Source organism: Perca flavescens, chromosome 3 (genome assembly GCF_004354835.1).
Source record: "Perca flavescens isolate YP-PL-M2 chromosome 3, PFLA_1.0, whole genome shotgun sequence".
In the NCBI taxonomy this organism is placed as follows: domain Eukaryota; kingdom Metazoa; phylum Chordata; class Actinopteri; order Perciformes; family Percidae; genus Perca; species Perca flavescens.
In genome coordinates this window covers 27,386,837-27,794,440 of record NC_041333.1, presented here as the reverse complement: position 1 = coordinate 27,794,440, position 407,604 = coordinate 27,386,837, and the positions used below count along the sequence as shown (strand labels likewise).

Below are 407,604 nucleotides of genomic sequence, written 5' to 3'. Positions count from 1 at the left end.
CCTCTCCCTCAGTGAATGTCACTTTCCTCTTTCTCATTTTCTCTCCTCTGCCCACCTCATTCCCCCTTCTCTCATTTTTCAAGTGTCTTCTCCCAACTTGTAACTGCGTAACTCTCTCTCAGGCTCCACTTCGAGTGCCTCAGCTCTTCTCCCGTATGAGCCTCCAAACAGGCAAACAGTCATGCAGCTCTCCTATCACAATATAATGAGATTGGGAGCACCCAAATTGAAAGAAGCCATTTTCTACAGCTGTCAACTTATTATCGAGAGGGGACCTACTTATTCTCCTCTGAAGGCAGCGGAGGAGAGAGGGATGGAGGTGATGGAGGGATGGAAGAGAACAGGTTTTAAGTGAGAGGGGTACTGAGTGAGGAGGCGAATGGAGGGTGTGGGGGGGGGCAGCGTTGAGCTGTTTTACATTTTGAATGGTGTTGTTTTTCCTTTTCTCTGGTATTTCAGTTTGGTTGCTAGTGGAGCCTTTAAGTCCAAGTTTTTATTCACAATTTTCCTCTTAATATTTACAAAAGCAACATGTAAGGCTTTCTGGACCTGTGTTTTTTTTTTCTACTTTGAGCACCTCTCAGTGTGTGTAAGTGTTTAATCCCCCTTCTTATGACTATTTATACGCTAACATTCGAATGCAGGTGCGCTGCACAGAAACACATTCTCTTCAGCAGAAGCCAAGCAGCCCATTCCCAACGACACATTAACAGACATGAGCACAGCATGCCTCACATATTGACACCCCGATCACATCCTTTAAATGTCACACGTCCTGCGATGGCCCACAAGATTGCAGAACTGGTTTAGGAGGTTTTAAAGATTCCCACACAAACTGTCAGACCTCACCAGCATCTGCTGACAGTGGTGGGAAGGTTACTTTGGAAATGTAATAGGTTAGCGATTACATGTTACCAGGGGCGATTCTAGGATCAGACCTTTAGGGGGGGCTCAGCCCCTAATGAGAATGTGACACGGATACAGTGCCTTGCAAAAGTGTTAACCCCACCTGCTAAATCAGTAATTAGCCAATAATTTCTGAGCTAGCTACTGAACAACAACGTCAGTTTATGTTTTTTGACACTATTAACACTATGATGGAACTAACTAAACCTGACACTTTATAAGTCACAGTAAACGACCAATTTGACACAATGTTCTAACATTCAGCAATTTTAGTTGTTTACGTTTCAATTTGGGTTCTAATCTGACATATCAGATAGAGACTCAGCCAAATGCAGGAGTCTCCCACAACCACTTCCGATTGGCCAACACTATGTTTCTGTTAACCCTTTCCTTGACGGGGTTACAAGTGCATAGCATCGGCAGACACACAGGATATTAAACCTGTTTCAAGCCCTTTGAACCTGTTATTGTTTGTCCTTTGCCAATAACAGACAAGTTTGCAAACTCTCACTTGTAGTGTAACTATTTCAATTACTTTATCAATGTAATGTAACTTCTTACATTTAATTACTTTTTGATTACTTTTCAAAATTTGGAATGAATTTTTTTCAACTGTTAACCAATTTCAAATGTTTAAACCTGGCAATGTTAACCTTAGAGCAGTACTCAACACTGACTACTGTCAAACTCCTTTTAAAATCCTTCATCACATGAATTGAGATTATAAAAATGTAATTTTGAAGAAGAGCCACCACAAAATCAGACTTCAGCTCCTCTCTTTTTAAATGTGATCATTCTGAGGTCACAGATTTAAAAAATAATAATAATAATAATAATAATATATATATATATATATATATTAGTGCTGTCAAACGATTAAAATATTTAATCGCGATTAATCGCATTAATGTTATAGTTAACTTGCAATTAATTGCACATTTTTATCTATTCTAAATGTCCCTTGATTTCTTTTTGTCCCATTATTTTTTCTCATTTTAATGGTCTTATCAACATGGAAACGTGGATCGGCTTGCTTTGTGCAAATGTTTTTTTATTGAAAACAACATTGGCATATACTGTAGTGTTCAATTTCACACTAACCCATCCATGTGCTTCTGTCTGAAGTCATCCATTGTCGCCTGGCTTTGACGAGGCGGCGGAGAATTCGCATCAGCTGTGTGCTTGGCCATCAAGTGGTATTTCAGACTCGACATGCTGCGATGATAGCTCAGTTCACAATGACAAAACTCACAGATCACTTTGGTCTTGTCAATGGAACCATTTGACAACTTTTAAAAAAGTAAACTTTCCATTCAGAATCTTTTTGGCATCCATTTTGGCATTTCGAAACGTAACTACTCTTTGGCCGGCTCGCATGCCCAAACAAGTGTGTGCAGCGTGCCTGTTGTTTCCGGTCTAGTTAGATCCGGTGTGGTGTTGTAGTTTTTATAAGGTTACTAGTTGTTGCAACAGCATGTGAAAAAAACGACAAAGTTTGCTAGGCCAAAAAGAATGTTAATCTCGTGATAAAAAATTTACACCGTTAAAATGGGTTTGCGTTAACGCCGTTAATAACACCTTTAACTGACAGCACTAATATATATATTATAATTATATAATATTATAATATATATAATAGATATATATATATATATATATATATATATATATATATATATATATATATATATATATATATATATATATATACATATATATATCACAGCATTATGCCCCAAGCTAAATATGGTGCTAAAATACGTCTTCAATACAAATTAGAAGTGTGTCACACGGAAGGTAGCCATATCTTCCCTTCTTTATTTAATATGACTGCTTGTTACTGTAAGCTAACTTAACTTACATACCTGCAGTTGTCTCTTGAGGGTGGACATCAATATTTTCAGCATTTTGACCGCTGGCAAACATTCTTATGTTCGAAACCCTTCTCAGGTTTTTGTGAAAATGAAATGTTATTTTATATTTCCAGCACTGGAACAGAATTTATCCGTAGCCATAGTGACAACTCTCTGACAGCTTGAGAGTTAATTTAACTGTCAGGCAGGTGGCACTGCAAATTCAAACAGGAGAACCAATTGAAAGCATCAGAATAGCATCAAACTTTACTAAACGGCTGCGGCTGGAAATGGCAAAAGAAAACATTGTGCACATGAAAATATGCTAAGCAACAAAATTAATATTCAACATATAGCCTAGCTTTTTACAGAAAATATTCAGATGTAACCCCCAATGTAATCATGAACATTTTCATAGGAAACTGTAATTTAATTACAAAAAATTCCCAGTAACTGTAATGGACAGTTACCTTTATTTTGTAATTAAAGTGGGTATATGTAACTTTCAGTTTGTGTTGATTCTAGCATTCGCTCTTGGACAAAACTGGAGCTTTATTGCCCACTGTAGATTACAGAGTTAGCGTTACTGGGAGGTCATATAGTCGCAATGATTATTTTGCTTGGACACAAACTCATTCATTTACAACAAGAGAATACTTTACAGATGCATTGTTGCATTTGAAGTGTTGCATACGGTAACTTAGCCTGATTTGGATGTATCGTGAGCTAAACCAGGTATCACTGTCACTGTCACGAGCCAAAGCATTAAGAGATTGTTGTAGCAACAAACGTAATAATAACTTATATTAATATAGTGCATTTCATGATACCCACGGACACTTTACACACGGACTTAAAGGAATAAGCTGCTTACACACCAACCAGATGGCCAACCGTTGGCAGAAAAGGCAGTTGGACTGATCAGTCTCCCCGAGTTTGTAAAAAAAATGCCTCAGAACACACTGAAGAGACGAGACGTAATACGTCTCCATAACAGCAGGCGGCGCTAATCTGGATTGTTGCCCAAGAAATGAAAACTGGCATCTGTTTGGACGAATGCGTCACGTGGGTCTGGTTTCTCTGGAAATTCAAAGACAGACTGTCATGGCAGCTTGTTCAGAATATGATCTCATATTGTACTAAAATAGTTCACAAAAACGTGTTTCTGAAAAATTTTAAGCGAGAAATAGGCCATACAGTTGCTGAATCTGTCTTCATTTCAGCTCAACAAAGGTCAGTTTAAAGGCAGTTACACACCAACCAGACAGCCAACCGTCGGCAGAAAAGGCCGTCGGACTGATTAGTCTCCCCGAGTTTGTCAAAAAAGTGCCCCGGAACACACTGAAGAGACGAGACGTAATACGTCTCCATAACAGCAGGCGATGCTAATCTGTATTGTTGCCCAAAAAATGAAAACCGGCAGCTGATTGGATGAACGCGTCACGTGGGTTTGTTTTCTATGGAAATTCAAAGCCAGACTGTCATGGCGGCTTGTTGAGAATATGATCTCATGTTGTACTAAAATAGTTCACTAAAACATGTTTCTGAAAACATGTAAAAGCGAGAAATAGGCCATACAGTTGCTGAATCTGTCTTCATTTCAGCTCAACAAAGGTCAGTTTAAAAGATTTTCATCAGATTTTGAGAGACTCTAGTCATGCTCATTCTGCTCGCCATTTCCAGGTGAGTCCCGACTGCCCTGCCTCCGACTGAACACATCAGGTTGGCCAAAATGAAGGCCGACAGCCCCTCGGACGGACACTCGACCACTTGATGGGAAATGTATAACCCCAACCAATCGAGCTGCTTCGTAGGGCGGGTCTTGGCATAGTGGGATTCGTAATTTTGCATCCAGGCCTTTAACTCGTCTGTGTGGACGAGTGGAAGGGGGGTGTAATTTAATGTTGGCTACTGACGTACAACCACATCGCGCAATCTAAAGTTATTTTATGAATGAAGTAGACAAATAACATACCTGAGGGTCAATTCTGGGACGTTTTTGAATAATTTACAATCCCGTAATTGTCTCCATCTGTTGAAAGCCCGACCAAGTGTGACTCAGATTTTGCCTGTTGTCTTTCACTTTCCCTTTTAGCTTTTAGTTGTTCTTCTTTTAATTTCCTTCTTTCCTGTGATGGTCCTGCCCCAGTATCAGCCATAACTACAGCAAATAAAATTAGAATACAATGAGGCCTATATAAAGAAATCTCCTGCTACCTTTTACCTGGCTGGATACAATAACACGGGCTTTTTCGGTGTTACAATGAAAAATGTGACCCTTCAGAATGTGTGCTCTGTAGCGCTGTCTACCTGACATAAATTATTTTGTGACTTGGCAGAGGCATTAATAAAAACTATATAAAAATAGCGTTCTTTTCACTGTCAGTGATCAGATGAAAAATTACATAGTTTCAGAAACATTAAAAAGTTCCATATACTTGTCACTTACAGTGTTACAGTTACACGTAACATGTAACTAGTTACTCCCCAACAATGTCAGCTGGGTCTATGGACGGCTGGGTTGAATTTGTCCTTATTTCCAACCAAGAGGTTCTTTCAACACCTTTCTTTATTTGTAAAAAATAGCTTTAATACAATTTAAGGATATAAAGTGTAAATAATATTTTTTTTTAGAAATGTCTAATTTTGCTTTTATTTCACTCAAGGATGATTATCAACTCTGTTTGTACCTTTAAAGTGTGTGGTAGTGTGTTGCTGTGGCAGATTTCAATAAGTACCTCAGCTAAGGAGGCTTTCAGTCCAGTGATTTTGTTAGCTTTTTGTTACTTAGCAGATATCTCAAAAACTATTTAACACATTTCAGTCAAATTTGGTACAAATTTAAGCCTTGGGCCAAGAAGGAACTGATTAGATGTGGTGCAGATAGCAGCCTGGATAGTGCTAATATGCAATCATTGAAAAAAAAACAACAACAATGTTTTGGGGCAGTTTATTTAACTCCTGGATTACTTGCATCATGACAGCATCATCAGCACAAGTTTGCAATATTTACATGGTTTGGCACATAATGTATACAAAGTGTTTTGATTTGACTTTGAAATTGTAAACCATACATTTTCTTTTCTGTCATTGTTGTTACATTCTTTTAGATATAGACTTTTTTTAAAGACTACAATTCCAGTGAAACTTGTAGTATTAACAACAAATTTATGGCTTATGGTTTTTTTTTTCATCAGGGGATATGTGCAGCCTATTTAATGGGGAACTCAAAGTGTGTTTACAGGTGTTAGAGATTGGAACAAGCCTTTTGTGGCTCTAGAGGGATCTGTGTGAAGTCTGATAAACATCCTCAAGTGATTTTACTTGAGTCAGCGTCGGTTGGGGCTGAAGACTACAAACTGAAAATGAAAAGAATTTGGGAGGGGGGGGGGGGGGGGAGGGGTGGACTAGAAAGAAGTGAGTTTACCAGCTCTCTGTATAACACTCCTCATCTCTGATTGAGGCTAGCCGCTAGAGGCTCAAGGCTACATTAGGCTACATTAGGCACCAGGTTTTGACAGGGAAGAAGAATGTGTAGAATAAAAAGGACAATATCGCTGTTAACTTTGTTTTTACTGTCCATCGAGAGTCTGACAAGGCTAAATTAGCTGCACTGCATTGTTTTTTTGAGGTTGCTATTTGCCAGCACTGTAGCTTTGTGCATGTGTAGCTGAATTTTTGTCTGTCCTGTATCTAACGTCTGTATAGCAAAGTGACCTTGTCTGCACTCAGCAGGAAGACACTAAAGAGGAGTGATTAACAGGAGAGAGACACAGCGAAGACAGAGAAGTGCAAAAGAAAGATGGGAATTAACCAAAAAAGAACTGTAGCGAGAGATGGGCAGTGTGAAGTTAAACATGCAACAACAACAAAAAAATCAGAAAAAAGAGAAACAAGAGCAAGAGAGTGCAGAAAAGATTTTGTAAAAGACTGAGAAGTGGAGAGGGAGGGAGGGTGGAGTGGAGGAGTGACTCACCACACATCTTTTGCTTTTTTTCCCCCTGTTCTCCCTACAGGCAATCTGGAGGTGCAGTCATCAAGAACAGGTAAGATGGGGGATGAGGGATGGGAGGGAAGAGGGAGGGAGGGAGGGAGGACCAAAGAGAAGAATGTCACGCTGAATGTTAATCAAACTCACACTTGGACAGGTTAGAAGATACAGTGCATACATTGTCCTCGCATTGAAAAATGTGTTACTGTACTGCATGTGTGCGACTGTGTGTGGTTTTTACAGTGTGTAGTTGCCAGCTCATCTGCTGTGACCCAGGTTAATAGGACTGCGCCTACACGCACGCACACACACACACACACACACACACACACACACACACACACACACACACACACACACACACACACACACACACACACTAACCAGTCCATGAAACCAGTCCCTCTTTTGACTCACATGTAAACACATACAAAAGCATGGTTTTGGCATCTTTTTCCCCTGCTAATGTTGGACTGCACTCCATCTTCATCCTTCACCTTTGACCCCCTCACACCCTCCTTTCTATTCTCCCTCCTCTTCCTCAACTCTCTATTCTCTCTCAGTCTTGGTGAGGAGTTCTATAAGGAGGCCATTGAACACTGTCGCAGCTACAATGCCCGTCTGTGCGCTGAGCGCTCCATGCGTCTCCCCTTCCTGGACTCCCAGACTGGCGTGGCCCAGAGCAACTGTTACATCTGGATGGAGAAGAACCACCGCGGACCAGGTGTGTGTCTCTCTGTATGTGAGGTGTGTGTGTGTTGATACCTTGTCAGAATAAAGTGGCAAGTAGCTTGCTAAAGCTTGACGAGCTCTTTAGAGCACTCTTCTTTGTCGGTGTGTGCGTTGTTTACTAGCTGTTGTGCTACACAAATGATTTTCTCCAGTCATTTGTCCCGCAGCTTCCTTCCTTCCTCTGCCCTGCTTGTTTCTGTCTCATTTTCCTTCCTCTACCCTCTCTCTCATGTCCTCCCCCTCTTTTCCAGGCCTTCTACCTTTCACACCTAAACTTTTTTTATACTTTCCCCAATGGGTGTTTTCTCATCGCTTTCTCTTTCTCTGTAACATCAGTGTACTTTGGCTGTGAATCAGACACCCCTGTAGGCAATGATACGCCGCTGGCACCAACTATTCCAGAGAGAATGCACTTATATGTGTGTGTGTGTGTGTGTGTGTGTTTGTGTGTGTGTGTGTGTGTGTGTGTGTGTGTGTGTGTGTGTGTGTGTGTGTGTGTGTGTGTGTGTGTGTATGTGTGCACTTCTGCATGATGATTTCAGTTTGTGGGCTTTGCCTGGTGTCTGCCAGTACAATTATTTTGTTTGCTAGTTAATTTTTAGTCATAACTTGATTTGCATAGAATAGTAATGAATTAAATTGAAAAATCGATTATCATTCTGTATGTGTTTAAAATGTAAGGTTTATTTCTGTTTGGTACATTGTTTAATGGCTGATTATTTTACATTTGGTTTATATTTAAAACACATAAATAAAACAAATTTGGTTTGGACAACTGTTTACACCACAGCCATTTATATTCTTAGCCATGCTACAGTCTAGACTATTAGATAGATTAAGATAACATTTTGTTTAGACATTCGTGGTCCCCAGTGGATGAAAATCTGACTCTCCCTATAGCGCCACCTGCAGGTTGACATTAGTGGTTCAGAGTAAAGCTATTGGATGAATTCTTTGAAAATACCGAAAAAACAAATGTCATACCCATCATCTGTACAGTAAACGTAAATGTAAACGTGTTAGCATTTAGCTCAAACTTGCCTGCTGTGCCTACATGTAGGCATACATATCTATGTAGACATCAATTTATCCAATCCAGTTTTTGTTTATGCACTACTTAATGTATGAATCATGGCAGTGTGTCCTATAACCGAGCTGTGTATTCTCTGTGTTTCAGGTCATGCTCCAGGTCAGTTGTACACATATCCTGCTCGCTGCTGGCGCAAGAAGAGACGGCTAAACATCCTGGAGGACCCACGGCTTGTACCGATCGAGTTTAAGATCGGTAATTAAGGAGCAATTATGATAACTTTTCCCATTGACGGAATTGTGAGATCTGTGTATCCACTGGGTGCATATTGCTAATTGTAAATTAATGCTGGAAAGGTCTTATCTTGATTCCACATCGTCTGACAGTATCACATATGCCGTGTATTCTGTATTTGCTTGTACAGCTATCATTGAAGGTATATTATTTTAAAAACATGTAATTTCCTGAAATTCAGCAATTGTCATTTCTGAGCTTTGTCTTTGTATCACAATTAAAAAAAACAAATATATATATATATATATATATATATATATATATATATATATATATATATATATATATATATATATATATATATATATATATATATATATATATATATATAAGCATATTCATAGATTTTAGTTAAACTCACAATAAATGTAATATGTAAAATGTTGTTCATTTAATGACACTATATAGCAAGTGGTTATATGAAGAGAAACATCTGTAGAGAAATTGTCGACACTTCCCACAAGCAATACACAATTGTGTGATATTTTAGACAAATTGCAGAAGACAACTTCAGCGTTTGTACTGCAGAAGCTGAAGACCTTGTGAAATCTTGTTTCCTCTGGGCACTGTCAGCTCAACTGAGCATGTCAGCATAAATGTAAAATCTCTGCTGTTTTCTGATTGTAATTGTCTCATTCTCTAGACTACGAGGCTTCTCTAAAGAAGGAGGGGGGTATCCCAGATGGTCCTGTGTTGGAGTCGCTGCTCGCCGGGGAAACCCTGGAGAAGAAGGTAGAAACCAAGGAGGAAGAGCCAATGAGCGAGTGTCAGGTGAGACTCTTGTTTCTCTTTCTTTCCTCTCTCATTTTTCTCTCTCTCTCTCTCTCTCTCTCTCTCTCTTCTGTACTTTGTTGTTCTCTGTGTCTTGTTCTATGTCAGGCTGTCTGTCTCTTTTCATCTGTCTGTATTACCCTCTGTGTTTGTGTTTCTTTGTCAGTCTCTGCCTTTGTCTCTCTCGGAGTGTGTGTTTTGGCGGTGACACGGGCTCCCGCGGCTCTGACAACTTCCTCCTGGCACAGAGTGTGTGTGTGTGCGTGCGTGCTTGTGATTGTGTGATTGTCCACCTCTTGTTCTTTGTCATCCTCTATACAGCATGTTGCACTCAGTATTGTAACTTCTGAGCAAAAACTTCATGCCCATCTGGATGGAGTATTTCACCAGCTTGAGGCAGTTGCTCTCGAACTCAGATGAACAGTTAATCAATCAACAGTTGAGTGAATGGCCCTCACAGTGGCCCTTTGAGAGATAGGGAAGTATTTAGGGCCTCTAATCCAGGATTTCCTCTGACTCCAGCCAAGCACGGGACTCACCAGGCCAGGCATTACTTCAACACTCTGCTCCATCATAGCTCCATGTACACACTTAACTCTTCCCTTACTGCTTATCTTTGTCAGATTTTTATGACTCAGTATCAGAAATGAAGGCTCCAGTGTTTTTGAAGCTTGACCCATGATTATTATTCTTAATGTACCCCTTGTGAATCCCCTAATTTATAGAAGTGCAATAATAACTTGCATGGTGTACCCCTTTATTGGAGGAAGACTTAAATTGAATCGTTCATTGCAATGAAATGGCTACATATTTGGTTATATGTAGTGGTAAGGGTTCTGCTCGGTTGTTTCCTGCACTGGGATTATGTGAATAATTGCAAAACCAGCAGGATGACGTGCAATTTCATGACCACCCATGGGTCCATGCGGAGCAGGTTGAAAGCAAGTAGAGACTGAGATCGTTGAGGAGAAAAGGAAAGAAAAGAGAGTAAGTACTAGTAGTACTAACCTGTCTGACAGTCCATCTCTCTCTCTCTCTCTCTCTCTCTCTCTTTCTCTCTTTCTCTCTCTCTCTCTCTCTCTCTCTCTCTCTCTCTCTCTCTCTCTCTCTCTCTCTCTGTGTCTCATCCGTAGAAGCTGCTGGTTGGGGATTTCCCTCATGAGCTGGAGGTGGACGAGATGGAGGAAGATGTACCAAAGCGCAAGAACCGTACCAAAGCACGGGTAAGACATCAATGACATTTCATGAATCATCTCTCTTTTTTCCCTGGTTATTTTATACTGAACTAAGAAGCCACAAAGTAAGGCTGTCAGTATAGAAGAGTAAAACTAAGGAAGCAAGTCTGCAAACTGTGATGTGAAAGTTTAGTATCCTGCCTGTCAGACACAGAGCAATAAAAGTTCTGATGATTACACTATACTATAAAATGACAGCCCATAAATTATTCTTGCTGGTGTCAAATTAATATTACAAGGATTAAACTAAAGCTTTCATACCAATATATACATAAAGAAATTGTACTAGTCTAATTGCATCTGGCACTTTTTCTAATTCCCAGTCTGAGGTTATGATAGATATCATTTATTGTATTTTATTTAGTGAGTTTGACTTATCCATATCCTGAGTCTGTAAAATTGCATCTGATATTACAAAGAATAAATGCAAATAGATCTAGAGATTTCAATCATGCTGGGACAACATTGATTAGATCAGACAGGTTTTTTTTCCAGTCATTTTGGGCGTCTTATGGGAAGATAATCAAGTGTTAACAATGTATTCTGAAAATCATCACATACACATGCTCACACAGACACCAGGGTTGCTAATTGGAGCAGTTGCTCCCCTGCTAGGTGTCATCAGCCCCCTCCTGCTGGAAGTGGAGCTTTACACTGAGAGCAGATGATTAGAATGCAAAAGTGTGTGTGTGTGTGTGTGTGTGTGTGTGTGTGTGTGTGTGTGTGTGTGTGTGTGTGTGTGTGTGTGTGTGTGTGTGTGTGTGTGTGTGTGTGTGTGTGTGTGTGTGTATAGACACTCGAACACACAAGTGAGGAGTGTGCTGTTACACTCTTTTTTAGTATGTACAGGATGTGTGTGCACGCAGGACTTGTGTGGAAGTTCAAACTTTTTGTTTGTATCTTATGTACATGTGTAATTTTACATGTGGCTGTCTGAGTTCTCACGCATGTGTGTGGTCTCTGCAGGCCTACGGTGTTGGGGGCATGAGAAAGAGACAAGAGCCAGCTGCTATTGAAGACAGAGACAAGCCTTACGTCTGTGACAGTGAGCGTCAAACATGATTTCTTTATCCCTGTTTCTCCTTACTCTTTCATCCTAAACTTACACATACAGAAAACTAGTTTTATACACTGTGTGTGTGTGTGTGTGTGTGTGTGTGTGTGTGTGTGTGTGTGTTACAGTCTGTGGAAAGCGCTATAAAAACCGCCCAGGGCTGAGTTACCATTACACTCACACACACCTGGCAGATGAAGAGGGAGAAGAAGACTCGGAGCGACACACACTACCCTTCCAGCGCAAGAACAACCATAAGCGTGAGTCTGCTGTCTGAATATTAAACTTATACTTGTTTAATTGTCCATGATCATCCATTATTTACTTCATGTGGAGTGTTCTAGTTTTAACAGTTTCAGGGTCATTCAACAAACCTTAAAAAACATAATATTATCAAGAACTATTGATTGTCCTAGATTTCCTCTTGCAGCATTATAGATAGTTACAGTGCTGACTGAGCCAAATCCAAAGTGTACACTTGTGTGGATGAAGGATAAGATTTATCCCAGTGGAGTACTGAGTTTGGCTGACTTCCTCAGCTCTCATTAATTTGCTTTTCAGATTGACGCAGTGACACAGGTTAAAACTGTGATTGCGGTCGATAAAAATGGGTCGCCATGAATCATCCGACTTGGCTTCTTGACACAACTCGACCTGGGTTAAACAAAGGTCTGACACTGGCTTTGGTGAACAAGCTAAAAGCCTCAAAAGGACTGAGAGAAAGTGGAGTAAACTTTATAGATAGTGGCATAATGCAATTCTGGGTATTTCTATTGTTTTGCAGTAATGTGTTTATGTAGCTGCAGTTGCAGATGGGAGCTTCTGTAGAAACAATGACAACAAGGATTAACCCTAATATGAATGGGGACAAACAGCTCAAACATGCATTGAGTAGACCTGCATCATATGTGCGTCTCCTGCATTAAAAGGGTTTTTACTCTGTTGGAGGCTGATTGTCACACATCTGATAGCTGATAGCCAGAATACGTGACTCCAAGTGTATTTAGGTTGCACAGGACACCTGGATATTTGCATGGTTGCCCCAAGGCTAACTTAGCCCAAGGGTAATTTGGGTTGTCAGTCAGTGTCCTTCCCCACTGGACCATCTCCAAGGCCAAGGGTAATTTTAGCTTTTTTTTTTACAATGTAGCATTTAACCTTTCACTGTCTTTGCTTCTGTAGCCCATGGCTAAATTCACTGTCAGACCTCTTGTGTTAAAGGTCTGACAGTCAGTTAGTATGCAGAATCAGCAGCCAACAAGCACAGAGAATCATATAGATCTCAGCCTTGATGATAATGCATAGGAAAAATATTAGATAACTATTTACATGCAGTAGTAAAGACAAGTGGTGGCAAGCATACTGAAGTACTCACTTCACATTACAGCAAAAATGTTCAGCATTTCTCTTACTCTGAAAATGTAAAGGTGAACCCCATTCTGGTGTTTCTATCAGTCATGCTATATCTGAGTTAATGTAACAGTTCAGACCGTTTCAACAGCTGCTTTCAAAGATACATCATCTCAGTGAGGGAACAAACAGCTCTTTAATCAACACTCATCCGCTCTTAAGAAACTGTCAGTGAATAAACACCAGTCAAACACTCTGGTAAATTACCATCACACCCTACATTTATATTTCAACATCTATTGTACAGTGTGTACCTTTCAACAGACAGTGTAGGTATGTATTTTGATGCAAAAATGCAGGGGAACAGATGTTTTGTTATGAAGTGACATATCATTCATACATACAATTAATCATACAATAAAAAACAAGTAATTTAAGCAGTGCTAGCATATATTATATATATTAATTGCAATGTTGGTTGTTTGTGCGTTCCACGACTTTGGTCCAGACTGAAATATCTTAAGAACTATTAAATAAATGACCATGACATTTTGTACAGGCATTCATGGTTCCCAGAGGATAAATACTAAAGACTTTGGTGATCCCCTGAGGTTTCCTTTAGCACCAGCATGAAGGTCACCTTAATATTTTTGAGTGAAATGTCTTGACAACTATTGGATGGATTTCACTTACATTTTGTACAAAAAGTAATGTCCCCAAATTATATTTTGTCGGTTCTTTTTTGACCAAATACTCGGTTTTATGACCAAATACTGACAAAACAAATGACATTCCACTCAGCCTCAGCAGTACATTGTGTTTTGTGTTTAATTAGCAAATGTTAGCATGGTACATTATCTCAATGATGGGAACAAACAGCTCGTCAATCAGTTCTCTTCAAACACTCATCATCTCTAAATAACTATCAGTGAAAAAGACATACACTCTGGGAAATTACCAGGTCCCTCTACATCTATATTTCAGATGTATGCATGTAGACAGTAGACCATTTGTTCATTTCTCACAGGTTGGACGGTTCGTTTCGATCATCTGTTACCAGCGAACGGCCCCGTTAACGACACTTGTTCTATATTTTTAATACCCCCCAGCTATACAGTTTATCTATCAGATAAATTGCAATTACAAATCCATCTGCTACTTCAGCACCACGGACAGTGCCATGGATTTATCAATACACCGCACAGTTAGACTGCTGATATTTCTGAGCCATGGAGGGCCCCCACATATATTCTAACTTGCACCCTGTACTCTCTCTGCTACTAGGGAATGGAGCGGGGGATGGCAAGTTAACAAGGGGCATGCATTTTGGTCATTTTGCTAACAAGGAATGGCTTCCCCCCTCATCCCCCTTCAAATGAAGCTCATATTGAACACTTCCACACCTCATGGTTTACGTACAGTGTCAACCTTCAGTTCCAATAGTAGGTGTAGTGTGTCTTATATGAAGCAAGGCAGAAAGTAAGGCTATGGAGTTTGTGGTATAGCATTTTAGATTTTCATGAAGGAGACAGAGCTACAATATTTGTTTAGTTTTTATTAACTATAACCATTATCTTTCTCTAACCTTTACTGGTTGTTTTTGTTGCTTAACCTTAACAGTTACAGTAATACACTTAATATAAGTATCAGGATTAAGTTTTTATAATACAATATATGAGTAACTGTATTTCTTACAATTACTGTTTGAATTGGTGGTATTCTGAATACAGTTAATGTCTTTAAAAATAGATTGCTTGTAGGGATTAGACTACTTTATTACCACAGCCAAGGAGGTTGTGTTTTTGGTTTGGTTTGTTTGTTGGTTTGTTTGTCAGCAGGATTATGGAAAACTTACTGGCCTGATTTTCCAAGAAGAACCCATTACATTTTGGAGGATATCTAAATCATGGGGTAGATACACAAATTATGTTGTCGCTTTCGTTAACATCGCGAGATAGGGCATGGCCTTGGCGAAGGTCTGTGCTCTTCAAATGCCCTTGTAGTTTGTTTTTCTTTTATTTGCTCTAAAATTCATATGAAGCACGCATTTAAAAAAAAAAGTGCAACAACAATTTGTGCATGCGCAGTGCACTTGCCACACATCAATGGCAGATGAGACCCACAGCCAGGACACTGTAAGAAATATGTTTTTAGCATGGAAATATAAGACCCAGACAAATGAGCTCAGCAAACTGATTTTGAAGTATTCCAAAAGTAATTTAGTATTAAGAATATGTTACATAATTTGGGTAATCTAATGAAATATGTTACAAATGACCTCTTTGGGCATGTATTCAGTAATCTATAGTGGAATACCCTCCCAAAAATGCTTTTAACATAGTGTGTTTGCATTGGACGTTAAACAAACAAACATTGTCATTGAATGTAATCATCCAATAAGAACATTCCCTGGCAATTAGGCACCACAAGGTTCATGAAAGTGCCATCTCCTTATGAAGAAAGGGCACAATCTGCATGCTTATTATTTTATAGAAGTTACACATTTTTCTTCCTACATTGATGATGGCTTCATTCCATGTTGTTGCTCCAATAAGACAGAATATATCAACCATGTCTTGGCACTACATGGAACAATTAATGGAATGTGGCCACTAAATGTTAATTACTTACTTACTTACACCTGTGTTGGACAAGTTGTCCATCATGAAAAATGTCTCATATACATCTGGCTCAGGGACATTTACTCTCACTGAATATTGGTCGCATCATTCCCTATGGGACTTTTGACTTATATTTAATAAGATGAACTGCAGGAAGTTAGAGTTATTGAGTTCTGGCAGACTTCCTGAAGCTGTAAAGGGGCAGCGTGCAAAACCTGCAGGTTTGTACAGTAGAGCACGATTGTCCAAAATCACGTGCAGTAAAAAGCATTGAATGATAGTGTGCTGCATACATAACAGTACTGTGGGTAGGCATCCCAAGATTGCATTTTGCATGGCTACAAAGGTTTACCATAAGCAGGGTACCATAAGAGTGCTAGGGAACAACATGTAAAGCAAATATTTAGGTTTCTATGAACGGGTCATAAATCAGACCTCAAACCTCCCCTCTTGTCAGCTACAGCATCCACATTAATCAAATTGCTAGCCTTTGTTTCTTGTGGCTATTTATTTTCCCCCACAGGGCCAGTTTTCTATCAGTGTGTGGTTTTTGTTTGGTGTTATCTTCTGTCTGCGTCTTTTGTTCCTTTTTAAGCACTTATTTTAAGGACAATAGTATGCATTTATCCTGCAGGAGATCGTGTTTTGGTCAGTAATTGTTAGTAAAATGAGAGAAATAGCTGTGGACATTTGAAAAGAGAGCGTAGACTATTCTGCCACTTTCTTTGTTCCTCCCGGCCTTAAAACAAGTAATTTGCTCAAAATAGAATGCAGATAAACACACAAAAACATACAAATCCACATTATGTGTGTGCTGCACTACAACAATGTCCACACTGAAACTATGCTGCTTCTAAGTTAATTGGCAGTGTGTGTTTTTAAATTGGCCTGTCTGACAGAACAGACTGGCCCAGTATTTGTGTGTTTATGTGTGTGTGTCTGTGTGTGTGTTTGTGTGTGGCCATGCTGCAGTCTTAGGTCTCTCCAGTGGAGGAGAGCAAGAGAGACAGCATTTGAATCGTTTAATATCCCCCATCACTCCCTCCTAAACAGTCAGTAATCACACACACACACACACACACACACACACACACACACACACACACACACACACACACACACACACACACACACACACACACACACACATCCTCAGAAAATGCAATCTTCTCTGCTGAAATGAAAAAGGAAGCTTAGCCTTTTGGCTTGGTGTGTATGTGTGTGTCCACATCATTTGCAAGGCTCTGTGAGTGTGTTCATACGTGTGAGTGTGCATGCGTTAATGTGTGTGTGCTTTCCCCAATTTGAGTGTCATGGCAGAGACTGCACCCCCCTCCACCCTTCGGTATATTGCCACATATGTAATAATATTAACACAGCTCCCCCGAATGAGAACAACCCTGTATGCATAATTGATGCTGTATTCTGGCTCAAAAAGCCGTCTAGACACCATAGTATGTACATTCATGCTGCTTCTATGACAAAAATGTGTCTTTTTCTGTCTTTTCTGAACCTTATCCAGCCCCATCCTCTCCCCCTGTTTTTCCATCAATCTGATAAATGAGAGATTATTCCCTTTCTTTCTCTTCGTCCATCTTTCAACACTTTCCTCTTCTTCTTTGGCTCTGCATCCTCACTTAACCCTCCTCTCCTTTCCCACCCCTCTCTGCTTCTCATTTTCTATAATCTCCTGTTTTGCTCCATCCAGTATCCAGCTCTGGGCTTCCTTAAAATGACTTCACTCCCAATGATCATCACCACTAGAATCAACCAACACCACTAAACCTCGCCATATTACTGCATCTCAGCTGATGTACTGTATTTACTAAAAATTAGCAGTCCCATTAAAATTCATGACTGCACCACATACAATGTTGTTTTTTTGTTTTTACTCTTCTTCACTTCCTTTCCTCCAAACAGAAGGTTGGAGGTGGAGAGGAAAGTGGGGTGGGGGCTCCTTTGGCATTGATGAGATGGTGGGAGGGGTGGGGGAAGACGAAGAAGAAGATGAGGAGGAGGAGGAGAAGTGGATGAATAAGGGGGATGTTTACTTTAGAGGTCGGCCCTGCAGTGTCCACCTGAAAATTGGTTTTGTTGGTGGAGAAAAAGAGAGAAAGAGAAAAGAGAGAGAGAGAGAGAGAGAGAGAGAGAGAGAGAGAGAGAGAGAGATAGGTAAATGAGAAAGGGGTAGTGAAATAGAGCAAAAATAGCAGGAACAAGATAAATAGATTGCAAGGACACAGACTGAGAGAAACTGCAACTGTGAATGAATGAGAGAGAGAGAGAGAGAGAGAGAGAGAGAGAGACAGAGAGAGACAGAGAGAGACAGAGGGGAAGGGAGAGGGAGAATGAGAAGGGGGGAGGATAGTTGTCATTAAATCCCCCCCACTCAAATCAGAACTGAGATTCAGAGGCCACTTTATCTGGACGGACAGACGGCCCTACGGTGTTGAGCAGCAGGGACGCTTTGAGTGTGTGTGCCTGAATGTGTGTGCTTAAAAATTCACACAACGCACACACACACACACACACACACACACACACACACACACACACACACACGCATATGCATGTGCATTTCTTTAGCTGTGTGTGTCTGTTTGTGCTTCTGTGTGCCACTGAGCTGTGTGAATGTGCTGTATGGGCAGTCATGCCCAACTTTGAGTGTGTGTGACATGTAATTGAGCCCTTTGAAGGTCAGCGTCCCTCTCTTCCTACTCACCATTGTTGGTTGTTGTGTTTTTTCCCCTCTCCAGTTTTTTGACCTTGTGTCTCAAAATGGCCTCCTTGTCCTCATCCCGCTGTCTGCAAACAGAGGAATGAAGGACTAATTTTGATTAACTAATATATATAACGTGAGGAACCTAAAATCGCCACTCCCCACTCTGTGTGTATTGTCACACCATATGAGCACCACTGCCTTTTTTGTCTTTTTCTCTCTTTCTACATCTATTTGTCTTTCTCTTGATTTGAAGTGTGGTAAGATTCCAGTTGTTGTGTTTCTTGCTTTAGCTATTACATTGCCATGTATAACCGTGTCACTGGGCAGATACAGCTGTGTTTCATAACTGGGACTAGGGACTGGGACTTGTCAGTTCAATGGGTCTTGTAAACTGTTAATTATCTGCATCTAATGCTGTTTGCCACCAATACTTTACAAACCACCACATTCTGATTGTTATTTTATCATTCTCTCTCAAATGTATATCGAAGATTGATTTTGAAGTGTGGAAAATGCCAAAGCTTGCCAAATTGCCCAAAATGCCTTGGTTTAATGACTTTTAAACTTCTTTCCAATGGGCTCCAGTGGTGTGTGCACAAAAGTATAATTGTATGTTAATGAGCATGTATACCTACATTGCCTATTATTTGTCTGTATGTGCATGTGCACAGCAACAACAGGAAAACTGGCTTTGTGTTTCACATTCAGAGGAAAAACCTTCATAAGGTTTTTTTAATTGTATTTTGCAGGCCTATTCTTTTAATTTCCTGTCTTCCAGTGCAAACACAGATTGATTTTATGTTAATATATGCAATATTTCTCCATGTTAAGACAGCACATGTGGAAATAGAGAACATGCAATGCTTTCTGGATATCTTCTGAACTTTTCATGTATACCGGCATTCCTCCTCTGCTTTTGATTTGTTGATTCTTGCCGCTGCTACACGGCACAGGAAAGGAAGGGAGAAACGGCTGTTGCCTAGCAATCTGGTTGCCATAGATACCGCCAGGGCTCCCTCCTAAAGAGTACAATGTTATGTACATTGAAAAGAGAGAGAGAAGGTAGGGAAGAGAGGTATGGAGAGAATAGAAAAGGGGAGGAAGAGAGGAGACAGAAAGAGAGAAGAATGGAAGTAGATAAAGTATAGTAGAGAGAGAGAGAGAGAGAGAGAGAGAGAGAGAGAGAGAGGGAGCAGTGGGTGCACAGAGGAGTTCATTAAGAATAACATAAAGAATAGGAAGAGAGAGAGAAAACAGACAAAGACAGAAGCAGAGTGAAAAGCAGAGTTATGCAAAAAAACCTCTTCATGATTCATCATATAGATTCCCCCAGACAGTTGGAGTGGTGAAGGCAGGGTAATATCGGAGTCTGCTTCATTTGGTATTCTGTCTTTACATGTGGTGCTGTGGCTTGCCTTGCCGGCTGGTTGTTTTGTGTTACTCAGTTGTCTTGGCCACGTTTGGATAAGCTCCCACACCTACCCTCCTCCCACTCCAAATACACCCTCACCCACAATCCATCTCTGTCTGTCTGGTTGTTGTGTGTGTCTACGACTGACTGTAACTGTTACTGTAAAAACAACAAAGAGAAGAGGAGAGAATAAAAATCAACAGTGCAACAGTTTCATAGATGCCGTATTCATAAATTATTTCTACTATAATACAAAAAGTCCATATGTGATTTGAAACAATACAAATTCTCCTTTGTATGCTCATGTTTTGTTTTAGGCCAGCTGGTCCATTTTGACACGTGTACAGGGCTGACACAGTATAGTGGACCATGTGAGGTTGGGCACAATTCAAACTGGATTTCAAAGTCACATTCCCAGCCGGTTCTCTCCCTGGAACAAAATAGGATTAATTTTTTGCATTTTAACTCTTCATCGACAGGGACACAAGCCTGCACTGGCTAAGTGGCTCTTTTTAAGTGTGTGCAGCAAATGTGAGTACATGTGCACAAAGTAGGCACACATATGTATAGGCTGTGTGTATTTGTGTCTGTGTGTGATTTCTTTAAATGCATGATTAATGGGGGAGTTAGTGTGTCTGTGTGATGTATTGGCATGTGTGTCTATGCTAAATGTGCACATATTTGCAGACTGCAGAGCCTGACGTACTCTGTGTCTATGTGTATGTGTGTGTACTTGTGTGTGTGTTTTTCTGTTTCTGCGGGTCAGTGTGATTGCAAAGCAGCCATAGATCAAGTTTTATTATGCACCAAAACTGCCTCTGTCCTCCTTACTTTGCAATGTCATCTCTGCACACAAGCTCACATTGCACACACACACACACACACACACACACACACACACACACACACACACACACACACACACACACACACACACACAAATGCATGCATCCAGACCCACAAAGCGCTGAGAGTTATGCAACCTGCTGACTGGACATGAGTGAAAGTAGTACTTCTAGTGTGTGTGTGTGTGTGTGTGTGTGTGTAAGGGTGAGAGGTGGGGTAGGTTTGGAGGGTGCAGGGATGGAAAAGGAGCAGAAATGGGGGAAAACAAAGAAAATACAGCATAGCACCGGTGCAGGCATTAGTGTGACAAAAGATGGATTGCAGGAAAGAGTTCCAATTTCCTCTTTGAAAGTAAAGCAGAGAGAAGAAAAAAAATAGATAGAGACCAAATAAGGAAAGGGAAGTGAAAAGATGAAGCACAATGAAGCGCAGAGAAGAGATCGAATCAGAGGCAGAGAGAGCTGCAGCAATAATGAGAACGCATGAAAGTGCAAAGAGGATGAGAGAGAGAAAGAGAGAGAGAGAGAGGGAGAGAATGGAAGCCACTGACTTTTCATCTGTGACTGACGGTTTCCATCTGACTGCATCTCTGCCTACTTGTCTGCATTGTTAGCATTTGGGCTATTAAGTCTGTGTGAATGTACATGTATGGGCTTTTTATATTTGTTTATCCTTTTGTTTCTTGTTAAATATATGCGATTTCTGTGACTGTAACTATGGGTGTGCATGTGTGTGGGTGTGTGTGACTGGACGAGGGTTACAGGGACTCATTTATCATGTTAAAGAGAGCAAGTGGGGGATGGGACTGCGACTGGACGGCAAAAGTTATTATGCAAAGACTTGGTTGTAAATCTTTGAGTGTATGTATATGTGTGTGTGTGTGTGTGTGTGTGTGTGTGTGTGTGTGTGTGTGTGGGGGGTTGTGTGTGTGTGTGTGTGTGTGTGTGTGTGTGTGTGTGTGTGTGTGTGTGTGCGCGCGAGCGTGTGTGTGTGTGTGCGCGAGCGTGTGCGCGAATGCGCTATACTCCTGAGAGGCTCTCCTCATTAAGCAGAGAGGCGACAGGAGTGCAGAGTGTGTGTTTTCACACACCGCTGCTCCGATACAACAGGAGCCACTTTTTGTGCCTCCCTTCCTTCTTTCCCCTTTGTGCTTCTTCCTCCTCCTCCTCCTCCTCCTCCTCCTCCTCCTCTTCTTCCCTCTCTTTTTCTCTTTCCTCTTTTGCCTCATTCATTCTTGAAATCCTTCCCTGCCTCCTCCTTATTCTCTTCTTCCTCCACCTATGCACCTCCTCCTCATCCTCACTTCTTTCTCCCGTCTGCTACTGCAGTACAGGAGTGTTTGTTGCCTTCGGATAACAGATACACTGTGAAAACACCCAACCGTCGCTTGTTAATCCCTATCTTAACCTCAGCCTTGATTGAATCAAGTTTTTTGTGATGATGGTAGCCATGACAACTTGTGTTTCTTTGTTACAGTAATGGCTGAGCTTACCTATGTGTGTATCTACACAACATAATGGAATATAACTGAAGAAATGTAGAAAATAGGACGACAACAATAAATCACCTCAATCAATTCAAGCAAATCACATGCAATTGGTTCATATGCTTTACAGCAATATGCTATCAAAACAAGGAGCTGGCAGACAAAAGGTAAAAAGTCAGGTGAAAGAAAAAGTGAGAAAAGTCAACAGGTAGTCCTATTTGTTTGTATGTTTGTGGTGGCAGAGGTAATTCCTTTTGGATGGAGGCACTAAGTTGATGAGGCTTCCACTGTGGCCGGCCAGAGGATGAGATTATCGACCAGCCAGAGTCGGGCTGTGGTATTAATTCCAGGTCAAAGTCTGGGAGGGAGATGGAGGGGAGAGAGGAAGAGAAGGAGGTAGAGAGGTAGACAGAAAGGGACATAATTTAGGGAGAAAATGGGGGACAATGCCACGATTAGGATACAGACTGGTCAGGTCACGACTTCTTAATTTCTTTGGTCCTGTACTTTCTCATAGTTTATCTCTTTTTGTCTTAGATTTCTTGCTCTGAAAGAAATGTTTTTCTTATCAGATCATCAATATTCACAAAGGGTTAAGATAATTTCACGTATTTCCATCTTTTTCTTCACTTTTGTTTTTACTTACACACAAAAAACATGATTAACCTCATATTGACTAGTTAAACTTTGCATCGTAGTCAAGTTTGTTTTTAAGAAGTTCTTCCTCAAATCCCTGAATACATAAATAATGCATAAAACATGATAAAGTAAAGTGAAAAATGTAAGAATATAACATTATTTTGCTAAAAGTAAGAAGAGAGACTTCAATTAAAAAAGCAGGCAAGAGAGCGAAATAACAATGCAAGGTAACGAAGGAACAGCATGGTACGGAGGAGGAATGGAGAGAAAATGAGACAGGGGGAGAGAGAAATTATAAGCAGAGAAGGAGGAAGGATGGGGAAGGGTTAGATGTTGTGGGGGGGATAATTCCCAGGAGGATCTCTCTCTCCAACACTTGAAAGCTGTGAAGTGTGCGATTCTGCTCATACTCCTCCTGGTAATTGGAAGAGGAGCGGAGGGGAGAGAGGAGAGGGAGAGGGAAGGAGGGCCAGGTAAAGGAGGGAGATATGGAGGTAAGAAAAGAAAAAGAGAGGAGGAGGGTGGCTAAAGGTGGTAAAGATTTAGAGACAGAGAGGAAAAGCAGGAGAGGTAAAAACTAGCGAGGGGGTTAGGAGGAAGAGGAAGAAAAATGAACTACCTGACTTGTGCCATCTTTCTTCAAGCTCTCATTTTTTTCTCAACCTGGCTTATATCTGTTTTATTTTGGCTCATTAGCTCACTCCTCTTTATTCTCTCTCAATGTCCTTACCCCTCCCTCCCTCTCTTTGCTGGTGATGGCGTGTCTGTGGTTGCAGGCAGCTTCTGAAACATGGCCGCAGGCGTTTAATCATTGATGGAGTTTTTTCCTCCATGCAGGCAGGCCAGCGGGCAGCCCCGACTCACTCGCATGCGTCAGGACCTGCTGATTCACTCTCTGGGGTCTAGCAAGCACACGCGCACGCATGCACGCACGCGTGCTCGCACACACACACACACACACACACACACACACACACACACACACACACACACACACACACACACACATGCATGCACACAGGCACGAATACAAAGGCAAACAGACACACACATACACCTAACTGTAGCACACATACACAGATAAAATGTAGCCTGGATGTGTGTGAATATCAACATGTGTGCCTGTCTAGTTTATCCCACCAGGGATTGTGAGGCCCAATCAGCAGCAGTGAGCCCAAATAAAAGCAGCCAAGATAAAAGGAATTTATTCGACCAGAACAAGAAGACAAAAACGTGTTTGCGTTGGCTCCAGGGCTGCACGCCACATGTCTCTGCAGCTTTATATGTCCTTCTGCTGGACTCAATAAACATCTGGCTCTGTTGTTCTTAAAAAAAAATAAAATACAGTTTATGCTCATCCAGTATCATTCTTCATCGCCTGTATTCTGTTTCTTATTTATATGGAGCAAGACTTCTTCATACAGTTTGCGCATATGGTTCAATGCTCTTCAGCCAGTGTGGCTAATCGGTCCTCCACTTTGGTCCTATATGTTCTATCCAACTATTGGATGCCATGATATTTGGTACATAGGCTTACATTACTGTAATACCCCCTCAGAATGAATTGTAACACATTTTGTGATCCTTTAACTTTTCATCTAGGGTCACCATCAGCTCTGAAATTGAATGTATGTATGTTTGTTTTTGACCAAATCTGCAGAACTCTGCTGTACTTTGTTCAGTGCTAAATGTTAGCATGCTAACACTCCATGAAGGTGACCATGGTAAACATTATACCTGGGCTGTGTCCAAAGTGACTGCCTTCACTCAATCACTACTAGATCTTAGATCGGCCCAAAAAATCAAGCCCGGCCCGACACATTAACTGTAATTATGAGCCCGAGCCCGATTTAAATTGACACTTTTTTAACACGTGGGCCGTTATAACTGACGTTCTCAACTACAATTCCGAGTTGTTTGAACTGCAGAAATCTGTTTAGAATAATGCAACAAGGATGAAGCATGTAAACTGCGCTGTTTGTTTATTCAGCACAGCAGGCCCGGTGTGATGCGTGTGAGTAGAGGGGAGACTCCGTGCATGACACGTGTTGCATTTTGTAGCTGCAGCCTAACTTTTGTACACATTTGTTACTTTTATATAGCCTATATATATTTATAATATTTCTGATTATGGCATAGCTTTCTCCCCACCCAATTAGGCTTTAAAAAAAAAAAAAAAAAAAAAAAAGTCAAGAGTCAAGAGTCCGGCCTGGGCCCGAGGATAGTGGCTCCCTATATAATAGACACTTAAAGTGATGGTTCGGAGTAATTTCAACCTAGGGTCCTTTGCACCATGACCTCGAGCCAAACAACCCCCCAGAAGCTTTCTTCACCTGGATCGAACATTGGGAGAGTTAGTGTTATCAGCTGAATAGCTTAGTGCAGGCGCTAATGGATCCATCTGTGTATTTCGTAAGTTACCCTACTAATAATGCCCAAAATGATACCAAACTTCTACAGTGGTACAGATAGGTTGGAAAGTTTGTAAGTACACCAGTAGTTTATTTAAATAACACTTGCCTGCTGGCTTCTGCTCTCTGCTGCTACTGCTACCGGCAATAAGGAGTGCTTAGGGACGTCTACAAATTACAACACAGAAAAGAGAAATACAAAAATATTTATTAATTTAATGATTAAATAAGGTAGTGTCTCCAAACTTACCTCAATTATAACTTCTCTCTTGCTATTTGTACTACAGGACTTACTTTTAAAAAATAAGTTAAATTAATAAATACTTTTGTTGTATCTCTTTTTGGTGTTGTAATTTGTAGACGTCCCTAAGGTTGTCTTACTTTCCAATCCATCGTTTTATGAGTACATAACCTATTTGTACTACTGTAGAAGTTTGGTATCATTTTGGGCATTATTAGTGGGGTAACTTAAGAAATACACAGGTGGATCCATTAGCGCCTGCACTAAGCTATTCAGCTGATAACACTAACTCTCCCAATGTTCGATCCAGGTGAAAAAACTTCTGGGGGGTTGTTTGGCTCGAGGTCATGGTGCAAAGGACCCTAGGGTGAAATTACTCCAAACCATCACTTTAACAGTCAGTGAGCAGCAAATTTAGATTTCAGACACTTATTAATTATAATCATTTTGTTTTATCACTGACAGGTTTAGTGTCCATAACATGTACACTACTTTTTTCCATTGCATTGTACTACTGTAATTCTTGAGGGCACTATACACCACAGACTGCTAGCGTTATGTATTGTATACAAAATGATAGGGACTACATTTTGGGATGTGTTAAACTAATACATGTTATACTATTACTTATACTTATTTTGGATAAAAGTAAAATGTAATACTATTTCAATGGAGCTGGACCTAATAATAGTTTGATGGACAGGAGAAGTTAAAGAATATATTGGAAGTCATGATGTGTTTTGTTCATTTGACCAATTGACATTTATAGCCTACTTACAAACTACTCCTACTACTATAATAATAATAATAATAATAATAATAATAACAATACTAATACCACTACTAGCACTACTACTACTACTACTACTACTACTACTAATAATAATAATAATAATAATGATAATCTTCCTCTGACTTGCTTATATATAATTCAATAATAATTTCAGACCACACTGACTTTCTGATGATTTTTAATAAAGGGAGAAAAATAAGCCAGGCTATATTTGCCTAACCTTTACCAGCACAGGGCCTGATTATTTGCAGGTGTTTTTTTTTCTATAATGAAACTTTGAAAATTTGAAAAAGCTGATGCCAGCAAGATCTCATATTATCACTGGAAAAGGAGATTACTGAGAATTATGAGGATGGAGCTATCTGTGTTGAAATAATACATTGTGAATTTCAGGTACTAGACAGTGTCTATAGCCATGGTCAAGACAACCCACTCAATTCAGTAAATACAAAAATGTTTAATCTCACATTTAGTAAATCTGTAGCACTGTAAAATCCTTGAGTCTATTTGAAGTACATTTGATTATTATTTATATTCAGTGCTGATACAGTAGTTGCATTGTTATTCGTCATTGCACCACATAATGTAAAGCAGTAAAGTCCTATGCAGTTACATTCTCACAGTATGGATGACAGCCTCTTGCTTTTTTTTCCTTCTGCTTAGCGCACTACTGTTGAAATTTGCAGTAGCAGGTACAGCTTATCATTTTCCTCCCCTCCCTGTTCTCTGTCTGTCTGTCTGTCTGTCTGTCTGTCTGTCTGTCTGTCTGTGTCTCATCCTGATCAGAGAGTTTTTATTATTATTCTCGGAGGATTAAAGCCAGACCCTGTGGAGTAGAAACCCAATCTTTCTCACTCCTCCTTCCCTTCTCATCCTCTTTCCCATCAAATTCACCCTCTACTCACAACCCTCCCCTTCCGGCCAAACAAGACTCCACCTTGAAATGGATGGATTAATGACCTCTCTATGTCTCTCATATGAACACATACACAGTAACCCCTGCAGCACTGTCTGTCTGTCTGTCTGTCTGTGTCGCCTGTTTGTGCTTATCTTCTTTCTTTCTGGCTTTCTGTGCGTGTCTATATGTATGTGTGTGAGCGTGTGTAACCCACGCTATTGTTTTCACTGTTGCTCTGTCCTGCCTGGTGAGTCATTGCGAAGGACCTGTCCAGTGCGTTACATCTAAGAGAATAAAGCGCACATACAAAATAGTCTGCGGTGGTTATGTGATTGCTTCCATTAAAGTGATTATGCAATCAACAGCAGTAAGACTGGCAGGAGGCAGACAGGCAGACAGACAGACAGAGGGATGGGGGTTAGACGTGAATGCATACACACACGTATATATACAGCACTCAGGCAGGCAGGGGGAAATTCTCCCTTGTTAATAATCATTATTAAACGGCTTCACGTGGAGCACTTGCCTCTCCGCGATCAGCATGACGGCAGGTCTGTCCTGGCAAAATCCCTACTCACACACTCGTACTTCTTCAGTTCCTCCTCTTCGTCCTCCTCTTCCACTCATGAAAATATTTACCAAACCCCAGGGGCTTCTGGCACACATCCCTATCTGTGCCTCCCCATCTCCCACTTCCTAGGTGAGCCGGGGTTTGGTGAGTCCCAGGCTCCAACGCAGGCCTGCAACAGTGCTTGTTTTTACCAAAGCAAACAGATGAAAAAAGGAGTGAGAGATAGACAGGGCCTTTTTGGGATGGTGTGCAGTCTGGCAACAGGGACATAGCTACAGATCTCCTTTCCTTTTCTTTGTTTTACAGCTCAACATTTTACCTCTAATCACTTACTGTCAGTAGAGTACAATACTCTGTCGACGATATTTTCTCTTTCTCAGCACACCTAGGTGATGGCCGCTCTGTTGGTCTTACTTTAACAGTCTTCCACTTTCAACTGTCTAGAGATTGATACAGCTCTTTCACTCTAGGTCATCGTTTCATTACACTGACTTATGAGTAAACTTTGCCCTACATCCCCCTTTTCTAAGAGCCCAGACAGAAATAAACTGTATTCCCAGTTTTACTTAACTGCTTCTCTTGTTTTTTTCTTCTTCCAGCCAAAAAAGCACCAGACGGTTCAGTGATTGCCAACGGCTACTGCGACTTCTGCCTCGGAGGCTCAAAGAAAACTGGCTGTCCTGAAGACCTTATCTCCTGTGCGGACTGTGGACGCTCAGGTAGGGCATCGCTGAAGGGGATGATTGGAAGGAGGAAGGCGGTCCTCTGTTGATGCACAATTTTAAAGTGTTTTGTTTGTTGAGTATAGATTTCATATTTACTATATAAATAAATGCAAGTTTTGATTCCTGTTTTGCTTAAAATGGATGGACCATACCAGTGTTTTTGTTTTGATTTAGCCCATTTGCTAAAAATCATGTACAGTATACTTAACCTTGCTGTAATGTTTTAGATTTTTGAGGTATTTTCTCACCGTGCAAGCAGCTAGTGGTTTACATTACTTACTGCATTTTTAAAAGCAATTTGCAGCGACTTGAAAATTGCCCCAGATGGCCATTTGTATGGTGGCCCTGAAGGACAAAATACATACATACGAAATATACGTTATTGGAGGTTCTCCACATAAAAATTCAAATACAAAACCGTACACATACAATAATTAGAGGTGTTACTTTGGGGACTTATTGTCCTTAAAGGCCACCATACTTAAAATTAAATTCATGCCTGGTTTTATTTGTTTAACTTATATTGTAGTAGTTGTAAGTGCAGGTTAATTTGTCTGCGCTGCATTCCCATTCAGTAACATAACTTATAAAAAATAAAAACATACATGAACTTCACTGTGATGTTTTGCATTTTCTTAAATTATTCTCTGTACGTTGATTTTGCTTCTGTATGGAAAGGAATACAAACCCTTGGCTGCCTAAGAGGTAGAAAACACATTAAAACGTCATAAACAATATGACATGCTTTGGAAAACAGTGGCTATAATTGTAAAAATGTGCTAAGAATTTCTCATTCATAAAACACACTTCTATTGCTGCTTAAGAGGTGTAAAAGTGCCAAGAATTTAAATCCACTTAAAAACCTTATAGAGTGAGTGATAACACTATAAATATATTTGGGAACAAGATTTGGGATTTTGTAAAGTTTTGTACAATACCAAGTCAAATAGATGAATCACATGAGTTACAATTTTAGATATTTAACAAATTCCCAGTATATGCAATAAATATGAATATACATGTTCTGCAGTCAGATGTGCAAAATCACTCTGGCATGTATTGTCAAAATATTGTTTTCAAGGTCAGAAATTAACTTGAGTCTGGCACTTGTTTTTATTTGAGATGGTCATGTCACATTGATCACAGTCAAACAAAGATATTCATTTGCATTAAAATATGAATGGCTTTTATAAGATGTACACTAATCTTGGTGTGATGTCATTGTCTGACCAAAAAACCCAAAATTGTTTCAAACCTTGTCTGCTGCATTTCTTTTAACCCTGGCTTGTTATACAACAACCTACTTTACAAATGTGATATAAACCATTGTCGATTTCATCTTCTTGAGACCGTGTCCCATGTGCTGCAAGTTTGTGAGAGAATGACCTCGTTTAGTATGTATTGTGGTTGTAAATGGCCAACAGTAAATCTTATCAGAGTAGAGTTCAAGTATGATTTTTTTAAATATGGTTGTATTGTTTTCTTTCCCATTATAAGTCCCTTTGTTTTTGTTTTGGGATGTGCTTGTATATTGTGGTTATTTGTATACATGCATAGATTGCAGTTGATGGTGCAGAATTTGTGTACTTATTACTTGATTGCATGTACTGTATATACATTTTTTTCATCTGAAAAATAAAAAAGCAGAACTCAAAAGATGTACGTGATTTGTAGTGAATGGGCTGCAGCATGCAAAACATTGGTATGGTCCTCTTCTTTATAACCACTCACAAAGAACACCCACAATGAAAGTAGGGAAACAAGGATGACATAACAATATTTCTATTGTCGTGATCATGTAACGGCAAGTACCAGGACAAACTGTAATAATGGGTAAGAAGAGTACGGTGGCCCTAAAGTGCAAACCACGGCAGCAAATGCCACAATGAGACAGCAAATCCCACACCCCGGCAGCAAATGCCACAATCCGACAGCAATTCGCCACAACACAACAGCATTTCGGCAAAACATGACAGCAATTTGCCACAACACGACAGCAATTCGACAGCAATTCGCCAGAACGCTAATGCGACAGCATTAGTAAGACTGAAACGGAAAGGGTAGGTACATGTTGGACACTGATCCTCGTCCTGATTGGTTGCACTGTCTGTCATTTACAAAATGTTTTGATAGTTTGTTTAAGAAAACCAAATGCAAAAAAACATTTTTTCTTTTCTCTGTTGAAAAGTGACATTACGAGAGGATGTTGCAGAATGGCCATTCTAAATGCTTGGCTTTTATTTTGAAATATTTTACTTCCACGTCACCTCACCCTCCTCTCATAATGTCATTCTTCAAACAGAGAAAAGAAAATAGAAATTTGCTAAAAACCCAGATCAGACTGTTTTTTTGCGTTTGGTTTTCTTAAACAAACTATCAAAATGTTTTTCAGTTTGGTTTTGTCGTTTTTAAGTTTTTGAAATTGGCTTACATTTTCATTCATTCGTTTTTGAATTGAAATGAAAATTAAAAAAAACAAACTATCAAAACATACACGGACCCATTTGTAAATTACAGACCAATCAGGACGAGGATCAGTGTCCAATATATACCTACCTTTTCAGTTTCAGCTGTCATGTTGTGGCAAAATGCTGTTGTGTTGTGGTGATATGCTGTTGAGTTGTGGTGAAATGCTATTTGGCAAAATGCCGTTGTGTTGTGGCAAAATGCTGGTGTGTTGTGGCGAAATGGTGTCGTTTTGTGGCATGTGCTGTCGCGTTGTGGGATTTGCTGTCGCATTGTGGGATTTGCTGTCATGGTTTGCACTTTCAGGGCCACCGTAGAAGAGAGATAGAAAACATTTTGAATGGCAGAGAAGTGGACTACAATGGAAAAGATCAGATGGTTTTTATGTTACATCTGTAACAAAAGTAAGCTTATGATAGATTTTTTTCTGAGATGATTTTGATACATTTTTAATGTAAATACAGGAAAAATGCTGTTCAAAAATTATTTTGGCTAATGCAATTTTCACATCTGTAACACCACTGTCGAATTCCCCCTCAAATAAAGTATCCATATGAAGCAAACAAACTGACGGATAGATAGAATGGGTAGATGGATGACAAAAAGCAATGGTGAAAAATGTTGTGTCGGCTTGTGTGCTTGTGTATGTGTGTGTGCGCGTGGGTGTGTGTGTCTGTGTGCACTCAGGCCACCCATCCTGTCTGCAGTTCACAGTCAACATGACGGCTGCGGTGAGGACTTATCGCTGGCAGTGCATCGAGTGCAAGTCCTGCAGTCTGTGTGGCACCTCTGAAAATGACGTAGGATCTTACTTTATACTACATGTTAACTCTGAACACATGTTGCTGCGCACACACACACACACACACACACACACACACACACAATACTAAACTGGACATACATACTGGAAAACTGGTTGTATACAGTCTTTTAGGTAGAGCAAGTTTAGGATACTGATATTTATCTTTGAAGGAATACACGTTTTGAACAGTGATCCAGGAGCTAATTGCTACAGACAGACATTTTTTTTTAAATATTTATTTATCCAGGTAAGTTGATTGAGAACAATTTCTCATTTGCAACAACAACCTGTCACATTCACACAGTTACACATTCATACCTTGAAGCTGCCCAGTACAACCACCAAGTCTGATCTGCTGGCCACTGAGCTCCACTGGAGCAGTTAGGGTTAATGGCTTTGCTCAAGGGAACCTCAGTGGTGGTAATGAGGGAGGGACAAGCGCTGCTCTTTCACTTTCCCCACCCAGATTTTATCCTGCCGGTCTGGGGATTGAACCAGCGACCTCCCAAGCTCACTTCTCTAACCTTTAGGCCAGTGCTCTGAGTGCATGAAGGTTTGATCCCTCAGGCTGAAGGTTGACCACTGGGCTATATTGCCCATTTGGTCCCACTGGGATGAAACCGACTCCATGAGAGAATTTCAAAGATAAATAGATCTCAACAAGGAATAAATGCTATTTTAATCCTAAATTTATATTTTCATATAAATTCATGCTCTTGTGTCCTTTCAAATCTGCTGCCATATAATAACATATGTTAATGTTACTATTCTCATCTGTTCCAGGATCAGCTGTTGTTCTGTGATGATTGTGACAGAGGCTATCACATGTACTGTCTGAGCCCTCCCATGTCTGAACCACCAGAGGGTATGTACAACAATAAAACAAAATACAAGCATTATATTCATGAGATTCACTGCATACCTGGAGTTCTCAAAAGTGTTTATATCAAGGACTTCTGAACCTGAACCTATATTTGGTCAAAGTGCACAGCCCAAGAAAAGTCATCTGAGAACATTTTTGTTTGTACAGAATTATGTCACTGCCTATTGTCTACTGTAGGTGGGGAGACAATCACAGTGAGGAGCATGAAACTTGCGGTCAAACTAGTCAGACTATCTCTTTTAGGCAGTGAAAGCATAACAAGAATTTAACCTGCAGGACTCCTTATGAATCTGCATCTCTTTGTGGGAACATCTGAGTCTGCAAATGCCCTGATAGTGTGGCTATGATCACAGAAAAGGAGCTGGTTACATCTATTCAAATGAAACTCATTTGCCTACTACACATACAAGATTGCTGCCTAAGGATGTTTGATGGCGTTGTCATGGAAATGAGTAGTAGAAAATATATTCTGTTTCCATGGCAAAAGTGTCATTTGGCTGAACATACAGTAGCGGTGGCACTTGTGTTCAACACTAACTAACAGTGTCATGCTCTGCCCACTCATGCAACACATTTGATTTACAGGAAACATTTTTTAAAATTCAGTCAGTTATTTTAGGTTTACGCTCAAGAAGAGACCTGACTGAGCTCTCACATGGATGTAAACATATATTTTTAAACATACTGTGCTTAATGCTCACAGAACACCTTCAGGCATAATACAGTAAAGCAGGGTACACTGAGAGCTGCACTTTAGCATCAAGTTAAAGGTTTAATAAATGTCACAAATCGCATGCTCAAATCCAAACCTAACTAGTTGTCAAAACCCCTACATCCGCAATCCACAGGCGCAGCATGTGGTGTTTTAACATGGAGCTTTAATTTACAGTATTACTTAACGCTCTGTCTGAAATGAGGGATTAATCTACAAGGCTTTACAATAGCAGTGATTGGACTTTCGATCTGTGATGTGCTGTGTGTGTGTGTGTGTGTGTGTGTGTGTGTGTGTGTGTGTGTGTGTGTGTGTGTGTGTGTGTGTGTGTGTGTGTGTGTGTGTGTGTGTGTGTGTGTGTGTGTGTGTGTGTGTGTGTGTGTGTGTGTGGTACAGGGAGCTGGAGCTGTCATCTGTGTCTGAGACAACTGAAGGAGAAGGCCTCAGCCTACATCACCCTCACTTAATCTGCGGAGCTGCGCCTCATCCTCTTGGCCCTTCATCCTCTCCCAAACCACTTCTTCGTCGCCCCTTTCTGTGCCTCAGCTGCCCCCCTCCTCTTCTGATCTACTACACTTCCTCTACAATCCGTCCCAATGACCTTTGACACAACTGAGCACACAGCACCCACAGAGCTGCACCCATTCTTGAACGTCTCTCCAGCGGCAAACCAACCTCCGTCTTTTTGTGTGACTCACATTCCCTAATGCTTGACCTGAACCCCCACCACCTTTTCCTGCTTTGTTTCAACAGAGGAATTCATCTGCTGGCAATACGTTTGCTAGCAAGACACACACTCCAGCCTGCCAAGGGCACTTCAGAGGCATACTACGCCACAGGAACCCTCTTAAGGGCCCTCGGAAGAGCCCTAATGATCTTCAGCTGCAACTCAGTCAAGTAGTGAGTGAGAATTAATAAGATGGATAGATGTTAGACCGAGGACAGGGCTTGGAAGACCCTGGATAATCATGGAACAGTAGGTTTCAATGTTAGCCAACTGTGAAATATACACCTAACCAAAATTTCATTTTCTCCCTCTGTCCTTTACCCTGTACAGCAGAGCTGGGATGTTGAACTCTGCTCCGCTATTTGTCTGCAGGGCTCGCTGCCCTGTGCAGTTTCAAAGGGGAGTGAATTGTACAGAATTCAGACTGATTCGCTATCTACGCACTCTTCAAAACCCCCCTCACTGGCAAACAATGAGAACTCAGACCATCTTCGACCTCACTTCATCCTCTCTCCTTGCATGGGGTTTTCACAAATTAATGATGCATTTTGATTTTGACACTGAAGGTTTTAGTGTTCGGATGTGATCCTCAGATGAGAGAAGAGATGCATTTTTCTCTACTCAGCTATCTCTGATCAAACAGTGTAATAAAAAATGACAATTTAGCCTTTGCATCTCTCACAAATCCTTTATCTGACCTTTAATCACCCTTCCCTTCTATGAAACAATGACTGTGAAGCCAATGTGAGACTGAAATGCTCCTGGTGCTTGGTGTGTATTATTCCGTGTGTTAAGAATGTAGGATTGATGTGTGGACAATGCAGAACTTTGTCTGGCCCATATGCCGAGGCAACGTCTTTTTTTATGATTCGTTTTTTATTTAATTTCTTTTCATTTGCATGTTATTTTAATTGTTTTAAAGACTTTTAATTGAAATTGAAAAGAAAGCACACTTAATTCGCAATAATGTGTTTGTGATATGAACTATTTTGGCCAAACTGGGTGTGTTTTAAACTCTGTGTGTGCCTGTGTGTCTGTTTGAGTGAGTTTATCTGAGCACTACAGTAATTGTAGCCAGCTCCATGCTAGGTGGTTCTGTTAGAGGATTTGAGTACCATGATGGTAATGTGAATGTAAGGAAATTAAGCATTTTCCTGTTCAAAAGTGGGACAAAGTTATTGTTTTGCAAGTCACAAGTCACAAGTCTCAAGGCTTGGCACTGAAGTCCTGAGACGTATTTTGACATTTTGGGCAATAGAAATGAAAGTCAAAGTGTAAAAAATACAAGTTATGGGTTTATGGGGAGTTATGTGCCAGTCTATTTCTTGGCAAAAAGTCACTGTTCCCATCAAGAAATGGTCTGGCACATAACCCCTCGTAAAACCATAAGTTGTCACTTATACCCTTTGGTTTTTGTACAGATTAAATAGATGAGATATAGACAAGACACCTTTAGGTGCAGGTAATGTAGGTGGATTTTGTTACCTTTTTACAGAGCCAGGCTAGCTGTTTTCCCTGCTTCCAGTCTCAATGCTAAGCTACACTAACCGTGTCCTGGCAATATCGTCAATAAGTGTATTTCCTAAAATGTCAAACAATTTCTCAATATCAAGTTCAAATCCTAAACATGAAGATCTAAAAAGTCATGATCTCCTTGCCAAATATAATGCCAGTTAAAATGAACTTCATAGTAACATCTGCATTTGATTTATCCCTACGCATGATACTTTTTTGTCTGTTTTTCCTCTATTTTCTCCCACAACCCTAATTTTACTACATGACATTTAGAACAACACATCTTGGATAAATATCACCACAATACACTGACTGTGTCGAGGGTAATTGATTTTATGTTAGCAAAGAGACTAAGTTCTTTGGTACTAGCTTAACACCCAAAATATGGCCTTGTGGGATCAAACACTCAACACCCGCCTTGAACGGTGGCTTTGAATAGACACCAAACCACTCCTGTAACTTAATCCACTTCTCAACTGTATATTTAGATCTACACAGTCATTGTATCACCTAAATATGACTAAGTACATTGCTTTCTGTTTGACACTGGCTAACAAACTCGAGCAACATACATAAGCTTTAATAACATAATTTTGTATCTTTGGGCTTGGCGAGGGTACCAAAAGGCTAAAGTATAAGTGAAGTGATTGGCGTTAAAGTCACAAGTTAAATTAGCATGCTAGCTTGCCAGCTCTGTTTCCAAGTGAAAGTTTTTTTAGCACCTTTGTGTCCTGCAAAACATGAGGTTTTGTGAGTGTGAAACTTTGAAAGAAATTTTGTTTAAAAAAAATCTGCTCTGCACGTTGGACTCCAGTATAATACATCAGCGTTTGAAGACCGAGTTGAAATAAATCTCTTTTTTCTTTTCAACCCAAAGGCCCATTATGTTTTCCTCAATCAGTTTGACCGAACTTCTCAAGGCAACTTTTATGGGCACATTACAAGATAGCTGAAGTGCTGATTTAGGAGGATGTTTTCAACATTTCTGAATGATTTGATAGTATAGAGAAGGCATCCATCCAATGATGTGTGAGGTTTAAGTTTGAAGACAATAGCTGTAAATAGTGGCAAAAAATTGCCATTTCATACATTATTTCATATTCTTGTGTACATATCAAAGTATGAAACAGGACAAAACCCGGTTGGTTTTGATTTGAATGAACAACTCATTTTAATGCTGCATCATGTCTCTAAATGGAAACTCTCAAGATCAGATGGCTTGTGAGAACACACCTGAACTGTAATTGTGTTTGCCATCTGATACAGAAAGACATTAGGTGCAAATACTGTGCTACCCCTCAATTCAATGTGACTCCACTGATGCATGAATGCCACCTGAAATGTTTCTGATTTCATATTTTGATATTGTCAGTATTGATTTTTTAAACGATGAAATGATGATGAGAAAATAACCTTTAATTTATGTGCATTTCATGTTTGTTTCCTTGTTTGGTTTTGTAATCTCTGTCATTTTGCACAGCGTGGCTGCATATGCTCCCCAAGTGTGTTTATGCATCTGTGTGTACATGTATGTGTGTGTGTCTGTATGTGTGTGTATAACCACTTATTTTACAAACCAAAATAGTGAATTATTATTATTTTGCAGACATTTTCTTCTCAGTGGAACCACTTGCATGGTACAGCACTGCTAGAGGATTGTAATGAGTACAGTTGACAACAGTGTACTTGAGTGTACACATTTCACAAAATGCACTTGGATAAAGAAGAATGCTGTGGCATTCTACAGTGTGTTAAGTCAGTGTTGTGTATACCAACAAAACCAATAGTATCCAATCAAAAAATGTGTATTTCCATTAACCAATCAGAGCTGACATCTAGAGTTGAAGTGTGTTTTAGTGGAAGTATTTTGAGGATGAAATGGATGTTGATGATGATCATTAATCGATAATAGAAACGTTTGTTTGGTAGATGGATGGTGATGATGATGTCGATGGTGACTGCAAAGCCTTTATATTGGTAGCTTTCCTGGCACTTAATAGGAGAAGGATGGTGGAGTCAAACTCATTTTGATTGTACTATCTGGGGAGGGTGGGGAAGCCATGTTGGGGTTTTGGAAGGGTGGGTATCAGTGTGATTATTAAATGAAACTTGAGCCTTCCCTTTGTAAAAATGGACAAACCAAGGTTGTGTTGATGATGTGGGTTCAGGGGTAAAAAACAAAAGAAGCTGCACCAGAAACCTCTAGGCCTCAAGTTGACGCCATTAACCCAATGTCCCCCTATTTTAGGCTGTTGGGGTGGGTCGGCCAGAGGGTTGAGACTTTGGGCCACTCTAGGCCTCTCTTGTAAATTGTCATTCTGTGATCTTGCTTGCACTTTTTTTTTCATTTCCCAAAAATAAGAAAGTAATTGTAAGTATGTATGTGTGTGAGTGCGGGTGCTCTTTTTATTTTTAATCTTTACATTTTTTCAATGTGATTGTCTGTTGTAAACAACACTGGATAAAGATGGGTTTTTAATTTGGATTTTTTACCTTGAGAGGAAGATGAAATCTTCTTGGCCTTTTTTATCCCCCACTCCCATCCCCCCCTCTCTCTCTCTCTCTCTCTCTCTCTCTCTCTCTCTCTCTCTCTCTCTCTTTCTCTTTCTCTGTCTGGTACCTGGGAATGCTTTGAAATGTGGACTGTGACCACATTGCTGTCATCACTGCTGTCAGTCATTCTCTGTAAAATTCATCCGACTTTCTCAATTTACCCAGTTTTTCTCTCTTCCCTCAACTCATTTTTTCCATTAAAAAGATGAGATTGAAAAATGACTTCTACTTTTGTGTTGTCATTGCATGTGTGTATTTGTGCATTTATCTGCTCTTGTTCCTGTGATGTAAATCACCGAATATTTGCGTGTTTTAGGACAGCAGTCAGTCTGTCTGTCTGCTCGTCTGGTTGTCTGTATTGTTACTAGTCTGTTTAACTTCTTTTTAAAATCAGGACGTGAGGACTTTCTAGCTGACACAATTCTTCCCTTACATGCAGTTATACTTTTGGGCTAGGAGCTTAGGCCAACACCAACGATTTCTTTCTCTTTTCACTGCAGATAACAATCTATGAAATCAGTGTGTTCAAAGTCAGCTTTCAAACCTGAATGGCTAATTATCATTTCCAATTTAAACAAAAAACACATTCACTAGAACCTTTCATTTTTTCATGTGTTTTACAATGGAACAAATTGGCTATGAATTGAAAAAAAGATTAAGGGACAGCATTGTTTTGCTTCTGTAGCTTGCCTGAAAAAAGGAGCCCCATTGTCCGCAATTGTTTTTCGAACAACACTGCAGAAGAGAATACACTTTACTATTCAGGGCAGGTACAGTTTTGCTATTTGTGATGTATTCCTGGAGATGAGACATTCATCATAGCTGCTGTGTTGGCCAGACCTGGCTGAGCAACAGCAGCAGGGTGAAGTCAGGCTGATCAACAATTTCATTTTTTCCCTTCCCTGCTTCCTTCCAGAAGCCAGACATCGGAAAACTAGTGCACACTTGGTTCCTTGGGGGAATATAGGTATTTTTAACAATATACTCTGCAAAAACCAATTCCTCCATCCATCTTTTGGCAGAGCTCCAACCATATCCAAAATCCTACACTACACCCCAACCCCCACCATCCTGTGCATACAGAAACCCACACACTCTCAGACATGCATGCACACAAACGTGCACTTTCACACACATACTCATACTACTAGATACTCATACTACATACTACTCATACAGTAGAGCACACACAGCCTAGAGCCCCCGTCTTCTTATGAGCTTCATTACTCTGACCCCAGTCTCCCTTTCATATCTCTGAGGATGTTTATGCATTGTGTGTGTGTTTTTGTGTGTGTGTTTTCCACTCAATACCCAATAGAATATGTGTATGTATATTTATTTAGGCCCAGAGTAAGCACAAGTGTGTTTTTATGTGTGCATGCATTTGTGTGTATGTGTATGTCAATGTGTGAATACTGTACTATGTGTATGTAATGTATGTATGTGTGTGTGTGTGTGTGTGTGTGTGTGTGTGTGTGTGTGTGTGTGTGTGTGTGTGTGTGTGCATGTGTGTGTGTGCATGTGTGTGTATGACTTCTCAGCCAATTACCACATCTCCCAGACAGACTGAGACAGCCTAGACCCTGCCAGCCAATCAGAGAGGGGCTGCGCACTGCCAGGCCGGAGGTTGTTGCTATGGGAACCAGAAGGCCTGTTTGCATGGTGGCTGATGGAAGAGTGATGGATTACAGTAATGGGATGTAGGGAGGGAAGAAAGGAGGAAGATAGGGAAAAAGGGAGAAAGAAAGAAAGAAGGAAGGTATAGAAAGAGGTGAGGATGGGAGGAAAAGAAAGAAAGAGTAAGATAGAAAATAGGGGAGAGGGAAGGAAGGGGCAAGGGGAGGTGTGGAGGAGGGAGGGGGACAGACTCATACATAAAGATATTGGAAATGTATGAATGCATCTGAAATGAAGCGACTTAGAAAGATGAAAAAAGAATGAGAGAAAATGATAAAGGGGGAGTGGGGGGATATTGGGAAATGGGGTTGGGGGTGTTGGAGGGGGTAGTTTGTGATTGAATTTCTCTCTTTTCTTATTCTGTCTGGGATGAGATGTGTGTCTGGCCATCTGTCCTTGGAGCAGACAGAGAGGTAAGTGTGTGGAGAGATGCAGTCTTACCTTTTTGCCTCCTCAGCAGCACTGCAGAAAGAACTACTTTCAGTATCTGGAATTATAATAAGGCCAAAATAATGCACTTCAGTAAGTCATATGGAATCTTCCAACTGTCGATATTTTGCCAAATGCCACTTGTGTAGTGGAAATCGAATTGCAGGTGCCTTTTCACCATGTCCAAATCTTCCATCTTGTTCAGGGTCCCAAAGACCCCATTGCTGTATGTGTAAAAATAATAATAATAATAATAATAATAATAATAATAATGGGAAATTCTGTTTTTTTTAACCTGTATTTCTTTTTTCTGATCCTTTTAAAACCCAATATGTGGAAAAGTATTGAAGTCACTTTGCTACAAACTATGGGCTTGCACATTTGATGAGGGTAACAAAATACATAAATTACCATAAAGTATTGTTTTTACATAAAATAAGTAGATATTTAATTTTGTATATGGTATATGAACACATCTACTGTATATCTTCCTTTTGTTTGGCAAAAAATATTTTAGAGACAAAACATTTACAGTTTGTTACCTGACATAGAAGTTATGGAGGTCTCACTCCCCATCAGACCTCTTCTGAACAAACTGTTATAAAACAGAAAGCCAAACAGACTTACTATAGTTAGGATTTGGGAGGACAATGCTGCATTAAACATACTGTCAACTAAAAGCAAAGATATAGAGCACTATGAAAATTCATTATATTTAACCAGGTTTTACAGCTGATGTCTCTAAGACCCAAAACAGGAGTGATACATGACTTTCCATTACGGACTTCTTAAATATATTATCAGTTCAAAATTATGTTTATAAGTAATTCTCATACAATTAGGAAAAGTCATGAAGTATCAAGCTAAACAGTTTTTTGAGCTGTTAAAGCGGGATACCATTCGGGTAACTGTAAGTAACAAATGTGTTTATGTCCACGTCCAGTGACAAATTAAAAAGCTGACTAACTCACCCAAAAACAATCATCTTCACTATCCACATTGGATCTATATAGCCCAAAGGCAATTAACAATCAAAGTGGTTAATTAACAGTCTAATCAATCGAGTGACCAAGATCAATGTAAATCAAAGCATGTGGTTTCCTGGACTCATACTGTAAAGAGGCTTGTATTGAAAGGTGAGTTCAGAAAATTGCTCACGAGTGCTATTTAACAGCCTTTAAATGGTGATTCTTGCCTCCTGGTCTGAAGTCTCACACACCTACAGTTTTCTTGTTGAACCACACTAAGTTCCCTGTCATTGACAGACAGCGACTGAGGATGATTTTGAGTCTAGGATTAGACTCTGTGTCTGGGGAACCCAATTCCCTGTGATATTTTCAAGTGACAAAGCACTATTGAAGCCTATTAAAGATGCAGTCCAGTCAAATTAACTCCTGCGCCAAATTTAAAAACATAAAAGACGAAATTAAAAACTAGAATTCATCATAGTGGCGGTTTAATATGTTCTCTTGTCATTCAGAGTGTCATCTTCAAAGATTGTCTTCCACAATCCACACTTTGAAGGTGTGTTATATCTTTGAAGACATCTATTGAGACAAAACTGTAATTTACTTGTTTTGAGTGTTGATAACACAGCCTATCAGTGATTGGATTACCAGTTTACACAATGAGTATTTTCCAAGTGGATGAACACTTGAATAATCTGGAAAAAAAAAAAAAAAAACAGAAACAGACTTCAAAAGTGAACTTGAAATCATAATTCAACACTGCAACCTAGAGGCAGACTTCAGCAACAACACCTGCCTTTTACCCAATACAAATTAAGAAAGTAATAGTTGCTTTTCCTGTGCAGCAATCAATACAATACATGCACAGGGAAAGTAGGAAATCACAAATTTATAGTTAAATCTAAGTTAATTAATAAAAGATGCAATGCTTATTGTTTCCTGTGATTTTATATATGTTTATTTGATTGCTGCTGTTTAAATGTATGGGCATTTTTTAGGCCTTTGTTGACTTTATGAAATGGGAGAGAGATGGGGGAATGACATGCAGCAAAGGGCCAAAGGTTGGAATTGAACCTGTGGCTGCTGCGGCAAGGACTGAGCCTCTGTACATGGGGGCACAAGCTCAACCATGTGAGCTAGCCAGGCGCCCCTGAATGTACACACTTTTGACCACAGCTAATTAAGTGTTTTAAATCAAATGGTTTAGATCTGTCCCATTTTTATTATTATTATCGGAGTCCTTAGTTTGGCTGCATTTTCTTCCCTCTCTGGATGTTTAGACTTTATGTTTAGATGTTTAATTTACATAGGACATTAGATGAAAAGCCCAATAGATCATTTAATCACTATGTTAATCTTATTTCCCTTAATAATAAAGCAATTACCCTGAGAAAACACAGTTACAACATTGTGTACTGCCGTTTACTGTCTTGCCGTCATGTACTGGGAGATTCACACTGACTGGTAAATGTGAATAATTAACGGCAACAGAGTAATGGCAGAATACAAGCTGATTAAATAAAGCCACACACTTATCCATAATGTTGTTTGTGTTTTCTCTGGCATTAATCAGCCTCTGTGACTTTACCCCGGTTCAATATTATTGAACCTTCAGTGGGACACTTTTAATCCAAAAAAAGTTTAAGGATTGAGAATAACTTTATAAATCATGTTACAATTCAGTGATGCCACCATTGTCAGATTTCCACCCATTTTACCTATTTAGGGGCAGCTGTGGGCAGCCACAGCACAGCATCTACAAACTAGCTTCAATTTTTAGTGGCATCTAGAGAATGTATTTCCTGCAGAAAATGCTTGTGAATGCTATAAAGCTAAATTGCCAAAGCTAAACTGGATTTTCGTAAGAAGAAGGCAAAGTTGTGAGAATAGTTGGAAATGTGGGAATGGTTTTAATTAGTATGAATTTCATTGAAATGTTGAATAATACCAATAATGTATTAAACAAAAGTGGAATATTTTAAAGTTTTTTGAAAAGAAAAGTCAAAGTAAAGGTATGTCGAAAAGTAATAGTCATATAAAAGTCAAAGTATAGTGTAATAAAAAAGTCATAGTATAGTTTGTGGGAAAATTTCATGAAAAAGGCATAGTATAGTGGGTCAAAAAAAGTAATTGTATAGTATATCAAACGTGAAACAAGTCAAAGTATAGTATGTCAAAAATAGTTATAGTATAGTATAGTATGTCGAAAAAGTAATGAAAAAGTAATTGATAGATATGTCGAAAAAAAACTTACTGGGAATTGAACCTAGTTGTGCAGTTTCTAATTGCTAGTGGTATTTGGAGCAAATTAACCGCTGAGCCACAGTGATATCAAACAGAGAATGTTGAAAAAAGTCATAGCACAGTATATTAAAACAAGCCATTAAAAAGTCCTAGTATAGTATGTCGAAAAAAGTCCTAGTACAGAATGATAAAAAAAGTGATAAAAAAGTGATAATATAGTATATCAAAAAAGTGATAGTATAGCATTTCGAAAAAAGTCATAGTATAGAATGTCAAAAAGTGATAAAACAGTCATAGTATAGTATATCGAAAAAAGTTATGAAAATGTCATTGTATAGTATGTCAAAAAATTCTATACTGGGAGTCGAACCTGGATATTTATACTTCCTGCTGGAGCCATTTGAAGTGGTGTTAACCACTGAGCCGCTGTGACACCCAACAGTTGCAATTGAAAACAGTCATAGCACACAGTATGTTGAAAAAAAGCCATTAAAAAGTCATAATATGCTATATTGATATAATGTCTATAAGAATATAATATAATATATATAATATGTATATAAGTCATAGAAAGTCATAGTATAATAAATAGAAAAAAGTCATAGTATTGTATGTCGAAAATAGCGATGAAAAAGTAATTGTATAGTATATCAAACGTGAAACAAGTCAAAGTATAGTATGTCAAAAACAGTTATAGTATAGTATAGTATGTCGAAAAAGTAATGAAAAAGTCATTGATAGATATGTCGAAAAAAAACTTACTGGGAATTGAACCTAGCTGTGTAGTTTCTAATTGCTAGTGGTATTTGGAGCAAATTAACCACTGAGCCACAGTGATATCAAACAGAGAATGTTGAAAAAAGTCATATCACAGTATATTAAAACAAGCCATTAAAAAGTCATAGTATAGCATGTTGAAAAAAGGCATTGTTTGGCATGTAGAAAAAAGTGATAAAAAATTCAGTATATTATGTCGAAATAAGTGATTAAAAAAAGTCATAGCATAGATGCCGAAAGAATTCATAGTATAGCATATCAAAAAAAGTGATAAAAAAGTCGTAGTAGAGTATGTCCAAAAAAGTGATAAAAAAGTCATAGTATAGTCTGTCAAAAATAGTCATAGTATAGCATGTTGTAAAAAGTGATAAAAAAGAGATAGTAGAGCATGTTGAAAAAAGTCATAGTATAGTAAGTCGTAAAAAGTCATAGTATGGCATATCAAAAAAAGTGATAAAAGAAGTCACAGTATAGTATGTCGACAAAGCGATAAAAAAATCATAGTATAGTATGTTGAAAATGTGATTAAAAAAGTCATAGTATAGTATGTTGAAAAAGTCATAGTATAGCATGTTGAAAAAAGTGATAAAAAAACTCATAGTATAATAAATCAAAAACAGTGATAAAAAATCATAGTATCATATGACAGAAAAATTTATATAAAATACATAGTATAGTATGTCGAAAAAGTCATAGTATGAGATGTCGAAAAAAGTGATAAAAAAGTCATAGCATAGTATGTCGACAAAGCGATAAATGAATCATAGTAAAAGTATGTTGAAAATGTGATTAAAAAAGTCATAGTATAGTATGTTGAAAAAGTCATAGTATAGCATGTTGAAAAAAGTGATAAAAAAACTCATAGTATAATAAATCAAAAACAGTGATAAAAAGTCATAGTATAGCATGTCGAAAAAGGGATAAAAAGTCATAGTATAGCATGTCGAAATAAAGTAAAAAAAAAATATAGTATGTCAAAAAGTGCATTTATCTCTCCAAAATAACAGATTGGGATAGAGACTAACAGGAAAACAACTTTTCTATACATCTATTTGTATTCTACATTCCTGTAACATAGGTTTTGAAACTAATTGTACCCTATAGGATTTGAATACTACACCTTCTGTCTTCCAATCATTGTCTTATCAAGCTATCTGACCTGACACAAAGTTAATGTTTTTTGTAAAAAAATCATAGTATAGCATGTTGAAAAAAGTCATATTATAGCATGTCAAAAAAAAGTGGGAAAAGAGTCGTAGTATATGTGTCAAAAAGTGCATTTATCTCTCTAAAACCATAGGATGGGATGGAAATTAACACAAACACAAGTTTCTCTACACCTATTTGTATTACTTAATACTTAATCCACTAAGGTAGTTCTTGAGCAACTTCTACCCTATAGGATTTGAACACTCAACATTCTGTCTTCCAATGATTCTCTTATAACTCTAAGCTACTAGACCTGACACAAAGTTTTTGGCATATTTGTCTCTTTCACATTGACTAAAATCTTCCTGAAACATGTAAAATTTGAACACACAACTTTCTGTCTTCCAATCATTGTCATATCACCATGGGCCAGTTGTTCAAAACATTTAACCTGGATCAAAATGATCTGGATTTGAAAATCCCATTTTTTGCTATTCAGGATCAGGTAATATGCCTCTGTACTTCTGCTCTTTCAGTTTCTCGTTTAGACATGGGGACAAGATCATTTTTATTTTATTTTTTTCTTTACTATACTAAATAGCTTAATTGGTAGCCTATGTCTACTTCATCTACTTTATCCCCGTTACAACGGTTACACAAGTCAAGTGCAAAATATAAATAAAAGTATACACTAAATGATACAAATTTTATTATATATAATATATAATTTGACCAATTTTAAAGTTTTACTACATTTTCTTCCTGGAATCCACCTTGAAATCCTACCCCCTGTTGGGATCAGGATAACCCTTTTTTTTTGGATCAAAGTTATCCAAATACTACTGATAAATTTTGAACAACACAAACTGAAGGTTTGATCCAGATTAAAACTAGGATTGGATTCCATGATCTAATCTGATTTCAGATTCCTTCTTTCCCTTTGGAACAACCCATTTTCAAGATGATCCAATCCGATAACCAAAATCCGATCAGATTACCTTTGAACAACTGACCCGAAAAGCTATCTGACCTTACACTAAGTTTATGTTTTCATTAAAAATTCATAGTATCATATGTCAAAAAAGTGATTAAAAAAAGTATAGTATTTTGAAAAAGTGTTAAAAAAGTCATAGTATAGTATGTTGAAAAAGTGATAAAAAAAGTATAGTTTGTAGAAAAAATAGATTAATAAGTCATATTGAAAAAAGTGATAAAAAAGTCATAGTATAGAATGTCGAAAAAAGTCATAGTATAGCATATCAAAAAACGTGATAAAAGAAGTCATACTATAGTACTGTATGTTGAAAAAAGTGATAAAAGAAGTCATACTATAGTATGTTGAAAAAAGTGATAAAAGATTCATAGTATAGTATGTCAAAAAAGTGATAAAAAAGTTATAGTATGGTATGTTGAAAAAAGTCACAGTATCGCATCTCAAAAAAAGTGATAAAAAAGTCATAGTATAGCATGTTGAAAAAAAGGGCCAAAAAATGTCATATTATAGCACATCAAAAAAAGTGATAAAAGAAGTCATAGTATAGAATCTTGAAAAAAGTTATATAGTATGTAGAAAAAATAGATAAAAAAGTCATAGTATAGAATGTCGAAAAAAGTCATAGTAAAGCATATCAAAAAGTGATAAAAGAAGTCATTATAGTAGGCCTATGTTGAAAGAAGTGATGTAAAAGTCATAGTATAGTATGTCAATACAATTTACAAAAAAAAGTCATAGTATAGCAAGTTGAAAAATGTATATTATGTCAAAAAAACAATAAAAAAGTGATAGTATAGTATGTTGAAACATAATAAAAAAGTCATAGTATAGTATGTTGAAAAAAGTGATAAAAAGTAATAATATAGCATGTCGAAAAAGCAATAAAAAGTCATAGCATAGCATTTCGAAAAAAGTAATAAAAAATGTATAGTATGATGTGTTTAAAAAAGTGATAAAAAAGTCAAACAAAGAAACACATCTTTTCTCAACAACTATTTGTATTCTTCATTCCTGTAAGGTAGCCCTTGAACTAATTGCAACCTGTAGGATTTGAACACTCAACCGTATGTCTTACAATTATTCTCTTATCACTCTAAGCTACCTGACCTGACACAAAAGCTATGTTTTTGGCATATTTGTCTCTTTCACCTAGTATATTGGCCCTCAAAACTTACAAAAGACTTGACTTGATAAGATTTGAAGACTCAACCTTCTGTCTTCCAATCATTCTCTTATTACTCTGAGCTATCTAAACTGACAAGTTTATGGGTTATGCACATTTGTCTCTTTCACATAGTATATTGGACCTCAAAACTTCTAGCCTGGGAAAACCCTGACAAATTTCCGGCAAATTTGAGATTTGCTCTACTTTCATTTACAACTGAGAAGGGTCTGGTGTCAACCAGGCTAATACAATGACCGTTTTCAACATATTATACCATGACTTTATCGACATACAATACAATTACTATACCGTGACTTTTTTATTACGTTTTCCTATGACTTTTTTCAACATACTATACTATGAACTTTTTGGACATACTACACTTTGACTTTTTAATGGCTTTGGAAGGCGCTTTAGGGTGCCAAGTTGGAGGAAAAAACAGTACTAGCACTCCTTTATCCCTTAGTCCTAACACTGCTCAACCAACTAAAACAGGGCACCTGGTACGCACTGTGATGGTGCACTAGTTCCCTATCTCCCCACCCAAACATGTAATCTATGTATCATTCTGGGACTGCAAGCATGACAATAAGAATGATTTGTTTAGATTAAGACTCAAAGCTCACAGATGTAAGCTGAATACAACTGCATGGAGACAATCTTCCATTCCTTTATTGCTTTTTACTGTGTGTGTGTGTGTGTGTGTGTGTGTGTGAGTGTGTGTGAGTGTGCGACTGAAGGTGTGTCACCGTTTTCGACATATTATACCATGACTTTTTCGACATACTATTTGTATGTCAAATGGCTTTTTATGACTTTTTTTTCGACATATTCTGCTATGACTTTTTTATTACTTTTTCCAACGTAATATTCTATGACTTTTTTCGACATACTATACTTTACCTTTTTCTACACTATGACTTTTTTCCATATACTACACAGACTTTGTTATCACTTTTTTTTGTCATACTATACTTTGCCTTTTTCTATACTATGACTTTTTTCCATAATATTACACAAACTTTTTTATGACTTTTTTCGTCATACTATACTGTGACTATTTAATGACATTTTTCGACATTATACTATGACTTTGTTCGAAAAACTACACTATGATTTTTTTCGACATACTATACTTTGCCTTTTTTTGACATACCATACCACTTTTTAATTGCTTTTTCGAAATGCTATACTATGACTTTTTGACAATTTTTTCAACACACTATATTATGACAATTTTGAATATACTATACTGACTTCATCACTTTTTTCAACATAAGAAAACAACTTTCGATACTATGACTTTTTTTTGTCACTTTTTTAAACATTCTATACTATGACCTTTATGACTTTTTTCGACATACTATACTATGTATATGTCAATGATTTTATCATTAGTTTTTTTGACATGCTATAATATGACTATCACTGTTTTTGACAAACCTATACTATGACTTTTTGACATGCTATACTATGACTTTTCTTTTTTTTAAAAACCTTAAAATATTCCACTTTTGTTAAATACATTATTGGTATTATTCAAAATTTCAATGAAATTTGTACTAATTACAGTTTTTTCCGATTGCTAAACAACAGTGGGCACAACTGGAGTCACATGTGCAAAACTCAAACTACAGTCTGCACTACCTACAGTCACCTGAGCTAAACAGTTCACATCACCTGCAAAACAGGCTCAGTGCAGCCAAACACTATGCACAAGCCTCACTGAGATAACACACACTGTCACTCAGAACACACTGAGGGTAAAAACACTAGCGTCAAACACCAATACAGAAATTACAAACTTTTTCATCTTTACAGTTTGAACAATTTGAGTGACTTTTACACTACTCAATAGTTTATTTAAGGACAAAATATAGATTGTATAGCATACCAATTTTTACGTAAGGTAAAAAAGAAGGAATGAAAATCAGCAGTTTTCTTCAATTTAATATTTTGTCTCTAGTAATTTATGGAATTACTGGGGAAAAAAAACTAAAGGTACATACGTAACAGTACCAAAGAATAGTGTGACTAATCCTGCCTCGCTCCAGCATCATGTGGCAAGTTTTCTTCATCACATTGGATGTCTGCATCATCTCTAAATAAAAATGAATGTGGTGTTTTTATTGCTTTCACCGCCATTACTTTCTGAAAAACAGTAAGAATGCAGTTTTACTATTGTAAAGATATAGTGTTTTTCACTTTTTTTATAGCTACATAACCTCAGACATCTTACCTGGACATATTGGTATCTTTGCTCTTTTACCTGTTTCTCTCAAACGGTATAGTGTAGAATTCTTTCATTCTTATTTCGTGTTTGTATACAAAAAAAGGCTTTCTGAGCTTTCTCTGTATAAATACTTACTTTATACTTTATTAGTCCCATCACTGGGAAATTTGTCTTGGACACCGTGCATAGTCTAGTCATGCAAAGCAACACGATCAAAGTACATAAAAACACATGATCAAATACGTAAAAACACAATAATAATAAATCATTCACACAATACAGCATCCATTATTTTTTCTATACTGTATAATTAATAATCGAGCGAGAGTAGAGGGAGGCAGGCCAGTACAGCCCGATCCGGTTGGGGGGAGTTCTAGCCCGACCAGGCACCTCTCTTTAACCTGCCTCTCTTAAGTTATGCTATTACAATTCTAGACTGCCGGGGAGGCTGTTCCTCCCTAAGACACACTGAGCTGCTCTCTCATCTCTACTTGTTACTTTTGTATGCATCCTGTCCCAGAAATGCTTGTTACTAATCTAGCTCTGGGGAGTTTACTCCCGGAGTCCTTATATTTCTTCTTCGCAGAGCTATGCTCTGCGATTCTCTGCATTTCCGGCCGCATCCTGCTGCGTCCTGCTGCATCCGCAGCCTCCACCCGTGCTCTGCAGCGCCACGTTACATCCCCAACGCCCTGCTGTGATGTTCATACGCACAGAGTAGTCAGGATCCGGTATAGGAGACTGCACTACTCAGTATGACACGATGTGCCCTGCTATGACATGAACTTCCACGATAACCTTCGAAGTCAATGTGACTTCTAATGTGACTATTATCACCACTGTTCATCACGCCCCCAACCGGCCCGTCAGACACCGCCTACCAAGAGTCTGGGTCTGCCGAGGTTTCTTCCTAAAAGGGAGTTTTTTCTTGCCACTGTCGCAATAGCCACTACTAATGCTTGCTCTTGAGGGAATTACTGTAATTGTTGGGGTTTTGGAATTTATAGAGTGTGGTCTAGACCTACTCTATCTGTAAAGTGTCTCGAGATAACTTTTGTTATGATTTGATACTATAAATAAAATTGAATTGAATTGAAATTGAATTGAATTAAAAAAAAAAAAAAAAAAAAAAAAAAAAAAAAGCACAAGAAGGCAGTTCACAGTATTTCATTTCTATTTAGCGCCTTGATTGCATTAGGAACAAAGGAGTTTTTTAGTCGATTAGACCTGCACATCAAGACCCTGTACCTCCTTCCCGAAGGTAATAATTTAAAATTGTCATTCAAGATATGTGTATCGTCTCTCACAATTTTCTTGGCATGATTTAGAATTGAAGCATCAAATAGCTCTTGGGGTGATCGTTCCCCCACACCCCCTATAATTTTAAAAGCCATGTGCCGTATATGTTCACTAACTAGTCTAAAATAAGACACCTACTTAGGCGTTCAGCTAAAATTGCAATCAGCAGTGTTTGATAGGCACCAGACTGAAATCTAGGCTATTCTGTTTTGAATGTGTGGATAACAGTTTTGACAGCAGTGTGTTAGCATTTGAACAAAGTGCTGTAAATCTACAGTGTTGTGCACGTTGTGGTTAAAGTCATGGGATAAGTGTGTAGAGTTCTGAAAACTGTGTTCAAGCAATGAAAAATGAACTAGAGTTTGGTCCACATGAACTGCTGATGTGCAGACTGTAGTTAGAGTTTTGCACATGTGACTCTAGTTGTGCCCACTGTTGTTTAGCAATCGAAAAAAACTGTAAAACCATTTCCACTTTTTTTAACTATTCTTACCACTTCACCTTCTTCTTACACAATTATGCCTGCAATCCAGTTTAGCTTTGGCAATTTAGCTTTTCAGCATTCACAATTATTTTCTGCAGGAAATGCATTTTCTAGTTAAACAAAAGTTTCTTAAAGGATTAAAAACATTCTTGAAAAACACATAATCAGATTTTTTTTTAATTAAATACCAAAAGTAAAGGTTTGCAGAAATGGTTGTATAGTATCATAATATATAAGGGCGTGAAGTTACGGAACGCATTGCCAAGGGAATTAAAACATATTGGGAATGTTTTTAAATTTAAAAAAGGGTTTAAAGACATGATACTAGATAAGTATAGAAATTGAGTACTATTGTGCGTGAAGGTGGATAATCATGTTGATGATGATAAACATCATTACCATTATGGTTGTCATCATTAATTATATTATTTACCTTAATGATGGCAATTGTAATATATATATATATATATATATATATATATATATATATATATATATATATATATATATATATATATATATATATATATATATATATATATATATATATATATATATATATATATATATATATATATATATATATATATATATACATACATATATACATATATATAAAAGCACTGACCCTTAATGGGTATATGTATGTATGTCTGTATGTATGTTTGTGGGTATGTATGTATGTAGGTAGATGTAGGCATGTTTTAATTTGTTTTTAAAATGTGACAAGGGGGGGAGTTATATGAGCTGAAGCTTCTGACCCTACCCTTTGGTTATGACCGATAAAAAAAATCATTCATTCATTCATTCAATATAATACATCATTAGATATTATACTCATGCAATAATGTGTAACCACCATTGTATTGCTGGAGTTGGTTGAGTTGGAGCTAGTTTTTTAAAACTATTTTGTATAGGACTGCAACAAATGATTATTTTCATTACATTAATTTATTGATTGTCTGGTTTGTATAAATCAGAAAATAGTGATACATGCCGCACAATTACCCAGAGCCCAAAGTGACATTTTTACAATGCTTGTTTTCTCAAACCAATAGTCCACACTTCAAGCTGGAACCATGAAAAAGGTTTGGCATGAAACGACTCAAACAATTATCAAAATAGTTGCCAATAGATTTTCTGTCACTTGACTAATGGTTTCAGATGTAATTATACAGTAAATACTGTTGGATAGTAATTTAGAACGTATCATCATATTTCATAAGAAAAGTACAGTTTCCTCTGAGATGTAGTGGAGTAGTAGAAGGTGGAATGAAATCAAACAAAGAATAGCAGAAGATAAAAGTAGTGGTGTAAAAAGAGATCTATCCAGTTGCAGCACATTTCTTTTATAAAATGAATCATCCAGTCTCTTCCTACTAATATACAGAAATTGAGATGTTATCTCTGGCAAAGGATGACTTAGAGAAGTTTCTCCTGAAGAGGGAAGAGCTCTTGATTTCTAAGTTGGGAATTTTAACCTAGAGAGGGTTATTGTATATGAGTAACTAGACCTGAAGCCCTCTCTCTCAAATAGGATTATTTGGAAACAACAGGATATTTAGTTAAAAGATGGATGTGTTATGGTCAACCTAGTCTCGCTTTGCCAGACCCTCCTCCAAAGCGCAATGGAGGAGGCTGGCTACTCCACATAGCATTCTGGGATGGGAGGAAATCATGCTCTGGTTTATTGGCATTTTTTATTATTTAAACCAATCACAATCCTCTTGCGCGGTGGATAATGTACATTTTGTATTTATGGTCATTTATATTTCTGTTGTAAATTTCTAAAAAAGAAATGTCGAATAAATCCTGGTGTACTGGAGAAGAGATGTGCGACATGTTTCAATTTTGGGAAGTCTCCATAAGAGCAAGTCTGCTGATGTGTCCTTTTGCAGGATGGAGATCACAAAGTTGAGGAATGAGCTGCTCTGTAGCTGAACCTGACCTCCTGACCTCTCTGGGCACATAGAGCAAGGCAAGGCAAGTGTATTTATGTTGCACATTTTAGCAACAAGGCAATTCAAAGTGTTTAAAAAAACATCAAAAGCATAAAGAGCATAAAAAGCAAGTTAAATATCTTCTTCACACATTAGAAGCAGTTTTTTGTTAACTTAGAGAACTGGGAGGAATCCACATGTGAGGTTCGCCAAGGCTTTTGCTGTGATCGTGGGAAATAGAACACATGAACAGATATCTGGTGTTAGTTTAGGTTAGGTGTTACCTAACCTAAACTGGCTTTTGGAGATTGTGAGTGAATCTATCAAAAGCACATGTTGTAAATATTCCAGGAGGTCAACTTAATATCAAATAACAGGAATGAACATCAGCGTTTTTGTGTTATTAGCAGGGCTGGACTGGCCATCTGGCATTTTTTTAGCTTTTTTATTTTTTGCTAGGGATGGCCCACAAATAACTCACAGCGGCCCATTGGGTAATTGTCTTTATTGGCACTGGCTTGACCCAATCAAATCCAGGAACTCCCTTCCCCTCCCGGCCCTGAGACACGAGCTGTAATAGTTATGCTGGAAGTTTAGCATCCACGTTAAAATGGACAAACGACCACCAAAGTGCAAGGGAGGTGCAGAGAAATTACGGGAGAAAAAGATTAAGAATCTACAGGCAGATTCCTCAAAATGTTTGGGGCTATAGTAGCTGCTTCAACATCAGCATTACCTGAAGTAGAGGAAGGAGGAGAGGTGGCAGAAACAGCATCATGACAGGGAAGAAGCCGAGGAGAGTGTGTGTGTGTGTGTGTGTGTGTGTGTGTGTGTGTGTGTGTGTGTGTGTGTGTGTGTGTGTGTGTCACGTCATAACGACAACAAGCAGTTTGGCAGTAACACTGAAGTTAGTGGCTGTCAGGTAACCTAACTGTTTAAGCTTACATTGGAAATGCTAGCGGTTAGCCTGTTGGGTAGCTGAAAAGTCTGTGTGATCTATAAAATCAGTGTTGATACAAGCATCAAGTGTTCCTTGAATGGCTTAATTAGCTTCTCTTGTATTGATGCTCTTTTCCAGGGCATATACTACTCTCAGCTTTATTGTAGCTTTTGGTAAGGGTTATGGTTATGGTTATTGTATTTAGCAGGCACTTGTGTCCAATACGACAAAATATGAATCTTACAGTGGTTAACAGTAAACTGTTTTTAAAATTGCTAAGCCAATATTAAGCAAAATAGTAATAATAACAATAATGGCAATATAGGATAAAATATCAATAATAAAAAGTAATTAAAATACCATAAATATACAAATCATAACTGATACAAGCATCAAGTGTTCCTTGAATGGCTTAATTAGCTTCTCTTGTATTGATGCTCTTTTCCAGGGCATATACTACTCTCAGCTTTATTGTAGCTTTTGGTAAGGGTTATGGTTATGGTTATTGTATTTAGCAGGCACTTGTGTCCAATACGACAAAATATGAATCTTACAGTGGTTAACAGTAAACTGTTTTTAAAATTGCTAAGCCAATATTAAGCAAAATAGTAATAATAACAATAATGGCAATATAGGATAAAATATCAATAATAAAAAGTAATTAAAATACCATAAATATACAAATCATAACTCGAATGAATGAATTATTTAAGTGTAAGATCAACAGATAAATCTTGAGACCCCTCTTGAAGGATCCAAAACTATCACATGAACACAGAACACTAGGCAACTCATATCATAGAATGTACACATATTTTAAGAGGACTGTCTGCAAGGAATGTGTTTGACCAATCACGGTGGGTGTGGGCCGCCTGGGCCAAAAACCGATTTTTTGTCCCAGTCCAGCCCTGGTTATTAGAACACGTTATTAGAGTCAGTGACGAGTGTAGTGCACTGGAACACACATTCCACTTAAATGTCTCATCTCAGCATCGCCACAAACAGACTCCCTGTCTGACTTACAGTAACTGTGTAAAATGATCTTGTTTCCAAAGAATTAGACAGTTGCTAAAAATAGACTGTTGTGTATTGGAAAAGTGCTTGATTTCATACAGTATACAGGCAATACATGACTTAAGTCTCAAAACCACTGCTGGTAAAAATACTCAATGAAGAAAAATGGCATTGAGTAAGCATGACTCATGATTACCTTAAATTATTATTACTCATGCATAAATGTAAAAACAGGATTTTAAAATGCTTTAAAACCAGTGGAAGAAGTACTCAGATCGTTAACTTAAGTAAAAGTAGCAATAATGTTACAAGTAAAAGTCCTGAATTCGAAATTTTATTTCCTAAAGGAACAATTGTATCAGCATTAAAAGATATACTTAACATACCAAAAGTAAAAGTACTCAAAAGAAAAGCCAATTTCAGAATAATGTTTATTATATTATTGGATTCCAATTATCGATGCCTTAATGTGTACATCACATTCAATGTTGCAGCTGGTAAAGGTGGACCTAATTTTAATAACTTGATACATCTACTGGGAATCATGTGAATTTCTAAAAACTAAAAAAGTCATCAAATAAATGTAGTAGAGTAAAAAGGATAAAGTAGCAGGACATGGAAATACTCAAGTAAAATACAGTTGGATAAAATTAAATAAAATGTCCTCTTCATATAGAGTATGTTATTTCACATCTTTGCAAATCCCCCTGGGAATCATACTTTAGCAGTGCTAATATTGGCAATGTACATTTCACTGTTCCATTTTCACACACTCCCTATTGGTCATCCACATCCACACCTTATGTGGTGACCAAATTCTGGTTCATCGCAAAAACAAATATCACGTGTTAACAGGAGTTGAGATAAAATCAAAGGCCAAACAAGGTGAACAGTGAGGAGAGCTCATATATAAAGGCCAGTTTCTGCTCAGGGCAGACTGTGGTGGCAGACAGGTGCACCTGCAGGTGAGTGGAAACAAAAAACATAGAAACACAGATACTACAAACAAACTGATCAGGACTAAGCTGTTAAAGTAAAAATACACACACTGCATGTGTGTATTCACATTCACATGTTTATCTTATGTTCTATGCAACTCTTTTTTGTTTTGTCCAGGATGCAAACCTTGGTCCATTTGTGCGTTCTTCTCTCGCTTCTCTTCTCTGTCCATGCAGATGTCGTTGAACGTTTTGAGGTTTGTGTCCTTATAACTTTAAGGAGCATTAAATCTGTGTGTGTTGTGTAACTGACTTACTTTGGACTATGTGTTTTTTTTGTCCCAGGATGTTCCAGAATGTATGAGGTACTTCTACAAAGAGAAGGTGCCAGAGTGGGGGGCGTCTACAGCCGGTGCTGCCCATCTCTGTCAGCGCTTCATCAACAGGTAGGAAAAGTGCGGAAAGTGGAATTTAGACCTATATACTACAATATACCGTTTACACAGCACTATAATGTTAACTTTTATAGAACTGCCTTGTATTGCAGTTTATTGTAAATAATGTTTATTGTAATAATTTATCATTTGATTCTTAAAAGTAAAAATCAGACTTTTGCTATTATCTTACTATTTTTCAGCATTCAATGTTTTTTACATCTTAATGTTTCATTGCAACACTTCTAATCTCTAAATCACTATACAAAAATCTTTGCACCACCAGGTACCACTTTGCCACACTGTATGACACCAACCATCGTATTGCTGTCTATTCTGCCTATCATTTCCAGCCCAGCAATGGGGGTGGCAGAGAGAAAAGGTGGTTTGTAGAGCCTCAGGTTGGTGTACTGGTGTGTATTGTATATGGGAATCTACAGCATTGATGTGGTCAAAATCACCAGAATGTGATAACTAACTATATATATATATATATATATATATATATATATATATATATATATATATATATATATATATATATATATATATATATATATATATATATATATATATATATTTGTGTGTGTATATATAATATAACTATCAAGTATGGAGAAGACAGTATAATGTACTGACTGTGCTTTTGTGACTGTGTGTTTGTGTTATTTTTGGTAGAGTTTGGGCTGTAAAGAATAAACCCTGTGCATAATCCATTGATATATTTCAGTACTCAACTTACAGTTGACCTGCCAAAAATGTTCTTAATTCACAATGAAAATAAATTGACACACTGGGAATATTTAGCATTTAAATAAGGTGCCAAAGTGCATAAAAAAGCATCAAAATAGAGTTTGATTATATACATATAAAATAATATAGGCCTAGTGTCAATCCTTCTCCTAAGTTAATTTAGTTTATAAGTCAGTTAATTTGAAAATAAAGGACTTCAAAGAAAGATGAGTTATGGGCCTTTTTAATGTTGATTAATTTTATTTGGTTATTCATTTGGTTTACCTATTAATTTGCCCCCATCTTTTGCAAAAGTGGACCACAGGCAAAGCCAATTGAGTACTCCTGCTATATTTGGCCCAGTGACAACCGCTGTATGTCTAAATCTAGAAGTTTTTGCCTTACAGCTGGTAAGAATGTCTTGGCAAGCAGAGATGAAGGATGGGTACTGGCTGGAGAAAGACCACCCTGGGGTCTACCAAGGAGAGAAACAGGCTCTGAATGAGGACTACACACACTCCGGCTTCGACCGTGGTCACCTCAACCCCAGCGGACACCATTCAGGTAGCGGAGGTTTTTTCTTACTTAAGTAAAAGTAAAAAGTATTAGCATCAAAATATACTTAAAGTACCAAAAGTAAAAGGACTTATTAGGCAGAATGCCCCATTTCAGAATAATGTTTATTATATTAGTGGATTATAATTATTGATGCATTAATGTGTAAGGAAATGTGTAAGCATCATTTTATTGTTGCAGCTTGTAAAGGTGGGGCTAATAATAATAATACATCATAATGTATAAGTTGATTTATATATTGATAATTTCAATATATACATTGTAACGTAAGTTATCCAACAAATGCATTGCAGTTAAAGTATGAAGTAGCCTAAAATTGAAAAACTCAAGTAAAGTACAAGTGCCTCAAAACTGAACCGCACTTGAGTACATGTACTTCATTATATTCCACCACTGGATACAAGACGGAAAGCTCATTGCTTTAAATCAATGCTTTAGCCATCTTTAATGAAAGAAGGGATTCTCTGTGTCCAGTGACATTCCCACCAATTCACATACTTGTCATTTAGATAGCTTGTTGTTCATCAACTGATATAAAGATAACAAATAAATGATAACCAAACAACATATCCACCAAATTATAATCCAGTCCAGTCAATGATACACAGTTTTTGTTTTTGTGATGATCCCAATGGCAAAATGGCCCCTCACACTAAAAGTTCACTTACTTGATAATGGAAGATAATGTGCACATACAATATTTAATATTATTTTACTCATGTTTAACATACATGCATTTCTTTTGCATTTGAGATTATTTTGCTGTGATATAAGAAGATATTCATTGACAGATGTAGAATAACAGCCCTCTGTATCTAAACATAATCCTTACAGCTAAACTTTGAATCAATCTATATCAACACTGAATCATGAAAGGTAGATTTATTTTATGCTTTTTGGTCTCTATGGTTGGGTGTCTGTAGTGTCTGATGTCATAGCAACCTTTGGGCAGCTACACTGTGGGAGGCTACAGCCAGAGAAATATTTGGAATCTTTTCTCAGTCCTAAATCATAAAGATCAGTTGATATTAAATTGGACCTTTGCAGATACTGTACTTACAGTAATTACTTATTGCCAGGTCTGTTTCATATTAATATTCATATGTTTAACATAGACAAAAGGGAATTGCTCATAAAAATGTTCCATGTTTTATATACTTGTGATCATGAAATTAATTAAAGTATTCCTTAATCTGCAGCAACTAAACATTTAATATCAAATCTCAGAAAATGTTTTGTTGGTGAAATTTTCAAACCTGGTAGAATAAGAATGATCCATCTACTACTCTACACATCTATTTAATATTTCTCTCTCTCTCTCTCTCTCTCTGTATCAAGCCACCTTTACAATACACAACTTTATCTTTTGTCCTGCACTTTATTTCTTGCAAAACATCCTGTAATTTTCCATTCCTCTTACAGTCCCCAGCCGCAATGCCACTTTCACCCTGACAAATGTGGTTCCTCAGAACCCCAAGCTGAACCAGAACGCCTGGAGGATCCACGAGTCCCAGCTCACTGACCTTTTCCGGGACAAGTGCTCTAAGGCCTATGTGCTGGTTGGTGCCATTCCCTCTGCAGACAACTGGATTGTGAAAAACAATGTGAAACGTGTCAACATCCCAGACTACCTGTGGAATGCCTACTGCTGTGTGGACAACAATGGCAGACCTGTTCAGAGTGGTGCTGCCACAGCAAGGAACACAGAGGACAACCGGGTGGAGAAGCTGTCTCTGGATGAACTGGGAGAATTCCTCCAGCAGTTCTCCAAAGAGACAGTAGGGGAGCTGTTTTACAACAACTGCACGGCATAAAGGATGACAAAGGGACGATGAAACAATAATTGTTGATGCCATCCCCCCTTTAATGTCATTACATTTTGTATAACCATGAAAAGCTAGTTTTATTAATGATTCAAGTTTGTTAGTACAGTAAAAACTAATTGAGTTTCATTACATTAGATTACATTCATTTAGCTTAACACTTATCCAAAGCTACTTACAATAAGTGCAGTCAGCCATGAAGATCCCACCCAAAAAATTACAAGAATCATGCGAGTACGTAAAAATCATCAAATAAGCAAAGCTGCTCCAAATGCTTCATTTTAAAAACACTGTTGCCCACATGGTGCTGTGTGATACAATTCAACAGCTTTAATGCATCCTATATTATTATTCTTATTCAACCACAACTTGATTAATGAAAATAAATGACAGTGACAGTTGTGTCTTTTTCATTGACAGTAAAGACAATTATCAACATAGAAAACTGGAAAAAATTTAAAGTATCTGCCTTATGCAAACAGCCTGAATCAACTGTCAGGTACTGTACTATATTGTATTAATGAATGAATTAAATTGTTTTTCTTGTTCTGTCAAAAAAATAAACCACCCCTTGAGGCTTACAGTGTATAAACACCATCCAAGAAGCAATTACAGGAATTAATGTAGAAGTAATAGCGTAACCTTTGACAACCTAAGAGCACATGACCTACATATGAAAGACACAGCTTACTTTTCCACAAAAGAAACATCCAAATGTCTTTAAAAGTATTAGAGTAAATATGACCCTCAAAGAAGACCAGAGATGTAACTATTATAGACTGCACTTTTAATCAGCTGCAGTCTGAAATTCATTCATATTTGACCAAAGGGTGGTCACTCCAGGGAGGCAGGTTGGAGAGTTTCTTCTCAGTGGCTCTATCTATGGGCCAGCCCCAGGCCTTAAAGAATCCCGTCAGGTTCATCCTCACAGCCTGGGAGAAAGTCTCAGCATACAGGTTCATCTTTCCGTCGTTGTCACTGGGATAGTCGGTAATCTTGTGGTAGGTAGCAAACACCTTTTTAAAGGCATCCCAGCCAAACTTTCCTTGGAGCTACATAGAAGTAAACAGAGGTCAAGGGAAATGTGAATAGACAGTGGGTTGATGGAGGAATTACAGTTTATGAGAGAGTTAACACATGACCTGCAATAAACTAGAAAAGTCTTAAAGTGCTAATATTATGCTCATTTTCAGGTTCATGATTGTATTTAGAGGTTGTACCAGAATAGGTTTATGTGGTTTCATTTTCAGAAAACACTATATTTTTGTATGTACTGCACATTGCTGCAGCTCCTCTTTTCACACTGTGTTAAGCTTTCTGTTTTAGCTACAGAGTGAGGCATCTCACTTCTGTACCATCTTTGTTGGGAGTCGCACATGCGCAGTAAGTACTGCTAGCTAGTCAGTTGCAGAGCATGAGGGCGTGCCACGCTATTAGCTAGGCGAGCATTATAACGTGTGTTACAAAGTGATGCACATTCGTCACGGAAGTAAAGGCTGGACTAAAATAGAGCTGTCCCTTGGGGGGGACTTTGGGCTTTTTCACTTTGTAAACCTATAACGTGGACAAAAAGATATATAACACAATAAAGGAAAGGGTAGCCAAAAAGCATAATATGAGCATTTTAAGAGGCTATTTTAGACACATGGCAATGGGGCTGTTTAGATTTTAATGTTGCTCAGTCCGTATGTCCATAACCTTAGTCCAGAATATCGTATCACAGTTACTGGATGGATAGCGATGGAATTTGGTAAAGACACACAATGAATTATAACTAAAATCATTACTTTTCAACAAGCTGCAACATATCAAAATTTCTACTTCTCCAATGCAAAAGACCTCTACTTCCCCCAGAATTAAAGGAAGAAAAATTATTCCAAAGATGGGAGTTGAATACCTATGATGAAGCGGTCTTAGCGAGATATTCAGAAGGTCAGCCTTCTTACTGGTTTACAATTACAAACCACCTCATGGCTGAGGTCATTATGCACAATCCATCACTAGCACATAAGTCCAATAGGCTGAGCCTGACCAGGCCCCATGGTTTAGGCCTGGCCACCAGGCACTCGCTGGCAAGCTCCCAGGCACTTTCATATTTTTAAGCAGCAGGTTGGATATATCAGAGATTTCAATCACATCAGAGTGTACTAGTTATGATTCAAATTTAGATGTTGGTAGGAAAAGTATTTATTAAGGTAAATCCTATATTTTATTACATTATTGAGCTCAACTGCACGTTATGTTACCATAACATTAACATGAAAACATGCTAAATGTTAGCATACTCTATTAACTTCAGCCATAAAACAACAGCCATCAAACTCTACAGGTGAGCCTAGGCTGACAAAGTGCAGCTGAAGCTGACCAAGTAGAGTTGGATCTACAGAGCTGATACTGCGAAATGAAAGCAAAAACTGACAAAGGTCAGTTTAGCTTGATGAAGGGCAGGTAATGCTGAAGAATATTGTGCAACATACAGAGGACAAACCACTTTGTAATGTTTTTTAATTCACTTGCATTTCTTGCCTGTGTACAGTTCCAATTTTAGATAAATGTTGACACCAGTGTGAACCAAGCATATTTCCTCTGCAGGATGTAAAATGCAGTAATTCTCTTTCACCTGCAGGTATGTCTCCAGGGCCACCCACACTGTCCAGTCACTGAGTTTCTTGCCCCCCTTAACATACTCGTCTACACGTCTCTTCCGCTCTGTTAAGGTCATAGATGGATGAGCCTGCATTGAAGATGTTACACTCATTATATTATAATGTTAACTAAGGGGAAATAACAGGACTGAAAAACAGTGTGATCACAGAACAAAACATACTCTGTTCTTAATGTATCACAATACGTACACTTACAGACCTGTCTTTTCTGGGCCTGGGTCATTTATCTAAAATAAAACTCATTTACTTCACCTTTTCCCTGTTGAGCCCCAGCACCTCTTCATGAACATACACTGACCACAGGTTACATGTACACTCTGTGGTGTGTGGTCGGAACTCCCAGCAGGTTCTTTGTTGGTTGTGTCCCAGTTCATGAATTTCTCCCCACACGCCTTTGGTTCTGGCATCACCTGGTCTGACCAGCTCATTTGCTGATTCTGTGTGGATCATGATTGGATAGCCTGAATGCATGAAACCTGGATGGTGAGAAAGTAGTAACATAAATAGTGTTACAAGAATGTATCTTTACAGTTCTAAAGCTATGCCAATGCGCTTTACGAGTGATATCTCCCAAACACATCCTCTGGAGTGACACTCAAACATTTAGAGAGGAGTTTCCATTTGTGAGCCACTGAGCTCACCATTGTGTATGTTAAATGTCATTGAATTAAAAACATTTTCAATTAGAAGTTGAGATTTTAAAACGTATATATTATGCCTTTTATGTGTTTTCAATATATGGTAACAACTAATAGTGGTAGTACTACTAGTAGTAGTAATGGTAGTAGTAATGCTTGTCCAAATCACAAACTCAAGACAACACACAGTGTTGCTAATAATAGGCCTATAGAGCTCAATCAAAAACTGCAAAACAAAATTCTTGCCATTAATCCTGGCTTCACGCTGTTCAAAATTACAATTAATTACAACAAAATGTACCATACCTAATAACAGTTGTATGCCAATAGTAAGTCATAATCCTTAAGCAGTAAACTTGTTCACCCAATGTAGATCTTGGAAACAATTCCAACAGCAATTTCATGTGATCTGGGACTAAGACTGAAAATCTATCAAACCTTTTTTCTTTCAATTAAATTATTTATTAACAGGTTTAAGGGTTTAAATAACAGACACACCATTGTTCTTTTACAGCACATGCAGTGGAGAAATCATTAGATTGAACATGTGAGAATGTGACAAACACACTTACCAGCAGAAATCTGCACATCTGCTACAAAGCGTTCTTTGCAGGCAAATTTGTGTGGTATGGCAGCCAAATCTGCGATGCCCTTCATGATGTCATTCCAAAGCGCTGCCACCTCATCAATGCGCTTCAGGTCTCGAACAACATCTGATGGTACAGTAAGGATGACGTTGTCAAACTCCAACTCTGCCCAGGGTGAGGGAGCTGTGCGTAGCATCGACCAATCAGCAGCTGTTGTCACACCTAAAATCAGAGATGTATAGTATTAGTAACAAAGTAGAACTACTTCACTACTTTACGTAAGTACTAAAAGGCTGTATCTGTACTCTACTAGAGTATTATTTTTTTCTCCTACTTCCACTTTCACTTCAGGACATATTTTCGATGAGTTTAATACTTTTACTCAGATACATTTTTCATGTGCTGCATTGTTAGGCCTACTCGTTACAATTATAAAACTGTTACGAATCATTCCAAACCCACATTATCACTGCCAGAGCGGTAGATGGCTCTGTCACCAGGTTTGTAATAAACTACTTGCAATACTTAAGTACAAAAAATGTTGAATACTTTAGTACTTCCACTTAAATGTGGTGCTTAAAGAGCACTTCAACTTCTACTCAAGTCTTTTTTGATAGAGCACTTGTACTTTTACTCAATTCTGGGTCGCTAGTACTTTATACATGTCTGCCTAAAATGGACAAAGGTTGGGTGTTGGGGTGAAATCAAAACAGAGCTTTGAATTATTGTTATTATTCATCAAATGTCCCATTGTAGGCAGAGTATACAGCATGAAGTCCTCATGCCAAAAACAAGCATGTTTCAAAGAAAACCGTCAACACTTCTACAGAACGAAAACGGGTTTCATGAATACAAAGTGCTGTCAATCTATTGAAAGAAAACATACAAACCAGACCAGAAACTTGGTTCCTAGGCAGCAAACAGTTTTCGAACTGCTACATGATGTGCATTGGATTCTCTATACAGTCTTTTGTGGAGCAGACAGTGACACACACTCACCAGACTTGTAATAAGGAGCAAGCACTGCCATCTGCACTATGACCTCTGCCCCCTCCACCTTTGTGTTGGGTGGAGCCACCAGGTAGATGAGTCCCCCCCACAGGTTTGACACCTGCATCTTTTCTGTGGTCACAGGAAATCGCTCACAAACACTTGGTGCTCTCTTCAATTCGTCAGCCTTCAGTATGTCTGTTTGACAACCTATCTGGATCTGAGGAAGAAAGGGGATGTGTCGTTGCCTTGAAAACCTGTATGAAAAGTCTACTGGACTGTAGTTAGATTGATCAGTAGATGCATATAAGTCAATTGACACAAAACGGGACAGAATCGCATACATAAATGGTTTCATGAAAGGACAGTATGTGGCATTTTAAACCTTAGTTTGTGCTCATATTATGCTCATTTCAGATTCATAATTGTATTTAGAGGTTGTACCAGAATAGGTTTATGTGGTTTGGGTGTCTTTTATCGCAAGCCGTTTTAACATAAAATCTAAACATTTTTTATCTCAATAATTCAAATTTTTAGATCAGAAATTAATTATTGATCTCAATAATTCAAATTTTTACAATTGAAAAACCGTTGCAGTGAGGATCCGTGGGTTGCCATTAATTGCAAATAATTTCTAATGTTATCGCAAATTTGCATCCGGTTAGAAAACCATTTGAGAACAGAAACATTTTGCAAACTTTTAGAAAGTTTGAATGAGGTGAAGCATCCCTTGAACATGGCTGGTGTTGGGAGATTAAATGCTGCCTCGATTGTGACGAAAAGAATCCCTGAAAGATTCTAACTAACTGCTTTCTAGCGCAGGTTATTACACAGTTGCGCTTTCTGACATCCCGGTGCTCCCTATGGCCTCCATGTTAACTTTTGCAAAGTGCTCATAAAATGTAGGCAGGTTTCGGCAAAAAATGTATCATTGTCCGACATTTTTTAACTAGCTACGCCGATTGGTTTCCTTCATGATTAAGATTGGTATCTGCAAATATAAGTAGATATGTGCGTCATTTTTCATCTCAATAACTTGCTTTTTTATCTCAATAAATGAATTAGTGAGCTCAATAATTCAAATTTTGATCTCAATAATTCAAAAATGCAAATTATTGAGATAACAAATTACACACAAATGCTAATTACCCTGAATTTTTTAATTATTGCTCAATAATTTCAATTGTTGAAATAAAATGTTTAGATTTTATGTTAAAACAGCTCGACATAGGCTTTACATATTATGATGCCTTTTGTGATAACAAAAAAATTTGATTTTGGGCTACTGACAGAATGGATTTGATTTAGTCTCACTTTTCCAGACCATCCACATGCTGTGGAGCAGAGGAGGATCTGGCTACTCCACATAGCATTCCGGGATGGGAGAAAAACGTGCTCTGGTTTATTGGCATTTCTTAAAACCAATCAGAGCTGCTGTAAAATAGTTGTGCAAGAGAAAACTCAGACTGGACAGATAGTCTAGCTAGCTGTCTCAATTTACCCTGCAGAGATCTGAGGAGTGTCAACCACAGTCCTCATAAATCCACCAGAGTTTAGAATTCCTACACAAAGAAAGCAGAAGGAAACGGACATACATGCATCCAGCAGAATTTCATGCAGCACCAGAGCAATCCAGGAAGTGGAACGTCAAGGATATAGACTAGATTTGATTTGACTTGATTTGGTAATCTGAATTAGCAGAACATTGACAAAAACATAATGGGCTCAGTAATAATTTGATTTTGTGTACTGTACCGTCCAGCTCTTGTTGACGATGTTTGCTGGTATGATTATCTCGGTCTTCATACCTGGAGAAAGGTACAGACCTGTACTGATCCACTCAATCTTTCCTGACACACATACAAAGAAACAAACAAACATTATACTCAGAGTTGCATGTAAGGCAAAGAGACATTTTACATTCTTCATATTAATGCAATGTAGTACCACACACACTACTGTGACATATTAAATTGTATACAGACAAATTACAGGTCTGCACGTTGATTTTACACATTTGTTCACAACAATGTGGACTTACCTGCTGTGTTCATATTAATCCTGATCCTTTGGTTTTTAACAACTGGCATCGAGGGGATATCCTTGATGAGGAAGGGCAGGAGGGCATCAGGATCTGGGGAAGTGTTATATACCGCTGCCCCTAAACTGAGGAGTAGGCGGTCTTTTGGACTCTTAACAGGGTTCTTCTCACTCACCTTGACATAAAGAAAATATGTATAGGTGTAAAACAGATCTCTGTAACACAACCTTGGTTGGATTGTTTTTCAGTGGTGACACAGTGAGAGCGACAATATAAATGAAATGGCCTGCCTTAGTGATGACAACTACATGTGTTTGTGGTACATAACCAAATTGCAAAAAATGTTTTGGAATGTAAAAAGTACAGTATGTTTGTATTGTCAGTCAATCATTGCAGGTATTGCTCCTTAGGTTGTGACCACAAAAAATCTATTGTGTGCTCCCACATTAATTAAGAAATTCCATGTGATGATGTTTAATACTGAGTATGCTCAGATCCATTTTGATGGATAACAACAACCTAAAATGGCCTGTTAACATAAGAAACTAATGTTGCAACAGTTTTGCTAAAGCTGGCCCTCACAGTTTGCTCAAATACTGTGGGCAGGGCTTATATTATATTATAATGTCATATCTACTGAACTATATGTGCTATTGCAATCCCATTTAGTGGGCATGTGTTGATATGATGTCTGAATGGCCTTGACAAATGTCGGGCCATTTGACCAATAGCTGGCACTGTTGCAGCATCATATGAAGGAAGGAATCTCTTTCTGTCTCTCTGTGTATAAATGAATGCATAGAAACGTTCATCCAATCGACTTCACACTCGGCAGGTGTATTGCTGAGAACCCAAGAGAGTCCAGTGTCAAGCGTGAAGTCGATCGCATGAGCTCTTCTCAAGAATGCTGCAAGTTCTCCAAACAGCCACTGCACTAGTAGTTTTAAAGCCTGAAGGCCATATCAATCTCAGTAGCAGGGAAACTAAGCTCTGACTCAATGGTACTGCTCACCAGCACATGTATTGTATGCAAACAATGCACATTATATTACTATGGTATTATATTACTATTGTTTTGCAACTATTTTTATTATATTTTTTAAATGTGCAATTTACTGTAAATAGTAAACCATAAATTGAACTAGATTAATGAAACGTCATAGATTAATTAATAGACTATAAAGTCAAGTACTGCCTACCTGTGGCATGCCGGACTTCTTCAACACATCAGTGAGGATGGACAGCACCTGTGTGTAGGAGTAGCTGTCATAAGCCTTCATGTTCAAGAAGTTTACGGGCAGTATATTTAGTTGTTCCCCATCATGCTTTGTAAATTCTTTGCCCTGGGTAACATGAGCAGCAAAGCGACGTAGAAGATGGCGGAAGTGGTTGGTGTCTTTCTTGGCCTGGCTAGGCTTGTAGGATCCTTTTTCATTTATTGTCACCAACACGCTTAAACCCATTTTGTTCAGGATCATGTTTCCTGAAACAAAGATGCAACAATAAAACATTTCAACTGGGCAAAAGATAGACAGAAAATAAGCAACCTCATATCTGTAAATCAAATTCCTAAAAGTAACTCTCATTCATGGCAAATTTGTTTTACAAATATTTGCTCCCACATTAATTAAGAAATTCCATGTGATGAAGTTTAATACTGAGTATGCTCAGATCCATTTTGATTGAGTTGGATATTAGACATATTAACACACACAGATGCAAGATTGCTGCAGCTCCACCATCCCCATTTTAAACCCCCTCTCTGCCCTTCCTGTACTATCTTGTATGTTGACACTGCACATGTGTGACAAATGTAGCACTGTGGAAATCATTATGTGGGGCTGTATTGTATTATAAAGTCCAGTAAACATCAAATGGCTTTGCTCAGCATACGCCATCCTATATTATCATGTCTGTGCACTTGCCAGTGGGATGAAATGGAAACCATAGAATCAAAATTGTGTGCTACATTATCATACCTGAGAAATCTATCATTGGGTTTTGCCCAACATGTGTGTATGACCAATGCCATGCATGTCCGCCAATCAGCAGACCTCCTCCCTCTGCGACAAAGTTTTGGATTTCTTCCATATGGTCATCCTTGTAAACTGTACAAACAAATACACTCAGGTCTTTCCTGAACTCCGTCTGCTCATACTTTAACCCTGACTCGCTGGGAAGTTTGAGCTCTGGTACAACACCAACAACCCCCTTCCGGCCTTGGTCCAACCAATCAATGGCATTCTTCCAAAACGATGCCAGCGTCTGTAATGAAAAGAGTCATTTCAAAAGAGAGAGTAGTTAATCATGTAAAATGCTTTGACAGATTGGTATGTAACATTATTCAGTGCACTGCAGATGCCCAAATACTAGTTATATTAACTTAAGTTAATATAACTTTTCTAAAGAGCCAAAATGAAGTGAATGAAAGTGGTGGCTCCTGGTGGCTCCTGGTGGCTCCGGCCGTCGCCATCTTGGCAGTGCCTGACATGAGCTAATCCAAAAATGGGCAAAGTGGTATATCGTGGACAGAGCTAAGGCGGATCAAATGAAGCATACAGTCTTTGCTCACCTCCTGTGACCGCAGCCCAGCTGTCACTCAAAACACCCTTAATTATGCAGAACTTTAAGCCTGAATATCATTTAAACGGGTGTGGTACAAGAACCCCCGCCCAACCACACCCACTCCACAGCTGTCATGATTTTCTTCTAGTACTACTTTTGTGCATCGACCACGACCGTTAAGTTTAGATAAAAGTGAGTCGCATATTCCCTGGCACCGCTAGTTTTGCTAATTTATAAAAAATAAACTTCTATGGGTATTAGAGGGTAGGCATTATCAACCTGTAGTTGAATGGTTTGGAGGACTTCTTGAAATGTATTCAAAACATTAATTAATTTAGACTGCACCTTTGTTTTCAGAAGTCCTTCATGTGTAATCACAATGACTCGTCCCTGCCCATAGTAGGATCCTCCCAGGAACACCCCTCCATCCTCAGTGGTACCAATGGGGAAGGCTAGTGGGCCGTGGACCAGAAGCTCAGAAGAAGATGTATCACGGAGGTCAAACTCTGAAACCCCCTGGAGTAAGAATGCCAAGTCCTCCTCAAATTCATGACCAACACTGTATCAAGGGAAAGAGGAGAGAGAGAGACAAGCACAGAGATAGGAGATATGTGGAGCAGGAAAATTCAATTCAATTTTATTTATAGTATCAAATCATAACAAGAGTTATCTCGAGACACTTTACAGATAGAGTAGGTCTAGACCACACTCTATAATTTCCAAAGCCCCAACAATTCCAGTAATTCCCTCAAGAGCAAGCTTTAGCAGTGGCTCTTGCAACAGTGGCAAGGAAAAACTCCCTTTTAGGAAGAAACCTCGGCAGACCCAGACTCTTGATAGGCGGTGTCTGACGGGGCCAGTTGGGGGTGTGATGAACAGTGGCGATAATGGTCATAATAAAGATAATGGAACAGTGACTACAATGGTAGTTGTAGTAGTTCATGTCATAGCAGAGCACTGCAGGACGTCACAGGACGTTACAGGATGGCACTGAAAATGATCTTCAAACTTAATGAATGTCCTTCCTAATGCCCTGTATCAGTACTCATAACTTTTTAATGAATAATTGAATAGTTTTATTTCAAACAACATACAAAAAATAAACAAAAAAACTTGAAATTTCCCAAAAGAAAAAGCAAGAATAAGCTAAATAAATAAATACTCTTGTCTGAAAGGAAATAGTAAAGAAGTAGGAAGAAGCTAAATACTTTTCAGGTCCTACCCTTTTTTTGTATATTGTTCGAAATGTTCAAAGCAAGCCTTAAAACTTGGTGTCAAGTTTAATGTCAAAGGATTTTTCATGAGGTTTGAATATGCTGTGTTAAATCCTCTGGGATGGTGGAATGGGAAGTAAAATGGTTGCATGCCGATCATTTTGCCTCACATAAGCCGGTGTCTGTTTTCGGCTTTAACTCTACCGTGGAAGTAAATTACTTCGTTGATATAGTTGTAAGTTTTGGTATTAAAGATAGTCTAAAGAGGAGGATTGTCATATATATGTAGCAGTTTTTAGATTAAAAGATAAGTCACTTTTCCCCCTATTCCAGAATAGATATGCGGTGTAGCCAGACCATACCCCACTGCTAACACAGCGCTGTGGAGATAGGTCTGGCAATACAAGACTACAAATATAAAATGGAAGAGGAGAATACACTTACCATAAAGCCATCCATGAAGATGGGATCTGAGGGCAGACAGGCATGCACTCTACCTTCCCATAACGTTTAGAGAAGTAGATCCCTGCCACACCAGAAACCTTATTCCCCTCAAACTGAAGCAGGGTGTTCTCCTTAGGGTGATTTGCAGCCCAGTTCCATGCCTGCCCCGCTATCAGCACTCCTCCTCCAGCTTTCAGAAATGCCACCAGGTCCTTCACGTGAGCGCCCACGCTGTAGGCATCTGTCACATACACACCCAACCCTAGACTATCACTGAAGGCCCCCACAACTTTGGCTTGGAAGCTGGATTTGCTGATGTTATCAGCAACTGCCTTGATGTTTTTGTGGACCCCCACAGACAGGTTGTCAGATCCGTCCCCTCTCAGCCAGGTCAAAGCGTTCTCTACCAGAGCAGGAAACGCAGTCAGGTAGCCCTCATGACCCAGAACCACGATTCGTCCACGAACGTACAGAGAGGCTGCCATCAGGACTTGGCCTTGGCTGTTCATTGCTAAAGGAAAGGCATGGTCCATTAGCACCAGTTCACTGGGAACACAGGGGCCCCGGAGGTCCAGCTCTCTCAAGCCTCTCATCAGGGACATATAGGCCCCATCGTGGAAGGACTGGGTGGTTTTGGTGGACATGGTGAGAAGGATGGACAATCTGAAGGTTGGATGGAGAGACTGGATGGCAGGATGGTAGAAAAAAGTCTGTTGAGTCAGATAAATAATAAGTTGTGAGTAATTAAGGTTTACAGGTGTACCAACATGAGGTGTGTTGTGTCAGTCAGGCTGCCTGGCGGAATATAAATAGTAATCATAAATGAAGCTACTAGGACAGCACTCCAATTTGATAGAATTTATTGCCACACAATGGACGTTTTAGGCAGCAGCAATACTTAGCGTGTGCTTAGGCAATTACAAACAATACTCCAGACACAGGTTGGTAATTATACAACCCATACTGCATAGGTGGAGTAAATCATCCACAACTAGCACATCAATCCAAACGACGGGAGCCACAACCAATCCAGATCAGAATTAGTAAACACAAACCAAAACATAAAAAAACAGTGAACAATAATTTTGGTAGCCTATCTGAAACTGAATAAAACGAAATTCCTAAAAAAAGTAAAACCAAACAAAAACATTATCAGGCCAAAGAAACCAACCAGAAAAATAAAAAAATAAAGTAGGACTTAAACATGGATGCAAAAGTTTTTTTTTGTTGCAGAAATAGAACAGACGTGTTACAATTACTTTCTATCTTCCTACACAGTGCTGCGGAGGAGGGTCTGGCTAGTCCACACAACATTCCTGGTTTACTGGCATTTCTTCAAACCTATCACAACCGTCCTCGCTAAGCACCGAATGGAACAATGGCTCCTCTGCAAGATAACCTCGGGAAGGAATTGTTTTGGTGGAACATGTTCATAAGTTGTTTTGGTTGTGCAACAGAAAAGTAATTTCTTAAAACCAATCACACCAAACAATCATGGGTGGCGTAAAGCACCGCACAGTAGAGTGGTGATACCCGACCGAGCCCTACGGACAGGCCGGACCGGGTTCGGACAGATATTTAAAAATGATGTTCGGGTTCGGGTCGCCCTCGGTCGCATCAGCGCGATAAGGCATTTGTTGTAAAATGGTGCTGCTCCTTTAAGAGAGCTGTGTGTGTGTGTGTGTGTGTGTGTGTGTGTGTGTGTGTGTGTGTGTGTGTGTGTGTGTGTGTGTGTGTGTGTGTGTGTGTGTGTGGTAAGTGGGCAGAAGAGAGATAGAGAAAGAGGAAGCAGACGTGTAGTTGCGAACGGAGCAGAGTTGGTGGAATAAGTTTAAGTTTTGTTGCCTACACAGTGTGTGCGCCGGTGTCCGAAATAACCCCCAGACTGAAAGCCAAGTTCATTGATTTGCTCACCAGAAACGGGATTTTACCCTGACGTTATTCATTTTATAACGTCGGCCCTGGAGGTAACGAGTCTCCTCTTCTGACCACGGTGGAAACAAAGCAATCAGGAAAGGTTAACACATTGAACATTTTATTTGCACCCCCGGTACGAATAGCCTCGGCCACACAGCTGAGCTATTCACACCCTGTGACGTAACAACAAAAACACGTTGCTCGCGTGCACCAAAATCATGGCGGACGTTCATCTTCCATTTTGTCTCTAAAGTTTATAACAATTGAATTTCTAGCGGAAAATGGATACTAGCCTACAGTTGCGCTTTCTGTCTTCAGTGAAAGCATACAACCGTTGGTTTGTTAGTTAGTATCTATTTTTTGTATACAGTACGGTTACCTAGCAACCGAGGCTTGAAGAAATCAACTGGTAACAGTTGTTCATCATCCTGTGAGAACTGCTAGGTGAGTGGTTAGAACTGTTTCCTGTGGTATGGGAGTTAGGAGTTCAATTCCCCTGTGAGGCGATCTTGACAAGGAAATTTTGGATTGGATAATTTGCATGCAATTGCGCAAGTCAGGGCCTGCGAACGTGATTTTTTTTATTGCAGGGTGGTAGGGGAAGACTCATGAATATGCCTGCTCTGGTTGGGTTGGTTAGGTTTAGGCAAGAGGAGTCCCAGCAAACATTTGGACGTTTAATGACCGTTGAAAAGACGTCCGTCCGAGACGTCCCGTCATGGTTGAAAAATAGTTCCAAAATGAAAGTTGAACCGACGTCTTTGACGTCACTTGGCCGTGAATTCCACGTCTTTTCTGGCCGTGAATTCCACGTCTTTTCTGCGCGTCCCTGGACGCCAGAATTAGTCTTCTTCTGGATGTTTATAAGGTGTGTTTCTGCATAAGTGTAGGCTATAAGCCTGCATATTAAACAATCATACACCCATTGTGTTAAATCGTGGACGGCGATCTTGACGTTTACACATCTAAACTTGACAAAGGTTCTAAAAAGGTCCAAAACCGGTCCAGTCATACCTGAACGTCTATAGCACGTTATAATCACGTGTAGATCAAACAACACTTTACTTATACATTTAAGTTCTTAATATAATTAATTGCATCCGAATATAGGGTTAAGGTTTGTTGCATGTAATTATGCATAATTTATAGTTATTACAGTAACTACATGTAACAAGGACACTGTAAAATAAACTGTTCTTATTTTCATTTTAGTAGTTCATTACAAATGATCATAAAGATAACGGGATGAACTAAAAAGCCACAAAATTCCAAATCACATTTATTTATTTTACGGTTTATACAATACAGATTCACCCGGGAAACAGGAAAAACGTGTTCATTACAAAACAAATTCAGTTTTAGCTCAATTCCGTTAATTTAGTTCAGTTCAATAACACTGTCACAAATATCTCCCTTTGTGTAGCAACTTTTTGCAACATCATTTACACCAGGAAAGTTATTTGTTATAACCACACCCCCAGCTCTTCCTGGAGCATGTTTCAAGTGTTCCACCATAGCCGCATCAATTTCTGATTCAGTTGAATTTGGGCTCCACCTCTTCACAGCATCTGAGGGAAGAGAATATTACAATAATAAACAAAACAAACAGTAGGAAAAAAATTACATTGAATTATTGTCTAAATGTTTTTATGGTCCTATAACTAAATAAAAAAAAATAAATGAAACAAGATTTTGCACCAGTTTCATAAATGAAACTGAGTTAGAAAAAGCTAAAATCAATATATATATATATATTAGGGGTGTGACGAGACACTTACTCCACGAGACAAGACACATCACGAGACTGGGTTCACGAGAACGAGACGAGACGAGATTTTTAAAAAAAATTTAAAGAAATCCTCAATGATGAAATATATGAATGGAAAATAGTTTTTTTATTCAACTGACCTTGGCTTCTTTGTAGAGGTTTGGGACTACAGTGCGAGTTAAATGCGCGCGTGATGGGATGACGTACTTTGTTTCCAGTGTGTGGAGGAGTCGCCGAAATCCAACATTTTCCACCACAGAAAATGGCTGCAATGAAATCAGCTGCAATGAAAACGCCTATGTCCCTCGTTATTGCCGTGGCTCTTGCACTTACCGGTGGCAGAGATGCAAAGGCTTTTAGAGTTGTTTGCCCTTTTAATGTTTTCGTCGCGGGTGCAGTAGTTAGTAGAGAGCTGTGGTGGTGCTGTAAGTGTTTTTGCATAGTGCTCGTGTTAGCCGCGGTATACGGCATTTTTTTCTTACAATGTTTACATATTGCGTTCGTCTTGTCTGTCACTCTTTCGCCGTTTATTATTTCCGCAGGAAAACCAAAATGTTGCTACACAAATGATTTAAAAGTGGCAGGGGGATCTTCAATAGTAATTTCACGCTCCATCACGCTGACATAACATCGCCTCACGAGACAACTTTTCACCTCGACGAGAAATCTCGTCACATTTTAATCTCGCGAGATCTCGTAAAACGAGATCTCGTCACACCCTTAATATATATATATATATATATATATATATATATATATATATATATATATATATATTTATCCCTAACCCATTCTATGAAAAAAAATGTAGGATTACTTCACCTTAGAAAAAATAACCAAATAAGGTAAAAAAGAAAATCACGATTAACAGTACAGTGCAGCGTAGCAATTGCATGCAATGTTAAAACATACACTTTCACACCTTTGACTGTAACATTAAACATACTTTATACTATGGTATACCGTTGTATAAGTTCAAATTAACTTTTAGCCTACTAACGTTTGCTAGCTAGCTAATTTTAGCCAAACTCAGTACATTTCAGTTGACAATGTGGGCATCATTTCTTTCGGTTCATTCATGTCAAACAAGTAAAACTCAAGCACGTTAAGCTAATAATACAAAATGTACTTACCCAACAATAGATTTTTAATAATATTATCGATACAACTCAATTCCTCCTCTCTTCGTGGTCAACGTTCAAGTTACTGGCTCCGGAGTCTATGGGGAGAACGCCTTAATATCTCGCGAGATAATCTATCCTATCGTGGGATTTTGTTCCTACATCTTGGCAGCAGTTTCCCTGTCAATGGCAATTACATGTTATATATGTCAATGATTACATCCAACTCCGACATAAATGGTGACCGGGTTTTACATGTATGCATACATTCATTTAAAAACAAAAAACAAAGAATACATCAGGTACAACAGGTTGAAATAATGACTAAAATGCAGTGGCTTTGCAATCACTTAACCACACTGGGCACTGTGTAATTATAATTTATTTAAACCACATAAAGTAAATGTACTTTGTATACAAATCGTGTTTTTCTGTTTTGCTTGACTAGACGTGTAAAAGACGTCAGTGGACGACTATCCAGAGCCTTGACTATAGACGTGTAAAGCGTCAGTGGACGTCTTCACAACCTTTTAAAAACTTGGCGAATTAAATTAATTATTGCAGTATTAACCATGCAAGGGTTTAGCGCAGCTTTATCACAATTGATTTCATAGAGGGGCATGATGGACTATAAATGCACGTGTAAAGGACGTCACTTAGTGGACGTCCACTCACAACATGGTATATGTTGAAGTACACGTAGCTAAAAGTAAAAATAACAATTATACATGCAACCCCACAGAACTGTTGACATGTTCAAATGTATCTGAATGCATTTTTAGGAAATGTTCTGTGTAACATCTTTTTACCGATTTATGCCGTCCTACCGCGACTATTTTTGGCCAGGGACACAACGTTGCCGTCGGACCAATGTTTGCTGGGTTTTTCCTTGCCATAGCCTGTCAAGTTCTTTTGACAGGCATAAGTGTTCATTTCAAGATATGGCCATGATAAATTTGTTGATCGTTGTTGAGGTACATTAAACCACGTTAAGCTTTTTCACGTTGAGCAGAACAGGCAGCGTTGTGAACAGAGATGCAGCCTGCGCAGCAGTAGAGCGGCTGTCTGTGCCTGCCCTGTGGGGACAGAGATTGTTGTGGATTTTTTGCATCTGTCGCTCAAGAATTATATGCGTTATGGACTTCTTTTTTTAACTAAATTGAGCTCGAGGTTTTAAATTGTTACAATGTAAATTCAAATCTGCTTAAAAAAATAAACCTATGTTTATTTAGCATGTTTTTTTTGTCCATATGTGCTCGTGCTGTGTTCCCCAGGTCTCAGTTGCTACAATGAGTTTTTTTTTTTTTTCCCCTGGCTCGAATGTCAAACTCCGCCTATGATAAATATCTTAATGCCTGTCGGACGCGGGCCAGGCTCTGACAGAAAAATGCCTGGATTTACCCTGCAGAGATCTGAGGAGCAGTCAACCATAGTCCTCATAAATCGTGCAGAGTTTAAAATGCCAACACAAAAAAAGCCCAAGGTAGGGGAGAGCGGGGTAAATTGTCACATGGAAAAATCTTGACGAACAAGGCAGCTAAAAGAAGAACAGTTATACAAGAGTCATCATCAGATGATGAAGAGTGCTTCTGCCTCATCTGTGTGGAGCCATTTTTAAACAAAAGACAAAAGAGACCTGGGTAAAATGTGTAGGCTAAAGTGCAACAAATGGGCCCATGATGCTTGCACCTAAAGGCCTTTTTATAGTTGTGCGTCAAATCGACGGCGCAGGGTCCGGCGTAGATGCAGACCCCTCTGCGTCTACGCCGGACCCTACGCCGTAGCCTGACGTGCACCTCTCGAAAAATGTAACTACACATCGCGGCGACGCACGTAGCTCGGCCGTGGCTTGGTAGCGTTGCATTTCTCCCGACTCATTTCCTGGTTCTCCTTCTCCATAAACAACATTAAATCAAGGAGAGGGTTAACTTTTCCTGCTACAGATTTACCACTGTGGTCAGAAAGCACAGAGGAGATACTTTGTTTCTCTACTATGACTCTAGAGTCCGTACTCGCTCCGCGCTCCGAAGGTAATCGCCGGCACTCTCTTACTTCTCTCTACCACACACTCCCCACACACACGCACACACATGCAGCTCGACGCACACACCAGCGCACAAGTATAAACATCAGGCCACTTTTTAAGGCTACGGCGAGAGCTCTATGTGGAGCCGACGCACAACTATAAAAAGGCCTTTAGGCCAGGCAATTTATGTGTGCCAGAATTGTGACGCTGAAGATGAGTCTGATTAGTGAAATACAAGGCATCTGTTTAGTTCAGAGGTTAAACATGTTAAGTTAAGCAAGTTATCTGCAGCATTCCATTCAGTTATCATGAATCTATGTGCAAGCCAGAGAACATTAGAGTTTACATTTCAAAGTAGTGGTTTTGTGTTTTGATTGAAAATGTGTATTGTTTTTACAGATTATCTAGGCATGATTGTTTATATTTTCAGTTCTGGTTTGAATTTAAAAATGTAAATCAATATTCACAAATAAGTAGTTGTGCTCTTATTTTTAGATAATCTAGTGTGACAACTCGCCATAATGATATAAGATATATGAAAATGTTATGAATGCTAAATATGTTTCCAAGACTTCCTTCTTTCATTTGGTATGACATATATACCATTGTGATGTATGGTGCTCAGTAAATATTAGACAGTGTGAAAAGTGTGACAACATACCCCGCACACAAAGGCTGCTCTGAAAACTATAACATAAACTCAATTAGTTGAAATTAAAACTTAGATTCAGACACAATGAAAAAACTATTAAAATGGAAAAACTTTAAAATGGAAAAAAATGAATACATATAAATTAAATACAAACAGTTTGAAATGAAAAGACAGGGAAAACAATTCATAAAAAACAAGCAAATGAAATCTCCTGATTCAATCCGTTTGGAATGAGGGTGTTCAGGAAATGTATCAGTATGTCTTTCTTTGGAAAAGGATTCCACCCCTGTCTCCATCTTGTTCACTTTTAGGATCCAGCACCCTGCCTTTGAAGCTTTCTAAGTATCTAAGTGAGTGGAGCAAGTTTTTTCAAGGCTTAAGATTGAAAGCCTTTTACATAAAAGACACTGTCAGGAATCCTGTGTCTTATCATACCTAAAACCAGTCACAACCTGTCAACACTGATGAAATTATTTTCCTCTATCCTTATAGAGTCAGAGAGAAAAGCTGTAGCAGAGTTGATGAATAACAAGAACATTGTTATACACCAGGCGGATGAGGGCACTGCCCGAAACGTCCCTTGTGTGGCAATAAATTCTATCAAATTGGAGTACTTCCATAGTAGCTTTACTTTTGATTGTTCACTTTTAGGATCCAGCACTCAGCCTTCGAAGGTATCTACGTGAGTGGAGCACGTCCAGTCCTATTATTTAATATAAAGAGTAATTTAAAATATACATTATAATATAAATCTACAGTTGGTGTAGAGATTTAAAAAAATCCATAGTTCTTCATTTGTTGCCATCAAGATCTGAGCGTTTGCACATTTGAATTTTATTGAAACAGTACAGAAAAGTAAAAACTGACCTTTACCTGAAAGTTAGTTTGGTCTCCTCGTCAGATAATTCAATCAAGGCACAGCAGTTTTCAGCACAACAGAACTTTCTAATGAGATGAAAGACATTATAAAGGAGAGAAAGGACAGGAGGGACTATTCCAAAGAAAAATTCCAGAGAAAAAGAGGAGGGACTTGTTCTGTTTCCTAAGAATATTTTGCAACTGTGCTCAATGCCTGGTGAAACTTTAACCAACATGCAAAACATTGCTTATCACTGGTTTTACCACCACTAATATCAACAGGTTCAATCTCTGACATCATTATGGCCTGACCACAAGAGGTCTTGTGATTGTGAGACATTTAATAACTCATCATGTCATGTATAAACAGATATGTGTGGGGAATGATATAAAGGAGCACAATACTACTCTGAAAAGTAGCCTTACTTTGCAACTTCATGACGATTTTCTACTGTCCGTAAGCCAAGGAAATCTAGCAACACTTGTAGATGCTAAAATATGTAATTTAAAAATTAAAAAATATATATATTTTAATGTAGCCTATTTCAATTACTGGCACTTAAAAAAACACAAATTAGTCAGCATAATTATCACAAATAACATTCTTGTGGTCATTGCAGATTGGGGGAGTACTGCACACAGCTGTCCACTGACTCATTGAAATATCCAATATGACCATAATAAAAGAGAAGAAAAGAGGAGTCATACAAAGTTAATGTCTGTTCAGGACAGACTGAGGCTGTATCCACACATTACCTTGTTATTATAGCACTAATTCTAAATTCCTTATAATCGGAAAGAACCAGGTCAATGGTGGACTGGAAAACACCACACCTGGTCTTGTTGTCTTTCACACTCTCTTTGTCTCTCCCTTATCAAACATTAATGTGCATCCCAACACATTTCCAACTTGCAACTTTATTTTTTTCTTGTACTGCAACTCCAGTATATGTAATCCTCTGTCCCTCTGTCTTACAATGCAAATAGTAAATGCGTTATTCATCTCATAAACACAGCCTGAATCACTTACCATCATTACATATAGAAACAAAAACAATCACCTTCCCAAACTCACATGAATCATTAACACTAAAAACAATTTTTTCTCAAATGGAGCTACTGAATTGAAAAGCTGTATATATCTGTTCAACTATGTAACATGTTTCTTCTTTAAAATATTGAAACAAATATGATACAAAACAACAACAAAAAAGAAAAGAAAGTCAGTTAATTGAATTACCCACTAAATACTCAGTGTCAATAATGTTCTTATTGAATCCATCTCTCTGCACTTTTAACCAGCAGCAGTCTGAAGTTCAGTCATACTGGACCATCGGGTGGTCAGTCCAGGGAGGCAGGTTGGAGAGTTTCTCCTCAGTGACTGTTTGTATGGGCCAGCCCCAGGCCTTAAAGAATCCAGCCAGGTTCATCCCCACAGTCTGGGAGAAAGTCTCAGCATACAGATTCATCTTTCCATCATTGTCACTCGGAAAGTTGCTCATCTTGTGGTAGGCAGCGAACACCTTCTTAAAGGCATCCCAACCAAACTTATCCCGGAGCTACATGGAGAAAGAGGTAAAGGAAATTGTGAAAAGGAGTATTAATAACATTATCACGGGCTTTTCACTGAAAAATGTTTAGCCAACTGACACACAGAGCTAAGAGGTGACCTAAATTGGCCTCTGCACAGGACAAATCATTGTGATTCAGGTAACAACATGGTCTCTAGCCTTCAATACCACCATCAGACAAAATTTTACTTTTTTGCTTCATTAGTGGTAAGGGTTTCAGGGTAAACAGTTTTTCTTGCTGGTGTAATGAGCATTTTAGTCTTAAAAGGCTGCTAACAAGGCTATAGACGTTAAAGGGGTGATAGAATGCAAAACTGATTTTACCTTGTCGTAGTTGAAAAACGACATAGATAGAACCCCAAAATCCCAATGACACCTCTTTCCTCTGCAAATCTCACAATTTGAAACTGCCTCTGAAAACGGGCAAATCTCAACGAGCCGCCTAGCTGGGGTCAACTCGGCGCCTCCTCCTCATTTGGCTCTGGTCTCTCTCTTTGTCACGCCCCAACATTTACATAGGCTACACAACTGACCTGAGGTCAGGTAGTCTTCTGAATCTAAGTTGCGCAGATCTCTGCTATTCCATTACAAAATTCACTTCTGAAACTTTTTTATGCGAGAAATCAACTATGTAAAGCTCAAATATCGAAAATTGATGGCTAATTGCAAATTTTGTCCAACTGTGTGTCAGAGTTCAGCGGCCGGTGCTGCCTGGGTTGCTACATCGCCGCCCTGCCTGTCCTCCTTCACAGACCCCGGCCTACTGTGAGCTAGATTGAGCTCTGTCACGGCCAGCAGCCCGTGGTTCTCCATACCCGCGCAAACTCACCCTTTCTGGGTGACTGGACTACCAAACGCCGCTGCCCTGACAGAGCTCCAGGGCCTGCAGCTCGCTGTTCTCCCTCCCCTCTTCCTGCTAAATGGCCGGTGTGTGACTGAGAGCGCAGTCAGCGAGCTTGTAACGCCCGCAATCTCTCACCGCAGGTTCCAGTTAATCTTATAATGGATGTGTGTTGAGTTATTTAAACAAACGATCCGGGAAATAAACGCCTCTTGTCCGCGAGTGATAGAGCCCGCAGTGAGCTGGAGTCCATCAATGAGAGCTAGCTAGCCTCCTCCTAACGAGACCTCTGAAATTCACAAAAATGCTTTAAATTGAAATCGGACAATTGTTAGCTAAGCTTTGTAAGACCTTGGGGAACCTGTAATATAAGTGCCGTGACGAAATTCAAACTGTAAATATACTATAGTTATGCCGAACGCGTAGCAAGCTAGCCGCAATTTTTTTCCCATTGTATTGAATGGGACTTATAGCTAGCTAGCTAGCTGCTCCTCCTAACAAGACCCCTCACGTTCATAAAAATGCCTTAAATTGAAATCGGACTGTTAGCTTTTGTTAGCTTTGTAAGACCTTGGGGTAGCTGTGATATAAGTGCCGTGACGAAATTCAAACTGTAAATATATTATAGTTGTACTGACTAAGTCCTAAACAAAGTCTAGTACGGGTTGCTAATACGGTGGTTTAGGTCAGACGTGCGCCCAGTGCGCTCAAACATAGCAAACGGAGAGTTCAATGTTACAATTATCTCGTTTATTTACCTCCATGTATCGTACAGCGGCAATAACTTTGACTCTTAATAAATGTAACCAAAACAACAAACCGAATTGCTCGCCACGAAAGCAAAGCACAAAGGCACAGTCGAAAACTGTTTGCTTCCCCCAATCAGCAACACCTGTGTCAGGGTTTCCTCTAGGCGAAATGGCCTACCTGGGCTGACCCGAAGTCAGCTGAGCCACAAAGCAAATACAGCCCCCTAGCGGCACAGGGAAAAATGACATGCAATAACACAAAATGAATATGGCTATTACAATAGTTATGCTGGGCCGCAGAGCCCTGGTAGTGCAGTAATCCACAAAGGGTGACTTTGCCCTGGGTATGGAGCCCAGCGGGCTGCCGCTTTCTTGTCAGGCTGTGTGGAGCTCCTAAAGTCCGACACGTCTTACCAAATTTGCAATTAGCCATCAATTTTTGTAAAATGGCCCATATTTGAGCTTTATATAGTTGATTTCTTGCATAAAAAAGTCTCAGAAATGAATTTGGTAACGAAACATTGCAGTGTCTGGAATATGAGAACTGCTGTCTCTTCTCTAACGTGTGTGTATGGGCATTCGCTCAACCAATCAGCCTTATTCGGAATATCCAACCGGAATATACTGTTTACATGACCTGTATCAAATTCGGAATATTGTCATATTTGGAATAATAGTGGAATATTAGTGTGCATGTCAACGTTCTCACTGACAAGACGGAACTGTAGAGGCTTTTCTACGTGCAGTTGACACTGCTGGGACACACATCTTGCTCATTTACTTGCTGATTTGAATCAAGATTTTTAAACATTTTGGATCCCCACTTACTCCAGCATATTATGATAATTACAAAATCAACCATCTTTGAGACAGTATTGCTGCCAAGCAGTTTATTTGCACACTAAAGGAGAAAATGAGACAAGAGCGAGATGGACAACGCAAAAACTCCTCACAAGTACCACAACACACTGGAAGCCATGCCAAGTGTAGTGACTGTTATGCGTCATGGATTAACACCGGATGTCTACTGCCATGTGCAAAAAAATCCTTCTCAGAATTGAGGAAGGTGCATTTGGCCTTTGAAAGAGACCAAATGTGCAAATGTGTGAATGGCAGGACAAGGTCCTATTTTAATGGTAAGTCAAAGTCCAGTGGTTCAGTTACTAAAGTTAAGAGTAGATGTGCTTAATGGCAGTATAAATCTTGTGTATCTAGTATGTTGAGAAAATGCATGTGCTGTGATGCACTCTGGCACAGATTCAGAGTTTTTTCTGCAATATTTGGAGTGTGTGTACAGCAATTTTGTATTGTGTTTTGATATCAAAGCACAGTTTGTTAATCATAATATTAATACCGATGTATTATCAGATGTCTGTGTTTTCTTGTCATATAGTGTTGTTGGTATTTTGTTTCCATTGTATAGTTCTAGTTCAGAGCTGGTATAAATGCAGACCCAGCATGACCAGGGATATTTTCTTAGGAATACTATAATAAATTATTCCTCACCTGCAAATATGTCTCAAGGGCCACAAACACGTGCCAGTTGCTGAGTTTCCTGCCTCCCTTAGCATAATCTTCTGCATGAATCTTCCTTTGTGCTGGACTGATTATTCCGTTGATCCCCAGCACCTCTTCATGCACGTACACTGACCACAGGTTGCATGTACACTCTGTGGTGTGTGGTGGGAACTCCCAGCAGGCTCTTTGTTGGTTGTGTCCCAGTTCATGGATAGGTCCCCACAGGCCTTCACTCCCAGTATGGACAGTGCTGACCAGCTCAGCTGCTATGGACTTGTGTGTCATGATAGGATAACCAGCATGCATCCAACCTGTATTGAGTAAGTGACGTGTAGAGGGTCAATGTGAGAGCTCACCATCATACAAGTGCATCCAAAGAAACCAAAGCAAAGAATACATGCCTGACTTGACTGGCCTGTTCTTATTCAATACATCATTTCCACTGAGAAGACACTTACCATGGGAAATCTGCACATCAGTAACAAAACGTTCTTTGCGAGGAAATTTGTGTGGTATGGCAGCTAGGTCAGCAATGCCCCTCATGATGTCATTCCAATGTGCCGCCAACTCATCAGGGCGATCCAGGCTCCGGACAACATCTGATGGTACAGTAAGGATGATGTTGTCAAACTCCAACTCTGCCCAGGGTGAGGGAGCTGTGCGCAGCAACAACCAATCAGCAGCTGTTGTCACACCTGAAGAGAAGAAAGAAGTATGTACTGTATATGTGTATTCAAAAGTGAGTTTGAATTTGTTTGTTTTCTTCTGATGTATACTTGTTTGTACATTCTGGAAAACTCTCAGACTCCGTGACCTCCTGAATTCAGATATAAATACTATACTGGAAAAACAATGTTACATGCACACAAATACACACATGCATGCTGTCATGGTTTCAGTCTCCATGTAACTCATGTCTAAACATTTTTCATCCTCATTCTGCATGTTTTCTCCTCTCATTCCAGAACATGCCATTTTTCATCCTACCAGCAGTATTCTTTGACCCTTCCTAACTTTCCCTTGTTACTTGATTCCTTCCTACCCACATGTCATCTCATCATCCCATCCACCCCTCAGTATACTGCATATACCTGCTCACCTGACCTTCCTCTTTGTCAGATTGTCTATTGAGTTCTCACTTTTGCATTCCAGCCCTTTGCTCTGCCTGCATTCCTGTTTATATACCCTAGCCCACACCCATGTTGTCTTTTGCCTGCTTTCTTTTGATTTGTTTGCCTCACTGACTGCAGAATGGGTTTTTGTCTTCTTACAAAACAAACTGCCTTTCCGGCTTTACCTGTCTTGCCTCTGTGCCATGCTTTTAAGTCCTCACCATTGTATCAGATGTCTTATACATATACCAGTGTTACCCACCACAAACTCACCAGATTTATAGTAAGGCGCAGGTACAGCCATCTGCACTATGAACTTTAGCCCCTCCGCTTGTGTATTGGGTGGAGCCACCAGGTAGATGAGTCCCCCCCACAGGTTCCACACTTGTATCATCTCTGAGGTAACAGGAAATTGCACATGAACACACGGTGCTCTCTTCAATTCTTCAGCATGTAGTCTGTCTGTTTGACAGCCTATCTGAACCTAAGGAAGACATTGAATATATGTTACCACTTTGTAAAGTATGTATAAAGTACAGCATACTTTGTTATGTAGTTACATGTATGAGTCAAAGGATGTGCGGCTGGCAAGATAGATAGATAGAAGGAGTAGTAATTAAATTATTTGATTCTCATAAGTCAGCTTCAGCAGTCATTAACATTCCTACTGCATAGAAAGCACATAGCAGCTTATTTGATATGAATAACTGATCATAAGTTACAACATCAGTTAGTTCTGAAAAAGTAATTTGATTGAACAAGAGGCATTCCATGAGTACTGATATGTATATAAAAAGCATTGGGACTTTTAACTACACATGTATCACTCCGCTTTACAGGCGTTCTTATAACCTTTCATTACATTAACACCATGTTTTAAGAGCAAGGAAATCCCCTCTGCCACATAGCATTGCACAAAAAAATCCTAAACAAAATTCCACCTGGCACCAAAGCCCTCTATCTGCAGCCAGGAGGGTAAGTGCTGCAACATACAGCTTCTGGTATACTGGAGTTCCCCTGAGATTAAACCAGATGTGCATAGAGGCAGGGACAGACATGTCTTACACCAACCACAGCCTGAGGGCATCTGCCATACAGAAACTGTATGATGTGGGACTCATCGTGTGGGAGATCATGGCAGTTAGTGGGCATAGATAAGATGCTTTATATTAAGATACAAAGACTACGAATTGTGCTACTGTGAATTGTGATTTATAATGAGTCATGAAACATAAAACATCTAAACTAAAAACTTTTTGTTTTGCATGTCTGAAAGCTCATTAAAAAGATACTGGAGACCATCCATGGAGAGACATGGAGCACAGTACTGTCTGATCAAGCTGTTAACTCAGCGGAATCACACATGCCAACTGTCAACAGACTCTTATGCCACTGGTTGCATAGTAAATAGAAAGAGACAGATGAGTACATTAAAAGTCAAAGTAGCTGGCCTGTGGTAACGTATAGACCTACCCAAAGTAGCAAGCTAGTGTACAGAAAAATGTTGCTTAGTTAGGAACAGTCCACACCCAGTTCAGTTGCATAACTATTTCTGTTGGTGGAGCCAAATTAATGATTAAATAAACAAGCAAATGATAATCTGTTGTCACGTATTACTGTTAACTAATAAATGACGCTCCCTCTCGTGTGATATTACCTAATTGCCTTGATTTGTTATGAAGGGAATTTCTTTTTTAACCTAAACCATTGTTGCTCTGTATCTAAAGTTGTTCATTTGACCTCATAACTGATGTTTAAATTTAATTTTGTGTACCGAACCTTCCATCCCTGGGTGACAATTGCTGCTGGCACTCTTATGTAGGTCTTCATACCAGAGGACAGGTAGAGACCTGTACTGATCCACTCCTCCCCTCCTGACACACACACACACACACACACACACACACACACACACACACACACACACACACACACACACACACACACACACACACACACACATACACAATATGTGTATATCAATGCAATGAAAAACCACAAATATTACAATATATATTTAGTTCTCCACACAAATTATGTCAAAAGAATAATCACTGTTCTGCAAATACAATATATTCTTTGTAATTTGAATTCCAGCGTTTGTCTACAAGAATGAGGTCTTACCTGCTGTGTTAGCATTAATCTTGATTCTGTAGTTATAGACAACTGGCATCAAGGGATTATCCTTAATAAGGTAGGGCAGGAGGGCATCAGGATCTGGGCAAACCTTATATACTTCTGTCCCTAAACTAAGGAGTAAGTGGTCCTTGGGACTCTTCACAGGGGAGCTGTCACACACCTTGAAAATGAATGATGAGTGTTATAAGAGGTTCCTCACAGTATCACAGTATGTGCAGCTTAGAAAAAAAACATCAGACCCCATGCAGACATATGGAACTATTTGTAGTATTGTTCATACGGTACAATTATTTGTACTAGAGAGTGTGGTGATTATTACCCCTTCAACTTATATCTCCAAGCTAACTCATTTGCTGGACAATAGAATATTTGCCTCTCAAAACAGTGAATAGATTAAAAAAAAAAATAACTGAAAAGGCAAAAACAAAGGGGACCTTTTCTTCTTTCTCACAAAGTATTTACAATCACATAATATAGTCATTCACAGCCCACCTGTGGCATGCCCGACTTCTTCAAGATGCCGCTGAGTGTGGAAACGACCTGTGTATAGGAGGAGCAGTCATTAGCCTTCATTTGCAAGAAGTTGACACAGTCTCCACCCAGTTTTTTTAGATATTCCTCCTCTTGCTCTGTAAGGTCTTCCCCCTGTGTGACATGACCAGCGAAGCGGTGTAGAAGGTGGCGGAAGTGGTAAGCGTCTTTGATGGCCTGGCTAGGCACAGGGGCCTTGTAGGAACCTTCACCGATGTACTTCTCCAGCAGGCTCAAGCCCATTTTGTTCAGGATCTTGTTTCCTGAAAGACAAGACACTTGACCTGATCCATGTGTTGCACAGTTCAAACTCTCAGGGTTAAGGTTTGACTGTCTGAATGTTTGTGCAGATTTGTTATGTCATAAAACAATAGTCTATGTTCTTTTTCTTTTTTTTAGATTTGCCTTCACCAGTGTCTAGTCTGTCTTGTGTGTGAGTTATTAGTCCTGATGTTTTCTTTTCAGTTCAGCTGTCTGTTATGCCTTTTCTAGCTGCTCTGCTTGTTTTGTCGGTGTGCATGCCATTTTAATGGTAAAGCTAATTTCGGCCTCTTCCTTTGTTTTATTTTTGAGGTGCTACAGCCCTCCTCTTACAGTATGCTTTGGCCCAAGTAGTCCAAAAGTAGATGACGATAGGCCATTTCCCTGAACTGACTGGCTCTGACTGTCATTAGAAAGGAGATTTCAGATGTAGCACACAATCTGACAATAACTCTATTTGAAAAATACTAAGCCCTTCAATGTGCCATTGTACCTGATTTCTCTGTGCTTGTGTAGTTGAAAATGTGATTTCACTTAAATTGTACCAGAGTCTAGTACAATACATCAAATGATAACATTTATTTTTATTATATATAATATTATACATGGTCCCTTACAAATTAAATAAATCATTACATGGTATATTTTCATTATATTGAAATTGGCAGTGCCACATTGTCATACCTGTGAAATCTGTGATTGGGTTTTGCCCAGGGTGTGTCTGTGCCCAGTACCAGGCATGTCCACCAATCAGCAGGCCTCCTCCCTCTGCCACAAAATCTTGTATTTCCTTCACATGTGCATCGCTATACGCTGTACACACAAATACACTCAGGTCTTCCCTGAAGTTTGTCTTCTCACACGTAAACTCTGACTTGCTGAAGAGGTTAAAGGCTTCGTTGAGATCTGGAACTACACCGACAACCCCATTTCGGCCTTCGTCCAACCAATGAATGGCATTGTTCCAAAATGGAGCCAGTGTCTGTGATGAAGGTTTATCCAAGAAAGACAGTTTGTTAATCACAAAAACATTTGGCAGATTAAGGATATGTAATTGACAAATAGATTAATCTGATTGGTTAAATACCTAATCCACCCGATTAGCCAAAAACAGACACCCATCTGGTTACTTCATCTAAATAATTTTTCTCAATTGAAAATCTACTAAATTATGATAAACAGATGATGAACTTATTAATTATCTGTGGCCCTGTGAGTGGTTTTGTCAGGGAGGGGCCAGACTAGGACCTAGACCTGTTTTCGCATTGGCAGACCTATCTCCACAGAGCTGTGGAGTAAGGTCTGGCTACACCACAGATACTTTCTAGGATAGGAGCAAAAGTTAAAGACGCAGCAACGGTGGCTCTGCAAAATAGTCTCAGGAAATGGAATATTTGCACCCACGTGAGATAAAATATTAAATGAAGTTAACTCTTCACACAATACAGTAACGTGAGCTATTTAAATTAGCTGAATGTATGGTTAAACATAATTTGCTCTTACCAGTGTATCACCATGTGTACTTCATCCATAGCAATCCCCGCCAATCCTTCCCAAAACGTCCCAGTTAGATAGTAAATGCCATAAACATATTCTTTGTAAACCTTTACAGTCATTTACTTGAAGACCCAAACAGGCCTGCCTTATTGCACAAAATGTTCTTCAAAACTTGCCATTTTCAGCGTGTGGCTTGCTAGCTCGAAGTTTTTTTTTTTTTTTTCCCCATAGCGAAGGGATTTTTTAGAACGGCAACATACACAGAGCAGAAGGTGAGGGACATCAGGCGTGTGAGCTACTTGCTGGACCTTTCCCTTAGTGGTGCTTTGTCATTGGATTTCTGTGCTAGTCATGAATTGGCAATAAATAACACCCTGTTCGAGCATTAGGGGATTTCTAAGTGTACCTGGTCCAGGATACCGTAGGCTAAAGATCGAAAATTTACTTTGTGGTTGTATCATTACATATGCGGTCGTATTGGCCATTTGGCTGACGAAGGGAACAGAGCTATCACGATCATGGGTGGATTTAGACAGCTGGGGAGGATTCCGAGACAGAACTGGCAAACCCAAATATGTAAAAAGAGTGAACTGGGAACATCTGGCTAAGAAAACTGTCTGCTGTCTGAGATCTAATGACTGGAAAGACCTTAGCATGTGATTTACATACTTTAAATACTAATCAAAACATTTGGTGGAACCCCATATTTCTGTTTATTTAATCAAATAAATTATTTACTCATTCAAACCCCACCTCTCGTCTCAGAAGTCCTTCATGTGTAATCACAACAACTCGTCCCTGCCCATAGAAGGCTCCTGCCAAGAACACTCGTCCATCCTCGGTGGTACCTATTGGGAAGGCTAGTGGGCCGTGGACCAGAAGCTCAGAAGCTACTACCCCATTCTGGAGGTCAAACTCTGACACCCCTTGGAGTAAGAACTCTAAGTCGTCCTCAAAATCCTTACTGATTCTGAAATTGAAAGGGGAGAGGAAAAGAGAGGTGCCAAATATGAGAGATACACTGTATTACATACATATTCTGATTCTGTTTTCAAAAAGAGGAAACAGAAGGGAGAATGAAAGAGACAGTGGCAGAGTTCTGCCTCTCTCTCTCCAGCCAAATTTCCACTTTCCCAGGCCTCTTCATTGCCATTCTCTACCTGTCCACCAGATGCCTTCTAACTGTTTTACCTCCACCGGTCACCTGACTCTCACATCCAGCCACTCCCTTCTGCCATGCAGTAACCCTTTCAGCTATTTCCTACAGGCAAAACTGTTTCCATTCCCTCATCAGCCCTGCTTTGCATATACCTCTCCCTTTTCCCTAGTCAGTTGCCAGATTGTCAATGTTGCTTTGTTGTTTCATGGCTTTTCTTTCGAGCCACCTGAATCTGTAACTCCTAATGACTTTGGTGCATCCATGACTGTTCATCTACAGGTCAAAGTTTTTACTTATATTGCAACCTGATGGATTGGCACATATTTTTGTACAGACATTCGTGGTTCCCAGACTATGAATCTTAATAAAGTCAGTGATTCCCTTTCTTTTCCCCTAGCTCCACCATGAGATTGAGGTTTAAAAATACATCAACTATTGGATGGAGTGCCATTAAATTTGGTACTGACATTCATATTCCAATCAGAATTAATTGAAATAACTTTGGTGAACCCCCCTCCCCTAACTTTTCATCTAGCACCCTCATCAGAACAAAATTCTAATTTGTCCAATGCAATCATACCTTTTAAATTCAACATAAAATACATGAAGTTATTCAGAATTTAAAATAATACAGTAAAATAATGAAAAAGAACTACATCTAAATGCCTGCAAAATTAATGGGGGTCCCATCAGGCTTAGCCATGCTTTGTGTTTAGTGCTTATTAGCAAAAATGTTAGCATGCTAAAATGCTAAACTGACGAGATCATGGTAAACATTATACCGTCATTGTCAACATGTTATAAGTTAATGTAACATTTACCTCAAAGCCTAAATATAGCCACAAGGAGCTGATAGCATGGCTGCAGGATCTTTGTATTTTGTTATCTTGTTAAAATTATCCATTTAACTTGAATATAAAATTGAAACAAAGTTGTGGAGAAGTTTTAAGATTCACAGAAAAGCAACCATTCCACAACTTAGAACCTGTTTAAATTTGCAAAGAAGAAGAAGTATAAACTCACACTCTAGCCATCCAGGAGGATGGGATCTGTGGGTAGACAGGCAGGCACTCTACCTCCACCTGATGTTTAGAGAAGTAAATCCCTGCCACACCAGCAACCTTATTCCCCTCAAACTGAAGCAGTGTGTTCTCTTTAGGGTAACATTCAGCCCAGCTCCATGCCTGCCCCGCTATCAGTAGTCCTCCTCCAGCTTTCAGAAATGCCACCAGGTCCTTCACGTCAGCACCCACGCTGTAGGCATCTGTCACATACACCCCCACACCCAGATTGCCACTGAAGGCCCCCACAACTTTGGCTTGGAAGTTGGATTTGCTGATGTTATCAGCAACTGCCTTGATGTTTTCGTGGACCCCCACAGACAGGTTGTCAGATCCATCTCCTCTCAGCCAGGTCAGAGCGTTCTCTACCAGAGCAGGAAACATGGTCAGGTAGCCCTCATGACCCAGAACCACGATTCTTCCACGGCCGTACAGAGAGGCTGCCATCAGGACCTGGCCTCGGCCGTTCATTGCTAAAGGAAAGGCATGGTCTCCAATTAGCACCAGGTCACTGGGAACACAGGGGCCCTGGAAGTCCAGCTCTTTCAAGCCTCTCATCAGGGATATGTAGGCCCCTTCATTGTGATTTTGGATGGGCTGGTTGGACATGATGAGATGGATCAATGCTCGGAAGTTCCGATGAGAAGGAGGGAGGATGGCAAAAGAAAACTGAAATGAGTCAGATGTAAATAGTGTTAGAACATTACAGCACTACTTCTTTATGTTGCAGATCATGCAAAAACAATGTTAGAACAACAAAATATCAATCTAAAACTTTAGCTTCAAAGATAAAAAGTATATTGGGTAAAGTATGACTTACCTGACCAAAAGTCTACTGATTTTCATCACAAACAAAACCAACACAAAGCAGAAAGTTGGGTTTTTACCTGAAAGTTAAGTTGGCTTGTTGCTTGTATTATTACACTGTGTGACACTACTTGTCAAACAGGCAATGCTCCAATAACACTTCCTGACAGAAAAGTGGATATAAATGAGAGCAAGAGCAGTAGGGACTGCTTCAGTCAACAAAAGGTAAAGGCAATAAGAGGAAGGACTTCACTCAGAACAACCCAACGACTCTGACTACGCGTCTATAATGGTATTAAGGAAAAAAACAACACCCATGTGTCACACCCTGTTTTACTAGCTAAACGCCTAATTATGTGGGTTGAGACAGAGACAAATCCTGGCTATGCAGGTATAAGAAACCTGTTCATCTAGTCAGCAAAAGTCAATATTTGTAGTGAGACTGCAATAATATATTGACTGTGAAATGTCACATTTGTATATTAATTACTTAAAGAAATATGGAGGTGTTGTGTTGCACTAGAGAAATATAATACAATACTTTGCAATAATGGTACACAAACATGTTTTAATGTTTATGGTCAAATAAGAATTATAAGGTCAGTCATCAGAAATTATCCCTGCTAAGCAGCAATAAGTCACAGATGTATATTCGTATTAATTTGTGGTACCATATACTTTTTGATTTTGCTAAAAGCACAACAGTCAACTAATATTGCATGGCTGCATTGGCATCAAGTCAGATATCAACCCAGCACTCAAACCGTAAAGTAACCCCATAATTTAGTTGATGAGGCAAAGTCCAACTTATAAAGGTCATATACCAAATATCCAAACAAATAGCTTGTATTTGGCTATAGATGAAACACTGCAGATATTTACCTGCTTTGTGGGAACACTTTTGAGCCTTTGTGGGTCTGATCTATTTCTCAAATCATCGAAATGCACAGACTTGGTTACAATGGGAACAGAACTTACTAACTCACTAACTCACTAACCTCTGCTAATAATACAAAACAAATACATCTAAATCAGTTTTATTCATACAAAGAATTCAGTGGAAATACCATTGGCATATTACTTCTTCATGACATAAAGGTATAATATGTAGTTGGGTCCTGCTCTCCTCCCCGACTCAGAGCCAGAGGGAGAGCCCAGCAATTGTCGAGCAAGCTAGTGAATGACAAGAAGGAGCGTCGAACAAAGCAGTGAGTCAGAGGATTAAACTTTTTGCAGTCACAATGCAGTCTGCATGGAATGCATTACATTACACTGGTGTAATGTAATGCATGGAATGCTGCTCGGGTGTGTAGAAAGTGTGTCCCTCCAAATCATTAAAACAAGGGGTAACACGAGCCAATAAATATAATAAAGGCTTTTAAAACGTTACCCTCCTGAGTGGCTCAGTGTCCTTGAACCCTCAATTAAACATTTTAATTTTATTGTTTAACCTGATGGTTTTACAGCAGTTATGTTCTAAAGCACAAATAAATACACACTCACGTCCGTAAGAAGATGCCGCATTGCCGGTGTCGTGCCAATGCACCTATCCCCGCCAGGACTTGCATACAGGTGTCGTGCCAATAAGGCACTGCCCCGCCAGGATTTGCATCCCCTGAGTGCGCGTGCACTCAGAGAAGCGGAGTTTAACTGCTGCACTTCTATTTCATCTCATAAATTACATTATGGAACAAATAGCGACTTGGAATACTTGACAGGGTTTAACAAGGCACTCATTTATCTACATAAATATGTTTATTTGTCTGTTACATTAAGGCGACGTTAATTTGTTGTTTAGTATTGTGGCTTAATCGACAGTGTTTTCCAAAGTTCCATATTGCCATGCACCTTAGCTACATAGGCCAACTGATAGGCCTATCTATGTGACTCGATATCACATGCAGGTTTATGAACAATATTTTTTCCTTTAATCTAGGCAACCTCCATCTGTCCATTCTCTGCGGATGTGGTCTGACGGCTCTTTGCTAACCCGTCCCTCCCTGCCCTCTAACGTGATTTCTGTGTTAATTTAATCTATATGGCTTTTCAATTAACAACTTTGTTCACCTGTCTACCATATTAGTTACAGAGGGGATACACATAATATCAGGTCGTTTTTTCACCTGTATAATTTAATTGGCTTGCAAGCTTGAAAAACCAAACTTTAGTCAGGCCAATCACATTGTGTATAGAGTCGGTGGGCGGGCTTATGGCTGCTGCTGCTGGAAACAGTAGTCTTCTGGAAGACTTGGACTTAAGCTTTTCTTTGAGAAAAGAACAAAGAACAGCACTGAAAGGAAAATGTGTTTGGAATTTTGCTGACCGGATACAGCAAAAATTTAATCTATCAACTAGCTTTGCTACCTTCTTCGTTGCTCTGCCTGGTTGTAGCGCTATCCTACTACATGCAGAGGGAATTTGAAAGACAACTGTTTATCCCGCCCCTCGGATTGAGCCCTGTCAATGGTGAGTTCCCAGACTAGACAACATCTTGATGCCACTCAACAATTTCAGAGAGAAATTGTGATGAATCCAAGTAGAATGGCAAAGACACTAATCTCTCTACCAGATTATGTTGTCTCTCTCTCTCTTCATTTGGCTGGAGAACTACTGTCTATGGTAGAAAAGCTCTCTCGGATGAACTGGGAGCAATTATCTAATCATCCATTAGGGGAGCTGCAGGGCATAAACGATTAAAAAACAATGAAATAATTTGTTCAGGTGTATTTGCACTTTTACATTAGTATAACCTTGGAAAACTATTATTCATATTACTTCCACATTGCACTATCCAGATATTTAGTTCCATATGTGAATATGGTGTATTTGACCATGTATTTAAATTTAATGTATCCCTTACTACGCTTCTCATTCATAAAAAAAATGGACAAATTAAAAGAAGTAGCAAAGCGGTGAATTAATTGTTTATTAATGTATTTTCCATTGACAGTAAAGGGAAATATCATTGTAGTGAACTAAAAGATATACGTGTTCATCTTACAAAGTTGGACTGACTTACTGTATAATATTAAGATGGAGCTTTAGAGCAAATTATGTACCACAGTACCAGGGAAAGATGCAGCTTACTAATTCACACATCCAAATATCAGAGAATTCATGTTGTTTTAACCCTGAAACAGAACAAATACAACCCTGTTTTCAAAGGAGCTTCTGAATGTAAAAGCTGTATATATCTTGTCAACTATGCAACTCCTGTTTATTCTTCAAATATTGCATGGTAAAAATACAACAAACAAAAAAAGAACAAAAAAAGTCAGTTAATTGAATTACCCACTAAATACTCAACGTCAATAATTTGCTTATTGAACCCATCACTCTGCAATTTTAACCAGCAGCAGGCTGAAGTTCAGTCATACTGGACCATCGGGTGGTCAGTCCAGGGAGGCAGGTTGGAGAGTTTCTCCTCAGTGACTGTTTGTATGGGCCAGCCCCAGGCCTTAAAGAATCCAGCCAGGTTCATCCCCGCAGTCTGGGAGAAAGTCTCAGCATACAGATTCATCTTTCCATCATTGTCACTTGGAAAGTTGCTCATCTTGTGGTAGGCAGCGAACACCTTCTTAAAGGCATCCCAACCAAACTTATCCTGGAGCTACATGGAGACAGAGGTAAATGCAATGGTGAAAATTACCAGTGTTGTCTCTTGATCTTAAACCTTCCAATCATATTAGGGTTCAAACACGAAGGGGTAGAAATGTCCAAAAACATGATTCCAGGCTTGGCAGGAAATTGGCTATAACTCATTGACCATTTGTCCAATCATTACATCTTGGTAGATATCTTCAGTCATTGTTTGGGAATAGGCCTGCCAAAGCATTTTGAAACCGATACAAAGGGGGCACCACAAATGCCAAAAACATGTATCTCTAAACCTATTGGACAGAATTTCTCCAATTTTGGTGCAAATTCTCTAGGGGTAAGTATTAACCAAAATCTGTTTCATTTTGATAGTGCATGTGGGTAGAGTCAATAACATCTTGGCTCATAAGTCAAGTTCCCTTTGAGTAATCCTGATTCATCTCAATGGAGTTCCTGAACTATGTCCTGAACATACACATCAAGTTTAATTCACATCCACATCAAGCCGAGCGCACCAACTTCTCTTTAGACAGACTTTAGTATCAAATCTATCAAAGAGGATCTAGATGATTGGTTTCCACATGTCAAAGTGTCCTTTGGCAAGACAGTTCAGTGTCTTAAATAGCAGCTCCATCGCCAATCGTGTAAAAGTGTGTGTATGAATGGGAAATGAGAGGCCAATTATAGAGAGCTTTATCGATTACAGTAGAGAAACACTATATGAATTACTGATATAATTTTTTGGATGAATCATACTGAACATATTTTGAGTATGAGTACACGTACCTGGAATTGCAGCCTGCTGCTGTATTTTGATTTGTTTTGCCTTTGTAGGAGTGCAGTTGTGTTTAATTGCTGACTTATATGTGATAAGGTTTCTCTCAAGGGTGTACTATATAGTAATTCTCTCTCACCTGCATGTATGTCTCCAGGGCCACCCACATGTGCCAGTTGCTCAGTTTCTTGCCCCCCTTAGCATAGTCCTCTGCTCGTCTGTTTCGATTTTCTAAAGTCATACATGGATGAGCCTGCATAAAAGGTGAAATGATGTGATCCCAGTGAATACTTTTCTCAACAAATTAGTTGTCTTTTGTGAAATCTTTTGATATCAAAACGTGTCACAATACATCTTAAGACAAGGCTTTTCTAGCCATTGGTCTAAGTTGTTTTGTCAAAAAAACGTATTTACTCCACCTGTGCTCTGTTGATCCCCAGCACCTCTTCATGCACATACACTGACCACAGGTTGCAAGTGCATTCTGTGGTGTGTGATGGGAATTCCCAGCAGCCTCTCTGCTGGTTATGTCCCAGTTCATGGATGGGACCCCACAGGCCTTCACTCCTAGCATGTTCAATGCTGACCAGCTCAGCTGCTGTGGACTTGTGTGTCATGATAGGATAACCAGCATGCATCCATCCTAGATGAAGAAAAATTAGAAAAACAGTGTTATAGCAAAAGATCTTTAGGATTCCATATACAGTGGAGAAACCTTGTAGTATTATATATTTTAGTGGAAGGGCATGTGATCAGAGCAAAGCACAAAATGCAAGCCTCATAATAGCATGTGTTGGTACAAAACTCTATTAGAATTAGTAGTTATAAATAGTAGTATAGTAGTTTTAAACAAGTTGACAAGTAAACATTTTTACATTGTCATAATGTCGTATGCACCCAATGTCATCTAATGTCCCTGAGAGTCCTGGTAATTATTTTCATGATACTGTTTGTGGTATGCACAATAACGGTTTGCAATTAGCCTTTTGTCAAGGAGTTAACATGGACATGTAGTTTCAGTGAATTAAAAACTCTAAATTGCCTAAACATTATTTATTATATTATTATAACATTTATTTTTGCTGCTGCAACACCATTATTTCCCATTTTTTTGGGATCAATAAAAAAAATCTATCTATCTGTCTGTCTGTCTGTCTGTCTGTCTGTCTGTCTGTCTGTCTGTCTGTCTATCTATCTATTATGGCCTGGTACGTAAACCGCAACAAACAGGACCCCAAGGCCCTGCAGAAATTGCAGAGCAGGGTGTCGCGAGGTGCCGGATACACCAGGCCAGAACTGAGAGGCTCAGCAGGAGCTTCTACCCTCAGCCCACTAGGATCCTAAATGATTACACTACACACCCTCATCATACACATATATTTATTATATAATGTGTTATTATTATTATTATTATTATTATTAACATTAGTTTTTAATGCATACTGTACATTGTAGGAACTGACAGGATAACATTGAACTAAAATTGTATGTTATTGATTAATTAACTAATTAATGATTGATTGATTGATTTACCATAGGAAATCTGCACATCAGTAACAAAACGTTCTTTGCGAGGAAATTTGTGTGGTATGGCAGCTAGGTCAGCAATGCCCCTCATGATCTCATCCCAATGCGCTGCCAACTGATCCGGGCGATCCAGGCTCCGGACAACATCTGATGGTACAGTAAGGATGATGTTGTCAAACTCCAACTCTGCCCATGGTGAGGGAGCTGTCCGCAGCAACAACCAATCAGCAGCTGTTGTCACACCTGAAAAGAACAAACAGGATGGATGTATTGAAAACGCATGCAATGCATTTTTACAAGATTATTTTGTAAATTTTAGTTTAAGGTATCCTTCCATAGATTTGTAATGATCACCTTCTAAAATTAAATTACTTCCCTTGAATTATTCTGGCAAGTGATGTTTGATAAGAACTAATGAGATTGCATTAGATTTTTCAAGATGTCATTACTTACACTGTCGTAAATGATAAAACCAAACCATATTTAACCCTACATGCCTTGTATACTACATGCCTGCCATTTACCCCCATGAGGATACACACACACACACTCACCACAGACTCACCAGATTTATAATATGGCGCAGGTACAGAGATCTGCACTGTGACCTTTAGCCCCTCCACTTTTGTATTGGGTGGAGCCACCAGGTAGATGAGTCCCCCCCACAGGTTCCACACCTGCATCATCTCTGAGATTATAGGAAATTGCTCATGAACACACGGTGCTCTCTTCAACACTTCTGATTGGAGATGGTCTGTTTGACAGCCTATCTGGATCTGAGGAAGACATGAAATATGTATTATTGATTGGAAGTATAGTTTTTATTATAAATAAAATGATACAATGCTGGAAAATTGGATATGGTAATGACTGCAGTACATTCAAAGACTGAATGATCTGAGGTGACTCCTACTCCTAATTTTGCCCGAGGCCATGGGGTAAAATTAGGTTAGATTTTTTGGGTGTGGCCTGCTGACTCTGCAGGGGATGGGCTAGACCCCCTCTGGCATTGATATATTCTGGAGGCAGCCAAGTGGGGTGGACAGCACTGGTGGATGGGGTGGGAAAATGTAAGGGATGGGCCTAGTCACTGCTGGGGACAGGGGTATACATAGGGTGGGCTGGATCTCTACTAGGGGTACAAAATTAACAGAAACACAATTAACTTAATTTTGTGTACCGCACCTTCCATCCCTTGTTGACAATCTCTGCTGGAATGGAAATGTAGGTCTTCATTCCAGGAGAAAGGTAGAGACCTGTACTGATCCACTCCTCCCATCCACACACACACACACACACACACACACACACACACACACACATACACACATACACACATACACACACACACACACACACACACACACACACACACACACACACACACACACACACACACACACACACACACACACACACACACACACACACACACACACACACACACACACACACACACACACACACACACACACACACACACACACACACACACACACACACACAGCAGCAAAGAACTGAGTCATAATTACATGTACACAATTTTTAAGACACATTTTACCTTTCTACTTCTTAACATTGAGGTCTGTAGATTAATGCAATTTAATAATACAAACATTACTGAATTCAGTTGTGCACATGTCAATGAAACACAATGCATCACAAGTGTGTACATACTGTATATAATTCAAACTTATAAACAGTTCACAACAAGGTCTTACCTGCTGTGTTGGCATCAATCTGGATCTTATGGTTATAGACAACTGGCATCAAGGGGTTGTCCTTGATAAGTGATGGCAGGAGGGCATCAGGATCTGGGCAAATCTTATAAACATGTGCCGCTACACTAAGGAGTAGGTGATCTTTGGGACTCTTCACAGGGCTGCTTTCACACACCTTGAAAGAAAATGAATTATCGAAGATGTTGCTGATGTCAGCTTCTAGATGTTGTACTGGAATGTTTTATAAAGCTTTTATGTAATTTTACTGCTCACCTGTGGCATGTCTGACTTCATCACAATGTCAGTGAGGGTGGATACGACCTGTGTATAGGAGGAGCAGTCATGAGCCTTCAATTGCAAGTAGTTAACACAGTCCTGTCCCAGCTTTGTAAGGCATTTCTCCTCGTGCTCTGTAAGTTCCTCCCCCTGGGTGACATGACCAGCGAAGCGGTGTAGAAGATGGCGGAAGTGGTAGGCGTCTTTGATGGCCTGGCTAGGCACAGGGGCCTTGTAGATACCTCCTCCGATTGTTGCCCTCAACAGGCTCAAGCCCATTGTGTTCAGGATTTTGTTTCCTGAAACACATTCCAGCAAACCTGATTTGATCAACTGTGTTTTATTGTTGGAACTATTGTTATGTTGGGACTGGGTGGGTTTATAAAAACTTTTAGATTTAAGTTTATGCAGGTCTGTTACTTATACAAAGCAGTAGCCTATTAGTGAAATATATATTAATGTATGTTCTTTGGTGACATCACAACACCTCTTGTGCCTCGTGTGTTTGCAAGTGTAGTCATTTTCGACATTTGATGTCCTCAGTGCCTGCCTTCCTTCCTCCCCAGCTGCAGTTCTAATGATTATTTACCCTCGTTTTTGTGCCTGCTGTATTTGTACAGGTCAGGACCTTATCACAGATCACCACCAGCCTATATATATACTGCACATTCCTTCTTTGCATTTACCAGAATGTCTTGTCTGCCCTATCGCCCAACACAGGCTTCTTGTGGTTGGTGACTTGCTGGGCCAGCCATGCCTATGGTAAAACCAGCCTGAGCGCTCACTGGCTCCTAGTGAATGTCATTTGTGGGTCACTGGCTTGCCATCTTTTGTTGTTCACATAAAAAGCCTGGACCTAAAAAAGCCACATTACTCTAACCACTCTCAATCCAACTTCCCCTTCAGCCAGCGCTCATGTCTTCCTGCTGGCGAGCAGGCATTCAGACATAAACTAGTCCTATGTTAAAACCGCACAAGGGGCTGCATTGGTGGGGACGTGTTGTTTAAGGTACTGTTGAGACAATCTCCACAATGTCTAGTAGCCATTCTAAGCAGCAGGTTACACTGGCTTCTTGTGGTTGGTCTGCTGCTGTGGGCTTTTGGCTTGGCATCTTCAAGGCTTCACACCAACATGGAACCCCTGGACCCAAGTAAGTCATATCATTTGGGAAAGGACCATCCAATTCCCCAAGCAGACCACTCTAGTTTATCTTTGATTGCCCAGCCAGTGTGTCAGCCTTCCTCCCACTCATCACTTTGCATATGTATTATTCTTCCATTAAACCACTATATTTGCTTTAAATTAACCAGTCAGCACGTGCTCCAGCTGTCCTGCATTTGGCACCTTCTTCTGCAGCCACTGAAGCACCAACTCTAGTGGTCATTTAGCTGGTTGCCTCTTTATGGTACAGGTAAACTCTGTCAGAACGGCTTGTTGGACAGTTGATAGCCAACGTCGGATTAGGGCTTTGGCACCCACCTCACACAGTGACTGGCCAGCTGTGCGTAGGTCCTAGCCTGCAACCCCTGCAAACTTGTCTGTCTCTGTCCGTTGCCCTCCTGTTTGTTCTACAGGGACAGTGGTGCTTTTCAGTAATTCGGTCCATTGGTTTCTGAGAAGCAAATTTCCCTGTTTATCTCAGCCAGCCCATCAGTCCAGTCTCCCTGGTCATCTGCAGTTGGATAATTCTAATTTAAGAGTGCCTGTACCTGGTTTCCCTGTGCTTAATCTGTATGTAGCCTGGCCTCCTGTACTCTATACTGTGTTTATGATATATATATATATAAATGTGTTTCTCACTTAGCAAAGTGGGATTCATTGTGTGGGGATCTAACGCAGAACGCAGTTTTGAGTTGTGCCTAAAATGAGTCATTGCCTAGTACAATCACACCAGAATGAGCATTAGTAGTAACTGGAATATGCTTAGCATGCATCATGTTATACTATTAAACGTGATTAAACTGGTTAAGTATATATAAGAAAACGTTGGTGGTGGTGCATTATCATACCTGGGAAATCTGTTAATTCATTTTGCCCAGGGTGTGTCTGTGCCCAGTACCAGGCATGTCCACCAATCAGCAGTCCTCCTCCCTCTGCAACAAAGTCTCGGATTTCCTCCGCATGATGATCACTGTACGCTGTACAAACAAATACACTCAGGTCTTCCCTGAAGTCTGTTTTCTCACATTGTAACCCTGACTTCCTGAGAACTTCGAGGGCATGATTTGGCGCTACACCAACAACTCCCTGCCGGCCTTCATCCAGCCAATGAATGGCATTTTTCCAAAATGGAGCCAGCGTCTGTGATAAAGGCAGTTATTACAAGAAAGGCAGTAGTTTATTAACCACATAAAAAGCTTTGACAGATCAGCACACATCTTACTGCAGACAACCACCTGCTGGTGGCCAAAAGGTAATATGTATCCAAATAAATAGGCAAAGTAATCATATTTATTGTCTAAATGAGATCATACCATCGGACATGAGATCTTTTATATACTTACTACATTAGCAAATTCTGTGCTCTATTTGACTTATGTAGGCAGAAATTCTAAAATAAATGAGTTTATTGTAAACTCTACCTCGTGTCCCAGAAATCCTTCATGTGTAACCACAATAACCCGTCCCTGCCCATAGTAGGCTCCTGCCAGGAACGCTCGTCCATCCCCAGTGGTACCAATGGGGAAGGCTAGTGGGCCATGGACCAGAAGCTCAGAAGGTACTGCTCCACCCTGGAGGTCAAACTCTGAAACACCCTCGAGTAAGAACTCCAAGTCATCCTTAAAATCCTTTCCGATTCTGTATTTGCAAGGAGGAAAACAAAAGGAAAATCACATTTTTTTATTGTTATTCAATATTTTTGATGGGATTATTTTGTTTTGCTATGAAAGTCTATTAAAAAACGGTATGGTAATAAGTTATGTATTATATTTACCTCTGCCAAGGTGTTTATGTTTTCGGTTGTTTTGCTTATTGGTTTGTCTGTTTGTTAGCAGGATTACGGAAAAACTACTGGCCCAATTTTCATGAAACCCAATGGAAGGGTGTAGCATGGCTAAGAAAGAACCCATACATTTTGGAACGGATCCGAAACACGGGACAGATGCACAAATTATTTTCACATGTTAACATTGCGAGATATGGCATTTGTGCTGCATTCATGTGGTGTTGGAATAATCTAAAAAATTAATTCCCGACTGGGAAGATTTACACTTCATTAACATTGTAAGAAAGGGCATGCCTTGGTGGAGGTATGCCCTTCTAGTTATTATTGGTATAGTTCTTTTTTTTTCTTGTTCTTTGTGTTTATTTAAAAAAAAAAAATGTAGCTGCATGATACCTGCCAAAGCTTTTGATTGGAGGTGAGAAGGGTGGATGACTTGTATATACACAATATTCTCTGTCCCTGAAAATTCATTAACTCATTCGGCACCTAGAGAAATACACCACATATTCTCAAAAAAATGTCAATATTAATTATTAAAATTAAATAATAAGGAGAACCTTCCTAAATGTGCAACAAAGGAGAAGTACAGTATACACTCACACTCTAGACATCCATGAAGATGGGATCTGAGGGTAGACAGGCAGGCACTCTACCTCCCCATAATGTTTAGAGAAGTAGATCCCTGCCACACCAGAAACCTTATTCCCCTCAAACTGAAGCAGCGTGTTCTCCTTAGGGTGATTTGCAGCCCAGTTCCACGCCTGCCCCGCTATCAGTAGTCCTCCTCCAGCTTTCAGAAATGCCACCAGGTCCTTCACGTCAGCACCCACGCTGTAGGCATCTGTCACATACACCCCCACACCCAGATTGCCACTGAAGGCCCCCACAACATTGGCTTGGAAGTTGGATTTGCTGATGTTATCAGCAACTGCCTTGATGTTTTCGTGGACCCCCACAGACAGGTTGTCAGATCCATCTCCTCTCAGCCAGGTCAGAGCGTTCTCTACCAGAGCAGGAAACATGGTCAGGTAGCCCTCATGACCCAGAACCACGATTCTTCCACGGCCGTACAGAGAGGCTGCCATCAGGACCTGGCCTCGGCCGTTCATTGCTAAAGGAAAGGCATGGTCTCCAATCAGCACCAGGTCACTGGGAACACAGGGGCCCCGGAGGTCCAGCTCTCTCAAGCCTCTCATCAGGGACATATAAGCCCCTTCATTTTTATTTTGGATGGGCTGGTTGGACATGGTGAGATGGATCAATGCTTTGAAGATTAGATGAAAAGGGTGGAAAGCAGGATGTGGAAAAAATGTGTGAAGTCGTTAAGCGTTAGTAAATGTGGTTAAACAATTGCACGTAGATGTATATTGTGTCTGTTGGTTGTCCTGTGAGAAAAGAAGTTGACAGAGATTAAAACAACAAATACTGTACTACTGCTGCCTAATGTGTTACACTTTCATACCAATATATATCAAATTACAACAAAAATGTCAATTTACAATTATTATGCTACCTAAACGCTACCTAAATCTCAAATTAATAATTTTTTACCTGAAAGTCGAGTTGTCTTTCTGTTTGTATTATCAGACAGTTTTCCAGACAGGCAATCCAGCAAGTACTCTATCTGACAGGAGAGAAGAGGGAATATAAATAGAGTAAGAACAGGATTGAGTAGCTCAGCAGAAATGATAATAGGAGGAGGGGCTTCAGTGAGAACAAACCAATGACCCAGGCTATTATCACTGCCAAGATCGAACATCAATGGATAGTATGGATGACATCACCTGTCTGTAAACATTCTCAGTGAGCAACACCCTGGAATCATGTCGGTGTAAGTCAATATTTGTGAATGTTGGGAGCACAACATAACATTGTGGCTGTAAAATATAAAACCAATAAGGACATGTGTGTTTTAGTTTCTTAAAGAAACGTATGATGACTATTATAACGATTAATTAAATAACAGTTTAAGTGTATTACATTTTGTTTTTGTAAACACCAGGATCCCCACTTGAAGTTCTAGTGTCTATGTTGTGTGGGCCTGTCCCAATATTTTTTACTTGTAAATAAAAAGTTATAAAACAATCTGATGTAAAAAGCCTACTTCTATAATAATAAACAAACCATATTACACGTCTAATAACAAGGTTTTTGCTTCAACCAACCAGGCTGCATGAGGTACACAACCTGGCCACCCTGTTATGAAGAAAATAGGTTACAGACAGTAGCCTATATTCATCAAAACATCTAGGCCTGACGTCATCATTAACAGACGGATAATAGAAGGATAGAAGGATAATAAATAGGGAAAGATGACGAACACGTATTGTTTCCTTTCATATAGGTCAATGATTGTTTCCTAATTAGACAAATGTATGCGCATACAAGCATTTAGCCCAAACAGGTCATATTGTCCTATTTTCTCCGTGTGTCAATTTTCTTTTTTGACTCTTGTCTGACGGAGAAGCTCGGGTCGGTTTACTGTTCTGCGTAACATTCAAAACTGAAACTCCTTAAAATGTAGGCTACACATAGCCTAATAGCATTTTTTATTACCAGAAACGAAATTGATTAAAAAGTCTACTTTACCATGCGGATGTGGCTTTCCGTGAAATTACTTTCTTCTTCTTCTTCTTCAGTTGCTTGTTTAACGGCGGATGCGGACTAACTTAGCGCACTACCGCCACCCTCCAGATAAATTGTGCATGATCATCACTATGGCTTACATCCTTGAAAAATACTGTAGCCTGCAAGCTACAAAAAAAAAAAAAAAAAAAAAAAAAAAAAAAAACCCTATATTCTGTCAATGAGTCCAGTGTTCTTTAAAAATTCAAGCATATACTTTATTACTCTGTGATCAGAGCCCTTAGACAAAAGATCTCTAAGGATAAAACTTTCTCCACTGCCCTCTATTTTCCTTTTCATAAAAACCCTTTCTCTTTTAAATTTCCTACACATCATAAAGACGTGTTCCACTGTCTCTGGCACATTACAAATCTCGCAATTTCCTGTATTATGTTTTCCTATTAACTGTAATGTTTTGTTTAGTCTAGTATGCCCTAGTCTCATTCTTGTATAAATTCCCTCTTCTTTTCGACACCTTAGTACTAAACGACCCTGACCCACCTCAGGATTTACACTGTAAAAATCCCTCCCTTTAACTTCCCTGTCCCATTTATCTTGCCACAACTTTTTAACATGTTTTTTAATCATTGACTTAGCCTCTGATTTTGATATTTTACACTGAATAGATACATTTGTCGCTTTCAAAGCCTGTTTAGCAAACTTGTCTGCCAACTCATTACCAACCATGCCTACATGAGCCGGAACCCAAATAAACTTTACATGCGTCCCACAATTTTGAATACTATGCAGCAACGTCAATATCTCACATACAATATCAGACCTTTCACATGAGTTACCTGATTTAAAATTTTCTAAGGCTGACAACGAGTCTGAGCATATAGCTACTCTTATCGGTTTACTTTGCTCTACCCACTGCAAGGCCATCACAATAGCTATCAACTCTGCTGAAAACACTGATAAATGATCCGAAACTCTTGCAGAAAACTTAATATCAAACTCTGGTATCACATATGCAATTGCCACTTTTCCTGTATCTGGTTGCTTTGACCCATCAGTAAAAATTTGCACATACCCATAATAGTTATCCACATACCTCATAGCCATTTGTCCACTATCCCCTTATAGTTTTTATCTTTTCATGCAAAGTTATATCAGCATCTGGAACCGGTAGCAGCCACGGTGGATGCGGTGGATAGACTACAGATGGACCAAATTCAAAATGTTCTACAGCCGCTTGCTTTACCTTTTCATGTATACTTGCACTAAACGTCTCTCTTTTACTTTTGCCTGCTCCCATGTTGATATGAGGACACTTTTAGTTGGATGGTCTTCCACATGTCCTTTTAGATGAACAAAATATGATAGTGACATTTGCAGTCGTCTCAAATCAAATGGCATTTCCCCTACTTCAACCTGGAGCGCTGATATAGGGGAGGTTCTCATTGCTCCTGAACATATCCGGAGGGCTGAACCCTGAATAACATCAAGCTTCTTTAATTCAGATTTTGCAGCAGACCCATAAGCCACGCACCGAAATCAACAATGGATCTAATTAATCCCACATAAAATCTTTTCATTGAAGTCATATCTGCTCCCCACTCCTTATTGCACAAGCATCTAATTATATTAATTACTTTTTACACTTGCTAACTACCTTTTCCACATGATTATGCCAGGTAAGCTTGGAATCAAAAAGCATACCTAAAAATCTCACACATTTTACTCTTTCTAAATCTCTACCATACAATTTCAACGTAAACCTTTCTTCAATTTTTTTTTTAAACGAGAAAAACACTACCTTGGTTTTCTCAACAGAGAACCTGAATCCCCATTTCCCAGCCCATTCTTCTACACAGTCGATAGCATTCTGCAATTTTCTAACAATGAATTGAACATTTTTACCCCTTTTCCAGAGAGCGCCATCATCTGCAAACAATGATTTTCCTATATCATAATCAAGTGTATCATATATATCATTTATCATAATAGAGAACAAAATTGGTGAGATAACACTTCCTTGGGGTACACCATTTTCAAAAAAAAACACAATCAGAGAAGCTACTATTTATCCTCACCTGAATTTGCCTATTGCTCAAAAAAAAAAATCCTTAATCCAGCAATACATTTTCCCGTCTATTCCAAGCCTTCGGATTTTAATTAACACACCATCCTTCCAAAGCATATCATACGCTTTTTCCATATCAAAAAATATAGCAGCTACTACTTCTTTACATACTTGGGCCTTTCTTATATCACTCTCCAATTTAATAACCGGATCCATAATTGATCTTCCTTTCCTGAAGCCGCTTTGGAACGACGTTATCAAATTTCGAGACTCAACAAAAAAAGTCAGTCTCTCCACAATCATTCTCTCCATTATCTTACCTAGGTGGGATGACAAAGCAATTGGTCTATAGTTAGAAGTCATAGTAGGATCTTTCCTGGCTTTCTAATTGGAATAATAACAGCCATCTTCCAGCTCTTTGGAATATTTCCTTGTTCCCCATACTTTATTGATTAACTCCAGTATAGTATGAAGAGCTTCGTTACCGAGATGCTTCAACATTGCATAACTTATTCGATCTTTTCCCGTAGCTGTTACCTTCGCCTTGCTCACAGCCTTCTTTAGTTCACCTAGCGAAAAACTCGCATTCAAACTATCATCTCGATCCTCTACATTTTCTAAAAGATATTGGTACTGTCTTTTTGTTGCCTCTCTTTTATGTCTTTCATCTTCAGTTAAGTTAAAACTACTATGAACATTTGCTATATCTTTGACCATTAATGCTGCTTTATCTCCATCCTCCACTGCCATAGTCTCACCATTCTTAAGGACTGGATAACTCCAAGATTGCCGCACCCCACTCATTTTTTTAACAACTCTCCACACATCATTTAAAGAGGTTTGTCGTCCTATAGTATTACAATACTTTATCCAGTAATTCTTTTTTACTTTCCTAATTACTTTCCTCACCTTAGCCTGCTCTCTTTTATAATCCATATACTTTTGAAAGCTTAAACTATTTTTAAACTCTTTAAACGCTTTATTCCTACTGCTTATTGCTTGAGTGCAGTCACTTGTCCACCATGGTACCAATTTCCGCCTCGTACTTCCCGGCCTCGACTCGGCAATAGAAGCTCTTGCAGCTTCCACCATAGCTACACTAATATTTTCTGCAAATTCATCTACATCATCTATCACCTCAACCTGACCCATATTCCTATCACTTAAAACTGTAAACATTATCCAATCAGCTTTATTAAAATTCCATCTTTCAGAGAAACTCTGATTTACATTGCAGCTAATATTACCCATCCTACATAAAATCGGATAATGGTCACTTCCAATCGTTGTCGCACTAGAAACTTCCCATATTATTTGATCTGCAAGGGACTGAGAAACCAAAGTCAGATCCAATACAGACTGCACGTTCACCCCAATACGAGTAGGTGACCCATCATTTAAACAAACCAACCCTTTCCTATCCATAAGTTCTTCTAAAACCAAACCATTATGATCCGTTCTATCCCCTCCCCACAGAGAACTATGTGCGTTAAAATCTCCTAACCATATTACTTTGCCACTTTCTTGCCCTTCAACCTGCTCCAGTGCATCAATATCAAGTCTTTTACAGGGATTATAAAAATTTACAATATTTAAACTACCATTATCACACCAAACCTCAGTAACTAAATACTCTAAGCCTTCACCTTTACCTAAAACTCTGTAGGGAACCCCCACCTTAATAAAAGTAGCACAACCACCCCCACTACTATCGATCCTATCACTTCTTTCACACACATAACCATTTAAAACAAAATTTAGATGAGGTTTCAGCCATGTCTCAACAATGCAAATAATCTCAGGTTTAATCTCTAGTTCAGAGATAAACCTCTTGAGCTCTTGCCCATTTGCCACCAAACTTCTAGCATTCCACTGAAGAAAATAAAAAATTTTTTTTTTTTTTTTTTTTTTTTTTTTCTCTTTTCCCTCCTTTTCTTCCTTTTAAGTCTTAGCTTGTAAAATCAGCGTAGGCAACTGTAAGACAGGCTGTGATAGGGATGTTGGTATCCCAGATTTATCTCTGTGCTGGAGTTCTTCATAAATGCTCTCCCACGTAATGTCTTTGATACCCAGATACCTATTGGCACTTTTAACCACAATAGCGGTCTTCTCAGACCTGTGTCTTGCTTGCGACGTACAATTTATAACTTCCGCAATAAAGCACAGAAACTCTTTCTTCTTAACAATCAGGAATTCCTCATCAACAACTGCGGCTTTAGCAGCTCTTGCTGTCTGTCTCACTAGAACTGGCTCAGCTTGAAATCTCTTAGCTGCCTCAGCATAAGACAACCTTCCTTCAGTCCTCATATGCTGGATTTCAACTGCTCTTTTCTGGTTTCACACTCCCTGTACCCAACACTATGCGCTCCCCCACAATTAACACATTTCTCTTGCACCCCAGTTCCACATGTACCATAGACATGCTCTCCGCCACAGCGTCCACATGTTTGAGTGCCTTTGCAATAAGCAGCTATGTGACCATATTTCTGGCATTTAAAACACCTCAACGGAGGGGCACATACATCCTTACATTGAAGTTCATATATCCGACAGTGACATACTTAGGCAGCTCTTCCCTTGAAACTCCACTAATACTGAAAGACTATCAACCTTCTCTCCAGACCTCCACATTTTAAGCCTCTTCAGGCTAGTCGCACGTCCTCCTTCAATGCTATCCTTTAGCTTTCCCAAATCCTCTTTTATAGGAATACCATAGATAACTCCCCTACACACCACTCCTGCTGCCATTTTTTCCTTCACCTCAAGAACTTCTTTTTTGCAAACATTCTTCAGTTTTAAGGCTTTCAATTGCTGGCCCTCGTCTTTACATACTATCATCAAATCACCATCAAACTGAACTCTAGCTCTGACTATCTCACCCACCTTCTCGCGCAAAAACTTAGTGAGAGCCACAGGCCCCACTGACTTAATATCATGACCCTCTTTGAACTTTACCAGCACTTTCAGTCCTTCCTGATCTATTTTCTGCCTCACCACTCGCTCATTCACGTCGTCTGACTCGCTAAGCCCCCTCTTCATTTGAGGACGACGTTCATCTTCGTCCATACTATCTTCACTCGCCATCAATGGTCTCCCAACCCTGCCACAGTGTGATCATACACAATTTTCTTAAAGCAAATTTGAATCCACTGAGCGTTTGAAAAAAGAATTTCTAGCCTCGAAACGTGCTCGAGTCGTTCCGTCCACCTACAACCAACTTGCGCACTTCCGTGTCCCAGGTGAGTCTCGATTTTCGTGAAATTACTTTACATTATGAATCAGCAAATCAAGCATTATACGACTATGCTAGTACTGAAATCCCGGAAAAGTTAACTAATGAGTGAGTGGAACCTTGAAAGGGAGTACGTTTCTACACGAGCGTATTTTTCTGATGGACCGTGGGTATGGTACACTCCCCCTCCGGTTAGTTTTTGTTTTTACTGGCTTTCTACAACCAACTCAGATACAAATAAGTTGTGGCAAAAGTATTAACGTTACATAACTTGTTATATACGAAGCCACCTTTGTGCGATACGTGTTTCATTTCTTTGTTTCGGTTCACAAACACACACAAAAAGGCTCAGAGTAACTAGTCTAGCTGCTGTGGTGGTCGCTCGCTCAGATGTCGTGTACGCTGGTTAGCCCCTCCGGAGCTCGGGTCCCCCTGGAGAACGGACGAGCTGTGATTCTGGGCCGGGGTCCGGACACTGGCGTCACCGACAAGAAATGCTCCAGGCACCAGGGTGAGGGAAATGTCGACATATAGCTATACATTGGTGCTTTTCGTGACAATGCACATTTACTGTCAAAGAATATACCAAGAGACCCCCCATGCGAGACCCTTGTAGTTTGCAAAATGTACTATTTAGTAATTTAGTATTTAGCTAGTTAAGTATTCTGATAGTAATAGTTAAATATAAATGCAAGGCCCTGGTGGTTTGGTGTCCGTGTTGAGCAGGAACATTGTTTAAATAAGTTTCTGACTGGTAAAAACTATTAGGACTATTTATTTTTTGTTTGAGATGCACTGATCAATAAGTAACTTTTACACAGCATGGGACATACTGTTTCTTATAGCCGTAAACATTAATAGATCTTACATAGAGAGAAATATAAATTTGTTGGGAGAGAAAGATTAATGAACAACTTTAGTGCTTCATAATCTTGATTACAGAATTTAAAGGAATTCATGTCAAGAGCTGAAATGACTAGTGGAAGGATGAATTGATAAAATCGTTAGACAGAAAAAAAATTATTTTGATAATTGAGTAATCATTTGAGTCGCTTCTAAAGTAAAAATGAAAACATTGGCAGTTCAGGCTTCTTAATCTTGGAATTTGCTGCTTTACTCTGTTTCATACCATTGTGTCTTTGAGTTTTGGACTGTTGGCCAGCTAAAACAAGTTATTTAGAGATGTCACATTAGACTGTTGTAAATTGCAATGGACATGTTTAACTGTTACAGACAAAATGATTACTCAAGAAGAAGCGGAGCAATCATTAATACAATAATTGTTTGCTGCAGCCCTATGTCATTTTTGTTGCTGTGCATAAAATACATAAAGATAAAATGCAGAAAATAAGAAACAGGGATAGAATTGGTGTCATATCTTTGTAGGCCACAATATGTGTATATGGGGCTGCAATTATTTTCATTATTTATTAATCTGACAACGTTTTTCTCAATTAGTCATCTGGTCTGTAAAATGTAAGAAAGACAAATCTTAAATGTGCAAATTCCTTTATTTTGCATTGATGCTTAAAAAGTGACTTGAGCCATTACATAATTATCAGAAATGTTGTAGATTGTTTGAGTAATCGTTTCAGTTCTAAATGACTATCCAAGTATGTGTGTGCATGTGTCCGTGAGTAAGTAGAGGTGGTAATAATCCTTCTTTTGTTTCTTACAGTGAAGGTGGTGGCTAGCTTTGCAGACCAGGATGTGGTTGTTACTCAGGTATAAAAAGAAACACTTTTAAGCCCCACGTCACAGTTTATAATTCAGTTTGTCTTTCTGTGAAGCTGTCAGGCTAGAAAAACACCACTGCCGGACACACCCGACAAACATTCAACTTTTATTTATCCTCGAGACACAACACTAGAAAGAGTTGATATTTGGCACCACACGTGACCTAGCTGATGTTTTAGCTATGTCATTATGTCTGAAAACCTAGTCTATATCGACAATGTTTCATCTTCGAGATTGGTCCAGTGCCACCGAAGGTTCCGCTGGATGTCCCTCACTTTTGGCTTTCTTTGTGTTGGCATTCTAAACTCAGTCGGTTCGGAAAATATCCTCCAAGCCAGAACCGACAATGAAATTATATTTATCTTTTTTTTTTTTTTTTTTTTTTTTTTTAAGTACAATTCTCAGCACACACTAGACAGCCATTTTAATTCCAGAGCATACCTCCCTACGTGCCCATGTTCACTGAAAACCTGATAACAGCACAGCTTTATCTTTACTGCCTAGACACACACTGGTTATCTAACATCCTATAAACTCTCTGTATATGTAAAAAGGCTACAGTCCAATGTCCATACTTTATTTTCTTCCACAGCTGGGTCCCAATCCCAGTTTCCTGAATGGTGAGAAGCTGGGCCGGAGCCAGTCTGGTAGACTCACCCATGGAGGCACCCTCTTCCTAGTTAACCAGAGCCACCCATTTAAACTGCTCTACTCCCTGAGCTCAAATGGATCCGCCTCCAGCACTGCACAGAAAGGACAAAAAGCCACAGATAAGACAAAAGGAGGGAGAAACGGGAAAGAAAAAGAGGCACAGTCGAGTCCAGAACCCAAGCGCAGTATAAAGGATTTCTTTTCTACATCTCCAATGAAGGTATCACATTTGTTTGGACATTCTCTTTGAACCTATTTAGTGAAGATATTTATCAAGAGACATTGATGTCAAACAACAACAAAAATAATAGAGTAATCATTTTTATTTTTCTGTCTAGTCATCTAAAAGACGGCTGAGCCCAGAGAGTGAAAACTCTGAGGTGAAGCGCCAACGAAGAGACGAGGAGGCCTCCGACAGACAAATGAAGGAAGAGGAAGAGGAGGCGGAGGAAAAAATGGCAGAGGAAAGGCTCAAGCAGCTGCAGGAGTTGGCAGAGAAGTCTATAACACAGAGGAGTAATAGCACCCAGCCTTCATCATCTTCATCCTCTTCAAAGGGCTGTCTAAAGAGCAGCTGGCAGCAGATCAGCAACCTGATGCTTTACACTGCTGCTGGTGTCAAAGGGAGTGACAAGGTGGGAACTGTTTGAATAGAACAGCTTTATGTATTCATTTATTAATGTTTCAGTGTCTGAGGTCAGAGAATTACACAGTATTGTGGTAGGCAACTACATTTTGCAACGTAATCATTTGAAATGAAAGTTAGGCTTCACAATGAAATATAATTATGGTAATTGTAAATGTAATTGCAAAAATATGTAGAGGTACAGTTGTCAGTGTTATTGTTAAAAAGGACTCCCAACCCTTGAGGACCTAAAATGACATCACGTTTTCCCCAAATGCATTTCTGCCACAGCAGATCCATCAACGATTAGTCGATTCATTGAATAGTTAAGCAAAAGAAAATCTATTAAGTGGGTCATCAAGTAAGTCATTTTTCAAGCAAAAATCACGATGATGTCACTCCTTCCATCATTTTAAGTATTAACATGCCCTGCTTTTCACTGTTTAATATTATTGTTAACTGAATACCTTTGACTTTTGGACTGGTTACATACCAAATGATACAATGAGTAAAATAAACAACAGATTAATAAATACTAAATCATTTATTTTTAATAAAATTAATAAAGAAAATAATGAATAATGAAATAATTGTTTGCAGCTTTAATTTTGGTTGTTGAGTTTGGTTTGGCATCAGTCACAGGAAGTGACAAAATAAAACCAACTGTCGCATTGAAAAGCGCTTCTTCAAAAGACAGGTCCTCTGACAAGTGTTAGATAATTTCTTATTCTTATTAACGTAGTTTTCATATAAACACAGAAGTGCTGGAATGGGGTTTCCTAATATCGCCTTACATGATTTCTGGTAAGAACATGCAGCTAATGTGTAAATGCCTGAACATTTCCTCTTCTTGTCATTCTCCAGATTGCTGGGTTTGACATAGATGGCTGCATCATCACTACAAAGTCTGGGAAAGTCTTTCCCACTGCGCCAGATGACTGGAAGTATGTCTACACCCCTGAACATTACTTTTCAAAGCGTTTATCTCATGTTATTGTTTGTCGTAATATTTATGTTTGTGTGTTCAATTAACAGGATTCTGTATCCTGAAATTCAGCCCAGGCTGACCAACTTGTTCAAGAAAGGATACAAGGTGAGGAAGAGCAACATGCAACAGTAGAAAATGAACGCCTGTGAAATAGGACAGTGGATTTCCTAGTTTACCCTGGCTCTCCTCCAACAGGTGGTGTTCTTCACCAACCAGATGGGGATCGCTAAAGGCAAACTGAGACCAGAAGTCTTCAAGTCTAAAGTGGAGGACATCCTCAGCACGCTGCAGCTACCTGTGCAGGTTAGTCACGTAATGGCCTAACTCTCACTTTTCTCCTAATTATTGTACAAAACCCCCCCAGATGTTTTGTATCCCTACCTTTCATTACAGGTGTTTGTAGCAACCGGACCTGGTATCTACAGGAAACCAGTGATGGGAATGTGGAATCACTTGTGTGACAAGGTAAACACACACACACCCATATTGTTTTTGAACCACCCCTCATACACGGTATTTGCACTGAGGTAGAACCAAGTGTGGTCACTGCACGCTAATCAATATGAGTCATAGGAGCCGCCCTTTTGTCTCTTCTCACAGCATTGATGCCTTTGCATGTTTGACAATAAACCGTCTATTCTACTTTTAACTGTGAGTGTCTCTGCATGTGTTTACTGCTCAGGCAAATGAAGGCGTGACTGTGGACAAGACACAGAGTTTTTATGTCGGAGGTGAGTGAGGTTGGGTGTGAAGTGGTGTTGCCAAAGTGATAAACATCCCATGCTTACAGGTGTGTTTTTTTGTCATGTGTCCTTTTGAAAACCAAACATTTAATTCAATGCTATTTCCCTAAACCCAAAAAAGATCCCATATCCTAACCATGGCCCAAACAACCTGAAATCTCCAACAATTATAATCCTCAATGCTTAATACTAGACCTAGACCTAAACCTAACTATAAACCCAATAGGATGCCTAGGTCTAAACCGAAACCCCAAGCCCAGAAATGATCTAGAACACGTGTCAAACTCAAGGCCCGTGGGCCAAATCCGGCCCCTCGCAGATTATGATCCGGCCCGCATATCAATTTAGATTCACAATACATTTTCGCTTTTTCTGACATTGTTGTCATTTTTTTTCCGGACGATTTGTAACTTTTTCTGACATTTTTGGCTGCTTTTTTTCTATGATGGCTGAGGAACTTTTTCCTGACTTATTTAGGACTTTATGTCGACCAAACTGTAAATGAGACTATATGACACATGCAATAATACAGTCAAAGATATTTGACTTTTTTGCTTAAATAAAAGCATATCAATAAACTAAACATGTCTGGCCCTTGATGTGATTCTTATTTTCCAGTGTGGCAGAAGTACAAGAGCACATACACATACACACAGAGCTTCTGACTTTACCTTTGTGCACAGACGCTGCAGGTCGGCCAGAGAACTGGGCTCCAGGGAGGAAGAAGAAGGATTTCTCCTGCAGTGACCGACTGGTAAGACCTAAGATATTTTTTTTTTTTTTTTTACTACTTTCTGCCACTCCCCTCCCCCACACTCCCCCCCCTCCTTTCTTTACTTGTTTTGTGTGTGTCATCCTAAATGTCACTGAAAAGGCCAGGTAAATAAGTATGACTCACTTGTTTTCCTAGTTTGCTCTGAACATTGGGTTGCAGTTCCACACCCCAGAGGAGTACTTCCTGGGCTGGAAGAGCGCCCCCTACAGCCTGCCTAATTTTGACCCTGTGAGTATAATGAACATATTTCCTGTGTACCGTGTTTTTTTCTTTTTCTTCCTACAGTGTATGAGAAATATTTGTGGGTTTGGTTTGAGTCTGTGTTTTTTGTTAATATTTTTTCTTAATGTGAACATCTAGAGGAAGATTGACTCCACTGCAAGACTGTACGACCCACCGTCTGCCTCTCTCACCTCCAGCAGGACAGAAGTCATTGTTGCCGTGGGTTTCCCTGCATGTAAGAGAAAAAGGACAGTGTGTCACCTTTTCTGTTCTCCCCTTCCACCAGAACCAATCTGATCTTGTTCCCTTGACCTTTTCTTCTCAGCTGGTAAATCCACATTCTTCCACACCCATGTCATTCCAAAAGGCTATGTGTACGTCAACAGGGTGAGTGGATTTTAATGAACAGGGCTCTGTCAACAACGCTCCAGTTCTGCCCAGGTTCTCATCCGAAACATCTGGTTTTAAAGAATGTATTATGAGCATTGTGATATCCATATATTATTGGGCCCTTTCCTTAAAAGTCTTCCGTGACGTGACCGACTTCATGTTTTGTTTCGCGTCAGGACACACTCGGTTCATGGCAGAACTGTGTGTCGGCATGTGAGCGTGCTCTGAAAGAAGGCCGCAGTGTCGCCGTGGACAACACCAACCCAGACCCAGAGTCTCGCAAACGGTAAAGCACAACTGAAACTCCAAACCAAATTTTTTACAAAACTCCTGGCAAAAAGGATTCAAGCTCTGCAGTATTATTAGCTCAGTATAACAGCTGCTTTAAATGGGCTGATGGGCTGCAGCAACAGAATGTATTGCTTTATTCCGCTATTACTTCTTTTCTTTTTGGAAAACTGTTTTAGTTCACCTATATCGGTTTCTCCTGTGATGTGCCAGTGGCAGGTTAGCAGAATCAATCCACTCTGCCTGGTAACTACAATTACAGTGGGACAGTAATTGATATAACTATATGTCTTGATCAAAAAAGCAGTTATCATGCACCACATATTTGTTACCTAGTAACTGTATTTATTTCAGTTACTGGATGTATCCCTCTCTCCTCCGCCACAAACTCAGAAAACAGAGATACAACAAAAGCAGAGATAGTAAAAGAAGAAGTTGTAAATCAAGAAACAACCCTGCATTCCTTATTTCATAGCAAAGAGCACAACACCCTTTTTAGTGTAGAGAAATGTCATTGTATTAAAATGTCATAGTTTAACAAATAGCTGAACTGTTTCCATGTTAATGTGATTAGCCAAAATACTTACACTTGATGACAAATGTGATTTAATGACTTCATCCCACTTTAACATTCTTAAATATTTGTTAGAATAATTTACATTACAAATATAATATAAATATAATAGACAGGGCCACTGAAGATATATCAAAGTTCATTTTAGGCAGTTTCAGCCCTACAGAATAGTACAGACAATGACCTAACGAAACGAGTCAATGACGTCTCCCCTATCTGGTCTGGGAGGGCATGTATGCCCTCAGGAACACACCGTGCTTAGACAAGGACATACAATGGCTCCATGTTATCTTGTTTAGAGTATTCAGTATAATATTATTCTATGTAAAACAGTTTAATAATAACAAGAGAGAAAGTATGTAAATCAAAATTTCCCTAAGAATATTAAAAGACTTTTACCCTGTAGAAAACAAATGCTTGGATTTATAATTCTTAATATTGCATGTCATGATCCTGATCTTCATTATGTCATTGCTTTTGGAATATTTTGGCCCATGTTAATTTCCTCTACACCCTTTAACCTGGTTCAGACCCAGCAGTATATTGCACAGTGACATTGCAAGTTAACTATGCCAACTATGCTTCATTGCCCAAGTTTTAGCCTTTTTCTAAAGGAATCTTACTAAATGGTTGTATTTTAGAATGTGGGTACTGATCGTATGCTGCTGTTGCTGTATTTTGTGCTATGAATATATTCCTGCCTGCTGCTTGTATGTGCATTTATTTACTTGCGTACTTTGTTTGTGTAACCAGTGTTCTGTGTGTATTTTCCAGATATGTGGATGTAGCCAAGGCAGCCGGAGTGCCGTGTCGCTGTTTCCACTTCTCAGCCTCTCTGGAGCAAGCCAAACACAACAACAAAGTATGACTCTCCTCTCCAAACTGTCACTCTTCACCCTTTGGTTTGGTTTATCCTGGCTGGTGTTGGCAAGAGTTTTTTAATGCAATATTGTTGTTCCCAGTTCCGTGAGATGGCTCCATCAGACAGCAAACACGCCAAGGTCAATGACATGATTTTCCACAGCTACAAGTTAGTGATACTGGCCTTTCTTCTCACACTCTTAACAGTTATAAAACACTTTTTTTTTGTGCCATAAAGCCCAAACTAAATTCATGCCACTAATGTGCTTTAGTTTTTATTTTAATACATTTTCAGAAGCTTTTGTTTTGTCTTTTGTTAAAATGAGCTCCAAAAATAGTAATCAGTTATTACTAATAGCTTTGTTACTGACCACTGTAATCTGTCTCTGTCTCTCTGGACAGGAAACACTTTGTGGCTCCTGCTCTTCCTGAAGGATTCTCCGAGATCCTCCAGATCCACTTTGTGCCGAACTTTAAAGACAGCCAATCAGAAACCCTGTACCGGCAGTTTTCTGAGGGCTGATAGGACAGCTGGCTTCATAACACCTTTGACTTTCACATTCTCACTGACACAAAAAAAAATACAGATGACAGCCAGTGAAGCAGATGAGGTGTGAGATCCAACCAACAAGTAACAGTCATAGAAAAACACACTAAGTTAGTCAGTAGACAGCGATGTTTTTCTGTTTCAGCTGATGGGACTGTCTGGGCTACCCACTGACTGATCTGTGCAGTGCTTTTATGTCCTAGCTTATATGCATACTGTATGGCTAATGGCCTTTAACTAGAACAAGTGATGTTAACTAGACTTGCATTAAAATAGGTGTGTTATCAAACAACTCAAAGTACCCATATGAATGTAATGCATCATGCATGTTGCACATATTGAGTTTAGAAAGAATACAGTATGAGAACAAGAAGAATTACTTTTTATGTTATGTATGACAAAGCATCTTCCTTTACAAGTGTGTTTACTGCACCACAGCTATAAAAGTCAACAGTATCCATTTGGCAATAAAGCTTTAGAAAACACTTGATATTACTGTGTATGATTGTCTATGTTTATTCCCACATTTCCACTTGTGCTCTATTGCATTCTGCATGAAGTCATTGTGGCTTAACCTAAGCAGTTCTCAGCTGATTGATTATGGATGTTCTCAGTTGATCTCAGACAGGAACTGGATCTCCTCACCCAGGTGCTCTTTAAGCCACGGCATTATCTTGAACAGGTCGATGTGAAAGTCTCGAGCATCAGGAGGCGGCTTGTCGCTGCTGTATTTTCTCAGAGCTGGGTTGACTGGGTCACATACGTCCGTGGTGCCCCAGCTCACAACTCCCACCTGGAGATGAAAGCGGGAGAAATGTCCACATGATGCTGACTGCAAAGTTTGTAATGAGGCTTTTTCTTTGAAGTGAGAAACTCACCTGAAAGTAGCGATTTCTTTTTTGCAGAAACAAGGATCCACCAGAGTCACCTGTACAAAAAGACAACATGTAATTCATGTGAATCCCGTGTTATTCAAACTGTGTTGGATATAATACAGTAAGTGCAGAGTCCAGACCTTTACAGGTGATTGTGTATTTGTGTGCTGAGGATCCCCCCGAACAGAGGAATCTGTCAGGTACATACTCATCCAAAGTTACATCTGTGGGCTCTTTGAGTGTTTGCCTGGCCTTCTCCACACAGCTAGACCTCTGCAGACAGCAAATTAGTTACAGTGCAACACTCTTATAACAAATACACCTATTTAGTCCATGTTATTGAGTGTCAGCTTGAATGAAGCCCGCTGTCTGTAGATCCCATCAGCCCTCACTCACTTGACTCTCTTGAATATGTGTTTGTTTTCTTTGAGAGTTCTTATGGATGAAAAAGGCAGGAGTCTCCTGGTGCGGTAGTAGCTCATCCCCTGTAAACACACGTACATTTTACTGAGAATACATGAGAATTTATTCAGGATGTTTTAGTCTGAATTCTATGTTGTAATATATTATTAACACTATGTTAACTGGGAACATTTTGAAATAGTCCTTGCATACTCTTAATAATGTAAATTATTTTGCAGAGTGTAAAGGTCAAAAGGTCCCATACTGTGCTGCTGACAGGTGGAGTTGACTCTTTTCATGGCTCGGCTGGCTGGTACAGTACATGGCAAGCAGATAGGTCTGTTGTACGACATACAGTATACACACACTCAACACTGATGTTCAAGAACATTTATGTAAAAAGTGTTATTCCTTTTCTAAGATGCACAAGGGCTGGAAATAAAAACCCAACCTTTTCATGACAAAACAAATGTTTTTTTTTTAGGCTTTAAAATCGGTGCCTTTGAGTTTAGCTCTTTGTTTAGATGCAACCCTGGTGGCATCTTTTCTACTTACCTGGCTTTCCAGGAGAGTGGGATACTCTTGTTCACCTGTACCAGAGCTACATCGTAGTCATAGAACTCTGATACATTTCTCTGTGTGAGTGCCCTAATGTTGTACTTTGGGTGCATGATTACCCTCTTGGGAACCACCGAGCCCGCACCTGGGAACAAAAGAAGATGGTTAATAGAAAGCACTAATCTAGACTGGATGTTTGCTACAATATAGTACTATAACTAAGTGAGGTGAGGAAGGAACTACTATTTTTTGCTTTGTTCATGCTTTGATTCCTAAAAGAATAACTTTTGTGATTATCATTGCGCAAAAAAAAGCCTTAATAACCTTCAGCACATTCTAATTCAAGTGGTCTGAGAGAACAAAGGCTTCTGCACCTCCTCTTGGCTCTGTTTTCAGGCTTTAGACAATCTAGCCCGTGACGGGAGACTAAGGCTAATCACGTCATTTCAAAAAGATGGCGTTCTTATTGGTTGTTCTACAAATGCAGATGTGCATGGCTGTCCTTGTGTACTCATGTACCCATATACTCGTACAGGTTATTGTATAAAGCGCGTGGATATAACCTAGCTCGTCTGGTGGGAGGGGCTTAAGACAGCAAGGGGAGAGCTGAGCTGCAGGAGGTATGGGGTGCCGTTTGTAAAGCGGCTCCCTCTGAAAATAACAGCAACATTTTGTCACATTTAGCTTCAAACAATGTTTAAAAAACTGGTATGAATTTTTGAGGGTCACTTTTTAGCACATTTAGAACAATATTTGTCGACTTAGAGATATTTTAAATAGTTAAATCTAAACATTAAATGTTACACCTAAATGTTAAATTTAAATATAAATCTAAATATTAAATCTAAATGTTAAAATCTAAATGTTAAATCTAAATATTAAAAATCTAAATCTAAATGTTAAATCTAAATATTAAATCTAAATCTATATCTAAATGTTAATTCTAAAATATTAAATCTAAATCTAAATGTTAAATCTAAATATTAAATCTAAATCTAAATGTTAAATCTAAATATAAAATCTAAATCTAAATGTTAAATCTAAATGTTAAATCTAAATCTAAATCTAAATGTTGAATCTAAATGTTTAGAGTGAAACTAAATATTTAGCTAATATGCAAATTCAAAATACCGGTAATCGTAAGTACCAAAATAAAAGCTTGAGGAGGTCAGTGTGTGTTTATAGTGTCAAATAATGAATAACAAAACATCTCATCCAGGGAAATGGACTCATGGACATGGATTATCGTGATAATAACTACCTAAATAATAAACACGTTTGGAGAAATAGGGTTAGGGGTTAGAAGAGTATTTACATTACCATCTCACAAGTTTGAGAACATGTGCCTTGGTTGTAGTCTAAAACTTTGCTTTCCTTGGTCTTTTAACAGGTTATGTTTTGAGGCGGTTGCTGTCGCTGTTGAAAAGTTTGAATAGCCGCCAGGGCGGCTCTGCCGATGTTCTCGGCTAACGCCGATTTGTTGGACATTTTCGCAGCGTGACCATGGCCAACATTACCGTACCTGGTCAGGCTCTTGCTGGCCTTCATGCAAGCGAACATGACAGATCAGTCAAAGTGAGCCCCCTCGTGGCTGGCTATAGTGGCTACAGGTCATAAGTCTCGCCCCCTTCATAAAAGTGACACTAAAAACTCAAAGTACTCTTCAAATACAGTTTCTCCAAACGTGTTTATTATTTAGGTAGTTATTATCACGATAATCCATGTCCAAGAGTCCATTTCCCCGGATGAGATGTTTTGTTATTCATTATTTGACACTATAAACACACACTGACCTCCTCGAGCTTTTATTTTGGTACTTCCGGTTACCGGTATTTTGAATTTACATATTAGCTAAATATTTAGTTTCACCCGAAACATTTAGATTCAACATGTATATTTAGATTTAGATTTAACATTTAGATTTAACATTTAGATTTAGATTTAGATTTAATATTTAGATTTAACATTTAGATTTAGATTTAGATTTAATATTTTAGAATTAACATTTAGATATAGATTTAGATTTAATATTTAGATTTAACATTTATATTTAGATTTAACATTTAGATTTAGATTAAGATTTAATATTTAGATTTAACATTTAGATTTAGATTTAGATTTAACATTTAGATTTAATATTTAGATTTATATTTAAATTTAACATTTAGGTGTAACATTTAATGTTTAGATTTAACTATTTAAAATATCTCTAAGTTGACAAATATTGTTCTAAATGTGCTAAAAAGTGACCCTTAAAAATTCATACCAGTTTTTTAAACATTGTTTGAAGCTAAATGTGACAAAATGTTGCTGTTATTTTCAGAGGGAGCCGATTTACAAACGGCACCCCATAAGGAGGAGGGCTGTATTTTTTTAATTGTGGCGTGTGTTTTTGTTGCCTTTTCCAGATAACTGCCTACCCTAGCTTTAAAGTCCAAAACATTCGGACACTGACCGTGACGTATCTCCACCTGCTGAGGGACTTCTGTGCTCGCTCTGGCAAAGCAGTGAGCAGCTGTCAGCACCCAGTTCTGGCTCACAATGGACCCAACACACGGCGTAGCCTATAGGAGAGGAAAGTGTTAATGTGTGAAGATCCAGTCTAAAATATCAAACAGATGAAAAAAAGAATCTCCATTTGATTTTAGTGACTAACCTTTGTGGCCTTTGTGTCCGGTTTCAGAGTGACGTGCCAGGGTCTCGTGCAGGCTGAATTATCCTCCACCATTTCCTGAGCTACCCCACACATCGTCACACCCTTGTCACCTGTATTATGAAGCATTTTAATGGTTATACTTATGAACTTTTAATATGCAAAATTGCTTTCTTAACTTTTAAATCCAGTGTGAAATGTTCACAGTTTTGTACTTTCAGGTTCATTTAAAAAAAAAAAAAAATGTTCTGGCTGCCATTCTAAAAAACAAAAAACACACAGGTTCAAGTCTTTTGTATTCTCAAAATAAAATGTTCTGCTTGCATATTGACAGTTGAAGTCAGAAAGCACACACTTATGTCCTAGAATTGAGAGTGATCTACTTACTAATGATGCTGTTGAACATCTGTGCCAGTATTTCAAAGTTTTTCAAAACGAAGATGTGCTCCTCATCACGTTTTTGTGAGGCTAAAGAGTTCAACTCATCTTTCTTCACTTCATTCCCAATACCAAATACATAGACATCTGAAATCACACAGATGAAATAAGTTATGCTGTATACATGCATAGGCAACCATTTATACACACATTAAACACACTAAACAAGCTTTGCCTTGTATGTCTGATTTATGATTGCAATCAGTGGAAGTAATTATACGGTGTCCACAATATACCGTATACTGTGCATTAAAACATTTAATCAAATCTTTTTTTTTAATCTTGATACCCAGCATTGTTTCATCTGTGTGATCGCGGGATGTGTTGTGGTAGCCCAGCAGATTCCGGATCTGGGCCAGAGCAATCTGAGGCTTGTTGCCTGTGTTGGAGTAACCTGCAGGCAGAAAGACATAAAGAGGGAATGCCTGAGGATAATCTTCTTATGTTCCTTTTTTTCAACAAAATACCTCTAATGAGTTGTAAATGATTTTTATGAGCAAACTCATGCTTTTTCAGCATGAGTTTGTGAGATATATTGTGTTTTTCTACCATCTGTTTCTATGATGATGATGTTCTGAGTCTCATTAAAATGGTTCTTGGCGCTGTTTTGCTTCAAGAAGCTGATCACCTCACTGACACGGTGCAGGGCAGCGTGGAGGTTGGTGCCCGTCCTGCGCCCATGGCCTGCAGGTGAACAGATGCAAAATATGAGACAATTGAAAAAGTAAATTGATAAATAATTTTATTAACTAATAAACACATTAGTGCATCATGGTTATAACGTATTGTACTTGATAATATCACATCAGATGAATTAAAAAGATATAAATACTGTGATAACAAGCCCAGTCCTACTATTGTAGTCAAACTGCTCCAGATTCCATATGACGTTGTCGATGCTACCACTTATACCCGAGTCTGTGATGTCAACAATGTCTTTAGTCTCGGTTGCAAATGACACCACATGAAACTTGAGCTGTACCTCGTAGCTGTCCAACTAGAAGGAAAATGAAGACCCACTGAGACAAGACGACAGACAAACTTGTACACCAATGTTGAATCAAGTAAGCTCATTTGGCACAGACCTTTCTGATGAGAGCAATGGTGGCACTCCTGGCTAAGTCAAAGTCCTTCTTTGCGATGCTTCCTGATGTGTCCAGTAAAATGTAGACATTCATACGACTGCCTTCAGCCACACGAAACGTTCTGCCAAAGGACATATCTCCACCTTACACACACACACACACACACAGTAAACACACATAAGCATTTTCTTTTAATTGCAGTTAAATTCAGCAAGTTGCTCCTTAAGTGTATGCACCTGACATGTAATGTTGTTTATGCCCTGCCAAATTATTGAATATGTTGAAGCAAGATCTAAGTTATGCCCACCTTTCTTTTTGGAGTCTGGTGAGAGTACATCCATAACTCCTGCAAGTGACCCCGCCATGGCTGCTGCCACAAAACTGGGGGAGTCAAAGGTATTTGGGCCTGCAGTAAAGGACAAAGATATCATGGCTGTATGTAAAATAATATTTCACCATGTGCTGTTCTGGCACTGATTTGATGCCCAATTGCTATAGGTCTTTTTTGTTAAAAAAAAGAAAAAAGAATCCTCTGTTGTTTTCCGTAAAGGAAATCACCTAAATCTAAAACCGTGATTACAACTGTGCACTTATGGTATGTTTAAAAAACGCTACTCTGCACCTTGGCACCGTGGTGTTGAACCGCTCCACTCCCTGCTCTCCAGGCAAACCCTTTCAGCCGAGCCAAGAAGATCCAGACCAACCTGACACCGGTAGATCACTGCCTCGCCTGTGTGAAACCGGCCTGCTGTCCTCAGGGCCCCGGGTGGGATCCCTGGGTCACTACAGTCGTCAGCTGCAGAGGGGCAAGTAGAGTAGACAAAATATGCAACGATAGTTCATTTTCAAGGTTATAACCATTCTTAAAAAGGATATAGGTGTTTGTCCAGAATATAACTTGATTTGCGAAAGATGAGTATGTAATACTTTGAAATGTTGCACAAAGGCATTTCATTTAATTAATTTTAATCAAAAACACATGACTTATGTCTTAAATTATTGAATTATAAAGTTAATTGCAACATTTGGTCAGTGACCTGTTTTGTGTCAGAGTAACCACGGTAAACTGCTGTATAAAATCTATTTGCAGGGATCATTTATATTTTTTCATCCAAAGCAGCTTTACAATGTAAACCTCAGTAAGTATGGGCTTAGTCAGTGCATGCTGCTCACTGTACCACAGGCTAAAATACACTTGCTGAACTGGGCTCAGGGCCTCATGTAAGTGGATATTCTCAGTTATTCTCTATTGCAATGATGTAAGAGTGGAAATACAGTCATGTATTGTACATAGTGTGATCATACTCATGATGTATGCTTGATCATGAGCCAAGTTTTAATATTGTCCATCCTTACCATGGTTGTCACAGACGGGAGTGGTTCCTGTCCACTCCCCAGAGAGGGTGCAGTTCCTCTGGGCGGACCCATACAGGGTGAACCCTTCCTGGCAGGAGAAGCTCTGCGTTGTCCCAACACGGGACCACTGGTCCCTGGGCCAGAAGTCACCATGATCCAGTTGGAGCTGAGCCGGACACAACACATCTGGGAGCAGGAGAGAGGTGGAAAAGAGGATGCTGAATAGCCAAGAGTACTTTGGTGGACATGTGACATTGAATGAATCATCATCCAAATCATTACCTTTGCATGTGGCCCGTGACATCAGTCTGCCAGTGGTTAATCTCATGGGCGACCACTCCCCGTCAGCACTGCAGAGCCTGTGGCTGACAGGGTAAGGGTATCGGCCCGGGCCGCAGTGATAGGTCAGCACGCTGCCCTCCACCCCCCCCTGTACAGGAAACACGTGGTCACTTCTGGAGCTACATTAAGTAACATGAAGCTTTCAAGTAAAGAGATGCTTGATTTGTTTCACTTTCAAGACCTAGTTCCTTTTTATCTTGATCGGAAAATAACCCCCCTAAGCTACTTTTACCTGCATGTAGGATTTATAGAAGATTATATATTTTTTACCTGATCGTTTTCTCATTGTTTCTTACATATCACATTCTTTTTTACCATCCTCCATTTTGCCTATTTTCTGTCCCTGTACTCCTGTCTGGTTGAACACCTTGTACCCTCTGTTTTGCAGTGTTTCTTTTAGCCTGTTAGAATGAAATTGTATTATCATACATGAATTTGTTGCATACATCAGTGCAGCAGAGCTAAAATAAATTTGAATACACGCTCATATCTTTCGATTTGGTGTTAAATGTGACGTCTTGGCCATTTACCTAACACTCTCATTCTGAGTGAAGTCAATTAAAAGGTATATTAACTTTTACAATAAAGCTGCAACTAACGATTATTTTCACTGTGCATTAATCTGACAACTATCCTGATCATTACATTATTGTGTGGTTTTATATAGATACCCATTGCAAATTTACAAAAAGGTAACGTCTTTAAATGTTTGTTTTGTCTGACCAACAATCCAAAAACCAATAAGTTATTACATTTAAAATGATAAAAGAAAGCAGAGCAGCAGCCCCTCATTTTAGAGAAGCTGAAACAGAATGTTTGGTGTTTTAAGAAAAATAATCGATTATCAAAATTGTCTGTGATTACATTTCCTGTTGTATGCCTAATTGTTTATTAATGATTAAAAATAATGACATTTTAATATAACCAACTTATAATTTCAGCTCACTGTATTGTTTTTACCTGTGAGTAGGTGACATGTCCACCTTTGATGCTCTCTGTGGTTGAGCAGTTCAGAGGCTGTGGGTCCTCGTATGTTTCATCGTAATTATAGTCCTGCGGAGACACTGGAACACAAAAAGTGAAAGTGTTGGTGATAAGCATGCGCGCACAAGCAAAAAGGGTACACATGCGTCAACGAAGCCATATGGTTTCAATTCATATGAATTTGATATAATCATACTTAAATGTACAGTAAAATGAAATGCTCACCGTTCTGGACAGAGGTGAAGAGTAGGATCCATAGTATGGGTTTGACAGACATGACCAGAGTCTGTATCAGTGGTATTTGTGTCTTTGAGTGACAGAAAACAACCTGCAGTCAGTTGCTTTATTTGATGACTGATTACCCATTAACAGCAGCACCAAACAGGGAAGCAGGGATTGAGCAATTTAGGGCAGAACACAGATTTTAACTTTTTACTTACTTTCGCTTTTTGGTTGCATTAGTTTTATCTGCATCTCTTGTTTTAGGATTCTGTGAAGTCTAGTGGTGCCATTTTTACATTACTTATTAACATGATGTCAAGAGTGGCCTCAAAAGAAGCTGCTCCAAAGCTTATACATTAAAATCTATTAGGACACTCAACTGCAATGCCATAAGCCAGCTTTTGGAAACTAATGCAATTTCAAATCTTACAATCTCTTTAGCACCTTTTGCTATTATCCCCCATTCCCAAACCTAACTGAACCCTAACGCTGTTGTTGTTTTGATGATAAGAAGTGTGTGTAGTGCTCATGTGTACTTGTGTGTTGGTGCACCTTCATGCTCAGGTTGGCGCATGCAAGCGTGCGTGTGAATAAAACATTTTAGGACCTTAAAAGATCATTATGGGGATTATAGAGATTTAACATGGACCCCCACCCCCACCTCCACCCTCACCCCTTCTCCCCTTCCCTGTCCTCCCTCCTCCTGCGAGGGGCTCAGTCCTCTCAGCTGACTCGGCTTTGTTCACCACTGTGAAGGAGTTCCTGAAACTCTTTTGTAACTACTCACACACCATCAACAAACAAGAGAAATACAGGTTGATGCTGCTAAAACCGAAGAAGAATAGCAGCAAACCTGGATATTTTTTTTTAAAATGGAGTTTGAAAATTAATTTATAATTTGTTATTCTTTACTTTTTTATATGGATTACATTGATGGATGTCCAACAAAGGTTTCTGCTGTACTGGAGGATTGAATGCCATGAGCTTGCTACAATACACCTCAGTGGAAGTTTACTGTACGAACAATAAGTGAACAATGTTGAGAAAATTCAGGAACATCTTAGCACTCCCTCACGTAGAAACGTCTCTCTTCACGATGTCACCACTGATGTATTTATCACAACATCCGGCTCTTTAAGAGGAGCACTGAAAGAGTGACAGAGGACTAAAGATGTCTGACCTCAGCCAAGTTGCAGTGTACTCAGACTCTTCAGATATCTATAAGGTGAGTGAGGATGATGAAATGGATGATGGTGGTTAATGATGATTGTTGATGATGAAATTGTTATTTAGACATTTAGCAGGAGATTGGTCAGCACATGCATTGCAAACTAGAGCCTATTTATGGTCCATTGTGATCATCAAAGAAACTGACTCTTCTTTTCGGAATTGCTGGCTTTATTTTGTATTTTGTTATTTTATTTTCTTTTATTTTCTTTTATTTTCTTTACAACATATGTTAATACTTAATTTCAAGCCTTGTGAACCTGTAACCCTGCTATGCCATTTCTGTGTACAGGCCACAGTCATTGTCTTGCATTGTACAATCCTGCTTTTTAGCTGTGTGATTTGGACCAGGTGATATTTTTAGGCTGGAAACAAACGTTTGTCTCATTTATGCATTATCAGTGTAAATGTAACAGTACTGTATGGGCAGTGGTGGAATGTCACTAAGTACATTTACTCAAGTACTGTACAGTACAAATTTGAGGTACTTGTACTTTACTTGAGTATGTTATGATACTTTATACTTCTAGTCAATAACATCTCAGAGGGAAATTTTATAGTTGCCAGTTGGCCAAACACACAACTCCAAATGAATCACACTGTTGCTGACTAACAACTTTACTATATTAGTTAAAAAGAAATAGATATAGAGATAGAGATGATATGTCAATCTTGTGTTTACAACTTGTTTCTGCTAGAAGTCATCATTAGGTTGATGACCTTACTGAGAGTGAGTGGAATGGGACCATAAACAGGAAAAAGAGTTAGCAAATGGACTAATGTCCATTGCAATGTCTGGCTAAAGTTAGCTACCATTAGCTAGCAGCAGCAACCATAAGCTACTGGTCATACCAGACCAGCTGTAGCAGCAAAACCCTTAAGCGTGTTTTTAAAATGAGTGTGTTTCATTGCTAATGTTATGAATTTGAAAATGACTTTTTATTTGAAAAAGTAAGAATATATATTAATTCTATCACTTTTAAATTATCACTTGTACAAATCTTTTGTCTGTAACTGTGTGAATTTTTTTTAATTGATAGTTTCATTTCCACTCCTTTCTGTCCTAATTTCCGCAGAATGTGTTCTGCAACCCTGCCTTTGAGCTGGAGGGGGAGCGGGAGGAGAGGGTGGAGGGATTCAGGACATCCTCGTCCACCCCTGAACCAATCAAACCACCAGCTAGTGAGTCAGCCAATCAGCTTGCTGCTCTCTGTGACTAAACTTGAACTGTATTAGACTGTGTATTTGTATTGGATTAGTAACATTATTGCATCACCTAAAGTCCACCTTTAAGTCCAATTCTCTTGTAGAAGTGTGTGCGTAAAACACGATTGCTATGGTTCACTGTAACCAAGGATTAAAGGGACAATCCACCAATTGTAAAAGTCAAAGACCCATTCACTGGTCATGGTTTGTCTGTGATAACAGTTGTTCGTGTCTCCTGTGGCTCTGGAAGAAGTTTCTTGAAAACAGAAATGATGATGACATTGTGATTTCATCATGGTTATTTCAGCTTGGGATTGGATACTAACTGTATAAAAGAAAGACTGTATTTGAAACTGGAGGTCAAAGGGTGTTTAGCAGGCAGGGAGAGTCTAAAGACACTACCGAGTTGCATTATGGGAAATATAGGGTATTATTGTGTTTTGGTGTTTGATCCATCACCAAGTACTAAAAGTATCTCGGCTTCTGCTGCTTTGATTTTGATAATTATTTTTTTTTTATCTGTATCTCACAAGTCCAACAACTTTATGCAAGGGCAATAAAGATCGCCCTTCAACTGAAAACAGTACCGTACCTTTATGGAAGGAAATGTTTTGGTTAACAAAAGCGAAATCATGATCAAATAAATTACACAATGACTGCAGTATTTGTCTGGTTGCAAAGCCAGGCAAAGTCCAGTAGCTTATTTTTTAGCTTTTATTTTGATCAATTGTAAACTGTGAGAGAGGAGCATAGCTGACATGGTGGCAAGTTGTTTCTCAGATTTGGAGAATTTCAGTCTATGTTATTATTACCTGCGATTCCTCTTTAATACCAATTAGGTGTTAAATGAAAGGGGAAAAGGAGTCTAACATAAAAAATAAAAAAACAACAAAGTTAAAATCATGACTTTTGGTAGCAACCAAGACCTCCTTTGTCACGTACCCCACATGTTTATGTATATGTATACTCTGTTATTCAGGTCTACGCTTGGGTCTGCGGGGCCCGGGTTGTAGCTGGGGGGTGGTGGTGGTTTCTGTTGCTGCCCTGCTCCTGTTAACAGCCTTTGGACTGGCGCTGGCCCTCATCCTGACACGTGAGTCACTGCTGCGCCTCAGATCAGTCATCACAATGAAAAAGAAATACCTGAAACAGATTTAAAGGGCTTATTACAGATCAATTGGTTTTATAAACTCCGATGCATACTAATAGCTGTTCCTATCTGTGCTTTCATGCAAAATAAAAACATAAAGTACCATGATTTTACCAATATTGCCTGTTAGTACTTTTACTGGATAGGTACTTGACCTAAACTTTGACCTTTTACATGTGTAAGAGCCAATTAGTGCTCTTGGTATAAATAGGAACCAATCTTTGGTTCCTCAGGTGTAACCGGGAAGCACATACAGTTTTTGACCACACACACACACACCAACGCCACACAAGCATACACAAGCAGTAATTTGTCTGGAAAACCAACGAATATCTCATGGAAATAAATTGAACCAATGGCGTTAACTGCAAATATGACTTGGACTTTCATTGATCAAAAAGGTAAAAAGTGCGTCAATTACTCTACCCGTAGACGAGCACCTCAGGGGCTTAAAGCTTGGGTTTAGCCTCAACAACATGCAACAATAATAATTTAAAGTACTTCATTAGTTATTCTTAACATTTCAATAAATTAAATCCTCAGAATCTATTTGCCTTTTTTATTCATTTTATTTCTTCTCTGATTAGTCTCCCTGTTATGTGTCATGTTTCCATGCTGTGTCTTTGTCCCTGATTTAGAGATAAAGGGCCAGGCTGTGGAGGATCAGTTGCTGCCCACCAGCCCTCCAGACCGGCTGAATGCAGGAGATGGAGATTCCCATACTCTACCCACAAACTCTACCAACAGAAGTCAACAGGAAAGTACATCTGCACCACAGCCCACTAGGATCCCACCATCTGAAACACGTAAGAGATTGGCTGTTCATAGGCCTGTTGTAATTCAATATCCCAAATGTGCATGGTCAATTTCATGTCCGTCCTCACACAATATAATGTATCTTTTCTTTATCTAGAAGCCATTCCCTTTTTGTGTTACTAAAACAATGTATTTCTTCTGTCTCTCAGGTTGTGGAGGGGTGTTGACTGACTCAGAGGGCAGTTTCAGTTCTCCAAACCATCCTGGCTCCTATCCCCCCAACTTGTTGTGTGTTTGGGTGATCCGAGTCCCACCCCCCTACTTGGTCCAGATTCACATTTCCTCTCTGACTGTAGAGGGGCCATCTCCCTGTCTGTTTGACTGGCTCGAGGTGCAGGAGCAGATAGAACAGAGCTCTGTGGTTACCAGGTTGGTCAAATCCTCTCAGGGTATCTGTCAGTTTCCATTCCGAACACAACAGTGCAGTTTCTCGTCAGGTGTTATTTTCATAGTACAAATGCCTAGGCCTCTCTTCTAAAAGCTTATGCTTCTGTTGTAAGAAGACGTTGCCCTTTGCACTCCACATTTTTGGTTGCTTGTAGATTTTTCCATTGCACTCAGTGTCACTCTGGAGAGGAATAACAAAAACTATCTCACCCAAGTTTCTACAATCTCACCCAAGTTGTATAAGTGTTTTCAGGACTTAACTATTGAAGGAGAGGCAAAGTATGGATGTGTGTTCTGGTAAATACACATTTGAGTGTATTAAAGTCACTAAAATGCAAAACTCAAATTAACATGGGCTTGTCTCATTTATGCAAAACTAACTTTTCAAACATTTCCATACATGTTCTCCCTAAAGGAACATTATAGGGTTCATGTCATTACCTTAAGTTGTTGGTAGATGGCACTAAAGGTCTGTGCATAACAGGAGAGTGCTTCTAGTTACTGAAAGATTCTTGGAAAGATTTCAATACATTTGGAAACTTTTTGAACCCTTTTTGCTTACTTGCATTCTTGGAAAGTGTCGTAACACGATTCATGAAATTCTAAAAATGTTACATAACTAGCTCACAAATCCTTTTACAGTGCAAAGTTCCGACTCGCGTGACAACTCCAAAGCTGGCATATGGAGAAAAAAACCCAGAGATTATTCAATTGAAAGGTTAAGGTTATTAAAAGGTCTATCCTTCTCTCCTGCAGGTTCTGTGGAAATGTAGCACCACCGACAGTCAACACAAACAGCAGCACAGTGTGGGTCACCTTACGCTCTGATAGCAGCATCGCAGGCAGCGGCTTCAGTGCACAGTACAGGGCCATTCTTCCTGGACAGAGTCAGTAGTGTGTGTGTATGTGTGCATCTCTCTTTTACTCATCCCCATTTGCATTTATGTGCATGTGTCTACTTTCTGTGTGTCTTCTTAGAGAGCTGTTCCAGAGAAGAGTTTTTGTGTGACAGTGGTCGCTGTCTGCTGCCTGTGTCTGTGTGTGACGGTCATCCAAACTGCCATGACCTAACAGACGAGGCAAACTGCAGCCATAAACACAAAGGTTGAGAGCATGCAAATAAAGTTAAAAACAGAAACACAAGTTAAACACACTTGAAAAGGACACATGGACATTGTTTCCACTCTGTTTGTTTTACAGACTGTGGCGGGCAGAAAACGGGGCCGTATGGTTACCTGTCAAGTCCAAACCACCCAAGGCCTTATCCCCACCAGCAGGTACAATCTTAAACACTTTGGACTGTCAAACATACTCCAAACTGGCTATTACAGGACAGTGAAGCTTGTGTTTTTTGTTTAATGTGGTGTTCTTCTGTTTCTCCTCAGTTGTGCATATGGTATATATCTGTTGAGGAGGGTCACGTCATCACACTGAGCTTCAGTAACTTCAGCCTGGAGACTCAAGATGTCTGTGAGTTTGACTATGTGGAGGTGCACGACAGCGTCAATACTGGAGCTGGAAGGGTGCTAGGAAGGTTAGACCCACCACAGTCTTATCTTTGTTTTCAGCCACCTGGACAGTAACGGTTGCTTTAATTGTCATTTTCTTGTTGTTAAAATCCTGTGTTGAGGGTAAAAAAGGGGTAAATATGTGTCCTTTATGTGAGTTATATAACCACAGTGTTTTGAAGCAGCTTTTGTTTCCTTTGTCTTAGGTTTTGTGGAACGAACTTCCCTCCAGACCTGACCTCCTCCGGTACCCACATGACTGTTATGTTTGTGGCTGATGAGGGAGTGGCCGACAGCGGCTTCAACGCAACATACAAGGCTGTGTCTGTCCTAGGCAGTGAGTTCTTGCTTTTAGAAAGCAAATTCATATTTCACCAAAGCATATTATTTCCCTCCCCCCCATCCTTCTTTCTGTCCATATTTTTGCCTCTACTTTGTTCCTTTCCTTCCCCCTTAAATACCTTTCCTTCCACCTTGCTTCAAATTTTACCTCTTTTTGACAGTCTTTCCTTTCTTCTCCTTGCTTCCTTCTTTCTATATGACCTACATTTACTCTTCAAGAATTGGCAGTTCATACCTGACACTGTTAAACTCCTTTAAAGGCACAAATTATTTCCTTTTACTGTACTTTCTTTTCTCTTCACATTGTCATTTTTTTGCATTCTAAAACCCTCTTTTGTGTTTTTAAAGGGACATGTGGTTCCAGCCAGTTTGCCTGCAGTACTGGAGAGTGTGTTCAGCAGCAGTGGTTGTGTGATGGATGGAACGACTGCCCTGATGGAGCAGATGAGCAGGGCTGTGGCAACTCCACCTACCCTCCTTTCAGTGAGTCCCTGTTTTCTGTCCTCCTCCCCGGCACCGTGGAGGAATGTCTGGCAATGCAAGACTATCTCTGACCCTGATCAGAGTCACAGATACAGTGGTTTTTATGTTCAGAGCTAGAGTTTTGCTGTTGAAATCACACTTAAACTCAGGCGAAAACAAGAAATTAATAGGGAAAGTGTACAAACACCTTATAGAAGCACAGGCAGATAATTATTCTCTCCAAAAATATAATATATGAGGATTGGAACAAAGAACTTCAAATAACTAACTCTGATATAATCTGGAAAGATTGCCTAAATATAACCAACACCATTACCACCAACGAGAATCTGCGTCTCATACAATATAAGCTCATGACAAGGATATATTACACTAAATCAAAAATAAATAAATTTGATGCCTCTATTTCCCCTGTTTGTGTAAAATGTGGCACACATAAGGTGACAATAATACATGCTTTCTGGGAATGTGAGAAGGTCTGTAAGGGTTGGTTAGAGATCCAAAAATGAATCACAAAGACCTGTAAAATTAAAATTGATTTCACAGTTTTGAGCAGTATCTTCCAAAATACTGACGAGCTAAAATATCCCATTGAATGGATGGTTCTTTTCTCCTCCTTGGTATATAAAAAAATTATTTTACAGTATTGGAAGGATACAGAGGCCCCATTGTTACAACAATGGAAAGGACTAATGAAATACTATTTAAGTATAGAAAAATCAATGTTCGAAGACCGGAACAAAAGGCAACAATTCAACAAGGTGTGGCAGGACATATATGAAGCCTTGTAAATTTGATGGCTAAGAAATAAAAACTAGGTATGGTGACTGTGAGCTGGAAACCAAGTGGATGTGTGGGTGTGTGGGGGGTGGATGTGGGTGGATTTGTGTAAAAATGGGTGTGTTTGGGTTTGTGTGTCAAAAACGTGGAGTAGAAGACTACTGATACCGGTAGGAAATGTATCCTGTTTGGAGTGTGAAATTACACAGTATGCTGATATAAGTATCGCTTCTTGATGGAAATAATAATTATAAAAAAAAAGAAAGAAATCACACTTGAAATAAAAAACCTATCAGAATAAAAGTAAGGAAAGAAATGCTTCCCTTTGTCTATTAGAGGCAGGAAGAAGACTAAATAAATATAAAATAACAATAGGAATGATCTATTTTCTCCATGCCCTCAGCTTCATCATGTGAGTTTATAGAGGTAGAGATGTGTCAAGGCCTCAGCTACAACCTCACCTCATTCCCAAACATCTGGCTGTCCATTGCTGATCAGAGAGAAGCTGCCACACTATTGCGACAGTACCGGGTAACAGCTATCTTCATGACTTATCAACTTGTTGCTGCTGTATACTCTTTAAAACACACACAATGCATGAACCGATGGCTTTTTAACAACTATACAGCTGTTTCAAGCCCGACATTCAACCTCACACACTCCTCTTTTCTCCGTTTTGTCTTCCAGGTACTGATGGAGCTGGCATGCTTCGAGCCCTTGCGGAGGCTTTTGTGTGGAATGTTTCTGCCCCAGTGCAGCCCTCAGGGTGGCATCCTCCAGCCCTGCCGCTCAGTCTGCTCTTCTGCTGAGCAGCAATGCAGCCAAGCCCTGGATCTCTTCTCCTTCAGCTGGCCCTTCAACTGCCACCTCCTGCCTGACTCACAAGACCCCATGGAGTGCTCGCTGCCTTGATGCTTCAAACATTTCAATTGCGTTAGTAAGAGATGATCGTCTCCCCTACGGTCTACTTTTTTCAGATACCATACCGAAAGGCCTGCATTGTAAAGAACTGAGGACTCATCTTGTAAACTCAAACCTGCGGGTCCACAGCTTTCAAGAGTTGTTGTAAAAAAGCATGACTTGTAACATGACAGCAACCCTCATTACACACTACTGTATGTAAAGCTTGTTGTACATGCCAAAAAAGGTGGCACAGTGGCTATTTTTAAAAGCTTTAAAGTATGTAAATGAAAAGTTTGTGTGACTCAGATACCAACTAAGTGAAATGAAAGTTTTTCAATATCCCCCCCTCCCAGGTTGTCTGTCTTTTTGCACTATTTATTGCTTTGATGTCAATCATGTAAAAACAGATCTCACCTATAAAGAATTATTACAGAGAAAATACCTTTAAAAACAACCTTTATTGCATCAACACACATCATGATGTGCTTGTATCATTTCAGTGTTTATAGCTGTCCAGATTTGTTTTACTGTGAGATCAAAAGTGGCCATGAGCTGAATCACTGGAAGCCATGATCTGTCATAGAGGCAAAGTCCCTCCCCTTCTGGTGGACCACCGCTTGAATTGTGCCATGAATTACACATTGTTTGTCAATGTATAAGATAATTTTGCAAGTCAATAAAACCAGATTGTAGTGAAATACGTTAAAGACTACAAACCCAAAGGTCGCGTATGACGTCCTAACTTCCTCTCTCAAGCCACGTTCAATCTCAAAACGGTGTGCGCAGTGACATAATCACAGCTGGCCACCATGTTTATACACATGATCCATTCAATCGAGATTCTTAGACACCCAAGGCTCAGAAAGTGCACAATTGGAAAAATCCTTCTGATTGAAAAGGAATTTACCTTTATGAATAAAAATATTTTGTATTGACACTGATTCGTGATATGAATTTTCTACACAAAGCTTGCACATTTGTCATAGTCAAATCTTTGAGTCACATTAAAGGTGTGCTTCAGTATTGTAAGTGTACTGTAATCAAATGGCAATTGAGCTGCTATAGAGGGACAATGAGTTTCAGAGTATGGTCTAGAGCGACAGCAGTCAGGCCCCACACTCGATGCTTCCCGTTACGAAACACTGGGAGAGTGTATCCGTACTTGTCACCGGTGCGGAAGTGTGTGTAGCCACGGTTCTGAGGGTTGCATAAGTGGGACAAGGACAAGGTGAAAATCTCCTCAACCTGGGACAGAAACAGGCAAAGGAAGCACAGTTTACAACTTTGGATCTAGTTATTTGTTTACTTGTGTAAACATTTGTATTTTGCCAGTTTAAACAGAAAGAAAAGATTATTGAGAAGAAAAGGGCAGAGGATAAAAAATGTAGGCTAGATTGAACTCTAAGTGTTTGGGTAGATGAAACCAAGTCACCCCTGAAGATCATTTGGTACAATACTGCAAATGAACTGACAGTAACATACCTTTAGTGTTTATTAGGGCCGAGTATGACTGGGGTGTGACATTGTACACCCACAAAGAAAGACTTCCTTTTTTATTTTTTTTTATTCTGCTTTCTACTAGTACATGTTCTGGAAAAATTCACTTATACAACATAACTTAATAAATACTTAACCTGTCATCTCCACAATGTCCAAAAACAAAATCTCCAGTAATTTACATATGTGGAAACCTACCTTGCTCAAACAGATATAAATATATAGGAAGTGGTAAAAATATTATTATACCTCTCCAGGGTTTGGTTTGAAGGACAACTCCTCGAGGGGGCCGAGGTTAGCCAGCACAGGCGCTATCATCATCCCTGACTGGTGAGAGAGACAAAAGACAGAAACAGATTCACTATTCAAAATGATAACATTTAAAATAATGATTAGCGTCTACACAAAATCATAAACGTTGTTCTTTATTTTCAAAATAGATTCATCTGTGGCCTAGTCTCACATTGCTAGACCTTCCTTCACAGTGCTGCGGAGGAGGACCTGGCTAGTCCACACAGCATTCTGGGATGGGAGAAAAACGTGCTCTGGTTTATTGGAATTTCTTTAAACCAATCACAATCGTCTTGAGCGGCGATAAGCACCGGCTGGAGCAACGGTGCCTCTGCAAAATAACCTTGGGAAGGAACTTGTTTTGGAGGAACGTGCTCGTTCAAAAGTATTTTTAGTCATCTAACGGAAAACTCAGATTCAACAGATAGTCTAGCTAGCTGTCTGGATTTTCCTGAGATCTGAGGAGCAGTTAACCATAGTCCTCATTAATTGACCAGAGTATAAAATGCCAACACAAAGAAAGTGGAAAGTGAGGGAATCCGGCCGGCAGCACCGGAGGAATCCCCTAAATGAATCGTTGTCGATATAGACTATCTGTGGCCTAACTTTGTGACGAAGCAGAGTATTATTTACTATTTTTTGCCGACATTTACAGAGTGAATAATCAAAATAACTTGACAGATTCGCTAATTAAAATAATTGTTAGTTACAGCCCTATTCTGGCCTTTAGGTCCCTTTTTTAAAGCATATTAAAAAAGAAATTAAAACAAATTTCTCCAATAGAGAAATCAGTGGCACACAACCACGGTTTTACAATGCCCACCATAAATTCATGAACAGCAATAATTCCATCATTATGGTTCAAATCAATTCATTAAAGGAATTTTACTCTTAAAGACATGACAGCACTTGCACTCACTCTGTCCCGGAGAGGCTTCAAGATGCCCCAGACCTTCTCGGTTGCCACAGAAACGCCCAGCTCCTCCCTGGCTTCCCTTAAAGCGGTGGCCACCAAATCTCTATCTGATGGATCACTCTTTCCTCCTGCAAAGCTACAAATGACACAATGAAAATGAGAGATAGACAGTAGTTGACTAGAGTTTTAAAATAATGTAGTTTCTAGCCTGCCACTTACCTGACGTCACCCTTGTGTCTGCCCTTCAGTGTGCTGGAGCGCAAAGTGAAGAGAAATGCCGGCTCCCCCTCTACGGAGCACAGAGAAACGAGGACTGACGCCCATCTCCCCTGGCCGTAACTTGCTCCTTTTTCCCCCTTGTCCACCTTGTACAGCTTCAAGTTGGGCCCCAGGCTCAGTCGACACCGGTTTTCATTCTTCAGGGATAGACAGTCTCTCCAGGCGTCTGCCACGTGAGGGGCAGCCTGATGAACTGCTCTGGTTTTGTGAGAAGAGAGGCTGGAGGGTTGTCGTCTACTGTGAGAGTGGTTCGAAGTCCATGGCGTATGTGTCGACGAGCTGAAAGGTCTAACAAAGTGCTGTCTGCAATATACATGGCTTTGAAGAAGGTTACACTGAGGCGCAAAGGTGAAACTGAGTGAAGGTTGGCAAATGTCCCAAGACCTTCTCCAAGGTTGAAGGCAAGTTGTGTTGATTAAACAGTGCCGGAGAGTGCTCACAGCTTTGAGGTTTTGACCTACATCTTGCACTACAGTGCATTTCCAAGAGTCAGACCCCCGTTTGGCTTTTGCAGAGGCAGAAACCTGAGGTAGGTGATGATGGCTGGACAAAATGGCTTTGGGTGGAAGGCTTTGAAATGAAGCATCCCTCTGCTTACGATTATCACAGTCCAAGTTAAATAAAGACAACTGTGTTGAACGGGATACAGTCTCTGTGGACAATGATGACCCATCCTTACTTCCACAGAACCCTTCATATTTCCTTCTCTTCACATCTCTTGCACCCTGCCATCCAGCAGCAGTGTACTCAGAGAAAGCAGAGAGGTGGGATTCTCTCAATAGCAGCAATGGCCTTATGGGACAAGACCAAGTCAGGACCTGGGGGATCCTAAACATCCTATGAAAAGAAATACAAAAATAGAAAGAAAATCTTAAAAGCATCAGTCAACGAGGCTCATTTTGCTCACCAGACAATTACACCAGCAAGTAATTGTATGTTAAGTTTGGGCTATTACACAACTCAGGTGAACCACAAATGTCTCATAGCTCCACCTGCAGAGGAGGAGTGATTATGTTTGGGTGAAAATGTTAGTATGCACGCGTTGCTGATGTTAACTTTCACAACTGTAATAGCTACTGTTACGGATCCGGAAAACGTAATAATGTAATATTAACTTCAATTCTCCAAACCCACAAAGTTCAACTGTTGCCTCTAAGTTTTGCTACAGTGTATAAGTTCAGTCGCAGTCACACTTTGGCCTAACGTTAGACCTGCTAACGTTAGCTAACATTAACGTTAGTTACATTAGTTACGTTTAAAGTATCACGTTTGTTGGCTTCTCAACTGCCGGCGAAAACTATCAAAAGCGTGTTTACTAGTCGTCAAGCTCGTTGGCTTTAAAACCAGGTGTCGAAGTGTAGTTAGCTAACGTTCCGCAGGCTAACTAACATGCTAAAACTTTAGCATAAAGATGGCAAAAAAACAAAAACAAAGCTAGGTTAATGTATCTCAAAGCTAAATTTTAAATGTGGGAAGGATCCTATATGGCCTACACGAAGTCAGGAAACACGCCAGTAACCCATTTTCAAACTTGAAATGTAATTTCAGAAGCGAAAAACCCTCACTTTGACAGTTGAATCAACAGCAGCTGCTGGCCTCTCACCCATGGATGTATTGCTCTCACCCACCTAGCCGGCTGCCACTAGGTAATATGGCGCAGAGAAGCTTCATAGGCGTCAGTGCCCTCACTGCGCTGTGGTGACGCCAAACTCAATTAACAACTCTTTAGCTTTAGTGCTAATAAAGGGTGTTGGTAAGACAAAACTCTTATTATAGCTAACTCAAAACATTATTTACTGATGAAATCACTGGGGAACTTGTGATGAGGTGATTTTGAAATTGTTGCACATTTACATCACCAGGCAACACAGGCAAGAGGAGAAAAACCAGTCTGTCCTCTCCAAATTAACCAGGCCTAGACTTAAAACACTTGTTCAGTATAGTTTTAAATTCTACGGAGCCCTGGCTTCACTGTCTGCCTCTTCTTAACTCTGAACAAGGCATATGATATAATTGTTGGTCATTAGTTAATTTTAACAGTGACGAAAAAGTTGCCATTACAGTAGTTTATGAGGCCTAGCTACCATTCATCATTTGAAAAACTGGGAAACACCTATGACATAAGCAGGAGAAACTCCTCACCCCACCTGTTATACCAGTCCCACACTGAGTCCAGGCTGCCTCCATTTTTAAGCAACATGAGTTTCGTCTGAACTGGCATTTCAGCCTTGCCGTCTTTGGGTGTCTTTGCTTTCACTTAAAAGACATGCTTGCATTATTTCTAGTTCGGTAACTTATTCAAACAGGGAAAATTGTGGTTCTCCATACATCCAGGTCTGACCTCTGAGAAATTCAGCTTATTCTTCTCTGTTCCAGCCAGCACCATATGGCCTCAGCCTGGTCTGTAGAGGAGACCTTATTTGTCTGCTCAGTATGCCTGGACATCCTGAAGGACCCGGCCACTCTACCTTGTGGGCATTCATACTGCCTGGCTTGTATCCAGAGCCACTGGGACACGAGAAACCACAAGGGTCAGTACAGCTGCCCCCAGTGCAGGCAGGTCTTCAACCCTCGACCCTCACTGGCTAAGAGCACAGTGCTGGTGGAGGCTATGGAGAAACTGAGAACCAACAGCCTCAAGCTAAGCTTGCCATCAATGCCTAGCTACCTGGAGGTCCTACCAGATATAGGGCCACGACAGGGCAGCATGTACCCTAAGCTTCCCACAGTGGAGCCCAGGCCCTGCCCTCAACACCACCGACCCATGGACCTGTTTTGTCATGAAGACAAGGAGTGTGTGTGTGAGGTGTGTTGCCAGCATGAACACAAGGGACATCGTGTGCTCAAAACACAGGAAGAGAGGAAGGAGAGACAGGTATGTAATTAACAAGGCAAATATCACTAGGGTGATATTTATATTTTTTTTGATATTTTATTTATTATTTTTACTTTTGTAGTTTTTTCTCTCATGTTGGTCTTGGTGTATAAGAGGAGGTGCAGGTGAATGAATAACTGACCACACAGTCTGTGGTCACAAGTGTAGCATTTCCAAAATGTAGCTAAACTTGAAGTACTTCTTTTGTACTGTGGAATCCTGTGTGGAAGTGTTTTTCCTCTTCTATAATGCTATTTATTATATATATATATATATATATATATATATATATATATATATATATATATATATATATATGTATATGTGTATATATAAATATATGTATATGTGTGTGAGTATATGTATGTGTGTATATAAAACATCACAAATGACTCATCACAAAGTACCATCTATAGGTCCATTACTGCCCCACAATGTGTGGCCTCTTTTCTATTCTATGTACCTACTATCTGTGTGTATGTGTCTGTGTGTGTGTGTGTGTGTGTGTCTAGAAAGAGCTTCTTAAGATGCAGGTAGACATTCAGAAGAGAATCCAGGAGACTGAAAAGAGACTTATGGAGCTCCCACATGTTGCCCGCCAACACAAGGTAAGTAACAGTTGTGATAGTTTGATTTAGAAACCTTTGTAGAAAGTCATACTTTCTGATTTCTTGCTTGTGACATTGACATTCCTTGTACCCTCTTCTCTTCCTCTCTGTGCACTCCCAGGCCTTGGTGCAGGCTCTAGAGCAAGAGAGCACAGATTTGTTCTCGGAGCTCGTCAACAACGTGAATCTAACAGGCATCCAGGTTGGTGAGGTCCTCAGTACCCATGAGACCTCCTTAGGCAGCCGAGTAGAAGGGCAGATCTACAGACTGGAGAATGAGGTGGCACCGCTGCGCTGGAAGAGTGAGGAGCTGAGCAGGCTGGCCAGCATGCAGGACGACATCTGCTTCTTGAAGGTAATTGGCGTGAGGCGGGATGTTATCGGAAATGTATTTCGCAGGATAAATACAGAATGAAGTTCGCGATCAATAAAATGGGAAGTGCTGTTTTTTAATTGTAATTATTTGTGTCATTTATTCTGAAGAATTTCCTCATCATGGAGGCGCTGGGTCAGACAGGTGCCACAGAAGAGTCGATACTGAGTCAAGAGGAAGCGGTGGTAGCCTCCATCCGCTCAGCCCTGAAAGAACTACAAGAGTCGATACAGGACGTCTGCAAAGCCACTCTGGCCAAGATCGTCACATTAGGTAAGTATTCTTTTTCTCTTCTCTCCTCCTCACCTCTCTTCTCTTCTTTAAACTTTCATTTTCTTTGTAGTGAATCCTGATCCTGTGGCTTCAACACCCAATGGTGCAGCAGTAGCAGACACTACAGCAGCTAATAACAGTGGTCAGGCCAGCACGCAAGACACAGGTACGGTAACGTAAAATCATAGTGAGACACAAGCATTCATACATTCAAGCTAAGAAAAAGTTTGTTTTGACTTTTATGGTTATTTATATATATATATATATATATATATATATATATATATATATATATACATACACACATATACACTACCGGTCAAAAGTTTGGGGTCACTTAGAAATTTCCATTCCACTCCATTCCAGACACAATACCTGCTGAGATCAGTTGTATTGTTTTTTTTAACCAGGGCAGCAGTTTTCAGATTACATTATTTGCTTACATAATTGCAAAAGGGTTCTCGACTGTTGTAGAAAGAAGTGGCTGAAGAAACACTAGAAATTCATGCTTTTTGGTCTAAACGTCATACCCAAATTAAAAGTGGTACAGCTCCCATATACTTTGACACTCAGGGGTGTGCCTGATATCATTGGAAAGGTGATTGATGTGGGTTTGTTTGTGTATTTGAGAAGTGTTGTATTTTTTTTGCTTTTTTATTTGCACTTTTCAAATAGAAATAAAAAAAAACGCACAGACATATTTGTAGAAAAGAATTCATATAAAATCCATTTTTGAGTCTTTTAGCTTCTGAATTTTTTTTTCTGTAGTAAGCTGAGACGTGGCTAATGCTGTGTTGTCTGTCACCTGTCAGATGTGTTTACAGCAGTGTATTTTAATAATTTTACAGATTTATAACTTGGACAGAAATAAAAAATCTCCATTCTAGCCTCTGTAACTCTGTGTCAGTAAGGCCTAGAATCACCCTGACACAACTTGAGTGTTTCCTTTCCAATGATATCAGGCACACCCCTAAGTGTCAAAGTATATGGGAGCTGTACCACTTTTAATTTGGGTATGACGTTTAGACCAAAAAGCATGAATTTCAAGCATTTCTTCAGCCACTTCTGTCTACAACAGTCGAGAACCATTTTGCAATTATGTAAGCACATAATGTAATCTGAAAACTGCTGCCCTGATTAAAAAAAACAATGCAACTGATCTCTGCTGGTATTCTGTCTGGAATGGAAATTTCTAAGTGACCCCAAACTTTTGACCGGTAGTGTAGTATATATATATATTAGTATAGTATAAGTAACTTTAGAAACGTCACATACTGTTTGTCTGTGGCTCAAAAAACAAATGGTCTTGGGCCTGAAATCGTTTAAATGTGGCTGTTAAAAAGTCCTTGAGTTAATATTTTGCTTCGTCCTTCCTTCCACCACCACCCCCGAAGATGAGGATTCATCCAAACATCCTCAATGTCTTCAAGGTATGAATAAGAAAGCCTGCTTCGGTACATTAATAACACATTTCAGTGATGTTAGATGTCATGGAGTTGAGATTTAATTTGGTTTACCTTTTCCTTTGTTTCCTCTACCCCCATCTCTCTGGACATAAAGCTTCAGCCCCCCCTTCACCCTTCCCTCCTCCTCAACCTCAAGGTAAATACAAAGGCATCACAAGAGGCCTGTACATATCAATCAACTGCTTACCTTTGGAGAAGTATAAAGTGGTATTGATGAATTTTTATCCATTTGTCCATCGATGTATTTAATGTATTTATTTTCCTCTTAGCAGCTCCTGTGACAACAATGGGACTTGCTAATTCAGAACCAAAGACAAGAGAAGAATTACTGAAATGTGAGTCCATCATAATACAATACAAATAATATAGAAACACAGTGTCAAAGCCTTCAGGGGGTCCAGAGTCTTTACTAAAATGCATCCTCTCCCTTCAGTTCGCTTTGAACCCACCATGGACGCCAACACAGTATATCGCCATGTGCAGCTGTCAGATGGAGGTCACAAGGCCACCATGCGGGCTGAGAACTTAAACCTGCCAGACCATCCTGAGCGCTTCCACTTCTGGAGACAGGTTCTCTGCGAAGAGCCCCTGGCGGGGAGCCCCTACTACTGGGAGGTGGAGTGGACTGGCAAGAAGGTGGATCCTTAAACATCAGTGGGGAAATGGGTGGTTTCAGCTATGTGTATTCTTCATACAATATGTATATATGAAGATCATTGCTAAATTTGCACAAGTTTTATACAATCTTAAAGCACTAAACTGGACAGCAACTGAGACGTGTGGATTAAGGGTCTGTTGATTGTAGAGTCCTTTTTGCCCAAATTACAATATAGTCAACACTTCTCCAGCCCAAACCTGAGAACCATAGTGTCACACCAATCAGCAGTCTTTCCAAAGCTGAAAGCTGGACTCAATGTTATGTCTCTCACCTCCTTGCTAACCTTGGATATCAAAATGCTCATTGTTATGATTTGATCTGGATTTTATTATATATACAGTATGTCCATACATCCCAAAATGTAGCATTTCTGTTATTTTATCAAGAGGTCACTGATCATCGTAGTTTACAGTAAGGTAGGTCCTGATGTGATGAGCGCAGATTATGCACCCAATTTACTCAAGGCGCGTCTCGAGCCGCACGTCTCACGCAGGCAGTGTGTAAGCTCTATCCTGTTAACATGGGAGCCGAAATATAAACGGACACGCAACACGGCTGACACGCTCGCGTGACGCGTCCAGTGTGTAACCGGCCTAAAGCCATGTTGGCCAATCAGAAGCCTGAAAAAAAGCTTTTACTTGAAGGAAGAAACTTGTTAAACATGTAAAAAGTCCTGTTAGCAAGTTTAGAACCAGCACTATTTTGGCCACGTCCACCGCTATATGTTTGGTATTGAAGGTGAACTTTGCATGTAAAGCCACCAGGATTTGCTTCCTTTCCTAATTCATTTTTTCCTGTCCCACCATGCAGATTACCATCGGTGTGGCCTACAAGGAGATGGAGCGTAAGGGTGCTGATGACAACAGCCGTTTGGGCCACAATGCTTTGTCTTGGAGCTTGAACTGGTCTGGAACTGGCTTCTCCTTCTGGCACGATGGGCAGGAAAAACTGCTGGGCTCGCCTAAGGCCCGGCGGATCGGCATCTATCTGGACCAGCAAGCAGGGATTCTGGCCTTTTACCACATCGCCCACAACCAGGCGGATCTCATCCACCAGCACCAGAGCCAATTCACTGGCCCACTGTACCCAGGGTTCAGGTTCTGGGCAGGAGTAGGGGCTACAGTGACTGTTTGCCAATTGGATTGAGTTGTATGTGGGTGATGGGCTGTTTTTTCATTTTTTTATTTCTTAATTTTAGGCCTTTATTTTTATAGTTATATTTAATGTTGCTAACAGCTGAAGTCATGAAAGGGGAGAGAGAGAGGGAATGACATGCAGCAAAGGGCCGCAGGTCGGAGTCGAACCCATGGCCGCTGCGTCGAGGAGTGAACCTCTATGTATGGGCGTGCACTCTACCAGGTTAGGTTAGCTACCCAGGCTGTTTTTTGACATAACCTATTTGTCTGGTTGGAAGCATGTTCAAAATGTAAGGAAGTAAATGTGCTGCGGAGAGCCTTAGATCCTAGAGAAGAAATAAACATCTTCAGGAATGTCTTTTATTTGGCTTTTATTGATGTGATACATCTTTGTAGGTCAATAAAAGAGCTAGAAAAAGCACATTTCATCTATATATCTTTAATGTTTTTGAAATAAAGTTTAACTTAAAAGTATTGTTGATGGTTTGAGTAGCCAACTCCATGTTAGTGTCAATAGTATATAAGCTAATACAGATTCCGTAAACATACTTCTACCTTCTTATGTAACTAAAGCAACCACAGTACTGCTTCTCTTACACTTAGGTGACCAGTGGATGCTTTTTAGTCCATGTATTCCCACATGGATTTGCAGAAAAAAACTATTTGACCTTCATTGGTCTTTTGCAGAGTCCTGCTTTGCGTTCAAAGATTTACTTTGACTCAAATTCTCACTTCCTCACTCGTTGCTTTCTCCGAGGAAACTTTTGTGTGTCTTTTCTTTCTTGATCCAAACACTCATAAGCATAGCCTTCCTTTGTGCGAGTAAACTCAAGTACAGTAATTCAACACTATTCACAGGAGCACAGAAACTCTCATTTTACATGTGGGGGCAACAGCTTGTTGTGTCCTGCCCTGATTGAAAGTTAGAGAAATTAGAGAGATATAATAGACACACCTGATGACATGGCTTATGGGTTGAAAATGTTTATCCTTAATTGGGTATTTACAAAATCTGGTATAGAAAGCAATAATGCAATGTCAGTGTTTAACATGCATAGGGCTGGGACTGGAGTGTGATGGACACAAATATCAATCTGATCAACTATTACTATCCTGTAATGCACTTTTTTAAACAGGTGAATGTAAACACAATAATGGGTCACTCTATCTTTGATGCACAATATTGCATTTTATGCACATGCAAACACAGAGGAAGACATTATCTTTGTGTACTGATTGGAACGCTAAAACAGGTGGACAACTTGCCTCAGAGGATAGATGATACCTGTCCTACATCTACAAAACAAAGCCCTGAAGAGAGAGAGAGAGAGAGAGAGAGAGAGTGTGTGTGTGTACGTGTGTGTGAGTTAAGGTAAACAGGTGTTTACGCATACAGATATGAGGGCAAAAAGGGTGGACTGCAGGGAAAACAGGGAGGAGCTATACATAATAGAATTGATGGGAAATACATTTATACAGTATATCGGTGTTACTATTGTCCCTGCATCAGTCTATTACACCTTCTGTCCTCTTGAAGCCATCATCAGTAGCCAGCATCACCATGCGAGGTGAGAATAAATATTTCATATTTCAGATCTCATTCTTATGATTCTTTCTGGGTTTAGTGGCACATGTTTTTTGCTCTTCTTCTCCTAGCAATTGTATTGCTGTGTCTGTTAGGAGCAATCTGTGTCCAGGCTGATTACTCCTGGACCGGACCTGGCAACAACGCGGAAAATGCAGGCGTTAATCCCAACACAAGTCATGGGACATTAGTTAGTGTGTCTACATGCACTCTCATTTGCAACCTACTGTATTTCTGTGTTCAGCGTGTCTTATGGACCAGGTGTCATATGGCTGCTGTCTGATGCAGCAGCAGATACACAGGATGGAGATGTTCTTTAACATAAGCCTCAATGAGATGGAGAAGGAACTAATAAAAACAAAGACGGTCCGCAACAATGTCAGAGGTGAGACAAGTGCATGAGTTACACAAACCAGAAGACAGTGATTGTCATCCAAACATCTTTAAGAATGAAACAGTTCTCGACACACTCTGTCATGTAAACCAATCAGGGGCTTTTCCCAGTGTAACTTTATTTTTTTTTCATCTTCCCTTCTGTATCTCCAGCCAGCCGCAGTGCCTTTTCTGTCTCTCTAACCAATGACAGCAATTTTAACTGCTTTCGTGACGACAAGCTGATCATCTACAAACATGTCTTCATAAACCTGGGTAATGGCTACAGTGCGGAGACCGGTATCTTCACTGTTCTATGCTCTGGTGTCTAAGCCTCGCCCTCACGACTACAAAAAATAATAATTTTATCTATGCAGCTGTACGAGCCATAATGCTTGGCTTCTGATGAGAAAACTTAACTCCTCCGTATACAGTACAGAGCACCCCATCTCAGGGTGAAAGGTGATACCTGGGTGGCATCAACAACAAAGCCGTGGAGGGTGTGTGTCTGCTTGCGTGTGGTTTTTAGAAAATGAGAGCCCCTAGTGATGAAGAAATACATCTCCAGTTATAAAGGCAAATAGGGCGGACAATAAAAAAAAAACAAGGAGGAGTGATTACAAAGGAGGAGGAATAAAAATGATAGGTAACAAGGGAGGGGCCCTCAGAAAAATATATATCCACGAATTTTGTCTCATGATCAGTCTACACACCTTCCATCCTTTTGAAGCCATCATCATTTACCAGCGTCAACATGAAAGGTGAGTCTAGATACAAGTTGCAACTACAGTGGCATAATATTTAGGAGTGAAATTTTCAGAGCTTCACAGGCAATGTGGACTTCAAAATGTATTTTCAACTGAAAGCTCAGACATAATGGAATTAGTGCAAGTTAGAATAGAATTTTGGGAATAAAGTACAGTCTACTGGAGAATAATTGTGTGACCTGTTCAATGGATGGTCTTTTATTGAAGCTTACACTTCTGCACTTTATTATAAGAAAAGGACAGAAACAGCAATAGTTCAAAGTCACTTCATTGCCTGAGAAAAGCAATTGCAACTAATGCAAAGGTTTTTCTGGGTTTTATTGGTATGTACCTTTTTGTTTTTTTCCCCTTAGCTATTTTATTGCTGTGTCTGCTGCAAGCAGCTTTCGCTCAGTATTCCTGGGACAGAAGTATCTCCTTAACACCGACAACATCCGGAGGTAAGACATTTTTGAGGAAATAACAATTTTTCTCTTGTCAATCAATGTGTCTGCACATATTTTCATCTGCCACCTAATGTATTAATATGTGTGTGTGTGTGTTTGCGCGCAGTGTGTCTTTCGGATCTGACATCATGTGGCTGCTGTCTGATGCAGAAGCAGGTGGCGAGGATGGCGAACTTCTTTAACATTACCGTTAACGCAATGAGCAAGGAGCTGAAAAAATCAAAAACAGCCCTCAACAATATTAGAGGTAAACACACACATACGCGAGCCACACAAACCGGGAGACAGTTCAGAGCATAATCAAAATATCTTAAAGAACAAAACTTTTAGTCTTCTAGTCCGATAAATTCTTCTTCTGTGCATTTACAGAAAGCCGCAGTTCCTTCTCTGTCGCTCTCAACAACGCCAGACAATTGAGCTGCTTTGGCCCCTTCAGCAACAAAACCGTTGTCATCTACAAAAATGTCTTCATCAATCTGGGTGATAGCTACAATGTGCAGACCGGTATCTTCACTGTTCCACGCTCTGGTGTCTACAGCGTCGCCCTCACTACCTACAGTAAAGCTGTTCTTCCTGTTATCACCTTGGCCGTCTGTGCTGAACTGCAGGTGAACGGCCAGGTGGTGGCAGGAACAAGAGACATAAATAATGAAGACCTAGAGGACAGTGCAACTTTTGTTGTGGCCATCCAACTGAAGGCTGGGGACAAGATGGCGGTCAACCTGCCCATTGGATGTGTCCTCTGCGATGACAGCAGCCACTATAACACATTCACTGGTTTCCTGCTGTATGCTACTGACTAAGTTAGGGAAATGTAGCTGCTCTGGGATTTGTACCAACTCTACTGAGGAGGTTTGAGTCTGATATATTCCTGTAGTGACAGTTGTGCTTTGTAACCCTTAATTTGAACCTCAACACTGATTAATGTCATACAGTGTGTAGAAAGTATCTGTGGAGAGTATCGTTGTTCTTGTAACTGCAAATCATGTGTGATATGTCTGTAAAATCACAACCAAATAAATCAGAATTTTAAACAAAATAGTACAGTTATGAGGTTGTTTTGTTTTAATTTCCACAATGACACACTGGAGAGTCAAAAGAGAACTTTATTGACTTAGCATTGCAATCATATCACATAATTGAACTCACGGTGGACAGATATAAACATTAACGGTCAGGTGGTGGTCATGCTGTATTCCTCTGAACCAACCCTTGCAGATGTTGAGTCTGTTATATCAAATGTGATCTTTTGTACTATCATCCATCCCACCAATGCTGTCATTCTTATTTTGTTTGTTTTATTCCATCACGATTCACTACTCCTGCTGAGATCACATCGCTTTTTTTATTAAACAATATGTTTGTTGATTTTTCTCTTTTTAGACAAGAAATGTAGAATAAAAAGTATTACATGAAAAACTACAGCAACAAAACGCTAACATACGTCAAATTTAATAAATACATAAAAAAAGAAACATCTTAAACAAAACTACACAATAGTATGAAACTAAATGAAATTATCTTTTACAGTGGTCTGATCCAATAGGGTAAAACATATTTGGGAAATATTTTAGATGAAATACTGTGTCACAAGCAATCAGTGTCGCGCCACCACCCCCAACCAGGTTGAGTTCCCCTCATTAGCCAGTATTTCACCCACATTACTTTGCTCAACAAAATCCAAAAACCTATGGAAAGTGTCTTTTTTTTATCCTCAGCGAGGCAAGACAACACTTCCTTAAGCCATTGGCCAATAAAAGTCCTGTTCACGCTTGCTATAGACACATATCTATGAGTGTTTGTACATTGTTCTTTATATGAGGATTGGTTGGTTACAACCCCAGGATGAAAACTTTGGGATGGAGAGGTACATTTACTGGCACTTTTTTTTTATATTTATCATTATTCATCATCATTATTTGATATATTACATATATATATATATATATATATATATATATATATATATATATATATATATATATATAATAGCTCCTTCCAAAAATAAAAACGAATTAAATGATGTTATGTAAATTGTGATAGAAATATGAATTTGAAAAAGCACTGTACCTGAAACCTACTGGTGAAATAAACCAGACTTTTAAACAAACTAGTTGGCATTGTGAGTCAGTTTGTTTCAATCTCCACTAAAGAAACTGAAGATACAAAAGTGAATTCTACATTAGAGATGTTGTTGACAAAGTCATTCTCAACCACATTATGAAACATTTAATTGAAACCGTTAAGTTACAGTTTTAAATACCTTTACAGTAAGGGTATTTAAAAGTAAGGGCCGTACTCATAGAAACTGAAGATAAATGGATGCCATATTATCCAGACAGATAAAATACAAGCCATAATAATTTTAATAATAATTGTGACTGCAATAAGAAACAACTTGTTAAATCTTTATCTAAAGATTATAGTCCAACTTTAAATTAAATATACCGCTGCCTTTTTTGAACATCTCTCATTCTGTACATTATTCTGGGCACACACCCTATCTGTAATGAAAGCAGTGAAGAAGTGTCAGGATGAAATTAAATGTGACCTTTAACACATCTATAGATTTCAACCTTTTATAAGCCATTTTTAACATACTAGTATCATTATTTAATGACCTGGTACTCCCAAAAGCATAATCTTGAGCAGATGAGTGCACTCATTACTTTATTACTGAAGCAATTCTTCTTCTTCAACCAGTATATCACATTAGATGAAGTAGTATATCTTCACAGAACGATGGCCTGAGACCATAAAGCTAATTTGTGGCTTTTTCATGTTAAGAAGAAATTATCAGCACATACAATTGTTCATCATGCAGCTCTTCAAACTGTATGCTCGTCTGTTGAGGAGACTGCACAGATATCTCTTTCCAGATGATAGGTGATACCTGGCCTGTAACAAAGCACACAAAGTGCGGTTTTAGAAAACATTCCCCCTTTATACATTTATAAAGGCAAATAGGGCGGACGATTAAAAACAACAAAAACAAGGAGGAGCGATGACAGAAGAGGAGGAATAAAACTTAGATGTAACAAGGGAGGGGCCCTGAGAAAAATATATATCCATGACATTTCCTCTACTGATCAGTCGATCACACCCTCCATCCTTCTGAAACCGTCAACATGAGAGGTGAGACTTAATACATTCACAGAGGTAGTAGGCTAATGGGTCAGATATGCAACATTACAGTAACAGGCAATTAATGTGAAGCTCTTTTTAAGTTAAGTGCTACCTGCCTTTGCTCTTTTTTTACCCCCAGCTATTGTACTGATGTGTCTACTGCATGCAGTCATTGCAATTGTGCCTACATATCCATGGAATGGAATGGGCAGCCAAACACAGAGTCCATTCCCCAACGCAGGCAGTGGTAAGGAATTGTGGGTGCATAATCAGTGTCAGCATATATTCTTTTCTGCAAGTGTATTTATGTTTGTTTGTGTTTAGCCTGTGCGACGGATGAGGGTTCTTGTAGCTGCTGTGTGATGCTTAAAGAGATAAACAGGCTGAGGACATACTTTAACACAACCATGAATAATTTGGAGAAGGAATATTCACAAACAGCGCAAAGTCTCGACAATATCGAAGGTGAGTTACACAAAGCAGAAAAGAGTGCAAATTATAAAAGCATCTAAAAGAGCAAAACACACACACAAACACACTCACATACTTTAGACTTGTCTTTATGTTAATACTGTTACTGTTTTAACATCTTCCCTTTGCATCTCCAGCCAGCTACACTGCCTTCTCTGCCGCTCTATTCAATGAGTTTAAGTGTCTCGGCCCCATCGTATTTGACACCATCATCATCTACAAACAGGTCTTCATCAACCTGGGTAATGGCTACAGTGTGGACACCGGTATCTTCACTGTTCCACGCTCTGGTGTCTACAGCCTCGCCGTCACTATCTACAGTGACTCTGGTTCTCCTGGTAGCAGGTTGGCCGCCTGCGCTGGTCTGCTGCTGAACGGCCAATTGGTGGCAGGAACCAGAGACATAAATATGGATGACCAAGAGGACGGCTCCACTATTGTTGTTGCCCTCCACCTGAAAGCTGGGGACAAGGTGGCGGTGAACCTGCCCATTGGATGTTTCCTTTGCGATGACAGCAACCACTATAACACTTTCAGTGCTTTTCTGCTTTATCCTGAATAAGTTAGGGAGGCATAGTGCACTTTACAGTTTATTGTACCAACTCTTGCCCTACTAACAAGTTTAGAGTCTGCCTGAAGCCCTCATCTCAATTTGCTCTTTTTAAGGGGAGGCAGTTTTTTTAATCCATCACATCTGGATTCAACCTATGCAATTTGAATATCTTTCTTCTGCAAAAGCTTATTTGTTTCTTGTTAAAATTATGTCTTGTAATGATTTCTCAAGAGTTACACCCATGCACCTGTAAAATGACAAGCAAATAAATCAGGATTTTAAACAAAGCATTATAGTTGATTTTGTTTCATGTGATGTGTGATTAGTGTCTATTCTTGTCATTTTGGATGGAACTGACCTATTTTTGATATGAAATTTTAATTTTAATTAATAACACATTATATAAATACATTTAAATAAAGCCAATTATTCATAGTTTTGGTACTCTGTGTGTGAGCCTTGCTTACAGCATCACGAAGTGAAATTAAAATGAAAGCCATATCACCAGCCAGCTGAAGTAGATTCCGTAATAAGTGTAGATTACAATATGATACAGTACAATTAAGATCTTTGTTAACTTTTAGTTATAATTTTAAGGCCAGAGGGAGCTGCGCAGAATCTGATTAATTATCCCAAGTGATGTCACTTGAGTCAGCATAAACTGGGATTGAAGACTACAAGTTTAAAAATGAAATTTTGGGGTGTGGAGTTAGAAAGAAGTGAGTTATGTGTGTGTGTGTGTGTGTGTGTGTGTGTGTGTGTGTGTGTGTGTGTGTGTGTGTGTGTGTGTGTGTGTGTGTGTGTGTGTGTGTGTGTGTGTGTGTGTGAAGCCCAGATATAAAGGCAAAAAGGGTGAACTGCAGGGGAAACAGGGAGGAGCTACAGAATATAATTGATGGTAAATAAATATATATATATATATATATATATATATATATATATATATATATACAGTTTATAGGTGTTACCATTAGACCTCTCTTGGGTATAATTCAAGTTCAAGTTCAAATTTATTGTCATGTTCATTTAAAAGTACAAAGTACAGAGATAATGTAATGAAATGTGTTTTACATATAAATACAATTTAAATAAAATATAATAAAATGACCTGAAAAAAGTAGTACAATCTAATATGTTGTAGCACCCTAAAAACGCAGACATAACAGAAAAGATGCCCCAAACATAAGTAAAACCACTATGAAGGATAACATACTGTAAATTTCTGTGAATTACTTTTTGGCAATCACAAGTAATGCACATACACTTATAGCCAGTATCGACTCCAACACCATCATCATCAAGTTTGCTGACGACACAGCTGTGGTGGGCCTGAGCAAAGACAACAATGAAAAGGCCTACCTGAAAGAAGTAGAGGATCTGACCCTCTGGTGTCAGAACAACAGCCTGTTAATAAATGTCAGCAAGACTAAAGAGATGATATTAGACTTTGGGAAGAAGCATGGAAGGAACTACTCCACTCGTAAGTTCTCCGAGAAGAGGGTGGACAAGTTCAAGTACCTTGGTGTCCACATCACCAAGGGTCTGACCTGGCCGCTGCATATTGACTCAGTGGTGAGCCGGACGCATGTCTTTTCGCCAGACAGCTAGCTAGACTATCTGTCCAATCTGAGTTTTCTCTCGCACAGCTAAAACAACTTTTGAACGTACACGTTCCACCAAAACAAGTTCCTTCCCGAGGCTATTTTGCAGTTTAGCGCCGCCCATGACGATTGGTTTAAAGAAATGCCAATAAACCGGAGCTTGTTACCTCCATTCCCGGAATGCTGCGGGGACTAGCCAGACCCTCCTCCGCAGCGGTGGAGGAAGGTCCACCTTTAAAGATCCAAACCACCCAGTTATTAGCCTGTTGAATGTATTGCATGGAACTTGCACTCAGGAATAAGAGTAATTAGTATGTGCTCGCTGCCCAGTTGCCATCATCACCCCACCTGGGTCTCGGTCATGGTACAACAATAAATGTAGATAAACATAAAACATTAAACATTAACTTAACCATAAATAACTAAAATCCAGGTAACATAATGGTTTTTAACAAAACATGAAAGAATTAAGTAGTGACCACTACAAGTTTAATTACAACTAAATCTGGGTTTACAGTGATAGCATCCTAAATGAGGACACTGACTAAGAATGCCCCCCCACCACCCCCTAATCATACACACATTCAGTTTCATGATGAATTATGCACAAGTTGAAGGAGTTGATGGGTAATGATTGATTGATTGATTGATTGATTGATTGATTGATTGATTGATTGATTGTTATAGAACAATATTATGTTTGCTGTTATCACAATGCTTTATGGTCATTTCTGTATTTTGTCAGCTTGATCAAATGTGCAAGCCCAGTTTGTGGCAAAGGGGAGGGTTATCACTTCAATACTTATATACTACATGAAAGAAAGAAGTGGCAGGAGTATCCTTTCAACCACCAGCGCTCATGGAAGGGAATTCAATTCACAAAAAGGAAGGAGAATTATGACCAAGAAAGTCGTAAAAAATCATGTCCAGGGACTCAAGGTTGGTAACAAAAAGTGATAAAAAGCCCTTTAATAAATAGGGCAAGACATTAAAAATACACCAACGCATGTTGGCTTGAGCCTTCCTCAGGGTGTAGTGACACAAAGGGAACATCAAAGTGAGGTGAGCGAATGACAAAACACCACAAACCCAATACACAACACATGGTACAAAATGCAGTACTTAGGCCACCATATTCAATCAAGCAAAATACAGAATCCAGCCAAGAAACAATGGCAACTTCTTCAGTGTTTTTAGAAACATATAAAGAGGATGGATGAATTACAAAAAAAAAAAAACAGCTTATCAAGAGGATTGAATTACAAAAAAAATACTACATATTGAGCTTTGATAAGGTCAGAAAAAAAGTGAAAAGAAATAATGAAATTAATATATTTTGCAATTGTGATTACTTCTTTTACACATACAGCAGTGGGTTCTGTAGAACTAGACAATGAGGAAGCAAGGGATGTTGATTATTTTTTATTTATCTCGACAGGGGAATTTACTCTGGCACATTTTCACCTACATATCAAACAATCTCAGAAATATGACCACTTACTATTATGCAAAGCTCTGGTTTGAAATCACATCTGAGGTCAGGGACACAACTTGCTATCTTGTGAATCATTTCAAGGCAAAGCAGATATAAAACACCTGAGACACCCTCCATCTAGCAGATAAAACCATGTGAAGAACCAGGTCAGTTGACTTGGGACTCAACACACGCACGTGGCTATAATATAAAAAACACACAAACAATGCACTGTCCCTGGAGCTAAGACAACTTTAAAGGTGCAATATGTAATACTGTATGTAATACTGGCAGCTAGCGGTTAAAATAGTTACTGCACTACCAATTCAAAATACTGGAGAGTCGTCTCCCCCGCCCCCTCCTGCCCAGACTCGAAGTTCACGGGGGTTGCCAGGCTGAGACCGCAGCATTCACAACAATGTCGCTAGTAGCTAACGGTAGATGCTGGCTATATTGACAGTCATAAAAGCCCGTGCTCACGCGGAGCTCTGTAACCAACTGACAGACACACTTTTTCGGCTTAAAATGACAGTATGAACCGCTAAAAACACAACAACCTCACTGTCCTCTCCACACGCCAGTTAGGCACACTTCCTCGGCTTAGAATTACAATACGAAACGCTAAAAATACCACTACCTTGCCGACGGAACACACTTCATTGGCTTAGAATTACGGCAACAATCGCTAAACACACTGCAAACTCACAGTCCTCTCTTTCCGATTTACAGCCCCCCTCTCGTGGCTTAAAATAACTCACCGTTGTCGGCTCCAGCCGCTGAACTACACGTTGTAAACAGCCATGGGCTGCCTGCCTGGTCCTCCCGGTAACGTTAGCAGTTAACAGGGTTAGCATGGCGGCGTTAGCCAGGACCAGTCGGGATCACTTTACTGGCTATGTCTCAATTGTTTTTGCGAGTAACCAACTCGGGTACTCTACTCTAGCTATATAATTCAATGTGAGTACACAAATGTTGAAATGACAAAAAATGCCCATCCCTAGTAGCTGTGATAAATTAGCTTGAAGCTAATGCTTACCTGTTCAGAAGAAAATAAGCCAACTCTGCGTCCTTTTGGGATCAAAGCTGTCTCCATCTTTCAAATACATCTCCAATATTTACCAGGGGGTTGTTACGTCTCTGGTCACGCAACTTTTAGAAACATGCTGTTTTCTTATTTTATGTCATGTAGAATCTATTTCCGTTGATCCTGTTCGTTTGTTTGCTGCTTTCATGGCTGTACTACCGTTACAGCTGTAGCGTGCTGGGTTTACGTTTTTACAGGTATATCTGGCAACCCGGCCTGCCTGTCAAACTGGGCCGTTGATAACAACACACAGACCAAAACATAAACATAAATTCCGTCACGGAATGTAAATTTCAAAAAGAAAAAATACTGACATTAGCATTGTTCTCAGAAAAGATAGTATTTCAGTTTAACATGTTTCTTTAATATCTGATGAGGCATTGGTGTCATTTTTGGATTTATTACAGTACAAATATTACATATTGGACCTTTAAAGGTAACTGTCAACACAGGAAACACCTTGTTATGTAATAGGACTAAAGGAACAGTAAGGATAGTAACATGACTGTGCAACTTTAGGTTACAAACAAGCAGCAATGAATGACAGCTGGAGCAGTTGCACACACAGCTGACCTTAAGTTCTGTAAATATATAGACAGTAACACATGTAAGGGAACCTCTAGTACTCCTATAGAGACTCACTAGTAAGTTTGTTCTTCATCACATAACATTACTCACGCAGAATTACGATGTGAGCAAGCTATTTCACGTAAACATATGATGAAGAAGAAAGTTGAAATTTGAGCATCTACAATTTCAAAGTGATTGAATGATTTTGAAAATGATTGATTTCATATTATGTTACTTCTTAATTGACAGATTAGTTTCATGCCTATGGGAATTTCAATAGTTTTGCAGTTATTCGGCAATAAATCAAAGTACTAGACAAATAAAAATGTTGACTCAATAACGCTAGATAGAAGGGAATCACCAATATTATTACAATTTATCCTAAGGGGAGCACATGTCTGTAGCAAATCCGCCGGCAGTCCATCTAATAGTGGTCGAGAAATTTCACTAAAAAACAAATATGTCAACCTCATGGTGCAGCTAGAGGAAAAGTTGCTCTGGGTACCATGGCCGTCAGTACAACTGACATGGCAATCCATTTAAATAGTTGAGATATTTTGGTCCGGACAAAATTGGTCGACTGACCAATATTGCTATCCCCAGTGCCAAAGCTGACAATGTGTCACTGTGCACAAAACTCAATGTTTAATAACCCATAAATACCACCACACTCTTTGGTTAACATTGTCTAATTTTCCATCCAATCCATTTCTCAATTTTATACTTCTGTGGGTTTACAGCTGTGCTTCACTTGGTCCATAATGGAGCAAAAGTAAAAAGTGCCTCCATTGCCAAACATCTCCCAAATAAAAGCCATCATGATTTCTCTTCTTTAAACATACCGTAGAAGGCCTTTAAGAATATTTACCGGCAGCTCTACCATCAGCTAATGAATGAATGGAAAACAACCAAAGCTCCATTGGCCAAATCTTTATATCAGTATTACTGTAAAGTGGATCCCAGCTTCTTTGTTTGCACACAAAACCCATTTTGCTTGGATTTATGTAAGAAAATGATTTTCTTTGAATCTGTCAAAAACCACATAAAAGAAGGCAATACCTAGCAGTTCCTGTTAATGGCTTTGTGACATATTATTGAATAAATATTGGCCCACAACACAAGATCATTTAATTCAATATGGAGCCCACGTTGGCCAAGTAACTATCACATAATCTCAAACACAACAAACCACCATCAATCCATCTGGGATTCAAACAATATATGATGGCAAAGTAGTTATTATAACACACAGTATCGCTGCTCTCTTCCTTCTATCTCAGCATGAGAACCAGGTGAATCTGTATAGTGTTCTCAGAAATAGGCCTTTATCGATGGACGGATAACACAATCAGCTTCTTTTGTTATCTCCTCTGTAGGCCATTATATCCTTAGAGACCACAATGGAATCTGAGCAGCTGGTGTCCTCTAGGAGGGTGGCAATCAGACACTGCTGTCCTAATAAGAGGTATTATGGTCCCAACAATAGGGTGCTGAAAGGTGTAACAAGATCAATTATTGTTTTTTTCACACTAAAAGACAACCATTTAGTGTAGGCCTACTGTGTTACCAGTGTGTGTGTGTGTGTGTGTGTGTGTGTGTGTGTGTGTGTGTGTGTGTGTGTGTGTGTGTGTGTGTGTGTGAGGAGGCATCATTTACCTCCTCGAGGGGGAGGATCACCTGAAGTGCATCAATAAGAAGCTCGAACCATTCGCTGCTTAAAACTCTTGCTCTCAGTCGACAAACTCACAAGAACTTGACATACATACTTTCAGACCAAGGAGAGGGAGGAAGAAAAAACAGTAAGTTTATGTTTACAATTATATAATTTAAAAAACAATCAAAAATTGGTCTCTCTGGTTGTCGACCACCAATCATTATACTCAATAATTAGCTAAAATGTGTTTGCTATTTATTGGGTATAATGATTGAGTGGTGAGGTTTTGTGACACAAAAGCAGGTTTGACAGAATAGGTTATGACACATGGAGTTCCAAGGTAATTTTTGAAATGTAATGAGTTATTCTTAGATTAGTATACCTTAAAGTAAATTCATGGATTAAGCACCTGGATGGACTAGTCAGTTGTGTTAAACAATATGCTATACTTCCTGTCACTTTTGATTGTTTGAATGATTTTACCTTTACACCAATTACTTATTATTTCATGTAATAACTTAAGCCACAGGGAGAGAAGTTTGACCACTGGTTGGCAGAAAGAAAACTAATGTGTTTAAAAAAAAAGTTGCTATTTGCTATTAGCAAGTGAACATTAGCCATGTTTGGCTAATTACTTTCAGTTTCCCTGTAGCTAAGCACTGATTTGGTTATTTGCAGGTCAAATGTACTTTAGAACATGGCTAATTTGTATGGAAAGTGTCGTCTAGGTTACATACATTATTATCCCATCAGCATTTAAATGAATATAACATTATTTCAATGTGAAGAAGGTTCTACCTTGATTTGATGACGATATGATTGTTAATGCAGATTTAAATGGATTTATTTGATATCGGGATACAGGCAGCATGTCTACAAAACAAACAAAAAAATATTCACGGATGTGTAATTACTAATTTGAATTCATAAACTGTAGAGTCAAATGTAATTGCATTACATGTAAATCAAATTGTGACACTGCTCTGAGCATTTAGCCTCTCTGGTCTGGGTGCACACAATCCACAACTCATCCAATACTGAATACATTTTCATTTCTTTTTTTTCTTCAGATGGTTGTATTACCAGTTTTGTTCCTGTTGGGTTCGCTGTTTCACTGTGGTTGTGTGGAGGCCCAGTCCACCAGCGCCAGTGAATTACTGAAACAGGCTGCACGTAAGCCACACAAACCACCATATTTAATTCCTTTAATGTGGCACTCAACCAAACAGTACACACAGCACACACCATATTAATGGTTTATATCATCTATCAGCTGTTGAATACTTAGTTTGCAACCAAAATATGTGGGTTTCTTACTCAAGTGACCATCCTGCTTCAAACTGACACCGCTGCCCTCCTTGTCGAACTTGTCACCTCTTCTTTTCCTCCCTCTCTCCATTCCTCCATCCTATTCCAGTCCAATGGAACGGACCTGTGACCTGTGACAAATGGGACTGCAATTGTGCCTTCAAAGAGCGTGGCTGCTGCTGTGCAGCCAAAGATATGTTCCAATTAGAAGAGGACACTTTCATGAGGATGAAATATGTGTGGCAGGGTATCAGCACACTGAATCACAGAGTCCAAGAGCTCACAGGTGAACACACATAAACTGATGGAAGGTACAGTAGATTTAGACCAACATATCGGGACACTTTGTTGTTCAGTGCAATAAATCTCTCATTCTCTTTTTCATAGATGGCGTCCGTGTTGCCTTCAAAGCCACGATGAATCCAAATAATACCACTCCTGGTTCTGCTGAATATTGCTTTGGTCCTTTTAATACTAATGTGCCAATCCCCTACTCTGTCGTCACTCTTAACCATGACAATGCATATAACCCTTCCTTGGGTAGGAAACACACAGATATACACACATAAGAAGCAAACTCAAATTACTTTTCCCACCATTGTAAAATGAAAGCCTCGTGTAAAGCATGCATCCCTGCAGTTCCACTTACTCTTCTCCTCCCTCTCTAGGTATCTTCACTGCCCGTTCTGCCGGTGTTTATGTCTTTTCCTTCACAGTCTACTCACGTGTGATAGAGTATGGGCGCCTCTACCATAAAGTAAACCAACTAGATAGACTTAACAAATTCTGCTGGTTTACCCACATAGCAACAGCAAGTCATTTGTAACTTCATTTTGTGTTTTGTGGTATCTGTAGGTCCAGCTGATGAAGAATGGGAACATCATTGCCAGCGTGTGGGAAGACAATCGTGAAGATAATGAAGACAATGGCAATCAGGTAAAAAGTTAAAGAAAATCAGATTGTTTTAACAAGAGCAAAGTGACATGATTGCACTAATGGAGATTACATGTTGCAATTTACAAATCAAATTCTAAATTGTGTGTGTGTATGTGTGTGTGGGGAGGAGAGGGTACAAAATTATCTTGAAACTCCACGTGTCATAACCTATTCTGTCAAACCTGCTTTTGTGTCACAAAACATGACACTGTTTACTGTGTATACTTTCAGGTGGTGGTACTCCAGCTGCAGAGAGGTGATCAGGTCTACGTTGAGCTGGTATCTGGAAGGAAACTCTGCAAATACCTGGAGAATAATATCTTCACTGGATACATACTGTACCCCCAACCATCCCCCTACATTATTGACTTTGACTTCTAAACTTTTAGACTCCACAGGACCTTAAATAAATCAATTTCACCTCGCTCAACTGAGATCCTGATTCATGAAAACAAACTAAAGTTCTTCAGCACCAGAAGTAGGTTTTTGACCCGTCATGAGACAAGCCCCATAGTTTAACCCCTGCAGTAGAGATAAACAAGATAAGTCGTATACACACATAGACTGGTGCATGTGTATGCAGGAATTTATGATCAAACACAAAGAGGCACAGACTTAAATTTTTGCATAGCAATAAAAACAGAAAGTATCATGTTTGGAAATATATGCATCATTAAAAATATTAGCCTGACATGGTCATACTCGGATTCTAGTCAGAAGATGAACTTCCCAACCTCGAATGTTGTGGGCGGGGCTAAGTTCGGCTGGTATCCAGGCTATAAAAATATATGAGCATGCATGTGAATAAACTGCCACAACTACAGTAACAGTCTGTGTACAGAGAAAGTGTGACATTGTTTTGATTTGGAAATAGCTAAAGTTTATTTGGCAAGTGATGTACCTTATTTTTTAATTTGGTATGTATAAAAATGTAACTCCCCACACCCACCCACCACCACCACCACACACACACACACACACACACACACACACACACACACACACATACAGACTTACACTTAGACCATGAATGGAAATAGGTAGCAGTGAAAGACATTAATATAATTTCGGAATGATAACAATTGGGTCACAACGCTGCCGCTGCTAGCATTTGGCCTATGACAATATTTTATAACACTGGAAACAAATGCCTTTCATGGAAGCTTATTACAAATGAATATAAACCCCAGCCTGACTACTGGAAGTAAATTAATTCAGTTGAATAAACACATGATGTAGGAGCAGCTTACACACATTCTGCACACACACACAATGATAGTTAGACAGGCCAATCATTCCTGTAAAAAGCTTCGATGAGGCAGCAGGAAACACGGTCTTGTGGGTCAATGTTGTTACTTTATGGGAATAGTTTGATATTTTGGTAAATATGCTTCTAAGGTTCTAAGGTCATTAACTTAGTTCCCCAGCATAACACACTCAGGTACTGCTTTCCAGAGCAGGGAGTCCTGGGTCATAAACCAAAGTATTAGACTAACTTTACTGTAATTTAGTGTTAATAATCGCAGAAGAAAAGTCACAGAAGGGATCACCAAAAACATTACAATTCATCTTGAAGGGGACATGAATGTCTACATGCAATTTGATAGCAAACATATCTAATGGTTGATTAGATACTTTTGGGACCAAAGTGACTTAAATATCAATACTTCAGCATAAAATTGCAAGCTAAAGACTTGCATTCCTACTTTTACTTCAGTAGAAGTAGCCTACAAGAGTATTATCACCATAATAGCTCATTTGACCACTTCATATAGCCTACTGTAGTTGAATTTGTAATAGTGCATTATGTAACTATAATTGTAGCCATTTAAATTTGTACTTTTAAATTACATTCATTTCGCTGATGCTTTTATCCAAAGCGACTTAATAAGTGCATTCAGTGCTATATTTTAGAAACAAGAGCTAAATAAAGGTATTTATTGTTTATTTTTTCATATTTTCATGGGCCAAGATGCAGTCTGAAAAGATGAGTTTTCAGTCTGTGACAGAAGAAACAAAAAAATAAATTAGTTAAATAAAAAATGCATAAACCAACTACATAGTATGAAAACACTTAAGTAGAGCACAGCCATGTCATTCTAAATGTAGCGAGTGGAGCAAGTACAGCCCAGGGATGCAATGATGCAAATGCTGAAAAACAGGACATGAGTAAAACAGCTAATACTTAGATTAAAAACACAGATGAGGTTCTACTTGAATCTGAAAAAGTTACTTTAAGTCCCTGTGTACTAAACCAAGACCACAATCTTTCCCTAATCATAACCCTAATAAAGTGTTGAAAGAGACGGGGTTGAAATACATATAATGTGTATTGTATTCCACTTAATTTATATATTTAATTTGCTTTTATTTAGGCAATTAGGAAAGATAAGACCAAATAGATTAAAAAAATGCTGTTTTCTTATGCTCACAAGATAACATTTTGTGATATTGGCCAGTTAGTTTTCTTGATATAAAGAAATTCTGCTTTGATCAGGCAAAAGGCCATTAATACAGAGTTATTGTGGTGAAAAGAAAAGAAAATGACACTCGTTAAGACATCAGATTTGTTGCTCTGTTGTCTATGAATCCCACAAAATGTGTGTGTAAAAGTGGATACATATGAGCGTCTCGTCCTGAGTGTGATCTGTCTTCAACATTCCACTGAGGGAGTGAAGCCAACTGCAGTTATGAGCAAATGTTCAACACCTCTTATATTCAAACAGCAGTACTGCCAAAAGGTGATGAAATGGAAGTGATGGAAATGTCATGATGGTGGTGGAGGTATACACACACATAGCTACTGAAGAGGACCCAGGACTTACATGGAGTTCTCTGCCTGAATGATGACTCTGTCACTCCTGTTCACTCCCACTTCTTCTATCCTCTCTCTCTGCTCCCTTCCTTCTTCCTCTCCTTCTTCCTCTACTCACCTCCTTATTCCTCTCCTCTCTTTCTTCCTCTCCTCACCTCCTTCCTTCTCTCCTCCCCTCCTTTTTCCTCTTCTTATTCCTCTTCTCTCTTTCTTCCTCTCCTCCCTTTTCCTTTCCTCTTTTTCTCCTCTCCCTCTCTTCTCCCCCTTCTTCCTCTCGTCCCCTACCCCTCTCCCCTCTTTTTTCCTCTCCTCTCCTCCGGAATCCAATGCTCTTTTTCTTCATCTCCTCTCCCACTCCTGCTTCTTCCTCTCCTCCCTTCCCCCTCTCCCTCTTCTTACTCTCCTCCCGATCCCCAATCCTCTCCTCTCCTCTCCTCTCCTCTACTCTCCTCTCCTTTCCTTCCCTCCTTAATATGCAAAAATGTGGAAACAATAAGTCACTTTTGAAATAGCTCCTACACTACAATGAGATAGAAGCAACACTATAATTCTTTGTTTCCACATCCAGTGCCTCGTTCCCTATTTTCTTCTAGTCCCATCTCTTTTCTCTCCATTTCTACTCTTCCCCCTCCCCCTTTCCATCAGCCTCCACACACTCCAGAACCATCTTGCTGCCACTTTGAACGAGGAGGGATGTGGTGAAAGTATTTGGAGAATTCCTGCTGACCAAACCAACGCTGGCTGACTGCTGTCTGCTGTCTCTGCTCTACATAGAACAGCTCTACCCAAATATGGCTGGGCTTTTTAACTAGGGGAAGAGACGCACACACAGACAGGGAGCTGCTGAAAGGCCATGCCCTTTTAAGGATGAAGTTTCCTTTTTTCCTTCCCCTCTCTCCCTCCTATTTCTTCTTCACGCTCCCTCCTCCCTCCCTCCCTCCCTCCCTTTCTCGCTCTCTTGGTAGACTAGTGAAGTCATCTCTCCTCATCTGCTCCTTTTAAGCCGGCATTTTTGAGAGGGAGGTCCCTGCGAAGCATATACAAACACTCAGTCAAGCATCCATACTCAACCCCACACGCTGCACTAGTAGCCAGCAGAAAACTGACCTATTCCTTCACACAGTGAGTATACTTTTCTTTTATTCCTCCATACAGGATAAAACTCCTGAACTGGATTTGGGACAGGCTTAGTAGGACAAAGTGGTTGATGGCAAGAGGCCACCGCTTTATAGACCAGTCAGTCAGTAGTTTTGAGGCCTTCCTAGCTTCATATAAAAAATATGCATATGTGTCCTTCATCTTCCGTGTGTGACTATAAAGTGATATTATCAGAAGTAGCAGTCAATGTAATCATCTAACAGTCCAAGGAGAGGTCAGATATATACACTTTGAGATGCATCTGCATTTGACCATGAGTTAAATAGTATCACATATATGTATGTATATAATACTTAAGGTTGTTTAACATGTCTAAGTTTTAAGTTTCCTGAAGTTTCTGTAGCTTATATGTGAGTATCATATCTATTGTTTGAGTTACTGTTTCATTCAATCCTGTGTGGGTGATGTCTGTCAGAATTTATATATACGTAAATATGTTGCATGTGATCGATCAAATATTGTTCACTTGTTCAGTTTCATCATAATCATCTGTTAAAAACTGCTGTTTTGAGATGGAGTCTGGTTGAACACAAGCTGACTGCTTTTTACTGGGATTTCCACAATCACCTTTTTGTGACAGAGGAATGTCTCATTGCAAACAGTTTATCCTTAATATGATTCATATGTTTTTGGGGGTTAATATATTTTCCATGTGAAGCGAGGAGAGAAGAAGTAGAGAGGTGAGCCAGACAGTGATGCATATCTCTGTCAGTGTACATACTTTTATTTGCAAAAGCAAATGATCCACTGCCATACGGAAGCCTTTGAATTCACAATGCTTGAAAGGTAATCACATTTCTGACGAGCACATAGATGCAGATAGACAGACTGGCAGGTAGAAATATATTTCAGAAAAGCAGATAGTACATTGACACATACACGCAGAAGTAGATCCTCTGCACACAAAACATTTAAACTTCAAACTTTTGTCTTCTCTTTATGAATATGGGAAAGCTTTCTGTTAAAGATGCCAGCACGCCCAGTGATTCCAGTAAAAGGCCAGGCCATCAGTAACATAAGGGAAGTACCAGTAGGCAGCTTAGCTTCTAAGCAGTAGCAACAGGAGAAGATAACACTATCTCCACTGCCAATCCTGGCGCAGCACAAAAACACAGCAGGACAATATAAGGCCGTGAACTAACCACATCCGTGTTAACAGTGCAGGGGCTCTGGCACTGAGCTGAATCGGACAGCACTATCTACACTTCAGAGTCAGTAAAAATGCATGGGGTCAGACACACAGCAGCTATAAAGTTTGTCAGAATAATCAGAACCATGAAGGGTCTTGGCAGCAGTGTCAGAAAATGCCTTCGGTGCTCATAAAAGTTTGGCACGTCTAAGCAAAGCCGCAAATTCTGTGCAGCTGGCATAAACCAGAGCCATGTAACAAAAGAGCTCTGAGCCTGTAGCCTACAGTTGTACTGTACATCAGCTAGCAGGGAGAGCCAGAGGACTCCAGTGACATCCACACTGCGGAACTGTACTTAATCTAGCCAAGCTTTATAGCTGCTTTAGAACTATCCCTGGCCTAGAGGATAGAATTATTACAGCGAACAACTCATTATATGGTGGTTAGCTAGTTAACTGTAAAAGAGGCAAGGCCGCATGACGCCATGTCCTCTCAGCCTGCCACAGTTGCCACAGCCCTCACACTGGTTTCCTGTTCTGGCATTAGGTGGATTTACCATGGTAATAGAGAAACAGAGCAGGAAAAACACAACTGAGAGAGATGGATGGACGGAGATAATTAAGTCATATTTGTGGGATGAGGCACTTTAAGATGTCTGAAAGGAACATTTTAGGCTTTTTATTTTATTTATTTTTTACTTTATCTCCATATTTTCCTTTTTGTAGTTTATAAAATATTCATGTTTAAAGTCATTAGTTTTATTTTATTGCTCATTTTTTTCATTGAATCTTAGAAACTTTCTCCTGTATAGTGTTAGGATTACTATCAATAGTAGTAATGAATTAATACTACAAATAGCAGTACTAGTTCATGGCACTAGGCTAGTGATTTTATAGTATAGACAGATGTTACACATGACTAGTTGGATTCTATTGTAGTAGTAAATGTCATTGCAGCAGCAAAAGTTGCATCAGCAGTAGCAGTAACAGTGGCAGAAGTAGCTTTTGTACTAATACCAGTAGTAATTATACTAGCAGCTTATGCAAATGTTTTTATATACTATGTCAAGTGAACACTGCCTTAAATATTAAAGAGAAGCAGCCAGACAGCACAGAAGCTTGTTTAGCAGATCATCTTGAGTTATTAGACCTGGGCCGGGTCCCAAGGATTACAACAAGTCCCTAGATACACATAAATACCAGAAATAGAGAACAGGCCCTAACAGACTCATTTGACCTCTTAGACTATTATGCGATGTTTGCATGGTTGTCATGCAATGCACACATACAGGCTGATACAGGACTAATGGGAGAAGTCATTGAGTGCACAATGTGGTGAACAACTTCTATTTCTTTCCCTACAAAGAGTGTAGTGTGTGTGTGTGTGTGTGTGTGTGTGTGTGTGTGTGTGTGTGTGTGTGTGTGTGTGTGTGTATATGTGTTTTGCAATTGTGGTCCAGGGAGTAGTTTACTATATGTGGCTAAGAACATAATCAGAAATCAGAAATCAGTGAGTGTCAGAGTCAGTGAACTAGAGGCCAATGGAAAAAAGACAAGGTAACTGGATACCAAACAAACATTACTCTGTAATAATGATTATATAATGAGACATGTCAGTGGGAATAACAAGAGATATTTGTGTACCAGTACAGTAAAAGCGAAAGGCAGACAGATGAAGATTAAATATAGTATTTGAACTTGTGGTTGTATGTAAGAGAGCGTGTTGCCCAGCATGTGTGTTTGGTTTCTTGCGGCCTGGAAAAGCACCACAGGGAATGCAAAGAACATTAAATTGGGTTGGTGGTAACACTCTGGGCAGGAATTCATTAATGCCATTGGCATGCAGACTCTATTATGCAGACATGCAGTATATCTAGTTGCAGTGGTGGAACACATACAGTATAATATACAAATGCTTTATTAAGCATTACCACAATGTAACAAATAATCTACTACTACGAATAAGTAAAATTACCCATAGTACTCATTGAGTGTACATCAACTATACAGGTCATAGGTCATTTGAGGGTCTTTCAGCTATTTGTATTACTTTGGTTCATTCCCCCCATTCTCATCAGATCATTTCCAGCAGCAGTCCGCTGTTTTTAGTAAAAAGAAAGCTCTGAAAAACTCACACTACCTGTTCAGCACCAAAGAGCAGACAGACAAAGTTAGAGGCTAGCTGGTGAACACGGTGCAGCATTTAACAGCTATTGAGCCAGATATTTCCCTAAGGGCTATTAGACCTGTATTCAACAGGTGGACACAAACACACCTCCAAATTAACGATAACGTTGCTTCCTGTCTGTTGGATATGTAGGTAACTTCATGCTAGCAAGTTTGTCATATCGGTTTAAAAGGATAGAACATGCCAGCATTTTGTTCACAACTTAGCTGCCATATTGCAGGTCTGATGAAACCTTTGTATCTACATTAGGCTATGCCCTCAGATTAGTTAAAGATGAAAGATATGGAAAGGAGAAAGAAAGGGAGGATGCAAGGGAGCAATGGAGAAAGAGAAGACAGAAAGAAATGAGGTGAAGTACATAAGGAGGAGAAAGAAGAACCTGAGTATTAGCTACAGTACTTGTTACTTGTCATCTCTGTCTGTGTATCCTCTTGTTGTGCATATTGGCAATATAATGAGACAGATTTATTCGAAACATAAAAAGACCTACATCAGTCCTAGTCTTGGCCCATCTTGACATTCTGTGACCAGTGCAAAAAGACTGCGTGTACACAGCAATACAGAAGAGGATTGCATATTGTTCATACACTGAAGTTTGTTGTTGCCCTTGGTTACAACATCCCACATCCTATGCCAAGGATGAGCCTCCTCCAGTCAATTCCTGGGTTTAACCTTTAACATTTGAACTTTGAACCTCCCCAGGAAAAGGAAGTTGAAGTGGCCTGACATCAAGATGGCAACAAAGGTTGGACAGTGCAGACAGCACTTTGATATGGGTTTGCACTTGGCTGCTGGCCCAAAGGCAATACAGAGGCATAAGACAAAAAAGTGCTGGCAATGATATACTTATGTGTTGACAAAGAGAGAGAGAGAAAGAGAGAGAGAGAGTGTGTGTGTGTGTGTGTGTGTGTGTGTGTGTGTGTGTGTGTGTGTGTGTGTGTGTGCGTGGGTGTAAAGGGAGAATATATGCAAAAAATGCTGCCTGATAAAGAGCTCCCATTGCACACCACTTTGCCTCGGACACAGCAGGTCCTGATAGGGCTAAATGGTGTGTATTAGGAGACGCAATGCTGTTAATAAATTAAGTGCTGGGCATTTTCGCTTACATACACGCTTTTTTTTACACGCTTTGGTGTATATAATATACAGTACAATATATTTATATATATGTATACAAGGAAGCAGTGTGTTTGAAAGTAAATGCCTTCATCTAGATTATTCGCACACCTATGCATGTTTGTGCAAACAGGCTACATCCAAATTTTACTGCAATGTAAATGTAAGCTATTGTTTGTCACCTAATAACAACAATTCTGGACTAAAAGGTAGGCATAATGGGATGCTCAAGAAAACAGTAAGTTTATAAAAGCTGTATGATGTCATGGATATACAGTCTGCTGTAAATTGTCAGGATGATACCAGTGAAAATTCAACTACCCATTATCACATTTACTTAGATTTCATACTTTTCCAGAGATAATTAATAACATAATGTTTTTTCTCTCTCCTTTACTTCATTCCTGTCTCTTTTACACTGCCTCGCTCACCCATCTCCCTCCACTATATTATCCATCTTCTCCATTCACCTTTTCTTCTCAATCTTTTCAATCTTTCCACCCGCCATTTCACACTCTCAGGGAGTCGGCATGGCTAACAAGGGTCCATCCTTCGGCTTGAGCCGGGCGGTTCAGGATAAGATCGACAGCAAGTACGACCCTGAGCTGGAGCAGATCCTTGTGGAGTGGATCAGCCGTCAGTGTGGCTCCGGTGTGGGAAAGCCAGAGGCAGGCAAAATGGGCTTCCAGGCCTGGCTGAAAGACGGATGTGTGAGTGCAACACACCTGTTTGATTACTTTTTTTTTCTAGATGTTATGATTTCCTAAGGTTAAGATATTTCTTTATGCCTCTCCTTCCTTTCTTCCTCTTTCTCCCTCACCCTTTGTCCCTCCTTCTGGTCTCACCAGGTTCTGAGCGAACTGATTAACAGTCTGTTCACCGGAGAGAAACCCGTGAAGAAGATCCAGAGCTCATCCATGGCCTTCAAACAGATGGAGCAGATCTCCCAGTTTCTCAACGCTGCTGAGAAGTACGGCGTCACCAAGACTGACATGTTCCAGACTGTGGACTTGTGGGAAGGTGAGATGGGTTTCATGGTCTTCATTCCTCAGTTACTGCAAACATTTAATGCTAGAAGACAAGATTTGTCTTGGGTTTAAGCACTTTGGTTGTGTGGTAGAGGAAAAATTGTTTGGATTTGAGAAACATCATAGTGTGATGATTATTAGAGTAAATAATCCTAGCTGTGTGTTTGTGTGTGGGGACAGCTAAGGACCTGGCGGCAGTGCAGAGGACCCTGTCAGCTCTGGGCAGCTTGGCCGTCACTAAGGATGAAGGCACATACAATGGAGACCCTAACTGGTTCTTCAAGTGAGTCCAATACATGAAATGTCAACTGCTTTATTTAACCGATTCTGATTAAAATAATAAAATATTCATAGAACATTGCAGTTAAGTTCTGAAAATTCAGTGACATTTTCAATGATGTGTTGCAGGAAATCTCAGGAGAACAAGCGAGACTTCAGCGAAGACCAGCTGAAGGCTGGCAAAAATGTAATTGGCCTACAGATGGGGACCAATAAGGGAGCCAGTCAGGAGGGCATGAGCTATGGAAGAGCTCGACAGATCCTGTAAAATCACTGAATCACAGATACCCAAAACCTCTTCAGCCCCTTACACCTTCTTAGAGCCTGTTAGCGCCTAAGAGGTCCACTACCACTCCTCTTTCATTGTAAAACATGTTCTGCTTCAGAAATGTGCTTCTTTCTAACAAGTACCCCCTACTTCCTGGTCTTTGAACGTGCCCTGAGCCCCTTACATATACTTGCACTGGTGATCATCACAGAGCTCACCATGCTTAGACCCTACCACTGCAGTCAGGACCAGTACAACTGAGCGTTTGTAGCGGAAAATAGTAACCTTAAAAATGACCAATTCAATGCCTTGGAGGTAAAAACAACAAGATGATGTGCCAAAAGTTGATCTGTTCCTACCTAATATGAAAAAACACTGCTTTTACAAATATTTGACCACTGTCTCATCTCTGATACATAACACATGTCTGAATTATGCCACTGTTTTATTAGATTTTTTGAAATATTGGTTCTGGATTCTAACACAAATACCTTATTTCCAAATTGAGTGGTGATACAACCCATGTCGGACCAGTACATCAGTGCATTTACAGTATGTTTCTTGTTTATTGTTCCTACCTACCACTTCCCACAATACTATGCCTGATGTATCAGTGCCAATATTTTTGTACATTGTCTTATTAAATAATGACTTTGAAATACATTTCTGAACTGACTTTGTGATTCTGAATTATTCCGTCTGACCATTCCGGGAAATGGGAAAATTAGAAAAGTACAACCATTCACTGGAACTTTGTTTTACAACAATATTTCAAATGATAGTTTTTTTAGGTGTGTCTTAAAACAATACTCACTTGCCGGTAATGGGCATGTAAAAAATGGTGGAAACACTCCATAGCCCTTTTGTTTGTGTAAAAATGCATGTCTGATCTGTGGAGTTGTGCTAGGAAGAGATCTCTTCACAGACAGCAGTAATTCCAGCAAAAAATAACACTCAATGTATGTTTACCATAGTTTTAACAGACTTGACAAAATGTGAACCGTTCCTTTAACTCTTGAAAATGTCTGCCTTCTGGCAGTTATGCCAGTTTGGGCATTTTATATCTGAAGCTAGGTGGCACATAAGGCACATGTGTACATGTTGCTATGTGTTCCAAAAAGGTTATAGTCATAGATATCTATGGTTAGTAACCTGCAGTTCTTTGTTTGAAATTAATTGGAGTTTTTACTTTAGCCATACTGGCGGCATGGTTTAAGGGATGGCAATGTTATGACTTTAATGCCAATACTTTGGATTATGACCAAATAACTGCAAATCTAATGACATTCCCATTAACTTCAGCTGTGCTTTGTGCTACATGCAGCGAATGTTAGCATGAACAGGCTAAACTAAGATGGTGACCATGTTAAACATCAACAGCTTACCTGCTTAACATCATCATGCTGAATATGAGCATGGAGAATCTTGATAGTATTATATCAAAGAGATATTTTATATATATATATATATACAAATTTATGGTATTATATCAGTTAGCATGCTGGCGATAGCATTTAGCTCAAAGCACCGCTGTGCCTTAAGTACAGCCTCACAGTACTGCTAGTGTGCGTAGCTGTAGTATCTTATGTCTTGTTAAACCTCTTTAAAATATTTTGCCATTTTTAAACACGTTTTTTTGCTACATAACACACATACAGTAACTTATATTTTTACAAAATAATTATTTCATAATAACATAATATAAAGTATCACTGATTCTCAAAGTGTGTGATTTTGTGTGTAACCGTTTCAAAAACCAGGATATTCTGTCAAGTCTTTTATTATCATTCAGATCACCTGTGACTTGAACAGCCAAACACAGTTTCCAACTTCACTCCAAACACATTTTTCCTTTAAAAAAATTTGAACTTTTTAATACATTAAAACCCTTTGTATAAATCAATAAACACACTTAATATATATCTGTACAGCAGGCACATATTGCGTATATATATATATATTACACTTCATAAAAAAATACATATACAAATCCCACACTTGAAAATCCCACTTCAAGTATTAATCAGTAGTTGGTTGATAACCCCCAGACAAATCAAATAACACCTCAGAAAATAAATCTTACTTTAAAAAAAATACTTCATACTCTCTTGGAACCTCACATTTAAGATCACTTTTTCATGGAAGACCGTGCACATAACAAGCACACCACCTCAAATGACACACCACACACACAGACATGCCTGTATTCACACTTTCATTCCTGCAAACATGCAATTATATTGGGACATTAAACTATAACATCCCTCTCCAGTTCATGCCTGACCCTTACTCTAACCCAAACCTAATCCTGATAGGAAATGTAACCCCAGGACTGACAAAATATCTTCACTTTAGAGGATTGTCCTAGGGACAGGTGTAAAGGAAGAACACACACAGACACACACACAGACACACACACAGATTCTAATAAAAGGCCACGTGTTTAGGGAATGCAGACAAGGTAAAATAGTCTACTCTTCAGTCAAGTCCATCTGCAGTCTGCACTGTGACCCCCAACCACCACAGATAAGGTTGACTGGAGGCTGGGTGGGTGGGGTGGGGTGGAGAGGGTGAAAGCCTGAGACGTCCCATGAGCATAGACAGTGAAAGGCTTTCATCTGTCTCAGTACTATGTTGCCAGCCGCTTTCCATTTAAATGCGGCGCTTTGGTCTCAAAATCCAACAGCACTGTATGCAACTCCACCCCTGAGTCCCGCTCATCTTCCTCCCCATCCTCCTCCTTTACCACCGCCTCCTCCACTCCTCTCCCTCGGTGCCCTCTCCTGGCCCGGTGACCGCCCCGTTTCCTGCGCAGGCAGAGAAGGCCCCTGAGGTCCACGTGGGCCAGTGTGACTTCCAGTGTGTAGTAGAGGGACCAGAAAAGAGCAAAGCAGCCCAGCAACAGCAGGAACTGGAGGCAAGGACAAAGGAGAGAGAGAGAGAGAGAGATACATAGAGGAGGTAAATCACAGCAGAGCAGGATGCATGTGTGGATGAAGTAGAAGACAAAAAGCAAGAATGGCTACAAACGGGAAAAAGAAGAGGATGTGAAAGTAAAATCGATGACCAAGTTGAAGCACTCTGTGACCTTAGTGTAAGTATCCTTCCTGGTTTAGTTGAAAGGGATAAGCATAGCTGGGATCTATTACTGGATGTCTATGGGATTAATTAGCATCTTTGCTAAAAGAAAATGCACATTAATACGTCTCCAAAGATGCATGGATGGTGTAAATTTTACAATTCACATCGCAACTTTTAACACACTCATTAAAGTTGGATTTCAGATCCACTTCCTGTGTCAAGGTGAGAATTATTAGTTTTTTCACCACAAATAGTAACCGGCAGGCAGAATTTCCTGCTAGATGGCATCTTTCCCTCATTTTCCACCGATCCAATTATTATGTTTAGTTTAAGGCATCAAATGAGAGATTATGGTTATTTGGATATCCATAAATATCGGAGGTGTGCCCTCAATGGATAAAAGATCAAACGTATTAAGAAACTGTCTATTTTTAAAATAGCTTTTCTAAACTGGCCAGGAATGTATCCGTTCTTATTAAAGCATCTGTTGAAAAAAAGTAATGTTAGGCTGACAAGTCCAAAGTACCCTGTAACTGAGCTAAAGTAAGCTAAAACCTCCATCCAACAGTACTCCATACTGCATACAGCTACATTTAAAAAAGAAAATCATACTTTAGCTTGTTTACTCTAAATACGTAGAATATTTAGGAATTGCCTAGAAATGGAACTATCCCTTTAATGTTGATCTTCTTAAGGTATTAGAAGTCTGGTTTCCAATATACATTGCATAAGAGTAGACAGAAAGGCTAAAGAGAGACAGAGAGGACAGAGTGACACCTTGAGGCTGTTGGAGGTGAATGGGCTGACGATCTCTGGAGGGATGTCCAGGCCTGGAGGGCAGGGTAAAGAGAAGCTGCTATCCAGATACTTGCCACTCATGGCCTCCTCCACCAGCCTGTCAATCAAGTAATCAATGCACAGCCAATCAACATGCAAAACGTCTATCAAGCTTTCATGTCAGTCAAAACACCGAGCCAGTCAAGGTGACACGTATTTTAATCAATTCAGAAACTTTGATGGAAAAACTATTAATATTCAATTTTTCTAAAAACAAACTGCTACAAATAATTAAAATGGGAATAAAACACACATCCAGTAACAAAAACAGGCAATCAACAACAGATGATCTCAACACTGTTGGCAGATGGCAGCGAGGTCTTACCTCTGTCTGTCCTGGACCTCGCTGGAGTTCATTGAGGAACCATACAGGGTCAACTGTGACTGCTTCAACACTCCCACAGCGGCACACTTCTCAAGCGATTGCTCCTCTACAGCAGCACAGAGAAGGGTGAGTGTGGCAGGTCAGGTACTGTACTCAAACAACATAAACAATGACTACCATACAAGAGACAGAAAATTCCCACTCCTGAAAAAAAACATTCCCATCGCTGACACCTCACAGTGTTTGAGTCGGTGGGAGAGCAGTGTCTTACTGTGGTCAGATATGTTGAGGGTGTACTGGCCTTTAGCGCTCTCTCCCCAGCAGCGCACGGTGGAGAAAGTCCAGTCCTGGTAGCCTGCTGGGTCTCTGTGCGCAAAACACAAAGAGACTACTTAATTAGACTGCAGTCATATCACCATACTTTAACATCTGAGGTACTGTTATATGTGATCATTGCTGATTTTCTTGCTTGTCTATACTACCCAATTCTTCTTAATTATTTAATTGAGACACTGATTTCACTTTTCACACAATTTAACGGTTCTAAAAGAAGATACCAATGCGTGGGTTTGTACCTATCGATGGCCCGGCGTGCCCCGATGACTGATGTCATACCGCTGGGGCAGACCAACACAATCTCCACGTTGCCACGGCAAGGGTGGGTTATCGTAACGGTAACAGCCACATGCTCTAGTGTCTCCATTCCAGACTGTCTCAGGTCAGCAGCAGAGACTAAGGGAGAGGAGAGAGCAGCTTAGAGTGTGTGTGTGTGTGTGTGTGTGTGTGTGTGTGTGTGTGTGTGTGTGTGTGTGTGTGTGTGTGTGTGTGTGTGTGTGGTGTGTGTGTGTGAGAATTTCCTGGATTGATATGCGTAGCCGTGGGACTTTTCAAGACCTGAAAATACCATTTAAGAAATGTATTCAGAGTGATGCTGTAATAAGATAAAACTGTATTGATCACAGAATAACAATTAACAATAAAAATAAAAAAAACAGTATACTTAAAATATGGTACTATAAGAACTTAATTTGTTACACACATCTCACTTTTACATGACTATGTTACACGACTTCTTAAGTAATTTTGGATGGTTAGCGTAGTAATGTGATATGTAACACATTTTATATACAATTTACATTCAAATTGATTATGCTATTGCACATAATGTGACAGAGAGAGAAAACAAGCTGCTAGCCAAGAAACACATCAGGGTGAGCCTGAGATAGTTGCATTCTGAAAGACATGGAGATTAAATGAAATTCCTTGTAAATCTCTTACATGAGACTCTATATTCTTCTCTATTTTTTTCCCCTTGAAATATCAGTCAGTCTTCCTGACCACCTCCCGCCCTCCCACTGCAAGTGTTTGGTAATTTCCTGGTATTTCCTGGGCTCTGACTACTAATGAGCCATGGTGCTCTCTGACCATGTAGGGCTGCACACAACCTCAGGGCAGGGCGGGTTGCAAAGGGACCAGGGAGCGAGGAGTGTAAACAGAGGTGTGGAATGAAAGAGTCAAGGGACAGATGTAGAGAAAGAGGGAGGGGAGAGCCGGTCAGGAGATGGAGACAAATGGAGGAGAGAGGGTGAGTACAGTGGATGTCAAATTAGTAAGGTGGATGCTGAGTGTGGAGGGGCGAAAGAAAGGAAAAGGAAAGAGGGCAGGGATTGAGAATAGATAACTGAAGTATCAAATAAAGAACAGAAATAGAGATAGAGAAGTGGAAAGAAAAGGATTTGGTGGGGATGCAACACTGATGCTGCGCCATAAAAAAAATAAAATAAAAATAAACTCCACTGTGGTGATATATGGGTCTCAGTATGCATGTCGAAAACTTAAGATTAAAAGTCATGTATTCGATACATTTTCTCACGAATGCACCATTGTGGCAGTTGTGCACGTTCAGAAGAATTTGTATTCAGAGTTTTTAAAGTAAGAAAATATCCACTGGATAAACTTTCTTTCCTGCAGGGGGGGTTGTATCAGTAATATACTACAAACTATTGTCCAGGCAACAGAGGTACCAGGCTCAGAGATGAGAGAATAAAGACATATCTTGGGGCAATATGCTGGAAAATACTAGCTGCTCTGCTGAACCACCAGCTTCTTTTTTTCAGTTCTGTTTTCTAAAATCCCAAATATGTTTTGCATGAGATACAAACAGGGTCGGAATTGTAATATGTGCCTATGTATTAATTCACTGGGAAGCTATAAACACATGATGTGGGAGTGTCCCTCTGTTCAACACTTTTGGGGTTGAGTATCCAGAGTTTTGTTGGCAAACCAGATTTTGCCACTACTGCTACTAATGATGACTCTTAGTTAGAATTTAATGAAAGGCACGGAAAGTTGGTGCCTGGGGGCACCAACTTTCACAGACACCATTACAGACACCATTAAACTCTGCATCAGAGAAAGGCTGACATACTTTCATGAGATTGTGTTACTTGAACTGTCCGAGGTTCAAATTAATAATCCTCCACTTTAGAAATGTGGTCGCATGCAGCAGTTTCACAATTTTATTTATTTCAATATTTGCAAATAAAGACTGAAAGTGGAAGAACACAACAAAAAAAAAAAAAAAATATGTATAAATATGCAGAAATGCACAAAAATCCAATAAATTTCATATGGTATCATAACTCCAAGCATGCATTGATGACATGGATGGAAAGATTTAGTGCTCACTGTAGATGTACATTTTGTCCTCTCTTGTGTTCTTTCCCTTTTTCAGAACAAATTCCAGCTGAGTGCTGAACATGTCACATTTTTGAGGAACTTTTTTTAAATCACAATATTTTTTTCCTATACTTCAGAAAAACCCAGCACACACACGCACACGCACACTAAAACAACTTGACAATCTTGTCCCTGAGGTGGATTGACAGTACCAAGGGGATGTGACTGGTTATATTAGGACAAAGCCAGTCACTGCGCGCATGTATATAAACACACAAATGCGCATTCGTAGCAACTGTGTTCACATGGGGGCCAGCAGCTGAAATGCTTAAGGGGCAGTGCATTAGCCAATAAGGCAGCCAAAACACATAGAAACTACAACAACAAACACTGCTGAGTAGTGTGAAAGGCAAAACATGTACAAAGTCCTGTTGCATGAGAATACACGCACACACACACACACACACACACACACACACACACACACACACACACACACACACACACACACACACACACACACACACACACACACACACACACACACACACACACACACACACACACACACACACACACACACACACACACACACACACAGCTTGAGTGAGGAGAGAAAAAGAGACTAGGGAGAATGAAAAGTTTCTGCAACAATAAGGTCACCATGAGCATGTGTGTAAATGTGCGTGAGGGAGAAAGAGACCGATCACGCACACAGACAGTCAAATATGACAGAATCAGAGCAGTGAGAAGTGCAAAATGGGACAAAAGCTACTGAGTTTGGGAAAGTTGTAAAATACAAAAACAGATTGGGAAAAAAAATTAAGAAAAAAGTAGGGGGAAAAAGAAATAGTAAGTAAGTAAAGATTATTTGTATAGCACCTTTCACAGATAAAAATGACAAAGTGCTTCACAATAAAATGCAATACAACAAAAGAAGTCACAATACAAGCAGATTGAAATACAAAATAGAAAACATAAACAACCATAAAAAAATCCATGGAGGCAATCTGGAAAAATCCCTCCCAGTATTTCAATGTGGACGCAGAAACTCCCAAACAAGAGAACATTACCTAATATGGAAAGGCAGACTGGCTGAGGAATAGGCAGGCAGGGAGAGAGGGAGGGAGGGAAGAAGGGAGTCAGCTACGTAGTACAGAGCGCAAACTCAACAAGCAGCTGTCCAATACAGAGCTGAGAGAGTGAGAGAGGAGCAGACAAGCAGACAGAGTTACCATTCCAGATGTGGCTCAGCTTATTGGGATAAATTGGGATGGGCTCTTCCTCCTTTATAATGGAGCTCTGATACGACACGAGAAACGGCACTGACTCCCATACCTGAGAGAGAGAAGAGAAGAAACTTAGGGCTCTTGTGGTCAATTGTGGTGGAAAAAAAGAATCAATTATTAAGTAAACGTGAAAATAGCTGGTGGTTGCAATCTGCTTGTGTATAATGTATGCATGTACCTTGGCAGCATTGACAAGTCTCCATGCATTGAGCAGACCAAAGCCGTGCTTGTGGCTGTGGTGAAAACCAGCTCCGTTCACACTCCATTCTGCACTGCTGTCACACTGTTAGAACAAATATAGAGATAACACACACAGCAAAGTTTACTTTTTAGTTTATATATATATATATATATATATATATATATATATATATATATGAGATATAATGTTTTCATTAATGATCTTTAGAGGTGCTGGCAGGGTCCAAAATGAACACTTGCCAGTCGCCAAATGCGGGTACATTTTCTGTTTGGCGAGTAAATCTCAGAGGGCTATCCGCTACATGGCCGGTAAATGTTTGTACCAATATAATTATGTTTTTCAGTCTTCATTTTAGTAAAGTTGCAGCTACTTTCTTCTGTTTCTCTGCTGCCTGCACGTCGTAGTTTCGCGGGGGCGTGCCAATACACACACGCTCACACGCACGCACACACACACACACGCCCTTGCGCACGCCCTCACGCACGCACCCAAAATGCATTGAGGACAGATTGTGATCCGATCAGCCAAACCCATTCAGAGTTGGTCAAAGTCGCATTGTCAGATTGAAGGTACCCTGTGGAGTTTTTGATCACTAGTGGAGCAAAGTCCAAGTTATGTTTGTATTGTCCAAGCATGCGAACACGCTGGCGAAGCAATATAGTCCTGCGGCCAGTTTCTGCACTATTCTGCTGATCAACAGTTGGTGGCAATGGTGCACAAAGAAACATTACAGGGCGTGAATGTAAGCAATGCAGCATTTCAAATATTAAAAAAAAATTGCAAATGTTTGATGGAGGAAGGAAATGCATTCATCGTGTTGGTTAGACCTCAAGGAAACAGACAATGCATTTTGGTGAGAAACACTGATCATAAACCTAACTTTTATTTGTTTAAAATAAAACTGCACAGGGCACCATTAACAGTGGGAAAGTGACCAGGAGTGACGTTTCCCTGCACAGTTTATACTTTTCTATATGTTTTTATCCAATCCAATCCACTTTATTTCTATAGCACATTTTACAAACACAAAGTTTCCAAAGTGCTTCACAGAAGACTCAGAACATAAAAATATATATATAAAATATAGAAAGAATATAAGAAAGAATAAACACCACAGTGGACCACATAACTCACACAGAGTTAAAAGCCAAAGAATAAAAGTGTGTCTTTAGACGTGCCTTAAAACACTCAACTGTAGGGGCAGTTCGGACATGGAGGGGCAGGGCATTCCAGAGTTTAGGTCCAACCACAGAAAAGGCCCTGTCCCCCCGAGTCTTAAGTCTTGACTTAGGGACCACAAGCTGGTGCTGGCCCTCTGATCTCAGTGTCCGCACTGGCGTATAAATTTGGATGAGGTCCGAAATATATGTTGGGGCCAGTCCATTCACAGCTTTAAAAACAAACAATAAAATCTTGAAATCAATCCTAAAACTAACAGGGAGCCAATGCAATGAGGCAAGAATTGGAGTTATATGCGCATGCTTTTTGGTTCCTGTTAAAAGTCGGGCTGCAGAGTTTTGGACTAACTGTAAACGTGAGAGTGCGTTTTGATTTATACCAATATAAAGTGCATTACAATAGTCCAAACGAGAAGAAATAAAAGCATGTATAGCTTGTTCAAAACTGCTAAAAGACAAAAACGGTTTAACTTTGGCTAAAAGGCGAAGATGATAGAAACTAGATTTCACTATTGCATTTATTTGTTTATTAAATTTAAACTCACTGTCTATTTTTACCCCAAGGTTAGTTACCACAGGTTGCACAGAGACATTTAGGGGGCCCAAATCTATCATTGGATTAGTGGGGCCAAACTGCATAATCTCATTTAGTTTTAACATTTTGGGCCAACCACTCTTTGACGTCATTTAAACAGTCAAGTAGGGATGTCAGCCTGTTATGCCACCCATACTAGCGTTATTTTATCTATTTATTGTAAAGTTGTGGATGTGTGCTCTGCATCCCTATGCAACATGTCACTTTAACTTGACATCTGTCACTCTAGCCTCCTGGACTGTCATCCAGGTATGTTGTGAGTGGTGTGCCGTCTTTTTTTTTTTTTTTTTTTATCTGCCTGTGTCAAGTGTGATCCCGTGTGGTGTGATCCCGTGTGGGATACCGTATGTGTATATATTTGCTCTATGTTTTCGTTGTATCTTGTTGATGTCCAGTCATGAGCACACTGAAGCAAATCCCTAGCAACTTGCACCGAGTTGTATGGCAATAAAGTATTGAATCTTGAATCAGTTCTGACACATGTATCCAGGTAAACTAAGTATCTCTACACAGGCCTGTAGCCTGTAGCCACACAGTAACTGAAGCAGCAACCGTTTCATCAGGCCTACCTTGGTGGCGGTAAAGGTGATAATGTGCTGTACGTCCCTCCAACTGAGACAGGGACGGACCTGCAGCATGAGGGCCACCATTCCAGCCGCCAGGGGGGCTGCGGCAGACGTGCCGGTGTGGCCATCCGTACAGCCAGTCCCCTTCCGCATCGACCAGTCTGACGTCACCTGCGGGGATAGACAGATGGGCTGAGTGGGGAGGATACAACCATGGAGATTCATGCACAGTACAAACAAAGTGCAAACAGCTCTGGCAGGAGGCCAAACAAAGTGACACTCACATATGCAAGTGTACACAAACCATTTTACAGTTTACATTCAACACAAACTATCCTTGAGCAGGGAGCTTCTCCACCTACACCAGCAACTAGCAAAGAACACTTCATCAGGCCCAGTGTCATAGAGCCATATTTAAAGTCATAGAGACATATTTACTGCAGGAGACCAGAGTTCAGCACTGTTTGTGTACAGTTGATGGAATAGATGAGGAACATATGACAGTCTTTTAAAGCTCTAGGGAGCTTAAGCTTTTTCAAGGATGAACTTTTAAGTAAAAAAAGGACCAATATACAGTTTTTTTCCTGACGCTTTGCTACTATTCTCATGTGTGTATGTGGTAATATTTCACTACCGTAGTAGAAATAAAACAACAGATCATCAAAAAGTACTGTAGCTCTTTTCACAACTCTAAGTACATCTGACACTGACTGTACATAAAAAACATCTAAAAACAATCAGTTTCACATTGAAATACACTACGGTCATACAAAGTACATGTATAACTTTGGATAGGATTTTCTTCTCTATTGTTAAAATACTTTTTACTTACACTATGCTCATTGTTCATAACTGATAGTCAATGAAACATTTGCGTAATATACTGTATGTATGTTTTTTTGTCTATTATAGTCCGATGGAAAACCCCAGAATTGCCACCCTAAGGTGTGAGGTTTTTATGTGACCTTGGTGGGATTTGAACCCACAACCTTACGGCGCTTACCCACTGCTGGTAACAGCTCTATTCGGTTCGGTTCGGCTCGGCTCAATCGCGGTGCCCCGTCATCCTTTTTCCATTGCAGATTTAGTACCGCCTTATGCGTGAGGCGAGCGTCGCTGGTCGTCATAGCGATGCTGCAAGAAACTGCCGTGACCTAACGCGACACACACACAGAACGTCGAAGGTGTGTTGTTCTTGGCCAGAAGTGATGTTAAAAAAAAAAAGTACCTGTTGGCAGGTACCAGGAACTTTTTTTTTTCATAATGGAAAACCCCAAAAGGCGAGTATAGTCGAGGCGAGTCAAGCAGGTACCATGTAATGGAAAAATGTACACGATTTACAAGTATGATCAGTTTGGAGTCTTGTACTTAGAGATTTGAAAAACTGCACCTTACGATTGATACCATAGCAACTAAAAAAAAAACTAATATTGTTTTACAGGTTTGTCTATAGTGTATCTAGTGGATAGTAAAATCCACCCATATGCAAGGTGCGCACACCTACAAACATGTCTCATATGTCTACCATGTACACCATCTGCCGGAGCGAACACAATAAGTGACAGCCTGTCTGACAGAAAAGCCACAGCAATGTGGGCTGAGGAATTCCAAGCCCTCTGCGTTTACATGTGGATGACGTGTGGGCCTTTCCAACAGCTGTCGGAAGGTTTTAAAGCTACTATGCAGTGTTGTGCATGTTCATCCAGAGATGTCTATGCGGTAGTGAGAGTATATGAGTATTATCAAGAGACATGTTCTGTAACTCAACAACATGCAACCCATTTGTGTTAATAATTTCCACATGCCACTATATATTCAATAAGAAACCCTGAATCTCAGAAGGTAAATGTCTGAATCTAGAATATATCCTGTGTCATGTTTTGGTTAGCCACAGCTATTTCTCAGGGCTTACATAAATCCAGAAAAATTAACACATCAGTATGACTAGAATGAAGTCAATCAATTAGCAGAAAAATTGGAGAGGAACATTTGAAAAATAAAATGCACAAGCTGCCATCAGCTGAATTGTCAGATTCAAAATAGTGTGATGCATTTGGGAAGGCAGCTGTTCTTGGGAGACTAAATGGGTTCTTCAGAATATAACAGAAGTGGGCAGTGTGTGGTAAGCACTTGGCCTGTGAGTATACTGTGGTCAGTGGTGGATCAGCCTTCTCCAGAGAGAGACAATCCTGGCTAAACTCTTCTCCCCCAGGCGATGACATCCCTGGGCCAAACTGTGTTGCCATGGTGACACCCGCAAACAGCGGCAAATAAAAGGTCAGTGGCTTCGATGGGCCCTTACTCCTGTCATCATCCGTCATCGTTTCAGATGAAAATAGTCTCTGCTCCTCCTGATGTGGAGCTGCGCTTTTACAAGATTTTGTCCACCTTCAAGTAGCTCATAATTGACTCCCTGCTTTCCGGTTTCTTATGCAACTACTACATCTATTCTCTGGTCTTGTCATCCTTTGTGCGTGTGTGTGCGTGTGTGTGCGTGTTTTCCAGTAAGACCTACAATGCTCCTCATCGTGCTTTTCCCGCTGCTGAAAGTAACAGCCAGCATGGACGCACACTCTTCAGCATAGAAGGGCATCCTGCCTTCCTCATTGACCGCTCCTGCAAAACACACACACACACACACGCACACAGACACACACACAAAATTATTCATAGTTATGGCCCGATGCACACATGTCCACACCCCAAACACAAGTGAACACACGCCTAAGGGCCTTTGTGTCTTACCAATTGTTATGGTGTAGATGGAGTTGGCGTAGCCGTCAAAGTTGCAGTTGTCATTGTATTGACCTCCGTTGCCACTGGCAACCACAAAGATACTGCCAAAACCTTGTCTGCCTGCAATCACCCCGTGCTGCAGCGCCGCCTGTCGAGGAAAAAAAAAAAGTCATGCTGTGATAAAATGAGTCATTTTTCCTTGCCTACTCCTCTGTAATTGATCTGTTGCAGTGTACTGCCCCCTGCAGGACAAAATCAATACTTCACACAAACTGTCTTTCTCTTACCTTGCCTAGAGGATGGGGTCCATCCACAGTGTGTCCATCATCATCTGGACCCCAACTAGAGGAAACAAGAGTCTAAATCAGAATCCCAGCAAGACTTGTACAATATGCTATTATGGCATAGAAAATGACATGGAAATACAGACAAACAAAAATGCTAATAAATAAATTGCAAGTGAGCAAACAAAGGCTGTCAAAAGCTTGTAGAAATAAGAGACACATGCGAATCAGTGGTATTTTACGGTTTATAAAAGCCACTTTCCCAATGGAAATCCCTAATAGGACCAGAGAGAGATGTGTTTGTTACCTGCAGCTGTAGATGTCGTTGACCTGGTAGTGCTTGTTGAAGGCTATGGCCTCAAGGCTGTCCGTCAGCGGGCCGTCCAAGACTCTAATACCTGAACACAAACAACAGGCGAGAGATATTTCAGCCCATACATCTCAGCTTCTTTCTGAGTGATTCTTAACACTGGGACATCCACCTTTAAAATTCCAAATTGTCTGTACCTGCGACCTTGCTGCCGTAGGCCACCCCCACAGCACAGAAGCTGTTGTTGGGAACGGCTGCGATCTCTCCGGCACATCGCGTGCCGTGGTGGTTGTCGCTTTGGATGTCCGGGTGAGGCATTGGGTCTGGGTCATTGGAGTTCAGGTCATAACTGCCCTCTGCACTCTGAGAGGATTGAAAAATGATCGTTGGAAAATGAGTGTCTGGTTTAATGTTGTGATTATATTATATCATACTTGGTGCAGTAGAGACACTCTCACAACACATTCACTGAAACGGCTTCTTTCCTTTATGGTTTTCAAAATGTCCAGCCATGACGGCAGGGCTAACAGCTCACAGTTCTGTCAGTTTTGACTTACATAGTTAGGCTGGATGTCCTGGTGGGTGTGCTCCACCCCGTCATCTACCACCACCACTGTGACTCCTTGGCCAGTGATGTTGTGCTCCCACACCCCTGTTACGTTGATGTCCATACCCTTATTACGGTAATTGTGCTGCAAGAACAAGAAGAGTAAGGAAAGGATAATAAGGGGAAAAGGAGAATAAGTACAGGATTTCAAATGCAAGTTAAGGAAGTTAACATGGTGAGGTGAGGGTTACAAAAGTGCAGGCTTCTCCCGCCTCTAGTTTCTGGGTGGCATGGACTAGCCTATGCATCACTATGGAGTATTTACTTGGATTGTACTTTGGTTGTCTGATGTTTTTGTACCCACAGGACACACACTGTGCAACCAGGTGACAAATTAAGCGATGTAAGCCTAACCCTAAATGGTTTTATTCCCCCTAACCCTTAACACTAACCAGCATCCTTTAAATATCTTGTTTTAAGATGTTTATAAGGTTGTTTTATGAGGAGTTCATATTATTACCTCCGCCAAGGAGGTCATGTTTTCTGCTCTGTCTGTCTTTCTATAAGAATCCATTAATTTTGGAAGCAGATCCAAATCATGGGGTGGATAAACAAATAATTTTTCTCTATCGATAATGATTAATTACCACAACGGTCACATGTATATTCGACTTCACCAAGCCCTTTATGCATACAGGATGCTGTGTTAAATGGAAATGGAAACTATCAGGTGTGTATGTGCTCTTATTGTACTTTGCACCCTGATTAAGGTGTTACATTAGGTGTGGGGGGGAGATACGTCAAAAATTGACAAATTAATATCATACACTTCCAGAGGACATCATTATTTCTGAGTGGCAAGCTATGTCAGCAAACTTTTAATGGTCCCAATTTAGCAAAAATGTAAGTACTAAGGGGCTTAAACAATAGATCATAAAAAAAATAACAGTACCGACTTGTAGCTGACATTACAACAGGCCATTTGATGAACTTTTATGGGGTCACAGTCTCCCGATGGCTATTGATGGATATGTTGGTTCCCAAATAGGCCTATTGGTGTTAACATGTTTCTGTCTTTGAGATTAGCAAAAACATTTCTGACTTACTCCATTTTAACAGAAAAGTCCAATAAAATAAATAAAATAGTCCACACTGAGCTGATAAAAAAAGTAAAAGGACAAGCAGCTCTCACTAACAGGAAAAGTAAATCAAATCACAGGTTGGCACTGTCTAAAACAGGCTCCTAATTGGATGCCTGCTAGACTGGTTCTACATAAAGTGCTAGTGTTGAAACAAAACAAAAAAAATCAAACAATGAATATTGTATGCACATTATGTTGTTGGGTAAATTATTCATTTATTAATTATTGACAGCCACTGATCTATGGTAAGTCTGACTAGACAACTAGCCAGTGAACAAGATGGTAAGAAATGGCAAATGGACTGCATTTATATAGCGTCTTTCTACCTTACAGGACTAAGCCCTTTACAATTCACACACACATTCATGGATGGTGGTGGAGCTGCCATGCAAGGCACTGGCCTGCCCATCGGGACCAACTTGGAGTTCAGAGTCAGAGTCTTGCTCAAGGACTACCTCCTGAGCCACAGCAACATACACAATAGTCTAGATTCTCACCAGGTGCCACTGTTTAGGGTAGTTGGGATCGTTGAAGGCCATCGATCTCTTAGAACGGCTCAGCACTCTCTCCTGGGAGTACCACAGGACATGAGGGTGGGCTGCCAGGACGTCCCCAGGCCAGACACTCTTGCTCCAAATACCAGATACAGATGCGGGCTTGACAGAACACAGCAAGTAGTGGCCTTCTAGCTGTCCAACCTGGCCCTGGTTTTTCAGCCCAGCCTGCTCTGCTACCTGGGATAGCGAGAGTTCAAAGTACAAATTAAACTCGGACAATACTTCTAAAAGTATTGTGTTTTTTTTCCCTGACCTAGGCAACTTTAAAACAGATGAGATGAAACATTGTTCCCTGCGGAGAAATGGGGTCGCTGCAGAAAATAGGATACATATGGGGAGCATTAAACATGAAGCAAAAAACTGAAAACATACAGTATATTGATTTTTAAAAGCTTAATGACAGTGGCATAATGGGTGAAAGAAAAAGCTGTAGTAAGCAACACGACAATACCAAAGTATCGTTCCCCCCAAAAAAAACCTTAGTGATATTTCATTCTGAGCCATGATAATCTTGGAAAAAGAGGAAAATTCTGCACAATGCTCTTGCAGCATTAACATTTAATAAAGAAAACTAACCTTTACCAACGCACCTACACAGAAAAATTATTGGATGTGCAATTTTTTTCTCTGTCATGATAAACAAATCAATGCTGTTGTTAGCTACAAGTTACAGTTATCAGTTAAGAACTATTTCTTGTGGGCCTAAAGGTTAGAGAAGCGAGCTTGTGACCAGGAGGTCGTCGGTTCAATCCCCAGATTGACAGGATTACCATCATTACCACCACTGAGGTGCCCTTTAGCAAGGCCCTTAACCCCAACCGCTCCAGTGGAGCTGGTCAGTGGCCAGCAGATCAGACTGTGGTTGTACTGGGCAGCTTCCAGGTATGAATGTGTAACTGTGTGAATGTGATCAGGGCGTTCCTGCAAAAGAGAGGCTGCCTCTCAGTGAACCTTCCCTGAATAAATAAAGGTTAAATAAAATTAAAACAATTTCCAATCTCAAGCCAATTCCGTCCTCCTATGAAATGGAAAAAGTAATTAATTACATCCACACTGGCCTGAACTCCCTTAATTCAGGCCTTCCCCAGTCATCATAAACTTGCCTACTGATGGTCTAAAATGCAGCTGTAAGAATGACTGGTTGACTGGTACTAAGAAATGTGAGCACATTGCCCCAGTGCTAGCCTGTCTTCATTGGCTCCCTGTTCACTTTAGAATCCAACTTAAGACACTACTGATCACCTTCAAGGCTCTTGATGGCAAGGCCCCGTCATATATTACAGATCTTATTCACCGGCACTCAGGCCCGAGGTCTCTTAGATCTGATGACAAATATGTCCTGTATGTCCCTCGATCACACCTGAAACTAAAAGGTGACAAGCATTGCAGTTGCTGGTCCAAAACTGTGGAACCAGCTGCCATTAGATATCAGATGTGCTCCCTTACCCTAGTTAGTTACTTACTTACACAAATCATAGAAAGAAAATAAATATTGTAGCCCTCCTAAATTATCTTTTATTTTGAACATGTCAGAACAGAGAATTGAGTCCCTGTGCTTTGGGAAAATACACAGAGGGACTACCTCTATAAAGATTAAAGGTCCCATGGCATGAAAATTTCACTTTATGAGTTTTTTTAACATTAATATGAGTTCCCCCAGCCTGTCTATGATCTGCCAGTGGCTAGAAATGGTGATAGGTGTAAACCGAGCCCTGGGTATCCTGCTCTGCCTTTGAGAAAAGGAAAGCTCAGATGAGCCGTTTTGGAATCTGCTTGTTATGAGGTCATAACAAGCAAGGTTACCTCCCCTTTCTCTGCTTTGCCCGCCCAGAGAATTTGGCCCACCCATGAGAGAGAGACATCATGGCTTTCAAACAAGAAAAGTGGCAGTTGGTCAAGGCCACACCCCCACCCTCCACCTTGCCCCTCCCACTCTCCTCCTCAATAGCTACAGACACAGAAATGGCACATACTAAGGAAAGCTCATTGTGGGACTGGCTCTAGTGGTGGTAATTCTGGTGAGACCACTAAGGTCTATATAAAAGCATCCAAAGAGCACCATGTCATGGGACCTTTAAAACATGTATCTAGTAGTAGTAGTAGTAGTAGTAGTAGTAGTAGTGTAGTGTTTGTGGTAGTACTGTACCATGTTGGCTATCACATCCAGGTGCACAGAGCTCTGTTCACCATCTTTTTCCTCATTAAGTGGGCCAGAGTGGAGCCGGACGGCCCAGGACTGCCCCAGGCCGCAGGAGAGTGACCGCCAAGGTGAAGGTGGAGAGGAGGCGGAAAAGGGAATCGATGGGGCAACGGGAGGCAGGAGGGTCAGAAGCAAGAGGAAGAAGGAGGACAGAAAAATAAGGAGCAGGAATGCGGGATAATAGGATGTTGCCATGGCAACGGAAAGTGACACACAGGGTCAACCAGGCAAGCCTTCCTCATCTGAACTGCAACCTGAAGACAAAGACAGATGGGGAGAAAAGAAGGTCTTGTTAGCTGTGAAGGCAATGACAATATGTGGCTGGTTGCTCATCATCTGTGTGCTGCATTCAGAGGCTACTTATTAAATTCACAGCATCGCACTAACTGGACGGCAGTTCAGAGAACTGTGGCCGCAGCACATTCGATTAACACTCCGTGGTTACACCAGTGGTCCCGCACGGAATATTGTGAAGTGGCTTTTACAGATGAATGCTATTCTATTAGCACTGTTAGGCTAGAAAATTCAATAATCGAACACAAGAAAATAGTGGGGTGGGTGTCTCTCAATTAAAGGGGTCAATTTCATTGAAAATACAAACAAAAAGGTACACACGATGTAGCTCCCTTCAGTGCAATTTATTGGCACATTTACAAGAAACCTTTCTAGCAGTGAGCCTGAGGCCCCAAGGCAGTTGCCTGTTAGCCAGTTGGTAATCCAGCCTTGACTACAGGTAGTATTCAATAGTCTGTAGTTCAGTTAACTATTTTACCTAGAGCTCAAATGTATATAATAACACAAACCTGACTCGGACACTCTAATTAGAGACACTATATGAAAAGGTAATAACAAGTGTCACAACTTCAAGTCAGGAGGAGCTTCTTTAGAATTAAACCATAATTTACTAGATCTTTCGAAGGAAGCATCTTGTTTTTCCTGTTTTAATTAACACTTGTGCGATTGGATTGTAAATACGACTTGGCACATCGCACGCCCAAATTGTCCTTCAGCAAAACAACGAACCCTTGCCAGCTGCTCTTTAGCCAAATCTCTGGCTCGGTCTGACCACATCATAAAGGATTCATATCACAGCCATATCACAAACGTGACAACGTTAGATGGAAATGTGTTATTAACAGATCCCCATTCAAACATTTAAATGACGTTGAAATTGACAACAGTAACGTTAGCTTAGATTCCGCTGCTTCAGTTCAGCGTTCTTTTGTATTATCAATGGTGCAACCACATGATATGTGCTCGCATTTGCTGTTAAACCGGTTAGCTCTCTGGCAGGCTAAGCTAGCTCTAAATTTTGCTGATTGTTTAGTTTTTGTTAAGCCAGTCAAAGTTAGGTCAGCTAGCTGATTTTAGTAATTTAACGGACTGCGACTGAGACTCTAACGTTATAGTAATAATAACATAAATATATTACTATAAACTAAAAACAACAGAATAAAAGTTAAAAAAAAATTTAAAAAAAACTTGTGAGTGGGACTCGAGTTTCAACCGAGGCATTGTTGTGGTCATAGTAAGCTAACGTTAACATTAGTATCCTGACGCTAATTGATATTGCTGTTCTTTAGTGAGATATGACAGTTCGAACCAGTAAGTTAGCCATGGCGATTCATTACGATTATACAATGGTACCTTACCTTTCCACTAAATTCGTTTTTCATCTGTTCCTTGTGAGATTTATGAGAAACATTAAGCTTGTCATATCATTTCCTGTAACAAACAAGTCACGTTCAAGCCAAACGTACTACGTCATACAGTTGTTACGCAAACGTCCTGCGTCAGACCTGATGGGTTCCACAGTGGAATACAGGTACTGCACATGGATACAATCAAATATATGGTTGTATTCTGGTTGTATCCATAGATATTTTTCTATATCTATGGATACAACGGGATACAATGCAAACTGCACCCCTGGTCTATGGTCTTATAAAGTAGGCCTACCCTTTATTTATACATCCTTGGTCTAAACATGATACATCAAAAATACCCAGAACGATTTGTGTGGATGTATCTCGTTTCTTGTTGTTTTGATTAAATAATTCCCCTAATTTTTGAAGACCTTGCGTCTCTGTGTGCCTGTTTATTTATTAATCTAATGTTATATAAATGGCAATTTTTTGTCATTTATTTTGATAACGTTTATATTGTAATATGTTCTGTATGTATTTTCTGCGATATCTTCTTTTAATGTCTGTTTAATACGGTGACCGACGAAAAGAAAAGCACACAAACCCCGAAAACAAATGCAAAAAAACCCCGCTGCATCCAGATTCCACAACGGAAGTTCTCCAGACCTCTAGAGGGAGCAGCTAAGGGGAACAGCTGGATTTATGACCCCTTTTCTGCCTTTTTGTTAGAGTCGGGTATAGCTGCATATTAAAAAGAGAACTCCTGTCTCATTCCCTTATTAATAACATAATAATATATTAGTAATATACAGTCTCTGCTCCCGTCTCAGCCGGGAGGCTGGTGCCGTGCTTGAGCTTTGACTTTTCAAAATAAAAGCTCGCGTTTGGTCGGCTCGTTCTTTTTGCATCGTTTTTTAATTGCAGCGCGTTTGTATATTTGGTTGTGTTGTGTGCAGCGCGTTTGCTGAATGCCGCACGTGTTGTCAAATTAATGTAGTTGTTTTCTTAATTTGCTTGTGTTTTGTCTATTTGCATGTGTTTTCTGAAGTTTCAGGGCGTTTGCCCCTGTCGGCCACCGTAGTTTAATAATAAAATAATAACATTATATAAAACATTAGTCAGGATCTGAAGTATATAACCTACAAAAAAATACTAACATAATACATCAAGCGTCTAACCTGCAAGAAGGCAATTTACTATTCACTGCTTTAAACTGCATTAAGTAGGAGTATTAATGCAGTTTAAAGCAGTTGTACTGCTGCTGCTGTTCCTTAGTTCAGTCTGACAGTCAACACAGGCTGTGTGAATGCCCACTGCTTTGTGTGTGTATGTGTGAGTGTGCGTGTGCCTGTACTTTTTTTTTAGATTCATTTTTTATTAGCACCATTTATCATTCAGACATACAGAACAAATTACACAGTATGTGCCAGGTAATATCAGATGGTGCACTGAACTGAGAAACACAAATTGAACAAGCACAAAAACCCTGTCCCACCGAAGGAAAACAAAACAAACAAACAAACAAACAAACAAACAGAAATCTCACCTTGCCTAGACACTCTCCTCTAGTTATTGTGGTGCTGAGGTCATTAGGTCAGATATTTGCGCTGCTGTGCTTTTCCATAGGTTGATAGTTGATGATTTGGCCTTGTTAATCCTTGCTGTATAGAGCTCAAGCATAACTATGTCTAGAAAATATGCCAACCACTGTTTTATACAAAGCGAGCTGAGCTATCTTTTTCTTGGTTGCAGTTGAGCCGGCTAGCCAAATCTTCCTCTGTCTCTCGAGCAGGTATAATTTAGAGTCATCATTAAGTAACAAAACAATCGGGTCAGTAGGAATTAGATATCCAATCACATCAGATATTATGGATGTTGTTTTATTCCAGAATTAATTTACCTATATGCTGGAATGTTCCAGTTTGGAATGTTCCAGTTTGTTCTGGTTGACAGAATGTACAATAGGGAGTGGGAATGACTTTAGAGACGTATCTCTTCTGGGGAGTCCAATATGTCCTATGGCACATGTTGAAGTGGATATACTGGTGATTTGGGTTCTTGGAACAGTGGAAAATGTTGTCCCAAACTGCCTCCCAATTAATTGTGCTCTCGTTCCCATTTCTTTACTATTGGGAGTTCTCCTACGGATACTTATAACAGCTTAGCATAAATCTTGGACACTAATCCTCTCACAGGGAAATCAAAAAAACATTTGACTGGGTGCAACTCAAGATGTGTCTTTACTTTAATGATCATAAAAAGTATTAGTAGTAATTTTTGTATTATTATGCAGGACCCAGTCAAAAATCCATACATTTCAGTTGATGTTGTACTTTAATTATGCTTTTTTTTAAAACAAAATCCCAGCTATTCAAATCACCACAAACCAATGATCAATAATCCATCTTTGAGTAGAAGTTCAGATGAAGGCAAATAAATGAAAAATGTTTAAGAATTTGAAGAATAATTTTAAATGGGGGTGCTTATTCAGCTCGATTAGACTGATTCTGTATTGGAGAGCAGAGCATATACCAATAACGATCTTTCATCTTTAATTGGGTATGCACAGTTCTTAAAGTTTCATTATTCTGGGATCTTAGTTTGTAAAACACAAATTTTCATTACTTTTCTAACACTGGTCAAATTCAACTATATTGGATGTCAGTCTGTAAGTAAAAGTAATTTTTTGTAATTATGGTTTTGTGTGAAGAAATGAAAATAACACCAAATTACAGTTACAATAAGTATTTTATTGATTCCACAGTGCTGCCAGCGCCTGACAGATAAATATACAGTTCTGAGTTTTTTTTCTATTTACAGCTTGCTGAGAGACAATAACAATAATATGTTCCTTGTAGACATACTGTACGTAGAGCTTAACATACTTTGGGCTGGTTTCCTTGTCCAAGCATATATGGTCCCCATTGAAAGATGTTATGCTGTTTCTGTGTCTGTGAAAGAAGCCCTATTAAGTCTTAGTTTGTTAACATGTTATTTGTTGTTACATGTGCAAATCATCATCAGAGGGTGCAGCAGTCGGATAAGCAATGTGTATTCTGTGTGTGTGTGTGTGTGTGTGTGTGTGTGTGTGTGTGTGTCTGTGCAAATAGAACATTTGGAACGCACACATTTTATTTACAATAGATACATTTAGGCTATCAATATAGGAAGAAAAAGTGACATCTGGTAGTGACTGTGTTCAGTAGTCTCAGTTTCACACTAAGCAATACTGATTGTATGCAATAAATGCTGTTACAATCTGATATTTCATTAAATGAACCTCTTTATGCTTAGTTAATTTGCATTGCAGAATTCTTTGCTGGCATTTGCAAAATATTGTAATTTCATATATGCTATTCATTTCATTTAAATTTTTACAAGTATGTTAATTTTCATTCACTCTTTCTGTATACTCTTAACTTACAGTATAACTGTGCACACATACAGGCATGCTCACACATATATCAACCTTGTTTCATTCACTCATAAGCCACAAACACTAAATCTATAAATGCCACACGCTCATATGTTCAAATTGCCCCATAGCATATCACGTCTGACTGCATGATGGATTCCCATCTCATATTCAAATCCAGGTTGTGAGTTTCTTCATTTAGCCATGTTTGTAAATGATCGGTTTTCTCTTTAATGTTCTCCAAATCCCAAACTGTGTGGATCTCTGCAATGTTAAGAGACATATCTTTCAAAATTCCAAATCTGATCCATCTCTGTGGTCTATTTGTACACTATTTATAACAAAGAGCTGATTTTTGCATTTTCCCACCTCTTGCCATGCTGATCTGCATAGGTAGCGTAAACAGTCAAAGTTGACGCTGATGACACCAACTTTCTCTTGTTTGTCCTTCAGGTTAGTAATGGCTCTAGTTATCCTCAAATGCTCTGTTCACTGTGTATTCACTGTATGTCAACATTTTTTAAACTTTAAATATTATATTCCTGAAAAGTTCTCTTTTAACAGCACCAGCATTTTATCTATTTTACCACAATTCCTCCCTGCCCTGTGTTTCAAGTGGAGGTCTCTAAGATTCCTTTTGTCCCCTTCGTCTTCTCCTTCACTTAAGGAGCGATATGTCGTCAGCAAAGTCCCCATGTGGGTGGAGGCAGCGGGCGAAGCGCCACTGGCACACCATGAGACACAGTGGCAGCATGAAGAGTGCGCAGATTCCCGCCATAATGTAGGCGATGGTCATAAGAGTGGACTCGTCCGTCTGAGGGATGTTGTAGCCGCAGTCCTCCAGGTCGACGCCATGGAACGGGCCTTCCACAGAGGCTGTGCGAAACTCATCATGCACTATAAATAGGAGAATGGGATTGTAGGTATTTGAGTGAAACAAAGAGCATGATAACAGATAGTATGTTACTATTCCTTTTCCAATTACATACAGTACATACAAACATCACTGATTATTATCCTTCTCCCTCTTCCCTCCTCATCCCTACACCCTCTCCTTCTCACCATGGCAAGTGCTAACGGCAAAGCCGATGCGTTTCCTTTCTCGGTCGAAGACCACATAGAAGCCTTCCATGATCACAGCTCCCATCACTGTACCAGTGCTGGACTGGGACACTGCAAACTTGTAGCAGTCCTCCTGGGCGGAGGCTACATCCTCTACTGGCCGCAAGTATTGCTGCATTAACAAAAAAGAAAAAGAAAAATCAAGGAGTAGAGTCAGACACAGAACGTCACCAACAAAAAGAAAGGGGGCAAACACACACCCTTGTCAAGTGCTCTGCTCATCCTAATGTTATTCTTAGAATAGCCATACAGCCCTCACTCTAAGGGGGGAATTCACAAAAGGATTGCACAGCTTTTGTGGCCGTTAAACCTGCTCAAATAAGACAAAAATAAACCGTAAATGTACCCTAACCAGAAATGCACGTTAACTGTGCTGCCAAGCAACTAGTGCAAATAAGCCTCATTGCAAAAACAGTTCACTTCACAAAGATCAGTGCTGAGAATAATTTTTTTTCCTTTTCTCTCTGCCATTGTTCTGCATACTGTGTTCTTGACGCCTTTGCGCCAAGAACACAGACCTTGAGAAGTTTTTACTTTATAAATCCCTGTAAAATTATATGTAGATTTTTAGATGTTTGCTATATTTCCTTAAGTGTATTTTCATGTGATTAGATTTTTCGTAATAATAATATTCTTTTGAAATGTCATGATATTTTCCTATTGAAATGCATTATGCTCTTCCTTCCCCTCTTCCATTCTGGAACTTTGCCTGGTAACGGCACTGAGAGCATTTATGCAAATAATACATTTTTGTTATTAATTATGCCATTGTGAAACGGGGCTAAGTAAACTATAGAATTCTAGAATGTTACATGTTCCAAATTACATTTAACCCAGGACTAGTAGAACTGCAGTGTGAATCATATAGTCCTAGGCTTAGGTTAACTCTGGGCCAAGATATCCTAGAATCAACTCTTAGCCCAGGTCTTAAAAGAGAACACAGTTGGAAAAGCGATAAAAAAAACTGAATGTCTTGCAGCAATTCCAGCCCAGTACCTCACTCTCCTGCATGATGTTACAGTAGGTCCCATGGGCAAAAATGTGCAGTGGAAAGTGGTGGTAGAGTTTATATTTTAGTTGCAGTGTATAAATATCAAAGATGTTATAGAAAAAGTGCTGTCATTACATAGTTTGTCCACCAGAGAGCACTGACATGTTTGTTTTAGCATCCGTAAAATGCTCAGTACGTGTCTTGGTAACAATCCTGTATAACCAAATTAGGGATCCTTATCTAATGTTTTTGCTTATACTGTGTGTTAATTGTAAAAATATCAATATCAGCTGATCTGTTTCCTTAAACTCTCAGTTATTACAGTATCAGCCTCAAATCTTTTAGTTCATTGGTACATTTGTGTCTTTGACTTTCGGTTTTACTGAATATGCTAAGGGTACATGGTGTTTTGCTGTTGTACCTGCCAATGAAGTTACAACAGAAGGCAATGAAAGTAAAAACTTTTCTCAAGCGTTTCATTCTGCTGTCAGCATCAAGGTCACAGGCCTCCCACGGATTTAAAGGACCGAACCTCGCTTCCAAATCTCACCGTCAAATCTAATTCATTCCACCACCATCAAGGCCTTTCTGAGTAGCTTTGAATGAAAACCGTTTAATGACTTTTCAGAGCTTCATGAAAAGCTTTAGAAAATATATTCAAAGGTAATTCTCTCTGAAATGTGGTCATTGTTTTTTTCCTCATGGTACCTCGCCAGGCTTTCATTTACTGAGACCTCAAAGAGTATGGCTGAAGGATGATTTATTGTGACACGAGTTCCTGTGGGGGTGCAAAGGGTAATAAAAATGGCATTCATTTATTACAGCCAGCAAAACCAGCTAAGAACTCAGAATTACAGAGGATGTCCATGACTCATTAATGACAAATTATTTAACTTTTAAGGAAAATACCAAAACTTCTTATAGGCTGAGATCTGAAACATGAGTGAACTCCTGCTTTATGAAACTACATTCAGTTCCAGTAAGAGATACTGTGTAATACCTGCGGCAGGATGGAGATTCTGAAGGACTGGTTGTGGTTTTCACTCATCAGGTAGAGCGAGATGACTGGGAAGATGTGCCAGGGTGTAGTGCCGGCCTGCCAACATACCAGCTGCTCCCCCAGCCAGAACCCAGAGGGAAACTGTTCTGTCTGTAAAACAGGGTCAGGAGGACATTCATTATTTCCTTTCCCGTATCCGCTGATTACAAATCAGGCTTAAGTGGTCATGAGACTTGAGATAATCCAATAGGTGTGGAGGGGAAAAAAAGGATTCACATACGAATCATGATACATATAATACAATTCTGACTGCAATAGTATGTAACTAAAAAAAACAACAACCATAAAACAAGGTTTTTCAGAAATTAAAGCAAACTTAAAATCTTTCACTCAAATGGTCCTGAGATGTCTTGGAAAACATGTCTCAAGTTCTTTAAATGCTGTATGTTAGGAAATCTAAAGTTACCATATATGTAATAGGACGATATATATATATATAGTCAAAAAGATATAAAAATGTCTATTGAATATATTTTTCCATATGGTTTCTATTGCGATGTTGAAAAACGAGCGGCCGAACTGCATTACGGCAATATTTACATCATTTGGACTACTCTTTGCGTTCTGATCCTTGCATGTTATGATTTTTTTTTGCACTAAAGTTCTTAATAAATTGAGAAAATACTCAGTACTTTTCATTCGTCAAGTATTTAATTCATATTCAATTAAATATTTCCTTTATTTGCCAAGTACATTTACACATTTGAGGAATGTTTCCTCTACATTTAACCCACCCTAACTAATTAGGAGCAGTGGGCAGCCATAGTCCGGCGCCCGGGGACCATCTCCAGTTGTATTGCCAGTGCCTACGTCAAGGACCATGGCAGCAGTTAACTAGCAAGTATGTCTTTATGGTGGGAGGAAACCCACGCAAACACAGGGAGAACATGCAAACTCCACACAGAAAGGCCCTGCCCACACCAGGGATTTAACCCAGGACTCAGCAGTGTATCTCAGCAGTTTATTATTGAATTACAAGAAAACATGCTATATCGTGGAGTACATGTATAGCGTTATCTAGATATGAAATGACCTATATCGGGATAGCAGATTTTGGCCGTATCACCCAGCCCTACGTTGCATTACTGTAATACAAAGATGAGAGCATTCCTTAAAAAATATAAATATAAAATTAAATGAGGGTTATGCTGATTATATTAAGGATAAGGATTGACTGACCGAAGAGGCTGCTTCAATAGCCTTGACTGCAGCCTGGAAAACCTTTCTAGGCAGTCGAAGGTTGGTGGTGCCACTGTCCACAATGCTCTTATCATAGTTGTACTGTAAAAGACAGACAGTCTCCAATTACACATCTCTTACATAGCTTTCAGTATCAGTGATCGACCTTTAAATCATTCTTTCTTTGTTTTTGCAACCATCTATTCGATCTTACCTCTTTACAGTCCATGTTGAGGTCCTGTCCATTCACCTCGATACGTACGATAATGACCTCATAGTACCACTCCCTACGGATGGGAGTGTACCAAAGCTCTCCCACGTAGAGTGATGGGTCCACTCCTCCGATGACCTAAGATCACAGGGAAAAATAATCCAGCACTGGCTCCAAATATAACATTAAATAATTTGTGTGTGTGTGTGTGTGTGTGTGTGTGTGTGTGTGTGTGTGTGTGTGTGTGTGTGTGTGTGTGTGTGTGTGTGTGTGTGTGTGTGTGTGTGTGTTTGTGTGTGTGTGTGTGTGTGCGTGCGAGTATGTGTGTGTGTGTGTGTGTGTGTGTGTATGTCTCACCATGCTGCCGCCAACGGTAGCGCTGCCTAGGGAGTAGTTTTGGGTGAAGCCGGCTCCACACAACTGGAGAGAGAAAAGGTTGGGGACAGGAGTCTGGCGAACCAGAGAGTCAAAGAAAGGCTCCAATGCCTCGTCAGGCTGCAGAAAGAAAGAGAGAGAGAGAGAGAGAGAGAGAGAGAGAGAGAGAGACAGAAAGAGAGAGAAAGAGGTAGGACAGCTTTACTCTGAATGGCCAAACCAAGCTGCTGTTTTTAGCGTTCAGCTTTTAGTTTCCAAAAGATGAAACAAACCTCATTGTTCTCCTGACCTATCAGCTTACCTTTTGCAAATTAGGTTTCATCCTACAATATCCCCTTCCTTACGTGATTACAGCACTTTTCCCAGAAGTAAAAACTGTAGTAGATCACTATTACAATTTCAATGATAAAAAAGGTAGTTACATATCCAAAAATAAGGTGTTGCTTTTCTTATCACATCCTTCAAATGTTAGGGTGAAGTTGAATTATCCCAAAACTCATAGTGTTCAGCCTCTTACACCAGAATAGGAATTTAGAAAGCTGAGATAAGGACAAAAAAGGAAGTACAGTGTTCTCACTAGTCTTTTACCAACCTCATGGCTCTCAATATATATATATATATATATATATATATATCACACATCTACCGTATCTGGATTTCCTGATCAGACATAGGAGAAGTAATAAACGGCATTTGTAAATGAATGAAATAAGAGCTGCCAATGTTGGGGATGCCAGAGAAAAGAAATGTATCAAGCATGCAGTGTTACAAATGACTGCTTATGGGGCATGATAATACATTTTAAAAGGTGACTCTCTCCACCAGCAGTTGGTGGTGTGTCCACTGATAATTTGCTGAAGTGTCATTTCCCTTACATATTGATATAAATGTAATATTTAGCTCTCTTCCTCCTCTTCTTAATCTCCCTCTTTCTTCTTTGTAGATCGTCCACTTCTATATATTTTATAAAATGTTACTGTAAATACTTAAATTAAAGAGTAAGACTTATATTACTTTTAGGCCCTCGATATGCAAGATGTAATGCAATGCAAAAATACACCCATCAATTTATAAATTTGCTAATGTAGGTGCCTAAAATGTGTAAAATGTGTCCTGTGCAGCTTGAATTAGATAATTTATGAGGAGATTTTTTATTTTTATTTTGACGGACCAAGCAATCCGCTGCTTTTACCCGGGCTATATCAGCATAGGCTAGTCCCAAGATTCCCTCCCAGTTGGATCCATTGATGAAGAAGCGATCTGACTGGGTGATTGCAGCGATGTTGGCCCGCAGCGTGGCGTTGGGGCCATGTGGGACAGAGACCAGGTCGGTGCCCAGCTCCCCCTCCCAGCGACCCTGGGTGTAGGGAACATACACACTCCTCCCCTGGTCACGGTACGAGCTGGAGCTGTGAATGAATGGTAAAACAACAGAGTGGTAGAAAAAGTGGAGGAAGTGAGAATACAGTGGAAGAGAGAGAAAGAGGCGTTGGTTCCTGGAGGAGTTCCACTGTTGTGGTATCATAGAAAGACCAAGTGAATATGAATTAATTATTATTATTATTATTATTATTATGATGATTATTATTATTATTATGATTATTATTATTATGATTATGCTTATTATATAATTCATATATTTCTATGTTTTTTTTTGTGTAAAAGCATTGTCACCTTAAATCAATTATACTACCTACAGTAATAAGATATAGACCAGTGATACCCAATTTACAGCCCCAGGCCAAATCTGGCATGCGATAGGGTGCCGGGTTGCCTGCCAACCATTTTCTAATTCACATGAAAATAAATGTAATAAAACTGGGAATTTTTCTTGTACTTTGAATGCACATAAGGAGCCAGAGTGCATGAAAAAAAAATTAAAACTAATGTGTGTATATTAAAAATAAAATACCAGGGGGGGAATCCGGACCTCTCTTGTGTGGTCCGGGCTAAGCCTGGAATCGAAGCCTTTGTTTATTAACTGGCCCCTGGCCTCCTGTCACTTGCAAAAGTGCTCCCTAAGCAAAGCAAGTTGAGTATTCCTGATGTAGACCATGAGACTATAATTTGCCATTTGGAGGTCAATTTTAACAATATAATGTATCACATGAGACCTCAATAAAGAACTAAAAATGCTGAAACATGGCTCCTTTTTTCTTACAACCAAATGTGTGTCTACTTACAGTGAACGATGGTAGTATCTTCGCAGGAAGGGATGTGCAGCTGCCCCGACAGCAAAGTTGCTGCTGCCTGTATCCACCAGGATGTTCAACTAATGAGACGGAGAGAGAATGGAAGAGAGGGAGAGAATCATTAAATACATGCTGTGTGCATTTTGCAAAAATCAATAGGTTTGTAAAACTGATGCCTGGGTTAGATTGTGAAATTGATTGTGTTCAATCTCTGAAGGGCAATCAAAATCTTTTCTACCTTGGAGACAGACTTGGCCATCTTTAAAAAAAATTCTACTGACGGTCTTGCAAGCAACTTTTCTTAATTACAGCAAGTAGTCAGCCTCACCGCTCACAGATTTTCATTTCTAATAGCTCAGTCATTCTCTGTATCCATTTCTCTTTCCTTGTAGTGTCCTGTGCTGTTTCCTGTTGCCCTTAATGTCCTTCTCTGTCCCCTCTCTGTCTCCACTCTAACCCTCCATTCCTCTCAGGTTCCCCATTCTACTCCCTCTCTCTCTCTCATCTCCTCCTTTTCTGTCTGCATCTCTATGTGAGTATCATATTTTGCGCAATCAGTCAAAATAGTTAGTGAATGTGTGAATGGAGCACAATGTCAGGTGGCGATGAAGACAAAAATATATAATAATAAAATACTATAATATAATACCGGCTGTATATGCATTATAAATCATACTGTAATGTTATGTATCACAAGTACCATTTATTATTTCTTTCTTTCTGCTCTTTTTGGTTGTACTGATGCTTTAATACATACTATGTAGCCTATGTTGTGTGAGTCATACATTCAAAATGCTAGTATAATTGTTCAATTGTAATTGAGTTCAATCAATATATTTTCATATATATTTTACATGTACTAATGGAACTTTGATTGTTGTTCGAGACAACATTGAAGTATAAGCACATACTGTACTATTTTACTGATTGACAAATCAACGAGAATATAGACACAGTGTGGCACAGAAACGGCCAAACAGATGAACAGACAGGTAGCCATACAGCCACAGCAAGCTGTTCAATAATGGATTGGCTCTTTAAATATCCAGAGAAGTGCTACTGTCTAAAGGGCTGGGCCTGCAAGCCCAGAATAAATACTGACGCTGTCTACTTCACGTTTTTCTAACACACACATACATCCATGCCTGCATATGCTGTTTCAACAAACACTGCAATCACTACTGTCATAGTGTAATAACTCTGTACACACTCTGTCATCCTCTTTTGGCCAGAAATTAGCTGACTGCTTAGAATGGATCTGTTACTTTCATACACAACCACACAAACACCGACACTCTAAAGGCTGCATCCTGCCACACTGAGACTTCATGTCTTTCCTGCTCTGTCTCTGTCTTCCTGTCCTCCTTGGCAGAGTGCCTGCCTCATTATATTTTCCCTTCTCCCTCCACTATGGAGGAGAAATCTTCTAGCGGTTACCAGAAAAACACAGTTTATGAAAGTGATTCTAAAAGACCTAAGGACTTTGCATCTACCCAGCCTATAAGGTCTTTTATCACTTCTGCTATTATACTAGTTTGAGTTCAAGACCATTTAACCCAGCGAATGATGAATCATTTTATATAAAACTATATGTATGTACATGCTGGGGCCTTAAAACATTCAGATAATTTGATTGAAGATACCTTAAGACTTAATGAGGGCCTGCAAACAGCCTATCGGTGTGCTGTTATGGATATGGATCTTGACTTTTTAATGAATGGTCACTGATCCCTGACCAGCCGCAGGTTAAAATACACGAGTCTGCGAACTGCTGTTTTTACTGTGGCCCCTGCAGTCTACGTGTCGAAAGTGTCCTTAGGCAAGATACCTTGCATAGTAGTCTCTGCCATCAGTGTATGAATGGATGAATGCTTTAAGCAGGACTTACAATTTGAAACATAATGGCAAGCATAAAGTATGTTCAAAGGTCCTGGAGAAAAGCCATGCATTACGGAATTAAAAGTAGAAAGTGATATAAACATTTTTGGGGCATGCAATGGGTGAGCAACTTCCAATGGCATGAAAGGGCCTCAGATCTAGCATACAGTAATACATCTTCAATTTAGATTCAGTGTCATGGCAAATCTCTTATCTCCTTCATTTTATTTGTTTCTCCTTTTCTCTCAAACCCTCTTACACGTTCTTCTCCTCTCACTCTCATTCACTCCATGTCCCTCTCCATCTCTCTCTCTCAATCTCTCTCTCTCTCTCTCTCTCTCTCTCTCTCTCTCTCTCTCTGTGTTTCATTCCCTCTTTCACCTTCTCCCTTCCTTCTTCTCCTCTCATTCCCTCATCACTTTCTCTTCCTCCCTCTATCCATGGCCCTCTGTGTGCCAGCCTGTACATCGCAGCTGCACCCAGCTGGCACTCCTCACTCTGCAGAATTAATGGTTCCATTATCTGTCTGTATCATTCAGTCCTTTCTCTCACTTTAACACACAAGCAGGCACACATGCACACACATACACACACACACACACACACACACACACACACACACACACACACACACACACACACACACACACGGGCCATCTGTTATTACAGGGCCATCAACAGTATTGGACAATCAGATGATATATTTGAAGTACTTTTCTGTTAACATACTTTAATTTTGCATTCCCTATTTACGGTAATTGTAGTTTGAGTAGAATTGAGTTGCATAGTATGTAGTATGATTATAATGTAGGTCTGTGTATGGTGCTGAGTTAAAATGACCTATTATTGTTTTCATAGTGTTATAACGTGTGTAAATGGTCAAAACAGAGTGAATGACATACAGACACACTGATGCAAGACTGAGGTAAAAGCGATACATGTAAAATTGTACGTCTTTAGTAATGTTAATGCTCTGGCAATATTGTTTTTTCACTTTCATACTTTTTATTTAAAGAAAGCAGTGCATGTAATGATGATTTTAAGGTGGCACCACAGAGAGTAAAGTGTGGCTGGTAGCCTACTTAATGCAACATTCCTGCCAATAAAGGAGATTAAATTCAACTTGGAGAGAGAGAGAGGATGTGGGAGACAAAGGTGAAAATCGCGTTTTGCAGGCTAGAGCCAGACTCTGCACAAGGTAATAAAGAAAAAAATAATGGCCAGTGACACTGAATGTCATCCACAAAGCTTTCTTCATTACTTTTGTGTGTATTCAATGCAATTCATTAGATGCTGTTATTATAGATCTGTTATAGGCTATAGCCCAAATGGTGCATTATATTCCTATAGGCTATTCAGGAGTGCTTTGACATGCTTTTATGTAAATAAAACCTTTAGGCCTACCTTCTGCGGAGGAGAGCCCACGGCCATCTCCACGTAGTATCCCTGACCAGACTTCCCACGCAGGTTATCTATCATGTCCACAAAGCTGATCCCGCCCGCTGCCGCTCCTCTCCGCCTGCGCGCAGCGTGCTTCCCCGCGTGGCCGGCGGCAGGGGGCAGCGGCGGTGGCCGTTGAGCGCGAGCGCCTTGCCGCAGTGGCACGCGAATAGCTAGAGGCAGGCCCGAGGCGTCCGGCGCGGATTGACCGCTGCTGAGCAGACACAACGCCGTCCATATAAACAGACCTGTCAACCAGCGAGGCTGTAACGTCGACGCCTCCATGTTGAAACTCGGTTAAAAAAAGAAAAAGTAAAAAAATTGGGTATGTTTGGTTTTGACTTTACGACACTCGTTCAGTTTGACATCCAGTCTGCAGCGGCACAGGATAAGGGATCAGGTGGCGATGATGCTAAAATGACGGCTAAAACCATGATGGCAGTTGCACCAAAAATATAAAAAAAAAAGGGACAGGGTCAGCTGTGTTTTTTCGTTAAATGAAGAGAAAATAAACCAATTTCAGACCACGACAAAGTAGCCTAACATAACAACAAAGTAAATAGCCTACGCTGAAAATCAAATCACCCTTATAATCAAGCCAGGCAACCCTCGGTGTCACAGATCATTTGAGGCGACGGGTAAATGACAGGCTCTCCCTCCGTGCTCAGCAGCCTACCAACAAACCGCAGGCCTGGGTCGTTTTCTCCGCGCATCCTCATGTCAAACAAACTACCGAAACCATCGTCGGAAGGCAGGATGGCCGGTGAGCTACCGTAATCCGCATCCTTTCCGACCCGATCGTTCAGATCTCCGCCTCCAGGCTTTCACCTCCTCCTCCTCCTCTTCCATCCACCCCGCTGCATCCTTCAGAGCTGCGAGCGCGTGAGTAGGCTATCAACACCGTCAAGGTGAAATATGAAACCACGCGGCTTCCTGTAAGCATTTTCTAAATAAAATCCCCCAAATAAACTACCAGGCAGTATAGGCAATAGCACCGCAGTTATGGGGTAACTGCCCAATCTGTAAAATGGAGGTTTGCCTTTATGTGGGCCTATAGTGAAACATTTTACCATATTTATTTGTGCAATAAAATAATGAAGCCTATGTTACATTAGGCAATACAATAACAAAAAAAAATACAATTTAAAATCCCAAACTGAAATAAAAGCTAATTCTTATCAAAGTGGCTTGGCTATTACCAGACCAATTATTCCACTCTGATGTGACTTTTACTTAATGCAACCACTCCAGTAGTGACAGTTACAATGTGTAGGCTAATTAAAATTCACTTTACATAATAATGAGGACTGCCTTCTTTAAAGAGTTTTGGTAGGCTTCAGCTACATGTGGAGGCTACAGTTGGCCTACCATTAGCCTACATTATAATGCAGGCCTATAAGCCTACCACACACAGGCCTTAAGGGTTTTAAATGATAATGATCAGTCATTTTTTGACTAGTTTGTGATTGTGTGATTGAAATAGATGTTCCATGTTATTGTATAGAACTTTTTTATTTTGATTAATTTCACTTGTTTAACAAGATTATGACTATAGCACACCATATAGGCCTATTGTTCTTTTTTCATAACGTCTTTTATTTTGAAGGCAAAATCGCTGTCATGTCATGGCTTTCGTAGATTCTTCAGGAAATATCCCTGGTCTACAGGTCTACATGTCTACATCCATGGGAAGACTCGCATTCTGGGTAATGGTGTTTTCTCCTTAATTGCTATGCGGATCACAGGTGTTTCCATTACCATAATATCATCTCTTTGGGGGAATTGCTACCTGCTCTACTCCAGAATAATTTAGTCCACCTTGCATTTTGTTATTTGTGTCTAAATTAAGGAAAAATCAGAGGCCAAGATCTCAGAATTAATTTTATTATATCAGACAACAGACAGATGCATTGTAGTTGCACAAATAATAATAACGAGACATTAGATATAGCCTATACTACCAAATTGTTTGTTTTTCTCACCTGTGAGTTTGTAGGAGCACCACTGTATCGTTGCTGTAATCTATAGTACTTTACTATGAAGTGCTCTTACTGTATGCTATTATTTATAGCACATTGCATCATTGCTGTACATCTATCATATTGCCATAGACATTAGGATTTTGATGAAACACTTGCATAGCATCCCTATAAATTAATTTTGTGAGTGAGACCACAAACTATAAACAAATGATGTATGATATTAAATATAGGAAGCAAGCAGTGGATCAAATTGAATTCAAGTTTAGTCAGTTTGCTTCTCTTTATGACAGACTGTCTCTCTCTTGAGATGATCCTGGACAATCCCAGTAGGATGGAATAGGAATGAGGGAAGCAGGTGCTAATACACTATCCCCATCTTTGCTCCCACAGAGTCCCACAGAGTCTTTACAGTGGTGGAACAGTCCACACTGCTCCACCAACAGGGGGGCTGGGTCCTCCTGTCCTGAGGATGCAGGAGAATAAAGTTAGACAGGTATTGATCAGAACTTAGACCAAAGTTTCTATCTATCTATCTATCCATCCATCCATCCATCTATTTATCTATCTATCTATCTATCAAATCTGACTAATTTCCCCACAGCTGATTCTAATCATCAGACTGCTTATTAACCCATCCAGCATCATAACACTGGAGTAGTAATGTTTGAGAATATTTTCTTTTAACCCTGCCTCTTGTATGAAGCATCTGATTGGCAAACAGATCCAACAAATGCAGAAAATTATCCACCAGAAGAAGAATTTTATTCTCAAAGCGAAGACATTTTTCAAAAGGCCTTATACAATCCCTGTGTTAAAATTGTGACTGAAAATGTGTTATGATATTCAAAAAAGAGTGAAAATTAGAATGAAACAATATGTAATCAACACGATTCATTTGTTTACTGTATGTTAAGTCGTTGCACCCAACATATACTGTAAGATACAGAAACATACTCACTGTTTGAAGTCTTTGAGCCCCAGCTTCCCTGCCCTCCAAGTTTGTTGGTGAGGGGTTCAGCTCTGCCCTCTGGTGGACACCACACTGCCAGAGGTCCCGAATAACCCACTCTACACACATTCAAACACGCAGAAACTGTATATAGTCACACAAGCATAGTAGACAGCACACACACCACACACACACATACAAATATGTATATATATATATATATATATATATATATATATGGTTATGGTGATATATATATATATATATATATATATATATATATATATATATATATATATATATATATATATATATATATATATATATATATATATATATATATATATATATATATATATATATATATATATATATATATATATATATCACCATAACCATGTCCCTCACAGTTTACATGGCCAACAACCTGCCATTTGTAAACCTCCGTTCAAAACAAAGGTCAGAGATTAGCTATCATGGAGACTGCTGCCTTATCACTATGTACCAGCTGATAACAGCGATACAGATACACTATGATCTAGACAACTGGCCATTTCAGGTAAAGTCTTTTACATGTGTTTCTTAATCAAGCAAACTGTATTCAGATTTGACTGAATGACAGATAGAAACTTACCTATCCTGGGGGTCTGTAGTCCTGAAGCCTTTGGCAAATGGGTTGCTTGCAATTTTTAGCTGGGTGATCTGAGAGAGAGAGGGGGTTGGGCTGGTTATAATAAAAAGATAAAAGCAAAGAAATTGATCATTAATTCTGTCCTAGTTATATCAGTTAATGCACAATGAAAAGCCTACGGTAGCCTACTGATCCTGGGTTTCCTACCCGGTGGTTCTGATAGGCAGTGACGGCCATGAAGCGTGTCTCAGGGAAGGAAAAAGAGCAGAAGTTCCTGTATGCGTTTAAGTGACTGTTGGGAGCTGGATCTACATACACCACATGGAAGCGCGGCTGATAGCGATGCATGGAGTTCAATATCATCTGGCAAGGAAGAAGTTGGAGAAAACACACAACAAGAAAGTCATAAGAGAGACATTTCAATACTTATGTGTCTTTCCTGATAAAAATGACAATTCAAATAATGTCCTTTGTGTCTTTAAAGACATCGACTGACATGTCCATTGTCATCCAGCAGATTGTTGGTGAGCTTGAGAGTGTCGAAGGATACGGTCTGCTTCATCCACTGGGCTCCATGGGCAGGTGAGTCTGGGTGGAAATGCATCCTGCTTGGGGCTACAACATCCGCTCGCCCTGCCACCAACCAGGATGAGCTGTGGAACGCATATCTGATAAAAACACTCACACACACACACACACACACACACACACACACACACACACACACACACACACACACACACACACACACACACACACACACAACTTCAAATTTCTACAGTAGGCATGTTAAGTTATGATGAAGCTTGCAGAGGGGCAACAAATCTAGGTTATAAGTGGGTAATTATGGTCTTGAATAAAGTGATGGAAATGCTAAAACAGATCATGAATAAGCTAAAAACATTGACTGTATGTTGGAAAAAAAGTACCAATCTCTGTTACACACTACACACTAAGCCCTGTGCACCTCACTCTGTATGTGTGTCTGACCTGTATCTTTTATTGTCAACAGGGATAAAGTCCATGAGCAGGACATATTCAGCACTAGGATCCATCCCAGAGATTTGAACCTGGAATGTTGGAAACATCCTCCTGCAGTTTGTGAACATGTAAATGACCATAATGTAGTCAGAGACAACAGAGAAAGAGGAAAAATGAAGGAGTTTATGATAAGGTAATGAGGAATATAAATATGAGTGTTATTGTTACCTTCCAGCTTTGGTAACAATCATCTCTGTGCCCAGCTGGTCAAACTGCTGCCAAAGTGCATGCATCTCCAGCTGAACTCTGACCCCACTGACTTGGGGGGCCTTGACGCTCGACAGGGACCCCCCGTCTGTACAGCAGGGCAGAGATACTTCACAGGTCTGAGGCATATGATGACCTTAGTAGAGGAGAGATGTGTCGTGAACTTTTGCTCACATTGGATTAGATCACAGAATCATCATCATCATCATCATCATCATCATCATCAAAGTAATGTATATTTTCTCCATTGAGCTCAGATTATTTTGATAAAACAAACACTTACCATCCATCATTTTGTAGGTTTACAAGGTAAATAATATGAATGAATTTGCCGTTTTGTCTTTAATATTTCTGTTCACTCCAGTCCGTTCTTCCACTTCTGATCAAAAGAAGCAACTCTTGTCATTACATCAAGACCAGTAGAGAATCAAACCCACAACTTTGCGACACAACACAGAACTGAAGGCAAAAATCTTCCTCCCAGTCCAGTGCCCGGTGCTGTGGTAGATGTAGTAGTGGAGTAGCTGTTTGTGTCCAAGAACAAGCTGGTTTTATACACCATGAGTCTCTCACTGGGGACCTCATGCCTGCCTCATCCATTACAATACTCATAGTGCCACTGACATGCACTAATCACAGCTGCACGCGCATGAATGCGCCCCAAGAATTGTGAATACACAAATGTGCGCATACATTTTCTATTGTTTCATATAGCCTAAAGCCTTTAGTGGAGCTTGTCTTGACCGACCAGTAGGACATTAATAACATCCTAATCAGCCCAGTGTTACTGGGTGTGGACAGATGAGGACAGCAACAAATTGCGTTTCAACACCAAACTAATTAGAGAGTCAGTTTTTACCTAAAACTGACTCAAGTGGACATTTCTGGTTTGGTTTGATGGCAACATTCTAGCACATTTATAAAATGCAAAATATCAGACAGTGTCATTGAAAAAGTTCTGGACTTCTTTCCATTGTTGTCCAATGTTGTTAGGTACTGGAAATTGTCTTTTTCTCCCAGTGTGGGTCATGCAAGGATCTTTGTCACATAAAGACCTGACCATAGTTCATAACACTCAAAGTAGACACAAATGTGAATGGTGTATAGTGGTGTGTGTGTGTGTGTGTGTGTGTGTGTGTGTGTGTGTGTGTGTGTGTGTGTGTGTGTGTGTGTGTGTGTGTGTGTGTGTGTGCGTGTGCGTGTGTGCGTGTGTGTGCGTGTGTGCGTGCGTGCATGCGTGCGTGTGTGTATGTGTGCGTGTGGCTCTATGATGGGACAGTGTTGAAGCATTCCAGCCTGAGGGGTCGAAAGCAGAAAAGCAGGCTTTTCCCTAATGAAGCACAACATGACTTAAGTTTGTCAATAGGCCAATTCACACCCCTGATCAGCTCATTAATCACAGCTTTCAAGGCCACAGGCAGAAATATCTCATATGTTATTGGATGCCCCTCTTAAGTAAAACAGATTGTATGAATATTGTTCTTTTAGAATGGGCCTTATGATCAATGATGACACCTCAAAAGGCTGTCTGTGTGATTTGACCTGAGACGATACACTCCAATAAAGGATTTATTAGACTGTATCATATATTTTAATAGTTTAGATAAAGTTAGGTATATTCTGATGTGGACTTATAATGGGGTGAATTTCAGTGTGTTATATATTGTCATAGACAACATTCTGCTTCATTAAAGGCAGATCATTTAGGGAAGGTTCAAGATAGAGTCAGAGACCAAAGTAATATAAACAGCCAGATGTTTATTGAGCTGTATTTCGTCAATGCACAGTTTTCATCAGACAAGCATCATTACACAGAGTTTCAGGCACTTGTGGTAATTCCTCACATACAAGTCCTACACAAAATGTACGCCGTTGGCTATAGCATTGGAAGAGTAAAGCATGTATGTGCTGAGTATGCATGTGTCTGTGTATGGCTTTGCTTGCATGTGCTTGATTGAGCATGTGCGCCTAAAGTAAGGTGTTTGCTTGGGAGAGAGAGAACAAGAGTCCCGCCATTTTGTTGCAAAGAAGTGCATCAGTTAGACATTGGCTTTATTTTGGTAGGTGGTTTGGCTGCACATATAAGGAAAGAAGGAATGGAGAGAAAGGTGGAATGGATAGGACTGACAGGTAGGTTAGGTGAGGTTAGTTACAGGAAGAGGATAGGGAGGATTTAGTTCTTGGTGACGGATTCAGAGATGGCCTGGAAGATAGAGTTGAGCTGAGTCTTGATGTCCTCGACCATAGGTGCGATCTTCGTCCTCAGGGCATTGATGTCATCAGCATTTACATTCTGCGCCTGGGCATAGGCCTGCTGCAGCTGGTCCTTGTATTCCTCGACGTAGGGAGTAGCCATCTGCTTCAGCTGTTCCAGACGCTCAGAGAGCTTGGCACGCACAGCTTCAACAATGGGCATCAGGGCGGTCTTGGTCTCCTCCACGTTGGTAGCCACCTTGGCGCGCAGCTCCTCCACAACAGGCTCCAGCCTGGCCTTCAGGGCATCCATGTGCTCTGTGTGCTTGGCGGAATACTCGGTGATGATGGGTTCCATCCTTGTACGGTAGTCCTGGATGTGTCGGTCGATGACCTCTCTCAGTGCAGCACGTTTGGGCTCAAGGTCGGCTTTCAGGGTTTCAATATCATTCATGATAGAGGTACGGAGGTCACTGGTGGCGTCGGAGATGGTGGCGACGACATTGTCAGTGACGGGGGAAACGGATTGCTGCAGAGTCTTGATCTGAGTGTGCATATCCTCCATACGCTGAGCCAGGGAGGCCCTGGGAGAGAACAGAGATGGGGGAGAATTTTTTTTTTAGCCTAAGTTAAATAAACACATGTGTAAATGGTGACTAGAAATGTAAAAGGTGACTAGGAGAGTAAGGTAAATGAACTAGTGAGCAAGTATAAATTACAGAAAGGGGGACTGACTAAGGAGAATGACATGGCCTTACTTGAGATCCTTGTACTCGGTGTCATCGAGCTGGTCCAGGGCTTTAAGGGCACTGTCCTTCACCTGAGTCATGTAGACATCCATAGCAGCCCGGATATGGGCCAGCTGGGAGGGTGCATCAGCCTGCAGGGAAGCGGCATGAGAGCCTGAGGAGGAAAGGAAAGGAAAGGTAAGGAGGAGATATGAGCAGAAAGAGAGAAATGGAGGGTGTGGGCAACAGTAAGCAGTCAGAAAATACAGTATTTCAAATGTAAAATAAAAAATATATCAAAAATATATTAGATGTTACATAAAATCAATATACTGGCTAAACAAAGCAGTGCATGCAGGTTCAGCATTTCCCTTAAGAAACGGAGCGTTCAGTACTCACCGACAGCCAGAAGAAGGGCGAGAGCCAAGAATTTCATGATGGTGGTCTGGAGTGGAAAAAGAAGCAACACGTCAACCTTACAGCATGACAGTTAAAGGAGTTTCCATAAAATGTGTTTCAATTGCACAAAAAAGTGATCCAAAACCGCATTTCAAAAATTGGAAACCCATTAATCCAATAAATCTTAAATCCCCCGCCTAAAACAATGTCAAAGCCAGATAAGAGTGCTTAAAAGTAAGAATGCTTTAACACACCGTTAAAGCTGCACACTAACCCTAACCCTTTGGTCCAAATGAGTTTACACTAAACATATGGCTGCCTATTAAAATAACCTGTAATCTGGTTAGATTAAGGGTGGCTACAAATTCAGAGAGACAGCTCAAGCAGATTAGCTCTGGACTGCTATGTAATCCACATCCAGGTTTTACAGTGAATAGAATTACCAAGTCATCTCTCTTAGCTCAAAGACAATCTCAATCCAGAGGCACTTAAATTTAGGGATCTCCTCATCTTCTTGAAATGAAGATAGCTGCTAAAATATCACTACAAGCTGAACAGCATTATCCCAAAGTTACAATTAAATGAAATATCTCACAATTAAAAGTTAACACCAAAATGTCTCCTTACAGAGAAACTTATGTTTGGCACCAGTTCACAACTTCTTAAAAACTCTGGCAAATGTTTAAAAAAAAAAATTTTCCAGCAGTTATTCTTGTCTGACTATTTATTCTACAGCCTTGTCCCAGTTAAAGAGCCACAGCAGTTGTTGTCTTACCTGGTGGAGTTTGTGACGAGACTGAACGAATTCAGCAAGAGCAGACTTTTTATAGAGGGATGAGTCAATGTGGGGAGGAGGGTTGGGGGTGGAGGTGTGAGGGTTGTGTGTCTCCGTGGAGGTGGACCTCACCCCCCCTGCCTTCCCCTCAGCAGGAAGACTGGGTTGAGAGTTCAATGGTCACCCGCTGGGAGGAGAACACTCAGTCAGCACACATGCCAGCACACACAATCAGAGATTTGCTTTACATTATCAGTATCATGAATGTACTGTAACCTTTACTGAAGATAGATAGATAGATACTTTATTCATCCCGAGGGAAATTTTAGGCATCCAGTAGCTTAGACAACCATAACACAACAAACACACATACACACATATATCTCACATACATAAAAATCACTCACAGAAATGTAAAGAGTTAAAGGTGCTGTGGTAAGTAGTGAAGTACCAACATGCAAGACCCAAACAACCATGATTCTTTTTTTTAGAACAGGACATTTTACTGATGATATTTCTTGGATATTAGCTATTTTTATTTATTTTTTTAGATTATTTTTTTTTTGAAATAAACAGGAAAGGTGGGAGAGAGATGGGGGATTACATGCAGCTAAGGGCCCCAGGTCAGATTCTTACTGGGTGAGCTAGAGGTCGCCCCAGCTATTAGCATTTTTTTCTGCTTGATAAAGGCCATTCTCATTTGTCCGTAGCCACGTTGCTCTTATTGTGTTGAAGACATCAAAGGCTGACATAATCACATCGTAAAGACAGAGCACTGAAGTGTGAATATGAGAAACAGGGGATGGGGTGACAAGACAGAATTTTCTTTTTTATGATTCAAACAAAAGGTAGAGAGACAGGAGAGCAGGGAGAGGAGAACATTGGTGAAGAGAATGAAAATAAAATGGAAGACAAATAGTTAAAAATTCCCCACTTATCTTATAATAAAGGTATCTTACAGGGATCTGCACTGGATCCGGTTTTATTTTCTACATTTTTGCAACATACACTTCAAACATTTTAGGTTGACCACCCCCTCCACCCTGCCAGTGGTTTTCTTGCATACCATTTGTTACAGAAGAGTGTGTAGGAGAGGAAAAGCCACATTATTGACAGTCCCAGTGCTGCCAAAAGGCTGCCAAGAGAAACAAACAAGAGCAAACAGAAGACAGTGACTTGTTGCGATTGACTCTCTGAAATGTAATCACGCTCAATCTGCAGTCACCAAATTGTGAATAACAAATAGGCATACACTCACATTCACACAGACCTACAGTGCAGTAATCAATCGAGAACATTGTATCAAGACAGACTTATCTCAGTTTATGGATAACACAGTTTGTGGCTGGTGTGTGTGTGTGTGTGTGTGTGTGTGTGTGTGTGTGTGTGTGTGTGTGTGTGTGTGTGTGTGTGTGTGTGTGCAATGATTAAAAGGTCAAAGAGTGGTGTGTATGTGCCATGCTGTTGTTTGTTGTCCTATCACCAGTGGACTTTGTCACCATGGCTTCATGTAATTTGAGTAATGATCCTAGAAAGTTATCTCTAATTATGCAGATACACAATCTGCGCATGTCATAAGTATTGTAATGTCTTCTTTCACACAACCCTTATACTCATTAAGTAATTGCCTATTAAAACATTCATGTCTATTCTTTTGAGATTTGCATTAGGTAAGATATAATTCATGTCCCTTATTAGAAAAAAAAAACTGATAAGAAACTGAGTTAAAGATTTTACTTAAAACTGTGTCAAATTGTATACATTTTCAGTCATACTTGTGTATTAATGTGCTGTAGAAATAATTCTACACAATCATCTCTATGTGCGGATAGGTGTACCACGATAGTAAGGAAATGTTGCCTTCTACAGTATGTAGCAGACCTGCAGATGCAGAGTGAAGGTTTGTCTAATAGTGCAGGGTTATTAGGTGTAAGGTTAATAATTGTCATCAGTGGTCAATGGCAATCAACTGTAACCAAGAGACTGGCCTGTGTTTCTTGCATAATATACAGTACAGAAGTTCCAGTAGCCTGTATAATCAATGCACTTTTCTCTGAAAAATCATCACTCTCAATATCTTGCACTGTCAATACTTGCTCTGAGCGATTGCAACATGGGAAGTTCATATCGTATGCAACATGAAGCAAGATACAACAGCAAGAATTCAAATAATATCCAGCAACATACATTATGCATTCATGACATTCAAGACAATTGACACTACAAAAAGGTAACAAAGACTTTACTTTCACTTTTACATATCAAAAACAAGTTCACCACAGCGAATAAAAGGCAATACACTCAGTATCTAGAAGGGCTCATGGAGAGCGCAGACCTCCACCAAGGCCATGCCCTAACTCGCAATATTAATAAAAGTGAGAGAACAAAATTGTGCCTCTGCCCTGTGATTCAGATCTGGTCCCAAATTTAATGGATTCTTCTTGGCCCATGCTACACCTTGCTACTGCCTTAAAATAATGACTACTTTGTAAATCTTAAAATGCTCAATTTTGTTGAGACTGTATGAAATGAGTTGACACAACTAAATGGTCCTTTGAGAGGATCTAACTGGTATATTGAAATGGAGTAGATCACAAAGGTGCTCCATTCAGTGTGCCACCATAACTGACTTTAACTACTGAATTGGGTGGAAATTATTTAGGAGAAAATAGGATCTGTACAAACTGTTCAGATCAGCTGTTAGAAACTTGTATTTTAAGAGCTCTATTTTATTACTACGTTTTTTATCTGTGTTTTTAAAGGAGCCGTGCTCGTAATTTTGTTCATGCTTTACATAGTTCTGTGTTTTGCTGAATGACAATAAAAGGAATCTTGAATCCCGAATCTCTTTAGTTACCAGCAATTTAATTTAATACATTTTCTAATAAAAAAAGAAAAGAAAAACTAGTACAGAATGTACAATAAGAACATGTACAGAAAAAAGAGTAGTCAATAATAGCTGATTACGACAATATAGCATGCTGGAAGAATGCTATTGTACGTTTTTAGTTCATGCTGACTCAAACTATACGGAAGTACACCTACATGGTGGATAAAATGGTCTGCATGGTCCAGTATGTGCCTGTTAACGTACAAATGTGCCTATATTTTTCGGTGAGTACCAACAATTGAGTCAACTACTCTCTGTCACTGTCTCAACAAAAGCTGAACATTCATTTACTATATGTACTGCAGATCTGTTTTGTTGGATTTCACTATATTTGTGTACGGTTTCTATTTTCAGGAATGTGAACCAGGTAGGGAATGAGTCCTTACCCCAAGTGAAGGAGTTCAAGTACCTTGGGGTTGTGTTCGCGAGTGAGGGGACAATGGAGCGGGAGATTGGTCGGAGAATCGGCGCAGCGGGTGCGGTATTGCATTCAATCTATCGCACCGTTGTGACGAAAAGAGAGCTTAGCCAGAAGGCAAAGCTCTCGATCTACCGGTCAGTTTTCGTTCCTACCCTCACCTATGGTCATGAAGGCTGGGTCATGACCGAAAGAACGAGATCCAGGGTACAAGCGGCTGAAATGGGTTTCCTCAGGAGGGTGGCTGGCGTCTCCCTTAGAGATAGGGTGAGAAGCTCAGTCATCCATGAGGAGCTCGGAGTAGAGCCGCTGCTCCTTTGCGTCGAAAGGAGCCAGTTGAGGTGGTTCGGGCATCTGGTAAGGATGCCCCCCTGGGCGCCTCCCTAGGGAGGTGTTCCAGGCACGTCCAGCTGGGAGGAGGCCTCGGGGAAGACCCAGGACTAGGTGGAGGGATTATATCTCTAACCTGGCCTGGGAACGCCTCGGGATCCCCCAGTCGGAGCTGGTTAATGTTGCTCGGGAAAGGGAAGTTTGGGGTCCCCTGCTGGAGCTGCTCCCCCCGCGACCCGACACCGGATAAGCGGACGAAGATGGATGGATGGATGGATGGATGGAATGTGAACCACAAATTTCCAGTTTCCCTTTGTGTTTGTTGTTGTTGTGGTTTCATTGTTGTGTGTCTGCAGCAATACCTCTATGTCCATTTAAAACCCAAATCACATTTGATCCTTCTTTGTCTTTTGCTACTTCCATTTGCCTTTGTTGTTTATCATTCAACACTGTGGTGTCTGTCTTTACTCTCAACCCCTGAATAAAAACCCATTCACTTTATAGTTTTATGGACATGAGCCAAACTGAGCTTGATAATGCTGTGAAGATGGAGGGGTGACGGAGATCTCACCTCTGCGGCCACATCAATGCCTGCTAGGTTCAGACCGACATTATCAAGTCTAGCCATTTGTCTGAGACTAATTATCAAAATACAGCAGACTTTGAAAATTTGAAAATGTGACAGTGGAAGCTTTGTAGTTGACATCCAATAATGTGTATGCCTGCGTTTCTGGTTGTGAAGGGCTTTATTTAGCCAGGCAAACTATACACAAACCATGCTTTTGAACCATTGGTCAGACAACACTTGAAGATGCTACCTTGGGCTCTGGGAAATAGTGAGCATTTTTTACAGTAGTCTTTCGGGCTTTTGCCTTGGCCCCTGAGATAAGAGTGTTCTACATACGTATCAGCTGCTCTAAGCTCAGAGCCTTGTCAGAAGATTGACTCTTATCTGGAACAGCAACCTTTGAGACTGCTTGTATTGCACCACGTTGAATAGCATCCACATGGAGTCATCTATCTAAATTACTGCCATCGTAATTGTTATCAATACAAACTCAGAACACTGAGCCGGCAAGGTTGCATGTTTCGTTATATTAAAGGCAAACTGTCACTTAATATGACGAGCGACAAGAACCTTTCAAAAGGGAGCAAAAGAGTTTATCATGGGGCATCTACATTTTAGGGACATTTTCAATTTTCTTTTTTTTATGGGGGGATCACAAAGGATTTTAAACTGGTTCCTGGCCTTAACATGTGATGGGATTTATTGATGCTCTGAAAAGGAACGCGTCATACTCAGAAATACAGAGAGAGTTGTGTGGAGCTGATAGTCTTAATTAGTTTTGTAGCAACTCATTTGGCAATTGCTTGAATTTAACAGACATTCATTAATATCAAAACGTTACGCACTAAAGCTTTAAAGTGACCATCAAACCGCCAGACAGATGTGGGGTAATTGCCCGGAGCTGATAAATATTTAATCAGCAAATCCACTATTTGATCAGGCCCTAGCTGAGGTTCAAAGGTCACGTCATTGCTCCAGCTGGCTCCATGATGAAGCACTGTTCTCAAACCAGCAGGGGAGGTTATCTCAGCTGTAAGCAACAGTGTGGAGCTCTCTCTCCCATTTTCTCCAACACACACACCATTTCAGATTGCCAAGTCTGTAGCGATGAGGTTTTGCAATGTCACATCTGTTGAGGTCGCTTCTGCTTTAATACAGATATTTGGACCAAAGCTCTGAACGCAGAGTGTCACTGTAGGTTGCATCGCCCTGTGGGTTGTAGAGCTTGACAGCAAGAAAATCCACAATGAACTCAGATAACCTAAATCATTGAAGGAGCAAAATTAGGTTGACATACTGTCATGTTTAATCATAAAATAATACTCTCTCACAAATACTGATGAACGCTTACGTAATCAGACAATAATGAGTACACACTTGGGCAACTTCTCTGCCAACCAGTTGTTGTTCTGACGGGTGATAGGAAACACTATCGTATCCTTTTATGAGCCTCTGTAGCCATTTGCTGCTCTTAAGACTGTTCCAAAGATAATGCCGTGTAATTAAAGTGTACAGTTAAATGTTAGGGCCTGCCAACATGAGAAGAACATGTGCCTTGGTGAAGTGCTATGACAAACTGCTGTTGCTGCAAAATCTTCAAATGATCAAAAACTTTATTTAAAAGTGTGAATACACAGTATAGTGTAATTCTTTACTACACTGCAATTTTTATGAATCATAGAGTTTTAAGAAGAGTTGACAATTTTAAGGTAGTGGAACTTGACTGTTTCCAATTTTGCAGATTTTATACAATTAAAAATTAAATACACAACATGCTCAACTCACAAGACCTTAAAGACTGGGTTCTAGATCCTAACCTGGATAATAACTTAAAGGCAAGACTAGGGCAGCACTCCAATTTAACTTTTTAATATTGTCGTATGGTTTCGAGCAAGACCGTGATTACATCATGTCTCAAATAAGATATGTACTTATATGTTCTTCACTGATGGCTGTATAGGCTACAAGTATGCAGATTAATATTTCATTTAAAATATGCAATACCTCATACACTAGCTATTATGCATTGCAATGGCAACAAGCAATTACTAGAGTAGTTAAACAGGAACAACAACTACATAAAAAATTTAAATATGTTATTGTCATGGCCTAGGAATGTTCAATCAATATTTGTGAACATGAGCTACTCTCTTTCTCAAAGCCAGAAATTAGAGAAGAAAGTCTCAGACTTGTGATGTCATCAAATATAAAGTCTGGAGCTATTCCATATACAATGAATAGGAGACCCAAATGTATACCCAAATTAGCTTTTTATTCCATTGTAGTGTTGTCAGTTCAGAAACAGAAAATGTATCCATGGACTCCCTTGGGCGCTCTCAGTGTCATTTGTAACATCTTTTCCAAGTCATTGTCTATTGAGGAGATCCATATTTATTTACTTGATGAAATCTCAAATTTGAGCATTAGCAGTCTAGTTTTGGGAGAGGTATTCATGTTTACTAACTTTACTTTATAATGTCTTAGACCATAGCGATATCATTTATGGATTTTGAAAATGTGTGATGGCTAAACAAGGTATTGAACCCAGTTGCGCTGCGAGCACGGGCCAGCGAAGAGAGAGAGACAGAAAGTGGGAACAATCTATGAATGAGAGAAATAAAACGTATTTTCTGATTGATTCAAAGTGATTAACAGATGATTTTGTGGAGACAGACACTCCTAGCTCTGCATTTCATTCATTGCAGGTGCAGCAGTAACAGCGAAGTATGCTACTCTAGTTTTGATTTATGACCATTTTAGGACAAGGGAAGAACTATTGTGCGAAGCGCAAACAAATCTTGCAAGAATAACACTGATAATCTATTATAAACAGTATAGAACACATTATTTATTATATAAATGAACTGATTCTGATAAATGATCAAATATGCTTCCCTTGCTTGCCAACCCTTTTGATTTTCCTGCCCCTCTCCCTGCCGCAATGGCAGATGACATGATAAAATCCAAACCTGCCCATCCACTTTATTTATATAGAAATAGCCTGTCACTGCTGTTCATGATTTTCCTTACTAAATTACATAGGCCTACTTGTCCCACACATTGCAGAAGTTAATCAGCTTATTGATGGGTGATAGAACTTAAAAGCCTGTGTCGTGCCAATAAAGTTGGAAATGTCATTGGCCAATGGGGAAACCCAAACACTGACATCATCACACTCAATCCACCAATGTTGGATTGAACATTTCATCATTCACTTCATCATTCAGCGACAGATTTTCCAGGTCATAGGGCTGGCCTCTGCGGTCCAGCCAAAAAGACAGAGAAAAAGACTGCTGGCTGCAAATGTGTGTCTTGGGCGAGCAGGAGAGAGAGAGAGAGAGAGAGAGAGAGAGAGAGAGAGAGAGAGAGCTTTGAATTAGATAAATACAACTTATTTTCATACGATTACATTTTGTCAGTGAGACAAAAATCTGTTTGTTTTTTTCAAAGTGTGCAGCGCCCTATGACGACTGTGCGCCCCGATTTCCAACATGACCTAGTTTGTCCCGCCACAGTTGTTAGCAACCCTGGTTGTGTGCAATTTACATTTAAATGGACCAGACGCCTGCGTCCTAACCATGTTTTGACCTGGATCTCGAAGCTGAGTCGTTTAAGCCTGATTAACCCTGGTTAAACCCTGGTTAAACCCTCAGTGTGAAATGGGTATAGGCTAGTGGTGAACACATTAGCTTGGTTTTATTGCTTTTTTTATTTCAAATGAAATATCATGAAATGGAATGGGTCACTGCTTCACTGTTGGGTCCTACAACCTCATCTACAACCATGTTAATGAAATCGGTTTATTTACTCAAATTTTAACATTGAAAAGGAGATGAACTTCATGGCTACGATATTGTAGCTTATTCTGCTTAAACTGATTGTTTGCTGCGTAGGTGTCATGTTGAACATTTGTGTTTCAAGGCCTGTTTGTAATGCTAAAGCTACCATTGCCCAAGATAGAGGCCATTCACCCAAACCGCCCACACTATTGACAAACCCAGAAGAGAAATCCTTTTTATTTCAACCCATGCATGTCAAGGATTCTGCATGTCATTCCCCCCTTTCTCTCCCCTTTCATGTCTTCAGCTGTCCTGTCAAAAATATAGGCCAAAAATGCCCCCAAAAATTACCTAAAAATAAATAAATTATATAATATCTATATATATATATATATATATATATATATATATATATATATATATATATATATATATATATATATAAGTCATAGGGGATATTTGAAAACTCACTGTATTATTGGCACCACATTAAACAGAGAGTTAGATGAATTTACTCAATTCAGTGCCTTACCACAGTTTCTAGACAGACGGACTAGAGACCAGTCATGTTGCATCAGTCCTCTCCTAGTCTGCCCTCTTGTGGTTAAAACCCTGAGTAAAGAGATCAGGACAAAAGTCAAACTAAAATAGTGTTTAGTGATTTCAAGCTTTAATCCTACTCTGCACATACTACACCAGATACAATTTTAAAAAGTATTCTGCAAGATGCTGGCCAGGAATTTTAGCTACTCTGTTGTAGACAAAAGACAACAATGAATTTGCGTGAAAAGAGTAAAAAAATGTTTACACCCTGGCTCTGGGACGGGACAAAGCCATTATTTAGCAACACGGTGTTAATGTAGCCCCCCAGCTGTGAATAAGAGGCTTTGGGATAAAAAGGGCCATTTGCTACACCACAGGGATCTTTATGTGCAAAAAACTTCACATTCTCTCTCTGTAAAAATAAACTCATCTTAATGAGCTTTTTTAACACACATTTGAAAATTAGTAGTTATTTGAATTACAACACACAATAAGTATATTGTGGCGTTAAAATTTGCTTTTTATGTAAATTTTAAAGAATAACTCTCTTTACTCAAAACAGATTAGCAAAATATCTATGGAGCTCAGTTTCTCCACTCTGCTATTTGTCAGTGATTAATTTGAAGAAAATGGCTATAGGTTCTACACAACAGAGTCATTTTATTATTCATGTCACAATGTATGTAGTCTATATCCATGACGTTCCACTTCCGGGATTGCTCCGGTGCTGCAGGAAATTCCGCCGGATGCATGTATTTTCGCCGATTTTTTCTTTGTGTTGGAATTTTAATCTTTGGTGGACTATGAGGACTATGGTTAACTGCTTCTCAGATCTCTGCAGGGTAAATCCAGATAGCTAGCTAGACTATCTGTCCAATCTGAGTTTTCTCTCGCAGGACTATTTTAAGGCGGCTCCGTGCAAAGCTTAGCGCCGCCCATGATGATTGTGATTAGTTTGATGAAAAGGCTAAAGCCAATAAAGCAGAGCACGTTTTTCTCCCATCCCAGAATTCTATGTGGACTAGCCAGACCCTTCTCCGCTCCACAGCGTGCGGATAGTCTGGCAAAGCGAGACTACAATGTATGCAACATATCAGGCAAGAATCGCTGTACCTATCACATTTCACTGACATAGTACCCATGTGTGTCCAACCTTTACTACCACCGTCACAACATAATTTATCACTTATCTATCAGACACATACTCATAATAACATGATATATCTTACACATAACATTGGCAGCTTCACCTTAGTTAGCCATTCAATATCAAAAAGGGGCCCCATATTTTTTAGAAATACCTCATGTCTGTTGTTGGCTATTTTGGCCATTTCTCCTAACCATTCATTAAAGGGGATGCTCTTTTTTGTTTTCCAGTGCCTGAGAACAATCCTACAACCTGTGGCCAATTTGCACCATAGAGTCTGCTCAACTGATAACCTGCACCTCCTCTGTTATTATACCATAACCTATCCAGAGTGCAGGGCCCTGCAACCTTGTTCCAAGTAGGCTACTTTGTTGAGGAATGTTGCTTACAGAACTGTGGCTTAAAGAAAGAAATGGTGGAAAGGGGAATATGAGGATTTTTAAAACTAAGTCTCTTCTAAGCCTTACCATGTGACTGTGTGACATGGTAACTAAAAAAAAAAAGAAAATCAAATAAATGCGTCTGTTATAATCTTATCTCTCTAGTAACAACTGTTAAGAAATGTCTAAATGACGTGGTCATTCTGATTTCTGGAGGAAGGAGGAGAGGCTGGGGTCGAATTGAAAGTTAAGCAAAAGGTTTAATGAAACTACATGAAAACGACAGTCAAAACACAATCAAACATAAAACATAAAACACTGCCAGCAGCAGACTGCAAACATGCTTCCCCTTGTGCGGACACAGATTGCAGCCATGCGACATGACAAAACAATACACTGTAAACAGCGGACTTCTACATGCTTCCCCCTGCGTGGTCACAGTTGAAACCCCAAATCTTTCTCCTGCTCCCACATTTATTCCTGTCTCTCAGGATAAGGACACACCTCTGAATTTCAGGCCTACTCAAGGTCACAGACTAAGGTTGATTATCATTTAGTGCTGATTATATTCAAGTTTACAGAGTTTGCATTCCCTTTGTTCTAACCCAGACTTGGCACCAGGAGGTTGGAGACTCAAAGAGACGTTTTCTTCTGTTAATAGTTGGTTTTAACCTAATCAATTTAACCAAAGACAGGATCGAAGAGACGGGGAGAGAAAGGGTCTGTCTTTACCTATTGTTTACAGAGACAAAAGGTGGTGATTGTGATAACCAGATCAGTCTGGACCTATTCTTTACATTCATATACATTCATTCCTATTTTCATAACCCGGTTACAGCATACAATTTATTACTTAAAACATAAAACATACATAGTTATTAAAATCAACATTGTTACAACTTTATTTAACTCAACACAACTCTCATATGAACTGCTTTAATTATTATCAATCATATTTCTGTATATCTGTAGGCCTATCTGTGTCTCCGTGTTCCAACCTTATATACTGTCTATGGTTCCAACCAGCAACGGCCATCTACTGCCCACCAAAATTCTGCCTGTTAAATGGAAGTTTTTCCTCGCCACTGTTGCACCAAATGCATGTTCTTGGGGGGACTTTTGGGTCTTTGTAAATTATAGAATGTGTTCTAGACCTACTCTATCTGTAAAGTGTCCTGAGATAACTTCTATTGTGATTTATTTGACACTATAAATAAAATAAAATAAAATTGAATAGTCCTGCTGAATCAATAACGGTTCTGTGACATTTTTAAATCAAACAAAAGCCACTGGTGTTCAAATTTCGATTTCGCCATGATTGTACTGAATATGTGTACGAATTGGGAGCTTACGAGGATACTTGAACGCCACATTTGGCTCCTCAGCCAGTCAGAGCTACGTTTCCATCGTCAACAGGAAACGAGGGAAGCGTCCTTAGAGATGTTGTTAGTACTGTAACTTTCGTATCCTCCTTCTCCCCTCTGCGTACACAATGTCTGTGTTAAACGACTGACAGACGATCGGTATTGCCACAGAGGCTAATGAGAAAACGATTGAAAATTTGTAAGGTAAATCACTTATCACAAATAAGCTATTCTCCAACTACTTAGCTGACTGAGCTAACGTTAAGTAGCTAGCGATAGCTTGATGGCGCCCAGCTACCAACCGTTGAAGTTAGCTGAGATGCTAGCTTAAGTAGCTTAGCGCACCCCCCGCCCCCCATTCAGCTGTCCCGCGCATTAGCAAGGTAAAAATCTTGAGTTTTCTCTCAGAAAGCAGGGCGTCACACAGCGTAGTGAAACGCTGAGGGCGTAGAGCGAGACAGGCAAGATTGTGTAGTTGTCTGCCACTGTATTATACAGTATATCTCCCTGTCTTGTGCCATTCATCCTGTTTTGCATTTCTCTGCAGTAACCATGACTGCAGCTGCTCTCTTAGGGGACCAACTGATCCTTGAAGAGGACTATGATGAAAGCTATTCACCCTCTGAACAAGGTACACAGTAGTGAGGGTAATACCCTGGGTATGGCTGCCGTTAAGGATATGATTGACTCACTGTGTATATATTATCTATAACGTTACCTATATATATATAGTTCCATTATCTATCATAATACAGATAAATTGATATTGATGATAGATAATGGGAGGATTCTTCCCGATAGCAGTGGTGTGGAAAACCTGCATTGTTTATGTAGTTTTACATTAACTTAATGTTATACATTAATCTTTTCTCATATCACTCTTTTTCTCTTTCTCTCATCAGAGATCCAAGAGTACGCAAGAGAGATTGGCATTGATCCCGACAGTGAGCCGGAGCTCCTGTGGCTGGCCAGGGAAGGCATTGTTGCCCCGCTGCCTCCCGAGTGGAAGCCTTGGTAAGTAAGGGGAGAGAGGCTGGGGAGTGGATCCTCGGCAGCATGGCCACCCACAGAAAACCTTATGCAGAGATCATTCTAATCTGTAGATGATTTTACTGCACTGGATGTATTATGAAATCATGTTTGGCATTGAGAATGTGGTATTACAGTCTCACTCTGGGTTTCTATTTGCATGTTGTTGTGAACAGTCTTGGTGAGGCACCAGAGCAGTCCCAGTAGCAAGTTTGATTTACCGTAGTGTGTTTTGACAGTAATGTGGTGTGGGAGTGTTTGTGTCCATGGAACTAATCAAGGGTGAAGATCTGTTCTCAAAAAACCTGAAGGTGGACATGCATAGCAACCTTCTCTATAAAGCAACAATCAGCATCTAAAGCAACTGAAGCGTTTTTCTCTGGAATTTATGCCACTATTTAGGCCTATTGCTTCACCATTTTCTGCTCTGTGTGTGCCCCTGTCGACTGAGAGACTGTATATTTTAATTTTAGTTTTGTATATGTATATTATAGTTCAGTTTCAGTGACAACATTACCTCTGGTGACATCTCTACGTTCACCCACCCATCCACCCATCATCTCTCCTTCACTTTTCTGGGCCTTTTTGGAGGTGCCGAAGTGACCCCCCTCCTCTCCCCCTTCCTCCCCCGCAGCCAGGATGTGACGGGGGATATCTACTATTTCAACTTTTCCTCGGGACAGTCCACATGGGATCACCCGTGCGACGAGCACTACCGCTGCCTGGTGGCCCAGGAGCGTGAGCGCGCCCAGCTCACGGTCGCTGCAGGAGGCACAGGGGCGAAGAAGGACAAGGACAAGAAGAAGAAGAAAGAAAAGAAGGAGAAGAAAGAGAAAAAGAAGAAGGAGCCGCTTAAGACTCCTGCAGTGAGTTGTTGTTGTATTTTTCCAGTTTAATCTTGTATTTTTTGTATTTAACCTTTTTTGTGGGAGAAATGCTTCACTCTGTGTTACATGGATTATAGAATTTAAAAGAAGAAAAAAATACAGTTTTAAATATGTGTATTTTATCAATACTGAATATGAAGCAAGAGAAACGTTGTAGCCGTATGGACACTGTCTTTTTTCCTACAGGCACTCAGTTCAGTCCTGGGACCTCTACCATCCCCGCTGGGCAGCCTGGCTCCTCTGAGAGGTCTGGATGCTCTTGGCCCAGGCCCGCTGCCTGGTTCTGCCCCTGGTCTGCGGCGGCCCCTTGGCAGCACTGGGGGACTGGAGCCCCTAAAGACATCCCTTGGGGTAAGATCCCATTGCTATCTGGAGGACCATATGATTAGATTTTTTATTGTTAGCCTCTCCCAAACCATTACAGTATACAGTATACTATAATAAATGTCTTTCTCTGTCAGGGCCCTCGGAGCAGTGGAGCATCTAGTGTTTTAGGCAGCAGGCAGGAGGAGAGGGTGTCTCTCACTCTGCCTGGCTTTGATGATGATGATGATGATGTTGATGATGACGACAATAAGAAAATCTCCGAAAACGAGGTGCAGTTCAACCTAAAGACAAGTGCAAGATGATATAAGTAGTTGGTTTAGGTGCCTAATATGGCTCCTGAATGTATATTTTATGTCCCTATCTAACCAGACATTGTCACCTTTTCAGCCGAGTCCTCGCGGTTCAGACCGATTATTGAAGAACCTTCATCTGGACCTGGATGCGCTTGGAGGAGGCCTACATTATGAGGTAGACAGGATGGTTTGCTTTAAACAGAACTGGTTCTGGTTCTAAAATAAATCTTCTACTGTAAAAAGAGAAAATGAGAACAGCTGTTGCAGGGCTTACTGATATATTTCAGACCTATAAATTCCCAGGTACCTTTTGTCTTTGATGAGATAGTTTTGATTCAGTTTGATTCCATGTTGATTCAAGAAGGGTACATTCATTTTTAGGTATGAATATTATATTTTTATATTATTCAATAAGTTCCAGTGTAAAGTTTAAGTGTGTGTGTGTGTGTGTGTGTCTGTGTGTGCGCTCTAGGACAGTGAAGCCAGTGGTGAAGCTCCAGCTGAGGAGAGAACAGAGCCAGAGTTGCAGGACTTGGCCTTATCTGGAGACCACAGCCCTGAACCACCATCCCAACAGGTATACACACACACACACACACACACACACACACACACACACACACACACACACACACACACACACACACACACACACACACACACACACACACACACACACACGACTCTCAGCTCTTTGTCTTCTTGGCTCTCTCATTTTGGTGTTCGTCATGCAGTCGTGTTCTTTGAATGGCCATAGTGTTTTATTTTTTACTTGTCTGAAACATTTTTATATGTTGCATGAATTGACAGGAATTTAAGAAGCACAACCCTGGCATCTCAGGTATATTCATAATTGTTGATGTTAATTGTATTTCTACTGTATCTTTAAAGCTATAGTGCATATTTTCTGTCGCCCCCATTAGGAATTCTAAATAATGACAACACTGTTGGGCATCCAAATGACGCAAGCCTTCAGTGATCGCACCCCTACCCCTCCTCCACGCAGTTACTAGTAGCACATAATTTAGGTTGAGTAAATTTAATAGCAATAATTCCTACTCCTAGTACGTTACAAAACCCACTAACAACCTGTTCATAAGCAGAAAGGCGACATCCGTGTCTGACGTCAGTCGCTTTTCTTTTTTTTTCAGCGCTCTCCAAATAGGAAAAGCCACACCAATGGTTATCTGTGTTTGTCTTTGCTTTTCAGTAACTTTTTTTTGTTGGTGGATTTTAGTCCTGCTGATCGTGCAGGTCTTTTCTTAGCAGTACAATCACTGACTGAAACATTTTGTGGGTGCGTTCGGGTTTTTAGCCATGCCTTCACCTGTTGCAGCAGTCCTCTTTGTCTCCAAAGCTGAAGGCTGCTGTTGTCCTCTCTCAGCGGTAAAACGCATCCCTCAAGCTGCTGCGTGGGAATTTCGCCGGGCGACACCATTTTGTAAACATTGCCATACTGAGAAATACAGAGAGAGTTTTGTGGAGCTGATTAGCTTTGTATCAACTCATTTGGCAATGGCTTGAATGTTACGGACGTTCATTAATATAAAATAGCTGCGCACTATAGCTTTAAGCCAGAGATGTTCAAGACCAGAGTATATTGTGAAGAAAAGTGGTACCTTTCCCCCTGATAAAAATGCAGCCATTGATAACTTCACATTGTATTTTCAATTAATGATAATAATTGAATAATGTGGGATATAGATGCTAATATATACTGTACATATATTCTTAGGTTTGCGGCAAGCCTAATTGTTTCCACACATTCTCTGTGAATCACTACCGTGAACTTGTCTTGTTGTATCATGTAGCTGTGTTTCTAAACCATCTCTTATTCCTTCTCTTTGTCTTGTGTGACCTTTTTAAACCTTTAAACCTTTGCACCGTGACCCGGGGTGTGTTCCTGTAGTTGCTATGCTGCTGGGATCTGTCCTATGGGCACGGCTGTCACTGTGCCTTCCTCTTTGTCTTGCTGTCTTCCTACTGTCACTGTTACTGCTTTGCTGTCTGAAAGTATATATCAGGAGCATGTTTCAAAACAACGAATCCTATCATTCCTCTCAAATTTTTGTATTTATCCCCATTGGGATAGACCAGTAAAACTCCCCATGACTGCCATTAGATTCTGAGAAAAAGTCGGTTCTAATTTATGACTCTGTGAACATTTGTTACATTACCTACTGATGAAAGTTGGTAATGCATTGACTCTTTATTCTGTAATTACACAATGTCCCAAAACATTGTGGCTTTTTTGAAAGAGGAATTACATTTATCAAACCAACCTGCCCCTTTGTGTGTGCCTGTATTTGAGTGAGAGAGACGTGTATGTTTTTCTATGCATACATACATATTTTTATTTGTGCGTTTCAGTCGTGTGTTGGTTGTCTGACATGACTCATTTTGTCCTTGAAAAATGCATGATCTGGTAATTTTGCGTGCAGTTGTGTCAAGATAACCCCTCCTCCCCCACCCCCAACATCTTTCAGCTGGGGTCACAATCTTTTTTGACTGCCTCCTTCCCTCACCTGCCCTCCTTCGTCCTTTCTCTCCCTTGTGTCTCTGCACGCCTTCCTTTGTGCCTCTGTCTGGGATGGATGGACAATTCCTCCTATTCCTCTCCATCAAGGACTCTCTGTGGGGCCGCCGCCTCCACCTGTCCTCACTGGCAGGCAGCAGAAACCATGTCAGTGAGGAGGGGGCACATGCTGGAAACTCTGCTGAACAGGAGGTAGCAGAGGAGGTGAATGAGGTGGTGGAGGAGGAAGAGGAGGAGCAGCAGGAGGAGCAGGAGGAAGACAAGGATGTTCAGAGAGAGAAGGGAGAGGATGAAGGTGGAGGGAAAGCAGAGGAGGGAGAGAGAGAGGAGAAAGAAGAGGTAGAAAATGAGCTGGAGGATGGAGAGGCACAGGACGAGGAAGCAGATGAGAGGGAAACCAAAGAAGAGGGGGAGGAGATGGAGGACGAGCAGGGAGAAAGTAAAGGGTCTATAAGAAGCAAGAATGATGAGGAGGTAGAGAGCGACGAGGTAGAGGAGGAATGTTGTGAGGGCGATGATGGAGAGATAGATGAAGGCGATAGTGGAGTGTCAAAAAAAGTCCAACACAGTGACAAGCAGGAGAGCAAGGAACGAGAGAGAAATGACAGCGACGTGGAAAGTTGCGTCAAAAGCCACCAGCATGAGGCCAAAGACAGAGAAGAGAATGCGGAGAGTGACGGGGCAGGGGAGAGTTTAACGGAGGAGAAAGAAGAGGTGAAGGAAGAGATGCAAGCGGAAGAATTTGAGGAAGGTAGCGATGAAGTTGTAGAGAAATGCTTCAAAAGCGATCGAGATGGAGAGAGTGAGGAGGACGAGGAGGATGAAAATGACAAAGAGAGGGAAGAGCTTGAGGGAAGTGTAGATGATGAAGAAGGGCAGAATGAGAGTGAGGAAGTGGAGGTGGAGATAAATAGCGAAAGAGAGCAAGAAAAGGAAAAAGAGGAAGAGGAGGAGATATATAGCAAAAGAGAGCAAGAAAAGGAAAAAGAGGAGGAAGTGGAGCTATCTAGTGAAAGAGAGCAAGAAAAGGAGCAGGAAGAGGAGGTGGAGATATATAGCGAAAGAGAGCAGGAAAAAGAGGAGGAGGTATATAGCGAAAGAGAGCAAGAAAAGGAAAAAGAGGAGGAGGAGATATATAGCGAAAGAGAGCAAGAAAAGGAACAAGAGGAGGAGGAAGAGGAAGTGGAGATATATAGCGAAAGAGAGCAGGAAAAAGAGGAGGAGGTAGAGATAAATAGCAAAAGAGAGCAAGAAAAGGAAAAAGAGGAGGAGGAGGAGGAGGGTGAGGCTTTGGACAGATGCTCCCTGAGCCAGAGGAAAGTGACAGAGAGTGACGAGGAGGTGTTAGAGAGATGTCTACAGAGCGAAGGGGGAGAAACAGAGGGGGAGGGGCTGGAGGTAGATGATGAATCTGACGCCCAAAAGCCCCAAACTGCATCGGAGAGTGAGGAGCAAGTCGTTGAGGTTTTTGAGGCTGGAGCGGCTCAGGTTCGACCCGCCAAGCTAAACGAGAAGATGATGCTGAGTGACCTCAGAACGCTTGACCAAATAAGAAAACCTCTTGCTGGCAAGATGAAGAATGTGACAAACGAATCCCCCCTTCCTGCAGAGGTAGGGTTTGGTGTTGCCTCTGTGCGTGCTTACACACCTCACCCCCATTCACGACCCGACCCCAACCCTGGTCCTGCCTGATCTCTGCACGCAGGTGCATGTAGCTCCCAGAATCCAACTCCACTGCCTTAGGGGCTCCCAGCCTGAATGTCATCACTCGCACACTGGAATGTTATTTGGTGAGAGGACGGATCCGTTTGAGCCCCTGAGGACTGGATTGGAAAGTTCTGATCCCTTTTCCCATTGGTAGTGCATCTGCTTTTAGATTGGCAGGCGATTTTGAGCTATTCGACCAGACGCGCAGGTCTCTCATCTCCCGCCATCGCCTCCCCAATCTTTCCAAGACTGCTTGCTTTGATTACAGAATGCTTGACTGTCTTCACTTCAGTATGCCTGCCAGCTTGTCGGCCTTGTTTGTGTTTGTGTACACTCTGCTTTTGACTTTATGCTGTGTGTGTGTGTGTGTGTGTGTGTGTGTGTGTGTGTGTGTGTGTTTCTGTCTTCAATATTTAGTGTTGCTTGTGCAATTTTGTTTGCGTGTTTACTCAGAACCGTTGCCTTGCCGTTGAGTGTGTTTATATATGTGTTTGTGTTATTGCAGGAGTCCGAGGCCAGTGAAGACATTGAGAAGGCTTCATCCTCCATAGATGTCAAGGTACTCTGATCATGCAGCGTGACACCCATTCAGTCATTCGTTCAACTGTAAATTGTTCAATCTGTTTTGTAATGTTTTTTTGGTTTTTTTGTTTTATCCTAAAGCTGTCGGAAAAGGTTCTGGACATCAACGACCTGTCTGGCACTGTCAGTCCACTGGAGAGAGATGATAAAGAGGAAACAAAAGAGGAAGAGGAGAATGAAGGGGGGGCAAAGACGAAGAAGGCTAAGGCTGCCAAGAGGTGCGTTTTCCTTTTTGATATTGTTCCTGGAAAACAGCTGCTGTGCTTAAAGTAAGTTGCATTATCTCTTATCAGGTCTTGAATTGTGTGTCACAAGGAACTGGAAGTTCATTTTAGATGCCTTTATCCATTGTGTTTCCATGAAACCCGAAGTTCAGCAGTTTTAGTTTTCACAGTAATTTCATCTGTGAAATCCCCAAACATTTCTTTGTAAAGCTCCCAACCATTATTATATATATATATATATATATATATATATATATATATATATATATATATATGTGTGTGTGTGTATATATATATATATGTGTGTGTGTATATATATATATATATATATATATATATATATATATATATATATATATATATATATATATATATGTGTATATATATATATATATATATGTATGTATGTATGTATGTATGTATGTATGTATGTGTATGTGTATATATATATATATATATATATCTCAGTGAAACATGCAGTACTGCATCAAAAGAAGGGCATGGAATCTTAGGGTATTTACAGCCTTTTTTAACCTTGGTATTGGTATAACACCTTTCTCCCTCTTCAGCCATTTGCACACTGCTGTCAAAGACAACCCTCTAGCTCCAAAAGTTGACCGACTCGTCCTCCACCAGCTCAGCCATTCGCCCTCCCTCTCAAGCTTGTCCCACTCAGAGCAAGCTGACGTGCTCCGTCTGAAAACCGAAAGCCTCGGCACGTCTCTGGGGCTACAGAGGCCTGAGACCTCCAGAGGCCGGCTGATCCGCACTTCCAACACCCAACTTGAAGACACTGAACCCCCCTTACAAAACCAGGAGAGCCCATTGGAAGAAGAGGGTGGCTCGAGAGTGTGGAAAGACAGAGAAAAGAAAGAGAGGGAGAAAGAGGAGGAGAGTAAGAGGGCAGAGAAAGCGGAGAGGAGTCTGAGAGAGAGGAAGGTGGAGAGTGAGAGGAGGAAGGCTGATCAAGAGGAGGAGGAGGAAGACAGGGAGCATATGATGAAGGAGAAGGAGAAGCGAATGCGTCTCCTTCAGGAGGAGCTGAGGAGAAAAGAGGATGAGGAGGAGAGGAAGCTGAAGGAGGAGAGTGAGGAAAGACTGAGGTAGGCGTGGAGACACATTTTTTACTAAACATTTTTAGAGCAATTTCTTAATTCATAAAAGCACATGTATGCGTGTCTCCCAAAGGGCTCTGCGGCAGCATCTTGTGTCTAAGAGGAGAGAGGAGGAGGCCAGGCTGAATGAAGAGTCTGAGAGGACCCTGGAGGAGCTCAGAGAGTCTGTCCGCAGGGAGAGGGAGAGGGAGCAACACCAACTCAGGTCAGACACACACATTAACACATAAGTCTGAGCAGCAGAAAACAAAGTGATACTAAAATCTGCGTGTCCTGTGATCAGGAAGGAGAGTGAGGTCATGCTGAAGGAGTTACGCATCACTCTAGAGGAAGAGCGAGTAGCGGAGCGCGACAGACTGGAGGCCCTGAAGAGGCAGGACACTGAACGTCTGAAGGCTGAGTCGGAAGAGGAGCTGCAAGCGGAGAAGAGGAGACTCCAGGGAGAGAGGGAGGAGAAACTAAACTCCCTGAAACACGAGGTGACTGACGATGATTGCTGGCCTGCTTGTGTCCGGCTCGTCTTTGATTTCAATATTATTTAGTCTTTAAAATGTCAGTGTTTGAATGTTGTTTTTGCACACATTCCTATGGCGTGGGAGATCCGGGTTCAATTCCCACTGCGATACATCAACCAATGTGTCCCTGAGCAAGGCACTTAACCCCTAGTTGCTCCAGAGGCGTGTGACCTCTGACATGTATAGCAATTGTAAGTCGCTTTGGATAAAAGCGTCAGCTAAATGACATGTAACGTAATGGACATCTCATTCCACACAAACTGAAGCTAAACACTAATACTAGGAACAACAAAGATAAACAAACACATGTTTGAAAATCAGTATAATAGAAGTTTAATAAATAGCAAAATTCAAATCGTGTCACTGTTATTAAGATAAGATAATACTTTATTGTCTGTTACACAAGGGTTACAGAAAATTGTCTTTGACAAGGCTCCAGTCACAAAGAGACATGCACATGGACATATAAAAACAAGACATGGGGGTGTTAAGATATCAGCTGACTGCGGTGTTCATTTTGTGCTGTTCAGTATGGCTATTGCAGAGGGGATGATGGATTTCTTGTTATTATTAAGCAATCTGGAGTGAAAAACAAATGACCCACACAATGTTAGCAGGTTGGCACATTAACCTGGATACCAGTTTTCATATGTATAAACAGTTCTAGTGACTCACCCTCCTGTCAGTACAGTTCAGTTTTAGTTTATTTCTTGTTAATTGTTGTTAGCAAACAGCCAGATAAAAAAATTCTTGACTATGATGGTGCTATCAAATGTTTTTATCAACATATTTTGTATTACGAATCCACACATCCAAATATGCCTTGAACATCCATTCTGGAAGTAAAGTGTTGGTATCATTAAAAAAAGAAAAGAAAAGAAAGACATTAACCGGATATGACCGCTAAACATTTAGACCGTCAAAAATGATGTATATGTAGTATATGACCACTTTGTGTTATATTTATGTAAACGTCGGACACAACTGGAAACATCAGAAGAACCAGGCAATTATGTTTGTTCTGTTTTGGCGGTACATGGTGGCATTGGACACAGATTAATGATCTGTCCCTATGTTTGTCTGTCTGTGTTTGTACTATTTTGTCTGTATAAAGGTCAATATCACAGAGAAGAGGAGGGAGTTCATGAGTCCACGTCCTGAACAGCAGCTGGCAGATTACCACCGAGAGGTTAGGTCATCCTTATCACCACGTGTATATTTATTTTCTTTAGTTACATTTTCACTGAGTCCAGGGCTCAGAACACCATGTCCTCCTCTCTTTGCAATAGAACAAGATCTTTGCTGGACTCATAATTTTCAGTCCTGGTCTCACTTTATCTGTTTCTGTAAAATAATCTCTATTCAAAGTCGAAAACATGTATTTATGTGTCAGAGCGAAGCATGTGTTGAAAGATCATGTGCGTGCATATGTTCCTATGGTCACACTATGTGTTAAATAGAAACACATGCATAAAATAACTTAACACACTGCAACAGTCCCCCTCCCTCCTTCCACTGGTTTGTCTTGTCAGTGCGACGGTCATGTTCTTGTTTTGTCATTAGTGTCTTTCTTGTATGTTGGTCCGTCATGGAATATCTACAAAGTCTAAAACAAATCCAAAATCCCATTTTCACTGTCTAGCTAGCTGATGTTCTTCAGGAAGTGCGGGAGGAAGTGCAGCGTGATCACGAGAGGAAGCTGGAGCAGTTGAGGGAGGACCACAGAAGAGAGATGAACAGCATCAGAGAGAAATACCTGGATGAGGTCAGATAGTGTTTACGTTTCACATTTAGCTGATACATGCCCTCATCCTGTCTTAGTTATTAGTGGAAACAGTAGAATATATTTAAATGCCATATTTTCGTTTCCAGCACGCATCAACAAAGATTAACAGGCTCTATATTAATAATAAATAAATCCACAACTAGCCATTTTTGTTTGTTTTTCAAACGCAATTAAAAAATGTGTTTGTGTGTTCCAGGAGACTGCTCAGAGGGCGCGCTTGCTTTCTACTCTGCAGGAGGACCGAGAGCATCTGCAGGCCTCGCATGCTGTCCAACTGGAGAAGCTCCGCTTGCAGCTCAACACACAGATACAAAAGACACAGCTGACACACTCGCGCAAGGTGAGACCAGACAGACGCACACGTTTATTAACAATGCAGCGCTGGTGCTGCATCCTTTCCACCGGGTGGATGGTTATAAATTTAAAACTCCAGTATATAGACAGAAATTATATTTTGCTTACTAAATTAAGGGTAAAGGGAAGCTTTTTCTGAAAAAAAGTAAACAATCTATTCCAGAGAATAAATCTGTCTTATTTCTTCTATTAGGAGTCAGAACTGGAGGATCTCAAAGATCAGATGGAGCTGAGAGCCAGAGAGTTGAAGAGCCAGGAGGCCATGCTGCAGACCAAGGTCTTCTATCCCATTATGTGTGTACTATTAATCACTGATACACTAACCTTAACCGCATGGACTAATGGTGTCTGTCTCTTATCAGGTAGCAGATCTGAAGAGGAGGAGGAAGAAGCTTGGGGAGGAAGAGGAGGAAGTGGACAGACAGATAGAGGTTGGACATCCCACTTTTTCTTCATGAAAAGAGAGAATATAGTCACCAACCCGTCCACCTATCAACCCCTTATTTCTCCACCTGTCTGTGTGTGTCCAGGCCTTACCCCGGCTGATCCAGGAGAGAGACCAGCTGACGGAGGAGCTGGAGAGGATGAGAGAGGAGAAAACTCAAGCCAGAGAACTCCTTCAGAGAGCCAGAGAAGAAAGGAGTGAGGCCAAGGAGGAGGGGGAGAGGCTGAGGGAGGAGAGAGACAAAGCCAGGGAAGAGAGCAGGAGGTCCAGGGAGAACAAGGAGCGACTGGAGAGCAAGGTGGCGCTGCTGCAGGAGAGATGCGACCGTCTCAGTCGCAGAGTCAGGTATAGTTTGATACAACGGGGGATCCATGCATCCTGTGTGTTTACTTCACTTTCAGCCAATGGAATTACTGAGGAGAATGTAATGACATCCAGTGTTCCTCTTTTTATTAAAGGGATTCACATTTTAAGATCAAATCTGAAGACGCATTTTTACTCTCTTGCTTTTAACTCTCCTTGATTCCTGTTTTTTTTTTTTTTTTTAACAAACATTGTTCCTTTGTTGTTTTATTCTATGTTACATTATTAATTCCTTCTTTGCCTATTTATATTCATGGTACCTCGCACATAGGATTATGTATTTTTAAGGCATATTGTCTCTGCCTTCCCTGTTCTACCTGTAAAGCACTTTGGGTCAACTTTTGTTCGTTTAAATGTGCTATACAAATAAAATGACTTGACTTGACATTTTATAAAAATACCATTTTGTCCAATCAGTGAGCTAGAACAAGGCGAAGGAGCAGACACCTCCACCAGACCAGAACCTAAACAGGACAAAAAGAAGGCAGAGAAAGCAGAGGTGACGGAGCCCTCCAGTGACAGGAGAGACTCATCGCTACATGTAGAAGACCTGGAGGAGCTGCCACTCTCCCCCGTACCCGACAGCCACAGCAGCATGGACGAGTAAGGAAAATAAGAGACATAGAAAACCAAGAATACATTTGTGGTTGATAATGCACACTTTTGGCCATTTGGTATATACAGGGTACATTATCTGAACAATACAAAGTTGTCGTAGTTGCTAATGCGCCAGTATTCAATATTTCTACATATTTTAGTGCCACAATAAGAAGTAGGGCTTCCCCTGAAATTGTATTCGGAATGGAAAAAAAACAACCTGAAATGGTGCTGTCTACTCAGACAGAATATTGCTATGTCTACCTCTACTGAATGATATCGATTTTTCTTTTTTTATTTACATGTCATGCCACTAAAGAGGCCCATCCCACACGGAATGACATGACACCAATACAAAAGTAATTTCATCCACAGCTTCCGGTCCAATGTCCACACATAATATTCTCTACTTTGTACAAAATAAAGAAGAAAGAAAACATATTACAGCAGCCACAACACAATAGTGTAACCCATAAATTGTCCAACTGTTACTAAACATTTCATACATAAAACACAACTACAGCCACAGAAAAATAAATAAGTAAATAAACAAACAGGGAATGTCACTTTCTAGACAAAGAATCATCGATACTACTAATACTGTAATACATATTATTTATAGAGGGCTTATTGAGAGACTATAATACAATATACACAAACAAGTTAAATAAAATAATCTAGGGGGAAAAGGTAACAGATGACATTAAAATAAGTTCTTGAAAGGTGAGTTTTCAGTACTTTCTTGAATATAGCAGATTGGTGCAGTCCCATATGTGTTGGGGAGAGAGTTCCAGAGGGAGGGGGCAGCTATGGAGAAGGCCTCGCCACTCCAGGTCCGGTGCTTGGTCCTGGGTGGTTGCGACGGGCGGGTTGGTATCAGAGGAATGGAGGCTGATTATCACAACATTCCTGATTTAGAAGACCGTCCATGAGAGCCGGGCACAAGTGCGTATTTAACCTCAGCCCTCATCTCCACACATCTAATGTTTCCAGGTTTCAACGCTACATCTCCACGCATGGCGCATCCATCCAAAAAACCAAAGTCTTCCTGGAGAGGGAGAGCAGCCGGCTGATGGAGAGACGGGCAGCTCTGCGGGCGGCCCAGACCAGCTCCTTCCAGGACCCCAACCACGATGGAGGGGTGACTGAGGAGATGACAAGAAACCTCCAGCAGGTAGGGAGGAGTGTGACCCACCTCCTGCTGAACAATAATTGGTGTGATGACTGGTACGACGGGGTTAATACGAAATAAGTGTTCAAGCAACACTATGTTGTATGTTTTAGTGCGAGCTGTAGTTCCACTGAGACAACCTGTAGGGGGACCGAAGCGGGAAACGTTACATAGTGTTGCTTTAAGTGCTGATTTCTTTCCCTCATTCTGTCAGGAGGCCAGAAATGTGGTGGAGCTGCAGCGGGCGGTTCAGAGAGGAACCACTCTTCTGCGGAGGAAAGAGGAGCAACTCCAGCAGCTAGAGAGCTCTATAGCTGAAGAGGTCAGGAGAAAACATCCGCCAGTACACTCCGTTAAAGTGATACTTTACTTTGGTTAAGCACTTTTATATGTTCAGTGCAAGAGATCTCATGAAGTCAACCAGCACCTTTAACCATAGCAGGGAAATTCAGGGTGGTGGGGAAAATCAATGTAGTTCTGCCTCGCTCTCTGCTCTTTCATTTCATGTCCTTGCTCTCTCCATTTAGCCGCTGTTTGAGGGTCTGTCTCGGCTGGCAGGAGAGAGGAAGGTGACTTTTGATGTGACTGAATCTGACCTCAGCAGCACTGTGGACCCACTGGATGGAACAGGTAACACATGTTCATAGTTTAACCAAAGAACCTGACATATTCACCTTTATTATTGATATATATATATATATATATATATACTGTATCTATCACCAGATTTTGACATTGTATATATTTTTGGATTTGCACCTTATTGTTATCTTAGACTTTTTATAATTGCACTTTACCACTTTGTATTGCAACTGCTGAACAGCAAATTCCCTCGGGATGAATTAAGTTTTATCTTATCTTACACCATATACTTTTCTTAGATTATTAAATTTCTTCTTTTTCTTTCAAACTTTATCTCCCTTTCCTACCTCACTTTCTTGTCAGGAGGTCATCCTACTGTCCCGGACAAAGTCCAGGAGTTAGCAGAGTCTTTGCAGCAGATCTCGAGCCAACTCAACACCGTCCTGAGTGCGTTGGGTTCACTGGACCAGAGGCAGAACGCCACACCCTATCCAGCCTTCCCTCTGCATCTGTCTCAACCTCACTCCACCCCAGCTGCCACCTCCACCTCTACCTCTGCATCAGTCATGCACCAGATGCGCACCCTGGGCCCCAGCTCCTCAGCCCCGGTGAGGCTCTCCGAGCCATCCTGGAACTGGACGCCCCAAGGCGCCTCCGCAGCCACCCCTCTTTTCAGTACCCGCATCAGCAGTGGGTTGAGGGGCTCTGAGGATCTCAACAGCCGATGGAGCCAGGTTTTCTCCAGTATGCTAACAGACGCCTCGTTTAGCTTCAGACCCAGTGCAGCACTATTAATGTGGATTGTTGAAAAGGGGTTTTTATTGGTCGCAATCATTGTTGTTGATCCTGAACTGTTGTTCTGTTCTCTAGGAGGAGCTATGGACCCAATCGCCTCCAGCACCATGGGGCCTACCTCCGCATACTCATCATACACTCCTGTTAGGTAACCTGGAATGCACCTTTGATCCTGCTATAGATTACTTACACATCCCCACTGTCTTAAATGTACTTACAACAATCCTAAAACTGTGTGTGTATCTAAGTGAACATGGTCGTAGCCTGCGGCCCATGCAGAAGTCAGTGGAGGTAGACGGCCAGAAGCTGCAGGGCCTGATTGACGGCAACAAGAGGTGGCTGGAGATGCGCAAGAAAGACACCAGCATGTATCCTTTGGACTATGGTTAACTGCTCCTCAGATCTCTGCAGGGTAAATCCAGACAGCTAGCTAGACTATCTGTCCAATCTGAGTTTTCTGTTTAAAAAAACATACACATTCCATCCAAACAAGTTCCTTCCTGAGGCTATTCAGGGCTCTGTGCGGGCATGTGTGCATGCGTTTAACATCAGTTGAGCAATAGAGAGGACTGTTTCTAGCTTGCTAGAAAAGTAGAAAGCTTTATATGTCTATTTACACTCTATTTTCTTTATTTAAGTATTTCACTTTAAAAATGTTAATTGATGTATTTTTGACTTGTCTGATAACCTTTTACTACTTCACTTCACATTATTGCCCTCTATTATCCACAGCACACCATTACATGCCCGTCGTTGTCTTTAACTCTCCCTTCAGACCTCTGTTCACTCGCTATCCGGCTCCTTCAACAAAGAGCGGCCTGCTCCAGCTGGGCCTGGACGATAACAACCAGATCAGAGTCTATCATTACTGAGGACATGACACACAGTTCAGTCCTGTTGCACTGTGACTGTCACTGAGGACTTTGAAGCATTAATGACTTTGACAGGTCAGCGTTGTGACGTTTACACACGTTGCCTCACGTGAGGGTCCCCTGATTCATTCCTTTTAAAGAAAAAAACTTTCAGTGCAAAGGTTTTCAGGGAATGTCCAACCTCATCTGCGGGGAAGCGATGACTGCAGAGGACATGGTAATTCAGGGAGCAACGTGTCACAGAGGGCTGAGGACTTGTATCCTCCAACATTAGATATGGCTGTGAGCAACAGGAGACCTTTTTAAAGCACTTCAATGTCACGTTTACAGATTATAGCTCAATGCCAGACTTGGGCCAAATGGTTTACTGTAGTTTACTTTGATGCCCAATGGGGAAGTCAAGTTTACTATACTTCTTTTACTGAAAACATCCCAGACACTTATCTTCATGTTGTGAACCCATTTGCTGCTGTAGGCAGGAAATAACACTACACAGTAGTGCTTTTCAGCTGCACAGAGGTCAAGTTTCATTTCATGATAGGTTACATTTATATTTATTACACTGGTTTTGTAAGTGTCTTGTGTGGGAAATGTAAGTTTTTTGAGCTAATGTCATTAGATTTAGTTGTTTTAGCCGGTCAGAAACAGAAATCACTGTTTGTAAAGGTGAGGCCAATCCAATTTTATTTTACATGTCATATTCCACAGATGTTGGCGCAGCGGTGAACCGTTGATTAGTGGAACTTTAACATATGTGAAGGCAGAGAGAAAAAAAAAAAAAAAAGTCTTGTGCATAGATGTGTAAATAAATGTATTTTTCTATAAAATATTTTAATAAACATAATTTTATATATAGGCTAATCATGTATTGTGTTCTGAACCTGTTATAGACTAGTACTGTTGGGTGTGGTCTGTTGTTTGTCCATGTACGTTCAAATATCCACATCCTGATTATCCTACTGTATTACGTTCACACAGAGAAACTCAAGTGTGCCAGTCTCTTAGACTTCCTGTTATCAAGATGTTGCACAAGTTCATAATTACAGAACATCAGGATTAAAGATAGGAGTCGCCATCTGACCATGTAGAAATAGCCAATAGAAAGTATCTGAAAATGATACCTTTATTCAGTAACCGCTCATTGCAATGTTTGACATTAAAATCAGTTTCTTGTCATACAGTACAGTGCAAAAAAATACCTTTGCATTCAGACTTTAGGGCAATCAAGAAGTAAATACAATCATTATTATTATTATTATTATTATTATTCTCCAAAAGAAGGACGGCTAGCTCGAGGGCCTGACCAATCAGAGCACAGTATGTAACATGATTAGAACATTAAAGGCCACTGACAGACTGGACAGAATTCATATTCTCACATTTATGTTTGTAAACACACGCACACCTGTACAAAGACACACAGCATAGAAACAGTAATTTGCTAAATGCATTGCTGACTTTGCGGTCAAATGTAATGCAGACAGTATAAAATAAGTTAATTTGGATAGTTTCTTAGATAGTAAGAGTGTATGTTGTTATCTTCATCGTCAGCAGGAAGTAAACATCGATTACAACAGTTATATTGATGATGGCAGCGAGAGGACAAAACACTTCAGCATCACTCGACGTCGACCCAGGTTCTTCATTGGCACATTTGTGTCCATACAGGTGGAGGGAGGGGCTACTGCCCTTCCCTTACTGGCTGACTGGCTGTGGCAGGCAGAGGTGCCCACTGTACAGCCGGGGGGGGGGACAGGCGCTGGCTGTGCTTTTTTTTAGAACAAATAGGAGATGCAAATGGAGAGAGACAAGGGCGATAAGGCAGAGAAGAAGAGCTGAGCTCATCACAGAAGATCTGACATATCTAGAAGGCCAATATCTTGTCTCTCTGGACGGTGTCGAGGTCGTCATCCATGGTCAGGAGGACCTAGGCGGGAACACGAGGTGAGGGGTTAGTACACAGAGTTTCCTGTTTGCAGGTTCCTATTGCAACAATATATTTAAGTTTTACATTTAAGCAATCACATATATATTTGAAGTTATCAGCTAGCCCTGTCAAGCATTTACTGTATTGGCTGTTATTCATATAAATTGTTAAATTCTAAACACTCCGATCAAAGTTTTTTTTTGTATGTATGCTGCATGCCTAAATGAACTAAAACAACCCGCACACAAACACAAACACACACACAATCATACCAGGAAGGATCCAAACATGGCGATGGAGGAGAGGAAGTGCCAAATGTCATGGTCATCAAAGAATGAAAGCAGGATACAGTCCCTGTTGTGCTCTCGAGACTCTGCTGGAGTTTTCTGTGTCGGACGAGAGAAACCCACAAAGTAAAAATAATGCCACATCACACAGGATAATGTAAAAAAAAAAATACAGAGTTAATGTTTGCTCTCATAGGTTAAAACTTTGGTCAATAAAAGGTGTGTAAGGCTAACGCTCCTACTGTGTGACTCTGTATTAGGGCTGCTCTATTATGAAAAAAAAAAAATCATAATCACGATTATTTTGGTCAATATTGAAATCATGAATAATTACACAATTACTCATTGACTTTTTGGAAAGATGTTGCAATTACTGAACTTAAATTATTTTATTTTTTTCATTTCAGGATAAAATAAGAGTTTATGTGCAAAATAATGTTTTTTTCCTTGATTATTCTGTTTTTCGTAATTATTTTGGAGCCGAAATTGTAATCGCCATTACAATTTTGATTAATTGCACAGCCCTACTCTGTATGTGTGGGAGTTACCAACCTGCCAGGTGCTGAGACCCTGGAAGAAGAAATACAGTGCAAAGCCCCACACCACGGCTGTGAACAGAATACACACCAACGCCAGACACTGGATTCTCTCACCGCTCCGCAACTAAAACACACATACAGAAAAAAAAGAGCTTTAGATTTTGCTTTTTACTTTGCTACTTAAAAATGTGGATGTAGGCAGAACACACACACCTTCATAATGATATAAAAGGCAAAGTAGAGCAGCAGGTTGCAGATAGCGATGGCCAAAAGGTAGGAGGCAAAGTCATTGGGTCTCTCTATGAGGCCATAGGCAGCTCTACGGAGAGGGAGCAGGAGGAAGAGACACAAAGATGACGTCATCAGTTAAGCCCTGTGCTGTAAATTAAAAATGGTATTGGTCTCTACTTAGTGTTAAGTAAAAGAAAAAACACACTGTGTTCACTTACAGAGACCAGTTGACTATGTTCCCCATTACGAGCAGAACCATACGGTCCTGTCAGACAGAGGGGGAAAGATGAGTTATCAGCCGGTAATCTGGACTTGCCAACACAGGATACAGTGATTCCTATACTGTACCAGATAACTTAGATATTGATAATTCAAGCACTGGATACAGGTAAAGGCATATTAAATTACATAATCTTAACCAACATCATCAATGGCATCTGAAGATCTAACCACATGTCCAGTTTCCCTGTATAAACTAAAGAAACTCTGAAAAACTAGGATTCCTTGTACACTTATGTTGGTGCAGCCGTTTCTGGTTATTACTCACTATGTACATAGGTCCACTGCACTGCCTGATGCAATCTGTGTAGATGACGTACACAATCCTGCGCAGCATCCCGGAGTCTGATGCAAATATACAGACAAATGTTAGCTGGAGTCAAACACTAGTCCACAGTGTGAGGTTTCAAATCTACAGCACCCAAACAGTAAATGTCAAGGAGACACTTAAAAATGAAAGTAAAATCCGATGCACCAGGTCATTTTTTTTTTAAACATAGCAACTCTGATTCTGCCTGTACAGTTTGCAGTTATATATTACGCATAACTGATTTTAATGAAGCTATTATGCAGCATTAAGGCACACAAATCTTCTGTAATTTTTAGCTAAAAAGAGATCCATTTGTATGGTATTCAATTTTCTCTTTTATAAAAAAAAATATGCATGCAGCAAAACGGAAAATATTAGATAAATGTCTGAAACCTCAATGGATCTAAATCAACCACCACTAATATTAAACCATTGTGATTCCAGGAGCTACAGATTAAGACACCATTTTTTCACTCCGTTAGTTATTATACACATTACACACAGGCCCGAAATACAAACACACATGCCAGGGACCCTATACATGCACAAATGGAGAGATGTATGAGTGAGGGGGCTGCCAATGACAGGCGCTTCCTAGTTATCTTACCCAGCCTCCATCGGCCCATGTAGTAGAGCTGTGTGCTGAGGAGCATAGTGGACAAAATGTGGATCACTGAGAAAATGATCCAGAAGACTGTGTTTCCTTTCCCAAATACCTGCAAACAGATGTTCACAAACATTAGAAAATGTGTTTTTGCGTGTGTTAAACATAACCAAGGCCCTCTCTACCTCTGTGTGTGTGTGTGTTTGTGTGTGTTTACCACTCCCAGCACAGAAAAGAAGATGACCCCAGCCAGGCAGGCGTAGGCAGTGTAAGCACTTGCGTTGATGTCTGGGTGTCTCTTCTGATACAACTTCAACATACACAGTCCAGCAATCATGTACATGAAGGAGGTGTCTGCAAAGAAAGATAGAAACATTACACAACACAACAACATCTATCTTTCATCACTTAAAACAATACAATAATAAATAGGAAACCACAGCAGATTATTTTCACTGAATTACAGTTTAGATTTAGGGCCTTATTTTAACGATCTAAGAGCACGGCGTGAAGCGCATGGTTCAAAAGGGTTGTACTTAGTGTCTTTTGGGTGTAACATGCAATAAACCAATCAGACTGTCATCTCCCATTCCCTTTAAAAGCCAGGCACGTTTGTACCATGGCGCATTTCTATTATGATGGCAGATTCGCACCGTAATATTTTTAGTTGTAATATTTTGCATGTTTGTGTGTGTAAGACGCATAGTGTGCGCGTGCTGGGCAAGAACCTAGGCGCATTTTACTAATTTGCTGTTAAAATAACAATGAAATGCTGCGTTATTGACTTTACACTAGGGCTGGGCGATATGGAGAAAATCAAATATCACAATATTTTTGACCAAATACCTCGATATCGATACCGAAACGATATTATAGTTTTGACTATTGGTGCTTTCACAAAATATTTGGATAAATAATCATCAGTAATGTGGATATAATGACTAGGTGAGTAAAGGCAAATAATAGAACAGTTACAACAGTCTGGTAAGTTCAGAAAATGACATCACTTTACTATAATGCAGCTTTTAAAACCAGGAAAAGACAACACTTATCCCATATTACAATATTACGATATCCAAAACCTGCGCAAAGATGGGCGCAGGTGCCTTTGCTATTAAAACGACGTGGGCGCTGGGCGGGAAATTGACAACTGAGTCGGTCTTAAACTAGCAAAGACACTTGCTTTGCACTGCGCTGAGCTGGGTGCAAGATAGGGTCTTGTTGTCTTTATTGCAAACCACTAGTTTGAACCTGGGACTACAGACAGTATGAAAAAAAAAATTGTTTTTTTTTAACATTAAAGCATGTACAGTAAATATGTTCTAGTAGAAACCCAAAATACAAGTATGAATCTGAAAATGCACATGATATGGGACCTTTAAAAGGCCACATGCAGTCCAGGTAGGAACACAAGCAGTCTTACCAAACTGGAAGTTGGTGTAGTTTGGACAGACGTGGTAGCAGGCACTGAGCAAGCCCTCCATCATTAGAGCAGTTCCCATGGCATAATACAGACCAAAGTGCTTTGGGATACCACATTCCTGTGGGGTGGGAGAGAGGAAAATCAAACAAATAATTGAGCAATGAAATTCACTAAATAATACATTTGACTCCATATTCCAAATGTACTGGATGTCTCTGGATGTGCCTGTATCCTCCCTTCAGAACTTCCTATTTCCGATTTGTTAGTGCTACCTGAGGCCGGGGTTCACCAAGATGTTAAAATAGCAACTGTGTGTGTGCATGTGCCTTACCAGCGCGTTGAGATCGTTGCGGACCAGGGCTCGATTGTGGACGATATCTCTTTTGAGGACAATAAGGAGGAAGAGGAGTCCCAGCAGCACGTAACCGAGGTTACTCAGGATGTTGTTGAACGCACTGTGTATGACAAACTATACTTTAAACACAGGCAGGTAATCTACTAGCCATACTGTACATTCAGGCACCTAAACGGACACGTGCTAACCACACACCTTAGAGCTCCCAGAGGGTGGGCACACAGGAAGTTGTAAAAGCAGATGTCCTGGTTTCCTGTAACATTGACCACCTAAAGAAGAGAGTCAGTTTAACATCCATCTTTTTTTTTTTTATCATATCTTTTATATATATATATATATATATATATATATATATATATATACACACACATACACATACACATACACATACACATTGCGTACCGTCTGGTAGGTGATGACCAGCTGGACAACTGGCAGCGCATAGAACACAGCAATAGTAGCAATGTTCCTGGAGAGAATATAATGTTCATAATTATGATAATGAAGGAATCTTTGTTACTGTATTGTTGTAGTTGATTCTACTATTTGTTTTTTCGCTATCTAACAGTTGTCCTCACCAGAAGTAGATTTGGTATTTCTTGCTGAGGATCCTCTTGTCTTTGCGGGACAGGTCAGACACACATAGAAATTTCTGTAATAAGGAGAGGACATTATTACTTGTCATCAAGTAAAATGGGCAACAGTAAGGAGTGGTGACATTTTAACAACGTGACAAAAAAAACGAGGAACTTTGTATTGAGAGTACCTTGGTGCGGACAATGTTTTTGTCCGAGTTGATGTCGTCCAGCGTGTCATAGTCATCCTCCTCCACAGAGCTCAGAGACTCCTGCCTGCTTCGTCCAATACTGTCCAACGATTGCTCTGATGGAGGGAGGGAAGAGAGGACAGAGGAGGAGGTTATGGAAGAATAAAGAAATTAGCCTTTCAATTCATTGGATCAATTTAACGCACGTCTGGATTTAAAGGAATTATTTCTGTGATGCAAATGTGTTCAAACCCATCACCCATTTAGAGTTTCCTGGCAAATTCCAAAGATAATAAACAGAAACTCGTATATCTTTTTGATCAACTGATTGATTTTTATCAATATTGTTTTTCAAATGTAATCAGATTAGCAATCTGGCCATTTCCTGGCAACAACATCTAAGTATCATTGTTGTATGATTCACACAGTGGTGATTGGTTTGCTGAACTCTGAACTGATTCAACCAATTTATGCGGCAGTGTGTCACCAATGCGGATGGCTATGTGGTGAAGGTGATTGAGGATTGGGCGACGTTTGAAAGGCTCCCGCCCTGATGAACACAAAAGACACAGAAAACCAGTGAGGGACCAGAGCTGCTCGCAGGGAGCCAACTGCAAGCCAGGCTGTGGAGACATACTGAAAAGTGACAGTGGTAGGCCAGTAAAAATACGTGTCCATCCTTGTTCATACCCACGTATCCATAGTTGTTGTCAGTTGATGTGGCGCTGTCAGTTATGGCCTCTGAACTGAGTGTGCTTCCGTTGTCAGCTAGAGAAAAAGGGGAGGGTTATTTAATTAAATCTCCACACAAATAAAGACATAAGCAAAACCCCAGAACTGTCCAAAACTTACCAAAGGAACCATATTCATATGGCGAGGCTGGAGTTTTGCCTGTGGAGACACACACACACACACACACACACACACACACACACACACACACACACACACACACACACACACACACACACACACACACACACACACACACACACACACACACACACACACACACACACACACACACACACACACACACACACACACACACACACACACACACACACACACACACACACACACACACTTAACACTCCTGAGCGAGTATATATGACAAAATGCACATGCAGAGACAAGCACCACTATAACCAATACTCGTTAGCATCTTAAAGGTGCTCTAAGCGACGTGACGCATCATTTAGGCAATATTTTTTGTCACATACAGCAAACATCACCTCACAATCCGCTAGATGCCTGTCCACTGAACACCCTGTAAAAGAAATGCTGGTCTCGGTCGACAGCTCAGGCTCCAAAAACAAAATGGCCAACCAGGGGCCCGTTTCACTAAAGCAGAATATATAAATCCAGGATAACCGATAAAGCGAGGCTTGACCTAGTCTAGTCTGTGCATCCTGGCTTGGTGCGTTTCATGAAGGCCAAGCCAGGCTGAGGAGGAGCGACTAGGTCGAGCCAGGCTGAAGTAATTCAGATATATGCGCGTCCACGGCTTTCCTCAAAAAAACGCGAGGTCGATCACAGATTTACTGATGCCAAAATGGAGAATACGCATTGTACATACTTTATACAGAGTGATCAGCAGCTTCTTGTGGAAGTATGATGACGTGAAACACATTATTTGTATAAAAAGAAAAGAAACACGGCCGCTGTAATGAAACAACGAAAGAAAGTGTAGCAGACGATCGCAGACCGACTGAATGCGTAAGTAGCCTAAATATATACATTAACTGACCACTGCTCTAAAGTGAAACTGTCATAATCATACAATTCAAGGATTAGGCTACTAATCATTTGCACAAATTAACAGTTGTACTATTTGCCTTAAAAGTAAGCAGAAGATACAGTTACTCAGGAAATTTACCATGAAGATCAATTTTCTACAACGCTAGAATATGGGTGCGTAAATATCTCTTTCACTCCATTCCTCCCTCTCTCTCATGGGCTAAAATATAAATTTCCTAAGTCATATTAACTTCCACTGCTCGCTTTTAATGCAAAGTGTACAACTGTTCGTTTTTGCAAATGACATTAAATGGTTTCAGTTAAGAGCAGTACTGTTCATAAATGTATATTTTTAGACCATCATTCAGTTGGTCTTCGATTATCTGCCACGCTTTTTCTCACGTTTAAAAAAAAAAAAAAAAAAAAAAAAGAGATGAATTTCCTTCTCTACATATTATATGCCTTGCTCCTTCGTATATATTGACATAGAAAATAAAGACATTGAAGAAATTTGACCCTAAAATCTAGAAACTATAAAGATAATTAAGTGATAAATTCCATGCAAACTGTAAACATGAATGGAACAGAGTATATTCATCAGTTATTTCCCCCAGCAAAGTATAAGGTCAAAAACCATTGAGGTGTCCTCTCCCTGTTGTTACATAATGTACAGTAGCCTACATCACTAGATAGTTACTGGTCCAGTGAACTAAGACTATAATTTGGGAGGATTGTACAATTAGGATATGTTTTAAAAATTGTATAATCCTCCCAAATTATAGTCCCAGTTTACTGGACAACACAAATTGTGTGCTAAGAATGCCAAATACAATGCACATGGAAGGGAACAAATATGATCCTTAAAGACTTAAAAAAAAAGAATTATCAACTAAAATAATTCAAGGTGCATTGGTCAACTCTAGAAATGTACAGCCTTTGTATGTATTGCCCTTAGTAACAGACTTCATTTAAAAACACATCTGAAATTTTATCAGCCTTTTCTAATTATCTCAACAACTGCCATAATATATTCATTAAACTTCTAACAACAATATGAACAGCAGTCTTCATACAGAAATATAACAGTAACAATGACTGTCACATGAATAATTATAAAAAATATTTATTTATTTATTTATAAAAATAATAATGGTCACAACTTTAAATAATAACAGTACTTAAATGAACAGCAATATGCACCTGTTGTATTTTAATCCAGGCTGAGAACAATAGGGTAAAACCACTGCTGGGTGATCAGAAAAGGCTCCAGGATTAAATAAATCCTGGCTGTTAGCCTGGTCAGGAGCAGGCTAGCTGCACAGAATAAATCTCCATGGTGATTTATGTGCCTCCGCTTTCGTGAAACCGAGTCAAGGCTAAATTCATCCAGGATAACTGGGAAATCCCGACTTAATCCCTTATCTTGGTTTTGTGAAACAGGCCCCAGCACCACGAAACATAAACAGTGTTCCAGCCAATAACAGACAAGGATTTGGGAGTGGGGGTTGGTGCCATGGATGTATTAGTGCGTGGAAGGGTTGGGGGAGGAGATGGGATGAGGAGGAGGGAGGGGCGAGCTTGTTTAATACTTCCAACATCAACAAGAAGTAACATCGCTTAGAGCACCTTTAATACTGCATACTAAAAACACCACTGCAGCTAAATTGTTAGTACATGACCCCATTTACAATTGTTTTTAAAATGAGTCTTTGGCGATGGGATCACAAATGGACAGCGCTAAATATAAGTGTAAACGACCACCAAGACGCATTGTGATCCACTCACTCAAACCACTTGCCGTAGTGGTTCACATGTAAAAGCTTATGCGTACTGATGTGTCCCCAGTACGCATCAGTACATGTCACATGTCACCAACGCTGGATGTGGCGGTTGTTTTGGTAACTTGCCCATTTTACGACCAGTTGGATGAAGTGTTACATGACCGTCCAATTTTTATTTTTAGCACAATGGAAGATGTGTTGGTTCTGCTGACAGTGATATCTCTAGCTCTACCGACGCAACCACTAATGTGATGAGTGTGGACGTAAGAACTTTGCGCGGGGCCCTTTACCCTTCTAGTATAAGTGACATAAGCAGTAACAATGTGTCCCTGCTGTCCACTCGTGTTGGGATCACCAAAACGCATTTTAAAACCAAGTGTAAACGGGGTCACAGAGGGAGGCAACAACACATTCAGGGATCCAGTTTTTTCAGGCTCAAAATCCCTAAAATAACAGTTTTAGTGAATGGGTGAAAATGTGAGTACGGAATGGTGCAGTGGCAGGTTTGTTTTGTGAAGACTGGTGACTGCTGCAGTGAGAGTGAATTGTTGGAAAACGTTAAGCCTCCTACGATTTTAAAATAAAATCATGTCAGCAGCATACACTGCAGTGAACAGACGCAGATAAACACTGAGAGGTAGTTGAGTACCACATCAGCAGTGCAGACCATTATCTCAATGATTATCTTTTTTTTTTCATGGAACACCTTGTATTTTATATTTTTGTTTGTTTGTCTATCGTGTCGTTAGCATTGTTGACAATAATGTAATATACTAATGTGTTTCTTAAGCCAACAAATACCAGAAGGATACCAATGTGACAAATGCAGGCAAGATAACAGGATGGTAGCAGTGCTTTCTGATTAGCTGTACCTAACAAGGACCCAGGTGAGTCATGTGCATCTGTAGTGCTATGATGCAAGCCATAAACGCTTAACTAACAGTTTTGGAACAATTAAGTGCTATGTTAATGTTACTACACAGTCCATGAGGCATTATGGTCAATCACATCTCTTTATCGGTCTTTCTATGAATGCTGTTGATATGGCGAGAGAGTTATAGTATGTGAGCTAATGCATGCAGAGCATGTGCAGACGAGCAACACATTGTGAGAGAGGGCAGTAAGTGCAAGGTAGGAGTAACAATGTCGTTATACCATCTCCGTTCTTCCCAAGCAGAGAGGCTGAGCCACACATTAGCATGATGGAGAGGGTGTAAAAGAAAACACATTTAGTACACACAGACATGTTACATTCTGCATAAAAAAAGCTTTATATTGCATGTTAAGTGTAGTTTAACATTGGCTGGATATTATAGCATCTGCACTACAGTACAGGTTTGCGACCTTAAGAAACTGTATGCTCAACACACCCGCTAACAAGCCCTTAATGGGCTAGTCCATCATAGCTTGTTGCTGGGTTACCTGTCTCAGCAGGCGACATGTCAGCAGCAATCTGAAACACCTCTCTCTTCTTCATTCTACAGAAACAGGGAGGGGAAGATGCTAATTAAAATCATTTGTATTCAGTATAGTCTTCTTCTTGTAGTGCAGCTGTATACCTCTATATTCTTCAATTAGACATCCAAACCCTTAGGTGCAACTGGGACCCAAAAAAAAGAAAGTTTGAACATTGGGAACATTTAACCAAACAAAACCCAATAAAGGTTAATAAAACATTCTCTGTGGCCTTATGTTCTGTAATGAGGATTGCCTGGGGCTACAGGGAGATACAGAGGAAGATGTATGTATCACTACAAAAGGAGTCAACTTTTCAGATTCACCGATGCTAAATATCTCAGCAGTGAAACAAGCCTATGTATATGAAGTGGATGCGGTAACTAACTGTTGTTTTGGTAGCAGAGAAAAATGCTAAATCTTACCGCTTGTTCTCCAGACAGGTCATGAGCAAGGTGAGCAGATAGAAGGAGAGGAAGATACCCAGACAGAACAGCATGCCCATCACATAAACCTCCGCTGTGGAGTGTAAAACAGATATACTGTAAGCCTATTTACATGCTTATACTGCATGACCTTGCCTGCACTGCATATATAAAATAATAATAATAATAATAATAAAAAAAATGATATAGCATCATTACCTACAGCTTAAAATTGGGAGAGACATAAACAATATGCAGCATCTATCTTATCTAAAGCCAAACATTTAGTTATGAATTATTCTTTCTCCAACTTTTCCAGTTTTGGAGAACATACTGTAACTTGTATCTATGACTTTTCGGAGCCCAGGGTTTAATCAAAATGTTGTTCTTGGCAAGTTACTAGTTTTCCCACAGTTGTATGGCATATTTTGTCGACATACCCATGGTGTACAACAAATATATGGATTATTCCTCAGTCTGGACAGCTGCAACATATTTGTAAAAATGTGACTTACAGTTGATAGCAGGGGTGACAATCACATCAATGAACTTGCTGCGGTTGCCGGCGTCGATCAGCTCATCAGGACGGAGAGGGTAGAAGCGCAGCGGACCGCCGCACGCCTCGTCCTCGGTTTTTACCACTACCACCACATAGAAACTGTTGCTGGGAAAATCTTTTCTCTAAATGACAGAAAGGGACATTAGAAGATATGAAATGTGGTAACAGGGGGTCTATACTGTATGCTTTGGTTACGGCATTATCTGTATTTCAGAACCATGTACGTGACTGTGTCACACACTACCTGCACAGTGATTGCGCCTTTTTTGGTCATAGTCTGGTACATCCCAATGAAGGCCACATTGTTGTCAAGATCATAGACAGGACACTGAAAAGAAAGAGTTCGAGAAACTTGAAAGATTAAAAGAATAAAGGCAATAGGGAATACGAGATGAACAGGATTACTTAAAAAGAACAGTGATCTTATAGTAAGTAGGGCTGGGAAGATATGCCTTTGTCCTGATTCGATATTTTCACGATACATGGGTGCCGATTCGATTTGTAGTGCGATTTTCATTTATTGAGATTCTAGAAGTATTGGGATTCGATAGTATTGAGTATTGCAATTTTCCCTTCTTTCTTTAACAAAAACAATAATACAATAATTGAATAATACACTTCTAGAGACAATATACAGTATCATGAGTCTTTTCTAAATATTAATTGTTCTTAAAAAGAATGCACAACACGTCAGTCAGTCTGACATATTTAATTTGTAAAGAAGTACATAACCTGTATTTTCTGCTGTCAGCGGTCCTGTATAAATACAAATATTTAGGTGAATTATTGGTAAAAAAAAAAAAAATAATAATTCATTCTAGGGAAAAGAATTGATTTTAAAAATCTTCGAAAAAAAAAAAATTACGATACATACGATTTTCGCTTCCCCAATAAAAAGCACGAATAAATAAAGAATAAAAAGGAAGTCAATCTCAATTAATCAAGGGTTGCAATGGTATGACATTTCCCGGGTACAATAACTGTCTCCGAATATATCACGGTATTATACAATTATTATTATTATCATTTACAATGACCCTTAAAGAAATGAAAAGAAGTTTTTTTTGGTTGAACACTTGTTAATTATAATTGAAACCATTTCTTTTATTGGAAGTATGTGTAAAATGTTGCCATTTTGAAAATAAATCAAATATATTTGTCAATACCGTAGATAAGCAAATGTACAGTGTATGATAACCATCAATTCTCATACCACGGTATACTGTGAAACCGGTATATCACTGCAACCCTAATTAAATCTTCTCAGAACATCATAAAATTAACAATATTTGGTTTTTATTCTGCACTAACACCGTTGCAATAACCTCAATTATGCCCATAGGTGGCCAAATTGTGTTACTGCATGCTGACCACAATGCCAGGAGCCACTTATGGACAGCACCTGTCTGGTTTGAGGGGGTGGGGAGCGGGGGTAAGTGTACCTGGATGTCCTGGATGGACATAACAGAGCAGGGAAAGGTCATTTCTGAGTTGACCTTGACGATCACAGTGTCCACCCCATCAGGAAAGACATACTTGAAGTACTGAGAGAAAGGGCAAAAGAAAGAAGAGAAAAAATAATAAGTATTAATGAAGTGAGTAAGGAACATAACAAAATGGGAATAATAGTCGTATATTCATTTTCATTAGCCATATAAACAGCATAGTAGGAATATTGTCTTTTTTGGAATAAGGGCCAAATTGGAATATGGGGTGTGTATGTAAACGTAGTCAATAACTGACTTTATTGATAAGTAGGTGCTACAAAAGGCCAATAGAGGAAACAATAGTTTGTTCCCTTTTTCATGGGTTGAACTCCAGAACAACAAAATGAACTGTGTAAAATGTGAAACTCCCTCCAATCTTACTTGTACTTTCCTCAGCTCCGCTCATCTTTTTCGTCATCTGTACCCTCCACCCCCACTCTCACCCTGTCTGCTATCTAGATTTCTGTGACTAAATGGCCCTATTGTAGAGCAGCACTTAGTGCCATCCTTAAAAACCCATAAAGCTTTGGTATCAAGCTGTATTACCTGAGGTTGGGATGGTGACGCGGTGAAGCTGAATTTCTTGTCTGTCCTGTAATCAAGGTAAAGATAACAAGTCAGTCATACAGATAGTTGCTGGTTACTACAAAACCTAACCTTAAGCTGAGAATTCAGGCAGCTACTGCACAGTGTGTTTGTGTGATTCTATCAGATGTCACTCACTGCAGGGTGAAGCTTTCAACACGGCTGACCCTGAGCTGGTAGTTTGTACCCAGGCTGGACAGGGTGGACACGTCCACAAAAAAGTACTGGGTCTCAGAGGCGGCCCGGGTTGGGGGCTGGCACAATGTCCGGCCCACATGACTGTAAGGGTACTTCCTCTGGTAGCTGGAGAAAGACAGATAGAGAGAAAGAGAGACATTGACAAACAGAGAGAGAAAGAACAAGCAAGCTCAAGTTCCCATGTAAAAGGTTTGACTTTTACAATTAACTAGACCTTCAACTTCTATTTATTGATAAATTATATTTAATATTATTTATTTAAAACTCTTTTCGGATGCACAGAATAGATAGATACTTTAAATTAGAGCTGGGCAATATATCAATATTCTATCGATATCGTGATATGAGACTAGATATCGTCTTAGATTTTGAATATCGTAATATGGCATAAGTGTTGTCTTTTCCTGGTTTTAAAGGCTGCAATACAGTAAAGTGATGTCATTTTCTGAATTTACCAGACTGTTGTAGCTGTTCTATTATTTGCCTTTACCCACTTAGTCATTATATCCACATTACTGATGATTATTTATCAAAAATCTCATTGTGTAAATATTTTGTGAAAGCACCAATAGTCAACAATACAATATCGTTGCGGTATCGACATCGAGGTATTTGGTCAAAAATATCGTGATATTTGATTTTCTCCATATCGCCCAGCCCTACTTTAAATAAAGTAATGGATGATTGCATTAATAAAAAAAAAAATAAATCAAAGAAAAAAAGATGGAAATGTAACGTGACGATGAGGAAATTATTATAAGATTATTTAATATAATAGGAGTATACTACATTGCTGTTTCAGAATCAGAAGATCTAACTAAATCATGCATAATATCTGAACAAAATCCATAAATACCTAGCTCTAACAAATGTCGTTAAATGCACATGGCATAGCTCAAAACATAGAAGTGGATTCTTTTAAAGAGAGAATGTGACAAAAACTACATTAAAAAAACAGAAGTAACTTCGCTCTGACGACTTTGAGGTAGCTCATTTACAGTAAGCTGGGCTCCTCAGATCTGCACTAGTGGATCTCAGGAGGAAGTGAAAGTCCAATCTTCATTGCTAAAAATTTGCCTGGCCACGAGGCTGCATAGGCAAGACTATATAGCGAGGTAATTCTGGTGTTGCACAACCACAGAGAGTGCCTTGGAATGTGGGAAAGACACAGATCATACAAGGCTGTTAGCCAATGGCTAATAAACAGCCAAACTTCTAACCTGTTGCAAAATCCCATCTGATTAAGTCAGGTTACAAAAGCTGTGTGCCCTAAAACCACTGAGACAAATCTAGACTATAATAAAAGGCTGTAGATTTTATTGAAGTACATCAACAGCTGGCCTTAGTGCTCCATCCAGCAAATGTCCACATACAACTATTACATGTCCAAATAAAAGACCAATCCTAAAGCGCAGTACCTCCTGGAATAAATTTGACCCTGGATCTCAGATCTAAAAACCCATATCTCGCCACCACATTTACACAAAAGTCTACAACAAGCACAGCTAGCATTAACAGATTTCCTTCTCTATTTCCTATGCTATTAAGTACACACGCAGCTATCTACACCAAACAAGAACATTAGTGCATGACCTGAAGTCATAAATGTTTACTATCTAGGGAAAAACAGCAGTAACAGCCAGACACACCCTAGGAGGAACATTGGATTATAACTTTCTGTTAGAGCTGGGCAAAATATCGATATTACATCAATATCATGATATGAGACTAGATATTGTCTTAGATTTTGGATATTGTAATATCGTAATATGGCATAAGTGGCATTACTGATGATTATTTATCAAAAATCTCCTTGTGTAAATATTTTGTGAAAGCACCAATAATCAACACTACAATATCGTTGCTGTATCGATATTGAGGTATTTGGTCAAAAATATAATGATATTTGATTTTCTCCATATCGCTCAGCCCAACTTTCTGTACAGTCTGTGTGTGTGCAGTTAGTTACAACGACATACATAAAAGCCTAGCATAAAAACTAAGTTTGACAGACAATCCTATTCAGTGTTGAGGAGACTTGCCTTACAGTACAGTCCATTTACAGCTGATTTGGTCAGTTGAGGCTTTGTGAGGTCATGACTAGAGAGCTTAATATGTACTTACAACTAATGTGTTCACTTCCCTTTCTAATTGCCTATGAAGGAGTGTGCAGATCATATTCCATTTGAACGCCAGCATTTGAATGTGTAATTGCTCAATTCAACAAACATAAACCACAGAAAATTCATTAAAATCATTAATGTATGTTCGCCATACATTGTATATGACTATGATACTGGAAAAGGTTGTTCTAAAGGAAGCCAATTGGCCCATTCTGTATACATTATGTGCCACATACTAATCTCAGCTCTGCTCTACAATTTACAGAATATCATATACTGAAAACTCAGAGGATTTAGGCTAATAGGCTGTTCCTTTGGCAAGCAGAGGGCAAAGAAGCATTATGCTGGTCATCACTGTACAAACTAGAAATATTGTTGAATTGTGATCTTGTAGGATTGGGGGAAGCTGAGTAGGTGGCAAGATAAAAGTGGGAATACTCACAGGCCTCTTAAAATGAGAGGGACTTGAAAAGACACCACAGCTTGCTTCTGTCGTACCACAAACAGGATGGGACTCTCAAAACCCTGTGATAACACATCCACAAACACACGCACTCCCTCCGTCTGACACCCAAAGAAAGAAAAAAAGAGAAAAGATCATCAATATTACTTGATATTTTTAAATGAAAGACATATACCAATTTGACAATGTAAACTCACCTTATTCCTGGAGACGGTGTGATTGAAAGCATAGATGGTCTGGTTTTCACTTGTAACTGTATCATTATAGGTGACATCAAACTCTGCATCTTTCTGGATCACAGTGTTGGTTTCCCCCTCCGCCCCGCTGCCGCAAACAAACTGGGTCACACATAGCCAGAGCAGGGCTGCCAATCGTGGTCGGGTCCAACATGGAGCAGGTCCAGAGCTGTTTTTATGTCGAGACTTCCAGCAACTCCTTAACACCATTTTGTCTGACACCGTCTTCCTAAAATGTAACTGATACCTAACGTTATTCTAGCCTTTGCGACAACTCCACCCCCATTCAGCAACAATTACTCGTAAGATGGCTAGTTTAGCTGTGCGCCTTCCAGCAATAACCAACAATAACAACAGCTGCTAACTGACAAGCTAAAGAGACAGCGAGGTGTTTACATTAGCTTTATATTTGCTCCTCGTCGTATTGACATCCGCAACGCACTCGAAGCTGCCAGCTAGCTAAGGTTATGCAACAAACAACCCAAGTGTCGAGACAAAAAGTTTCAAGACAACGATACTCAATTCCTCTTCATCTGAAAACCTGGCAAGCTAGCTAGCTGCGCTATAACGTTAGCATTGTTGGTCAACGCTGCTAAGGCAGCTCCATGTTTTGATATAGGAGTTCGGCTCCAGCTACGCGGGCAGTGTCAAAAACAAAACAGCACCAAGTGTTTTTTTCCAGTCTGTCCAACGTGATCGGTTGTCACGGCGTGTATTCGCGGTGCCGCGGCATTATGCAAGTAGCTATATCTCGCGCAGAGGGTGAAGAGATTGAGCGTGTTTATAGTGTGAGAAATCTGTGACATTAGCGCCCCCCTCCACGCTCAGACAGTAAACAAACAGAGTGCGACGTCATGTCTATGCCCTCCATAGAGTCCTCTGCTTATACATATAGCTATGTTTTATATTTATGCCTCTACTATCAGTAGGCCCCTTCATCTACATGTTTTGGTCTTTCTTATTTAATTATATTCACTGGGAGAAACCATGGGGAATTTGTGATAAACACTGTAGGCTATAATTCAAAGAGACTTTATTAGTATGACCATTAAGACATAGGCCTAGTTAAAGCAGATAAGGAAAAGTACAGTTTAAGATGCAAACAAAACATTATGTTAACATTAGTGCAAAAGCAACAACCATGTTTAACATCATCAAGAACATAACTGATGGATATCAGCCTCAACATGAAACATAATGAAGTAATAATATAGTGTGAGTGTGTGTGTGTGTGTTGTCAGTGTGTGGTATCAATAACAAGCTTAAGGAAGTGTCTGTCAAGATATTAATTATAATTTACCCTGTAAAATGTGTGTTAGAAAGATTTATGTGGACTAGAGAAAGAGAGTATTTCCCATCTATTGTTTTCACTGTATATTCTTGTCTGGATTGATGTAGCCAACTTTCAAAAAGAAAGACATATGAAAGTGGAAATTTATAGGCTATATATGTTTGATGTAATGCTATATTTTAGTTAAGATACAATTGAAAATACAAACATGCTATATCATACAACTATCATTTTTGGAAAATGTAATTTTCATAATATTTTTGTGTGTGTTTGTCGTATTTTGTCAAAATTAGATGCTGGGCAACATTGGTCCTCCTTTCGACTCTGCCTCCAGTTAGTCTTCAAGTACAGAACAGCAGACTACAAATGGCAAACCAACAAGAACTCCTATAGGTAAGTTCTGTTACTTTGAGCACTCCAGGTTTTGTGTGTCAATGGGTCTGCTTAAACACAAATTTATTTAAGAATATCAACCATGTTTCCTCAAAATAAACCAGGGCATTGGGTTTAGGCAATGCAGGGCCTGCCTTTAGGGACTAATTCATGTTATTTAAAAGTGCATATACCAAAACAAAATGTCAGTTGATCAAATTATCTTTAAAAAATTGTATGGGGAACTTCTATTTGGGTCGCTCGGGTTCTGGGACTCAGGGCAGCTGCCTACTCGCCTGCTTTGCTCAGTTGATAATCCAGTTTAGGATGCAGAACTCCTCTCTACCATAGAGTGGTGCTGTCTACAACCTGGTGAGAGCTATTAGAATAGAGTAACAGAGAGCAATTGTATTTCCCCCACATACTAAAATTGAAAAAGCACTGAAATTTAAAAAGTAGAAGTGTGTCTTCCTATGTCACCAGTGTAGTAGGCTAATAATTGCTGGTATTAGTTAGTTGGAGTCACTGGGTCACCATATATGGAAGCTATTATTATTTTACAATATTTATTTTTAAATTAATTAATTAATTACAGGTAAGCCATTAACATAGGTGGGCTACATGAGGCCAATTTAGTATATTTTCCTATTTTCCTATCTATCTATCTATCTATCTATCTATCTATCTATCTATCTATCTATCTATCTATCTATCTATCTATCTATCTATCTATCTATCTATCTATCTATCTATAATTTATATGGGCAAGTCAGACATATTCTTTCTAGTTTCCTTGGCGACTGATCATACATAGTGCAGCAGGACAGCAGTTTGCAAAGAATTACTGAATCATGGGAACCAGAGTGATAATGCGCACTCCTTTGTCGCCAAGGCAACCAAAATACGTTTCTGTGGATGGGATGAAGTCATTTGTTACGCTGATCGTTACCATGGTTACAACCTAGAGAGGGCGCTGCGGAGGAGCGTTTCACGTAAAATGACGCAGGGCGGGGGCGTGCCCGTGATGCGCGCTGCGCAAGGCTGCTTGTTGTTCCCGCAGAGAGGCGAGAAGATGGCGGCCGTGTCAAGCGGAGGTGCTGCTGGGTCCGCTGCGGCCGGGATTACGCACTCTGCCCGACCGACCCACGCAGGCATGGGCTCCCAGAACCGAGCCCAGCCATCCTCGGGGATCACCCACTCCGGTCGTACCAGCACGGCCGCTGGGTGCATCACCAACCCTGGTCACACTTCAGTCACCAGGCCCCCCCCAGCCCGAGTGGGCCACTACGAAATCGAGCGGACTATCGGCAAGGGGAATTTCGCGGTTGTTAAACTAGCCACACACATCATTACCAAAGCAAAGGTAAGACGAGTGATGTCCGAGCATTAGAAGTGAACAAGAACAACTTGTCATTGTTTTATTTCAAGCCTTTTCAACCATGTACTCGGGATGACGCTGGGGCCTTCAGGCTCTTACGGCACAACGGCCAGCCCGCTTTGGTGACACCGCTGCTTGGTGTTGGTGGGGGTCCATTCGAGACGGGGCATCACCTCTAACGTTAACCACTGGATACAAGATACATCTGTTTTCACTTATTAGCTAGTATTGTTTTTGAGGAAATATATAAACGCCTGAGGTTAATATGTGACAAAGCGCAGAGGACGGAGAGAAGGGTTTTGACGAAGATGAAAAAGAGGAGACAGAATTCTCCAACTATAGAAGATAGCTTAACGTTAGCTACTAGCTAATTAGCTGTTCGGCTAGATGTATCTTTAAGACATACCAACAACAATGTTACAAGTTTGCAGCACTCTGCTGGATAACTTTAAATTAACAACGAACTTTCAAAGTTATTAGGCGTAAGGTTAGGTTGTCGAAGTAACGTATTATAGCTGTTTGTGAAATTCAACGTAAAAGTACCACTCAAAACGGTTTGGCAGATGCAGAGAGCGACTATAGCTTTTTAATTTAACGTTAGCTAGTTTGACACTTTGCTTTCATCATTTCGCGTTAGAAAGTTTCTTACGTATTTATAATATACCAATTTTGTCGTACTGTAGCTAACTATACCAGTTTATAAAAAACTGTATTCCAGCTTTGTGAACCAGTTTTTGTGGTATTTAGATATCCCATTTTATAGCTAGGTGACATTTTATGAAAATTCCCGGACAAGAAAACATTGACATGGCAAAATTTGTGGTTTCAAAACTGCCACCACACACTGAGTGTACGTAAATGCTTTTGCATAGAGTGGGCGCCAGTTAGAAGTATACTGGATGATTGACACACTAACCTGCAGACACTGTTATCAACACAATATATTAATGCAAAACATTGTTTTTTGATGAGTCCTGTACTTCAAATCTATAACTCTGATCATGACACATTGTACACAGGCTTTAAAAAAAAAATGCTCTGCTAGGGTTTGTGTCAAACAGTAGGTTTGGACCTTTTTTTTAGTTTGGGGAAATTTGGGGCATTCCAAGTGGAAGGGATCGCTCAAATATTCCAAGTAGGGTTTTTCTTTTCTGCTGACCTATTGGATCAGGTGCCTTAATGTTTCATGGCTGTATTTCCCTGTGAGCCATCTGTTGTCACTCCAGTTACAGTATGCTGGCTATGTCTTCTTGGCTTGCATGGTAGTGTAAGTCCAAAAGGGCCAAAACAAATAAATCAGAAAGCCCTGGTTGCATGTGATAACAGCAGCATCAGTGAGACTTCTGCTAAAGGACACTTGATTTACAGCCTGTTGGCTTTCTATCAGGACCGTATGTGCATTGTGGTGACATGAGAAGCCTTCCTCCTGAGTCCTGATGATATGACTATTAAGATGACTGTGCACATCCCTTATGATGGATGCACAGAACACTCACAAAAAATAGGGCCTACGCTTACAGACCGCTCCTGCAATATATAATAATTATTATTGTTATTTATTCTTTTTTTACCTGAGGAAGAGCCTTTAAGTCTAATGGCACAAATAAATGTGTGTCAAGGCAGCTGAATGTGCAGCTTTATCTCTATGCCCTTGTTGACATTAGGGCTGTACCGAATACCATCTTTTGAGCTTCGCGCTTTTCAACAGCGACTATTCAAAGCTTTGACGGCGGTGACAGCCGGGGAAACCAACATTTCCAACCGCACCTGAAGGCAGCTTTATTTCACAGAAAAAGAGACTAAGCAAGAGATATGCTTTGACTGCTTTGTTGTTGCAAGACACAGTCACCTTTTTGTTACACAAAATCCTGGGCAGTTCAGTGCTTGTGTTTTGTTTTTTACCTTCATAGTGTTTAAAACTTTTGTTGTTGCAGCGATAGACCTATTTCACGGCAAACATTTTTGATTTGTCACAGTAAGAAAAGCAAAGCTGAAATTGACAACCTTAACAATGGTTCAATTCCATAAAGTGTCCCAGGAAGCTATTTCAGTGAGTCAGCATGCACAATACCAGGGCCTCTCCTAAGTGGAATGCAGCCATCATTAATGGTTTTGAATACACCTGTGCTTTTCCTACTATGACATGTCAACATGTCTGCCGTGAAAAAGGTCTATAGAGGCATTGATGTTGCCTGTTACTAGGGCTGTCCTCGACTAAAGAACTCCTTAGTCGACTAATACTTATATGATTTTGTCGACTAATCGATTAGTTGATTTAATTGACAGAGCTGTGCGCTTGGAGAGGTGGTTAAAGATATAGTGGAGGATTTTCCTGAATTTTAGAAAAGAACCGCCCTCTGTACTTTTTGAAAAAAGGCACATGCGCAACACTCTGCCTGCTCCCGAGAGGGAACGCCTATTAAACGTGTGCACGAGAGTGCACTGTTTACAAGTTGATGTCGGCATGGCTCATACAAGCCTACTTTCCAAAAGAAGATTTGCACTTTTTCACAAATTGAGATGTTTACCGTGTGTGCACGGTGCGTGACTTGTGCCAGGGCTAGCATTGCTGATAGCTTACATCAACTTTTACTAGCAGTGATTTTAAATGGATTTCTCAAAATAGCATGCCAAACTTTACCTGTGGAGTAGAAACTTCACGACTGAGGCATCAGTGGGAAGCCCAACCTGTGCTTTTAGCGCACGCCAGCGTGTGAAATATTCTCCCAAAAGCTTCAATGCTTCAATGAATGGCTGAAACCGTAGCTCAAACTCACCACACATATACACCTGAAAGCTAGGGACGTGCACGTACGACGGCCTTACGTAAACGTATCACCAGAATGATTGACAACTAGGAGGACCAATAGTCTTGATGATCCACCCGGAAAAAGAAAATCGTCCACTATACCTTTTAAGACTAGAAAAGCACAATATAAATGTAGTTCCTCCACAATTAATCTTGCAAAAGCACCACTTTAAATCTTGTGTTTACCATAAATGTGCTCATAAGTTTCTTGGAAATGAGTAATTAAGCATGAATAAGCATAAAAAAATGACTAATCGACTAAAGAAATCTTAGTCGACTAAGACCAAAACGACCAATTAGTCGACGAAGAGGTGGCAGCCCTACCTGTTACTGTAACGATATGGGTCTTGCACGCCTGACTGACGAGTCCGATAGCCAGTTATCATTACATGATTGTCCACCACAGGTGGACATCTTGTTGCCTTTCTCCAAAAGGAGTCAGCTTCAATCTGTTATAAGAGCAAAACAAAGACAGTAGCAACATTCTAGTGAGAGATTGAGCCCTGACACACCAAGGAGACCGTCGCTCACTGGTCCAAGTCGGGCCGACGGTGAGCGACCGCCGGCTTCTGTCTGCCTTTTTTGTCGGCGTCGGCTGAACAGCTTGAAAACCGGTAGTGAGGAAAGCAAACGATCAACTGTGAGAGACACACAGAAGGCTCTTCTCATTTTTCATCTCATTTGATCAATCCAATACACATAGAGCTGTCAAAACTGGCCAAAAATTACGTTTTGAATGTCCCTTCTAAAAATTACATAGGTTCGAGAGGATTGGAATATCTATTTTGCACATTATGTCCATAAGATGGCAGACGAACCACGCTAACTAGCCAACCGACCTCTAAATTAGTAAAATGTAACAACTTAATGTTTCATTCCCTCCCTCTTGTCACATCGTGACATCGTTGGCTAACTAGCTGTTTAGTTGTGGGTATCATCAACGTTTGGATCCGGTTTCTCTTTTTGAATGTCGCCTGCTGGCATGGAGTTATTTCCTCTCAAGTAGGCGCAGAACGTACGTGGTAGTTGGCCTTTGGCTTTAGTCTTTGCGGTGGGTTCAAGTGCAAATGTTCGGCCAAGACAAAGGCGACACGAGGCGATGCCATAGTCGGCTTTTCGTCGCCACTAGTTCTCGGCCGTCTGCTTGGTGTGTCGAGGCCTTTAGCCTGTTAATGCTTGCCTGGATGTCAAAATGACAGTGGACCACGGACTGACAGAATGAACGAGAGGTTTGTTGTCTGTTGATGGTGGTCACAGACAGACCAGTCAGCTCATAATTTTCACCAACTAGCACAGGGGTGTCAGCACCCACAGTTGCTCATGAATATCAGAAGAATAGGAGTGTAGTTTTACATGTCTGTGAAATATCATGAAATGTGCTTTGGTGCCTTGTTTTATTGCCTATGTTTAATAACAATCCAATGACAAATGCTGACCAGTCAAAAATAGTCTAACAACTCTCTCAGTAGTTAGATGGAGCTGGATGATATTCTGCAGTGCAGTCACACAGAAGCAGACCTGGTTATTTATACTTGGTAGCTCAGAAGGGAAAGCGATGGTCCCTTTCTATGCCTCATTTGCGCTCTGTCGTTTTGTTAAACCTAAAACATTCAACAGGCAATTTGTTTAAACTTTGTTTCCCCAATACACACTTTCATTTCTATCATGTATTTTGTAAATTTTTGTAGAATGGAGGCTGTGGGTCTATAATGCTTGCTAACACTGAGGCAGTCACACACAGTACTTTGATGGCAGAAAGCTAGTGTGCTGCACCTGGATGTTGTAATAGTGAAAGTTCATCTTGTCTAGACAAAGGCTAGCTATTGAAGTGGAAGTCAAAACAAGAGTTTTGATACACACACAAAGGCTATGCTAGAGGCAGTTGGGCCACACTTTGCTGCTCTCTTGATAAATGTTGATTTCATTGTGCACTCTCTCCATGAACTTTATTGCTGGTCATGACCTTTCAACAAGGACAGACATTCTCTATAAGCTCTGGGTTACACAAAATGAACTATAAACTAAGGCTGTTGGAACGAATTCCAAAAGTCGAATATAATTTGAATAGTAAAAAAAAAAATACTATTCGAATGCTGAAATTACTATTCAAATGTGATTTTATTTTTTATAAATAGGTTGGCTAACGTTAGCTAATCTCCCTCTCCTCATGTCACGTCTGATGAACAATAAGTTACAGGAGTGAGAAACACATGGCATTGTGAGCTAACGTTGCGTACCGAGTAACGTTAGTACAGGGGGGAGTGACAGGCTGCAGCTGGAAATCGGAAGAAGGATGGAAAATAGTTTTAACATGACTTTAAGCTCGACATCCACCGAGCCAAAGTGTATATGTTATCAATATTTAGCTCGCAATGATGACGCATTGATTGGTGACGATTTTCTCCGACCAATCGGTAGTCTGCAGGTTTTCACGTCACCTTTTGGTATTGCCTCAGCTCGTTTGGAACCTCGACGGGGGTGATACTAAAAAAAAGTACATGTTGGCAGGTACCAGGGACTTTTTTTCATAATGGAAAACCAAAAAAGGCAAGGAGAGACGAGTCGAGCAGGTGGTTAAATTTTTTTTTTGAATGAGATTTATATGTTTTCCTGACGCAAAAAAAACAACAAACATCGGTATTGACTTTGGCCAAATGAAAATCGGTATTGGCTGAGAAATTTGCAATTGGTGCATCTCTAGTAAAATGTCCTTGAAAACATGCCCAAATTGGATGAAATATGTTGAAATGGGACGTAGGACCTCTACAGAGCATAATAAAGAAATGTCCATTGTATACAGACAAGGATTCTTGGGTATCACACAAAAATAAGTTGTTGAAATAATTATTTTCCTGTTGAAGTTATGGATCTGATCGCCTCACACAACAATTTAAAAGGCTATTAATCAGGCCTGTAGTCGCCTCTTGTTCTTTAAAGTGCTCATATTATGCTTTTTCTCTTTTCTTTATTGTGTTTTATATCTTTTTTTGTGCACGTTATAGGTTTACAAAGTGAAAAAGCCCAAAGTCCACCCCAAAGGGACAGCTCTATTGTAGGGGTCTATATTAACCAGTAATCAGAAGTGTGGTTCCATTCATCTGTCATAGACTACATCAATAAAGGGATTTATGGATGTTCTGGCAGTCACATAATTACTTTAGTCATCTCCACAAAATATGCTGCTTTTTCTCTTCAGTTCGATAATTTCGATAATTAATTTCTGTTGATAGGCCTACTTTCTCCTTAAAAACATTCTACCGCTTGTGCAGGGTCCGAAATTAACACTCGCCAGTCGCCAAATGTGGGGGCCACTACCTTCTGTTTACTGATAGCTAGCATTTAACTCAGGCTAATTAATTAGCTAGTAAGTGGCGATTTTTGGCAGCCAGCCTTCCAAAAGAAAGCACAATGAAATAAAATGTTAACCAATAATTAACCATTGACAGACAAGCAGGAAACGGAGTCTCAGTTCACCTGTCCGGGAGGCTCTGACACACTTTCCGCACTCCGTGTCGGCGGACAGCTGTAGGCTGTTGATGTTTTGTGCGGTGTCGGACACATGCAGCCACTTTCTTGAAGCTGCTTGCGGGACTGGCACAAGTCCACAGCGTCCCGCGGCGTGTATGTCTCCAGCGCCTCCACCTGCAGGATGTCAGCTGTGTGTCTGCCTGATATACTCTCAGACGGCCGATTTAACTCGCCGGTCCTCATCAATATGGTTTCATGTGTCACGTAGCTCACCACAAGCAGAAAAAAGGGGAGCTTAAAACACAACTTGCTGGTTCAAAGTTAGGACTAACAAGTTAATTAGCAGTTCAGAAAGAGATTGTATAGCCTATGTATGATTGTATGTTTTTTTTTTTTTTTACTTTCTTACAAACAAATAAAAAATTGCATTGTCCGTCTTTGAATTACAATTATTTTAAATTATCGTTCATTTATCGTTATCAAGGTAAAATGTGCAATTAATCGTGATTTTGATTTTAGTTTGTATTGTGCAGCCCTACCTGTATTCTACCAATGTATTATTTTGAGTGGATATTTTAACCCAACCTTTTCCTTGTAAGTGTTTTGGCATGTTTGATAAGCCACTGAAAGTGCACAACTGCCATTGTCTGTTTTTAATATGTGCATACTTGTGTGTAATAGCTTTACTAAGGAGGTATGGTCAGTGTTCTTGTATGACCTGTCTAAGGATCAAGTAAAGAAACACTTTGAAAAGCCCTCTGTCTTGTTGTGCCCACAGCAAGGTGTGCGAGATTGGTAGGAGATGGCACTGTGCAGCATGTCCTGACTTGTCTGTCTGTGGGGAAGCAGGCCTTTTCTTCTTTCCTCTTTTTTTCCTGTCTTCTCCCCTTTCTTCTTGAGTGTTTTTTAGGCAAGAGAACGATGAGCAGGAGGAAGGGGAAAGGCAGGAAGCAAGCGTTAGGTAACAGGCCTAATGTACTGTGTAACAATTTCATTCACTCCCTCAGACACACACACACACACGCTCACAGCTCTCTAACATACATCATCCCCTATCTGTTTCAGACACATGCACACTCAAATGTGATTTGATTTGGGTGAATAATATGACAAATGCTGTGTTTCTGCTTGACTTATCTTTCTGCCCTTTAATCATTCTGCTGAATTATTGGAGGCTGTTCTGACCTGGTTTTAACATCCGTCCTGACTTCTGAGTGATCGGATCACAAGTGGACAGCTCTAAGTGTGTGTGTTTTCACCCGTCTGTAGAATGTGTCTCCAAATGCGTCCTGAGTGACCACTTATGATCGGATCTCACTTCCCCGCTTTATATGCAAATAAACACGTACATTTTTTCAGTTTGCATATAGGCAGTTTGTGTGTGAATGTGTTTATAAATGTCAGTTGTTACTCTCCGATAAATTATACATTAGAAACGTGCAATGACTTGAAAAAGCGCTGGCCACAGTCTGTCTGTGTGCCGACAAGGATGTCTATGACGGGCGGCGGGTCCTCTGCAGGAGAGAGAGACGTTTTTAACGTCTCTGCATTCAGCTCTCGGTACGTTTGTAGCTTCTATCTGAATCTCTGTGGGCTGAAATTTAGTTTCCATATTTATTTTATGTTTCACGTTCGCTTGTAGGAGTTATGTTACTGCTGATGAAGACCCAATGTTTCCTGATTTTGCCGCTTCAAAATAAAAGCATTAAAAAAATTACAGGGGCACTTTAATTGTGATTCGGTTTATCTTTGGTGGTTTCTGTGACACGAGAAATACTTTAAACGATTGCGTAGTTCCGCTCATAGTTGAGTAGGCAGTCCTTAATGTGGCTAAGGACACATTCCCGTTCTCACTGCTATTAGAATGTGGACATGTGTGTGCAGCTCAAACCACCTCCGAATGTGGTTTTTAAGATCTCAACGTGTGCTCAATTGGATGAAATCCTTTATTAAGGTATATGTTACTTTATGTCCCAATAACAATATGTATTGTGATATAGCATGTTCTGGAAAATCAGTTGAAATTGTTAATTGATTAAATAACCAGACATGTTTGTTTAGGTAGGTAGTCCTTTTAAATGCCAAAATCTTAATTTCCAAAGATATTAAGAGGGATAGCTAAAATGTTAATGACTGTTATGACATAATATCTGATAGTAGACACAGTAGACATTAATTGATTAATGCTTGATTAAAGGTAATTATTTTTGTCAAATAATAAGTTGATGAAATATTAAAAAGTAGTGAAAAATGGTCATTACAATTATATTTTTTTTTTACAGCCCGAAGTGGTGTCTTCAAATATGTCTTGATTTTGACTTTCAAATCGAAACCTCAAAGATTTTTCATTTACTAGATATATGACAAAGAAAAGCAGCAAATCTTCACATTTGAGGACAATTTTGCATTAAAAATGACCATCGAGAGGCCGATGGCTCCTGTATCGCCTGCCAGATTGAAGTAGGGTGAAAAGACCATGGTTTGGGTGGGTGGCATCCTTGACAATGGTTTTGGCTTTGTTTGTCCAGCGTTTATGATATGTGTTGTGGATGGAGGGGAGTTGGGAGCCAATAGTCCTTTGGGCACTAATGCAAGTAGTTGCCAAATACAGGTTATGTTCAGGTCTTTATATGCCTCAGAATTTACTCACCATAAAGTGTGGGCTTTTCTTTGCAAGTAGAAAAAAAACCCATGTGTCATGTCCAGTTTTTACACTCTGTAGGGTATCCCCGATCTTGTACTTTCAGCCTGACGTGTGAGTGTGTGTTGCAGTGTGAAGACTTGATACAAACACACGCCACAGTTTAAGCTTCATATCAAGCAACTTCTAGTTATCTATTGTAAAGACTACCTTTACAAAGGTTTATACAATATGCAATTATGCCATAGCTGTTTTTACATATGAACTGCGGATAATGTCTGATTCTGAATCAGGTCCCAACATAATCCGGAGTTTACTTTTCACACATGTAGCACACAACAGGAGATTGTCCATGGCGTGCATGCATTGTGTTTTGAAGCCAACTCCATGCTGATATAGGTTGAGCATTATTGAGCATTACACCCCCTGTGGGTGTTGTAATCTGTGTCACCTGTTGAAGGTTAACCTCATGCATAATATCACATGACTGTGTGAGACACAGATGAGCATGCAAGATGCACTTGCCCCAGCTTCCCTCTCTAGACGTTACACCATAGACCTAATTCTCTGTTTAGGATTAGCCTCATTAGGTGAGTCATGGAGGGATTTTTTCAAAGTTAATATCAGAGAAACCTAAAGAATGCTGAAAGACTAGTGAACATCATATATACAATCTTTTTTTTTAAACTTTTAATACTGTATAATATTACACCTTACAGCATTTGTGTTCACTTTTTTTAATTCCCTATATTTAGCTTATTAACAATTTAGTCCTGTATAATAAATAAATGACAATGCATGCAACTCTGTGAAACATGTTTTTGTTGTCTTAATCTGTCAATTTCTGATATTTTGATTGTTTAGTCTACATCAAGTTGCCAGTTTATTAGGTACACGTAGGTAAAACTAGTGCTGTCTAATACAGCCAGTGGTGGGAGAAAGTATTCAGATCTTTTACTTAAAGTGCACAGATTACGCTCATTTCAGGTTCATAATTGTATTTAGAGGTTGTACCAGAAGATGTTTACATGGTTTAATAAAAAAAAAGCATAATTTTTTTTGTTGTACGGCACACTGCTGCAGCTCCTTCTTCTTCGATCGACAACACCTGTCTGTTCTGAGCTCATTTACACACCCCCCCCTTCTCAACCACACTCACTACGCTACTCTTACAACAATGTACATGTGGATTACATTTAAACCCCACCTTGGCCATTTTCACTAGTACTGTTAGCATCAAAGCTTGCACTTGGTGTTGCATTTTACAAGTATTTTTTTTAAAAAGAATTTCATCGTAGGGCTGCGTGTGCGCATATGAAGGTGCTTCACAGTGATCCACAGCACTTATTTAAAACACAAAATCCATCCGCGTGTGTTGTTGACTGCCCATCCTGTTAACCGGTACTGACAATGTTATCTTCACTTCACCTGTCTCTACTATGCTCCATGGTCAGTATGCCCCTGTATTTCAGCTGCACTCGGTGAAACATGTACCTGCACTGTAGATGTCGGCACTGTTTAAGTGTGGAAGTGAGTGTGTGATCCAGATGTCCTGTTGTTACCCTTCAAAAGATGCAGAGTGGAGCGATTACATCAACAAAACTGGATGACTGCCAGTGCCAAGAATAGATTCCTAGAGCTTGAAAAACCATATAGTTACACATTCCAAACGGACACATAAATATCCACATACATGGCAAGAATTGTTTAAATAAAATTACCTCCGCCAAGTTTTCGGTCCAGTTTGTCTGTTTTTTGGTTATTTGTCTGTCAGCACGATTACGGAAAAACTACTGGCTCAATTAGTATGGGCCAAGAAGAACCCATTGCAATCTGGAGCGGACCCGAATCACAGGGCGGATACACCATTTCTTTTATTTTATTTTTTTTACTTTTGTTTCATTGCGGGGCGTTTTGTGCTGCTTTTGTGATGTTGGGTTAATCGGAAAAATTTGTTCCCAACTTGGGAAATTCACACTGTTTTAACATTGTGAGCAAGGGCAAGCCTTGGCAGAGGTCCGCGCTCTGAGTGCCCGCCTAGTTTATCTCTGTTTTTGCTAATAATGTTCAGTGTCTTAAAGGTGCAATATGTAATATTGTATGTAATACTGGCAGCTAGCGGTTAAAATTGTTACTGCACTACCAATTCAAAATACTGGAGAGTCGTTTCCCCCGCCCCCTCCTGCCCAGACTCAAAGTTTACGGGGGTTGCCAGGCTGAGACCGCAGCATTCGCAACAACGTTGCTAGACGCTTTTCTCACATAGACAGACCTTACTCCACAGCACAGCGGAGTAGCTAACGGTAGATGCTGGCTATATTGACAGTCATAAAAGCCAGTGCTCACGCGGAGCTCTGTAACCAACTGACAGACACACTTCCTCGGCTTAGAATTACAATACGAAACGCTAAAAATACCATTACTTTGCCGACGGAACACACTTCATTGGCTTAGAATTACGGCAACAATCGCTAAACACACTGCAAACTCACAGTCCTCTCTTTCCGATTTACAGCCCCCCTCTCGTGGTTTAAAATAACTCACCGTTGTTGACTCCTGCCGCTGAACTACACGCTGTAAACAGCCATGGGCTGCATGCCTGGTCCTCCCGGTAACGTTAACAGTTAGCAGGGTTAGCATGGCGGCGTTAGCCAGGACAAGTCGGGATCACTTTACTGGCTTTGTCTCAATTGTTTTTGCGAGTAACCAACTCGGGTACTCTAGCTATATAATTCAATGTGAGTACACAAATGTTGAAATGACAAAAAATGCCCATCCCTAGTAGCTGTGATAAATTAGCCTGAAGCTAATACTTACCTGTTCAGGAGAAAATAAGCCAACTCTGCGTCCTTTTGGGCTCTAAGCTGTCTCCATCTTTCAAATGCATCTCCAATATTTACCAGGGGGTTGTTACGTCTCTGGTCACGCAACTGTTAGAAACATGCTGTTTTCTTTTTTTTATGTCATGTAGAATCTATCTCCGTTGATCCTGTTCGTTTGTTTGCTGCTTTCATGGCTGTACTACCGTTACAGCTGTAGCGAGCTGGTTTTACGTTTTTACAGGTATATCTGGCAACCCGGCCTGCCTGTCAAACTGGGCCGTTGATAACAACACACAGACCTAAACATAAATTCCTTCACGGAATGTAAATTTCAAAAAGAAAAAATACTGACATTAGCATTGTTGTCAGAAAAGATAGTATTTCAGTTTAACATGTTTCCGTAATATCTGATGAGGCATTGGTGTCATTTTTGGATTTATTTTATTTTTTTTAAGATTTCAGCAGCGCTATGCCAATAAAAATAATACAAGGGCAATTGTATTAGGTGGACTAAAAGCTTCTTTAGGCTGGGTGCCACTCCACTATTTTAATAATAAAGAAACTTCAGGATGCATCGCTATATTTTTAAAGTAAGAGCTCATCCATGAAAATTGCATAATTGAATAATCAAATTATATTTGGTGAACACAGTCTTTGTAAATTAGTACATGTAGGGAAGACAACTGATGCACATGTTTTCTGCAATTGTACAATGCCCTTAAAGGGAAGCTACACAAAGACACACTGATCTGGATTATTGCCACTGTTAGATGTGGTTCTGTGCTCTCCCAGGAGCCCCCTCTGCGCTCTCCCTCACTCCCTTTTCCTGTCTGCAACAGGAAGTTACCCTTGTCGGTCTTCAGATGGCCTTCTTCATGTCTGTTATCAGGAAAGGGAAAGCTCAGGATGGCACTCACAACAGATGAGGTGCTGTTTTTGTGTGTCTGTTAATGCTGGACACATGCGTTTCATTTTTTCCACACATACTTACTGTACTGTACTCGCTCATCTATTTTTGGATGAAGATATGTTTTGGAGTAGCTCCATTAGCTTTGCTTGATAAAGTCATTAAAGGCGTCTACCCATTCCTAAGTGACAGAGCAAAGCTCCTGTCACACACCATCACCGTCCACACTGCCGGAGCCATTGTAGAGGGCTCAGCCGGTTACGCAAAAGCGCTTGCAGTCGAAGGTCATGTCTCATGTCAGGTTACCCAAACAGGCTGTAATCCAGACAAAGCACTGCGTTTGTTTGACCATGCTCAGTTCGCCATTCATCATCTTAAGAAATGCCAGTATCTCATCGTAGTATCTTGTTTTGTTTTTTTTAACTCAATTGGTGGCAGATAATTATTTGTGTTTTATTACTTGTCTTTGCATGTTTGTTTAGGGTTGGGTATCGTTTGGGTTTTTTCCGATACCGGTGCTAAAACGATACTTTTAAAACTGTGCCGGTGCCTGAACCGTTACTTTTTAAAAAGATTTAAGAAAAAAAATGTATATATTTAAAAAAAGGAAAAAAAAGAGCACGGCTTGTTTATTGCTAAGGCCATATGGTCAAAATTAAATGATTTATTAAAAATTTAATAACTTATAACAGTAACTTATTTCACCAGTCGATTGCTGGTAAACGACAAAAACATCCATTAGATGGAAAAAGGGTATTTTACAATGCCTTAATGCACCACGAGGCTGGCGAGGCGAGTTTGTCTGTGTTGTTTTTCCGACAACGGCAGCTGCAGACTACATCTGTGTGTTGGAATCCTCTACAGTGAAATACCGTCACGCTGTTTAATGCTAGCGGTCAGCATTTTAACTGTGTTTAAACCAGCTGCTAGCTAACGGTAGGCTAACGTTACCTGCTGCCAAGTGTATTATGTTAACTAGCGATGCTTCTGTTGCATCTAACGTCTGTTTCGGAGCATCGAGAGGGCAGCGCTGGCATTTTAGTAGCACCGAAATCCGCATTACTATTCGGTCCAGTAGATACCGGTTGTTAAGGCACCAGTGCCGTATAAGTTCCGGGTTTCGGTACCCAACCCTATGTTTGTTAATGGATAAGCAGTGCCACGTCATGTTAAATTGAGTCCTTCTGACTCACACTAACCCCTTAGCTCTTTTGCTGGTTATATTCTTGGCACTTTGCTCTTGAATGACTATTGTGTCATCATTGCAGTATTGCAAGGGCCCTGGGACTGTGCCCTGGAATTGTAGCCTGTAATTTAAGTGTCTGTTTAATACCATAAATGTGAAGGTATCGTCTGTACTTTGAACACTCGAGAGCTGCTAAACAAAGTACATGGTTTGACATAAATTATTCCTTGTTTTGTCTCCTCACTCTCGTTCACTCTCCTCTCTGTCTTCCATATTTCCTCCTTCCTCACGGTTTCCTTCTTAATCTCGCCCTCTTCACCACTTCACCCTCTCTCCCTCTCCTCGTTCACCCTTATCTCTTCCTCCATCCCTTTCTTTTCTCTGTCTTCAGGTGGCTATAAAAATAGTGGATAAAACCCAGCTGGACGATGAAAACCTGAAAAAGATCTTCAGAGAGGTGCAAATCATGAAGTTGCTGAAGCACCCCCACATAATCCGCCTCTACCAGGTAACACACTTTGCTCACATCTTACACCTGCGAACCATGGCCCAATAGGAAAAGGACAAACGGAATGTGTTGGTTTAGCAGGATCTGATGTGACCTGCCATTGTTTTGTTGGGGTAAATGTATGCAAGTGTTAAAAATTGCAGACATTCATTGGTATTAAATTCTTAAATGCACCTATATGTATGTATTAGGGGTGGTACGGTTCACAAAACCCACGGTTCGGTTCGTATCACAGTTTTAGGGTCACGGTTTTCGGTTTTGTACGGTTCTTGTTATTTTTTCTTTTAATCTTTAACACTCCAGAGAAATATACTTCAGCATATGATATATAGCTTAATTATCCACAATGTAGGATACAGTATTAAATAATTATATAGTTATATCATGTAATCATGCACAAACTGAATTTGACTTGACTTTAAGCACATTATTGGGACCATCTCTGAGGAAAGCTAGGTGAGATTTTGATACAGCAAGAGGGAAGACATTGATGATTTCAACAAGCTTTTCATTTATTTGGCAAAAAAGGAGAATGTGTATTGCCATCTACAGGAACTTATGTGCCTTTTTAGCACATGAAGATTGAAATATTACAGAATATCAATTGAAATAACTTGCATTTATCGAACTGCCAACTTCAGTGTAGCTCTTACACAAATGTATCCTTTAAAAGAGAAGAACTCTTAAAGCTCTGTCTTTTGAGTAAGTCAGAATACGGTAAACATAAAAACAGTTTACATTGTTGTAAATTCCTATCCTGGGCTGGGCTGAGACACACAGTCATACCGTTTGATAAAGTACTTATTGGACTTATCAGGGCACTTACAATAACGAGCGTAGTGTGTTTGTGTGTGTGCGCGCACGCGTCAGTCGTGGGGAGAACTGAGCAGCCCCGCCCGCTGCAGAGACCCGACAGGATCTAAACTGCAGCCGCTTCAGCGACTTTAGAGTGAAAAAACAGTACATCAATGTTAAAATGTATACGGGTTGGCAGGACGGCCTGAAATGTTGTGCACGGTTTTTCGCTGTATGTTTTGTTGGTAACCTCTTCACACCTCTTCTTTCGCGCGAAAGGGAAACGCACTGTCTGAGGTCACATATGGGCACCTGATGGGCACAAGGCTACATTGCGCATGCGTCGAACCGTGCGGCACACACACGCTCCGAACCGAGACAAGCGGACCGAGCGGTTCGGATGTTTTTTCATGAACCGTACCACCCCTGGTATGTATTCATCTATATTTTTTATCCAGGGAAACATTCATGGTTATAAATCTGTGGAGCTGCCTAGTACACGTCTTCTGACTAAAAACATGGCTCTGGTTAGACTCAGTGGTAGAAGTTGGAAAAAGAGAGAGTCATCCAAACTTTTCCAGCTGTATGGGGATTGTAACACCAAACCAACGGGTTACAAGCAAACTTTTACAGCATCTTGTCTGAAACAGCTCTCAGCAGTTTAAACATAATCTAATCACTTTGCCACAAAGCATAATATGTTGAAATCCTCACGCATACATTGAACGCTACACTGAGGAAATGGCAGTTTTCTATTTAAATCTTTCTGTGTGTATGCCAACCAGTGCTTACTCATTCTGTTGTGTAACGGGTGAACCGCCCATCACTAGATGTTGGCCTGTCAGAGGGTCTGTAGGTCCTAGTTGTTAACATTTGTTATGTCTTTAGGTGATGGAGACTGAGAGGATGATCTATCTGGTAACAGAGTACGCTAGCGGTGGAGAGATATTTGGTAAGGGATATCCCCACTGTTACCTTGATGTAGATAGTCTTCATCATTGCCTGTCCCTCTGCTTTATAGTTTGTGTTTATGTTTCTTTTTAATTTTTGACTGGTGTCAAAATACCGATAAAATGTAAGAACAATTTTCTTTAACATTTCTTTGAAAAATACTGGTCTGAGAAATCTGCCAAGTAAAAATTCTATTAGAATTTAGAAGAAAAAAATAAATATATATAATTTTTGTCCATCACGATTGGTTTGTTTGCACTGCATGTTCATTTCTGTATTGCTTATTTTTAGTTTAACTGAGCATGGCGTGAGTTCATGTTTTTTCCATTATTAACTGTCCTTTTATGCCACTTTTTTTGCAAATATGCCTCATAAACTCTGAGTCATGTAAAGTCTTCTATGTCCCCTTTTTCTGTTTTCTAGGATTAAAAATTGAGTACCATTAATCTCTAAACTATATATTTTGTAGACCACCTGGTAGCTCATGGGCGTATGGCAGAAAAGGACGCCAGGAAGAAGTTCAAACAGATCGTGGCAGCAGTCCATTTCTGTCACTGCCGCAACATTGTCCACAGAGACCTGAAGGCTGAGAATCTGCTGCTGGACCACAACCTCAACATCAAAATCGCAGGTGTGTGTGTTAGCACTTAAGAATGTATGGGTGGGAAACCTAATTTAGTGGTTTTGAGCTGAGTGGGTGTAGGCAAGTGTCAACATGTGCTTTTGGAGCATTTTCTAGGGTTGATTAAATTTATTCTGTCAAGTAAAGTGATATGATCAAATAAACCCCATCCTCTTCACCCTGTCAGATTTTGGCTTCAGTAACCTGTTTTCTCGAGGACAGCTGTTGAAGACATGGTGTGGCAGTCCTCCCTATGCCGCACCAGAACTCTTTGAGGGCAAGGAGTATGACGGACCTAAAGTAGATATATGGGTGAGTAGACTTTTAGGTATTCATAAGGCCCTGTTGTCCTGCGGCACAAGGTGTAGCTCATTTGTTACAAAAACAAAAAAGAATCCTGAATGAATCCGAGGCTCTATGGTTTTTGTCTTTAAAATATAGTACCAAATTTCTTCCATAGTCTATAGCGCTGTGGGTTTATTAATAACTAAAATAATTGCTTTATAAGTCCTTTTTAACCCTTAAAGGGGCAAGTATATATAAATATGATGGAAAGTTAAGTTTTTTTTTTTTTTTTTTCCTTCTTCAAAATATGACCTTTTGTTTTCTAGCTTACACTCTGTATCTGCTGAGATACATTGCCCATTTAGAGTTGACTTTTTACATTGTATCTTTTTTTTTTTATAGTTCAAATGCCAACAACTTTAAAAACAATTAGCTACCAGTACATTCTTTCATGTTTTCCATACAACATTAGAAAAAAACTGAACTTCATCTCCCAAGATGAATCGACCATGTAGGATGTAAATGTAACATTTCATAACTGTTTTAGCTTAACTTCCTCGACTTCCTCACTGTTTCCCTCCTCTGAATCTGATCAACCATTAGGTAGCAAAACTACAGACTTCACCTCTCTCCCTCTTGTACTGTAGAAACTGCTGACAGAAATTCCCTGAAAACATGTGTACACTGCCAAATTCATAAATAATACACATTTAAGAGTAAAATAAAAAGTAATCAATATTTTACACCTTTATCTTATTGACTATATGTAGAGAACAGGCCTCAAAACATAAGTGTATCCGTGAGTGATCAGCCCTGTTTCATACCCTTATATGGGCAGTGTATCCCCCAGAATACAGGCATTCAATGCCTAATATAAAAGTTGTGAAAAAGTAATTTTAACATTATACTCAAGAACATATAAAACTATCCTTAAACTATTTTCTGAAACAAAATCACTCTAAAATATAATAATCGTAAAAAATATAACAACGCTTACCTCATGCCCCGTGTTTTTTTTCCCCCACAAATGTTGCCATTTTGGATTTTGATATAAATGTTTGGAATGTTGGCAAAAAGTCACATGACCTGATTACATGACCCATCACCCCATCATTGTTTCTCATCAACTGCAACCACAAAATGCCCCTCCCCCCAGCAAAATTACAAATCCCACTATGGCCACACCAAGACCCGCCCTACGAAGCAGCTCAATGGGTTAGGCATTTCACCTCGAGTGGTTAAGGTTAGGATAGCTGATTGGTCAGGTGATAGGACCTGTACAAATCAGGTTACGTTGCCTTGCATAAGCATGGACTCCTGGCCAATAGTAGCTATTGAAGGGTGGGTCTTGGGGTGGCCATAGTGGGGAAAAGAATATTGCCTCCCCCCCATAGCTCCTCCTCCCACAGCCTGTCAAATGACTGTATCCCCCAAGATATAGAAACTGCTTAAATAACTATTGATGATTTGATTCTTGTTGTCTTTTCTCTCTATAGAGCTTAGGTGTGGTGTTATACGTTTTGGTGTGCGGCGCCCTGCCTTTTGACGGCAGCACTCTTCAAAATTTGCGGGCACGTGTCCTCAGTGGCAAGTTCCGCATTCCCTTCTTCATGTCCACAGGTAGGACTCTAGTGAGCTCTTACTCTTCTCTATAAATCTTTACTTCCTCCTCCAGACCATACCTTGGTGCAGGATGTCATTAGCTTTAGGGCCAAGCGAGTTCTAAAGTGATACTTCACCCAAAATCAATTTCTTTAGTATCAAGCACTTAGCACTGTTGGCTTGAATGGTGGCTATTAAAGGAGCCCTGTGGTGTTTTCTTGCAAACAAATGCAGTGTATATCCTTGAGGTCCAATAAACATGTTGTGAATAATACAAACAAAACATGACCCACTCACAAAAACATTGCCCCATAGTGCCCCTAATTGTAAAGAAAAATCCACTGGTTACCTTTTAGTCAGGTTGAATTTATGCTGGTTACATTTGATTCCAATTGTGACAAGTTTTCACTTTAAAAAAAAGTATCAAGATGTTAATTGAAATTAGGGATGTCAGTTTCAGTTAATTTTGCTTTCGATAGCCTGACACCTATTAACTGGTAACAAACCAGTTCATTTTCAAGAAAAAAATGCTAAACGACAACACACAAATGTAACGTTAGCTTGCGTTTGGGAAAGCTCTCTATGCTAACTATGAAGTTAACAGTAACTCATAGCTGATAACGTAGCAGTGCAGTGTGGCTAACGTTACCATTTTTGTTGTTAAAGTGCCCATATTATGAAAAAACACTTTTTCTGGGATTTGGGGTGTTCTTTTGTGTCTCTGGTGGTTCCACACACATACAAACTTTGAAAAAAATCCATCCATGCTGTTTTGAGTGAGATACGGTTTCTGAATGTGTCCTGCCTTCAGTCTCCTGGTGAGCTGTTCAAAATCGGCTCGGATTGTGACATCACAGTTCGAAATGAGCTGGCTAACCACAACCGTTAGCTTGTAGCGTTAGCGTTAGCATGCTAACGCTAGCATGCTAGCGCTAGCATGCTTTGTTGTTCTCAATAGCAAAGCACTGCTCTAACACACACAAGTTCACCATAATCTACAAAAGAACTACTTACATGTGCGCCCTCATTTAGAAGTCTCCCAGCTAATCGTGCCTTGTAACTGAACAAAGTTGGAGAAACAGGCTTTCTTTTATTGTCTCTAGAGTTAGCTAGCTGACATGCTCTACATCTGAGCTACTGCGCATGTGCGAGTGCAATCAAAGATAGTACAGAAGATGAAAAGAGGTCTCACTCTGTAGCTAAAACAGAAACCAGGTGAAAAGAGGATCTGCAGCAGGGAGCGAGAGCTGTGCAGTACAACAAAAATATGGTGTTTTTTGAAAATTAAACCATGTAAACCTATTCTGGTACAACCTTTAAAATACAGTTATGAACCTGAAAATGAGCATAATATGGGTGCTTTAAACAAATGCTTCAACTCCTCACAGGCAGTACATGCAGATAAACCGCACTCAATCCCTCCCCTGCTGCTGCACATTGGAGCTTCCTCGCTTACTTGACCAGCTGTTAGCGGAGTGTGGCTGTGTATGGAAAAAAAATACCTATAGACCAACATGCTTAACGGTTCAAAAATATTCTCAGTGGTTAACCAATTAAAGGTCAACTGACATCCCTAATTGAACTCACTCCTGTGGAATGTTGAGTAAACTGATATGTAGAGGAGAGAACCAAAAAAATGCATTTATAGTGGAGTGGGTTGAGAATTTTCTGTAGATTAAACATTTAATAGACCCAACTGAAGCTACAAGGGGTGAGCATTTGATTTAAAAGAATTTAAGTAGAGCATCATTTTAAGTCACCTTTTGAAAACAAATTGGACAAAAATAATTTTTTTTCTCTGTGAATGTTTTTTTTTTAATTTAGCTTGTCAAAAATATTGCTTGTTATGGATTGTAATTTATACTGTCCCTTTGCATGTTTTCTAAACCGTTAAGTTGCTTTGATTTGTATTGTGCTTTGAGTGGTGTCTCATGTATGCTTTGTGTGTTATTGCAGACTGTGAGTACTTGATCAGACACATGTTAGTGCTGGACCCCAGCAGACGGTTGAGCATGGAGCAGATCTGTAAGAACAAGTGGATGAGACTAGGAGATCCGGACCCAGACTTCGACAGGGTGAGACACCTCTAGAAGTATTCAGCAGTCGATATCTTCACTGAGGGAAGGGTCCCGTAAGGACCATTTACCTAAAACAAATGATTTTTGCCAGCCAACACCTAGGGCTGGGCGATACGGACCAAAAATGTCGATACACGATATACAGTACCAGTAAAGGTTTGGACACACTTTCTCATTTGAGAGCGTGTCCAAACTTGACTGGTACTGTATATATCCCGGTAATTTTTGCAAAGTGGGCTAAATGTTCAGTTGTAAGTCAAAGCAGCATGTGAGATTTCACAAGCACTTTTATTTAAACAGACTTTGATCAAAATAAAATTCAAAGATACAGTTTGCTTCCCTGTTGTGAAAATATACAGCTGCAACACATTATCTAAAATGAATAGCCAAAAGAAAAACGGTCTATCTCTGAGAAAAGCTCCTTCAGTTGTTTAACAACTGAGAGAGAGGGAGAAGGAGCATGCAATGGACAGAAGTGTATGATACAAAAACTTTCTTTGACCATAAAGCAGATTGTTACCATACAGTTCTCTGGTTTATCAGTGAAGTGTCTGAACTACACTGCAGAGTGGATGCTCTACTCACTAGGGTTGGGTACCTTTCGCATCTGAACCAATACCACTACCGATACCGGTACCTGGAATTCGGTTCCGGTACCCAACGGTACTTTTTTTTCGGGACTTTCCCTCTGCAATTACAAAAAAATATATTTTTATTTATATATATTTTTATATAATTCCAAACCTTTTTACTTAGAACAGTGTTATTTAAACAAAAATAAAACCCCTCCCTCTCTCCTCCCAAATCCGTCCCTACAACCTATTAAATTGAATCATTATAAATTTCTTACTCACTGTAACTTTTATTGTTGTATTTGTATATTATTATATTTTAGCTTGTTTTATTTTAATCATGGCCATTTTTAATTGTTCTTTAATGATTCATGTAAAGCACTTTTGATTTGCCTTGTTGCTGAAAGGTGCTGTAGAAATAAGTTGCCTTGCCTTACAACCTCAGCCTGTCGGTCAGTCCCCAGGGCACCGAAACCACCATTGTGCCTGCTCGTTTCATAGGAAGTGTAATGTCAACAGCGACGGCTTTCGGCTCGCCATTAATATCATATCCCGGTGAAAAGTGTCTGCGGGAAGTTTTGAAAAACTGTAACTACACTTGAAACCACTTTATCGGTATTGCCGTGACTTCAACAAAACTGCAGAGCCGACGTTGCTCCGTCTGTGCGCGCGCGTGCGCGTGTGTGTGTGTGTCGGCCCTCTGCTCTCTGTCAACATGCAGAGAGGACCGATAAGCTTGCGCTTACTCTCAGGTACCGAAATTTATCACCGTTTTGATTTTACGTGAACCAATACTCTGTAGTACCGACGTGATTCGGTCGGTACCGGTAAAAGTACCGGGTTCGGTACCCAACCCTACTACTCACAGAGTGATGTCTGATTCATTGTGAACTGGTCCAGCGCGGGTTGAATTTGCATTGGCAGGTCAGCGGCGTTGCAGTACAAACTTCTCGTGTATGTAATGTCTGTATCGTCACTGCGCTGCATTTTCATGAACTATGATATTCTAGTCATGGGTCACATCTCTTGCCCGGGTCCAGCAGGCGCCGTCTTACAAGCTATTACTCACAGAACTGAAGTTAGTTGCATCCAGTAATTACTGTTCTTCCTTGTTTTTCGCCGTGGTGTCAGTCACAACTGAACGTTACCAGCAGAAACACTAGTACAAATACAGGTTTTCCTCTCCCGCCTAACAAAATATACAGCTGTGCTAAAAACAATAAAGACTGTAGACAAATGTCAGTGGTGTGGACCGGCGCTGTTGCGGGAGAGTCTGAGAGTGAGTGGGGCCGGGGTTGTGCAGAGACTGAAAAGGAGAGATGCAAACACAGGCACGGCTTTACAGAAGAAATGGATTATGTAACATTAAACTATATATTGATATAAATGGTATTGTCTGATCCCATACCTCGTTTGAAAATATATAGATATAAAGGTAAAAAAAAAAAAATCAATATACCACACAGCCTTACCATTTTACGTTGTTAAATGTTAAAAAGACTTAATTCTGAGCAGTAACCTGGAATCTCTACTTATTGCCTGGCAAAGCCTCCCAGCCAAGAAATAGTTAATCTCACCACTAGAAAGCGAATAAGCATATTTCCTAAAACTTAAAACTATTCCTTTTAACTTGATTTTTTTTAAATGGAGTAGGTGCTCAAACTGTGAAGAGAGAGGCTATGGCATATGACATTGATCCCACCACCACCCCCCCCCCCCTCTCTTCCAGTTGATAGCGGAGTGTGAGCAGGTGAAAACGGAGCGAGAGACGGAGCTCATCAATGAGCAGGTGCTGATAGCCATGTGTGAGATGGGCCTGGACCGAGAGCGCACGCTTCAGGTTGGACACAAATAAATTCTCAGCACTGCATTTTGTTAAGTTATCTCAGCAACGTATACTTATCCTGCCTTTTCCTCTCTAGTCCCTACAAACAGATGCATACGATCACTACAGTGCCATCTACAGTTTGCTGGCGGATCGCCTAAAGAAACACAAGACCCTGCGTGTTGCCCCGCCCACACCGCGCTCCATTACCTATCCCATTAACGCTGTCCAGGTAATTCATTGTCCACTGGTGTTGGTATGATATGATAATGGCTTCGCAGCCTACATGTGTCAATTTTTACTCATTTTGATAGTATATTGGAGAGTTGGGGCTATTCTATGGCAAGTTTTTATAGTAATAATTTTAGTAAACCTTTCTAGAGCCAGTGGGTCACAATCGTATGTGTATCTGTCCATACGATAAATTGGTTATATTTATAAATCAATTCTTTGTATATGATGTCAATATATCAAGAACGTCTTCATTGTCATTAAAATAACAGTTGTTTGTGAGCGCTTGAAGAAGAGTGGTTTTGCGAAAGGCAAATTTGGACTGCTTTCTTTTTCACAACTGTTCGAACTTACAGTAGTCATCGTGTCTGTGTGTCTGTGTGCCAAGCAGACAGATCCGCAGGGTAATCCTGTTAGCATGACCGTTCCCCATGTCCAGCTCATCAACCCAGAGAACCAGATTGTTGAGGTAAGTTGACCAGGCCGTCCACATGGTTGCGTCACCCTGGCAGTGCGTGGCCAGCAGTGGGGGTCATAATGTGTGATAAAGAAGCTAGGACCAGGCACAGCTTTAGTTTAGGGAGTTGAAAGGCTCTTACCTTAACTGCTTCTAATTTGTCCCTTAGCCGAGCAAATAATTGTTTCACCACTTCTTAGTAGCATGCATCAGTCAACATAAAACAGCATCCAGTCTTGATGATTTGCATGTTTGTAATCACTGGCTGTTGAGCATTTACGGTTTACTACGGTTGTGTAGCGTGTGGTTTATCTCAAACACTATGATCGGACACACGCATACATGCACACACACTGCCTCAAAGCTGACTCACAAATGCTGTGAAACACAAGAATGTGTCAGATTACTGCATTGCAGCAGGGATGAACATGAAGTTTGAAGCATATATATTAGAATTGAAATACATAAAAAATGTATATGATCTTTTAACACATGGCCATACATGTACACAAGCATGCAGCACACACTACCAATGGGCATTACTAATAACAAATACATTTATATTTATTGTTTAGCCGGATGGCAGCATGGCTCTGGACAGTGATGAAGGGGAGGAACCATCTCCCGAGGCCATGGCTCGTTACCTTTCGATGAGGCGGCACACTGTGGGAGTACCAGACCAAAGGTAAAACACTCCAGTCTACTATCAGTAATTCTTTTGTTATTGCTACATATCACAAGTAGTATTTTTATTTTTTTTCCCCAAAATGTCAGCTGACTGATCTGTAATTTCAGATGATAACTCTAACATTTCTGTCATCACCCATAATTTCTTAAAAAATAAATAAAAAATCACCAACTATTTAGTAAAAGTAAGTCTCTAGCTTTTCGGGACTTCCATTTTTTTCTCTCTAGATTAAAGGTCAAACGTTTTTTCATATTATCTGAGTTTTGGGTAGAATACTGCATCCAAATTACATTTATTTAAGGCTTGTGTCAAAAGATGGTAGATGCTCTGTTCCTGCTACTACTGAACAAGTCAGGTTGTAGTGTCACGTTTAAAAGCAATCAAAAGTAACCGTTGCTAGCTTTTTATAGCTTAATAAATATTCAGTGGGCAGGGATAGTAGAGTGTGGGTTATTTAAGATGCATTTAAATAATCTATCCCAAACAACTTTAAGTAATAAATGAGCACATAACCTAGTGTTACAACTCTAAGCCAACCTGTGCTCGTAAAGCTAACCTAACATTAATGGTATTGTCTCCTCTACTTGTGTGTTGCGTTTAACGTGGGAATGAAATTAAGCTCGCCGGGATGAGCGTATGTCTTTCCTACTTCTAGAGGGGTTTGTGCGGTGTTAAACTGAATCACCGGGCCGCCGTTTTGTTTCGCGTTCCACCTTCCGGAGCCAAGTCTGCTAGCTTTTGGTGTCTCCCTTGTCGAGACGAGGCCAGCACACTCCATCCTCTATGCCGTCGGTTCTGCACCAGCCCGCTCTTCGGTGTCGTCGTTCAGGTTTTAAAAAGTGCATTTACAAAAATTTGTTGTGGGAAACAAGAAGCAAGAATTGTCTTTGAAAATCTTTGTCTTCAATAGTGTTTTCTGTATAGAAGCGTGGGCTTTGCAGCCGTTATCCTGCAGCATGCTGCTCCTTTCTGAATCAACCTCCTGAATAAATCTCAGCTCCACCTGCCGCTTGGGCTGGGTTAAAATTAGCTTTACACAAACATGCCCCCTCATGTGTCATATGTCATATCAGTTCTGACCCTTATCAAAACTAATCACATAACTTCCTGAAACTTCCAACACAGGACAGAGATGCAGGAGGACCTCCAGAAAATGCCACCAGGTTTCCCTCGCGGTGCAGTGCCCCAGCCTCCATTCCCCCCACTGGCCCCCATTATGGGCCAAATGCACACTCTCATGCCCACACAGAGCTTGCAGCCCACACAGCAGCTGGAGTACAAGGTACAGTCAGTTGGGTTAGATTGTGGGGTCTTTTAATTAGCGTTAGAACACTCCTGAAAATCCTCAGTTAATTTGCATAAACCTGGATATGGAGGGTCTAAATATCACCCAATCTGAATTCCATTGTCTGTTGATACACCAGGAGCAGTCGTTGCTGCAGCCACCCACCCTGCAGCTGCTTAATGGCATGGGGCCTCTTGGTCGAAGAGCTTCCGATGGTGGGGCCAACATTCAGCTACACGCTCAGCTCCTCAAGAGGCCCCGGGGGCCCTCACCACTTGTCACCAGCCCGGTGAGGATATGTATTTCTGTATGTGTGCAATTTGTATATTCTCCCCTCATATAAACTGTAGTAGTGTTGACTGGTAAACTCTTTGCCTCTCTTAGCACCCTATCCCTGCAGTAGCTCCGGTGGATGAGGAGGGTTCAGATGGAGAGCCAGACCAAGAGGCGGTACAGAGGTAACCCACGATGACAGTTTTTGGTGAAGGGGTATACTGTACAGGGGTGCTGTCTAAACAGGATACTCTGGAGAGCCCGTAACCTGTGACAACAGGTTGGTGGGTTCTGTATGAATGTTGAAATGAGAATTTGGCTAGCTTAATAGTAATTATTTCAAAGCATCACTTTTGATACATTTTGTATTATTATGTACGATGTAATCAAACCTTTTACAGGCATAACATACATCGAGCTAGTGACATGCAGGACGTTTCTTGTAGCAAAATCTTGGTCAGCAAATTTAATAGTAGAGTAGGGGGGATGTGTTAAATCCAGTTACATGAATAACTTTTTGAATACAAAAAAAAGCAAAAACATTGGGCTTACCCAGCATCACTAGAACCACGCAGTGGAGGTTAATAATATTTATGCAAAAAGTCAGAAAAATTGTCCAAAATAAGAGCTTTGACATAGGAGATGAAATCAGGCCAGGGTAAGGATAGGCACATGTTTAGTTTATGTAGTTGTGATTGGTTATTGTTGGAAGTCCAGGTTAGGGTTTACCAGCTGGTCCTCTTCAGACAGCATCTTCTGTAGACTTCGCTGGTGTCCTGGGTTGCTGGGAGGGAGTGCCTCTCGGCTGCTCTGCTTTTTCCCAGGGAGGTGGCCACTCTGCTGTGGTGCTTACCCCATCTCTCCTCCTTTCTCCATCGCGCAATTGCCTTCTACCACAGTTCCAAACTTAATCTGCCACCAAATCCATCTGTCTTTCAAACTCTTTGGCCAAGAGCTTCTTTATCTTTTATTTCAGTAAGTGCCAAATTATTCTCTGGACTTCCTCACTCTTTCTCACACAGCTTTGCTAACTCTAAAGCTTGCAAAACCAATGATTTAAAAAAAAAATGGCATCCAGTCCAATCCTTAAATTGGATGGTTGTGGGATACCCATAAGCTATAACATCCATCTATGGTGTAATTTTATTTTATGTTTTTCTGATTGGCTAAGATGATATGAATGATGGCACCCATTGGCAGAAGTGGGAAGGGGCGGGCCTTTCCCCCCGTCTCCATTAGCCAATGAGGACAGAGAGCTGACCAGCGCTACTTCCTGTCTCCTACCCTCACCCCCGTCCTCCCCCCTCCCTGCGGCCCAGGTACCTGGCGAACCGCTCCAAGCGGCACACGACGCACGTGCTCACGAGCACATCGCATGGCGAGCCCTCGGCAGAGTCGCAGCGGCTCCAGGGCCTCCGCCAGAGGGGGGGCTGGGCCCCCGACACACACACCCGGTGAGGGGACACGCCCGCTCCGAGCTGTATATGCACAAACACACACAGACTCACAATTAATGAGGGGCATATTAAGCCTACTCTTTTTCTCTCTCTTTCTCAAACACACACAAACACTCACTCACTTACTTGCACACACAGCTGATCTCACACACACATGAGTGAGGATGAACTCTTACCAGGTGAAGGTTATGCACCTTCCGAAAACAAAGGATATTTTGTCAGTAGTGGTGTTTGAGGTGGAGCGTGGGCACATGACACATATATATCCACATCACCAGTAAATCACAATTCAAAATAACTTTTTCCTTTCCCATAAACCTGGTAAAGCAGGTATGTGACCGGTTCAGATTTAGCAGATTGTTCGTGTATGAGTAATTTCTATTTAATAGCAGTCATATTTTTGTGTTTTGGTATTGTTCAATTCTAGCTGTTTTCCCCCAAAAGTACCATCTTCCTCCAACGCAGATTATTAGAAAGTCTTCTGAAATTCTAGGAAAGCAATTTGCAGTGCTTAAAAAAAGAGGTCATTTGTTGAAAAAATCCTCAAGAACCTTTTTTAACATCCTATATTGGCAGTGTTGCCCTTAGATGAACTTCCATTAACAATGGTATGTATATAATGTAACTTACCTTTTAACTGATTATCAGCTGTGGCATTTATTATCCTGAAAGATTTAGTCTCATTGACTGCTAAACAGGTGCAATGACCTCTGAGACAATGTGCCAAGGGTTCACAAGTGATATGAAATGTAGTCACTGTCCAACTCTCAAAAAAAATTAGGACCAGCTTCCAAACACTTGAGTTGCTACTCAATGCGTCTTCAAAGTTCCCTCTATAAACGGTCTCCTCCTCTGTCATGGTTGACTGGCTGGATGACATCATTTAAAGGATGACATATGTTTGACGTATGAGTTTTGTGAATTTTGGGCTCCCAGTGTCTTTCTACACTAAATATATCCCTATCGGATACTTGTAACTTATAATTTAATAATAATAATAATATTTAATATAATTTTGTGCAGGTTTAAAGAGCTCAAGCTTCTCATGTGTCTGTTTCTGTGTCTGTATGACTGAATGTGTGTGTCAATGTGTTTGTGTTATCTGTCATGCTGTGAATTTGCGTGCATGTGTGGGTGCGTGTGTATTTGTGTACACACGTTTGTGTCTGCTCCCTGTGGTCCCCTCCTCAGATCCAGCTATAAGGACTGTAACACCCTTCATCTCCCCATGGAGCGCTTCTCACCTGTCAGACGGTTTTCTGATGGCGCAGCCACCATCCAGGCCTTCAAGGCTCATCTAGAGAACAGCAGCCTCATTAAACAACTCAAACAGGTTCATCACCCTACTTAATATCTATTAATATCATCTACTTTTTTCTTGCTTGCTTAGCTTTATGAAAAGATGCATTGAGTTGTTTTTTTTTCTCAGTGTCTGGAGGAGAAAATAAGGCAGCATTTCGGTGGAGGATCAATAGGATTATTGATTAATACCAATGACTCTAAGATTTCAGAAATTCCCCTCTGGTCTGTACTCTGCTTTGCCCTAACCCCCCTGCCTTTTCAAATATTCATAAAAGGGGGGCTGTTTGGCGCTTACGAACAGTGACGCACATTTGGCTCTCAAGGCAAAAAGTGCAGAAATGGTGATACATTGTGGCTAGTCTGATGCAATTGGGACACTCTTGGGAACACAAACCAAAGTCCCCTGGCATTGCAAATCTGCCTTACGAGCTGAGGTAAATTCAGTGATGCAGCAGTAGGTGTAATAGCAGTCACCCACTTGAGGTGGACCACTGTCTACTGTGATGAGTACCCCCGGTCTCTGCTACCATTTCAGTGCAGAACAGTCATGCTACAGTAAGGTCATGGATTTCAAATAGATCTACAATGTGTCATTATTTACCTGAGTTCCCTCCTGGAGTTCAGACCAGGTATTTAGGAGCTTCTGATATCCTAGCATCAGTAGTAAAGTCTCTTATCCTGCGAGCGGCATGGTGATGATTAGAGCAGGGGTTAAAACAGTGAGAGGTAAAACAGGGTCAGGACAGGAGGAAAGTCCATTGTCCAGCAATGCTACACGAGAGACCAGGATAGACTTTAAGTAGCAAAATTGGACAGGATATGACAGTCAGATCTGGGGACGGAAGATTATGATATTAGGGCAATGATCACAGAAGAGTATGTATGATTAATTGTGTGGTGAGACCAGGCAACAAAGTAGCTACAGAGTAGGGACCTATCTTTTGGGAGTTTTGAAAGAAATGGTGGCCAACAGGGAAGGAAAATGACAAATAGAAAATTTCTGCTCTTTTTCAGTTGGCAAATATTATCCAATACAATAGCATAACACCTCCTTGCTTGAGCAGTCACCATATAGGGAAAACTGTTAGATATGTTGCAGTATTACATTTTTTTTTTTTTTTTTTTTTTTACAAATTTAAATATTTGTCAGCACTTCAAATACATTGTAAAATGAAAGAGATTTGTCCTATGGTGTCTGAAACACTACCACCCATAAAGGTTTTTTCCTTAAAATAAGTGTCTGATGATCCTGATTTTAAAAAAAGAAGAAAAAAAAAGGTCTAGAGATTTAATCCAGATGTCACTAATCTTCATCCTACTTTTCCTGTTAGTAATAAAGTGATGTCCAAAGTGTAAACTAAGTGAACCAATCTAAGCAGTGTTATTAAACACTGATCCAATTTAGACTTGACGCACAGTCTTTCCTAAGTCTTAGGCCGGTTACACACTGCACGCGTCGCGCAAGCGTGTCAGCCGCGTGGCATGTCCGTTTATATTTCGGCTCCCATGTTAACAGGTTAGAGCTTACACACTGCCGGCGTGAGACGCGCGGCTCGAGACGCGCCTGAGATAGGAAAATATGTTTATATGTCATTTAGACACGAATGCATATTAATAAATGACATCTTGATGTTGGAAAGTCTAGGTTTTGACATCAATGTAGATATAAATGTAATACAAAATTTCAGAGAAAATATTTTCAAATGTTGCACTGGTCATACAGAACAAAATATTCTGTAACATTTTGCAGTCAATACTGCCAATGTTGTCTTGCTTTAATCAAATCAGTAGGCTATAGGCTATATAAAGGGTAGTAGGATAGGCTACGATAACAACGTGAGTGACGGTCGAGCATCAGATAGGCTGTATAGGCTCTTTACAGCTACACAGACAGCCCACTTACCCATTTTTCAGAGTTTGAATCTGTCAGCACTATGTCCCGAGATCAGCCCTCCCTGTACCTAGCAGTGGGAACAGCGCCGCGTCAGACACGCTTCTGGTGTGTAGGACACAGAAATATCCACGCAGCTGAGACGCAACAGAAACGCCACGCTCGCGAGACGCGTGCAGTGTGTAACTGGCCTTACCTGAGTCTTTCACCTGAGCCAAGCTGCTTGAGAAACCACATCATTCACAGTGACACTGCAATGGGATTAGGTCACCCAGTAGGAGGCGTAGGTAGGGAGGATAATCATCACGTTCACAGTCGGCGCTTCATTTTAGGCATGCACTGACTGGGATTATCATTGCAAGTGTTAAGAGGGTTAATATGGGCGGAGAAGAAGTTAACACACACATGACCCAGTGGGCCCCTAATGACATAAAAATGAGTAAACAAGTGCAGGGGCGGTTACATGACCTCACAGTACATCATACATGTTGTAGCCGGTCATACAAGCATGTTGTTTTCATGAGTTTGGACTTCACAAAGTGCTTTGAGACAATAGCTTGTAACATCTCACTTACATGTAGCAGGAAGTTGGTTTGGACTTGCGTTCTGTGCTTTTAGCTTTTTGCAGCACAATTAGTTTTGTTAACTAAATGTGATTAATGTCATTAAACAAAGCATTCGCTTAATTGTATGAGTGCACCTGTGCTGGTAAATGCTAAGGTTTACTGTTGTTGTTATTGCTAGCAAGATGGGGATTTCTTACAAATATAACATAACAAAGGTTACATATTGCCACTTGCTGTTGATGAAGTGAATAATTACTGTTGATATTTTTGATTCTGGCAAGACAAGAATGACATGCAGTAGATTTTGTAGTAGAATTTCTTAATCAGCTGTTCCTAGTGAGCTGAGAAAAACTAAATTGCAGCCTTTGTTGGAACCCTTTTTTTCCCCAAAGTGTTTGCTACTTTTCTAGATCCAACACATGACATTTCTCCCTTGTTGGCATGCAAATGTAATATTTGGGGACCATTTCTGGGTTTCCAATAGGAGTGTGAGCAGCTCCAGAAAATGTATGCTGCCCAGCAGGATGAGCGATTCCTGGAGCACACCCAGCAACAGCATATCCTCTACCAGCAAGAGCAACAAATCCTCCACCAGCAAATCCAGGTATTTGAAGCTGACAAGTTAGCACTTAGCTTACGGCAACTTTTACATCATGCATGCTTTATGTTGAACTACGCAGGTATCTGTAAAGCATAGATTCAAGCTTTGTAGAAAGTGCTATTAATTTGGTTTGCCTAAGCCTTGTTATCCTGCACTGTGCTCTCATGTGTCTCCTCCAATTGATTCCTTTCTTTGGGACATGCACACTGCATTGCTGAAGCTTAAGAATCAGAAAGGAGTTTATTGCCACAGTAGTTACCCCACGTAGAATTTGCCTTGTTGATAGGTGCATACATACACAAATAAACATATTAAACATTAATAAGAAATAAACAATATATACGGAAACAGAGACAAATATATACAAAATAGCTGTTCAGTATAACAGAAAGGAGGCTGAATGGGGTTAGTGCAGAATGCTAAGAAATACAGTATATAGTATGTGCAATGGGCAGATGTATAGTCCAGGATGAAGGTTAGTGCAAAGTGTAAGCTTTGAGTCAAAATTAATTTCTTTTTACCTGCAGAGTCTGTCTTTAGGCCATGGAGAGAACCAGCCCAGTCACCTAACCCACCAGCTTCAGAGGTGAAAGAGCGCTCTCTCTCTCTCTCTCTCTCTCTCTCTCTCTCTCTCTCTCTCTCTCTCTCTCTCTCTCTCTCTCTCTCTCTCTACTCATCAGCTATTGAACGGTGAACAATGAATCTTGATACTGTGGTGCAGTGCTATCGACTGAAGTGTTACATCATTGTCGTTTCTCTCTCTTCTCTTCTCCTACTCTGTCCCGTCCTCCCTCAGGTTGCGTATCCAGCCCTCCAGCCCTCCGCCAACACATCCCAGCAACCACCTCTTCAGACAGCCCAACCAGAGCCCTCCGCCTGGCTCAGCAGGCATAATGCAAGGGCATGGTTAGTAATACTATGGCTACAGTGTTTCAAATGCTTCTTACCTTGTAACTGAACTGTAGACGTGGTGGCTAGAAATGGATAGATCATCATATTCTTCTGACAGATTTTATACATTGATGACTGATTATTTCAAAGCTCAGTGTATGAATGATGTACTAGAAGGTCTAGTTTATGCTGACTCATGGAAAATGTTTTTTCAAGTGTGACAAGGGGTGGCAGGTGAGTAAACACGTCGGTCATCAAAAACACACTAACCTGTGATTACTGTGTTAAGATAACAACTGATCTTATTCACTCACTGTAACAGTGCCATTAGTTAGGGTGCCAGTCAGGACCAATCCAAACAATTCATTTAAAAGTAGTATTACAAATGTACAGCTAAACTATGGAAACTTCACAAATAAAATTAAGCAAGGGTTTATGAATTGATCCATGAAAGACTTTGAACTTGCTCAGGTTAAACGTTCCAATCGGGGAAAACATAATTTTTCCCTCTTTGTAAAAGTCTGCTTTCATTGCCAGAGGGATTTTGGTGGGTGAAAGAAAACTTGCCCTCATGACTCCTCTCCTCCCCCAGGAGGTCCGTCACCAGTGCAGTACCAGCACGGTTCTCCAGCGCTCTATCAGGGCCAGAGTGGCAGCCCGCCTTCCACAGGCCTGCCTCAACAAGCAGCATCTGCTCGCCCATTGGCACAGGGTGTACCTCAACAACAGCAGGTGACCACTAAGAGCCAATCATATTGTCTCTCTGCTGATGGTTACATGTATTGTTTTTAAATATATTCTCTGAAGGTGAAGGTCTCAAGTTGATACTGTGATCAATAATGAATATTAACGTTGACTGTTTGTACAGGTGACCATTCAGGTTCAGGAAGTGGAGCTGGGAGGTGTAGCGCAGAGACAGGGCGGCTTTTTGTCCACACCAGGGCACAGAGTCCTGGGGAAGCAGCTTAGCGCAGACAACGCCGAGACGCACAGGTGACCCCACCCAGCCTGTCACCACGTCCCCTGATGCCGGCCAAACCCTCCCAACAATATCAATGGACTGTTTCTGTGTCTTCTTTCATCCTTTTTTAGTTGTATTTTAGTTCCATAACTCTCCATGACCTCGCCGCTCGGAACAGACCCCGTCATGCTATTTGCTGTCATTTTATGTTCATCATTGTATGTTTCTCACTGTTTTGTTGGTGTTGAACATTTCTGCCATGTATTTTGAAACTTACGCAATAATACAGTTGCTCAGGCCAGAGATCTTGTGTGTGAGATTACGGACTTTGAGAACATTATTTGTTAACAGTATTTAAAAATAAATGTAAATCCCCCATCGACTTTGCTGAGATGACATCCTCAACAATTCTCCACCTCAGTGTAGCTGGGTGAGTGATTGGATGGAAGTGTTTTAGAAGTATGTGTAGTGGTCAATTGAAGTAGGAGATTAGTGATTCTGTAATCCCTGATATCATCATCCCACAAACAGTCCTCTGTAACCAGCACCGTCTCCACTGAGAGAACATGTAACAATCTTTAAACACACACTTAATCAAAATGGATCCTTTTTGGAAATGTTTTTACACCTCTCAGTGAATACTTAAACCTGGACTTGAGCTGTGTTTGCTAGGCCGTCCGCATGCGGTGATTTAATGAAGGCCTTCTGTAGATTATTGAAAGCTAAAAGCAAATAATATATCACTATTTGCACTGTGTGTAGAGGTTTGGGAGCATGTTGATGTTAGACAACAAGTAGCTAATAATCCTCCGCATTCCCTCCTATCTAGTCGCAGCCTTGGCCGCTTCACATCGGGCTATGACCAGGCTCAGTTCAATCCCCACCTCTTCTCTGGCGACGCCGCCTCCCGGGGCGCCTCCGGGGCGGTCGGCTCTTATAGCCACTACCTGCAGGGAGCTTCCCTCAACGTCCCTGGCCTGGAGGATTACCAGAGCGGGGTGATAGGGACCAGCAGCTACGGTACCCCCTCTACACTACAGCAGGCCCTGCTCTCCCCAACTCCTTTGGACTACCGCCCTCCCCAACAGCACGTCACTCCCACCTTGCAGGGTCTTCTGTCCCCCCGCCACTCTTTAACCGGCCACGGCGACCCCAGGCTGCCGCCCCCAGACCTGGCTGCCCTGCTGAAGAGGCAGAGCCCCCGGCCGTGCCCAGCAACCCCCACGCCACCTAGCGGTGCGCCCCAAGAGTATGGAGAGATGCTGCTTCTCCACCAGATGAGCCAGGGTGAAAGCTTGGAGCCACCGACACCGCAGGGTGCCTCTGGAGGCCAACACTACCACCACCACCACCACCACCACCTCCTCCAGATTCGACCACCAGAGGTCCAGCCACAGCAGCACCCGGCCCAGACACCTTGCCCCAGCTTAACTCACTCGGAGAGCATGGAGGAGGATGAGTCGCCCGCTAGCTACCACCACCCACACGAAGGCCTGCTGGCCAAGGCAGGAGAAGGTCATGAGCTCCTGGGGCCTCCCCGAGGAGGCACCCCGCCCTACAGCTCCCCTACACACAGGCATGGTGCCTTCCAAGGAATGCTCCAGCAACTAGAGGTAAGACCTGTTTACGCAGCTGTTAATAGCATCAGAGCAGTTTATTTTTTAATTTTTCTTGGAAAAATCATTACACAGTACAATTATACTTCTTTATTTATTTATTTATTTATTTTACTACTATTAGAATCTGAGCATGTGGAGTGCAGGCCCCAAGGGCAGGCCATGGAGGTGCCTGATCATAATGGTGTGGGCTATTCGCGAGGTCCCCAGGGTGACGCCTATAGGTCCCGTGGACAGCTACAGCGCCACCACACCATCCAGACCTGTGACGATGCCTATGTGAGTGAAACGTTGCTGCCAGTTTCTACAGACCGTGCTGATCACACTTTGCTATTAGCTGTAGATAAGCCTGCAGCATATATATCTTCCCATTGATGTTTTTGAATTCCCCTTCAGAACACAAGACAAAAGAAGAGTTTACTTGCAAAATGTAATGTGCAAAATCTTATAATAATTTTATATAATAATAATTTTCTTGGTGATGTTTTTGAAATCGTGATCAAAATTCGATTAATTGCACAGCCCTGCTTTAAGCATACCAAATCATCGCCTCTTTATGACTCATCACAGCTGCTAAAAGCCAGTAAAAGGATCAGTGTGTATTTTTATTTTTTATTTTTTTTCTGTCTAAAACAGTTTTTTTTTTTTTTTTACTTCCTGTCCAGGATCAGGCAGAGCCCATGTCGGGGATGAGCCTGTTGGCCGGGAAGGCACTAAGCTCTGCTCGCATGTCGGACATTCTCAGCCAAACGTCACTGACAGGAAGCCAGCAGCTGCACCAGCGGGAAGAATTGGGTCCGTAGGAGACATTCATTCGTCTACCCGAAAATACACCTTTTATATATGCTTGTCCATATCAGTAAAATGTGAGCGTTTCTCATGCAGTGTGTGACGTCGACGAGGAGCTCCACGCAGCAGCCTGCTACCCATCTTCCTGCACCAGTGACATGCTCCTCAGCTACAAGCCCCCTGACCTGCAGTACAGCATGGAGCAGGCCGGGGTCTAGCACAGGTACACACACACACACACGCACACACACGCACGGCTTGGTAGTGGGAGATTATCTTCAAATTCCGTCCAGGAATCATTTATATAGCTATGAACGCATTTAACAGTCTCATTGTAAGTATTGTTCCATATCTTTAAGGCCATTGTGTGGCCCCAAGCTGTATCAGCTCTTTAATCCTAAATGAGCAGGATAACAGCCAAAGCATGTCCAACAGATTCCTTCTGGCACGCCATAAATTACTTTGTGGAACTCATTTTAACGGTTTATAAAATTGCGACGTATTAAGTGCTCTTGACCTTTCCTTTATGGTGTACTTAACATTTAGTACCTGTCTTTTTTTTTTTTTTTTTTTTTTTACACATTTGTCCATTTTATCTGTTTATGTTAACTCTTTTGCACATTTTTATTTGTGAAAAGTGACGATGTCTATAAAAAAAATGAATCCCTCCCTAGCAATAATCTAAGGATTTAAAGGGAGTACAAGTAAGTTATAGTGGAGGCAAGATGATTCCAAATATTAATTGTTTCTTCTTTCCCTCGGTCTCCTTTAAGGAAGGGGTGTATCCTGTGTACAGCGGTCCATATCAGCCATCCTGAGTTGTGTTGACTTGAGTTGAGCAGCATCACGCCAAACCACCGTTCTCTGCCCAAACGGAGGGTGGGGGGGCCTCTACGTCCATATGTCTGTCTCCATCTGTCCTTGGGAGGGCAGTCTGCCCAAGAGAGGGGGAGAGCGGGTGGGTGTAGACATTAGAGGGGTTGGGGGTCACAGGTGGGGCCTTGGGATTCAAAGGTCAGTGTGCCAGCATTTTCTGCACAGACACCCAGCATTCATCGCCGCAGGTTCGTCTCCTCTTTTCACCTCCCATCATGGGTAGATTGGGGTTCCACTCCTCCCTCTTTCGACTCAACCCCTCCCCTCACCCCCTCCCCCTACAAACCTGCCCCCCACGCCCACCCGATGCCCCGACCTAATCCTCCCCTTTCACCCTTCGTCTTCTATTAACTGTTGGCATACTTCATTATGTGCCTTTTTGGCCAACGCATTGATACAGTCATAGTTGCAAGAACATAGAGTCCAACAACACAAATAAACATACACAATGCTGCCACAAACCCAAAGTATTCACATTAGGTAAATGTGTGTGAGTGTGTGCATGACTGAGATCAAGAGGTGAGCCGAGAAGAAAGGCGTCTTGGAGGTTCAGTCTGCTCCTCCATCTCTCCCCTCTCTTGCTGTCCTGCAGCAGATCATTCCGGAGCGGCCTGGAATCTCCTCAGCGGCGGCCCCTTCGTGGCCGGGTGGCGGGCGTTTAGGGTCAGGCTCCAACCGTGCAACAAAATCCGCTCTCTCCAAAGATGGAGCTCAGTGACATCGCACAGGACAAACAGCTCTCTCATTGTGTTTTTTTTTTTTTTTTTTTTTCTTTCTTTTTTGTTCTAGCATTCATTTTCTTTTCTTTTAAAATTCATTTTTATGGCTAATGTCTATTTAGGCATTATGGTCAATATTGTTACTTTTATTGTTATAACTGTTTTCTGTAAAAGAGGTTTTATTATAATGCATATTATTATTATTATTATTATTATTATTAAAGGAAAAACAGTTCTTTGTTGCAAGGAAGACAACATTGTTCTTTGATTACTTAAGTAATTCTGCACTTTCAGTTAAAGCTATCCTCTCTCCGTCTGTTTCCACCCCTCTCCACAGTTCCTGGCTCTGTCATGCTGTTACCCTGCTTTTTTAATCCTCCCTCTTCTCCTCCAGCCCTAATGTTCCCCATCTTGGGTTCCTGCTTCCTCCTATCCCATGTCAGTGACAGTGTATTGCATTGTGGGTAGTTTTAACAGACATTCGCTCCTTTCCTTATACAGTTACGCCATGTATAGAACGCTATTGCAATTTCTGTATCATCTTTTTGTTTTTAGATGTTGGGGAGGTTTTTATATTGGTATTGTTTTATCATTTGTATTTTTTGGATGTCAGAATGTTTTCCTTTTGTCTCTTTGTTTTATGAATCTTGAGATGTCTAGCCAAAAGAGGACAGAGAGAGAAAACAGTGCTTTCTATCTGTCTCATAAAAAGAGATTGTTCTTATTTGTTTAAATATTATTATATCAAGACACTTGAATAAGAGGAGAGTAATATGTTGTTGCTTTTTAAAGTATCATTTCAATTGATGTTGTGACTGTCATTCTTGTTGTTAGGCCTGTTTTCTGTTAATGGGGTAGTTGTGGCAGGCTATACAGGGTCAGGCTTTGTCTTTGTCTGGGTTGGTTCGGGTGCTACAGAGACTTGCTTCTCTAAAAATAAAATAAAAAAAAAAGAGAGACACAAGAACGAGGGAATAACTTGTAATATAGCTGACATATCATCCTAAACCTTCCCAAATGTGTGGAGACGGACAAACCCACTTCTCTCTCTCTTGCTGCCCTACCAATCTGCTGTGATCCTCCCAACCACGTTTTACTACATTGGCTTCTGATTGGATGACACCTTAGGGACACATAGGCTAAGCTTGATACTATGCTGACCAAGGAGGAAACTACAACTATTACTCGACCCCCCTCTCCCCCTCTTTTTTGTTTTCTTTTTAACTCCTCTTGTATCAGCTTTTAACCCCTCCCAAGCCTGGAAGTAAGAGTGGAGGAGACGATGGCTGCGTTTCATGAACAGTCAATGGATCTTGTTGTAGTTGGATACACCTGGACACACCTTCAAACCATAAAAAGGGATACATTTCAGGAGGTGACCATAGGAAGGAATAGCTTGAAGTGGCCTTTTACAGCAGAGGAATACAAGGTTGTGGCCAGAGTGGGGGCAGGGTGTGCCCACCTTAAACATATCTACCAAGGCGTGTGCCCTAAGATGAGTTGGGCTCAAGCACAGCCAGATGGAGGCTACAGCACACTAGGGACCACAGCAGAAGATCGAATCTCCCTTCTTTCTTTTTTTTAAATGTATTGTTTGATGTCTATTTATCCTCTAATACACAATACCCCTGAGTCTATATTGGGCCAGCAAGAGACTGTGGTGCAAAGAAAAAGCTCCACTTGTATGTATTCATGCTGGCCAAATTCCACAATACTTGGCTGCACGGTTGACTTTTCATATGCTATATACATCTTGAGAGCTGTAGATGGTGTCATGCAGTGCCTGTGCTCTCCATTTGTCACTTCCTGTTTACCAACATTTGCTCCCCTTCAAAGCAGATGGGATCAGCTTTAGCGGTGAATCAGAATCTCTGAAACCATGCAGAGTGCATACAGAAGTTAACGGTGAAGTAGGGTGGATTCATGAAATTAATTTTCTTCCCAAATTTCCCAGTCAATGTCTCGTTGGGCAGAAAGCTTGTTTCCATGCCATCTCAGTATCTCTCCCCCATAGCTCTCATTCATTCCTCTTGTAGATCTTTCCTCCTGTTTTTCTTCCATAGCTTACACCAAGTCAAAAGTGAGATCTGGAAGAGAAAGCGTGGAGTACTTGGCAGGTATCGTAGAGGAAACGGCTGGAATGGAAGACATTGCATGCTTCATGTGCCGTGCCAGGATAGAAACTCTAAAATTAAGACCGGAGGCGCCACCTTGTCTGATATTGTGACCAGAGCTGCTGTTTCACATCTGTGTTGGTGGCGGGAAAGAGCCAGAGGCTCGCAGGAAGAGACAGCTCGAGTGAATGGAAAGCACTACAGATGATTGAGAGCTGCTTCACACACATCTTCTGCCTGATCAGACTGACCTTTCTCCCCTACTTTTTTCTGTCTTAACCCTTCCATCCCTCCCCTCCTGTCTTTTCTCTCCACCCCAGCCTCCCTCCTCAGCAAGATCGCTCTGCTCTACTTCTGTTTCTTAGGTTCATTTTATTTTCTATTCATTTTGTCCTTTTTTGTTGTTTTGTTTTTATGTTCATTTCTGTTGAGTACAAAAATACTAAAGTGCAACAACAGTGATTAAAAAGAATATCAACCAAACTGAGATGAATAAATAAATATATATAAATAAATAAATTTAAAAGGTCATGACTTGTGTGTCTTTGTTATCTACTACAAGCCTGTCTGGAGTCACGATAGAGCATTGTAGTAGAAGTACTTCAAAAGTTACTGAGACAAATTTAAGCAGTCGATATTACTGGAAGACCACAAAGTATAATGCCATGTTGTAACCCATAAGTAATGTTTTTATAATACATTTCTATTTTTTTTTTCAGACAACTGTTCAATTACTTATTGTCAGACTTCTCAGTTAACATGTCTCATTTCACAATTGTTGAACTCATTAATCTGCCTGTTTTTTTTCTTCTTCAATGTATTGATTTACGGTATCTGTGATCAATAGGATGTTGGAAAATTCTAACAAAAATAAATTTCCCTAAATTACTCGGTTTATTATCGCATACGAAAAACGAAATGCAGCAAAAATCCTCACAGTTGAGAAGCTGGAACAAAGACACGTTTCGGCTTTTTTTGCTTAAAAAAATATTGATTAATGTGCCGGGTTAGGTCAGTTGGTAGAGCAGGCGCACATTTATAGAGGTTTAATCCTCGACGCAGCGGCAGCGGGTTCGACTCCAACCTGTGGCCCTTTGCTGCATGTCAGTCCCCCTCTCTCTCCCCTTTCGTGTCTTCATCTGTGGAAATAAAGGCCTAAAAAATGCCCAAAAAAGAATCTTTAATTAACGAACAGAACTAACCTGACAAGCTACACCCACATCCTGGCTGCATCTAGATGTCTAGGCTAGAACAGAACAGTTCCTGATGAAGTTCCTGTCGATTGACAAATTGATTAATCAACGTATCACTCCATCTCTCACCCTCCTCTCATGATGATGCAGTTGCAAGTGCACATCGATTTGCAAATTTACCACTTGGAGTAGGTTTTGCACAGGTAACAAAACGCAATGTAAAAAAAGTGGACAAACTATGTCATGGTGACGTTTCTGAATTAGACCTACCTCTTGCCTATTATGGCATTTCTGTACTGCAATTTCCTATTAGCCAACTTATCGGCTGGCATATACCCTGATAATGATTTATCTCCAATGTGCTGATCGGCTTATATCTCTGTCTGTCTGGCCGATTTATTGTCTAGCTCTTTTCGCAATGTGATGCTTTTTATTACACAGCTGAGGTCCCGTCCATCAGATGGAGACAGAAAGTAGTTTTAAATCTTTGTAGGTGCAAAAGAGTTTCCCATCACCACAGCTTGGTTTTAATAGGATGTACAGAAATAATAGAAAAAAATAATAATTAATTGTCCTTGAAACATAACCGTAGTCTAGATCAAAGTGCAAATGTTATGAGGGAATGGGATTACAAGTAAAATTACAGGAAGAGTAATTCCAGTTTAAATGTTGTCATTAGCGCAGAACATATCTATGAGCTTGTTTCTTTTGTCTGCCTTTTGGCTGCAGTGCTCCGCATGGCACTGCTCAGGTCTGTACAGCTGCACTGCAGAGGCTTTTCAGTCTCAAGTAATTGAGCTCAGACGCTGTGAGCCATGTAGAGTGACTGCGTTTGTATATCAGGGGTTACTTTAACAACTTGCCTGATGACGGAGAGGAATGATAGATGACAGGAAGGGATCTGTTTTATCCCTCTGAACTGACAGTTTGCTCTCCTCTATCCACCACAATCCCATGTAGTAGATTGTTAAAGATCGATGTTTTGCATTGAGCTCTTGTTTTCAAGCCTGTACTGTATATTCTCCTCTCCACATTCAGCTCTTTTTTTCTTCCCTCACAACTCTGTGCCCACTCTCCTCTCCCTCTCTCACTGCATCCTCTGCTCCTTTCCCTTTCTCCCAACCTTGTTTCTCTCCATCTCCTCATCTGCCCCCCCCCCCCTTCTCTCATCCTCTCCCTTCCCACTCTCTCCTCCTGACTGCCTGCGTCAGCCTGCTCCTGCCAGCGAGTGAACGCTGCTACTGGAGCTGCTGTACCCTGCAGAGAGCTGTGTGTGTGTGTGTGTGTGTGTGTGTGTGTGTTTTTAAATGTATGAGTGTACGCAGATGGGAAAGCAACTGAGTCAGGGAGAGCTGCCTCGCATCTCTACTCTGTTACCACCATCCTTCACTCTCCCTCCTCTCCACCTCCGCTGCCATGGAGCTCCAGCAGGCTGAATCACAACAGCATCTACAGAAAGGGCTGAGGTAATACTGTGTGTGTGTGTGTGTGTGTGTGTGTGTGTGTGTGTGTGTGTGTGTGTGTGTTAGAGGGCTTTTGTTCTGTAATTGAGTGCACACATCTGCAAATGCCTGCATGCAGCCTTACAAAGTGCAGCATCGGATCTACTGTGTAATGTGTATAGCCCCTTGTTTGGATTGTCAGTGCCATCCCAGCATCTTCAACCTGGGGGCAAAGAGCCACATCTTCCATCATGTGTGTTAAAAAGAAGGTTCTTGGTCGTCTCCATATGTATAGTGGGATTATGAGTGTTTCCTTGATGGCTCAGTTCCTGCTTTCGTCAGGTGCGCACACATATCACATGACCCAGATTGCAAGCAAGCACTAGACATGACTCGTTCCTCGCACACTGCGTGCATGTGCACAGTCAACCTCGATCCAAGCAGGCCTGTGAATGTTTTGTATTGTTATGATGGGCTAAGTCTGCAAATCTAAGCTAACCAGGCAGTGAATTATTGAAGAGTACGCGTCATGTGACAAGTCTTGTGTGCTGTGTTTTTTGTCTTTAATGCATTGCATTGAAAGTTTCAATTCAGTATCTCTGTCTGCCTCTTTAGGCTTGCTTCACAATCCCCTCCAAACAAGAATCTAGATGTGTCTTAAAGGGGTAATTCACCAGAAACCAAAAAACTTTGTCCTCATGTACCCCCAATGGAATTTAGCCATGTAGAGTTGTCCACACATGTACACACTGTATGTAACTATGTCCACATTTCTCCTCAAAGCAGGTAGATGTGTATGCGTGTGCTGTGCTCCATTGGGCCAGTATGGAGTGTGTGTGTCTGAGAAGGTGGGCATCAGGCTCTGCTGTCATCTTCCTTCACACACTGGCCTTATCTTGGACAGGTAAGGCACACTACAACTATAACCTATATGACCCGTTCCTTTTGCTTAATTAGAATTCAAACAAAAATGACCCCAAGGTTAATGCACTGCACCTATTTTAATGACAATGTTGTTAATAATGTAGGTCATAAAGCTTCAAACAGTTAGCTTGGCTCTGTCCTGGATTCTCTCCTTGGTTTTTGTATGGATTAAACAAATGAAATATAAGGTGTTAATTAGTGAACTTTGGATGTGTTCGTATAAAGATTTAGTTCATTTAGATAGAGCCATGCTAGCTGATTTGCCCCTGCTCCCAGTCTCTGGGCTAAGCTAACTGCTTCAACTTTATAGTTAAAAAAAAAGTATTTGACCACTGGAAAAAATGGTTCATACATTCATAAAGCTGGGCTGTCTTTGCAGTAACAAGGCACAGATATTTTTGAAATTGGTGCTACATCACCAGAAAAAATAGAGAAAAGGGGCTGTGGTATTCCCTATTCACTTTTAGAAAACCTACAACAACCAAAATGTTTATTTTCGGCCTCTGTGAAATAAGCTGCAGCACGGCGACTTCACTTCTTCCATCAGTGTACCAGCACCTATGGGCATCACATATGAAAAACTGGGCTGGCATTCTCAATCAGTGACATCACTAATTGAGGAATTTCAAACAGGAACAACATGTGGGCGAGGTGTTTCACACAGTTGAGAAAAATTGCTGACTGTGGGAGAGAAAGCTTAATTTAGATGAAATGTGGTTTTTTTGTACTTTATACATCTATTATATACACAAACTATATACTATACTACTATATACTATAAACTATATAAACACAATGTAAGATGGAAAAAATCCCCAAAAAGCATAATAGTGGCTCTTTAAAACATTGTTAATTTGCAACTACTACCCACATTGTAATGATACAAAGCTGGTTGAAAATCAGCAAAGTAATATCAATAATTTCATGTAACTCTGCAAGAAAAGTATATTTCCCAAATTCCTTAAATATTATAATATTTGTGTGAGGTGAAAGGTTACGTATAAAGTCATACACATATAGAAATACATTTTTGCCAGGCTAGGTAAAAGTTGTTTTAACTTTTGTTAAATGTTCTATTATAGCCACATCAACACTAATCCTTTACTTGTAGGTGCAATTGAGCCCGCTCCCAAAATTGATGGACAGCACCGGGCGGCTTTGACACTGCAGGAGAACATGACGCACTGGTTCAACTGCCAATCAGACGGCTGGGATCCCCGTGCCCCTCCCTTGCTAACATGGTACCTGAATGGGGAGCAGCAGAGAGAGCCACCGCCCAACCATGGGCGCCTGGTGATGACGTCGCAGGAAGGCTCTGAGGTCGTGAGACCGGGGACCAATCACAACAGCACCTTCTCGCTGCGGGCCAGGAAGTGGGACAGGGAGCTGGTGTGTGTCGCATCAAACCCCAGGACAGGAGAGAGCTACAATGCCACGGTCACACTCAATATCCAGTGTGAGTCTGTGTGAAATATTTCAGGACTGTAAGTGGACCCAGCTATTTTCTGTTTATACAGGGAATAAAGTTATTCCTCCTCTCCGTCTCCCAGTTCAGCCAGAGATCCTCAGGCTGAACGCCCACTACAGTGAAACCTCAGACCCTGGCCTCTCCCTGGTCCTATTTGCCTTGGTACGGTCCAACCCGCCTGCCACCATTACCTTTGTGGACCAGTCTGGCCAGCTGGTGGCCAACACCTCAGACTTCCTCATCCTGGACTCGCGAAGCTACCCCTGGCTGACCAATCACACGCTGAAGGTCACGCTCGGTAGCCTATCAGGGAACATCTCGCTGAACGTCAGCAACAGTGTGGGAACGGTGCAGAACAACCTCACACTGGCAGGTCAGTGATGGCAAATGGGAGAGAAACTGAGAACTCTTATGCTGAGCTCACTGTGTCCTAGCTAGCTTCATCTTTACCATACAGATGTGAGAGTAGTATTAATCATCTTGTCTAACTTTCGAAGCAAATAAGCATAATTCCCAAATGTTGAACTATTCCTTTAACTCCCTCTCCAGAGTTCCTGCAGTCTCGTGTGGAGGTACCTATGCTGGGAATAGTGACTGGGGGAGCCATGGCCTTCATGGCCCTCCTTGTCCTCAGTCTGATTGTTCTCTGCCTCATGCAAAAAAACAAGAGCAAGTCCTTTGGTAAGACCAGAGTGTGTCTGTGTGTGAAGCAGGCAAGTCAGCTAAAAAATGTGTGACTCTAGCTTTGTGGTATATAACACTAATTCAGCAGGATAATACATCTCCTTGTATGATGTTACAGATGAGCCAGTGGAGATTCTGATGACCAAGAAAAGGTAAATAAATGAATCAGACTTCTGTCAGTGAAATCAGAATGGAGAGCAGGTAAAGCTGGCCAACAGGATGGGTTGAAATCCAGTTTTTTTACAACCAAGTGGTGATAAGTGATGAAAGCATCCACTGTAATTGTAATTGATATCAGATATGTGGCTTCTGTAAGGAAAACTTTGAAATAAGTGCAGGTCTGATCCTGTTAATTGGTAAAATTAAAGTTGTAAGACTGACTAATGGAAGAACAATGATTTTGTTCTGTCTCTCATTCTCTACAAGTAATAGATTTATCTAAGATGTTAATTTGCAACTTCATATTAACTGTCCATGGAGGCTAATTTAAAGGAATTCATTTTTTTCATTCACTTTTTTGGCTTCGAGTCAGAGGAGAAGATCGACACCACTAATGTCTGTACAGTAAGTATGGAGCTACAGCCAGTGGCCGGTTAGCTTAGCTTAGCATAAACACTGGAAACAGGGGGAAATAGCTAGCTTGTCTGTGTCCAAAGGTAACAAAATCCCCCCACCCTGAAGGAAGTGTGACTGCGCCAGGTCAAGAAATTATCTGGCACATGAACCCCGTAAAACCAACAACTTCATTTCATTGTACAATCCTGTATTGTGTAATGACAATAATAAATCCTTGAATCCTTTTTGTACGGATTAAACAAACAAGATATAAAGTGTTACGTAGCAAGCTTTAGAGGAGCTGCTAAGTGGATTTGGTTACCATTGGACAATGCCAGGCTAGCTGTTTCCCCCTGTTACCAGTCTTTGTGCTAAGTTAACAAGCTGCTAGCAGTAGCTTCATATCAACATTCAGCAAGAAAGTGAAAAAGCAAATTTCCCCAAACTGTTGGATTGTTCCTTTTAAAGTGTCACATATTCAGTCATGACGCTGCGGAGCGGAGGAGGGTCTGGCTAGTCCACGCAGCATTCCGGGATGGGAGAAAAACGTGCTCTGGTTTATTGGCATTTCTTTAAAGCAACATTATGTAACTTTTCCTGCTTTGGTCCCCCTACAGGTTGTCTCATTGGAACTACAGCTCGTGCTAAAAGTTACATAGTGTTGCTTTAAACCAATCACAATCGTCATGGGCGGCGCTAAGCTTTGCACAGAGCCGCTGTAAAATAGTCCTGCGAGAGAAAGCTCAGATTGGACAGATAGTCTAGCTAGCTGTCTGGATTTACCCTGCAGAGATTTGAGGAGCAGTTAACCATAAACACAAAGAAAGCGTAAGGAAACGGACATCGGCGAAAATACATGCATCCGACGGAATTTCCTGCGGCAGCGGAGCAATCCCAGAAGTGGAACGTCATGGATATAGACTACATTACACATAATCCGCCTGTCACTGTTGAGAACGGAAACTTATTTGAGGGTTAAGGCTTTTATGTTAGGTAAGATATCCCCAATCTGCTTTTATAATCACTACAACTACCTCCCTTTTATTGACACTACACTGGCACTGTATCACACACTTATCTAATAGTTTCCATCTCAGCATCATTAGTGGCTTGAAAGGAAAACACTGATGAAAGCATTTTTGTGCTCTTATGAATATTTGATGTCCATCCAAGTTGATATCTCTCCTCCATATTTCCTTCACAGCAGCTCAGCCAATCTAAAGACCGATAAGACCTCCATCCCCAGAGAGAACATGTCTCTGCCTTCCAACATGCAGCTCAACGACCTCAACACTTTGAGAAAAGGTACGAATTTATGGAGCTTAAAAAGACCCTCACCTCATACACAGATAAGTGGAGCTTTAGGGGCGACAGACATTGGCCTAGTACAGTATATATTAAGATACACTTCAGTATCTGCACAAGTAGTATATGAAATAGATATAGGCTGTATCATATGTGACACTGACAATTTAGAAGTACGTTTTTTTTTAGCCATAAATACATTTAGTGAACTTGCAAACTCATGAGATGGTACAGTATGCTAGTTTTGCTGAGTCATAATAATGGGTCACAAGATGGCAAAAGTCGGGAGATAAGCTCAATTAAAAGTCAGTCAAAAAACATCACTCAATACAAATATTTTAGTTCTTTCAACAATCAATGATCAATGCTAAAGGTTGGCAAAATGGAGCCTTTTACAATAGGATGCCTTGCATGCTGAACTATAGAGAGAACAACAGAAGTTTTGGTGTAAAATGCAATAAATTGCTGCCCAAGTTTCTTATGAGCAAGCAAGTTATTACTTCCATATTTCCTACAGGTCTTAAACACAGCATAAAATGGCTGTTTACAGCAACTGACAGTGGGTCCCAGACTCTCAGGGGCCCCAATTCACTGTGCTTCAGTAGTTTAGGAGCTAATGTTTTAGCTCCCTGGCGTCCTAATGGGTTAATCCAGTCACGCTTGTAAAAAAAATCCAGAAAAGCATAACAAAACATAAACAGATGTCCTTAACATTAGTTATTTGTAGTTATTTATGAGTCCTCACTAAAATAATATGATAATGCAGTTAAAAAATAAACTTGTAAAAAACTTGTATAAACTCGTTTGTTTTATTGTCTCAAAAGAACAGAGGAACTTCAAAATATATTAAAGTTCTGATTAATAAAATGTATAAAAATACAAACTTAAGATATGAAACTTAAAGTCCTTTGAACAAAAAGACAATAACAAAAAGACATCAAACAGTGTTGCCAACAGGGACGTTGTAAAGTGCCCTCTGGTGGACAAACTATGCAATGCCAACACTCATAACATGGTCGAAGGGTGTTTCTTACGTTTTTATTTTATTTTTTAAATATTCAATTATCAGAATAATTTGTCATTTGTATATAATATTATAAATGATTCTGATGAATGAATATTTAAAAAAAAAAAATAATAATTATCGGCCATTATAAATGCCGATATTGATAGTTTGGAAAATGCCTAATATCGGCTGATAATATCGGCCCGCCAATATATCGGTCGGGCTCTAATGCAGAGTAACATCCCAGACACAACAGATATATAGAGACCTCAGAAGTTGTCCTGCATGGCAATGATAAATCTGATTGACATCAAATGGGATTCAATGTCAAAACGATGCACTCCAAATACATACAAGTCCAAACACTATCGTCTTATTCTAAAAATAACAATGATGGTATCACATGGATGTGAGGAAAGATACATATGGTTTCACTAGGGGCTGGGTAAATGCCTCATGAACAGCTTTTACTTAACCTAAATAGTTAAACATTTTGAGAAACATGCTTATTTACTTTCTTGCCCAGAGTTAGCTGAGAAGATAGATACTACTCTCTGACATTAGATCTGTATCAATCTTCTCATCTTACCAGCAGCAAGAAAGATTAAGTGTATTTCCCAAGAACTGTGCCTGCAAACTAATCCATATACATTTCTTTTGCATTCTGCTGTGTATCCATTCTTTTTGCTTCACATCTTGTAGCCCGAGAAGCCGCCCAGCAGAGCATTGTGGGAGAGAAGAAAGAGGAGGAGGAGGAGGAGGAAGATCTGTCTTTAGCCTATGCTGCCAGAGGTCAGGCAAATACACTCCGATACTGTTGATTTTTGCTTGTAATTCTTGTTTATACTTTATATTCAGTGTGGAGGAACAGCAGTTTTGTGTTTTCTCTAAATGCTTCTTCCCCCGTGCCCCCCCCCCTCTTCCTCCCTCATGATTCCCAGGTTTTGCCAGATATCCGATGGTGGGCTACATCTATAAGGTGAACAGCACAAGCAGTGAGGAGATATGGCTCTGACTGACCTCAAAGTTACACACACACACACACACACACACACACACACACACACACACACACACACACACACACACACACACACACAGACTGTACGTGCATGTGTAGCTATACTTCCAATGGTGCAGCTGTCTAAAAGAAGACCCAGAGCAACTGCCATTCAGTCATTGAACCAATCATCAGTCACCTTTAAGCTGGACCAGTATGACTAGGAACCAGTAACTAGCTCTGTCTATCTGGGCCTCATACAGTACATACACACTCTGTTTCTCAAGTTCATAAATGAACTTGAATTTCTTGTTCACAAAACAAAACTGTCGATGTTTTTTGTCTCTCTGAATCAAGTGCTCTGGTCTATACACCCCAGGTGTGATGTCTCAACAATGCAATGCAATGAACGCTACATAAAAATGCTCATATTCTGTATGTTTCGACATGATTTCCACCTGTAACCACATGCTCATGATGTCCTCCTCCCTGTTGCATTACTGGAATGCATTAATTGTTCTATACTAACACCAGAATGTCCAAGATAATCTAATGTATGTGCAATTTTACATTTTGACCAATAATATTCAAATAAGATGGTACATATTTAAAGAGTATGTATTTGTATATGGACATGTACTGTATATTTGTATGCATATGTATATGTGTATAAAAGAGGACATCTAATAAAGATAATAGCGAAATTGTATGAAGTAAATGCTGGGCTTGCTGTGGGTTTTCAGGCGCTCACCAGGGGGCGCTCTAAGATACTTTATATGATGGAAAAAATGGAGGATAGTCATGAGCGTCATGTGTGTTTTTGAGTGTGTTGTGTGGTGGTGAAAGCATTGCTGCATTTGGTGAAGAACAAATTTGATACTCTGCTTCTTCTTTTTTTACAATAGCAGGTGCAGGAGACAAATAATGCAAGTTTGACTGTGTGTGTGTGTGTGTGTGTGTGTGTGTGTGTGTGTGTGTGTGTGTGTGTGTGTGTGTGTGTCTGTCTGTGTGTGTGTGTGCGTGCGCGTGCCAGGTGTTAGCTCTAGGTCACAGGTTCTTGTGGCTTTTCTTCAGACAGGAAGCAGAGTTATGTTGTGGGAGCATCTCTTTGCTTTCTCTCTCTGCTGCTTCTCTGCTGCTTCTGTGCCGAACAGGGAATGTATTCTGCTACACGCAGCGGGACAAACACTCACAACAAGCAGGGAATTCAAATATTAATGTGAACACACATGGTTGTGTTCATGTCGTTGTTTTACCAGCTGGAGCTGCTGCTCTACGCATCGCACACAAAACAATCAAAGAGCAAGTAGCGTTCAGAGTTAATCAGTCATTTCAGTTAATATACGGCTGGTAGTGACTTTATTTTCATTGTCAATGTGAAGATTTTCCTTCACAGATTGCTGTGCATGTCTTGGAAAATGTGGAAGCTGCTTTGACGAAATGAGTTATGGCATAAGGGTTAAATGTACAGTAAAATCTATCACAAGTTTCCACAATGGTGTCACATTCTAAATCCCTGAACATGCATAACACTAATATAAAGTCAGTTCAGTGTTCAGTGGTTGATAGAGAATTAATTAACAATTCATTGCAGTTCTCCTGGTGCCAATGTAGTAAATATTACAGACCAGGTTCATTTAAATCCACTGACAGTTACATCCTGACATCATCAGCGGAAAAAATAATGAGATCCTTTACTTGACTAAAACTAGCTGTAAACATACTCCATTACCAAATAAAAGTCCTGCAGTACTTCAGTACAAGTAGATATTAACATAGAAGAAAAAATGGCTCAATTCTGTTGATTGCTATTGCTTGTGAAATAATGTAGTTATGTAGCACTTCATTTTTGCAGTTAGTCAATTTGGTTTTAATTATCTTTATTAGCGTTTGCATATCTAAACGAAAGCATTGTGATGAAACATTTTGTATATAAAATCTTAATTGAATATTAACTATTAGTAACAAGAGCTGTCAAACAAATGTATTGGAGTAAACAGTCCAATATTTCCCTCTGAATTCTGGTGGAGAAGAAGATTAAAGCGGCATGAAATGGAAATACTCCAGCAAAGAACACTTCAGTACTTAGATACTGTATATTCCACCCGTGTCATTTGCTGGAAGTTACAGAGACACAGAGTCCCCCAGATGTAGAAATCAACAAAGCCTGCTGGGACGGAAAATAAACCAATCACACTCACTTCCTTCTCACACACACACACACACACACACACACACACACACACACACACACACAGCAACACTTCAACTGACGGAGACGGGATGCTTTGACAACAGGGACACGGCAGCTCTTTACTTCAAGGTCAGTACTTTTCAAATTTCCTGTAGATATCATATTGTATTTTTAATTAATCTCAGATTGTGTTGTGCACCAGTGTATGCTTTGATATGGACCAAATATTACAGTTCATTATAGTAAAATCATCTAAACCCAAAATCTGAAATCTAATTATAGATTAATACTAGCCTACTGTCTCGCAATATCAATTTAAAAAAATGTTTTTGTCCATCGTCAGTTATCTGTTATAATAGGTTGAATAAAATGGTTGACAGGGAGCAGAAAATGGCGCCCTTCCTGTTTTCTGTTGCATGTTCTCTCTGAAATATCTCCTTCTGTCATCAGCAGAACTCAGAGGAGCAAACACATGATGAAATGCCAGTTAGTTTTGCCAGCCTGTTTGCTGCTGCTTTGGACACTGACAGGTAGGTTTTGTTTTAATGACATGAAATCAAAATGAGGAGAAACTGTGTTCAAACATCTTACGTCAGTTGGGTTTTTCAGAAAAAATAACATTTTATTATTTTAGCAAATTGTTCGCCAATTTATTAAAGTAAATGGGTTTATGTTTTGTTCCTTCATCAGCATCTGTCCGTTGTCAAGGTAAGACGACTGCTTTAACAGTTTTATTGAGTTGCATAATAGCAACTAGCAAGATGCCTGAACATATGTTTAAATCTCTCTTTTTTTTCCTCACAGATCAGAAGATTGAAGTGAGAGAGGTCTCTGGTGGAATTAAGTTGACTTGTAAGGACAAAAATATTTCAGATATTAACAACAAGCCCATCGACGGAACTTTGGAATACAATGATGTGAACACAGGGGAGTACAGATGTGGCGGCACTGAAGTTAAGATCTATGTGAAATTTCGGAGTAAGTTCTGCAGCAAGACTTTTTTTGTTAGTTTTATGTGTACTTTTATTTTATTACTTGTATTTGTACTGTATCAAACACATTTTTTTTTTTTTTTTATAGTAATCATGCTTACAAAATGTCAGATTCTCAAGCCACCGGTGTGTGTGTGTGTGTGTGTGTGTGTGTGTGTGTGTGTGTGTGTGTGTGTGTGTGTGTGTGTGTGTGTCCAGCCTGTGACAACTGCATAGAGCTTGACGTGCCTTCAATAGTGGGAATAGTCATTGGAAACGTGGCAGCTACGATTGTGATAGGAGTGGCTGTCTATCTCACTGCATCTCAGAACCGGACCGGCTCTCACAAGAAAAGTAATATCTATCTATCTATCTATCTATCTATCTATCTATCTATCTATCTATCTATCTATCTATCTATCTATCTATCTATCTATCTATCATTCATCCCTTAGTAAAAGTAGCAATAACACATACAAAAAAAACAAGAAAAAGTCAGGCATTCACAATTTATTAACTAAAACAAATCAAAATGTGTTTGTAACTTAACCCCGTTTGTTGATTTGCTATATTGATATTATCAATACATCTATCCTCAGGCTCTGATAGACAGCCAAATGTTCCACGTGAACCAAGCAGCAGAGCTCCCAATCCGCATTACGAGGTAAGCTGAAATGTGAAGGCATATCAATTTCCATTATGCAATTATCCCATTTAAAAAAAATAATTAAATACCCCACTGTTCCATCCTCAGGCTCTGAAACCTCGTCCGAAAGACATGTATGGTGTGCTTAACAGAAAATAAAAAGCGATCTGGCCTGGGACGTAAACCCCCCAACCCCCGCAGCTGACAACATACTCTCTATGTTTTCCTTTGCTACTCCAACATCTTCAGGCGGGACAAAGTCTGGTATCTGGGATGGGTGTCGCTCCTAGCCTAATGTAATTTGCGCTGTATGAAACTGTTTTTGCTTTTTTCTTATCATTTAGCTTCACCATGCCTGTAAGACAATACTCTTACGTAAAGGACCACTCACATAATGAGTAATTGTTAACCTTCTGTATGTTATAGTTCAGTGTTTATCAAGTCTTTGTTCTTGTTTTGGTAGTATTTTATTCAATGTAGTATTTTCATTCATTATCTATGTTTTTTCTCTTTCTGTGCAGTAAGTAGGGCTACAGCCACCTCATATCATGACTTATAAATCAAGTGTTTATTTTCATTTCATGTATCATTGTTATGATGCAAAATAAAGAACTGAGGAAAAGAAACGTGTGCTGTCTTGTTATGCTGGTAACTATCACCAGTGTTGGAAAGTAACTTAATCAAGAACTGTACTTAGATAAAGTTTTGAGGTACTTACTTGCTACTTCTGGTATATTGTGCTTTTTAATGTTATATATATTTTGTTTTAACAACAATGATTAGTAGTTTACTTACTTTTCAGATTACGATTTTACTTAAGATTTTAAAATATATGATAATCTTATAAAAAAATAACACACTGTTTAAGATTAAACCAATGGCTCCCACCTTGTTTGGTTTGTGATCCCTTATAAAAAGCAGTGTCTACTTGGAGCCCCACAACAGAGATATTTCCCCTCTAAAACCACTCAGATGGTTTCTTTTAAATAATTGTTTGAGGCTTAAAGAGGTCTAATATCCAATATTTAACAAATAAATAAGAAAAGAAAAAAATGTAAACATTGTTTTTAAACAAGCTGTATATTACAATTAGTTAAAAGTAGCTCCACCTCGACCAGTTCTAACAATAAAATGCTGCTTACACTTTAATGCATCAATATTAATCTGATAGCCTAATTTAATATATAATAATATATCAGTCACAGGGGCCAATTTTTCTGCATATGGCTTTATACTTATACTCACAGTACCTACACACATACCAGTTATAGAAGTTTTTTGAGTGCCGCTATGGCAGAGGGAACAAAACTCCCCCTGCCATAACATACTGTTTTCAGGCAGGGGCCGGGATCTACGGCCAGAGGGATGCAGTGTAAAGGCTGTTTTATGCTTTTGCGTCAACTCCACGCCGTAGCTACGCCATCGCTCCTACAGCGTGGTGACCCTTTTGGAGTTCTGCGTCGGGGTTGCTTTGCATCACGGTACATTTCACCGCCATAACACTAGGGTGTGTGTGTGTAGTGTTGGGGAGTAACGGAATACACGTACCAGCGTTACCTATTCAGAATACAAATTATGAGTAACTGTATTCTGTTACAGTTACAATTTAAATAGTTGGTATTTAGAATACAGTTAGATTGTTGAAATTAATGGATTACATGACGATACATCTCTATTTCACCAGTTTATTCACTCTCTGAATAAATAAAGGCAACTCCATGCTTTTCCCAGAAGCCCCAATATGAAAATGAAAAATTGTGTTATTTGTGTGATCACTGTAGAGGTAGAGCCGGAACTGGCACAACAGAGCCAGGGCAGGAATGTGTTTCTATCTTGGAAATTCAAACCACATTTCACATTAAACAAAGAACAGGGAGAACAAAATATGATCGTGCAGTGCAACCTCTGCTTGCCAGCAACCAACCTCCTTTAGGGTGTCCAAATTACTCCACCTCCAACCTGAAGAAGCATCTTAAAGTAAGTTGTTTTTTTTTAATTAGCAAAGGGTAGTCGTCCGCTGTAATTTTACTAGTCATCTTCCTATTTTATAGTTGACGTGCGACTTTAAATTCTCCTACGTGCTGATTTACTAGCCCCAGAGCTGTTGAAAGACTGACTAGCCCCATAGTATGCAGGTCGGGACTACAAATACAAAAATCTATCTGCTTGTTCAGCCAGTTGGAACAGAAGAAAACACCAGAATAGGCCTGTTTAGTAACCTGTATGTGATGTCCGCTTTCCAACACTTATAAAATGTAATTCAATGTGGAAGTAATCCAAGTATTCAGAATACGTTACTCAGATTGAATGGAATACGTTACAAATTACATTTTTTGGGCATGTATTCTGTATTTTGTAACGGTATACGTTTTAAAAGTATCCTTCCCAACACTGTGTGTGGCGGTGTCGCCTGTGTCTGTGTCGCTTGCGTACCACTGAAACGGTACTCAGAATGGCAAACCCCATAGACCGTTGTGCTAAAATATTAATCCTATTTGTTTGGCCTTTTCTTGCTTAGATTTTATAAAAAGTATCGAGAAATAGACACAGCAAAATCCACTGACCTAGTTACTGTAACCAGAAAATAAGTCTGAGGTTATTTCCGAGGTGTCTGCCAGCCAGTTTATGTTATGTTACTGCTTGCTGGCGAAGTGCTAATTTCAAAACGTTACTGACATATAGACACTTTATAAACGGATAACCCCGTCATTGTAACCAAAATATGTCTGAGTTTATTTGCAAAGCTTATGTCAGTGAACTAGCATGTTGCTACTCCCCACAGTAGGCCGCTTGAAACACCGACTATCAACACACAGGACGAGTTGACCAATCACAGTCCTTGCGGTCTGTTACAAATTTTTGGAGGGGCACGTCGAGCTACGGCAGAGGGCTCAGAGGGGGGTTCGCGGTGACACAGAGGGGTCTGCGGGGGTACGCCGTTGATTCGACGCAGAAGCATCAAACAGCCTTTAAGAATGGGCTGAGGATGTGCTATGATGTGAGCTCTGCGTGTGATGGCTGTGCTGTTGAGGTCTGAGAGATTAGGGGCTGGGAGGCGTGTTATGATTTTATAGCAAAAGTCATTACATGTATTTACATTCAAGAGTTACCTCACTATTTAGTAGTTTTCATTTTCAGTGTCGGAGTCTGCCATTTCCGCCCTGGATTCTAACATGCATTCGTCCAGTGTTACTGATTGTAACATTATCTCATTGATGTCAGCCTCACTGTTTACTGTTCACTCACCTACAGCTGTATCAGAGCTGCATTAAGTTACCTGTAGTTTCAAACCGACCTCTAACTACCTGTAACTACAGGTGTTGCCAAATAAAGAAGTACATTTTAGGTACAATACTGTACTTTTATTAGGGGTCCAAGCCCGAGGGGGCATGGGAACCGCGTAATGCAAAGCATCGCGGTTCACAGCTCCAACGGTGCGTGGAACCCTATTGTTTTTCTAAGGATTATTATTATTATTTTCATTTAGGGTGTTTAGTTATAGTGGAGTATTTTTACATTGTTGTATTTGTAGTTTTACTAAATGTTCTGAAAATGTCCTCCATCACTTGCTATTGCTGCTGTATTTCATTACCATCTTTTAAGGTTGATAATGTTTCAGAGGTCCATTTCAGTCTGCTGCGCCTAAGATATGAATAGGTGAAAATATAGAGAGACAGCAAGAGATAGAAAGTATTACACAACAAGGGTGAAGAGGAAAGCAGAGTTGAAGATGGCAGAGACAGAAAGGTTAAAATAGTAACAAAGAAGAGGAGGACAGACTATCTGAGAAGAAGAGGAAGAGACCCCCTCCCCCCCACCCCCTCATGTCAGATAATCCTATAGTTTAAATTCTTTGATCACTGCTCAGATTTCTTTACTTTCTTCTTGGCGTTGCTGTGACAAAGCTACAAACTGCTGTTTTCTACCCGAGGAAGAGGGTAGAGATCAAACAACGAAAGTTAGACAGCTCCACTCACATACACAACCCTGATCAACCCACGCACACGCACACGCACACGCACACGCACACGCACACGCACACACTAAACCAACGTCTCAATGCATGGGCACACATTTTTACACACTCACACACATGTTAATGTACGTTCGTGCACAGCTGTTCGCTCATGCAAGCACATACACTTGTTGAGCAAAATGTAGGTCTGTGTGGGAACGGTTTGACTCGGCTTAAGACAGTCAGATAGAGGAGAACATTGTATACAACCCCCCCGTCCCCACGTCCCCCCTTTTCCTCTACCTTTTTGTTTCTCTCTCACACATACAGCTGATGTTAGATGAAGATAACTGAGCAGTAAGTGTGGGTGTGTTTCCACTAAACACTACACCTTGGAGCTGCATTAAGTATGCTAGAATTATTAATCATTAGTAGAAGAATAAATATTACATCATGTTGCTCACTTTCATTTCCATCAGTACAGCTGTGCTCAGTCACTGCTGGGAAAAACACATTTGTACAGACAGAAGGGCAAAACTTGACACAACATTTCCATTGTGCGCCCTATGGGTATAAAGTATGTTTATGCATTGAGACAAGTTTCAGAGATATATGTTTCCAAAGACAGCATGTCATGTTACTGACACCAAGAGAGGCTCTATAGTGATGAAAACACATTGATGGTGATTGTGTGCATGTGGGTGTGCTACGGATATATGGGCTGCGGTTCATGAATCGCATACAGTTATATTTGAAGAACCATCTCAGTTTTGTTTCCGGCCATGAACAAAGAAGAAACAGAACACTGCTGACTGTGGTTTATTCATCAGTGACACATGTGTGTGTCCATTGCAGTAACAAGGAGATTTACACAACAGATTAGATCGGAAAAGCAGACAAGAAAACGCAGTAAGCGACTTGATGTGATGAGCAAAATGAGTTTGTGCAGAAATGTTTTACATGTCTGACAACATAACAGAAACATATATGTACAGAAAACATGTATTTTCTCTATTTGACACGACAATGTGATTTTTTTAATCTATGACACTATTGTAAATTAGACTCTCGACCAACGCTGAATATATCAGAGTCAGTACACTAAAAAAACACATACTGCATAGACTCAGTAAACCTGTACAATCTAATGAAATCCAGCAGCTCTGCCATAAATTCTATCTTAACGACGCTGATAATATTACATTTTTGGGACGTTGAAAATGTGTTAAGTCAATTATGTTTATTAGTGAGGTCCTAGGTTAAATTCTAGTTAATGAATCTCTCTATTTACATACATGAGAAGGGAAGGATATTAGAAACACCTCTGAATATAATGCAGCCCAGTATAACAGCACTTTTAACTATGATCTCAATGCTTCATCATATCATTTAAGGCCAACACCAGTTGACAATATCAAAAGAATATTCTCTGTACATTATGTATATTAAGCAAAAGTACCCTGAGGTTGGGAAATACTCATGTACGGCAACACACAGAACCAACAGACCTGCTTATCAGAATTATCCACTATATACACTGTCAACAGTTTTCATGTGGACTATTTCTTTGGAAGACAGTAAGAAAGTAGTCATTAAGTAGTTTTTTAATGTATTTTTAATCTTTAAATACTGCGAGGATCCCAAATGAAATACCATTCAGCTCTGTTGTACCACGGTGGTGGCACCATACCTGGACAACTTAAACCTGAACTACATTGCCTGGCTATGTAATACAAGGCTTAAGTGAGAAAATTTGTTTTTTTTGCCATTTGGGTCAAGCGACCCTCGAAATCCAAGAGAGCAAAAGCCAATGTATGCATGCAACTGGGAGCATGACTGATGTTCGTGTATGTTTTTTATGAATGTCGCCTTCGCATGAGCAGCCTTTTAACCAGTGACCCAGAGCAGACAGATGACTTGACTTTATCCCGTCCTGTTCACGACATCATAAGCCCCATTATTGCGAGTGTGAGGATTCAGTGGCTGCCAAAAAAAACAACATAAACAACATTAGGTCCATCATAGAGTCATATAATTCCATACATTTGGGAAATGTCAGTCACAGTCACACTGGCTTCCAGGGACATTTGTAAACTTTGTCAGGAAGTTTTTAAAATGATATTGAGTATATTAACTTAGAAAATGAAATTGTTTGTTTTAGTTTTAGCTTCTTTTTTTTAGTTAGATGAGAAGATTTTTTAATTTTATGATGGGTTAAAAAATGTAGGTACCCATACAACTAAACTGCATTCTCAATTATGTGTTGAGTTCCTGGATTACTTTTGTTTCAACATGTCTTCGTACAGTACCAGCGTATGTTTTGAACAGCTGCAGTTTTTTTTGGGCTTTTCCGCCTTTAATTTTTGATAGGACAACTAGGTGAGAAAGGGGAAAGAGAGGGGTAAGACATGCAGGAAATTTGTCACAGGTCAGATTTGAACCCTGGACCTTTGCGTCGAGGCATAAACCTCTCAGTATATGTGCGCCTGCTCTACCACTGAGTCAACCCGGGCACACAGCTGCAGTTTTAAACACATGGTTCACGTTGTTTATTAAAACAAAACTACTTTGTTAGGTTTAGGAAAAGATCATACTTTTGGGTTAAAATGAGAAGGCTATGTTTGTTACGTAGCTTAAGTTATGAACATATGTTAAGTACTGTACGTTAGGCTATGTGACGTAAATTACAGTAAGTACGTTAGGTAAGTACCTTACGTAAAATAAGTCAATGTTGACGTTTTACACAGTACATGAACAACAGAGTCCTGGGTGAAAGTCCCATATTTGTTTTACTCATCCTTCAACCCCAACCCCCAACCCTACGCAGACTTTGAACGCAGACTTGTAGAAACGTATTTATGATATGTCAAAAATAAACTAATCTGGGACAAAATATATGCCCCTTGCATAATTAAGAATGCAGTTTATTTGTATGGCGACATGATTTTGGGAAGACAGGTCTGTCTCATCAAACTCTCAGTGAGAAAGAATATGAATGTATTTCTCAAAATAACTATTCCTTTAAGTTTTGAAAAATGAATAGACAAAAAATCATCCTGTCTAACCTCAACTAATTTTATTTTTCCATGATGTTTTTGCATCAACACTGGAATCAGTGTCTCATTCATTCTCATTTTTCAAAATAAAACCAAAAAGCAAAAAATTACTTCTTTTCTCAATAATCGTTTCAAAAACCCAAAATGTAAACCTTTGAAATCCAATGCTCCCTCAAGTGTAATGTCATATTATTGATACTTCAGTGATGCTTACTGTCGGCGTCTTCTGACAGTCATTTCCGACCATTGGAAATCTCTGCGTTTTGCCATCGTCAAAAAGTTGCATAATATGAAAGAATAATCCTCCAGTCCTGGACAATGATGTTACTTTTTCTTTTTTTATTAGTTTGTTTTGCGTGCTATACCTGATAGTGTCCTAGTACAGATTACTTCCGGGACACGCAATTTGTGTCAGTTGAAAATATCAAAATTCAATGAAACTCTTGTCATCAGTTTTTTTCCATTTCAGAACAAAATCGGAAATTGGAAAAACGAGTCAGTATCTGTTGTTTTTTAAACGAGTATTGAGAAAACAAGTCATTTTTTGCTTTTTGGTTTTATTTTGAAAAACGATTGACACACAGATTATGTTTGACGATTTACAATTTCTGGTTGAAACATGATTACCAATTACTGCTGCGCTTATTTTAACTAGACATGGAAAAGAAAATGCATGCAATGCAATAAAATGCATCTGAAAATTAAGTGCACAATACCTACCTCATAGTCAGGTTGTGGGGGAGGTGGACCCGTGTGGTGGCCTGCTGGACGAGCAGGAGCTAAAAGATAATGACAGAGAGATGAGTGATATTTCCAATCACTTGTGCTATCAGACTTTACTTAAAACAAACGATTTGTGGTTGATTGTGCATGCAGCTAAATGATGCGTTGCCTTACCAGTAAAGTGAGTCCCTACTCAGGCAGTCTAACAGAATAGGTCTACTTAAAAATAACTGAAATAGGACTTGCAAAAGCTGCATCAGCTGCATAAGTATACTAGATGTAGAATTCTATTTTCCAATTGCTGATAGGTCTCACAGAAAAATCAACATGTATCAAAACTAAAAGATGAATGAAAAGTGCATTGTTCCAAGGGACATAGGTAGACTTTTACTCAACTAAGACATGTAAAGTAGTTAACCTCTGTGTTCTTTGTGAACTGCTTGAGTGCATACCTTTGGAAGCTTGACTAGGTCCAGCTGAGTATTTCTTCTTGGTGTACCTGTAAATGACCATCATCACAAATGCTGTCCCCAACACGTCCACAACAATGGCCAGCCCAACCACAAACGAGTCCAGCTCAAAGCAGTTTTCACACGCTAGAGGACAAAAAACCGCAGTAAACAAGTGAAAGCTCAGTAAGGATAACTAACACAGATAAAACATTGTGATAAATCATGCTTTTTTTTTTACTCACCCTTCCCCTTCACGAAGAAATAATATGTCTTTTTTGGATCATTGTATTCACAGCGGTATTCGCCTTTGGAATTGCCGTTATAAACTTCTGTGTATGTCTGTCCAACATGAATTTGATCTTCTTTCCTGTACCATGTCCCATTTTCAGGACAGGTCATTGTGAAATGTTCTCTCCAGAATGTTACTCCTCCTGTAATAGGACAGATATTAAGTTAACCTCAGTGAACTGGCTTTAGTTTGTCATTTCATCAGGACCACTCTTCCTCATTACTTTTCAGGGAGAAACAAGCATGATCAGACAGCTGAGGTGGGTTTCCAAGACTCAACTCACTTCAGACTCAAATGATGTTTTTTTTTCTTGTGTTACTGTGCATTACATCATGCTAATGTCTTATATACACATAGATTGAAATATTTCCAATAAGTAACAAAAATACAACTAGTGATTAAAGTAAAATGTATCCAAAGTTATATACTTTTCAGGCAACTACACTACAAATAAGTAGTAGACTACCAATTACACTACTGATAAATCATAATGAAAGAAGAACACAGTACAGTGGGGTGAAACAAACAAAAATGAATACATCACTTTTTAACATAGCAGCTAGAGCAATTAAAGCACAGAAATGAAATGAAATAAATTGGAAAAGTTGCTCTTAAATGTCCTTCTTGTCAGAATGTGTGTTATCATTATTCCAAACCAATATATTGAAAGTTTATGACTTGAAAAATATTATGTAAAATAAAATAAATGAAATGAAATACGGATATTTACCTTCAGCAGCCTTCACAGTAGCTATGAACAGGAGGAGGACGGCGAGCGTGGCCCGAACACCCATGCTGTTCATTTTCTTAAGACAAACTCTGTTTTTTGTTTGTTGTTTCTTGAGCGTTTTACTCTATAGATCAGGTTTGTCTATTCACTACAAGATATTAAAAACCACTACGCTGCCTGTTCAATAAGACTAACAGATTAAAAGAAGTAGACGTGGTGGTTCTCCCTCTGACTCGCTCTCTCTCTAGCACACACACACACACACACACACACACACACACACGCCCCACAGGAAGCATTTTTTGAAGATGATCTCACGGTTAAACCTCAAACTGAGTAAATATGGTGCATAGAAATACTCCTTTATGTGAGTCCTGATTGATTTTTTTTGCTAGAAACTCAAAATGCATTACACATAGTGCTTTGTATCTGTGCAATCAAGCTGGACTTGACTTTATGATTTGATTCAGCAATAATTCGTATGGCTCATGTTTGTAGTGTTGAGGTAAAACTGCATTTGTACATGTTTTATATGCATTTCCCTTAATACATCTTAACAGTAGTCTACAGTAGGTGATACGAATCAAGAACTGAGTGTTACTGTAAATAATATATAATACACTCTGATGTCAAGGCTGTTAAGCTTTGTACAGTAGAACAACTCATTTTGATAATTTAACTTTTGCATGAATAGTAGGCTATTGAATGTGTAGGCTATTTAAAATGTTTATTTGAAAGTGGTACCAGATGCTGATTGATCATTTTACTGCTTATTTTTCAGTTCATCATGAACTTATATGTTTGCAAGTTATAAAGCTGACATGTAGCAGTCATATGTAAAAAGGTCAAAAACGAGATGCCCATAAACGTGGCCGATCTGATCCGTTGTCTAGGTTGACTATTGAGATTCTACATTGATTATACACCTTTGTGAAGTCAACATAACATTAAATGCACTTGTCATTTCACAGTTACACATTCTAACTCAGTGACATTTAACTTCCAGCTTTAAAAAAACACGTCAGCCATAAAAGTTGAGAACTAAATACCAGCCTGTTTGATCTTTTACTGACAGGCTTCAGCCTAAACTACAAAGGTAGTGTACATCAGAGTGCAACTCTGCCCCCAAGTGGTTCAAACCGGTAATCAGTCAGTTCACTGGGTTATCATTTATTTAATTGGTAAAAGGAATTTCTATTTAACCATGTTGTTTTTCTGACAAACTCATTTTATTTAATTGACTTGCTTGTTTTTGACAATTAAAGTCAAATCAATTATGAATACAATTTGACCCGGGAGGTCTCAACATAGATTACACATAAAATGTCAAAACCATACCATATCCCACAATATGAAGTCATAATATGTCATATCATAAAGAGGCATAAGTGCCTTAAATGTTTCATTAAGGAGACCGAGGATGGTTGTCACGCTTTTTACTCTTGTTTAATTTGCTCATCAAAAAAACATCTTTCAATAGTTATTCCTACATTGAATGAAAGCTTAATATATTGCCTTGAAATTTGTATCCCTTTTATTGTCACAACCTATTGTAACAAGAAGTAATTAACCATCAAAGACTCTCTGACACATTGTGACAACCAACCCCATCGCGGGGTTGGTTGTCCCTATTGTTATGAATGAGGTCTCAGTAAAACATGTTTTTTAATATATGACCACCAAAACAGTTTTGAAAAGGATACCCCATCTATAATAGTACTCATCAATGCCCCTTGTGTTTACCATGCATTTGAACCAGGTAATTATTTGTTTAAATTATTCTCTGTAATGAGAAGTAAAATAAAGGAATTTTAAAACAAAAAGCAAAAGAATTGTAATAAGTGCTTCAAGTGAGAGTTTGAAAACTTGTCTGTTAGTGGCAAAGGACAAACAATTACAGGTTCAAAGGCCTTGAAACAGGTTTAATATCCTGTGTGTCTGCCGATGCTATGTACCTGTAACCCCGTCAAGGAAAGAGTTAACAGAAACATAGTGTTGGCCAATCGGAGGTGGTTGTCGGATCTGTCAGAGGGAGAGCAGCTGTGTGGTTGTAAAGTTTAATGTTTCCCCAGAGAAAAAGAAATTGGTAATTTCATAGTGAAGATTAGAACCCAAATTGAAACGTAAGCAACTAAAATTGCTGAATGTTAGAACATTGTGTTAAATTGGATGTTTACTGTAACTTATAAAGTGTCAGGTTTAGTTCCATCATAGTGTTAATAGTGTCAAAAAACATAAAATGACATTGTTCAGTAGCTAGCTCAGAGATTATCGGCTAATAATATTGCTGATTTAGCAGGGGGTTAACACTTTTGCAAAGCACCAGGGGTGATTCTAGGATCTGACCTTTGGGGGTGCTCAGCCCCTAATGAAAAGTTGATAGCAGTTAAGCTAGGGGGGTTTGGGGGCATGCTCCCGTAAGATTTCTTTTTTTTAAACCCTTAAATCATGACTTCTTGTGAGTTTTGGGGAAAGAAATAGACAGATTGAGATATGCAATTATGACAAACTATCAACAGATTCAAGGCATCTGCTGTGAAAAAAGATGGAAACTACAAAGCATGATTATTGCAGCACACATACCCGGGGGACTGAGTGCCCAGGGCCCTCATGTGAGGAGGGCCCAAAAATATGCTAGAATTCATAGCTTTGGCTGCAGGAGGGGCCCATAGAAAATGCCTCTCACAGGGCCCAGAATTTGGAGCTACACCCCTGCACATACCTTGAATGGTAAAATAAGCCTTAACATATTTTTAGACAAGATTATTCATGTTTTTTTCTGCTGTTGATTTTCAACTTTTTCATCTAATCTAATAATGCCTCTGAACCAGATGGGGAAAACACAACATCTCTTTTTCTTAAGAGCCTAGTCCTCCATGAAATTCATATGTAAATATAATGTGAATGGAATGTTTTAAGTGTTTTTGCCCGTATAATATATGTCCACTTTCTCACCTGGTTCTTCCAGGTCCCTCTCTTTGTCCACTCTGTCTCCATCCTTCTCTCTCTCTCCCCATCCTCCTCTCTCCCTCTATCTCCTTCCCTCCGTCCTATCACTGACAATCACATACAAAACATTTTGTAATCAACTAGAAAATAATCTTCAAATAAAAGAGAAAATAAAACACAGTAGTCCTACCATATACATGTCTTATAGGCTACCTAGCCATTTTCTCACCTTGTTCATCTTGCTCTCTCTGCCCTTCTCCCTCTCTATTCTCCTCGCTCCTTTGTGCTGTCAACCAGAAGGCAAATGTAATCAACTAATCAATAGAGAATGCATTGTGTAGGCTACCAAAGTAGAGCTGATGAAGGTCCTGCTACTCCCGAAAACATGTCTTTTCACTTTTTTCTTTTATTTGAGCCGCTTGGGTAACTTTTTTTCATTTTGGTGTTTAGACCATTGACATAACAGAAAGGTTTAGACCGTTTAGACTTGTCTTTCTCCGTCTCTGTGTACTTCCCATTTCTCCTGTCACCGTTTATCTTTGGCGGCGCACTGTGGGACGGACTAGTCCATTTCATTGTGAAAGTAGGGGGTGCTGACCTCTCTCAGCAAGCAGGGCGCCTGCAGCTGCTGGGGGCGCTGATCTGCCAATTCCCCACACAGCGAAATGATAGAAAACAGAAAAACGCTTCGCGGCACAGAGGATTATTTATATATTTTTTTAAGTTAAGTGGCTGCCCGGTTCGCCCATGCCAAAAACCGCCACTACTTTGAGCACTAAACGATCTCACATTATCACAATAAGGACTTTATTTTCAGGGGTGCTTCAGCCTAGCGCCACCTATGCAAGGCACTGTATCTGTGTCATATTCTCATTAGGGGCTGAGCCCCCCCTACAGGTCTGATCCTAGAATCGCCCCTGATCTCCACTTATGTGACAACCAGCCCCCAGAGCAGTGAGACAACCATCCCCAACCGACCTCTTGACAAACATGTTAAGCTAGCTACCACATTGCTTTAGCTTGCTAGCTTGATGTTGACTCAAATTAAAGCCATTAACTTCAACTTTTTAATACGTTTTTAAGATTTAAATGACTAATAACCTACAACCTACAAGAAAAATTACTTTGACACATGGAAATTACAAAATATCTCCTCACCTTAATGGATTGTGTGTGTTCCACAAAATGACCAGTGCAAAATGAGCAGGATGGCAGGACAACGGTTAATATCAAATAGCTACATTGTCACAGTGCCCTCTAGTTTAGCTGTAGGCCTACTGAGCAGTGTGACCTACCATGTAATAGCGCAGAGCGTGGCTATACATTTCAAGTCGTAATTTGTGTCCTTAAACAGATTACAAAACATTAGATCATAATTAGATCATGCAATGGTATCTACACACCCTGTCTATACAACACGAATGTGTTTGCGCAACAGCTTTGGTATGGAACTACACATGTGAACGTGTTTTACGCAGCAGCAGAACAGGTTATGTGAGCCTCAACGATGTACCCGGTTTGGGTTTAACATGGGAGAGAGACGGATAAGAAGGCGGCCAGGAGAGTGGATGACTTTGTTACTCCGCCCAAAAATGTGAAAAGGTGGGAGGGTGCTGAAACGAAATGTATGAGGGCAGCGGCGAGTTGGGACTCGTCTTTGTTGAGACAAGGTGGAGGAGAGGACTCAGCGTAACTTTATGTTTTTTATCCCTCTCAAAAGGGGATTCACAGGCGTATCGGCCGGGGGTTTCAAGTCATTGTGAGTCTCAGTGGGTTAGTTGACTCCTGGTCTCTTGGTCATCGGACAGCCTGCCGTCCATCCAATGTGCGTAAAAGGGGTCTATTTCCTCACCGTCCTGTCTGGACTCGCAGCTTCAGGTGAGAATCCAGTTTAATGTTTAATGGATAAAACGAGGGAAAATAGTATATATAGTATATATATATATAATAGTATCTTTAGTTATTGTGGGGTGTTTTTCAACTCTTTATTTGCATCTGGCATGATACAGTGTAGTGTGATTTATCCAAGCTATAGTCTATATTTCTTTAATTTTTTCGTTTTGTAATCAATCGTCCATGATCCTCAATCAATAACACATTGTTTCGATTGCTATCCTCCTAGGAGCCTTACTTAAATAGTGTCCAACAATTAAAAACATTGAGATTGCATCTTAAAACTAGCCTAACTGCTATTTTAGATCTGGTTTCCAAAAGTACTGTTTATTGCCAGTACTTTTTCACATCATAAGTGACCTTAAGATAACAGGATTGTCGTTTAGAGACGCTCCCGACAATCGAGTTTCAAAGTAAAAGAAAACATCCTGATTGTCCATTAGTAATAAGCTCCGAAGGGACCCCTAACTTCCACCTCTGCGCGCCCGTCGTGCGTCATTGTGAGGTGGAGAACTTGGCTCAGTGGCACCGTGAAGAACTCCTGTAAAAACTATAAAAGAGTCATAAGCGGGCAACCACTTTTAATGACTTTGCAGTTACCGGCGTCAATTCCTGGCCGCATTGTGTTTTGCTTTATGCAACCTTCACTCCTTTCCTGCCTATTAATGTGCATCCGTGCTTACTTTTACAGAGACTGTGAAGTGGCCTTCTGTACGCAGATAAATCCGCCTGCTTTCCGTATACGGGGTCCAGGATATGCTCGTTGAACTTGTCAGATAAACACAGCCATGGGAATAAACACTAATAGATATCCGATTCGTACATCTGCTCACATCTAAATGCTGTAATGGCACGGCTAATGGAACATGTTTTAATATCATGAATTGGCATATCAGTGGCAATTCATTCAACAGACGCCAGGTTGTTTAACCTTGAAGTAATCTGTGTCCATCCCAGTTGAGTGGATTATATTGATTAAACATGCCCATCAACTGCCAAAGCACCATGAGGGATTCCCTATAGTAGTAAGCTTATGTTTACAAGGAGCATGTGCCTGCAGATCAGTCATAAGTTATAACACAGTCACAGGCTGACACAGGCAGAGCAGGAGGATGACTGAATATACTGCGTGGATATAGAGGAATAGATAATCAAATAACCGCATGCAGGGAAAACATGTTGGACCTGATTACAGCTAAGCAGCATCTGATGTTATGCTGCAATCACTTGTATTGCCTTTGGCTTTATTGTGTTGGCAAAATGGCACAGCGAGATGAAACAAGCCAGCAGACTCATGTCAAATTAATGGGACATGTATGGTGTAAAATTGCAATTATTAATGTGTAAACAATAGCTCTGATTCACGATTCCCTCTTACCAATTCTTCCTCCCTTCAGGTACGATAGAGCAGCACCCCATATTTACCCATTACCCCTCCACTGTTTTGACATGCATTGCTCTGATAAAAAAACAGTTAGTGTTCATTTTGCATACTTGCTGTTTATTTTTTTAAGGAGATAGGATACATACCAAACAGAATAATCTCTCTCCTCCTGCTGATCCAAATATAATCGCAACAAGTGTTGTGGTGGTTAAAATCCTTCATCGATTTCGAAGATACTCTTTTGGATATTTTGTGAAGTGTGTTTGGCAGGAGTTTACGTAAAAAAAACACCTATAAATCCTTATTTAAAACATACTTTTGATAGCAATGTTTTTGCTTTTCACAACACCAGAATTGAATTTATTTCTAGAACATATGGTGATCATTACCAGATTTGGACTTTTTATATCTGTGAGGTGTGCAAGATCCAATGTCAAACAGGATCCGTTAACAGCTATTGTGTCTCATGAGTCTCATGGAGTCGGAGGCACAGCACAGTCCACCACCACAATAGTCAGACTAAATCAGGACAGCTGGTCACACCAAAAACATGTGGGCAACTGCAACATGCATAGTTTTCAGGAACAGTTTTTCTTTTTTTATATTTCCCTTTAAAATGTTAATATGCTTTCGAAATGATTGAAACCATGGCTGTTATAACTGTTGTGGGGCCCCAGGCAAACATTGGTTTGTGCTTTAAGTATGTAATATTTCACCTCCCAAGTTCATATAAAATACAGTATTACAGTATACAATCATAAAGGGTCTTAAAACTAGATTTTTTTATACAGGACCCCTTTGCAAGACAGGGTCGATAGATAGATAGATAGATAGATAGATAGATAGATAGATAGATAGATAGATAGATAGATAGATAGATAGATAGACATTTAGGTTTTTGACCTTTCAGAAAAGTATATCAGTTAAACAAAAATGTACTGTTGCTGGTGTCTACTGTCAGTTGTGTGGTTTGGTCTGTCTCCCCCAGCTTACATTTAAACATATCACTTAGATTTAACTTACCCAGAAGCAAAATAACAACTCATACACACACTGGTTAATTAGAAAAGGAAACACACTGAAAATACAGTAAATACTAGATTAGTTTAAACAACTTAGACCAGATTACTCTCATTTCTCCATCAAACACAGACAGGAGGCTAAAAATCTTTTTTCATCCCCTGCTGTTGATGATACATTCATCTTTTTTATTTTTGGGCTTTACTTTAATTCCCTTTGTCTTCCTCTAACATTTTCTTCTTCAAGCACAAGTCTGACATTCTCACATGTTGACGTGTGACAACCTGTCCTGATTTACAGGTTTAGGATACACACTTGGACACACACCAGAGACGTACGCTGCTTGTTTATGCTTCAGTTGAGCTCTATCAGGTTTACAGTAGACAAGCAGACTCTTGTATCTGTTTTTCTGGGATCTCTTTGCCACTGCATCTCTAATCTAGCCACAATAATAAGTCAACTGTGTTGACACACCTAGGAGGATGCCTGGCCTTAATGTTGGGTTGACAGGATTGCCTAGGGGTCTGTAAAGTTTTTTTTCACCTTTATTTTTCAGGCAAGTCATTAAGAACAGGTTCTTATATACAATATAATACATATACACTTAGGGAAAAGGATAGAGGGCTAGAAAATAAAATACATTAGAAATGCATACAGTTTAAATGACATAAAATACAATTTGAAATACAACACAGACAGCAATACACATATACCAAGAGGAACACACAGGTACATGGGTGAATAAGAGAGGGAGAAACCATACAAATACTTAACAATGACATGGTTGTATGCAAACCAATCGCTGAGACAGTGGGTTTAGGGCACATTTGTGAAGTGTTTGAGTGTGATGGCAAGGCATTCCCTGTGTAATGTTTAGACCAGAAGACTGTGCTCCAAGTGTTAACAGGGATTACTCCTATTTCTCACTAAATTGAAAATGTTTGCAGGTTCATCCGAGGTTTGAGTCCTTGTGCACGCTCACATGTTCAATGTTTGTCTGAAGCTGTGCAAATGCAATTACTGCATATTTGTGAGCACGGAGTCCTGTTTGTGTAGTCACATTCTTACACACTCTGTTGGCTGGTCGCTCGTTCTCAAGACTGTTTAGAGTTACGGTAAACACGTAGCTTCAAGGAATACGGCATAAATCAACAGAATATCAGCTGTTCTTTCTGAGTCATCTGATCTGCATGAAGCCAATTTTATAATTATTTACCATCAGTTAAATCATGTGTGATTATATGCAGAGTCATGATGATATAATTAATTTCCTTTTTCCTTGTTTAGTAGGCTACGTACTCAGGTATATCCAGCCATTGTTATTTAAAATGCTGTCTTAAATACATTTACTCTACTGTATATTGAAAGAGTCAGAGAGGCAGCTACTTATCCGATTTTGCTCACTATTTATCTGACACTGACTGCACTTAGCAATTTAAATAAATGAGAGTGTAAATTGAGGAGAGAAGGGGTTGGGAGAGGTGAAGGACAGAATGTCTGGTCCAACTTGTAAATTTGAATGTTCTCTCTCATTCATTTCTATTGAAGCCTGTGTAACTAACATATGCAACTTTTCTGGTTTCGGTGTGAGTTCAGGCTACCTCTGGCACATTTGCAAATATAGCGCAGCAGTCCAATGTCTAGCCACTTTCTGTCTTTGGTTATATACAGTAGCTACATGGAAGTAGCTACAATACAAAGAAAGTTACTTACTAAAAGTGGGATTCTTAGTAAACAGTAGTAAGCAGCATGGAGGCCGGTTACGGTGGTTACTTCTTTTTTTAATATCTGTTACCTATTCTGTCTCTCTTTCAAACTCGGTGCTCACTAATTTGAAATTTAGAGAGGAGTCACAAAATCAGTGCACTAATTTAATAATTTCCGTTACAGTTACACAGCAATATTTATCTAAAGTTTGTATAAGCGTACATTAGCCACTAAAAGCTACTGGTCATTGGGTCATACAAGGCCTGCGGCAGTTGCAGCAAAACCCCAAACACCATGTCTACACAGGAGGCGTAGCATGTGCAGCAGCAGAGTGGCAGCAGCTTAAGTGCTCCATCTGTGTCTACACAGGATGTGTTCAGGTGCAGGATTGAGTGTAAGTCACCCACATTTTGGCAGCGATCAGAGCCCAGCGTACAATCACTGCAGTTACACATGTAAAACAGAAGAACATAGACTCGAAGTGAAAAACAATATGCTCTGGGTTGCATTTACACATGTAGCACAAGTGAAATGCAAGCTGTTACGCTGCCTTTATCGACAGCTGGATTGATTTAGATTAAGGTGAGATAAACGACTGAAAATGTGGCTTACAGTTGGTGTATAGATAAAGGGTGTGTTTAATAATACAACTTGGCAATCATTTGTAAAAAGAAAAATTTGTTGTTTTGTCTTCCAAAAATTGTAGTCTTGCTTTAAAAAAGCTTCCTCCACAGCCACAAATGAAATTACACAATTTTTTTACAGGCTGGGTAGAATTTTTTGTAAATTGATCTTTATTTGTTAAATTGGTAGCGTGCCCCTTTAAGATGGAAAGCAAAGAGCAGAGGCCTGTACCTCTTTCACAGTGTTTCTGGTCTGTGTATGTCATTTGCTAACTATTCATCTGCAGAGGTGGAAGTCACAGTGGGACTGGATTCAGTTTGACTCATACCATTGCAGGACACTAAACATATGGCTAGACTAGCTTCGTAGCAAATATGTGGTTGTCTTTTGTGGATTGGACCGTCCTTACAACAGAAGCCTGTGGGTGTGTTGAATCGAAATGTACGCGTTGGACCCCCCCTCAGGAGTTTGTAATCCCAGGGAGAAGTTGTTGAGTCAGCTGTGAGGTGGGAGTGGAAGAGGTTTGATGGATTAAACTCTTATCCTCACTCACCCACTAAACATTTCCTCTGGTCGCCTGATGAATTACAATTGGCCTGGAGGAAGCAGGAGGGGGGCAAAAGAAGCAGAGGAAGAAAGAGTTAGAAAAAGAGATTGATGCTTGGTCTGTGTTTGGACTGACCTTTAGAGTGTATTCAAACACATTTATGTAGTTTTCTACAAAACTAAAAAGTTTGTTACCGTTCATTTGTCTATAGGGTTAAAAGCAGATTAAGAATAATGAATGCAGTATCTACATAGCAATTTGTGACATTGTCATACATAAAATGTCTGTTTTTTTTGCCTTTATTAACAAAGCGTGATTCCCCATAAATCAAGTTAAGGAAAGCTTTTAGATATGCTGCTCCAAACACTCGGCGTCTGGTACATCTCTCTGGTAGTGAATGAAACATTTCATAGTTCAGCTTCATTTGGAGTAGTAGGCATGAGCAAAGATAGTCGCCACAAATGAAATTAAAACAGCGCCACCTGCAGAAAGTCAAACTCCTTTAACAGAACCAACCCGTCCTTATTCCCAACATCGTCACATACTGACGACTAAAAATTATAAAATCAGAAAGCAGCGATTTTACAGATAAGGACTAAATGTAGTGTTAAGAGAAGAGAGCGAGAGTTAGTACTTATGCTGTGGTATGCGCACGTGTTAACTTTCATCGTACATTACATGGCCACAATGTGGATATCTGAATATTACTCTTATATGTGATAGCTTGCAAAAACTGTGTGCATAAATCTACTGCTTTAACAGCCAGTGGTGTTGGACGATATGACCTGGTTTGCAGTGTGTCCTCATCCCAAAGGCTCTGTGCAGTACTGTCAGTTTCTTCTTGGGGAAACCATTTCATTATGAACCTGGCTTTGTGCACTAATGCATCATCATGTTGAAACAGGAAAATACCTTCCCCAAACTGTTGACACAAGCACACTATTGTACACATTTAATGTTATACTGTAGCATAAATATTTCCTTAATCTGGGACTAAGGGGCCCAAACCATGAAAACAACCCCAGAACAAAAAAAAACATACCTTTGGCCGCACATTGTATTTGCTTTTTGGCACCACTGCATGCTCATTACTAAGTGGAATGAACAGGAACCGGCATAGAGAAAATGTGCAGCATGGTATGTTACATATAGTTGTGTCCATCTCAGGGGTTTCCTCCCATTACACCACTCAACACTTACACTCCTCAATTCTGTGTCCTCCTCCTCTGTGAACACACTGTTACCTGAACCTGCTATTCCCAGCCCTCAGTCCAGCCCTGCATGAAAGACAGACCTTGTTAATAAGAAAACCAAACGGGGCTTATGAAACCTCTCACAAAGGAGAGAAGAGGCTCTTTGTAACCCACTGAGCTCTTTGTGTGTTTGGTCCTTTCCTAAGTGTTTCCTCCAAAACCGGTGCAACAGAGAATCGTGTTTCCTTCGGTGGTCCCTTTGTTTCTGAGCCATAATGAAGAGAGGAAAGGCACAAACACACACCGTCAAGGAAATAATGTAATGAAACCAATTTCCTGATTCAGAGTCTTGCCAACTGCTTGATTTCTCCTGCAGTGTTTGCTCCATGCTCTTAAAGTCCAAGAAGACATCCTCTTGGCCAATGGAAAGACCAGGTCTACACTAAAGGACTTAAACAGTGATTGGTGTCCCCACGGATGAACTGTCTGATCATTGATATTACTACTTTTGACTAAAAACAGCTCGGTTCCCTCTGCTGTCCCTTTGCTGTTTATAAATCAGCATATTTATGAGCAACTGCATCAACAATCCCTCAAGACGAGTCGACAGGAAAACATTGACAAAGATTTGGATTTTTCAATAAGGCAATCATAGTTTGTTCATTCTGTGGATTGTTTTTAAGATATTCAAAGAAAATATTTACAGTTATGGCAAGAGTTCAGTGTACCAAGCATGCCTCTCTGCAGTGTGGAACACACCCAGGCTGGCCTGAAAATGCTAAGGTCTAGGAAAAACCTCCATTGGCAACGATAATGAATCTGATGAGACAGTTCTGTTTGTTGTTGTTTGTTAAGAGATTTTAGTAAAGTGTGGTTTAAAGGTATATTGTCCGAAGAAGAAATTATTATTTTTTGATGCAGAACATATCCGAGGATTTGAGGGTGCTTCTTTTTTTACCTTTCTAAAACAAAAACACAAAAGCAAAAGTGTAAGTAACGGAATAAACAGTGTGTTTATTTGATCTAACATGAGCTGCTAGCGTTAGCATGTTCGGCTAAGTAGCTTACTACATACAGATGTAACTGAGTGTCACTTTAAGGCCAAGGAGCATTTCATTAACTAATTTGTGGGGCTACAGGTTGTGCCCTGTTAACTATAGCACATCCACTGTTAGTATTCGCCCAGTGTGTGAAAGCTGGTCCTAGCCTGACAAGCCAGACCCACATCAAGATGTTGTCTGGTCTGGGAACTCACCATTGACAGTGCTCAATCCGAGGGGCGGGATAAACGGTTGTCTTTCAAATTCCTTCTGCACGTAATAGGATAGCGCTACAACCAGGCAGAGCAATGAAGAAGGTAGCGAAGCTAGTTGATAGATGAAACTTTTGCCGTATCCGGTCGGAAAAACTCTGAACACATTTTCCTTTTTTTTGAATGATTTCTGTGCCGTTCTTTGTTATTTTCTCAAAGAAAAGCTTAAGTCCAAGTCTTCCAGAAGACCGCTGTTCCCAGCAGCAGCAGCCATAAGCCCGCCCACCGACTCTATACACGATGTGATTGGCCTGACCAAAATTTGGTTTTTCCAGCTCGCAAGCCAACGGAGAGTGCCTAGACCCTCCTGGCTGCAAAATAAATTTGCTGCCACTAGGGTGCATCTAGATTTCTAGGCTAAGCTGGTCCTGGATAATATTAGACTTAGCAGCTCTGCTCTTTTGTGGATATGGGGAAGTTTATACTCCAACAACACTAAACAAACTCATTACCTGAGATACACACATTCCTCATCTTGAAGCCTTTTCTCTTGTAATGTTAGAAGTGAAAACATACTGTTTGAAAATGCGAACAATAAAATCTAAATGTATCATACATATAATACTAACTAGCTGTACATTGTAAAGCAAGAACATTGCTGCATTGACATTGCTGTATTACCATTCTTCATGGATCATAAACTGGGGAGGATGAAGACTTTTTACCTGGGACTTCTCCTGGGGTCTTGTAGCACAACACCATATATCTAGCCATCAAGTGCACAATTAAGACCTTTTTACAGGATTCTTGTTTTAAAACAAGACAGCTGAAATATTTTAAAAAACTGAGTGTGTCTATTTGCACCCCCAGTACGAATAGCCTCGGCCACACAGCTGAGCTATTCACACCCTGTGACGTAACAACAAAAACACGTTGCTAGCGTGCACCGAAATCATGGCGGACGTTCATCTTCCATGACAGCAGAAACTGGCATATTAGGAAAGATTTGTCTCTAAAGTTTATAACAATTGAATTTCGAGCGGAAAAAATGGATACTACAGTTGCGCTTTCTGTCTTCAGTGAAAGCATACCCGTTAGTTTGTTAGGTAGTACCATAGTAGCCTACCTATTTTTTGTATACAGTATGGTTACCTAGCAACTGAGGCTTGAAGACACCAAGTGGTAAACAGTTGTATGACATCCAGTAAGAACTTATAGGTGAGTGGTTAGAACCCTGAGCTTTGGTCTGGGAATCTGGAGTTTGATTCACTGGTGAGGTGATCTTGTTTTTTTCATTTTGGATTAAATTATTTGCATGCAGTTGCGCAAGTCAGGGCCCGCGAACGCAAAACATTTTTTGCAGGGTGGTAGGGGAAGACTCATGAATATGCCTGCTCTGGTTGGGTTGGTTAGGTTTAGGCAAGAGAAGTGGGATTGGTTATGGTTAGGGTAAGAATGTCAGGGCGATAATATTCCAAAAAGGTGTAATACATGAGTAGTATGCATAACTGTGTGTAAATATATGCCAAGGTACTGTAAATGCACAGGGGTGAAAATAGCATACATTGATATATGTACCAGACGGGGTATTAATAGAACACATTGCTGTGTGCACCGTCGGGGTACGAATAGCATTCATTTCTAATTGCACCAGGGTACAAATAGCATACACTGCTAATTGTACCAGGGGTGCAAATAGCCTCACCCTTAAAAAAATAGCCAACAGCATACACTACATATGGCAACGTGAGACTAAAGACACTATAAAGCATGGTAGAGGTTATGCAGTTTTAATCCTGCCTTGCCTGCACTCTTTGACATTGTGTGAAATATTATATGGGCAGGTCAAACACTACTTGATATTTTTGTGCCTCTTTGGAAGGCTTTTATACAATCTTGGGATGACTGCCAAGCCAAGCATACCTAATCACACTTGAGTGGGCTTGGTTTAATTATTTTACAGTAGTTGAAAGTATTTTCCCTCTTTGGCTTCAGACAGGCCAGTGGACCAGTGCAGATTGTACCAAGTAGTGTTGACAGATAGAAACAAGTGCATTAAAGCTTCAGCAAGTTCACTTTGTTGTGATATATTGGACATATTGACAGATATTATGGACTAATGCCAACACTGGTAGTACATCAAATAGAAAATGTGTATGGACTTGTGCCAACAGCAAGTACCCTGTGCATGTGCACATATTTTAAACATAATTAGGATGAAGTCCTCATATATTTGTATGCACTCTGGCCCTTCACATTTCTGTAGGGTACATAGTTCCATCTTAACAAGCCATGAAAGCTCTCTGTGTCTGGATTCTGGGTGTGGTCAGCATAGTCCAGCAGGATGTTTAGACATGAACAAACAAGTGACTTGGACTAGACAGACTGACATGCCAGAGTAGAAGCAAAACATACAAGCAAACAACACTATTATCTTATCTCCTCCTTACAGAAAGCAATTGTGTGGAGAAATACATTTCTCATCATTTTGGTATTCTCTTGCTCCATCCATACGGCACTCAGTCCTTCATCTACTCAATCATTCTGCTCTTGGTCTTTCATCACTTCACTCACTCTCTCATTTCTGCTTGTTTATCTCTTGTCTCTCTTTCTCTAAATGAGTAAAATTCTGCACTTCACTCATGTAATGGCATGCATCCTCATCAGCAATTAGTGCCTGCTAATGACCGATTAAATAGTGATCATGTACTTTTAGCCGCAGGGACAAATTAGTACTGTAATTGAGGCAGTGTACATAGCCCTAAATGTTCTGTCATTCTGCTAATATTCATTCTGCTTTCAAAAAGGCCTAATTAACCTTAATTCTTAATCAGCTCAGCTTGCATCATAGGACAGCGTATTTGCAAGTGTTTTAATTGTATTGTTGTTGAAAGGAGCCTATTTAAATTGCTGTAATGTACTGTACAATAAATTGGAAGAAATTTGGAAATGAGGTTATGGCCTGGAGGATTTGCTTTCTTTCCTGATGAATCATTTCAGCATGCTGTTTAAACAGGCATTTAGACATATTGTTCAGTTAACCTTCCATGTGCACTATACCGAAATCAGATACAAATCAACTATTTTATCAAGTCAAAATAGTGGGATTTGCTATGGTGCACACACTCTACTGGGTGGGCTAGAGGTCGGCACCCCAATGACAACGTTAACATTGTATAATATATAATATTGTAATATATAATAAAAATATATATATTTACCATCTTCCTTTTCTTAATTTAGCATGTTAGCATGCTAACATTTGTTAATTAGCACTAAACAAAAGTACAGCTGAGGCTGATGGGAATTAGTTTTGCAGCTATTTAATGTGATATTTGTACATTAATGTGATGATGATGCTAGATGAAAAGTTTAGGGATTACCAAAGTGATTACAAGTTTTTGGAACATGGATGTCTGAACCAAATGGGGTGGCCATCAAGCTAATAGTAAGACATAACACTCAAAACCTACTCATTGTGGCGCTAGATGAAATGTCAAGGAATCACCGTTTGATTTTCTGGGGACCATGAATGTCTGTACAAAACTTCATGGGAATGCATCCAACAGTTGTTGACCACAGTGAGGAATCTATTGACTGACCAACACTGCTATTCTAAATAAAAAAAAAACATTTATTTCTAGTTTGAAATAGGGCACGTGTTTGTTATCAGGAGTGGTGGTCATTTTTGTGAGACATGCAATTGAAATACTTTCTTCTTCAACTCTTCCTCCCCTCCTCCATTCCCCTTCTTTCTCTTTTTCAACCTTCATATGAAATATGGAGTATAAGACCTTTACCTGGTGGCTCGGACTCCTCGGCTTTGTTTTCACACACACACACACACACACACACGCGCACGCATGCACGCACGCACGCACACACACACACACACACACACACACACACACACACACACACACACACACACACACACACACACACACACACACTCAGAGTCAAACCGGGGAGGGAGTTATTACTGTCTGTACTGATACAGCCAGCACTGATGTTATCTGCATAATGAATATCCTAAACACAGGCAGTTTAATCCACTAACATCAGTGGCGCCATACACTCTGCCAGGTAGAGGAGAAAGCGAGAGAAAGGTTGAAGAGGAGGCTTGCTCCCTTTGAAGTCCATCCATCAAAGCATTATTCTGTAATATAAAAGGTGTTGTTTATCGATGCAAGTTGAGGCATATTTTCAAGATACTGATGCAGAAAACCTCCAAAACAAGCATATCCTGCAATCTCATTGCAATAACGTGTGTTTTCATTCAATAAAAATACAATTTTCTGTCTGAAAAAAGACTAGACAATTTTAAAAGATGGACATTTGTTGTAGTGTACTCTGTCTGTATTGCTTACTCCTCCCAGGTGACATCAGGCTCATTTAAAAAGACATTAGGCTGTTAGAGCGCTGTCAGGGCCCAGCGATGAGAAAGAGGCCTGTCTGTTTTGTAATACTGGGGGAGGGGGGGTCTGGTCACCCCACTCTCTTATCCCAGCCCACAGGAAACTCTCTCCAGAGTGATAAGGAACAGAAAATGCCGCCTAAGGAGCCAAGCCCCTGCTGACATTTGTCCATAGTAATGTTATGGTTCAATTTTCCTTCCTTGAACTTTTCTTACTCCTATGCCTGAAGCCTTTTACTGCCATTCAGTAGAGGGCAAATCCACATCAAGTCACTTATTTCACATTTTAAAGAGCAGAATAAAGCTTAATCCTTCTTTTTAGGGTTTATAATCATTTAAAATCCAATATACAATATACAATATACAATATTGTGTATATTATATATATGATATAATTCAATCATAGTAAGCAATGGCAAATGGCTGCAAGTATTGAGTCCATTAATAATTGACAGCTAGAGGTTACATCTCATGCATTTTACATCAGCCTACAACATAACTCTGATTGCATCAACAAAAACAAATTATTTCATATATAAAACTGAAGCCTGGGATGAGGCGTGCACTTAGGTGATCCATCGAGCCACAGACAGCTCCTCTGTCAGATTGAAGTATCCAGGTCTCACATCAAGTGTTTGGCTTGTTCTGCAGGGTTCTCATATGGAGTGTGCTAGGACAAGTATTTGCACTGAGAACTGTGGCTACAGTCTGACGGTCTGCTGTGTGCGTGGGCATTGGCTTTAATAAGGCTAGACATGGCTCCTGATATTACTAGGGTATATAGAGCTTTTTTTATAAATAGACCAGGTAATTTTGGACTAGACAGTCTGCACATAAACTTCCACAGAGACTTAGACTCCTACACGCACACTCACTGGGTTGCCCTAGCATAAGGTTGGATCTACCTCGATAAACAAGAGTCTGCAATCTCGTGAAGAGGGAGACGTGATCGGCTGGTTCCTGATGTGATGTTGACCGGCTGCCAGACAGGAGCTCAGCATTAAGCATGTCTCTGTCTTAGACAGTGTATGTGTGAGCCGGTGCATGGTATGCATGTGTGTGTCAGCGCTAACTCCATTCTAGGGAGCTCCATCCATCATTCTGTTGAAGAGCCAAATTGTTGCCAATATCCCTCTCCGCTCTTCCAGTCCATTCATTTTCCATCTAATAGGTCTACCACGTACTGTAAAGATTGATATAGTCCATATCTATATAATATACAGCAGACTCTCAATTTCAGGCCTGTCTCAGCTGCGGTACTGTAGCTTAAGTGGCTATTATTCATTAAATGTCACAGATTTGGTCTACTGATCTAAAATCAGTTTGGACTTTCAGGATGTAATAAAGCAGATGTTCACTTACTGACTGACTCGCAGATCAAATCTCATACTTTCAGCATTTGGACCAATCTGTGGGATTTTAGCATAAACTGTAATATATGTATCTAATACAGTTAGAGTGACAACATAGTGATTGTTCTTGCAGCAGCACTGCGAAGGCAGAGGTAGGGTCACTGTATGTACTCACTAGGCAGGAATTTACTGATGAAGGTGAATTCATACTGTGTCTGTTGCATTGCATTTTTGTATATGTAGGTTTGTTTAAAAAAAACATTGATCTAAGTATCGATTTGGCTCTGTATGCCATGCATTCTGCTTTTTAAAATAAACTCTGCTGCTATGCCATATGTTTTAAATGTTGCAGGCGTGCTGCAGGTTAGCGGGATGCGTATATACACATCTGGGAATGTGGAGGCAGTCAATGGGACGGATGTTCGCCTGAAGTGCACATTCCAGAGTTCCTCTCCCATCAACCCCAACGCCATCGTCATCTCATGGAGCTTCAGACCCCTCAATCTAGACCAAGAAGAGTCGGTGAGTGAGTATGTGTGTGTGTGTGTGTGTGTGTGTGTGTGTGTGTGTGTGTGTGTGTGTGTGTCTCTGTGTTTGCGAGAAAGTGAAATCAAACCTCAAACCTCCTTCATTGTGTCAGGGAGCATCCACCCCCATAGCCAACAGAGAGAGGAGTCTATGAGTCATGCAACTCATTACAGAGCGTCCGAGCCAGCCTGTGTGTGTGTGTGTGTGTGTGTGTGTGTGTGTGTGTGCATATTGAGCATAGAGAGAAAAAGATGCAGCAGGCCGGGGTTTATGTCTTGTCTTTCTTTCTCTGTGAGAATAAAATACTTTCTTTCTCCAGACTCAGTTGGGTATAGCTTTCTATCTGTGACACTCCAACCAATCAAATCCATTATTTCTCCAATCAAATCTACCCGTCAATTTTTACTTTTAGGTGTTCCACTATCAGCAGAAACCATATCCTCCCTTAGAGGGCCCTTTCAGGAAACGTGTCGTTTGGGCCGGTGATGTCATGGGCCGTGACGCCTCCATCATACTTCAACAGGTCAAGTTCACCTACAACGGCACTTACATCTGCCAGGTCAAGAATCCACCGGATGTCCACGGCACGGTTGGAAAAATTCGACTCCGCGTCGTCACCACAGGTCAGCACTTTGATTGTCAGATAAAATATTTCTTTGTATACTGTATCATGAATAGGGGGTGGTAGTAGCTTTGGGGGTGGGCACTGCCAGGTGCACTTGAGCAAGGCACCGTAACCCCCCAACCGCTTAGGGCGCTGGTCCAGCACTGGCAGCCCACTCACTCTGACATCTCTCCATTTGTGCATGAATAGGTCCTGAGCATGTGTGTGTGTATTTCAGGCCTGTCTGTAGTGATTTAAAAAAAAAAAACAGAGTGTAAATTGTAATTGTAATTTCCCCACTGGGGATCAATAAACAGTATTAATTAATTATATTAGTGTTTTTTCTTTGCCTCTAAAAAAATCCACATCATTTCAACACTTGCTGAAACGCCAAATAAGAGAGGACAGCACAAGTAAGCAAAGGAAAATATGTTTACGTTTCAGTGAAACTCCTCGGTAGGATTGATTATTCTTAGAACGTATGTTGTTTGCTATGAAAGTTACTATAGAATGTTGAAAATAATGCAAATGTTCCAGACATATTGAATAATCAAATCAAATCAATATTTTTTGATTATGAGATGTATTATTTAGATAGTTTACTCTGGCTTCCTGAGTGACCCAGACAATCAGAACTATTGACCAGAGCTACTTGTTTTATACATTGTATAACTATTGAAACAGTTAACATGTGAACAAGACTAAGAGTCTACACTAAGCGAATGGCTCTGTGAGGCTGTACTTAGGCACAGAGATGCTTTGAGCTAAGTGGTCATTTCAACATGCTCACTTTTTTCAGTTATAATATTTACTATGTTCACCCTAATAGATTAGCGTGTTAGCATGCTAATATTTGCTAATTAGCGCCAAGCATAAAGTGCTGTTGAGGCTAATGTGATTAGACAAATTCAATTTTGACCTGATAATGGCACTTAAGGAAGATACAGGAAGGTTTTTACAAATAATCCTGTGTGGGACATGAATCTGTGTACCAGTTGATTGCAATCCATCTGATAATCGATACTCGATCAATAGTCGTTGAGTCATTTTATTCAAACTCACAGTTCTCAGTCATTAGGATACATCCTATGGGAACCATGGATATTTAGTACCAATTCATCCAGCAGATGATGAGATATTTCACAGGATAAGTGGAAACATAGACCCGCTGCAGGCACTACAGGAAAAGTCAGGTAATCAACACATCTGTAGGATTTATCCTCTGGGTACCAACATTTTTTTTCAATCCATCCAATAGTTTTTGAAATATTTCAAACCATAAATGTGAATTTTAAGGTGGCAAGTTGGTAGGATTCATCTTCTGGGTCCCATGGATATCTGTTCTAAATATCACGGCAATCCATGTGATAGTTGTAAAAATGTTAGGTGATGAAAGGTTAAGGGTTCATCAAAGTCATCTTCATCCCCTGGGGGCCATGAATGGCTGCTGTCTGACAGCCAGACTGACTTGCCATCCCTATGCCCACACCATTGACATCTCTAAAGATGAAAATATGCTTTTGTAATAATAACAGCTTATAACAGACACAGTTACAAATGAACAATGCCTTTGAGCAGTGTTGCTATTTTGGGTTTTATCAAGCAAGCACACTCAGTCTGCATTCCTGTATGTCTTTCTCACCCACAGCCTCTTTATCCGAACTTCTCCTTCTGGCGTTGGCCATCGGGGGCGGTATTGCTGCTGTGGTCATCCTCCTCATCATCATTTTGTCCTGCAGGCGGTGCAAGAAGAGGAGACAGGGAGAGCGGGAAGGGAATGAGGAGGCTCCCCGCAAAGAGAGAAAAGACCCCACTGTGTGGTAAGACCAAGAGAAAGACAGAGAAGAGGAACAGGGGAATAGAGAGAGGAACAGAAGAATCACACACTTCCTCTCTCGCTCTTCTTTTAACTCTGGGGTTCGGGGCGCTCCTTCTTGGGCCCAGCTCTTTTTCTACTGGATGTTTTTTACTTCCTCCTTCCTCTCACCGCAGTCTTTGAATCCCAAACCTTGACTAGTTGATGAACAGCTGTCATTAACCAGAGATAAATTGGGAATGTGTCCTTGTATAGGAAGCTGTAGATACAGAACTTTAGCCAGACTACTGTGTAGCTTTCATGATATCACCGTGTGCCTTTCATTTCTGGAGAGAAACAACAGTTTAATCAGTTCATCTTTTTCCTGTTCACCTAATCTGGCTTCCAAGCACATTTCCTGTTTAGAGTAAATGTTTTGATGATGTAGAGGTTTAACAATGGTGTATTCCTGCTGTTTACTTGTCTACTAATACATTTCAAACCCAAACGTACCACAACAGTACAAGCCACATGTTTGATATATTGCTTCAACAAACAATAGAAACTGTGGAACAATGAATGAGCACCTCCCTAACTTCCATTGAAAATTTGTCACCACATGATGGGAACATTATGAAACCCCACACATGTCCGGGGTCTCTATCTATCAACCCTCATTTCAAGGGTCGTATATATCAGCTGTATGATCCACTTTACTGTGGTTCTTTTGAATCCACAGGAAGATGCTGGTGTGCCTTTCTTTTTTTTGTTTCACTACTGAAGTTATATTGCTGTATTTCTGAGATTATGTGCGGTTATTAACCTGATGTTGAGACAGAAATAATCAAGATGCTATCAAATAATCAAAACCTGATGGAGAGCACTTGGTATAAACAGACATTTCATACAGTACTTACTTGACAAAGTGGCAAATCTTTTTACCAACCCATAGCCAATGGCCAATGTTTGTTTTGAACATATATAAGCTGTTTTGTCAAAAGTATCTTTTTTCTGTTTCTCTCTTGGGTTTTCAGATCTCTCTGTAAAATGTGCCATAACTAGTTACCGTCACCACAGTGTAACACAATACTGTAACTCACTGTATTCACCAGATGTTAAAAGCCAAGCTCCTCAAGGAAAGGTTGACTGTTTTGCTTTCATCTTGGTCGATCAGATTTATTCAGACTTCAAACCGAAGCTGTCATTGAAAAAGTTGGTGAAGGAAGCACATATTTTTACCCCAATCATATTCAGATGGGTGAACAGAGATTTCGATCTTCGCTCTCAACTTAACGACTTAAACCTGTGTGACACTAACCCTTTGTCCCGGCTGCTGTGTTTGTGTTGTCTATTCGTCTTTGTCCTGTCCCCATTGTGTGTGACTTATGCACATACATGCACATAAATAATTCATGAATGTGTCATGCATGAATTCAAATCATACACTATTGTGTGTGTGTGCTATCTTGCTCCCCCTGGTGCATGTCTCCCTCTCCTCTCTGTGCGTGTGTGTCCCAGCCTGAAGGGACAGTGGGACAATTTGTGCTCAATAACTCTCTGTTGTCTTAGACATGGATCTTGTTAGGTGTGCGAAGTCAGTAGCAAAATCAGCTGCAAAATGCAACTGAAAGTAGTCAGAATGAGGAAGTTTTCTGTCATTATGAGCCATATAAAGACCTTTACATTTTTGAGAGTGCCTAACTTTTGCAAACCCTTCTCAAAACGACTTAGCACGGTATAAACGTGTAGAATCTGTGGGATCATCTTTCATATAGTTTTACAATTCAATGTCATTAAGGATAATGTAGGTCTTGCATTTCAATCAGTTATGCACAGCCATAATACCTGCCAGTCTTAGAGCGCTTGTTAAAAGCAGTTTTATCCTCCAACTGAAGGCTGAGGGGCTTATGTCACATCAGATTACTTGGATTAAAAAGCATAAATGTGATGTTGCTGTCCTTAAGTCTGAAGGCCAAGTACTTGACCACTTAGCGAGCAACCACATGCACGTACCTGTCCTGAGTGTTGTGTTGGCGCACACAGTCAGATCTGAAAACCCTTTGATTACAAAATGTCCATAAGAGCATGTTTTCTCTGTGTGTCTGTGAATGCATCATGTCTACTAACAGTTGATTGTAACACCTGTTTTTATTACGTTTTATGACAGAATTTTGTACTTGTGATGTAATACTGAGCAATATGTTTATAGATTATTATTTTTTTATTTTTTAGATAATGCCAGAAGTATTTTATCACATTGTTTAAAAAGTCACTGTATGTGTTTGTTATAGAGCTTTTATATAATGAAAAAAGATTTTATAATAAAAATGCCTTTAAATGTTTACCACATTGGGTCACGTCAAAATTTCACCACACAAAGGTAATCTGGGCAGACACTAGCTGGCCAATGAAATAATACAAAAAAAATAATCACACATGACTTCAAAATATTTGAGAAAATTCATCTATTATGTAAGAAAGGAATCTTGTAATCCATCATTTATTATGCATCATTATCTTTAATGCACGGCCTCCAGCTGTGTGCTTATGGTGTGCCTGTCTGCATAGTTTTTCACTTGTTTACCTGTAAGCATTACTGCAGTAAATCATTGTTTAATTTGTCTAATGTGCTTATGCCTGCCTTTGTGACTGCAGTCTGGGTTTGCTTGTTTGTTGGATGAGAATGTTCATGACAATGAATATGTTATACTCTATCTATCTATCTATGTGTGTGTGTGTGTGTGTGTGTGTGTGTGTGTGTGTGTGTGTGCGTGTGTGCATGTGTGTGTGTGTGGGCCTATTTGTGTGCATTGATCAAAGTCTATCCCTGTGGGTGCAGCTTTAGTTACTGACTGACAGACCTAAAATGTGTGCGTGTGTATGTGTGTGTGTGTGTGTGTGTGTGCGTGTGTGTGTGGTAGGGCAGAGTATGGTTGACTAACACTGAAAAGAGGGACAGGGTGGGTGGGAGACAGAGTCTGTTCATCCAAGCTAAATAATTACATTTTGTTGTAGAGGAAGACCACTAGTGTGCTAACTGATACAACAACAGTGGCATCTTTAGATAATCTTGTTTGTATCACCTAAGTGTCTTAGACATTGGCCCCAAAATAATTCTGCCACTTCAGTAATTCTGGGTGTGGAAATAACCATGTTCAGGGCTTATTTTATAAGAGATTATAACTGTAGAGGTTGTTAACTCAGAAACAACATGATACATATGTGACATATGGTAAAGAAGACATTTTGTAAATGTAATATGACAAAGATTGTTTTAGCAAAGCCTAGAAATGAATTTGATATCAGAACATTTTCTATCTTAAACATCTAATCATCAGACTTTTGCAATGTAGACAAAGCAGATATGCTATTTTCTCCAGTGACAGCATCATGAATAAACCAGAACACACACAACACCTTTTTCATTTGGAGGAATGTTTTCTTGACTGTAGCTATGCTATCAGCACTGCTATTCCTCTCTCCACCCAGACAAAAGGAACCACATCTGCATCCTGAAAGTTCATGCTCGTTCTCTGGTGGTTGCCAAAAGGCAAACGTAGGAAAGTATAGGGGGGAAAAAAAGGAAATAAATTAAACATTCAATGCAGCGGAGCAATCAGCTGAAACACCAGGCATGTATTCGCTGTTGTTCCCAACACCTCCACCTCCTCCTGCTTATGGGTTTGGCACTTTTCCAAATAAAAAAAAGAAACATATTGAATGTTGAACATAACTGAATGAAGAATTTTCTGCATTAGTCCAGACTGACTTGTTTATGTATCATGTCTGTCCTACTGCTGCTGTCTGTTCTCAACCATTCTTTCCACAGATTTTTATTATTATATATATATATATATATATATATATATATATATATATATTCATTTAATAAGCCATCTAAGTCTATTCTATAAGTTCATTACTGTAACACACATGAATCAATTCTGTAAAGAATAGACTAATTTGGAGTTTGTTTGTTGAAGAAAAGTAGGGAAACAATGTGTGCGATCTTTACCAATGAGGAAATTAGGTCTGTCTTTCTCACTCTCTTTCCCACTTTTTTATGGTTTCTGTCTTGTTTCATATTTTGGCTAATGTGCTGTCATACTTCACATACAAAAGTTTTCTCTGTATGTGAAACCTTTAAAATACAGTATAGTGGAGTTTAGCAGATAGGTCTTTTCATCAACTATTCAGTGCATAGAGTACATATAAACTGATGAAAATACAAAAGGACTCTCACGTTTTTGGCTGTAAGATAATGGTAACATACACCGTCTGGCCCCAACAATTTAAATCACCTTACGTAATTAGCCCCCTACAGTGTTGACAACAGAAGAAGAGGTCTCTTGTTGACCAGAGTTGCCAGAAAGCCAGTAAGTGGGGAGAGCCTTCACTGTGACTGAAAAGATTTCAGCTGAAACTGAGACCACACTACTGTACCCAGACAGAGAGCCCCTGTATTCACACACACACACACACACACACACACACACACACACACACACACACACACACACACACACACACCATTACATTGTGTTATGTGTGTGTGTGTGTGTGTGTGTGTGTGTGTGTGTGTGTGTGTGTGTGTGTGTGAAAGTACCGTACAGTAAGAGGCATTCAACTTTATCTTCCAACAGAGCATTGGGAGCCTCCATCAAACTCAAGCAGATTATATAATATATTCACACACAATACAACAATGTGGAATGCATAAGTTCTGAAAGCTCCCAGGTAAAACAAATCTTTTAACTCAGCATCTATTCACAAAAGGAATTGGTATCCCTGCCTCAGAGTGGGAACTGTTATATTATACTGTTAACAGATATAATACTGAACAGATACAACACTACTTGTGAATGGATGCAGTAAGTGGCAAGCCTGTGCCTAGGTCTCTCTACATCCACAGCATCCACAGAGATTTTCAATGAATTTGGATGTAGCAGAAGGAACCGATCATAAACACACAGCACAGCCAGATAAGAGCATAAAGCAAACATGATGTGTATGTTACTGCACCTGTCTATAAAGACATTGCTGGATGTCTGTTAGTTAAGTTAAGGTTAGTTAAAAAAATGCTTTCAGAGACACCATTATATCCAAAATGTCATTGTTATTGGGCCCTTTCTCACTGTCCTGGCCCTTTCTCATAGGAATTATTTTCACATGGGGTGCAGTAAATTAGAAGTTAGTTATGCAGTAAATCACACAGAGTAATTTCTATTAATTGTATAACAACCCTACTTTTTACAGTCCCTTATTAGAGAGCTCTAGGCATGGGTGCTTTTTTCATTTTAATCAAATTAGGGTGCAATATTCAACTCAAGGAATAAGCATTTTCCTCAAACTCCTTTATATCAAATTGTTTTTGCAATACGATGAGATTTCTTCACAGTACACAGGAATATGTGTTTAGAAAACATTTTTTAATATGCCGCCATGCTGTATGTATATAAAACGTCCATCTATATAGGTTGTAATTCTGTCAAAAACTGAATCAGATTATGGCACACTTCTGATACATACACAGTGTATTTGAGGGCGCAAGACCCAGAGTAACAGAGGATGCTGCTCTCATTTGATATTCTCTGATGTGTCATGAAATAAAATGGGATTATGCAACACGACTACAGCATCTCTGTTGTCAGGATGGAGGAAACGCTCCTGGCAGACCAGATGGATGTAAAGATGTAACTGACAATCCAGACCAAATAAAGGCATAAATAAACTTCAAAAGGACTCTGTCTAAACATGTAGTGGAGAGATACAGCATTACATCAGAGTGAAACTGAACCAGCAAAGGCAAGAAAAACAAATACCTTCTTCCATAGAGATTATTACAACAGTAAAGACAGAAGATCGGGGACAGGGATAGTGAATAAATATGCCTATGTGGAGTCCCACTAGACTAGAGCATCCATGGTTTTATACAGAAGCTGGGGAGATAATGGAAAGACTGGGCCTCAGGCCTCCATGCAGAGGGGTCATATGAGGGTATGGAGAGGTGTGCAAAGAGAATGTGGTATATAATAATATGGTTTTATTTTGGCTCCACAGCCCATGCCTGTTTTAGACATGCGTGTCACAAGAGTCTTATGTTCTCATGCTCATGATCATCATCATCTGGGGAGACAAACTGCCTAACTGACTAACATTATCCTCAGCAATAATTTCATTTCATTATTATTATTATTATTATTATTATTATTATTATTATTATACCATCTAAAATTAAGATCCTGAAAATTCCAATATATTTATTTAGCTAAAATGACCTACAATATTTAGGCCTACTACTACTACTACTACTGCTACTAGGCTACTATACATTTCTCCCAGTAGTCGTCCAATAACATATGGGTTGGCTATGATTTAGTTGACAAGTTAATGTAAAAAAGATAGCCAATTGTTACACTCAGTCCCTTTCACACATTTTACATAACATATATATAATATAACTTAAAAGCGTCTCTTTATTGTATAGACTATATTTTAGTGGGTTATTGAACTAGTTGCTAGACTATTACAATGGGATATAAACTCGCAGATTTACACTTCAGTCACACGAACATTTAAGCATAAAGTTGGATGTTGTTCCCGAACAGCCACTTCCTGATACACCTGTTTGTCAGGTAGGATAATCAGCCCACAGTCTACCGACGCGACGGAGAGACTGAGTCATGGCAAACTAGATTATGGACGGAATTTTTCCGAAGCTTTGACGCAAATTGGACTTTTTTTTATCGTCATGCGAGTGAACCCGTTTTCACAACTTAAAATGCGTCGACCGCGTAAAGGGAATACCTCTCATGTCGTCTTGCTGCTGTATTTGATCGGCTTTTTCGGTGAGTAAACGAGACAGAACTCCGTTTTCATGTCGCTGTGTTTCAACACAAGTTGGCTTACAACAGAGACAAACTCTGTTTACGTTTGGCTTAATGTTTGTTCTAGGACTAACATGCTAACTAAGATAATGTCGAAAATAACAATATGTCGAAATCTTTAATAGTAGCCTACATGTTTCATTTCCAGGCCTACATGAAAAATGTTGCTCTGTAAGTTGACGCCATGATAAGACTGCCCATGTTTTATTTTAAAGTGGTTAACGCATCACCCCTGCTTGAGGAAGAAGTTAGATGGACACATACAGCAGATGGAATTCCCATGAGAATATAGTAAACATTATCATAAAGTCGTAGTGACGTTCAACGTTAACTCAGACACATTTAAAGTAATATGTGCTCGTCTATTAATTATTTAATTTGGTCCATTTAAATCTTTATCTTACATTTTAAGTTATCTGCCACTGGGGCTACCAGGCCAATGTAAAAAGCAATGCTCAGAGGGATTCTGACAACTGGTATGCAGTGAGTTAAGAGCATTGTCTTTTTGCCAAATCCATTACAAACATGGCTCTGAACTGTGGGCAGTTGTTTGCCTCACTCTGAAATCATCAGACTTGTTTATGAAATAATACAAATTAGATCTGTGTACAATAATAGCTACTGTATCTTACTCAGAACACAGAAAACATGAACATGTTAATGCAGATTAGTATCATTAGCCTATTTTTTTTTTTTTTTATTACACTTAGTATTTTGGGCTACATTTGTCCCCAGAGCACATTGTCTGCCAAGATATACACATGTAGCTAGTTCTTTCTGCCTGGGTCACATCAAGACAGCTATGGAAATATCACAATATCATCCTTCTGACTTATCTGTTGAATGTCCAGACGTCTTGTAGAAACTACGTGTCAACATGTCCACTGATGAGCTACCAACTTTCCTCTGCTCGATTTCCACTTTTATGAAGTGATAGCTTTGTTAATGTTGTCGACTTGCTCACCCCAGGGTCTTGTAAATAAATCTGGCTGATGGCAGGATATCATGTATACTCCTTAGTGTAAGATAAACTTAGTCTAGCACCACCAGCAGGTCACAGCTCTCCTTTATCTACTGAAATATCTTAATGTCGACTAGATGGATTTGCCCAAAAATTTGTACGGGTTGTCTGTGCTGTGTTATGGACGAAAGGGGGGTGGGTGAATTTGTTTGGTTGTGATGCCTTCCTGGCATGCTTTGCTCCTACACCTCTTGAGTTGTTAAGGAAATGAATTGAAACCAACATTTAGCAATTAAAACAGCACTAATGACTCAAGGTTACAAAATATTTGAAGGTTCTCTTTCGAAGCAGAATAATTCAACTCTTCAGTATCATTCCATGTAGACATTGCTCTGGCTGGCCTCTCTTGGCATTCTCAATGAATTGATAACAATGAAAACACATTTAGAGATACAGGAATATGAGCGATTGATGTGTAGCAAGTAGGGCCCGACCGATATATCGGCGGGCCGATATTAGGCATTTTCCGAACTATCGGTATCAGCATTTCTAATGGCCGATAAATTAATATTTAAAAAAAATAAAATAAAAATGGACGAAACGTCCTTCAACCATGTTATGAATGTTGGCGTTGCATAGTTTGTCCACCAGAGTGCACTCTACAACATCCCTGTTAGAGGGTGACACGGGAATCAATTGTCGCTCCCATCCATAGACCGTATATAAGAATGGACCAACAGGTCCTGTTGCTCTGGACGGAGACCAGTGAAGGATATTAGAAGCACTTTTCCGGTGAGGGCTGAGCGTTACTGCGCAGCCTCCAACTGAGAGAGACAACGTAGATGTGACGTGAGCAACCTGTCTGAAAGTTGTAAATCTTCTGGTAGCTGTGCCAAGAGAAATCTCAATCATTGCGAATCTTGCAGAGACGGAGAGCGTAGGTATATGTAAAGAGATAACATAGGCACAGGCTAATTATTGCTAACTAAAATGCTTGTTAACATTAGTAATTAAACAGCTAATGTAAGTCGAAACTGCCTGCGAGCTTCTCCTGTACTATACGGTAATTCCTCTACTATGCAACAGTAAGTCGCGTGGTTATGACACAATCAGTAGATTATTTTTACAAAAACGTCTGCTACAGAGCCATAACGTGAGATACAAGGTAATGGAACCTTTTATACATTGTTGTGTTTCTTTAGAAATAAACAATGGACAAATAGAGTCTTTAAACACTTCAGATGTAAAGTTATTCGCTGTCAAAGTGGCGCCAAAGTGAATGGCAGTCAATGGAATGCTAACGGGAGGTGAGTGCTTGTTGGCATCAAAATGGCGCCATAGGAGGTACGCGTTGTGGAGAGAGGCTTGTCCCCTTGCTCCCATCCCGAGCCCACGAAAATACTCCCGTCATATCCCGATCACGTGACTGCATCCCCCAAAAAATCTTGTCCTGCAAAATCCCGAGAGAGAAACTCCTGAATCCCTATGTTGTCTAAAGTTATCAGACTCTGTTGTGGACTCTGTCGCGGACACGTGCTTCACACCGCAAGCGGGCTCGTGCGCCACCCGGCGGAAAAGAGATTTTATATTTATTATTTTATACATTTTATTTATCAGAACTTTAATATATTTTGATGTTCCTCTGTTATGTTGTGACAATAAAACGAACAAGTTTATACAAATCCTTTATTGGTCGGGCTCTAGTAGCAAATCTGACAGAAACAACAACTCTGTCTGTTGAGAAACTTGTATGAGGCTGTCTCTCAGTTCAGTGTCTATCAGGAGAAATTTGCTGTGCTAACACTTTCATGCCAACCCAATGTGGGCATATCTGTATGCTATCAGGTTGTTTACTCACTAGTGTGCTTACAGTGAGTAAAATGTCACTGACTTTGTGTCCCCCTCCACTCCCTTTTTTTTCATTCATTTTGAACACCTAAACATATAATTCTGCTCACATTTTTCCTTTTTTTATTTTTCATCCCTGTCCTCTGTGTCCTTCTAACATCTTTTTTTCTGCTCCTTCTTTCTACTATTTCACCTCAAGCACCTTGCCTAGTCTCCTCCATTACAGTGAGTACCCCAGTAGAGCTCCATGCATCTAAAGGGGATACCGTCACATTGTCCTGCACCTATACTTCCACCAGTAGGCCGACCAGTAAGATGACTGTCGACTGGTCTTATAGGCCCCAAAGTGGAGGGCCGCCACTGACAGTGAGTATATATATTTTATAAGAATAACTGAAAAAAATATATTTTTCTGTGGCTGCACTAGATTACACTATTGTATCAAAAATTTGCTTGATAAAACGATTAGTCAAATCATTTTTTAGTCGATTGAAGATTGTGACATTATAATGATTAGATTTTTGAAACAAAAATGACAAGAAAAATCAAAGCTTAAACTCAAATAAACCTGGTATTAATAGTTAAAAGATTTAACTGCAAACAAATAATATCTGACAGATAATCAAGACAATAATCTGCAGATTTTTCAACAAAACAATCACTAGTTGCAGCCCTGATCCATTTTAAATGATATAATGTGTGTGGAACTTCAGGCATTTACTAAGTTATTTCCATTTACTTTTTAAGACGTGACACACACACCATGTTCATGGTACAGGTATGCGACTTTCATTGCTCAATCTGTACAAACATGGCTTGTTTGAATATCTGGCTGCTTTATTTGCATTCTTGACCAGCATGATTACTCTTGAACCTACATGTACAAATAAGATTTTTTTTATTTATTAGTATCACTGTTGAGCTAATGTCCAGGTTTTACCCATTCACATTCCAGGCCAGCTTTTATGTCTTCAAGAGGCCTCAGCAAGAAAACCCCGGCTGGTCAGCTACAATAATACCCCTTCCTATGCGGTGGTCTCGTGGTCTTGTTCGAAATGCATTTAGATGTATCCATCTCAACCCATAACTGCACTCAGCCTTCTAACCCCGCACAATTCGGGTTCAGTTTCAGCGACCAACCCACTAAAAATCCACCATTGTACTTGAAGATAGCCATCAAGTGTGGTTCTATGTAATTGGATTTGGACCATTGGAATCCATAGTGTGGTAGCTGCAACCCTATATGCCATCATTTCCTATAGGAGCTCTCAGAGTTAAGTGGAGGCTAATGTTTTGTGCCTCTGCTGATGGTTTAGTCATTAAGATCCAGTTGTCTGGTCTAAAAGTGTGTAGGGGGAGGAGAAGAAGAAGAACTTGGTACATATTGTGTTATGTGTGTATGCATGTGTGCGTCAGTCAGCAGATAGCATGGTATTACCTCACAAAACCGCACAGGTATTAGGAAAAAAAAGGGTGTGCCAGCTGCTACAAAAAAAAAAAAAAAACACCACACCAGTGCCCGTTTACCTTTTGACTCATTTGTTGTCTTTATCACAGATAAATAATGTTTGGCAGTTTCCTGATACGGCCCATAGATGGAATCAAGTCTGGAAGTTTTTAATTTCTATTTCTAAGCCTTCATTTACTTTCCATCCAATTTCATTAGCAGTTTTGGCTGCTTTGTTGGCCTGTGTGTCCCCAGTCGTATATCACACTTGGAAAGACCATGAATAAGCATGTGAAAAGCTCCATCAGAAAATATAATTTTGCAGCCAATGCTTTAGTGTCAATCTGAATTGCTGCAGTGCTTCAGTGAATTGCATAATTACCTCAGTCCTGATGAGAATTCATTTTGTAGATTGGAGAAGAGAGGCTGAATGTTCAGTCAAATATCAGTGAAAGCTGATGTAATTGGAGGAGTTGGCAATTGAATTCTGCTGAGTAATGCTAAAAATAAATCTATTGAGATGATCTTTAGTTAGGAACTGTTTTTAATTTGCCAAGTCAGTGGAAGATTCTGTCTAAATTGTCGTACAGTTTTATCCTTGTCTCAAGATTTGACCGTGAGAATAGTTGGCCCCAGTTGAAAACAATCCAATGTCCTTGGCCATGTTGCCGCATTTCTCGCAAGTTTAAAAGGATCATCGGGTTTAATGTTTGTTTCTGGACTGAGCAGACTCTTAAGTAGTCCGTGACTTCAAGCTGCTCTTATGTAGGCTGAGCTCTGCAAAGTCCTCAAATCCTCAGCCAGGCCTACAATCAGTCTCTTTGAAAAATGCAGCTGATAAACGCGTAAAACCATAAAACTGTATCAGTGTCTGTGATTGTTCAGGTGATTCTGTGTTTGCTTTTGCTTTTTTTTGCCTCAGTTTATTGAAAGGCCATACACAATTATCCATGTTGACATTATTCCTAGTGCATACTTTTAGGCCGTAAATATGCTCTCTTCACACACAGGGTCGTAGCACAAAATTCTGGGCCCTGTAGAAAGGCATTTTCTATGGTCCCCTCCCCGCATCCACAGCTATTCATTCTAGCATCTTTTTGGGCCCTCCTCACATGAAGACCTTGGGTACTCCGTCTCTAGTATTGTAGGCCATTGTAAAGAAATAGTGTTTCAGAAATTATTAGATATTTTATTCTGGTAAATTGGAGAAATGAATGGATACTTGTGAAGCTGTGGATTTTATTTTGTATGTTTATAAATACTCACCTACATTTGATCTGATTTAATTGCCAGAGATATTGAGTCTTCTGAGTGCCATTTAGTTTTTAATGAGGAAATACTGAAAAACATGGTTTATATTACAAATTTATTTTAAATCTGTGCAAAGAGTCACTAATAGCGTTTTAGGGCATTTTCCAACCTGCCTTTTTTAGTCCGGTTGAATTAAACCCTGGAGCGTTTACCTCCAAAACAACCAGACCAAGACTTGTTCCAGTTACAGACAAACTTTGGTATGCTTTGTTTGTGGTGAGAACGTGACCCAACCCAACTACCAGATGTACTCTGCAAGTTTGAGCTAAATGGCTCCTGTCAGGTCTGCATGCAATCTGGGATGCGGCAGAGCATGCAAACTGTAGCAGCTTGCGTAGTAGTAGCAGCTAGCCAGAGAATGGCATAGCAATGTTTCTTTCACAGTTATATACTGCGGTAAAGCTAGCCGCCACTCGCATCTCCATTGTCAAACCAGAATACATATCATTTTCCTGTATTTACTTTCTTGCTCTTACCCCAGACACGTCTGACTAATAAGCAAAGTGAATGTTCTTGCGTGGTTTGTGGTGATGTATTTCGTTTTGCTTGGATCTTTCTCTGTTTGAAAAGAAACCAAACCAAGGGGAAAACACTCAAGTTTACAAACTTATGAACTGATTTGGACCAGAGCAAACGAAATATGGGTGTGAAAATGCCCATAAGTTAGGAAAATATCTCAGAGAGGCTCAGTCACTTACATTTGTCATAAAGCACTATATAGTTACTATCTTCAGATAAAGAAACACCCTGATGCGACACAACCTGAAATAGATTGTCCCTGATTTCTGAAACATTTGTAAAACCTGTTAATTGTGGCAGGACATTACTCTACTATAATTTGATGTTCTCTATTAAATCGAGCAGATTTGTGCCTTTTTAGAACACTTTGGTTCCTATTTTGGTGGCGGCATAACGACCAGCGCAGGCAGCACTCTGACCGATTTGGTAATTTACTGACTTAGAAATGTGCTTTGCCCGCATTGTGTCGATGTGATCATATGAACTGCTTTACCAGACATTTCTTTTTTTTTTATTTGCTTCTATCATCATTAAATTAACAATGAACTGCTAAAAAAAACCACACCATCTGCCTCTGGCTGCAGATTTGTCGCGCTGTGTGTTCACATTGTAGACCGAGAGAAGCACATTTTTCATTTAAGCTGTTGTTGTCATGCGTCACTGTGATTGACACAGCTGTGCAGAGCGATGAGACCGGGGATGTGACTGGCTGATATTGTATTTATTAATTACCACACCCTCTGATTTATATTCCACTTCAAATGTCCCTTTTGCACTTTGCACTGCCTCACCTACTTTGTACATGAACCAAAATAGCAGGTGTGCTTGGGGTGGTAATGCAAAATACAGACAGTGGTTGATGGGGCAGTTCAGAAGTCGCTGGTGAACCCTGTTAAAAAGGAACACATTGCTTACTGCCTAAGTCTAACATGAAAGGAGCTGCATCTATTGGCTAGATGCAAAAACATCCGTCGTTGTTTTTAGAGGAAATTGCCATCTCCTTTCTGCTGTGCTTTGAGAGCACAGAGGGCCATGCAGCTCTGCAAATCTAACGATAAATTGAGGATTCTCTGAGTGTGTGTTTGTCTTTCAAGACGTCACATGCAGCACGCTGTTGCGAGGGCTCTGTACAGCACCGGGGGCGGGGTGTTGCGACATCCTTTAACGGCTCATTGATTAGAGTTCACTGGCATCTTCTACCAACAAAGAGCCTACAAGCCGCTGTACAGCAGTCGGGGGGGTTTAAAAAGGCGATTAGCGACTTTCTGTAGAAGAAAGACGCCAGTAGTGTCCGGCGACGTTATGTCTTTCCCTCTTGCGGCCGCCACAGTCACCCTTCTCTGTCACTTCTGACTGAGGAGAAGCAACAAGGCTACGGGCGCGTTATGTGGGGGGCCAGCGCCTTGCATGGCAGCTCCGCCACCATCGGTGTATGTGAATGGGTGAATGAGAGAGATTCATTTACCATTGAATGAGCTGTTCTCACTAACGCTTTGAACGGGCACGCCACCCGACAATGCTGCAAGCAGCAATACTGGGAACCAAGCGTTTCATAATGCTTATTGTGTCACATGTTGTTTGTGAGAATTTACACAATAAATTTGTGGAGAAAACAAAAAAAACAAGCAGTCAGCTCGTTCCAAACAGGCACACCCTCCAAACGGGCCCTGCACTAGTAATCTAAAAGCCTCTGTCTTCATGTTCCTTATCCGAATCAACCAGCTTAGTACAAAACATGCCACACACACTCACACTTACATTACTATTTATTTATCTTAATGTAATAAGTTTCCTTTCTGGTCCTGTAACAAGTTGTGTCCACCATTCAAGTTTGTGATGTTTAAAACCCTTCAATCAACAATTTCTATTGACGAATCAGTTAAAGGGGTGATAGAATGATTATATAGGGTATTTTACACTGTTCCTTAAGGTCTCCTAATTGGGTATGTAACATTGGTTGGGCTGAAAATTGCCAGAATGCTATTTTATTAGGCTGAACTCCGACACACAGTCGGACAAAATTTGCAATTAGCCATTCATTTTCGTAAAACGGCCCATATTTGAGCCTTACATAGTTGATTTCTCGCATAAAAAAGTTTCAGAAGTGAATTTTGTAATGGAATAGCAGAGATCTGCGCGACCTAGATTCAGAAGACTACCTGACCTCAGGTCAGTTGTGTAGCCTATGTAAATGTTGGGGCGTGACCGTTCTCTTAATACACCCATGGGCTGACAAAGGTTCCGGTTTTTGGGAGGTTGACGTCAACTTCCAGCTTTGTTGGGATTCGCCCGTTTTCAGCGGCAGTTTCAAAATATGAAATTTTCATAGTAAAGGGGTGTCAGTGGGACTTTGAGCTTCTATGTATGTCCTATTTACCCACCGAACTGTCGTTATTCAACTATGACAGGGTAAAATTGGTTTTGCATTCTATCACCCCTTTTAAAATGTGTTTTTTTTTCATTCTCACTATGTTGGGTGAATTGCAATTTCAGCAGTCCAGATTTTTACATTCATTCATGCCAGTATATATATAGATGGATTAAATATAGTATTCACCTCTACCTGAACCCTGGGTCAGTTCCACTTTCAATTGTTTTTGCTTGTCTTTTTCTTACTTTGTCAGTTTTCTTTCAGCTTTCATTAAAATAAGATGTATAGAAAATGATGTGGTCAAACAACAACATAAGACTTAATGCAGCACACAAACACTAGCTAAGACTAATAGTGGAAAGATGAAAGCAAGTATACTCAGAATCAACCCCTCTGTCTCCATGTAACTCCACCAAATCTATTGTCAATTTTCTAAAACACAAACTCTATACTTTTAGTTTCCTCTGTGAAAAACAGTGTATTTTCACATTTTCATTCCCCCTTCTCCACCCACACACACAACACACTCATACTTGGATGTCATGTTGTGGAGAGGTCTGGGTCAGCTTGACGTGGGAGTAACGACGAGATGGAGTTTGCTGTTGAAAACCTACTTATGTGGTAAATGTTTAACTGAAAGGAAAATTTAGTTTTGGAGACACCTGTAGTTCAGATTTTCCCTCTCAGTGAGACTCATGCACACACATTTCCTCTCTTGGCCCTGTACTTGATCAGATTTATATTCATATTTCTTAGACTGAAGAGACCGGCTTCTTCACTCTATCAACAATATTGCCAAAAGAAAATGTCCCACCACCATCTGTCCTACCACCTGTTGCTCCAGAAACGTTCCCTAAGGCAAAAAAACTGATACGTTAGATTCAGGAGTGTTGATTCATATTATATGCTCTCTGAAGAATAGAACTGATCATTATTGATTTACAGTTTATTTAGTGGTTGCTTTCCAGGTGAGACTGCTGTTCATGCATAATACATGCATAATACATCACTGTACGTCAGCATTTATATTGTCATCCTAAATCTTCTATATCAAGTTGTGTTAGTCACTAAGGCCATGCACTTTTGTTTCATTTCCCCTTCCTCCAAGTACCGAAAGACTTACTGTAGATATCATTTTACATCCTTGCCCATGGCACACTCTATTTGACCACACCCATCTGTTTCATGCAAATGAAATACATAATTTTCTTTTTACTCACCAGTTTTTCCACTTCTCCTCACGGGCGTTCCCTCCACTTGACGGTCAGTTTACTGGTCGAATCCGGTGGCAGGGAACCCCGTCACGCGGGGATGCCTCCATCTCTCTGATCAACGCCACGTTGAAAGATAATGGGACCTACACATGCTCCGTCAGGAACCCCCCTGATGTCCACGGGTCCCCGACTGCTCACACTGTGCTTACTGTCACACCAAAAGGTAAGATGGTTCACTTCTTCCTAATTGTGTGCACACTTAAACACTTGTTACTTACCTGAGATGCACTTTTTTGATGAATAATCATTATCTTCTCAGAAATGCATGATTTTAAATCAATATCAGTGCATGTCCTTATTTCACCTCAAGTGTCTGGATTTGGCTTTTTATCACAATAAATTGTACACTGTCTATATGCAGACACAGGGCTGAGAAGAGGTAGTTTAAAAATGCCGCTGCCAGCCACATATAGCAGCCTAATCCAAACATATGTAATGTTTGAGTTAGCCTGTCATGATGTTAGCCATATTGGCTCATACAAACTAGTCTCTGCTATCAGCAGACTGTAGATGGTTAGAAGCAGGGATGTAGTGGAGGGTAACTCATCACATCTAAGTTAGTGAATTTTACAGACCTCTAATTTTTTACCTACATTTAAAGTTGTCAATCTACTAAGAATAATCTAACTAATCTAAAATCTAAGTGTTTTTTTTTTTTTTTTTTTTTTTAAAGCAATAGTTGTTTTTTCACAGATTAACAAACAAGATATAGTGTGTTTAATAATCAACGTTAGACAGAGCCAAGCTAGCTGGTTCCCTCTGGTTTCAGTCTTTATGTTAAACTAAGCTAACCAGTTGCTGTCATATTTCCCCAAACTATAAAATATTTGTTTTTTCATAATTCACAATAGTTTTCTTCTTTTAAGTGATTGCCATATTTTCACTACTCAATTGATAAGAAGTGATTATTTACTGCTATTGTGGAGAATTGTGTATATACTGTATGTGCTGTATATAGTGTATATGTCTATGAAAGTAATGCTTTTGTAAGTGAGAATGGCCGGCATGATGTCATGGGTCTGTGTGGTCATAAACAGCTTGTTAATGTGTTTCTTATGACCTCACATCTTCCTCCACAGTGCCCAGCATTCGCTTCTCTGATGTTGCGGTCCTCCTCGCTTTCGTCCTCCTCCCCTCCGCTATCATCACCCTCATTCTGATTGGCCGGATGCTCTGTCCCAAGAAACGGCGCAACCAATCAAAGGCCTACAGATCACCCATAGAGGTCACAGAGGGGTGAGTAGATTTATTCAACCAATCACTGCTGTGGGCCTCCTGGGGGTAATGATAGTCATTGCAGGCTTTGATGGTTATAAATGGTCTTCTGGATTGCTAATTTGATGAAGGTTAAACAAGAATTTAAGCTCAAATTAAAGGTTTGATTTCAGTTGGTCTGCTTGTTGTCGAAAGGTGCTATGCATCAGTGAGGATGACCGATGTATTACAGGAATATAAATGGTAAACAAGCCAGTGCTAATTTGTAATACACGTTTAACATATTGCATAAACAACATGGACAGGATTATGAAAACAATGAGCAGCAACTCGTAGTCCCAGTATGTTTGTTTTTTTGATTATTTAAATAATTATTTATTTAAAAAATCTGAAAATTTGTTTTGACCATTTAGTGTAGCTATTTATTGAGGTACTGTGATATCTATCTATCTATCTATCTATCTATCTATCTATCTATCTATCTATCTATCTATCTATCCCCCAACAGCTGGCTAGCATAGCTTAGCATACATCTTTAGAGCATACACTACATTAGTCAAAATGTAACAGGCAGGCTTATTCATGGAAATTGTGAGTGTGATTATTGTCATTACTAACCATCTTTGCTGTCCATTCTGCATTCATCAGAGAGGAGTATGGCATCCACCCACCGGAGGCCAAAGAAAAGAGGGCCTCATGCTGTAACCTATATCTGATGGTACGGTACAGAACGTTTCAATATATCTTCCAACCCATAAATAACTTAATGAGACATGTCTGGCAGATCCATTTCATGTTTAATTTTACATGCCCTCTATGTCTGACAACAGGACTTGAGGGTTTATGAAATATTGAATTTTCCAATGTAGTTGTTTTTTGTCTGGGTCTGTATATGTGTGTGTGTGTGTATCTGTCTGTATGGTATTTTATCTGTCTTGTTTTCTGGTCTGCCCAGGACTTGGAAGATGAAGATGAAGATGGGTATTACAACCTAAAAAAGAAGCCTCCTGTGGATGAAGGCTATGCTGAGTCTCAGTGCTAGAGAACCCTGCTGGTATGGAGATGTAACTACAACATCTAGACCTACAAGTGCCTTACATGTGGGAGGTATTGAATGGAAATGAATGCTGGATCCATGTCTTCTTTGCCACAGTCAACCACTTATTCAGTCACTTTGGTGATGTTTACTTTTTTGAGGTGAATCCTTTGGAATAATATTTTTATTTTCGTCTTGAGAAAATCTGAATTTTGCATCTCCAGCATTATATGTACACAATAAATGATGTCAATAATTTAATTTACCTGTTGCCTACAAGCTTCTAAATTCCCAAAGCCAAGCAAGAGGTCTTGATTCCTAAATTTAAGAGCTTGTAGTCTTGATGAGATATTGTATGTATTGTTTATTCTGTACTGTATGTACAAGTAAGCAGCTAGTGTCATTCTGCCAGTCAGGTACCAACTGACTCTGTACATGCAAAAAAACACACACCTAGACAAGCACTGTATCTATTTTTATATCTTAAGGATTTATATGTATTTCTTAATGTGAAGGAGATAGTCTGATGTCTAATTTATTGCCTGTGTCAGAGCGGCTGTATAAAATATGTCTTTGAGTTGTAGTGGAACCTTTCTGTTATATGCTTTACTATTGAATATTTTGGACAGAAAATATATAGTTTGATTTGAATGTCAACCGTGACCACCTAGTACTATTTATACAGTACATGTCCTATATTTTCAGCGTGTGTGTGCGTGTGCGTGCGTGTGTGTGTGTGTGTGTGTGTGTTGACCTTACTACTCAGTATATTTTGGGGACATCTGAGTTTGGATGTGGTGATCTTATGTAATATACAGTGACAGGATTGAGTCTTTGTTTAGGATGCACAGTTTTGCTTTGTTGATTTTTCTTTTTTTGATAAATAAATAGTTTAAGAGCAGATTGTTTTGGCTTTGTGAGGGAATGGACATGAAATTTTTAAAAGGTGCTTCCAGCAAGTTAATACAAATACTTTGTTCCATGTCTTGATGCATCTCCGAACCTAGACAATTTGTTGGTAAAGCTGATAGCATACAGCCACCATTTTCTCCTTTGCTCTCTCTTTGTTTGGTCTTTTGCACTATTCATGAATGTTCTTGAACATTCCTCTAAAAACTGTAAAGACAGACTGGAGACCCATATCTTCACTCACAGCATCTGTTTCATCTACATGCTGCAGTTGTGGGACTTGAGTCATAAAAAGAAGTAATAAAAACCCGCCAATGAAAACACACAGATAACAATAAGTTCTCATTTCTTTTTCTATTTCTCATTTAGCTCATTCATGCCCTCTAGGTTTTAATAATTCACACACTGCTATGGTGAAACAATTATCATTCCTGCTTCATCTGAACTACCATGGCAACAGCTTATTCATGTCGGCCAGCAAAAAACAAAGATTTCAAAAATGTATTTAATAAAAGAAATTAAAAAAATGCAGCTAACTGTCTGGACTCTATTTTCTAGACAAATGTTGTTGGGGAGGGGGGCACTCCGATTTTACCATTCCAATGTACATCTACTCAGCATTTCCTGAAACATTGGTTAATCAACCTAAATTCACTCTTTAGCAGAGAGGAGGATCCAATCCTCCCCAAGGTGAAGTGCTGTAGATTTGCCTTATTTATCCAAATTTATTTCAGCTGTCGGGTTTTGTTACTAGGGAGGAAATCTTGGCATACAGGAAATGTTACAAGTCTTAACAGTGATACAATGCTCTCCTAAACAGCAGCATCCAAAAGAAGTCAGACCAACCAACGATGGCTAAACCTCAAACCAGCTCCATCATTTGAAGCTGTTATTCAGAGTTAAGCATTTTCTATCACTAATAGAGCTTGAAAAAGTGATCCACGCTTTTGTTCTGTCCCGTCTGGATTATTGTAATTCTTTATATGCAGGACTGCCCCAGTTCTCTATTACAAGGCTTCAAAGGGTCCAAAATGCAGCCGCCAGATTCCTGACTGGGGTTCGCAAACATGAACAAATCACTCTCATTTTATTGTCTCTTAACTGGCTGCCGGTGTGCTACAGAGTTGATATAAAAATAATGCTGTTTGTCTTTAAATCTTTAAATGGTCTTGCACCAGCTTATTTATCTGAACTGTTAGATCTGAATGTACCTGGTAGGTGTCTACGGTCCACCATCAACTATAATCTGTCCCAGCCACGCTCGCGACTAAAGTCAAGAGGGGACCGTGCTTTGGCTGTTGTTGGTCCTAAGCTGTGGAATAGCCTCCCCGTCTCCTTGAGATCGCTGTCCTCTTTATATGAGTTTAAGCTCAAACTAAAGTTTTATCTCTTGGAGCGTGCATTTCTTTAAATTTTTATTTTTTATCTGTCTTTTTGTTGTCTGAAGGATGTTTTATTCTATTTTCTTATCTGACTCTTGTTATGTGAAGCACAGTGGTCAACTTCTGTTGTGTTTACTAGTGCTATATAAATAAAATGAAATGAAATGAAAATCCCTGCCATAGGAAGTGCACTGATTAGTCATGTCAACACGTGCATAATATCTTGGTAAGTAGCATCATATTCAGATTGAATGACCATAACTTTTACTTATCTATCCAGTCCTCGAGTTTGATGGACTGAAATGGATCAATTCATTCTTTAACACAGTGGTTCCCAACCTGTGGGCCAGGACTCCATGAGGGGTCACAGGATCCATCTTTCTGAGGTCTAGTCACTGAAAATAGATCTTTTGGAAAAGTCATGGCTTTCGGGCCAGGGCTATATCGTCGCTTGTTTGTTTGGCATGCTCTTGACAGCTCTTCAATGTGTTTTTACGTTTTCATTTGGACGAAAATCTTTTTTTAAATGATGCTCTTGTGGATGGGATTTGTTTGAGAACTAAGGAGGGGAAACAATTGTAAAAATACCCGTGTACGTTTGAACTAGGCCTGATTTTGTGAAATACTCGCTACTTGTATCTCTTCAGGCCTCTAAAAACCCTTCAAATGGAACAATTTGAGAAAAAAAAACTCCCTTTTTGGTTGAACTCTTTTCACGTCAAGGCCACACTGAGCCTTCAACATGTGATTAGTGGTCACAAGCTGACTTTGTTTGATTTTAAGGGTGTAACCATACTAAGTTCGATGATGTACTGCAACACTACAAACTTGAGAACAAGGCACTAGAAATCACCAGCTTGAAAATTTAAAAACAAAAAAAGCACAAGCCAGTATCAAGTGACCTTGTGTTTATAGAGTTGTGGTTGTATCTCCTGCTGTACTCCAAGTTGCCACCTAACAATTTTAGTGATTCAAATTCTCTCCCATTTTCTTTTTGTCATTATGTGCCACAGTAAAAAGAACAAAGTAAAAACTATTGAGCTAAGTTTGGTGTATAATTTCTACTACAAATCGTTGCTGTGTCTTGTTGGAAAAACACCTGTGGGGCCTGTGTGAGTGCAGCTGTGTCAGATGAAGTCACGTCCCAGCTCAGAAGTGGACTAAGTAATACATACAGGAGTTTTGAATGTTTGTTGAATAGTCTAGCGCAGGGGTCTTCAATATTTTTTTAGTCCAAGAACTTAGCTGAAAGAGAGAAGGAGCAGGGACCCCACACAACATATCGTATAACATTGAGTTGCATATAAAACCGGGCCTACAATAACGTGTAGGGCGGCCTAAAGCCTTCATACCTTTTTTATGGAGCATACAATACGAAGCTATTAAAATGATAATCTTTGACATTTATACATCATGTTTTAATGTTAAACAAAGGTAGCACAATTCTTAGGATTAACTTTATCTGTGGATGGTTACATTACCTACAGGCCAACAAGCCTGTCATCAATGTGTAAAATTAAAAACAAATCACAAATAGTCCGATTTATCTTTGCTAATAATATGTTGGACTCATGTTGATGTATATTTTCCTACATATTAACTTTTGAAAAAAAAAAAAACTAACAATAACTTGGTGCCCACCTGCAGTAACTCTGAGGACCCTCCTAAGGGGCCCGGACCCCCTGTTGAAGATCTCTGGTCTAGCGTGAACAATTTAGACAGGACAGGAAGTCAAATACTTGATGCTCACATTGACCATCAGGTCAGCATTCGACACAGCCCAAACAAGAGGATGCAGTGTCATTAGAAACCAGACAGACAGAGCTGCAACTGAGCTTTAGACTTTTAAAACCGGTGCTTACGGCTGCAATACTATCTTAGTATTTTGTGTTACATTTTCATACCTCTTCTACAGATGTTTTGGTTTGCAGTAATGCAAGAATGAGCTGGTTTGCTAACTTCTATGTGAAATATTTAATGTCAGATACAGGGCAGCGTGATCTGTGTTGTAGATCAATTATTTGCCCACCAAAAGAGTCTGAAAAGATTACTTATTGCCCCTTGAAGCTCACCCATCATTTAAAACATATCAAGGTTTCATTACATCTATCGGGGAATAAATCGCCTTTTTTATCAAAATTTTAAAAAGCTCTCTTTATATCTTAAGCTTAATGCTGTAGTAACATGATTGGTTCTACAGCAAGCGCAAGATGAGTCATTTGAGTTTTGGCATTTATGGTAGAAAATATTTGTAAAAATCCAGATAAGGTCCTTAGAAACACAGTATTCTACATTTATATAACGGTTAATTGATTGTAATGGTTATGGTAAATTTGTATTTGGCTTGTATCTTAATATTTCAAGATTATTTTCAGTTGGTAGATTGCATGCAAATCTCATTGTCTTTCACAGATAGAGTGACCTTTCATTGTGCAAATGAGGGGCTTCATCACTGCCAGTCTGAAAGGACAGATTGCGTTGTTGATGTATAATGCAACAAACAGAATGTATTCAAACGTGCACTTGGCAATATTTGCATGCAGAAATAGTGTTGTCTCATATATGTATAAGCACCTAGTTTAGTTCTAAACAGATCAAGAACAAAATGATTAATGTGAACGTCAGTGTGTTAATGGCATTGTAAAAATGATTAAGGTCTGCACCATACCTCCATTAGGGTGTTTTTTGCCACCTGTAAGGATGCACAGTTGGCAGTGGTGCAATACTTGATAATCAACACTTACAGTATACTTTATTTAAATATAAATAGTTTACAATAAATACAACTAACTATGCTCCAAAGGTAAGCACACACAAGTATACTGGCTTTAGCTGATGGCGGGTCAAAATGGAAAAATAATGAAACATAGGTGTCCCAGTTTGAAACTACATTGTAGTCATGAAAATGGACTGCTTCTTGATACTGACAAGACAACGTGAAATTATTGATCTCTGTGGTCCGTACAGCAGCAGATTCAGCTGCTTAACATAATCAAATAACTGGACATAGATTAGCATACTAAGAAGGTAAGAATGCAAGATGAGGAGCAACTACTTTAGGCTTGGTCAGCCAACCTGCTGCAATTGCAGATGGATTGTTTTCAAAGACCATCCCACACACTCCTGCTTTGTTTCTTTAGCTACCAGCGCCCGGCATCAGCTTGATTTGATGAACATTTGAGTGTTAGGACGTTTTTATTTTTCATTTAGACAACCCCAATCATTTGTTATAGGATTGTGATGCTGTATTCCACTCTTAAATTACTTCTTGTTCTTAGTGTGGGGATTTGATTTGAAGTGATTTGCCACTTGATGTTTAAATATAAATGCTGTAAACCTTTTCATCAATGTGCAGCAAATAGAATTTTTTGAATTTGAGCAAATGTCTTCGGACCAAAATCTCTTAAGTAAATAGGATAGAACAGCACGATAACATTAAATGGAGATGGGTGACAAACATTAAGTGTCTTGGTCAAGTGTTGGGCCACCATGAGCCACCAGAACAGCTCCAATGCTCCTTGGTAAAGATTCTTCAATTCTCTTAAACTCCTGTCAGCAAATAGTGAAAAATGCCCAGCATACTGTAATGTTCCAGGGTTCATGTTCAAATTGCTTGTTTTGTCTGATATGCAGGTACGATATTCAACTTAATATAATAGAAGATGAAGAAAACCAGCAAATATTCACATTTGAGAAGCAGGAACTAGTGAATTTTTGGCTTTTGTTGCTAAAGTATAAGACTTAAACGAGCTTAACTGCATCATCAAAATTGTTGCCATTTTCTTTGCTTCAGCTAATCAATTAATTGACTAATAGTTTCCCCTGTAATCTGGTGACTAAGGCCATAGCAGATGATTCACAACATGTTCACACTCATCATTATGTTTTCCACTCATTTATTCAGACTGTTCCTTTAATCACCGGTTTGTAAATTTGAAGCTGAGAAATGGGATCTCAGACAACTTTGTAAAAAGTCAGTCTGTTCCCTTGAGCAAGACACTTATCTCCTAGTTATTTCAGTGAAGTGACCCAGTAGGGGACTGTGAACTGGCAGCTGTGTGAATGTGCATAGCTGTATAAAAGTAAAGCAGGGCAGTGCCGAGAAAGACCATGCATACTCAGCAGAAATCTACATTATTACAGCGTCTGTGTCATCCGGACTGCTACCGAACATGATGACACATAGTGATGATGTAGTGCAGCCAAGTAATGGTGCTAGATTTCCCTGTGTGGCAGCAGCGACCACCGGTAAGGCTGTGGCTCAGCAGTGCAGGTTAATGATTTCCCCCTCACTGAACTGGATGTGGAATAATCCTGTAAAAGAGAAGAATAGCAGAGCACAACCCCTCAGGACTCTTTCTCCTCCTCTCCATTCCGTCCATCCCTCTCTCTGTCTATCCTCCTGTTCTCCATCCCTCCCTCCCTCCATCCTTATTGTGTCTGTAGCATCTGCTGGTGCTCGCCGGTGTCAGAGCGGGGGTGGGGACTTTTCTGACACTACAGTGTGTGTGTGCACATGTGTGTGTGTGTGTGTGTGTGTAATATTAAAAAGACAAATACAGAGTGTGGGTGTTTGCATGAGCATGAGCATGCGCGCCTCACTGTACGGTAATGGTTATAATTGTAGTTGTGGGGATAATGCATGCGTTGTGCCCTCTCATTAAACCACACTGTGCAAATGTGGGCACAGAGGGAGAAAAAAGGGGGAGGGAGAGGGAATGAGAGGCAGTTTGCCTCGTTTGCCTTGTCTGCCACACCCGGCCCACTTGCCTCCTCCTCCTACCTTCATCCCTTTCTCTCCCTCCATCTCTCTCTCACACACTCCTCCTCCTCTGCTCTTCTAGTCTATCTGCTGGTGTTTCCATGAGAACAGAGCGCGCTGGGTATGGGGGGTGGGTGGGTTTGTGGTGTGGGTGACGTGTCCTAAGAGCATAGTGTGTGTGTGTGTGTGTGTGTGTGTGTGTGTGTGTGTGTGTGTGTGTGTGCATGCGCCTTGCGATCATCACTGCTATCTTTCACACGTCTCTCCTGGCAAGAGATGCTCCTGGCTGTGCCAGAAAACGTGCTTTTGGCATCGCCGTAGCAATTTGGACGCAGAGCTCACAGGCTCATCACTGATCAGAGATCCAGAGAATGTATAACACACAGTCTGAGAGAGAGCCTGAGCAATCAGACGAGGCGACTTCCATTTGGGAGCTTCTCTTTTTTAATAAAAAGACACCTCCTTATAATGTGTGGATGATGGGTGATAAAACATAGGGGTATAACAAAAATACAGCACAATTAAAAAAAAAAAATCTATCTGAGCAAAAATTGGAGGTATCCAGTCAGTCATTAAGCAAGTCTTTTTAGGGTGGGGCCGCAGCTTTTGCTGGAGCCAGGCTAAAAGGGAAGAGGAGGAGGGTGAGAAGATGTAGACGAGAGGAGTGCTGATCTAGAAGAGGTGGGGGGGTTCATCACTATGAGCAAAAAGAGGAGGAGAAGGAGAAAGAGAAGGAGGAGGGGGATAGTGTGAAGGTAAGAGGGGAGGAGAGAGGGATGGAGGGAGAGAGGGGAAGGGAGGGGTTTAAAGGGTGGGCTTGTAGTTATTGTCAGGCAGCGAGTAAGAGAGAGAGAGAGAGAGGTGCGCCCAGCCAGACCGACTGAAGAGCGTGTGTGCAAACTAGGATGAGTAAATGCACTGGGTGGCTTAGCTGTTGATACAGCCAGAGAGAGAGAGAGAGTGTGTGCGCACGAAAGCGAGAGAGAGAGCACACGAGAGAGAGAGAGAGAGAGAGAGAGAGAGAGAGAGAGAGAGAGAGGGAGAGAGAAGAAGTGAAAGGGAGAAAAAAGGGAAGAAAGAAGCAGAGAACAAAAAAGGGAGGATACAACTACAACTATGCTGTGCTGCATAAGAAGAACCAAACCGGTAAACTGCTCTGATTTGCTTTATCAATATTTTCAGCTCTTTCATAATGACAAAATGATATATCTCAACTCTGAACTTTGTGACTGTTGGATTGTAGTCAGATCAAGGTGCTTGAGGAGAGATTAGAGAAAATTGGTGGTGTAATTTGCTTTGACTCTGGGCCTGACTTGTCTTTGTAGAAGTCTATCCACAGAGCCCAGACACGCCTAGTTAATGTGATTATCCCGCATGAATGGATGTCACCACAATGCCTCTTAGACCTCACACTGTACTTGCAGAGAGAGGCACGCGACTGTAACTCGATCTTGGGCAGTCCGGCATTCCCTCTTATTGATCATGCACTTGAAAAAAGTAAAAGATTATTGAAAGGCACTTGATAGATTCTGTATTGTCTCTGAAAGTCTCCCTCATTTGTTTAGGGGCTCTACTGAACTCCTCTAATCCACCATTGTTAATGATGATTCATTAATTAGACCAACCTACAGTATGTGCTTTTAATTGATGTCTTAAACACGGGTTTTAGTGTCTTTTGTACTTCTGTTATCTTCAGCAGAAATGGGTGACACAGGAAAGTAGATTTCCACAGAGAAGAAAAAAAGGGTGGGGTACAGACTGAGTGAGCAGCACCATCATGTCAGTGGCCCCCGGGGAATACAATGGGAATAAATGAGTCTAAATGGATTATCAAAGCCCTCCAGCTTTATAAGTGGATGCTGTCAATTGAGGGTTATATGAAGTGTGCACTTATTTAAAGGGTGTAAAAGGCTGGTGTTGGGTAGTTTATAATAACCCATGGCTATTCTCAGTGGCAGAGAATAATAAAAGAAAAAAGGTGTTGCATGGAAGCGGGTGGGTCTTGACAGTGGAGAAAAAGGTGGCACTCCTGTGCTTAATTTCAGCAGCTATCAGGGTGGTTTTGTGCCTGATCAGGGCCGGTTTCCTGCTGCTATCTCAAACTGATTGTGATTTTATCGGACTCATAACGCACTGGATTCCCATGCCACTTGATTGCTTCTTAAATCTTACCCGGTATGAGTCATATTAGCTCTGGCAGGGAGGAGAGAGAGAGAGAAAGGAAGCAAGTCTTGCCAGTTGAAAGACATGCAGGAAGAGTAGGATGCAGAGCGACATGCAGGCAGGGAGAGAATGAGCGGTGGGGAGTGTAGCTGGTGCACATTCAGGTAGATAGAGGGTGGAAAAAGATGCAAGATGAGGTAGAGAGCGAAGGGAACTTGGTTGGCAGAGGAATAGCGGTGGGGGAAAAAAAGGATTGAGACAGGGAGAGAGGTTGCAAGGTATGGGGGAAGGTAGGAAGAGGCAGGCATGCATGCAGCAAATAGGGAACGAAACTGGATGGTGACTACAACCAGCAGGAAATGTGGTAGCGACAGAGTGAGGGATGAGGGTTGGAGGAGGTGAGCAGGCGCAAAGGTGAGAAAGATCAAAAGAAAGGAAGCCGGCGTGCTGCACACTGCAGCCATGTGGGTGAGGCACCGGCTCATCCCAGTGTCGCTGCCTCGACCGTTCGTGTCTCAGCACAAGGGAAAGAAAACCACCCGGCCTACAAGCACTTATTCTCCTGCCTCCTGTTTTTGAGGAGCAGAGGCATAAATTAATCCAGACATACTCTGTGGTCTTCATGGATGGATGAGCAAAGAGCATGGTTTGCTGCTTTAAACATGGCAGTATTGCTGTGGATCCTGCCACTGTGGAGTGTTAAGTGCTGTTGCAACATCTTCACCATGAGAGTGGCTATTAGCACTTCATTTAAGTCTCCTCAGTAGCCCCAGCCCCTAGTTTTATATTTAGTTTCATGCAGTTTTGAAGCAACATTCACCACCCTTGAAATTGCCCTAGCCTTAGGATCAAGGATCAAGTTGTTCCAGGTCCATCTTGAACTCAGGTCTTCCTCCATCACCAGGCCTACTCAAAGCTGCCATTTCCCCCCATAAACCTGTACTTAAAATCCCACCCATATGTGCTATACTATGTCCAAACTCCATCCCTAGTTATCCTCCTAGTACCAGGACGATACCTGTCCTGCCCTCACTTGAGGGCTTGAGCCTCAATCAATCTAGACCAAAATCAAGACCCAGTCAGCTACCTTAAAGATGATTGTCTCCTCTCATACAGTCACTCTGCCATGCACTCAAAGCCCCTTTCCCCTGAGCCTGGCTTTAGCCAAAGCACCAGCCACAGCCCATATTTCCATATTCCTCCAGCCCACCCCTAGCCCCTTTCCTTCAGCTCCTCTCCACTTCCACTTGCCCCTCTCCTCAGCCCCACTGCCCCTCTCCCCATCCTCATCCCCAGCGGCGATTGCCGAGCCTTTGTTCAGGCAGAGTCGGTGTAATTGAATTAAAGGCTGCTCCAGAGGATGTAATGACGCTGGTATATGGCCGCTTATTAGTTGCTGCAGAGCCTCTTTTCCAGGGCCGTTGTAAAAGAAACAGTGCATCCTTTAACATCGCTCATCAATTCATCGTCAAAGGATGAGAGAGGGAGAGAGAGAGGGAGAGAGAGATAGCGAGCGGCGGCTGTGGCAGTCACCACCTGAGCCCCCCTCTCCTCATCTGCAGGAGATAGCTGGCTAAAAGGGTGTGGTGCTCCGCTGTGTCTGTATATGTGTGTGCACATTTGTGTGTGTGTGTGTGTGTGTGTGTGAGAGAGAATGAGTGGGTAGCACTTTGCTTAGTGAGTTAGAGAGTGAAAGACGACAGAAAGAGAAAGAGAAAGAAGGAGCGGGAGATATCCAGCAGTTGTAGACAGCAGCTTTGTATTGGCTCTTTGGTGTCTGGATAGTTCCTGCAGAAAAGCAGACAGCCATTGAAATCATGCTGGGATTTTCAGGAGAGAGGTGCCATTGCAGGAAGTATGTGTGCCACCAGCAGGGTGGCTAATATCTCGCTGCCTGCCTCGGAACTGTGGTAATATGACAAATGTTTAGGGAGTTTTTCTATTTTATTTAAATTAGCTAAGGTACCATATATTATATTACTTACAATATCTGGTTTAATATACATACATCTTCAATAATTACACAATAAAGTGACTTGGATCAAATAAATTCAGCAGCTGCACCTGTTGGGTTTGTGATAAAATGGCCTCTGCAAAGCTCCACAATTATAAATTCAAATATTACCTTTTAATATTTCTCTCCCCTCTTGCTAGCGGCATTCGATCCAAGGCTGGGCGGAGCAGCGAGGTGAAAAGGAAGTCTCCCAATTGAATGGATCAGAATAAAAAAACAAAACTTATTATATGCGCGTCTAGTGTGTGCATTAGCGAGAGCTGTGGTTCTGTGGTAATCAACCATCATAACCCCCCCATCATGAAACAAGTCCCTAATGACACTGGCAATGAGGCAGTGTGAAGGTGGTGGATTGTTACTGTGTCTCACTATTGGGGGATGTGTGTGTGTGTGTGTGTGTGTGTGTGTGTGTGTGTGTCCATTGGGGGGGGATGTGTGTGTGTGTGTGTGTGTGTGTGTGTGTGTGTGTGTGTGTGTGGTTATGGTCCTGTCGGTAAAGCCATTGATTCTCGGGTGTGGTTCTCACGACAGCGGGTGCCCACTCAAGGACAGAGACAGACAGGGAGAGAGCATATACTGCAGCTGATAGGAAAACCTATAATTGACACATCCAGCTGTCGGCTAGTATACTGAACACATTTTAGCATTGCCATTTATTACTTTACAGACAGAAAAGACAGAGGCTATGTGCTTAGGCTATTGTACATTTAAATTCTGAACATGAAGATGCACTCATCATTTGTCACCTACACATGGCAAAGTGTCCTCCAGCAAGCTTTTAATGTTGCTAGATTATCCTTTAGCTGTTATAATAGCAGGATTGCATAATATGTTTCACAACCATGCAAGAAAACATTTTTTTTTGCTGGCTAATGATATCAGTTTAAAATGGGTAAGGTAGAGTATCTATGGCAACCTGAAAGACCATGTTCAAAGAGGAAACACTGCGGACTAATTGTAATAAGTAATTTGATTAACCTGATAATGCAAATATGTTGCTTCACTGCAAATTTATCAACGAAGAGTTTAAACGGTCATGCAGTCTCGGTGTGAAGATTTAAAGGGAGTGTACCTTGTGGTGTGCTTTACCTTTGGGAGGTGCTGCTGTATTTATGAATGAAAATGTGTGCTGCACAGACACTGAGTGGAATAGCGCCTGCAGGAGGGTACGCGACCAGGGTTCAGTTAGCAGTGAAGCAGTAATGTTTCCATTGACATAATTCAAGATTTGAATTTAGCCACTATCTCAGTCGTTAACCACTGGTACATTGTATATGACAGCATAATACGTTTGATATGACAGGTCAAAGTAGCTCAGTGCTGAATCTTATGGTCCATGAAAATAGACAACAGCAGTCAGAAAATCACAGTGCAGCACTTTTGAGGGCACAGACACATATCAATAATTCAAATGATGATGCTATAATTTTGTGGTCAAACCATGATGGTGATCTTTCTTCTTCATCTTCACACACCGATATGAGATCACCTGGCACTCTGATGGTATTTTATTACATTTGCACCCAAACGCACCCAGATGTCTAAAGTGAATGACATACCCTCCATTCCAACAATGATGTCATACCCCCATATTCCCTCACACCCTCATCCATCGCTTTGTCTCTCTGTCTGACTCACTGTATGCAGCCAGTAAGTAATTATATTTAGAGTTAAGTGCTTGGGTCAACTTTTTGGCAATTGTAAGCACCCATGAGATCAGACATAGTAAAAGCCCAATAAGTCACCGGAGACCTGCATCTTATTAAAAGCATAGGGTGTGCCACTGGTACTTTGTCTGTCTCGTTGGCAATCTGTTCTAATAGCAGGACATTTGCTGAAGTTAATTTTCACATTTCCACAAAAATCCCTATATTTGAGAAGCAGTGTGAAACCCCTGCAATTCTACTATCCCTTTCACAGCCAGCAGTATCAGGCTGTTTTTTTTAATAATACATTGCACAAAATTGCTTCAGGAAGATGGTGTATATGAAGAATTGCAGGAAGGGCCCAAGGCAGGATTTACACCCTGAACCCTGGGGATGGCATGTGAATAAAGGTGGAGGAGGAGGTGAATATACCAACACAGCTGCACCTTGGCCTCTCTGCTCCAATATTGGACTGACACACTGACCCTGAAGAAGACATGTTGGTTTAGGGCCTCTGGCTCTTAAATCATGTCACACAGATGTGATTTCTCACCCAGGCAGCTGTCCAAGTCAAACCTCGTATCCAATATAATGACACTATTAGAGACAGTAGGTATCAGGAAATAGGCTGATGGATGTAGCTACTGAGTCTCATCTTGAAAACCATTTCCACTCAAATTCACTGACCTTAAAGACGATGCTACTGCTCAGTGACATAGACCGCCAGCATTGATACATATAACCCTTTTGGCCCCCCAACCGGCCCCGCACCGCACCCTCCCACATCACACACAACCCCTCCTTATCCATGCTGATTGCTCCGCCTGATTTACAAGTTCCCATTGGCCCGCTCCCCTGAGGGGTCAGGAGCACTGCCAATCAGGGTGACATATAGTCTTTCATAGCACCAACCAGCAGATAGTGCCGTGATGAGTTAGCACTCTGGTTGTCAAGGTAACCTTTGATGGTTGGGAGGGGTATGGCAGTGAATGCTGAGGAGATTCTAGCAGGCAGCTCGTTCCCTAGCAGCCAGAGAGGCTACCGAAAGACGAAAGCTACTGTACCTAGAGAATAGCAGATTGGCTCATTATTTTGGAGAAAAAGCCTCAATTTTGAATGCTTGCATTTTTCTGGTTACAATTTTGAAGATATCATTAGCAGTGAATCCAGGGGAAATTAATGAATGCCATGGAGAGGTTCTACATTTAAGTGTAATTATTCACTAAAGCCATTTCAGCTCCATTATCAAGAGGACAATATCAACTTCATGCCTGGATTGAATAACCACAATAAATGCCTTGTGTAATTTGTTGTGCCCCAAATCCCAGTGTATCCAATTTATTATGTGGTGACAATCGACCCACAGACACATTTGGTATTCTCATGATTCACAATGCCACTAAATCTCTTCTTTCCAGCACATTAAATGATAAAATTCGGTAAATCAAATGGATCACTGGATCCTGACAGACTTGATACCTGGAAGGACACAAACACAGATTCTGCAGTTTTAAACATCTTTATCATTTGGCTAACTGATGCTGCACTGCCTGCATGCTCTTTGACAGTTTGTTTTGCTTCATGTTGCTTATTCACATTCATTTAAGGTGCACATTTAAAGCTTTTGATTGGTTAATCTTTGGCTATAGATAATATTTTACCTTGATTTGTTTGCCTATTCATTTTGAATGTACTGATTCATTTTGTTTGCCACTTTCAGTGCTCATCATTCATTCCTTTATTTGATTTGATTTCTTTTTATTAGATTTATATGACTCTATAGCACAACCCACTATTTGATGGACAGCTATGGATCCAGTTACAGAAGGTAATATCATGGAACCCCTTTCAATATTACATTGTGTACTGCCCTATTCCTAACCCTTTTCCTCATCAAATCCTACACTTGTACTCAATTTTAAACCAGTCCTGAAACCCTGACCCAACTTTTCCCACTCTAAAATTCTCCAGCAATGGCTATAAATACCTTAATTCATAAGTTAACTAATAAATAATCTCTCATAGCATATATCTTTGTCTTTTTCTGACTTCTGACCTTTCAACTCATGCCATATTGTGCCTTTCTTTGCCAGCATGATATTTTGGAATCAGCAACCTCAAGCTAAATACCCCCACAGTAGAGGGATTCTTTGCAAGTGTGTAGCATTGCAACCAGTACATTCCCTTGCTGGTTTCCAGTGGACCTACTTGATGGCTTACAGTAGAGTTTAACTTGCTATATTTTCTCTTGGCTACCAGGTGGAGAAGAATGAGGAAGCGGACCAGAAGATTGAACAGGATGGCACCACCAACAAACCCGAGGACAAGGCCCACAAGGCTGCCACCAAAATACAGGCCAGCTTCCGTGGACACATAACTCGGAAAAAGATGAAAGACGGAGAGGAAGAGAAGGAGGGAGACAGTCCTGCTGCTGCAGAAGAGGCGACAGAGGGAGGAGAGGAGGCAAAGAAAGCAGAGGGAGAGGAGGCACCCGCAAAGGAGGAAGAAGCTGCAGGGGAGGAGGCCAAGAAGGAGGAGGAGACGAGCCAAGCCAAAAGCCCAGTGGCAGACAAGCCAGCTAACTCTCCAGCAGCTGCTGCTGCCTCTCCAGTAGGTGCAGCGACATCTCCTGTAGCTGCAGCACCGGCAGCTGCTGCCTCTCCTACAGCCACCACAGCACCCTCTGAGCCCCAGAAAGAGGAGCCAAAGGTGGAGGAGAAAGCCGAGGAGAAGCCCAAAGAGGTGGAGGCCCCAGCGGCGGCAGCCAAGAGTCCTACCACAGCCACAGCTGAGGAGAAGAAGGAGGAGGAGAGTGAAGAGAAAAAGGAGGAGCCCAGACAAGCCGATGTGCCTGCTGCTGTCAGCCCGGCAGCTGAAGCAGAGAAGGAGGAGCCTAACCAAACAAAAGAAAAACAAGGTAACTATACTAAAGCTTTTAACTTCAATTCATTACAGTATGATTCATTTAAAAACCCATTACATGCACACAAGCACATGCCAAATAAAGCAAATCCCACTTGGATAAAACCAACAAGAAGGTTTACTTAGGTGTGCACGTTTGCGAGGGCACTGAGTTCAAAGACAAAAATATTTCCAGACACAATCGCCAATCAAAAAGCAATTACTTTCTGTAAAAAACTAATAACGGGGAATAGGTAGGCTCCACCTTCCCGTCGTCTTCTTGGCAGCCACCGCAGGAATTAACTGCTTCTTGAGTCTTTGGGATTTAAAGATCTTTGGCAGTGCTCCACCTTTCACTGGTTAACACAGAAACACAGCTCAATATTAGATTAGACAGTCTTGTATCTCAGCCTCTGCAAGATGGAAACTCCATACAGATGAGGCGGAGATTGGGATAGAAATGTGTTGGAAATGATTAAGCGCTGGTCAGGAACAATGTTGTAAAATGGGCTTGTGTTATGTGTTATGCTAGTTTATTTTTAAGAAGCAGGTTTTATTATTTGCCTAATTAAAAAGCATCATTTTTTTGTGAGTCATAAAGGTTCATCAACCATCAACCAAGACCAACATATTGACGTGGCTGCTACAGTCATTTTTCTAATTAAATCACAAATAAACACATTAAATCCTCTTTACACATTGCATCAGGTCAAAAATATTGATAATATCCAACTCCAGTTAATAGATTTGAAATAAAAAAAAAAACATTTGACTTCCAATTATGGTGGAAACGTATACTAGAGAAGAGCCTGGAAAGCCATGAAATTACATTATAACGTTGATATAACAAAATCTTGACATGATCTCATATTTCTGGTCCAAGGACTCTCAGACTGGGTCAGACAGGTAGTTAATGGAGCATGCTCACTCTGGAGTAGGTGGGGGTGTGAGGTAGGAAACTCACACACACACACCCACTGGAGAACTACATGGAAACTAGGTCACCTAGGCCGCACTGTCTCCCTGTTGTCATAGTTACCACCTCAATGGGATGGCTGTCCTGCATGGAGCAGAGCGGGGATAACAGGTGCTCTGATTTCAATGAATGATTAATGATCCCTACTGGTCACGATCCGCACCGGGGATGCCTGTCACAAACAAACACAACTTGACAAAGAACTGCTAATTAAGAATCCACTGCTGGCCACAATCTGCTTCACCAACTGCAAATTAATATTTATAACTAAGTCACTTGGCTAAGGTTTGTCAGCGCACAGGCCGGAGTCACATGCACAAGGACGCCAGGTACTCTGATCTGACTAAATGATTTATGAGGTTATGATCCAGATTCTTTACCTAGGGCAGTCTGTGTCACTGGCTTCACTTAGTTACATCTTACCAAGTTGTTAACTGTCATAGCATGATGCCATAGCACTGCATATTCACACTAGAGCTTCGTTTGGGCCCAAAAAATCAAGCCCGACCCAGCCCGAGCCCGTGCACGTTGTGTCCAAGCCCGGCCCGGCCCGACACATTAATTGGAATTATGAGCCCGAGCCCGATTTCCACCCGACACTTTTTTTAATCCGTGGGCCGTTATAACTGACGTTCTCAACTACAATTCAGAGTTGTTTGAACTGCAAAAATCTGTTTAAAATGATCTTAATGAATAATGCAACAGGAGCGAAGCATGTAAACTGCGCTGTTTGTTTATTCAGAATGGAACGGATCGCAAATGGATCTGAATGAAGAAAAGTAAAAAACTCAACGTATTTCTCTGTCAGGGCTTGCCCGCTTGCCTCGCCCTCGGGGGGAGCCTACGCTTGGAGAAGTAACAAAGGAGGACGTTGAAGGCTGACTATCATCTTTTCTGCCTTGGCGAGCCTGCTTCATGTGTCTGTTCATCATCCACGTCCCCGTTTTATTTGCTGTCATAGGCGAACAGCGGCCGCACTTAATGCACTCAACAAAGCCGACACATATGTTGACACTTACCACGACTTGTTTAAAATGGTTCCATACCTCCGACTTTCCTCCAAACTTGCTCAAAGGTTTTTCTTTTTTTCTTTACATCATCAAGCTCCATGTTGCACTTAAGCTCCACAATACAGCCCGCAGCCCCTGTGTGATGCGTGCGAGAGGAGGAGACTCCGCGCATGACACATGTTGCATTTTGTAACTGTAGTTCAACTTGTGTAACTTTTTGGACACATTTGTTACTTTGGCCTAAATAGATAATAGTTCTGGTTATGGCATAGCTTTCTCCCCACCCAATTAGGCTAAAGTAATGATTAAAAAAAACACAAATGCTTGATCATTTGTGCCGGCCGGCCCGGCCCGGCCCGAGGATGGTGGCGGAAAATAACGGCCCGCTCGGGTCGGGCTCGGGCTCGGGCAGAGAATCTAAACTCAAATTCACACATACCGATATAATAAACGTTATCTATATAGCACCTTTCATACAAGAAATACAGATCAAAGTGCAGACAATTTAAACAACAGTTAAAATGATGAAATACATTTAAAAATACAATAAAAAGAGGAATATAAAATAATAAATTATAATTACATAAACCGCAGCAATGAGAAAATCAAAGTAATGGTGGCAATAACATAATAACAGCTTAGAGGATGGCAAGAATAAAAAGGGGAGGCAATTTTCAGACTCAGATACAAAACCACAGAAAGCTGTTTCAACATATGTCTTTGGTATGCTGAGCAGCAGTCTGTTAATCTGAGAGATCTTCCACGGAGATATCTTTGCATCATGTCATATTATGTTCTCAGGGAAAGTCCATAATTATAAGTTATAACATTCATAAAGTTGATCCAAAAACTAAGTGGGAGCCAGTGCAGAGACTTCATAACAGGAGTGATGTGATCTCAAGGGAGTTTTCAAGGGGAGTAAATAGGGTCAACAGCTATAGAGTTGGTTGTCATCTGCAGTGTTAATCAATACTAGTGCTAACAAACACAAAGAAGCAGACCCAGGACAAAGCCTTGCAGCCCTTCATATGAACTGTCTGTTCTTTGAATTGAGACAATTTTTTTTTGCCACAAACAAAATTACAAATGTAAATGGAAGTGGGGAAAAACAGATAATGTGCATCCAAAATGCCATTCATGTCATGATTGACGCCAATTCTAATGCTTCCCTCAAATTCAGCTCTACTTCATATTTGATTTACAAGTTCCACAGTAAACTACGTGTCATGCTCTCATTACATTGTTTACTGAACAATTCAGTGAAAGCAATGGGCAGAATCGCCAAACAAGACAAAAATCAATGTTTTCCCGTGTCCAACTCTTATTTGCCGTCACCGTCACCATGGTCGACAGCTGAGGTGCTACTGATGGTAGAATACCAGAACTTTATGTGCTCAGTGTCTTTAGAGAGAAAGGCACTCTCATGTCTGTCATAATGGCTAACAATCTAATTATTTCTTACTTGGAAGATCATGCTGTCTTGAGTCACACACTCACACATTAGTGCAAGCACTAACACAGACATGATTGCCCTACTCCCCTGTCTTTCTCTCTGCCTTGCCCTCACGCACACATACACACACACCTACACACTCACACACTCCATCACCCCAATCTCCAATGCAATGATGTCATTCTTTGATGTCTCCTCTTTCTATTAAAAGAGTATGAGATCATCATGGTATGAGATCACCGCTCTCAGGGCACTTGAATAATAGGCTTAGTCAGAAACAATAAAATAAAGGTCCCAATATAATTGCAGCCTCTATAATGAATGACAATAAATGTTTTTACTTTTGATTTTATAGACATATACAATAATAATAATAATAATAATAATAATAATAATAATAATAATAATAATAATAATTTATTAGCAGCAAAATAGCCTTCAGCACAGGAATAATATAAAGAAAAATATGAAGCATCAGGGCAATATTACTCAAAAACTTGATTAGTAATGGCTCAGTGATGTATCATGGATCATTATTCAGCAGTATTCGCCTCTTAGTAAGCCACCACTGGATGTTGTTACAGATACACTGTGGGCATCACACAGTATTCGATGTGACAGGCCGAGATACTGCTGTTAGCGTTATAATGTCCGTTCAAATGCTTCATGGGTCCATTAGGTGCATTCTCTTCCTTTATTATTTACAGAGCCAATGTGGGATTTTAGACATTAGGTTGCATCTTCTGACTGACATGCTCTCAGTTTTAATAGAGTTGACAGTTGTGAACAACATGAATTACAGTTTCTTCTGTGTGTTTTTTAATCCACATTTTCATAGTTTTTGAATGTTACCGTATGCTTTTTTATACTGAGAACCTTCTGTGGTGAAATATTTAAAACATCAAAGTAGCAGCTCATACTGTATGTGATATATTTGATACTCCGTAGCTAAGAAGAGCCATATAGAGCTTTATTATTCCAACCTCACAATGTAAAACAAATCCACAGGCTAATTTTCTCTCTTCCTCTCTCCTCTCCTCTTCCCGACTAACCTTTAATCTATCATGTCCCCCTTCTCTCCACCCTTACATCTAATTTTCCTCCTCTCGCTTTGCCTTTTTCTCTCTTTACCCTTCACCCTCCGTCCACCCAGATGATGCAGAGGAGTCTAAAGCAGGGGAGGCCACCCCGGCAGATGCAGCGGCGGAGGGCACCGAGTCCAAGGATGACTAAGGCAATGTCTAACCTAAAGAAAGCAGAATTAAGAGTATGAAGAATAACACAAAAACAAAAATCTAAAAAGGTTGCTCTTTGCCTTTCTAATGTGAAGGCAGTCCGTTTCTATTTGTTTGTCATTTTTTGTGTGGCAATGATTTTCTCATGTTGGGGGAGTTTCCAGCGTTATGTTTTTTGGCTCAAGCTAATACTATGAGGAAGTGGTGTTGATGATAATGATAAGATGGTGATTATGAAAAATGATTGTTACCTTGATGATAATGGTGATGAGGAGGAGGAATTAAACGTCACTATCTATTATAAGTGAATCAGTGGTGAAATAAACGCTCCCAACGGGATATTTCCACATGTAAAATGCATTGTGAATGCACGATACTTTATTTGCATTACAATGCCCTTTCTTTAAACACATTTTGCAAATAAAATCTGTACTTCTGCAAATGCACGCACAAAAACAAGCTGGTTTAATGCAACTCTAGTTTTCAACACAGTACAATTGTATTGAGAACACAGCAAATAGGTAACATACTGACACATTGGATGAAGAATAGAATGTATAATTAAATGTGTGACATTTCCAGTTGGGCAGCTTTATCCTGAATCCAAAAAACAAATATAGGACTATTACTCTCTCTTTATTCAGCTTGAGTCATTCAAGCTTGGTTTACACCCCTTTTACAAACTCCCTGTTTACTCACATTTTCAGTAAAGGACCTGTTGTCATGTAAATGACATAAGCATATAATAAACTACAGGAGTCAGCTATATTATTGGTGTAACTGGCTCTTACATGACGATTTTTGTTCTGCCAACCAAACCTGAGAACAGTAGCATGAACCATCCAACCATATGCATGATGGGAACTCTCCCTCTGAGAGGAACTTTTTCGCAGTCACAAAAACTTAAGAGGTGTGGCGGCTTCTTTTTGATGTCTTTGGTGTTGTTATGACAGTTTATATGAATTGGAAAAAATATTCTTGCACTGATGTTACACAAAAAAAGGTAAAAAGAAAAATCAAACAAATGAGCAAAGAAAAAATACTTTCCCCATGTTTCAGTGAGTGCAATGTCCAGTTTCAACCTTATCAAGGAGTTCAAACTTGTGAGAAAAAAATAAAAATGGATTCAATGTCTGTTTTCAAAATAAAGCAAATGTGCCAATTACCATCATAAACTGTGGAGTCTTGTTTAAAACCATGTTAAAACGTGCTGTTAATTTAGAGGGTAGAATATATCTGGGGGCCAGACTGACCATTTGGGCATTCGGCTTTCTTCCCGAGAGTTAAAACGTAACTCTCGCCAACATGCAACCTAGGGTCTTTTTGTGAATGTACCCGAGTCAAACTTTCATTTAAAAGCATAATTAGGATGGAAGCGCCACTTTTAAGATTGACCGTATTTTCGTTTTCGGTCAAATGGCCTTTTGAATGGGAGTGGTAGGGGCACTATGATCGCATTAAAATCGCTATTTTTAAAACACTAAGAATGCTCAACACAACATGAAACTTTGCTCAAAGTATCACCAGGGGCTCTACACATGAACTTGAGCATTGAGAACATTGTTTGTGTGCACAGAGTATACTAAAAAGAAAGGTTTTGAAAAACTCACTTTAGCAGTTGGTTTTTCCGCTCGCCGCCATCTTGCCAGTCAAAAAGTGTCGATATTAATATGTAAAGAGAAGCCGCCTCATGAATAAATAAGTTGCACACCTGGTAGAGTGTGTGCCCCACGAACAGAGGCTCAGTCCTGCCGCAGTGGCCACCGGTTCACTTCCGACCTGTGGCCCTTTGCTGCATGTCCTTCTCCCTTTCTCTCCCGTTTCATGTCTGAGCTGTCCTATCAAATAAAGGCCTAAAAGGTCAACAGATCTTAATAGTAAAAAAAATAGTATGTCAAAAAAAGTGATAAAGTCACAGTATAGTATGTCGAAAAAAGTGATGAAGTCATAGAATAATATGTTAAAGTCAGTTTAGCATGTTGAAAAAAGTCATAGTATATAAAAAATATATTGAAAAATGCGATAAAAAGTAATATTATATCGGAAAAATTCATAGTATGGTATCTTAAAAATGAATACATAAAGAAGTCATAGTATAGCATGTTGAAGAGAGAGAAGCAAAAAGGACAAGCAGAGATGCAGAGAGCATGTTGAAAAAAGTCATAGCATAGTATATTGGAAAAGAATTCATAATTTGTATGTCAAAAAATTTGATAAAAAAAGTAATAGTATAGTATGTCGAAAAAAGTCATAAAAAGTCATAGTATAGTGAGTCGAAAAAATTCATATAAAAGTCATATTATAGCATGTCAAAAAAAAGTCATTAAAAAGTAATTGTATAGTATGTTAAAAAAAGTAATTAAAAAAGGCCATAAAAAAGTAATTGTATAGTATGTCGAAAAAAGTCATATTATAGTATGTCGAAGAAGTCATAAAAAAGTCATTGTATAGTATGTCGGAAAAAGTCAGAATAGTATTTCAAAAAAAGTTATAAAAAGTGTATAACACGTAGAAAAAAAATTCATAAAAAAGTCATAGTATAGTAAGTCGAAGAAGTCATTAAAAAGTCATAATATTGTATGTCGAAAAAAGTCATAAAAATGTCATAGTATAGTAAGATGAAAAATGTCATATAAAACTCATTGTAAGCATGTTGAAAAAAGTCATAGTATAGTATGTTGAAAAAAGTCATAGAATAGTATGTTGAAAAAAGTCATAAAGAGTCATAGTATAGCATGTCAAAAAAACACCTAAAAACGCCATAATATAGTATGTTGAAAAAGTGATTAAAAAGTCATAGTATAGTATGTTGAAGAAGTCATTAAAAAGTCATAGTATAGTATGTTGAAGAAGTCATTAAAAAGTCATAGTATAGTATGTTGAAAAAAGTCATAAAGACTCATAGTATAGCATGTCGAAAAAATACCTTTAAAACGCCATAATATAGTATGTCGAAAAAAGTAATAGTACAGTATATCAAAATAAAGTCATAGTATACCATGTTGAAAAAGTCATAGTATAATACGTTGGATAAAAACGCCATAATATAGTATGTTGAAAAAGTGATTAAAAAGTCATAGTATAGTATGTCAAAAAAAGTGATAGTACAGTATGTCAAAAAAAGGCATAAAAAAGTCAAAGTATAGTATGTCGAAAAAAAAGTCATATTATAGTATGTCGAAAAAAGTAATAAAAAAGTCATAGAATAGTATTTCGAAAAGTCATAACAAGTCATATTATAGTATGTTGAAAACAATCATAGCATAGTATGTTGAAAAAAGTCATAAAAAAGTCATAGCATAGTATATTGAAAAAAAATTCATAGTATATTGTCAAAAAATTTGATAAAAAAGTCACAGTATAGTAAGAAAAAAAAGTCATATAAAAGTCATTGTATAGCATGTTGATAAAGTCGAAGCATGTCGAAGAAGTAATAAAAAAGTCAGTATAGTATGTCAAAAAAAGTCATAGTATAGCAGGTTGAAAAAAGTCATTAAAATGGTATAACATGTTGAAAAATGTAATAAAAAAGTAATGGTATAGCATGTCGAAAAAAAGGAAAAAATGTCATCCTATAGTATGTCAAAAAAAAGTAATAGTGCAGTATATCGGAAAAAAGTCATAGTATACCATGTCGAAAAAGTCATAGTATAGCACAATGACAAAAGTCATAAAAAGTCATAGTATAGTAAGTTAAAAAACTCGGCAAATGGTGTCCTCAAACAGCATTATATCACACTGACCCATCTCATCTAACACTCATCATTGTTTTGTGGCATATTTTTCATTTTCATTTAGGGTTTTAGACCTTAAAATACAATGTTTCTCAAAGAGTTTGAACATAAGATATGTCTTGAGCCTTCAGACATATCAACCGGTATTTATCACACTGAACTATTTGCAACGTTTGCAACTGGTTGACGTTGTATTTATTGTCCCACATCACTGAGGACATAAAATGAAAAACTCTGTAGACAGAGCTGGGTTTTAGACATTTCATGATTTACTATACTGTGACATCATAACAACTTTTTAGACATACTATGACTTTTTATATATATATATATATACATGACTTATTTATTTTGATTTTAAGACCTTGAAATTCATTGCCCTGTAAAGGGTTTGAACACACAAGCTTCAATCTTTAGGCCTATCACCCATTATTTATCACACTGAGCTATACGTTAAGGCTGGAAGTCATTGTTTTGACATTATATTTATTCTTCAATATAAGTGAGGACAAAAATGATACTCATAGTATAGCATAGTCGAAAAAAGTCCTAAAACTGCCATAGTATAGTACAGTATAGTATATATAGTATAGTAAAAATTTATAAAAAAGTCATAAAAAAGTCATAAAAAAATCATAGTATAGTATGTCGAGGAACTCATAAAAAAGTCATAGCATAGTCTATTGAAAAGGAATTCATAGTATAGTATGTCAAAGAATTTGATAAAAAAGTCATAGTATAGTATGTCGAAAAAAGTCATTAAAAAGTCATAGTATAGTAAGTCGAAAAAAATATATAAAAGTCATACTAGTATAGTATGTTGAAAAAAGACCTAAAAACGCCATAATATAGTATGTTGAAAAAAAGAATTAAAAAGTCATAGTATAGCATGTCAAAGAAGTAATAAAAAAGTCAGTATAGTATGTCGAAAAAAGACCTAAAAACGCCACAATATAGTATGTCAAAAAAAAGAATTAAAAAGTCATAGTATAGCATGTCAAAGAAGTAATAAAAAAGTCAGTATAGTATGTCGAAAAAAATCTGAGTATAGCAGGTTGAAAAAAATCAAATAAAAGTCATAGTATAGTATGTTGAAAAAGTGATAGTACAGCATATCGAAAAAAAAATTCATAGTATAGTAGGTCGAAAAACAAGTCATGGAATAGTATGTCAAGAAAAAGGATAAAAAGTAACAGTACAGTATATGGAAAAAAGTCATAGTATACCATGTCGAAAAAGTCATAGTATAGCACGTTCAAAAAAAAAGGTCTAGTATAGTATGTGAAAAAAGTCATCGTATAGTATATTGACAAAAGTCAAAAAAGTTATTGTATAGTAAATTAAAAAACTCGGCAAATGGTGTCCTCAAACAACATTATATCACACTGACCCATCTCATCTAACACTCATCATTGTTTTGTAGCATATGTTTCTTTTTCATTTTGAGTTTTAGACCTTAAAATACAATGGTTCTCAAAGAGTTTGAACACACAACCTTGAATCTTCAGACGTATCAACAGGTATTCATCACACTGAGCTATTAGCAAACTTTGAAAGGCAGTGGTTTGACGTATTTATTGTGCCACATCACTGAGAACATAAAATGAAAAACTCTGTAGACAGAGATGGCTATAGACTTACTATACTATGACATTTTAGTAACTTTTTCAACATACTATGACTTTTTATGTATATATGTTACGTATTTATTTTGATTCTAAGATCTTAAAATTCCTTGCCCTGTAAAGGGTTTGAACAGACAACCTTCAATCTTTAGGCTGATTCATAGCATCACATGTTGAAAAACGTTATACAAAAGTCATAGTAGAGTATGTTGAAAAAAGTCATAGTATAGTATGTCGAAAAAAAGTGATAGTACAGTAGGCCTATGTCAAAAAAAGGCATAAAAAAGTCAAAGTATAGTATGTCGAAAAAAAAATCATAGTATAGTATGTTGAAAGAAAAATCATGGCGTAGTATGTCGAAAAAAGTCATAAAATCATAGTATAGCGTGTCAAAAAAGTCATAGTATCATATGTTGAAAAAAGTCAGTATGGTATGTCGAAAAAAGTCTTAGTATAGTATGTTAAAAAGTCTGTACATGCCATGAAATGCAGATAAAAACATTGTTTCCATTCATAAAAATTCCAATAAACAAAGAAAAAATTAAATGTTTATGTATTCCTAAACAATAAATAAAATACATGTTTTAAATTTTTCTTTCTGTGATTATGTTACTGTATTTACTTCATTTTACTACTCTTCTCTAAATGAAGTTGTTTGTACCAATGCTGGTAACAAGCAGGGCTTGAACCCAATATGAGCACCTTATGCCTAGAACAAACCTACCAAAACAAAATTACTCTTAGAACTGTTTTGGCATATTTGACCTCTTCATTTTGGGTGTGAAACCTCAAAACAAACAGACCATAATCTTCAAAAAGCATTATAGCACACTGACCCATCTTATCTGACACTCTCATCATTTGACTTTTTCATATTGGGTTTTAGACCTTAAAATACAATGCTCCTCCCAGAGTTTGAACACACAACCTTGAACCTTCAGACATATCAACAGGTATTTATCACACTGAGCTAATTGCAACATTTGAAAACAGCTTGTTTGACGTTGTATTTATTGTTCCACATTACTGAGGACAGACACTGAAAAACCGTGAAGACAGATGTTTTATGACTTTTTTGATGTACTATAATCATACTTTTATGATTTTCGACTTACTATTCTATGACATTTTAATAACTTTTTTGACTATGACTTTTATATATATTTGACTTCTTTATTTTGAATTTAAGACCTTGATCATTGCTCTTAAAAGGGTTTGAACACACAACCTTCAGGCAGATTACCCTTTATTTATCACACTGAGCTATACATTAAGCTTATGAGTCCTTACTTTGACGTATTTATTCTTCAATATAACTGAGGAGAGAAAATGCTAGTCATAGTATAGCATGTCGAAAAAATTCATAAAAAGTCATAGTATAGTATGTCGAGAAAAGGTCAAGCTTTAGTATGTCGTAAAAAACTCTTAGTATAGCATGTCGAAAAAAAGTCATAGAATAGTATGTCGGAAAAAGGGATCAAAAGTCATAGCATAGTATGTCGAAAAAAGCCATAAAAAGTTATAGTATAGTATGTTGAAAAAGTAAAAAAAAGTAATAATATAGTATGTCAAAAAAGTGATTAAAAAGTCGTAGTATAGAATGTTAAAAAAAAGTGATAAAAAGGCATTGTACAGTATGTCTGTATAGGATATTGAAAAAAGCCATATCAAAAGTCCTATCAAAAAGTCATAGCATAGTAGGTCAAATAGCGCGTATAGCGTGTCGAAAAAAATCATAGTATAGTATGTTGAAAAAAAGTATTAAAAAAGTAATTGTACAGTATGTTGAAAAAAGTCATCATATAGTACGTCAAAAATAGTCATAGTGTAGTATGTCAAAATAAGTCAGGAAAAAGTCATAATATGTATACTATACTATGTTTTTTTTTATGACATAGTATACTATGACATTCTTTCCAACATACTACTTTATTATGTAGTGACAGTGAATAGACAGGAAAGGGGGAGAGAAATGGGGAATGACACACAGCAAAGTGCAGCAGGTCGGACTCAAACCTGCACCGCTGTAGGACTCTACCTACAAACGCTCTTAGTGGGGGAGCTAGATGTTGCCCTACGACGACATTTTCAATGACATTTTTCATGATATACACTTTTATGACATACTATACTATGCCTTTCAAATGACTTTTTTAATCACCTACCATACCATGACATTTTTTATGACATTTGTAGGACGTACTATACTATGACTTTTTATGACTTTTTTACAGCATACTATATTATGAAATTTTCAATAACATTTTTCATGACACATTTTTATGCCATTTTTATGCCATTCAATAGTATGACTTTTTATGACATTTTAAATCACCTACCATACCATGACATTTTTTATGATATTTGTATGATACTATTATATACTATGACTTTTATCAAAACATCCTATACTATAATAATTTTTATGACATTTTTTATGACAAACTATAGTATGACTTTTTATGACATTTTTAATCACATACTATACTATGACATATTTTATGACATTTGTATGACATACTATACTATGACTTTTTAATGAAATGTTTATGACATACTATACTATGGCTTTTATGATGATTTTTCAATGGCATACTATACTATAACCTTTTTATGACATTTGTATGACATACTATACTATGACTTTTTAATGAAAGGTTTATGACATACTATACTATGACTTTTGTGATGATTTTTTAATGGCATACTATACTATGACCTTTTTATGACATTTTTATCACATACTGTACTATGACATTTTTATGACATTTTTATGACATTTTTTATCACATACTATACTATGACTTTTTTACGACTTACTATACTATGAAATTTACAATGACATTTTTTTTATGACATAGAAATAAGTAAAAAGCTTGAAAAAAAACTGAGTTGGACTGTGATCCAATAGCTTAGACTGTTAGAAGACAGGTTGGAGAGTCTGAAATCTGGGTTTGATCTCCATCGAGGGCTGTTGAATTTTGAAGAACAGTGTTCAAAGCAAAGAGTGAAAAGGTTCCAGTTCTAACCTGGAGGTTTAATGCTTGGTGCTGTGCTGGGGTTGTCCACGGCAGTAAAGTGCAGGTTTTGAAGGCCACAGGGTCACTAGGTCTGGGTTTCAAATCTTCCATGTTAACCGTACCTTCTGAACACGTTTTTATGGCATTTTTTATTACACACTATATACTATGACTTTTTCAATGGCATACTATACAATGGCATTTTAAAGCAACACAAAAGCACTTTTCCTCTTCGGTCCCCCTACAGGCTGGAAGCGTAAATGTCCATTACCGCTGTATTGTAGTTTCTTACGTCTCATTGGAACTACAGATCCGTTACCCGATCTGGCAAACTTGCATAGTGCGGTTATAGCCAATAGAGGGCCGCAAAGCGAATGCAGAAGTGCCATTCACCCTGCTACGAGTTGATGATCCACTGAAACGATTTTGGAATCATTATGTTGTTGGAAGACAGCGTGGAGAGTCTGAGATCTTTTGTGACATTTTATAACTACTATACTATTACTTTTTAATTACTTTTTATGGCAAACCATACAATGACTCTTTCATGACATACTATACTACAGCACTTTAGAATGACTTTTTTTTGTATGACATATCATACTATGACATTTTTAATGGCTCACGTATACTATGACATTTTTATAGCATAATTTACTGACTTTTTATGACATATGATACTATGATATTTTTAAATAGATAGATATTTTATGGCACACTATACTATTACTTTTTATTACCTTTTATGACTATTATACTATGACATGTGTTATCACATTTCTATGGCATACAATACTAAGACATTTCATAGCATACTATACTTGTACCCCCCAAAGTGTATTGTTATTATGGCCCAGCTCTGGATGAAAACAGTTATGGCATATAAAAAAAAAATAAGATCTACTTTCAGCCGCTCATTGAATAAATGAGCGCTTCTCATTTGCTTTCCTCACCCACATTTTACCAGCTGGTGTGGGGGTTTGAGAAGAAAACTGTGCAGCTACAGGCATGTTTTCCTAACCTGTGACACGGCTACATTCCCTGTTTATTATCATAGTGAAAGTGCTAATTGTTGCAGCCAATTTGGATGAGTGTGTGTGCATGGATAGTGTGTGTGTGGGTGGTAGGTTTGTGTGAATGGTTTGATCGTTACGTCACCTGCGCACCTGTGTGTATGTGCTAATTAGCCAGGGTAGTAAGGGAATCACAGGTGAGCCAGAGGGAGAATCTAGTCTGGGAAGCCACACAGTTTTTCAACCTCAGCTGTGCGATAGTGATGGTTTTTAGATCTCGTCTGTTCGTTTTTAATCTTGCACGTCAGTTTTTTGTATGTGTTTTTAAATACATTTCTACAATAAAGAATTAACTATACGGCGATGGCGGACCTCATTTTTTGCAACAGCAAGAGTTGGAAATGGCTTCAAATTCCCTGCAGTGGCATTTTTTGTGGACAGATTGCCACTACATTTTGTTGAAAAACTCAGCTTCAAAGGACGGAACTATTGGATCTGCAGCAGGAAGGACAGCACCGCGCTTCATTCATTGCATGCCAGCTGAATCCACTCACTTGGACACAGATACAGCCTGCGCAAAAGCTTTGCAGAAGAATCACGGTAGGACAAAACAAGAATTGTTACGCTGTGTGGAAGAGATTGGCCTTCTCACAAAAGGGATACAGGTACATCCTGCTACAATTCTTAATAAAGTCTTCAGCAGTTCTTCTAAATCAATATCAAAATGAGTGATGTGTCTGCAGCTGTCAGTCAAAGTGAAACGGAAAATGAATGTGGTAAAAGATCGGTCAAACTAACGGCCAAAGCATTGGAATTAAAAATAATATCAAATCAAAAGGAAAGGAATTCCAGGATAAAGAAACTACACAAATTAACAAAGGAAGTTAAGCAACTGATGCTTTCAAAGGGAAATGTGTCTGAGGTACAAACAAAGTATGAAATGTGTTTGAAACTTTGTGTGGAAATTGAACAGTTTCATGAATCATTGAAACAAAAGCTACCTGAGGATGAAATGTCAAAACAAAATGAATGGGTTGAAACACAAATGCACAGCAATAAAGCAATAATACAAAACATGGACATGTGGTTGCTTGACAAAAGGGACAATGATGATGATGATGATGATGACGATGATGCTGCACTAAACAAAACTGTGCTCAAAACTGCACCTGCCACAGCTGTGGTCACTGATGACATTGGTCCAGGGGACAGCATTTCTAATGTTGGTGATAAAACAGGCTTATCAACTGGCCGTTACAGTCAAAGGTCTTCAAGGTCTTCCATTTCCTCTGCATGCCTAAAAGCAGAGGTGGAAAGGGCTGCTCTCATTGCAAAGGCAGCTGCCCTTAAAGAAAGACATGAGCTGGACGCTCAGGAGGAGCAAATCCGACAGAAAAAGGAATTGCTGGAATTGCAAAGTCAAATTGCTGTTCAAACTGCAAAGGTTAATGTGTACAGAGCATCTGATGTGCAGAGCTCAAGAGCTCATTCAGATGGAATGAATTCTTATCTGAGAAGTTCTAAACGTAAATCTTCTTTCAGACTCTCTGCTATGGAATTTGTTCCACAAAGTTCAAAGCATCAATTCAATCACCCACCAACAGGAGGCAGTAATGTGGCAGTGCTAATGGAGGCACAGCCTACATATTCCAATCATCAATTAATCATCCACCAACAGGAGGCAGTAATGCGGCAGTGCTAATGGAGGCACAGCCTAACTATTCCAATCATCAGTTGAATATTCCACCAATAGGAGGCAACAAAACTGCCATATCAATGGGAGCACGACACCAGGAGACATTTTCAAAGCATGTTGGACCAAAAGTTTATGCTCTGAATCCCCAACCAAGCATTCCTCAAATATTTCAGGAAACATCTCATGCAATACATGACACAAAGGAACCCATTCAACGTGTTGACCTGATGCAAACTAATGTTGACCAAGGCAATCTTCTTTCCATCATGCAACGACAAAATGAAATAACTGCTCTGCTAGTGCAACAACATTCTTTATTATCATTACCTCCAAGGGATATACCAAGTTTTGATGGAGATCCTCTTGAGTATAGCACATTTATCAGAGCATTTGAGCATGGAGTGGAAGGAAAGGCTGCTAGCAGCATAGACTGTTTATACTTTTTGGAGCAGTATACCAAAGGACAACCAAGGGAGCTGGTTAAGAGCTGTCAACACATGCCACCAGACAGAGGATATCAAAGAGCAAGGACCCTTTTAAAGGAACGCTTTGGAAATGAACAAAAAATAGCCACTGCCTACATGGAGAAAGCTTTTGGATGGCCATCAGTAAAATCAGAAGATATTGAAGCTTTGCAAGCTTTTGCTTTGTTTTTACGTGTCTGCTGTAATGCTATGGAGGACATCAGCTATATGTCAGAGATGAATATGCCATCCAACATGCGTGCTATTGTCTTGAAGCTACCATATAAATTGAGAGAAAAATGGAGAAACACTGCTTATGAGCTGCAGGAGAAGCACAGTCGCCAAGCAGGTTTCAGTGATATTGTCAACTTAATTGAAAGGCAAGTGTCCATTGCTTCCAGTCCACTCTTTGGAAACATCCAGGACACATTCACCTCAACACCTCAGTATAAAGAGAGAAATAAAGTCTCACAAGGATGCTTTAAAGGAAAAGGAAGCAGTTTTGCTACTTCTGTGGCAGCGGTCAATGCTCAACCTGTGACTCAAATGCAAAATGAGAGAAACTTACCTGATAAACCAACAAGGGTGTTTTGTCTGCTGTGTGAAGAGGGTCACAAATTGGAGTCGTGTCCCAAAATGGAGAAGAAGTTACACAGTGAAAAAAAATGAACTTCTTAAAGGAGAAAGGTGTTTGTTTTGGATGTTTATCTGTTGGACACATGAGCAAGGACTGTCATAGGCGTCTGTCTTGCAAAGTGTGTAATTTAAAACATTCTACCATCCTTCACATCCATTCAAGAGAGAAAATCAATTCAGAGGACACGCAGCAGGAAATATCAGGAAACAGTCATGCAGTTTCTCCCAAGACATGTGGCCATATAGGGGCCGGAGCACAGGACAGCGTCTTGGCAATTGTGCCTGTACAGATTAAGGCTAAGAAAGGCAGCAAAATGCTAACCACATATGCATTTTTAGATCCTGGCAGCACTGCCACTTTCTGCTCTGAGCGACTCATGAGGGAGCTAAAGGTCAGAGGAAGGAGTGCCAAAATCCTGTTAAGGACTATGAATCAAGAAAAGTTTGTTGACAGTCATGTTATCTCAGGACTGGAGATAGCTGCACTTAATGGTAACACCTACTTTGAATTGCCAGAAGTCTACACTCAGTGTAAGATGCCTGTGACTCGGGACAACATTCCACGACAGGAAGAGTTAAGTGCTTGGACACACTTAAGCTCTGTGGAAATTCCTGTAATTGATGCTGATGTGGAGCTGTTAATTGGGACCAATGTGCCAAAGGTAATGGAACCATGGCAAGTGGTACACAGCAACAATGAAGGACCTTATGCTGTTAGAACCATACTCGGCTGGGTTATCAATGGACCAGTGAGAGGAGGCAATGAGACTGAGATCAGCTGCCCCACTATCGTAGCTAACAGAATAACCATTGCTCACATAGAGGAACTGCTGGTGAAGCAATATAACCATGACTTCAATGAAAAATCATCAGATGACAAGCCAGAAATGTCCAGAGAAGATCTTTATTTTATGGCAATCATGAACAGTTCAGCTGAACTTAACAATGGACATTACTGCTTGAGATTACCTTTCAGAGAGGATAATGTTGTCATGCCTAATAACCGTCACGTTGCTGAGCAAAGAGTCCTTTGCCTGAAAAGGAAATTCGAGAAAATGCAACATTTAAGGAGGAATATGTTCATTTCCTTGGTGACGTCATAGACAAGGGCTATGCAGAGAGAGTGCCAGAACACCAATTGGAAGGAAAAGAAGGAAAAGTCTGGTACATCCCGCACCATGGCGTGCACCATCCTAAAAAGGGAACCTTGAGAGTGGTGTTTGACTGCGCTGCAAGTTTCAAAGGGATTTCCCTCAACAGTCAACTACTCCAGGGACCTGACTTGACAAATTCTTTGCTTGGAGTTCTCATAAGGTTTCGTCAAGAAAGTATAGCAGTGATGGCGGATATACAGGCAATGTATCACCAAGTCAAAGTGGCAGAACAGGATACAGATTTTCTTCGTTTCCTCTGGTGGCCAAATGGTGAACTGACACAACATCTCACTGAATACAGAATGACTGTTCATTTGTTTGGTGCTATATCATCGCCTAGCTGTGCCAGTTTTGCCTTAAGAAAGACTGCTGATGACAACAGAGAAGAATTTCCAGCACATGTGATCAACACCATCAAGCAGAACTTTTATGTAGATGACTGCTTGAAATCCATGCCTTCAGAGGCAGAAGCCATGGCATTGGTGAGAAACTTGACAGCTGTATGCCAGTTGGGAGGGTTTCAGTTGTTAAAATGGGTCAGCAACAGTCGATCAGTGTTGGAATCCATTGATGCAGAGAAAAGAGCCAAAGAAATGAAAGGACTGGATTTCGACAGGGACAATCTCCCTGTGGAGAGAATATTGGGACTGCAATGGTGTGCAGAAACCGACACTTTCAGATTCAAGATGGCAGTCCAAGAAAGACCATTTACAAGAAGAGGCATCTTGTCTGTTGTGAGCTCAGTATACGATCCCATTGGATTTCTGGCACCTTTTACCTTACCTGCCAAGTTGATGCTGCAAAACCTCTGTAGGTTGAGCTACAGTTGGGATGACCTTATTCCTCCACACTACCAGCTGCAGTGGGTCAGGTGGCTAGAAGACCTAAAAGGGCTTAGCGTATTCAGCGTGTCAAGATGCATCAAACCAAAAGATTTCGGAAAACTCATAAGTGTCCAACTACATCACTTCTCTGATGCTAGTGAGGATGGTTACGGCACAGTTTCATATCTGAGGCTAAAAAACCACTGGGACAAGATTCACTTAGCCTTCATTTTAGGGAAGGCACGAAAGTTGCTCCAGTAAAGAAAGTGACAATCCCAAGGATGGAATTAACGGCTGCTGTGCTTGCTGTTAGAGTTGACAGAATGTTGAAAGCAGAGTTGCAACTAGAGCTGGAAAGTTCAATCTTCTGGACGGACAGCACAACTGTGCTAAAGTACATCAGGAATGAAACAAAACGCTTTCACACCTTTGTGTCAAATAGGATCTCCATTATCAGAGAAGCCACTGTTGTCTCCCAATGGAGGTATGTTGACACAAAACAGAATCCAGCAGACGAGGCCTCTCGTGGTTTGAAAGCTGAGGAACTCCTTACATGTTGCAGATGGATCCACGGCCCAGATTTCCTTTTCAAGAATGAAAGTGAATGGCCTATTAATATTGTGGAGCCTGCTTCTTTCAGCTGTGATGACCCTGAGGTCAAAGGACATGCTATTGTGAATACTATAATTATCAAAGAGTCACAGAATGCAACAACACAGCTGATTACCAACTTCTCGTCATGGAAAAGGTTGAAGACCTCAGTTGCTTGGTTTCATCAGTGGAGAAAGTGTTGCAGTTGTTGTGTCAAAAAAGACAGGAAATACAAGCGTGTGTGTCAGGTAATGGACTTAACATAATTGAACAGAAGAACAAAGTGGAAAAGGAAATGCAAAGCTTCAAAGCCACATTGGGTGGTCAGACTTTGGCATTGGAAGATATTAACACAGCTGAAAGTGCCATTATTCAGTACTGCCAAATGGAAAAGTTCAGTGATGAAATAACTGCATTGAAAAGTGGAACATCTGGAGTTAAGAAAAGTAGTCAGATTTACAAACTTGACCCAGTGCTGGAAAATGGGCTCTTGAGAGTGGGAGGACGACTCAGTAAAGCGGCAATGCCTGATGGCATGAAACATCCAGTCATTCTTGCTAAAAATCAGCACATCTCAACTCTCATTTTGCGCCACATTCATGAGCAACTGGGACATTGTGGAAGAAATCATCTGCTTTCCAGACTTCGCCAACAGTATTGGATCACCAGTGCTAATTCTGCAGCCAGAAAGATCCTCTCTTCCTGTGTTATTTGCAGACGCGCTATAGGGGAAAGCTGGGTGAACAAAAGATGGCAGATTTACCAAAGGAAAGACTCAACCAGATCTCCCACCTTTTACAAATGTGGGTGTCGATTATTTTGGTCCTTTTGAGGTGAAGGCAGGCCGAGCCGCATCAAAAGATATGGAGTTATCTTTACTTGTATGGCCAGCAGGGCAGTGCACTTGGAAGTGGCATACTCATTGGACACCAGTTCTTGCATCCATGCACTGCGTCGATTCATTTCAAGACGAGGCCAAGTGTCACACATCAGGTCTGATAACGGAACCAACTTTGTTGGAGCAGAACGCGAACTGAGACAAGCTCTATCTGCTCTGAACCACAAGCAAATTCAAAACACATTACTTCAATCTGGAATAAAATGGAGCTTCAACACCCCTAGTGCTTCACATCACGGAGGAGAATGGGAGAGAATCATTCGTATGGTCAGGAAGGTGCTGAATTCAGTACTTCATCAGCAAACTACAGACGACGAAGGACTGCAAACTCTTCTGTGTGAGGTGGAAGCTATCCTTAATGACCGTCCACTCACAAAAACTTCAGATGATCCCAATGACTTGGAACCCTGACTCCCAATCACATTATTTTGTTAAAAGGCAAACCTGCGCTACCACCAGGACTTTTTGACACAAGTGATCTGTACACCAGACGGCGATGGAGGCAAGTTCAGTATCTTGCTGATCTTTTCTGGCACAGATGGGTTCGGGAGTACATACCACTGCTACAGGAACGCCAGCGGTGGTCAAAGGATAAGAGGAGCTTTGTTGCAGGGGACATTGTTCTTGTGGCGGACTCTACTGCCCCTCGTGGATCCTGGCTGTTAGGAAAGGTGTTGCAGACCTTTCCAGACAAGCAGGGACTGGTACGGTCTGTCAAAGTTCTGACCAAATGCAACATACTTGAGAGACCGATTACAAAGATCTGTCTTCTGTTGGAGGCTGATTAAGACTTTTGTAATTACTTATTCCATGGATATTTATGGACATTATTGACTGAAAATGCACACTTGTACTATGAACATTATTGATTGATTTGTCATTGGCTCCATTATTAATTTTGTGAATTGTTGTGTTATTATACAATAACAATTAGGGGCCGGTGTGTTGCAGCCAATTTGGATGAGTATGTGTGCATGGATAGTGTGTGTGTGTGGGTGGTAGGTTTGTGTGAATGGTTTGATCGTTACGTCACCTGCGCACCTGTGTGTATGTGCTAATTAGCCAGGGTAGTAAGGGAATCACAGGTGAGCCAGAGGGAGAATCTAGTCTGGGAAGCCACACAGTTTTTCAACCTCAGCTGTGCGATAGTGATGGTTTTTAGATCTCGTCTGTTCGTTTTTAATCTTGCACGTCAGTTTTTGTATGTGTTTTTTAAATACATTTCTACAATAAAGAATTAACTATACGGCGATGGCGGACCTCATTTTTTGCAACAGCAAGAGTTGGAAATGGCTTCAAATTCCCTGCAGTGGCATTTTTTGTGGACAGATTGCCACTACACTAATAATGATGCAGAATAATGTGTTTGTGTCCTCATTCTGCCAAATCCCAAAACACACTGGGGGCATAATTTGGTTTGTAATGACATCTTGTGGTGAAACATTTTATTGCAACAGTGATATGGTGTAAAGAGCCTGTGCCATATTGTCATCAATGTATGTCCATGTGTTGTGGTAATACCACCATGCTTACGCAAACAAGTGAAACTGGAAGATTCCCTTGTTGACAAGTTGAGTCTCAGTTGTATTTCTCACAGTTTCTGAGGACAAAATGTCTTCCAGAGAGAATACAACAATACATATATTATTTTATTTGCATGTTACATGGTGATAAACACAATTGTACCATTAAGATTCTGTGTTCCAAGCTGACCTGACATCTCAAGTCACATTCAAATACAGAACATTGAATTCAAACAACTTCATTTTGTGTTATGAACATGTTCTCATATACCTTCATTACATATCATTTTTTTTAGAAACTGACTGCAATTACCTTATGCCATAATAAAGTAAAGTAAAACAGAAACAAAAAAACGGGACACTGCTGTGTCATAATCCATGATTGAATCTTAGTTTCCCATGTCAAAGGGAAGGGAAGTACAAACATGATAGTTACATTTGCTGTTTAAATCTTTATATGTTGAGTTGTATAAACACGACCTTATGGATTTGCTGACTTTACAGCATTCTAGTGTAGAAACAACACACTGTATATACACTCCGAGGGAAAACAATATTCTAAACTTAAAATAGAAGGTTACCACTGTAAGCTCAACAGAAATTAGAAAGTTAGCTGTTTGGCCAACTTGTCATGTATCTCATGCCTTATGTTAACTTCTCAGGTAAGTTAATAATAATGGACAGAATCAGAATCAGAGTACACACACGCACATACATAAGCCAGTTTTGTACAGTGAAGCAATGGTGATGTTTTGAGGCAATGCTCAATAGTAAACTAGATAGCTGTATCTACTGTGTCTTCAGTAGAATCCAGGTTGGTCTACAGGGATGTTGGTGATTTGTCCGTAGGCTGGCTGTTGGTCTCTATGAGCAATGAAAGGACAGTATTCCGTATCTCTTTCTGCTTTATGGATAAGACAGCGCTCCATGGCTTTTACATAAGTGGTCTTGGTATCAGTCAGTGCTTATTGGCTGGTTTTAACCTGCAAGGACATACTTGGACATCCACGTGAAAATCACCTGAATGGTAGAAAGTTCAAACCATGACAGTCAATTTATTGTAGAATCCTTTAAAATAAGCTTCCTCTACCCATCTTGCATTCCATGCAGGTTAAAATAGCCCAATTTGGAGATATTTGAGCCAGCTCTAGTAGTCTGTCAGGGTCTCCTTCAGCAAATAAACACATTTTAGTTTTCTGAGAGTCTACCCAAGGCCAGCCTGGCTCTGCCCTGAGTATTTTCTTTTTTTTGGACTCATGAGTGAGACTGAAATGGCACTGAAATAGACATGTAGAACAGACTATTCTCATGCAAACTGATCATGAGGAACTATTTCACCATAGCTTTCAGATCATTCACTTCTTCCTACAGTAACTACATAATTGTTGCTTACAAACTAGCATCCTCAAGTATGAGCTAGCCAGAGGCTACAAAGGAAGAGTCTGCAGAAATACCAATGTAGTAGAAAAACATCAGGTGTCAAGTTAATCCAAGTTAAAGTGGATACACCAGAGTTGTTCAGTTGTAGAAAATCAATAAAAAAAGCATGTGTGAGATGATGACAGAATAAAGCAGCTTTCTTATCACTTCCTAGACTGAAAAATCTGAGTGTAAGATATTGTTTGTGTTGTGACTGATAAAGATGGGAGAAAAGTTGTTTCAACTGTTTAAATGCTTTGAGTCACTTTACAGCTCTGCTTCCACAGTTTTACCCACACATGAAAATTTGACTGGATCGAATGGCATTACCAACGCTACAAAGTCACACAGCCATGGCCTCAAAAGCATATACAATGAAAACACCAGGGACAATTTCTTTAATGCATGACAAAGATGACATTAATTACATGTGTGTTTTACAGTACTAGTACTATCTCAGCTTGGTTGTTAGAAGAGCGGAGACATGTACACACTTCCAGACAAGGAGCTGAGCTGGGTGCTGGAGTCCGTACACTATTAGTCACCTTACAGTAGGTCAAACTAAATGGAAAAAAGGCAGCTAATAGTGCACCAATTTCAGCGATTCTCGTCACAACAGGAATGACCTCTGAGCTGTTTCCTGAAATAATCACACTGTTTGAAAGGTCTTCTTTCACAAAATATTGACACATGTAGTAATCATTTAACCATTTTGTTCATAAAGAAATAAATTCATCAATTGGAGAGGCGTG

General features: G+C 40.0%; 27 protein-coding genes across 51 annotated transcripts; 16 read left to right on the top strand and 11 right to left on the bottom strand.

Annotated features, from left to right (window-relative positions):
- The first annotated feature begins 6,781 nt into the window (after positions 1–6,781).
- Positions 6,782–33,913, top strand: dpf1 (double PHD fingers 1). Its single transcript, XM_028573835.1, has 11 exons — positions 6,782–6,805; positions 7,314–7,474; positions 8,660–8,767; positions 9,450–9,577; positions 10,711–10,800; positions 11,779–11,857; positions 11,995–12,126; positions 28,455–28,574; positions 31,734–31,846; positions 32,635–32,716; positions 33,843–33,913. The coding sequence occupies exons 2-11, from the start codon at positions 7,390–7,392 to the stop codon at positions 33,911–33,913; spliced, it is 1,008 nt and encodes a 335-aa protein (XP_028429636.1). The 5' UTR covers positions 6,782–6,805; positions 7,314–7,389.
- Positions 33,914–54,497: 20,584 nt separating this feature from the next.
- Positions 54,498–60,814, top strand: si:dkey-243k1.3 (endonuclease domain-containing 1 protein). Of its 2 annotated transcripts, none has more exons than XM_028571407.1 (6): positions 54,498–54,522; positions 56,410–56,749; positions 56,838–56,938; positions 57,213–57,327; positions 58,066–58,222; positions 59,657–60,814. In XM_028571407.1, the coding sequence occupies exons 2-6, from the start codon at positions 56,627–56,629 to the stop codon at positions 60,046–60,048; spliced, it is 888 nt and encodes a 295-aa protein (XP_028427208.1). In that variant the 5' UTR covers positions 54,498–54,522; positions 56,410–56,626; the 3' UTR covers positions 60,049–60,814. The 2 variants fall into 2 exon arrangements, with proteins under 2 accessions (XP_028427208.1, XP_028427209.1); XM_028571408.1 differs by lacking the exon at positions 54,498–54,522 and having other exon boundaries at positions 56,154–56,519; positions 56,671–56,749.
- On the bottom strand, positions 60,075–79,758 carry LOC114550572 (TRPM8 channel-associated factor homolog). Of its 3 annotated transcripts, none has more exons than XM_028571406.1 (12): positions 79,554–79,758; positions 71,203–71,912; positions 69,890–70,103; positions 68,959–69,244; positions 68,179–68,462; positions 66,980–67,154; positions 66,694–66,788; positions 64,948–65,158; positions 63,934–64,170; positions 62,976–63,199; positions 62,678–62,791; positions 60,075–61,109 (listed from the first exon to the last, which is right to left on the bottom strand). In XM_028571406.1, the coding sequence occupies exons 2-12, from the start codon at positions 71,844–71,846 to the stop codon at positions 60,867–60,869; spliced, it is 2,727 nt and encodes a 908-aa protein (XP_028427207.1). In that variant the 5' UTR covers positions 71,847–71,912; positions 79,554–79,758; the 3' UTR covers positions 60,075–60,866. The 3 variants fall into 3 exon arrangements, with proteins under 3 accessions (XP_028427207.1, XP_028427195.1, XP_028427206.1); XM_028571394.1 differs by having other exon boundaries at positions 79,560–79,758; XM_028571405.1 differs by lacking the exon at positions 79,554–79,758 and adding an exon at positions 73,117–73,254.
- A 629-nt stretch (positions 79,759–80,387) lies between these two features.
- LOC114550566 (TRPM8 channel-associated factor homolog) lies at positions 80,388–94,362 on the bottom strand. Its single transcript, XM_028571382.1, has 11 exons — positions 94,294–94,362; positions 91,946–92,652; positions 90,517–90,733; positions 88,951–89,248; positions 87,967–88,268; positions 87,460–87,634; positions 87,115–87,209; positions 85,609–85,819; positions 84,682–84,918; positions 84,212–84,534; positions 80,388–81,103 (listed from the first exon to the last, which is right to left on the bottom strand). The coding sequence occupies exons 1-11, from the start codon at positions 94,312–94,314 to the stop codon at positions 80,861–80,863; spliced, it is 2,829 nt and encodes a 942-aa protein (XP_028427183.1). The 5' UTR covers positions 94,315–94,362; the 3' UTR covers positions 80,388–80,860.
- A 1,339-nt stretch (positions 94,363–95,701) lies between these two features.
- LOC114549808 (TRPM8 channel-associated factor homolog) lies at positions 95,702–111,630 on the bottom strand. Of its 4 annotated transcripts, XM_028570061.1 has the most exons (14): positions 111,551–111,630; positions 106,224–106,252; positions 105,186–105,258; positions 104,235–104,898; positions 103,270–103,486; positions 102,697–102,988; positions 100,684–100,985; positions 100,411–100,585; positions 99,875–99,969; positions 99,255–99,465; positions 98,696–98,932; positions 97,582–97,805; positions 97,302–97,415; positions 95,702–96,400 (listed from the first exon to the last, which is right to left on the bottom strand). In XM_028570061.1, the coding sequence occupies exons 2-14, from the start codon at positions 106,224–106,226 to the stop codon at positions 96,158–96,160; spliced, it is 2,850 nt and encodes a 949-aa protein (XP_028425862.1). In that variant the 5' UTR covers positions 106,227–106,252; positions 111,551–111,630; the 3' UTR covers positions 95,702–96,157. The 4 variants fall into 4 exon arrangements, with proteins under 4 accessions (XP_028425862.1, XP_028425878.1, XP_028425869.1 ...); XM_028570077.1 differs by lacking the exon at positions 111,551–111,630 and having other exon boundaries at positions 104,235–105,019; positions 106,224–106,419; XM_028570068.1 differs by lacking the exon at positions 111,551–111,630 and having other exon boundaries at positions 104,235–105,019; positions 105,186–105,254; positions 106,224–106,419.
- Positions 111,559–120,408, top strand: pnkp (polynucleotide kinase 3'-phosphatase). Its single transcript, XM_028570114.1, has 17 exons — positions 111,559–112,028; positions 113,196–113,242; positions 113,847–114,125; positions 114,244–114,540; positions 115,395–115,474; positions 115,566–115,623; positions 115,714–115,821; positions 115,912–115,983; positions 116,201–116,249; positions 116,945–117,015; positions 117,172–117,264; positions 117,397–117,493; positions 117,584–117,645; positions 117,825–117,934; positions 119,285–119,372; positions 119,473–119,540; positions 119,774–120,408. Exons 1-17 carry the CDS (start codon positions 111,908–111,910, stop codon positions 119,892–119,894), a joined length of 1,821 nt encoding a protein of 606 aa, XP_028425915.1. The 5' UTR covers positions 111,559–111,907; the 3' UTR covers positions 119,895–120,408.
- si:ch1073-280e3.1 (complement C2) lies at positions 120,280–128,948 on the bottom strand. Its single transcript, XM_028570099.1, has 19 exons — positions 128,837–128,948; positions 128,588–128,691; positions 127,568–127,715; positions 127,286–127,471; positions 126,552–126,725; positions 126,237–126,335; positions 125,930–126,072; positions 125,700–125,841; positions 125,394–125,528; positions 125,134–125,238; positions 124,794–124,931; positions 124,410–124,519; positions 124,209–124,317; positions 121,751–121,898; positions 121,461–121,534; positions 121,190–121,278; positions 120,934–121,066; positions 120,797–120,846; positions 120,280–120,711 (listed from the first exon to the last, which is right to left on the bottom strand). Exons 1-19 carry the CDS (start codon positions 128,886–128,888, stop codon positions 120,529–120,531), a joined length of 2,322 nt encoding a protein of 773 aa, XP_028425900.1. The 5' UTR covers positions 128,889–128,948; the 3' UTR covers positions 120,280–120,528.
- A 1,056-nt stretch (positions 128,949–130,004) lies between these two features.
- On the top strand, positions 130,005–137,644 carry mfrp (membrane frizzled-related protein). Its single transcript, XM_028574006.1, has 13 exons — positions 130,005–130,058; positions 131,137–131,242; positions 132,246–132,359; positions 133,055–133,222; positions 133,382–133,601; positions 134,376–134,506; positions 134,598–134,723; positions 134,820–134,896; positions 135,005–135,153; positions 135,334–135,464; positions 135,818–135,952; positions 137,136–137,263; positions 137,420–137,644. Exons 1-13 carry the CDS (start codon positions 130,005–130,007, stop codon positions 137,642–137,644), a joined length of 1,764 nt encoding a protein of 587 aa, XP_028429807.1.
- Positions 137,645–138,074: 430 nt separating this feature from the next.
- nudt8 (nudix hydrolase 8) lies at positions 138,075–143,180 on the bottom strand. Of its 5 annotated transcripts, none has more exons than XM_028573603.1 (5): positions 142,766–143,180; positions 140,559–141,455; positions 140,343–140,475; positions 139,382–139,459; positions 138,075–138,880 (listed from the first exon to the last, which is right to left on the bottom strand). In XM_028573603.1, exons 1-5 carry the CDS (start codon positions 142,837–142,839, stop codon positions 138,695–138,697), a joined length of 1,368 nt encoding a protein of 455 aa, XP_028429404.1. In that variant the 5' UTR covers positions 142,840–143,180; the 3' UTR covers positions 138,075–138,694. The 5 variants fall into 5 exon arrangements, with proteins under 5 accessions (XP_028429404.1, XP_028429406.1, XP_028429407.1 ...); XM_028573605.1 differs by lacking the exon at positions 142,766–143,180 and adding an exon at positions 142,222–142,487; XM_028573606.1 differs by lacking the exon at positions 142,766–143,180 and adding an exon at positions 142,247–142,487.
- On the top strand, positions 141,311–148,375 carry ftr86 (finTRIM family, member 86). 9 transcript variants are annotated; one of them, XM_028573602.1, is made up of 11 exons: positions 141,311–141,544; positions 142,995–143,493; positions 144,006–144,101; positions 144,223–144,456; positions 144,585–144,747; positions 144,818–144,912; positions 146,138–146,177; positions 146,308–146,349; positions 146,483–146,548; positions 146,647–146,849; positions 147,682–148,375. In XM_028573602.1, exons 2-11 carry the CDS (start codon positions 143,005–143,007, stop codon positions 148,015–148,017), a joined length of 1,764 nt encoding a protein of 587 aa, XP_028429403.1. In that variant the 5' UTR covers positions 141,311–141,544; positions 142,995–143,004; the 3' UTR covers positions 148,018–148,375. The 9 variants fall into 9 exon arrangements, with proteins under 9 accessions (XP_028429403.1, XP_028429402.1, XP_028429401.1 ...); XM_028573601.1 differs by having other exon boundaries at positions 141,311–141,582; XM_028573600.1 differs by lacking the exon at positions 141,311–141,544 and adding an exon at positions 141,586–141,645.
- Positions 148,376–150,718: 2,343 nt separating this feature from the next.
- LOC114552910 (complement C1q-like protein 4) lies at positions 150,719–152,171 on the top strand. Its single transcript, XM_028574005.1, has 4 exons — positions 150,719–150,725; positions 151,085–151,171; positions 151,284–151,424; positions 151,547–152,171. Exons 1-4 carry the CDS (start codon positions 150,719–150,721, stop codon positions 151,978–151,980), a joined length of 669 nt encoding a protein of 222 aa, XP_028429806.1. The 3' UTR covers positions 151,981–152,171.
- Positions 152,172–154,305: 2,134 nt separating this feature from the next.
- On the top strand, positions 154,306–155,336 carry LOC114552909 (complement C1q-like protein 4). The gene is made up of 3 exons (XM_028574003.1): positions 154,306–154,312; positions 154,628–154,768; positions 154,912–155,336. Exons 1-3 carry the CDS (start codon positions 154,306–154,308, stop codon positions 155,334–155,336), a joined length of 573 nt encoding a protein of 190 aa, XP_028429804.1.
- A 1,425-nt stretch (positions 155,337–156,761) lies between these two features.
- On the top strand, positions 156,762–164,335 carry cbln18 (cerebellin 18). Its single transcript, XM_028574002.1, has 7 exons — positions 156,762–156,899; positions 162,781–162,883; positions 163,128–163,304; positions 163,406–163,558; positions 163,687–163,775; positions 163,874–163,954; positions 164,186–164,335. Exons 1-7 carry the CDS (start codon positions 156,762–156,764, stop codon positions 164,333–164,335), a joined length of 891 nt encoding a protein of 296 aa, XP_028429803.1.
- A 3,368-nt stretch (positions 164,336–167,703) lies between these two features.
- On the top strand, positions 167,704–174,597 carry tagln (transgelin). 2 transcript variants are annotated; one of them, XM_028572991.1, is made up of 6 exons: positions 167,704–167,891; positions 171,946–171,988; positions 172,881–173,069; positions 173,208–173,379; positions 173,568–173,670; positions 173,796–174,597. In XM_028572991.1, the coding sequence occupies exons 2-6, from the start codon at positions 171,977–171,979 to the stop codon at positions 173,932–173,934; spliced, it is 615 nt and encodes a 204-aa protein (XP_028428792.1). In that variant the 5' UTR covers positions 167,704–167,891; positions 171,946–171,976; the 3' UTR covers positions 173,935–174,597. The 2 variants fall into 2 exon arrangements, with proteins under 2 accessions (XP_028428792.1, XP_028428793.1); XM_028572992.1 differs by lacking the exon at positions 171,946–171,988 and having other exon boundaries at positions 167,706–167,891.
- Positions 174,598–175,732: 1,135 nt separating this feature from the next.
- pcsk7 (proprotein convertase subtilisin/kexin type 7) lies at positions 175,733–194,220 on the bottom strand. The gene is made up of 17 exons (XM_028573904.1): positions 194,115–194,220; positions 192,409–192,716; positions 190,203–190,439; positions 188,574–188,708; positions 188,214–188,379; positions 188,014–188,104; positions 187,710–187,764; positions 187,432–187,570; positions 187,202–187,302; positions 184,690–184,857; positions 182,324–182,428; positions 182,092–182,194; positions 178,753–178,909; positions 178,449–178,543; positions 178,178–178,283; positions 177,793–177,910; positions 175,733–176,845 (listed from the first exon to the last, which is right to left on the bottom strand). Exons 2-17 carry the CDS (start codon positions 192,655–192,657, stop codon positions 176,564–176,566), a joined length of 2,307 nt encoding a protein of 768 aa, XP_028429705.1. The 5' UTR covers positions 192,658–192,716; positions 194,115–194,220; the 3' UTR covers positions 175,733–176,563.
- Positions 194,221–196,872: 2,652 nt separating this feature from the next.
- bace1 (beta-secretase 1) lies at positions 196,873–208,812 on the bottom strand. The gene is made up of 9 exons (XM_028573503.1): positions 207,936–208,812; positions 204,645–204,733; positions 203,654–203,870; positions 202,444–202,581; positions 202,090–202,224; positions 201,876–201,977; positions 200,637–200,786; positions 198,586–198,757; positions 196,873–198,420 (listed from the first exon to the last, which is right to left on the bottom strand). The coding sequence occupies exons 1-9, from the start codon at positions 208,254–208,256 to the stop codon at positions 198,182–198,184; spliced, it is 1,563 nt and encodes a 520-aa protein (XP_028429304.1). The 5' UTR covers positions 208,257–208,812; the 3' UTR covers positions 196,873–198,181.
- Positions 208,813–210,234: 1,422 nt separating this feature from the next.
- Positions 210,235–213,074, bottom strand: LOC114552907 (T-box transcription factor TBX1). The gene is made up of 8 exons (XM_028574001.1): positions 213,065–213,074; positions 212,743–212,869; positions 212,524–212,625; positions 212,030–212,201; positions 211,741–211,896; positions 211,537–211,604; positions 210,912–211,021; positions 210,235–210,416 (listed from the first exon to the last, which is right to left on the bottom strand). Exons 1-8 carry the CDS (start codon positions 213,072–213,074, stop codon positions 210,235–210,237), a joined length of 927 nt encoding a protein of 308 aa, XP_028429802.1.
- A 1,445-nt stretch (positions 213,075–214,519) lies between these two features.
- On the bottom strand, positions 214,520–216,909 carry apoa1b (apolipoprotein A-Ib). Its single transcript, XM_028571527.1, has 4 exons — positions 216,877–216,909; positions 216,102–216,147; positions 215,733–215,877; positions 214,520–215,558 (listed from the first exon to the last, which is right to left on the bottom strand). The coding sequence occupies exons 2-4, from the start codon at positions 216,136–216,138 to the stop codon at positions 214,955–214,957; spliced, it is 786 nt and encodes a 261-aa protein (XP_028427328.1). The 5' UTR covers positions 216,139–216,147; positions 216,877–216,909; the 3' UTR covers positions 214,520–214,954.
- An 11,598-nt stretch (positions 216,910–228,507) lies between these two features.
- Positions 228,508–245,269, top strand: cep164 (centrosomal protein 164). The gene is made up of 27 exons (XM_028574000.1): positions 228,508–228,678; positions 228,843–228,926; positions 229,198–229,309; positions 229,959–230,190; positions 230,398–230,562; positions 230,673–230,807; positions 230,926–231,006; positions 231,304–231,408; positions 235,580–235,633; positions 235,738–235,874; positions 236,450–236,983; positions 237,069–237,200; positions 237,279–237,474; positions 238,625–238,699; positions 239,153–239,275; positions 239,493–239,636; positions 239,844–239,927; positions 240,013–240,081; positions 240,181–240,440; positions 240,876–241,061; positions 242,049–242,229; positions 242,441–242,548; positions 242,754–242,856; positions 243,172–243,552; positions 243,679–243,751; positions 243,852–243,971; positions 244,379–245,269. Exons 2-27 carry the CDS (start codon positions 228,848–228,850, stop codon positions 244,473–244,475), a joined length of 3,966 nt encoding a protein of 1,321 aa, XP_028429801.1. The 5' UTR covers positions 228,508–228,678; positions 228,843–228,847; the 3' UTR covers positions 244,476–245,269.
- A 311-nt stretch (positions 245,270–245,580) lies between these two features.
- Positions 245,581–263,092, bottom strand: sidt2 (SID1 transmembrane family, member 2). Of its 2 annotated transcripts, XM_028573505.1 has the most exons (26): positions 262,210–263,092; positions 261,992–262,113; positions 259,367–259,531; positions 259,190–259,235; positions 258,599–258,700; positions 257,401–257,484; positions 257,113–257,278; positions 256,598–256,691; positions 256,140–256,195; positions 255,873–255,899; positions 252,049–252,087; positions 251,887–251,964; positions 251,197–251,312; positions 251,009–251,082; positions 250,833–250,899; positions 250,626–250,699; positions 250,407–250,530; positions 250,076–250,193; positions 248,870–249,006; positions 248,656–248,764; positions 248,007–248,083; positions 247,678–247,724; positions 247,442–247,547; positions 247,242–247,352; positions 246,675–246,788; positions 245,581–246,402 (listed from the first exon to the last, which is right to left on the bottom strand). In XM_028573505.1, the coding sequence occupies exons 1-26, from the start codon at positions 262,456–262,458 to the stop codon at positions 246,340–246,342; spliced, it is 2,565 nt and encodes an 854-aa protein (XP_028429306.1). In that variant the 5' UTR covers positions 262,459–263,092; the 3' UTR covers positions 245,581–246,339. The 2 variants fall into 2 exon arrangements, with proteins under 2 accessions (XP_028429306.1, XP_028429307.1); XM_028573506.1 differs by lacking the exon at positions 255,873–255,899.
- Positions 263,093–264,940: 1,848 nt separating this feature from the next.
- sik3 (SIK family kinase 3) lies at positions 264,941–301,355 on the top strand. Of its 2 annotated transcripts, XM_028572128.1 has the most exons (24): positions 264,941–265,274; positions 279,514–279,630; positions 281,314–281,377; positions 281,846–282,007; positions 282,186–282,310; positions 283,780–283,903; positions 285,842–285,960; positions 288,265–288,375; positions 288,458–288,592; positions 288,983–289,060; positions 289,624–289,733; positions 290,862–291,018; positions 291,161–291,310; positions 291,406–291,479; positions 292,614–292,748; positions 293,943–294,084; positions 296,995–297,114; positions 297,639–297,697; positions 297,908–298,017; positions 298,595–298,734; positions 298,871–298,995; positions 299,793–300,576; positions 300,704–300,858; positions 301,245–301,355. In XM_028572128.1, the coding sequence occupies exons 1-24, from the start codon at positions 264,984–264,986 to the stop codon at positions 301,270–301,272; spliced, it is 3,615 nt and encodes a 1,204-aa protein (XP_028427929.1). In that variant the 5' UTR covers positions 264,941–264,983; the 3' UTR covers positions 301,273–301,355. The 2 variants fall into 2 exon arrangements, with proteins under 2 accessions (XP_028427929.1, XP_028427930.1); XM_028572129.1 differs by lacking the exon at positions 292,614–292,748.
- A 6,117-nt stretch (positions 301,356–307,472) lies between these two features.
- Positions 307,473–315,326, top strand: tmem25 (transmembrane protein 25). 2 transcript variants are annotated; one of them, XM_028574209.1, is made up of 10 exons: positions 307,473–307,736; positions 308,328–308,377; positions 308,496–308,616; positions 309,748–310,092; positions 310,187–310,477; positions 310,654–310,785; positions 310,907–310,940; positions 312,548–312,648; positions 314,357–314,446; positions 314,596–315,326. In XM_028574209.1, the coding sequence occupies exons 2-10, from the start codon at positions 308,363–308,365 to the stop codon at positions 314,667–314,669; spliced, it is 1,203 nt and encodes a 400-aa protein (XP_028430010.1). In that variant the 5' UTR covers positions 307,473–307,736; positions 308,328–308,362; the 3' UTR covers positions 314,670–315,326. The 2 variants fall into 2 exon arrangements, with proteins under 2 accessions (XP_028430010.1, XP_028430011.1); XM_028574210.1 differs by lacking the exon at positions 308,328–308,377.
- Positions 315,327–316,893: 1,567 nt separating this feature from the next.
- LOC114553198 (T-cell surface glycoprotein CD3 epsilon chain) lies at positions 316,894–319,082 on the top strand. 2 transcript variants are annotated; one of them, XM_028574394.1, is made up of 7 exons: positions 316,894–316,977; positions 317,302–317,378; positions 317,539–317,556; positions 317,653–317,826; positions 318,039–318,173; positions 318,419–318,483; positions 318,574–319,082. In XM_028574394.1, the coding sequence occupies exons 2-7, from the start codon at positions 317,321–317,323 to the stop codon at positions 318,622–318,624; spliced, it is 501 nt and encodes a 166-aa protein (XP_028430195.1). In that variant the 5' UTR covers positions 316,894–316,977; positions 317,302–317,320; the 3' UTR covers positions 318,625–319,082. The 2 variants fall into 2 exon arrangements, with proteins under 2 accessions (XP_028430195.1, XP_028430196.1); XM_028574395.1 differs by having other exon boundaries at positions 316,902–316,977; positions 317,299–317,378.
- A 4,141-nt stretch (positions 319,083–323,223) lies between these two features.
- Positions 323,224–329,719, bottom strand: LOC114552596 (T-cell surface glycoprotein CD3 epsilon chain). 2 transcript variants are annotated; one of them, XM_028573522.1, is made up of 6 exons: positions 329,374–329,719; positions 327,671–327,735; positions 326,894–327,082; positions 326,652–326,795; positions 326,197–326,255; positions 323,224–324,403 (listed from the first exon to the last, which is right to left on the bottom strand). In XM_028573522.1, exons 1-6 carry the CDS (start codon positions 329,376–329,378, stop codon positions 324,344–324,346), a joined length of 522 nt encoding a protein of 173 aa, XP_028429323.1. In that variant the 5' UTR covers positions 329,379–329,719; the 3' UTR covers positions 323,224–324,343. The 2 variants fall into 2 exon arrangements, with proteins under 2 accessions (XP_028429323.1, XP_028429322.1); XM_028573521.1 differs by lacking the exon at positions 329,374–329,719 and having other exon boundaries at positions 327,671–329,363.
- Positions 329,720–331,881: 2,162 nt separating this feature from the next.
- LOC114552580 (myelin protein zero-like protein 2) lies at positions 331,882–351,277 on the top strand. Its single transcript, XM_028573489.1, has 4 exons — positions 331,882–332,497; positions 346,361–346,530; positions 346,949–347,159; positions 348,789–351,277. The coding sequence occupies exons 1-4, from the start codon at positions 332,443–332,445 to the stop codon at positions 348,962–348,964; spliced, it is 612 nt and encodes a 203-aa protein (XP_028429290.1). The 5' UTR covers positions 331,882–332,442; the 3' UTR covers positions 348,965–351,277.
- Positions 351,278–355,501: 4,224 nt separating this feature from the next.
- Positions 355,502–369,193, top strand: mpzl3 (myelin protein zero-like 3). Its single transcript, XM_028573676.1, has 6 exons — positions 355,502–355,783; positions 358,831–358,997; positions 365,503–365,716; positions 366,633–366,789; positions 367,417–367,486; positions 367,724–369,193. Exons 1-6 carry the CDS (start codon positions 355,687–355,689, stop codon positions 367,808–367,810), a joined length of 792 nt encoding a protein of 263 aa, XP_028429477.1. The 5' UTR covers positions 355,502–355,686; the 3' UTR covers positions 367,811–369,193.
- A 6,750-nt stretch (positions 369,194–375,943) lies between these two features.
- Positions 375,944–388,624, top strand: gap43 (growth associated protein 43). Its single transcript, XM_028574536.1, has 3 exons — positions 375,944–376,003; positions 382,940–383,597; positions 388,174–388,624. The coding sequence occupies exons 1-3, from the start codon at positions 375,974–375,976 to the stop codon at positions 388,251–388,253; spliced, it is 768 nt and encodes a 255-aa protein (XP_028430337.1). The 5' UTR covers positions 375,944–375,973; the 3' UTR covers positions 388,254–388,624.
- Positions 388,625–407,604: the final 18,980 nt, after the last annotated feature.

Excerpts from the sequence above, each read along its gene's own strand:
- sidt2 (XM_028573505.1), bottom strand. The coding sequence starts at position 262,458 with ATGGTGTTAAGGAGTTGCTGGAAGTCTCGACATAAAAACAGCTCTGGA. Across the intron at positions 257,485-258,598 it reads TGTCCATCCAGGACATCCAG|TGTCCTGTCTATGATCTTGA; the intron begins GTACACTTACCC and ends CTTTCTTTTCAG. Across the intron at positions 248,765-248,869 it reads TCTTTTCTGTGCTGGGAGTG|GTATTTGGGAAAGGAAACAC; the intron begins GTAAACACACAC and ends ATCTGTTTGCAG.
- pcsk7 (XM_028573904.1), bottom strand. The coding sequence starts at position 192,657 with ATGGCAACATCCTATTATCCCGCATTCCTGCTCCTTATTTTTCTGTCC. Across the intron at positions 187,303-187,431 it reads CATCTACACCATAACAATTG|GAGCGGTCAATGAGGAAGGC; the intron begins GTAAGACACAAA and ends TGTGTTTTGCAG. Across the intron at positions 178,544-178,752 it reads GCACGCCGGGCCATCGATAG|AGACCCAGCAGGCTACCAGG; the intron begins GTACAAACCCAC and ends TTTTGCGCACAG.
- mpzl3 (XM_028573676.1), top strand. The coding sequence starts at position 355,687 with ATGCGAGTGAACCCGTTTTCACAACTTAAAATGCGTCGACCGCGTAAA. Across the intron at positions 365,717-366,632 it reads GCTTACTGTCACACCAAAAG|TGCCCAGCATTCGCTTCTCT; the intron begins GTAAGATGGTTC and ends CTTCCTCCACAG. Across the intron at positions 367,487-367,723 it reads GCTGTAACCTATATCTGATG|GACTTGGAAGATGAAGATGA; the intron begins GTACGGTACAGA and ends TGGTCTGCCCAG.
- si:ch1073-280e3.1 (XM_028570099.1), bottom strand. The coding sequence starts at position 128,888 with ATGTCTGTCAAACCCATACTATGGATCCTACTCTTCACCTCTGTCCAG. Across the intron at positions 125,842-125,929 it reads CCATTGCTCTCATCAGAAAG|TTGGACAGCTACGAGGTACA; the intron begins GTCTGTGCCAAA and ends TTTTCCTTCTAG. Across the intron at positions 124,932-125,133 it reads CACAGATGAAACAATGCTGG|ATGTCTATGTATTTGGTATT; the intron begins GTATCAAGATTA and ends GTGTGATTTCAG.
- LOC114550572 (XM_028571406.1), bottom strand. The coding sequence starts at position 71,846 with ATGTCCACCAAAACCACCCAGTCCTTCCACGATGGGGCCTATATGTCC. Across the intron at positions 68,463-68,958 it reads CCCAATGATAGATTTCTCAG|GAAACATGATCCTGAACAAA; the intron begins GTATGATAATGT and ends TCTTTGTTTCAG. Across the intron at positions 64,171-64,947 it reads TGCTCCTTATTACAAGTCTG|GTGTGACAACAGCTGCTGAT; the intron begins GTGAGTGTGTGT and ends CTCTGATTTTAG.
- LOC114550566 (XM_028571382.1), bottom strand. The coding sequence starts at position 94,314 with ATGCGGCATCTTCTTACGGAC. Across the intron at positions 90,734-91,945 it reads TCCTCCTGGATGGCTAGAGT|AATCAGTAAGGATTTTGAGG; the intron begins GTGAGTTTATAC and ends TTTCAATTTCAG. Across the intron at positions 87,210-87,459 it reads GATTAATGCTAACACAGCAG|GAGGGGAGGAGTGGATCAGT; the intron begins GTAAGACCTCAT and ends TGTGTGTGTCAG.
- tagln (XM_028572991.1), top strand. Across the intron at positions 173,070-173,207 it reads CCTGGCTGAAAGACGGATGT|GTTCTGAGCGAACTGATTAA; the intron begins GTGAGTGCAACA and ends TGGTCTCACCAG. Across the intron at positions 173,671-173,795 it reads GACCCTAACTGGTTCTTCAA|GAAATCTCAGGAGAACAAGC; the intron begins GTGAGTCCAATA and ends GATGTGTTGCAG.
- si:dkey-243k1.3 (XM_028571407.1), top strand. The coding sequence starts at position 56,627 with ATGTTTATCTTATGTTCTATGCAACTCTTTTTTGTTTTGTCCAGGATG. Across the intron at positions 57,328-58,065 it reads GGTGGTTTGTAGAGCCTCAG|CTGGTAAGAATGTCTTGGCA; the intron begins GTTGGTGTACTG and ends TTTGCCTTACAG. Across the intron at positions 58,223-59,656 it reads CCCCAGCGGACACCATTCAG|TCCCCAGCCGCAATGCCACT; the intron begins GTAGCGGAGGTT and ends TTCCTCTTACAG.
- LOC114552909 (XM_028574003.1), top strand. Across the intron at positions 154,769-154,911 it reads AAGTCTCGACAATATCGAAG|CCAGCTACACTGCCTTCTCT; the intron begins GTGAGTTACACA and ends TTGCATCTCCAG.
- dpf1 (XM_028573835.1), top strand. The coding sequence starts at position 7,390 with ATGCGTCTCCCCTTCCTGGACTCCCAGACTGGCGTGGCCCAGAGCAAC. Across the intron at positions 12,127-28,454 it reads GCGCAAGAACAACCATAAGC|CCAAAAAAGCACCAGACGGT; the intron begins GTGAGTCTGCTG and ends TTCTTCTTCCAG. Across the intron at positions 31,847-32,634 it reads GTGGCACCTCTGAAAATGAC|GATCAGCTGTTGTTCTGTGA; the intron begins GTAGGATCTTAC and ends CATCTGTTCCAG.
- sik3 (XM_028572128.1), top strand. The coding sequence starts at position 264,984 with ATGGCGGCCGTGTCAAGCGGAGGTGCTGCTGGGTCCGCTGCGGCCGGG. Across the intron at positions 292,749-293,942 it reads GCCCCCGACACACACACCCG|ATCCAGCTATAAGGACTGTA; the intron begins GTGAGGGGACAC and ends TCCCCTCCTCAG. Across the intron at positions 298,996-299,792 it reads GACAACGCCGAGACGCACAG|TCGCAGCCTTGGCCGCTTCA; the intron begins GTGACCCCACCC and ends CCTCCTATCTAG.
- LOC114549808 (XM_028570061.1), bottom strand. Across the intron at positions 104,899-105,185 it reads AAAGACAACTCGACTTTCAG|CATTGATCCATCTCACCATG; the intron begins GTAAAAAATTAT and ends TAATCTTCAAAG. Across the intron at positions 96,401-97,301 it reads CCCTGGAGACATACATGCAG|CTCCAGGATAAGTTTGGTTG; the intron begins GTGAGAGAGAAT and ends GTCTCCATGTAG.
- ftr86 (XM_028573593.1), top strand. Across the intron at positions 144,457-144,584 it reads ACGACATCTGCTTCTTGAAG|AATTTCCTCATCATGGAGGC; the intron begins GTAATTGGCGTG and ends TTTATTCTGAAG. Across the intron at positions 146,350-146,482 it reads CCCTCCTCCTCAACCTCAAG|CAGCTCCTGTGACAACAATG; the intron begins GTAAATACAAAG and ends TTTTCCTCTTAG.
- cep164 (XM_028574000.1), top strand. The coding sequence starts at position 228,848 with ATGACTGCAGCTGCTCTCTTAGGGGACCAACTGATCCTTGAAGAGGAC. Across the intron at positions 241,062-242,048 it reads AGCCACAGCAGCATGGACGA|GTTTCAACGCTACATCTCCA; the intron begins GTAAGGAAAATA and ends TAATGTTTCCAG. Across the intron at positions 243,972-244,378 it reads CGCAAGAAAGACACCAGCAT|ACCTCTGTTCACTCGCTATC; the intron begins GTATCCTTTGGA and ends CTCTCCCTTCAG.
- LOC114552910 (XM_028574005.1), top strand. Across the intron at positions 151,172-151,283 it reads AACACCGACAACATCCGGAG|TGTGTCTTTCGGATCTGACA; the intron begins GTAAGACATTTT and ends GTTTGCGCGCAG. Across the intron at positions 151,425-151,546 it reads AGCCCTCAACAATATTAGAG|AAAGCCGCAGTTCCTTCTCT; the intron begins GTAAACACACAC and ends GTGCATTTACAG.
- cbln18 (XM_028574002.1), top strand. The coding sequence starts at position 156,762 with ATGATATTAGACTTTGGGAAGAAGCATGGAAGGAACTACTCCACTCGT. Across the intron at positions 163,559-163,686 it reads TGCATATAACCCTTCCTTGG|GTATCTTCACTGCCCGTTCT; the intron begins GTAGGAAACACA and ends CTCCCTCTCTAG. Across the intron at positions 163,955-164,185 it reads ATGAAGACAATGGCAATCAG|GTGGTGGTACTCCAGCTGCA; the intron begins GTAAAAAGTTAA and ends GTATACTTTCAG.
- gap43 (XM_028574536.1), top strand. The coding sequence starts at position 375,974 with ATGCTGTGCTGCATAAGAAGAACCAAACCG. Across the intron at positions 376,004-382,939 it reads GCATAAGAAGAACCAAACCG|GTGGAGAAGAATGAGGAAGC; the intron begins GTAAACTGCTCT and ends CTTGGCTACCAG. Across the intron at positions 383,598-388,173 it reads CCAAACAAAAGAAAAACAAG|ATGATGCAGAGGAGTCTAAA; the intron begins GTAACTATACTA and ends CCGTCCACCCAG.
- LOC114552907 (XM_028574001.1), bottom strand. Across the intron at positions 212,626-212,742 it reads ATTGTTACCAAAGCTGGAAG|GAGGATGTTTCCAACATTCC; the intron begins GTAACAATAACA and ends CACAAACTGCAG. Across the intron at positions 211,605-211,740 it reads CTGCCTATCAGAACCACCGG|ATCACCCAGCTAAAAATTGC; the intron begins GTAGGAAACCCA and ends TCTCTCTCTCAG.
- tmem25 (XM_028574209.1), top strand. Across the intron at positions 310,093-310,186 it reads GGTCACACTCAATATCCAGT|TTCAGCCAGAGATCCTCAGG; the intron begins GTGAGTCTGTGT and ends TCCGTCTCCCAG. Across the intron at positions 312,649-314,356 it reads CCTCAACACTTTGAGAAAAG|CCCGAGAAGCCGCCCAGCAG; the intron begins GTACGAATTTAT and ends CACATCTTGTAG.
- nudt8 (XM_028573603.1), bottom strand. The coding sequence starts at position 142,839 with ATGCCAGTTCAGACGAAACTCATGTTGCTTAAAAATGGAGGCAGCCTG. Across the intron at positions 141,456-142,765 it reads GTGTGGGACTGGTATAACAG|GATGTTTAGGATCCCCCAGG; the intron begins GTGGGGTGAGGA and ends TTCTTTTCATAG. Across the intron at positions 138,881-139,381 it reads TCAAACCAAACCCTGGAGAG|GTTGAGGAGATTTTCACCTT; the intron begins GTATAATAATAT and ends TTTCTGTCCCAG.
- pnkp (XM_028570114.1), top strand. The coding sequence starts at position 111,908 with ATGTCGTGTACGCTGGTTAGCCCCTCCGGAGCTCGGGTCCCCCTGGAG. Across the intron at positions 117,016-117,171 it reads TCTCCTGCAGTGACCGACTG|TTTGCTCTGAACATTGGGTT; the intron begins GTAAGACCTAAG and ends TTGTTTTCCTAG. Across the intron at positions 117,265-117,396 it reads GCCTGCCTAATTTTGACCCT|AGGAAGATTGACTCCACTGC; the intron begins GTGAGTATAATG and ends GTGAACATCTAG.
- bace1 (XM_028573503.1), bottom strand. The coding sequence starts at position 208,256 with ATGGAGGCGTCGACGTTACAGCCTCGCTGGTTGACAGGTCTGTTTATA. Across the intron at positions 200,787-201,875 it reads CTATTGAAGCAGCCTCTTCG|ACAGAACAGTTTCCCTCTGG; the intron begins GTCAGTCAATCC and ends CCTGTTTTACAG. Across the intron at positions 198,421-198,585 it reads TGCCGTTAGCACTTGCCATG|TGCATGATGAGTTTCGCACA; the intron begins GTGAGAAGGAGA and ends TCCTATTTATAG.
- LOC114552596 (XM_028573521.1), bottom strand. The coding sequence starts at position 327,743 with ATGAACAGCATGGGTGTTCGGGCCACGCTCGCCGTCCTCCTCCTGTTC. Across the intron at positions 327,083-327,670 it reads TACTGTGAAGGCTGCTGAAG|GAGGAGTAACATTCTGGAGA; the intron begins GTAAATATCCGT and ends GTCCTATTACAG. Across the intron at positions 324,404-326,196 it reads CCCCACAACCTGACTATGAG|CCACTGAATCCTCACACTCG; the intron begins GTAGGTATTGTG and ends TTTTTTTGGCAG.
- apoa1b (XM_028571527.1), bottom strand. The coding sequence starts at position 216,138 with ATGAAATTCTTGGCTCTCGCCCTTCTTCTGGCTGTCG. Across the intron at positions 215,878-216,101 it reads CGCCCTTCTTCTGGCTGTCG|GCTCTCATGCCGCTTCCCTG; the intron begins GTGAGTACTGAA and ends TTTCCTCCTCAG. Across the intron at positions 215,559-215,732 it reads ACCGAGTACAAGGATCTCAA|GGCCTCCCTGGCTCAGCGTA; the intron begins GTAAGGCCATGT and ends GTTCTCTCCCAG.
- mfrp (XM_028574006.1), top strand. The coding sequence starts at position 130,005 with ATGTCTGACCTCAGCCAAGTTGCAGTGTACTCAGACTCTTCAGATATC. Across the intron at positions 133,602-134,375 it reads CAGAGCTCTGTGGTTACCAG|GTTCTGTGGAAATGTAGCAC; the intron begins GTTGGTCAAATC and ends TCTCTCCTGCAG. Across the intron at positions 135,154-135,333 it reads GCTGGAAGGGTGCTAGGAAG|GTTTTGTGGAACGAACTTCC; the intron begins GTTAGACCCACC and ends CCTTTGTCTTAG.
- LOC114552580 (XM_028573489.1), top strand. The coding sequence starts at position 332,443 with ATGTGCGTAAAAGGGGTCTATTTCCTCACCGTCCTGTCTGGACTCGCA. Across the intron at positions 332,498-346,360 it reads GTCTGGACTCGCAGCTTCAG|GCGTGCTGCAGGTTAGCGGG; the intron begins GTGAGAATCCAG and ends TAAATGTTGCAG. Across the intron at positions 347,160-348,788 it reads ACTCCGCGTCGTCACCACAG|CCTCTTTATCCGAACTTCTC; the intron begins GTCAGCACTTTG and ends TCTCACCCACAG.
- LOC114553198 (XM_028574394.1), top strand. The coding sequence starts at position 317,321 with ATGATGAAATGCCAGTTAGTTTTGCCAGCCTGTTTGCTGCTGCTTTGG. Across the intron at positions 317,827-318,038 it reads GATCTATGTGAAATTTCGGA|CCTGTGACAACTGCATAGAG; the intron begins GTAAGTTCTGCA and ends GTGTGTGTCCAG. Across the intron at positions 318,174-318,418 it reads GACCGGCTCTCACAAGAAAA|GCTCTGATAGACAGCCAAAT; the intron begins GTAATATCTATC and ends ATCTATCCTCAG.